This window comes from Homo sapiens, chromosome 8, assembly GCF_000001405.40.
Source record: "Homo sapiens chromosome 8, GRCh38.p14 Primary Assembly".
Taxonomy (NCBI): domain Eukaryota; kingdom Metazoa; phylum Chordata; class Mammalia; order Primates; family Hominidae; genus Homo; species Homo sapiens.
In genome coordinates this window covers 126,538,505-127,115,220 of record NC_000008.11, presented here as the reverse complement: position 1 = coordinate 127,115,220, position 576,716 = coordinate 126,538,505, and the positions used below count along the sequence as shown (strand labels likewise).

General features: G+C 39.6%; 1 protein-coding gene, 5 long non-coding RNA genes and 3 pseudogenes across 19 annotated transcripts, besides 16 other annotated features; 5 read left to right on the top strand and 4 right to left on the bottom strand.

Moving 5' to 3' along the window:
* Positions 1-22,625: 22,625 nt before the first annotated feature.
* On the bottom strand, positions 22,626-35,347 carry PRNCR1 (prostate cancer associated non-coding RNA 1). The gene has a single exon (NR_109833.1). It is a non-coding gene; the product is annotated as a prostate cancer associated non-coding RNA 1 (long non-coding RNA).
* SRRM1P1 (serine/arginine repetitive matrix 1 pseudogene 1) lies at positions 27,711-28,959 on the top strand (annotated as a pseudogene).
* On the top strand, positions 33,000-42,527 carry PCAT2 (prostate cancer associated transcript 2). Its single transcript, NR_119373.1, has 4 exons — positions 33,000-33,100; positions 36,088-36,251; positions 38,311-38,395; positions 42,303-42,527. It is a non-coding gene; the product is annotated as a prostate cancer associated transcript 2 (long non-coding RNA).
* Positions 71,166-71,782: an enhancer, noted in NCBI's record as "OCT4-NANOG-H3K27ac hESC enhancer chr8:128055684-128056300 (GRCh37/hg19 assembly coordinates)". NCBI's record gives its function as "activates a minimal SCP1, AML or CMV promoter by ChIP-STARR-seq in naive and primed H9 embryonic stem cells {active_cell/tissue: H9 hESC(naive and primed)}" and the evidence as "EXISTENCE:reporter gene assay evidence [ECO:0000049][PMID:30033119]".
* Positions 94,190-557,345, bottom strand: LOC105375751 (uncharacterized). Of its 8 annotated transcripts, NR_188069.1 has the most exons (6): positions 557,290-557,345; positions 525,931-526,029; positions 401,547-401,935; positions 237,431-237,549; positions 108,603-108,666; positions 94,190-95,577 (listed from the first exon to the last, which is right to left on the bottom strand). It is a non-coding gene; the product is annotated as an uncharacterized LOC105375751 (long non-coding RNA). The 8 variants fall into 8 exon arrangements; NR_188071.1 differs by lacking the exons at positions 94,190-95,577; positions 108,603-108,666; positions 237,431-237,549 and adding exons at positions 317,317-321,440; positions 407,981-408,038 and having other exon boundaries at positions 401,415-401,935; NR_188072.1 differs by lacking the exons at positions 94,190-95,577; positions 108,603-108,666; positions 237,431-237,549 and adding exons at positions 317,317-321,440; positions 407,981-408,035.
* Positions 94,207-102,067, bottom strand: PCAT1 (prostate cancer associated transcript 1). The gene is made up of 2 exons (NR_045262.2): positions 101,447-102,067; positions 94,207-95,577 (listed from the first exon to the last, which is right to left on the bottom strand). It is a non-coding gene; the product is annotated as a prostate cancer associated transcript 1 (long non-coding RNA).
* Positions 218,366-218,926: an enhancer, noted in NCBI's record as "OCT4-NANOG hESC enhancer chr8:127908540-127909100 (GRCh37/hg19 assembly coordinates)". NCBI's record gives its function as "activates a minimal SCP1, AML or CMV promoter by ChIP-STARR-seq in naive H9 embryonic stem cells {active_cell/tissue: H9 hESC(naive)}" and the evidence as "EXISTENCE:reporter gene assay evidence [ECO:0000049][PMID:30033119]".
* Positions 243,231-243,360: an enhancer, noted in NCBI's record as "active region_27930". NCBI's record gives its function as "activates an Ori minimal core promoter by ATAC-STARR-seq in GM12878 lymphoblastoid cells {active_cell/tissue: GM12878}" and the evidence as "EXISTENCE:reporter gene assay evidence [ECO:0000049][PMID:35858748]".
* Positions 243,471-243,580: a silencer, noted in NCBI's record as "silent region_19523". NCBI's record gives its function as "represses an Ori minimal core promoter by ATAC-STARR-seq in GM12878 lymphoblastoid cells {active_cell/tissue: GM12878}" and the evidence as "EXISTENCE:reporter gene assay evidence [ECO:0000049][PMID:35858748]".
* LOC105375753 (uncharacterized) lies at positions 268,261-348,426 on the top strand. Of its 2 annotated transcripts, none has more exons than XR_928638.3 (5): positions 268,261-268,346; positions 269,838-269,950; positions 345,766-345,821; positions 346,331-346,387; positions 348,237-348,416. It is a non-coding gene; the product is annotated as an uncharacterized LOC105375753 (long non-coding RNA). The 2 variants fall into 2 exon arrangements; XR_928636.3 differs by having other exon boundaries at positions 268,265-268,346; positions 269,796-269,950; positions 348,237-348,426.
* Positions 443,567-443,699, bottom strand: RNU11-4P (RNA, U11 small nuclear 4, pseudogene; annotated as a pseudogene).
* Positions 479,521-480,043: an enhancer, noted in NCBI's record as "H3K27ac-H3K4me1 hESC enhancer chr8:127647423-127647945 (GRCh37/hg19 assembly coordinates)". NCBI's record gives its function as "activates a minimal SCP1, AML or CMV promoter by ChIP-STARR-seq in primed H9 embryonic stem cells {active_cell/tissue: H9 hESC(primed)}" and the evidence as "EXISTENCE:reporter gene assay evidence [ECO:0000049][PMID:30033119]".
* Positions 479,521-480,217: a biological region, named in NCBI's record as "Sharpr-MPRA regulatory region 547".
* Positions 479,923-480,217: a silencer, noted in NCBI's record as "tiled region #547; K562 Repressive non-DNase unmatched - State 24:Quies". NCBI's record gives its function as "represses a minimal TATA promoter and a strong SV40 promoter by Sharpr-MPRA in K562 cells {active_cell/tissue: K562}" and the evidence as "EXISTENCE:reporter gene assay evidence [ECO:0000049][PMID:27701403]".
* Positions 532,242-532,514, top strand: LOC124902019 (zinc finger protein 724-like; annotated as a pseudogene).
* Positions 533,389-534,195: an enhancer, noted in NCBI's record as "H3K27ac-H3K4me1 hESC enhancer chr8:127593271-127594077 (GRCh37/hg19 assembly coordinates)". NCBI's record gives its function as "activates a minimal SCP1, AML or CMV promoter by ChIP-STARR-seq in naive H9 embryonic stem cells {active_cell/tissue: H9 hESC(naive)}" and the evidence as "EXISTENCE:reporter gene assay evidence [ECO:0000049][PMID:30033119]".
* Positions 534,196-535,003: an enhancer, noted in NCBI's record as "NANOG-H3K27ac-H3K4me1 hESC enhancer chr8:127592463-127593270 (GRCh37/hg19 assembly coordinates)". NCBI's record gives its function as "activates a minimal SCP1, AML or CMV promoter by ChIP-STARR-seq in naive and primed H9 embryonic stem cells {active_cell/tissue: H9 hESC(naive and primed)}" and the evidence as "EXISTENCE:reporter gene assay evidence [ECO:0000049][PMID:30033119]".
* Positions 535,004-535,811: an enhancer, noted in NCBI's record as "NANOG-H3K27ac-H3K4me1 hESC enhancer chr8:127591655-127592462 (GRCh37/hg19 assembly coordinates)". NCBI's record gives its function as "activates a minimal SCP1, AML or CMV promoter by ChIP-STARR-seq in naive and primed H9 embryonic stem cells {active_cell/tissue: H9 hESC(naive and primed)}" and the evidence as "EXISTENCE:reporter gene assay evidence [ECO:0000049][PMID:30033119]".
* Positions 556,505-557,341: an enhancer, noted in NCBI's record as "NANOG-H3K27ac-H3K4me1 hESC enhancer chr8:127570125-127570961 (GRCh37/hg19 assembly coordinates)". NCBI's record gives its function as "activates a minimal SCP1, AML or CMV promoter by ChIP-STARR-seq in primed H9 embryonic stem cells {active_cell/tissue: H9 hESC(primed)}" and the evidence as "EXISTENCE:reporter gene assay evidence [ECO:0000049][PMID:30033119]".
* Positions 556,611-556,790: a silencer, noted in NCBI's record as "silent region_19522". NCBI's record gives its function as "represses an Ori minimal core promoter by ATAC-STARR-seq in GM12878 lymphoblastoid cells {active_cell/tissue: GM12878}" and the evidence as "EXISTENCE:reporter gene assay evidence [ECO:0000049][PMID:35858748]".
* Positions 556,743-562,778, top strand: LRATD2 (LRAT domain containing 2). Of its 6 annotated transcripts, none has more exons than NR_156466.2 (3): positions 556,743-557,187; positions 557,736-558,956; positions 561,718-562,778. NR_156466.2 is itself a non-coding variant. In XM_017013108.3 (3 exons), the coding sequence occupies exons 2-3, from the start codon at positions 557,832-557,834 to the stop codon at positions 558,762-558,764; spliced, it is 879 nt and encodes a 292-aa protein (XP_016868597.1). In that variant the 5' UTR covers positions 556,743-557,187; positions 557,736-557,831; the 3' UTR covers positions 558,765-562,680. The 6 variants fall into 6 exon arrangements, 3 of the variants coding, with proteins under 3 accessions (XP_016868597.1, NP_777571.1, XP_016868596.1); XR_007060705.1 differs by having other exon boundaries at positions 556,743-557,201; XM_017013108.3 differs by having other exon boundaries at positions 557,736-557,974; positions 558,029-562,680.
* Positions 558,319-558,468: an enhancer, noted in NCBI's record as "active region_27929". NCBI's record gives its function as "activates an Ori minimal core promoter by ATAC-STARR-seq in GM12878 lymphoblastoid cells {active_cell/tissue: GM12878}" and the evidence as "EXISTENCE:reporter gene assay evidence [ECO:0000049][PMID:35858748]".
* Positions 558,679-558,798: a silencer, noted in NCBI's record as "silent region_19521". NCBI's record gives its function as "represses an Ori minimal core promoter by ATAC-STARR-seq in GM12878 lymphoblastoid cells {active_cell/tissue: GM12878}" and the evidence as "EXISTENCE:reporter gene assay evidence [ECO:0000049][PMID:35858748]".
* Positions 562,858-563,367: an enhancer, noted in NCBI's record as "H3K4me1 hESC enhancer chr8:127564099-127564608 (GRCh37/hg19 assembly coordinates)". NCBI's record gives its function as "activates a minimal SCP1, AML or CMV promoter by ChIP-STARR-seq in primed H9 embryonic stem cells {active_cell/tissue: H9 hESC(primed)}" and the evidence as "EXISTENCE:reporter gene assay evidence [ECO:0000049][PMID:30033119]".
* Positions 567,580-568,335: an enhancer, noted in NCBI's record as "OCT4-NANOG-H3K27ac hESC enhancer chr8:127559131-127559886 (GRCh37/hg19 assembly coordinates)". NCBI's record gives its function as "activates a minimal SCP1, AML or CMV promoter by ChIP-STARR-seq in naive and primed H9 embryonic stem cells {active_cell/tissue: H9 hESC(naive and primed)}" and the evidence as "EXISTENCE:reporter gene assay evidence [ECO:0000049][PMID:30033119]".

Below are 576,716 nucleotides of genomic sequence, written 5' to 3'. Positions count from 1 at the left end.
GGATGAATTTTTTAGATAATTTTTCCCAAATCTGCATCAAATCACTTTGATAGCATTAAAATTATTGAGATTCCTGAGACCAATTGTTGACTTATTGTATTATTCATGCATCTATTCAACACCCATGTACTGAACACCCTTACTTGTGAGGATGCTGGGGTGGGCATTGGGTACAGAGTACTGAGTAAAGCTAACATAGGCCCTGAATTAATACAACTTATAGTCTTAAAGCAGGGAGGAGGGGTCAGACAGTCATTTATCAGTTAATCACACAAATAAATATATAATCATACGCTGTGATTAAGAAATATTTCAGGGTGCTAATGAGTATGTCAATGGCAGGATCTAACCTTGTCTGAGCTGAGCTCCAAAAGATAAGTAGAAGTCAAACTGATGAATGTAGGTGGAAGGGTGGAAAACATCAGGCAGAGAAAACAGTTTGTGCCAAGGCCCTGCAGCCAGAAGGGAATTTGAAGCTGGGTGATATGTGAAGCATTGAAGGCAAGCCCATGTGGTTGGAGCACAGAGGGAGGAAGCTGGAGAGGTGAGACCAACAAGGAACTTTTAGACTATAGTATAGAGTTTTTATTTCAGTCTTTGTTCTAAGAGCTACAAAAGGTCTTCTAGGAGATTTCATCAAGAGAGTAAATGTTGAGTCATAGCTTTGATTAAAAAGATTGCTCCGGCTGCAGTAGGAAGAAGAACTAGTATAGAGTCAGGTCGGCAAGTCAAGGGTTCCTGGCAGTGGTCTATGTGCTTGTAAAAGGATAGTAATAGTGAGGATAGAAAAGTTGGTGGTTGAAAGAGATATTTAGGAAGATATATTGACAGGAATTGGTAATGGATTGAATAAGCATGAAGTGGAAGATGAAGATAGACTATGGAGAATAACTACCTTTTCTGGAGCAAATGAATAGGTGTGAGAAATCATTACCAAAATAAAGATTTGGTGAGAATAAGAGTGTCTTAGTCCCTTTAGTGTTGCTCTAACAGAATACCTGATCTGGGTAATTTATAAAGAAAAAAAATGTTATTTGGCTCACAACTCTAGTGGCTAGAAAATCCAAGAGCATGGCACTGGCATCTGCTCAGCTTGCAGAGGGTTATGTGCTGCCTTACAACATAGCAAAGAAGAAAAATGTCAAGAGACAGCGTGCAAACACAGCAAAACATGAGGAGAAGCTTCACAACAACTCATTCTTGTGGTAATTCATCCAGTCCTGCAAGACAGAAGTCATCCACTCCCACAAGACAATATTTATCTGTTCATGAGGGATCTGCCCACTGGACCCAAACACTTCCCTCTAGGTCCCACCTCCCAACACAGCTGCATTGAGGACCAAGCCTCAACATGAGTTCTGGTGGCGACAAACCATATTCAAACCATAGTACAGTCTCTCCAGATTTGAGAAAACTTCTAGGGTCTGTATTTTCAGCAAGGATTCCATGCGATTCTTGTTAGCCAACATGGTACAGGTACAGAGACTGGCATTCAAGAGTCTCTGGTCACATATCCTACAACAACCCCACAAGTTGTCAGTTCTCAGTGAATGTTCAGTGTTCCTATGTTTTACCTGCAAATATGTGTCTGAATCTCAGTTCTTCTTGGCACCTACTTATTTCCAGCCTTGTTTGAGTCTCCAGCTTAGGGTTGTTGTGAGGATTACATAAGGCTAGTTATTCAACTCCGAAATATTTATTAAGTTCCTACTATGTGCTAAGCTTTGTTCTAGGTATGGGTGCTTCAGAATAGAACATACATGATACATGCCCTCAAGAAGCTCAGAGTCCATAGAGAAAGGTAGATGTAGTATTAAATAGTTTTTCAACAGAATTAAATGCTCTCCCATATGAAAGCCCAGAGAAGTGAGTGATGACTTCCCAAAACGTGGAGACACTTGAAATAAGTCTGCTGGGATGAGCAGGATTAAGCCAGACAAAGTTATGAGCGAATGTTTGAGTCAACCTTTTGGATACAGAGGCTACCAGAGTAGGCAGTTGACATCTCTTCTCTCCCTTTTTGTCTCTTCTATTTACCTCCTTTCTTCCATAATCAAGTACCAGTCCTGTCCTGTCTCCATTAGCTGCTATCTTTACCTTCTATCTCCCAGAAATGTACAAATTATGTAATTCAAGTTTCTATAACTGCCTTCCCCTCCATACTAAAACATGTTACTACACCTTGGTTTCTGTCTTCTTATTTTTCTGAATCTGCACTAGTCCTTTCATTGCTATAGCTGTCCTTCCTCTGTTCTAAGGCTCATGGCACCGTTGTAAGCCCAGGGCCCTATGCTGACACTCATATAACAACATTTTGCTCCATCAGTTACTAAAAGTGCCCTCTTATATCAGCAGTCTCCCTGTCTTTGGAGAGTATACAACATGTATTCTCATCCCATTTTTCCATTATGTTCAGAGCGGTTGAATGACTTGTACAAGTTAATGCAAGTAGTTGAGGCAGAAATGATACTTCAATCGAGATCTTCAAACTTCCAAGTTCAGTTCACTTTCTTCCATAACATGTTATCTCAAAAATACCATTTGCCAGAGATAAGTAATGCTAAATCATTAACACTGCTCCACAACAAAGACCCCACACTTTCTAGAGCCAGCAATTAGCTTCAGATGTATTTGTTGCAAATGGCTTCAAATGTATTTGTTAAACTTTGAACTTTGTATCATTTTAAATTTATTTTATTATTTCATTTTATTATTTTCAGAAGTGGAAACAGCTGGCTTTACTAAACCCTAGGGTCATTTCACTTTCCTATGGCTGTCTCTACCAAGTGTAGCTGGTCTCTTTTGAATACGTGTTGCAAGCTTGAGTTATGTGCCTCTGAAATATGTGGCCCAGGAGGGAAAATCTGGCTTCATAGCTCACTTGGTTCACTTAACCCATGACTGCATGAAATTGCTCCTCAAAATGCATTTCTGTCTCCATAGACTCCTAGTGGGGAGGGGCCTATTGCATGCAATGTCTTAATGTGGGCAGCTTTCCTGACCTCTGCATGTAGGCTGGGTATCCCTTGCAGTTGGGTGGGATGTGACTGCACATCCATTTCAAATGCCCTGAAACTCAGGATGTGCTCCTGAGGTGCTCCCCATGCCAGGATGTGCCTGTGGTTTCCTCAAGAGCTACTTGGATACACCGCATACCCTTGGATCCAGCACTGCTAGAGACTCTGCAGAAACTCTGCAACTTTAACTGGAAACCTCTCTACTGTTGTTGTTCCCTTGGAAAATGACTATTTGCCACTTCAGCTGCCAAATATCTCCTCCCAATATGTTCTGTGAGCATTCAGTCTGCTCAAAGTCTTGTGTAATGGTGGATATATGATGACATTTGTTTCAAGCTAGGCTCACATATCCATCTATCTCAGGGGCTACATGATTTACTTGCCATTTTTTAAACTTTTACTTGTAATTAACAAATAATAATTGTATATATTTATGGGATACAATGTGATGTTTTCATATATGTATACATTGTGGAATGATTATATCAAGCTAATTAAATTAGGCATCATCTCATATACTTTTCTATACTGAAAACATTTAAGGCCTATTCTTTCAGCAATTTTGAGATATAAAAGACATTATTGTTAATTATGGTCACCACACTGTGCAATAGCATTGAAAACTTATTTGTCATGTCTAACTAAAACTTTGTACTCTTTGACCAACATTCTCCCATTCCCTGTACCCCACCCCTCTCCACCCCACCCTCTGGTAAACATCACTCTACTCTCTACCTTTATAAGTTCAACTTTTTGAAGATTCTGCATATGAGATTATACAGTATTTGTCTTTCTGTGACAGGCTTATTTTACTCAGCACAATGTCCTACAGGTTCATCATGTTGTTGCAAATGACAGGATTGCCTTCTTTTTTAAGGCTGAATAGTATTCCACTGTGTATATGTTTTCTATAGCCATTCATCTGTTGATGGACACTCAAGCCAATTTCATACTTGGCAATTGTGAATAAGGCTGCAGCGAACATGGGAATGCAGATATCTCTTCAACATATTGATTTCCAATCCTTTGGATATATACCCAGTATTAGGATCACATGGTAGGCTTATTTTCAGTTTTTTGAAGCTCCTCCATGCAGTTTTCCATAGTGACTATACTAATTTACATTCCCTCCAACAATGTACAAGGATTCCCTTTTCTCTACATCATTGCCAACCTTGTTATCCCTTGTCTTTTTTTGCTAGTAACCATTCTAACAAGTGTAAGGTGATAGTTCATTGTCATTTTGATTTGCATTTCCTTGATGACTAGTAACATTTAAAAAATATCCTATTGGCCATTTGTATGTCTTCTTTTGAGAAATATCTATTTCAGTTTTTTGTCCATTTTCAAACTGGGTTACTTGTTTTCTTGCTATTCAGTTACGTATGGGAAAAAATCATATGAACTAAAGAGAGTTATTCTTGACTGCCTTGTTATATCTTGTTTACATATCATAAGCATTAATTTTTAATTTATTAAATAAATCAATAAATATTTATGAGTGTTATGTATTCCTATGTCAAGTTATTTACATTATAATATCACTTCCACTCAGTTGATTTCTTTGTTGACAGCACCCTCTTTATGACTAATGCTAAAACCTACTTGGATTGATTTAGACAAAAGGACACTGTTTCAGGAAAAATTCTGGGGAAATAATTAAAAATATGACCTTGATGACTTTCAAGGGCCACAATCATCTAGAGGAAAATTAACTATCTTTAACAGTGGGTTTACTGCATTTGGGAAGTAGAATCATTCACTTTAGAAAAATAACTATAATCATGGCGGATGAAATAAAAAGAGATTTTTGAATTGTTTGTGTAAGCCCAAATGTTGAAGTTAACTGTTTTTGTGAGGTTTTCCACTTGTTTGCTTTTGTTTTTGCATATAGAGAAGTAGAAATGTTGCCTGGCTTTCTTCTGAGTCTGGGTAAAGCTCGAGGGAGGGGTATAATGGAGGGAACTAATGCGAATTGAGCTAGACTTGGTGCAGTCATATGCAAGATCTCAGTTCATATCACAAACGCCCTTAGAAGGAGATTCAGCTATTCTTGTTTTCCAGATAAGGAAAGTGAGGATCGAAAGGCCTCAGACATGATCACATCCAGTCGAAGCCTGAGACCTGTGGCCCCTGACTCTTTAGAATCCCTTTCATCAGACTATAAAATTTCTTGTCAGACAATGAGGTTTTCTAGATATACAATCATGTCGTCTGCAAACAGGGACAATTTGACTTCCTCTTTTCCTAACTGAATACCCTTTATTTCCTTCTCCTGCCTAATTGCCCTGGCCAGAACTTCCAACACGATGTTGAATAGGAGTGGTAAGAGAGGGCATCCCTGTCTTGTGCCAGTTTTCAAAGGGAATGCTTCCAGTTTTTGCCCATTCAGTATGATATTGGCTGTGGGTTTGTCATAGATAGCTCTTATTATTTTGAGATATGTCCCATCAATACCTAATTTATTGAGAGTTTTTGGCATGAAGGGTTGTTGAATTTTGTCAAGGCCTTTTCTGCATCTATTGAGATAATCATGTGGTTTTTGCCAGTATCTCCTTAAGCTGATAAGCAACTTCAGCAAAGTCTCAGGATACAAAATCAATGTACAAAAATCACAAGCATTCTTATACACCAATAACAGACAGAGAGCCAAATCATGAGTGAACTCCCATTCACAATTGCTTCAAAGAGAATAAAATACTTAGGAATCCAACTTACAAGGGACGTGAAGGACCTCTTCAAGGAGAACTACAAACCACTGCTCAATAAAATAAAAGAGGATACAAACAAATGGAAGAACATTCCATGCTCATGGGTAGGAAGAATCAATATCGTGAAAATGGCCATACTGCCCAAGGTAATTTATAGATTCAATGCCATCCCCATCAAGCTACCAATGACTTTCTTCACAGAATTGGAAAAAACTACTTTAAAGTTCATATGGCACCAAAAAAGAGCCCGCATCGCCAAGTCAATCCTAAGCCAAAAGAACAAAACTGGAGGCATCACATTACCTGACTTCAAACTATACTACAAGGCTACAGTAACCCAAACAGCATGGTACTGGTACCAAAACAGAGATATAGATCAATGGAACAGAACAGAGCCCTCAGAAATAACGCCCCATATCTACAACTATCTGATCTTTGACAAACCTGAGAAAAACAAGCAATGGGGAAAGGATTCCCTATTTAATAAATGGTGCTGGGAAAACTGGCTAGCCATATGGAGAAAGCTGAAACTGGATCCCTTCCTTACACCTTATACAAAAATTAATTCAAGATGGATTAAAGACTTAAATGTTAGACCTAAAACCATAAGAACCCTAGAAGAAAACCTAGGCATTACCATTCAGGACATAGGCATGGGCAAGGACTTCATGTCTAAAACACCAAAAGCAATGGCAACAAAAGACAAAATTGACAAATGGGATCTAATTAAACTAAAGAGCTTCTGCACAGCAAAAGAAACTACCATCAGAGTGAACAGGCAACCTACAAAATGGGAGAAAATTTTCGCAACCTACTCATCTGACAAAGGGCTAATATCCAGAATCTACAATGAACTCAAACAAATTTACAAGAAAAAAACAAACAACCCCATCAAAAAGTGGGCGGAGGATATGAACAGACACTTCTCAAAAGAAGACATTTTTGCAGCCAAAAGACACATGAAAAAATGCTCACCATCACTGGCCATCAGAGAAATGCAAATCAAAACCACAATGAGATACCATCTCACACCAGTTAGAATGGCAATCATTAAAAAGTCAGGAAACAACAGGTGCTGGAGAGGCTGTGGAGAAATAGGGACACTTTTACACTGTTGGTGGGACTGTAAACTAGTTCAACCATTGTGGAAGTCAGTGTGGTGATTCCTCAGGGATCTAGAACTAGAAATATCATTTGACCCAGACATCCCATTACTGGGTATATACCCAAAGGACTATAAATCATGCTGCTATAAAGACACATGCACACGTATATTTATTGTGGCACTATTCACAATAGCAAAGACTTGGAACCAACCCAAATGTCCAACAATGATAGACTGGATTAAGAAAATGTGGCACATATACACCATGGAATACTATGCAGCCATAAAAAATGATGAGTTCATGTCCTTTGTAGGGACATGGATGAAATTGGAAATCATCATTCTCAGTAAACTATCCCAAGGACAAAAAACCAAACACTGCATGTTCTTACTCATAGATGGGAATTGAACAATGAGAACACATGGACACAGGAAGGGGAACATCACACTCTGGGGACTGCTGTGGGGTGGGGGGAGGGGGGAGGGATAGCATTGGGAGATATAACTAATGCTAAATGACGAGTTAATGGGTGTAGCACACCAGCACGGCACATGTATACATATGTAACAAACCTGCACATTGTGCACATGTACCCTAAAACTTAAAGTATAATAATAAAAATAAAAAATAAAAGAAAAAAAATTTCTTGTCAGGTACTGCTTCCCTTGTTCCAAAGAGTAGTAGTTATTAGAGAGGGGCTGGAATAACTTTGTTTCCAATTTCTAATTTTTCTTCTCTTTATCTTTTCTCCCTTGTTTCACCTTTCAATATAATTCCTCCAATCACATTTCCTTTCCAAATTTCTTCTTGCCCATGCACCATTTCCTCTTTTATGATTGTAACAAATAGCCCTCATCCTAATTGGTGAATTGGAAGAAATGACTCTGAGAATAATTAACTCTTTGTTAATTGTAAATTTGGAAAGGCATGGAAAGAGACCTTTTTCAGCCTATGCAGGAATTTAATCTAGCACTTATAAGTACAAAATGGCTTTCGTTTAGTGTGTATTTTAAAAGCGATGTCCAAACTGGTGAGTAGATGCCAATTTCTTAATATTCAAAAAATATAATATTAAAAGCCTTTCTCCATTATCAATATAGTGGAAATTCTTTGCAATATAATCCCCAAGATTTCTGACTTTCTACATACTTTATTATATTTATTTATTTATTTTTGAGACAGAGGTTCACTCTGTCGCCCAGGCTGGAGTGCAGTGGTGTGATCTCTGCTCACTGCAAGCTCTGCCTCCTGGGTTCAAGCGATTCTCCTGCCTCAGCCTCCCGAGTAGCTGGGATTACAGGTGCCTGCTACCATGCCCAGCTAATTTTTTGTATTTTTAGTAGAGACAGCGTTTCACCATGTTTGCCAGGATGGTCTCAATCTCCTGACCTCGTGATCCACCCACCTCGGCCTCCCAAAGTGCTGGGATTACAGGTGCGAGCCACCGTGCCCAGCCGATTTTATTATATTTAGTAGTCATTAGCTGGCATAATTTAGCTTTGTGTTTGATAATGTATTTTTCAAATTCCTAATACATAGCTACATCTTCAAGGAAAATGAAAAATTTACTACATTCCCTTTCCTTTATGTGCTGCTATCTACACTGTCTGATAGATTCATTCATGGATTTAGTCATTTACATGATTAATACATATTTGTTTGGTATCTATTATAGACCATGCTTGTGCTAAATGCCAGCAATGGGGCAGTGACAAAGGAGATGTGTCCCCATGCTCATGTGGCTTACAGAATTTAATACTAAAAGAGAGGCCATAAATAGGTAAAGTAATATTCATCATGATCATCATCAAACTATTACGAAATCATTACAAATAAGAGCTATGCAGGCAATAAACATAGAGAGTAATGGGGCTGGGAAGTGCCACTTTAGCTGGGAACGTCTGGAAGGAGGAGGTGGCATTAAGATTGAGACTTAAAGCATGAAAAGGAGTCAGCCATGCAGAAGAGTAAGTAAAAAAACATGTATTCCTCTTTGAAAATGAAGATGAGACCTCTTTAAACAGGTGATACCACGTTGCACAGAGATCACCACTGGATTTGTATAAACCATACAGCAAGCCAGCTGCACAGGGGAGATTAGAGAGCTTAGAAACCCTGCTTCCTCACCCTGAGCGTTTTTACTCTTCTCACTAGCCTGTTTCCTGTTTTTCCCGTTTTGCCCTTCTTTGCCCCTCTCTCTCTCCCTGCTGTCATCTCCAGGGTTCAGCTAGGTTTCCCTTTGCTCTACCCTGGACAATATAGTTTGAATAATCAGACTAAACAGGACAGCCTTAGACATGTTTATAGGGTGTGCTGGAGAATGTCAAAAGCAAGGCACGGCGGAAGCCCAGAGACCCTCACCCACCCAGGCTTTACATTGTTTCTGGAAAAGAAGGCGGGTCTCCTGCCTCAGCTGACTTGTGCCTGGTTCTCTAATAATGGAGTGTTATTTAATTGGTGCTTCCTTTACATCAATGGAAATAGTAGCACAAGACACAGGGACAAAGCAACATGCCAGCAGTTAAATATAAGTGAGTGTTCAGACCCATCCTTCCAAGGGCTTTGCAGTATTATTTAGAACACATCCTAATGACTAAGGCATATATATATCCTTGGGCGGGACGGCTTCATATAAGAGACATCTGGCATGTATTTTCTGGTCTAAAATTATAGCATTCCCACCTAAAGCAATTTATATTTCTAAGAAGATGGGAGAGAAGGATGATGAAGTACCATCTGACAATTTATTTATTTGTTGCTTAAATATAGAAGTTAGAAGTCCCGAACTGTTATTAACATTAGCATTTTAAAAATGCATACAAGTGAAGAAAGCTTGCCAAAATATTAACTGCAGATTTCTTTTCCTTTGTTTTGTTTTGTTTTGTTTTTGAGATGGAGTCTTGCTCTGTCGCCCAGGCTGGACTGCAGTGGCATGATCTTGGCTCACTGCAACCTCCGCCTCCGGGGTTCAAGCAATTCTCTGCCTTAGCCTCCTGAGTAGCTGGGAGTATAGGCGCCTGCCACCATGCCTGGCTAATTTTTGTATTTTTAGTAGAGATGGGGTTTCACCATCTTGGCCAGGCTGGTCTTGAACTCCTGACCTCGTGATCCACCCGCCTCGGCTTCCCGGGATTACAGGTGTGAGCCACCGAGGCCGGCCTTATTTCATTTTCTTTCCATTCCTCTGAATCTTGTACATTGAGAAGGCATCACTGAAGCCATGTTTTTTTTTCAACTAAAGTAATCCTACAGACAGGGATATTATTTGCTACATGAAAAGCTTGAAACCATTCTTCCCCACTTTTAATCACCTGAAAGTAATCATTTTTTACAGCAAACATCACAGAGCCAAAGGCAAAGAAAACCAAACAAAGGCAGGGCTTCCCCAGAGAACTTCCTAAGGCTCTCTCACAGAAGCTTCTAGTCAATCTTTGTTTGTCAAAAGCAACTGTCTGATGGAAATTTCACTTCATAAATGTTGGAACTGGAAGAAAGGCAGGATCTTCCTATGATACCCTATTTGGGAAGGAAAGAGAGTGGAGAAAATGAGAGCAAAGATTCTTTTGACTGCACAACAGTGGATGTCGCTTCCCGTGGTTGTTCGGGCTCTTCAGGAGACCCACACTGACCTGCTGGTTGATGAAGGTGATTACTTCTGAGACGACACTGCTCTTTCTGAAGACACGGGTATAGTTAGGCTGCTTCTGAAACATCTCCCTAGAAATCCTGTCTTTCTCTTCACTAGCTCCCAAAAGTCTTCATTTGAATTGGCTAACAAGGGGAAAAGGGTTCTACGCTTCCCTTCGTAAAGCAATGGCTTTCAAATGCTGTTTCCTATCACAATCCTATTTTACATCTTCCCTGATGTCGCCATACATGACTCGGAGCACAGCAGGGCTGCCTTGTTTAGGTAGAGTGGAGGTTCAGAGTTCTACCTCATTGCTTCCCCTTTTCTCCCTGAGATGACCTCTGAGATGCCTTTGGACTTCTTAGAATCTAGTTTGAAACCTTAAAGAACTTCTGGCTTTCTGATTTGACCTTTTATGCCAATTCAAATCAAGGAATATTTATTGTGCGTCATCTACCTACAACACTAAGAGGTCTTGAGAGCATTCAGACATGAAAAATAGCCTATGCCTGCTCTTCACAACCTCCTCTGCTCTGTGGATAAATTGCACTTAATTTTACTGTGATATGAATCCCCCTCTTCTTTAGACCAGCTCCACCATGTGCACCCATCATATGCTTCTCCTGTCCATGGGCATGGCCATGAGCATGGTGTAAGTGCTCTAACCCCCTGAATCCTGCTTCTGGGTATCCCTTCTCCCTCCATTCCCTAGATTAGCTAGCCCCATCTTCCCTGCTCTCTGATCTTGATCCTGCTCTTCCGATCCCCTTGTCCTATCCAACTGCCTTCTGGGACTTTATAGTATTTGCTTCCTTGACCTCTCTCTCAGGCCTTGTATACCAATTTTCCTTTGTGCTTTGCACAAAGATTAGCACTGACTATTCCCATACTCAGTTCTGGCCACCAGGACTCCATCTTGTGCCATACAAATTATACTATTACATTGCCATAATGTTTACACTTAAAACAGTTACCTTAAAAATTCTTGTAAGGTGGCTCAGATTTGAAGATTCGGTTCCCTCTTTTTTGAGGTTTGTATCTCTTAATTCTATACTCCTGAGCCGAGCATGAATTCTGACCAATACCTGGGCTTTCTTTAGAGAGTCAGCACTTCAGAGTTATATGCATGGATGTATGTATACCCACATGTACATAAAATTGATTTATATATGTGTATATAAATAAACAAATATGTTTGTATATATACAACTGTAAAAAAAAGTCTCAGTTTTTTTAGTATAAATATATACAGGAAGAACAGACCTCTATTTTGTATATGGATATATGCACTCATTTATTTTTTCTATGATAATAGAATAAAGACTATTCAACAAATAGTCTAATGAGCCAATACCATATGTCTTCGGAAATGCAGGGTGAGAAGATAGAATCTACAACATCATGGACCACAAATTCTCATATGTTTAAGGTAGAATAATTTGTATTATATCAAATTATAAAACAGATAGATACTCTTACTATTTGGTATATACTCTTCCTTCTATACATACTGGTATACAGATTGAATATTCAAATTCAAATCTAGCTATATTCTATTTTTTCACTTAACATTTAATCATGACTTTTTGGTACTTAACAGTAACTTTACTGTCCTTACAATTTAGTAGTGTATAATGTGCCATCTTATGGAATTATTATATTTATCAAACTATTTCTCTTGTTTGACAGTTAAGGATTTGTCACTTTTTTATATATGTAGCAGTGCAAGAAACAGCTTTGTCTACAGCAAAAAAAGAGCAGTTAAAGAGAAAGGCAGAGCCTGGTATCTCTGTTTTGCTGAGATTTGAATAGGATTGATAGTTTTCTAAATGACTTGTTGTAAATGTAAAGTATGTAGTCCTGAGAAAGCTCTTTGAGCTCAAGGATGTGTCTGCATGCGTGTGTGTGTGTGTGTGTGTGTGTGTGTCTGGGTGTCTGTGTGTAGTAGTAGTATATTACATCTGATCATCCAAAAGATCACCCTAACAATTACCTATGCAAATATGTTGAAAGTGACTAATTTTTAATATAATTAAAACAAACAGGTTAGTTAAAAAGATAATCAAACTTCTGAACTCAATCAAATACAAGTCTTACTAAAAGTAGACCAAAACAGAGAGAGAGAGAGAGAGAGAGAGAGAGAGATGTCTTCTACCTCAGTGATAGCACACATAAGCAGTTACATGTACACACACTCATCCACACAACGAGCAAAGCTTTCATGAAAAGGTACATTATCCCTCATATTTCAATTTATGAATGTTAATAATTGAAATATAATTATGCATAATTCGGAGATGGCGTCTGGAGTCAGACTGTCTGAATTCAAATCCCAGTTCCACCTTTGCTAATTCTGTACATTCTGGCTGATTCTTTGACTTCTTTACACCCCAGTTTTTGCATCTATAAAATGAGATTTAATGTTACATATGTCATAGTTGATTCTCTGGCATAGACAGAATGAGATAATATATGTAAAGCTCTTAGCCTGGCTCGTGACAACCCCTCCATTGATCATATGTATAATTGTTGTTTTGATAGAGTTGATTCTTCCATTATTTGTAGAAGATCCAGTTTTCACTTTGGTATGTGATTTGACTTCTGTAAGGCAAAATTCTCCAAGAATTATACCAAGAAAAGCTTTAAGAGAAGTACATTCTGATAGGGAAGGGAAGCTATCTGCCTTTGTCCTCCTGAGGATTACTTTACTCTTGGAGTCACTAATTTATTCATCAAACCACTATGGGATCCCTATCATGTTCCAGGTACCGAGCTGGGTACGAGTAATTCAGAGAACAATAAAGACACAGTCTCTTTTGTCTTGGAGGTTTCAGCACTTAAAAATTCCCCAGTACATATCAGCATGTCTGTTTTTGGAGTCCTGCCATTCTCCTTTTAAAAGACTGGCTTAAGCTTGTGAAACATTTCTCTCTGTTCCCAGGATAAATACGAGCTGCAATGAAATTAAGAAAAAATATTTACTAGGAAAGAACATAAAAGAATTGAAAGCAGCAAGTAAAAGCAATGCCCAATTAGATACCCTTTCAAGGAGCAGATTATTGCATAGAAGGAAATCATCCTGAATCCCAGTCCTGGAATCAGCATTTTGCCTGGTTCTTGGCCTCCATGCTGCTCTCATTGGTTGTTGATCCCTGGGTCTTTTAGACCCCCTGGTCTTCATGAAGCTGACAATCAACTCTTTTTGCTCTGTCTCAAGCTAGATGCAACAGACTTTTCATTCCACAAAATGCAAAACCTTTTCCTAACTTATTTCCTCCAGGATGGGGTTTTTACAGACAGGGGCAGGGTTGCCAGTTATTCTGTGAGTCCTCCTGAGCCTCCCCACCTAAGTTATTATCATATCCCCACCCACCTTCAAGACCAGCTGCTATGATAGATTTCTCCATCCCACCAAGGATGTGTCCATCCTACCCATTGAAAGTCATAAGGCAGTTCCATAATAGAAATACAGCATGAGCCACATATGAATCTTAAAGTTGCTAGTCACTACCTTAAAAAGGTAAAGATAGGCCAGGCACGGTGGCTCACACCTGTAATCCCAGCCCTTTGGGAGGCCGAGGTGGACGGATCACCTGAGGTTGGGAGTTTGAGACCAGCCTGACCAACATGGAGAAACCCTGTCTCTACTAAAAATAAAAAATTAGCCAGGCGTGGTGGTGCGTGCCTGCAATCCCAGCTACCAGGGAGGCTGAGGCAGGAGAATCGCTTGAACCCAGGAGACGGAGGTTGTGGTGAGCCAAGATCGCACCATTGCACTCAAGCCTGGACAACAAGAGTGAAACGGCACCTCAAAAAAAAAAAAAAAAAAAAAAAAAGGTAAAGATAGAATTTTAAATTTTAGTTTAAGTAAAATTTAATTTTAATGACATTTTATTTAACTCAATATATAATACCAAAGTTGTTTTCAATATGAAACCAAATACACATCATTAATGAGATATTTCAAATTCTTTTTTTCATACTAAATCTTTGGAGTCCAGTTTGTATTTTACACTTACAGCATATCCCAGTTCAGACTACCCACATTGTCAGTGCTCAGTGCCCACATGTGACTGGTGGCTAAGCATGCTGTCCAGCACGGACCCCAGGAAATCCCAAGAACTTCACCACATAGCAATGCTAACGTACATACTGCAATAATTCTCCCACTCACCATCACGGGAGGGTCATTCTCTCATAACCTCTCACTTCCTCTCTCCCATACACCCTTCCAGTACTAATAAATCAACTCTTCATCCAAGAACCATACCCAAAAGATGTTTCCCCAAAATGCTTTCAGGAAACTTCCATCTATACTACTCTGCCTCAATCCAGCTCTCCCTACTGTATGTCACTGTTTCGTATTTCTACAGAAAATGCCTTGATACATCATTTTCAGAAAACACTAGCAGTAATCTTATGGTACATAGTCCTGGGCTGAATAGGGATTAAAATTAGTGAACCTGGCATATTCTGCATCTACTTTGGACCTGACCATTCGCATAAACGCAACCTATGTTTGTTTACGGCTTTGCCATTGTCTTAGCTGATAGCTTCGTTCTGTTAAATAACTTTTTAAAATTAGAACACAGATTTGAAAGATAAACAAATACACAGCACTGATTTTTTTATCTGGTTGAGTTAATTTTTAACTCCAAATAATGAAGCCAGTACTGTGAGCAGATAAAAATTAATACTACCAAAAGGATCTCTTGGAATATGAGATATGTTACACATTTTTATAGAGAGAGTTCTCAATTTTCTTTTCTTTCTTATTTTTCTATGGGGAAAAAAACACACTGCACAAAACATCATTCACCAATGAGTGAAAAATAGCTTACTAACAGTCTCATTCAAGCTTTACCTCCTTTAAGAAGAGTTCCTTTAACTGCCCAGAGCATTCTACTAACCCCTAATCTATGTGCCTATAGTTTTCTGTGTATATCTTCTAAATTTCTTTCCATTGTAGTGTAATGGCTAAAAGTGTGGACTTCAAAACTGGACCTCTGGGTCTAAGTCCCAACTCTCCCACTGATTAGCTGTGTAGCCTCGGACCAGCTATTTAACCTCACTGTGCCTCATTTTCTCTGTTAATACTACCTGCTTTTTAGAGTTGCTATGAGTGAATATAGTAAAATACTTAGAATAGTTGTCTGGTAAGTATTAAATGTTGGCTCTTATTCCAAAATTGCTTTGGGGATTTTGTTTTCTCAATGACCACTGTCATCTTCAATATAATTAGCCTAAACATTAAGAAGTTTCAAGCCAAACAAGTTCCTCTACTTTTTTTCCTATTTCTATCAAAGTTTTCATCATTCTTCTTTTTAAACTCACTCAGAACTTTGAAGGTGTCCTTAGTCCTTCTCAATGGTCTCCCTTACCCAGTTTGTTATGTTTATTGATGTTTTGCCTTCATTATTGCTCCAAGAGAAATCAAAAAGAAGATCACAGAATTTAGAACCCAAAGAGCTATCTTAGCTCTGAAGTACACAAGCTGATTAATTTAGAGTAATTCTTCAGCCTCCAATCCTCAGTCTCCTCTAAAATACACAATATTTTAATGCCTATTTCATACTATAATTTTTGTTTGTTTTTGAGATGGAGTCTTGCTCTGTCACCAGGCTGGAGTGCAGTGGCGTGATTTCAACTCAATGCAACCTCTGCCTCCCAGGTTCAAGTGATTCTCCCACCTCAGCCTCCCGAGCAGCTGGGACTACAGGTGTGTGCCACCATGCCCAGCTAATTTTTTGTATTTTTAGTAGAGACGAGGTTTTACCATGTTGGCCAGGATGGTCTCAATCTCTTGATCTCGTGATCCACCCACCTCAGCCTCCCAAAGTGCTGGGATTACAGGCATGAGCCACCGTGCCCGGCCTCAAATTATAATTTTATTACCTCCCCACATGTATGTGAAAGAGATTTGCCTAGCACATGTTCTATACCCACATTGGTAATGACTCTTTTTACCTCTCAAACTGCTTAAATTTGGGGCTTGGAACAAATCACTTTGCTTATTGCTTTGCAGAACACTTTCTTCCCCTCAGAATCCTAAAATAGCAGTACTTAAAGTGGCTCTAGAAGTTATCAATTACAATTTACTGTTGCAATGTTTTTCTTCCTAAAAATCGTCTGCAAATTGATTTGTCCAGTCCCTGACTAGAAACTCTTTCTACTTCAGCATCATCATTGTAAAAAATTATGTTACTTGCTGGTGGAAACCCCTTCACTGTTATTCATCAATAAATTGGTCCACACTTCCACAGATGTCTTTGAATAGGATATCCTAAAATGACCACTTTACAGGCCACCTGATGTCACCTCAATGTATCTTAAAACCAGCCCTGTGTGTGAAGGAAATGTCATCGGCACTGAGTAGCCAGTCAGGAGGCGTGTGGATGTTAACCAGTAAGAGCCAGTTGAACGAATGCTGAGCTGAGTGAAGGAGGATGAAGCGGCTAATCTATTAGACTTCAACCTTTTTAGTGCCTAATAATGGTATTTGCTCCTCAAAATTTATGAAAATATTTTAAAAAATGCAGCCACGCTGAATGAGTCTTAGAAACATTGATGAATTATTTCTAGTGCCTGGAAAACAATGAAATATAGAATTTTCTTTCACCCAAATCTCATTAAACTGTCAGACATTTTTCTGCTTTCTCTAGTAACTTATCAAGGTATTTATGTGTATGCACGTGTGTGTCTATATATCTTGATAACCAGCTATGATGGGAGAGGAAATGCTGGAAAATGTTTGACAATCTAATGAGAGTTTGTGACATCTGTTTTCCAAGGCTCCACTACGTGCTGAGGTAGCTCGTTAAATTAGGGTGGTGCTGCAAATTCAAAGCTTCTACGTGTCCTTGGTAGAGCCCTGAGGTGCCCTTAGTATTCTGAGTATTTCAGTCCTTTGACTTGACTCTCAAATTCCCAATTCCTCCTGGCATTACCCTGTCCTTCAACCAACTCCTCTACTTTTTGGTGTAAATGTCATTGTTTAATAGGAATCTCAATTTTCAAGCGAAAATATGGACCTGAAATGGTAGACTTTAAAGCATGGGTTTGTTTTACTTTCTCGTTTCTATCATAACCCCATTAAATCATCTCCATTGGCTATCTGTAAAACTTCTTCTTGTCCCATTCAAATCCCTTATTTGAGGGAAAGTTTCCAGAGATCCTAACAGTACTTGCTTTGGGTTGAAGTTTCAACATTATAACTGTAGGTGAAGCGTCCCTCCACTGTTCAGTATTGGGCATGGGGTGGGGGAGTGACGGTAAATGTTGATGGAAGGTATGATCTTGGAGAACCACCAAGAACAGAAGTCAACAGGAAGACAGCTGACCTTATTGGGGTCCCTGACAGATGTGTAACAACAGGTGCTTAATTACGTGTTTTATCTTTCAATCCCTTTGTATTCCTGGCATGTGAGCACTGTCACCCCATTTTATAAATGAAAGGACTGAGCTCAGAGAAGTTCAATGGCTTGCTGAGGTGGTAGAGTTGCCCTTAGAAAGCAGGTCTGAGGAACTCCATGGCCTGGCTTTTCCTTCTATCCTATTGGACCCTGGGCTGTCACTCACCTCCTTTTCCTTTGCAAAGTCTCATGGGATACCTGGTGGGCTGTCCCAGGACCTTCATATTCAGCCTCCCCCTCTAACCCACACATACTTGCAATTCAGAAACAAAGAAGTACTGCACTTTCCTTTCTTACCAAACCCTCATTGGCAAGGGGACAACTCACCATCTCATGTATGTGCCTTTGATCACAGTAGGATGGGGCAGCAGGAGTAATGCAGCAGCCCCAGGATTAAATGTGTGTTTTTTAAAACACAATATCAGATTCCTTACCCAGAAAAAGGCTTATTTTGGTACCAATTATCAAGCAGATTTGCTTGAGATTCAAACAGATAAACAATAGCAGCATGGCATACAAGGTACAGACTGTTTTCTCATTTGCAAAATAAAGATATTAATGCCTACATCAGGGACATAGTGAGGCCTAAATGAAATACTGTGTGTAGCATATAGCAAGAGCATATATGGTATGCAAGAGCAATATGGTATGCAAGAGCAATAATGGTATGTATTATTATTAACAGAAATATAATAAAAATGGGGTAGTTACTATGTTTCAGGCATCATTCTCAGTACCATATGGATATTAAAAACCTTTCAACTATCTTATGAAGAAGGTACTATTATTATCATCATTTGATAGTTAAGGAAACAACATAGACACTGATGATTTGGATTGAAGAGTTATAAATAACAACAATTTGCGGGCCAGGCATGATGGCCCATGCCTGTAATCCCAGCACTTTGGGAAATGAGTCGGATGGATCACCTGATGTCAGGAGTTCAAGACTAGCCTAGCCAACATGGTGAAATCCCATTTCTATTAAAAATACAAAAATTAGCTGGGCATGGTGGCAGGCGCCTGTAATCCCAGCTACTAGGGAGGCTGAGGCAGGATGATGGCTTGAACCTGGAAGGCACAGGTTGCAGTGAGCCGAGATCACGCCACTGCACTCCAGCCTGGGTGACACAGCAAGACCCTGTCTAAACACACACACACACACACACACACACCCCCACAATAATTTGCTATTTGTTAATTATGCAATTAATTATTAACATTATCAACATAGATGATAAAGTACTGAGGGAACAAACACCACCCCGTAATAAATTATCTTATTAATTTTCTAAAATTTATGAGGCAGAAAGCAGGTCAATTCTACCTAACCCTCATGTAGGGACTACCCTGCAATTTCTCAATAGTTGGTCATTTATTCCTCAGGGATCTAGAACTAGAAATACCATTTGACCCAGCCATCCCATTACTGGGTATATACCCAAAGGATTTTAAGTCATGCTGCTATAAAGACACATGCACATGTATGTTTATTGAGGCACTATTCACAATAGCAAAGACTTGGAACCAACCCAAATGTCCAACAATGATAGACTGGATTAAGAAAATGTGGCACATATACACCATGGAATACTATGCAGCCATAAAAAATGATGAGTTCATGTCCTTTGTAGGAACATGGATGAAGCTGGAAACCATCATTCTCAGCAAACTATTGCAAGGACAAAAAACCAAACACCGCATGTTCTCACTCATAGGTGGGAATTGAACAGTGAGAACACTTGGACACAGGAAGGGGAACATCACACACCGGGGCCTGTTGTGGGGTGGGGGGAGCGGGGAGGGATAGCATTAGGAGATATACCTAATGTTAAATGATGAGTTAATGGGTACAGCACACCAACATGGCACATGTATACGTATGTAACAAACCTGCACGTTGTGCACATGTACCCTAGAACTTAAAGTATAATTAAAAAAAAATTTAAAAAAATCTCACAAAATAGTCTTTCCCATTGTAGTACCAAATACTAGAAAGTTCTTCCTACTATCTGACTGAAACCAGCCTCCCTTTCACTTCCACTCAACACTCTTGGATTTGCTCTCTAGAGCTACATTACCTTGTTTAATCTCTTTTCCCCTTGATGTCTTTTAAATATTTGAAGATTGTGATCCCATCTCCCTGAGTCTCCTCTTTAGGCCTCATGTTCTCAGTCTCTCCAGCTGTTCCTCATGCAGCAGCATGGTTAAGGAGCTTCCCCACACTTTGGCCTCACTGTTCTGGATACATTCCAGTTAGTTATACCCTCTGTATTTGAGATAAACAAGACTGAGAGTGATAGTCTGCATGGGTAGTGTGTACTGAGAGAAGAGAGGGGACCACGCCACGTACCAGCAGTGCAGCACTGAGAAAAGACTTGGGCCTCTCTAAGCCAAAGCGTTCTAGGCTTTGCATTGGAACTATCAGTAGGTTTGTTTTGACTATGAAGTGAGATAATGAACTATGTAAAGCCCTTGAGATATAATATTCGTGCATGTATCCATGTATTTATTCTATGATTTAGTCTATAATAAAGACTATCCAACAATTAATCGAATGAGTCAATACCATATGCCTTTGAAAATGCAGAGTGGGAAGATAGAATCTACAACATCATGGACCACAAATTTCCATATGTTTAAGGTAGAATAATTTGTATTATACCAAATATCCTTGATATGCAATTAGCATTCTATTGATATAATCATTTTGTGCTATATGTTCTATTAGTTTGCAATTCTCCTTTTGAAACTGGATGCCAAATTTTGTTTTTACCCGCTTCACAGAACCTGAGCTCTGTGAACAAATCACATGGATTGCATCTCAGACAACTAGCTGTATGATTTGTGACAAGTTTCTTCACCTACATCTATACATTGGGGTTAATAACAGTATATTGTAATATGATGGTAGCGAATATTAAATAAGAAAATATGTACAAAGTACTTTGATCAGTGCCTAGTACATAGTGAGTACACAACCGTTTAAGTGTTAGCCCTTATTTTATTATTGTGGTTGTTATTATTATTTTTATATTAGCCAGTTTGCTTTTGAGCCCATTGGTCCATTATTTGTTTTTTAAACCAATGGCCAAACATTTATAGAGCATCTTTTGGCAATATTCTTTTTATTCTGGTGGGACAATTGCTGTGTTCTGACATCAAGAAACTCCCAATCTAATGAGGGAGATGCACGTATAAATAACACACTCTGATATTGTGCTATAAACACAATGGCAGCATATATGCAGGACGTTAAAGAGAAGAAACCAAAGAAAGGGGTAACTAACTCTCAGGGTGATCAGAAGAGTCTAACTGTAGGATCTGTTGCTTGATCTGTGTTTTAAGGAATAAAATAATGTTAGGCAAGTTGGGCATTTTTGACCAAATAAATAAATAGATCACATCATTTAAATATTTCCAAATAAATGTTTTTGAAATGCTGTCTTTACAGTATGATTTTCTCTTGAGAGCAGTTCTCTCATGCACTTTGAAAATGCCACTCTTACCTTGCAGGGACAGATCAAGTGGGTTATTTTTATAAACACATCTGCTGGCTACTGACAGTCACTTCTTATTTACAGAGAAGGTCAGCAAATTTGGAACATCGGCTTTTTCATAAAAGCAAAATGTGTTATCTCTCTTTATTGTTCTGCAGCCTCTTTAAAAACTTTGCCATGAGATCATTTCCACAATAAAATCTGCATTGTAACAAAGATTTCTATTGTCATTTCCCATCTCATGAAAACTATTGTAAAACATTTACTAATTCTCTCTTGTTTTAGGGACATCAACCTCATTAATTGCATTATATATAGTATTCTTTATGCTTTGAACTTCAACTTTGGTGCAATAAATTGGCTATGACTTAAGCAGTAAATAAGCATGGTGAGATCTATAACTTTAACTTATTTTTTTTCTTTTTAAGCAGAGCATCTGCTCCAACAATGGCTATACTTACACATTTCTTCCATAAAGCCATGTGTTTATTTAGTCAACTATTGTTTGTGAGGACAGCTTTGCTGTATAGGATCACACCTGAAAAGGTGTTTTTGATGTGCTTGAATATTAAATGAAAATTCAGAAAATCCTATGAAGAGAAACATGTTAGAAACATTTGTAGTTGCATGCCACCATGCACCATATAGCAAATTTTCTATTGTGTAATTGATTGTGTATTTCTTTAAATTTTTAACAAGTCTGTCTATATATAGCACGATACTATTTGTGGATGAAGTAATACATTTTGGCTTGTTACCATATTGTTCTCCATCTATTATGTCAGCCTTATTATTGTAGCAGGATACAGCCCCAGTAATGTATGTTTTTTTTAAATTTTATGTTTTGCTGTTGATTACAAAACTACAACACAAGCTTCTATATTATCATTAGGTTTTACTGAAATTTCGTGAAGTATTAGATTGAGTAATGCATGATTTTAAGCCTTCCAGAAAAAAAAACCTGTTAAGATCTGTCCTCATAGCCATCACACTTGCTTATTGAATGTCTTGCTCATTATGATAGCTTAGTACTATGACCAGGAAACATCTCAAGGCACAGGTAACACTTGAGGTAAGGTTCGCAGCTAAGGTTGGTGGGTATAAATCCATACTTCAAAGAGAACCCTCAACAATTTCCTTGTTTTGGGCTAACTTCTTATCAGATCTCATTAGATCATCATTGCTTTTCCCCCATAATGCTGCCAAAGAAAAAAAACAAAACACAAAAATACACCTTGTCACAGGATTTGGGGGGTGGGGGTGCTGGCTCGCTCTTTTCTTACTTCTCAATGCCAGCATTATTATTTTGCGGTTTCTTTACAGGAAGATTTTAAGCCACTCATTCAGTTTGAGAGGGTTAGTTTAATTAAAACTTGATACCCTTGTCCGTAAATCCCCAGAGCAGAGTCCTGGTAGCTGCAGCCAGGGGGAAACACACAGACTGGGAGGCTGGCCTGGGGACATTGAAGGAAACTGCCATTTATTGGGCATTGCATATCTCCCCAAATGAGAGTTTCCCTTATGCAAAATTTAATTATATGCAAATTTACATCTGTATATTTTGAGGCAACCATGGAAATTTTGGTTCCAACAAATGCAAATTTTGTGACGCCTATTATAGATAATTAGAAAAAGAAGGAGCGAGTGTAGAAAATAGAGATAAAGCAGGCGCAGAGAAGCAAAGTAAATTTTTTGGAGGCTTTGCAAAAGAGAATGCGGGCGAGGAAAATAGAACCTAATTTTAGAATGGCATTCTGCAGGAGGCCATGAGGAGGAAGTGGAGTAGGTATAAGAGGTACTGCGAGGGCAGGTCCCAGGGAGGCTTAAAAGATGGGGCTATTAGGGGTGTTAAGTACTCCTGGAGACATAAGATCCCACTGGCAGGGACTGGAGGAACAGCTTCAGGGAAGAATAAGCTGTTAAACAAACAAGTATTCTAGTATTTGCATTACCTCAACTAAGCCAAGAACATATTTGCAACGAAGTAGAAGTTATTTCCTTAAGAGCTTCTGGTGACAAGGGATTCCAAATAATCCCTGAATAGTGAAGGATTTACTATTGCACATTTAAAATGTGTAAAATGTTTTAACATTGTCTTACAATGATGTCTTTATTATTATATGTTAGTAAATTAAATATTTACTTATAAGTTGTATAGATTTATTAGCAACCTCAGTTCTTCATCCCACTTTTTTAGGTTCCTGAAATTAAATTACATAGTCTTGTTAGAAATGCTTGTTCCCCGGTGCCATAAAGAAATAGCACTTGAACATAAATTTAATTTCCTCAGCAAGGCAGTTTTTACCTATTGCAGAAAGGGTACACTTGCCAGCAGTTTTGCCACAAGAGTACACCGAACAAAGGAGACAGGGTCATTTATAACCTGACCCATCCACCTTCCTGCTGTGTCCACTTTCCATTGGCTGAAACGGGACCTCACATTCTGTATTTGTCCTGATTGGCTAGCAACTTAGGACTCTTTAAAAGAGTCAAAGGCAGAGGAGAACAAAGGAAGGAGGAAGTAACTTGTGGCATGCTGACAAAGGTAAAAACACCTTAAAATAAAGAAGAGGAACAGGCTATGACCTAATGCTTGCTTGGACCAGTATAAGCATGCCAGGGCAAATATTTAGGTTAAATTGTGGGAGCTAAGAACATAAAGTACATCGATTTATTTATTACGGCTAGCAGATATTTCAGAATGTTAGCACAGGTCTTTGAATAAATTTTGTTTCTAAGATAAGTTACTATTTATTCCTAATTAGATGGAGAGGAAAGTCTTTGAAGAGGAACCTCTACTTTGCTTTTTACAGTCTTTTGCCAGTTCACCTGCTTTGTGGGTTTTTAGGACCTGCCTCTGGCATTTTGAAGGAGATATTTTTTTATCAGAAGCATCACTAGGAACTTTATTTATGCTATTTAATTTCATCCTCAAATCTATTCAGAGCCTAAACAAATGCTGATCTCTCTAGTAAATAGGCACTCTGCACTCGTGTGCAAAACTTTCAGGTATTATTTTTAATGTTTTTCAGGAAAGAAATCTGAGGTCCAGAGAACTGGGAACAATACTAATTGAATTAGAATGTGATCTGTATTAGTTTCCAATTGCTGCTGTAACAAATTGCCTCAAGCTTAATGGCTTAAAACAACATAATCATCTTATAGCTCTTGGTGTCCAAAGTCCAAAACGGGTCTTACTGGGTTAAAATCAAGAAGTTGGCAGGGCTGCTTTCCTTCTGTGGGCTTTAGGGGAGAATCTGTTTCCTTGCCTCTTCCATCTTTTAGAGGCTGCTTACATGAATTGTCTTGTGACATAGTTTGGATGTTTGTCCCCTAAAAACCTCATGTTGAAATTTGATCCCAATGTTGGAGGTAGGGCCTAATGGGAGGTGTTTGGGTGATGGGGATGAATTGCTTTTGCTCTCTCTGGGGCCAGGGAAGTGAGTTCTCACTTTTATTCTTAAGAGAACTGGTTGTTCCATTGTGGAAGACAATGTTGCAATTCCTCAAGGATCTAGAACCAGAAATACCATTTGACTCAGCAATTCCATTACTGTGTATATACCCAAAGGATTATAAATCACTGTACTACAAAGACACATGCACACGTATGTTTACTGCAGCACTGTTCATAATAGCAAAGACTTGGAACCAACCCAAATGCCCATCAATGATAGAGTGGATAAAGAAAATGTGGCACATATACACCATGGAATACTATGCAACCATAAAAAGGATAAGTTCATGTCCTTTGCAGGGACATGGATGAAGCTGGAAATCATCATTCTCAGCAAACTATCACAAGGACAGAAAACCCAACACTGCATGTTATCATTCATAAGTGGGAGATGAACAATGACAACACATGGACACAGGGAGGGGAACATCACACACCAGGGCCTGTCAGGGTTTGGGGGTTAAGGAAGGGATAGCATTAGGAGAAATACCTAATGTAGAAGACAGGTTAATGGGTGCAGCAAACCACTATGGCATGTGTATTCCTATGTAGCAAACCTGCACATTCTGCACATGTATACCAGAACTTAAAGTATAATTTTTTTTTAAAAAAAGAGCTGGTTGTTTAAAAAAAGCCTGGCCCCTCCTCCCTCTCTCTTGCTTCCTCTCTCCCCACGTGATCTCTAAACACACCAGCTCCCCTTTACGTTCTGACATGAGTGGAAACAGCCTGAGGCCCTTGCCAGATGCAGCTACCCAATATTAAACTTTTCCAGACATGAGAATAGTGAGCAAAATAAACCTTTTTAAAATAAATTACCCAGCTTCAGCTATTCCTTTATAACAATTCCTTTAAGACAGCTTGTCTTATTCCTTTAAGACAGCTTGTGACTCCTTCCATCTCTAAAGCCAACATCACTCTAACCTCTTCTCTGTCTTCATGTTTGTTTTTTTTTTTTTTTTTGCGACCCTCATTTTCCTGCTTCTCTGTTTTACTTATAAGGACCCTTGTAAATACATTGGTTCCACATGAAGAATACAGGATATTATCTGCATGTCAAAATCCTTTCATTTAATCACATCTGTAAAGTCTCTTTTGTCATGCAAATTAATGTTTACAGATCTTAGGAATTAGGATGTAGACATTTGTGGGCCATTGAATACCACATAAACACAGATATGCCTGAAGATACCGCCTAAGTAACTTATATTTTAAATTCATTTACTCATTCAATAATTTTTTATTCATACCTGCTATTTGCAAGCCTATGTACTAATCCCTAGGGATATAACGTTGAACAAGATAGCCAAATCTCTGCAGCTCTAATATCTCCTAGGCTAGCTGATAGTTCCTTAACCGCCCCCAACCTCTCTCCCCACCTCTAGCAAGATATTAAGCAATAAAAATTCATCAAGTTTGTTCAATGGACACCTCATGCTGAGTAGAAATGGAAAGGAAAAATATAAATAAACATCTGTGCTCTCAAAGATTATTCAATCTAGATGAGAAGATGAAATACAAAAGAGAATAAAGGCAAACAGGTAGAGGGAAAAAACGTAATGAATTTGTCTTGGCAGAGGACTTTCTTTGAAAGCACTTGGAGTAGAAGAGGTATAATCTGAAGTTGTTGCGGTCAGTAAACAGAAAGACCCAGGGAGGCAGAAACTTACTCTGCATGAGTGAGAAGAAAGGATTCATTAATTCAATCCTGAAAAGAAGGGTGAGAGAAGGAAGAGAAATTAAGGGTTGATCAGGAGATGGGCAGTCCAGGAAGAGAAGAAGAGTCTGGGACTATTGAAGAGCCACTATTGCATATTGCTTAGGGTAGGGGAGGGAAGACAATAGACTTTTTTTTTTTTAAATTTTTAAATTTAGAAATTTATTCTGTTTAATCCACAAGCTTTATATAGCTTTAGTTTAAAAAAAATAAAAAAAAAAAATCAAAACAAAAACAGTGAAACCGAGACACTATTCCAAAGTCTGGGCCCTTCCAGCCTTCCAAATACAAGAGGCTCTGAAAGTTGTATACACCAATTGGAAGAACAAGACAAAAATATGAACAGAGCCATGACATTTCATTAAACAAATTGTATGTAACTGAAGGAATCCTTTCTGGGACTAGTTCATGGCCTTTACAAAAGAAAAAAACAAAACAAAAAAACAAAACCAGAAGAACAGAATGAGAGTCCAGTGTTCCAAATCAAGTTGTTACACATCAATATAAACCCACAGTGTCCTGGCAAACAACATGCTTTCATTTTCTGTCTTATCCTAGAGCTCGAATCCTGATTCATTTCAGCAGAGACTCCACAGGCAACAGGAAAGACTGTGGCATTAAAATATTCATTTATACTTTTGTGGTAGTTCAAAACAGTGGTCTTATTTCTGGGCAAGCTTACAGACCATACAAGGTCAGAAGCATAACTTAAATGGGAGCTAAGACTCAAATGGAAAAAAATGTAAGAAGAAGAAAGAAAAACAAAAAGCAAATCAAAACCAAAAAAACAAACAAAAAAACCCCTCTGGGAATAGCCAGAGCATTTAAAGGAACCATAAAAGTGTCAACAGTATTTAAACCCCCTTTTTTAAAAAGGGAATTTTTTTTGGCTTAAAATATTTCACTCAATGAATTATGTCAGCTGTCAATGAAAGAATGTCACTAATACACTGTGGACACCTTTTGCAATGTAAATCCATGCCCCCTTTTTTTACATGTTGAACTTCAACCTAGCAATTATTACAACAAATGTTATAGTCTAAAGCTCAAACACATTTTAGCAATTTTGAAATTGAACTGCGTACAAACCAAATAAAATTTACATCATAACAAACATTTCCCCCTAAGACTGTGGGGACACTTGGGCCTTCCTCATTGATCTCAGCAGAGACGCCAATACAGACGACAAAACCAGCAGTCTTCATCTGACTCTGGTTCCTCCTTCTCCTCAGAAGATGAACGACCCAAGAGATCCCATGTGAAGAATGGTGAGGTTGGCAAGCGGCGGAGACATTCCCCTTCCCGGAGTGCTTCTCCATCACCACGAAAGCACCAAAAAGAGACTTCCCCTCATGGTAGACGGAGGAGAAGTCCATCCCCACCACCCACCAGAAGGCGACGGTCTCCTTCTCCCGCCCCTCATCCTCGACGGCTCAGGACTCCCACACCACCACCACCACGACGAAGGACTCCTTCTCCTCCCCTACGTCGGCGCTCACCTTCTCCTAGAAGATACTCTCCTCCAATACAGAGGAGATACTCTCCTTCTCCACCTCCAAAGAGAAGAACGGCTTCACCTCCTCCCCCTCCTAAACGAAGAGCATCACCATTTCCACCACCAAAGCGGCGGGTCTCCCATTCTCCACCTTCCAAAGAAGCTCCCCAGTCACCAAGAGACGTTCACCTTCACTATCATCCAAGCATAGGAAAGGGTCTTCCCCAAGCCGCTCTACCCGGGAGGCCCGATCACCGCATCCAAACAAATGGCATTCGCCCTCATCACGGCCTCGAGCTCCTCAGACCTCAAGTCCTCCACCCGTTCGAAGAGGAGCGTCGTCATCACCCCAAAGAAGGCAGTCCCCGTCTCCAAGTACTAGGCCCATTAGGAGAGTCTCCAGGACTCCGGAACCTAAAAAGATAAAAAAAGGCTGCTTCCCCAAGCCCACAGTCTGTAAGGAGGGTCTCATCCTCCCGATCTGTCTCTGGGTCTCCTGAGCCAGCAGCTAAAAAGCCCCCAGCATCTCCATCCCCCATCCAGTCTCAGTCACCGTCTACAAACTGGTCACCAGCTGTACCGGTCAAAAAGGCCAAAAGCCCAACACCGAGCCCATCACTGCCAAGAAATTCAGATCAAGAAGGAGATGGAAAGAAAAAGAAGAAAAAGAAGGACAGGAAACACAAAAAGGATAAGAAGCACAAGAAGCACAAAAAACACAAGAAGGAAAAGGCTGTGGCTGCAGCTGCTGCAGCTGCTGTGACCCCTGCAGCCATTGCAGCTGCCACAACCACATTAGCACAGGAAGAGCCAGTGGCAGCGCCAGAGCCGAAGAAGGAGACTGAAAGTGAAGCTGAAGATAACCTTGATGATTTAGAAAAGCACCTGCGTGAAACGGCCCCGAGATCAATGAGGACTTTTTTTTTTAAGAATTAGGATCTCTATTTAAAGGTTAATGTTGTATGTCCTCCTGCAATTAAATTTACCTTCAATTTTACTTAAAATTCTCAATTTGGGTTGCTCTATTCAAGAATTATTGGTGTGAGGGGAGTCTGGGATGGAAGAGGACATTAGTAGCTGATGAGTTTTATGCCTGGGTTAATGAGTTATAGCACAGGGACGACAAGAAATGATCTAGGAAACCTGGATGAAAAGGGGCTTTGAGATATAAGGCCGGGAATTGACAGATATCTGAGGGAAAAGATCTTTACTCCTAAATATTCTAGAATTAACAGAAGGGTGGAGAATTTTTTCAACTGGGTCATGAGGGAAAGGGATGTCTTTGGCTGGCATCTGGGTTCCCTGAATCTAATGAGGAGTGTAGACTTCAGTGGTTGTGATGATGGAACAGGGAATACATAGACTGGAGCTCAGAAGAAGAAGAGGTGACATCCAAATAGCCCCAAGAGTGGGCAGAGAGAGAAATGCAAGCAAAAACATGAAGACAAAACCCATATGTATAATGTAGTCCCTAAAAGCCAACCTTAGATCAATCATAGAAAAGTGTTCTATCTATGCTAACCCTTTTAACTCTCATAATACCACCCTGAAGTAGGAATCACCATCCTCTTTCATTCAGTTATGAATATATCTATTAACTCACCAAATATTCACTGTACATTGTAATGATCAGTTTTATGTGTCCACTTGGTAAAGTTACTGTATTAGTCCATTCTCATGCTGCTATAAAGAACTGCCCAAGACTGGGTAATTTATACAGAAAAGAGATTTAATTGACTCACAGTTCAGCGTGGCTGGGGAGGCCGCAGGAAACTTACAATCATGGCAGAAGGGGAAGCAAACATGTCCTTCTTCACATGGCAGCAGGAAGAAGGAGAATGAAAGTGGAGCAAAGAGGGAAGCCCTTTATAAAACCATGAGATCTCCTGAGAACTAACTCACTATCATGAGAACAGAATGGGAGAAACTGCCCCTATGATTCAATTATCTCCACCTGGTTCCTCCCACAACACATGGGGATTATAAGAACTATAATTCAAGATGAGATTTGGGTGGGGACATAGCCAAACCATATCAGTTACAACTCTCAGTTATTCAAACACTAATTTAGGTGTTACTATAATGATATTTTATAGATGTGATTAAAGTCCATAATCACTTGGTTTTGAGTAAGGGAGATTATTTTAGATAATGTGAGTGGGCCTGATTTAATCACCTGAAAGTCCTTGAGAGCAGAGCCAAGTCTTCCCTGAAGAAGAGCAGCATCCACATGAGTATTGCAGCTTCATCCTGTGCCTACAAGTCCCAGCCTGTTTTCTTCCTGCCTGCTCTGTGGACTTAGGATTTACCTAGCCAGTGCCCACAATCACATAGGTCAATTCTTTGCAAGAAATCTCTTAATACAGATATCTTACTGGTTTGGTTTCCTCTGGTTAAACCCTGATGAGATAGACATGGTGATGCCTCTATTTTGAATCCACAACCATAGAATTTTCTGTTTTCCCTCATTCTGTATCTGTGTGTCCTACAGAAAGCACCTGGCTCTCAGGAATATCATTCTTTTATTTCTTCCTTAGCGCTTTCTAGTAACTTACAGAAGTCTTTCTTCACTCAAGCTTTTGGGGTAATACATTTATTTTCTGGCTGTATTGATTTGGTAATCAATCAAACTATTGAGTTTTTAATTTGAGGGTTATATTTATATAGCCCCCAAAGCCAGTTGTTTTTTCTTCAGCTTCTTGTTTCTGCTTCATGCAGGAATCTTCCGTAGCTCCTCAAGGACATTTACTATGATTATTATAACATTTAAACATTATAGTTCAATGTCATGAAATTCAAACTTGTGGTCTTTATATATTTATTATAGCCCAGAAGCCAGTACAGTGCTTGATATACCATTGATGCTTAAAAATCATTTATGGAATAAACAGAGCGTCTACTTTAGGTTTAAAGATGCATTTCTCAGGTAGACCATGAACCTCTTAAACACAAAGACTGTATATTGATGTCTGTGCCCATTTCATAACCTTGCATGGCTGCAGAGAACTTGTTGATGGATTAAAGGGTGCTCAGTTTTGATTTGGTGGCCAGGTGATGATGCTGAACATTATGTTCAAATACTGGAGCTAAAGCTGGTTAAATCCATGGTGGCTCTTATACAAAATGGCTCTGGGATTGGTGTAAGATGTGTGTCTACATTTGGGGACCAGGAGACCCTAGCTATGAGAAGACAAAAATGAAAAGGTATAACATCATAAAGGTGAAATGAAGATAAGTTCGCAATCAATTTATTAAAAGGGCAAAATATGTCCACTGGAAAACATCTGAAGGAGTAGAAAATCCAGTCTTCAGCATAATTAGTGTTCAAAATAATTTTAATTATTAACACTTACAAAGCATGGTCTCTCAACAATGCACGTCACAATCATACTTCTAGGTTCCCCTCATAACTAAGTGTGATATGTCAACTTTGAAAGCGCTTATATGGTTAAAGGAGAAATTTGATAAAATCCACATGAGGAGACAGTGGAATACTCAGGATAAAACCTTCCAGCTTCGTAGACTCAATCCACAGTAAATCCCAAGAACTAAGCCACTTCTAATTAAATACAGGCATGTTGCCATGTGGGGCTCAAAGCCAGCTTCTGATTGCAGGCAGAACTGCTTATTTCTCTCTCTCTGAGGATTTGGGAACTCCCAGAAGTTAATGACAGCCTTGACAACCAACATCCAACTGGAGAGTAAAAACAGCTTTATCAAACCTGCTGTTTGAAATACATAACACCAAGCATCTAGATGTTTGGAGGCATCTGGTATTTGGGGTGAAACTTTTCCCTCTCTACCCAGCTATCTGAGAAAGATCAAACTAGCAGTGTAATATCAGCCCTTGGAATCTGGCCTGTACATAGGCGATGCGCAGTAGAAGTCTGCTCAGCTTCCACCTTTGTCAGACAGTCTCTTGCTCACTGACACCTTTCCATAGTAGGTGGCTCAGGATCACTTCTGGACTTAGATCCACAATGCTTCCACAGAGAAAGGCTTCCAATCTGATCTTTCACCTATGCAAATTCTCCATAGACGTTAGCATTTCCTGAATTCCCAAAAGCTATATACTCCCCAATCTCTGGTCTTACCTTACCATATTTTTTTTCTTTTTTGAACTTTCCTAGCACACACTTTTGCACTTGATGTTATACATATCATTTATTGATGTCTTCCATACACTTCCAAAACACCTCTTGCTTTATGAGGCTTCCATTAACTCACACTTGCCATTTAGATTTTTCTTGGATTATAAGTTTCTGATATTGTATCTGAGAAGACAGCAAGTGCTGTAACTTAAGCAAGCTGGTGAGCACCACATTATTTTAGGGGTAAAAGTTGTCAAATGATAGCAGTAATTTTAGCTTCAAAGGAATTTCTAACAGTTCCAAAATGTAACGTATAGTGTGTTCTATTTTTTACCTTGGGTGTATTTGATCCTATTTAAAAAGCAGTAAAAGTACTAAGATCAAAGAGATCTCTTAAATGCCATATCCCCAGTGGAGATGGCCAATCAATGTTTAGTAAATCAATCAATCAACAGAAAGCATATTGGCTTATTTATTTTCTTTTAAAAGCAAACATATATTATGATTAATTTTATTTGTTAATGTATATTTTCATACTAGTTGTCTTAGTCTGTTTTTGCTGCTATCACAAAATACCTGAAATTGGGAAATTTATTAAAAAACAGGAATTTATTTTATCCCAGTTCTGGAGAAAATGAGATGTCCAGGATCAAGCTGTTGGCTGGTTCTGTTGTCTGGTGATGGCTCCTCTGCTTCCAAGATGACACTTTGTTGCTGCATCCTCCAGAGGGGAGGAACACTGTGTCCTCACTTATGGAAGGTGGGAGGGCTAGAGGTCACAATGCTGTGAGAAGCCTCTTTTATGAGGTCCTTCATCCCATTCTTGGGGGAGGCACTCATGGCCTAACAACCTCCTAAAGAACCTACTATTTTGTGTAATACCATCATATCGGCTGCTGTTAACTATCAGTACCTGAATTTTGGAGGGAACACATTCAAACTATAGCATTTATTTAGGCTAAAAAGGTATGTTTTACCTGGGGGATGTGAGTGACAAACTCCTCACTCATTTATTTATCACTATTTCTAAAAGAAATTTTGCTTTGGGTTATTTGGATTTGGTTTATACATGCATCTCCTGATGTATATGTAACATATTAGTCTAAAGTCTCATCAAGTTTCATCTAGACATTAATCTATCTTTCCAAGTAGTTTAAGGTGCTGGAAAGTCCTTCCTTCTACTTTTTATCATACGTCATAGTGAGTCTCTAACTCTCCTGGACATTAACTTGCTAAGATGGAGATTTCTGACCCTCCTCTTAGAGTGTCTGATTCAGTGGGTCTAAGGAGAGGCCCAGGAATCTGCATTTATAACAGTCTAAATGATCCTAGTAAAGAAGTCTCAGGAGAAACATCATCCTATGGCACTGCAACTAGTTCACTTTGGATTGTAGTAGGAGCTCAGGACTTCTTGTTCAGTGTTTATTCTTTTTGTCACCTATTAAAAGATAATTTTCAAAAAAAGATTTTTTTTTATACTCTCATACTGACAAAAATATGAAGAGGTGTTAAAGATTTAATTTAATTAATTAATGAGGAAAAAGAAGAGATGTTAGAATGAGTCCAAGGGAAAACCCAGAAATGCATTTACAGATCAGGAATATAGAAATAAATGGGCAAATGGAGGCAAAACTACTAGCCTTTTCCACAATGGGGAAGAAAAGTCAATTAAATCACCCCTGGACACAATTTACATGTCTATAGACAAGAATTATATGCATTAATATTAGTTTACAGCATTATAAAATGGCTCAAAGATAATGAAAGACTACAATTGTATAATCTGAAAGAGTGTGATTCAAACAACATGCATTTTCCAATGAAGCACAATATTTTTCTACTTGTGCTGGAGAGTAAGCCAGGAAAAGAGAAAATCCTGAATCTAAAGAATGGGGGTCAGAGTGACCAGAGTGTAGATGAAAAGACAAGTAATCTCACAGGGTTGAATCTTAGGGGTAGGAGGTCAAAGGTGCAGTTAAGAGGTGGCAGAGAGGCGAAGAGGACAGCAGAACTGTGAAGCTGTGAGTAATCATGGGAGGGAAATGTAACACATGGTCTTGGACCCACTAAGAATTGGACATTGTTGTGGCATTGCCAGCTCATCTCTTGGGCATTGAGAAAACCTTACTCCAGCAATGTTATTCCGTAATTGCCCTGATGACTAGAGGGTTATGACTTTCCCTTTTTGAAAGTTTGTGTTTTGAGTAATCTGTTTAGAAACTCCACCCATAGGGCACTGGTGGTGGCAAGACATTGGCTTTTGGGGGACATAATTTAGATCACCAAGTCCCCATTTGACATTTCAATCATATTCTTGCCTTTAAGGTTCTGGGTGTATCTGTATCTTCACATGGTGAAGGAATTATAAAGCGATTTTGTGTCCCCTCTGTGGGCACAGGATGTTGCAGAAATAAAGCTGATAGAAATAGTCACATGAGTTGACCAGATGGCATCATCAGCCTCTTGAATCCACTACATCCCTAATGTCATTAGCTTGGAGGGGCAGCTGCCAAATTAGGTGGGGCTGGACATTCCTTTTAACAGGTGCCTTCTTTTCTAGGATCCAAGTGAGAGCCTAAGATAGTTTCCATAATGTCCAAAAGCACATCCTTAGAAAAACATGATTGAATTGTACAACAGGGACTTTCTGACTCAGTTCCCTAACCCATTCTTAGTTTGTATTCTCCATCGAAAATGTGACAATATTTGGCAAATATAAATTTGAGATTTCCAGAAAGGAGCAGTCAGAAAATTAAAAAAATAAATAAACATAAAATGAAAGGAACAGGTTATTTTTGTGTAATGAAAACTTGACCATTTCATCCCTCTTCTTCAAACACTTAGTGTATACTCATTTCAGTTAGGATACAATCCAAGCTCTTGGACAAGGAACTTGTTACTTTACTTTTAGTCATTGGAACACTTCATAATTCTCTGCCACTGCCCATTCTCTCCACTACACACCCTGGCCTTGGCAAATACCTTCCCTCTGCTTGAAATAGTCTTTCAGGCCCTTTCCTGACCTGATTGAGCCTACTTATTTAGATAATCATGTCATTCCCAGTGGAAGAATTCCCTTTCTCTACCAGTCTGGGTTAGGTGTCACCATGCATTCTATCACCTTGAATTTCTCTAAGCAAAGCAATTATCACTGCATATCTAAATGTGCCTCCCTAATCAAACTGTAAATATGGGAGTGGGAGGCTGAGATTTATAGTTATTTTGTTCAGTATTATGCTTCCAATTCTGAGAAAATGCATAAAAAGAAATCTGAATATTTACAGAATGAACAAACAATTGAGATTAAATGAATAAACAAATAAGTGAATGAAGAAATTATCGGGTGAGTGAATGGATATACAATTGAGGAAACTGGATATTTTTCCTGAGATGAAAAGAATACAGAGAATAAATAATGAAAGAAACTCTCCCTTCCCCATTCTTGGCATCTTTGTCAAAAATCAGTTGGTTTTTAATTTGTGGATTTATTCCTGGGCTCTCTATCCTATTCCATTGGTTTTTGTATCTGTTTGTTCACCAGTACTATGCCATTTTGATTACTATAGTTTTGCAATATATTTTGAAATCAGGTAGTGTGATGCCTCCAACTTTGTTCTTATGGCTCAAGATTGCTTTGTTTATTCAGGTCTTCTCTGGTTCCATATAAATTTTAGCATTTTTTTTTCAATTTCGATAAAAGATGACGTTGGATTTTTTATAGAAATCACATGGACTCTTTAGATCACATTTAGTATGGACATTTCAACAATATCGGTTTTCAACTTATGGATATGAGACATATTTCCATTTATTTGTGTAATCTTCAATTTCTTTGATCAATGTTTTATAGTTTTTAGAATATAGATATTTCCATATTCTTGCTTGGTTAAATTTACCACTAAGTATTTTGCTATGGTATTAAAATGGGATTATTTTCTTAATTTCTTTTCCAGATAGTTCATTGTCAGTGTATGAAAAACCTACTGATTTTTTACGTTGATTTTATATACTGCAACTTTATTGAATTCTCAACAAATGGTGTTGAAAAAACTGGATGTCCTCATGAAGAAGAATGAAATTGAACACATCACATCCCATATACAAGAATCAACTCAAAGTGGGTTGAAGACTTAAATATAAGATCTGAAACTATAAAACTATTAGAAATAAAAAACGTAAGAGGAAAGCTCCACACACTGATCTGGACAAAGATTTTTTTGACCATGACCCTAAAAGCACAGGCAACAAAAACAAAAAGAGACCATTAATCTATTAGTTATTGTATTGCATCAAACTAAAAAGCTTACGCACAGCAAAGGAAACAATTTACAAAATAAAGAGACAACCCATAGGTTAAGAGAAAAATATGTGCAAATAATACATCTGTTAAGGGGCTCTAATATCCAAAATACAGAGAGAAATTAAACAACTCAATAATAAGAAAACAAGTGATTACATTAAAAATAGTCAAATGACTTGAACAGATATTTCTCAAAAGAAGACACATAAATGGCCAGTGGGTTATTAATAACAAAGCCCAATATCCCTATCACTAATCATTGGGGAAATGCAAATTGAAACCACAATTAAATATCACCTCAGATCTGTCAGAATGGCTATTATCAAAAAGATGAAATTTAAATGTTGGTGAAGAAGTGGAGAAAAAGGAACCTTTTTACACTGTTGGTGAGAATGTAAATTAGTACAGCCATTATGGAAAACTGTATGGAGGCTCCTCAAAAACCAAAAAATAGAACTACCATGTGATTTAGTAATTTCACTTCTGGGTATTTACCCAAAGGCATGAAATTAGTATGTCAAAGAGATACCTGTTCTTCTATGTCCATTGCAACATTACTCGCAATACCCAAGACATGAAAGCAACCTGAATGTTCATCTACAGATGAATAGACAAAGAAAATGTGGTATATATTTGCAATGGAATATTATCTAGCCTTAATAATAAAAAAAGGAATCTTGTCATTTGCAACAACATTGATAAACCTGGTGAACATTATGCTAAGTGAAATAAGCCAGACATCGAAGGACAAATACTAAATGATCCCACTCATATGAGAAATCTAAAACAGTCAAACTCATAGAAGCAGACAGTAGAATGATGGTTACCAGGGGATGAAGGAGGGGGAAACAGGGAGGTATTGGGCAAAGAGAACAAAGTTTTTGCTACGCAAGTTAAATAAGTCCTAGAAATCTATGTGCAGCATAGTGTCTATAGTTAACTATATTATATTGCATACTCAAAGAGTTGCTAAATTTGCTAAGAGGGTAGCAAATCTTATGTTAAGTATTCTTATAAATAGATAAATAAATAAGGCAGAGGAAACCTTTGGGGGTGATGGATATGTTTATGACATTCATCATAGTGATGGTTTCATGATTGCATACTGATCACCAAACCCTTCAAGTTGTATGTGTTATGTACAGCTTCTGTATGCTAATCAAACCTCAATAAAGTGTTTTTTTAATCATAATATGTTCATGTCAGCACCAAAAGATCATCTTTTACTTTCTACTTCATAGATTATTGATTTTGATTAGGGGTTGGTAACTTCTTTCTATAAAGGACAGATAGAAAATGTTCTAGGCTTTGTGAGCCACACAGATTCTGTTGCCACTAGTCACCTGTGCCATTGTAACATGAAAATGGATATAAAAAATATGTAAATGGATGAGTATGACTGTGTTCCAGTAAAACTTTATTTACTAAAACAGGTGCAGACCAGATTTATTCCACAGGCCACAGTTTGTAAACCTTTGATTTGGAAGATTAATCATGGAGCCAAACTCAGATTGAAAACATGATATGAAGGGATCTGATTTATAGAGAGGACATGTGATTTTCAAGAATTTGCAGTTTATAAGATGACAAAAAACAAGGGTTGAATAAATGAGGATTTGAGGGACCTGTAAGTGTTGGAGGTTGAAGTAAACAACTATAATGCCAGTGATTAAGGATTCTAAGTTTAGAAAACTATGGATAACAAATAACAAGGGCAAAAGTTAGGCCATGGTGAAGGTGGCTAAAGTGGGGTTGAAAGTAAGATTTGTTTAAGTTCAGAAGGTCTGGTAATAGATGGCCTAATATTTGGAAGTTTGTGGAAGAGATGTCCAAAGTTCAAGAGAGACCATGTAATCTGTCTCTCTTGAATCAACAGATATTTCCAAATTCAAACATTATGAAGTTTGAGCTATTTAGGAAGTTAAGGAGATAATCAGATCATTTCGTCAGACACCCTTAAGGTAAATAAACTCTAATGGCTGACAACTCTGACAATTCTTTTTCCCATGTGATGGGGAAATAGCAGTAAACTTATAGCCATGACATTATCTTTTAAAGAACTATATGGTCCCTGCCTTGGAGAGCTTATAATCTAGAGGAACAAACAATGTACAGGTAAACTGTATATTAGTCAGTTCAGGCATCATGGCAAAATATCACAGTCTGGGTGGCTTAAACAACAGATAATGATTTCTAACAGTTTGGGAGGTTGGAAAGTCTAAGATCAAGATGTCAGCAGGCTCGGTTCCTGGTGACGTCCCTTTTCCTGGCTTGTAGACAGTTGTCTTCTCATTGTGTCCTCCCATGTCTTAGAGAGAGAGAGACACACACACACAAAGAGAGAGAGCTTCGTTCTCTCTGTCTCTTCTTATAAGAACACTAATTCCATTATGAGGGGCCCCACCCTCACAACCTCATCTAAACCTAATTACCCCCTAAAAGTCCCACCTCCACAAACCATCGCAGTGGGTTTTGATTGCTGGAGGAATGCAAATTTCAGTCCTTAGCAAACTGTTGCATTAAACACTACATATAGATTATAAAATGTGCTTGCAAAAGGAATAAAAACAGAGTCAGTAAAGAGGTGAGCTGGAGAGGGCACTTCCATCAGGGTGGTCAGCAAGTCCTTTCTAAGAAGGGAACATTTCAGCAGATATTTGAAGGATAAGAAGGAGCCACACAGTGCTTGTGAAGAACATTCCAGGAAGAAGGAGTGACATGAACTGTGGCCCTAAAGCAAGAAAAATTCTAGCATGTTCCAGAATCTCTCAGGAGGCTGCTCAGGTTGGCGCACAGAGAGCAAGAGGAGAAAGGCTTTAGAAAAGGTTGGTCCTCTCTTACCTGCTCAAAGACACCTTATTATATGTTACCACTGGATTTCAAGGGCAGTCATCCTGTGGACTTCTGAATTTGAAAACCTTTGTTAAAATTCCTGCAAGTAGATTCTTCACTGTGGAATCTTGAGCAAGCCCCTTGGCCTCTCTGAATTTCATTTTTCTTATCTGGAGGTGAACATATCATCTGCCTTTCCTACCAGACAGATTGGTTGTGAGCAACAAATGAAATAACTCAGGTGAAAGCATTTTGCTAAACAATCTACAAATAGGAGACATTGTCAAGTATCTTGAGACTGACTTCTTCACTTCCAATCCAGTTTGCTTACTGTGTCTAAGGTGCCACTTTAGATGGCACTTTTCATCATGAGATTATATCTCTTCTCCTATTGAAAAACAGAATAAAGTGAGATGAGGAAGTTAGACACTGAAGCAAGACTTCTGCATAACTGTTATTTACCTTGTGCCTCAGCTTTCAAATCTGTAAAATGGGGATGATACTGACCTCCTGGGTGATTGGTGTGTGCCCAGCAGAGATCCTGGTGTGGTGCTAGCTTCAGTTAGGCCAGATTTGAAAGAGTCACTGCTGTGATAATCAGTTAGATTATGATTCCTATTAGGCCCACCATGGGGACTGCTCTTCCCTTTTCCATAGCCTATTAAGTGGCTGGCATGAAGAGGCAACTCTCATCTGCAGGCATTCACCCTTCCTTTTGGGTTGCCATAGAGAGTGAATCACAACATGGGTCTCTCTTGGTCTTTGTCCAAAAAGATTGATTTCCACAAGTGGTATTAGAATATCCCATCTGCAGTCGCACAGAGCATGGGCTTGGAACAGGAGCTGTAATAAAGTTCTCAGCTTAAATGGACTTTGCAGCCCCTTACTTCTGGCTTTGACCTTTTTACAGTAAAACTAAACTATTTTTACAGCTTTCATCTGTCTGGAATTCTCTCCTTTGACTCATACCTATTTTTTTTTTCCACCACCCTCCCCACTGCCTCTATTAGCATTTTGTGGGCTGGCTCCTACTGTATTATATTTTAAGGATTAGTTCAGTTGATCCCTCCTGTGATAATCCCTAATGAATACCATCCACCTTTCTTTGCCCGCAGCAGGTGAGATGGGAATCCTCTTCCTCAGCCTCTACACTATCCTGAACATACTTTCCTCATAACACTTTCCACACACTCTTAGCTACGTGTGCCTCTCTTCCACTAGAGCATGTGCCTTGACATCAGGGCCCCAGTGACTAGATATTATTCAACTTTAAATCTCCAGTGTCAATCACAGCACCTGGCACACAGGTGTTCAGTAATGTTTACTGAATGAATGAATTAATGATGGCTGAATAAACTATCTCCTCTAGTTTCCTCTATACAGCAGACAACCTAAACTCCTTAGTTCCCTATCCTGAGTCCCTGATTATCCCCAAACAGCATCCCACACATACCTTACAGTGACTTTTTTCTGCAACATACCTCACCTTTGAGGCAGTCTGCTCTATTTTTAGAAAAATATTTTGAGCACAAACTTCACCCTAAGCATCTTCTAGCTTCAGGGATTAACTCTACCATCTGGAGCAAAACAAACCTACTGTCTCCTTTATAAGATAATCTTATTATTTAGAACAATTATTTGTAAAAAATTACTTAAATGGACAAACAGTAGTATATATATATATAGTATATATATAGAGTATATATTTATGTGGTATAATGTAAATGTTATACTTGTGTACATTGTGGAATGATTAAAACAGGCTAACACATGCATCATTTCACATACTTATCATTTATTTGTGGTGAGAACATCTAAAATCTACTCTATAAAAACAATTTTGGAATATACATTATTATGTATTGAAATATACATTATTTCATAGAGGCTGCACCAATTTACATTTCCACTAATAATATACTGGGGTTCCCTTTTCTGCACATCATTTCCAACACTCATCTTTTTTTTTTTTTTTTTTCCAGGGCGCCGCTCTAACCCCCAACCACACTCTGCAACCATCTGCATTCCTATTTCTAATTTCTGCCTCTTAGAACCCCAATACTGAAGGAAAAACTGTCCATAGTGACTGGGGCCTGCAGACTCCAGACATTCCCAGCCGGGACTGCTATCCAGACTCCTGGAGAACTATAGTGGCAGCCATAATGGATTCTGGCAGACACAAAGCAAGGGGCCGCTTTTGTTTTTTTTGCTAATAGTTATCCTAACAGCTGTGAGGTGGTATCTTGTGATATTAACTTGCATTTTCCTGATTAGTGATATCCACACTTTTTCAGATATCTGTTGACCATTTGTATGTCTTCTTTCGAGAGATGTCTATTCAGTTTCTTTGTCTATTTTTCAAATTGGTTAACTTATTTTCTTTTTTCTTTTGCTTCTGGTTTTCTATTGGTTTGTTTGCTATTGACTTGGAGGAATTTCTCATACATTTTGGATATTAACGCTTTATCATATACATGGTTTACAAATATTTTCTCCCACCCCATAGGTTATTTTTTTTCCACTTTGGTAATTGTTTCTTTTACTGTGCAGAAGTATTTTAATTTGATAAAATCACACCTATTTTTGTGTGTGTTGCCTCTGTAGAAATTCTGTTTCTAGTTATTGCTACCTAAACAAAAAAGAAACCAATTGTCCTAGTCCACTCAGGCTGCTGTCTTAGATTAGGTAATTTACAAACAACAGAAATGTGTTGTTCAGCGTTCTGGAGGCTGGGAAGTCCAAGATCAAGGTGCCAGCAGATTCAGTTTTTGGTGGAGGCTTGTTCCCCATGGATAGTGGCTTCTATCCGTATTTTCCCACTCCCATGGGGGAAGGGAAAAACAGACGCTCCATCTTTCATAAGACCACTAATCCTGTTCACAAGTGCTCCACTCTCATGACCCTGTCACTTCCCAAAAGCCTCGACTCTTAATACCAACACACTGGGGACCGGATTTCGACATATGAATTTTGGAGGAATATAAACATTCAGACCATAACACAAATTGAGTTTTATTTGTATTTCATTACCTATAGGCACTGATGCTCTCAGTTGATCTAGCAAATAGGCATCTGTCACAGAAAATAGAGAAGATATCCCAAGAGAAGAGGAGAAACTCCACAATGTGAAGAGATTTCCAGAGGCATCAGCACTCCGTCTGTCACTATTGGCATCCTGTGACATGGTTTAGTTTATGCGTGCTGGTTAGGCTGATTTACATAATACATTATCTAGTTATACCTTAAATAAACCTCAAAACTTGACGAATGTCTTGCAAATGTCCTGGAAAAAAAGAATAAATAAATATAATACTAGTGATACCAAATGAAAAAACCATGGAAGGGCACAAGCACTCCATCAGCCATATTTTGAGCTATATAAAAAAGTAATGACAGAATCATATATGACAAGAAGTCAGTGAAAAAAGTCCTAAATTATTAGGGAAACTACTTGATATGTGAAATTACATCTACTGTCATTGGTATTGAAATTTGCCCTATATGTTAATTGTACAAAGATAGCACGAAGTCCTTACCATGAGCAAGACATTTAAAGTATTCACAAGATGAGCACAAATTTTTATAATTCAAGGGTGATTTTTCAATCATTCTATATTTGGCCCAACATTTCATTTAAATTTTACTACACTTCTTACTATTCAGAGGTATGTTTTGAAGTTTCTCGGCAACAAAATCTGTAAGTTTTACACTGAGGGTGAAATTGTTTTTATTCTTGTTATTGTCACAATATGATAGATTTAAAATTAAACAATATGATGTAAGCTAAAATGCATTTCTCTTTTAGCAAATACTTTTAGAAAATATCTAATTTCAATAGAGTTCCTAAAAATAATTCTGTAAGGGTTTGTTGTCTATGCATTGTGTGAAAGTACAGATGTTTCTAAATGTCTCAGCTGATGGTATTTTTTTTTTCTAGATTCTGTTTCAGAAGTGAAATGAAGAAAAATACTTTTCAGAGAGCCACTAAAATAATGAATCAGACAAAATGATCTATTCTTTACAGAAAATTACTTTTGTATCAATAACAATAACAATGTTTCCTAGCACAAATTCTGCTAAGTGCAATCACTATTGGGAAAGGCAAAACAGATACAAGAGCAACTATAACCCAAAAAGATTGTGGGAAATACATCCAGAGATACTACAATAGCTAAAAATCCTTCTTTGCATCACTCATATTCAAACTACAGGCATTCCTCAGAGATACTGTGGATTCTGTGTCCAGATCACCACGGTAAAGCCAATATTACAATAAAGTGAGTCATATAAATTTTTTTTGTTTCCAATACATATAAAAGTTATGTTTACCCTATACTGTAGTGTATAAAATGTGCAATAGCATATGTCTTAAAAATGTACTATCTTAGTTAAAACTTTATTGCTAAAAAATGCTAAAGATGTCTGAGTCTTCAGCAACTCATATTCATTTTGCTGGTGGAAGATTTTGCCTCAGTGTTGATGGCTGCTGACTGAACAGGGTGGTAGTTGCTAATAGCTGGTGTGTCTGTGGCAATTTCTGAAAATATGACAACAATGAAGTTTGCCACATAAATTGACTCTTCCTTTCCTGAAAGGTTTCTCTGTAGAATGTGCTGCTATTTAACGTTTTATCTACAATAAAACTTCTTTCAAATTTGGAGTCAATCCTCTTGAACTCTGCTACCACTTTATCAATTAAGTTTATGTACAATATTCTAAATCCTTTGTCTTTATTTCAACAATGTTCAAAGCCTGTGCACCAGAAGTAGATTCCATCTCAGGCAACCACTTTCTTTGCTGATTCAGACAAAGCAACTCCTTATTCATTCAAGTTTTACCATGAGATTGTAGCAATTCAGTCACATCTTCAGGACCCACTTCTAGTTCTCTTGCTCTTTCTTTCTTACTTTCTTCTTTTTTTTTTTTTTTTTGGATGGAGTCTTGCTCTGTGGCCAGGCTGGAGAACAGTGGCGTGATCTCAGCTCACTGCAACCTCCACCTCCTGGTTTCAAGCGATTCCCCTGCCTCAGCCTCCCAAGTAGCTGGGATTATAGGCATGCGTCACCATACCCGGCTAATTTTTTGTATTTTAGTAAAGATGAGGTTTCACCATGTTGACCAAGATGGTCTCGATTTCCTGACCTTGTGATCCACCACGTTGGCCTCCCAAAGTGCTGGGATTACAGGCGTGAGCTACCACGCCAGGCCTCTCTTGCTATTTCTACCACATCTGCAGCTCCTTCCACCACTAAATCTTTGAACCCTTCAAAGTCATCGATAAGGGTTGGAATCAACTTCTCCCATACCCCTGTTAATATTGAAATTTTGACTTCCCCCCATGAATCATGAAAGCCCTAATATCTACAGTGATGAATCCTTTCCAGGAGTTTTCAACTTACAGTGGACCCTTGAGTAATGTGGGAGTTAGGGATTTGGGCCACCTGCACAGTTGAAAATTTGTATATAACTTTGACTTCCCAAAAACTAAACTAATGGCCTAATGTAGAACAGAAGCCTTATGGATAACATAAACCGTCAATTAACATATTTTTTATGTCATATGTATTATATAATGGATTTTTAGAATAAAGTAAGCTAGAGAAAAGAAAATGTATTAAGAAAATCATAAGGAAGAAAACATATATTTACTATTTATTAAGTGGGGTGGATCATCATAAAGGTCTTCATCCTCATCATCTTCACGTTGAGTAGACTGAGGAGGAGGAGGTGTGGGCCTTGCTGTCTCAGGGGTGGCAGAGGCAGATAAAAATCTATGTATAGGTGGACCAGCACAGTTCAAAGCCATGTTGTTCTGTACTTTGCTGAGATCCGTCAGAGGAATCACTATCTATAGAAACTATAGCCTTACAAAATGTATTTTTTAAATAATAAGATTTGAAATTCCAAATTGCTCATTGGTCCATAGGCTTTGGAATGAATGTTGTATTAGCAGGCATGAAAACAACATTAATCTCCTTGTACAACTCCATCAGAGCTCTTGGGCAACTAGGTGCATTGTCAATAAGCAGTAATATTTTGAAATAAATCTTATTTTTCTGAGCATTAATTTTCAACAGTGGGCTTAAAAGATTGAGTAAGCCATGCTATAAACAGACGTGCTGCTATCCAGTTTGTTCTGCTTACAGAGCACAGGCAGAGTAGATTTAGCATAATTCTGAAGGACTCTTTGATTTTCAGAATGGTAAATGAACATTGGCTTTGACTTAAAGCCACCAGATACAATAGCCCCTAACAAGAGAGTCAGCTTATCTTTTGAAGCTTTGAAGCCAGGCATTGACTTCTCCTCTATAGGTATGAAAGTCCTAGATGGTGTCTTCTTTCAACATAAGGTTGTTTGGTCTACATTAAAAATCTGTTACTTACTGTAGCCACCTTCATCAATGATCTTAGCTACATCTTCTGGATAACTTGCTGCACCTTCTACATCAGCACTTGCTGCTTCTCCTTGTACTTTTATATTATAGAGGTGGCTTATTTCCTTAAATCTCATGAACCAACTTCTGCTAGCTTCCAACTTCTCCTTTGCAGCTTCCTCACCTCTCTGAACCTTCATAGAATTATAGAGGGTAGCATCTTCTATTTTTTATTTCTTTCAAGAACGTTTCTTTTGCATTCACAACATGGTTAACTGTTCTGCATAAGAAGTCTAGCTTTTGGTCTGTCTCAGCTTTCTATATGCCCTCCTCAGTAACCTTAATTATGCCAAGGTTTTGATTTAAAGTGAGAGACGTGGGACTCTTCTTGTTATTTGAACACTTAGAGGCTATTGTTGGGTTATTAATTAGCATAATTTAAATATTTTTGTGTCTCAGGGAATAGGGAGGCCTGAGCAGAGAGAAAGAGATGGGGGAATGGCCATTTGGAGGAGCGGTTAGACTACACATAACATTTATCAATTAAGCTTGCTGCCTAATATGGTTGTGGTTCATGGTTCCCCAATCAAGTACAAGAGTAACATCAAAGATCACTGCTCACTGACTATCATAACAGCTATAATAATAATACATTTTGAAATATTGTCAGAATTACCCAAATGTGACGTGGAAACAGGAAATGAGCCCATGTTGTTGGAAGAATGGTGCTGATAGGTTTGCTTGAGGCAGGGTTGCCACAAACCTTCAATTTGTGAAAAACATAGTATCTGTGAGGCACAATAAAGTGAAGCTAGTGAAGCTAACTAAAATGAGGAATGCCTGTATTAAGCCTGCCCTTTTCCCCAGAAAGAGCCAGAAAGGTTTAAAAGATTACTAGTGTCCTTAATGATGAGGAATAATGATAACCAGGTGAATAACAATCGTGTGAATAATGATGGTGACCAAAGACCTTTAACATACAAGAAAATCTTTACAATTCTCCATAAGATGACATTGAAAATACGTTGCCTAACATGACGAATAAATCGTTATATCTTAGTAAATTAATTACGAGTTTCTATACTAATAGATTACACAAAATATTTTTCTTTTATAGAGCTCTCTCTGCATTTCTATTCATGCAAATTAGTACAGTAAATGACTACATATCCTAATTCGCGCCTCTTATCCCAGTGCCCTGTCTGATTTAGTATTTGTCCCATACTTTTCATTTTTGCAAAATGAAGTATTATCTATGTACATTGAAATAAGATGGGCTTGGTAGTCATCCACTTCATTCTTCCAGCATTTCTCACAATCTCACCCGAGAGCATATGGGATGTCTCTTCAGGGACCAGAATTCTCCCTCTCTTTGTCTGGCCTTTTCCAGACTTACCATCACCAACCCCTTCCTTCCAAGGCACAATCAAGGTATTTGCTGGTGAAATACATTGTACTTAGACTAAACTGTTTCAGAGAATAGCTTATTCCAAAGGACCACCCTTCCCGATATGAGTTAGATGAGGCTCAAGGATTGCCGGCATTGTTTACCTATGACAAAGCCAGATACAGACGCTCCAAACTCCTGTTCTTGGCTTCATAAATGATTAGCTAAATTTATTGTCCCCAGTGATCTATTAGAACAGAATGCCTATTAACCTGACCTGAAAAAATTTTGGTTACGGTTCTTTCTTTTCCCCAGACTCTTGAACTCTGATGCATTCTAAGTCGAGCCAGAATTTAGCTCCTTCTCAATGGCTCCTTCCAGGAAGCGGCTGGCCTGAGGGTAAAACGTTCTCTGATCTACTATCCAATCAGGCCACCTCACTTACTTACATCTGGTTCTTTCTAGCCTTGTTCTCTCCTTCGTATAAAAGAAAAGCCTTTTTCTGCCTGAGCTCTGAGAAGCTTGCTGTTTTATAGTTGGAGTCCCTTCCCCCTCTGTAATAATCTTTTCCAATAAAGCTTCTACTTACCTCAGTCTAGATTTGTTTTTTTTACTTTATTTTATTGTTTTGTTTTTTACTTTATTTATTGAACAGATTTTATGTTTAGAGCAATATTAAATTCAAACAAAAATTGAGTGGAGAATATAGAAAGTTCATTCACCTACTCATCCTGCCTCCACGCAAGTACAACCTCTCTTACTATCAAATCCTGCACCAGAGCGGTATATCTATTATAATCAATGAGACTCATTGACACACAATTATTATTGAAAGAGATCAGAATATACCACCACCATAAAAATATGTCACTTCCACGTAAGGACCATTTTGAGCTGAAGGCAATTGAAAACAACCAAATGTAGGAAGGGTTCTCTGCCCTCTTCTTATCAGATTAAAATCAGGGCATACATTTCCTCTTGTGAAGGTGTCTCCCTCTCCTGAACTGGGAAGAGGAGAGCCACTCTTACCACTGGAGATTGAGAGTCAGACAAGTTTACATAAACAGACCTTAGTAAAATAACCCTTATCTTTCCTTTGTTTCCCTGTATCTTTCCTAGTCACTTCCCCACAATTTAGCATCATTTGAAGCCCCAAACCTTTCCTTTGTTAAAATGGTATATAACCCCTGTGAGTCTAATTGCATCTTTGAATTTCATTTCTTTTCCATGAACTCCTATGCATGTAAATATCAATAAAAACTTGTGCTTTTTCTCTTGTTAACTTGTCTTTAGTTAGTTTAATTTACTGGTTCCCAAGCACTAAACCTAAGAGAGTCGAGGAGAAGTTTTTCTCCGTGACATCACTAAAAATCTGCAGTTTACATAAACATTTACTCTTGGTGTTGTATGTGCTGTGCTTCTGTGGTCTGAATGTTTATGTCTCCCCAAAACAATTCCCAGTGAATTTTGGTCTGTTATTTGGGTTCCCCACAAAATTCATCCCCACTAAACCTAAAGCCCAGTGTGATGGTTTTAAGAGGTGGGACCTTTTAGAGGTGACTAGGTCATGAGGGCAGAGCCCTCATGAATGAGATTAATACCTTTATGTAAGAAGCCCTAGACAGCTGCTTTGCCCCTTCCACCAGTGAAGTTAAAGCAAGAGGATCGCCTGCACCAGACACTGAATCTGCCAGTGCCTTCATCGTGGACTTCAGAACTGTAAGAAACCAATTGCTGTTGTTTATAAGCCACCCAGTCTAAGATATTTTCTTAGAGCAGCCTAAATGGACCAAGACATATGTGTTTTGACAAATGTACAATGACATGTATCAACCATTATAGTATCATACAGAACAGTTTTGCTGCCCTAAAAATCCTCTGTGCTTCCCCGATTCATCTCTCCCTTCCTTCTAACCCCTGGCAACCACTGACCTTTTCACTGTCTCCATAGTCTTGCCTTTCCCAAAATGTCATATAGTTGGAATCATATAATATGTAACCATTTCAGATTGACTTCTTTCCGTTAGTCATATGCTGGATTTATTTTTTTATTTGATAGTTGGTAACTGAACACTGATTCTAAATCATGTGTTCCAAGACACTGAATTTATATTCCTAAAAGGTACATTATGCATACTGCCACAAGGGAAGGGAGGAATGCAACCTTTGCAAAGGTCCTATGAAAACTCTTTAGCTAGAAATTGTGATGGCCTGCTGTTTAATGTTTCTATTAGAGATTAAAGAGGGAGCTTCCCCTTCCTGTGTCAAATGAAAGAAGATAGTTGTGATTGGAAGTTGCTTTGCTGCCACCATTTCTGCCCCAGGGGAGGCAATAAAGGGAATCATTTGATGCCATTACCAGGTCATGTCCACAGTCCTTGGCTCTGGGCAGAAGTGAGCTCCCTGTGAAGCTAATGAAACATAAGCTTTGGGGCCTCTCATTTTGTAGTCATAATTTTGTATTCTATTTCTTAATAGTGTCTCCCCACTGTAGAAGTCTCATGCCCCCAGAAAACCTGTCTCTGCCCCTGGCTATACCATATAGCAAATCTTTGCTTGTCACTTCATCCCAGCAAGCCCTGCCAGCTTGTAGCACAGGACCTCTTAGACAATCAAAATAAGCCCAACGTCAGTGTCAAAAATAGAGGGTAGGGAATGTTGCACAGTACTACCTTTAATAGAGAATAAAGAAACAGAATAAAACTCATCAGGTGTTTTAAATCTTCCATGTCAATGCATTTACGTGCAACACAGTGAGACCCTACTCACATCTCTTCCTTTTTTTTTTTTTTTGTAGTTCTAAAATTGATTTCAACTTTACTAGGCTCTTGAAATAATGACAACCATAGATAAGCTAGGAATAAACCAAATTAAGAACTGTTACTATGCATCATGTAGATGCAAAATCTAAAGAAGCGCAAGTGAATTTCAGAATCATAGTATATGGGATCCCGTTAGATTCTGAAAATATCAAGACTATTTTAATGCAGTTTGCAAAGCACCTGCCACACAGTAGCACATCCTCCATACTCCCCCAGACTATAATCCTCCTGGTCTCCCTGGAATTCCTCTGGTGCCTGTAATGCCAGGAGCCACATGGGCCAGCCTCAAAGTAATAGTTAACATTTACTGATACTGATAATGCTCCAGACACTGTGATTGATGCTTTTCATGTATTAACCCATTTAACCTGTTGAGGCTGGGGGAAGGGTAGGATAAATATACCCTTGTCTCCCCATTTGGAATCAAATGAGAAACAAAACCCAAGAAACACACAGAAGAAGCCTTATTACTCTTATTTGTTTTTGCTTTAATGTCAGTTTTATTACCTATAAAGCTGATTTGAGAACAAGGCTTTAGCCCTCCAGCCACGATAGGCTTCTTAAATACTTCACCCCTGTTCTTACCAGACTTGGTTGTTCAGTGACTGGCTCAGCTGGCTGATTGAGCTTTCCCTGCAGGGATTGAGCCTAGGCTGTCCAAATACCATGTGGCTGAAGAGAAGGGCTGGCCTTCTTGGAAATAAAGAGCTAGAGAAATGAAGGAAAAGGGGAGGGTGAGAGGGAGAGTGATTGGGATTCTCTTTGCTCATTTAAGGGTGAATGTGCTGCTTCTTCTACAGAATGGTCCCTTGCATGAAAATGCACACCCTCCTTCAAGTCATCAGTCTGGAACATTAACCCCTAATTTCTCTGATTCAGCCAAGGTGCTTCATCTCTTTCTGCCTCTTTTCTTTATTTCCCTAAATGTGCCTGTTTCTTGAATTAGATGGTGTCTAAGTTAGATTTAGGTGCATAAACACAGTCTTTTCTATTGTGAGGCTGAAGTCTTCTCTTCTTCCATCAGGGTCTCCTCCCCACTTTTACGATCAAAGACATCTTTACGGGTTCCGGTTCATTCTGAGGTGATAATAATCAGATGCTAATTTTATGCAAGTTCTGCAGAAAAACAGATGAGATGTCTCTACTGCACTAAATGTCTCTTGACACTCTGCTTAGCTCTGTGTTCCTATCATTGTTGAAAACATTCACTGAAAAACTGTCCCCATGGACCATTCTGTTACTGTCAAGCAGCACCCAAAGAAAATCAATTAATCAGAAGATCTGAAGTTACAGGTTTCTCTAGGTAGTTTCTGTTGATAATTCACTAGGAGAAAAAATAAAAAAAAAAAGCTGTCAGAGTAATTAAACTGTAAGATGCCATCTCTTTGGAGGAAGAAATTAACTTTTTGAACTCAATAATTTATAATTTAATCTCTTGGCAATGTACAGGATCAATTTAAGTAATTGGGGGTATAATAGCACCCACTATTAGGGATTCAAAGAAAATATATTATATTTCATGGTTATTTGTTTTACCAGAAAGTAACATGGGCCTTGGAATGAAATAGCCCTGGGTTTAATTCCTGACTCAAAAATTGTATGACCCTGAGCAACTCTCAATTTAATCATCCCTGAGATAGCTTTATTAACTGTTTATGCCCTCTGAACCACTGATGGAATAGCATATGCCTATGTATATAGCAGATAAAAACTCTGCACATAGTAGGTCCTGAAATAATTTTGGTTTCCCTTCTCTTTACAACAGCCAAACTTATTTGTGGGTTTAAGGTGCTGCCACACTAGTCTACTACATAGTATCCCACTTCTTTGATCAAGCTATGGAGTGGACCTCAGGGATAATAAGGGAAGATTTCTCTGAAATTCAAGTTCTTATTTCTTGAGGTCTGGAATCACCATTTTTGAGTCTATAGCTTACTTTGTGCCAAGAATTTATGAGCATTTTATAAATACTAGCATGTTCTATCCTCATAACAACTTTTTTAAATGAAGAAACTGATTCACAGAAAGCAACACGACCAAAGTTACAAAGTTCAGAAATGATTTGGATCCAAGCAGATTTTGCTTCTTATTGCTCTACATTATTGCTTTAATTGGGATTCCACTACAGGAAAATTTATGTTAATAGTTTACCTATTTCGATCTACTTCTCTATATACAGTATTACTTAAAAGTACTGCATGTTATCTTTAGCTACAGTATATCATACTTAAAATATGTTCACATTTTAACTATTGCTTTTCCATTTACCTAGCTGTCTATAGAAATAATTTCTATTTTTATTTCTTAATATCTATTTCTATTTTTGAAACAATCTTTATTCTGGAAATTTAAAGTTGGTTCTCTCACTAGTATCTGTATGTGGGGAGGGGACGTGATTAAGCTTACAGGCTCTGGCTTCTAATGGAGTGGCTTACAAGTGGCCATACCACTTACAAGCTGTGTCGTTAGCAAATTGCCCAAACTTGCTGTCCTTCAGTTTCCTCATCTGGAAAGTAGAGATAATGCTACCATCAATCTTCATAGGAGATCTCATAGATTCATAAGTGAATACATTTAGAACTGCCAGGCACATGGCTGTTCTCAGTAAGAGAGAGCTCTTATTATTATGTATATCTATGCTGTTATCGCTCACTGTTTTTACTGCCTTGTTCTTATGTAGAATCTTCAGTTTACTAAGTTCTTCTAAATACATTGGCTGCTTTTCAATTTTTAAATAACAGTGTAAGGTAAATATACTTGTTTTGCAGATGAGGGAGCCAAGGATCAGGATATGTTACCGGTTGAATTGTGTCACCCAAAACAAATACGTTGTAGTCCTAACCTTCACTGCCCCAGAGTGTGACCGTATTTGGAGATAGAGTCTGTACAGTGGTAGTCAAGTTAAAATGAAATTATTAGGGTGGACCTTAATCCAACATGATTAGTGTTCTTATACAAAGGGGAAATTTGGATAAGACATGTACAGAGGGAAGATGGTGTGAGGAGACACAGGAAAAAGGGCATCCACAAACCAGAAAGAAAGATCAGGAATAGACCCTTCCCTCACAGCCCTCAGGAGGAGCCAACACCAGCGACATCGTGACTTCTGGCCTCCAGAACTACAAGACAATACATTTCTGTTGTTTAAGCCACTAGGTTTGTGGAATGTTGTTATGACACCCTTAGCAAACTAATACAGAGTATTAGAATGAGCTGTTATGCTGAGTAGAATACCTTAAAGAACCAAAACAAGAAGTTTCCTGCTTCAGTCCAGTGACCTTTTTCTGGTAACTAGGATACTTCATGTGTAATGATTCCTTAACCCAACTCTGCCTCCACCTTCATATCCATCCATTTTTTTTTTTTTTTTTTTTTCCTGAGACGGAGTCTTGCTCTGTCGCCCAGGCTGGAGTGCAGTGGCATGATCTCGGCTCACTGCAAGCTCCGCCTCCCGAGTTCACACCATTCTCCTGTTCTCCTGCCTCAGCCTCCCAAGTAGCTGGGACTACAGGTGCCCGCCTGGCTAATGTTTTGTATTTTTAGTAGAGACGGGGTTTCACAGTGTTAGCCAGGATGGTCTCAATCTCCTGACCTCATGATCCGCCCTCTTCGGCCTCCCAAAGTGCTGGGATTACAGGCGTTAGCCACCACGCCCGGCCCATATCCATCCATTTTTAAACTTAGCAAGAGCTTCCTGGCTTGGAATGCTGTGCATAAGGCAAATACTTCAGGACAAGGTAAGAGGACACTTTATGTCTTCCAGGATACGTTATACCTGTGTGGAGGTATAATGTATTCTAAATGTATTATCTAATGTATTCTAAAGAGAGGTGTGACATTATTATGCATAAGCTGATTCACGAGGAGTAACAAAATCACAGCATCAGAGAGCCTGAGTGCTCACAAATTCATCACCCTCAAAGCCAGCATCTCTGTTTTTCCCATTCCTTTAGTTGTTCAGGTTTCATTTGAGCATGGACCTCATGGGACCTGACTCTCCATCATGGCTTTAGCTCACCCAACGACCTACAGATAGGTACAGAAGTCATCACCTCTCCTCTCCTGAATGTCTCATGATTCAGATCCCAAATGCCTTGTAAACCAAAATGTTATATGAATGGAGCATATTGTTTTCATGTATGCAAACTCAAGTCTTGAAAACTACAGAATACAGACATAGAAATGATTAATGGCAGACTAATGAGATTGTATAAGTATGCAGTCCATGAATAGAATCTTATAAAAAATGAACTGTGAGAAGATATTGAGTTTTGCCAAAATGCCATTCCTGTAAGGGCATCGCCTTCCGTTATCAGTTTTATAGCATCAATCATGTGGACACTGTTGTCAAAAGTGTCATTAGAATGACTCTAAATCCTGATAAGCTACCCCAGTCCATTTACAGGGTTTATTTCAAGCTGTCTTGGTTATCTGCCTCATTCTAGATCTTGAGAGCTTTTCTTAGAACACTTTTCTCACATGGTTCAGGACCTAAAATTATTCTATTGTCTCAAAAAAACTCTTTCATTCTCAGCATAGTTTCTCTTATTCTAGAACATTCACTTTGCCCATGCAGGACATGACTTTGAACTCTAGACTTTATTAGCTACAACTTCAAAGGGAAAAGGGTTACACTGGCTACTAGAGTCATGGCATTTGTCTAGGGGTCAGCAACCCGGATTCTCTAGTAGCTTTAGGCCGAAGACCTATGGCTTCAAGACAAGAGTATATGACCTGATATTAGAAAACTTGGATTCTTATCCAGAGTTTCTTATCTTGACCCTATATATTTAAGAAAGCATTTATGTACCCTGAATTTTTCCCCTAATAATTTAGTTCAATACATTTTGGCAAATATATATAATCATGTAACCACATATGGATCAAGATATAGAATACGTCCATCACTCCAGATAGTTCTCTCATGGCCCTATCCAGTAAGTTTTTCTGCAACCACAAAAAAGTAATCCCTTTTTTCCTTCTATCACCATAGACCACAGATTCACTTTGCTTGTTGTAGAACTTCATATAATAGGTCCTCATTGTGTCTGTCTTCTTTAACTCAGTGTAATGTCTGTAAAATTAATTCATTTTGTTGCATGATCAATCATTTTTCTTCTTATTGATGCCAAATAAAATTTCTTTTCATAAATGTATATATCTGAACCTTTTTCATTAATAAAATAAGTAGGATAATCTGGACTTGAAACCTGGGCTCATTGGCACTAGCTTTGTGATTTTGGACAAGACATTGGCCGTCCCAACTAGTTTCTGTATCTATGTAAGATGAAGAAGAATCTCACAACTCCTTTCCTCTTTAACAGTTTATAGCAAGGACCAGACACACTAAAGACCTCTCCCTCACCACTGTTACGGGCACTAGTCCACATCTCCTCCCTGGACTACTGGTAAACCTCACGCAAATTCATGCATAGAACATTATATGTCTATAATATATAGAAATCAAAACACAGGACAGCTTGTGCTTCTTTTGTGCCTCGCTACTTTTGCTCAACACAATGTCTGTGAAGTTAATCCATGTTAGTCTGCCAATTAATGTCCCGGCTTCTATTATTCTTCAATCAGAGCCAGGATGAATCTTTTAAATATAAATCAGATCATGTCACTCCTTTCCTTAAAACTCCACAAGGGCTCCCATTTCACTTATAATAACATGGAAATGTTTACCAGAGCTTACCTGGACCTGCCATCCCCAACTCCCCTGCAACACCATTCTCATTTCTTGCCACTCTCCTTTCACTCACTGTACTTTATGATTGTGTCTCCAGTATGCCCCAGTTATTCCTGTGATGGGGCCTGACAAGTTCCCCTCTTTACTGCAGGTCTGCTTGTTCTTCCATTTATGTCTCAGCTTAAATGTTCCCTTCTCATAGAGGCCCTCGTTGACCCCTTCAACTAGGTAGAGAATCATGCTTGGCACCCAGAAATTGTTCTAAAATTATTAGTTGGATTAATGAATATGGACAGGGAACATTTCATATACTACGATGCATTGTGGACATTTGTGACTGTTTTATAACAAAAATATATAAGAATTATATGCTCAAAAATAAAACGGTGTATTTGTGGTCACTATGAAAAAAGAGACCTGCACTTTGCATTCCAGAAGCTTATTTAAGATCTCAAATAAGGGAGAGAAGACTGGAAATTATCTATTAAATAACAATCCAGAAATGATAACTGAAAAGTATGTTAGCCAGCTGTACAGAGGGTGGGTGACTGGCAGATGGGAGGTCCCTGTAGGGAAGGAAGTGGTGCGAAGTTTTGGGGTTTGTTAGAAAAGTGGGTTTGGCTTTCATGAGGTAATGGGAGGGCAGTGACAAGTTAATGTTGCTGATATTGTTTCCTTTTTATTTTTATAAATTGGGATGTCAGCAGACAAATTACAAGTGAATACAAATTTAGTAGGATATCTTCTCAATATACTTAATTTTTGGGGGGGAAATTAATAATATCCTCCTCCCCACTATGAAAATGCTGGCTGATAGCCATGGCATATTCCCTCTGGGCCAAAAAGCAGCTATAGCATTTTGTCCTCCTTTACCCTCTACTACTCTTACCAAGAGAGAATAGTGTTTGTTCCCAAATGTGTTCATGTTGTATGTATTGTTTTATAAATCAATAAAAGAGGAGTAGAAAAAAATGGAAATTTCTAGGAAAATTAAGTTGAAAATTTTAGAAAGAGTTGATAAGTACGATTGGTATTATTTTTCTGTTGAAATAAGTGTGGACTATACAACTTTAGAATATTTGGATACGGTTGCAAAAATCTAGACATGTTCTGACCTCAGATGGCTTTACATGTCTTTAAGTTCTTCCATACTTTGAAGAAACTGAAACAGAAACTCAAATATTTGTTTTTAGGCAAGTTATTTCCATGCAAAGAAAAATCTTGGATGTACATCCAAAGACTGGCAAACAACAACCCTTTTGGTTAATGAACCAACTAAAAATTCTGACTCATGTGAGAAAAAAGGGCTTCCACTGAGTTGACTATAGTTCATTCCTGATACTTAGGAAGTGTAATCAGTCACCAAAATGCAGAAATTGAGGTTCCCTGGTTCAACATACCAATTAGCCACTACTAAATCCAATAGCCATTTCTCATTTCTCTGCAAATTTGAACTTAGCTTTTGAAACAGTTAATTTTTTCCTCTTCCGTACAATACTTTCCTCACTTTATTTTCCAAAAACACTCCCCTGGTTCACTTTCCACCTGGATGCCTTCTCCTTTTCAGTCTTTTTTTTTTTTTTTTTTTTTTTCTGGTTTCTATTCATCTTTTCTACACCAGGGCTCAATTTCTAAATGTTACTTCTTCTCTAGGCTAATACCTTTGGTGATCTCCTCTGGTCTCATGAATTTAGATAAATAATATCAACACACTGATGACTCCCACACTTATATTTCTCACCTAAACTTCTCATCCAAACTCTAGATTTGCATATCCAGCTACCTACTCAAAATCACTACTTGAATGTATCATTAGGCATCTCAAACACAGCATATCAAAAGCCTTACTTCTTACCTTCCTCCACACCAAACTATTTTCCCATAGTCTTCATCACAGTCAATATAACTTCATTATTTCAGTTATTCAATCCCAAAAGCTTGCAGTTGTCTTTTATTTGTTTCCTTCACAGCCCACTTCTGCTACAGCAACAATCCTACTTTTCCTGTCTTCAAAAAGAATCTGAAATCTACCCTCTTCCTAATACTTCCCCTTACTCAATTCACCATCATCGTGCAATAGCATTTGTGCAAAGCCTTCTAACTAACCTTCCTTCTTGTGTCCTGGGTTCTCTATGGCAGGTTGAGCTGTGACAGAAAGAGAAATAATAAAATATCTTTTTTCTAGAATTTTTGGAAAGACTAAATACAAAGAAATTGGGAGAGTGTCTGTGGAGAGCAAGTGATAAATGTTCTGTGATGTTGCTGTAGACATGACTACATCAAATTTCCCATTTCTACTGTGATCTCAAATCACTCCCCTGCATTTATAAACACGTTTGTCTCTCCAAAAACATTTTCTTGAACCTGCATCTCCTCAACCTCCCAGTCCAACTCTGGCCTCCTGTAACAAACAAGGTTATTTCATTACTAATATATTTTCCAGATAATACCTTATTTTCTTGCATTCACTCATTATCTGATTTTTTTCTTCATGTCTTGGATATGTTGTGTTTTCCTAAGTTGCTGATGAGGTTATAATGAACAAATCTACCCAATTTTTCTGACTTTGAAGGTGTAGACTACACTATTCTTTAAAGTCTCTTTCAGTGACTCCCTTGCTATTACACCCTCCTGATTCTTCTCTTATTTTCAAACATCTCCTTCAGTGTGCATACCTTCATACCTTAATAGTTCACATTTATGATGATTTTGATCCCGAGCTTGGCTCTCTTCCATCTACTTATGCTGAGTCACCTCAATCAAGCCAGTGGCCTTTAAATATGATCTATTTCTCAGAGATTCTCAGCTCCATGTATCTAACTCAGATGTTTTACTTAAGCTTTAGAACATGTGAATGTGCTCCCCAAAACCAAAATGATCAAAGCCAGGAGAAACATACAAGAATGTTTATAGCAGCATTTCTTGCCATAACAAAAAACTGGAGATAATCCAACTGCATCAACAGGAGTGGGGATGAGCTGTAGAATAGTCAGTCAATGTACTGTTATACAGCGGGGAAAATGAATAAACTACAGCTATACAAAGTAATTTGAATAAATCTTAAATAATAGCAATACAACAACAATAATTGAGTAAAAGAATCAAGTCATAGAATACCATATGCTGTAGAAAAAATTAAAATTTTATTATGTAAGAATATAGCCATAAGTGGTAAAACTATGAAAAGAAGGGAATCATTATAGATAGTGGAATGGGATTGGAAAGAAGCATTCAGCTAACATCTACGTTCTTGGTAACATTCTAGTTCTAAAGTTGTGTAATGCATTCACAAGTATTCATTTCATTGTTATGATTCATAACTTGCTTATATATTTTCTATATTCTTTTTATGTTTTATATTATAATTATATTACAAAATCCAAAACTAAATTTATGACATTCCCACTCTAGAAGTTTATTTTTTATGTGTGTTCCCTGTTTTGGCCAATGTCCACGTCAATCATCTGTTTGTTCCAGTTAGAATATTTGATCACATTTTTTGAACTTATTTTGGTCTCTCACATTCAGTATGTAATCAATTTGATTCTACCTAGGCCCAGCTCTTGAATTTTATTCTTTATATCTATTTCTAAGATAATAGCCACAGTCAAGTCATTATTGCTCCCACTGGAAATTTTGAAAACATACCAAATGTGCCCCTGTCTTTAGTAATTTACTCAAGGTCTTCTTCCCAAACACAACTGTAATCCTGTCCTTTTTATAATCTAAATCTTAGTCACCATTCCACTATTCAGTCACTAAATCCAAACATCACAATCTGACCTAACTTACCTGTACACACCCAACTTTTACCACTTGATCCCATTTCTTTCATTAGCTCCAAAACCCTATAGTCCATCATTCCTTAAACAAGTTATTAATTTTCAGACCTTTGTTTATGTTTTTGCTTCTTCTCCTGCATCTGCCCAGCATTTACTTGTCACTTAAGGCTCAGCTTAAATATAATCTCAGTGAAGTCATCACTGGCTACCTACGTACAGTTCATCCTACTCTCTCCTATGTTCCCACAGTATTCTGTGCATATCTATCTTACAGCACTTGCATCATTGTATAAAATTACTCAATTATGGTGCAGAAAAGCTAGTTCATAACTAGACTATTAGCTTCTTGAAGACAGAGATTTCCCAATTTCTCATATTCATCTTTGCAGGTGCCAATCTGTGTGTTTGGCATGATTACCTTCTATCCTCAATGAATGTCCTAATTGTTAAGATTCTATAACTCTGACTGATTCACTGAGCTTCTTGATGTCACAGAATAAATTTATCTTCTTAGGTGTCCTTTTACAAATATTAACTTATTTGTAGAAAGGAGTTATTATACTTAAGATATTACTAGAAACATACTTATAAATATTATGCAGATTCATTCCTTATGATCAAATGCATGCGCACATTGGGGAGAAAGGCTGTGGGGAACAAGAAAAGAAACCAACACCCACTGAGTGACTAATGTGTCAGGAAGTAGGTAAGGGTCTTCTACACAATTAATTTTATTTAATCTTCCCCACAACCATTAGTTGTGGGTATTGCATTTTTATTTAATAGTGGCGATAATGAGAGAGATCTTAACCTCCTTGCCTGCAGTCACATAGTGAGTTACCGTTTGTAAGTCAGGTTAGGCTAGGTTCTGCTTCACTAAAAAGCAACCTGTAAATCAAATCATGAACATTTATTTCTCACTCACTCTACATGTCCCATATGGGTTGGCAGGTAATCTCTATCCATCAGTCACTCTGGGATGTCAACTGACAGATCAGCCTCATACCAAATCTCATCAGACACCACCGTTCACATGTTATTGCTAAAGCCCCATCAGACACCACCGTTCACATGTTATTGCTAAAGCCCCACCTGGCCACACTTAACTTCAAGAGGCCAGAGATGCAAAATTCTAACATTTTCCCCAAAAGGAAGATAGAAAGAATTATCTGAGAAATAGATAATAATCACCCTCAGGGAAAAAGTTAAAATTGAGAACACAGCTGCCTAAGTTCAAAATTTTACCACTGGACATTTTTCCTTCTTTTTTCTTCATTTAGAATGAGATTAAATGACATTTTAGAAATATCATTTGTAATGTATGGTCCTTGAGGAAGGTGTGCAGAACCTCTAGGCTGGTAATTCTCAGGGTCGATGTCCATTAAGGTCACCTGCAAATTCCAGATTTCTGAATACAAAAATCAGAATCCTCTAGGGATGGCAGGGAACCTGCATTTGGAACAATCTCCCCAGGTAACCATGGGTTGCTACATGTTGAAAGAACAGTGGTTTAGGACTGAAGGTTCACCTCCTCCGAACCTCATTCTAAGTCGCCTTGCTGTTTATTACATGTTTCCTTTCTGGGGAGTTTTCAGTTCAAAATGTAATGCACACTTCCTATGAACACATGATCATCTCAATTCTCTTCTAAAGCAGAGTCACTGCATCTCCCAAATTTCTTTGGGCACTGGAGAGAACAGAACTTATTGAATAATGCATTTCATCCCTGGGCTACTTGAAAGGGGCTCTGCTTAATGCAGCAGAAATTTTCAGATGATTCATTCTGGAGCCACTGATCAAAAGTACAGCTACTGGGAACAGGTGAGCTCAGGTGATTGATATCTTTCAAGGGACAGTGAACAAAATCTCTATCACTAGGAAAGAGGCTGAGTAATGAAACCAAGTGTCAGACAGGCAGAGAAACCTTTCCCTCCATTTAAGCTTTAAAATAAATTTAGTCACAGTCCCCTGTAAGCCTCAGACTAGACGTTACCATGTCTAAATGGATTCTGCAATGTTGGCATCCTGTTTCTGGGTCTGAGCTGATAGTGTCTTGTGGTGTTGGTGAATAAGGCAAGCCGGGAATAAAATTGACAGGGCCAGGAAAACATCAAAAATCTCTCAGAAACAAAGTGAAGAGGAAGAAAGTCAGCCCTTATATGACAGAAAGGAGGTGGTTCTCATAGAGCTGCTTAGTGTATGTCCCTCGGAGGGAGTGTTTTGTTTCACTTGGCTCCCGTGCCAATCAAAATGCCCCCTTGGCAGTGGATAAAATAAAATATAGAAGGCAGAAATAAATGCCAAAAAACATTCATGCACAGAATGACCTTCCAAGTGCTTCAAGGCCCAGCTAAGCTGTCCTCTACCAAATGAACTGAAAGGGCAAAGAAAAAAAAACCTATAATTTAACTTCAACTAGAAAAGATCTTTAAAATCAGCTGAGATACTAAAATATTTGCCAGTCTCTTCTTTCTGATGGTGACCTAACATTCAATCATGTCTCATAATGTGCCAGGCATTTTATATGCATTTTTTTCATATTATTTCATAATACAGTTGTGAAATGGATGTCATTGTCTTCAGTTCATGTTTGAGAAAATAAGTCAAGGTTAAGTAAATTGCCCAAGGTCATGTTGGAAAGAAGTCAGCTTGGTATTTGTACTTCGTTTTACTCTAAAGTTCGTCCTGATTCTTTTTTTCCACACAAGCCAACTTCTCAAGTTTATATTACAATTATTTAAAACTCTATTCAATATTTTGAAAACTTCTGTCTTCTCTCTCCTTTGCATATCAGGAAATGTGCTCATCCAAACTGGTTGTCCAAATGCAAAATGGTGAAATCTAGTGTCTTACAAACATATACATACACTTTTTACATCTTTAGTTTAATTGAGGCACAATAAGCTTAGTTCACAAGACTAGACTCCAAGTAGATTGACCTAAAAGCTTCAGAAGTTATTCAGCAGAATTGACTCTTCATTTCACCCTGCTTGAGTGCTTACTACAAGGATAACGCAGTTGAGTTCCCAGGGCCACCTGCCAAGGCACACAAGGAGTTTTACATAACCCCAGTAGACATAGCCGTGAAGTGTCCAAGGGCAACTAGAGAAAGAAAAACCTCCTGTCAGCAGACCTATTGCATCATGTCAGCCTTAGAGAAAGAATGTAGTAGCTCTGTCATTATTCCAGCATGAGACCTTGGCAGAAATCCACCTTGAGAGGACAGATTGCCCACATAGCCTTCCTTGGCCCTGTGGGTCCAGATGAATTTAATCCCCACAGCACTGTCCACGATGATATTTGAACTGATACACACATCAGGCCTCTCCACAAGACTCCGTATGCCCCACATTTTGCTGTTTGGAAAGGAAAGGTACCCTCCTCATATTCCAGCCTACTAAACAGAGTAGTATTCCAGCCTACTAATAGAGAAAGGAGTTGGAAGAGTGATCTAACTTAGAAGACCTTAGCAATGGCAGGTCATTGGATCATAAAATGAGAAGCCCACAGGATCAAGGGTCAGGCAGGCCTGAGTTGTCATCCAAGCTCTGCCACTAACTAGCTGAGTGACCTTAGATAAGTTATTTAGCCTCACACGGTTGTTATGAAAACCAAACATAATGTTTTTAAAGGGAAGCCATATAGTGGAGTAGTCAAGAGTACTAACTTTGGAGTAAAAGTGAGCTGGAGACCAGCTTTACAACTTAATAACTATGTGATGCTGTGCCAGGCAATTTACTTTCTAGGCCTCAATTCCCTCATCTGTAAAGTCAGATTAACGGATAATCACAGTGCATTAGAGGTACACAGAGGAATATCAACGGATCTTAAAAACATAGTTCTTCATGAAAAAGTAAGAGTAAGAAACAGCTATAACACATTATCATTCACATATTACCCATTATATAAGAACACATTCAAATAAAATACACACACAATACCATGGAATGGTTATCCATGGGATAGAGGAGGGAATGGGAATGGGGTGTGGAGGGAAAAAAAGGGATAAATTCATTACATAACAGGGGCCTCGTACAGGAAAATAATAAAATAGGTCATATACTGAGGAGTGTGATTAACTCAACTCTCTGAACCAGAAGTTTTAACAAAGCAACAATAACAAATAGGGACAATAACTGGATCTCCTTGCGGGGGTTGTTGGGGGAGATGAGTGTGGTAAAGTGCAGGAGAGATTTGGCAGAGGATCTGCTACAAACCCAGTGATGGCAAGAGTTTTGTAAGATCTTTTGGGGAGCAGCAGTTCTTCCTCCTTTCTTCACACTTTGAAGCTTGGACTATTTTTGGAGGGGAATTCCCAGGTTGTTTTTGTTGTTGTTGCTTTGTTTTGAGAAGCAAGTTATTGCCAAGCATGTTTGAAAAACCCACTTTGTAATCTTTTTCATGAATCAGATTTCCAAAAGTTGGAGGTTGCCTCCAAAAGGTCACTGTCCCACATAGGACACAAGCAAATAACTCTAGCATAACATAGATGACTAGACTTCGGCCTGCAAAATTATGGAGATGATATCCGCTAAAAGTGAATTAGGTTAAGTTGATCATTTCTCATCTTTGACATTCAAAATGATTTAGCCAGGTTACATTTATTTATGCAGAATATTAACGGGGCACAGTAGTCTTGTTTCATCTAATCCTTTATTAAAGCAAATTAAAAATAATTTCTAAATTCCATTATTAATACCCTCCCTCTGTGAAAAGTATTTCCCTCAGCAGACCCTATTGACATTTAGTCTAGACACTGCTGAAGGAATTCACTTCATGAATATCAATAACTGTGTTGCATAGAAATGGGAAGATATTAAATGATTTCCAAGCATTTGACAGTTGACAAAATGTTAGTATAATAATTAAAAGTGGAGGCTGTTGAAATGCTAGGTAGGGGCTCCTCAGTGCAGCAGTGCACATTGGTCATCTGAACAGCATCTTTGCTAGAAGGTAGCTTACAGAAGAATCTTAACCTTGCCTTCATCTTGGTTTTACAGCTTCAGTGAATCCTATACAGAAAGACAGAAAATGTCTTCTTTCTAAAATGCTACTGATGGCTCATGTCATGCTCTTGATTTAGAAAAAATAAAGTTCAATAAAACCTATTCATATAATTTCTTGTCGTATTTTTTCTCCTCCCACAGTAGACAAGTTTAAATGTGAATGGATGTATTAGAAGAAAAAATAGGTTTAGCTGGTTGCTGTTCTTCTCTTCACTTCCCATCCACCCTAACTTTTATCCAATGCTCACCCACTCCTCCAGCACAGATATTCTTACTTATTTTTTTCTGGGGAGAAATCTGGGCTTCAGTATTTTTTAGGAGTTTCCCAGCTCTTTCTCATGTACAGTTAAGACTTACATGTAATGAACTAAAGCAATGATTCTCAAACTTAAGAGAATATAAGGCTCACCTGAAGTGCTTGCTAAAAATACAGATTTCTAGAATACATATCCTGGAACTCTGGGGAGTTTGCGGGTAGAGCTCAGGAGTCTGCATCTTTAGCAAATATCCAGGGATTCTGATTCAGGTAGTGCAAGGAACACATGTTGAGAACATTGGCCTGGTTCCATTTCTCATTTTTAGCTTTAGCCCTTCACCCAGTTGTTGAAGGAACGCAGATCAAAGAGCAAGACTGCACTCTGTTGCTCTCAATAAAGATATTTCTAGTGAAGACAGCCAAGTACATTTTGTTGATAACATTTGCAAGAACCAGCCCAAAAGAACATGAGGAAAGAGATGTAACATTTACCAAGCACTTACTATGCTTCAGGCCTTTTTCAAATGTTCTCTAATTTAAGTCTCAAAGCACACAGAGGTATAGATCAATTACATATCCTTTCCTAGACTCCACTGCTGGGGAGAGGGCAGCCAGAGATGATCTTGCCTTCTAAATCCAAAGACTGTGACTATAAAGGACAGCAGTCAGAGGTTGGGAAATCTAAATATCAGACCCCGGTTTGTCCTCCTTGAATGTTTTGATCCAAGCACCAAAATTCTCCCAATTTCTATTTCCCTATCTGTCTAGGTTTGGGATTTAGGGAATAGGGGTGGGATTTCTGCCTCTTTATGATTCAGAAAGATTTTCTGAAGGCAAAGGTGCATGAACTAGCACACGTGAAGACATTTGAGTTTTTAGGGAAAAAAATATGTAGATGGAATAAGATGTAATATGTAAAAAGAAAATAATGTTGACATCATTGGACACCTTCTGTAATTTGTTCATTTGCCCATGCATTCATACATCAAGTGTTATATGAATATTTATTGTTTACAGAACCCTGAAGATTGGAAAGGGTACAAGCCCTTTATAGACAAAAGATTTTCAGCTTGGTGGGGAGAGGAGGCAAAATGGATAGGAGACAGTGGGAGTAGAGGAGATAGAGAGTGGATAGAAAAGAGGAGGAAAGAAGAGGAGGTAGAAGGAGAAAGAGAAAGAGTAGTGTGGGAGACAACACATTTACATTTGTAAAAATGTTTTCCAGTTCACAAAGTAATTTTTTATTCATTGCATCATTCAATTCAGTTTTTCTCATACTTCAGCATGCAAAAAGATGAATAGGAGGATATTTTAAAAACAGATTTCTAGCCTCACCTTCAGAAATTCCAATTCAGTGAGCCTGGGTTGGGGCTGGTGGTTATAGGGGTAGATGGTGATCTGTGGAAAGACCATGGTTTGAATGGCACTAATTTAATTCTTACTACAACATTATCTGGCAGGTAAGATTGGCATTATACTCTTTAAAATTATAATTTTCTCCCCAGATTTATTAAGGTTTAATTGACAAATTAAAAATGTATACACTTATGTTACACAATATGACATTTTGATGTCCTGTGTTAACTGCAGCATTACTCACAATAGCCAAGATATGGAATCAACCTAAGTGTCCATCAAGAGATAATGGACAAAGAAAATGTGACATATATGTATAATAGTATTTGACATTACACAAAGAAGGAAATCCTGTCATTTTGCAATAGCATGGATGATGCTAAGCAAAATAAGCCAGGCACAGAAAGACAAATATTGCATGTTCTTACACTTGAAATCTAAAAAGTCAAATTTATAGAAGCAGAGAGTAAAATGATAATTACTGGGAGCTGGGGTGGGTAGTAGAATGGAGAGATGCTAGTCAAGTGAACCCCATTTATCATCCCTATTTTTAAAAGGAGAATGTTGAAGTTCAGAGAAGTTTAAAAACCGGTTTAAGGTCCCAGTGCTGTTTTGGGCTCTTTCTTTTCTACAGAAATGATTTAAGCTCAATATTCTTTGAGGTCCTACATGGGGAAATCTGAATGATGGCCATCCCCCTCCAAGAGATGAAAGTTTCCATGGATACAAATATTGTTTTGATAGATTGCAAAGAATTTCCTTTAATCATAAATTTTCTAAGAAATAGTTTCAGCAAGATATAATCTATTTCTGCCCGTTAAAGAACCAATGTTCACGAAGTAGGAGAATTAAATACCAGAGTTCTCTTTGTGAAAATTTGCAAGGTATACAATATTCTTGTAGTTAAGTTTTAACCATGTTTGAGGACGTTGTGAAGATTAAATGAGGATTAATTTGGCCTGAATTATGTTTGGTAGTTCTTGGCATGTAGTAGGTGTTCAATACATACTAGTTTCTATGTTTTCCTTTTCACTATTTTGTTTTCTTTTTATTATTAAGTTCTGGGATACATGTGCAGAACATGCAGGTTTGTTCCACATGTATACACATGCCATGGTGGTTTGCTGCACCCATCAACCCTTCATCTACATTAGGTATTTCTCCTAATGCTACCCCTCCCCTAGCCCCCCACACCCTGACAGGTCCCGGTGTGTGATATTCTCCTCCCTGTGTCCATGTGTTCTCATTGTTCAACACCCACTTATGAGTGAGAACATGTGGTGTTTGGTTTTTTGTTCCTGTGTTAGTTTGCTGGGAATGATGGTTTCCAGCTTCATCCATGTCCTTGAAAAAGACATGAACTCATCCTTTTTTACGGCTGCATAGTATTCCATGGTGTATATGTGCCACATTTTCTTTATCCAGTCTATCAGTGATGGGCATTTGGGTTGGTTCCAAGTCTTTGCTATTGTAAACAGTGCTGCAATAAACATATGTAGCATGTGTCTTTATAGTAGAATGATTTATAATCCTTTGGGTATATACCCAGTAATGGGATTGCTGGATCAAATGGTATTTCTGATTCTAGATCCTTGAGAAATCACCACACTGTCTTCCACAAAGGTTGAACTAATTTACACTCCCATCAACAGTGTGAAAGCATTCCTATTTCTCCACATCATCTCCAGCATCTGTTGTTTCCTGACATTTTAATGATCGCCATTCTAACTGGTGTGAGATGGTATCTCATTGTGGTTTTGATTTGCATTTCTCTAATGACCAGTGAGGATGAGCTTTTTTCCATATGTTTGTTGGCCATATAAATGTCTTCTTTTGAGAAGTGTCTGTTCATATCCTTCGCCTACTATTGGGGGAATCCGCCCCCAATATTTCAATGTAGGTTCTTTCTATTTTCCATAAGTGTTGGCCAGCTGAGAAATAAAGAGAGACAGTACAAAGAGGAATTTTACAGCTGGGCCACTGGGGGGTGACATCACATATTGTTAGGACCATGATGCCCACCTGAGCCTCAAACCAGCAAGTTTTTATTAAGGATTTCAAAAGGGGAGGGGTTGTAAGAACAGGGAGTAAGTACGAAGATCACATGCTTCAAAGGGCAAAAAGCAGAACAACTAGTAAGGATCTAACAAAGATCACATGCTTCTGAGGGAACAGGACAAAGGGCAAAAGCAGAACTACTGATAAGGGTCCAACAAAGATCACAAGGCAAAGGGCAAAAACAGAACCATTGATAAGGGTCTATGTTCAGCGGTACATGTATTCTCTTGATAAACATCTTAAACAACAGAAAACAGGGTTCAAGAGCAGAGAACTGGTCTGACCACAAATTTACCAGGGTGGAGTTTTTCCCCACCCTAGTAAGCCTGAGGGTACTGCAGGATACCAGGGCATATCTCAGTCCTTATCTCAACTGCACAAGACAGACATTCCCAGAGCGGCCTTTTATAGACCTCCCCTCAGGAATGCATTCCTTTCCCAGGGTATTAATATTAATGTTCCTTGCTAGGAAAAGAATTTAGTGATATCTCTCCTACTTGCACATCTGTTTATAGGCTCTCTGCAAGAAGGAAAATATGGCTTTTTTGGCCCAACCCTGCAGACAATCAGACCTTATGGTTGTCTTCCCTTATTCCCTAAAAATCACTGTTATTCTGTTCTTTTTCAAGGTGCACTGATTTCATGTCATTCAAACACACACTTTTTACAATCAATTTATACAGTTAACACAATTATCACAGTGGTCCTGAGGTGATGTACATCCTCAGCTTATGAAGGTAACAGGATTAAGAGATTAAAGTAAAGACAGGCATAAGAAATTACAAAAGTATTATTTGGGAATGGATAAATGTCCATATTAAAATGAAATCTTCACAATTTATGTTCCTCTGCCATGGCTCCAGCCAGTCCCTCTGTTCGGGGTCCGTAAATTCCCACAGTGGCCCACTTTTGGATGGAGTTTTTTTTTTTTTTCTTGTAAATTTTTTAAGTTCCTGGTAGATTCTGGATATTAGCCTTTTGTCAGATGGATAAATTGCAAAAATTTTCTCCCATTCTGTAGGTTGCCTGTTCACTCTGATGATAGTTTCTTCTGCTGTGCAGAAGCTCTTTAGTTTAATTAGATCCCATTTGTCAATTTTGACTTTTGTTGCCATTGCTTTTGGTGTTTCAGTCATGAAATCTTTGCCCATGCCTATGTCCTGAATGGTATTGCCTAGGTTTTATTTTAGGGATTGTATGGTTTTAGGTCTTACATTTAAGTCTTTAATCCATCTTGAGTTAATTTTTGTATTAGGTGTAAGGAAGGGGTCCAGTTTTAGTTTTCTGCATCTGGCTAGCCAGTTTTCCCAACACCATTTATTAAATAGGGAATCCTTTCCTCATTACTTATTTTTGTCAGGTTTATCAAAGATCAGATGGTTGTAGATGTGTGGTGTTATTTCTGAGGCCTCTGTTCTATTCCACTGGTTTATATATCTGTTGTGGTTCCAGTACCATGTTGTTTTGGTGACTGTAGCCTTGTAGTATAGTTTGAAGTCAGGTAGCGTGATGCCTCCAGGTTTGTTCTTTTTGCTTAGGATTGTCTTGGCTATATGGGTTCTTTTTTGGTTCCATATGAAATTTAAAGTAGTTTTTTCGAATTCCGTGAAGAACGTCAGTGGTAACTTGACGGGGATAGCATTGAATCTGTAAATTACTTTGGGGAGTACGGCCATTTTGACAATACTGATTCTTCCTATCCATGAGCATGGAATGTTTTTCCATTTGTTTGTGTCCTCTCTTATTTCCTTGAGCAGTGGTTTGTAGTTCTCCTTGAAGAGGTCTTTCACTTTCCTTGTAAGTTGTATTCCTAGGTATTTTATTCTCTTTGTAGTAATTGTGAATGGGAGTTCACTCAAGATTTGGCTCTTTGTTTGTCTATTATTGGTGTATAGGAATGCTTGTGATTTTTGCACATTGGTTTTGTACCCTGAGAATTTGCTGAAGTTGCATATTAGCTTAAGGAGATTTTGAGCTGAGATGATGGGGTTTTCTAAATATACAGTCATGTCATCTGCAAATAGAGACAATTTGACTTCCTCTCTTCTGATTTGAATACGCCTTATTTCTTTCCCTTGCCTGATTTCCCTGGTCAGAACTTCCAATACTATGTTGAATAGGAATGGTGAGAGAGGGCATCCTTGTCCTGTGCCGGTTTTCAAAGGGAATGCTTCCAGCTTTTGCTCATTCTGTATGATACTGGCTGCGGGTTTGTCATAAATAGCTCTTATTATTTTGAGATACATTCCATTGATACCTAGTTTTTTGAGAGTTTTTAGCATGAAAGGCTGTTGAACTTTGTCAAAGGCCTTTTCTGCATCTATTGAGATAATCATATGGTTTTTGTCATTGGTTCTGTTTATGTAATGGATTACATTTATTGATTGGCATATGTTGAACCAGCCTTGCATCCCAGGGATGAAGGCAACTTGACTGTGGTGGATAAGCTTTTTGATGTGCTGCTGGATTCGGTTTGCCAGTATTTTATTGAGGATTTTCGCGTCAATGTTCGTCAGGGATATTGAGCTAAAATTCTCTTTTTTTGTTGTGTCTCTGCCAGGCTTTGCTATCAGGATGATGCTGGTCTCATAAAATGAGTTAGGGAGGAGTCTCCCTTTTTCTATTGTTTGGAAAGTTTTCATAAGGAATGGTACCAGCTCCTCTTTGTACCTCTGGTAGAATTTGGCTGTGAATCCGTCTGGTGCTGGGCTTTTTTTGATTGGTAGCTAATTAATTACTGCCTCAATTTCAGAACTTGTTATTGGTCTATTCAGGGACTCAACTTCTTCCTGGTTTAGTCTTGGGAGAGTGTATGTGTCCAGGAATTTATTCATTTCTTCTAGATTTTCTTGTTTATTTGCATAGAGGTGTTTATAGTATTCTCAGACGGTAGTTTGTATTTCTGTGGGATCAGTGGTGATATCCCCTTTATCATTTTTTATTGTGTCTATTGATTCTTCTCTCTTTTCTTCTTTATGAGTCTGGCTAATGGTCTATCTATTTTTTTAATCTTTTCAAATAGCCAGCTCCTGGATTCGTTGATTTTCTGAGGGGGTTTTCGTATCTCTATCTCCTTCAGTTCTGCTCTGATCTTAGTTATTTCTTGTCTTCTGCTAGCTTTTGAGTTTGTTTGCTCTTGTTTCTCTAGTTCTTTTAATTGTGATGTTAGGGTGTTTATTTTAGATCTTTCCCACTTTCTTCTGTTGACATTTAGTTGAGTGCTAGTAAAAAGTGCAAAGGTAGCATGCCAAACGGTGGGCTAGGCACTTCATTTACATTAGTGTATTTAATTATCATCACAATCCCAGGGATCTGGTTCTGTTAACTCATCCCCAGTTGGTAAATGAGGAATCTGAGGCACAGAGAGATGAAAGTCTTTCCCCATTCTCATGCTAAATAGAGTTCAAGCTGGGAGTCCAACCCAAGCCGCTTTTCTCCAGAACCTGCTCTCTTAAGTGTGTTAGGAAGAGTTGCTTCCCCAGTTTGGCATTCAAGATATTTCAATTAGTTAAAAGTTGAAAGTGAAGGGATGAAAAGAGAACATGAATTACAAACCCAAACTTTTTACCATTACTAGTATATGGTTCATAAAACAGTGTGAATGGGTGCTATTAATGCCACAAAAATGATACCTTTTTTTTTTCCTTACTCCAATTTCCATTCTTTTGGTTCTAAGTCTTTCTGACAAGAAGTATAGTTTTGCTATTTAATCCCTGCACCTGCTAGATAACTGTACTTGTCAGCCTTTATGCTGATAAAAGGGACTCTCTCACTCATTTACTCATTATCCAAATAGTTCTTGGATGCAAATAATTCTTGAGCACTTCCTGTGTGTAAGCATTACAAATTTCTGGTGGTGCAAGTGGGAATGTGCACACATACACCCTGTACCTGTCCTTATGGTGCTTTATGTATGGTGGGGAGATGAAGAGATATGTTAAACAAATACTTACATTTCTGACTATAGAATTTCAAACTTATGAGGATCTTGAGTGAAAGAATAATGGTCTCAAGAAAGGGTATGATGAGGAATGTACTTAAGTTGTCCATGAGGGGTATAGGTTCCCCAGCAGATGTCAATGAAGGCACCTAAGGGTAAGTGGTCTTTGAGCTGAAATTTAAAGTGTAAATAGAAGGGTGAGAAGAGAGATAAGTATAACATCCTTGTGGTGGGAGGGAACATGGCAAATTCAACAAACTGAAAGAATGTCTAGATACATAAAAGAATACTGACAGAACCCAGAGAAAGCTGACTCCAAAGAAGAAAAAGCAACCTCAGAATATATCCTGTAGGAAGGATATAAAGTCACTCGTTAATTTAACAGATGTGTATTGAATTTTTACTGCATGCCAGTGTTTGTGCCAGAGGCAGAAGATACTACAAAGAAAAATAAGACGTATTTTATTTTGATTATTGATCAAATAAACATTGATGCATTAATTCATTCACATTAATCTATATGCTTATAGATAGATATCTATATTATATATGATTAGATATTGAATTAGATATAGATACATCTCAAAGACTCACTCCAAACCTAATGAAGTATAATCCTCAGGTAAGGAACGACGATTCTGGGATTTTTTAAATATCAGAAATGAACCCTGTGGGCAGCTACGGATGAGAACCTGGTTTACACCAAGTTAAAATGGTTCTCATTGTAAGAAGCAAAAATTAAAATTCACATTTTAAGGTCAGTGGTTGGCCAAATTGTTTCTTCCCTCTAAAACTTGAAAACTACTACTATGAAATTCTAAAGGTAATAGTGAGCTCACTATGTCAAATGGGGGCGGGGAAGCAAGTCTTCTTTAGGAGCAGATATGAGAGTAGTTTGAGCCATATGCCCCAAAGCTGCACAGCAGATTTGTTAAGGCCCCCCAGAGGGGTATAAGCCCTGGTTAGGAATTGTTCCTGTAGGAACATTCATTTGATTTCTCATTTACTGGAGTATCCTGGTGACTTTAATGAAAGCAAATCTTATGCAAATTAAACAAAAATGATGAGCTTTGACAATAGACAGAAGCTGAATCTTAGCAAATGAATCTGCTTCTATTCTGATGACCTTAGCTTCCACTTGGCCTTTAGCCATGGAAGGCGAATGTTTATATGTAGCTTAATTGGTTAACAATATTTAAGTGCTTCAAGAGCTCCTCAACTTGGCATTAAAGAACAATTACCCATCATCACTGGCTTCCCAGAGCACTTGATAAAGCTGAGTCATACACCTGTCTCTGAGTGGAGGCTCTTAGGCAAGGGCATAGTGTTTTGCTAAATCTCTGAAGCACTTAGAAACACACCACATGATCTGCCCAGCCACTGAAGCGCCCAAAGCCAATGATGAGGAACTCATTAGGGAAGGAGGGTGTGAGGTGAAAAACAAGCAGAAACTCTTTCTAAGCCCAGCCTTGCCTGAGCCACGTGAGCTCCCATAATAACCTGGACCCATTCCACTTATGATTGACTTCATTTGTTTTACAGGAAACTCTTCCTTTTTGAAAGGGAGATGCTAAGCTTTTCAGTGCCTCCAGCAGAACATGTTAATACCTTGATTCCAAGGGTGTGGATCACAGAAATCTAAAATATCTCTGGTTTCGGTGGGAATACTGAAACCTTTCTCTGCTGACGCATATAGGAATTAAAGAAGCGTGACAGCTTTGAACCACTGTCAAAAGCTGCATGGAGCCTCATTTCTGGAACGATGTTCCATTTTCTGTGCTTTTAGCTTGGAAGCATCTCCTTCTTAAACCTCTCCTTTCCCCACATCCCCAGCCCACTGACTTTATTTCCACCCTTCTTTTGGTTCTGCCAGGAAAGCTTAGAATACCAGAAAAGTGGGGACTGAAAATAATTTAGGTAATATGACTACCATTACAGTTTGTTGACAAAACATAAAATTTTTCAACTTCAAGAGCTTGTTTTAATAAGATTTATAAGTCTCTCTATATATATGTACACATACACACACACACACACACACACACACATATATATATATATACAAATACCTTGCATACACCTCTTTTTTGTTTTTTGTTTTGAGAACAGGAATTTGCAAACTTGAAAAAGAAAGCTTGTCACTACAAGTGACTGGAGGTTTTTCTTCTAATTGATATTCTGAGTCTCCTGTTGGGGAAAAGTATCTGGTTGAAGAAAAATACTGGCTTTCATAAGCCCAGATGAATGAGTTTCCAACCTGTCATGGTGGTATCACTGAAGAATGCTTCAATGTTTCATTATCATTAATTCATGCATGTATTCAGAAAATATATATTTAGGACCTACTGTGTAGTAAGACTAGTGTCTAAGGGATAAAGAAAGTAAAATATATTTTTAAATAACATCTGTTTTAAGATCTTACAAACTTAGGAAGAAAATAAGAACTTGGTCAAGGGAGAATGCTTACATGCTCCAAGAGTATAGACAAATGTTTTTAGAATTAACAGGAGGGAGGCACTGATTATGATAATCAATGGTGATGGGGCTCGTGGTTTTAGGCATTGCTTTGGTAAGGAGACAGAAAGTGAGCTGGGCCTTGAAGTATGTTAAAGGCATGAGAATATTGAAATGGGAAAGGAAAGGAGGTGACTACAGAAATATTGTTAAGTCAGGGAACAAAGTTGAGGAACCAATGATTGTTGGTAATCTTGAATTGATAATGCCCAATTGCTCAATTATGCCATTTATTCTTGGTATTTTCAGGATATAGGGGATAGGCACAGAAAAGTCAGTAGGGATTCACCCAACCACCATGGAGAAGGTGGATGCCATTGAAGGTCAAAGAAAAGAACAAGCCAAACAGTGGTTGAAAAGGCAGAGTATGGAATCTAAGATGGAGAACATCAAAAAAGGGGGCAAAGGATCAACCAGCATCCTGCATTTAGAGGATTTTAGGGCATGGTGTCTTCAAGGATCAACTAGATGTCAGTGTAGGCAAAGAGAGGGATCAAAGCTAGCATGTATTTTATAGATGGACCTTGTGGTCTACAAAGGTAAATTCCGTAAGACACAGTGAGAAAAAGGAGTAGATGATGAGAGAGCAAACTCACAAAATTGCTGTGAGGAGAGAAATTCTATCTGAACGACTGACATAGTGGTTGAGAAAAATTGCAACAGGGGGCACAGTTAGAATTAGTAGGAGAACGACATTGATAATGTTAATGATACCGGATTGTAGATGAGTAAATACTCTGTGCCATTAGATTCAGATGCACTCTGGTAAGGAGACATGGCAGTTCTGGTGTGAACTCTGGTTTCCTTTCCTCTGATCCTTGGATGAAATGTGTTCAGTGGAAGGTAGGAAGGAGAACTTAGAAGAGTGTTTCTCACTGCTTGGGAAACATTAAGTGTAATAGGCAGAATAATTGCACTCTAGTGATGTCCACATCCTAATTCCCCCAGAACCTGCAATATTTTAACTTTCATGGCAAAAGGTACTTTGCAGATGTGATTAAATTAAGGATCTTGAGATGGAGAGATTATCCTGGATTATCCATATGGGCCCAATGTAATCAGAAGAGTTTTTACAAAAGGGAAAGAAGATGTCAGAAGACAGAGATAATGATAGACTGCTGGCTTTGATGTTGGAAGAAAAGACAATGAGTCAAGGAATGCCCATAGCTTTCAGAAGCTGCTAAAGGCAGGGGTATGGATTCTTCTCTGGAGCCTCCAGAAAGAATATAGCCCTATTGCCATTTTGATTTTAGCCTTACAAGACCCATTTTTGACTTCCTACCTTCAGAACTGCAACATAATAAATCTGTATTCTTTTAAGCCATTAAGCTTGTGATTTTTTTACAGCAATAGGAAAATAATGTAGTATATTGAGTTTAAGTCTAGTATTGAAAAATATGTTCTCAGGTAGTAACAGCTGGGTTAGCTGGGTCCAGGCTAGGCATAGATGATGAGTATATGTTTGGAGGCCCAAAGTAAGGTAAATGCAGCGGCAGGTATAGCCGTAATGGAAAAGGTGGGTGGGCAAGAGGGTAAAGTATAAGTGCTTATTTCAAAGAATTGCTCTGAGCAAAGAATGGAAAATTAGCAAAGCCACCTGTAATATAATAAGTGCTTAATATGTGGTTTAAAATAATTTGTTAGAATGTCGACTCTCCTGTGGGCAAAGTGATCTTTCGGAGGGTACAAATTTCAGAGAACACATCGTTTGGTCCTCCCTGAAGATGGTTCTATACAAGTAAGATTGGCTTATGTTGAATATCAAGGAAAGCCTTGAAGTGGGGAAAGAATTTGTGCATGAATAGGAATGGGTAGAAGGAAGGAGAGCAAATGATAGGCAGCCTCCTCACCCTGGTTTTACCTGTTTGCCTAGCTGACTGTTCTTATAAAAGCTTCAGGGTTTCTTTAGCACCAGCTGAGCATGTTACTTCATCCCACCTCCAGCTGCCTTTCTGAGTCACTGCCCAGTCTTTTACCCTGCAGCAATCGCCTGTGATCTCTTTGTGAGAGATCCTAGTGCTTACTCATCTCTGTGTTGCCAGCACCTAGTATAATGCCCAGTGAATAGCAAATGCACAATAAATCTTCACATAGTGAATGAACAAAGAGAAAAGGGTTTTACTCTTAAAACATTTAAAGACTCATTGCAATGAGAAAGTATTATAAAGCAGTAAATAAATAATCTTGTGCTCAAATTTGTGGTCCAGATGACTTGTTTTCAAAAACTGATCTACACCAGCCCACCAACTGAAACCAGGCCAGTAAAGATGCTTGGTCCCCAGCCGCCTCGATTCTAATTTAGTAGGTCTGGGCTAGCTCCCGGGCATGCGTCCCTTTAACAAACTCCTTAAGGATTCTGCTTTTCAGGCAGATCTGTGGACTCCTGATCTTGACCTTGTTGAAGACAGAGATTATTGCGGACTAGGATGATCAGAGAAAGATTCATTGGGAAGGTGGGATCTGAGTGGAATCTTCACGCATGGGCAAATTTGGATGGATAAAGAGAAGGACAAGCAGCCAGGTCAAAGATAGAGAGGAGCAGGCATTGTAAGAAGCAATATTTTGTATCATATAACTTTTCTACTCAAAAGACCATTCACAGTCTGTATCACTTATTTCTCCATATCAAGTCACTCTAAAGTTTAGTATCTTAAAAATAATAACCATTGTCTATTATTTCTCAGTTTCTGAGGGTCAAGAATTTGGGAGCAGCTTGGCTGGGCTTTCCTGACTGAGGGTTCTCAAGAAGTTGCAGTTAGATGAAGACTGGGGCTATGGTCATCTCAAGGGACCCTTTAGTCAGGCGTCTGGACTGAGAAAACTCATAAGGCTGGGAGGGTTGCAACAGCTAAGGCTCCCTGGGCTTCTTTCTCTCTCTCTATGCTGTCTTTTCCTATGATCTCCAAAATATAGTGGACTCAAAGTCACTGGGCTTCTTACATGGTGAGTTGAGCCTCTAAAAGCACATGTTCTGAGAGAGTGCACTAGTAGGAAAAGAGAAGCAGAGAGAAGGAGAAGCTAAATAGTAGGGCGCATGTGGCATCTAACCATGTATGCAAGTGAATAGGCAAATAGTAGATGGGCAAGGGAAAGTCATGGCCTTTGGAAGTTCTTAATTTAACTTTAGTCAAACACTAAGAGATTATTCAATGCTTCCTATTGGTCAACAATATGGATTGTATAGCACTCAGAAGAATCATCACAGAATATATCAACTTCAAAAGGTATGATTTAATATGGCTTTACCATGAGAAAATGTAATAAGGTCTTATTCTTTCAGCAGCTTTCAATCATCCTTGAAGGTCAAGGATCACATTTTTCAAAGAGTTGACTTTGTATCATGGGCATATCTGTATAACGTGAGCCAAAAGAGTTGAATTCCATGCCTACCACTTACCAAACTTTGGGATCCTGAGAAAATCCTTAACTTCCTTCCAGATTTAGCTGTTTATTTTTCCAACTTTATCTCCTGTCTCTTCCTCAAATTTCATAGTCTAATTTTTTAGATTACTTGCTCTTTCCTAAAAGGTGAAAACTCTCTCCTGCCTCTTTGCTTTTGCACAGGGTGCCTCTGCTTGAGACACTGCCCTTCCATACATTTCTCTGTCCCCCGCTGCTGTCCCTCTCTGCCTTTTAACTCTAGTACTGTCACAACTTCTTAGAACTGTCAGATCTCACTCCTGGAGGAGCCACTCTCTGCGGTCCTCTAGTGCCCTGCATGTATCTGTAGCACTGACCAGGTTTTGCTCTTTTCACTGCTAGACTCAGAGTTTTTTAAGGTCTAGTTCTTCATTATCTCTGGAATGTCTGCAATGAGCATATGTCTGGCATGTAATAATCTATCAATGAATATTTATTGTGTTTAAGTGAATAAATGAATTCATTAATACAGGAAGGAAGGAATTATTTTAAAGTGTGGATCATCCATTCTCTGGCTTGATAGGACACTGACATGTTGGACTTCAGAGGACATTGGCTAAATTATCTTTTCATGGTCATTGTCAAGATTGAAAAATAAACAGTAAGAAAAAACTTCCTTCAAAGTCCTCTGCCTTTTGAGTCTATTTTCTTCTTTCTTGCTGAGAATCCTGCACAAAGATAAAGATGAGCATGAGAAGCTTCCATGTTTATCTATTTGTATCAAATACATAGCCCCTTATATTTTTTGGCTATGAGAATGTGCACATCTTTTTCTACTCCAGAAAGATGCAGTGGAAAGAAAATTCATTTCTGGTGTGCTGTGAATATCTATTGAGTAAGAGTGATGGCAATCTGACTCTCATCTCACACTACCTCACTGGGATAGAGCAAAACAGGACTGGAAGCCTGACCATGTCTCTCTCTCACTGACAGCAAGGTGCTGAGCTAGAATGGGATCTGTGGCCACACAGATCTCAGTTACAAGCTGGCCACCACCACTCATTAGCAATTTGACTTCATTTTCCTAGGCTTCAGTTTCTTCATTCATGGTCTAAGGATTGTTATTTCATCATGCTCAGTTCAAAAAATGACAACTGTTGTAAAGTTTGAGATAACCTTAGCAACATCACCAAGCCTGTTTTCTAACATACAGTAGATGTTAATTTTCTCTTCTCTTCTCTCACAGGACGCTCTGGAGCAGAGAACATTCTAGCTACCCATGACAAAGAGGTCCTTTCTGGCTTTCCTTTTCTGCTTAGTAAGAGTAGGGCAGGGCTCTAGGTATCTTGTGTATTTCTCCCTGGCTCGCACACCCAGGCACACCCATCCACAGGGCTTTGTTTCTTTAACCTCAAGTTATGTAATGAGTAGGTGTAGGGCTCTGAATTCATTTCCACAAGGATCTGTTTCAATTGCCCTAGGGCTCTGAGTGTATGTATGACACAGAGAGGCCCATACATGTTTCCCACTTGAAGCACCAGGCCTGAATTAGGTCATGCAATCATTGCATTTTTTGCCATTTCACAAGCTGCTGCCATGGAAGCAGGTTAGGGCCACAGAGAATAAAGCAACAGCAGGTAGTTGCCTAACCTTGCTTTGTATTTACACATACATGTAGGTAGGGAAATGGTGACTCATTCCCCTTGCTGAAATACAGCAGAAAGGCCAGCTCTTAATGACTTTATTTCAAAGGTTACTTTCCCCCACCTTCAGACAAATCTTCTACAACTGAATTTAATCTCTGGAAGTATGAGACATGTTAGGAAGAGTATTAGCCTATTCTGACCCCTAGGGTACCATTGGGTAACAGCTAGTATCTAGATGGTATCCAAGGAGCCCTCCCTAAGCCTGTGGGAAGTGAAATAACCAATAGTTGATGATTCAAAGATTGGTGATAGTGCCCAACGAAAGTCACTACCTACTATGTGCCAGCTCCTTTGTCTATGTTTTCTCTAATCCTCATGTCAAATCAGCTAATTTTGCAACTGATGTGCAGGCTGATTAAGTAATTTCTCCAAAGTCCAATGGTAATAAGCAGCAGAGTTGAGAGACTGAAATCCAGACATTTCTAATGCCAAACTCCACATACCTTCTACTCTGTCACACTGCCTCCTTAAAGTTGAAATGGAGTGTTTTGCCTGCCCTGCTGCCCATGTCCCTAAAACTGCCACTAAATATGGGCCTTCTGGGACTATCAGTCACAGTGCCAGCGCCTCCTCTCTCTGCCACTAGGTGACTGTGTTCTAGAATTCTGACTCCCAGTAAATCACACTTGCACAGAAGGCAGTTGAAAGAATGTCAGTTTTGAAACACCCCTTATGAAATTCTGTTTCTTTGATTGCTCTTCCTGAGGTCTAGTTGTTTCCCTCTTTATTTGATTCTGGAAATTACTCACAGATAAACTTCCTGTAGATTTGTTTTGTTTTGTTTTACTTAAGTCAGTCTGGAACAGTTTCTGTTGCATGCAACCACAGACCCTTAATGAATGATGGATACACTGTGAAGCACTCAGATAGTAACTTAGTTGAATGCAGCATCTGCATATCTCAAGACAGTAGTTCTTAAATATTTGCAAACATTAGAGTCACTGGGAGAGTTTTAAACACTAATAGCTGGGACTAATCTTGAGAGTTGCTCATTCAGTAAATCTGAAGCAGGTCCTCAGAATTTGCATTTGTAAGGAGTTCCTGGGTGATACTGGCACTGCTAGTGCAGGTCTACACTTTGAGAACTACTGCCTTTTTCCAAATACATTCTATAGGATAGTAAATGCAAGTAATTGACAGGTGTGGATATGCCTTCCATGACATCTGCTCCTCTAAAAGCCATCAATGAATACGTAAATTCAGAGTTTAACTGCCAGAATGCATTGTCATCCTTTTCTCAAACTTAAATATTCCTGATTCTTTGTATATTCCATCTTTTTGTAGAAAACAAGACCCACATTTTTTCCAAGCCACATTTTTTTTTAAAAAAAAACAACTTAATTTTTTAGAGCAGATTTAAGTTTACAGAATAATTAAGCAGAAGAGTTTCCCTGTATCCCTTGTAAAGAATAATTAACCAGAGAGTTTCCCCGTACCCCTTGTTCCCACACGTCTGACCTACTCCACTGTGAACATGACATACTACAGTGATACATTTGCTAAAATCAATGAACCTAAGTTAACAAATCATTATTACCCAAAGTTGAGAGTTTAGGGTTCATTCTCGCTGTTGTTCCTTCTATAGATTTTGACAATACATAATGGTATGTATCCACCATTGTAGTATCAGTAATATCAGTAATACAGTATTACTGTAGTACAGAATAGTTTCATGCCCTAAAGATCTTCTGTGCTCTACCTATTTATCCCTCCTCCCCACTAACTCCTAGAGGAGTCTTTTTACTGATCTTTTTACTGTCTTCATAATTTGGCCTTTTCCAGAATGTCATATAGTTGGACTAATACAATATGTAGCCTTTTCAGATCGGCTTCTTTCAGTTAGTAATGAATTTAAAGTTCGCTTATACATTTAAAGTTCTTCCATGTATTTTTATGGCTTGGTAGAGCTATCTATCTTTTTTTAAGTGCTTAAAAATATTCCATTGCTTGGATGTGTCACATTTTATTTATCTAGTCTATTGAAGGATAGCTTGCTTGTTTCTAAGTTTAGGAATTTTTAAATAAACCTCTCATATAAATTGGTGTGAAGGGTTTTGTGCAGACAAACATTTTAACTCATTTAGGTAAATACCAAAGATTATGTTTGCTGGATCACAGGGTAAGAGTATGTTTTGTTTTGTAAGAAACAAACTAACTTCTTTTTTTTTTCTTTTTATTATACTTTAAGTTCTAGGGTACATGTGCACAACGTGCAGGTTTGTTACATATGTATACATGTGCCATGTTGGTGTGCTGCACCCATTAACTCATCATTTACATTGGGTATATCTCCTAATGCTTTCCCTCCCCTTAACTTCTAAAGTGGCTGTAACATTTTGCATTCCCACCAGCAATAAACGAGAGTTCCTGTAACTCCACATCCTTGCCAGCATTGGTGCTGTCAGTGTTCTGAACTTTGACCAATCTAATAGGTATGTAGCCGTATCTCGTTGTTTTAATTTGCATTTCTCTGATATACATTAGGGATCATCTGTTCATATGGTTACCCACTGCCTTATATTTTCTTTTGTAAAATGTCTGTGAAGGTATTTGGCCCATTTTTTTAATCAAGGCATTTGTTTTCTTATTGTGGAGTTCTTTGTATATTTTGGATAACAGTCCTTTATCAGGTGTGTCTTTTGCAAATATTTTCTCCCATTCTGTGGCTTGCATTCTCATTCTTTTGGCATTACCTTTCACTGATCAGAAGTTTTTAATTTTAATAAAATTTAGCTTATCAATTATATAATATCCAGGTTATTTCTTTCATGCTTTTGACTGCATATATAAATTCATCTTCACACCCAAGATCATCTAAATTTCTTCTGTTACCTTCTCGAAGTTTTACAGGTTTGTGTTTTACATTTAGGTCTGTAATTTAGTTTGAGTTAATTTTTGTAAAGGGTGTAAGAGCTATGTCTAGACTCATTTTTCTGCACGCGAAGGTCCAATTGTTCTAGTACCATTTGTTGAAGAGACTATTTTTGTTCAGTTGTGTTGCCCTTGCTCATTTGTCAAAAATCAATTGACTACATTTATGTGGGTCTATTTATGAGCTTTCTGTTGATCCTTTTTTTTTTTTTTTGGCCAATACCACATTGTCTTGATCACTGTGGCTTCATAGTAAGTCTTGAACTCAAGTGATTTCAGTCCTCTTGCTCTATTCTTTCCCTTCGATATTGGGTTTGCTATTCTGAGTCGTTTGTTTTTTCATAGGAAGTTTCAAATTACTTTGTTGATATCCACAAAATAACTTCCTGGGATTTTGATTGGAATTGCATTAGAACAAGCTGGGACGCACTGACATCTTGACAATATTGAGTTCTCCTCTTCATGAACATGGATTATCTCTTCATTTATTTAGTTCTTCTTTGATACCTTTCATCAGAGTTTTTGCTCTTCATATAGACCTTATACATATTTTGATAGATTTATAGCTAAATATTTCATTTATTTTGATGCTAATGTAAACAGCAATATGTTTTTAATTTCAAATGTCTCTTGTTCATTACTGATATATAGGAAAGCCACTGGACCTTTGTATATTAACCTTGTATGCTACAACTTTGCTATAATTGCTTATTGGTTCCAGGAGTTATTTTGTCAATTCTTTTATATTTTCTATGTGTATGATCGTAAGAGGGTTTTTCAGAAATAGAGCAGCTTAACAATAATAACATTTTTTAATGGTAAAAGTAAAATGATGCATTACAGAAAACTTAGAACCTGGGGGAAAACTTAGTATTTACTGAGTACTTACTATGTGCCAGGAACTATATCAAGCACTTTATTGGTATCTTTTAATTAAATCCTGCTGACAACTTTTTGATTTAGGTGCTTTTGTTCTCATTTTATACATAGAAAAATGGATGTTCAGAGAGAACAACAAACATGCCTCAAGATACACAGCTAGTATGTGGTAGTGACAAGAATCTAGCACAAGCAGTCTGATTTCAGGTATGTACTTCTGACTACTGTACTATATCGACTCTTATCACCCATATTCTTATCACCCCGCCACACTCCAGAAATAACCAATAGTATTATGTTGTATTTCCTCCAAGCCTTTATCTCCTGTAAAAGAGATAAAGAAGAAAAAAGAACCTAACTTAAGGGTACATTAATAGCATTTTCAAAAGAAAACTAAAGAAAATGGTAACTATGTGATGTGTTGGATATGTTAGCCAGCTTGATTGTGATGATTATGTCATAATGGATATGTATATCGAAAAAATTAAGTTGCACATCTTCAAAATACATATGTATATAATTTTAATTTTGTCAATTATGCCTCAATAAAGTTGTAAAAAGTAGCATTTTCAGAGGCATAATACATTCATTCATTCATTTATGTAAAAATAGATTTTTGAGCATCAGCTTTATACCAGGCACTATTGTAGGAATAAAGCAAATAAAAAAAAATCCCTTCTCTAATGGATCTTGCCTTCTAATGGTTTCTCTTTAGTATATTACCTGCTGAAGTTCTTTTCACACCTCTCTGTATAAATTTGTTAGTGATTGGTCTAAAATTTACAAAATACTATCTTAATACATTAATGTATTAAGATTAATACATTAATACATTAATACATTAATGTATTATTCTAAATGTATCATAATACATTTAGAATTAATACTGTTTTAAGTCACATAAAATATAGAAAATGTGCAACCATATTGATCCATTTCTTTCTCTATCAGAATTGTCATATCTTTGTAAGGTCTCTATGTATTATAAACCCACAAGAAAATGTTAAAATTTTGATGTAAACAATCATACCCCTTTTAATAATAGATAAAATGTTATTTTATATTTACAGAGATATTTAGAATATCTGCTACTTTTCACTTGTTTCTGAAGATCTAAATTCCCTCCTAGTATCATTTTCTTTAGTGTGAAATACCTTCCTTATATCTGTGACAAAAATTTTTGACTGACAAAAATTTCTCAGTTTTTATCTAAAAATGTCTTCAAATAAGTTTTTTTGGAGGACACATTTACTGGATGTAGAATTCTACATTGACAGTTTTTTTGTTTTTGCTTTCAGTGCTTTATAAAGACATATTTCACTGTCTTTTAATTTCCATAGTTTCTGAGGAGAAGCCAGCTGTCATTATAAATTGTTGGCCCTCTATATGCAACATGTTCGTTTTCTCTGACTGCTTTCTAGATATTCTAGAAATATCTTTTCTCTTTGGTCAGCAATTCAGTTATAATATCCCTGTATTTTTTATTTGTATTTATCCTATTTGAGTTTACTGAACTTCATTAATTGATACATTTAATTCTTTCATGATATTGAGGAAGTTTTAGCCATTATAAAAATAAAATTTCTGTCCCGTTCTTCACCTTGACTCCAATTACGTATGTTAGACCATGTGGTATGTCCCACAAGTCCCTAAGAATCTGTTCTTTCATTAATTAAAAAATCTTTTTTCCTACTTTACTTAAGTTTGGATGTCTGCAGACCTATCTTTAAGTTCACTGATTTTTTTCTATTTCATCTTTGTAACTCCATCCAATAAAATTTTTAAATTATTATTTCTATAATTTTTAAATTTCTTTTTATGGTTTCTATTTCTTATTCTGACCAGATTATTCTTTATGTCACTGAGAACAGTAATAATAGCCACCTTAAAGTCCATTTATTGTTATTTCTAACATTGGAGTTATCTTGGATTTTACCTTCATTGATTGCCTTTTCTCTTGAAAATGTTACATTTTCCCAGTTATATATCAAATAATGTTGAGCCATGTTCTGAACTCTAAATTCTGTGGTATTCCTTCAAATATGTTAATGTTTTCGTTTGAACCGTAAATTAACTTAGTCGTACTAAAGCTACAAAGCCTGTTTCTTGAATGCAATGTTGTTTAGTGCTTTTATTTTAATCCGTGTTGTTTTGAGTCTGCCTCATACAAACATACTCAGCCACCAGCTAACATTTTTGACTCACTCTCTCTGCCTGTCTTGTTTCCAGAAATCCTTTACCTACTCACTTTCCAGTGGGTTTGGTTGCCCTGAACTGTGTCATATTGTCAGAAAGACTGTATATTTTCTGTTGAAGTGTTAGCTACACTATGTGGCACTGATTCACTCTTCTGCCATGCTAAAAACCATACATAGTGGCTAACTCACCCCATGTCATCCCTTTCTCCAGGTTTTTATAGCTCCTTTATAGGATCTGCCTGTTTTTGTGCACTCCCTGTTGATTTCAGGTTATTGTTTTGTAATTTTTTCAGTTCATACTTGTTTTCAGCAGGTATTCGTGTCCAGTAAGAACTGACTGGAAGCATAAGTTTTTGTTATGCTTTATGTATTTAATTTTGAAGAAATAAAAGTTTGTAGCCCAGATGGCTACCAAACTCATTTTGAAAAAATAAAGTGAACCATGAAATTTGAAGTGCTAGTTACTACTACTGATGTAGGCAAAGTTCTGATTCACACATTCGAAAAATTTTTCTACGGTTTGCTACGTGCTAAGGCACACATATGGTACAAATAAGTAAAATATGAACTCTGTAAACACAGAAAGCATACAATGAGTAAAAGGGATAATTTATATCACTAGTAATTTAAGTAGCACTAGGTCTGAGAACAGATATGAGGATGAGACTATCTGGGGAAACTGCTGCTGAGAAAAGACTACAGAAGATTTGTTTAGCCATTATAAATTTGTTTAAATTGTATAAATTTGTTGTCAACATCTATAAACACAGTAAACATAAAACAACTGATCCCTTTTCATTTATCTCATTCTTCATTTTACAAAGGGATCTCATTCTGGTCTCCATGGATGATCATCCAATACCAAGTTCTACTGATTAATTTCTCCAAACTAAGTCAGAGCCATCAAAGGGTGGTAAATAACTAGCATCTAAACCGATGTGTTTCTTAACAACAAGCTTATCTCAGGCAACCAACAAAACTGAAAAGATGACACTCCTTCAGCTTTTAGTTGTCTTTGTAGTTACCAAACATACTATTTTCTAGAGTAGAGTTAACAGCTGTCTCCAATACCAGCCATTTTTTTCTAGAACTTTCTTGAGGAATAATTTTGTCAAAAGTAAATGCAAATGCACACCGATTTTGAGGATGATCTGAGTTCTAAAGGAATGTCACCATCAATAACCATAACGAATCAAATCAACAAAAATAAATGTCACCCACTCCAGACTACTTCTTAAAAGCAAAGGTTGGAAAAGTAAGATGTCTCCAGCAAAGGTAGTATTTAATATATGGAAGAAATTATGTCCTCTGAGTTGAGTATATCATATTTAAAGGTTACTGCAGTCATTTGCATTAAGCAATATAACTAGCAAACCCAAGATCTTTTTCATGTGTTTGTATTTTAGTACCTGTCTTGTCCATCAAGAAACAGTAGTTAAGATGACTTGAAAAAGATGCATTAATGAACTAAACCAAATAGTCTGTTCCAATGAATTTGTGCGAAGGAAATCACAGCAAGGAAACAGTAAGGGCATAAAAGAGTCTATTGTAGCATTGTGTATAATAACAACTTGGATACAACCTGATGGTCCTATGTGGCCTGCAAATTATGGTATACTATGTAGTTTAATAGTAATAATCATGAAGAATGTGAAAATATGAGGAAATGTTTGCAACACAATGTTAAGAGAAAAATAGTATAACATATAATATTATGCGTACCAGGGTCACAAGTATGTAAAATGGGATTGAATGCAAAAGCTAAGATACAAATAAACAAGGATAATAGCGTTAAGATGATGAGAGGATGAGTGACTTCTTCCTGTGAATACCTAGTTATTTTATAAATCAGAGAAAGAGAAAGAGACAAAAAAATTCTGGAACCACTACTTCTGTATTGGGATGGAAAACACACTCATATGACTGTCTCAGAAATTAGAAAACTTAGTACAAACAACTAATTCTCTAACCACATGGTTGTGAATGTGCCATCTCAGTCCAAACCTCTAGTAACCTTGGAGGAAAGTGAACTCATTACAGCAATTGAGACTCTGTGCAATTCACTTGTTTCTGTCAAGTTGCATCCTCTCCGAAATACATTAGAGTTTGCTTACTGCCACATAGGGAGGGTTCTAAGATTAAACTCCTACATACTGGAGTAGTGAGAAATGGAACTGGAGTATCCCAAACAGACACTATTGTGTTTTTTTCTGTTTAACTTTTATTTTAGGTTTGGGGGTACATGTGAATGTTTGTTGCATAGGCAAACAAATGTGATGGGGAGGGGTTTGTTGTACATATTATTTCATCACTAAGATACTAAGCCCAGCACCCAGCAGTTATCTTTTCTGCTCCTTTCCCTGCTCCCACCCTCCATCCTCAAGTAGACCCCAATGTCTGTTTTTTTTATCCTTGTGTTCATGAGTTCTCATTATTTAGCTCCTACTATAAGTGAGACTATGCAGTATTTGGTTTTCTGTTCCTGGATTAGTTTGCTAAGGATAATAGCCTCCAATTCCATACATATTCCCTCAAAAGACACGATCTCACTATTTTTTGTGGCTGCATAGTATTCCAAGGTGTATATGTACCTCATTTTCTTTATCTAGTCTGTCATTTAGAACACTTAGGTTGATTCTATGTCATTGCTATTGTGAATAGTGCTGCAGTGAACATCTGTGTGCATGAAACAGACACCATTGTTATTTTCTTTTTTATGGTAAAACAAATGCTCATTTTTGATGTGACTTTCCTAGTGGATCCAGATATCTGGTGCCTGAGTGTCCTCAGTATAACAGGTTACTGATGTCACCCTGTCCTTTATTTCTTCAAACAACTTCACCTCAAGACTTGATATCCCATAAAGAAGGAAACTCAAAGTAATCTCCATCATAACCTTCTTCCAGCTCTTTCCAAGATCTTCAGAGGGAGATCTTGGAATTCATTTTCAGGAATTACACTTCTAATCACTTTTGTCCCATTTTCTCTGATTTATTTTCTCTCTCACCTAATTCAAATAGTGTCCCTTTTTGGTCCTGCAGAATTTACATGGTCCCTTCCTTCCAGCATATTTGACTGAAGTTTTGGGGCAGGAAACATTCTACAGGGCATCATAACAAACAACTCAATAATGGCTATTAGATACTTCAATTCCTGTATCCCTGGGTCATTCCAGCTCTTCGAAATTTGCTGCTGACTACCATTTCTCCTCAGTTCAAAGCTTCCAGCATATTACTAGACCTCTCTTTTTCTATCTTCTCTTACTTTTTACAATTCTCTTCTTTCTGGACCCCTTAAAACCACCTACTTAGACTGTCCCTGTAATTCAAAATTCTCAGATCAATTTTTATAGAACAATTTAATTTTTTAATGTATTACTCTTTTACCTATTAGACTATTTCCTGAGGTCTCTTAACTATGTAAATAGGCTGAGAATTTCTCAAATCATCAAGTTCTGGAGACCTTTTGATGAACATTTTCCCAAAATCTATCTCTTTCTTTTCATATTTTCTTATGGGTAACAAGTAAAAGCCAAGCTAATGCTTCAACATTTTGTTTGGAAGTTTCCTCAGATAAATATCAAGTTCATCATTTAAAACTTTTACTTCACAGATAATTTTGGGACGTAATTCCGGTATGCATTCTGCTAGTGCGTAACAAAGATCCCTTTTCTCCATTTTCCAATAACATTTCTGTCTGAACCCTCACCAACAGTGCCTTTAATATTCATATTTCTACCAACAGTCTACATATGACAATTTAGGTAGTCTATAAAATGACACATATATTTTTTACTGTGTCCTTCACTTTCTTCTGAGTCCTCATTAGCAGAATCGTTAACTCCATATTTCTACTAACAGTCTGTTCAAGAGAATCTAAGCTTTTTCTAACATGCTACTCAAAATTCTTCCAGCCCCTGCCCCTTGGCCAATTCCAAAGACACATTCACATTTTTAGTTATTTGTTACTGCAGCACCCCACTTCTAGCTATCAGAATCTGTACTAGGTTTCTAATGCTGTTATAACAAAAAGCAACTAAAAAGTCATTATCTTACATTTCTGGAGGTTAGAAATCTAAAACAGATCTCAGTGGGCTCACCATAAGGCAATTACAACATTGCAGTTTTTCTGGAGGCTCTAGGAGTCAATCCATTCCTTTGCCTTTTTCAGCTTCTGGAGGCTGCTCACCCTCCTTGGATTATGGTAGCCTTCTCTCTCCAAAGCCAGCAATGGCCAGTTGAGCCTTTCTCTTTTTTATTTTGTTTTATTTTATTTTATTATTATTATACTTTAAGTTTTAGGGTACATGTGCACAACGTGCAGGTTAGTTACATATGTATACATGTGCCATGCTGGTGTGCTGCACCCATTAACTCGTCATTTAGCATTAGGTATATCTCCTAAAGCTATCCCTCCCCCCTCCCCCCACCCCACCACAGTCCCCAGAGTGTGATGTTCCCCTTCCTGTGTCCTTGTGTTCTCATTGTTCAATTCCCACCTATGAGTGAGAATATGCGGTGTTTGGTTTTTTGTTCTTGTGATAGTTTACTGAGAATGATGATTTCCAATTTCATCCATGTCCCTACAAAGGACATGAATTCATCATTTTTTATGGCTGCATAGTATTCCATGGTGTATATGTGCCACATTTTCTCAATCCAGTCTATCATTGTTGGACATTTGGGTTGGTTCCAAGTCTTTGCTATTGTGAACACTGCTGTAATAAACATATGTGTGCATTTGTCTTTATAGCAGCATGATTTACAGTCCTTTGGGTATATACCCAGTAATGGGATGGCTGGGTCAAATGGTATTTCTAGTTCTAGATCCCTGAGGAATCGCCACACTGACTTCCACAAGGGCTGAACTAGTTTACAGTCCCACCATCAGTGCAAAAGTGTTCCTATTTCTCCACATCCTCTCCAGCACTGCTGTCTCACTCCAGCACTGACTCTTCTGTCCCCTCCCTTCACTTGTAAGGACTCTGTGATTACATTGAGCTCATTGAGATAATACAAGATAAGATCTCCCTTTCATGGGCAGCTGATGAGTTGGCAACTTTAGTTACATCTGCAACCATAATTCCCCCTTACCATGTAACATGACATATTCATGGTTTCTAAGAATTAGAATGTAGACCTCTGTGGGAAGCCATTATTCTGCCTACCACACTAACCTTTGCACAATTTCTAACAAATAGTAAATAATAATTGGTATCTGTTACTATTATTTGATAAATATAAATCGAGTACCTACATATACTAAGTAATGCATTAGAAATACAATAGAGAATTAGATATATATGTGTTTCTTGACTTCATGGAGTTTAGAGTCTAATTAAAAGATGTAGTCTCTTGAATATGCAATTTCAATATGATGAGGTAAGGTGTGTGGGAGCAAAACACTATGGAAACACAGAGGGAAGGTACCTGCTTTATGCAAGCCTACATAAGAAGAATTTCAAAAGGTAGAGATATTTATAACATACCTAAAGGATAAATTTGGAAAAAAAAAAAAAAAAAGAAAGAAAGGCTGGGCATGGTGGTTCACACTTGTAATCCCAGCACTCTGGGAGGCCAAGGAGGTGAATCACGAGGTCAAGAGATTGAGACCATCCTGGGCAACATGGTGAAACCCTGTCTCTACTAAAAATACAAAAATTAGCTGGGCGTGGTGGCGCACACCTGTAATACCAACTACTCAGTAGGCTGAGGCAGGAGAATTGCTTGAACGGGAGAGGCGGGGATTGCACCACTGCACTCCAGCCTGGTGACAGAGCGAGAGTCTGTGAAAAAAAAAAAAAAAAAAAAAGAGGGCAAGGTCTATGAAAGGTCAATAGGCCTGAAGGCAAGTCCACACTTGGCTAGATGGAGGACATAAAAAAAAAAAAAAATTAGGTTAAATAATAGCAAAAGGGTGCAGGAGTGATGAGGGAGAAGTAAGTTCAAGCCATATCAGCAAGAGCCTTTAAAGTGCATTTAATAGTTTAGACTTTATTCTGGAGGCAATGGGGAGCCCTTGAATGGGTTTGAATCTTTGAAGTGATGTGAACAATTTTCCACTTTGGAACTGTCACTTTAGCTATAAGATAGAAAACTCATTGCAAATTCTATCAACTGGGAAATAATAAAAATGTAACTATAAAATTCTATGTGTCAAAATTCAGAAATTTGTTCCTAAGTAACTCATACATAGAATTGAACAATAATAAAGATAAATATGCCAAAACTTGTTCAATGCAGCTAAAGTAGCATTTAGACAAAATTTTAGCCCCAAATGTTCATATTAGAAAAGAAAAGCAGTTGAAAATTAATAAGGTTAACATCTAATTTAAGACACTGGAAAAAATGGAAAAAGCTAAAGATGAACACAATAAAGGTTTATTGAACAAGGTGATGCTTCAAGGAAAGATATTTTCTCTGACTGCTAGGAGTATTTCTAGTTGACAGCATATAGCTGGCATCACCTTCCGAGATTGCCTAAGACACAGGCAGGTATCTCTTTCAAGGCCTTGCCCCTTCCTGAGGCAGCCCATACAGGGTGCACAGGCCCAGCCATTTTGGTCTGACACAGGAAAACTCTGATGGGTAACTTCAGCTCCAGAGCTCCCCATGGGTTGGTGGGGTCTCTCCTGAGGCCAGCACTGTTACTCAACATCTCCCTCTGCACAGTTCTGCTCCCTTCCTGCCCCTTCCACAGTTATGGTTCGCTAGGTACTCCCTAGGAAACACTTGGCACACTAAATTAGGAAATAAGTATACAATGGTGAGATTCAACAAAGCTAAAAGATGGTTCACACACACAAAACCTAATAAAATAAATAAATGCTTGACAAAATTGGTCAAAAATAAAAAGAGGAACGTAAGTGCAGTTATGGAATAGGTTAAAAATATAATGGGGATATTAAGAACAACTTTACATCAAGGAACATGAAAGTATAGAGAAAATAGAAAGATTCATATAAATATAAAGCTTACCAAGTCTGGCTTAATAAGTAATAGAAAACTTAATCTTTCCTATAAACATTAAAGAAATCAAACCGGTAGTTTAAAATCTCATTACAAAGAAAACTCTAGGTCAGATGGTTATCTGGATACGTTTTACCAAATATTAAAGGAACAAACAATTCCAATCTTAAATAAACTCTTCCAGAATATAGAAAAAAAGGGAACACTTCCAAATTCATTTTATGAGGCTTGAATAACCTTCATAAGAAAACCTGACAAAACGAAAAGAACTACGGAAAATTATAAGCCATATCACTCATGAACACAGATACACAAACCTAAGCAAAATATCAGCCTACCTACTCCAGTAGTAAATAAAGATGAGAATATGTCATCACCAAATAGGGTTTTTATTCCCCCAAGTTTATTAAGACTGGTTTACCATTAGAAAATTAACCTAAGTAATTTACTATATTAACACTTTTTTAAAATCTTATGATTATTCTCAATAAATGAATAATTATTTGATAAGTTTTAATATCCATTCATGACAAACTCTCAACAAACTGCAAAAGAGAACTTCTATAACTTGATAAAGTGTATTCACCAAAAACCTAATGCAAACTTCAGATTAGGAGCTATTTCAATAATATCCATAAGATGCCTTACACCATTAGGTGTCTCACATTAGGATGGAGGCCTGTATTTGGGATAGTAGCAGATGTAAAAAAAACAGATATAGAGCAATTTATTATCACACATACATTTTGAGAAGTGTCTAGCCTTGGGCTTTGCACATAATAGATGTCTAAAACATGCTTACTGACTCCTAGACAAGAGAATTTTATAAGAGTTTGTCAACATTTCAGAGTGGTGTGGCCTGAAGAATCTAACAGCCCCCAAAGATTCTTGCTTGTAGTTGTCCTCTGGTCACAATCTGCTCTGAGTGTGGGCTGTACCAGTCATCACATCTTTCACATTCAGCTGCCAAAAGACCTTATTTGTTCAAAAACACAAACTAGAGTTTTTCACTATAAATTTGCTCTGGACAGTTACTTTGAGTGGTACTCATAATAATAGATTGCTTTCAACCATGTAAGTTTTCTTCCAGTGATGGGAAAACATTGGGAAAATATTTACCCTTAAAGGGCATGACAAGATAGAATAGAAAAAACACTAAATCAGTCCTGAAGATGCAGGGCTTTTAGTTCTGCTGGGTTGTTAATCAGCAGTGTGATCTTTGGTGTGATTCAAAATTGTAGGCCCTTATTGTCTATTGTGAAATGTACTACATGATCTACTCATTTATTCAACAAATTAAGAACTTATTTCCTGTTGGGTATTATGGTCCTGTGCATGTCATATAGATGTTGGGAAAGTCAACAGTAATAGGAGATACAAAAGTGTATTGTCAAATTTAATTTTCTCTAAAAAAGCTGAGGGGTTTGGGAAGGTGAGAATTCAACAACTACTAATTTTCTAAATAAGGCCCCATCGTCTCTTACATGCTTGCACAATGCCAGGCCCTTGGGGAGTATCGACAAGAATGAAGGATTCAAACTCAACACCAGAATCTTATGCTTTCTTTGCATTAAAGAATATGGGATGAAGGCCCCATCGTCTCTTACATGCTTGCACAATGCCAGGCCCTTGGGGAATATCGACAAGAATGAAGGATTCAAACTCAACACCAGAATCTTATGCTTTCTTTGCAATAAAGAATATGGGATGAATCCTAGGTTGTTGCAAAGGTAATTGCGGTTTCAGACCTTGAATTTTAAATCATCATAACTAGGCTCAAACACACATTTATTCATCAAAATAGGAACCATTACAATCAACACATTTTTGCCAATGAGAAATAAGTTAGTTTATTCCTGTAGCATAAAAATCTGTGCGTCAGGATTCGACAAACTCTTGGAAAGCGTGTTCTGCATCCTGCTGGTTGTGGAAGTGTTTTCCCTGCAAAAAGTTGTTGAGATACTTGAAGAAGTGGTAGTTAGTTGGCAAGACGTCAGGTGAATATGGCGGATGAGGAAAAACTATGTAGCCCAATTTGTTCAACTTTTGAAGCGCTGCTTGCGCAAGGTGCAGTTGAGCGTTGTCGTGGAGAAGAATTGGACCCGTTATGTTGACCAATGCCAGCTGCAGATGCTGCAGTTTTTGGCGTAGCTCATTGATTTGTTGAGCATACTTCTCAGATGTAATGGTTTTGCCAGGATTCAGAGAGCAGCGGTGGATCAGACCAGCAGCAGACCACCAAACAGTGACCCTGACCTTTTTTTTGGTGCAAGTTTGGCTTTGGGAAGTGCTTTGGAGCTTCTTCTCAGTCCAGCCACTGAGCTGGTCATTGCTGGTTGCCATATATAAAATCCACTTGTCTTTTTTTTTTTTTTTTTTTTTTTTTGACGGAGTATCGCTCTGTCGCCCAGGCTGGAGTGCAGTGGCACGGTCTCGGCTCACTGCAAGCTCCGCCTCCCAGGTTCATGCCATTCTCCTGCCTCAGCCTGTAGCTGGGACTACAGGCGCCAGCCACCACACCCGGCTAATTTTTTGTATTTTCAGTAGAGACGGGGTTTCACCGTGTTAGCCAGGACGGTCTTGATCTCCTGACCTCGTGATCTGCCCGCCTTGGCCTTCCAAAGTGCTGAGATTACAGGCGTGAGCCACCGCGCCCGGCCCCAAATCCACTTTTCATTGCACATCACAATCCGATTGCAAAATGGTTATTGTTGTTGCGTAGAATAAGAGAAGACAACACTTAAAAATGATTATTTTTTTGGATTTTTGCTGAGCTCACAAGGCACCCACTTATCAAGTTTTTCACCTTTCCAATTTGCTTCAAATGCGAAAAGACCACACAATGGTCAACATTGCGTTCTTTGACAACTTCTCGTGTAGTTGTAAGATGATCAGCTTCAATGATTCCTCTCAATTGGTCTTTGTCGACTTCCAATGGCTGGTCACTATGCTCCTCATCTTCAAGGCTCTAGTCTCCTTTGCAAAACTTCCTGAACAGTGACTGCACTGTACCTTCATTAGCAGTTCCTGGGCCAAAGGCGTTGGTGATGTTGCGGTTTGTCTCCGCTGCTTTATAACCCATTTTGAACTCGAAAAAGAAAATTGCTCTAATCTGCTTTTTGTCTGATATTATTTCCATGGTCTAAAATAAACATAAAATAAACAATAAGCAATAAGTCCTTATCAAAAAAATATAAATTGAGAAGTGTCCATTAAAATGATGTATAACATAACCACATTTATATAAGAACGTATTCCAATATCAAATGGCAAAGTCCCACCATGCAAACACTGCAATTACTTTTGCACTCATGTAATATATGTATGACCTTGATCAAGTCATCCAACTACTTTGCTTTGGGTTCCTGAAGTAGATCCTGAAACAAAAACTTGAGCACAGGAATTTATTTCGAATTTGTTCTCAAATAAGGAAGGAACTGAGGAAAGTAAGACAGAAGGGAGAGAAAGCAATAAAGAGGGTCCGAATGAGCCATTGCCACTGTAGGGGTTCAATCCTTCTGGGGACCATTTGAGTCACCGTGTAAACCTCAGACTTTTCCTGCCAAGGGAGAGGCCAGCTAGGATATTTATCCCCTGTCTCTTTTCTCTCACTGTGTGAGAGCTACCCTTGGCAGTTTCCAGCTTCTGGTCTGATGGGTTGAGAAGCACTTGAAGTAAAAAGCTGTAAGCTTCAGGTGAACTCAGCAGCGAGCTTCGGGACATGGAGTGTGAAATTAACAGCATCTACTCTAGTAACCAATCACTGCCTGGATTTCCTGATCTATAAAAAAACTTATACCTTGCAGGACAGTTGTGGACATTAAAATTTTCTCATATTCATTTTTATTAAGAAGAAATGTTTACTCTAAATTCAGGGATGGGGCAGAGTGATGAAAGCATGCAGCAGCAGTATGATTCTCATAGCACATGAATCCTATGACCTGGGAAGCAGGAGTTATAAGCCTGCCTTGTCTTCAGAATCTCCTTTGAATAGGCTCCAAGAGAGGATTTTGATAAGGACATGATGAAAGAGGCCAAGTAATAAAGTTTGGGTTTATTGCAAATGTTTATTTAACTCAGACACTTCAAAAGCATTTTTTGGAGAAACAAGTTAGCTAAATCAACATCCCTGACCTATATCAGGATCCTCGCCTAGGGTACTGAATTTAGTTAGAGCATTTGCTAACCTAAGGCTCACATGGGAGGACACCTGTTTAAGAAAATTTGACAGTCTAATGCCAAGTTTCAAGGCTGCCTTTTCCTTGGTGTAGGAGGGGACACCTGAAGTAAAATTGGTGAAGGGCAGTTGTTCTCAAACTTGAGCATGCATTAGGGTGACCTGGAAGGCTTATTAAAATACAAATTTCTGGGTTCCACCCCCAGAGTTTCTGATTTAGTAGGTCTAGAATGCGGTCCAAGCATTGGCTTCTCTAACGAGTTCTCAGGTGATGCTGATGTCGCTTGTCCTGGGAACACATTTTGAGAACAAATGGTTTAGAAGAAGCTAGAGCCATACAAATGAATGGGAGAAGCCAAGGGTGGGAGTACTCTGCTGAGAAGTGCATTAGAAATATGGTCAGACCCAAATTCAGCGTCAGCCTCTTCTCTTAGGTCTTTGGAGAGCACTGCAAGTTCATCCTCCAAATGAACGTTTCTATTTACTTTTCGTCCAGAATTTTGACTTATTCCTACCCTAGCCCATAAATGCACTGCCTCCCTGGATTCCGACTAGACTTCTAGAAGAAGACTGAACTTGGAATCAAAAGGTGAACTTCACTAATAACTAGACTTTGCATGGAAGAAAGACAAAGACAAAGAAAAATAGAAAGAAAGAAGAGAAGGAGTGAAAAGGAAAAGACAGGGAGAAAATAACATTATGAATCCCCATTGTGTTCCAAGATCTATACTTTAAATTTTCACATACTTTAGAATGTTGAAGTCTCACAAATATTCAGCAACACATGTGTTATTATCTCCATCAGGAAACTGGAGCTTAAAGAGATTATGGAATTTGCCCAAGTAGGCAAGACTTATAAAATGCATAAGCAGGACTCGAACCTAAAAGTGTTTCATTGTAAGTCTATTGAAATTTCTACTGTTCTCTACCATCAGAAAAATTGTGTCACTCACTATAAAGGGATCATAAATGATTTGGAATTGGAAAGCAGAATCACATGGGCAAAACAGTGGTTGCCTCAAACATTCAACAATTTTCATATTTACAATCTCGTTGTCTCTATAACTCTTCTTTCTTACTCTCTGAACTTGGGGGTAAATCTAGGATCTCTTTCATAGCATTGTAGTAAAAATGAGGTGAGACTAGGTAATCTCTCTGCCTTTGTATTTGCTAATCTCATGATCTGGGAGTAAGACTCTATTCTAGGTAGAAGCAATTATATTGCACATACCCCAGGAATGGTAGTTCTGATTCAAGAAGAGATCCCTCAATACAGGGCTTCTCAGAATGCTGAGAATGGGTCCAGGGAGGTGAACGTGGGGCCACCAGCTTGACCAAAGTGGAAGCCTATGAGGCCATCACTTTTCTCTGAATGGGGCCATGACATAGCCTGACAGCTTGAGAATTGATGGTATTCAACCTGGAGAAATGTTTCAGTATCCTAGTAAAATTGGCCTGTCCAGTGAAAAAATGCTGGAGATTTCAAGGTGGTCAGTTCTCCTGTACAATTTTATAATTTCTACACAAATATTTCTAAATTTCTCCATTTAAGCCAGGGCATTGGCAATATTTGCTGTTATCAAATTTAGCTTGCAAAATGTAGAGTTCAAAAGAACAGTGCAAGAAGGAAATTCCAAGGACAGCTTTCACTGAGAGATGAGGATGATTCCTAGTGGTTGCGTTATCCAGATATGGGATGGTCTTGCCCAATTCCCCTTAAGTGGTATTAAATCTGACACTGGACATGCACTTTCAGGGCATATTATGAGGAAACAGGCAATGGGTCTGGGTAAGTGCATGTCTTTTCCACCTTCTAGTCTAGGCAGGCGTTTAAAACACTGGGATCTAGGATGAGTTATGAGTCAAGTAGAACATCCATCGTGACCATTTGGGATGCTTCAGCAACATCCTATTTGGTAAGCATGAGTCCAACATTATCCAGACTCTGAAAAGAGACTAGATTGAAACAAGAAAAGAGCTCTTTGAACTTGTAAGTAAACACAAACTGCAGAAGTATACCTTTCCAGTATCAAGCAGTTTTTCTAAGTACAAGCCACAACCAAATTTGAAAACTAAATCCTACATGATATTCAAATATGTGGTTCTTGACGTGGGCCAAAAGGGAAATTAAAAGGGCATAAAAGAGAATCCGAAGGTTGGGGATCAGCAGTGCTGTTTGTTTGAAGCTCATTTGCATAGAGAAAAAGATTTGACTACAAAGGCCCTCACACATGTAAACTAGAGCACCAATCTTATGAAAATCACATAATCTGATCTCACCCTGTTAATGTTTAAATCTGGACCCATCTTATTTATGTAAATTATCTAGAAGAAGATAATTTTCAATATTTTAATGCTTGAGTTCTTCTACTGAAGAAGTTCTACATAGAAAGAGCTTACTGCTTAAGGCTGTGTCTCCTCTCCCGTAGGAAGCATTCTGGAACAAAGTTTTGTCATCTGAGATTGTGTGTGTGTGTGTGTGTGCATGCATGTGTGGTGTGCATGTCTGTGCATGCACATGTATGGCAAAACTAGAGGAGGAAGTAAAATGCAGCCATATTAGAAGCTGAAGACCAAGAAGCCCAATGAGGCATCCCCAAACAGGTATAAAAAACAGATTGAGAAAGGGGTACAGGACCAAGAATCCAAAACCCAGGGAACAGGGAAGAAGGAAGAGGCTTCACAGTAGCCGTGCTTACTGTTGGGATTTGGAGGCAGGTGCACCAGCTCCCTGCCTATACCACTTACAAGTCATATTAACTGACATAAAGTACTCTCTCAGAACTTCTGCTTCCTTATTGGTAAAATAGTAAAAATAATACCTACATTATGGAGTTATTTTGAGATTGAACTGAGATAATATGTATACAATATTTGGGGCATTCCCTAGACCTAAGTGCCTAATTATTGTGGGCTAGTGTTATTGGGAGGAAACACAGAGACATTTGGGGCAAATGTCAACTAAATCCATTCTCTGAACTTTATGTGCCACTCAACATACATGGGATATCAGACTGCACAAAAAGGGTTGATATCAGCAGTATAATATCACTGTGAGGCTTAAATAAAATTAGATAAAATTATATGCACACACAAAATTATATATAATTGTCTGGTATGTATCATTCAGCAATTCATAGCTCTTATTTTTATTAAGAAAATCTCGTTCACCTATGTTTCTTCCTAAGATTAATTAATGCTAGAAAATGCTGTTGTCATGAATATGAAAGTCACCAAAGGGAAAATAATAAGTCAATAATAAACATGGGGAAAAGTCCAATATAAAAATATGAATTAAAACAATAACATTTTTTACATAATGTAACATGGGTATTTTTAGTTTAATGGTAAATCCTGATGATGCAGAGGATTCACTAAAGTAAGCTTGGTTATACATAACTGTTGGGAATGTAGATGAGAATGAGCCCCTTTAGAAAGTTATTTGGTAGTATATAATAAAAACCTTCAAGTGTTCAAAACCTCTACTCAATAATTCCTTTTCTTAAAGACCAACCTATGGAAATAATTTAAAACACAAGGGAAAATGTATGCCTGTGCTTCCCTGTAGTATTTTTTCCAAGACAAACATTGGGAAAACCTTAAATAGTTAATAGAGGAGGGATGTTTGCTTATGTAACTTCTACTTTGGAATATTTACTCAGTGAAATGTTATATAGCCATTAAAAATAATGCCAACACAGAGTTTAAAATAACGTATTAAAAGCTTACAATGTCATGCTAAGGATAAAAACAAGATATAAAATTGTTTAAACAGCAGACTCAGAGTATATAAAACAACTCATTAAAAACTGAGAGACAATATACTGATTTCATAATGATTATCTAAAGATGATTGTTAATTTTCTTTATGTTTCTCTGTATTGCAATTTTTAAAAATAATAATCATGCATTTTTAATAATAGTGATAAAAATCCAATGTCTTTAAACATTCCAGTTACCAAATTCTCTAGTATAGGACTCAGAAACTATAGCGCAGGAGTCAAATCCAACCTGGTACCTGCTTTTGTAAATAAAGTTTTACTAGAATTACAGCTGTTCTCATTCATTTATGTATTGTTTATGGCTGCTTTTTCACTAATATGGCATAGTCATGTCATTGTGATAGAGGATGTATGGACCACAAAACCCAAAATATTTGCTATCTGACTTTCTACGAATCTTAAAAGTGGATGCTATTTAAGCTCAGAAGACATTTCAACATCCTAGTAGAAAGTATCTGTCAAATGATAAAATAACTGGTGATTTTGAAATGGCTGGGCTTTTCTTCCCTATAATTTTATAACTTCTACACAGATAACTCCATATTTCTCCATTTAAGGCAGGGCACCAGCAATATTTGCTAATACTAATTTTAGCTGGGCTGTGGAATCAAAAGAAAAGTATAAGATGGGAGCTCCAAGGACAGCTTTCACTGCAGGATGACGATGATTCTTAGCTGTTAAATTACCCACACATGGACAGTCTTGTGCAGGCATCTTCTTACTCTTTGGGTGATATTAAATCTGATGCTGAACAATTAGAGGGCATATTATGCGGAAACAGGTAGTGGGACTGGGTAAGTGCTGAGTTCTTTCCACCTTGAAGTCTGGGCAGAGTGGCTGAAAAACTGGACATTGGGATGAGTTATGACTCAAGCGGAGAATATGTCATGACCATCTGGGATACCTAAGTTACTTAACTTGGGCCACATCCCCACTACTCCATGCTGCATCAACTATTTACAAACTACCAGGGACAGGGAACTCATCCTTTCTAAGGTACTTCATTCCACAACTGTTTATTTTTTTAAATTTATAAGTACCGAAGGGCTTACCTTATGTATCTGCGCACCCTTTGACCCTTGGCATTATCTTGGGAGGTTCCAATAGATTTCTCTTCTCACTTCTAGTGATTAAAGTCCAGTTAGGTTCCTTTGCGTCATCTCCTTTCTCCCTGTAGCTTGGCCTGTGGGGCCTGCACTGGCACTTAGAGGCACATGGGAAGAAAGATGTGAATGTTCCTTATCCATTGGTGTTTCTGCCTCTTCTCCACTGGTGTTCATGGCCTTATTAAGATGGGATCCAGATTCTGGCTCTCTGGGGTGCCTATGTCAGCTCTCCTTCAGGCCTTGCGGGGCTTCCACAAGTGCCAGTTAAGTGTGACTTAACTGTGGATCTCTTTAATTGCTCAGGTTCCTCAGTTGGCTATGCATCTTATATCCTTTGATGCTGTGGTCCTCCGGCTCCAGACCACCATAGGTAGCTCTTTGTACTCAAGAGAGGTTCCTTTCTTCATTATAATTTGACCTGTGGGAATTCATACATTCTTGTCTCACCAAATTGTAAGGGTACAGATGCTTTCTCTGCCTCCTTGCCACTTTCCTTTCCTTCCCATCTGCACAGGTAGGCACCGGCGTGGAGCAAGCTGCCTATGCAGATATCCAATATCCATGTGTGGTTCGGAGCCACTCCCTCCTCTTGGCTTCAGAAAAGTACAGAACAACTTCACTGGACATTCTATTGGTCCAACTCAAGACTATGACAAATTTGCTCTTCCTTCTACTTCCACTCAAAGTGTCTTTTTACATTGACTGATATGGGAAGTGACTAGGTGCCCGGGCTGATTGTCAGAAACAGCAGAACTGCTGAAGTGCTTTTGAATGAACACCCAAGGAAGATTTCTGTGATTATTTGTAGCTCTATATAGATGTTTAGGGCACTAATGATTTCTTATCTTCAGCTTTGGGGTCTACTCACAATTTTGGAGCAACAAGCAAAGCCCAACTCAAGAGTCTGTTACATTGTCATTGACCAGCCTGATCACAGTTAGCTAGAGTATGTTCTGTGAAGTCCAGTCCCAGGAAATGTTTCTGCAAGAATCTCCCTCATGGAAAACACTATGAATAAAAAAGTCTTTGACGAGTCCTACAGTTTATTTTCTTCATGTAAGAACTACCAGTGTGTCCTAGTTTACAGTGTATACAACTTTTTCCTTTATATATTGCTCTCATTCATTCGTTTATTCATTCAACCATCCAAAATATATTGAGTACTTGCTCTACTCGAGGTATGAATTCAGTACATCTATTGGAAAAGTTATTTGTAATCTTATTCATTCCTCACAACAACCCTTTGAAATGGATATAGCAGATAATTTACTATTCTCATATTACACATGAGGGATCTGAAGTTCAGAAATATCGAATAATCTTTCCAAGGTTATGCAACTATTGAGAAAGTAGAGAGGCCAGGCACAGTGGCTCATGCCTGTAATTCCAGCACTTTGGGAGGGTGAGGCAGGCAGATAATGAGGTCAAGAGATTGAGACCATCCTGGCCAACATGATGAAACCCCATTGCTACTAAAAATACAAAAATTAGCTGGGCATGGTGGTGCGCACCTGCAGTCCCAGCTACTCGGGAGGCTGAGGCAGGAGAATCGCTTGAACCTGGGAGGTGGAGGTTGCAGTGAGCTGAGATCATGCCACTGCACTCCAGCCTGGCAACCAAGCGAGACTCTGTCTCAAAAAAAAAAAAAAAAGAAAAGAAAAGAAAAGAAAGTAGAGACATCAGAAGAGGAGGGGAAGGAGCTGGAAATTAACTAGCATATTGTGAGATCCTAGACTTCATTACTACTCAAGAATGTTTAGGAACAAAGCAAATCTGAAAGGAAAGAAAGTATGGAGACAAATTCTGAATTCTTAAACAAATTTGACAGTATGATTGAATGCTGGGACAACATCAGATTTTTAATATAATTTTGAGGTACCATTCTGCATGTTGTGGTGAGACAATTGAGTAAACACTGGCTGAGTCTCGCATCAGAATTCTTTCTTTCTCTCTCTCTCTCTTTCTCTCTCTCCTCCACCCCCACCCCCCTTCTCTATGTGATTTTAAATGCCAGAAGACTCACCTTGGGACATTGGTTGAACTGATGGACAAACAAAGGAATGACAACAAATAGACTTGTTTAACTAGCCAAACAACAAAAATAGACTGACTATGAATAATAGGGAACCAGTTGGTGTCAGCTTATTCTGAACTTGGTGAGAAACTTTGTCAAGTTATCTACCAGTCGTACGAGAATTCCAGAAACTCTCTTTATTTGGAAGCATGAGTATTGGAACTGAGCAACAAGGGTTGAGTATGTTTGAAACTGGAAAATAAAGCTTCACACAGTACTTACTAAATATAACTTCCTGCCAGGCAGGTATGGGCTGCTTGCCACATTTTGATAGTTGTCAGGATCCAAAAACCATGAAGAAGGCCAATGTTTTGATAACTAAAAGTACTTTCAAGACAAGCAAATTTGCCTTATTTAGGGGGAGATGAGGTTAGAAGGAATTAGTTAATTATCTCTCACTCCTAAACTTTCCAAATTTTAAATATAAAAGCTCATCATTTACTTTTGCATAACTAGAAACAAAGCCAAGATAATAAAATTACCTCTTATATTCACAGCATACTTTCTCATAGAAAGACAACTTGGAAAATCCATTTACCAAGACAACTTAAAGGGAGGTAAATAGAAACAAAGGAAAGTCCCATTACATCAAATGACATTGACCAAACAATGCCTCTTAGAACTTCTATTCCTGTTTTCTGTTAAGTTTCTTTTGGACAGTAACATCCTTGAGGGCAAGCAAAAGGTCTGTCTTCTTCCTTGTTTTATTCCCAGTGCCTGGTGATGAATAAAGGAACTGCACATGAATAAAGGAACTCTCAAATTCCTGTTCCCTGGAGACCACAAAGAGGTAATTACTCACTCTGAAAGTAGCAAAATGGGTGGTGTGATTGAACTACTTACATGTACAGGGTTAACTATAAGTAAATCCTAGCTCTAAGTATGAATACAAAGGATTCTGCTTTTCTCCATCACTAATGTTTGGCTCTCTTCAGAGTGAAGGCAGGCAGGCTTTCTCAGAGGTTGGCAAATCTAAACAGTGGCAAAATTGTGAGGTTTGCTGTTTATTTTGGCTACATTTTTAACGTACTCCTTATGACCCAAGTACCTTTCTTTGGCGGCGGTGTTCTCCATCTCTCCAAGGTCTGAGAAATGCCCCACCTCACTAATTCTTGGAAAAATGGGTCCATTCAACTTCTCATTCCTTTAGAGCCTTATGGTTGGTTACAAGGGTGTCCCATAGGTATAGGAAATCATTAACATGACAGGAGACAATATCAGTAGAAAAAATGATCCAGACACATCAGGCTGAAATTTATCAAATGAAAAGGACCATAATGCCAAACATCTTGACTAAAAAATATTATAATTTGATCTCAATGCAGAAGATCAGGTTGGTTTGTAGATTATGTTTTTTAAGAAAATCTAGAAGGAGGAGAGGTAAAGTGAGTATGTGACCACAAGCTGAGCCTGGAGTATAGTGTAACTTATTAAATATATGCAAGGGGGAGTCCCCGAAAGAAACACTCAAAGACCTCCAAATAAATCAATGATCATAGCTAGGAACATCTCAAGGAGACATGCTATGCCACATCCTACGTCATTTAAATTCTCTAAGCCTCAGGATTTCCATCTGAAAAGCAGAAATTGAAAAACCAATGGTGCCTTGTCCTCAGTGATATCATGATGATTAAATAAGTCTAATTACAAGTTGTTCTGATTATTAGTATTATTTTAACATTAATAAATTCAAAGTTTCATTTATCTGGGAATACATTAAGGAGTATTAGAAGAATGAAGCTGGATATAGAAGTTCCAGTTTAATAAAATCATTTAGCAGAATATGTAAATTATAGATGTAAATGTATAATACAAGCTTAATGTACATCAAGCCAGTCTTTTTGGTTGATTAGGATTTCATCTGGCATTCAAGGTGCTTTGAATGGACCCCTATTTCTGCAACTTTGTTTTCAGCCATTTGCTGCCTATAGTTCATGTCCCAACAGCCACGATGCTTTTTGCCTTCAAGTCATTCCATCATCTGACCCCTCCATTCAAAATGTTTTTCTCTTATCCTTTTACCTGTTTATTTCTTCAAACCCACTACCCTCAAAGAGAAAACTACATATTTACTTACTTCATAGTTGATGACTCTGTATGTTTCAGGCATGGAGAGTCTGAAATAATTTTAACTACAGGTTTTAGGTTGCTTTGCTGAAGGAATGCTACAAAACAGAGTTTCGGGATCTTAGAACAATTAAGACATAACTTCTCACCAGTGTGTGGGGGCCTGTGGAAACTGACTCAACATTTCCTGCAGGGAAACAGCATATTATTTCAGGGAGAGCCGTGGATGTAAACCTTGAGAGTATATTTCAGCCAGAGATTTTGAAGCACTTTAGGAACATGAATACCCTTATTCTTCTTATTCATAAAACACACATCTATTGATGCTGATCATAATATCTCTTGTTAAGCATTCCTATATACCCACACTCGCTGATGCATTTTCTCAATGGAGTCTAGCCTCCCTTGTGGTCTCCATTCTTGGGCTGTAACTCAGTAACACTACCCTTTGGAGTGTGCTTTGGCCACCTTCAGGAACAGTGATTTCTCTGTTTAGATCAAGAGAGCATAATGAAACATTGTCTGCCACAATATCAAATGTGAAGTTTCCGCTAAACTAATTGCTGGGGAAAACATTTTGCCTTCATCAAGCAGGGCCTGAAGTCAGAAAAATCGAAATGGAAATGAGAGGTTGGCGAGGGTGGCCAGAGAATTTGAATGGACTAGGGGAAAGTTTTCCATAAACTGAAAAGCTTTGCCTGGGGGCTGAAATGAAGATAGTGTTTTGCTTGGTTCTACCATCTAGAAAGGAGAAGCTGACTAGGGCTAAAGAAAATTGAAGTCTAGACAAGACCACTCTTGCATTTACTAATCTTGATTCTGTTTACTCATTTGCCAAATTATGATAATTCTAACTGTTGTGTGTACCAACTCTTAAACACATTTTATATAAAGTTCAGGTGAGACACAGAAATAGATATGAAAATGTAATAAAGAATAAAGCAGTGATTTTCAAAGAAGTTGGTTTTGAAGTGCAATTGAATTCCCATCAGGAGCTTTGTGTTAAAACGTATGCACCATTTCCTCCTTCCTTGTCCCCCATCCTCGTATTGAAAATTAAAATGATTAATTTGAAGCTCTACATTCGAATATAGTGAGAAGACAGCACTACAACAACAACGCACCTACACAAGTTAACATTTACTGCATATTTTATATGTACTAAGTACTGTGCTAAATCATTTACATACATTTCATCACTTAATTCTCATCATATCCTTAGTGGTTGTATACCATTGTCCTCTTTTCACAAATGAATAAGCTGAGCAAATGAGGAAGTATGTTTAATTAACTATCTCTCTTATAAAGAACTACTCTCTATACTTCAACAAAGGAGGGAAAAAATCACATAATATACTTGAGATTTCATACTGGGCAATTACTCCAAGGGTAAAACTAAATATCTACCTCATGTTACTCTTCTCATCTGTCAATTAAAGAACACTGAGAATTTTGCTTTACCACAACTTCTTCTTAGGAGTGGATCTGACTTTAGCTAAATTCAGTGTTTAGAGAACTTAAGTTAATGCTTTAAAAGATACTGTAGTTATTTGGACTGGGAGCCTGTTGTCCCAGTCTTAATAGTCTACATCTATAGACCATGTGATCTTCAATGGATTATTTAACCTCCCCGAGCCTTTGGGATTTTTTTTTTTCTATAACATAATAAAAAGCTCAGATGAATGACCTCTAAGTTTTTATTTTTTTCTGTAATTAAAATTCTCTTTTAGGGAATTCATCTTCATGATCTAGATGTTAGGAACAATTCTGTCCCTCTTAAAGGATGATACTATAGTAGGATGGGGACCAGTAATAGCAAGGAGATTTCCAAGAATCTCCATCATGATCTTCCCAAGCAAGTGTTTTTCAGGTCTGCTTATATGTCAGTTGATCATAATAAAACAACCAAATAAGAATGATGGAATGTTTCAACAAGACAATAAAAGATGAAATAATATTAATTCCAGCACTAGAAAATCTCAAAGTCAAGGCAAGATAGTAATACTACAGTGATTAAGAGAATGGTCTTTGAAGACATTATTGCAGCTTGTAATTACATAACTACTTTTATGATAATTAAATTAATATATAATTAATATAGTCTCCCTAAGCTATAAATTTCACTTAGATAACAACTATAACTATTTTATGCATATATTTCCAGCAAGCATAAGTATAGTACCAAAGTGGACTTATGGATTTATCGGTATTTTAGTCCAATACTAAAGTACTGAACAAATGAATAATAGATTCAAATTTCAGTCTTCTTTCTTACCAGCTATATAAATCTCAACTTTAGTAATCTAATCTCTGCTATTTTTAAATTCATCTGTAAAATTAAAACAATAGTAGTGTCCACCTCTTTGGGATTTTTCAAAATAAAATAAGATAATACACCTAAGCTATGAAGAAAATGGTGGGTAGAATAAAAATAAGGTTGACATTGTATAATATTCATTACACCATTTTTTCCTTCAAGTTCTGAGCCAATTAAGAAATAGACAGCAGACCGGCCGGGCATGGTGGCTCAAGCCTGTAATCCCAGCACTTTGCGAGGCCAAGGCGGGCAGATCATAAGGTCAGGAGTTCAAGACCAGCCTGGCCAAGATTGTTAAACCCTATCTCTACTAAAAATACAAAAAAATTAGCCAGGAGTGGTGGCAGGAACCTGTAATCCCAGCTACTCAGGAAGTTGAGGAGAATTGCTTGAACCTGGGAGGCAGAGGTTGCAGTGAGCTGAGATGGTGCCACGGCACTCCAGCTTGGGCGACAGAGCAAGAATCCATCTCAAAAAAAAAAAAAAAAAAAAAGAAAGAAAGAAAAGAAATGGACCTTTGCTGGTAAATCTGGAACGGAGAACCCTGCTTAGGCCCCAAGACAAAATAGGCTGTCAGCTCCTTTCCTAGATTTGAGTGAACTAAAGACTGGTAAAGCCATTGATCAATAGCTGAGCTCTCTTACCATGTGACGCAGTTCACATCACGCAGTTGAAGAGAAACGTGTGCATCCCAAGAGGTGGCTGGATCTAAAAGAGATTGGAGAAGAGAGTTAGGCTGCATGTGCTCAGGGTTCCTTGGCTAATCTCTCTAATACCAGTGCCCCTTGGAGTAGAGTGAGTACATAGGGGAGAGAAAATTAAAGATTTTAGCATACTCTTAATATTTCCAAGAAGACAAAAGTTCTTATTTTATGGGCCTACTGAGAAACACTGAAAGGGAGAGAATGGAATCATCACTCTCAAATAATAACACCAACCTCATAGGAATGTCCTGAGGCTAATATGTGAAGTACAGATGCCTTTAAGCTTACAATGGGGTTACATCCCAATAAACGCATTGTAGGTTGAAAATAATGTTAAGTTGAAAATGCATTTAATACACCTAACCTACTGAACATCGTAGCTTAGCCTTGCTTGCCTTAAATGTACCCAGAGCACTCACAGTAGCCTACAGTTTGGCAAAATCATGTAACATGACACTTTTTTTATAATGAAGTGTTGAACTTCTTCTCATACTTTATTGAATACTATAATGAAAGTGAAAAGCAGAATGTTTGTATCAGTACTCAAAGTACAATTTCTATTGAGAATTCCTTTTGTATCACCCTAAAGTTTAATCCTCATAAGCCTGGGATTTCCTGCCTTGAAGTTCTTTTAACTGACCTCCAGCACTGCTCTCCAAGCCACTCTGAGTTCTACAATAATCTGATGCTGGTGTTTAGTGGGCCAGTTTCTAGTAATCCCTTACACTTCTATCCTTAGCAGTTAAATTTTACGTGTGCCAAGAATCAGTCATATTGACTCCCAAGCTCATTTATTCTACTGGAATTAACTGATTAATAAAAGGTTATGTAAACACATGAAATATGATTTTGATAAGTCAATATTTTGGAAGGGTTGATAAAAATAACGCTCCCAAAAGTGCTATTGCAACACTATTGTAATAGATTGGAGAGAACATAGACTCTTGAGGGGTTTTGTCTTTTGATTGCTGTTTATATTTTTTACATTTTCTTTCCTTTCAGAAAAAGAACTAAAAATTACAGATAAGTGTATTACTGTATTATGGGTGTGGCTTATAAAAGAAAGATGACACATAACTCTATTTTATGGGCTCATTATCAAAGGCAAGGACTCTGCTCTTTATTCAAAGATTGGTGAAAGAAATGTCAATCTTACGTTTCAAGTTAATTATTAAGATACATTTTCACTTTTATGAGTTAAAACTTCTACTGAATGATAAAAAATCAGCTGTAAGGTAAAATTATAAATATTACAAAAGATGCAGGAAAGCGACTTCCTTGAATACTATCCAAAGGCATTTACAAATGAAGATCTGGCTTAGATATGTTAACAACTGAATAAAATACATTAATCAAGATCATGACACCATAGACAGTTTAAAAGTGACTCATTTGACTCTCAAGAAATTTAGAGAAATCCCTGGAAAATTTGTGACTCCTGGTATGTTTTTGAAACATATGATTTTTTGATTAAGCTAGAAATTCTTCATTGTTCCACATATAATGGCCTATACTTTGTATGTAGCACAGGGCTTGATGTATATCAAGACTTTAACAATGATATGTATTCATATATGAACATATTACTATTAGTAGTAGTACTTGTTGCATTTAACTTTGCCCTCTATCCTAACGTAGATATTAAGGAGCCAGTTGGCAGTCATGACTTCTGTCTTCACATGTGTTGCTCCTATAAAACCACTTCTGGTTATGACTACCTGCCCAGAAAAAAAAAAAGTTTTCTTGTGACTCTATTTCTGCCCAACTATTTACCTAATTCTTCCCTGAATGCCCATGTAGGAGAATAAATGATATTAGGAGCTGATCTGATAGCTCATCCCTAAACTAAAGTGTTTCTTAAATTCGACTAAATTCCATAAATATTTTATTAGGATCATTCATTCTGTGACTTGGTTAGCTTATATAATTCATAAGGAAAAAGAAAGAAAGAGAGAGAAGAGGAAAAAAAGGAAGGAAGAAATCCTGCCTTCAAGGACTTTATAACTGAGCTAAGTACATTGGCATAGAAATGAACATCTCTAATTTAGGACTTTATGGAGGAGGAAGAATGAAGAATAGACAGAGAATGTTGTCAGTTATTCTATCTTGGTGTGTGGAGCTAGAGGTAGCTCATAGAGGGCTCAAGATTATTTCAAAACTAATTTTGGTTATTTGCGTTGGGTCGTGAAGTATAAGCAAAACTTTACAGATTAACGTCGATGAGGAAGAACATTACATATCAAGCAGAACCGATAAAGAATAAGGAATATATAGAGAATAGCTGTTGGTTTGGTGTGTCTAGAAGGAAAACCATGCTTGCCTCAGTGAGAGAAGAAATAGTAGAAGTACTAGAAGATTAATCTAGAAAGGTAAATTGATTTAGTATAAATACAAGAATATCCTAAACAGCTCAATAAATTTCTCACTGAAGAATTTGATTTATTATCATAAAATAGTGGTTCTCAAAAGATCCACAGGACCTAGGAACTTGTCAGAAATGAAATTATCAGGCCTGACCCCAGACCTACTGAGTCAGAAACTATGAGAGCTCGTTCTAGGAATCGATGTTTTAATTCCATATCCAGGTGATTCTGATACAAGTTTGAGAACTATAGCCATACGCAAAAGAGATTATTCATAAAATGTTAATCAGGAAACAGCATAGTCACATCTGAGCTTTTCAGTAATTGCCCTTGCCCCTTGTAGAGAATAGATTGCAAGCAGGGGCACTGGAGGTTCCCTAGGAGGATCTTGGGTAGTCAAAGGGAGAAGCAAGAAGAGTATGAACATCAGGAGTGGAGGAAAGAGGAAGAAGGAAAGAAAGAGCCAACAGAAAAGTCTGTGGTAATCAAATTCATTTTCAATCTTCAATCACTGAATGGAAGTAGATAATTGAGGTGGCAGAAAGTGGAAGAGTTCAGGTCACATTTTTTTCTTCCTAGTCAGAGAGGTTCAGTTGATGGTGGTATATGTTTGGGGACCGCAGGTGGAGGAGGGAAGCTCCTCCAATTAGGAAATTATGGAACTTTTAGTCAGGTTCTTTTTTTTTTTTTTTTTTTTTTTGAGATGGAGTCTCGCTCTGTCACCCAGGCTGGAGTGCAGTGGCGTGATCTCGGCTCACTGCAAGCTCTGCCTCCCAGGTTCATACCATTCTCCTGCCTCAGCCTCCCGAGTAGCTGGGACTACAGGTGCCCGCCACCACGCCCAGCTAGTTTTTTGTATTTTCAGTAGAGACCGGGTTTCACTGTGTTAGCCAGGATGGTCTCGATCTCCTGACCTCGTGATCTGCCCATCTCAGCCTCCCAAAGTGCTGGAATTACAGGTGTGAGCCACCGCGCCTGACCGTCAGGTTCTTTGAGAGCTGTATCATGAGTGAAAACTGACCTCACTATAGTCATTTGTTCATTCACTCATTATACAATAACATTAGTTATTATGCATCAGACACTTTGATGGTTACAAGAGATAGGTGAATCAGATGTTTCTGCTTTAGGACCTCTTGAGCTAGCTGACATGTAAGAAAGAGGCAGACACATCATGTGGAGGAGACAAATCAACTTGGGAACAACTCCCATTGTGATGGGATGTGATCACATTTTGTCCCTTGCTATTTATCCTATTGTTCCTCTCAGGTTCTTAGAGGAGAGGTCATATCTGTTGATGGCTGAAGGAGCATCAGGTACCCAGAGATTTTCAGCTTTCATAAGGCCAATAGTGGGATCTTTGATCTGTAAGCTGCTCGAGTCCAATCTCAGAAACTTGCTTTGTACTTTCACCACAATAAGTTCTACTTTACCCCTAAGGAAATGAAGAGATAGAAAAGAGAGATTAAACTTGCCTAGGCACATAGATCAAGTCTCTGGCAAAATGCAAATTCTTGTTTGCATGTCCGGTGTTTCTTTTTGAGCGAACAAATGGAAAGAGCCAGTACAGGACAAAGAAATCAGCTTGTGCTACTACTGATTGACAAATGTTGTTGAGTGGCTTAATAAAATATTCTAAACACATGAAAATATTATTTATTTATTTATTTTAAAAATACGTTGACATTTCACTAATGTAAAAATATGGCCAGGTGCAGTGGCTCATGCCTGTAATCCCAGCACTTTAGGTGGCCGAGGCGGGCAGATCACAAGGTCAGGAGTTCGAGACCAGCCTGGCCAATATGGTGAAACCTTGTCTCTACTAAAAATACAAAACTTAGCCAGGTGTGGTGGCGGGTGCCTGTAGTCCCAGCTACTCGGGAGGCTGAGGCAGAAGACTTGCTTGAACCCTGGAGGCGGAGGTTGCAGTGAGCTGAGATCACACCACTGCACTCCAGCCTGGGTGACAGAGAGACTCCATCTCAAAAAATAAAAATAAAAATAAAATAACATGATAAATTGTATCATGACACATGATACATAATACAATGTACATGATGAATTATCAAATGTGAAAAAATCAAATTACAAAGCAGAACGTGTAGTCTGCTCCCAAATATATATATATATGAGAGTATTAACAATGGTTACCTTTTGATGGTGGATTACTGATTTTACCTTTTCCTTTGTACCTTTTTATATTGACTGATTTTTTTGCCCTGAACATATAATATTCTTATAATCAAAGAAGCAAAAAAACTATTATTTTTAAAATGAAATATATTAATAATTCCCAAACATATGCTAAAAAAGAATAATGATATTAAAATACTAAAAGGGACCAGTATCAAAAGTAGAAAAAAAATGAGAATCATTTCTGCTTACATAGCATCTTTACATTATAATCTCATGTAACTCCTACATTAATGGTGTTAGGTATGTAATAATAATAACAACATAGAGAAATGTTCTATCTCAATGGAAAACAATGTAATATCTATATCACACTCTTCCCAGTTATCTAATTTTGTTTCTATGGGAGCTGTTTTACAACTGTGTACATTATAGACAACTGATGGCAATGCAAAATGATTCTTGTCCATAGACAGTTAAATTTTATCAATTTTATCCAGTGAAGATTCAAATGATTTCCCTCCCCAATGTGCAAGAGGTTAGTCTTTCCTCCCTTTGCTCATTAATTTCAACATTCCTGATTATAAATGTGTCTGTACTTTGGAATCTCCTTTGAACTGATTGTAACACCTCATTAGTCTCAACATTAATGAGTTAAATAAAATCTTTCACATGTATTCACTTTTATGTTTGTATGAGATTTATAATTTTACCATTTTTTGGAAAATAATCTTTTAAGAATTATTATAACATTAGCTAATATTTACTAAGAACTTTATATGCACCCAGCCCTGTTCTAAGTCATTTATATAAAACTATATTTTATCTTCACTATCTCTGAGGAGCTAATGTCAACTCTATTTTACAGATGAGGGTCTAGAAGTTACCTAAAAGTTAATTTACTCAAAGGGAAATGAGTGGTAAGGAGCAGTATTCAAATTCAGGCTGAGTCCAGATACTATGTGGTTCAGCAGACAATATCATCTAATTTTTCCAGATGAGAAAACTGGACCTCTACAAGGTTAAAATTTACTCTTACTTTTTCCTTTATTCAATTAATATTTTGAACATGTACTAGGAGCCAGACACTAAGCTAGGTGTGGGGAACCTAGAAGTGAAAAAGGTAAGTAGATAGAACTCTTGATTTTTATAGAGCCTAGAATTTTGTGATAATTGACTCCAAGTCCAACGCTGGTGGAGTCAGAGGGCCTATTTCCTTTAAAAGTTTGTTTTCTTCAAGATTCTTTTTTTACTCACTTCCAGTCAAATGGGAACATTCAAAGGACTAGAATTATAACTTCTAATAAGAACACACTGATGTCATCTTGTATCCTCTTTGCTGCCTGGTGAAGAATGTATTCAAATAAATACACCAAAGGAGATGACTAATGATTTAATTGCAAACCTCTAAGAAAAGCATCCTACATGGACTCCCTTTGAAAATGCCATGTCTTTCTGGAATATACTTTCCTGGCTTCCCTCCTTGGTGGGTCCCTCTTCAACCCTTCAAATTCTGTTCAGTCTTCAGAAGTCTTCAGAGTCTCTCTGAAGCTTTTTTGATTCTGTATCCCTTCCCTGACATGTATAAATTCGTTTCTCTTCTCACTCTAGTATTCCCTATCTCTGGGATAGTTGTTTTTTGTTGTTGATGTTGTTGTTGTTGTTTTTGAGACGGAGTCTCGCTCTATCTCCCAGGTTGGATGGAGTGCAGTGGCATGATCTCGGCTCACTGCAACCTCCGCCTCCCAGGTTCATGCCATTCTCCTGCTTCAGCCTCCCAAGTAGCTGGGACTACAGGTGCCTGCCACCACGCCCGGCTAATTTTTTGTACTTTTGGTAGAGACGGGGTTTCACCATGTTAGCCAGGATGGTCTCGATCTCCTGACCTCGTGATCCGCCCGCCTCGGCCTCCCAAAGTGCTGGGATTACAGGCATGAGCCACCGCGCCTGGCCTCTCTGGGATAGTTTTAACTGTGGCATGTTAGCATGTGCTGGGACAGTCATTTTTTCTGCATGTCTGTTTCTCCCAAAAAAGCATAAACTGCCAAAGGAGAGGCACTGTGGCTTACTCATTTCTGCAGAACCTGGTATCTAGTTGTGGACTGGTGCACTAATGTGCTGGTAAACAATTCTTCCCATACAATGTATATAGAGCAACTTTCACTTCCCCCAGTATACACAGTTCTCTACTATCTCCAGGTATTTGTATTTACTGATCCCTTTATTGAAACCTCATCTTCATTTCATCTTCTGGGTAATGCCTATGCTTCCTAAGGACCTCTGTTCATATATCTGTTCTTCCTGAAATATTTCCTGATCCTGAGTTAGATGCCCCTTCTGTGTGTTCTTCTATCACCTCAAACTTCCCCTATCACACCACTGGTTTCATTTCATCATGAAGTGTAATTTCCTATTTATATGTCTGAATATATGTATATGTATTTTTAAAATTCTTAAGGAGAGAAACTTTATTATTTCATCACTATGTTTTCAGATCCTATACATATAAATCCTATACGTATACATATAAATATGTGCTCATTTGTATATTGAAATATATGTCAAATGAGAAAAAAAGACCTATTTGTTCACGCTTGTTGCTACCTAGAAGGAATTTCTCTCTTAGGATACAGCATGATAGAACAGAAAGACCAACTTTAGAGTTAGAAACATGAATTTTGTTCCTGGTTCAGTCATTTATTAGCTATGTCACCTTGGGAAAATAAAATCAATGTATAAGACCTTAATTCCCGTATAAGTAAAATGAGAATAAAAATCTCCACATTGTGCTATTGTCATGAAGACTAAATGAGATAATGTGTGTTGAGGGTCTGTGCTAAGTAAGCTCTAAATGAATATCCATTTCCTTCCTTTTCTATTTGTGGCCAGTGGTAAATTATAAAGACAGAATCTGGGCACATAACAGGATATCCTACATAAGTAGGAATGGCTTCCCAGGGTAATAGATAGTGTTGCCAACAATAGTGGAGAGAATGAGAGGAAGCAGCCACATAAACCAACCTTCTCAAGGTTTCACCCTTCAGAGTTCAATGTAAGGTTCAAAGGATGACTTTGAACATTAAACAGCATCGTGAACTACCCAACAATGTTCCCAGCTGTGGCTCTCAATCAACACACATTTCTAAAGGCAAGGTGGCTCAGTGAGAGGCAGGAGACCTGGAATGTGCGAGGAATGAAAGGTCATCAGGGGTTCCTGGTATGCAAGGCATGTGCCAATGACATCGAGTCCACCTTCTTCCTACTCTACCCCTCCCCTGCCCCAAAACAAGAACTGCAAAGAGGTGGCATAAGCTTCCTGCATGGTATGGTGAGCAGTGTATTCCCTTCCTCAGGGATATTTTAAGGCCTTCAGACTTTTATCAAGTTATTTCTGTTATAGCACCTATGGACAACGTCTACATATTGTACTACAAGTGGCAAACAAAACTTCTCCTGGCAGGACCAAATGAAGGATGAAGCTAATGCAATGCTTTCTGGGCTGCTGAAAGCCCACCTTATATTTCTAGATGGTAGTTTGATCTTTCAGTTACCTTGTTTTAAGAAAAGACACACTTTTACACCCAATAAATGATTTGACCTATTGGTAGCAGATCAACCAGGTGAAACACTGAATTCATGCTAGACAAGCCCTACCTTCATTTTCTAGTGACAAGAGGCTAGAAACTGAAACATCTTTCTTGCAGGAAATAAGTTAGTTCTTACAGGTGTGTGTCCCCGTGTCCCCAAATTCCTACCCTGCTCTGGCTATTCCTGCACATCAGACTGTGCTGCTACCATCCTGCAATAAACATGACGAAGCGGGAAATTCAGCCAACAGGGAAGGGGTAAAAGAGAAGTCGCATGCTACTGCAGAAAGGCCAGATTGGGAATGTGGAGACATGGATGCTTTTTGTGCCTGACTTCTGCTAACCCCGTGGATGAGCTTGTTAAACAGGATAGTGCTTATTCAGGGTCAGCTTCACTCTGGGTCATGTCCTTAAATAATACTATTTTTAAAAACTTCTTTGCCAACGCTAATTATAATACCTATTCCAGACATGAGAAAACTGGATTAGATTGGTTGGTTAATGTGTCCAAGGTCAAAACATGGTGGATCATAATGTGAACCAAATTCCCTGTTCTTCCTTTTGATCCTGCAATCCCACTACTGTGTATCTACCTGGAGGAAAAGAAGTCATTACACAAAAAGCATACTTGCACATGCCTGTTTATAGCAGCACAACTTGCAATTGCAAAAATGTGGAACCAGCTTAAATGTCCATCAATCAACAAGCGACTGTGTGTGTGTGTGTGTGTATATATATATATACATACCACAGTGTGTGTGTATATATATATATATATATATATATACCGCAGTGTGTGTGTATATATATATAGCACAGTCTGTATATATATATATATTCTACTGTGTGTGTAGAATATATATATTCTACACACACACACATATACCATGAAATACTACTCAGCCATAAAAAGGAGTGAATTAATAGCATTCACAGAAGCCTCAAAGGAACTGGAGATTATTATTCTAAGTGAAGTAACTCAGGAATGAAAAACCAAACATCATATGTTCTCACTCATAACTGGAAGCTAAGCTATGAGGATGCAAAGCCATAAGAATGATACAATGGATTTTGGAAACTCGGGGGGAAACGGTGGGAAGTAGGTGAGGGATAAAAGACTACATGCTGGGTTCGGTGTATATACTGTTAGAGTGATGGGTGCACCAAAATCTCACAAATCACTAGTAAAGAACTTGCTCATGTAACCAAATACCACCTGTTCCCTAAAAATCTATGCAAATAAAAGAAAAAAATCCATGTTCTAATATATCATGCTGCCTCTCCAATAGCCTGCAAAATTTATCATTTTTATATCATCCTTTAAACATGAATAACTACCTATGACCAACTTCAGATAACACTGCTCCAGTCCAGTGGGCATGGACTAGATAATGATAAGGCAGACACAGCATACTCTCTGCCTGCTGGATGTCTTCACGTGCAATTTCTCGCTGGACTTTCGGCAAATCAACACACTGGGCTGGGCTTTGTTTTTCACTTATGTAAAGCATGAAATTTAAACTAGATGATTTCTTAGATTCCTTTTAACTCTCATATTCTAAAATGAAAAGTAGACATTCTAGTGATATATTTCATACATATGTAGATACATACATTTAGTGTCTACATGATTATGTTTTTAAGGGGTACTGGAACCCTTGTCCTGACTTATGCCTCTGGTGAAATCCATCCCATTTTCATTGCCCTGTCTTCATTCTTCCTCTCCTAACTAAAAGTAGGAGCTCTCATACCTGGCCTTTTGTATAAGTATGGGCATACTTATGTCTATACTTCACTTTTAGCACCCTCGGCTTCCTATGATGATTGATGGTGGGCATATCATATTTACCCTATAACCCTGTAGAATTTCCTCAACTTTCTTACCATGGTTGGTAGTCCCAAAGATACTCAGCCAAATATCAGCACCAGGGAGTAGAATATTGATATGCTCTACCTATTTTTATTAAAATTAAAATCTGAAGTATCACAAGATTTTATTTAATTGAGTGATCGACTGAGACAGTGTCTCACTCTGTCACCCAGGCTAGAGTGCGATGGCATAATCATGGCTTACTGTAGCCTTAAACTCGTGGGTTCAAGTGATCCTCCCACCTCAGCCTCACAAGTAGTTAGGACTATAGGCATACATCACCAGGCCTGGTTAATTTTTTTTTTCTTTTTTCTCTCTTTCCCTTTTAATTTTTATTTTTTTTTTTATTATTTTTGTTTGTTTGTTTGTGGAGACAGGGTCTTGTTATGTTGTCCAGGCTAATCTTGAACTCTTGGCTTGAAGCAATCCTCCTGCCTCAGGCTCCCAAAGTGCTGGGATTACAGCCACCGTGGGATATAAGCCACCATGCCTAGTTGATTTTATCTAATTTAAACTTGAATTCCACACAACATATTTTGAACAGAAAAAAAATGATCTGAGAAATTATATAGCAAAAAGTTTTAATAATAAATGACATGTCTATGTTGTTTTACAGCAGGGCTTTTCTTGTTATCTGAGTTAAATAATCAGGTTTTTTAAAATTAAATTCCAGCTGATTGTGGTTTAATGCTTTTATAAAGTATAATGAAATGCATTTTTAGAAAAATTAAATTTAAAGGTATTAAAATGCAAACTCAAAATTTGTGTCACTAGATTCAATAGAAACAAAAGCATTCTGTTATTACATTGCTATAAAGTTTCTAAATATAATTTCTGGGCTTATCTCATGGACTGACAACAAATGGCAGCTCACTATTCACAATAGAAAAGACATGGAATCAACCCAGGTCCTCATCAATGCTGGATTGGATAAAGAAAATGTGGTACATACACACCACGGAATACTATGCAGCCATAAGAAAGAATGCAATCATGTCTTTTGCAGCAACTTGTATGTAGCTGGAGGGCATTATCCTAAGTGCATTAACACAGAAATGGAAAACCAAATAAAGTATGTGTTCACTTACAAGTAGGAGCCGAACATTGGATACATAAAGACACAAAGATAGGAACAACAGACAGTGGGGATTTTGAAAAGGGGCAGAGAGGGAAGGAGGCACCGGTTGAAAAACTACCTATTAGATATCACGTTCACTACTTCGGCAACAGGATCATTAGAAGTGTGAAACTTAGCATCACACAATATATCCGTATAACAAACCTATGCGTGTACCACCTGAATGTAAAATAAAACAACAACAACAACAACCAAATGGCTGCTCACTACCACCATTCCTGGACCACATTGGGAGCAGCACTAATTTACCTCTTACACAGAACTTTTAGAATTCGAATAGGAGCTGGGTTGCACCAACTGAGTGAAAATATAAGGGATCATGCCGGGAAAAGACCAGATGTTTATCTTCAGCCTTTCTCTGTGGTCTTTGAAAAGAAAGACCACGGTACACAGCAGAAGGTCAAAGGATTCTGTCTTTAGTCTAGTCTTTGCTCTCCAGATGAAGAAAACAGGATTGGAAATCACTGCCAATAAAACCAAACCCGGGCAAGGAAAGTTTAACAGTTAATGACTGCAACGGGTCCATACTCTTAACAAAGAAAATAATATGGATTATTTATTTTTGAACTTATAAATTGATCTTGTATTGTCAGCTCATGTGTAAGCTTTTTGTCTGTTGATAATTCATTGGTATTTTTTTTTTAACTCTCCAGAAACATTTTATTTAACTTTCCCCAAATCCCATCGAACTAGGTACTAGTGTTGTCCTTACCATACAGGTGAGAAAACTGATTCAGAGATGTTAAATGACTTACCATAGCCATTCAGTTACTAGGAGGTTCAAGTGACTTTCATACCCAAGCCTGTCTGACTCTTAGTTCATGCCCCAGCCAATTATCCATTCACCAAATCTATTGTTTCTCTGGCTAATCTCACTTTACAATACTTGAAGAATCTAAGTGTACAGGAAGCTGTAGAAAATATATGATTTTCTTTAAGTCAGTGGGAAAAATATCTCCTCACAAAACCCTGGGATGAGACTCATGAGCATGCTTTTGTGAATGTTAGTCGTACAACCACTGTGTTTATCTTATAATTTTAACCTCCACAGAATGGAATCAGATATATAACTATTATACATAGGTTCTTAAGATTGCTGCACTTGAAATCTCTTATCTACAGAATCTTCAATGAATAGTTAGGAGTACTCAATGTGATTATTTAAAACTCTTGAAAATTGGACCCATTGATTATAAGGATTCACTTGGTGCATGATAAGGAAAAATCTAGCATTTTAACTTTTCTAAAATAGACCACATTGGTCCTAAGGCACTAGGGGAAAACACCCATGAAGAGATGAGGGATGGTTTCTTGAGCTACTTATGAGTTACAATTGATTTGTTTTCCTCCCCGCTGAATTCGTTTTCAAAGAATAGGGTAAAGGTCTTTGACATAAGCCTGGTGGTAAGAATCTCTGTGGAGCCCCTCATGAAATGGTGACAACATAAAGGGTGCTGCTTCCCATGATATTCCAAGAAATGGCCTCCAATATATGTGCTACTTCAAGCGTGTGGATTCACTGCTATGTCTTCAGACTCTTTCAACTAAAACTTCAGGTCTCAGTTTCACCCTTAGCAGATACTTTTCCAACAGAATAAATTCCAAATTCTAAGATACCCAAAGATTGACAGAAATATGAAATATTTGTGCTCAAATGTGCTATGCTTAGGAATGAGGAAAGTAAAACCTAGAGGGGAGAACAGGCTTGCCCAAAGTCACACAAATAGTACTAAATGTGAACTGAAATGCCATCTGAATCCCTCTTCTAGGAAAAGTCCATATTTAGCCTAAAACATATAAATCCACTGCACACAACTCTACTTCTTATTTTTACTGGCAAAGTCCACATCTGTGTATTCATTTCTCTATCCCTAGCACTAGGCCTAATGCCTGACACTTATTAGATGCTCACTAAGTGTCTGTTACATTGAATTAAATTAACAGAAGTACCAAGGTGGAACCTTTGGAAGTCATTGTGATTATACATATTAGTAAACCTTGCCTGAGTGCTGATAAGATGCGGTAGAAGCACATGTAATTCCTCTTGCTTTTTATAATCTTTGCTGTGAAGGAAATATAATAGCACTCAGGATTCCTATTACCACTGTCAGAGGGATGGATGATCCAAAAACCTATAAAGCTTAATGTACAATTAATATCATGCCTCACTTCTGTCATAGGCTCATTGTTCTACACTTTGACTGTCTTGACAAGTATCTCAACTTTGACCTTCTGAGCTGATGAGACTACAAAAGAAAGTAGTCAGAGAAGAAAAAAAATCAAAATTATGGCAAATATAAAATTCAAAATGCAACAGTCTATTACTGTTCTGTCACTCAGAGAACCCAGAAGCATCATTTCTTTCTTGCTTCAGAATTGAAAGGTAGGCAGGGCTGAGCTGCTGCACACATCACATGGAATTCCTGATACCAGTGATTTTAAATTATAGTAGTATTTGACCAAAACAGACATTAGAGCTTGCCAGACCTCATTGGCTCCCCATAAAATAGGATATATTCATGCGAAGGCACTAAACTTTTGACTGTCCAAGGGGCCATTTGTTAATCCTATACAGTTCTCCTGCTATCTTTTTATCTCCTGCTGGTCTAAGGAGATAAATCAGTAAGTGTACAGGCACACACATATACCCATGGGCTGTAAAGGTGTTGAGAAGAAATATTTATAGTGAGTTAAAACTTTCAACCAAAGCACACAGTGAGGGGGCATTTAATTTCCACCTGCTACTAGAGCAGATTACACATTTCTTCCTGCTTTTAGAAACATCAGGGGATCATAAGCTAGGCAAATCACATAGAAAATAATATTATAAAAAGTGTTGCAGGAATCATGAAAGAATTCATGTTATCTGAGACTTGTAATGTTTTGGGTAATTTCCTACACATTCAAAGGAAAATTTACATGTCCATTCATGTATACATACATGTATCCATTCATCCATTCACCACCCATTCAACCACTCACCCACCCACCCACCCATTCACTCACCCACCCACCCATCCATCCACCCACCCATTTGGTAACCCACCCATTCATCCACCTACCCATTCATCTATTTATCCACTCACTCACCTATTTATCTACCCAACCACCCAAGCATCCATCCATCCATCCATCCACCCACCCATCCATTCATCCATCCAATATTTTTGACATCGTACTAATATGCCAATGATGATGCCAAGAGACAAAGAATAGAACGACGAACAAAATAGATGTGTTCTTTTTCCTCCAGGAAAGGCAGACATACACAAAGACATAAAAACATCAGATTGTGGGGTTGATAAACAGGGGCTATTGTGAGAGCAAATAAGAGATGAGTTTCCCTGGAAATGATGTTTGATATGAGTACTATGGATGAGGTGTTAGGCAAAGCAAAACCAAAACATGAAAAGTGGGAATATATTTGGGATTTAAGGATGAGTATATATTATGTGTCAAAGCTAAGATTTTTTGAGAAGCTACAATATATTTGGGGAACTGCCAAGAGTTCAGTCTGATGAAAGGGAAGGAAGTGGTGAATGATAGTGAGAACACTAGTCTTGAGCTCTGCTGTTGAAGGAACTGTGAAAGCTGTTAAGAAATTTCCTTCCTTTCCTGGGCCTCAGCTTTTTCATCTGTCAACTATGGAAGCTTGTTTAGATGATGCCTCACATCCTTTCTAACTTTTGTGGTCTTAGGAATTCTCTTACAAATGCAGACTTCTTGAAATATAGCTAGAAACAAACGAGAAAGCCTGCAAGCTAGAAATTCAAGTGACCCTCTTATGACGATTGTTCACTAACCAGCCTCATTCCCATTTGACTCATTTACAGAGAGAGCTTTCCCGAGGGAAGAAGGAGCTCTCTTACAATTTTTCTTGTTTTTCCAGAATCGTCCTGAGCCACTGTTGTGATAGAGGGATGCCAGAGGGTGGGGGAGGGGTGGGGAGTAGAAATCCACTGGGAAGAAACTCCTAAATTTCTTCAGAGAAAGGAAAACTCGGAGTCAGTGGCTCAGTAGGGGTTGGTTTTGGGGAAACGAATCTGTTTTAAGTGTTTCTTTTTCCCTTGTAAGACTCCTCATCTCCACTCTGTGCTAGAGCTGCCTCTCAGTCTATAATATTCTCCTGAGGCCTTAGACAACACATCACGTTAGTCATTGATTTGGGAGCCTTAACTGTCTTATCCATGGAATGGGGAGAGTGAAGCCTGCCTCAGAACTGTGAGGATTGAAGTAGGTGGTTTAGGCAAGAAACTTTGCATAGTGACTTGGTGTTTTAAGTGCTTTCAATGATTAATTAACCATCTTCACAATAGCTCTGTGAGGTACTGCAATAATTATGCTCATTTTTTAGATGGAAACACTGATGCTCATAATTTAAAATATGTGCAAAAGTAATTGTGGTTTTTGCCATTAGCGGCTAATTATTTTGCACCAACCTAATAACTTGGTCAAGATCACATGGCTCTTATATAGTGGCACCAGGATTCGCTTCAGACAAACCACCTCCAGACCCATGCCCATAACCATTATGCTAAACGCCTCTTAATAAACGTTGGTCTTTTTTTTTCTTCGTATTACCTGAGGTCAACTCACCTTTTGTACTAAGGGTAGGGATGTTACCGTTACGTAACTGTTACCAGTTAATGCCCTAACTGTCATTTCTAGGATTCTGTATCCATCATTGCACAATGTAACTTCAACCATTATCTCCAAAAAGAAAGATTTGGGCCAGGACTGGAGACAAGGACCCCTCTTTGGAATCTGGTCATGACTCCTGGCTGCTACGGCACAACTACTCCTGATGCCTAAATATGGAATCAATGAAGCACCCACTGAACTCATTTCAGCACTTCATCTTTTTCCCTCCAGAATGGCTCCTGTGCTAATTGCATCTGCTTCCCTCTTTGCATCACAATGGTAGTTTCTATTTTGGATTTTTATCGTCTGTTGCAGCTTTGAGAAATTCTTATTCTGGTTCTGATCCAGCCTTGGCTATGTTTCAAAGACGCTAAAACCGCTAGTGAAGCTGGCCTCATTTACCTTCTGGCACAAGTATGCATCTTTCCCAGAGTGAAAAACAGACTCCGTACCCACCCCTTAAAAACAAGTAGACAAGAAGGAAAGAGAAGTCTTGCTAGACTATACCAGGGGTAAAGTTGGCGAGGAATAAAACAAATTTTAAATCAAATTCCTGTCGGGTGAAATTAGCTCAAATGATGACCTTCAGATTTTTTTCTATTTCCAAAATTAGAAATTTTGGAATCTGCTAATCACTGTTGTTGTTCTGTAGGAACATTTTAGAGTTTACAATTAAAACATGAATAATTTTTCTTCCATAGCACATGTCATCAGAGATTCTCAGTGGCCTCTCCACACTGTGTAAAGAAAAGCACAGCAGACGTACTCAGCCAGCTGCCTCTGAGGTATCCAGAGAAAGGCCTTCTACTTAAGTACCTGTCCTAATAAGGGTATTTTGTAGGACATAACAATTTTTTAGATATCTCATTTAATCTCTATTATAACTTTGTAGCACGATAGTCTCATTATTCCCGTTATGCTGATATGTCAAATCAAGTGTCAAAAAATCAAATAAGCAATGTAGAATACTTAGAATATGGTTATCATAAGGACCACAGAGAAAACCAAAGGAGGGAAAAGGGATCAGATTTCAGGTGAGCTACATGTGAACACTCCAACAGCTGTGTAAGACACTTCCTCATTTCTGAAAGGTCCAGGCCCTAAGGAGATGCTGAGAATTGTATCCCTCTAATAGAAAGTAAAATCACCATGTTCAAGGTAGAATAAATGGCATAGTAGTAAACATTGCTTAGGTGAAGTCCAAATCTCTAGACTAGAGTGAAATAGTAGATCACACTAGAAAGAATAGTTTGGTCCAGATCACATATGACCCAAAAAATTAGGTAGAAGATTTTAGATGTGATTTAATAAGTAGAAGAGTGTTTTAAAAATTGAAATCATTTTAGGATAACTCCTTTGGAATTATTTTTCAGAATGACAAGAAGGGGACAAAGACTTCAAGTGGGAAATTTAGAAGTTTGCAATGGTTCACCTCTAAGATAATAAAGTTTTAAAAAGGGTAGCATAATGGAGACAGAGATCCACCATGAAGAACATGTTAAAAGTCCTTTGGCAATTGGTTATTTGTGGGTAAACAGCATGAGGGTGAACACAGATAAACAAGGGTTTACCTCAAATAGCTAGATTTAAGATGAAACTAATGATGTCTAAGCTTCAGGGCTTCTCATTTGCATAAAACCCTTCTAAGCCCCTGGCAGGGCTCCTACTGGTATGAACAAGTGTTTCAATTCAAACTATGCATCCAACAAAGGACTAATATCTACAAGGAACTTAAATCAGCAAGAAAAAAAATAATAATCCCATTAAAAAGTGGGCTGAGGACATGAATGGACATTTCTCAAAAGAAAATATACAAATGGCCAACAAACATTTGAAAAAATGCTCTACGTCACTAATCATCAGGGAAAATGCAAATGAAAACCACAATGAAATACCACCTTACTCCTACAAAAATGGCCATAATTAAAAAGGCAAAAACCAATAGATTTTGGTGTGCATGTGGTGAAAAGGGAACACTTCTACACTGCTGGTGGGAATGTAAATTAGTGGAACCGCTATGGAAAACAGTATGGAGATTCCTTAAGGAGCTAAAGTAGAACTACCATTTGATCCAGAAATTTCACTACTGGGTATCTACCCAAAGGAAAATAGGTAATTACATGAAAAAAAACACATGCACACACATGCACAATTCAAAATTGCAAAGATACGGCACCATCCTAAGTGCCCATCAACCAACAAAGGGATAAAAAAAACCAATGTACACATATACATATATACACACCATGGAATACTACTCAGCCATGAAAATGAATGAAATGATGTCTTTTGAGGCAACTTGGATGGAACTGGAGGCCGTTAGTCTAAGAGAAGTAACTCAGTAATAGATAAATAAATAAATATAGTATATTCTAACTTCTAAGTGAGAACTAAGCTATGAGGATGCAAAGGCATAAGATGATATGATGGACTTTGGGTACTTGGGGCAGAGGAAGGTTGGGAGAGAGGTAGGGGATAAAATACTACATATTGGGTACAGTATATACTGCTTGGTTGATGGGTGCACTAAAATCTCAGACATCACCACTAAAGAACTTATCCATGTAACCAAAAACTATCCCTACCCCCAAAAACTATTGAAATAAAAATTAAAAAAAGATTTAACCCCATCTCCCCAAAAGAACACGTGTTGCAATTGAAAGGGCATTTAATATTAGTCACTTCGAAAGAAAATATGAAATTCAGTGAAAGAACTTTGACAGAAGTTTTTCAGGTTTGACAAAAATTTATAAAACTTTTATAACATATCCATGAATTAAGAAGCTGAAAAGACTCTAATAAGCTATTAATATCAACAACAAACTGCTATTAATAATGCTAGAAATAAGACTAGGAAAGATAGATAGATAGACAGACAGATAGATAGATAGATATTTTATACAGAGAACACAATGTAAGAAAAAATACTATAGAGCTGAGTTGTGTCAGACAGTTAACAAACATGTGATGTTTGTCAAGTTTTTTCATTTGTAATTTGTTTTAATTGCTTTCCTTATTCTAAATATTTACTTTTGAATTGAATTAGTATTCAAATGCCATATTATTATGTTTTTAATTGTTGAAGCCTTAGGACCCACAAAACCTGGATTTTAATTGTTGAAGCCTTAGGACCCAAGAAACCTGAATCGTAAGTTGATAACCCAAATGATACAAAAAAAATATGAAAATAACGTCATGTTTTGCCGGGCATAAATATCCCTTTATCATGGTGAATAATCCTTCTAATGTGCTCTTGAATTGGATTTGTTAGTGTTTGGTTGAGGATTTTGGCATTTATGTTCATCAGGAATATAATCTATAATTTTATTTTATTTCTTAGCATCCTTGATTGGCTTTGATATCAGGGTAAGGTGAGGCTTGCAAAATGTGTTTGGAAGTATTCCTTTCTCTTCCATTTTTTGGGAAAGTTTGACAAAAGCTGGCATTACTTCTATCTAGTTTGCTAGAATTCAGTCATGAAGTCATCAGGTCCTGGGTTTTGGATGGTTCAATGTATGCAAATCAATAAATGTGATACACCACATTAACAGAATGAAGGACAAAACTGCATGATCATCTCAATAGATGCAGAAGAGGCATTTGACAAAATTCAACATCTTTTCATAATCAGAGCTCTCAACAAATTAACTATAGAAGGAATGTTCTCTAACATCAAAGGCCATATATGATACACCCACAGCTAATATCACACTCAATGGCGAAAAGTAGAACACTTTTTCTCTAAGTTCAGGAATAAGACTAGGATGCCCACTCTTACCACTTCAAATCAACATAGCACTGGAAGTCTTAGAGCAATTAGGCAAAAACAAGAAATAAAAACAAATCCAGTTTGGAAAAAAAGAAGTAGAATTGTAGTTGTTTAAAGATGATGTTATATTTTGAAAACCCTAAAGATTCCATCAAAAAAGAGAACTACTAAACAAAGTCAGTAAAGCTGCAGGATACAAAATCACCAGACAAAAATTTGTACCATTTTTATGCACTTATAACTATCCGTAAAACAAATCAAGAAAACAAGCCCATTAACAATAACATTAAAAAATCCAAGGAATAAGTTTAACCAAGGAGGTGAAAGATCTCTATAAGGAACACCATAAAAAGTTTATGAAAAATACACAAATGAAAAAAAATTCTATGTTCATGAATTGAAATAATTAGTATTTTTAAAATGCCCATACTGCCAATAGCAATCTACAGATTCAATGCATTTCCTATAAAAATTTCCATGATATTTTTCACAGAAATAAAAATAATAATTCTAGAATCTGTATGAAACCACACAAAACCTTGAATAGCCAAAGCAATCCTGAGCAAAAAGAACAGAACTGGAGGTATTAAACTACCTGACCTCAAAATCTACTACAATGATATTGTAACTGCAACAGCATGGTACTGGCACCAAAGCAGACATATAGGTCAATGTAACCAAATAGCCCAGAAATAAATACACACATTTACGGACAACTGATTTTTGGCAAAGGTACCAAAACATACATATACAATCAGGACAGGACAGTCTCTTCAATAAATGGTGTTGGGAAAATGAAATATCCACATGCAGAAGCATGAAACCAGACCCTTCTCTCACCCCTTATATAAAAATCATCCCTAAATGGGTTAAAAATTGCAATGTAAGTCCTGAAACTAAAAAACATACATTTATAACTATCCAAAACTATGTTTTACAGCAATGTTCTACTAGCAAAAACATTAGGGAAAACCTTCCTGATGTTGACCTAGCGAATGGAATACTTACTATTCAGCCTTAAAAAATCTGGGGGAGGGGCGCCCGCCATTGCCCAGGCTTGCTTAGGTAAACAAAGCAGCCGGGAAGCTCGAACTGGGTGGAGCCCACCACAGCTCAAGGAGGCCTGCCTGCCTCTGTAGGCTCCACCTCTGGGGGCAGGGCACAGACAAACAAAAAGACAGCAGTAACCTCTGCAGACTTAAATGTCCCTGTCTGACAGCTTTGAAGAGAGCAGTGGTTCTCCCAGCACGCAGCTGGAGATCTGAGAACGGGCAGGCTGCCTCCTCAAGTGGGTCCCTGACCCCTGACCCCCAAGCAGCCTAACTGGGAGGTACCCCCCAGCAGAGGCACACTGACACCTCACACGGCAGGGTATTCCAACAGACCTGCAGCTGAGGGTCTTGTCTGTTAGAAGGAAAACTAACAAACAGAAAGGACATCCACACCAAAAACCCATCTGTACATCACCATCATCAAAGACCAAAAGTAGATAAAACCACAAAGATGGGGAAAAAACAGAGCAGAAAAACTGGAAACTCTAAAACGCAGAGCGCCTCTCCTCCTCCAAAGGAACGCAGTTCCTCACCAGCAATGGAACAAAGCTGGATGGAGAATGACTTTGACGAGCTGAGAGAAGAAGGCTTCAGACGATCAAATTACTCTGAGATACGGGAGGACATTCAAACCAAAGGCAAAGAAGTTGAAAACTTTGAAAAAAATTTAGAAGAATGTATAACTAGAATAACCAATACAGAGAAGTGCTTAAAGGAGCTGATGGAGCTGAAAACCAAGGCTTGAGAACTACGTGAAGAATGCAGAAGCCTCAGGAGCCGATGCGATCAACTGGAAGAAAGGGTATCAGCAATGGAAGATGAAATGAATGAAATGAAGCGAGAAGGGAAGTTTAGAGAAAAAAGAATAAAAAGAAATGAGCAAAGCCTCCAAGAAATATGGGACTATGTGAAAAGACCAAATCTACGTCTGATTGGTGTACCTGAAAGTGATGGGGAGAATGGAACCAAGTTGGAAAACACTCTGCAGGATATTATCCAAGAGAACTTCCCCAAACAAGCAAGGCAGGCCAACATTCAGATTCAGGAAATACAGATAATGCCACAAAGATACTCCTCGAGAAGAGCAACTCCAAGACACATAATTGTCAGATTCACCAAAGTTGAAATGAAGGAAAAAATGTTAAGGGCAGCCAGAGAGAAAGGTCGGGTTACCCTCAAAGGGAAGCCCATCAGACTAACAGCGGATCTCTCGGCAGAAACCCTATAAGCCAGAAGAGAGTGGGGGCCAATATTCAACATTCTTAAGGAAAAGAATTTTCAACCCAGAATTTCATATCCAGCCAAACTAAGCTTCATAAGTGAAGGAGAAATAAAATACTTTACAGACAAGCAAATGCTGAGAGATTTTGTCACCACCAGGCCTGCCCTAAAAGAGCTCCTGAAGGAAGAGCTAAACATGGAAAGGAACAACCAGTACCTGCTGCTGCAAAATCATGCCAAAATGTAAAGACCATCGAGACTAGGAAGAAACTGCATCAACTAACGAGCAAAATCACCAGCTAACATCATAATGACAGGATCAAATTCACACATAACAATATTAACTTTAAATGTAAATGGACTAAATGCTCCAATTAAAAGACACAGACTGGCAAATTGGATAAAGAGTCAAGACCCATCAGTGTGCTGTATTCAGGAAACCCATCTCACGTGCAGAGACACACATAGGCTCAAAATAAAAGGATGGAGGAAGATCTACCAAGCAAATGGAAAAGAAAAAAAGGCAGGGGTTGCAATCCTAGTCTCTGATAAAACAGACTTTAAACCAACAAAGATCAAAAGAGACAAAGAAGGCCATTACATAATGGTAAATCGATCAATTCAACAAGAAGAGCTAACTATCCTAAATATATATGTACCCAATACAGGAGCACCCAGATTCATAAAGCAAGTCCTGAGTGACCTACAAAGAGACTTAGACTCCCACACATTAATAATGGGAGACTTTAACACCCCACTGTCAACATTAGATCAACGAGACAGAAAGCCAACAAGGATACCCAGGAATTGAACTCAGCTCTGCACCAAGCGGACCTAACAGACATCTACAGAACTCTCCACCCCAAATCAACAGAATATACACTTTTTTCAGCACCACACCACACCTATTCCAAAATTGACCACATACTTGGAAGTAAAGCTCTCCTGAGCAAACGTAAAAGAACAGAGATTATAACAAACTATCTCTCAGACCACAGTGCAATCAAACTAGAACTCAGGATTAAGAATCTCACTCAAAACCGCTCAACTACATGGAAACTGAACAACCTGCTCCTGAATGACTACTGGATACATAACGAAATGAAGGCAGAAATAAAGATGTTCTTTGAAACCAACGAGAACAAAGACAGAACATACCAGAATCTCTGGGACACATTTAAAGCAGTGTGTAGAGGGAAATTTATAGCACTAAATGCCCACAAGAGAAAGCAGGAAAGATCCAAAATTGACACCCTAACATCACAATTAAAAGAACTAGAAAAGCAAGAGCAAACACAAAAAACCCTTCAAAAAATTAATGAATCCAGGAGCTGGTTTTTTGAAAGGATCAACAAAATTGATAGACCACTAGCAAGACTAATAAAGAAAAAAAGAGAGAAGAATCAAATAGATACAATAAAAAATGATAAAGGGGATATCACCACTGATCCCACAGAAATACAAACTACCATCAGAGAATACTACAAACACCTCTACGCAAATAAACTAGAAAATCTAGAAGAGATGGATAAATTCCTGGACACATACACTCTCCCAAGACTAAACCAGGAAGAAGTTGAATCTCTTAATAGACCAATAACAGGAGCTGAAATTGTGGCAATAATCAATAGTTTACCAACCAAAAAGAGGCCAGGACCAGATGGATTCATAGCTGAATTCTACCAGAGGTACAAGGAGGAACTGGTACCATTCCTTCTGAAACTATTCCAATCAATAGAAAAAGAGGGAATCCTCCCTAACTCATTTTATGAGGCCAGCATCATTCTGATACCAAAACCGGGCAGAGACACAACCAAAAAAGAGAATTTTAGACCAATATCCTTGATGAACATTGATGCAAAAATCCTCAATAAAATACTGGCAAAACGAATCCAGCAGCACATCAAAAAGCTTATCCACCATGATCAAGTGGGCTTCATCCCTGGAATGCAAGGCTGGTTCAATATATGCAAATCAATAAATGTAATCCAGCATATAAACAGAGCCAAAGACAAAAACCACTTGATTATCTCAATAGATGGAGAAAAAGCCTTTGACAAAATTCAACAACCCTTCGTGCCAAAAACTCTCAATAAATTAGGTATTGATAGGACGTATTTCAAAATAATAAGAGCTATCTATGACAAACCCACAGCCAATATCATACTGAATGGGCAAAAACTAGAAGCATTCCCTTTGAAAACTGGCACAAGACAGGGATGCCCTCTCTCACCACTCCTATTCAACATAGTGTTGGAAGTTCTGGCCAGGGCAATTAGGCAGGAGAAGGAAATAAAGGGTATTCAATTAGGAAAAGAGGAAGTCAAATTGTCCCTGTTTGCAGACGACATGATTGTATATCTAGAAAACCGCATTGTCTCAGCCCAAAATCTCCTTAAGCTGATAAGCAACTTCAGCAAAGTCTCAGGATGCAAAATCAATGTAGTAAAATCACAAGCATTCTTGTACACCAACAACACACAAACAGAGAGCCAAATCATGAGTGAACTCCCATTCACAATTGCTTCAAAGAGAATAAAATACCTAGGAATCCAACTTACAAGGGATGTGAAGGACCTCTTCAAGGAGAACTACAAACCACTGCTCAAGGAAATAAAAGAGGATACAAACAAATGGAAGAACATTCCATGCTCATGGATAGGAAGAATCAATATCGTGAAAATGGCCATACTGCCCAGGGTAATTTGCAGATTCAATGCCATCCCCATAAAGCTACCAATGACTTTCTTTACAGAATTGGAAAAAACTACTTTAAAGTTCATATGGAACCAAAAAAGAGCCCGCATCGCCAAGGCAATCCTAAGCCAAAAGAACAAAGCTAGAGGCATCATACTACCTGACTTCAAACTATACTATAAGGCTACAGTAACCAAAATAGCATGGTACTGGTACCAAAACAGAGATATAGATCAATGGAACAGAACAGAGCCCTCAGAAATAACGCCGCATATCTACAACAATCTGATCTTTGACAAACCTGAGAAAAACAAGCAATGGGGAAAGGATTCCCTATTTAATAAATGCTGGGAAAACTGGCTAGCCATATGTAGAAAGCTGAAACTGGATCCCTTCCTTACACCTTATACAAAAATCAATTCAAGATGGATTAAAGACTTAAATGTTAGACCTAAAACCATAAGAACCCTAGAAGAAAACCTAGGCATTACCATTCAGGACATAGGCATGGGCAAGGACTTCATGTCCAAAACACCAAAAGCAATGGCAACAAAAGCCAAAATTGACAAATGGGATCTAATTAAACTAAAGAGCTTCTGCACAGCAAAAGAAACTACCATCAGAGTGAACAGGCAACCTACAAAATGGGAGAAAATTTTCGCAACCTACTCATCTGACAAAGGGCTAATATCCAGAATCTACAATGAACTCAAACAAATTTACAAGAAAAAAACAAACAACCCCATCAAAAAGTGGGTGAAGGACATGAACAGACACTTCTCAAAAGAAGACATTTATGCAGCCAAAAGACACATGAAAAAATTCTCATCATCACTGGCCATCAGAGAAACACAAATCAAAACCACAATGAGATACCATCTCACACCAGTTAGAATGGCAATCATTAAAAAGTCAGGAAACAACAGGTGCTGGAGAGGATGTGGAGAAATAGGAACACTTTTACACTGTTAGTGGGACTGTAAACTAGTTCAACCATTGTGGAAGTCAGTGTGGAGATTCCTCAGGGATCTAGAACTAGAAATACCATTTGACCCAGCCATCCCATTACTGGGTATATACCCAAAGGACTATAAATCATGCTGCTATAAAGACACATGCACACGTATGTTTATTGCGGCATTATTCACAATAGCAAAGACTTGGAACCAACCCAAATGTCCAACAATGATAGACTGGATTAAGAAAATGTGGCACATATACACCATGGAATACTATGCAGCCATAAAAAATGATGAGTTCATGTCCTTTGTAGGGACATGGATGAAATTGGAAATCATCATTCTCAGTAAACTATCGCAAGAACAAAAAACCAAACACCGCATATTTTCACTCATAGGTGGGAATTGAACAATGAGATCACATGGACACAGGAAGGGGAATGTCACACTCTGGGGACTGTGGTGGGGTGGGGGGAGAGGGGAGGGATAGCATTGGGAGATACACCTAATGCTAGATGACGAGTTAGTGGGTGCAGCACACCAGCATGGCACATGTATACATATGTAACTAACCTGCACAATGTGCACATGTACCCTAAAACTTAAAAGTATAATAAAATAAATAAATAAAAATAAAAAATAAAAAAATAAAAATAAATAAAAAAGAAAATCAAAGGGAAAAAAAAAAATGAAAGCATGCCCTTTGTAACAACATGGATGAACCTGAAGGACATTGTTTAGTGAAAGAAACCAGGCACAGAAACACAAATATTGTATGATCTTACTTATATGTGGAATTTTAAAAAGCTGAACTCATAGATTCAGAGACTAGAATGGTGGCTACCAGGAGCTGGGGAGTGGGGATTGGGATTGAGGAGATGTTGGTCAAAGGATATAAATTCCTTACACAAGAGGAATAAGTTTAGAGGATCTATTGTATGACATGGTGACTATAGTTAATAATAATGTATCATATATTTGAAAATTGTGAATAGAGTAGATTTTAAGTGTTCTCACAATAAAAAGTATGTGAGGTAATAGATATGTTTACTCACTTGATTTAGCCATTCCAAAATGGTGACATATATCAAGTTGTACACCATATATATAATTTTCATCAATTAAATTAAAAAATATTTTAAAAATTAAAACAAAATAGACATGTCTTGTAAGAAAAAACTAAGTTGCAATGTTATATATGTTAATAAGAGCATGTGGGGGCCGGGCGCGGTGGCTCAAGCCTGTAATCCCAGCACTTTGGGAGGCGAGGCGGGTGGATCACGAGGTCAGGAGATAGAGACCATCCTGGCTAACATGGTGAAACCCCGTCTCTAGGAAAAATACAAAAAAATTAGCCGGACATGGTGGCAGGTGCCTGTAAGTCCCAGCTACTCGGGAGGCTGAGGCAGGAGAATGGCGTGAACCTGGGAGGCGGGGCTTGCAGTGAGCCGAGATCGCGCCACGGCACTCCAGCCTGGGCGACAGAGCGAGACTCCGTCTCAAAAAAAAAAAAAAAAAAAAAAAAAAAAAGAGCATGTGGGACATTGAGGAGGTGCTCAGCAGGTGGTTAGATATGAGCCCTCTAGCTGAGAAGAGAGGAAGAAGGAGGTGCTAAAAATATGAACATATAGGAGAGTAGACCACATGGCATTTACAGTTGAAACAACGGGCATAGCTAAAATCTCAAAGATGAGGCCTTAGAGAGAGAAAGCAACAGGGGCAGAGACAAGAACATTCTTAAGATTACATTGCATTATAAATTCCATCAGGCCAAATATCTCCAAGCAACTGCTGGGTCATGTCTGAGTTAAACATGAATGAGATCTGGAAAATTCAGTCAAATACTCAACTTTGTGTCAATATAAATCCAAATGAGACATTTTAGAAACATCTAGATGATATTTCAGTCCCTTGTTGACCTCAAGCACTGCTGTTATTGTAATCCGTGTCAAAAATCTTTCAGAGGATGAATTCTAGAGCTTTGTGGAGTGGAAAAAGGATAGAATTTGAAGCTACAGAGAAGAAATTCCCAATCTGCTTGGTAACTCTGGCAGCAAGTAGCAAAGACAATGCACTGGCACTATGTTCCCAAACCCATTTCCCATTCCTCCTGGGCACACAGAGACTGTCCTGCAGATTCATGATGCTTATGACAGACTTCCAGCTCATGGAATATAGGCAGATGTGATATAGACCAGTCACTTCCAGCCTGGCTCTACCCAGATTTTTTCAGAAGACCCTTTGGGCTCTCTTCTCTTCCCTGTCTGCATTAGCAGAGTATCCTCTGCAGACCTCTGAGGCCATGGAACAGACCAACAGACAGAAGGAACTGGGTCTCCAAATCTCTACTTGGAGTGCCATTATTTCCAATCAGATCATGATGTGAGTAAGAAATAGATACTGTACAATGCTGAAACATTGAGTTTCTATTGCGGTTTGTCACAGAAGTTAGGCCACCCTGCTTAGTTCAGCAAATTACTTAACTTCTTTGAGCCTTACTTTCCTATTTATATTATAGTTCTTAGGGCTCTCCTAATCAGAAAATATATAACATGTCTGTATACACACATATTTTGTGTTGATTCACATTCCCTTTCATCCCGTGTTTGCATTCCGATTTGGTATGGCTTTTCCATTGCACATTTCTGAGGGCACCATCCCACACATTCTATCTGATAAATAAATGTGTAGTGTACAATAGAAACCATGATCCCCTGGGGTTACATAGCTCAGCCCAGCCACATGAATTAGCTTCTAAGGGAAAGCACATTTTCTCCTAAGTATCCAGAACAAAAGAACTTGGTATTAACTTTAATAATAAAAAAAAGATTAAGGCAACAACGATTTTAATGGTAGAATTATTTACAGCTTTTCTATTATGGCTTTATAACCTTCTTGTACCATACAAAGGAGATTTAATCTCTTTCTGAAATTGTTTGCCTCTTTTCCCATCTTGTCTAATAAAAGAAACAGCCTTTAGGTATCACAGCTGATAGACAGTAGGCAAAAGAAAACCTCCTGATCAATATTCGGCTTTGGCATTTATGGATATTTTATGTTGATTGCCTACCAGCAGCTCTCGCTGCTAAATCACTTTTTCTCTTTGATGCTTAAGGTTGGAATTGAATGTGTACTAACTGGAACTGATTGCTTAAAACTTGAACAGTTCAGAGTTTAATTTCTCTAATTTGGGTAAATACTATCTACCACCAGGCTGTCTGTGTTTTCAAGTGTTCAAAGTCACATAAGAGCCAATATTTTAGGCAATACACAAGGGAGGCATTGCCACCATGCTGAGATATTCTAAGAGACAGTTTTACTTTGGTGAACCCTCAGAGAGCATGTGAATCCCCAAGAAGAAATTGGTTGAAGCAAGCTGAAAGAAATGTGTTGCAGGGAGACGGTTCCTACGGCCATTTGCCTTCTATTTGCTGAACATCTGAACAGAAAAAAGAGAAATGACAACATTACGAAATACTAACATCTGGAAATTGTGAGGCATACAGTTTTTACACTAATTTAACTCATATTCTCACATTACAGTCATGTTTAACAGTTACCCATGTGTCACTCAAAGAGAGGCATTGTATGAAAATAATTTTGGCAATACAGAACCTCCCGGCTGGAGCATGAGGTAATAGTAAATGAAATACTTGTGCACAGACTATCTACTTAGCATCCATTCATAGCTAGTCTCACAGAATGCTAGAATGGGAAGAGGATTTGGAACACAGCCAGTTCAAATCCTTTTATTTAACAGACGAAGTAACTGAGTCCCTGAGATGGAAAGTAGACAAGGGACAAAGAGAAGTGAGTAGCAGCAGCCAAGTTCCTGACCCGTGCAAATGCATCCTATAATATTACCTATTTCTTTTTACCATGCTAAACTCTCTTTGCATTGCCACATTTCGCTTTGTACCTGGACCAGGTGGAGAAGAAAAGCAAAAGGTCCTCTCAGGTCTTCAGACTTGTTCATATTTCCTATTTGCTCAGGTGAATATCCAGCAAAATATGGCTCTTATCCTCCAAAAACCAGGATCATGGTTTCACATTTTTAAAGCAAGTTTTTAGGATCCATAGGCTGGGAATCTCTTTTTTTTTTTTTTCTAAATAGCTGTTTCACTCATGGGTGAAAAAAAGTGCTGTGCTAAAAGTTAAGAGACCTGGTTTTGAGAATCAGCTGCTAACTAACCAGGTGTCTGTGGTCAAGTTCCAACCTCTTTACATTTTTCACTCATGAAAGACAAGAGGTATATGAGAGTATAGCTAAAGTCTTGCAAGATTTACAGCTTTGTCGTTTAAAAGATGTCATCTTATGCCAATTCTGCAACACACACTTTTCAAAAGTAGACGCAATATCAAAGTACCCCAGCAGTATGCTAGGAGCAGTAGGGAAAGAGGGAGGAAGCATGACCTTAGTTGTTGGAGTAAGTCATAGTCCAGGGAAACAATACAATATAGACTTACAAAGAGATCAGTCGGAGGATGCAAAGTGATACACAATGAAGATCCAAGGAGAATGCCTTTGGAGGAATCTTCCTTGTGTCTGGACTTTCCAAGAGTCAAACTATAGAAACTCCAATAATAATTAACAAATAGAAGTTAATTTCATTGAGTATTATCTTTTAGGCACTGTTGTAAGCCTAATGAATGAATAAACTCACTGAATCCTCACAATTGTATGAAACACATATTATTACCTTCATTATGCCTGTGAGGAAACAAACACAGGGAAGGTTAGATATCCAACCCAATTTGGTTTAGCCAGGATTCAAATCCAGATAATCTAGCTTTGGAGTCTATACTTTTAATTATTCTGCAAAGTTCTTATGACAAGGAAGGGACAAGAAAGTATAAGGAAGAGACCTGGACAATTCTTGGGATGAAGTGGTGTTCTAATAGTTTGAATGTTTCTGTCTCTTCTAAAATTCATGGCAAAACTGAATCTTCAATGCAACAGCGTTGAGGTGGGTCCTTTAAGACATGACTAGGCTATAATCATGTCCTAAAGGGTTGCAGAGAACTAGCTAGGCCCTTTTGCCCATCCATCTCTTCTTCCACATGAGGACACAGCATTCTTCCCCTCTGGGGGACACAGAAACAAGGCACCATCTTAGAAGCAGACTGGGAACTCACCAGACACTAAACTAACTAGTGTCTTAATCTTGGAGTTACCAGCCTCCATTAATGTGAGTAATAAATGTATAATGTTATAAATTACCCAGTCTTAAGTATTTTGTGCAGACTAAGATGTGCGCTATAAGTAATAGTAATACCATCGTACATTGACAGTTTATTTTGTGCCATGCACCACGTCAGGTATATGAATTGCCTTGTTCAATCTCTACCTGATCATTCATTGAACAAACATTTATTGAGGGCTTACAACTCAGTAGACACTTACACAATAAACTATAAGGAAAGTTCTACGATTTTTCATTCACATTTTATAAATGAGGGAACCGTGGCTCAGAGACATTACATTAACTCATCCAAGGCCACTTAATTTCCAAGTGGTAGAGTCTAGTTTTGAACCCATATCCATCTGGCCCCAGAGCTTATGCCATTGCTGTCAGTAAAAGACTTTTTGATGCCATTCAGGTTCTAGGAAATCCTTTATAATCTGGAATGCTTTTTGATCATTTTGATGCAAATGTCTCCTCTAATTCAGCATTAAAGACATTTTCTAGTTTTTGTTTGTATGATTGTGTTGAGAGATAAAGCCACACAGGAAGACAAAGCTGCTGGAGGCATTGATAGAAGAGAAATCATTTCAGAAGTCTATCACCTGGCAATCCAACTGCTGCTGTTTGCCGTCATTGCCTTGATGTCATTGTTCAGGTGGGAGGCAGGAAGGGTAAGGAGAAAGTAGTGAATGTCAGGATAAACAGGTGGAGATGCATAGGGGTCAAATGGAGGAAGCACATTCAAGGCCACAGGATGAATCACCAATGACGTGACTGGCAAGGTGTCAGGCATCCAGGATAAAAGAGACCCTTGGGTCATGGTGAGCTGCAAGCTCATCTGCTGTCAATCACTCTTATTGACTCAATGACAGTTTGGGGAAATCTGTGTGTCTGAGTCCCAGCCCAGGCCCAGCTTCCTTCTAGTATAAAAAGGCTCTTTTATTCTGCAGCAGGTCAATGAGGAAGGCTGAAAATTGGAATTGAATTTAATCAACAGGACCTTTGGAGGAAATGGCCATTCCTTGTATTAGATATTTATGGTTTCATAGTACTTTCACGTTTGTAATCTCAGATAATTCTGGGGCATATTTTTCTCCCAATTATACTAATGAGAGTGTGGAAGCTCAAAAAATTTAGTTGATGTTGTTGTTTAGTCAGAGTTCTCCAGAGAAACAGAATCATAAGAATACGTATAGATATATAAAAAGAAATTTATTATGGGGATTGGCGCATGTGATTATGGAGGCTGAGAAGTCCCACAATATGCCATCTGTAATTTGGAGAACCAGAGAATCCAGTGGTACAATTTAGTCTGAGTCCAAAGAACTGAGAACAAGTGGTGGGGGCGCTGGTATAAGCCTTAGAATATTAAGGTCAGAAATCCAGAAGCTGCGATGACCAAGGGCAAAAGAAGATGCATGTCCCAGCTCAAGAAGAGAGAGAATTCACCTTTCTTCCATCTTTTTGTTCTATTGGGGTCCTCAGGGATTGGATAATACTCCTCCATATTAGTAAGCACAGATGGTCTTTGTTCAGTCTACTGATTCAAATGCTGACCTCTTTCCAAATTCTTCTCATAGACACACCAGAAATAGCGTTTTACCAGCCACTGGGGCATCCCTTAGCCCAGTCAAGTTGACATACAAAATTAACCATCACAAGTGACTTACATAAGCTCACAACAGCAGGCTTTAGCCAATCATGGGAATTTATCTTAGCAACGTCACTTCTCTATTATCTAAGATGAAGTCTTCCATGGAAATAAGACAGTCTCCAGTTAGTGGTATTTGGATATAAAAACCCAAATAGGCTGGGTGTGGTGGCTCACGCCCGTAATCCCAAAACTTTGGGAGGCCGAGGTAGATGGATCACTTGAGGTCAGGAGTTTGAGACCAGCCTGGACAACATGGCGAAACCCTGTCTCTACTAAAAATACAATAAAATTAGCCGGGTGTGGTGGCACACTCCTGTAATCTCAGCTACCCAGTAGGCTGAGGCATGAGAATCGCTTGAACCTGTGAGGCAGAGGTTGCAATGAGCCAAGATTGCACCACTGTACTCCAGCCTGGGCAACAGAGTGACACTGTCTCAAAAAACAACAAAAGTTAAAATCTAAAAATGCATGCCCCCATGATCATGTGCTGAGCCCAGCTGAATAGGAATGAGTCTCTCTCATTGGCTGTTATTCAACTGCCCCTGAAGACTGTTGTCTGTTTCAGGTTCAATTGTGTCTCCAAGAAAGATATGTCCAAGTGTTAGCCCTCAGTGCCTGTGAATGTGACTTTATTTGGAAATAAGGTCCCTGAAAATTTAATTAAAGATCTCAAGATGAGATTATCCTGGCTTTTTAGGAAGAGCCTTAAATTCAGACTGAAGAAAAAAAGAGGGATATTTGAGACACATAGAGACATAGAGGGGAAGATCATGTGAAAATGAAGGCCGAGATTGTAGTGACATCTTTAAAAGTCAAAGAATGTCAAGGCTCACTGACAATCACCAGAAACTAGGAAAGAACCATGGGGTGCACTCTCTCCTCAGAGCCGCAGAAGGAACCAACCTTGCTGACACCTTGATTTCAAACTTCTTGACCTCCAGAACTACAAAAGAATACATTTCTGGGTCGGGCACGGTGGCTCATGCCTGTAATACTAGCCCTTTAGGAGGCCGAGGCCAGCGGATTACCTCAGGTCAGGAGTTCGAGACCAGCCTGGCCACATGGCAAAACCCCGTCTCTCCTAAAAACACAAAAATTAGCCGGGTGTGGCGGCACACGCCTGTAATCCCAGCTACTCACGAGGCTGAAGCAAGAGAATTTCTTGAACCCAGTAGGCAGAGGTTGCAGTGAGCTGAAATTGTGCTATTGCACTCCAGCCTGGGCAACACAGCGAGACTCTGTCTTGAGAAAAAAAGAAAAAGAATACATTTCTGTTGTTTTAAGCCACCAATTTTGTCATAATTTGTTACAGCAGCCCTTGGAACCTGGTACAATGATTAAGGGCTTTCTCAAATAACATCCACACAGCCCAGCATAGTTAAAGTTTTCTTGTTCTAAGCATTATAGTTATTTAGTAAACATTAGTTAAGTGCCCTGTTAAGAATCTAGCCTTGTATGAGTGCAGTGGTGGATACACATATGCACAATATATTATGGATATACAGAGGATTAGACACAACGTAGATAAGGGTCATAGAACAGTTCCTGCCATACAGAAAGGACTAGAATTTGGTAAATATTACAATATTAGGAATGGGGATATATCATTGCCACTCACCACATCCTTCTCTACATGTGTCTTGATAACTCCTCCTTAAACTGGGCTGTAAATGTAATTTGTCAGAGCCCAGAACATTCATTGAGCCATGTTTTACTAGTGAACAGTGTTGCTTTGTCTTAAAGTTTAAGTCCCCTGCATAATCTTAAACATCTCCCTTTTTGGGTTTATGTGGAAGGTAATTCTACAGTGTCTGGCCCCTGCCTTCTGGCTATTCCTTCTACTCTGTGGAGTTAGTTGCATGAGTGAATTCTGGGCCCACTTGCAGCCAATCAACCTCAACTCATGGGAATCTGGAAGCCAGAGATTTCATTTGTATCTGAAGACATAAGCAGATTTATTTTAACTCATGTTTTCTCAATCTACATTCAAGTAAGTTGTCATTAAGTATTTTACTTCCAGATACTTCTAAATTGTGAATTTGATTCTCATCTGGCCATTGTTCCTTTTGGATAAAATTCCTTGTTAGGAAATCTATAGCGGAAAAGAAGTAAGGGTTAAGATTACCAACACTTCAGCCAGAACTTATGACATAAAATGATAAATATATTTAAGTAAATTTTGGATAAATAACTGAATACAAAATAGGTAATTGCCACAGCCCTTTGGGTATTAGCCGATGACTGTGACACTGAAGCTGGCTTACAGAGAATTTTCTATGTATCATCTAATGAAATAGCTACATGCGGAAATTTTCTTAGAAAAAAAATATAGATGTAAGGGAAAGAGGATAAGAAAATTATGAAGACATAGAGGTTTCTGCCTCAAATGAGTGCACATTCTTTTTGGAGAATGGAATCAGCAGAAAAGGAGCTGCCAGAGATGATAAAAATAAAGCCCTCACCCAGACCCTCCCACTGGAATCAAATGGCTGGACCAAGGACAATATACCACCCGTTGCCATGTTTCATTTGGCTGTCATAATGCTTAAGACAACATTCAACTTTAAACCTTTTGTGCAGAGAAAGACTTTTTCATTAGACACAGTCCCTATCACTCCCTGTGTCTTGCACCTGGCCAGTTTCTCTCATTTATACTACCTGTCTGGCTCCTAAGGGCATCTAAGACTGAAACTGCCTTTGCAAAATTATAACTGAGGAAATTATGTCAGACCTAATCGACTTCATCTTCCTTCTAACTTCTAAACTTTGTTCATTCCTGACTGTAGGCTGAACTAGCCTTGGGAAGGTATTTAGTTTATAGTTTGAACTCTGAAACAAAATGGATAACAGCTCTTTCTCGAAAAACCCCTTCCTTGCCTGGGGACCAATCTGCCTTTGCAAGACAAACAAGTTAGCTACAAGATTGGATATCATGGTTTGCGGGGCCATGCAACCTCTGGCTGAAGAGTCTGAACCTCCCCAGATTGCTCCTGGGAGTAATGTCACTATTGTAAAACCTAAGATCAGTGCTTGAGATATTTTGCAGACCCTTCATTCCGATGCAGCAGATGATACCACCTGGAACTGCCTCAATCGGTTCTGCAATCCCACCCAGGAACAGAAGTCAGCAAAAAGAACTCACTTCCATCCCCTGTGATTTCATCTTCAACCCAACCAATCAGCACTCCCCACTTTCCGAGCCCACACCCACCACACTTTCCTTAAAATATCTGATCCCCAAATGCTCGAGGAGACTGATTTGAGTAATAATAAGAGTCTGGTCTCCAGCACAGCCGGCTCTGCATGAATTACTCTTTCTCCATTACAATTTCTGTCTTGATAAATAGGCTCTGTCTAGGCAGTGGGCAAGAAGAACCCACTGGGTAGTTACAAGAACCGTGCCCTGAATGTGTGCTGTAGAGAGCCCAGGAAGACATCTGTATAGGCAAGCTGTCGTTAGCCAAGTGAGGGCCTTCTAGAGTGTCCACTTAATGAAGATAAAGAGAGATTAGTATGTGGTTTGCTCTTACGATGTCTAGGGAATCAAGAGAATGTCTAAAGAATCTATCTGATTTCCACAGGAAGGAGACAGGGCCAAAAAAAAAGAAAGGAATAATCTTCATCATCATGGGGCTCTCTGAGCAAAATACTTTACAGTATATAAAGTACTCTTGCTCATTTTGTGGCCTTTCAGTTTGGTTCGTTTGCTGTTATCTTAACAAATAGGGAGGAACATTGCCCATTTGTGGTTGAAAATGTGTGCCCCTCCCTGCCCCCATGATGTCTACATCCTAATCCCTGGAGCCTGTGATTATGTCTCCTTGCATGGTAAAAGGAATTTGCGTATGTGTTGAAATTAAGGATATTGGGATTATCCTTGATTCTCTGTGTGGGTCCAACATAATTACAAGCATCCTTAAAAGATGGAGGCAGGAGGTCAATAAAAAAGAGTTTAGACTGCTGGCTTTGAAAATAGAGAAAGGGACAACAAGCCAAGGAATGTAGCTATTCTCTAGAAGCTGGGAAAGGCAAGGAAACAGATTCTCCCATGGAGCCTCCAGGAGGAATGCAGTCCTACCTGTAACTCAAATTTTATACTTCTGAAATCTAGAACTGCAACATAAAAAAATCTGTGTTGTTTTAAGCCACTTATACTTGTGGTAATTTGTTACAGCAACAATAAAAAAAAAAAACTCATACATGAATCTAAAGCCCTTTGAAGCAAAGGAAGCCCTTTGAGGGGAGAAAAATGATCCAAGTCAGGGGACCATGTGGGCCATCTGGGTCACATACAGAACATCAAGACTTGTGCACCTGTTTCCCAGAACACTGGCCTAAAAGATCCAAGTACATATTTTAATTGCCCAGGGATATTTCCCACTCAATAATTAGCAATATGGAACTTCCACAAAATCCTATCCCTTGCTTCTTTCCATCCTTCTTCTTATCTGCAAAAAATATATGTGTGTGTGTGTGTGTGTGTGTATATATATATATATATATATAGAGAGAGAGAGAGAGAGAGAGAGAGAGAGAGCCTTCTATGTACTGCATAAGGCTAAGTTCCTGCCATCAAGAAGCTTAACATAGGGTGAGGGTGGAGAATTGAAGAACCAATAAATACACATGTGACTAAGAAGTAATTAAAAAAGAAAGAGTATTATGGGGAAGCAAAAAAAGTTGTTTTGTTTTGTTTTGTTTTTGTTTTTTTAAAGGCACCTAGTCCAGCCCACAGCATAACAGGGGTTTAGGCAAATGTGTGTGTGTGTGTGTGTGTGTGTGTGTGTGTGTGTGTGTGTGTGTGTAGATAGATAAATAGATGAATATTATATATAAATAAAAGGAGAAAGAGAAGAGAGGGAAGGAGAGAGAAAGAAAGGGAGGGAGAGAGGGGAAGAAAGTAAGAAGGGAGGGAGGGAGAGAGGGAATGCAAAAGAAGAAAAAAGAGAAGCCCCAATTTTGTGTGTGTGCTGTTTCTCATGGTGTAAATACTCCCTTGGTGGCTCATTTCAACCTCCCTGACCATCACTATTAGACTGAGTGTTCACAATCAGCTCTTGAGGACCTGCACAAGCCAGCTCCAGCACATACCTGGATCCCTCTGGCCTCTCACTGGGCAGTTGATTGAAAGGAGGTAGACCAGTGTGAGACTGATGGAATGAGTTGCTCTTTGTCAGAATTGACCATTACGTGTGATATCTTGAGAAGAATCCCAGCTAATTAATTGTCGAGCTGTGGCCAACCCTTTTGGTGCACTTGACCTACAGGACAAGGTAATTCTGAGCAGGCCAGGTCCTAAATGGTGTCTTTGGTGGGTAAGATCTCGATAACATCAGCAAGTACCAATTCTTTCCTTCTTCTGTCTCCAATTCCTCAAAGTTAATGGAGCAAGCAGTTAAGGCCTAAGATGAGAACAAAAGCTGAAATCTGGGCACAGCCATCACCCTCCCATTTTTTTTACATGTTCTCTTTAATTCCCTCTCCCTGGCTCTGGTAGGGCAGGTTAACACTTGGAGGTGGGGGAAGTGCATTGTAAAAAGGAGGAGAGCAAAAAAACAAGCACTTCTTTGTCCCAAGTGCCAGCAATCCAAAGGATCGGAAGCTCTGCAACTTTCTGTGGGCGGGCAAGTGCACATGAATCAAAGAACAGGCAGGAAATAGAGTTCAGCAGGACAGTAAATTGATCTGCAAAGACATCTCAATATCTTCGACATTGCAAGTTCAATGGCTTCTTATTGCCTGCCATGCATAGTTAGGAGTGCTTCCATGCATGCACGTGTTTAAGCATTCCCTCAGGATAGTTAGGTTTATGAAGTATTACATACTGGCATATTCTTACTTTCTCAGCATTCTTAGAAATATCTAAAATAAAAGACAATTATTCTTAACTTTCTTTTAGGTTACATTACTTGTTTTATTTAACAGAAAAATGCTATGTAAGAGCAATAGTAAACCTTAAGTGGGTTGTATGCCCATAGATATTAAGAATTTGTAGGGAACCTCACTGTGCCAAATGTTTTTGCCTCACCCAAAGCCACGGATCTTCATTCATTTAATAAAGACAAGGTTGCAGCTTTGGGAACACCCGTTACTGTTTCAATGCTTAGCCCCTCTAACTTTTCCAGAACACCAGTACATGCTCTGAATCTTGAAAGCAACCAGGAATTTCTTCTTAGTGCAGAGGTTGGAACATAAAGAGATGCTTAATAATTGCTCACTGAAAGAATTTTCCTTTCCTAAGGCACCAAAAATTTGACATATTGACACTTAATAAGATGATTTACATTTAATTTAAAAGCTCATAGAGAGAGGGATAATGACATGTAGAAAGCTGCTAGTAGTGAGATTTCATGATGACATGGAAGGAACTTCTTGGTATTTGTCAAAATATACCATGAAAGGAGTGGTGACTTGCTCCAAATGTAGGACTGGGACTGTGTCTGGGCTTACCAGTGGAACAAATGCATTTATGCTGAGGACTCTATTTATCATTTTATGCATTTGTTGGAATGGATAAAGAGAATTCAAATTTCCACCATTTACTCATTTCTAGATACATGTAGAGGTGCCTAGTGTGTACCAAAACTTGTGCTATGTTTTTTCATTGGATTTTTATAACCTCTTGTGAGGTACATAATGTCACCCCAAAATTACAGACAAAACCAAAATCCAAAGAATTTCAGTAACTTTCCCAAAATAATATGGCTAGTAAGTTCACGATCATGTTCTCATTCCATGTTGCATACAGGAGACCCCAGCTACGTCCCTTAGAAAACAATTTTTATATATGTAGCCATCTATTCGATTCTTCTCCTCCTCCTGCTCCTCCTCCATCTTCATCCGCAATTATCATTTATTAACTAAGGGTTTACTATATGCCCTTAGTTAAGACACTAAGTATATTGAGATTGAGAGTGCACTAAGTATATTGCATGAATAATTTTATTTTTCCTGTATGTTACATAATCTTGTGATATGTATGAAAACATGCAACTCTATTTCTACCAATAAATAAAATAATAAATATAGCAGTCAATATAATTTCATTAACTTCTCCATTTTGCAGATGAGGAAACTATGACTACTATACTGTACTGTATTATTATAACCTTATTATGACATATAAAAATTGATAGAGGTTCCTGGTCTATTTCCACATTTTCATAATGCAGCCAATCATACAGGTAGATGAATAGATAAATCCTAACGTTGTCTAGCAATAATAAAGAAACCTTATTACTCATTTTGTATGTTTTTTGCATACTTAAACAATTTGTTATCTGACAGATCTTCCTTACTTTTAACCAAATTCTCTCCTGCTAAAAATAAAAGACCACTTATTCTTATTTGGCCCCCAGAAAAAACAGAATTTGTCATCCCCACTTCTTTCTTGAAATGGTAAACTTCACGTGTTACTGTGTGACACTCCAGCTGCACAAGGCTTGGCAATCATTCCAGCCTCCCAGCAAACTCAGACTGTGAATAAATGTAACATGAGAAGAAGAAAATACCTTTGTTTCTTAAGTGGATTGTGAAGTTTTAGGTAAGAAACCAGACATTTTTTCTAGGGTAGTCCTCTAGGAAATTCTTGTTATTACTGCACCAGTCAAGAATCTCTGGTCATTTCTTTGCACTCAGAGTGAAATGGCAGATAAGTCTGTGGTTCTGCCCCAGTACATAATAGATTAGAACAGAAAGGCGGCATCTTGAGCCCTCCATTGGGAGGAGGGTCACTCAGCAGGGTCCACTGGTGAAGTGAAGAGCATCCAGGTTCCTTCCAAGATTGCAGCTGTCCATAAGACCCTTGCAACTCTCTTACAGGTTCTGGATACAGAAGCTTAGCAGCATTAGAGATGGATAACACTAAGATTAAAAGGCATGAGATGTACCCTACAATTGCTCAAGATCTAATAATTTAATTTAGTTCTATTCAATTCAACAAACATTTAATGGGTACATACGCTGGTGCCATTCACTATACTTGCTTCTGAGGGTAGGAAGTTAAATAAAACACAGCAGCTGCTCTGAAGGACCGAACAGGTATGTGTATGCATTAACAACAATGCAAGGAGGGAAATGACAAAAGCCAGAGAAATGTTAGATAATTTATGAATATCATTCAGCAACAGAGTGATTAACTCTGAGTTTATGAGGGAGGAGGAATCTGCAAGAGGCCTTGAAGTATGGGGCTGATTTTAACACTCTGACACAAGAAAAGTGTTCTTCGAGGTGAAAAAAAAAATAGCAAAAATTAAGCCATAGAAAAGAGATAGCCTGAGGCTCAGTGGGTTGTATGATTTGGGTGAAGCATCCAGTATAGAAGAAGCAGAATGGAAGAACAACTAGAGAGATAGATGGATTGATTCTCATTTTTGAATTGAATGTAGGGTTAGGAATTTGGATTTTATTCTACTAGCAATGTAGAAGTCGTTGTAGCCAGGATATAGAAAGCTGTGTAAGTGTGTATAACATATAAAGATATACTACCTTTCATTGCAATTGTGTGTATATATGTATGTCTTCATACATAGGGAGTCATTGTGGTTTTTTAAGGAGGGGAATGGTTAGCATAATAATGTTATTAGTTTAATAAGGGAGCAGAGCATCCACATTATTTCATACATCCTGCTAGTTGTTTGAAGTTCATGATTCATGATATTAATCTTACAATGGTATTCTTAGGGAAAAAACTTTTTTTTTTTTTTTTTTTTTTTTTTTTTTTTTTTTTTTGAGATAGAGTCTCGCTCTGTCACCAGGCTGGACTGCAGTGGTGCGATCTTGGCTCACTGCAACCTCCACCTTCCAGGTTCAAGCGATTCTCCTGCCTCAGCCTCCCGAGTAGCTGGGACTACAGTCATGCGCCACTACACCCAGCTAATTTTCGTATTTTTAGTAGAGATGAGGTTTCACTGTGTTGGCCAGGATGGTCTCGATCTCTTGACCTCATGATCCGCCCACCACCTTGGCCTCCTAAAGTATTGGGATTACAGGCGTGAACATACTGCTTTATTTTTTTATTTTTTTTTAACAGATAGAAGCACTGAAACCTAGAAGTCAAGGGACTTGTACCCAGTAAAGCAAATTTCCTGATTCATGTATGTCCAACTCAAACTATTTTCTCTTTCTTCAATATTCTGCTGTAGTTTGGGAAGCTAAATGGCAGGCGTGTGGAACACAGATTGGAAGGGGATATAGGGAGAGACCAGAGACAGGGAGCTCAGTTAGAAAATTAACACATACTGTGGGCAATGAAGACAAGAAAAGAGGAGACAGAGGAAACTGGAAAAGACAAAACAAACAAAAATGAGTCCCCAGTCCCGAGGGGTTAGTACCTGATTGGTTATGATGGGGTGAAAGGAAAAGGAGAAATCAACATTATCTTAAAGCCTGGGATATAGAGAAGTAATGAGAGTTTATAAAGCTCCCTGTAGCCCTAGTGTTTCAAAGCTATAGGTCCCTGGAATCTTGTGACCACTCATCCTTTGGCTTTAAGCTGCTGGGACTGGACATCTTTCCTAGGCATTGCCATAGACCGCAGGCCAGAATCATTCACCTTTCCACAAGGTTACAAAGGTCTAACAGGGCTTTACGATAGAGAATTCACTTTCTCTGCCAGTTCCTTCAAAGCTTAGGGCCTAAGGCATCTTGCTGCCACCAAAGCCAGCTGTGCACATGCAAATGTCAAGGGAATTATCTTGGCTAGGGGAGGTCTACTTCTCTCTACTGTAGAAAAAGGAAGTAAATATGCCAGTGACTGAAGGGCTTGTCTGTTCATCTATGTTATAATTTATGACCCCTTATCTGTTTGGAAGCTTGTAGGGCTGTACAAGGGAACTCTCCTGGGGATGTAGACCTAGGAAACTATTTAATGATTACAAACAGTGCCTCAGAGATGAATCCTCTCTAGCTAGCTCATCAGGGCTTTGGAGGTGAGATCATTTTGGGATGTAGACCTAAGAAACTATTTAATGATTACAAACAGTGCCTCAGAGACGAATCCTCTCTAGCTAGCTCATCAGGGCTTTGGAGGTGAGATCATTTACAAGCTTGTGTGCAGCATTTTTGGAGACTCACAAAGCAAAGTCTGAAAGAATGACTGGCTTCCTTTATCCTCTCTAATGGGAGAAAATACAGCAGTAGAGATATGGCCTCTCAATCTCCAAATGTCCAGGTCAAACTCAATGAATCTTTGAGGTCTACCGAACTTTAGAGTCTATACAGCAGTGAGGCATCCTGTGGACCAGTGGAAGGTTTGAACTGTTCTTTTCCTTAATGGAGTCATGAGAAGGTATTCATATAGTAAAAGGAGAAATTTAATTCATTATGTAAATTAAACACCTGCTAGAGTTGGTGGTAGGGAGATTGAATGAACACAGTCTCTATCCTGAAAGAACTCTCATTTCAGTGAAAAAACAAACAAACGAACAAAAAAAACCAGACAAGTAGACAAATATTTACCACCAAGGCTGATGAAGGCTATGATGGAGTGAAAGAAATTCATGCATTCTTACAAGGTACAGATATGAGCCCAGGGGAGAGAAAGGCAAATTTTGCTTGAAGATGGTTCCACCTCAAGAGGTAGTGGACATTTAATCCTGATCTTGGTGAATGAATAATGCTTAGGAAAGATGTCCCAGGCAGAGGGAACGGCTTGTGCAAAAGCTTGCCTGACCTCTCTTCTCAGCAAGCAGCAGTGGCACAGATCCATCAGCGGATGAGGCATGAACATCTGTGCTGGCACGAGGCAGGTGCAATCAGACGCCCGCTCCACACTTACTAGCAGCCTGATTTGTGGCAGCTCACTGATCCTCTCCCAGCCTCAGTTTCTATATTCGAGATATCCCTTTCTCTTCAAAATGTTTAGCCCTTAGCATTTTTGCAATAATGTATCTGAAGTGCTTAACAAAAGGAAAAATTTCATTCTTTTGGGATACTACTTCTATTGGGATGTGTCTTTCCAGATATGTGTTCTAACGGAGGTATTTATTGGCTGCCTTGAGTACTCAAGACACTACAGAAATGAGACATAAGGTACAACACCTTCAAGTAACTTAAAGTCTAGATGTGGAGGAGATAAGCCACAAGCAAAAAAGGATTTAAAGAAGAGATCAGGCCAAAGTGAGATGGACTAATGTATATTATTAATTTCCAGATGAATTAAACTCACAATTATGACCACAGAGAGAGAAGAAAGCATTATGTGTAGGAAAGGAGCACTTAAATAAGATTCAATATTTAATAAATATATTTTTCCCTTAAGAAGATTGAGTCATACTTTGCTGGAGGAAAGGGGCTGTTGTTAATTTAAAAATTAGAAAACCCCATTTACTAGAAATGAAATGAGGGAGAGGCAAAGATTTCATTCTGCAATCAATACAAAGAAACAAAACTGTGTTTTATATCAATTTCCCTTGAAAATCTATTGGAAATTTTTGACCCAGAGCACCTAAAATTCTCAATTCTGAGATGTCTAAGCCAGTTTTTTTCTTCAGTTTTCAAAGACATTGCTGTTTCTTTGAGCAGCAATGAAGTACTGGGCTTAGATTTGTACAAAAAAAAAAAAAAGTTAACAAATTGTATGATACTACAATGAGGCCAAGAGATAGAAGATAGAAGATTAGCCAAGGAGAAAGCAGATAACTCACAGTTCATCCTCACGCAAGGACATGCTCGTGGAGTTAAGTCAGGGTGGTGGTACTTGCATTTGAAAATTGTCAATTTCCTTTTGTCTGTTTTTGATAGGTGCTGAATACGGTTTCATTTATGAAAATTAAATGTGCAGAAGAGACAATTGCACAGTATTGTGCAGTTGTGTAATCAATGTAGTGCTATGGAAAGAGTATGGACTTTGAGATAGAAAATAGGGATGAAGTCTCCTCATAATCAAGTAAATGATTTTGGACATTTGGCCTAACTGCTCTGAATTTCAGATCCATTATCCAAAAACCAATGGAATATGATGAGATGATATCTAAGTAGACTTTTATCCATAGTACTCAATGAGTCCCTAATATTACCAGAAAATTTACACTTGGACTGTTTTTAGTCATCAACTCTTTCATCTATGTGCTATGTTGTGCTGATAATTCTATTGGAAATCATATGGCCTATTTCCTTCCTGCAGTATTCCAAGAATTAATTTGGGATCTAACCTCCATGGTTGCAAATTCATTGGCATTGACAAAGAGCCATTCTTGAAGCTCCAAAGGACAGATGTTAGATAAGGGGCTTCTACAAGCATGACTAGAATGCATCTATTCTAAGAGCTGTGGTATACTCACAGCCAATAAAAAGTGAAAACCCTGCCATGTGTTTCATCAAAAGTATGCTCAAGAATTGAACCCGGGAGCTGAAGGTTGCAATGAGCTGAGATCGCACCGCTGCACTCCAGCCTGGGTGACAGAATGAGACATCATTCCCTGCCCCCCACCCCACCCCCCGCCCGGCCAAAAAAAAGTATGCCCAAGAGTAAGTTATAGGTTTGAGAATCAATTGTGGTGCAGAAGCTAGAACCTGGAATCCAGAATTCAGGATCCAGAATCTGGTGACCTGGTTTGGGTTCCAGTTCTACATATCTAACTATAACACATGACAATTTATTAATTCTCTCTCAGTCCTACTTTCCTGATTTAGAAAATAAAACTAACAATGGTGATAATCATGATGATAATGATGATTGGTGACTTATAAGGATGCGATGAGGATGTATAAAAAGAGGTGTATGAACAGCCATTATGGCAACAAGAATATTGGAAGGTTTAGAAGGCAACATCCCCCAGAAGTCCTAGCACTTAATAAATGCTCAGTAAACATTCATTAATTGGTGACAGGAGAAAAGCTACAATTCGCTTTTCTTTTTGGTTTTAGAGTCAGGGTTTTGCTCTGTTGCTTAGGCGGGAGTGTAGTGGCACAATCATAGTGCACTGGCATCTCAAACTCCTGGGCTCAAGCAATCCTCCTTGGATTTGCGTTGGCCTCCCAAAGTGTTGAGATTACAGGTGTGAGACACTGTACCTGGTCTTCCTGCTTTCTTAAACATAGCAAATGATTGTGGACATATATATTCATAAGCACAAGAAAGCAAAGTGAGGAATATGGAATTGACAGATTTCAAGCTTCCCTTTCACATGTTTAAATGATGTGCTCCTGACCACAGTGACAGTGACCTCTTCTCTACTCTATTTTCAGCAGCCATCACCTAGTCATCTGGAGCAGAGATAACTAAGGAAGGGGACAGGAAAAAGGATTTGAATGGCTTTAGATAAAGGGGCATTGTGTCTGTCAGGACCCCATCTCTGCAGCACAGACATCAAAACAGCAGGCATTTCTGGTAAGCCCAGACATGAAGTCATTTAACTGGGATGCTGAGCCAGTGACTTCTCTTCACAGAGTACATACAGAGTTAATCCTGTTTGTAGCACCATTGTTACTGAGAAAGGGCTTTCAGGACTAAGATTCCTTATGGTAGAGATAAAGCGTCCTCAAAATATGACAACATTGGTTGGCCAAAACTATATCCTCAGTCCAAATGCCAAAACAACTGTTCCAGAAAATCATGTCAAAGAGATGTTACAGCTCTTACATGCCTCTTTAATTTGAAGCCAAAGGAAAGCTGTCCCAAAGACAGCATGTGTGGCCTGCACAATCTCTTTGTCCCGCTCACACATTCTTCTCTTCTCTCCACAACATTCCTTTTCCTGCTCCATGTGTGCAAACACACTACAAAATGAATATCCTTCTTTTAAACGGGAAAGATAAAACCATCCTATGACACAGAACATGTCATAGTCTAGGTTGGGGGTTAGTGAACATTTCATATAAAGGGCCAGACTTAGCTTGAAGGATATAGAAACATAGGGGTAGTTGGATTTGTCATGCAGGCCATTCTTTGACAACACCTAACCTGGGTAGTAATAAATTAAATAACGATAGTGGCAATATGAAAGTATAGGCTTTTGATTACGATGTAAAAAGGAGTAAGAATCTGTCAATCTCACTAGAAGCAGAATAAACTGCAAAATTATAGCTGTTAAGATCAAAGAACCCATTAGAAATCTGAGGATGAGAATGTCTAAATGAACTAAATTCCAGAGAATAACAAGCCCTTCTAAATAAGAAGAGCGCCTCTGTTGCTTTTATCTGTATTGTCTGGCAAAAGGCAGAATTCACCATAGATGGAGAAGGAGAAATCATCTCAAGGTTTAATGAAGTTTTAATGGCAGAGTGAGCTGATGTGGAGATTTGCAATCTCAAGGAACTCTGGCCACACAATGAGTCTGGACATATCTACAGGCATTCAGGGTGAGAACTGAGAAACCTCTTTGAGTACTTCAGGCCAACACAAAGTATGAAGCAATGGATGACAAAGATTGGAGCAGAGTGCAGGGCAGAAGATGCCGAAAGCGGAGTTGGGGAAAGAGAGAATTCCTTTGGGGACTCTCCAGGCCGTCAAATCACGAACCGGCCTCTAAAGGCTGAACAAGACAGCAGGGAAGAGATTAATCTCCCAAGAAATCAGAAAGCCAGGGACATCCTTGAGAAAAGGGGGGAACTCCCCAGAAACTCAAAAATCTGGCAGAGTGTAATGCAGAGAGATATTTTACATATTTAGAAAACTGGCGGTTGGATTATAAACCACAAAGAGATCTCCAGAGCCTCCCTGGTGCTCAGATCCCCAGCCAGTTGAGAAGAAGTTGCTAATTCTGATCTGAAATCATTAGAAGCCAGTGGTGTTCATAATCTAAATAAAGCAAACATAAAGCCCAGACTCAGCCCCACTACAGGCAAGATTGACTCAGGCTTCTGCATGAGCAGCCTTGAAAAGAAAATGTGTGACCTTTCCATGGAAAAGCCTTATTTACTTCAGTCTCTACAGTTATTTACACATAAGACCTGACATACACTAACAATTATAAGACACTTGAAGTGTTAAGAAACATGAAGGTAAAGCTAAGAAAGAATCAAGATAAGAAGCAAATTCAATGATTGCATAGATTGAGGATCTATTAGATAGCAGCTTTCAATAAGTGTTTTAAAGTATCTAGTAGAAATCTAAAAACAGGCTTAAAAAAGGAAGGGAGTTGAAATGGGAACTACAAAAAGAAAAAGAAAAAGTCCGCTGTACGAAAAATGTATGTGGTAAGATCACCAGTAAATAGGATTAGCAAAGGAAAGAATTGTGAACTGGTTTCTGATTTCTGGGAACATGGATTAGATTTGACTGTTAGGAGATTTCATATAAAAATGAAATCTACATTATCTTTTCTCTTATATCTGCCTCCTTTCACTCAATTTAGTGCTTTGGTAATTCATTCATGTTAAATGTGTATAACCAATTTACTCTAATTTCTTTTTGAGTAATACTCTATTGTTTCACTATACCACAATTTATCTGTTTACCTGTATGTGAATACTTGATCTGTTTCTGGGTTTTGGTTATTAAAAATCAGGCTTCTAGAAACAATTTAGACAATATTTCTGTAGTCACATTTTTTTTCATTCCTCCTAGGTAAGTATCAGGGAGTAGAATGGCTGCCTGACAATAACCGTGACATTCCTGTTTCCATCAGCAATGTCTAAGCATTCCAGTTGCTCCACGTCCTAGCCATAATTTGATACCGTCAGCCTTTTTAATCTTAGCCACTATAGGGAGTATGAAATGCTGTCTAATTGTGATTTTTGTTTGCACATCATTGATAAATAATGATGTTAAACTTCACGTGCTTATTAACCATTTTTATGTTTTTATTTAAAAAGTGTCTGTGCACAACTTTTGCCCATTTTTATTGGGTTGTTTTTATTTTTGTTATTGGTGTGTAGGAGCTCTTTATCTAGCTTTTATACAAGTCTACTGTCAATAAAATATTTTGCAATTTTTTTTCAGTCTGTGACTTGCACATTCATTTACTTAATGGGATCTTTTGACGACTGGATTTTTTAAAAAAAATTTTGTTCAATAAATCACAAAATTGTTCTTTATGCTTAGAGCTTTTTGCCTCTTGTCTACCAAACATGCTTAACCCAAGGTCATAAAGGTTTTCCTCTATTCTTTCTAGTAAAATATTTATAGTTCTTACTTTTAAATTTATGTCTGTAATATCTCTATGAAGTTTATTTTTGTGTAAGGAGTGATATATAAATATTCATTTATTTCAGAATTTCTTGTTAAATGTCTAACCCCATTTACTTGTACACTTTTTCAATCAGATTTTTTTTTTCAAAATCAGACAGAACTTAAAAAGAGAAATCATGATTGTGGATTTGTTTATTTCTCATTTTAGTTCTATCAGATTTTTTTTCATTTTTTTCCAATGCTCTGGTTTTAGGAGCACATATACTTAGAATTGTTGTATTTTATTAATGAATTGACCCATTTATTATTTCTAAATACCTCTCTTCACATGTGGCAATATTTCTTGTTTTGAAGTCTGCATTGTCTGATATTCATATAGCCACTCAATCTTTCTTTTGGTTAGTGTGATTTTTTTTTTTTTTTTTTTAGATGGAGTCTCGCTGTGTTGCCTAGGCTGGAGTGCAATGGTGTGATCTTAGCTTACTGCAACCTCCGCCTCCCAGGTTCAAGCAATTCTTCTGCCTTAGCCTCCTGAGTAGCTGAGACTACAGGCATGTGCCACCACGCCCGTTTAATTTTTTTTTTTTTTTGTATTTTTAGTAGAGACGGGGTTTCACCATATTGGCCAGGCTAGTCTCGAACTCCTGACCTCGTGATCCACCCACCACGGCCTCCCAGAGTACTGGGATTACAGGCATGAACCACCGTGCTTGGCTGATTAGTGTTAATTTTAATGTTAGAATCCTAATTTTAGTCAGTTTTTCACTTACTGTGTGCAATAGGTAAAAGATCATTTCTTACACATCATTAAGCATTTAGAAAATAGATCCATTTTCAATGACAACAAAAATATACACTATGAACTTACGAAAGAAAATCCCAAGTGAAGATAAGGCAGTCATTTCACCCCTTTGGACCTTTCTGTAGAAGATCTGACTTGTAATGTGCCCCATTCAAGAAGTAAGTGATGTCTCTGAAGGGCTGGGTGGAGAAAGGTAGGAACTAATATCCACTTTCAGACTATGGCAAGGTATTTAGCTTTATAGAAAACTCTCCAGTTAGAAAGTAATCTGGTACAAAATACCACATCTATATAAAAGTAACTTTACATCCTTCAGATCACATGGTCTTGCTAGCCAGAAAGATAAACAATCTTGTATTACCTAAGGTATACTTTTCTATTTGAGGTGATTTAACTATGTCTATAGCTGACATTTATTAGTGCTTTCTCTATGCCAGGCATTATGTTAGGCACTTTTCATAGATCATTAGCAATTATCCTCTCTGAATTACCCCATGAGATAGGTCCTAGTATTATACTACTGTTATTTACTTTTTTATATTTTAGATAATTGAGTCTTAGAGATAGTAAATAACTTTTATAAGTTTACCCAGGTGGTAAAATGTTTTATTTCAGAACTCAATCTCTTAGCTATTTAGCTCTACTATTATTAATATAGTTAACGTTCACATAGATTTGCAGTTTGAGGATATGTGTGTATGTCTATGTATTGTGATTGCTCTTGATGAAATGTATACTTGCAGTTCAGATTAACTTTGCCATCAGTTGAAACTTGTGCATATTTTCATATCATCTTTGTTTTAGGCATAACACTGTAATTATACACAGTCATATATGTCTACTTATTTTAGAATTTAAATGCAAAAAAAAGCGATATCATTTAATTACTTGCCTTATTGAATCTTTTTTTTATCCCACTTTCCTTTCCTTATCACCAAGTTGGTATTACTTTTTTAAAATTAGTGCCATGAGCCATTGTGTGTTAATCTCACTTTGAGTATATAAGAAGAAAAATTGGTTAAAAGCAGTAATAGAAATCTTTGTTCACATCAATATAACACACATACATGTACACACACGTATATGTGTTTTAAAAAAAACAGAAAAGGACAAAACTCTTGGCATGGCCCCAATCATCACATCTATGATAAAATAAAACCTTTATAAAGTGGCTCCTAAGTTCTGTATTGAGCACAAATATGACAGAGCTATGTTTATACACAGTGTTCACATTCTCCATTCATCCTAATGGTCAGAATGAGAGCTATTACAGCTGGAATAAATCTTGGGTATCATCTAATTAAAGGCTGTCCAATCTTTTGGCTTCCTCAGGTCACATTGGAAGAAAAAGAATTGTCTTAGGCCACACATAAAACACACTTATGCTAATGATATCTGATGAGCTAAAATATATATATATATATATATATATATATATATATATATGTGGAGATATATATATATATATATATATATATATATAATGTTTTAACAAAGTTTACAAATTTGTGTTGGGCTGCATTCAAAGCCATCCTGGGCCACATGCAGCCCAAGGGCCATGGGTTGGACAAGCTCAATCTAATCCTATGCCATTTATGCTCATCAGAATAGGATACAATCTCAATGGCTTAATATGAAAACTTGCATATACTATTATCATAATAGATTGCTCACACTGAAAGTAGAGTAGTGCCCTAGGGCACCTCTCTTCCATGTGGTAACTCAGGTATTTCAATTTGGTCCTATTTTGTGCCTACTTGATTTCAACCCATACCCTCCATACTCACCATAGCAGGGAAAGAAAGAACCTGAAGACCACACATCTATTCTTTTTTTTTTTTCAGTGCATGTGCACAACGTGCAAGTTTGTTACATAGGTATACATGTGACATGCTGGTTTGCTGCACCTATCAACTCATCATTTACATTAGGTATTTCTCCTAATGCTATCCCTCCCCCAACCCCCATCCCCCGAGAGGCCCGTGTGTGTGATGTTCCCTTCCCTGTGTCCATGTGTTCTCATTGTTCAGCTCCCACCTATGAGTGAGAACATGCTGTGTTTGCTTTTCTGTCCTTGCCACACATCTATTCTTAAGAACATACACATCACTTCCAAACACAGCTCATACACATCACTTCCAAACACAGCTCATTGGTCAGTGCTATTTGTGACTGAACTGTGAGGAAAGCTGAAGGATATAGAGAAGCACATTAAATATTTGGAGAGCAATAACTATCTATTCTATAGTATTATTTAAAATATGATTCTATGAATCCTTGGAAAGTTGAAGTGTTTGCCCAAAATCATTGTGAGAAGAGGCTTGCCTAGATGCCAGTTATCCTGAGTCCCAGTCCAGCATCTCATCTGTTTGACTGATAAACATATTTAAAAAATCTGTCCTCTGCTGACTTGAAGCCCAGTTTGTCATTGCTACTATTGCCAATATCTTTAAATGCTTCTAAAGAGATTTCTGTTTTATTTAATACATTGCTGTATTCCCCATCCTTGAATTCTAATAATAACAATCTGTATTAAACAATAAAATGTCAACTTGTTAAAGACTGACTTCTCAACAGATACTATGTTAAGTGTCTATATATATAATTATATCTATAAATTCGTTTATAAAAATATATATAACTTCATTTAATCCTAATAGCATATATTAATTAGATACTATTATCTCTACTTGATAGATGAGGAAACTGCAGATTAGAGAAGGTTAATTAATTTTTAATTCATCCCTTTTCACTCATCTTGGATCATGACTGCCTAGAACTACCTGTTTTGATCCTCAAGTTAACTTATCCTCTTTTGTATCTGTGACTTTCTCATTCTGTCTGGATTTTACCAAATCTTTGAATTTTACCAAAGCCAGGAAACAAGCCCTAGACCACCCAAGGCTTTGATTCAAGCAGGAAGGGCTCAAGTAAGATGCAGGTGGTTGGCCAAAAGACATTGCAAAGAGACCGCTTCCTTTATATATACTTTTATTTGAGTTTTCACAAGGATCTGTCTGTGCCTGGGTGGTGAAGATGGGATGTTGTAAATCAGACACTTTCATTCCAGGATAGGAGCAAGGTTCTGGAGATCAAACACACATACAAACACCCCTTGGGAGCAAAAAGAAAATGGAGCAATGTTCTCTTCAATGCCAAAGAAAAGAGATGCTGTATAGAAAAGGTACCTTACAAATCCAAAGAGAAAAGGCAATAAACCAAAGCATAAGACCATGAAGACTAGACAGCCCTGGTAGAAACCAGGATTGAAATGGAGAAGAAAATGCAAGAGACTTTAAATGTGCTAAGGAGAGGTTCATAAAATAGAACAGAGTATGCCGCTTTCCAGTAACTCAAAAAGTTTACTTGGTCACTTATTCATTCAACAGTCATTTACTGAATAATATACTATGTGCAAAATGTGATGGCACATATCACTAGATTGTCTGGTATTGTTCCAATTAGAAATAGACCACCAAGTAAAGTTGCATTTTCATACCCGAATAGAGGTTGCAACTCATAGGATAATTTTGATTGTCAGTAATGAAAACTAAGGCCTACTGAGGCTACTTAGAACCACTGTTCAGAAGCTGAATGCTAATTTTATAGCCTCATCAATTTGGCTTCCAGTTACCTGCATTGTCCCTAGGCACACAAACACCTTGTGTTGGACAGTATGATGCACTGCCCAGGTCCTCCTCCCATAGTCAAAAAGACTTACTATTCCAGCTGCTAAAAGTGCTGCTGGCAGACACATTTCATCTGTCTGTTGAAAGAAGTCATCTTGCCAGAGGACATGCACCTTCTTGGGGCGGCCTGCTTCCAATAGCTGTCACATTTCATCTGTCTGTGGAATGATGTCATCTTGCCAGAGGACATGCACCTTCCTGGGGTAGCCTACCTCTAATAGCTGCTTGATGCTTGGGGAGAAAGCCTTCCTTCTTGACACAACTCAGGACAGCTCTGAAGGGTTATCTCATCTTTGGAATTTCCTGCAAGATCAGCTGAGGATTCCATTGAGACTGCATAACAGCACAACATCTTCCACTTCCCAGTCCCGCTTCCTTTCCTTCCTTTTCACAAGTATTAATTCCAGAAACAGCCCTTAAGAAATAACCTGCATGCTAATGTCCATATCAGCTGTTTCCAGGGAAACCCAACCCATCACACATTTTCTACTTTGATTTGTCACCTCTGGAACCCAGCCTGCTCTTCTTCCTCCTTGTCCCTCTCCCCCATGTTGGCTCAGTCATTGAAGCGTCTTTGCCTGTCTGTCCCTAATGACCTAGGCTCATGTACCTCACTCCTTCTTGGAAATACATCTTTTCCTCTACCTTATCTATCAAAGCAGCTAGAAAATCTACATTTCACATATCAGGACCTAGAAAAATATGCATTGTTTTTCAGTTTCAGAAATTGAAGTAAGCTCTGTGAAGACGCCTTGAGCAGGGGCTACTGTTTTGAGAGATGAGACAAAGCCTCTAGAACATTCTGTGTGAATGTCCTCCAACAGTTTTAGAGAGGCAGATAACAATGTCCTCCAACAGTTTTAGAGAGGCAGATAACTGTTGGAGATAACGCCTATGACATGAGGCATCAAGTAATAAAATTTGTAAAAAGAAGTACAGGCGGCACGTTTGGAATTCGAAAAAGTGAATTTTTTAGCTGAAAAGTGTTTAAAAAAATTTCATGGAGTATGCAACATTTCTGCTGAAAAAGACAAGTGTAATTTATGCATAAAGTCATGAGAAGATGACATTCTTTCAGCGGGTGGGGAGAGACTGTATTAACAAAGGCATGGAGGTAAAAAATCATGGAGTATGAAAGGAATGCTAGTATGATTATGGGAGTCCCAGTGTTTATAGAGGAACAGTGAGAAATGAAACTGAAAAGATTAACTAGGATAAAAGTATCCCCCCAACCACCACAAAAGAAGAGCAGACAGTGGAGAAATTATTTCCACTTGAAAATATGATACTAAAACTTGCTACAATGTTAAAGTTGAACAAACAAAACTGGGAGAGATGTATGTTAACCTCCATTGACAAATGAATGGAATAGCATGTTTGTAGTATTATTTTCACCAGCCCCAAAGATTTCGACTTCCAAATTTCGTTTTGAAGGGAATAATTTGAAAGTGCTTAAGAAGAGAGGTATAAACGCAGGAGTTTGACAGCTCACTGGAAGGGTACTCAATCGTGTTCCCAAAGATCACATCTCTTGTCCAGACTCAGTAATACTTGATGGTGCCACCAGAAACCCACTCACTCCTCCTAAACCCATGAAACTAGCCTGATCCCTTCTTCTTCTGAATCTAGCACAGAAATCTCTTGGCTACAAAACTCAATCTCCTTGAAGGCAGAAATTCCATCTGAATCATCCATGTAGTCCTAATATGTAGCAATGCTAAAACAGAACGATCTCGCTAAATGCTGGCTGAACAAATAAATGACTTACATGGCCTGTTTAAGAGTTGAAAACTCCATGGTACAGTACCCTCCCTTCGGGAGCTCCACTGAGCCTGGAATCTATTTACATATGCAAAAGTTTGTTTGCTTGCAAGCCAAAAACAAACAAACGAACAAAAAACAAAAAACTTTTGCTCTTCAGGTGACAAAGGATTTATTGGAAATGGAGTAGTCACAGACTTAAGTAAGAAACTGAACACTTGAATTTCAGGAAAAACAAGCTGAGGAAATCACAAGGACTTCAGTACCAGGAGTCTGTGGCCTTTTTGATAAAAGTTGATGCTACAAATGTGACTCAGCTCCTACTAACATCAATTCCTGTGTCTCTCATTTTGATGGCAAATTCTTAAGTGAGAGAGTTTGATTGTTCTGGCTTCAGTCAACAAGTCCCTTTCTGCGGTTCAACACAGCCAGGGGTCAAGAAGTAAGAAGGACATAGCCACTGGGTGGAATCAGTGAAGACAGACAGTCACTCTAGAGTGTGCCTTCTCTATCATACCTCTTGTCTGCCCAGTACATACTCACACCTATTCCTTTAAATATAGTGGTGACTAACATGCGGGGGTTACTTCTATGTGTCCAGTTCTCATTTTTACACATATTGACTCATTTAATCCTCATAAAAGCCTACAATGAGTGATAACTATCTTTACTACTTTAAAGACAATGAAACTGAGATACAGACAAAATAACTGATCCAGGTTTATTCAATGACAACCTGGCAAAGCCTGGATTCAATCTCAGACATTTTTTACTTCAGAGCCCACACTATTAGCTAATAAGCTGGAATAATTGAGTCAGGGCCATATGATCTTCTGCCTGGTTACGTAAGGTTTTGACACAACAGGCAGATTATAAAGTCTTCAAGAGCCATCCTACATCATTCTTCTCTTCAAGTCCCAACAGTACAGAGTGTAGGGTTGGGTCCTGGGAGGCTCTTAATAAAACTTGCTTACTGAGTTCATAAAATCTGTACTTCACCTACATTTTTAATGCTCCTGTCACAGCCTTTTCACAGCTGCAATGCATATTCTTTTTTCACTAATACTGCTGGAATTAGTCTTTAAACCTTTTCCATTCTCATACCCCCGACAACCTCTATATCCCGGAGACTTCCAGTATTACCCTAGTATTCAGAAAATGCAGGTGTACCTTTTAGTCACATTTAGACTTAAATGTATCTATTAAATGCCAAGTAACTAAAAACTGCCAGAAAAACAGGGTAAATAAGTCTAAGCCACTGTCCCAAAGGAGTTTGTAGCCCAATGGGAAAGAAAAACACATAAGCCAAATGATGAAATGACATATAATGAGTGTTGTTGAGAATTTCCACTACCGCCAGCCACTACATCCACCCACTCATCAGCATCTAGACTCAGTGATGGATATCTGTCTCCCTCATCACAACTACAGATGAACTGTCCATGCCCCAGGATAAGACCACCCCTTCAGCTTGTGCAGTGGAATTGTGCGTCTTCTCCATCACTTATCCAAGGGGGTCACTCCAATAATTCAACACATTCTTCTGTCATCAAACTTTCCTCTCTGATGAATTATTCCCACCTGCCTACAATCATAACATTCTTTCTTCTACATTAGAAACAAACAACAACAAAACTCCTCTCTTAAACCCACCCTTCTTTTCCAGTTATTCTATATTTCTCTGTTCCCCTTTAAAGCAGAATCCTAAATGTTACCCAATTTCTCTTCTCTCAGATTTTCTTATACTCGCCCTCACTAGACGTTTGCCCCATTAGAACCACCTTGACAAAGTCATCAGTGATCTCCATTTTGTCAAATCCAAGGATCAATTCTCAGTCTTCATCTAACTTGATCTGTAAGTTAACTTGCTTCTTGTGAGATCCTAAGGCAGATGATTCTGTGATTGCTGTACTGTAGCTGTCAAACATTTCCTTTAAGGAACTGAAATGTGCCCACTTGGAGTCTGCATCAACTGGTCCCTTCTCTGACTTTTGGAACACCAGTGAACCAACCTAATCGCTCTTTCATAGACAGGCTTTCCCTTGTTTGATAAACATCACAGGTTCCTGATGTGTTTCTGAAAGTTAGTAAAGCCAACTATCATCTGAATGTAGGAAGAAGGTTGTTTGAGAACTTTATTAATTCATTTGTTCAACTAATGTTTCTGAAATGTCTATCATATAGCAGACACAATTCTATGCACAGAGGATATAGCAGTGAACAAGACAGACCTATCACTTGCCCTCAGGGAGCTCACATAATCAATTTTATTGAAAAGTGATAGCAATACCCTAGATTTTTCTGGTGTTTTATAAACATTTAGGTTTAATTTAGTGGGATAATATTCTGAATTATGACTAGTATATTTTTTCACTTCTAAAATATCTTCTCCTCTGCCTTCCCTCATTTCCAGGCAACAGGCTGAGGAGAGATGATGGAAACTAATCCAGAAAGAATATCAGTCAAGTTGATGGCTTTGAGTTCCAAGGTAGATTATTTTCCTCTTTTTTTTTTTTTTTTTTGCCCATAGCAAATCAATAGTCATTAACACTATTGAGATAGACACAAGCATTTGTGAAAGTTTCCCCAAAATCTAGGGTTTTTATTTTTTTATTTTTTTATTTTTTTTGACATGGAGTCTCGCTCTGTCACCCAGGCTGGAGTGCAGTGGTGCAATCTCTGCTCACTGCAACCTCCGTCTCCCGGGTTCAAGCGATTCTTCTGCCTCAGCCTCCTGAGTAGCTGGGATTACAGGTGTGTGCCACCATGCCCAGCTCATTTTTGTATTTTTAGTAGACACAGGGTTTCACCATGTTGGTCAGGCTGGTCTCGAACTCCTGACCTCATGATCTGCCCACGTCAGCCTCCCAAAGTGCTGGGATTACAGGCATGAGCCACCGCGCCTGGCCAAATCTAGGTTCTAAATAACAAAGGTCTTCAGCCTATGGACACAGAATATACAGTTTATATAAGAAATCTAAAAGGGAATGCAGCAGTAAAAGAGGCAGAGTTAGTTTCTCAGCCCCATTCACTGGCCTGTCATCCAAGCCTGCAAAAATGTTTCACATCATCACTGTAGGACTCAGACAGGAACTGTAGCTTTGTCTGTCTTTTCGTTTTTCCTGGTGGGAACACTGGAATCTTTGACTACAGTGAGCCGTAGGTCTTTACTGCTGCCACTGAGCTGCACTGAGGAAACACACGTTGCACCACACCCTATCCTCTCCTCTTATTGGTCTGTGCCCTCCATTCTTACTCTAAGTTTGATTATTTTTACTTCAAGACCCGTTGCAATGAAGAGCTACATTTGAGGAAACAGTCTAACCTGTATTTTTTAGGGGGACTGGGGAAACAGAGTCTCACTCTGTCGCCCAGGGTGGGGTACAGTGGTGTGATCTCAGCTCACTGTAACCTCTGCCTCCTGGGCTCAAGCCATCCTCCCACCTCAACCTCCCAAGTAGCTGAGACTATAGGCACACACCACCATATCTGGCTAATTTTTGTGTTTTTTGTGGAGATGGGGTTTCCATATGTTGCCCATGCTGGTCTTCAAGTCCTGAGCTCAAGCAATCCACCTGCCTTGGCCTCCCAAAGTGCTCGGATTATAGGCATGAGCCACTGCAACCAGCCACCAACCCACAATTGAATTCTAACTTGATCACACACTAGCTCCGAGATCTTTAGCAGGCAACTTATTGGCTTTGTGCCTCAATTTTTCCATCTGTGATACGTATACCTACTTTGCAATACTGCTGAGAATACCGAATAATATAATGAATGTAAAGGGCTTTGCTCACTGCCTAAACTACAGTAGTCAACCAATTTTATTTGGTTAGTAGCATTAGCTTTATCTTATTTACAGCATATTTTTAGCTTACTCCAATGCGAAATCTGATTGTAATTCACAACACTAAGAGAAGTAGTGTGCACAACCTTAAGCTACCAAGTACTGAGGGAAAATAGCTCACTTTCCCCTGGAAAGATGATCACCTCTGGTTTTCCAATTAACTGCTTGCTTTCGCTCCAAAGAACATCTGAGCATTTTCCATCCTGTGCTAAAGCCACCAAACTGAATTCCCTGCCTCCTCTCTTGCCTCCTCTCACAACCTCTATGCACCCACAATAGTGAGCTATCTACAAGTGGGACCGAGTCATGCGACCACATAAAACCCTTCAATAGCTTCCCTCCACATCCTTCAGGAAAAGCTGCCAGCTTACAAAGTAAAAGCAACCTTTCATGATCTGATTCCAGCTACCTTTCTAGTTTCCCTTCACTCCAATCCCAACTTTCCAATCTATGCTCCAGAAAGAAGCACCTATCTTTCCCTGCACAGAAAAAGTTGTTTCTGACCTTTGTACTTGTGTTCATGTTGTTCCCTCCATCAGGAAATTTCCTTCTTCCATCCTATGCCTGGCTGACTCATGCTTTTTTTTTTTTTTTTTTTCCCCTATCTCAGCCTCCTGAGTAGCTGGGATTACAGGCACGCGCCACCGCGCCCAGCTAGTTTTTTGGTATTTCTTAGTAGAGATGGAGTTTCACCATGTTGGCCAGGCTGGTCTTGAACTCCTGACCTCAGGTGATCTGCCCATCTTGGCCTCCCAGAGTGCTGGGATTATAGGCATGAGTCACTGTGCCTGGCCGACTCATCCATTCTTTAAGACCATAGTCAGATGCCTTCTTTTACTTGAGCCATTCAAGAACTCCCCAGGTGGGACTGTGCTCTTCTCTGTTCTGTGTTCCCTTCATTCACATTCTCATTTTAATTATTGCTCTTACACAATTTACTCAAATTATTTGATTACAGATGTACCACATGGAAGCTTCCGGAGAATTAGGACATGTCTTATGGTCCCATAAGATGATGTCACAGCAAAATATGTATATATAAGTAGTTGTTTAATAATAATTTTTAAATTTCTGGGCCATCCAATCAGATGACCCAGGTTCTGGTTCCACTTCTTCCATTAATTAGTTAAATTATTTTTCATAAATTACTGAAATTCTTTGAGGGTGTTTCCTCATATATAAAAATGGAAACTTGTTACCTCCTATCTGGCCTCCTTAAGAGTTACTGTAGAAAAAAAAGTTAAATAAGTAATTCATGTTATTTTTAAAAATTACAAGATGCTATATACAAAGTATTGCCAGAGCACTAGAGCAAATATCAAATTTGGTTGGAACCTGTTGAGATTACTGTAAAAATATGTCTTTCATATTTCTTTCAACTGGAATTAGTAACAACATTCACAACAAGATCAATCATAGAACTTGAAGCTTCTCAGGAAACATTGCAAAATACAAGTAAGTGTACTGTAAACCTGGAAGATCCTTAGGAATTCTCCACCCCTGTTTTTACATGGAAGAACCCTGAAACTCAGACATAAGACCAGCTAAGGGTCATTATATTGGAACATGTATAAGATCCAGGCCTCTAAATTCTCTGTCTGGTGTTTTGTGTAAGAAACCAAGCTAAATCTCGATTAGATGTCCTCTAATTCATGAGTCAACAAAATACATTTTTTTTGTTTTGGGCCTTGAAAATTCTATAGCCTTTTATAATGCCACACTCTAAATCCAATCATTCAGAAATGGTTCACAAATATAAACATGGGGATCTGATACATTGACACAAAGCCTCAAGAATCTCTTCAGGCCGGGTGCAGTGGTTTATGCCTGCAACCCCAGATGTTTGAGAGGCTGAGGCAGACAGATTGCTTGAGCCCAGGAGTTCAAGAGCAGCCTGGGCAACATAAGGAGACCTTGTCTCTACAAAAAAATTTAAAAATTAGCCGGGCATGTTGGCGTGCACCTGTGGTCGCAGCTACTTGGGTGGCTGATATGGGAGGATTGCTTGAGCCTGGGAAGTTGAGGCTGCAGTGAGCCGTGATTGCACCACAGCACTCCAGCCTGGAAAACAGAGTGAGACTCTATACAAAAAAAAAAAAAAAAAAAAAAAAAAAAAAAAAAAAAAAGACTCTTCAGAAGGAATAGATTTCAGGACAAATTCTCCTTCCTAAGCAAATAGTAGTTACATCTTATATTAGGAATGATCTGAAAACAGAGTATGTTTTCCAAGTGACAACTGCCTTTCACCATGGTCTTCAATCCCCACCCAATGGCCAGCCTGTCTACTACCATCTTGAAGGTCAGTCAGATTTCCTCATTATAAAGTCATGTGATGAGCCCAATCTCTGGTATCTTCTGAAGCAGAACATTCCCAACAAGTGAGCCAATTCAGCTTATGTGAGGAGCTGTAAAGCTGAAGCAAATAGCTGCACCTGGTTAAGTCTTTTCTACCTTCCAGGAGTTACATGTGCTGTAAACCCCTGAGAGAGCCAATGATAACTCACCATAGAATAAGCAGATTGTGCTTATTGTGCTTCTCAGGATTCAAAATTATTTCTTTCATCCAAGAGCTACATGTTATTCTAGGTGCCAAGAATAAAGCAGAGAACAAAACAATCAAGGTTATGGCCCATGTACAGCTTGTTTGTGATGGCTAGTCTGTCTGTCTACCAGCAGTGGGCTAGACTGAGAGATCTCAATTGTGTTTCCAGTTTTGTTTGCTATTAGCCATTGACAGACTATGCGACTCTCAGCTTTAATCTCCACATTTTAGAAATAATGACCATAAACCAGGAGTGGTGGTTTATGTCTATAATCCCAGTGCTTTGGGACGCTGAGGCAGACACATCCCTTGAGCTCAGGAGTTTGAGACCAGCCTGGGCAACATAGTGAAACACCGTTTCTACAAAAATATAAAAATTAGCCAGGTGAGGTGGCAAACACCTGTAGTCCCAGCTACTTGGGGGGCTGAGGTGGGAGGATCTCTTGAACCTGGGACTTTAAGGCTGCAGTGTGCCATGTTTGTGCCACTGAATTCCAGCCTGGGCAACAAAGTGAGGCCCTGTCTCAAAATAGTAATAACAACAATAATAATAGTAATAACAACCATAAATCTCATTTGCAGAGTGCCAGTAGAGATCAAATAAGATACTTAGTATTTCTATTCTTTGAAACACATTGAGAGCTCCAAAATTTTATGTAAAAGCACTGCTATCTATGCTCTCCACAGCCTAGCTCCAGCTATTCTTCCCAGAAATGTCTACTATTGCCTTCCTACAAAAATTCCTCCTCAGCCAAATCCATCTTTACTCTTACTCAAGAAGCCATACACTTTCTTACCCCTTATTCTTTGTTTCTGCTGTTTTCCCTTTCTAAAATATCTTTCTCCTTATTTCTGTTGTTCTTCTATTTCAGAGGTTGCAAACTAAGTCCCCACAGAAGCTAGGCAGTAACAATCAGTGAAAATTGCCTGATGTAAAAGAATGGGGAGTTGTAGAAATGGAAGTGAAAGAAAGTACACATTTTCTATAACTGTTATTTACCCTGTTAATTACTGCTAGGTGAAAATGCAAAGCTAGTAGGGCTTTGTATATCGTTACAGTTGATGGTGTCTCACAAGTCTGAGACTCTATTTTTTATTATTTCATTCTTTTTTTTCTTTCTGTCACTTGGCTGGACAATATGAATTGACCTAGCACTAATTCTTCACAACTCGTCCAGAAAAATAGAGGAGAAGGAACACTAGTTGACTCGTTCTCTGAGGCTAGGATTACACTGATATTAAAACAAGAAAAAAAACAGCATAAGGTAAAAAACTATAGACCAATATTCCTTTTGAACACAGATGCGAAAATCCCTAGAAAATTACTAGTGAGCAACAATATATGAAAAATTATGCACCATGGATCCCAGGAATGAAAAGTTGATTTAATATATGAAAATCAGTCAATGTAGTATACCATATTAATATTAATAGGACAAAGGAAAAAAACCCATGATCATAAGAGGCACAAAAATAATTTGACAGAAACAATATTCTTTCATGAGAAAACTCTCAGCAAACTAGAAATAGAAAAGAATTTTCTCAATCTAATAAAGACCATTATAAAAAACCCACAGTTGGCATCATACTTAATAGTGAAAGACTGAATGGCCTGTTCCTAATACAATAAATAAGACAAAATTTCCTCTTTTGATACTTCTGTGGAACATTTTACTGGAGGTTCAATCCAGGACCATTAGGGTAGATAATAAAGGAAAGGATATCAGGATCCAAAAGGAAGAATTAAAACAATCTCTATTTGCAGATGAAATGATGTTTTATATAGAAAATCCTGAAGAATCTATAAAAACTATTAGTACTAATAAAAGAGTTCAGTTAGTGCACAGGACACAAGATTAACATTCAAAAATCAATTATATTTTTATACAGTGACAATGAATAATATAAAATTGAAATTAATAAAACAATTCTATAGAAAATAGCATCAAAAAGAATCAAAAAAATTTAGGAATTAATTTCACAAAAGAAGTACAAGATTTGCTCACTAAAAACTACAAAAAAAATTCACTGAAAGAAGTTAAGGAAGATATAAAGTGAAAGAGCATCCCAGTTTTATCAGTTGGAAGATATAATATTACTATGATAGTGGTACAACCCAAGGTGATCTATGGATTCAATATAATACCTATCAAAATCCCAGATGCATTTTTGAAAATAAATGTGTGTGTAAATCTTAAAATTCACATGGAATTTTAAGGAGCCCTGAATAGCCAAAACAATGTTAAAGGAGAATAAACAAAGTTGGAGAACTCACACTTCTTGATTTCAAAACTTATTATAAAGCTACAGTAATCAAAACAATGTGACAATGGCATAATGATAGGCATACAAACTGATGTTATAGAACTAACAGTCCAGAAACAACCCCTTATATTTATAGTCAAATGACATTTAACAAGAGTGTAGAAAACTTGATGAGTAAAAAATAGTCTTTTCAACAAATGGTTGGGGAAAATTGAATAAGCACATACGAAAAAGTGAACTTGGACCCCTACCTCACACCATACACAAAAATTAACAAAATGGATCATAGACTTTAATGTAACTGCTAAAACTATAAAACTCTTAGAAAAAAATGCAGGAATAAATCTTGGTTATTGTGAATTAGGCAAGAACTCTTAGATATAACACCAAAAACATAAGCATTGAAAACAAAAATAATAGAGCAACTGGACTTCTTCAGAACTCAAAAATTTTGATCTTCAAAATCACCATCAGGAAAGTGAAAAGACTACCCACAGAATGGGAGAAAATATTTGCACATCACATATCTGATAACGGATTAGTATCTAGAATATGTAAAGAACAGTCGCAATTCAACAAAAAAAGACAAATAACTCAATTTAAAAATAGGCAAAGGAGTGCCGGGTGCGGTGGCTCATGCCTGTAATCCCAGCACTTTGGGAAGCCAAGGCGGGTGGATCACGAGGTCAGGAGATCGAGACCATCCTGGCTAACACGGTGAAACCCCATCTCTATTAAAAATACAAAAAAAAAAAATTAGCCGGGCGTGGTGGTGGGCACCTGTAGTCCCAGTGACTCGGGAGGCTGAGGCAGGAGAATGGTGTGAACCTGGGAGGCAGAGCTTGCAGTGAGCCAAGTTTGTGCCACTGCACTCCTGCACTCCCTGGGTGACAGCAAGACTCTGTCTCAAAAAAAAAAAAAAAAAAAAATAGGCAAAGGATCTGAACAGACACTTCTCCATAGGAGATGTGAACATGGACAATAATCATATACATATAAATAAATAAAGGTGTTCAACATCATTTGCTATTAAGGGAATGCAAATGAAAACAATGAGATACAACTTCACGCCCTTTAAGATACCTGTTATCAGATAAACAATAACAAGTGTTGGCAAGCATGTAAAAAATATGGAATCCTCATACATTGCTGGTGAGAACATCAAATGCTCAGTCTTTTTGTAAAACAGTTTGGCAATTCCTCAAAAGGTTACACAGAGTTACTATATGACCCAGCATTTGCACTCCTAGGTTTATACCCAAAATAATTTAAGCATATGGCCACATAAAAACTTATACAAAACATTTATGTAGCCTTATTCATAGTAGCTGAAATGTGAAAAAAACCTAAATGACTACCTGTTAATAAATGGAGAAATAAAAGGTGTTATATATCTATACAAAGAAATAAAAAGTGTTATATCATCTATACAAAAATGGTATACTATATGGCTATAAAAATAAAGTACTGATACATGCTACAACATGGATGAACCTTAAAAACATTACATTAAATGAAAGACACAAGACATAAAGCCCACATATCTATAATTCCATTTACATAAAATGTTCAGAATAGGAAAATCCTTAGAGACAGAAAATAAATTATTGTTTGCCAACAACTGCTGAGAAGGCATAATAGGAAGAGTGACAAGAAAAGGTACAGGATTCTTTTCAAGGTGATGAGAGTTTTATGAAATTAGATAGTGGTAATGGTTGCACAACTCTGTTAACGTACTCGGAACTGTTTTATTTTATATTTTCAAAGGGTAAGATTTATGGTATGTGAGTTGTATCTTGGTAAAGCTGATATTTAAAAAATATTATTCATAATCACAAGGTCCAACACAGTCTTTGTTACATTGATAATTTTTGTTGATAAAAACCTTAGAACATGATTTGAAGTAAGTCCCTGAGAAGATGCCTAAGAAGGGTCAGGTTTGGTGGTTAAAAATACAAAAATGTACTTCTAGTCTTTCCTCCAGAGTGAGCAATGGAGAATGGTTCCAATGGAAGTAACTCCGAGAAAACTTTAATACTTCAAATAACTCTCTTCTGGTCTTTAATTCTCACCAAGTCATATTATAGCTCAGTCACCCAAGGGCAAAAAATAAAACAATAGGGGGTCTGATATAGCCTTCTTTCCTTTATTTTAAAAAGAACGAGACCTTGGGGAGTGATGGTACGTGGTTGCCTTTCTTATGAGTTGCTTTGCAAAAAATATAGGAATGAATGCTATATGACGTTCGGAACCTCATACACTATAAAGTTATGCTACAAATTTACTCTTACTTTTCCCAGTGGTCACCAGTTAGGCTGAATTTGACTTTCTAAAAATGATAAAGGAATACTTGAAAGTAGAGAGATATTTAGAGAAAGATGAAAAGTCAGGAATGGAGAAGAAGGTTTGAGCTCATGAGAGCCACCACTTGATTCTTGCATTTTTCATGCAAAAATTGTATCTAACACATATAAAGCAGCTTCTCACTGAATATCCCTTGAATGAACAAAAAAATATTGAATGAATTAAGTGCTTATATAAAGAATCCATGAAAATTCCAGCAAACCATGAGTATCCTGTTTGGAGAAGTAATCTTTTACATTATAGACTCTCCGTTTTGGAAGGGATTTTAGAAGTCTTCAGACTTGATTTCTCATTTGTGTCTGAAGACCACTTTCTCGATCTCTGTTAGGTGGTAACTGAACCTGTACTTGAATGTGTCTCTTGACATTGAATTTATTCATTCTCAGGATGGTTCATATTTGAAGATCTTACTATTAGTTATACATTTAACCAACTAATGTTTATTGAGGGCCTCCTTCAGGGTGGCCTCAGGGGTACAGTAGAAAAAGAACCAGACAAAGACCCTTTACTTATGCAGTTTACAGTCTAGTAAGGTGAGCGGAGGAGACAGAAATAAATAATTGAACAAAATACATTCTGGCTGATGATAAAAGCAATAGAAAAAATAGAGCAAAGAGAAGGGAGTGCTGGGGGATGGTTGCTGTTCCATATTGAGTGATCAGAGCAGGCCTCTCTGCTAAGGTGACAACATATGAGCAAATAATAAATGAAGCGAAGAGGATGGCAATAAAGTATGCCTAAGGAAAGAGTTTCCAGGCACAAAGAATAGCAAATAAAACATTCCTGAAATCTGGCACTCTGCAGGAGGAAACAGAGCATGGGTTTGAAAAGGCCTGAAATTCTTTTTCAGTTCCATATTTTTGGAAAATAAAACATATACCTACCTACCTAGAATTTAATCAAAAAGAGCTTGCTCTGGTGTGGTGGAAAGATCCATAGTCCAAGTATAGACATGTAAACTAGATCCAGTTCTGTCACTCATTTGCTGTGTGGCCTTTATCAAATCATTTCTCCTTTTTAAGATTCAGTTTCCTTGTACAGAAAAAGATTAAATTCTAGATTCTTTTCTAACTCTAAAATACTATCATTCAAGGGAAATGACTATTACTCAAGGACACGTGAAATATGAGTCAATAGTAGAGCTATATAAGATGTAGGAAAACTGCTGACCAGTGTCCTGGTCTGTAATAAAATCTTCCTCATTCAATGACTGTGTAACTAACTCAAGGTCAGAGTTGATTCCTCCCCTTCTGTTTCTTCCTCACCTAAAAATGCTTCTCCCCACAATGTGTACTCAACAGATTCTTCTGTCCTGGTGAAAGTCTGTTCTTTTCAGAAAGAATTCAAGTGGCTTGGTTTCAAATTCAAGAATCAGGTGACAAACACAGAGTGTAATTAAGTACCATTGGACATGAACAAAATTTGGGAGGCTCAGAGATGTACCTAGTGCTTCTTAAATTGGTTATATATTAGAATTGCCTGGGTGGTTTCTAAAATCCCAATGCCCAAGCTGTGCCCTGAAAGAATTAAATCAGACTCTCTCAATATGTATTTAGTGTTCCTCAGGTGATTGCAATGTATAGCCACAGTTGAGGACTCTGGTTTAGGGGAAAGAGCTTGCTATTGACAGTGCACATGTCTGAACTTGACATCTAATTTTAACACTTGCTGAATGTGTGCTTTTGAGCCAGTGTCTTCAGTTATTCTCATTTTCCTTATTTGTAGCATTGGGAAAATAGTTACCCGCACAAAATACCTAAACTATTAAGTAATCTACAATTAATATATTTTCACTGAGTCTTATTTTAAGTTCTTTTCTATTAAAGTCCTAGCTTTGCATAATTATGTACTAGCTTTGTGAAGCTAAATTTATAAACCATGCTAATAAGCACTAAGAATCTTTACACAAAGCCCTGGAATGGAAACAGAGAGAGAGAAGGACAATTAAATCCATGCCACTGGCCATTCATCAATAAGAAAGCATGTCCTGATAGAATGAACACGGTGGGCAGAATTTTCAAAAGTAGATATCTAGGTTACCTATTATTGCATAACAAATTACCCCAAACCATAGTGGCTCTAAGCAACAGCATTTATTATTTCAGTGCTTTAAGCCAAGAATTTGGACACAGATTAGCAAGATTCTATGTCTCTGGGTCTCTCACAAAACTGCAATCACCTCAAGGCTTAACTGGAAAGGATTGGCTTCTTCATTCTCCATGATCACATTCATCCTTCATGATCACATCAACCACCATGTGATCATCAACCATCACGCGGTGGTTGGCAGGATTCAGCTTCTCACAGGCTGTTGGACTGAGGCCTCTGTCCCTGCAAGGTTTTAGTCAGAGGCCTTGCTATGTGGTTGGTTCACTGCTAGGTAAATCTCTCCACAGATTGCCTTACAACTTAGCAACAAGTAAGCAAGTGAATAGAGTATCAACCAAAGAGAGAGTGCTAGCAAGATGGACATCACGACCTGTGATGTAGTTATGGAAGTGACATCCCATCACTTCTGCCATCTTTTATTTATTAGAAGTGAGTTGTAAGATTCACTTCACACTCAGAGAGGATTACCCAAGCACATGAACACCAGGAGGAAGAGCTCACTGAGAGTCATGTCAGAAGCTACTCACCACAGTAGGTGCCAGAAAGTTTTGTTTCTTTAAATCCAAATGCAGTTCCTGGTCTCTGAGAGGAGAGATTGGAAAGGGTCAGAAGTGTCAGTATTACCTCATGGTCATTTACATTTCCAAGAACCAAACCTCGCCCTACCCCGCGGTTATGCTCAGGGATTTCATTTAATGAGCCCCTGCTATGTACAGAGCACAGTTCTAAGAGCTAATGGCTGATTTTGAATGAATAAAACAGCAACTGCCTTTTAAACACTCACCAGCAAATGAAGAAAACAGAAACAAAATCTTTCGGAAACAAGATTGTAAATTTTGTTATAGAGAAACCATGTGCTATGGTACTATAGGTTAAAAAAGTCATGATTTTGGGGGAATGGAATAAAATTTGAGCAACACCTTAAGAATATTTAGGGCTTTGACAAATATATATATTTGAGAAGGGCACCAAGAAAAGAAACCAGCTTAAGCAAAGGCACAGTGAAGGAAAATTGAGGGAACATTTCAAGACTTGTAAGGATGAAGTATAGGATTCAAGATACTGAAGAGAGAAATGAAGCTGAATCTAGTTACCAAGGAACAAAGTAGAATTCAGTGGAGAAACTACTGAATCTTTGGAAACCAGAGACAATGTAAAACTACTCACATTTTGAACCATCCACTGGCAGCAGGATAAAACAGAGATAGGAGTAGGGGCTACTAGGAGGGTGTGTGTGGAACCAGGGAGACCAGTTAGAGAACTTTGAGATGGTACAAACAGTAGGATTTAGGGAGAGCTTTGAGAAAAGGTTAAGCAAGATAAGTCAAAGGTACGCTGAATTCCCATACCTTGTAGCTAGAAGATTTATAGCATAATTCAGGGAGAGTATTTGGAAATATAAGAAGACGTAAAGGTTTATTACTTGCTTCATTAATCCCTCTAACATCATTCTCCTATGAGCAACAAGCTTCTCATTTGCCTGGGTAAATAAGAATTGTATTCTTATGGATTGTGCATGCTGTTATTTGTTTGGAGAGCTAATGAAACGGCATGGATTCAAAACCACCCAGGAGGGTGGTGAAAATGTTAGAAATCAAATTTAGATCTTCTTGATCTTCTCCAGTACTTCTGGAACTTTAAGTCATTGAGGTCCTTGACTGTCAGACTAAGCAGATTATATCGTACCCCATGGACAATGGGTAGCTAGGGCAACTTTATTTTTTTCTCAGCTTTGTGCTTCATCTTATGGGGGCTTTGAGTTGGACACAATTTAGGAGCTTCATAGGCATAACTGCTTCATTAATGGATTTAACATAGCATGTCTAATAAAAAAAGAATACACAAAGATTGTAGGAGAAAGGAATGTCTATTTTCATCCAAGGGCATTCGAAGAAGCCAGGATGGAATTTAGGTTTGGCTCTCAGGGAGGAGCATATGTCTTTACTGTACTGCAAAGTCACCAAGCAGAGAGGAAAAGAATACTTGGCTAATGATTCAAAAACCAGCACCAAGAAATGTCTCCACAGAGAAGGCAGAAAGGGGGGTTGAAAGTGAATAGCTCAGTTGTTTTATTTTAGAAGTGGTGGAGCTGGTGATGAGCACAGGGTTTTTCCCAATGTCCAGTAAAGTCAACTGACTGACTTGGTCAGACCTGCACAAACCATAGGATATATTCGGGGAGAAATGTCTTCTTCTAAATCACCCCATGCTAACAGGAGACTAAGTTCTCCTATTAGTTTAGTCTATCCAGAAAGTTTTTCCAGCCAATCCTTCCTCTCTATATTTACTTTTGGTGACCTTGCTCAGACTTGATCTTCTTTACCGTTCTGTCTCAGGTTGTCTCTTGGAAATTGTATCTTAGACACAGATTTGGAGGCAAGTAGTTTATTTCAGAAATGATTTTAGGTATGGGAGTACAGATGGAAGAAAGAGGAGAGAAGTAAACCGAGGAAAGTGGGTTCATAAGCAGGGAGATGCAGTGGGCCATTTGAGCTCAATTGCCCTGGGAATCTCTGAGAAGCAATATAGAATAAGCCACAGATTGTTTCAATAGAGGGACAAGAAACCTAAAATGACTGTCCTCCAACATCTGCTTATCATTGGTTCAGGGCTTCTCTTGGGGAAAGTCACATCTGGCCAGCCCCTTGCAGAGGCTGAGTGCCCTGAGGTCAGCCTTCAGGACAGAAGTCCCAGATGCCTGCAGTAGAAAGCTGTCAGCATGCACAGGAATGACTGGTGATGAGAGGATGTGGCAGAGCACCCACATCTTCAGTTATAGATGGCCTGAAGTTCCTCTCAGCTAACAAGGTCTAACCTGTTCACCTTTAATTATGTCTTTATTAAGCAGGTACTATATTACAGTCACTGGGAATACAACAGTAACCCAGGCAACTTTGCCCTTATGGTGGCTACATTGAAATGGGGAAGACAAATAATTAAGTCAGGAACTGTAATCAAGGTTTACATTATATAGGTTTTCAAACATACAAGAAAGTTGAGATAATTTTATAATAAACATTCAGTTATCCATCATTCAGTGGAATGGCAGTTACTAGCATTTTGTCATATTTGCTTTGTCTTGTTTTGTGGATTTTGCTAAATTACTGTGATGGTTAATACTGAGTGTCAACTCTAGAGAACCCCGACTAATACAATTACTTTAAAATAAAGTATAGATTTTTATAACATTGACTCTTATATACTTCAGTGTGTATCTATAAAAAAAGAAAAAAGAAAGGCCATTTCCCTGTTCAGTAACACAGTAGCATCACACCTAACAAAATCCACAGCAGTTCCCAGAATTGAATACCTAGACTTTAACATTAGTTGAAAGGTAATTCAATAAACTCAGAGAATATATGGACTGCTTCTCTGTACAGTCCAATGCCTTAATTTGATGCATCATTATAGTGATGGGAAATTAATTTGTCTGAAGTGTGGGTCAGAATACCTGGTTTTAAGATCTGCTGCTAACTTGATTAATTAATTTTGTCAGAGATCAAACTGTGTTCAGCAAAATATAGAACGTACTGGCTCATACAACTGCCAACTCCAGTCATAATAAGGGTAACTGTGTGTGTGTGTCTGTGTCTATGTGTGTGTGCGCTGTGCATACACACGCATATGGTGCACTTGGGTATGGAATTGTGTATTCATTACAGCAACCTTATGAGGCAAGTTTCCAGTCTTCATCTTTATTCACCTCAATGAGGTGACTGAGACATACAGAAGTCTAGTGGCTTGCTCAAGGAGGCCACATAGCTTGTTGGTAGCAGAGTTGTGATTCCAACCAGGGCAGACTGGCTCCAACATTTAGCTTAAGTTGGGCCCAGGGATTCAAATTATATCTACAGGACTCAATCTTCCTCTCACAACACACTCTGTCACTTGTTATCTGCCTCCATTTTCAAGTAGAACCTCCTCTCTTGATTGAAGCACAGCTTTAATTGATTCCACTTTTACTCTCACACTCCAGTAGAAACCACACACCTCATTGTTCAATTCTTAAAGCAAAGTTTTCTAATTGTGTTTCATTGGCTCCCATTTGTCTAGTTTGAGTCATGACTCATCCCTCAACCAGTCACAAGGTCTGAGAAACTGTGAGGACACAAAACATGTTGATTGAGCAGGCTTAAGCCACATGTTAATTCCAATAATAGTAACTGCAGTTAGCCCCTTTTACTGGTTGGAGAATGAGGGAATGGGGCTCTCTAGAGGAGACTGGAATGCTGTCACCATAGGAATGGAAACTGAATGCTGAGTGGCAAAAACTTGCTTATGAGCATTCTTGGATCCCAGCAAAAGCTTGTCACACAAAGCCTCAGTTTTCTCACTTCTAAAATGAAGGCAGTTGGGCACCCTCATTTCTAGAGAAGTCTTTCAACCCCAGTCATCTAATTCTATCCAATTTAGAAAATAGAAGACTGAGAGATGAGAAGACATTTGTCCAAAGTGACAAAGACAGTGGCAGAGTATGGGTCAAAACCTGAGATCCATCGGTCCCAGCCTAGTCTATTTCTCTCTTCCATAGCCACTGAAACATGGAAAGCCCTCATACAAATTCTGCAAATACACACACACACACATACACATATAAATACACACACATATGTGTGTGTGTGTATATACACACATATAATTGCTGGCATTGGTCCTTAGCTTGGAGTATCTGTGGCTTTGAAGAAAAAATTAGAATATAGTTATTGGCCTCATCTGAAAGATAGATGTTTGACCCACAATTCTTAATCAAACTCCCAAAACATACAAAATAAATTTTTAGATGATCCTTTAAGTTTCCTGAGATTTTCCAGGAATGCAGAGTTGAGGTTGCCAGGTAGTATATGTCTGATGTCATCAAAGCAGCTAATGGCTATAGACAGCTTTACCTGGCACATCATCAAAGCTGTTGATAAAGAAAGGGAGAGAAAGTCCACCCAAGCTTGGCACATCTGGATCTGTATGAACTTATGTTGATCTTCATCTCTCAGTCACTTTGAAGTAAACCTACCTTGGTAATCAACTCAGAGACCACCTCTCATCTTGCTCCTGGGAGAACAGAAGTCAAATCAACACTTTAAAGAAAACTGAGAAATGAAGTATTTTGGTTACTTCCCAACTAAGTCTTGGAGGAAGACTTTCGTAAAGGAGAAGATGGGAATATTGAGACAAAGGAATTAATCAAATCCATTTGTTACTTAAGCTGTTACTATTTACAAAGCAAAAAGTCATGAAAATCATAAGAAAAAGGCCCAATGGGCCGGGCATGGTGGCTCGCACCTGTAATCCCAGCCCTTTGCGAGGCCGAGGAAGGCAGATCACGAGGTCAGGAGTTCAAGACCAGCCTGGCCAATATAGTGAAACTCCGTTTCTACTAAAAATACAAAAATTAACCGGGTGTGGTGGCACACACCTGTAGTCCCAGCTACTCAGGAGGCTGAGGCAGGAGAATCGCTTGAACCCGGGAGGCAGAGTTTGCAGTAAGCTGAGATCACGCCACTGCACTCCAGCCTGGGTGACAGAGTGAGACGCTGTCTCAAAAAAAAAAAAAAAGAAAAAGAAAAAGGCCCAATGACAGCATGTCTTCTCTTTGCCTATCTGATCTATTGCCCTCAGTTGACTAATTCCTCTTTTATGTCAGCTGAATCACAAGGAAAGTGACTTTGATTGGTATTTGGTAATTGTCTATCATCCTTTCTATCAAACCATCTTGTAATTAAATAGAGGCTGCTACTGGATCCCTGCCCACCCCATTTAATATTAGCTGGCCCTGAACCAAGTACAGTCTAGAGTTCTTTCGAAAGAAGGATGCCATGGGTAGTAAAGTTCAGATGGGAGGGGATGTGAGAAAGCATACAATTTATGACAGATTTGTCTGGTACAACTGCTCTTCTGCAACTACGAGACAAAATCTGATTTCTAGTACTTTCTTCTTCTTTTTTTTTTTTTTTTTTGAGATGGAGTCTCGCTCTGTCGCCCAGACTGGAGTGCAGTGGCACGATTTCGGCCGACTGCAAGCTCCGTCTCCCAGGTTCACGCCATTCTCCTTCTTCGGCCTCCTGAGTAGCTGGGATTACAGGCACGTGCCACCACGCCCGTCTAATTTTTTGTATTTTTAGTAGAGATGGGGTTTCACCATGTTAGCCAGGATGGTCTTGATCTCCTGACCTCGTGATCCTCCCGCCTCAGCCTCCCAAAGTGCTGGGATTACAGGCGTCAGCCACCGCTCCTGGCCTCTAGTACTTTCTTCTTATTGTCACTTTAAAAGAGTGGAACCAGGTATAGACAGGGTTTGTGATCTTGTGCAGGCAATATGTTTGTAAACATCTGGTCACACTGTGAGGCAGAAATGTTCCTTTTGGCTGGGCGTGGTGGCTCACTCCTGTAATCCCAGCACTTTGGGAGGCTGAGGCAGGTGGATCACGAGGTCAGGAGATCGAGACCATCTGGTTAACATGGTGAAACTCCATCTCTACTAAAAATACAAAAAATTAGCTGGGCATGGTGGCACGCACCTGTAGTCCTAGCTACTCGGGAGGCTGAGGCAGGAGAATCGCTGGAACCCAGGAAGCGGAGGTTGCAGTGAGCCAAGATCGTGCCATTGCACTCCAGCCTTGGTGACAGAGTGAGACTCCATCTCAAAAAAAAAAAAAAATATTCCTTTTACCCTTCCAGAACAATATCTTAGAATGAAAAGGAGAGTTCTCCCCTTCCCTACACCTTTACACATAACGTTTAAAACCATGATAGTTACCAGTCCCATACCCCATTTGCAACCAACCCCATGGCTGTCTGTTATCTCCTCCCTTCTCTAGTTTTAAATGTTATTATAGATTTGAAAGATGAAGATCATGTCGTCTGTTCTTAAGTACCAAGGTACTTAGCACATGGTGGAAGGAGTTACATAAAATTATGAACTCAACTCATAACACTTCAGTACTTCAAGATACCAGAAAATTAAGAGAATCAAGTATCTCACGCCTATGATCCCAGCATTTTGGGAGGCTGAGGAGGGTGGGTTGCTTGAGCTCAGGAGATGGAGACCAGCCTGGGTGACGTGGTGAAACCCCATCTCTACCAAAAATACAAAAAATTAGCTGGACTTGGTTGCACGTATCTGTGGTCCCAGCTACTCAGGAGGCTGAGGTGGGAGAACTGCTTGAACCCAGGAGGCAGAGGTTGCAGTGAGCTGAGATCGTGCCACTGCACTCCAGCCTGGGTTTCAGAGTGAGACTTCATCTCAAAAACAAAAAACAAAAAACAAACAAACAAAAAAACTTTAAATCTAGAAAAACACCTGATAAGGTGAGAGTCAAGAGCTGAATGTGCAGGGAACAGGCATGGTAACAATTTTGGCATGCCCTGATCATCAAAGCCTTAAGGAGCTTGCGAATATAATTGCTTATGTCTGTCTTTCTTATCAGCACGTGAGTAACCCACAGTAAAATGCCTTCTTTCAAATTCCTCCGAGATCAGAAGAACTTCTGGGATTTAGTTTGGTATTGGTAGAAGTTTTCTTTAACTTGTGGCCACAAGACAAGTAAATCTCTTGGGTACATTTTTTTCCCCTCCAGGTATGTTTCTCTTCCTGCTAAGCTTTCAAAATCCTACTAAAGATTGCCAAAGGATGTGCACACCCTCCTACGTATTAGCCCAGATCTGAGGTATAATGTTGGAAGTGATTGTTGTAAAGTATGTAAGTAAAGCAAATGGATCCCTCAGGTTCTTCTCTTTATCAGTTATCAGACTCTGAATTCTCCTTCATTTTTTCTTTATTTATCTATTATTTATCTATCTACTTATTTATCTTCTGTTGATTATTTTTAGAGATGCCCAGGCTGGGGTACACTGGCATGATCACAGCTCACTGTAACCTTGAACTCAAGGGTTCAAGTGATCCTGCTTTAGCCTCTCAAGTAGCTAGGACTACAGGCATATGCCACCACACCCGACTCTTTCACTTAAAAGAGTTGAGTCACACTAATCTCCCAGAAGTAGAGCCAAATATTGTAAGATGGAGAATAAGAGAAAAAACAAAATTAGAAAAATCAGTGCAGGAAGTTGAACATCTGAATAATAGAAATTCCAGAAATACTGGCCCGAGAAAGTGGAGGGGAAGAAAAAAAACTCACGAAATAATAGGAGAAATTTTCCCAGAATAAAATCACACAGGCCTCCAGATTAAAAACCTTAACTAAGTGCTCAGCACAAATATGTTTAAAGTCCCACTTTAAGACACGTGATAATGAACATTTTAAAACACCTAGAATAGCTTAAGAAACATTTTGCTTAATCCAACAATGAATTCGCAACGATCATTTTCCTTGACATTTCAGTTGTCTTTTACGCAACTGATTACCTTCTCTTCTTAAAACATGTTTGTCACTACAAGACATCCATACGTCCAAATTTTTTTGTCCTGTCTATCTAGGTCTCTTCCTCTCTCTCCCTTGCTGGATCCTCCTGATGTTCCTAAATCTTTCAACATTAGTAAGTCCCTGTGCTCACTTCTTAGAGATCTCATCCAAGATCATGATTTTAAAAGGACCAATACACTGCTGACTCTCAAATCACATTTCTAGACCTGACCTCTTCCAGAAAGTCTAGACTCACATATCCAGCTGCATTTCCACTCAGATAACAATGGGCTGCTAAGTTTACCATGTTCAAAATGGAACCCTTGAATTCACATGCTCAATCCTGCTTTTTTTTCTGTGTTCTCTATTTCAGTCAATAGCATCACCATTCCTGCTATTGCTTGATTCCAAAAGAGCCAGCTAGATGCCTGTTACATCCTACATCTAATCCATCAGCATACTCTTTTTGTTCAGCCTTCAAAGTATATTTTTAATTGGACCAAATCTCATCACCTTCCCTGCTACCACTGTAGTTTCACTCCTCATCTGAGATAATATTTCTTAACTGATCTTTCTGCTTCTCCTCTTGGTCTGCCTTCCTCCTTGAGGATTACGTGCCTTCCAGCAACTACAGTGATCTTTTAAGAGTATAATAATTCCAGTTAACTACTTGTTTGAAACCCTCCAATAGTTTTTCATCACACTTGGAATGAGATGAACTCTGGTGTCAAGAGCTACCATTGGATTTGCATGAAATATTGGATGACTCTTTCCTAAACCTTGAGCCACAAACCCAGTTAATAGGCAGTAGAAGGATAAATCTCTTAGAACCTTTCCTTTGAGACATGCTTCTCTCCTCTTTTGAAGGTTGTCAATTAGCAAGCATTACTCTTCTAGAAAGCTGTAACTTGGTCACTCCAATTTGATTAGATAATCGCTATTCTCTTTATGCATAAAACTGGTCTTTCTTTAAATGTTGCAAAGTCAGACAGAGAATTGACCAAAATAGTCCCTTATATGTTCTAGGAAGTCAGAGAAGGTAATTAGGCCATGTGTGGAAAACACTAGACCAAGGTACTCAACATAATCAAACCCACATGCTCTTTTCAGATCAAGTATTTTGTAATGCATCTTTACTCTCAGAAAGAAATTTTATGTATACTATAATATATTCTCACACATACGTTTTAAAACCACCTTAATATTATGTTCTAAAAGTATTATAAAGGGAAAAAACAAAATAATTTAAAATAATATTACATTTATCTTTCCATAAATATGCCCTAGAAAATATCATGAAGTAATGAGATACTCACTCATAAATGTTAAGTCACCAAGAATATAAACACTATATAGTCGGGCAGACAGAGATTACATTAGAAACCCTTATTTTCTTAGTTAACAATAACTCTCAATAAATTCTGAACAAAAATAACAGTAACAATATGTCTATCACAATTACCGTGTATCAAAAATTCTCAATAACTCAATAAATTCTGAACAATAACTCTCAATAAATTCTGAACAAAATAACAGTAATAATATATCTATCGCGATTACTGTGTATCAGAAATTCTCAATAACAATAACTCTCAATAAATTCTGAACAAAATAAGAGTAATAATATATCTATTGCAATTACTGTGTATCAGGAACTATTCTAAACACTACATATATTAGTTCATTTAGCCTCAAAACACCCAAAGGACATATTTACTACTATTATTCCATTTTATTTAGGAGAAATTTGAGTCTCAGAGTATGATACAGGAGCTAGAAATAAATTATTTGGGGGGATAGTAAGGGCAACAGAGTCTTCAGCAAAATTTTCCTTTTAACAAAAGGAAAATGGCGGCCGGGCACAGTGGCTCACGCCTGTAATCCCAGCACTTTAGGAGGCCGAGGCGGGAGGATCACGAGGTCAGGAGATCGAGACCATCCTGGCTAACACGGTGAAACCCCGTCTATACTAACAATAGAAAAAATTAGCCGGGCGTGGTGGCGGGTGCCTGTAGTCCCACCTACTCGGGAGGCTGAGGCAGGAGAATGGCGTGAACCCGGAAGGCGGAGCTTGCAGTGAGCCAAGATTGAGTCACTGCACTCCAGCCTGGGCGACAGAGCCAGACTCTGTCTCAAAAAAAAAAAAAAACAAAACGAAACAAAATAAACAAACAAAAACCCAAAAGGAAAGCATTTTTTTTCCCCAAAACATTTTTTTTTTCCTAAAAAAGAGCAGCCTGAAAAATTGACCTGCAAACATAGATAAGCAAGCTGGAAGCTTGCACAGGTGAATGCTGGCAACTGTGCTAATAGAAAAGGGTTACCTGGGGGCCAGTATGTTCAACATGGAGGCTCCATCTTCGCTTTTTTTTTTTTTTTTTTTTTGCCACCACGTGTACAGTAAAGAAACAGGCAACACGGTGCTGACCACATAGAGAACTCATCTGCATAATAAAAGATTAAGGTGGGGGTAGCCAGCCTTTTCATACCCTATAAATGGCACACCTGGTCCAACCAAATCTTTCCTGCCCTATGTAAATCAGGCACTGCCTCCTCAAGCTCACCTATAAAACTCTCTGCATTCCACTGGGGAACCAGCAACCCATGTCTCTGGGACCTCTTTTTGCTGCTGAGAGCTCTTCTCTTTCTTTCACCTATTAAACTGCCACTCTGAACCTCACTGTTTTGTTTTCTGTGGCCATGAGACAACGAATCTCAGGTATTTACCCCAGACAATGACACCACTTCAAGAGGTTGTCATTTGCTGAAGGTCATACAGATATAATCATAAGATATAATTTTCTTAAATATAGCAACAACAATGCAAAGGCAATATAATGACCTAAGGGGCTGTTGGCCTTGAGCCTCAATGTTGGTGACACAAACACAGAGGACTTGAGCCTTAATATTGGAAACACAGAGAAATATAAGAGAAAGATTCACCTCTCCTACGGGGGCAGTGGCTACTCCATCTAATTATTGTCAGGTAGAATTGCCAGCCCAAGTTTGCCATATCTTCCACTCTAAAAATAATCTAAAAAGCCAGATTTTAAAATGTGACATCTATTAATTGTTAAATGTTGGATCACATCTTTTGACAACATTTGTTTTTGAAAGTCAAACAAACCGTAAGTATAAGATTTTACTCACGGGTCTCCAGTTTACTCCTAACACCTTTCCTTTCATTTCTGAAAGTCATTCTAACTCAAACCCTATGATGTTACACCTTTTTGGGGAATGTTAAAGAGGAAATTCCTGGAAGCATTTTTAAAAACACAGTTGTTAGAGGGATAAGCGGTTAGTCCAGAAGGCTGAGATTAGGAGCTTTTCACTACAAATGTGAAAGTCAGAAAGTCAGCTCTGAGATTATCGGGGCTAAACTGGTTATCTAACTATGTAAATAAACTCGCACCAAGGGAAGGGTACAAAATGTGCAGGAATTCTTGAGAGTTTATTTATTTATTTATTTTTTAAGAGAAGGACAGGATGCAAGACCTAAATTTCCTTTAAATATAGCACCACCCCTGACATTGTTTATACTTTCCCCTTTGCAATGCTTCCAGGCACACTTTAAAAGGAAGCGATAAGAAGAAAGGAAAAGGGAAGTCACTTACACTGGAGCATAAGGAACAGTAAGTGTCTGCTCTAAAGGGTGTGGACCAAGCACTTCAGCTGCCCTCATTTTTTTTTTCTTTTCTTTTTTTGCTTGTTTGCTTAATTTTTTTTTTTTTGTTAGGTAAAAAAAATATTTTTAAGGAGAGTCAGTAAACTCTACTTCACATCTGGGCTTCCCTCATTTTTTTGGTTTAATTTTTTTTTTTTTTTTTTTTAGGTAAAAAAAGATTTTTAAGGAGAGTCAGTAAACTTTGTTTCACATCTGGATTGTGCCTCTTTGGAAGTATGGGAATCCCATAAATCTTTTCTGTCAAGGATCATTGTATCCACTGGGCAAAGAGGCAAGTGAAGTGCGTATCAGGGCTGCTGCTTACAGTCAGCCCAGCTATCAGCAAGGGAAGGAAGCTGGAGTGACAGGATATGGGCAGGTTAGAACACAGTTTATGGAATGCTAAGGAACAATACCCACCTCCCGCTGGAAGGCCAGACGTCTTTAGAAGGGAAGTCTCTCTCTTCCTCAAGTTCAGACTAGGGGTCTGTTCAAGGAGTGCCTGGAGGAGAGAAACTGATCTCATTTTAGAGTAGATCTAACATGCCCAGGATAGTGAGCAAACACCTTGGAGTCAGACAGATGTGGGTTCAAACCTGGGATTCTCATGTTGCCAATTTTGCAACTAGGGGAAAGTTTTTCCACTTCTTAGTCCCATTTCTTTTAAATGCAAAATGATATGAATAATATTTGCCATATGTGTTTTGTAGGGATTAAAAACCATAATGAATACAAAGTGAAGGGAATACTGCCTGGCAGTAAATGCTCAGTAGGTTTAGATTTCTTTTTCTTTTTTGAATGCAAAAAATATGGGTCCACCTTAGATACAGCTACCTAGGAAGTTAAGTTTTATGAGAGATGCTAGGCAATGTACTTACTAACAATTTCTTTAATTCCAGGTTTTCATCATTAAAGACTCAATACTTTGTCAAATTTTATATCAGAAAAGTTTAGAATTGGAAAGGTCACTAAATAGCATCCAATCCAAAGATTTTTATCTTGCCCCAGTCCCTGAGTGACCCAATCTCCTCTCAACCAATATGTGATGAAATAAGTATTAATATTAACCCTATTTTGCAGATTAGAAAACTGAGACTTCGAGGGCTTTAATAACTTGCCTTAAGTTACTCAGGTAGGCTTAGAAATCACATCAGTTTAAGTCTACACTTTGAAAACACAACTGTCATCCAGACCCCTGACAAGTAAGATCTCCATTTACTCTAGCCGAAAGGGTCAGGAAATAGTTTGCTATTCCTTCACCTGGAGGCATATTGGACAAACCATTTGGCCATCTGTGAGAGCATCATGCGGCAGCTTCCTCAGTCATCCCTGGGCTTTCTCAGCCTAAGATCTCCCTCCCACACAAACCTCTCTTTTCAACTCTGGAGAATAATGTTTAGGCTTTTCTTGAGATCCAGCCTAAACGTGAGCTCCCCCACAAAGCCTCTCTGGCATATGTTTTCCTTTCCTGGTACAATTAGTTATCACAGAGGACAGAAGATGAATCCTGATGCTGACTTTGCTGGCCACGTGACACTGTATAATATGTTTGGGCTCTATGTGTCACCATTTTCTCATCTGCAAAATACTGTAAATCAATCTCGCAGGGCTGATGCGAGGACGAAACAAAATCATACCTTTCAATATTCTAACACAATCACTGGCACATATACAATGAGTATTTTCTGTGTTTTCTGATTTTGCCACTTTCTAGCTATGAGACCTTAGCCAAGCAACTTACCCATTCTGTTTCAGCTATCCTACCTGAACACGAGGAAAATTATATTTATCTCACAAAATGATTACTGGGAAGATTAAAGACATAACACATGAATAATTCCTAGCATAAAATCTGGTACCCAAAGGCAGGTATTTTTTCTTCTGTATTTCATAGACTCTGGTGTACCTAAATTATTGATTCCACATTTGAAAAGCATGGACACTTTTTTTTCCACATTCAAGAGCTATCACTTCACTCGTATATTTACATCACACATTTGTAATGCAAAATTGTGTCTCTATCCCTAGTTTTCACTGCTTTTTGGAGTGTTATCTTGTAGTAGAATGCCTAGAATGGAAATATCCTTGGTATTTTTAAGCCCTTAACCAATTAAATCAATAAACCAAATGAATCAATAAAAGTGCATCAGTTCTTGAAAGTTATTTTGAATCATTGAAGAGCCTTTCCTCTGGCAAATGTCTTTTCCTAAAAGGATAAACAAGTTTGCTCTGATTTTCTATCTTGGTAATTTGAGTCTCATTTTGCATTGAAACTCATTCCTGAGTGTATTAAATCTGAAGCAAATTCTCACTCTGATTTAGAATAAATAATTTGGAGAGGGGAGTTGGTGAGGAGTGGGATTAGATACTGATCTTGCAGCTATTACAGTCAATTCATAGCATTGAAGCTTCTTGTGGATCAGCAAAATGAACTATTTGTGTTTTTAATAGACATATGAGAAAGTAATTAGGACGTGAACTACTGATAATGAATTTAATAAACATTACCTAATGTATGCTATATGAAAAGCTTTAAACTAGATATTTTGGTATGTGACAACAATTTTAAAGCATTGAACTTCTTTCACAGTAAAATATATTATGCATTCCATTTTGAAACACCTATTAAGGAAAGAAAGACAAAAAAGCTTTACCACAAAGATCAGGAACTAAGCAAGAATGTTCCCTCTCACTACTCATTTTCAACATTATACTGGAAGTCTTGACTAATGCAATAAGTCAAGAAAAATAAATTAAAAAATGTATAGAGAAGGAAGAAATAAAACTTTCTTTGTTGACAGATGACATAATTGTCTACATAGAAAATTCAGGCTGGGCGCGGTGGCTCACATCTGTAATCCCAACACTTTGGGAGGCCGAGACGGGTGGATCACAAGGTCAGGAGATTGGAACCATCCTGGCTAACACAGTGAAACCCCATCTCTACTAAAAATACAAAAAAAAAAAAAGAAAAGATAAGAAAATTAGCTGGGCGTGGTGGTGGGTGCCTGTAGTCCCAGCTACTTGGGAGGCTGAGGCAGGAGAATGGCATGAATCCCAGAGGCGGAGACTGCAGTGAGCTGAGATCCTGCCACTGCACTCCAGCCTGGGTGACAGAGCAAGTCTCCATCTCAAAAAAAAAAAAAAAAAAAAAAATTCAAAAGAACTATCAAAATCTCCTGGAATGAATAAGCAGTTATAGCAAGGTTGCAGAGTACATTCTTAATATAAAAGAGTCAGTCGTCTGTATACTCACAATGAATAAGAACAATTTGAAATTTAAAATAATACATTTACATTAACACTCAAAAAAATAAAAGTCTAACAAAATATGCACTAGCTGTACATGAAGAAAACTATAAAATTTTTATACAATAAACCAAAGATCCAGAAAAATGGAGAAATATTTCAAGTAATAAACAGGAAGAATCAATATTGTCAAGACATCAGTTCTTCCCAACTTGATCAATAGATTGATCAATAGATTCAATGCAATGCCAATTAAAATCTTAGCAACTTATTTTGTGGATGTCAACAAATTGATTCTAAGGTTTATATGGAGAGGCAAGAGGCACAGAATAGCGAATTCAATATTCAAGAGAAGAACAAAATGAGAGGACTGACACTACTCAACTTTAAACTTAATATAGAACTATAGTCATCAAGACAGTGTGGTATGGGCAAAAGGATAAACGATAGATCAATGCAACAAAATAAAGGGCAAATAAATAAACCAACATACGTATAGTCAATTGATTTTTGAAAAGAAGCAAAGGCAATAAAATGCAGAAAATATGTTTTCTTTTTTCAATAAATAGTGCTTAAACAACTGGACGTCCACATGCAACAACCAAAATGAAAAGAATCTAGGCACAGACCTTACATGCTGCACAAAAATTAACTCAAAATGGATCAGAGACCTAAATGTAAAATGCAAAACTATAAAACTCCAAGGAGACAACAGAGAAAATCTACATGACCTTCAATATGGTAATGACTTTTAAAATACAATACCAAAGATAAAATCCATTGAAAAGTTGATAAAACAGACTTCATTAAAATTTTTAAAATACTTATGCTTCACAGAAGACAATGTCAAGAGAATAAAAAGTCAAGCCATGGACTTGGAGTAAATATTTGCAAAAGACATATCTGAAAAAAGGCCATCATCTAAAATAAACCCCCCAAAACCTCAAAATTCAACAATATGAAAATAACCTATTAAAAATGTGCAGAAGTCCTAAAAGGAGACTTGAAAAGACACATCACCATAGAAGATTAACAGATGGCAAATAAACATATAGAAATATTCAACATCTTATGTCATTAAGGGATTGCAAATAAAAACAACAAAGAAATATCACTACATACCTATCTCAATGGCCAAAGGCCGAAAACCAAAACATTTGCATCAAATGCTGACAAGGGTGTGGAGCAATAGAAACTCTCACTCATTACTGTGGGAATGAGAAATGGTAAATTACTTCAAAAGGCAGTTTGGCATATTCTTACAAAACTAAATATACTCTTACCATACAATCCAGCAGTCAAACTCCTTGGTACTTAGCCAAATGAGTTGAAAACTTACATTTGCACAAAACCCAGCACGCAATGTTTACAGCAGCTTGATTCAAAATTGCCCAAACTTGGAAGCAGCCAAAATGTCTTTCAGTAGATAGCTGGATAAATAATCTGTAGCACACTCAGATAATGAATTTTTTTAGAGATAAAAATAAATGAGCTATCAAGTCATAAAAAGACATAGAGGAACCTTACATGCATATCACTAAGTGAAAAAAAAAGTCAATCTGAAAAGGCTACATACTGTAAAATATCAACTATACAAAATTCTGGAAAAGACAAAACTATGGAAACAGTAAGAACATCAGTGATTTCCAGGGGTTAGGAGGAAGGGAGGTGCGAATAAGAAAAGCACAATGGATTGTCAAGGCAGTGAAACGCTTCTGTATGATACTGTACTGGTGGACACATGTCATTATACATTTGTCAATACCCATTGTCATATGGGAACTCTGGACCTTTCACTCAGTTTTGCTGTAAACCTAAACCTGCTCTCAAAAGTAAAGTATATTTTAAAAAGTTAACGTAGATGTTTAATCAAAATATTTCTAGAGGGCTGGGTGCAGTGGCTCACGCCTGTAATCCCAACACTTTGGGAGGCCGAGGTGGGCGGATCACGAGGTCAGGAGATCGAGACAATCCTGGCTAACCTGGTGAAACCCCGTCTCTACTAAAAATACAAAAAATTAGCTGGGCATAGTGGCAGGCACCTGTAGTCCCAGCTACTCGGGAGGCTAAGGCAGGAGAATGGCATGAACTTGGGAGGTGGAGCTTGCAGTGAGCCGAGATCGCGCCACTGCACTTTCTTGCTCTGGGCGACAGAGCAAGAAAGACTCTGTCTCAAAAAAAAATTCTAGAAAAATTTTATATATGTAACAACTAAATAACAAACTTCTAAATAAATATGGGCCAGTGAAAAAAAATCAAAAGAAAAATAAAAAAGACTTTTGAGCTTAAAGAAAACATTGTTAGCACCCTATCAAATCTGTGAGATGAAGCTAAAGCAGCACTTAGACGGGTATTCATAGCACAAGAGGCCTATATTAGAAAAGAAAAGCAAGTTTCAAATCATAACTTCAGCTTCCACAAAAGAAACTAGAAAAGAAAGAGCAAAAACACATGCAAACAACAACAAAAATAATGAAACAGAAGAAGTGAAACAATCATACCTTAAGTCAATAAAATATGAAAGAAAATAAAGAAAATTAATAAAATGAAAACCTGCTTCTTTGAGAAGGTCTATAAAATTAATTTACCACTAGGTAGGCTAATCAGAAAAGAAAGAATGAGGGCAAATTACATGTATCAGAAATGGGAGAAGTGACATCAGTATAGATTCTCTATATATTAAAGGAAAAATAAAATATTATATACAACTTCATACACTGATAAATTTGATAAACTAGAGAACATACACAAATTCCTCAAAACATTCAAAATACCAAAGCTCACTTGAAAAGAAAGAAACTGAATAGCCCTATATCTAGTTTTTAAAATAATTTTTTGTTAAAAACTTTCCCACAAAGTAAATGCTACTCTCAGATGATTTTACTGGAGAATCCTATCAACATTAAAAAAATACACAAACTCTTTAAAACAATTGAAGAGGAATGAACAGTTCTCAACTTATGCTGAGGCCATCATCACTCTGATATCCAAAGAACACAAAAGTATTACGAGAATAAAAAACTGTAGGTCATCAGTGCTGTCTGCCTGGTTGGTTAAAAATAACAGCAACAACAATACAAACTACAGGTCAGTATCACTTAGGAGGATGATTCAGAAAAAAAAAATATTATTTCTAATAAAAACTCTCTATAACTAGAAAGAGAAGGAAAGTTTCTCAATTTGATGAGCATCTACCACAACTCATAGATAACATCATATTTAAATGATGACAGAATGCTTTTCCCTTCAAATCAGAAACAAAGCAGTGATGCCCTCCTTTCACTGCTCCTATTCAACATTGTACTAAAGATTCCAGCAGGTAATGTAAGACAGGAAAAGGAGCCAGAAAAACAAGCTGAAAAGGAAAAAGTGAATGTTTTTAATCCCAGAAGATGAAATTATTTATATGGAAAATTATGTAGAATTTACTCCCTCCCTCCACCAAGAGGTTAATTTAGCAAGGTCGCAGCATACAAGATCAATATACAAAATAAATTGTATTTACATATACTAGCAAACCTGAAATTGACACTACAATAAATACCATTTGAAATAGCATCAAAACTGTGAAATAGTTACATATCTGACAAAAGATGTCTAAGACCTCCTGCACATTAAAAACTAGACAACATTGCTGAATAAATTAAAGAACTAAACAAATGACAACATATACCATATTATGGATTGGAAGATGCTCCATTGTGCAGATATTAATTTTCTGAAAATTAATCTATATAGTCAATCTAATTTTAGAAAAATTCCAGAAAGTTCCAGAATTGTAGAAATTGGCAAGCTGGTTATTACATTTATATAAAATTCAAATGACTTAGAATAGCAAAAACAACTCTTAAAACGAACAAAATTGGAAGATTTATATTACCCAACTTCAAGAGTTAACTATTAAAGCTGCAGTAAACGTTACTGTGTGGTACTGATTTCAAAATAAGTAGTCAGGTGCAACAGAATAGAGTTCAGAAATAGATATACACAAATACCAACAACCATTGATAAAAAAGCAAAAGCAGTTTAGAGGAAAAAGAATAGTCTTTCACCACATGGTGATGGAATAATTGGATAGGCATATGCATAAAAGCGAACTTCAATCCATACTTCATACCATATACAAAAAAATAAATCAAAATGGACCATAAGCCTAAATGTAAAACTTAAAATTATTTTAAAAATTAAAAGAAATAGGAAAAAAATCACATTGGATTAGATGATGATTTCTTAGATATAACATGAAAAGCAAAATTTTAAAAAATGTTAATTTTGTTTTCAAAATTAAAAATTTCTGCTCTTGAAAAGACCCTGATAAGAATGTGAAAAGACAAGCCACAACTGGTAGAAAATACGTTCATATGTTATATCTAAGACGTATATCCAGCATATATAAAAACTTCTAAAAACTCAATGGGGAAACAAAAATCCTAAGGAAAAATGGTGTAAAAATTTGAATAGGCACTTTACCAAAAAAGATATACATATGGCAAATAAGCACATGCTTATATGTTCAACACAATTAGTAGTTAGGAAAAGGCAAATTAAAAGCATGGTAAGATGCCACTACAACTTTACTAGAATACCTAAAGTTAAAAAGACTCACTGTACCAAGAGGTGGTGATGATGAGGAGCAACTAGAATTCTAATACACCCCTGGTGGAAATATAAAATAGTACATCCACATTGGAAAACAATTTGGCACTTTTACAACCAGGCCAAAAAATAAAGTATATGATTCAATTTATATAAAATTTAAGAAAATGCAAACTCATCTTTATTGACAGAAAGCATATTACTGGTTACAGGTTTTGGGGATAGAAAGAGAAGTAGGAAGGAGGAAATTCAAAGGTATAGGAGAAAACTTTTGACAGTGATGGATATGTTCATTATCTCCATTTTTGTGATGATTTTACAGGTGCATAAATAAGTTAACACTTGTCAAATTGTAAAATTTAATCAAGTATAGTTAAATGTATATATGACATAACACTATTAAGAGGGAAAGTCAAGATCTTAACCAGGTCATGCCTTTTGGCCCTACTTTTTTGCCTCATTTAGATTAGACCTTGAAGTCAAGTCTGAGTGGAGATTTAGCATGCCAGAGAGAGAATGAAGTATTGGAAAAATAGCTAGAGTGGGAATCAACAGAACCAGGGTAGGCTGACTCAAAGACATGAAGCAGAGTGTGGAAGGAAGACTGAGAGCTGTGAAGAGATTCACTTGTCATTGAATTTCACAAGGCTTCCCTCCTGAGAGAGGCCCTCCCTAAATACCCAACCCAAAATGATACCACCACTCATAATCTATGTGCTCTATGAAAGACCCTATTTTATGCTTTCACAGGACTTATCCAAATATGAAATTGTCCTGCTTATTTCTAGGTTTATGAATTTATCTTCTCTCTCAAGCTGCTGACATGTCTAGCTTACTTGTCTTGTGCACTGTTTCCCAGCATGTAGGGTGGTGCCAGCCACCTGGATGCACCTGCTGAATAAATGTGTGTTGACTGGATGGGTAAATGAGTTCATCCTTTTCTATTTTAGGTTTTAAGTTTGGTTTGGGGCTTGACAATCTCCCCAAATTTGCCAAAAACATTTTCCCTTAATTTCGAGTCTCATGTCTGTTAAGAAGGAAATTAAATCCAGATGTTTCTGAATCATCCATCCTGAACTCACTAGAGTTCGGTGTTCTAAGAGCTGAGTTATAGAGCTTTTCTCTTAGTAAAACAGTGTCCAGAGAGGGAAATAAGCAACCTCAGAGAAACAAAAGGATTAAAAAAGCGTGAACATTTCCAAATTGTATCTCCAGTTGATATTTTGACAACAGTTGGTGAGGGATGTGGCGGTACCCAGTATCTCCTACCAAGACAGAGCAACCTCTTGTGGAGCACCCTGCTAAAACATCTCACTTTCTCTGATGGGCAGTGAGATCTTGTGCCTCAGTCTTTTATCCTCAGACAATGCCAGAGCAGGTTGCCCCCTCTCATCCTCATTATTAACTTTAGTTAATATATTTCTTGTGAAGCAGAAGTCTGATGGGAATGTGAAGACATGTTGTCATCCAGTAACAGATCTTTCAAAGGCAACATCTGGAAGCAGAGCTAGTCTGTTTGGGAATCACCAACCTAGCTTTTTGCTTTGTTTATTTTTGTTTTTATCATGTGTGTGTTTCAGTACAGATTTGTGAATGAATATGAGCTTCCAAACAAGACAGATTTGTTTTTCAATTCCACTTCTACTATTTAGCAGTAGTGCTTTCTTGGGGCATTAACTACATGCTCTGAGGCTCTGTTATTTGTAAAAATTGAATTAAAATGTTATAGCGAGTTGTTATAATGATGAAATGAGGTTTTATGTAAAGGGCCTACCAAAATACCCAGTATATATTAGAAATATTAGAAAAGATGGAAAAGAAAAGAAAAATAATGGGGGGAAAGAGGAAGGGAATGAGGAATAGAGGGAGTAAGGGAAGGAAAGAGAAAGGGAAGGTAAGAGGGAGGGAAAGAGGAAGGGAAGATGGAAGGGAGAGAAAAGGGAAGCTAGGGAGGAAGGAAGAAAGGAAGGAAGGAAGGAAAAGAGGAAAAAAGGAGGAAGGAAGGAAGCAAGAGAGGAAGGAGTCAACCAGTCACAAATTTTCTAAGAATTTATCAACTTTTGCAAGCTGGTATGGGGCAGTACCTTTATACCACTGAAGAAAGGCTACAAAAGGCCACAGTTGTTGAGAAAATAAACATTGATTAGTCAACCTATGACTATAGCAGATTCAAAATATAGCTTAAACTCATAGTAAGTCCACAAATACTAATTTCACTTTTTTTAAAAAAGGGTGCTGTATATAAAGCTGGACTATGTGACAGGCTCAGAAAATTTTATTGTTCTCTTTGAATCTGGTATTTGGGGGTCCCAGTATTTATAAGAAAAAGCTGAAGAGAAATGAATAGTAGTTTCTGAGGAAAAGAATTAGGGCTGGACTCAGGAGCACTTTGAGTGCTGGACTCCAATGAGTATCTGCCAGACCTTTTTTTTTTTTTTTTTTTTTTTAAACAACAAACTATTGGACTGATAAGGTGAATTTCACTCTTAGGGATATGCTGAGTTATCAAACAGGATAAAATGCAATACAGTCTCAAGAAGTGTTAAAAGGTAAATTGAGGCACAATAAAATTTTAAAATTGAGTTTATTTGAGCAAACAAAATTAATGAATTGGGCAGCTCCAAATCAGAAGTTACTTGTGGGGTCCATCATGGGAATCCAAGGGAAAGGCTTTTATAGGATGAATATGGAAGTAAAGTAAAGAAAATATTTGATAGATTACTATTATACAGTTACCTTATTTGGTCTTTACTGCTATCAGGTTCCCAGTTATGTAAGTGAGTTGGTGGCTTCTGACTGGTTAGCCTTCAGTTTCAGTTTCATTTTCCTTTAATATAATTGATAAGAGAATGCCCAACTGGGCCTGGGCACGGTGGCTTACGCCTGTAATCCCAGAACTTTGGGAGGCTGAGGCAGGTGGATCACCTGAGGTCAGGAGTTTGAGACCAGCCTGGCCAACATGGTGCAACCCCATCTCTACTAAAAATATAAAATTTGTCGGGCATGGTGGTGCATGCCTGTAGTCACAGCTACTCGGGAGGCTGAGGCAGGAGAATCACCTGAACCCAGGAGGAGGAGGTTGCAGTGAGCCGAGATTGCACCACTGCACTCCAGCCTGGGTGACAAGAGTGAAATTCTGTCTCAAAAAAACAAACAAAACAAAACAAAACAAAAAGCAATGCCCTATTTAAGTTTCACTTATGTTTACAAACCAAAGGTAAGATCACTTGTGAGGTCTAATTGGCTTTGCCTGCTCTGAAGGATTCTTCAGGTCTGGTCTCCATTTTATCTTACTTTAATAGAAAGGATTATACTTTGATCATCATTTATTAATATCTCAGTGTTTGATTTTCTTATTCACAATCAATTTTTTGGCAATAATCTCAGGGAATGAAGCATAGGGCAGGTAAGTTTTAAGATGGGGTTGAGAGTCAAAATTGTCATAGATCCTGGGTTATTAGAAGGAAGTCTTAGTCTGAGTAAAGTGTGGCTCTGGTGGGTCCTAAGCCACCAAGAAGCAGTCAGAGGACCTGGGTCCAGGGCATAAAGGCAGGTGGCGGGAGTGGTGGTTTGAGAACAGGTTTTATATGATAATACTTGAATTTTTAAGTTTTGCTTTTTTTGTTTTTACTTTACCTTTTTTAGTTAAAAAGGAAGAAACTCATATCTTTAATGTTTGTGTGATGTTGGGCAAATCACGCATCTATTCTGATTCAGTTAACTCACCTATAAAAAGGGAGCATGATATTAGCGAATTTTTGTGAGTTTTCAATGTGGTAACATAAGCACCTGGGACAAGGTGAGATATTAGCTCAATCACCATCTATCTGATTGTTTTCTTAGCTTCCTTTCTCCTTCATATCTTTTCTCTGCAGGGAGCAAATGAAAAGACATGAAGGTGTTTCATAATGGAGATATGGGATGGGTAAGTGCCAGGTGTGTGTGTGTATGCGTGCATGCACATGCACGTGTTTTAGTGAGTCGAAATCTGAACATCTGATTTCAACTCTGCGGGCAGAGGAATGCTTTTATTACAAGCATATGGTTTTATTTACTTTCCTAGGAGGTACTTGCTAGAAAACTCTTGACCCCTCTTTTAGAGCCCATTTCAGATGCTGCATCTTTAATGAGGCTGTGTCTAAGTCTCCCAGCAGAAACTGGCCTTCCACTCCACTGTATTTCTCAGATTCTTTACCTTGTGCTCTAAGCAGACGTCTTACATTGCCTTATGACGTAATAATCTTATTGGGCTTGGGTTTGTGAGTCTGACCTTTTGCTTGTAAGAAGCACAGGCCACTCTTGGATTACCTAAGATCATACAACGTTGTTGTAAGAAAAGGTATGGCCTTAAGAAAAGCAGGGAGCTCAACCATGTCTCATGGGAACCCAGAGCATCTCCACAGTCAGGCCTCCAGGAAGGATAGAGATGTTCACACCTCTAGGCTTCAGAGGGATGGAAACACTTTCGGGAACCAGAAGGTTACTTGTGATCCCAGCAAGCTTATTGTACAGATCCCAAGGCCATTGTTCGCATAGACAGTGTGCACACCTGGTCAGTCAAACAGCCTTGCCCGTGCCTGTGCCTCTCCTGTGGGGCCTCTGAGCCTGGACTCTTCACCCTAGCTCAACCACTCCTCTGTCTTTTTCTTCACTGCTGTTTGCTTATTTCAAAGGGAGAAAATCTGCTGGTCACAGTGGTCACCACCGTATCCACTGGCCAGTCTTTCTATGCCACCTGCAGTCTGCTGGCTGATTGTCCTTGAGTTACATATCCACTCCAAGCAAACATACACTCCAATCACCCATGGCCGAGATGTTGGGTTCACACTTGGCACTAGTGAGATTTCTTATGGGAGTGGATTGTGTCTGTTTGGGAATCCCAACGAAGGCAGCTGGAGCATGGCAAGCATCTGAAGCAAGGACTCCCCAGTGGACTCTCTTAACTCCATTACTGCTCTCTAAATTTATTTAACAAGATAAGCAAACTGTTCCTTGTTCATCTCTGAATTGCCTGCAGCAACTAATAGGTACTGAACACTTTTAAAATCAGATTGAGGTTGGGCTTGGTGGCTCATGCTTGTAATCCCAGCACTTTGGGAGGCCAAGGCAGGTGCATCACGAGGTCAGGAGATCAAGACCACCCTGGCCAACATGGTGAAACCCTGTCTCTACTAAAAATACAAAAATTAGCTGGGCATGGCAGCACGTGCCTGTAGTCCCAGCTACTTGGGAGGCTGAGGCAGGAGAATTGCTTGAACCTGGGTGGCAGAGGCTGCAGTGAGCCAAGATCACGCCACTGCACTCCAGCCTGGGCGACAAAGCGAGACTCCATCTCAAAAAAAAAAAAAAAAAAAAAAAAAATCCAATTGAACTGCATTTTTTCTGTGCTTATTTCTTGTAACTCTGACTCTGGTTTGAAAAGGATATATTCGTGGATGTGATGTGGGATTGGGGAGTACAGAGAGAATGAAGCACACTAGAAAGGTAGTATAATATTTTGCAGAAAATAAAATGGCAAGCAAGCAGTCTGGGTCCAGTTTAAAAACTAATTTTAATAAGATGCCTTTGGGACTTCTATCTAGAGAAAACTTAAAGTAGAAATATCACATATTCCTTTGTTTGTTTCTTACACACCTGTGGAATATACTGAAGGTCATGACCCAATTTGTATACCTAGAATGGTTTTCAGTTTTACATTTATTTTACAAATAGAGTATAGAGGTATTTGATATTCACCCTCTCACCCTACTTCCTGAAGAGTTATCTTGAATGTGGTCTGAAGAAGATGATGAAATGGGAAAGATTCCTGATAAAGAAAGATTGGTATATTCTAAAGCACTGTTGGCTTGAGCTCTCAGCCATTGTTCGTCATACCCCTTGTGTTAGTCATGCTGCTAATAAAGACATACCCAAGACTGGGTAATTTATAAAGGAAAGAGGTTTAATAGACTCACAGTTCCACGTGGCTGGGGAGGCCTCACAATCATAGCAAAAGGCAAAGGAGAAGCAAAGGTACGTCTTACATGGTGGCACATAAGAGAGCGTGAGTAGGGGAATTCTTTTTTATAAAACCATCAGATCTTGTGAGACTTATTCACTATCATGAGAACAGCAGGAGAAAGACCCACCCCCATGATTCAATTACCTCCCACCAGGTCCCTCACAGGACATGTGGAAATTATGGGGAGCTACAATTCAAGATGAGATTTGGATGGGGACACAGCCAAATCATATCATCCCTCTAGTGTGATGAATGGAAAAAAGCACAAGCGCCAATAACCATATTTGTATCTACATTTGTTGTATCAAGGCTTATCATACTGCATCATAACATTGGTTCACACATCTTCAATCACACTTACCTGTTTTGTTCATCTTAATACCCCCATCAAAATACTGGCTATGTAACAAGATTCAATAAATCTTTACTAAATCAATCAATCTTCAAATACACAAATGCACTCATGAATGAATGAAAGTGCTAGGTCACCACTGATACTATTGTACTTCCCATCAGCTTTTTAGTTTCATGGACTTTGATCTTATTTGCTTCTCTACCCGTAACTATTCATATTGAGGTGGCCACATCTAACCAATACAAATATAGGACACCGAATGACATTGGAATTTTAGATACTCAATGAAAAAAATTTAGTGTAAATTTGTCCCACATTAAAGTGTTATTTATCCTCAATTGAAATCTGAGTCTTTTATTGTAACTGGCAACCCTAATAGACACCAATAGTACCAATCATTTAAGTCTGTTTTCATGCCATAGCTCTCCCTATACCCACCTCTCTCTTACTTTCCCCATTCCACTGCACCCCCAGCAGTCACCATGCTGATCACAGTGGGCTGGGCTCAGCTAGAATGTCAGCCAAAATGAATCTTGCTCTAATGAAAGGAGATTCAGGTCTTCCACACAGCCTAATAGTGGACAGGGTCTCTAAACGGCTTCCTAAAGAAAACAAGAGCTGCCAGGGAGCATGGGGGCATCCTGATCAAGAACACTTGCCTCTTTTGTCTAAAATAAAGAAAAGAGCTATTCAGAAACCAAATTGATTAAAATTGAGGGAAATTGCTGGACCATTGATAATTGCAGCGAAAGGGCAGTGGTCACTCTGACTGATTGCCACTTCAGAGGGAGCTGCACATCATCAACCAATCATGGGCATTAGTGAGCAGCAACCTCTTAGTGACCCACAGCTCCCCCCTTGGGAAGCGTTTCACACAAGCCTTTAAAGCCAGACCAAGGCATTTTCCGCACCATATTTACCTTTAATTCCCAAACCTAGAGGGACTGAAAATCATTCAGTCTCTAAATGTCTTTCATATGCTTAAGAGATGAATGGAAATGACCTCTACCTCAACAGCTTTCTCCGTTCACCAGCCTTTGAAATACAATAGGCGGGTGAGACCCTGTGGCCCCCGTACGTCCCTGGGCTTCTGGCTACGTACCTTCCTGCACCCCAATCAGGCCGATCAGAAATGCTGCTTCTGTCCAACACTGTGAAAACCTAAGCACTTGTCTAGTTTGTATTTTTTTCTTACATCCTCTCACAATGGCATTTTGACAAAGATAAATCATCTTCTCTGTTTTAAAAGAAATCTGTGTTTGTCAATTGAAAGGAAGAACTTTGCCCTGGGACCTGAGAAACTGGGAGTAGTCCCAGCTCTGCCACAAGACCATTGTTGTGTGTTTTCAGGCAAGGTGTAGAGCATTTCCAGAGCTCAACTTTCTCACTGAGAAAACAGCAATATTAGACTCAGTCCACAGGTCACTAACTGTGCTAATCATTGAAAAACTTGGGAACTCAGAAAAAAATATATGTATTGCATGCTAGTATGTGTGTAATTTTTTCCTTTCTTAAATTTTTTTTTAAATATACAGATGAGACTTGCTATGTTGCCCAGGCTGATCGTGGACTCCTGGCCTCAAGTGATCCTTCCACTTCTACCTTCCAAAGTGCTGGTTTTACAGGCATGAGCCACCATGCCTGGCTGAGTTTCTAAATAATAAACTTAAAATAATGTATTTTAAAATATTGCTTCTTTTTGGTGTCTCCCCTGGAAAGTCATACTTGAAATCAGTAATCTGTATTGTAAATAAGCTCTCAGAATGATTCTAAAGATTAGACAGGTCTGGAAATAACTACAGGAAAAGGTCACCAGTCTTCTGCCTCTTTTCCTACTTAGCATTTCAGAATAGAAACACTGAGTATTTTTGTTGTTGTTGTTCTACCTATTCCTAGAAGCCTGGAGGCTGTATATATAAGAGAGTAAGTGAAACAAGGCCTCCAAGGATGTTTAAAAGGTCAAAGGGATCTATGCAAGGAAGGGAAGAGGAGGTGCCTTCTGTCCCCCAACCAGGAAACCCCACACACTTGATAAAAGTGCACTTCCTCAGACCAGAAGGCTGGAGTGAGTTTAGCCCTGGCTTTGGCAAAGGAGGCTTTGTTTGCTAAAAGAAGGGTAGACTTGTGATTAAAATCAGGCCTGGAAGAACAGTTCTAAATGTGGATTCCTTGTGATTACAGATCCCCAGCCATTTAGGAATCGAAATCTCTGTTCCCTATAAATACCTCCCCTGTGAAAACAGGGCTAGTTTGCTCTCAGGAAACTGGATTCTGGCTCCAGAGGAACTACCAAACTATTTATGTGACATTGAGTGCTTCGCTGCCTTGTTCAATACTTCTGATTCCTCATCTGTAAATTAGGAGGTTGGTTGACATGTGTAAGGTCCTTTCAAGGTGTAAAAAATGCAAAATGATTATTTTAAAACTTCTGTAGCCATTATTTAGATAATATAATTAAAAATATGTAAATATCATTTAATAGTTTCTAGTGAGAAAAAAAGACACAAGCCTAATACACAAATAAGAAAAAGACTGCACAAATTGTGGCATATCCATGCAAGGAATATTATTCAGCTATCTAAAAAGGTGAGTTTTATTTCTATCTGTTACCCTCAAGGGATGTCCATAATGTGTTCTAAAAGTGAGATATTTAATAAAGAAATTAAGTAAATCATAGACAATTATGTATGAATTTGATGTTTCTAATAAAAAACACCAAAAACATATGTCCATATGTTTTGCAAGAACATTGAAAACAGATGCAGAGATACCCATCAAGCTGTTAATATTGGTTTCCTGGGGGAAAAGGATAGTGTGGGGGAACATTATTAGCTATTCTTTTCATAGCTTCAAACTGCTTCACTGGTTATAGTGAGGGCTGGTTTCTTTTGTATTTTTTAAAAAATAAATCAGGCTGGGCACAGTGGCTCACGCCTGTAATCCCAACACTTTGGGAGTCCAAGGCGGACGGATCACGATGTCAGGCATTCGAGACCAGCCTGACCAACATGGTGGAACCCCATCTATACTAAAAATACAAAAATTAGCCAAGCATTGGGGAGCACACCTGTAATCCCACCTACTCAGGAGGCTGAGGCAAGAGAATTGCTTGAACTCAGGAGGTGGAGGTTGTAGTGAGCTGAGATCACGCCACTGCATTCCAGCCTGGGTGACAGAGCAAAAATTTGTCTAGAAAAAAAAGGAAGGAAGGAAGGAAGGAAGGAAGGAAGGAAGGAAGGAAGGAAGGAAGGAAGGAAATATTCTTAGCTCTTCTTCTGAGGAAGACATATGGAGTGTGAGATGGAAGCTACAAATCCTATCTACAAAAGCTATTCGAAAACATTCCCACAAAGCTAGGTTTCTCTTTGGGGGCGTATTCTCTGTCTCCCCTGCCACTGCCCCAGGTCTTCCCATCTCTTGACAGGATTACTGCATCAGCCCTTGTTTGCTTTCAGCCTATTCATGCATTCTCCACATTGCTGCCAATGAAATATTTCTCCTGCTCCCATCTGGTCATCCCACTTCTTTTTTGAACATTTTCAATGGCCTCCCAGTGCTCATAGGATATTCTCTACACTCTTCAGCAAGACAGACTAGGCTCCTCACAATTAAATACCAAATTTCTTGTTCAATTTTGTCTACATACATTTCCTATTTATTTTCTATGTTTCAGACACATTGAATTGTTTACTATTTGCTATTTTTAAAAAAATCCCTTGATTTTTCACAGTTTCATGTTATTCAAATGCTTTTTTTCTCAACCTGAATTCAGTTTTCCCTAAGCATTTCTGGTGAATGCCTACAGATTTTTCCAACTTAAGACCCAATTTAAATATCATCAGCTGCATAAAGGTTACCTTTAATACCAGCCTCAAGAGGAAGGAAGTCATCCATTCTCCCACAACATCCATAGTAAATATTCTAAAACATGACAAATCTATTATAATGATTCATACATTTATCTTCATCCTTCTAAAATGAGAGCTCCATTGAGAATAATATATGCTCAATGACTTTTGCATAAATTTCATTTACTTGTAAACTTTATGAAATAATTTTTTAAACGCAATAGCAAAAACATCAGATCGTGAACTGCAAGGGATACATCTGGTAGTTTAAATTTTGTTTTCAAGTGACCCTAAGTACTTGATTAAAAATTGACAACATCAAAGGAATACCAATCTGTGCTTATTATTGCTATGCAAATAATTGCCTGTGCTGGTTATTGCTGCCAAACACTCTTGGAGACCCTCTCCTCAACCTACTCCACCAAAACACAGTGTAGGCTAGATGAAACATTGTTTTTGGCACCAAAAGATTAAGGCTTAAGTCCTAATTCTGTGTCTTGTTGTTTGAAGTCTGGCAAGCTCTCAAGTTCTCTTAAAATTCATTTGCTTATCTATTAAATAGGGACAATGAAAAGATGACTTCTTCACAGTGCCCTTGTGAAGCTGAAATAGTAAGATTACTAAAGTTATACATGAGGCTGGGTGCAGTGGCTCATGCCTGTAATTCCAATACTTTTGGAGGCTGAGGCAGGCAGATCACTTGAGGTCAGGAGTTCGAGACTAGACTGGCCAACATGGCAAAATCCCGTCTCTACTAAAAATACAAAAATGAGCCCGGTGTGGTGGCAGGCACCTGTAATCCCAGCTATTTGGGAGGTTGAGGCAGGAGAATCACTTGAACCTGGGAGGCAGAGGTTGCAGTGAGCTGAGATCATGCCACTGCACTTTAGCCTGGGCAACAGAGCGAGACTCCGTCTCAAAAAACTAATAAAAATAAATAAACAAATAAATAAGTTCTACATGAATGTAAGTTGTTATACTTTTAACAGCCAGTCTTTCTTTCACAATATTTGTATGCTCATTCGTCTGATCACACCCCTGCTAGGCAAAATCAGAGACACCATCACGGTTGTCATGAGTAAAAGCAGAATGTGCATCTAGCTCATTTAAATTCACCTGTTAGATCAAAATGAAGATTTCCCAAATTAATTATAATGGAATAGTTATTCTTTATATAAATTTTTTTTTGCAAAAAGTCTCATGACCTGTTTCATTTTAATAGTATTATCTTCTGAATGTATACAATATCCTAGTTCACAAAAATAATCACATACCGATACAAGTACACACACACACTTTTTTAGCCAGTTGGAGCAAGGCTGCTCCTTTCCATTGCTCCTGTAAACATCATTCCCTTCCACTCTGGGCTGGCAAAGTGGAAGTGAAAGTTGCTGAGCTCTGGAGATGGGTTCATCTTGATTTCAATCTGGACAATCAGTCAAATGGATATAATGATATCTGGTTTGCAAGATTATTATAAAAATAGTAATAAAATGTGTAAAGTAAAATATCTATAATATATACAATAAACTATAAAAGTGCCTGGTACATGTGTTCAACAAACACTAGCTTCTATTATTGTTTCACCATCATACTCTTCAAATAACTCACTCCTCTAAATCAAAAAGCTAGTTAGTTTTTATGCAAACAAGAAATCAGAGACCTCTGATATACACTAATTAGTTAATACATAAAAGATGAGGACTCAGTACTTTCAGGTATAGAAAAGCTTTCCAAAATGTATCCTTTTTAATGATGTTTCTCAAATGTACTTTGAAATTCTAATGTCCTATCATGACTAAAACTTAATTGGACTATAACTCTGGTCCTAAGACAAAGCAAAAGAATTGTTATATTTCTAATATTAATGGGTGGAATAAGAGTTAACAATATAATGTATATAAAGTGTATACCTTTATAAAGGTATATAAAGTCCTTTACAGGTATATAAAGTCCACCAGGAAAAGAGTTTCAAAGACTCATATTATCAATAGGTCTTTTCTTAATAAGCTTTTTTCTTAAATTTTATTTTGTTGTCAATGAGTCTTAATGTTTAAAAGTCATCAACTTTTAAAAGTAATCAGAGAGACAGTGAAGTGAGTGGAGTACAGTCTCCAATATCTGCCTGGGTTCAAGTCCCAGGCTTACCATTCTCCACCTATGTGAGTAGAAATCAATCCAATAAAAAAGGAACTCAAGAGAGGGTACAACACTGTCAGCTGGAAAGCCCACATCAATAGGAGCTATAATCATTAAGAATTTACCATCTGCCAGACACCATGGTTACACTACACGTCTTATTTATGCTAAATAGCCCAATGAGGCAGACACTATAATCAGTCCTGTTTTTAAGACAAGAAAACTGAGATCCAGGGTTATAAAGATCCTTAATGTCACACAACCCCAAATGACAAACCCATGCACAAAGCCCATGCAGACTGCTGCAATCATTTTCTCACTGGTAATTAAAAATAACTTTAGGATATGATTTGTTGGAAGATTTGCCTTTCAAATGTTGGTTGTTCAAACACATAAAAACAAAAAATTGGGAGTTGATGCATTATCAATGTTAACAGAATATCAGTAATGTGACACCTGTAGGCAATACAACTGGCTCTCTTTCTGAAGCATATATTAGAAATATATTCCAGCTTAATTGTGTGACAGGGCCAAAGAGCCTTCCCGTGTCATGAGTTTGTCAAAAGAAGAACAGACTTAGAGTTTAGCAGGAGTAACTTCCTCACTTCACATCCAAGAAAACCAAGGTTCAATATAATTAAGACCCTACCAGTATGGATACACACCTACTTCCATGGCAGAGCTGAAACTTGAATTCAGAACCCCTGATTTGCAGGCCGGAAAGTATTCCACTGCACGAAATTGTAGCAAGAAATTACAATGATCTCTTCAGTTTACCAGTTATATATTTTGCCAAGCAAAATTCCGCACAACTCATATTTATTTGAAGTCTATATTTAATTTTTATTTATTTTGAGATGGAGTTTTGCTTTTGTTGCCCAGGCTGGAATGCAATGGCACGATCTCAGCTCACTGTAGCCTCCACCTCCCAGGTCCAAGCCATTCTCCTGCCTCTGCCTCCCGAGTAGCTGAGATTACATGACAGGCACCTGTCACCACACCCGTCTACTTTTTTGTAGTTCAGTAGAGACAGAGTTTCACCATGTTGGCCATGCTGGTCTCAAACTCTTGGCCTCAGGTGATCCACCCGCCTTGGCCTCCTAAAGTGCTAGGATTGCAGGCATGAGCCACTGCACCTGGCCTGAAGTCTATTCTTTTAAATAAAGACAAGCTAATTATCTTCTCATTCATATGCCTCACCTCTCCGACTTAAGTAGGAGGGACCAAAAACAGAGAATAATTCTCTGGCCTGTTTGGGTTGTGTTTTCCTACAGTATTTCAGGCCAGTTACATACAGGTCTATCTGAGCAGGGAACACAATATTTCCGAATACTCACAACACCACAATTTCCTATCCAAATATCAACCTTCTTTGTTAGACTTTAGACTCATGATAAAGCTAGATCATGACTACTGCATTCAGCATCCCCAAGTACTCAGGCACAGTATTTTGGCTAATAGAAGATGGTCAATAGATTTTTGATGAATGAGTGAAGTAAAGTGAAGCTCATGTAAGAATGATATTGGCTGAATGAGATGGTTCATCCTTGTAACCCCAGCACTTTGGTAGGCCAAGGCAGGTGGATCACTTGAGCCTGGAAGCTAGAGACCAACCTGGGGAACATAGTGATACCTCATCCATTCAAAAATTTTTTTAATAAAAAATAATTAACTGGGCTTGGGGATGTATACCTGTGATCCTAGCTACTTGAGAGGTTGAGGTAGGACGATCACTTGAACCCAGGAGGTCAAGGCTGCAGAGAGTTGTGATTGTTCCACTGCTCTCCAGCCTGAGTAACAGAGCAAGATGCTGCCTTGGAACAAAAAAAAAGAATGATATTGTGCTGGCCAAGCTAAAAATATGAATAAGTTGTCTCCCCTTCAACTGTTTCTTTACTACTTTATTCACACTAACCTCATGGTACTTGCCTCAGTCCATGTGTACCCAAATTTTGCATCTAGTAGCATAGAAATTCTTTTATGCCAGACACTTTGCCTTTTTTTTTCCTTTTCATTTCCCCTCCCTAAACATACCCATCACCTAATCCCAGCCTAATCCCTGTCACATTCCAGAAGTTCGCTGTATGTTTATTGAATGAAACTGAGCCTATAATCAAGAGGTTAAACAGAATAATCTCTTCAGGACACTTTCAATCCTAATATTCTATGATTCTGGAATGCTACAAAGATGTCTGCCAAAATGTCCTCATTTGCTTCTGTATCTTGTTTAGTAAGCCATCTCTGAATTCATATAGCCTTTGGTGTGGATATGCCCAAGGATTTGTATATTCATCTATACCATTCTTTGGGATAATAAACTTGGAAATAAATGCTTCCTACACTAATGTGCTCTAAGATGAAATGTATTATATCCAGAGGCCAGCAAAGGCATTTTAAACAATGACACAATATGGTTTATTTTATAGTTATGTTGTTTATTTTACTTTTTTCTTAAGACTGTATTATAAGACTGGTAAACACTGTAATTCTTAAAGCTAACTAAATATGTCTCAAGTTTTGCTATGTAGAGGCCAAACTATATTCTTAAATCAGAGGACTAAATAAAGGATCGGTACATTCTTCAGGGAATGTCTAATGTGAACCATACTTGCTATAGATCATGCCAGGGTGATACTGGGAGGACAGAGCTCATGATCTAAGTTTTTTTTTCTTCTGTATGGGAAAGTCAGAAAGCACTGGGCCGCTATAGAGAATTGCTAGAAGCCAGGATGCCCAGAAAACTAAATTACTGCCAAAGTAAAACATTCTGTGTTATTTATAAGTGGGTGTTGTCAGGTCAGCTAAATCAATTATTCACCATTTGTTCAATTTCGCTTTGTATAAATCTTCATTTTCTCATATAGCACACTCTTGATTTATTGTGAAGCCATACATAGTCAGTAATGAGGATTGAATGCCAAACATTAAACTGAGGATGGTTGCAAAATGCACAAGTTCTGCCCCTCAGCTGGCTTTATTTTTCTACATCCCTCCCTTTTCTAATAGCCATCACTTGGTCTGTTTTTCATATGTAAATCATAAAGAGAAACACTGTTGCACTAGCAACAAGCAAGAGTTGTGTAATATCTTTGCTTTATGATTTTCCAACCTAGAATTCTAGTTGATGCCTATCACTTAGGATACTGGTGATGGTTAAACAAAAGCACAAATAATTCCAATAATGCTAGTTAACAACGACCATTTCTATATTGTTTATTATGTGACAGCAGCTGTGCAAAGCACTTTACATACATCATTTAATCCTGACAACAGCCTTTGAAGATGTTAATGATACCACTTTACAGTTGAAGAAGCTAAGATTTGGGGATGGTAAGAAGCTCGCCCAAGGTCATAAGGTTTGTATTGTAGAAACAGGACTCTTGCATCCATATTATAGACGCTTGATAAATGGTAATTTTGATTCTATCTCTCCTTTCCTTTAATTTACTTTCTTGAGCAGGGGACATTGGGCCATTTTATCTCTCTTGCTACAATTGCTGAGAGCTCTGATTTCAGCAACATCTGTATCCTCGAACTTTTTGGGTGACCCTTTATTAACAAGATGATTCATTTATAAGAATATTTCTGAACTCTGACCTTGGAATCAATATCTTCTTATCAATCAACTGTGGCAAAATCTCTGCAGGGAGCTCTGAGGAAGGAAATAAGAAAGAAGAAGAAGCACCTGTGTAATTAAAAAGGACAAGCCCCTTATGAGGCAAAAAGAAGGAATAAAAGAGATGTGGAAATTGATGGAGAATTCAATCCCAAAGATCCAATCTTAGACCAAATAAATTGTTTTGTAGCTCTGAACCTTTAACTGAATCACTTTAATCTCTGAAACTTGCTGAAGAGCTCTGCACAGGGCTGGCCCAGGAGACTTGGTTCTTTGCAGGGAACAAGTTTGGTGATTTTGGCCAGGGATGGGCACCTCTCACGGTGGTATTGGGACAACGGTGGTGGACAGTCCAGTGGATGTACCTCCTGCCTCTCATATCTGCTGTATACAAAAGCTTCTCTACTTATCAACTTCTGGCTTCTAAAAGGTGACTATCATGTGGAATTTTTAAAAATATAGGCTGCAAGGACAAATTTTCCTAGAATCAAATGCTGGCTTCTCCACATACAGGCTGGCGTTGGCCAAATCACACAGCTTCTCTAAGCCTCAGTTTTCTCATCTCTAAAACATTGACAAACTTAAATAGTTGTAAACAAAGCAGTGAATCAGAGTAAAACCCCATCAGCTTTGACCACAACCAACAGATGGCAGGAATCATCATTGATGTATTATTGCATCTTTAGACTTTTGATGAACAACTGTTTTATAAACTGAATTTAGAAAGCCAGTTCATAAAGAAACTTCCATATTGGGGTCTCTAAGAACTTCAAGAAATGCATGTTACAGCTGGATATCAATAGCTAGATATCTATCTTACTGGCTTCCTAACTAAGTTCTACTAAGCACTAGAGTACCAAAAGGAGCTACAGAAGTCTTTAAAAGTTGGGCCAAGAAGAGAAGAAATGAGTGACAATGAGTCCATGAGGTTCTGACCCTCAATCTCTTCCCCTCTTTTTTTTTAAATTGAGACAGAGTCTCTCTCTTTCACACAGGTTGTAATTCAGTGGCACAATCATGGCTCATTGCAGCCTCGACCTCCCAGGCTTAAGTGATCCTCCCATCTCAGCCTCCAAGTGGCTGGGACTACAGGCATGCACCATCATGCCCAGCTATTGTTTTTGTTTTTTTATGTGTACTTTAAGTTCTGGGATACATGTGCAGAACATGCAGGCTTGCTACATAGGTATACACATGCCATGGTCGTTTGCTGCGCCCATCAACCCGTCACCTACATTAGGTATTTCTCCTAATGTTATCCCTCCCCTAGCCCCCCAACCCCCCACAGGCCCTGGCGTGTGATGTTCCCCTACCCATGTCCATGTGTTCTCATTGTTCACCTCCCACTTATGACTGAGGGCATGCAGTGTTTGGTTTCCTGTTCTTGTGTTAGTTTGCTAAGAATGATTGTTTCCAGCTTCATCCATGTCCCTGCAAAGGACATGAACTCATCCTTTTTTATGGCTGCGTAGTATTCCATGGTGTATATGTGCCACATTTTCTTTATCCAGTCTATCATTGATGGGCATTTGGGTTGGTTGCAAGTCATTGCTATTGTGAACAGTGCTGTAATAAACATACATGTGCCTGTGTCTTTACAGTAGAATAGTCTTTATAACCCTTTGAGTACATTCCCAGTAATGGGATTACACTCAGCTATTTTTTTAAATTTTTAGTAGAGATAGGGTCTCACCATGTGGCCCAGGCTAGTCTCAAACTACTGGGCTGAAGTAATCCACCTGCTTCAGCCTCCCAAAGTGCTGGGATCAGAGGCATAAGCCACTGCACCCAGCCTCCATCTTTTTTTAAAGGAAATAATTTTTACTATTGTATATAACATATTTTGCAATTCTGAGTAATATTTTATTTTCTTCTAGGAAACTACTGTATTAGTTTGTTTTCACACTGCTATAAAGATACTACCTGAGACTGGGTAATTTATAAAAATAAAATGTTTAATTGACTCACAGTTCTGTATGGCTGGGAAGGCCTCAGGAAACTTACAGTTACAGTGGAAAGTAAAGGTGAAGCAAGGACCTTCTTCACGTGGTGGCAGGAGAAAGAGAGAGATCAAAGGAAGGAGTGCCACACTTTAAAATCATCAGCACTCATGAGAACTTACTCACTATCATGAGAACAGCATGGGGGAAACCATCCCATGATCGAATCACCTCCCACCAGGACCCTCCCTTGACACGTAGGGATTACAATTTAAGATGAGATTTGTGCAGGGACACAAAGCCTAATCATATCATTCTGCCCCTAGCCCCTCCCAAATCTGTTGTCCCTTTTCATTTAAAAGCCAATCATGCCTTACCAACATCTTAACTGATTCCAGCATTAATTCAAAAGCTCAAGTCCTAAGTCTTATCTGAGACAAGGCATGTCCCTTCCACCTATGAGCCTATAAAATCAAAAACAGGTTTGTTACTGCCAAGATACAATGGGGGTACAGGCACTGGGTAAATGTTCCTGTTCCAAATGGGAGAAATTGGACATACAAAGGGACCAAGGTCCCATGCAAGTCCAAAACTTGGCAGGGACCTCATTAAATTTTAAAGCTCCAATATAATCTCCTTTGACTTCATGTTCCACTTCCATGGTATGCTGATGCAAGGGGTGGGCTCCCAAGGCCTTGGGCAGATCTGCCTCTATGGCTCTGCAGCATACAGCACCTACAGCTGCTTTTGTCAGCTGGCATTGAGTGCTTGTGGGTTTTCCAAGTACACAGCACAGGCTGTCTGTGGTTCTACCATGCTGGGGTCAGAAGGATGGTGACCCTCTTCTTATAGCTCCACTAGGCAGTGCCCCAGTGGGGACTTTGTGTGAGGGCTTAAATCCTACATTTCCCCTCTGCATTGCCCTAGTAGAGGTCCTCCATGAGGGCTCCACCCCTGCAACAAACTTCTGCCTAGAGATCCAGGTGTTTCCATGTATCCTCTGAAATCTAGGTGGAGGCTCCCAAAGTTCAACTTTTGTGTTCTGCAAACCGACAGGCCCATACCACATGAAAGCCACCAAGGTTTGGGGCTTGTACCCTCTGAAGCCATGGTCTGAGCTGTACTTTGGCCCCTTTTAGCTATGGCTGGATCTGAAGCTGTTGGGACTCAGTGTGCCATGTCCCAAGGCTGCATCAAGCAAAGGGCCCTGGGCCCAGCCCACAAAACCATTTTTCCCTCTTAGGCCTTCAGGCTTGTGATGGGAGGAGCTTCTTTGAAGATCTCTGAAATGCCCAGGAGATATTTTCCCTATTGTCTTGACTGTTAACATTCAGCTTCTCATTACTTATGCAAATTTCTGCAGCAGGCTTGAATTTCTCCCCAGAAAATGGGTTTTTCTCTTCTACTGCATAGTAATGCTGCAAATTTTCCAAACTTTTTATGTTCTGCTTCCCTTTTAAACATAAGTTCCAATTTCAGATAATCTGTTTGTGAACTCATAACTATATGCTTCAGAAAAAGCCAGGTCACGTTTTGAATGTTTTGCTGCTTAGAAATTTCTTCTGCCAGATATCCTAAATCATCTCTCTCAAGTTTAAAGTTCCACAGGTCTCTAAGGCAAAGGGAAAATGCTGCCAGTCTATCTGCTAAGGCATAGCAAGAGTGACCTTTCCTTTAGTTCCCGATAAGTACCTTATCTCCATCTGAGACCACATCAGCCTGTACTTCATTGTCCATATCACTATCAGCATTTTGATCAAAACCATTCAACCAGTCTCTAGGAAGTTCCAAATTTTCCCACATTTTCCTTTCTTCTTCTGAGCCCTCCAAACTGCTCCAATCTCTGCCCATTACCCAATTCCAAAGTTGCTTCCACATTTTTATGTATTTTTATAAAAGTGCCCTGCTCTGCTGGTACCAATTTTCTGTATTAGTCTGTTTTCACAGTGCTATAAAGATACTACCTGAGACTAGATAATTTATACAGAAAAAATGTTTAATTGACTCACAGTTCTGCATGACTGGGGAAGCCTCAGAAAACTTAACAATCATGGCAGAATGTGAAAGGGAAGCAAAGACCTGCTTCACATGGTGGCAGGAGAGAGAGAGAGAGATCAAGGGGGGGAGTGCCACACTTTAAAATCATCAGCTCTTGTGAGAACTCACTCACTATCATGAGAACAGCATGGGGGAAACTGCCCCGTGATCCAAGTACCTCCCACCAGGTCCCTCCCTTGACACATGGGAATTATAATTTGAGATGAGATTTCAGTGGGGATACAGAGACAAACCATATCACTACTATTTATTTAAACGTAGCATTAAGAGAAGAATTTATCCACTCTTAGAGAAGGTTAAATATCTTGGCCAAGATCGTATTAAATAAACTAGGAGTAGAACATATAATAGAGCCTGATGCTGGGCCTAATCCCCATTTCCAGGGCTCTCCTCATGACTCCAAAAAGTGCAGACATTCACATGGCGCAATACTCCAATCCAGGTCATAATTTAACATTGTATGATTCCAGCCCTTTAGCCTTGGTCTGTCAGGGTCTGTTAATGCCCCTTCAGAGGTTTACAGGGTCACAGATGGGTTACAAGTAAATAGCCTTGATACATAGCTCTCGGGCTTGGGTCAGATAATATTGAGCTGGTGATTTTAGGAGAAAAGGGAAGGAAGAATTACAAAAAGCTTGGCGTTGTTCCCTCAGCCTTCTTGGCTTCCTCAGTTGACTCACTTGGGGAACAAAACACAAGAAAAAAAGACAGAATGCTTGCACCCTAGTGTAACAATAAAGTGGTCCTTAGGGCAACCTGGGAAGTCAGTGACTAAGTCATGAGACATGAAACTGGGTGAAAGACTAGCACTTTTGTTATTTTTGTAACATTTCTCAAAGCCAGTCTTTTAATCTAGATTTTAAAATTTTACCTATGGCAAATTTAATAAAAGATTGATTAGAAAACAATATAGCAGTTCCTCAAAAAATTAAACACTGAATTACCATATGTCCCAGCAATTCCACTTCTGGGTTATATACCCAAAGGAATTAAAGACAGGGTCTTAAAGAGATATATACACAACCATGTTAATTGCAGCATTATTCACAATATGTCCAAAGGTGGAAGCAATGCAAGTGTTTATCAATAGATGAATGGATAAACAAAATGTGGTATATGTGTACAATAGAATATTATACAGCCTTAAAAAGGAAGGAAATTCTGACACATGCTACAACATGGATAAACCTTGAATTCATACTGCTAAGTGAAATAAGCCTGTCACAAGAGGTTAAATGCTATATGTTTCCACTTATATGAAGTACCTAGAGTAATCAAATTCATGGAGACAGAACGTAAAATGGTTGTTTCTAGAGACTGGGGAAAGGAGGGATGGTGAGTTATGGTTTAACAGGTACAGAGTTAAGGTTTTGCAAGATGAAGAATTTCTGGAAGTGGACAGTAGTGGCAGTTTCAGAACAATGTGAATGTACATAATACCACTGAACTATACACTTCAAAATAGTTAAAATGTTAAATGCTATGTTAGGTATATTTTGCCACAATAAAAAAAGAAGGTTGGCTCTAGGCAGTGTTTTGAGATGCATATCTGTATTTGGTATTCAACAAAGAAGAAAAATTCAAAAGTGCTACACCCATATGTGCTTTGACCTTTAATTTCACTCTGACATCTTCCAGTTAGGACTCTATTATTGAGAGCATAGTAAACAGGATGCCCATTGTGGCGGGAACTGGATTTCTGGGGAAGGATCCTGGATTTAATCTTTTTAGGAAAAATCACATAACTATGATTTATTATTAGCATCTTAATGATGTGAGCTATTTTAAAGAGATAGTGCTTTTCTCAGCAGCCACCTGGAGGGAAGAAGTGGCTCAGACCTCAGAAATTGTCACTTGTGAGTATTCCGGAGACATGGCCTCTTCCTGCCCCTCAGTACACAACAGCTTTCACAGCCCATTGTTTCAGGGATATCTTTTTTTTTTTTTTTTTAATGGAAAGGACAGAAGAGAAACAAGGGCCCCTTCCTACCAAGGTTTGTGAGAGGTTAAACATGAAGTCAATGTATGTGAAAGTGTTCAGTAAGTGCCTAGCACATGACAGGCACCCAAGGAATATTCTAGAACTTATGCTGACATTTTCTACTATGGTCCAAGTATTTTCTCATGCATTCATTTATTCATAAAAGTAATTGAGCATTTACATACCTGGCTTTCTTCAAGTCACAGATGATGAAGGAATGAATAAAATGAAGTCTCTGCTTTCATGGTGTTTACATTGTAGTCAAGGGACAGAGAATATACAAGTTACACACTGTCAGTGGAAGTAAGGGGTACAAAGAAAAATAAGCAAGATGAGAATGAAAGAGACCAATAGGGGAGGGTGTTGTTTGTTTGTTTCTTTGTTTAAACCAGGGAAACCTGAAGAGAGTGTTTGAATCACATGACATTTGAGCAAAAACCTTGAAAGGAAGCTCGGGAGCTTTGCATATGAATGGATGAATGCATTTGATCATGGGTGAAGGGTCCTCCGGACAGTGGGAAAGGCAAGTAAACTTCCCTGAGGTAAGGACATTCTGAGAAAGTTTCTGACATTGCATGGATGCCAATGTAGCTAAAACAGAGTAGGAAAGGGTGTGAGTGTTGGAAGACGAGGTCAGAGAAGTATGTGTATGTGTGTGCATATCTTGGGGAGTATGTGAAGATTACATAGAGCATGAATCAGAAAATTCTTTCTGCAAAGAGCCAAATAATAAATATTTTATATTCATGGGCCATATGGTCTCTGTTGCAACCACTCAACTGTATTGTTATAGCATGAAAGTAGTCACAGACTAAATGTAAACAAATGAGCAATAAAAAAATAAATAAAACAGGTACAGTCTTATAGACCATGGTGAAAACTTTCTCTTTCACTCTAAGAGGAAAAGCTGCAAAACAGTTTTATAACTGTAGAAGCCAGGTGAATTATGAGGAGGTTTTAACAAGAATGAGGGGAGAGATGCTGGTGATTTGCATTCGGAAAGGGGAGGGGGCTATGTTTTGAAAGTAGAGCCAATGTGAGTTGCTGACAGATTGCTTTTGGGGCACTAAAGAGAGGAGTGGAGGATGACAGTCAACTATATAACCCGGGCAATGGAATAATGAAGCCGCCACTGAAAACTGGAAATCAGTTGTTCATATTTTCACATGTTAAGTTTGAGATGCCAATAAGCATACAAATGGAGATACCAAGTCAACTGCTGAGTTGGAATTCCCAGGAAAGACTGGAACTGGAAACATCAATGTGGGAGTCATTGGCATGAGAGTGGGACTGAAAGCAATAGGACTGGATGGAATTATACCAGATGGTAGATTAGAGGTATTTATCACATAGAATATACGGTACACCCTATACAGGACCATGCACGGTTAAGGTTAAGGCTGTGGAAACAGGTTAGCCTCATAGTAAACTCTGCATTAGCCACATACCACCTGTGAGATTTTAAGAAATGTAATCTTCATAGGATGCCATCTACTCTACTATACCCAGCATATCATAATACCCAATACCTACCAAGATCTCAGAAAATTATATCATGTCATTACCTGATTAAAATCTGCAATGATCTCTTTGCTCTTAAAATAAAATCCACAGTCCCTGGCACAGCCTCTAAAGTGCTGCCTGTTCTGGTCCTTTGCTGGTCTCTGCAGCTTCCCCTGCCCTGGTCCCCCTCTCATTCTCAAGGTTCCTCCCACCTGATCTATGTCTGTTCCACACCCATGTCAAAGTATTTGCTCCAAACTTTCTTGCCCTGGCTCTTACTTATCCTTTAAAGTTCATCTTAAATGTTACTTCCTTGGATAGGCTTCCCAGACACCCTAATCAATCTATGTCAGCATCCCTAGTATGTTATTTCACAGTGCCCTACTGTTTGCCTTCTTGACACTGTCAGTATAATAGGAGATTGTAAAGAGCCAAGCAGCCTGGGTTCAAATCTGGACTTGGTCAACTAGTAGTTGGAAAATCTTGGATAAGTTACTTCACTTCTTGGTGCTTCAGCTCCTTTATCTACAAAATGGGGTGATGATAGTGTCTACCTCGGAGGTCTACCACAGGACTGAATGAAATAACGTATGTAAAACACTTTGACTACCTAGCATAGCAAAGGTGCCGATGAGTCTTACCTGTTATTAGAATGATTATCTACATAGCATTGTATGAGTATTGTTTAACACCTGTCTATCACTGTAAATAATAAACTCCCCAATGATAGGAACCGTGTCTCTCTTGTGCTCTCCATCCTTGTCACTTATCTGACATGCAATGCTCTTGAAATAAATAAATAAATACACGTTATTATCTTTATCATCATCAGCATTATGATCTCATTTTGTCCACTCACTATGTGAGGTAGGAATCATCTTTTTGACAGATGAGCAAATTATGTCTGAGAGAGGCTAAGGAGCCCAAGGTGACACATGCACACTTCTGACAGAGTTGGAATTCCCACACAGATCAGACTCCGGATGCTTGCCGTTGTGTTAGAATTCGGTTTGGAAAGATTACCTGCACGTCATCTACAAATGACTGCACGCTAGCCAAAGTGTACAATAGAAAACCCCATCATCTCAGCCAAAATTCTCCTTAAGCTGATAAGCAACTTCAGCAGTCCCAGGATACAAAATCAATGTGCAAAAATCATAAGCATTCCTGTACACCAATAATAGACAAACAGCCAAATCATGAGTGAACTCCCATTCACAATTGCTACAAAGAGAATAAAATACCTAGGAACACAACTTACAAGGGATGTGAAGGACCTCTTCAAGGAGAACTACAAACCACTGCTCAAGGAAATAAGAAAGGACACAAACAAATGGAAAAACATTCCAATGCTCATGGATAGGAAGAATCAATATCGTGAAAATGTCCATACTCCCCAAAGTAATTTATAGATTCAATGCTATCCCCATCAAACTACCATTGACTTTCTTCAGAGAATTAGGAAAAAACTACTTTAAATTTCATATGGAACCAAAGAAGAGACCGTATAGCCAAGACAATCATAAGCAAAAAGATCAAAGTTGAAGGCATCATGCTACCTGACTTCAAACTATGCTACAAGGCTACAGTAACCAAAACAGCATGATACTGGTACCAAAATAGATATATAGATCAATGGAGCAGAACAGAGGCCTCAGAAGTAATGTCACACATCTACAACCATCTGATCTTTGACAAACCTGACAAAAACAAGCATCAGGGAAAGGATTTCCTATTTAATAAATGGTGTTGGGAAAATTCGCTAGCCATATGCAGAAAACTGAAACTGGACCCCATTCTTATGCATTATACGAAAATTAACTGAAGAGGGAATAAAGACTTAAATATAAGACCTAAAACCATAAAAACCCTAGAAGAAAACCTAGACAATACCATTCAGAACATAGACTTCATGACTAAAACACCAAAAGCAATGGCAACAAAACCAAAACTGACAAATGGGATCTAACTAACTAAATAGCTTCCGCACAGCAAAAGAAACTATCATCAGAGTGATCAGGCAACCTACAGGATGGGAGAAAATTTTTGTGATCTATTTATCTGATAAAGGGCTAATATCCAGATTCTACAAAGAACTTAAACAAATTTACAAGAAAAAAACAAACAACCCCATCAAAAAGTGGGCGAAGGATATGAACAGACACTTCTTAAAAGAAGACATTTATGTGGCCAACAAACACATGAAAAAAAAGCTCCTCATATAAAAAAGGATGAGTTAATGTCCTTTGCAGGGACATGGATGAAGCTGGAAACCATCATTCTCAGCAAACTAACACAGGAACAGAAAACCAAATACTGCATATTCTCACTCATAAGCAGGAGTTAAACAATGAGAACACATGGACACAGTGAGGGGAGCATCGCACACCGGGGCCCGTCCTAGGGTAGGGGGCTAGAGGAGGGATAGCATTAGGAGAAATACCTAATGTAGGTGACGGGTTGATGGGTGCAGCAAACTACCATGGCACAGTATACCTATGTAGCAAACCTGCATGTTCTGCACATGTATCCCAGAATTTAAAGTACATATATATATGTATATGTGTATATATATATATATATATATATAGAGAGAGAGAGAGAGAGAGAGAGAGAGAGAGAGAGACAGAGAGAGAGAGACAGAGAGAGACAGAGAGCCAAAACCACACAGACAAAAAACCCGCTCCACAAAATAGTCCAGCCCACAGCTGCCTGAGTGCTTATCTACATGTTCCTATCAATGATGCTTTTCTTACATTTGCCACATTGAGCCCTTAAATACCTCCTTTTGAGAGTTACATACAATAGAGAAGATAAGTTCATGAAGTGTCATAATTTGAGGGGAATTTAGAGCCCATTGAATAAGCTCCACATCTAATTCTCAAATACCCTCTCTGACACCTCTATCCAGGAGTGCTCCAACCTCTGCTCAGAACATCAGTGGCAATGGAAATAGAGAAATGTTGATTAATTAAGATTTTAGAGGTAAAAGCATTAGGACTTACTGATTTGTAGAATGTGACATGTGAAACAGACCGAGGTGGTAAGAAGGAATCCCAAATTTCTCACCTAAGACACTAGGTTCACAATGGTGCCATTTTATGACATGTCAGTGTATGATTTGGGCAGAAACAGGTTTGGTAGAGAAGGCCACGATGCCATGGATGTGTTAAGTGTATGATGTTTTGAGTTATCAACTGAAGATGAGTCAGCAGCCATTTCATCTCTGGAAAACTCATAGAAACTATAAATCTGTTGCTATTATTAAGGGACAGAATTCAATACATTAAAAAGCAATATTATTTACTCCTAAATGTATGGAAAAGAGGCTAGACATTTAATGTATACACAACTGGAATGAAGATAGTATATTAGAATATAAAAGTATATTTAGAATATGGGTTTTAGAATGAGACAGACCTAGAAGTGCCCTGCCATCTACTCTAATGACCATGGACAATTTACTCTACCTCTATAAGCTCAGTTTCTTTTCTGTAAAGTGGGAATGCTATTATATGCTTATAAAATTGATGAATAGATTACATAATATAAATGATCACATATCATTATTGCGTTAATATTGACCATTATTATTTTTAGCAGTAGGAGGAACATTATTATTACACCTGAGCAAAAGTTGTGGCCTAAAGGGATTCCTAAAAAAAGGGAGAAACTAGATAAGAAAATAAGAAGGACTAGGGTATGATTTTAGAGAAGAATTTTAAATCTTTAGAAAAATAGGTCCTAAAAATAAAATAAACTCTGCCAATAGAGTTGGATTTGAATAGATCTTGTCTAGGCCAGAAGTCTGGGATCTCAACTGACTCATATCCTACTTTGGGTGTACTTTGGCCAATTCATATTAATTATCTTAGCTTGAAACTTCTCAGCTTCAAACCATACAGAATGTTCTCATTGTATCATGTATTGTAGCTTCACTGAGGACAGGGGGCATTAACCCACTGGCCTTTGGTTTTCTGGATAGGCTTACAGCATCACAACTTTTAGCAATTCCCTACATGCATGCCTTCTGCCTCTCAAGATGAAAAGAGGATTCATTTGCATTGCCCTTGGCAGATGTTATGGTAAAGTCTGTATTACTCACGATCGGATGGAGAAGGAGAAGGAAATAAACATTTTTAGAGTGTCTATTTGATTTTAGTTACTATATTATTATTATATATTTTCCATACATTTTTTCAGTTAAACTTTCAAAAGCCCATTGAGGTATCCTTTGAGATAATAAAGCAGCAAGAGTCAAAGATGTTCTTTGTGTCCAAGGCTACAAAGCCAGCAGGTGATGAAGCTGTACTTTGAACCCAAGTCTGTGCCCTCCAAAATCTTTCCCAATTCCTCTCCTCTACACAGCACTGAAAGGTAGATTCTACTTACGCAAAACCTCATAGCCTGAATTCTGGGCCTGAGAACAAGAGTTATTATTATATGCCTGTAATTATACATTGCTATAACATTGCCTATAGAAAGTAATTATGTAAAGACAGTGGGGAAAAGCTCCATTCCCTCTCACTTCCCTCTTCTCGGCACGTTTATTGAGCAAGACCCTTTAGGGTAAATTCTCTTTTCATGATTCTGTAAGTGGCTCCACACTGAAGCAGGTGATAACAGATGACCGCCTGTGGCAATCATCAGAGGAAGGCACCAACCTTCGGCCTTTAGGGAGAAATAAGGTACCACACTTTTGTTACAGGTGTTAAAAGAAAATTGTTGCCTCAAAACAGAAAGAAAGAGAACAGAGACCTGTGCTGTTTTCACTGTCTTTACACCAAAAAGTGAAAAGACAATAAGAACTGGAATCAGCACACCCACAATTTGAGGCCTTATTTTGTCACTTTCTGGTTGTGTGACCACAGGAAAGCTGGTAAATTTTTTTGTGTATGGTTGTTGCACCTTCATTCTTTTAGTTTTAATTTTTATTTTATTTCAGTAGTTTTCAGGGTACAGGTGGTTTTGTTTACATAGATAAATTCTTTAGTGGTGATTTCTGAGATTTTGGGGCACCTGCCACCCAGGCAGCATACACTGTACCCAATGTTTAGTCTTTTAACCTTCACCCACCTTCCACTCTTCCCCTGAGTCCCCAAAGTCCATTATATCATTCCATTATATGCCTTTGCATCCTTATAGCTTACCTCCCACTTATAAGTGAGAATATATGATAATTGGATTTCCATTTCTGAGTTACTTCACTTACAATAATGGCCATCCAAGTTTCTGCAAAGACCATAATTTTATTTGTTTTATGGCTGAGTAGCATTCCATGGTGTATATATCCCATGTTTTCTTTATTCAGTCATTGGTTGATAAGCATTTATGTTGAGTACATATTTTTGAAATTGCAAATTGTGCTGCCATAAAAATGCATGTGCATGTGTCTTTTTCATGTAATGACTTATTTTCCTTTGGGTAGATACCCAGTAATGGAATTACTGGATCGAATGGTAGTTCCACTTTTGGTTTTTTAAGGAATCTCCGTACTGTCTGCCATACTGTTGTACGAGTTTACATTCCCAAAAAGCAGGGATCTTTCTTCTCTGAGTCTCACTTTAACCAAAATACCAACTTAATGAAGATGCTATGGGGCCAAGGTAAGAATAGGGATATGAAAGGACTCCTAGGTTTAACTATTCACCTTGTTAAAATCACCACACATGGTATAAAGTGTTGCTGAACATAAATTTAAGAAAATGGAAATGTGGGCCTGGAGGGGACTTCTGAATCTGACCATCATGGTACCAGGAGGCAGGTACTCAGGTACGCGTCCTCATCTCCAACTCAGAAAGGTTGTTTTGACCTTGGACAAGATGTAATCCCTATAACCCTCAGCTGCCTCACTTATAAAATGGTGCTATTTTGCTTCTTCTGTTTCCCCACCCCACATGCCATGAGTCCACTAAAGACAACCACTCAAGGTTTTCTCCTATATCTGAAACTTATACGAAAAAAACCCAACACTTGCTTTAATCTAAGTCCTTTTGGAGTCACTTATAATTTTTCTCATTACCCAAATAGGTAAAAAAATTTTAACTAAAAATTTAACAGGTGCTATTTAACTATTATATCTATTTGTGTTTATTATCTGTCTTGGTTCAAATGTGCAATGAATAGTAGCGTCCAAGAGGCTTGTTGGTTTTTTCCTAGTACTATTCCTCTAATTCAGATAAATACCACTAGGTGAAGAAGTCTCAGATTGTAAATCTATCCAAAAGCCTTTATTTATTTATGCTGGAATCCACTTTAATATGAATAATAACTATTTTTAAAATATAACAATATGTACAGGTGCTGGAGAGGATGTGGAGAAATAGGAACACTTTCACACTGTTGGTGGGACTGTAAACTAGTTCAACCACTGTGGAAGTCAGTGTGGTGATTCCTCAGGGATCTAGAACTAGAAATACCATTTGACCCAGACATCCCATTACTGGGTATATACCCAAATGACTATAAATCATGCTGCTATAAAGACACATGCACACGTATGTTTTTTGCGGCATTATTCACAATAGCAAAGACTTGGAACCAACCCAAATGTCCAACAATGATAGACTGGATTAAGAAAATGTGGCACATATACACCATGGAATACTATGCAGCCATAAAAAATGATGAGTTCATGTCCTTTGTAGGGACATGGATGAAATTGGAAATCATCATTCTCAGTAAACTATCGCAAGAACAAAAAACCAAACACCGCATATTCTCACTCATAGGTGGGAATTGAACAATGAGATCACATGGACACAGGAAGGGGAACATCACACTCTGGGGACTGTGGTGGGGTGGGGGGAGAGGGGAGGGATAGCATTGGGAGATATACCTAATGCTAGATGACGAGTTAGTGGGTGCAGCACACCAGCATGGCACAGGTATACATATGTAACTAACCTGCACAATGTGCACATGTACCCTAAAACTTAAAGTATAATAATAAAAAAATAAATAAATAAATAATTAAAAAAAAAAACAATATGTATCTATTGGAATAGATTAGTACTCTTCTCCACCAACAGGTCCTATTTCCCAAGCTTGTAAGCGGGTAAATTTGCTTCATTCTCTGTATTCTGACTCATCAAACTTGATTGGTATTTAGAAAATAGGACAATTAGAGAACAGGTATCCCTACATGCCCCCCCATTATGAAAATCAATTGATTAATTACCCTAAATATTTGAATTATGAATTATGTCTCAAAAATCCATCCATGATAACCAGAAGTACCTGAAGAAAGAGTGGACTTGATTATCTTATTAATATTACTAACAAACATTCAGGGATCATAAAGCACTTGCTAAATGGTACATGCTCAATAAACAAACATATACTATGAGCCAGGTATTTGCACCTGACCAATGCCTTCAATCTATAAATATTTATCAGGCTCCTACTATATGATAGACATTGTTTATAATGGGGTGAGATTAAAAACCACCACCACCACCACAATGGAGTTATGCTTACAGTGTACCGAAGAGATACATATATTAAATAATTAAATAATAAATAATAATTAATGAAGTCATTGCTATGAAAGAAAATAACACAAAGCCATGGCAAAGAATGATGAAGAAAGAACTACTTTAGGACGGGTGTCAGAAATGGTGTTTCTGAAAAGGTGGCAACTAAACTGAAACCTCAGCAATAAGAGGAGGCAAATATGCATGTTCTCTGTGAGGAAAGGAGTCTAGGCATAAATAGGAACTTGCATGAAATCCACAAGGCAGCAAAGAGCTTGGAGTGTTTTAAAGAATTTAATTATATCTGCATGACTGAAGCACAAAAAACAAAGCCATAGAAAAGCACAAAATATGCTTGAGGAGTAGGCAGGGGCCAGATCATGAAGGGACTTAATTCCATTAATAAGGAGGTTATTGTAATGCAAAAGGAAGCTTCTTAAATATTTTCAGCAGTGAAGTGAAATGATATAAGTCTTGAAATGACCACTCAGTTCTGCTGCAGTGACTTTATTAGGCTGGTTTTGGTAAGTGTAGGAGGCTAATTAGGACAGTGATTTTTGTTTTTTTGTTGTTTTTTGGTGACTCAAATACAAAATACAGAATACTTAAAACAGAAACTGTCATGCTCCCAGCAGGAAATAGAGAGCATTTTCAAAGAAGGATAGCTCGGGGGTGTTAAATACAGGGATCATGCAAGGCAGGATGTGAGAAAGACACAGAGAGCTGTGCAGTTCCTTGCAGACAAGGACCAGTGGAGAGCCATTACTACACAGGGCACAGAGGCACAAGTAGAGGGAGGGCTAACTAGAACATGGAGACAGAAGGCTGCCTCCTGACGGGAATGACACCTTCTATGAAGGATCCCTGTAAGTCTACGGCCATCCTGAAAGAGAGGAGCCCATGGAACACACACTCCAACCGCAGTTTTCTCCTCTCCAATTTCCCGCTAGTACTCTCCACTAGCTAAATCCAATTAGCCGCTCCAAAGGCTGGGGAGTTTATTGATAGTAGTATATACAGCTCAGTCTGCCAAGGAATCATGCAGGTTGGAGAAGGCTGAAAAATGGATCTGGAGGGGAAAATGAAAAATATGCCTCCTAGGAGGTACTAGTGGAGATGAAGAGAAATTGATGAATTTAAGATATCCTTGGTATATTGTCCGTTCTCGCATTGCTACAAAGACCTACCTGAGGCTGGGTAATATATAAAGAAAAGAGGTTTAATTGGCTCCCAGTTCTGCAGGCTCTACAGGGAGCATGGCTGGGAGGCCTCAGGAAACTTACAATCATGGCAGAAGGTGAAAGGGAAGCAGGCACATCTTACATGGTCACAGAAGGAGAAAGAGAGAGGAGGAGGTGCTACACACTTTTAAACAACCAGAACCCATGAGAACTCACTATCAGGAGAACAGCAAGAGGGAACTCCGCCCCCATGATCTAATCACCTCCCACCTGACCCCTCCCCTCCAACACTGGAGATTACAGTTTGACATGAGATTTGGGTGGGGACACAAACCCAAATCATATCACTTGGATATAGGATCCTCATGAGGTACAGATGTATTTTATATGGAGGGCAGAAGACAGGGATTTACTATGAACCTTAGGCTTTTAATTGGGGTCATAAGGTTGGTAATGGTGTCATTTACTGAGATGTGGTAGACTTGGAGTAGAATGGTTTTTTAAGGAGAAGCTCAAGATTCATAGGTATATTAGTGTGTGATGTTTAAAGGGCATCCAAGTGGAGATGGCAAGTGGGCAGGTGGACAAACTAGACCATATCTCCAAAGATACATCTAGGCTATGGAGATAAATCTGAGAGTTGTCAGCACATGCATGGTGTTTAATGAAATGATGACTATTATCTAGAGAGAGTGTTTAAGAAGAGGGAAGAAGGCTTATTTTCATATTCTGAGATCAGATAGAGGAGTAAAAGCTAGCACAGAAGACTGAACAAGTGTAACCAGGGTGGTAGAAAGAAAACTAGGAATGCATGAGGTAACAGAAATATGTTTCAGGCAAGAATGTGCATCAATTGTAATGAACATGCACTTCAAGATTAGTTTTATCCAGTGGAGAGAGTAGAAGCCATATTAGAGTGAGTTGTTCAAAAAAGGCCCTCAGATACAGATTTCATTGTGTCTTTTCATTTTAACAAGTGAAAAGAAAATAATGCTGAGATGAATTAAATAGTTCCTTCATTTAGTTACTAAGAATTTGAACACAGGTCTGTGATTCCAAGGCCCATGCACTTTCCTTTCTGCTGAGTAATTCTCCAACTCTATGATTCATGCTGCACAGGGAGAAGTTTGAAAGGAACTGTCAGGTTCGCATCTCACCCCGGGTTTGACCTTCTCTCAGCTCTGACTCCTGAAGGCGAAAAATGAGGAAAGACTTCTCTCCAAAGGGGAAAAATAACATAAAATAAATGGCAAGATATTAATCTTGAGACCATTTACGGGAAGGTGTTAAGTGGCCCCACTGGCATTAACAGCAATGAGCTTCGAATATCACTTGTACAGCAAGCTGCTTAGCTCTGCAGATAACAAGTCACAGCAGGCCTTCTTGGGTTGCAAATGTAGTCACTCTGTTTGCCAATTAACTCTTTCCCCCATTGCCTTTTATATAACCAGCCAAGAAGCTTTGCTGAGACAGCATCATCTGCTGGAAAACAGCACTGGCCTGGGAGTTAGAAGAAATGATGTGCAGAAGCAGTAGTGGAAGTAGTAACAGATAGTAGCAATAACAGTAGTAGGAACATTATTGGGAAGCCAGAGCCCTTGGAGGCTCTCTATTTTCTGAAATAAATGTCTACGTTTTCTAAGCTTAGTATCAGCCAATGTCGTTGACAAGGCATTGTTCTTTTATCTCAAGAAATTTAAATTTGTCTCAGTTGTTCTGTGCATGCTAAAACGAAATACTCCATGGCCTTTCCATGTACACCACACACCGTCCTTAATTCATCTGTGATGCTATAGCCTAGATTTCTGCAGGCCCAGGTTGTTCTGTGTCCTATAGAGAGTCATGGTCCCATCCCCTGGAACCATGACTTCCAGCAGATGAAATGTACGGATCCCATGGATGTCCTTTGCATGCCTGAACTTCCAGCAACATTTGACATGCTTATCTTGTCTTCATGAAACATGTTTCCTTTGTCTGTGTGACACCATGTTTTTCTGGTTTTCCTCCTACCTCAATGACTATTTTTTCCCTCAATCTCTTGTGCGCCTCCTCTTTTCCTCAGCCTCTATGTGTTGTGATGTCCTGGGGTCTTCCCTAGACTCCTTTTACTTCGCCATGTATATTTTCTACACAGAGAACAAGGATGTAATCAATCAGCCAAAACAGGACCATCTTGAGAGTGTGAAAATGCTAAGCCAGGCAATAAGTCCTACAGGACCGTCAATGTCATTTTAGGTGACCACATCCTCTCCATGGTGAAGACTCTTAGATCTTTCTCTACAGATTCCAGACTCACATACTCAGAAGTCAATTTGATGTTACTGCTTGGATTCAAGTAGTCACCTCAATTGTAACATAACCAAAACAGAATTCTTCAGTTTATTTTTGCAAATGTGTTTCTTCTTAGTCTTTCCTATCCTAGTAAATGGCTCTACCCTTCATCTGCCACTCATAAAGCCAGGTGTTATCTTTGCTTTCTTTTTTCCTTCATATTTAATTCGTCAGTAATTCCTGTTGATTCCACTACCACATTGGATAAAGCTACCGCACCTCCTAATTACATGTCCTAGTAGCATCTTAACTGGTCTTCCTTCTTTGATTATTGGCTGTGTCTAAACTATTGCCCACACTTTGAATAAAATATATGCTCCTAACTTTGGTAATAAGGTTCTCCATAATTTACCTTCTCCTACTTCTCTGGCACCATTTTCTTTTCCCACTCCTCTCATCCACCTGCCTAGCCTCACCTGGCTTCTTTCTGTTCCTTGAGCACCCAAGCCAGACTCTGCCCTCAAGGCTTTGCAGTGACCCTTCCCACTACCCCATACCTGCCATCCTCTGACCCTCAAGGGCCGGCTTTTTTTTTTTTTTTTTTGAGACAGATTCTCACTCTGTCCCCCAGGCTGGAGTGCAGTGGCACAATCTTGGCTCACTGCAATGTCTGCCTCCTGGGTTCAAGTGATTATCCTGCCTCAGCCTCCTGAGTAGCTGGGATTACAGGCACATGCCTGGCTAATTTTTGTATTTTTAGTAGAGATGGGATTTCACCATGTTGGTCAGGCTGGTCTCAAACTCCTGACCTCATGATCTGCCCACCTTGGCCTCCCAAAGAGTTAGAATTAAAGGCGTGAGCCACCACACCCAGCCTGGCTTCTTGACATTCAGAGCTCTGCTTAAACAATACCTCCCTTTGATAACTTTTCACAACTGGTGTTGCTCATCTGAATCACAGAACACAACACATACTTTTAGTAACTGGATTTTTGTTGTTCAGTTGTTTCAAGGGTTTGTACATAACCAGTACCATTCTAGATGCATAGAAATTAACTTATTATATCCTATGTATGCAACAGAGTAGCTGGACTTAATCTTCTCAGGGAACCTCAGTGGAAAAGGACAAAATATGCTATGTCTCATAACCTATTATTCTTCTTTTCAAAGTAGTTATTACTAGCTGGTATTTCCCTCATTTGTTTATTCCCTAGCTCTTCTGCAATTGTAAACTCCCTAAGAATACAGATTCTGTCCATTTTCTTTTCTGGTACATAGTGTGAGTCCAGTAAACATTTGTTGAATGAAAATACAATGAAGTGAGATGAAGAACCCAGGAGCATGAGGACTTCTCTCAACCCCTATCCAAGGTTGTACCACTTACCCTTCGCTATACTGCTGATCCCCCCATTTTAATTGTTTTAACACTATCCTGTATATTTCTTTGATAATCCTCATCAAAATATTATTTCATGTTATATGTGCTTATTGTCTCTCTCCTCTCTTCAGAGTGTGAGCTGCATATAGAGACCTTATCTCACTCACTGTCCCATGTACGCCCAATGTCTTACCCAATGACATCTATTAGTTTTGTTGTCTCAATAAATGAAAAAGAGGGCAAGTCTTTGAGTAAAAAGACTTTGATCCCAGCTAAGCTTAGCATCCACCTTGCCCTAGACCTCTGAGCTTGCAACTGCGTGTATGTGTCATATTTTCCCACCTGTAAAATTAATACCCATTAAAACTCATATAGCACAAGGAATAACAAATTCTACATAAAACTATTGAGTGCTATTTTAGTTTGGGTTTTTCAGAAGCTGTCTCTGAAACAAAAGATTTCAGTGCAACTAAACTAATTTATTTGGTAATTAAGGGTACACTGGTAGGAAAGTGGGGAAAAAGAAGGTAGCCAGTAAAAGACGAACCCTTGAGCCAGCAACCAGTGTGGGCAATGGAGCTTAATCCGACTGAGTGAACTGAGAGACAGTGTGGCACATGTGCCTGGGATTGGCCTCACTAAAGGGAGCGGGAGCTGGGGTATGCATACATTATCAATCATTGACTGAGGGCTCTTCTCAGGGGGGCATTCATTCCTTATCACTTCAGGTCATCACAATGGCAGCAAATCTTGCTCTAAAAGAAAGCCCTTAGACAGAGAAATGCAGGAGCTGCTGGTGGACACTGGGGCTGGTGTGCACTGTGGTAAGGGCAAGGGGATAAGGAACAGGGTAGTGGGGGTCGGCTCCAGAAGCATCTGCTCCAAGGGTCTACCAGGTGCTAGCAGTAGCTCCATGTCTAGCATGCTAACCTACATTTCGCACATACTCAATTTTGTCCATGAACCCGCTGCAACAGTATACAAACTATAGATAATTACACGTCGTTTCTGTTTGTTTTGTTTTTTTTTTGAGAGGGAACCTCACTCTGTCATCCAGACTGGAGTGCAGCGGCACGATCTCAGCTCACTGTAACCTCCACCTCCCAGGTTCAAGCAATTCTTCTTCCTCAGCCTCCCAAGTAGCTGGGATTACAGGCGCCTGCCACCACGCCTGGCTAATTTTTGTATTTTTAGTAGAGACAGGGTTTCTCCATGTTGGCCAGGCTGGTCTCGAACTCCTGACCTCAGGTGATCTGCACGGCTAGGCCTCCCAAAGTGCTGAGATTACAGGCGTGAGCCACTGTGCCCGGACTACATGTGTTTTCTCATCTGCTAAACCTTAACCAGATTTTCAAAAGGATCTATGACCCCAGAGACTTAAGAGCCATTGGTATCTGACTGTCTGATTCCTTTTTAATTCATCCATTCCAAAATCTAAACAATGAGTGTACCACAGAGGAAGTGCGGAGGGTGTACCCACCAACAACCTCACAACAATCTCAGGGGAGGGCTTAAGTGTCCCCACACACGAGAGTGGAGATTTGAGCCAAGCGTACCCAGCTCTCTGAGGAGAAGGGACGCTACCTTAGCACACATCTTCTATACATGTAGGATGAAGATCATAATCTCTACCTTGTAAGGCTGCTGGAAGAATTAAATAGCATAATGGACAGAATATATTTAAGCACCTAGCACAGGCCCTGGCACGGCAGCTTCTAGAGGGTGAGGCAGAGGGCACATTTGTATTCTTCATTTGGATGCCTAGAATGATTGGACACATAAATACATGTTGGGCTGAAATTTAAGTAGAGGGGAAATGAGTGACAGGGTGAGTGGGCATCTGGGCCACAGTGATTGTTGGCTTCCTGGCTATTTCCGCAGTGGCCATTTAAAGCCAATGACACAGGGGGAGTGTATCTATTGCATTTGGCAGGCTGCTGTTGGTGGGATTGCACTCTGGGAGTGCTTGCATGACCCTGCAATAATGGAGACAGCTGGAAGAGCAGAAATAAGGAGATGCTTCAGATGAATTGCCAAATATTTTTTTGAAGGAGGTGGGTCCCCAAAAGAGATCAGTCTCCCGATATTTGCCTACAGGATGCCAAGTCAATGCACTCAGATGGATAGACTCAATCCTAGGTACATTATTTGTTTAAAAGTGGCTTGCCTGGTATATTTTAGCACTGTCACATATTGGGCAAAGAGCCAGCTAGAGAAGGTAAATGAAATCGTAGCCTCGTAGATCTCTAGGCTAGAAGTATTTTCAAACAATTGCTTAGAAACATGGTTATAGCCTGGAAAAGAATCTGGGCTTTAGTTACCAAAAGGCTTGGGTGCAAATTCTGGCCTTCTGCTTGTTAGATGTGAAGCATTAGACCAAACTGTTCAAAGTCTCAGTGTCTCTTTATTTTATTAATTTTTAAAGACAGGGTTTTGTTCCATCACCCAGGTTAGAGTACAGTGGCACAATCATGGCTCACTGCAGCCTAGACTTTCCAGGCTCAAGCATTCCTCCCACCTTAGCCTCCCAAGTAGCTGGGATTACAGGTGCATGCCACAACACCTGGCTGATTTTTTGTATTTTTTTGCTAGAGGGGGAGGTCTTGCTATGTTGCCTAAGCTGGTCTTGAACTCCTGGTCTCAAGAGATTCACCCACCTAGGCCTCCTAAAGCGCTGGAGTTACAGGCATGAGCCACTGTACCTGGCCAAGTCTCAGTGCCTTAACTGGAAACCAAATCCATTTTGGGAGGCTAGCAACACAAGTGCACGTGTGTACTCCCAGAGCAAACCGGAAGCTGTTATGGTTATCTAGTCTAGCCTTTACATTGAGATTTTATAGATAAATCAAGTGAGAAGATCAAGAGTTAAGCTAATTATCTAACTCACACTTTTAAGTAAGCAAACTAAGCACAGGGTTCAGCAAACTACTGCCCACAGCCCAAATCCCACCTGCCTGTTTCTGTAGTGTCCATGGCTACACGCCCATTCATTTCTGTAGTGTCTATGGCTACTTTTGTGCTATAGCAAGAGTTGAATAGCTGTGATGGAGAACGCATGGGCCACAAGCCCAAAATATTTACTATCTAACCCTTTATTAAAAATATTTGTCTTGGGAGGCCAAGGCGGGCGGATCACCTGAGGTCAGGAGTTCCAGATGAGCCTGGCCAACATGGCGAAACCCCATCTCTACTAAAAATAGAAAAATTAGCCAGGCATGGTGGTGGGTGCCTGTAATCCCAGCTACTCGGGAGGCTGAGGCAGGAGAATCGCTTGAACCCGGGAGACGGAGGTTGCAGTGAGCCAAGATTGTGCCATTGCACTCCAGCCTGGGTGAAAGAGTGGGATTCCATCTCAAAAAAAAAAAAAAATTGTCAACCTCTGAAATATGGGATAAGTGAAATTTACATCATGAGCTGTGCTCTTACACCAATCTTGAATGCTTGCATCCTCCAAAGCTAATAACTTTTTAAAAGATATATGGTGAGAAATATTAGCAGAATCAGTCCTGAGGGCATCCAGATACCCATCACTCTTTCTCCCCAAGTTCTGCTTTCTCCTTCTTCCACGTCTATCCCCTCATCATGTCCTCCAGTCCTCTCCTGTCCATCGGTGTATAGACCAGGCTCAGTGGCTCACACCAGTGTATACAATCCCCTGCAAGCACAGTGTGGTATGAACGACCCCAGCCTGTCTTCTTGGAATATCAACTTTGTCAAAAATAATGTAAAATCTTACCATTTTTACCAAAACAAATAAAGAGTTTTTAAGATGAAGCTTGAGACTTTCAAGAAATTTCCAGACTGCTTCTGGTCACTCTAATATCCTCTCTCGGAAGAACACACTCTGCCTTGGCATTTTTAGAAGAAAATTTGGCAAATATTACTTTGATTGGAGCCTGACATGTCAGACCTGCATTTGAAACCTTGCTCCACAGCTAACTGGCTGTGTGACTTAACTTCTCCAAGACATTCTCTGCTTCCCATCCTGAACAATTAGGGGTAAAGATATTTCCCTAGGAAGGTCGGGGTGAGGATAAAGAAGACAACTGGGTATCAGCAGTTTTCAAACTTGACAGCAAATGAAAATTAGCTGAGGAACTTTATGGATGTCCAAGCCACACCCTCAGACCAATTAAAACAGAATGGATGGGGTTGGAGGGGAGTGGGGACTACAACTGGCACTTTTAAAGGTGCTCCAGGTGATTCTGTTGTAAAGCCTGGGTTGAGAAAGGACTGATGGGCATAGAAGTATTAGCGTGGTGCTGACTCATAATTGATCATGGATAAATGGTAGCTTAAAGTGGGGGTGGGCACATGGCACTCACCCAGGACTGCCTACCCTGCTGCAAGTTCCAACTTACCCCAGTGTGACAAATAGCCTAAGGTTAGAGTGCCACCCCACCCATATAATATATTTGCATGGCAGAGTCTAATGGTGCCCTTAAATCACATCATGGAGACATCTGCTGGCACCGCCTGATGCCAGCCCCAGATCAAAGCTGGTTGCTGCTGCTGGGGCAATTGGGCTTCAGCACTAATGCCATCAATGCACAGGAACCTGTGTCCTTAAAGGACCTGATGAAGACACTGTCTGTCCCTTGGAGGTCCCCAGCAATGTATGGGATGATCTAGAAAGACCTTAGAGCTGGCCAAACTCCCCCTTCCTCCACCTGCCTGCCATGGACACAAAACAAAGTGTGTGTGTCTGTGTGCGTGCGCATGTGTGTGTAAATCAAAAGACTCCTAACCTTCGAGTCAGAAGGTCTGGCTTCTCTTCATTCCTGTCCTAGCCTGGGTTTCCAAATAAAGAGCCTGGGTCAGGGCATGTCAAGGTAGTTCATTTATGAGGTGATTCTAAGGAACAAGAGTGAAGCACCGCTGAGTAACAGGAAAAAGAAACATGAATGTAGAAATATGCTGTGTGTTGGGCCATTCCTGGGAGTAACTGTGGCTCAGTGTCCCCCTCTTTTGAGACATGTCTCGGAACCATCACCCTTGGGGAAATGAAGAGCGGATGCATTTATCCAACAGATCCAGTCCCCCTTTGGTTAGGGTGCCTCCGCCAGCATTAACCTCTCAGTCCATCCTTTAAAGCTGAGCAACATTCTGAAGTCAGCCAGAGAAGCCCCATGGCAGAAAGAATTACTTGCACAAATACCGTGGAGATTGGCATGGAAATGTCTGCACAGACTGCAGGGCTAGGAGGATGGGCAATTGTGTAAAGAGGTTCTCAATGTGCAACATGCCCACTCACTCCCAGCCACAGGAGAGGTTCCGGGCCCCACGCTAAGTATTTTACATCTATGATCTCTTTCAGTCTTTCTCAAAACCCAAGCAATTGACATCTTTCTCTTCATTTTACAGATGAGAAACTTGGAGCTCAGAGACATCCGTTAACTTAAAGTGGCTGAAGGGGGACTCCAATCAGGGCAACCCACCTTAGAGTCCTCTGCTGTCCACCACTGAGCTGGGAAATGAAGACTCTGCACATAGCATTTCATCTGGCTGATCCTTGGAGTCCCAGTCTGTAAGTTTGTGTCAACATCCTCTGCCTCTTCTGTAGGATGACCAAATGAAAAATCGATGAAAATTCATTCATACGCAGGGGTTTAATTTTTTTTATTTTCATGAGGCAAAAACAAACAACAACAACAACAATAAACCAACCCGACAATATAATAGCCTGGTCCCAGGCATCAGAGGATGGGACTAATAGGTTTCAAAGCCACATTCATGACTTGGGAGATTCTGCTTGAACAGACAAGCTGCCCCAGGCATCCTGGAGATGAAGTAAGTACGATTCTTCTTGAATTTGGGGGACAGCTCTTCTCTGGAGTTCAAAAAAAAAAAAATCCAAGTTTCACTGGGGGCAGAAGGACAGTTGCTGGGTGTGCCTCTAGTTGTTCTAGAGAAATGAACGCTTAGAACTACAGTTCCTCTCACAAGAGGTGAGACGGCTTTGCAATTGAAAGAGAGCAACCAACCTGGAGCAATTATGTTTTCATTATTATTCCCAAGCTTCTCTGTCACAAATCACATTTTCCAACCCGGGGCACGTTGGTGCAGAGCTGCCGATTGCAGTTCCCATCATTCCACCAGCTGACTGCTCCAGCCTGGCCCTGGAAGCGGCAAGCCGGTGGCTCATTAACTGCAATACCTGTGCACAGATTGCAAACCCGGCAGAGCAGATGCTGCATACTTCAGGAAATTCTCCCCTATTTGAAAATGACTACGAAGTACTTTTTACTATCAAACCCTTGTTGGGATTTTTCTAGAAAGAAGACCGTGAAGCCCTTGTAGATTTTCCTGTCGACTTGCATTACAGAGCAGCTGAGAGTGCTAAGTCTGGGCATGGCCTTGACTTGCAGGCACAAACACAAACACACCCCGGCGCCCCTGGCTTTAAAACTGGGGATTTAAAGCGCTAGACTTGAGAGCGCAGAAGTACGGCAATGCTCATGCCGCCATCATGTGGCTAGAGGAGGAACCGCACCAGGAACAGAATGGACCAATTCGGCCAGGCTGCCTGCACCCCCTCCTTCCTACTTTCCTCCCTCCCTTCCTTTGAAACAGCTGCTGAAGAAGACTAGTCAATTAAAAAAAAAAGAAAGAAAGAAAGAAAAGAAAGGTGGAAGAGAAATAATTGAGTTAGGTACCACTGTTTGCACACCCCGTTCCTGGGGCTTTATAAAAGCCCTGCGTGGTAAGGCAAATAGCCGTCAAATGAATTTGAGTGGGAATTCAAAGCACTCTTGATTTCTCTTGGTTAATATACGTTAGCTGAATTCAGTGTCGAAATTGAGCAGCTCATATTTAAAAGGAGATGATTCCCGCAGAACTTTATGGACTTTACATATAGAGGACACAGAACAAATTAAACTTTTGCTTATTGCTTTGAACAAAAATTAGTGTTTTATAAAAAGAGAGGGAGGGAGACTTAAAACTATGCCCTCATTCATTATTCTGTTCGGTTGTCTATCTTTTAGTTCTTAATTTGTAGAAACTCCTTGCATCCTGGGGATAATATCCTCTTGTGCATCATATGAGTTGCAAATACTTTCTAATAATTACCTGGCTTATTTCTTTATGGGATCTCTTTCCAATTTTAAAAATTATTAATTTTTTAATGTAACTGAAGCTGCTAATAGTTTGTCTTTTATAGCTTCTGTGTTTTCTATCTTGCTTAGAAAGCTGCCTCCACCTCAAAGTATAGTCTTTAATACTATTTTTAATAATGATTTTATGTTTATGTTTAGTTCATATGGATTTATTTTTATACTCCATTTAAGCTAGCTTTTCACCCAAATGTGGAATCAATTGTCTCTGTACCATTAAGAAAATAACAATCTGTCATTTCCCCACTGAAGTGGCACATTTATTATCGAGTAAGTGCCTATATGTAGCGGGATCCTATCTGTTCTGCCAACATACCGTATTTATACTCACTACCACACTGTTTTAATCTGGTAGGATAAGCCCCTACCCGCTTCCTATTTTTCTTTTATAAAATATTCTTAGCCATTCTCGAACATTGGTTCCTCCATCATATGGGTATGCGTGGTCTGATTTGTTATAACAACCTTGCATTATTTTTGTTAATAAAAGGTCTTCAGTTGTTTTTTTGTTTTTGTTTTTGTTTTGAGACGGAGTCTCGCTCTGTCGCCCAGGCTGGAGTGCAGTGGCACGATCTCGGCTCACTGCAAGCTCCGCCTCCCGAGTTCATGCCACTCTCCTGCTTCAGTCTCCCGAGTAGCTGGGACTACAGGCACCTGCCACTGCCCCCAGCTGTTTTTGTATTTTTAGCAGAGACGGGTTTCACCGTAGTCTCGATCTCCTGACCTCGTGATCCACCCGCCTGGGTCTCCCAAAGTGCTGGGATTACAGGCGTGAGCCACCGCCCCCGGCCCAGTTCTATATCTTCTGCAGAGCTTACATTGTTTCTCTGGAGACTTGGTGAAGGACAGACACCTCACATCCCCGTTCCTGCTGTGGGAAAGGCTAAGCGTTCTCTCTCAACCTGCTAGAGGGACTCTGATTGGTTCATACAGAGTCTTAGAGAGTTGAAACACGGCTGCCAGACGTCCACCCCTATTAATGAGCAGTTAATTGGAGGTGGTTGTGAGATAAGCAGAGATCCCAAAAGGTGTTTACTATGTTCCTTAATTTGAAATTTATTCAAAAATCACGAGCTGATGGCTCTTTATATACTAAGGCCTCGGACCAGGGAATCAAAAGTAAATCAGATACAGGCCTTGCATTCAGAGAGCTCATGAACTAGAAGTGCTATGCATGTGTGAAAACAAAATTAGCACCCTTCCAGGCAAAGAAAGTAGACTGGAAATGTACACAGTACTGTAGCAGCCTCCAGAGAGGGGCAGTGAAGCCGGGTGAGGCAAGGATGTCATTAAGGAGTGAGGACTGTGTGAGGGCCATGTAGCAAACCATCCCTTCCTCCACAGGGGAATCAGCCTCATTTCAGTGGTAGAAAGGAGTGCGATTGTTCTGTTGTGTGCATATGTGTTTGTATGTGTGTATGTGCACATGTGTGCGAGTTGACCTGGTTCTCCTGAGCAGGAATCTAGCCAAAGGGTGCAGAGGCTGCAGACTTAGGTAGCAGGGAGGGATGAAAGGCTCAGGGAGGAAGCGGCTCAGATATATCTTGTTCTTCTTCCCTGACCTCAAGCTATAAAACAGGCAAACACTTCAGGCAAGCTTTCCGAAAAGACAAAGTTCTCACTGTCCCAGGAAACGAGAGCTTAGACCCTGAATAAAGACTCCACTTCATACCGTACCACCTTCTCCCACCTCTCTCAACACACAAATGCTGTTTGTTTAAAAGTTTATCTCAACTGGAGGCTTTAAGGAAGGGCCCCTGGACATGGCCTTAGATCCTGTGTTATGCTTCAGCTGTTTTTTTAATGTTTGTCTGTTCACACAGATGAAGTCACGAAGATCACAATCTAAGGCAAAATGATATTTTCTGCAGTCATTATTGTTCTTGGAAACAGAAGAGCCGAGTGTGAGAGAATGTGAGGGCTGGAAGGGACCAAGGCAGCCTCCAGTGCCCCACTGGGCTTAATCCCCAAGGGAAATGAGGCCAGGAGCGGTGACATGACTTGTCCCAGTTCACGCAGCTAGTTCCTTCTGCACAGATGTATCTAAAGGACACTTCTCTAGGGGTGCTTCACCGTCACATCATTGTGCAATTAAATGGGGGGACCTCCTTTTAATAGAATACATTATTTCTCTTCTTCCAAACATAAGGGTCAGGGTTTTGTACAATTTGTATGTGAAAGTGTGCAATATAAAATTCCATTTAGGAGAGTGGAATGCTTCCAAAGGACAAACGATAAATGAGATGGGCTCTTCCACCCCCAGGTCCCACCAAAAAAGGCTTCAAACAAGGGAAGGTTAATTAGGTAGGGAACTTCTCCACAAAGACAGATTTTCCCTAAATACCGCTGTCCACCTGCTTACTCCTCTCCATAGAGGGCCTTCGAGGTCATCTCACTGTAAAGTTTAGGATGAAGATAAGCATTCTACAGTGCTCCTCTTTATAGGCCATAATGGCTTGCAGAGAGCACCTGTGTTCTCTACCAGTAGGTAAAGGTCCTACCTCAAGGAGAAAGATATTTATCGTGGTTTTGTCTTGTTTTGATTTTTTCAGCCCTTTCAGTGACTGGGCAGAAAAGCCAGACTAATTCTGGGGACTCTTGGAAAGCCCACTGTAGTTTTGCTTTGTAGTGTTTGTCAGTAATAGAGCTGGCATTCTATCCTCCAACTATCAGCCCCGTTGCATCTCTTGGTCGATTCAGAGCTCTGGCATGGAAAGAGGTGAAGGGGTGTGTCGTGTTCACTCTTAAACCCTTTTCACCGTAGAATGCCAGTATGCATTAGCAGTAGCTAATTTAAAGACTGAGTTGCTTCCGCACTGCTTCTGCATATGTTGCCAAGTTGATCTAACAATTTTATGTGAAATGTAAAGTTTTTTCTTTATCATAATTACGTTTCACAACTCAATGCTTTTTTCCTATACTTTGTGTTTTGGACAGAAGCAGGGCAGAATATATGACTGAAGTGAACTCCACTCGACCTTCAAATCCAACCCCTCCGAAGAGAATATTCCAAGAATCAAGCAAAACCTGGGAGGTCAAGGATGTTTCATCTGCGTTTCCCCATTCTCTTAGATTGTCTCTTCTTTCCTCAAGTCTCATAGAATCTGAGAGTTAGAAGGTTCTCAAAGGTCATCTCAAGCACAATGCTTTGTGAAATTTGAAGTCCAGCTACAATATGCCCAATAAGCATTTATCCAGACTCAAGAGTCCCCATTGCTGGAGAATTGGAATTTAATAATACCAAACATAGCCCAATCCATTTTGGAACAAATCTACTTGTGAGGAAGTTATTTTATTGTTGTTTGTTTTACAGCATGCTGTAGGTGGTCTCTTTGAATTCCATCTAAATACAACTTTTTGTAGTACAGTACTGCAAATCATCTATTCTAAAGATGCATATGTGTTTACACTGTATCTGTGAACATTCATAACAATTGAAGACACTTCTGATTGTGCTTGGCTGGGCAGCAGACACGACGTTGTTGCTTATGCATGTGTGAGACAGGCTGTTTCAGGTAGTGTGATAAAAATTCTCTCAATATTTCAGTCAAACTATTTAAGAGTCTTTGGAATAAGGAATATAAGCCTTCTATGTCTTAAAAAAAATTTATGGAGATTTTTTGAAAATCATGAAAGCACCAGATTCAAAACATTCAGAAGGCATCTTGGAAGAAAAAAAAAATCTCAGGAGACAATAGTGGAGGACTCTAAACAAAGTTGTATTACAGTATTCTTAAGAGTAAAATCAATGGGACGATAGAGCAAAACTGCTCAACTAATATACCTAATTCATAGAATGTAATAGCTATTTAGGAAATGAAACATTTATTGTTGATTTATGATGTGCTACTAACTCTGCTAAGCCCTTTCCATATTTTATTCTACTTGATCCACCCCAAGACCTAATGAGGTAGTTAGCACAGGGCCACTATCCCTTATCCAAAACTTTTAGGCCAAATTTTGAAATTCATAACTATTTTTATTATTTAAGAATATATAGTATATGTATTGTATCTTGTTTAACCCCACCAGCAGGGTCTGGGATAGCATGCTGTAATCAAACACATTAATATTTTGCAACAAAATATGTGCATATTCACAGACTGTGGGATAAAGAAATATCATAGTAAGTCTCCAGTCTCCCGTCTCATGCCAGTTTAGGTCAAAGATGAGTTTGTGATGGGCTTATGAAAATGTTTTCTGTTCTCAGGTATTTGGGGATTTTAGATATGCAAATTAGTGGTTTGGAATTTGTATTAGTGTCTCCATTTTGCTAATAAACAAAGTGAGGCTTTGTAAGTAGTTCCCCCTGACGCACACAGCTCAGAGTGTGGAGTTGGGTCTGAGACAATCAAGGTCTTAACAACGATGCTTGGCTGCCTCAGTGAAGCATCCATCTGCCAGGAGGTTGGGGGTCACTGCCATGGGCCCTGAGTCTTCTCTTCTTTAGACTGATCACTTGCCCATAACTATCTCTAGACTTCTTGCCACAATGGCTCTCCTTTGAACACCCCATGGTTTCTCACTTCTTAAACCACTGTAAGTATGAAGTCTCCATGAGGGGAGACTTAACTAACTGCTAATAGAAGAACAGAAAGAACAGAAAGGTGTGTGGAGTTCCACGCTCCAACAGCATCTACCACTTGCTCAATGAAGTTTTTCAAAAATAAAAATATTTTCTAAGCAGATGATGTGGCTCTTTTATCGTGCTCATCATTTTAGAGAGAAAAAGATCAAAGATAGAGCCACCATAGGTTCCAAACCCAAGGTTTGGGAAACTCCATTCCAGTTCTATTAAAATTGCAGCTTTTTCATATAAATTTCCCTGGAGAAGAAATATCATAGGAGTTTTAATAATAATAAAGTACAGGTTCTGTAGCCAACTCATCTGGTTTGAATCTCGTTCTGACACTTCCTAGCTGTGTAATCTTAAGCAAATTACTTAACCTCTCTGTGCCTCTGTTTTTCTAACAAATGGGGGCAATGATATGACCTACCTTTGAGAGTTGATATAAGAATTAAATGATTTCACACATGTAAGCTACCGTACCAGTTCCTGACCACAGGAAGAACACAGGGAATATGAACTTTTCATCATTACTGTCACAGATATTTGTAACCTATGAACCATGCCCTCTCAAGAAAGAAAAGTAGCAGAAGAAAAAATTAGGAGTCAGATCTGTGAATCTCTGAAACTCAGGAACTTAAGCATTAAACTGTTGTGCTGCTCAGCCCAGGAGTCACGATGCCTGGAAATCAATCAACTTCTGAAATTCTAGAGCCTCTCCCAAAACCACTTCAAGCAGCAAAACCACATCTTATCCTCACACGGAATTAGTGACTTGGTGCAATATAAAACAAATATTCATGGCCTTCTCCATGGAGTCTTTTCGGTAAATAATAATGGATTACACCTGTTCCAACACTATCATTATTAGGCATTACTATAGGCAAGAATTTATGTAGCACTCTCTAGAGAAGCAAAGGTGGCTTAGATGATCTTTTTCTTCAAAGATATCACATCCTAGCAGAAGTAACAATATGTATACACACACATTAGAATGTCAGATAAGGTATATGTGGAGATATACACATACTGTATATGTAGATAGGTAGTATAATATACATATTGCATGTTTATATATAAACATCTCTATAAGTAAATATATGTAGTATATATACACATACGCATATATACATGTATATATACACATACGCATATATACACGTGTATACGTATATATACGTATATACATATATGTATATATGTATACACATATATATACACACTACATACAATATGGAAGAATATGGAAGAGAGAAATTGCCCTGGAACTGTGGTCTATAGGAAAACTCTTGCTGCCTTGCTATGGCTTGTGAGCTGAAAATAATTTTTACATTATTGACTGGTTTCATTTTAAATGTATATATATGTATCTACATAACATCTTTCATTTGTCTCTTCACTGGCAAAGCCTAAAGTATCTGCTGTTTGGCTCCTTAAGCAAAACTTTGCTGATCCCTGCTCCAGAAGGCTATGAGGGGGTATCACATGGTTTAGTACAAAGTATGTTTTGGAGTCAGGCAGGACTGCATTTGAATCCTAACTAATCTGCTTGCTTGCTGTGGGGCTTTGGGCAACCCCAACCTTAGATCTTCTTTCATGGAACGTGAATAATATTATCTACAGTGTAAGATTAATATCAGCACCACATGTTTAATCCACCTGATGCTTTGTCTGTGCTTAATACATGTTTGCTATAACTGTGCCTGAGTTTGTTCATAGAAGATGATTTCTATTTATTTTCTTCTTTTGACTCTTAGATCTTCAAAAGGGCCATGTCTTGCTGATTTCCATATTCATAGTGCCTACTAAGTGAATGATTAATAAGGAATGAATGACTTGCGTGATCTGCAGAGTCTCTAATGGGATACAAGTAATTTCTACCTTATTAATTTATGTTCCTTAAAACAGCCCCTAAAGCATGCTGAGAGCATATCCCACACTGAGCACGTCCCACCTGTCCTTCCCCTACACCCAAGCACACCCTCTTCTGGCCATGCTTGGAAATGTTTCTTGAAGGGCAAAAAAAAAAAAAAAAAAGCCAATCTACAGGCCTAAAGAAAACAAAGGTGATTTCTTTTTTAATTCCCTCACCAAGGTGGAAGTGGGAAGTTGAAATAAAAGCAGCATGTTTCATTAATACACACTGCCCTAATGCACAGGCAGGCCCTGGGGGTGACATGGTTTTGGTAGCTCTAGGGTAAATAAGTTCTGGTTCTTTCTTTAGTCTTAGATTTTAAGAGGATTCCAGCAGAGCAACCTTTTAAACGGGTGTTCACATATCACCACCTTCAGGAAGGCTTTCTTAGCCACTCAGGTCTCACTGATTGTTCTCTCCGCTGAACTCCTAAAGTGGCAGTGGAGCCTAGTGGTTGGGTTCGGGTGATGGAATCAAACCCAGGTTCAAATTCCTCCTCACCATATACAGCTTTGTGACCTTTTGCAACATACCAAGCCTCTTTAAGTCTATATTTTCTTGTTTAAAAATGTAAATATCAGGCCAGTAGTGGTGGCTCATGCCTGTAATGAGCCAACACTTCGGGAGGCCGAGGCAGGCAGCTCATGAAGTCAGGAGATCGAGGCCATCCTGGCTAACACGGTGAAACCCTGTATCTACTAAAAATACAAAAAATTAGCTGGGCGTGGTGGCACATGCTTGTAGTCCCAGCTACTTGGGAGGCTGAGGCAGGAGAATCACTTGAACCTGGAAGGCGGAGGTTGCAGTGAGCCGAGATCGTGCCACTGCATTCCAGCCTGGGTGACAGAGCAAGACTTCATCTAAAAAAAAAAATTAAAAAGTAAATATCAATAGCACCTACCTCATAGTTGTTTTAAAAATTAAAAGATAATCTGTATGTAAAATACTCAGCTCATTGTTTGACATAAAGCTCATTCCTACAGAACATTGAGAACTATTCATTATTGTTATTTATTGCACTGATAACCTATGTTGCATTTAATAATAGATGTTTCTTATGCTGTAGTTTAAATATTTAATGCATGTTTGTTTTGTCCTTTTGATGGCAATTGCTACATATTGAATTTTCTGTTGTAGTCTCAGAGTAATGTTTTTCAACAAGATATACTTCTTGCCAAAGTTGTGAAGTAGGTTAGAGCAAATGTATAGTATAAAGACAAGAATGCTTCTGAGCCCTCTTTTACATTCCCTGGCCAGTTGCCTCTCAAGCTACCTCCTGCCCAACTCTGAGTGGAATCTTCTCCCAGAGCTAATTAAGGTTGCAGATGGAATCAACTTTGCAAATCAGCTGCATCTGTGGTAGGGAGATTATACTAGAATAGGCAGTGGGCCCAGTGTAACCACTAGGATCCTTAAATGAAGAAGGAGGCATAAAGTTTACAACCAGGGAGATGACACCATGAGAAAGACTCACTGGGCCCTTTCTGGCTTTGAAAATTGAGAAGGGGGACTATCAGCCAAGGAATGCAGGCAGCCTTCAGAAACTGCAAAGGGCCAGGAAACAATCTGCCCTAGAACCTCCGAAAAGAACCCAGTTCTGGCCGGGCGTGGTGGCTCACACCTGTAATCCTAGCACTTTGGGAGGCCGAGGCGGGTGGATCACGAGGTCAGGAGTTCGAGACCAGCCTGGCCAAGATGGTGAAACCCCGTTTCTACTAAAAATACAAAAATTAGCTGGGCACGGTGGCAGGCACCTGTAATCCCAGCTATTCAGGAGGCTGAAGCAGAAGAATCGCTTGAACCCAGGAGGCAGAGGTTGCAGTGAGCTGAGATCGTGCCACTGCACACCAGCCTGGGCAACAGAGTAAGACTCCATCTCAGGGAAAAAAAAAAAAAAAAAAAGTTCTGCTGACATCGTGATTTTAGCCCACTGAGAACCATTTTGGACTTTTGATCTCCAAACCGTAAGATAATAAGGTTGTTCCTTAAGCCACTGCCTTTGTGATAATTTATTACAGCAGCAATAGGAAAGTAATACACTGATCCATGAGGTTATAGGATGCAGGAGCCCCCAGGGCAGTGTTGACTTATGGAGATTTTTCAGGTGGTCTAGAATAGTATAGCCCAAAAGAGAGCGAGATCTGACTGAAGTCAAGGAGGAGAAAAACAAACAGAGTCTAAACATTCATCCTGAGCGCCAAGACAGAATATCAGGACTAAGTGATGAGAACCAGGCCAGGGCCTATGAAGATCAAGGGCAAGGTTGGATACCATGTAGGGAGCAAGGGGCATGAGGTTAGGCCTGGCATTCAATGGTGGGAGGGAGAAATGCTTGACTATCTCATGAGAGGGCAAGGATATGCTACCTATTTTATATGTCTGCTGGCTCTTTCTCAAGAGGGGACCCGACCATGCTGAGAGCTGTGGTTCCACGTACAATGCACCTCTGTACCTCCTATGACACCTTCCATGGCACCTGATGCCAAATCAGCCCTGAATGTATTAATACATTGACAGATTGTCCAAAAAAGTGACTATGGTCAGTATGACAATCTCACCTGTGAGAGGTAGGCTCTATCTACTTGTGAAGGTACATCTTTTTTTCATAATATTCCTAAAATCCCACCTGATGGAAATATTAGGTTGGTGCAAAAATAATTGCAGTTTTTGCCATTACTTTTAAAGGCAAAAACAGCAATATCTTTTGCACCAACCTAATAAGTCCAATGCCAATAACACTGTGTGATAGAACATGTTTCCATAAAGTTTTGTGTTAATAAGCACAGAGGAACAGTAAGTTTTCCTTCCTTCTTTCCTCCCTTCCTTTCCTCTTGCTTTCCTTTGTCTCTTCAATGTTCATAGTAACACGAAAAACTTCGAAAAGCCCTAAATATGCCAGAGAATACAAATTCAAAAGAAAATATGGAATCCAGGGAGATGGGGAGCATGAGAGATGGAGTATTTTATACAAAATGCTCTTGGCCACCTGGTGGAATGGGACTAGACAACAAAGGAGGAAAAAAAAAAAAAGCAAAGGAGTTTTATCACAAACATGGTTTCCAAAGCAACTGCCTAGAAGTCTCTTTCATAAGATTCCAAGTTCCTCTCCACTCCCTCCTAAACACACACACACATGCACATACAAACACACATCTCAACTTCAATGCAGTCATTAGAACAAGTCAGGCAGTCATGCAATCTTAGAATCGAAAGGGCCCTTAGAGATAAGTTGCATCCAATCGTTGCTTCTTCCCAACACCCAAAACACCCGTCTATACCTGAGAACACTCAGATTCCAAGAGAAGAATCTGTCCCAAGGGCCCATTCCCATCAAGCAGCAGAGCTGGACTTGGATGCAGGCGGCTCCACAGCAGACTTCTGCTCTTCCTGTGGTTGCAAAGGCCACGCCTTACTGGAGTCACTGCGTTTGGCCAGAGTGCAGTCCAAGAAAGCCCCATAAACCCTTGCTTCTCAGAGCGTGGTCCTTGATCCAGCAGCATCAGCATCAGCTGGGAACTCGTTTAAAATGCTAAATCTGACTGAGCACAAGGGCTCACACCTGTAATCCCAGCACTTTGGGAGGATGAGGTGGGCAGATCACCTGAAGTCAGGAGTTCCAGGTCAGACTGGCCAACACGGTGAAACCCCGTCTCCACTAAAAATACAAAAATAAAAAAAAGTAGCCAGATGTGGTGGTGCATGCCTGTAATCTCAGCTACTCGGCAGGCTGAGGCAGGAGAATCACTTGAACCTGGGAGGCAGAGGTTACAGTGAGCTGAGATCATGCCACTGCATTTCAGCTTGGGCGACAGAGTGAGACTCCATCACAAAAAAATAAATAAATAAATAAATAGAAATAAAATAAAATGTCAAATCTCACGTCCCTCCCCAAACTTTCTCAATTAGAATCAGCCTTTGTGATACGGCTCCCAGGTGATTCGTGTGCACATTAAACTTTGAGCAGCATTGAAATACGCTGTTCTTAATTTGGTACAATAGCAACAGTTCTTCAGAGGTCTTCTAGCTTAATGGTCCAAAGCTGCGAATTCTCACAGTTCAGAGTGCTCAAGAGGTCCACCATAATTACCAACAAATAAGCATTACAAAGTGGTGTTTCGTCCTCTACCCAGAAATCTGTGAACTCCATGGAAGAGGCCTTCATGATTTTTGTTCTCTGCTCAGAAATCAACATTGCTTTTGGTATCTAGGAAAGAAGGAAGAGGTATCTTTTTTTAAAAGAAAAAAATAAATAAAATATCAGATGACTGTAGCTCTTTTGTTAACTTCTGCTTACTTTGCTTTGGCTTTGGTTTCATGAAATCAGAACCTCCTATTTACATAGGGTTTACATAAGGCCCATTGTCCTTTTGTGGCACAAAGAGGCAGCTTAGACGAAGGAAAAGAGCACTGGGCCCAGAATCATCCAGATATGGGGTTCAATACTACCCCAGCTTTTGAATTGCTGTGTGACCCAAAGCAAATCAGTGTGCTTCTCTGAACCTTTATTTCCTCAACAGTAAAATGGCTATGCCAATAATAAGTAATTTATGACAGTTGTGAGAAATCATACATATGAAAGCTCCTAGCATGTGGCAGATATTCTGGCCTAGCACGCGGCAGATATTCATCTGGCCTAGCATGTGGCAGATATTCAGTAGGGCATGATACAGAAAGGTTGTAATTAGAGCATAAAATGGATACTTTTTGAGTATCTGCAATGCCTGCAGACACCAGGTATACAACAGTAAATGAGACAGATATATTTATAGTATCCACCCAAGTAGAACTATTGTTTACTGGAAAGCAAGACAAAATAATGATAGCTAACAATGATTGAGTGCTTGCTACACGCCAGGCACTGTTCTAAGGACTTCACATGAATTAACTGATATAATCCTCACCAATATCCTATGGATATTAGGTACCATCATTAACTCTCTTTCACAGATGAGGAAACTGAGGCACATGAGGGTTAAGTAACCTGGTCCACAGCTGTATAGAAGCAGCTTAGCATGAGACAGGTTGGTATGGAGATTCAGTAAGTTTCTGAGTTCAGATCCCAGGCTCTCCAGTAAGTAAGGGAGCCTGGGATCTGAACTCAGAAACTTACTGAATCTCCATACCAACCTGTCTCATACTAAACAGCAACTACATGTATATAAACACATGCTTCAAAAGGAGAAGGCCCAAGAACTAGGAGGGTGCACACCAGGGAGCCCTGGCCTAGCCTGAGGAGTCAGAGGCAGCTCTCGAAGGGGGCAATGAGAAAGCGGTACCCAGATAAAGAAGGGGAAAAGCTCTCCCTGTAGAACAAGTATGGGCGTGAAGACCTGGAATTAACGGAGAACTGAGAGCTTAGGTCATTAATATTAAGCAACAGAATTGTACTTGGCTGCTAAAGACTGCAGCTCAAAAATCAAGCATCCAACAAATACACCTGGAAAGAAAATACCTCAGACACCACTTCTGTTGTATCCACATTCTCTTAGTCTTGACCAGCATCAACGTCTATCATTTTTAGAGGAAAATTAGACCACAGGAGAGCGGATAATGAGAAGGGGAAGCAGGGAGGGCTTTGGCTCCACATCTGGGCCAGGATCCACTGATGCTCGTTTCTGTGTGACCTTGAGTGGGTAATTAAAACTGTCTTCTAAACCTCAGTTTCTTTATCTGGAAAATGGGATTAAGAATATTTACTTTTTATAGTCATGGTTTAAATAAAGCCATGCATGTATGGCCTGGCTCTTGGCAAGGACTCAAGGAATGTACTCTCCCTTCACCTGTCAGCGTTCAAAGTTAGAAACTGGCACATCGTGCAGGAAGCTGAGACACCCAGGTCCTCTGAACACCCAGGTCCTCTCTCTAATCTTGTATCTTTGAGGGTGTTTGGTTTTGTTCCGGTATCTTAACCAGTATTGAGTTATCAGGTCCGGCCATGGAACACTCACAAGACTTTCTTCTTAAAATCACGTGTTTAAGATCATTCAAAGGGATCAAAACTTCAATTTGGATGAATGCATCCAAGTGTCCTATTAATAATCTTTCTCATCAATAAAAACAAAAAAAAATAAAACTGGGAAAAAAATTATGAGGAGATAGGTAGTAAAATGAATGAGGATTGCTGTTTTCCTTTTTTTTTTTTTCCAGCAGTGCACACTGAAGGAATATCTATGACCTCAATTTCCAATTTCCATCAGATTCCAGGAGATACATTTGAAGAAAAAAGGCCAGATCTTTTCAGGGATACCTAGAGCTTTAGAACCAGAAATCAACTCGAAGATCATTAGGTCAACCCCTTCATTTTCCAGAGGATGTGAGTGATTTTTAAAGCTGGAATGAAGCTCATACGGGGTTATCGGCAGAATTAGGGCTTGAATTTGGGAGTCCTAAGGCAATCAGGGCAGTGCATGTATGGCAATAGCACTGATCAGCTAAGGAGATTTTCTGCTGAGGACAAGTAACCTAAGTTTCAAAGTTTAAGCAGAGGGTCGTTGATAACCTGCCAAATTCACTTGTCTGGAGAAGGAAAGTGAAGTTAAAAGTGCTATAAACCAACAAAGCCTCAATTCCACAAATTTAAGAACATATTCTCTTTCCTAACAGATGCAATAAACTAATAGATGCTCTTCACTTTTCATTGACCCCTTTAAGGGGAGTCGGTGGAGTTTTCTCAGATTTGCATGTGATTTGCATATTGGTCACACAATCCCCAGCTCAGGTCAATGAGTAATCACAGGCTTGTTCCTGTTCTGGTTCTTGGTCATTAAGCAAGAGTGCCAGGTGCCTTAGCTTCTGCCATGGGAAACCATCACCCAGGAAAGTACAGCCATTCTCCAACTGCCTCTTTCCGGCTGAGGACCAAGGCATCCCTCATAATCCTGATGCCCTCCAGAGGCCTTACAGAAAACCACGAAAGACTCCCCAATGCAGTGTGTGGTCTGAATATATCAACTATGAAGGAAACTTCTGGGCCTATTAAGGACATTTGAATTTGGATTGGGCCTTCCATGCCACTAGGAAATTACTGTTAATTTTTATGGGTATAATAATTGTATTATTGTTATGTAACATAATAGCCTTACTTTTTAGATATGCATTCTGAAATATTTGAGGTTAAAATGTGATATCTGTAATTTGCTTTAAAATATAAACTACTCTAAAATGCTAAGCAGGCCGGGTGCAGTGGCTCATGTCTGTAATCCCAGCACTTTGGGAGGCCGAGGCAGGCAGATCACTTGGAGTCAGCAGTTCGAGACCAGTCTGGCCAACGTGGTGAAACCCCATCTCTACTAAAAATACAAAAATTAGCTGGGTGTGGTGGTGCATGCTTGTAATCCCAGCTACTGGGGTGGCTGAGGCAGGAGAACCACTTCAACTATTGAGACGGAGGTTGCAGTGAGCGGAGATCACACCACTGAACCCAGCCTGGGCAACAGAGTGAGATTGCCTCAAAAAAAATAAAATACTGAGCAAAACAGACAAACAAAAAATAAAGCAAATGCAGCAATATGTTAGTAAATGTTAAACCAAGGCATGTGTCCATTATAATAGTCTCTCTACATTTCTGTATGTGAAAAATTGCATACTAAAAATTTTAAAGCAAATAAAGTTATTCTGTTATCATGAGAAAAGGAGCTGTGGAACTTGACCTCTTGTTATCCTGTTCACCACCCAAAGGTCAGCCTCCATAGACAGATGATATAAAGACAGCAAGAACTTTTTATATGTAAAAAGCACACACAGGTGACTACTACATGAATATTTTCTCATTGCAAACACTTCAAACCACCAAGAAGTATAAGGAGTAACCATTGAAAGTTTCCCTCTGTGGGTTTCCCTCTTCCAGTCAATCCCCCAATTCTTCAACTCCTGCCCCCACTTCTCTCCCCGCCATTAATTAACAATTTAGTGGATGGGAGAAGAAAAATTAACTTATGTCCTTGGGTCAAACTCAATGCCAAAATCACCCAGGAAAAAAAGGATACAAGCAGAGCTGTGGTGTGGGGTAGGGATAGGGGCAGAATGAGGTGAAACAGACTTTCTGAATCGCTGGAAAGCTACACACAGTATTCTATTTTGGAAAGACACATGGGTATCCACTCTGCTTCCTCTGGCAGGAGAATGTGGCCTTCCTAATACTGAGTTCAGTTTGTCATCCAGGAGAGCCTGAAGTTTGCAAACTCTCTCCCTTGAAACCCAAACATTCAGGTTGTTAAAGGTAAGTTCTCCCCACCCCATAGTTGTGGAATCATAAAGCTCTCCCACAAGGCACCTTCTCAGTGCTGTCATCTCAACATGGCAGAGCCCAACCTGGGTGGAGAGTATCACATTCAGCTTTTGGCTCTGATGAGGATTCAAGGCCCCAGAACAAAAGACGTGACAAGATGAGCAACATGAGGTCATGCTTGCCTCCCTTACATTTTGTATCCTTGGTTAAATAAAATGGGAACTTACGATAAATGCATAGGTATCACCTGTTTTTGTTAATTCAGAATCTATTGGAAAATCTGCAGTCTTTCTATAGCCCTTTTTCTATGCACTTACATATATATTTAATAATGATAACAGTAACAATAAAGGAACACCTGTACACTGTTTGTGGGGATGTAAATTAGTACAACTGTCATGGAAAACTGTATGGAGGTTTCTCTTAAAACTAAAAATAGAATTGTTATATGATCCAGCAACCCCACTTCTGAGTATTTACCCAAAAGCTTTTTGTTTGTTTGTGTTTGAGATGGAGTCTCGCTCTGCTACCCAGGCTGGAGTGCAATGGCATGATCTCGGCTCACTACAACCTCCACCTCCTGGGTTCAAGCGATTCTCCTGCCTCAGCCTCCCAAGTAGCTGGGACTACAGGCACCTGCCACCACGCCCGGCTAATTTTTGAATTTTTTGGTAGAGACGGGGTTTTGCCATGTTGGCCAGTCTGGTCTTGAACTCCTGACCTCAAGTGATCTGCCTACCTCAGCCTCCCAAAGTTGTGGGATTACAGGTGTGAGCCACCATGCCTGGCCCCAAAAGCTTTTAAATCAGTATGTTAAAGAGACATCTGCACTCCCATGTTCACTGAAGCACTATTCACAGGAGCCAAGTTATAAAATCAACCTAAGTGTCCATCACCAAAGAGTGGACAATGGAAATATGGTACATATACACAATGGAATACTATGCAGCTTTAAAAAAGAAAGATATTTTGTCATTTGCAACTACAGGGATAGAAATGAAAAACATTATGCTAAATAATAAGTCAGCACAGAGAAACAAATACTGCATATTCACACTCACACATGGAATTTAACATAATTGAACTCAAAGAAGCAGAGAATAGAAGAATGGTGCTTACCTGAAGCTGGTGCATGGGAGACATGTGGAGACCATGGTCAAAGGGTACAAAGCCTCAATCAGACAAAAAGAATAGTTTTTGTTCTCTGAGATAGACATTGTTCCTGATTTAGGTTTTTCAACTTGACAACAGTCCAAAAACCACATACATTCAGTAGAAATCATATCTCAAATTTTGAATTTTGATCTTTTCCTGGGCTAGAGACCTGCAGTTCAATACTCCCTCAGTGCTGAGTGACAACAAGAGCTGTAAATTCCCATCAGCCATGCACGGGGGTAAACCACCAATCTTTACCGTGTCTGTCTTGCCTGATGTTTCTGCCCAACTATAGAAGTGTTCTGAGCACATTTAAGGCAGTCCAAGCTAAGCTGTGATTTTCAGTAGATTAAGTGTATTAAACGCGCTTTTTTTTTTTTTTTTTTTTTGAGATATGGCCTCTATCTCTTGCCCAGGCTGGAGTGCAATGGTGCGATCTTGACTCACTGCAACCTCCAGCTCCCAGGTTCAATGCCTCAGCCTCTTGAGTATCTGGGACTACAGGCATGCGCCACCATGCCCGGCAAATGTTTGTATTTTTAGTGGAGATGGGGTTTCACTGTGTTGGCCAGCCCGGTCTCAAACTCCTGACTTCAAGTGATCTGCCCTCCACTGCCTTCCAAAGTGCTGAGATTATAGGCAGGAGCCACCATTTCCGAACATTAAATGCATTTTTGACCTTTAATTTACAATGGGCTTACCAGGGCATAACCCCATCATAAGTCAAGGAGACTCTGTATTGTATAATGTGGCGAATATAGTATTCATGTATATTAATGTATCATACATTTTTTAATTGCTAAGAGAGTATATTTCAAATGTTCTCACCACAAAAAATGGTGTTTGAGGTGATGCATATGTTAATGAGCCTAATTTAATTATTCCACATTGTATTCATAAATCATAACCTCACTTTGTACCTTATAAGTATATTCAATAATTTCTTAATTTACAATTTAAAAATAAAAATTACAAACAACAACAAAAATAATAAACACATGTGAGCCCTTAGAGCAGAGTAGTGTTCTAAGCACTTTTTACCTATTAAATCATTTAACCTTCACAACATCCCTGTGAGGTATGTACTATTTTTATCCATATTTATAGATAAAGAAACTGATGCCAGATTGGTTAAACGGTTGCCCAAACTTAACCAATTAGGACTGGGGGAACTGAGATTTGAATCCAGGTAGTCTAACATCGGAGTATACTCTGTTGACCATCACACTATTCACACATATTGTTTTGCTTTTCAATTTATTTTTCATACATAGGATCACACTACATGTGACATTTCATTTTTACTTTGAAATATTCCTTGGACTTACTGGATAAGATCCACCTCATGGTTTTTAACTCCTGCACAGTCTTTCATAAACAAGACATAGAGATGTACAGAACCATTTCCAAATTGATGGTTATTTAAATGATTTCTAATATTTTGCTGTTATAAATATTGAAATGAACACTCTTGCCCTTGTCTTTTTTTAGGCTTATATGTATTTGTATAAGTTTCGATTCTTACAAGGAGACTTGCTGGGTCAAATGATAATGCACATCTAAAATTTTGATAAACACTGAAGTAAGATTTTTACTTTTCAATTTACAATAGAGGTCAGAAGCCAAAACTCCATGTCTTAGGAGGTAGGGAAAGGAAATGAGACTAATATCTTGCCTGAGGCATCAGTCCAGTTGGCTTTTCAGCCTCCCATATCGTGACATAAAAATTGAGTTCCCCCCAAAAGGAGTTCTTGAGTTCAAAAAATGAGTTCATGAGATTTGAAGTCATGAATGAGTCAGACTTTATAACTAGAAGACTTTAGCGTACCTTGACAAAGGTTAAAAGGTTATACTATTGAATATGGCTGCATTTCACAATCAATAAAACTGATACCAGTAATCATAACAGTCACCATTTATTGAGCATGCACTATGTGCTGGGAACCCTACTAAAGGCATTCACAGTCTCATTTAATCTTCCTAACCATCCACAATCCTATGAGTGCCCAGAGCCAACTATGGCTGCCTAGTTAACCCCTTGTTTCCCTTGCAGTTATAGATCAACCCTCACTTCCTTAGGAAAGCCCTTCCTTGCTTCCCTGACCAGGGAAAATACCCCTACGATACCCTCTCATAGCACCAAATGCCTCTTCATTATAATGCTTTCAAGGGTGGTAATGCTATATTGAATAGTGTGAATCTTTGATTAACCTCTATGTCTCTTTCTAGACTCCACAAGGGCTGGGATGGTGAGAATTGAACAAGTGACTGAGTGAATGAATTAACCAACACATGAGTTATGGAGCTAAACACTGACTGGTCAAGACCATGTTGGAAGATAAAGATGGGAGAGGAAGCACAGTCCATGCAAGAACATAGTGATCAAAGGAATCCAGATTAAAAAAAAAGTATAGGTCATGTTTGTAGCACAAAGAAGAATATAGAGTGTAGTATGACTAAAACTTCCTGCCTCTACTCATCTGGGTTTACCAGACAGGGGAATAGAATGAAGTTAACCATTTACACCTTAGTTCCTTAGTGTAAACTCATCAATATACCTCCTACAATAGCAACATATGTGTTTAGAGAAGAACTAAAAGCAAAGGAATGCTGACATTTCAAGCACTATGACATCAGGATGGGAGAAAAATTGGAGCACTTCTGTCTTTGTAGGCCATGTAGAATATATTGTGGGATATCCACATCCTCCATCTATCAGCACACATGGTTCTGGCTAATCCTAGATCAGGAGGAGAAAAAAAAAAACAAAAAAACCTCTGATGTTTGAGCAGCAATGGGCAGTGTGTTACACCAGACATGGTGGTTTCATGGTGGTTTCATGAGAATATGCAATTTCAGTATGATTCATACCCTTATATTCCCTGAAACTTGACAGAAGCAGATTTTGTACTAACAGCCATACACAGTGGTGCTCACGTACAATAGCTTACACCTGAAATGACAAAGGAGTCATCTACCTTTAGAAAATGTGACCCCAATCCCCTCAGAGTGCACAAGCTCACTTGGGTTTCCATCAGAGGAATTTAACTCTTAGGGTTTGGAGAAGGGCACGGAGCAAACTGTTGGGAATGCTTCAGATTGTATTAAAACAATAGACTGGCTCTCTTCCTTTGGGTGACATGGTTGTGATTTCCAGAAATAGGATGAATCATTTGTCTCAAGTAGGTAGTGTTCATTCTAACTTGGCTAGATTTTCGGTGGCCTTTTCTAAAATCCATAGAAGAAATGTGTATTACAGATAGACACATTTGAGAGGTGCTTCCTAGGGAAAAAAAAAATACTCTAGGTGAACAAGTTCTCCTCTGTATCTTACCCAACTCTCCATCAAAAGAGGGTTTTTCCTACTAGGCCTTTCTTTTCTTAGACCTATGAGGTTAACTATAGGAATAGGATGAACTACGCTGATCTTTAGAGAGGAGAAGGGAAGCGATATTATCAATGCTTTAGCCATATGTGTATAAAATTTGGGAATGCTTTGGGTTGCAAATAAAAGAATATTGGTCTAACAGTAGCTTATATAAATACAGTTATACATCACTTAAGGATGGGAATACATTCTGCAAAATGTGTCATCAGGTGATTTTGTCATTGTGCAAACATCATAGAGTGTGCTCACACAAATCCAGATGGTAGAGCCTCTACATGCCTAGGCTCTATGGCATATGCTATTTCTCCTAGACCCGTGCAGCATGTCACTCACTATACCAAATACTGTAGGCAATGGTAACTCAAGGGTTATTGTTAGTGCATCCAAACATAGAAAAGATACAGTAAAAGTACAGTATTATAATTTTACAAGACCTCTGTCATCTATGCTGTCTGTAGTCAGCCAAATCATCCTAATGCAATACATGACCATATTGTATTTTTCTCCCTTATATAATAAGAATTGTGTAAAAAGATTGTCCTAAGTATGTGGCAGCTCAAGGATACTTATCAGAACACCTCCTCCTTCCATCTTTCAACCTCACTATTTTTAGTAAATTGGTCTTTTATCCTCTTTGCTATCCCCTTATGGTTATAGAATGGTTCCTAGAGTGGTTCCCATAGCTCCAAGAGCCACAATTTTAAATAAAGGCAGGAAGAAAAAGGGAATGAGATATCTGTCCTTTTTATCTAGAAAGAAAACTTCTCAGTCCACCAGCCAACTTCCCCTTAACTCTCATTAGTCTGAACTGGGTTCCATCAACTCCCTTACCTATAAGAAAGGCAAAAATAAAAATAAAAAATGAAAATAAGTAAATAAAAATAAAATAAAATAAAGGTGGAAAAGGTATCCATGACTTAATTCAACTAACCAATCATGATTTGTCACCTGGGATCAAGCACATTGCAAAAGTTGTTGTATCTAAAGAAGGTGGAAGTGGGTGTGAAGCAGGTAACTAACACCTCTATCCCATCAGATCACCATTCTCTATCTTCAGTGCCTTGGTTACAGCCTCTGCTTCTCTCTCCTCTGTTTTTATGGCAAACAGAATATTAAAACTTCTCATTCCTTAAGGCTTAAGTTTTTTTGAGTGAGCTCATCCAGGAAACCATATTGGAAGACTTCAGCCCACAAAAATTATAGCTACCATTGATTAAATGCTTACTATAAACCAGACATTTTGCTATATTTGAATTAGTATTGATAATTCTCACAACAATCCTGCCAAACAGTTAACATCCTCCATAGTATATAACTTTTTCAGAGTCTCAGAATTGGTTTGCAGTGGAAAATTGGTTTGAACTGAAGACCATCTGGAGTACAAAACCTACTCTCTTTCTTAACACATCTGTTCTTTTTCTCTACTGAATTATTATAGAACTTAGAGTATTACCAATACCTCTATCCTCTCCTGTATTATTCTGTGAAGTATTTATGTGTGTAAATTATACAAAAAGAGTTTCCCTTTCTAGGGGCAGGAAGGTCTTCCAGTTGCCCCAGTCATGTATCTGCAACCATGTCAAACTAACCAAATGAGCTCTATTTATAGGGTTTTACACCCAGTACCTAAAGGGAAAGCTCCTCAGTGAAGACTTGAACTTGACGTCCTTGCCTTATCAAAAAATAAAGTCTGCTTTTTAAAATTATGGTGCAGTGGTTCTCAATCCCGGCAGCTTTAGCTAGCCTGGGGTGGCACCTGGGTGGAGACCAGATATCAATATATTTTTTAAACCCCTCCAAGTTTTCATGTGCAGTGAAGATTGGATTTCCAAGGCAGGACTCAGCCTCTGCCTGTTGACCTAGCAGTTCAGGTGAGTCTAATGATCCGGCTAGTCTGTGCAAGGCTGGCCACATAGAAAACCTTTTTGCAGTAATAGCAGAAACTCTTTCTTGGCTCTGATCATGATGAAAAATGTACTCTAGTCTTAGGCTTGAGTGTGCCAACAGGGTAGTAGGAGTTTTTGTAAAACATAACAGAGCTAACATCTATAGAACCTTTATTACAATGTAAGTAATGATACTAAGAACTTTAAATGGCAAATTATGTTCTTCCTCACACCACTCTGAGGGTAGCTACCTATCTGTATTACCTCCTTTATAGACAAAATAATTTCCTACGGTCACAAAGTAAGGAAACGTGGAACAAGGGGTCCAGTCCAGGAAGTCTGAGTCTTTGGTCCCTACTCTTAGCTCTATACAGTGCTCCCTGCTCTAGATTGCATTTGGATTCCTGAACGGCATCATGAAGTAAAGCATTATCCTCTCTACTGAGCCAGAAAAGAGGATGGGAAGTTAGAGGCCAGGATCAGACTGGACCTATGTCTTACAGCAAGGGATCTGATGGAGAAGGAGAAACAAAGACAGAGTTTGGAGGTCAGGGAACTTGCAATGCTATGAAGTCAAATTGAAGAACCTTCCTACCATGTGTAAGCCCTTGCTCTAAGTGCAAAGACTCGATCCTTTCATAAAGCACCAACAGTAATTCTTTCTAGATGGCATGATACAGTGAAATAACCTTGGACCTCAGGATCTAACAGAGCTTGAATGTCAGCTACAACACCTATACGTGCCATAAGCTAATTATTTTACTTCTGAGACTCAATATCCTAAATTGTAAAAAGGACAAAAATCAACTCTTCTGTTTCAAATTACTTTGAGAATAAAAGGAGGTAATAAACATGGCAGCCCTTAAATAACTGCCTGGCCCTGCTCCCTAAGCAACTCTCATTCAGTTCAGCCATCAAAGGGTTAAGAAAGACAGCCTGAGTACAATGATGAAGTTGGGATATTTTATTTCTGAACAAAGGTTCTATAATTTCAGCTCAGCTATGCCTATACCCAGCTCCTCACCGAGTTCTTGCAGCCGCCTGTGGGATGTGTAAGCAGATCCAGGGCTCTGCAGTAATGCTCTTTGAAAAAGCATTGTGCTCTAATAAGTCACTTTCCTCTCCTCAGGCGAAGTTCACATGAATTAGACTGCAAGGCACTTTATGCAAAACGTGTGACCTTCACTGGCTCTGATTTGCATTGTCATCGTTCCTTTATTCTTCTAAAGTGCCTTCATTTTGCATAATGCTATAATGTTATTCAGGCTTTGCAGGTATCACTATTTCATTGCTCCAATTATAACCATTTTAGGCAAAACTATAGATAACCTTCAGAAACCCATGCCTGTGTGATCTTTCATTCACAAGAAGGAAGCAATGAAACTGGACTTAAAAAAAAACAAAACAAAACGAAAAAGCTCATTTTGAGTGGAAATTTAAAACTCCAAGATTAGATTTTTTTTCCCTTCTTGGGGATTAAGAGAGAGTGTTGTCTGTGTCTGCCATGAAAACCTCTGTATTACTAGTTAGTTATTACAGGCAAAGCTTACTATTGGAGCAAGCACATTCACCTAAGCAGAATCACTCAGTGCCATTGAGGCATAATTTGAGTGTTTCTCAACTTACGGAACATCTCCCTTCCAACTGCTCCCATAGATCCCACTCCACGGCAGAAACACCACCCCAAGGCCAAGGATTGGAACCAGTTAATGAACAAACGTCTGTTGGAGACATGACATATTACATTGTTTTTTATGTTAGTGTAAATGAGACTCTGATCCTTTCTTCCAATTTAAAGTTGATTGCAGAAAGACAGAGACACAAATTCTGAGGGATAGAATTGGAGAGGGAGTAAGAAGATGACCCCAAACCAAATGTCAATATTTCCACATTTTGCTAGGGCCCTTGGTTAAAAGTGGATATGCTAAACAGTGGAAGGAAACATTCATTTCTCATATTATTTATCAAATACCTACTATTCACCAGACATCAAATTAAGCACTAAACAATACAAAATGCACCCATCTTCCACAGGGCTTACCATCCTAATCATGAGATTGCAATGGGCTAGGGAAATAGTAAAGGAATTTTGGTAAATCAGAGCTCAAACTTACATAGAATTATGTTACATTTCAATGTGGAAAGCATGTGTGGCTCTTTTATTTCCCTACTGTTTTACTCTCCCTCACTCCAACTTGCTAAATATTTAAAGAAAAATACTGAAGTTACTCCCTGTTAACTGAAAAATGAATATTATCAATAGTTAAATCATTTATCTATACTTAAGGCCATCTCTTTGAAATCATTGCTATTTTTCTTGGTCTCTTTCTCACCAGCACTTCCCTGGCTGTGCAGGAATACAGCTGGCATGACCCCATGGTCCCATGCGGAGGGCAGCTTCTCATGCCTAATCTTTGGGTGTGTGTTGGGTGGCACCTCATCAAATCTGCTTGGTTTTGCTTCAACCCTGGCTGTTCAGTGCTGTTGATGCTGACATCCCTGAATAATAAACTCTTCTCAGCCCACTTGAGACCAATGGCTCCACCACCCGTTTTAGCCCTCCACCAAAATCCTCCTCAGTTCTCACTTTGTCCAAGTCCAAAACTTACTCTAGTCCTAGGCTTGAGTATGCCAACAGGGTAGTAGAAGCTTCTGTGAAACATAACAGAGCTAACATCTGTAGAATCTCTACTATAATTATAGCAAGTCACTCTAATGCTAAGAACTTTATGGCTAGTTATCTTCTTCCTTATACAACTCTTTGAGTGGAGCTATCTACTCATATTACCCCATTTTATAGACAAGGAAAAGTCCCTAAAGTCCCTAAAGTCACAAAGTAAGGAAACATGAAACAAGGCGTCCAGTCCAGGAAGTCTGACTCCTGGGTCTCTGCTGTTAGCTCTGCGCAGTGCTTCCTGCTCTAGATTGCATGTGAGTCCCTCAATGGCATGTGAGGATAGCTCTTACTTCTCTACTAAGGCCAGAAAAGAGGATGTGAAGTTAGAAGCCAGGATCAGGCTGAACCTATGTCTTACAGCAAGGGATCTGATGAAGAAGGGGAAACAAAGACAGCCATTGTATATCGGGAAATTTACGATGCTATGAAGTCAAATTGAAGAACCTTCCTACCATGTGTAAGCTCTTGCTCTAAGTGCAAGGACTTGATCTTTTCATAAATCAGAGGGAGTAATTATTTCTAGGTGGTATGACACCATGAAATACAGACCTCTCTGAGTCATGCCACATCCCCACAGCAACACTGACCCCAGAGGTCATCTCTCAGTGTCTCTTGAAGGATCTCCTCAATCCCACTTTAGTGGGCCCATTGCAGTCCCAAGGGCTGGAAACCTAGTTTCCTTTCTGCTGTATGTCACCTAAGGAATCTCAGGCCTGCTAATGAAACCCTCTCTCTATGCCAGTCCATCCTCTTAAACCATGCTGGGATTCCATATGTTGGCTTCTCTGCCTTCTGGTGTACTTTGTGAGTCCTTAGTGGAGAGGTGGGTTAGAGCTCTTTGCCCCATATAGTCCCCCAATGTAGTCAGCATATCACCCCCTCGAGAGCAGGAGATGTAGTTACAGCCCTGGCTGCCTTTCTCCTCCATCTCTGACATCCTTCTCAGTCCTCTGGGCTCAGAGAGAGGGAGTCTTTCCCTATGTGAGATCCTCCTTCCCCCAGAGAGCACCCATCCCTCCACTGCCCCTTCCCTGTGTTAAACTAGCAGACAGATGCAGGAGGTAGAAATGGTAAAATAAAATCAATTGATAGCTAATTTGATACCTAAAAATATTATTCTTTTTATCCTTAAATATTCAGGTTCTCAGTCACCAAATACTGGAACAGAAATTTTGCTTCCCATTTTGCAGATAAGAAGAAAAGCCAAATTGGAGAAAAATAAAATTGAGGGTGTATCCATGCCAATATACCAACACTGCAGGTAAATGTCTATCTAACGTCCATCACTTCAGTGACACTACACTCTGGAAATCTCTCAAACTAACTGTATCTTCTATTTTTCCTTTGAGGGATGCTCTGCTTGCCCCTGCCCTTTAAGAAGGGGTGTTTCTCCAAGCTCCTTTCCTTGGCCACCTTCTTTTTATTTTTTTTCTACTACTGTGTGCGTGTGTGTGTGTGTGAGAGAGAGAGCGATTTCATCCACTCTCAGAACTTAGCCATAATCTTTAAGTATAGATTCAACACATCTTTATGCCTTGCCCACTTTTCTGTCTTCTGAATAGTTCTATTTTAAAGGAATGCTGGTTCCTTAAACTGGGCATTCAGAGAACTGAAGACTAGTCTCCATGGCACTGATGTTCTAGTTTCTGTTTAAATCACCCTTTCCTCAAACATCTTACTGTCTCACTGTTGGTCTTCATTCAGTAATCCTCATCATGATCATTCCCATAGATTCTGCCTTCCTGGCCTTCCTGCTTTATGCACTTGTATTCCTCTGTCCATCTCCCCAGTTCCCTTGCTTCATACCAGGACCTCACCACCTGTCACTGGAATCCTGCAGTGGGGTCAGGTAGGTGTGATAGAGTATAAAGAAAATAGGTTCAGGCTGGGAGCGGTGGCTCATGCCTGTAATCCCAGCACTTTGGGAGGCCAAGGTGGGTGGATCACATGAGGTCAGGAATTTGAGACCAGCCTGATCAATATGGTGAAACCCCGTCTCTACTAAAAATACAAAAATTAGCCAGGCATGGTGGCACATGCCTGTAATCCCAGCTACTCGGGAGGCTGAGGCAGGATAATTGCTTGAACCAGGGAGGCGGAGGTTGCACTGAGCCAAGATCACGTCACTGCACTCCAGCCTGAGTGACAGAGCAAGACTCCATCTCAAAAAAAAAAAAAAAAAAAAAAAAAAAGAATAAGAAGAAAAGAAAACAGGTTCACTATCCTGGCATCCTAGATGCTCTAGTACCTGGCCCCAAACAGAGTTGTTATCTTATCCCCCACACTCTTATACATTCTCCAAAGACTTGCTGAATTTGGCACTCATTTTCCTAGGACATGGGCTTTCCTATTATATGACAGGTAACTGTTTTCCGCACTGAATGAGCTTGCCAAGCCATTTCAGTTTTTGCAATATATCTACCAATCAAGACTGTTTTTAGATAATGCCTCTTTTGTGAACCCATTCTTGATCACTGTCTTGTCTGAAGCCCAATAACTCACTGTTTTCTCACCTCTACAACTCCTCCTGAGCCAGAAGAATGTGTTTTCACCTTGGTGAAACTTTCTTTGATCCCCAAATCCAGGTTAGATTAGGGCCTCCAGCTGTGTTATCTCAGACATTAGGGGAGAACCCTCATCTCTCTTTGACTTCCTTTTTCTATAGACACCACTGAGAGAAACATATTTGGTTTCTTTCTGTATCCCTGACTTCATTCCCATGGAAGAAAGACTGAAGCATTTTATTTGTGGGCTGGGGATAAGGGGCTTAGTTTATCTTGACCGCTGCTTTTCTTAGCTCCTCCCTGATTCTCTACTTTCAGAAGCTTGACTGACTGCAGGAAGTATCCATTGCGATCTGCTTTCCACCGGGTAACAAGAGCTTCTTCCTTTCCAGGAAGCTTCAGCTGTCCCACTCTGCCAGAGGCTGGGTAAGCACAGTACACTGAATGTGCTGGGCTGAATTCTAGGCCGAAATATTGTTGCCAAAACCTCTAGGTGACAGATGTGATATCGCATTTCCCAATCCAGTTTCCATCACTAATAGAGCTGCCATGTTGCTGCCGATGTTTCTCCCCTCGGCCTTTCCATGGACTCAGGACTTCACAGAGAGGAAAAAGCAGTATCTCAAACCTCCTTCATGATGGCGTTCAGTATGATCAACGCCAGTTTCTTTCCCTGTCTCTTCTGTCTAGCTGGTAAATTCCTGTACGACAGAGACCATGTTCCTTTTCATTTTTGTATCTCTCATGTCTAGCACATTATCTAACTCAATAAATATCTTAACTAAATTGACAGATAGATGAAAACTTTATGCCACCCTTATGGCTCATACTATATCTTATAATAGCACTGCATGAATAAATGGATGAATGACATATGCTTGTATACTGCCTACAACATATTCTGATTCCTTTCACAAGATGTCTACCAACTCCAACAATCTGCACCTCACAATTTTGCTGCAGGTCTACTGTGAGAGCACACTTGAAGCTCTTTCTCTACTGCTTTTATTTTCAAATGCTCAGAACACTGGAATTTTGCCAAGGAGGTACAGAACTGTTCAACCCTATCATCCAGAGCTGAATCATCCACAAAGCATCATAGCATCAAAGCTGATGACAACATCCCACTCACCTATATCATCTTCGCTTTCTACTTTTCACTTCTGCCTTCGTAAATTTACTATTCTCTCGCTGTACTTTAAACCATAATAGTGTCTTACTCATCCTTTCTTGTCACCAAAAAGCTGACACAAGCATTCAGGAAATTAGTGTTGTCTATAAAAGAAGAAAACCACTTTTTTTTTTTTTGGTTGAATATTTTCCTTCAAACACATGTCCTGTTTTCCAGATATTTAGTTGTACTATTTTTAGCCTGAATTAGGTGTGCTCCTTTCCAGGAGACTTCATTTCTGTAATCAGTGGGAAATACTCAGAATAGATCCTCAGTTTTAATTGACTAACCATTGCTTTATTTATTAGTTAACCATCTCTATGGACTGAGTTGGTATTTATAACAAAGGAAGCAATTGCTAAGTTGAACATGGTTTTCATTTCTAGGCTTCTGGACCATGACCATTTGTACAGGGAAGAAAAGCATCTAATAATCCCACAAGAGTTTAAATTCTCTTCTTGCATTAATCATTTACTAGTACTAAATAGATACTGTATACGCTTTCTTATTAGTTACACATTGCTGTTCATCAAATCACTTCATAATGTTCTGGCTTTAATAACAACCATGTGTTACATCTCATGAACTTATAGATCATCTGGGAATTTCTGCTAATCTGGACTAGGTTTGGTTGATCTTGACTGGACTCACTCGTGCATTTGTGGTCAGCTGAGTGTTAGGTAGGCAGTTATGCTCACTGTGGCTGACCTTCTAGCTCGTATGTTTGAGGGTGGCCTGGTGCTGGATGACCTTGGCTGTGCCAATTCAGCAATGCCTTGTCTCATCCTCCAGCACACTAGTCCAGGCTTGGTTCCATGTAGTTGGCAAGTTTCCAAATCCAAGCAAGCTCACTCAAGAGGAGATGGAGAGACACTCAAGATCTTTGTAAGCATCCACTTGAGGCACATTTGGTAACATCCTAGTGATCAAGGAAAAGCACAACTCTGTCCAAAGGCAGAGGGCAGAGACTACAAATTACAGGATAAGGTCAAGAATAACAAGAAGCCAGTAAGTGGGGCTATAGATGCAATTAATTGATCACTTTCCAAACTCTCCTTCTGACTTCGTGTACCTATAAAAACACACGTGTAATGCCCTAATTTAATCCTTCTGGACATAATACTATCATCACCATGAACAATGACAGCCTTCTTAGAGTACTGACTTAAGCTACAAAATAAAGGTTCTTATTTCATTGACACAACAACCTATAAAATAGACAGTAGTATTATTTCAAGGCCAGGTGCTTTAACTCCAAACTTCGTGGGCTTAAGCATCAGATCAGTCTTCCTATCAAAGCAGTTTTGAAATTATTCCCCCCGCAGAAACACATATTATGATGACAGCCTTTTGTCATACTTTGTTCTTGTCTCCCAGTAAAAACTCTTTGGCAAAGAATATATACACCAAGTCTCTTCTTATTGTGCAAATTATTTGAATTTCCCAGGAGTATGTGAGTATACAAGCATATGTGAAATTGAAAGGTGCAATGAAAAATATAATTCAGGGATCATTCGCAATAATGGCTCACAAACCATTTTGTGCCAAGTCCTCAGGCCTTTGGAATCTCTCTGGGGCCTCTCAAATTGTTGCTGGGCAACAACAACAGAAATGGAAGGGAGAAGAATCTGCTTCTGGAAGCGGCCCTCAGCCCTTGGCCCAGCTGTTCTAGGCCTGCTTTCAGGGATCCAGGAAGAAAGTGACCAACCCATGCAAACTTAGGGCAAAACTAACCATATTTAACAGTAGGTAAGAATGCAGAAGGGCAAGGGGAGAAGAGATACCCAGTGCTTAATAAAGAAGCTGTCATGTCTCATGGAGCTTGACTTAGGATACACTTTCATATAATAAACCCTTCAACAAAATCCTTGAAGTAAAATTCACTTCATCTAATGAAAATATTATTAGCCTCCGAAATGACCAAGACGGTTCAGAAAGGTAGTCATTAGGTTGCTGAGATTTCATCAATAAAGGCGAGGCTATGGGTAGAAAGGGACCTTGTAGAACATATCACAGGGCTTCGTGGAAGTTCTTTGTTGCGTATGTATGCTCCATGGCCCCTGGGAGGGCCCCAAGTAACAATCTAGACCAAGGATTGAAAAGTTTTTATGTAAAAGACCAGATGGTAAATATTTTCGGCTTTTCAGGCCATATGATCTATTGCAACTTTGTACAAAGGCAGCCATAGGCAATATATAAATTAATGTCTATGTCTGTTTTCCCATAAAACTTTACTTACAAAAACAGGTAGTGGCCAGATTTGGCCTACAGGCTGGAGTTTTCTAACAGCTGGTCTAAGCAGTCAGGAAGTCTGTGAAGATTTGGGGCGTGTAGCTTTAAGCAATAGGTCTGGCTTCTGAGCAGGGTGAAACACTTTTTAAATAATTTGCAATTGTAATCTGTCCAGCCTGGTTAAGAATTAAGTATGTGACAACCGGTGGCCTTATGTGACAACTGGTGACAGTCAAGAGGAGACCTCTTGTTCCTAGAGGAACAAGACTGACCACAGAAAAGCCTTGTCTGCTCTCAGACAAATTCAGTGCTTTTTTCAGCCACCAACCAACTCTATAATGCTTGGAGAACTAAAGGCAAGAAGATGAAATTAAGTCAATTACTTAAGAAGCACTGAACTCAAAGCAAGGAGACCTGAGGTCCAGTCCCAGCCTTGCTACTTACTATCTGTATGAGTCAGTTATTTTATGACTGTGATCAAGTTTTCCCCAGCTAAGAAATAAGGGATTCTGGTGTTTCTCCAAGTGTCATCTGAATCAGAATCATTTAGGTTACTTATCCAAAAGGCAGATTTCTGGGCACCACCCTAGACCTCTATTGAATTATAATCTCCGAGGTTTGGGGCCTGGTAATATGTATGAACAGCATGAGCTCTGGGGATTTTAAAATCCAGTAAAGTTTCAGACCCACTGGACAAGAAAGACACTCTTCTAGCACACCTTCCAGCCCAACGTTCTGGCCTCTCTGAAATGTAGTTAAAGTATACCATCTTCTGTTGTTCTCAGGAAGAAATGCCTGTTAACTATACAATACACATGGAATTAATTGGAGCCTTGCGGAATTTTGGAAAGAATAACCAGCCTCATCTATATCTCTACTTGGAGAAATGGCTTCTTGGCCTGGGCTAATGGTGTTACTTGACAATCAGAAGGGGAAAAAGTCATAACTTCACTCCCTTTTCCTCAGGCCAAAATGCGAATTTGAAACTCATTCCGAATGCCTTTCCAGGGAGGTGGCCACAGCTGATGAAAGACCTCACGCTTGTTCCAACAGGCCCTGGGAGCTGAATTGTATCCCTGAAACTGGCCTAGCTTCCTTCAGCTCAACAGAGCAGCTGAAAGGTAAATGGTGCATACGCGTGTGTGCATGTGTGTATAGTATGTATGTGGGGTGAGAGTTATGTATGCAGTACGTGTGTATGTGCATGGTGTTTGGTTTGTGGTGTGTGTGTGTGGTATGTTCATGTGGTGTGTATATATGTGTATGTCTGGTGTTTGGTGTATCCAATATGGTGTTTGTGTATGCATATACAGGTATATGTATGTATTTGTGTTGTGTGTGGTATATGTGGTGCTTTTGTGTTTGTGGCATGCGTATATTGTGGATGTATGTGTGCATGGCGTTATGTGTGTATGTTGTGTGTTTGTTATGTATATGAGTGTGCCTGGTGATTGTGTGGTGTACAGACAAGCACACAGTGCTTCGTGTATGGTACACGTGATGTTTGTGTCTGTCTTGGGTGTATGTTGTATACATATGTGGGAATGTGTGGTGTGTATGGTGTTTATACAAGTACGTATATGTTTAGGGAGGGTCGTGGAGGATTGTCAGCCAAGAGAGTCGAGGTTCATAAATTCAATAGGTCCTACTATGTGCCAGCCCCAGGCTAGGTAATGAAAGTACAGAGATAAGTTAGAACAAGTCACTACCCTGGAAAACCTCAGAGCCCAGCATGCAAATTTTCCCGAGTGTTATAAACCAGGCACTTGCCTCACATCATATTTACAGCAACGCCTTTGAGATAGAGATTGTGATTATTCCCATTTAATATCCAGGGAAGACTGAGACTAAAGAAGGTTAACTACGGAGCACTGTAACAAACCTAAAGAACTTGAACCCAGGCAGGTCAGATTCCAGAGCCCATGTCATTAGCCTCCGTCATCACAGTAGCTAACTTGTATTGAGTGCTTTGCCTGCTTCATGATCTCGTGAAGGTTCTCAGGACAACCCCGTGAGTTAGACACTGTTACCATTCCCGCTGTGCCAAGGAGTGAATGGCCCAAGACCACAGAGTCAGTTAATGGCAGAGCTAGGATTTGGACCTAGGCAGCCTTGCTCCAGGGTGTCTGCCCCAAGGGTTTTGTTTCTTTGTTTCTCAAAGACAGACAAGCATGGAAATGAATGACAACTCAGAAGATGCTTGTACAAAGCTTAGAGGAAGAAAAAAATAACTTTCAAAGGACTCCGGGGAGGGCTTCCTCCGGGAAGTGTCATCTATTTTCTTGCACTTACAAACCTGACTCTGGGCGAAATAGCAGAGTCCAAGTTTTAGCCATGACTTTAAAGACCAAGAGAGAGAGAGAGTTTGATGGTCGTAATTTCCTACCTGTTTGATTTGTCCTTGGTTGGACAGGGAGCAGGGAGCCATGTTTTATCTCTTTTTCCCTTTTATTTTTTTGGACGTAAACTCCCTTAATGTAATGTAAAATGCCTCCACCAGTCGCATCAGTAGCCTTTTATAGTGTCCCCTCTTCCCCAGAAGCTAGAGAGTAGTTAAGGGCAGTCCAGTTTGCACAGATGGAAGCAGGGACCAGGGAATATACAAGGTTTGTATAAGCAGAATAGTGCAGACCAGGGAGCAAGGGGCTGGGGCATTGGAGAGAAAGCCTCATTGTGTATTTTGTTCCCAGCTCTGCCAGCGTTTCTAGTCTTCTTTCCAAAGCAATTGGAGATTATTTCACAATCCACTCATGAACACACTTATGATTTCACAAAACACTACATGTTTCAGAAACAGGTCCGACTAAGCTATAGTCCCAAAAGATAGTTTTACCTTCACAGGCTTGGGTTTAGCAGCACAGAACATTAATGACTGGAACCAGAAGTCTTAAATTTGTTGGAATTATATTGTGCTTGCTATGTAAAAAAAAAAAAAAAAAGATATTGAAAACAAAATATATAAAAGAATGATCAAACTTAAATATTTGCAGAAACTGCACCAAAGGCATTTTAGTAGGCCAAATGAATCCACTCCTCAAATCACCTGGAGAGTGCGAGCGTGTGTATGTGTGCGTGTGTGTGTGCACACATCACTTCTGGCCACCTTGCATCTGCATACTTCCAGGGTTGGGAGGTCACTGCTTGCCCAGCAAGCTAACCCACTGTTTTGAAGCTCTGATGGTTAGGATGGATTCCTTTGTTGTTGTTGTTGTTGTGTAGTTGTTGTTTTGAGACAGAGTCTGGCTCTGTAGCCCAGGCTGTAGTGCAGTGACGCAATCTCAGCTCACTGCAGCCTCCGCCTCCTGGGTTCAAGCGAGTCTCCTGCCTCAGCTTCCCGAGTAGCTGGGACTACAGATGTGCACCACCACGCCTGGCTAATTATTGTATTTTTAGTAGGGATGGGGTTTCACCATGTTAGCCAGGCTAGTCTAGAAATCCTGGCCTGCTTCAGCCTCCCAAAATGTTGTGATTACAGGCATGAGCCACAGTGTCTGGCAGGATGGATTTCTAATAATATTCACCATTTGTCCTAGTTCTGACTTCTGAATCCATACAGAGTCAATTTTGAATACTTTTTAGTGACTTCAAAACATTTTTGGAAGAAAGACATGAAAAGCAAACATGTATATAAGTAAAATGAAGAAACAAACAGATTCTTTGCCACATAAGAGCCCACTGATGATCTAATAACTTATTGCCTAATAAATCACTCTAGGCAATTTCTTTTTCATCTGGCTTAAATATAACTCTTGCCTGTCTTCAATGCCCATATCCCAAGTCACATGACTCTCTCCCCAGACACACATGTGTCTTCACACATGCACACACACTGCCAACTGGCAGGCTCAGCAATCCTTTAAAACTCTGATGGATATTGTCCTTAGGTAAAGTGTGATTTCCTCAGGAGACACCCTTTGGAGTTAACCTTGCGGACTGCTTCAGCCCTGATCCATCACTGTTACAATTGCTTCATTTCATACTCCTGGACCCTACTCTCTAACTTGTAGCTTGGTACAATACCGACTCTCGTTACCACTTCTAGAGTGTGTCCCTGTCTTAAACCACTCTTCTTAATGATTGAGTCCACTCCTATCACACTTGTTTCTCCTTGGACTGAAGCCTTGATCCCAGGCTCCTAGTTGCTGATCCTCCTGACCCCATGACACTAGGCATTTTAGCAAACCCAGGTTTCATCTCAATCAAGCAATTAAATGCTTATCAAAGAGGCCAATGTTAGATATGAGTTCTAAATTTCTTTTCAAAAAATTAATATGTCAGTATGTTCAATTCTTTGCCTTCTACTTTTAAATTTAACTTCCTTGTAAAGCAACCTTTTTCAATTACCTACTCCACCCTAACTCATTCCAGTTACCTACTCCACCCTAACTCACCTGCTCCACCCTACTACATTCCAATCACCTGCTCCACCCTAACTCATTCCAATTACCTGCTACCTGCTCTGCCCTGACTCCCGCCAAAGCACTCACCCAGTCATTCTATTTAAATTAGCCAATCAAAATTAGTTTAACCTGTGCAGTCTAACCCTAGCCAATAGGAAAATGACACAGCAGCAGGGGCCACGTGCGTCAGGGATAAAATCCCCTTCCCCTCCCTTGTCCAAGTGTGCACTCACCATTGCTCCACCTGTAAGGGCGCACCCTTCTATATAAAAATAACTTGCCTTGCTAAAAATTTAAAAAAAGTATTAATTTTTAAACTTTTATTAAATTTATTTAATAAAATTTATTAAATATTTAATTTTTAATTTAAAAAATTTATTAAAATTCTTTTTAATTTATATTCAAATGCTATTTCTTTTGCAACACCAAAATTTTATATATAACACCAAGAACAGACAGATATGGTGGGTAGCTAAAGACTGCCCCATTCCAATGTATATGTATTGAAGTTTACTATCTTCTAGGCTTCATTTCTCAAGTGTTTCCTCCAAAATCTTCTGAAGGAAACTTCCACATCCTTGACTGAAATTGACTCACATGGCATCAGTTGCACCTGATGCTTTGCTAGCCTGACACTCCATCAGAAAAGAAGGTGAATTTGACATCAGTTCTTCTTATATTTATGTAACCCATACTACTTCTTGTTGATCACTGCTTCCTTCTTTAAGTGATGAAATAAAATAGATATATCTTGATATATAGATACATAATTATTAATTGTAGTTTTCTTGGGGACAAATATCAGACTTAGATGTCCACCGTAGCATTCATCTTTTCTTCCTTAACATTGAATTTGTCCATCTTCAGTCCCCTGAAGTTCATCTCTGCAGTTCCTCTGAGATTACTCACAGTTACAGTTGTTTTTTTAATTCTTAGCAGGAAAAGCATGAGATTTAGATGTGACTTTCAATCTTGTCTCTTATTGAATAATGTATTCAAGGGGGTGACCATGGGCAAATAATTTACTTTCTTTGTACCACAGTCTCCTCAGCTGTAAAATGGATGTAATAATATTTGTCTTCCAGAGTTGTTGTGAGAAAGGAATTCAGTAGCATCCCTAAAATACCTGATGCAGTGCTTGTGTGTCTTTTCATAAATATCTATCCTTGCCCCGTGGGAATCAGCTCTTTTTATTTCTGCATCTTGACCTCACATGGAGCTTCCGCATCTTGAACTCTGTGCTTTCACCACATTTCCTCACGTATCCTTGTCTCCACGTTCTTCCTTTTCCAGATGGAAGATCATTCTCCTTGACAGAGATGACACATTTTACCAGATGAATACAGCTCTGTTTTCTCACTGTCATCTGTCAGCATTATGTCTTCTGCCCTGAGCAATGAGTCTCTTCCTCCCTTACTCTCTTTATTGTGAAAGTTGCTTTTAATGACTCTCACTCTCACTGCCAGTACCTTTTATTCTGAGTGTTTTTCACAAGTCTCAGTTTATTCACAAGAACTTATTAAAGGCTTATTATGTCCAGTATGCACTCAATGTTGAGGACACTGATGAACAGAGAGACAGGGTCCCTACTGTCACGCATCTTCTAGACAGCACTGGTTTCCTGTAGCTGAAGCTGGGTTTAACTTGTGCCTCAAATCCTGGGGTGAGTGTAGCACATGATGGAACCAGGATTCCAATCTAGGTGACCTTTCTGCCATATGATGTTGGCACAAAGAACACTTTTTGAGAAGCCTGACCAGCATCAAGGAAATATTATGAAGTGGGCTGTCAGGAGGCCCCATGATCCTCCTCCTGACATCACCTGCCTCCATTCAACAGATTATCAACTAATCCTTATTAAATGATCACTGGCTAGGGTAGTTAAGGTGCAACTGATAACAACTAGGGTGTGAACCACTTCTGGTGAAAATGGAGTGGCTTATTCATATCTATTTCCAGAGAGAGTGAGAAATGATTTAAGTGTCTGTCCTTCCTCCCATCACTTAACAGTAAGCCTTAATTGAACATTTCCACAGCTCTTACGCATTAACCTCTAAATACAGTGAACAAAAGATCCTTGTATTCCATGATTACACATGCTTATGTGATCCACATCCTCATATGATTACCTTATGAATCCACTCCCTTCTTTATTCATTCTCCATGTAGTGAGGTATAAACAGTGCTTTGGAGCAGTGGGTAGGAGATCTGGGCTATCGTCTTGCTCTTGTCACATGGTCACTGTGTGTGACCATGGGGGACGTTGCTGTACCATTTCTTCAACTGTAACAGAAAGGAGCTGGACTCAAAAAACCTTAAAAGGAGGTTCTGCTCTAAAGTTCCAAGTGGTTAATTGCCCCAGTTTGAGAGACACTTGGCTGTGCACAGATGTTAGCAATCTGCATCCTGCCCAAACACAATTAGCTCTGTAGAAACAAGGACAGAGCTCAAGGGGGCTCCCACGAGGCCTGAGCATTCATCTTCTTGCCTGAGAGTTCATTGACTCATTCAGACAGTATTCCTGGGGAAAAATGAAACTGGACCTATGGCAGGAGGCTTGCATCCTGGCTTTGTCACTTATGTGCTGTGTGGCTTTAAGGAAGCCATTCACCTCTCTGATCTCTGTTACTTCCTCTGTAAATCAGGCATAGTGGTACACCTGTTCACAGCAGTGGCAGGACTAGAATATTCGTAAGACTAAAGTATTGATCTGATTTGAAGACAGTCTGGCGGATCTTCCTTGAGTCTGTAATTGTGAAGGTAGCAAGAACAAGCACAGTGAAATTACTTACGTTGCTTGATATTTGAGGTAGTTTGAATGAGGTCACTGAGGTAGGCTGTGTGAGGTCGTGGGACCCAAGGCTCCTCAACTTACCCCAATGGAACCGTGATTATTCAAAGAGCAATTGAGAAATTCAATGTGATTCCATAAACCAAAGTGCCTGGCACGTGCTCAAAGAAATAGAACAACATAGTAGTTTTGCATGTGAGCCTGTTTGTGCCAGATCCCAGGTTAAGCACACATAACTGAAAAGTCCTTTGCCCTGCAATATGGCCCACCCTAAGGAAGCAAGATAGCATTTTATAGGGGCAGCATCTTAAAAAAACAATGTAATCCTCTCTTAGGAAATCCAGACTTAGCTTTTAAAGTTTAAGATTGCTGAGATGATAGAACATTTCAAATGGTTGCTGCACAGCTCAGTCAGCACCTGGTTACAGCATGGTGCCTGCAGAGTGGAAGAGTCAAGATGTGCTCATCCAGCTTTAACACTTAGAAACTGAATGCGCGCCTGGCACCTAGCAGACCCTCAATACATGTTCAGTCAAGGAATGGATGAATTAGTGAGTTAATGTATAAATGGAGAAAACTAAAATATTTTATGAGACCAGTGCTGTGAATTTTCAGTTTCACACTTACCCAATCCACAAGGGAGTCAATCCAGAGGCAAAATTCACGGATTCACATATCTCTCCTGAGAAAACACATGTTGAAATGTCATGGGAAGAAAATATGTGAAATTTTTGTCATGTCATGGGAGTACTTCCAAGTATTTCGATTTTCTTTTCTTTTTTTTTTTTTTTTTTTTTTTTTTTTACTCTTATTACAGCCCTGGCAAATCCTACTCAGAGATTAAAAAGAAGAACTTCCAGCTGGGCATGGTGGCTCACGCCTGTAATCCCAGCACTCTGGGAGGCCGAGGCAGGCAGATTACTTGAGGTCTGGAGTTGGTGACCAGCGTGGCCAATATGACAAAACCCCATCTCTACTAAAAACACAAAAATTAGCTGTGTGCGGTGGGCGCCACCTATAATCCCCGCTACTTGGAAGGCTGAGGCAGGAGAATCACTTGAACCCAAGAAGTGGATGTTGCAGTGAACCGAGATCATGCCACTGCACTCCAGCCTGGGTGACAGAGCAAGACTCCATCTCAAAAAAAAAAAAAAAAAAAAAAAAAAGAACATCCTCAGTAACAGAAGTCTATTTTCTCAGTTGGGCACATGTCTGCCTAAAATAAACATGAACATTTTCCCACCTCTGTTGAAACTAGACATGGCCACATGACACATTCTGCCCAGTGGGGTGTGAGCAACGTGCTGATGGTGGCTTCCTGGAATGTTCTTAATGGGAGGGAGCTGTTCTTGCCTTCCCCTTTCTCCTTGGTTGCTGGCTGGAAGTGCCAGCCTAGTTAATAAGATAAACTTGGGAATGGAAGCCACGCGTGAAAGAGTAAAAGCTAGGAAGACTTTGGTCCTGAATACAACGCCTTCCGACCTTACCTAAGAGAGGAGTAAACCTCCATCTTAAACTAAACTGTATTTTGGGATTTTGCCTGGCATATAGTTGAAGCTAACCCTGACTTATAGAGTAACACTCAGAAACTCTGGAAATGCCATTCACACAACATGCTCCAACAAAATGAACACTGAGCTAGGAGGCAGCAAACTGAGTTCTGAGCTTTTAGCACTATTTAGCTTGTTCATATTCAACAAATCATTTCCTTTCTTATGATTCAGTTTTCCATTCAGTAGAATGCAGGCATTAAATTAGGACTTCCTCTCCAAAGTTACCATCCTTAATAATTCTTAGAAGAATATAGCACGAGCTACTGTATGAAAGATCATATCAAGGTTAAGGATTAGGAAAAAAAAATAGTCTAGTGTTAAATTAAGTCAACAAATATTTGTTGTGCACCTAACTCATCTCAGGTACTGCAATAGGTACTAGAAATGTGGAGGCGAACTAAACAGATACCGCTCCTGCCCCTGTGAAGAATACTATCTAGTTAAGAGGAAAGGCATTAAAAATATTGCTAAATGCAATGGCAACAAAAGCCCAAGTTGACAAATGGGATCTAATTAAACTAAAGAGCTTCTGCACAGCAAAAGAAATTATCATCAGAGTGAACATGTAACCTACAAAATGGGAGAAAATTTTTGCAATCTATCCATCTGACAAAGGGCTAATATCCAGAATCTACAAAGAACTTGAACAAATTTACAAGAAAAAAACAAACAACCCCATCAAAAAGTGGACGAAGGATATGAACAGACACATCTCAAAAGAAGACATTTATGTGGCCAACAAACATATGAAAAAAAGCTCATCATCACTGGTCATTAGAGAAATGCAAATCAAAACCGCAATGAAATACCATTTCATACCAGTTAAAATGGCAATCATCAAAAAGTCAGGAAACAACAGATGCTAGAGAGGATGTGAAGAAATAGGAATGCTTTTACACTATTGGTGGGAGTATAAATTAGTTCAACTATTGTGGAAGACAGTGTGGTGATTCTTCAAGGATCTAGAACCAGAAATACCATTTGACCCAGCAATCCCATTGCTGGGTATATACCCAAAGGATTATAAATCATTCTACTATAAAGACACATGCACACGCATGTTTCTTGCAGCACTATTTACAATTGCAAAGACTTGGAACCAACCCAAATGCCCATCAATGATAGACGGGATAAAGAAAATGTGATGCATATACACAATGGAATACTATGCAGCCATAAAAAAGGATGAGTTCATGTCCTTTGCAGGCACATGGATGAAGCTGGAAATCATCATTCTCAGCAAACTGACACAGGATCAGAAAACCAAACACCGCATGTTCTCACTCATAGGTGGGACTTGAACAATGAGAACACTTCGACACAGGGCGGGGAACATCACACACTGGGGCCCGTCAGGGAGTGTGGGGCTAGGGAGGGATAGCATTAGAAGAAATACCTAATGTAGATGATGTGTTGATGGGTGCAACAAACCACCATGGCACATGTATACCCATGTAACAAACCTGCACGTTCTGCACATGTATCCTTGAACTTAAAGTATAATAATATAAAAAATTGCTAAATGATTATAAAAAGATTTGTGTAAAAAAGAAGTCTGTATGTTATGAGACCATGGGTTAGCGGGGCATTACTTGGTTGTGGGAGGAGGGAATCATAAAGGAATGCATGCAGGAATGCATATTTCAACTGAAATATGAAGACTGAATGGGGCTTAACTAGGTGAAGAGCAGAAAGAAAAAAATACTGAAAAATCAGCTTACAAGAATCTTAAAAGTTTCATAAGGACAAGTTGATCAGGCTTATGAAGCCAGAAGAAAAGACTTATGGGTTTACTCTTTCCCAGACCTGACCCTATTAGAAATTGATACCTCCAAGCAAAATTTCCACCCAATCCTTAACACTTCTGCTTTTCAACTCTGGAAGATATTTTTTCTTGAAGTTGCAATACTGAGCATTTTTAGATAATCACCTTTTCATGTGTACTGCAGTTTTCAATTAGCTGTTTGCAAAGCAGGGTCACAGGTATAATCTTGGGTAATATAGGCAGTAGATAGTACTATCCTCAGTTACAGGGGCAGGAATGAAAAATTGGTGAGATTAAGTTACATACATGTGGTCAAACAGTTAATAAGTGATGGGACCTGAACTTTCTTCATCCTCTGGCCAGTGTTCTAACCATCCCTCTCTTTCTAGGGCAGAGGTCATTTGCACATATAAAAGTGACCATCAAGAAAGTAACTAATTTATTCCTTTGAAAGGAATGTTGGCCAATTAACCCAATAATGCTAGTTGGAGAGATTACGGTCAAATGATTTCTTCATCCAGGATCATTTTAGAGCATTTTGGAGTTCAGATTTTGGAATGTGGGATAGTCAACCAGTACTAACTCTATCTAGAGGGGTGGCCATGGTTAAACAAGACAGTGCATGGAAAGCAAGTAAAACACTGCCTGACACACGCGGGGCCTCGATACCTGTCAGGTGCTATTACTATTGTATTGCCCATCCTTCAAGACTGAGAGCTATGGGAGTACTTCCTTCAAACTGCTCGGATCTCTCAAGATTATATTAACTGTCTTTCTTATGTGTGCCCCTGGTTTATCTCTATCACAGGATTGACAACAATCTATTTTTACTGAACAGTTCCATTTCTCTTTACCACGGAGTGGCTGAGGAGGCAGATGCCATGTCTTCTCTATGTTTGTATTTGCAACACATAGCATGAGAACTGTTTGTTTTTGTTTTTGTTTGTTTTGTTTTGTTTTGTTTTGTTTGAGATGGAGTTTCACTCTTGTTGCCCAGGCTGGAGTGCAATGGCGTGATCTTGGCTCACCACGATCTCTGCCTCCTGGGTTCAAGCGATTCTCCTGTCTCAGCTTCCCGAGTAGCTGGGATTACAGGCATGCGCCACCACGCCCGGCTAATTTTGTATTTTTAGTAGAGATGGGGTTTCTCCATGTTGGTCAGGCTGGTCTCGAACTCGCAACCTCAAGTGATCCACCCGCCTTGGCCAACCAAAGTGTTGGGATTACAGGTGTGAGCCACCGTACCCGGCCCGGAACTGGTTTTGTAAAAGCTTAAAAATGTTTAATGCACCAAATATAACTTTAGAATCAGCTGCTCTTCAAAGAGGTGTTTCTGGCTCTTTTTCACTCCAAACTAGATAAGTCATTCTGTTTTATTCCCCATAACAGCAACACTTTTGCATTTCACAGCTCTATTTACCTTTGCAAATCCTCATTCCCGCACTAGACTGGAAGCCCCCTGAAAGAAGCCACTCCATCTGCAGGGCATCTCCCAGTGTCTATTTGCTGAAAGTATGCATGAACAGTGCTGAGACTGCTCTGAGAAATGAAGTTACTAGAAATGCAGCAATTGCACTGATAAAAACAGCGACACGGGCCTTGAGTGGGTGGCCCAGCCTTGCTCACGCTTCCTGCTTCCTCCAGAGCTCTATGTTTGCACAGCCCAAATACTCTACTCTCTGTGTGGCAAAGCTTTGGAATTTGGCTCTAAAATCAGGGGAAAGGAAGCAGAGGGGCCAGGGAGTCATTTGCAATGACTGTCCTGAGATCCTGTTTCATCATGTGTATGCACCTAGTGACACATCAGGGAACTTTTTTCCAGGAGCAAGCTTTTTTCTTCCCCTCCACTTGTGCATATGTTGAAAGATCACACATACGTTTTCAATGAAGTCACTGACGATCATGGGAAGCCAGCAGTAACAGCTGGTGTGTCCGAATTACCCGGAGGCGATTTAATCTTTTGGCCTCACATTGGGAAAGCAGTTTAAGGAAGGTAGGCTCCTTTAAAACAACAACAAAACTGCAGATAGGAAGAGGACAAGAACAACACGGAGAAATTGTACGGCTTTAGGCAGCTGCTGCTGTTACTAAAAGCTAGGAAAGGACGCAGGAGGGGCCTGAAGCCCGTGGATGAAAGTGAGGGTTGTTATCAACAGCAGGGTGGCCGGGACTAGTGCTCCTGGGAGAATATCATTTCCTTTGTGGAATGAGATACCAGAAGGTTTCCAACTCCCAGCAAATCAGCCTAGGGCGGTCTGGGATTGAGGATCTTTCTGATCTGTAATGCCTGGACTCATAAACAATGTCAGTATCACTCGTGAGAGATGAGTAACAGGAGAGGCACAATTAGCAGGCCAGAGAGTCCTGCAAACAGTCATTAAAGTCTTGAAGGATCTGGGCAGCAGTGTGGTACAGCTGTTGAGCATGTCAATTAGGGATTCAGAGGTAGGGTGGGGGAGAGAATGCCGTTCCAAGGAAGCCAGCAGTTCTCACCCTGACTGGTGGCACGGCAAGCTACTGTATCATACAACAGGGCCTCTTCCCCCCGCCCCCACCAAAAAAAAGCAAAAGAGAGAAGAGGATCGAGAGGTCCCAGATATGAATTTCCTGCTGCACTTAAAGAGCTACATGTTTAGCCAAGATTTCATGATCAGAGTTTTGTACATCGGTTATTAAAAGAAACCATTCTTCAAAAGGAAAGTTTAGTTTTCCCTGAAACTGGAGCATTTGCTTAATCAAAAGGAACAGTGCACCAGGGGAAATGACCACCTCTGCTATTACAAGTAATGGGATTGAAAATTTCCTATCATAATTTACTCATTAGTCCAAAAAGCTTTATTATATCGCGGTCACAAAGATAAATAATGTCTAGTTACTGACCTTGAAAAATGCACCTGTAATATGGTAGAGAAAGCCGCACAAACAGGTAATTACAGTACAACAGAGCATGTGCTGCAATGGAGGTGGGTGCCCACTGAAGATGGGACGGATCAGGCTGTGCTGGGACTGGGAGGCTGAGAACTGGAGGCCAGAGAGCAGCAGTAAGAAAAGGGAGGGTAAAGATAATGAGGTGCAGAGCGGTCTCCTTACTGTGTTTTTGCATATAAACTTGTGCGGTCCTTCACGGCTCCTTAAACATAGGCTAATTGGTACTTTTCTCCTTTCCTGAAATTTCTTCAACCTTCTTTCATTTTTCCTCTCAACAACCTTCCATTCCGATTTTACTCATTCTTGCCATATGCTTCCTGCCTGTGAATGTCAGTGTCTGTGTTACTCCTGATGTGTGGAACAACCTCCCAGGATTTTAAGTGTCTCAGACAACCAATCATTCCAGTCTTTTCCTTTGCCTCTTGATATGGTTTGGCTGTGTCCCCACTGAAATCTCATCTTGAATTGCAGCTCCTGTAATCCCCACGTGTCGTGGAAGGGACCCGGTAGGAGGTAACTGAATCATGGGAGCAAGATATTCCTGTGCTGTTCTCATGATAGTGAATAAGTCTCATGAGATCTGATGGTTTTTATAAAGGGGAGTTCCCCTACACACACTCTTCTTGGCTGCCACCATGTAAGATGTGCCTTTGCTTGCTCTTCACTTTCCGCCATGATTGTGAGGCCTCCCCAGCCATGAGGAACGGTGAGCCCATTAAACCTCTTTCCTTTCAAATTACCCAGTCTTGGGTATTTATTCATAGCAATATGAGAATGGACTAATACAAATTCCTATCCTACCTCCCTCCTGAACTCATGTGGCAAAGGTTTTTGCTTTTATTTATTTTTGCTTGACAATGAACAAGAGAAAATAATAGGTAGCTGAGGAAGTTAATATAGAAGACGGTTCCTATTTCTTTGCAAATATTTCCAGGAAAGTGACATAACCAGGGCTTTGAAACAAACTGGCTTTTCATTACTATTGCCTCATTGAATACTCAAATCATTTTTACTTGAGGCATACAATAAAGAGCTGCATATTGGGTGGTATAATTTTTGACTTCAGGATGTTTTAGAAGATTTGGGGTACTTCTATCTCTCATAATATTTCCCTTTTAGAAATTCATCCCCACCCCACCAACCACCACCATGTTCTTTTTGAGTTGGTCACTTATATGGTCCAGCCTGTGATGACACAGGGTTGGGACCATGACTCAAACTGGTCACAGTGTCCCATTTCCCTGGCCATAGGGATTGGTTTAGACATGAGGACATGACACAGGCCAGAAAAATCCTGAAGCCATTGACAAAAACAACCATCTGGTTTATCTGAAACTGCTAACAGCATGTGTTATAATCTTGGACAGTGTATGGAGAAGATTTAAGTGAGAATAAGCTAACACAGAAAAGCAGGAGGAAAGAGGGAGAGAGAAAGAAAGAGACTAAATGAATTTTTTGTCTTTGAATCCAGCTATGTTCAAAACTAGAGCTACCTTCTTAAACTTCCCAGATATGTAAATCTTTTAACTCTGCCTTTTGTTAAGTTGATTTCCATTAAGTTTGTGGCTCTTGTAAGCCAAAGCATTTTTTCAAATCAAATTGAATAGACATATATCACACTGATGTTAATAACATCTTAAATGAAAACAGGTTTATCAGAGTAAAGTGGAAAAAAAATGGGTTATATAGTAAAAAAAGAAAATGAAGAAAGATACAACTGAGACAATACATGATGAAAAAAGGCTCAATTTGCCAGGGAAAAAGTAGCAATCCTAAATATAAAATATATATATGTATACATACATACACATATGCGCCAAACGACAGAGCTTCAAAATAAATGAAGCAAAAACTGATAGAGTTGAAAGGAGAAACAAACAATTCCAAAATGATACTTAGGGACTCTGACATCCAACTCATGGCAAATGACAGAATGACTGGATAGAAAAGCAGCAAGGACATACAGGAAAATGACCTCACCTTGAGAAAGAACATCTGCAACACGCCTACGCAACCTCATGCTTAAAGGTGAAAAGACTCAACGCTTTCCCCCTAATATCAAGAACAAGGCCAAGACATCCACCCTCTCTGTTCTTATTCAACACAGTGATGAAAGTTCAAGCAAGCACAATAAAGAAAGAAACATAAATAAATAAAAGGCATACAGATTGGAAAGGAAGAAATAAAATATTCCAAGGAATCTACCAAAAATAAAAATTATCCTAGAACCACACAGAGCACAAGATCAAGATAGAAAATCATTTGCATTTCTTTATACTGACAGCAAACATTTGGAAACAAGTTAAAAGCACAATACCATTGGCAATTACACCAAAGAAAGTGAAATACTATGGTGCAAATCTGACAGAAGATGTAAAGGATCTCCCTTCTGAAAATTACAGGGGCCTTTTCTTAACTAGTGAAAGTTCCTTTGGGCTGTTCTCATGTCCATCTGGAATTTTTCCCATTTCCTGCCTGAATTCCTGGATTCTCGGATGATTCTTGTCTTCCTGTCAAAATCAAGAGATGTCAGATGAGGACCATGATAAAGCCAGTTGTAAGTTTTCTGATGTCTACACCAAGAAACTCACACTTAGTGGGATGTCTGCTCTCAGGTAGAACCTAACCAACCAGTTAGGAGATACCAAGAGCATAGTCTTTAATGCCTGGGAGGACGGGAGCAAGCAGAGATCTTGGTTAATAAAAGCGTTCAAAAATCTATTTGTGAAATCAATGTTTATTCACTTAATTAGAAATAAATATGTAAATAAATGGAATTCTGTCGAATAAGTAAAACCCAATTGTGGCACATGTTCTATTTTCCCTTTAGTTTTTATTTTAGTTTTGGTTGTACATATGCAGGCTGGTTCTATAGATAAACTGTGTGTTACAGGAGTTTGGTGTACATATTATGTTGTCACTCAGGTAATAAGCATAGTACCTGATAGGTGGGTTTTGGATCCTCACCCTCCTCTGATCCTCCATCCTCAAGTAGGCCCTGATGTCTACTGTTCCCTTCTTATCTGTTTTATTTTAAGCACTTTTGTATCTTAGCAAGTTGAATCCTCACACCAATTATGTCAGTCGAACATCATTATCCTCATAATATACATGAGGGAGCCAAAACCCAGAGATATTAAATAACTGTTTGAAAACAACAAAGCTAATAGAGCCTGGATTTGCACCCATATCCCTGACTCCAAAATGTATACTCTTAAGCAATATGGTACCCTGCCTCCCAAAATTCTCAGAACATCCTATTCTAGTATAGTCATGACTGCCAAAGCAGAAAATAGCATGTAAAGTCAACAAATATAAATCAAATATCTTCAGTGAAGGAGAGACTGAATGATCCACATCTTAAAAATATGGAAATACATGCAAGCCTCATTTGCTAGAATAAACTTTGAGTAATGCTGAGTAAGCCAAACACTTTGGAAGTACTGGCAGCAAAATAAGCAACTACATCCTAAAAGGACAGAGGTCATTAAATGCTAAAAGAGGAAAAAAAAAGTATAAGCTTATTCTTGCTTCCTCTGGACAAAACTGGGGTCAATCTGTAGAAGCTACATGGAGAGAGTTCTCAGCTCACGGTCTGAGAAATTCCCAAGGAAGAATTTACAAAATTATTTCTTACAAAATGCTTTTCAATAATTATCTAACAAAATTACAATTTCTCTAATAAAACAAAACATTCTTTTGGAGAAAAATTAGGAAACACCAAAATGCAGAAAAGATGGAACCCAAATCTTTCATCACTCCACCACACAAAGGCAACAACTGTTAGCATTTAGGTTTTTCAGAAAGAGGAACATTCTCACTGTCAAAATGGTCCAGTGAAGGGTAATTGCTTTCAAAGGTAGTGAGTTCTCCGTCACTACAGGTATGTAAGCAAAGACCAGGTGGCTAGTGGATAGGGGCTGGTATAGATGGATGCAACCATAACGTGGGCAGAAAGTGGGTCTGGACTGAAGGACATTTAAGAATCCTTCCAACTTTGAAACTACAGAAATTATATGATCCAGGGAGAAAGCAGAATCCTGTCTGGTTTATTTATCAAGGATTATTTGGAATCTAGAACAGATTCTAGCACATGGTAGGTGCTCAGTAAACATATATTAAATGAAAATGAAAGAATAAAGGAAGGAAGAGGGAGAGAGAAGTAGGAAAGATGGGAAGGAAGGAGAAGGGAGGAATCCCTGATTGGGGGCAGTTTCCAGATTCAAGCCCCATTCATTTGCTCCTCAGCCATTCATTTAGCTTCTGCCGTGTGCCAAGCACTATCCTGGTTACAAGGATTCCAGATGCAGTCCCCTAGCTCAGTGTCCACTTTGGAGTCCATATTCAGTCTGACAGTCTAAAACAGGCCTTGTCTATGGGTGTGGTGGGAGTTGGGGAAGTTTGTCTCCATGAGGCTGGGGGCCCAGCGATCATTACAGGAAAGAGACACGTTTGGAAAATGACAGGTGGTTGGAACACCTGCGCTGTGTGATGTGCAGAGGTGTCTGTGTGTGTTGGGGGGGTGGCAGGGGAGTGGGCACGTGTCAGCCGACTCAAGAAGACCCTTGGAATCATTTCTCCTTCTACTGGGTAAGTAAATGGGAGACACAAACCATTTCTTCCAGGCTACAAGCTCCCCTACACCCCAAAATCCTCCCTTCCAAATTCTCCCTCCAGTCCCAACAGCAGAACTGCATTCTGTGTGGCAGAGCGGGTCCAGTGTCACTTTGCACTTACGAGTAATTTCCATTTTATCAGACCAGCTGGGGCTTGTTTTTGAGTCTGTGAAAAGATAGGAAGTGCTCAAACAGGAAGCTGGGATAAGGTTACACTGACAGATCTGTGATTCTGCCCATGACTTTAGGACAGAGGAATGTTCTGCGGCAAAACTGCATTGCTACAACCAAGTTGAAAACACATACAGATATATATACACACACATGCACCAATTTGGCTGTTTGGAGCTGCTTCTGACTCAAAGTTTGTGTTATCTTTGTTCTTTCCTGAGAAAAGCTCCTTTAGCCATATGGGCTTTCCCCTACCCTAGGTTGGCCTTCAGGATCCTCTTTTAAGGCCCCAAGCTCAAACCTCAGTTAATGGGATCTTAACGCCCACAGTTTTCCAGAAATCTTGAATCTTCCCTTTCCCGCGTCTCATATACTCAACACTCAACAAGCGCAGCATTGTCTCTGAAATGGTTCTTAGATGCATAATCTGCTCCCCCTAAGGATATTCAGGGCCCCGGGTCAGATCCTCGCATCTCTTGTCTGCATTGATGCTTCTGGTGTCTTGAATTGTCTCCTTGACTCAGTCTCTGCCCAAAAACCTTTCTCCATCTTGCTGCCAGTGTAACCTTCCTAGGGCAAAATTTGATGAAGTTATTTCCCTGCTTAGATATTCCTAGTGGTTCCTTATCCTCAGTCATGCTGCTCCAAGCATGGTCTGCGGATGGGCACCAGCCTGTGAACTTTGTCCCTGTCCCTGAAAGATAAGTACGAAAGCAGAGAGAGCATTTGGAAGTATCTATGGACATTTGACATCGCCATGTTATCCACATGTGTGGTAAGTAGACTGGTGTCATTAAACAGAGTCTACCCAGGGTGTTGTGGAACTCACACGGTAAGTCACCTGTGGGGCCAACTCCATACGCTTAATCGGTGCACGGTTGGGGTAAGAACAACCACCACAACTGGTCCTGTACCACAGACAGTGTGAGAAGCACAGCTCTACAGGATACATCCAAAGACTTCCCTCCAATTCCTTCCTGACCCAGTCTGTGTTCGTGGTTCTTCCAGTATCTCCTGAAACTCCTCCTATGCTTTCCCCCATCTGTGAAGCTGCTTGCCAGTCCTCCAAACAATATGTACATATGAATTCTTCCCGGAATGTCCTTCCCTACATTCCTTCTCTCATGTTCTTACACATCTTTCACATCTCATTGCAGCTCTGCTAGAACAGCCTCTGTGAAGCCATTTCTGTTGCCATCTCTAAGTCTCCAACACAAATATCGCCTCCTTGTGTCCTTCCACAGTACCTAGTTCATTACTGTGGCAACTTCGAATTTGGGATGAATAAGACGAAATCCCTTCTATCGAATGGTGTCTAGCCTATTTCTCTCATGAATACTTTTCTCATGAATGTTCTGTGCTGTGCCCCCTTAAAGAGACTGTGTATTAAACAGCTTTGTGTCTACAAGACCTTCATGCTGTGAGTGTAGGGAGAACTCAAGGAATGATACATTTGGGATTCATTGTGACAACGATGGTTGAGACATAAAAAGAGGTTCTGGAAAATCTTTTGTCCTCTCAGTCTCTCTGGGCTTTCATTTGTTCTTTTACCACAGGTAGGATTTGAGTTGTGGACACCCATAATTCCATGAAAGCTCAAATACTCAACTCTACAGCCAGGGAATTTACATTACCAGAACCCCTTCCCTCCAGAAACCCCTAGAAGATGGCCCTTACCCTCCCTACCTCCATCCCACGCCAGTTCCTCAGACTCCAAACACAAAAGTAGCAACCACAGAGATGCACATGCCTCCATTTCCTGGGACTTTTCTTTGGATCTTTCTTATATCACATCCCTTTAGTGATGGTGCCCTTTCATCTGCATTCACAATGCCCTGGAGTCAGGTAATTTAGATAGAAAGAAATGGAAGAATTTCAAATTTGGACTTTTTCTTTTCTAGTGAGCTGTTCAAGTGTTTAAGGCTACAAGAAAACATGGCCTAAGTCCCCAGGCTTGGCAAAGGGCATCCTACTGTCATTCACACCTAAAACAAGAGATCTCAAGTTAAACACGTTAAGTAGAAAATAGGCTGCCATTACGGGTAAGCGGGAAAATTGCCCCCGTTAAACCTACTGAATTGAGGATCGTGTTCTTCCTTTTCTCTCCTTCCTACTCTCTATATCAGATTGCACAGAAATGTGGGTTGAATATTTATTGTCCTTTGGGTTTTGAAATAGTTCTGAGTCTCCTGTCCCCCACTAGATTTCACCTCAGCAGAAAATTCTTTTTAGACCTGATCCAACGTCCAGTTCTTCATTTGGAATACACTATTTCTACCTGACCAAATTCTTTCATACCTCACATTGGAAACGTTACTAAATTGATTTAATTCATAGCCAAGTGCTCATTCTCCGTGGCATCACCTTCCCAGAAAAGTGGGCCAAATACTGAGAGCACAATCTCCCTTGTAAGCCCTGCTGGTGTTGCTTCCTCTAGTCCAGAACATGTGTCCCAAACCCCTCTATGCCTGGCTAAGTCAGCCTCATCCTTCATGTCTCACATTAGATCCCACTGCCCTGGGCCCCCTACGTGTTCCCGAAACTGGGGCAGATGACTTTTTTTTTTCCTGCTCCCATACTACCCTTGAAAACCAACCTTTGGAAGAGAAGTGATAGTAATGCGAAGGGCAACTTATCTCTACGTTGGTCCTGAGCAGAGCAAATGCCTTAATTTTGCTGTCTTCCTCTCTCAATTCAGTTTCATATAAGAAAGGTTTTCAAATGAGCAAAGATTGAAGAGGCTGACATTTTTATTTCCGCAAACAACAATTCTTCCCAGAAATACTCATTTGAGTCAGAAATATCTAACATCATGGTGAAAAATACTACAAGAATAATTGCAAAGGAGTAATTTACCTCTCTGGAATGTCCCAGTTAGGCCTAAGTATTAATGAATGCAGCTGGTGATGTTTTCTAAGACCCTATGACATGCACTTCACACTATGTCAGCACTGCTTTGTAATAGCTCCCTCCAAAAAAAAAAAAAAAAAAAACTCTCTCCATGAATTTGGCTGGTGGCTCTTGATTAGCGATTCTTTCGACCGAGACCACAGGAGAGACTGAATCTGCTATTAGCGTGTGGGGCGAGTCTCCCTGGCAGAGGTTTCTGTCCCTGCAGCAGAACGCCACTGTGTCTGTTCTCCTGTTTCAGATTCCTTTCGCTTAATTGACAGGCCAGCTTCCCTCCTCCGTCTTCTCTGGTGCCATATTCACGGGCCTGCAACACATATTAGTGTTTCCAAAGCAGTGTTCCCAGCAGGAGTTCCCACAGGGGGATACACACCCAGGAGGAAGGAGATAACGGTCTAAAAACTCGGCTTTAATTGCATTTGGATTTGGGAAACCTGTTTTGATTAACAAGTAACGCTGTGACGGCATATCTCTTACAATTTAATGAAAAGAGGTTTTTCTCCCTCCTTAAGAAAGTGAAAGAGGGAGTCAGATAACTCCGTGACACTTCCCTCCACCCACCCCCAAGCAATAATTTGATTCATGCAGGCTGAGAAATTTGATGCCAAGACTGACTGGCAAAAAAAAAAAAAAAAAACAAAAACAAAAAAACCACTTTCAAAGGGCTCTGGCGCCCTCTGCTGGTAATGGGTGCTGAGACCAGCCCTATAGGATAGAATTCGTCCTCACTGAACGTTAAAGTTGACCCATTCCACTTCACTCACTTTAAAGACCAGGACGCTGAGATTGAGAGAGCCTCACTCAGTAACAACATGCTGCTTGTTAATAGAAACTGTACTGTGATCCAAAGGACACCCTCCCATGTGAGGAACTCCCTCTTTTAAATATTGTTTCCTTACTAGCTGTGTTCTTGAACAAGTTATCGACCTTTCTTCAAAAAAAGTACCCTTCTTCAAAAGATATTTACTTGACACATCTATCTTGGGTATTATCATCATCCTGTGGATCACCAGGGTTGCTTGGATAATCGAGTTATCTAGGCTGGTGAGCTCCCCTTCTTTTCCACTGTTCCATGGGTTTGGTTAATGAGAAGATGAGTTGCAGATGGCAGTTTGTTGGTTAAAGTTACATAAATAGCTGCTCCTGCATACATCCGGTCTAAGCTCATATTTACAGCAAATTATAATCCATATAACTTTAGGACTAACTATAATATAGATGTGGTGTGTATTAGTCCACTTTCACGCTGCTGATAAAGATATATCCAAGACTGGGGTAATTTATAACAAAAAAGATGTTTAATGGACTCACATTTCCACGTGGGTGGGGAAGCCTCACAATCATGGCGGCAGCAGGCGAGAATGAAAACCACGTGAAAAGGGTTTCCCCTTACAAAATATCAGATCTCGTGAGACTTATTCACTACCACGAGAACAGCATGGGGAAAACTGCCCCCGTGATTCAATTGTCTCCCACCGGGTCCCTCCCACAACATTGTAAGAATTATGGGAGCTACAATTCAAGAGGAGATTTGGGTGGGGACACAGCCAAACCATATCATGGTGTTAATTACCAACCCTTCTTACAAATTTACTAGGACACTACCTTCTTCCTTTTGACTGAATGGTCCCTCCTCTTTCTCTTTCTCTGCCTAATTCAGCACCATCACATTTCAGGTTTACACCTGATCTGCCACTTTTCTATCTCAGAGCTAATAAGCTAATTACCAGAAGTTTGTGGAATTTCTTCATGTAAGTGTGCATATTTACCTTTAATTTGTATTATTTGGCACTATAAAAGTCTGGATGAATTCAGACATTCTGAAAGGTCTTTTAGTGTAAACTTGCTCTGATAAATTCCTTCTGCCTGTGGAAGCCATTATAAAAATGTTTGGCCCTGATAAGAAGCATTTTATAGACTTATCTGACTTTAGGCAGGAAAAGTACAATGGCTAGGTTGGATATTGCTTGGAAAACTCTTTCCCATTGTAGGGAATCCTTTTCCTCAATTATACAGTTATCATTAAATGTCAGTTATATGTGGGCTAGAAGACACAGGGAGTAAGAGAGACTGGTTACTGACTCCATAAAGCTTATATCCAGCAGAAAAAAAAAAGGTTATTGATAAAGTATTGCTTACTTCCTCTTTCCCACCACAAACCATTTTACTAATTGCAATCTATACTTAGAAGTTGACTCTAAGATGTTAAAATGACTTTTAAAATATGCACATATTTTTGACATTATTTTGCATACACACGCAAAAGCAAATTGCAAATTGTACAGAGCTATTCATGTCCTAGATGTTTTGATGTCCAGCTCATAATTTTTTAACCACATCGAAAGGCTTTAAGCTTTAGTGTTTAAAACATTGGCCAGAAGAGATAGTCAAAACATGAGCCTTCCCGTGCCTCAGTCCCCGCAGTTTTTGATTCAGTAGGTTTGAAGTCAAATCCAAGATTCTGATGTGTGTAGCCCACAGACAACACTTTAAAAAATACCATGCTTCAGCCTGCAGGTTTTTTGTCTATCAATTCAGTCATACCTTGTAAACTATTATTGTGAGAGATACACAGAGGCTTGTTGGAGACTTTCTGTGTGCCAGTCACTCTGCATGGTGCTTTCCCACAGTGGTTTAGCATAGTGGCCAAGAGCAAAAAGGGTAGACTCTCCGGGTTCAATGCCAGCTCACTTTAGTCTCTTTGTTGCCACTGTGTCATCACTGAAAGGAAGATAATAATAGTAGCTTCATCATAAAGTAATTGTGATGATAAGATGGGTTGGCAGGGCCAGGCGTGGTGGCTCACGCCTGTAATCCCAACACTTTGGGAGGCTGAAGCAGGTGGATCATGAGGTCAGGAGATTGAGACCATCCTGACCAACATGGTGAAACCCCATCTCTACTAAAAAAAAGGAAAAAAATAAAATTAGCCAGGTGTGGTGGTGCATGCCTGTAGTCCCAGCTACTCGGGAGGCTGAAGCAGGGGAATCACTTGCACCCGGGAGGTGGAGGTTGCAGTGACCCGAGATCACACCACTGCACTCCAGCCTGGTGACAGAGCGAGACTCCGTCTCAAAAAGAAAAAAGAAAAAAGAAAAAAAAATAGATGGATTGACATATGTAAAGCATTTAGCATAGCATCTAAAAAATGAAGGTGGATAATTTCACATATGTAATGGGAACATCCATGAGTTTCCATGCTACTTTTAGGTGCTAATGGCAGCATTGGTATCTAAAGGTAGCATGGAAACTCATCTATTGCTTGATATTTGGTGAACTTGAATAGAGCACTGGCTCTTTGATCAAGTACACAGAACCAGTAAGCAATACTGCTGGGACCAAATTATGACTGAAAGCGTAAACCCGAAGTCTGTTTTGAAACATACAGAATCCACACTCTTTACCCCCAGTGAGCTTTCTAGCAAATGAAGGCATTACTCATGAAAGAGTAACGATGAAAGCATTTTGTAGTGCATGCCAAAGTAGATAAGAGAGAACAGCAAGTCCTACGTAAGTTAGGAAAGTCAGCTCCATAGAGACCTTGGAAGGTGTGTCCGTTGCCTAGTGAATAGAACGATGTCTAAAGACCTTACGTTAGCTACAAACCTAAGTTTCCATACATCCTGGATTCAGTGAGAACAAAATGGGAATGTTTAGCTTCTACAGTAATAAGCTGGAGAACAAATTGTTCTCCGGACCCTACCAGGTGTTATGCGGTGAGAAATGAAGCCAGCATATTCTGCAATGTGTTTCCACACTTGAGTGCGATCTACCTCATCTGGTTCAGACAGAGGCTTTTGTCCTAGAAGCGAAAGGAAAACCCCCCTTATTGCAAATTAAGCTCATTGTGTCCCCTTTATCACTATTGGAAATGGGGTTCTCAAGTAAATCACATTACTGGTTAAAAAATATGTATGCATTCCTTGACCGTGGTAAAGAAAACAATTCATAGTGATATGGAAGCGGGGAAGGGAAGTGCTGGGAAGGGAAGAGAGTGGTACCTTTAAATGATACGGAAGGGGGAAGGGAAGTGATGAGTAGAGGAGGACGGGGATCCCTGGCTAGGGCTCCACTCCTTGGCCTGTGCCCTCTGACCTATGCAAGGACAGGAGTTTTTGTTTTGCTGCCCAAATGTTGCATTTCCCAAGACCTCCCCTGGCCTGCCATGCCCCCATCCTGTGCCTATAGAAACACCCAGACCCTAGCAGGCAGATACACAGGCAGCTGGACGTCGAGAGGAGCGTACCAGCAGGCACCAGCAAGCCAGCAGGCCACCTACCGGCAGAACAACGCAGAGTTTGTCCGGGGCAGTCAGAGGAGAGCCCGGGCCGCCGAGCAGCCTGACTCCAAGGGAAAACCATCTCCCTTCTTCCTCTCCAATCTGCTGAGAGCTACTTCCACTCAATAAAACCTTGCACTCATTCTCCAAGCCCACATGCGATCCGATTCTTCTGGTACACCAAGGCAAGAACCTCGGGTTACAGAAATCCTTCTGTCCTTGCAATAAGGCAGGGGTCTAATGGAGCTGACTAACACAAGCCGCCTATGGATGGCTAAGCTAAAAGAGCACCTTGTAACACACGCCCACAGGGCTTCAGCTATACACATTCACCCCTAGACACTGCTGTGGGGTCAGAGCCCCACAGCCTGCCCGTCTGCATGCTCCCCTAGAGGTATGAGTAGTGGGGCACCAAAGAAGCGAGCCACACCCACATCTTGCGCCCTGAGAGGGGGACAAGGGAACTCTTCCTGTTTCAATAGTACAGCCATTTGATCCAGTGAGCTATAAAACACAGGGTAACTGGTTTTATTTCTGAACTTTCTTTATGCTCCGTATTTTGACAAGTGCTATATTGGACAGATGATGGCTTGAATGTAGCAACATTTTTGTACATTTTCCTATCACTCAGCACCAAGAAAATTTTGCTTTTCGTAGTAATGGTCTCTTATTTAGAAAATAAATATGCAAATTGTTTAAATTGGATGTTCCCACGATAGGACAGTGAGATTGTGTCATGAACAGTAGTAAGACTTGGCATTCACATCTGTCTGATGAGGGCACGTTAAAGATTCTTTCCATAGCTGAACTTTTTCCCCTAAGGAGTAAAGTTCTACACCAGAATAGATTTTAAGCCGCCCAGCATCAGTTTCTCTCTAACGAAACAGCAAATATACGTTTTTCATTTTCATTCATATCCAAATCAATTATCACTTCCTGTAAAACATTCTACTGCTTTTTTTTTTGTCTGCCAGCTCTCTTTTACATTACTTTCTTTCATAATCTTTATTGCATCCAGATGTCACAATCATGATTTGTTTAGCAGTTAGCAATTATGACGGCCATGACTGAATTGAAACAGTAATCGTGCAAGAAGCTGATGTTCCAGTGTAAGCCAAAAGTTATCCAACTTTATAGACAAAAAGGCAAGAAACAGAATACTTTGAACAACAAGTGTGAGGAATCAAAGGACTTTCTCTGGTTTTTCACAAGGTGATAGAGAATTTTAGCTCCTAAGTTAAGGAGGGAGGACAAAAAAAGGGGCTCTTACCCTAGTTGGTTAGAAGGAATTCTCTTAAACTTAATTGACAAGAATGAAATGTTATCCTCCGGGCAACCTGATACAGAGAAGAAATTTCTGAAATCGGGAAAATGTTCATAGTTTTGCCCACCCAATTAAATATCAGTACACTACCATGGAGTTAAGGAGGAGACCCAAGAGCAGAGAGATCCATCCCCACATGCTCGTATTTGAGAGATGGATATAGGAGTGTGTGTGTGTGTGTGTGTGTGTGTGTGTGTGTGTGTGTTGATGTGTAGGTGTTGATATGTGTGTACATATAGGGGTGTGTGTGTGTGTGTGCATGTGTGTGTTAGACTAGATAATGGCTAAACTGAGACAGCATAGCAGGTAATGGCTATGTGTTCTGACAATTTAGATACAGTGCAATTATCTGAAAATGGGGGGAAATGGGGAAAGCATATGAAAAGTAGAATAAACTTGCTAGTGACCATATGCAGTATTTGGCATAAAAGAGTGTTACTTCAATTTAGATGCTGAGAAAAAGAAGAGGGTACTAGCTAACTTAAATGGTGTCATAGAGGAAAATAATATACAATAATGAAGAAAAGGAAGACACTAAGGTATGATGTAAAAATATGAGGGAAAGATAATTATGACCACAAACAAATAAACCTTTCTAAATAATAAAAGATTTATCAAAAGAGAGCAAATAACTAAGATACTGAGAGACTTTAATATATAAAGATAATTATATATTACACATTCAAATAATATGTATAATTTATAATAAATATATTTTAGATGTAACAATACAAACATATAACATTTATTACATATTTAAATATTGCTATATGCACATATATATAATATGATGCAATATCTGAACTGAAACCAAACATATCATCATATTATTAGGTCAATAAATTTAATGTGTTTACCTATTAAAAAGAAAATATTTTAAGAATAGTTAAGAAAGCAAAATACAATATTATGTTATATATAAGAAGCATACTTAAAGCACAGAGATTCAAAAAGGTTAAAAATTAAAGAATGGTACATCCAGACAATGGAATATTATTCGGTACTAAAAAGAAATGAAAAGACATGGAAGAAACTTAAATGCATACTATTAAATGAAAGAAGCCAATCTGAAAAGACTATATACTATATGAGTCCGACTAGATGACGTTCCGGAAAAGGCAAGACTACGGAGACAGTAAAATGATCAGTGGTTGTCAAGGGTTGTGGGTAGGGAAGGCTAAAATAGCAGAACACAAAGAGTATTTCAGGCAATAAAACGACTCTGTGGCCAGGAGCAGTGGCTCACGCCTGTAATCCCAGCACTTTGAGAGGCCGAGGCAGGTGGATCACTGGAGGTTGGGAGTTCAAGACCAGCCTGACCAACAAGGAGAAACCCTGTCTCTACTAAAAATACAAAATCAGCTGGGCGTGGTGATGCATGCCTGTAATCCCAGCTACTCGGGAGGCTGAGACAGGTGAATTACTTGAACCCGGGAGGCAGAGGTTGTGGTGAGCCGAGATCACGCCATTGCATGCAAGCCTGGGCAACAAGAGCCAAACTCCATATCAAAAAACAAACAAACAAAACAATTCTATATGACACCGTAATTGTAGAGACATATCATTATACATTTGTCAGATGTATAGCTTGTACAACACTACGAGTGATCCCTGGGTGGTCTCTGGGTGATAATGATGTGTTAATGTAGTAGTAGGGGATGTTGATAATGGGGGAGGCTGTCTGGGTGGGGTGGGGTGGGGAGTGTCAGGGGGTATATGAGAAATCTCTGTACGTTTTGCTCAATTTTGCTGTGAACCTAAAACTGCTCTAAAAATGAAGCCTATTCAAAAATAAAATATAAATAAATAAATACAAAAATAGTAAAAAGCAAAACTAGGCTAATGCAAAATATAAAAATAAAGAAGGAAAGAAAGGGTCACGATCTTAATAATTAACAAGATAGAATTTACACCCAAAAGTATTAAAAGTCACTTTATAGTGCTAAAGGCAACTATTTACTATAAAGCAATTAGGGCCATTAGAATTTGCTTACCTGATAATATAGTAACATATTTCATAAATCACTGTCTAAATGAGATAAAAGAGAAAACACACAGACATAGACTAATAGCCGAAGACTTTAACACACATATCTTAAGCAAACACAGATGAAGCAGACGAAAAATTAGCAAGTATATCTAAGACTTAATCAGCTGTTTCTCATGCTACTTGTGTCCCAACTCAAAGCTCTCCATCTCCCCTCTAATTTCAGTCACATGGGTGGTACACAGTTCCAGATGGGCTTTGACTCAACTCCTGCTGACACTATCTTGCCTCAAGCATGTATCTGAAATGTATTTCACTTTCTGCCCCAGGGATTCTACATCCAGACGCTAGTAAGAGCCCAGTGCAAGCACATCTGCACAGTCAAAAAGCACTGCCTCCTTAACTCCATGGTAGCACTGCCTCTAAGGGTAACCCTCAACATTGCAGCTAATTAGCACTCACCCAGCAGTATGCAACTGTAAGAGGCATTGTAAATACTCAAAGAAGGCTGGTGAGCATTGAACCCCATTTCCCTCAAGTAGCACCTTCAATAACACATTCTTACATTGATTATTTCTCCTTCATCCACTCCTTCTAGTCCTTCACTCCTGTTTCCAGGGATGATCTTGTATATAGGTTACATACACACAAAACCTTATCTTGGAGTTGGCTCTAGGAGGATCTAAATAAAGATAAATGCATAACCAATAAAGTAATCTCTGTGTGTGTGTGCGCGCGCGTGTGTGTGCATGTGTGTGTATGTGTACAATATATATAGTCTACCAAAAAGGCAGATGCTTTTTTAAAAAGTACACATGGAGCATTTACAAAAACTAAAGACATCTTAATTCCCAAGTAAAACCGCTATAAATCTTAAAAAATTGAAATAATAATAACAGCATTCTCTTATAACAGTGCAATAAAACTAAACTAGTAAAATAGCTAAAATCCTCTTCTATCTAGAATTTATTAAAAATATGCTATAAACAATTTTTAGTTCAAAGAGGAAGATAAAGTTTCAAAATTTCTGAAAAATGATTATAATGATTGCATGACGTTCTCTCTATGAGACAAAGCAGTTATCAGAGATTGTATAGTATAACATATTTATATCAATAAAAAGCAAAAAATTAAAAAATAACATAAATACTCAACTCAGAAAGTTCAAAAGAAAACCACTAAAAAAGCAAAAGGAAATAATTAATAAAGATTAAATCAGATTATAATGAGTTAGAAAAAAATATAGTGAAACTCATAAAGAGATAAATCTAAAAGCTGGTTCTTTTGTAAAGCAATAAAAATAACAAAAAATAGATAAACAACCAACTAACTAATCCAAATGAGAAAAAGAGTAAATATAAATATACAAAGTTAGAAATAAAAGCCATCAAAGTAGAAAAATTTTTTAAATCATTGTAATTAATTTGCAAAATCCAAATGGAATACATAATTTTCAGAAAATACGATTAACTGAAATTGACCTCAGTAAAGGCATAATCTAAAAACCTTAATATTTATGAGCAGTAGATAATATAGTTAGGGTTTCTCATGAAAAGCACCAGCTCCAGATAGTTTCGCAGGAGAATTTTTCTAAATCTTTAAAGCTCACATTTAAACCCAATGCTATTAAAAAGAAAAACAAAAATTTTAAAATTAGTTTTGAAGGAAAATATGATCCACAAATTTGATAAACATTATACAATAAAAGGAATCTAGAGAAAAGTCTAAATTCTAAATGTTGATGCAAAATGTTAAATAAAATATTTGCAAACATAACTTATTAGCACATTAACAAACAATGCATGATGACCAAGGGTGATTTATTCCAGTAATTAAAGATGGCTTAACCTTAAGAAACTCATTAATATAATCCATCATATTAATAGAGCTATGGAGAAAAACTTTATTAGATATAGAATAGTATTTTGAAAAAATTGAACACATTTATATTTAAAATATTCAATGAGACAAGAATTCAGGAATATTTAATGATAAAATTAAGATACAGTCATCTTACCTAATGGAGGAAACATTAAATTCAGTCTCATTAAAGTCGTGAACTAAAAAGATGGCTATAATCTCTATTACTTTTAACACTATCGTTGAAGTACTAGCCAATGAAATTAGAAAAAAAGAATGCAATTAGAGGCATAAAAGTTGGAATTGAAAAGGTAAAACTATCTCTTTTTATAGAAGCTATGATTGTGTATTTGGGAAAATCTAAAAGAAGTAGTATAAAAACTACCAAAACCTATAGCCAACTTTTAGAAGAGAAGCGTAAAATAGAATTAACCAACGAAATCAGTAGATGTCATGTATATACATAAAAAGAACAATTAGAAATTATAATGGAAAGAAATACCCATTGTAGATAGTAAATAAAATTAAAAATAAATAAAATAAAATATTTATAGATAAATTAAGAAGAAATGCTCAAAATTATATACAATAAATTATAAAATGCTTTTGAAAGTTTAAAAAGTATGACTTGAAGAAAATATACTCTGTATTTTGACAGAAAAATGTAATACTCTTTAAAAAATTGATCTTTTCAAGTTAATTTATAAATTTAAAACAAGTCTGATAAAAATGCTACCTTTTTCTGGAGGTAAGTACTCTGCTGTCCAAGCCTCCTTATGTTCATGCCTTTGTATGATCTTCCCCCTTGAGTGTGGGTGAGAATTGTGATTTGCTTCTGAACAAAATGATGAAGCAAGGATGATGGGATGTCACTGAATGACTATGTTTCATTATGTAAGACTGTCTAGCAGACATATTCTAAACAGTATCCTTGATAAGTTGATAGAGTAAATTGTTATGTTGGGAAAGACCACATGGAAATGTTCCTAGATGCTTCTAGAAACTGTGGGTGGCCCCTACTTGCTGAAAGCAGTCTCCAGGAAATAGTCTGTAAAAAGTCAGGGTCCTCCAGTCCTACAAACAAAGAAATGAATGCTGTCAAAACTGGAGTGAGAGTGGAAGCAGATTCCTCCCCAGTCAAGACTCCAGATGAGAATGCAGCCCAGGCAGTACCTAAACTGTAGCCTTGTAAGACCATATGCAGAGGACTGAGCTAAGCCATGCCCAGATTTCCGACCACAGAAACTGCAGAAAATAATATATGTTGTTTTAAGCCAGCAAGTTTGTGGTAATTTTATTTTTTTATTTTATATTATATAGTATATTATTACTATATATAGTATATATAGTATTATATATATTATTTATATATAGTTTTAGAGATGGAGTCTCACTCTGTTGCCCAGACTGGAGTGCAATGCCACAATCTAGGCTCACTGCAAGCTCCGCCTCCTGGGTTCCCGCCATTCTCCTGCCTCAGCCTCCTGAGTAGCTGGGACTACAGGTGCCCACCACCACACCGGGCTAATTTTTGTATTTTTAGTAGAGACAAGATTTCACTGTGTTAGCCAGGATGGTCTCAATCTCCTGACCTCATGATCCGCCCACTTCGGCCTCCCAAAGTTGTTTGTGGTAATTGTTATATAACCATAATGGATAACGAATGCAAATAAACAGTGAATTCTGAACAGAAATAAATAAGCATTATAAGTATTGGATGAACTAGCTCATCAGACATTTAAACGTAAAGCCTCTATAATGAAAAGCTTGTTCTGGCACTTGAAAAGGCAGACATACCAATGGAACATAGTAGAAAATTTAGAAATAGATCTGATTGCATATGACTTTTAGTAATATTTTTAAAAAGCAGCATCTCAAGTATGATAACTGGATAGACATTTTTTAAAAGTTAATATTGTATTATTTAAAACAGAATAAATTATAAATTTATAAAAAATTTAAGGGTGAAAATTAAACTCTAAAAAAAAGAATTAAACTTATATAAGTATGAGAAGACAATATGGGTGAAGTTTTTCTCCATTCACTAATGGGGAAAAATTTCCCAACTATACCTCAGTATCCAGCAGAAATAAGGAAAATAATAAATTGGATTAAATAAAAATTTAAAACCTGTGTATGACAAAATGCAGTAAACCAAGTAAAAAACCTGGAAAGGATATTTGCCATGTATATTATGAAGAAACTGGTCCTTTTCTTTATTATATAAAAAACTTTTAAGATAAATAAGTAAAAGGCCAAAAACTTATGAATTTTTTAAGTAGGGCCAGAGACACAAAGTGTTCACGCAAAAAAGGAATGTAAATGACTTTAAATACATAAAAGGATTATTAATTTTACTCTTATGAAGAGAAATAAAAGTTAAAACTATACTGGCTGACAAGACAGGCTGTGAAAAAACAATCGCATCTATTGCCTGTAGAAATTAAAAATATTTCAATAGAAGAATTTAGTAATATCTAAGAAAATTACATGTGCACTTAATTTTTGTCCCAGCTGTCCCACTTCCAGAAATATATTTCAAACACACTTTGACAAAATGTTACCCAAGGCTAGGTAACTCACCCTAACACTTCAGCCTTCCCCGTGTCCACATGACTCCATCATGAGTGGAGCAGTTCTCCACCTTTGACAATGGGCCTGACCATGGGCTTGACTAGGAGGCTTGTTTGAATATTAGCATGCGATTGGAAGTGACAGTGTATAAGTTCCAAAGCTGGGCCTTAAGGACTATAAACAATTGGTGACCTTTTAAATATTCATCGAGTTGTAGTTAAATTAGTTGTAGTTATATATTCACTTTGCACTTTTGTAGCAAAAGCTGATACAAAGGAAGCATTATTTATTACTGCAAGTAACTGGAAACAACAAATGTCCATAAGGACATTTAGGACAAACTGTACTATGGACAAACTACACAAAGGATTATTAGGCTTTATGCTTAATTTGTTTTTAATAGTAAGGACAATTGGTGCAACTAGATTAAGTTAAAATGATTGATTGTGAGCAATCATTTCTTTTGAGAATCTTCCATTAAATGCTCTTCTTATATAGAACATTTAATTTTTTCATAATATTTTTGTCATTAATCAAGGAACTAATTCCAAATTACTGCTTTGACCAGACCATTACTTTCAGTGCTAGTAAATCAGAAAGTGTGAATATCAAATTTGGATTTTTCTTCAGAGGAGAATCATGAGTTGCCATGAGCCCAGAGTCTCGACTTTTTCTCATCCAAAGTGATCTCATTTTCTTAATGGCCAACATGTATGAATGAGTAAGGAAGGACTGTTGTGGGTGTACATTGCTGATTATATGTAGCTGCTGACTCCGCTTCCCTCTCTGATTGCTGTGGTGGCATCATGTCATGGCAGGTAAGATCAAGGGCTCAGGTCAGACAGACATGAGCTCTAAGTCCTGCTTCACCATTTCCCAAAAATTTGAATTATGACCAACTTAACTTTTGTAAAACTCAAGTTTCTTATCCATCAAACAGTTAATAATACCTACCATAAAGAGTTGCTGTGAGGATGAAAAGAAGGAACAAATATAAGAGTTCTACACAGTGCTTGGAAGAACATGGGTGCCCAAATACATTGTTTGTTTTCTGCCTCTATCTCTTATTATTGAAATTGTGGAAACATGCATATAAATGTGCACTCTGAACTCTCCTAATAATAGTATGATTCAAGATTTCTACTAAAATTATGAATAAGCTTACATAAAATTATTAAAATTATTACCGAAATATAAACAAATTAAAACAAAAATTATTGGTAACTCATGGACATCATTACAAGAAACCGCAATGATATACTGAAGGTTCAAAGTTAGCGTTGCATTAAATGACTCTCCTGTTTAATCTAGGTGTATATGTTGAATTAGATTTTCAATTATGTAACATTTTCATTATCCACTCATTGGTTGATGGTCACTTAGGTTGGTTCATATCTTTGCAACTGTGAATTGTACTGCAATAAACATATGCACAGGAGTCTTTTTGATACAATGACTTATTTTCCTTTGAGTAGATGCCCAGTAATGGGCTTGAATGGTGGATCTACTTTTAGTTCTTTAAGAAATCTCTGTACTGTTTTCCATAGAGATTGTACTAATTTACATTCTCATCAGCAGTGAATAAGTATTCCCTTTTTACCACATCCATGCCAACATCTACAGTTTTTTGACTTTTTAATAATGGCCATTCTTGGCAGAAGTAAAGCGGTATCTCACTGTGGTTTCAATTTGCATTTCCCTGATGATTAGTGATGTTTCCTGTGTGTTGGCCATTTTTATATCTTCTCATGAGAAACATCTATGAGTGTCATTTGCCAACTTTTGATGGGATTAGTTGTTTCTTTGGCTAATGGCAGGCCAGTGGATTTGACATATACCACAGTCGAGCAGACTTTGTAAGAGTCATCAAGAATGAGAATGAAAACCCTCATAATACATAGGGAATTTATTAGAATACTAAGAAGGGTCTTGTCTTAGTACTGGGGAAAATGAATTCTAGCAGACTTCCTCTATAAAGGGATAGGTAGTGGATATTTTAGGCTTTGAGGGTTACATAGAGTCCCTGTTGCATATTCTTTTTTCTTTTATAATAATTTAAAAATGTAAAAGCTATTCTTGGCTTGTAGATAGTACAAAAAAATAGTACCTGCCCTAAACTAAGCACTGCTTTTTTCCTACCTAACTAAACTTAAAAGCAAAACCCAAAAGGATCAAGTTATGTCAAAGCTATTAACTGGGTCTTAGAACAAAGTTCAATACTATTTATAGAAATACAAATATATCAGTACTTGTCTTAATTTGTTTGGTTGCTATTTGAAAAAATACCATAAACTGGATGGCCTATAAACAATAGACATTTATTTCTCATAGTTCTGCAGACTAAGAAGTCCAAGATCAAGGTGCTGGCAGATTTGGTGTCTAGTGAAGGTACACTTCCTGATTCATAGAAATGGCAACTTCTCGCCATGTTGTCTCATGGGGAAGGGCAAGGCAGTTCTCCAGTGTCTCTTTTATAAGGATGCTAATCCCATTCATGAAGCTCTGCCTTCATAAGCTAGTCACTTCCCAAAGTCCTCACCTTCTAAAACCTTCATATTGGGTAATTAGGTCTCAATACATGAATGGGATGGTGGGGTGGGGGTGGTAGTTAAAAATATTAAGACCATAGCAGTACTCTATCAGGTAAAATTCACAACATCTGATATCCAATAAAAATTGCCAGGCATTCAAAAAGCAGCAAAATACAAACCATAATGAAGATAAAAATTAATCAAAACCAAGAAATGGAACAAATGAAACAACTTATTCTCATAACCTGAGCCATCCTGACCCGAGCTGTGGCTCACAGCTCTGGCATTGAGATCTATTTCCGTTGTTAATTCTTAGATATTTTCTCTCTATTGAATTTAAGATCAGCACCATTTCCAATAATTTTCTTGTAAAATCTACCTAAGATTTTCTATGCACTTGTAGCAGTAAAGCAGATCTTTCAAGACACCTGCATCCACCGTAGTGCCTGAAAGGCTTGATTCATTTTTTTATTTTGTCAACACACCACAGTCTTTGAGAATCTTGAAGGACAAAGATTTATCCTGATCCTTCAGCAAGCTAGAATCTGCATTGTCTCAGAGAACGTCAGTAACAACCAACAGAGAAAGCAAAAAATAGCTGTGGGTCCAATAGAACCACTAGATGGTGCAATGCCTTCATATTTCCTCAACACTAAAACCCAGAGGTGAATTTAGTCCATTACAAGGAACACTTTACCAGATAGCTATCCTAATTTGTCATTCCACTTGCCTGCCTTACTTGCCAATGATCTTGTGAGAAGGAACGGAGTCGAATACAGTTTTGCTTTGCTTAGCTTGAAAGGGAGTTTTTTAATTTAATTTTTTATTTTTATGTGTTGATGCTGTGCTGAGAGTTTGCATATTTGAAAATCGAACCATCAGAGGAATTCTAATTCCCCACTCCCCACCCTAAGCATGAGCTGCTCACCTGCCTCATCACCTTTGCCCCACATTTCAGCCTTCTTCAAGGCCCCAAACAGTTTTCTCTTCTATAATAAGCATTCATTGACCTTTCTGGTCCACTATCATCCCTTTTTCCTAAATTCCTCTTTTTTCCCCAATTCCTAATATCTTTGCTTTGCTCTTTATTAAATAGTACAGTGTAACATTGGAAAAGTTACTTTACCTACTTGTGGGTCAGTTTTCCCTCTGTCTAATGGAAACAGCCATAATACATCATTCATGAAATTGTTATGTTTAAATAAAATAATACATGTAAAGCAATTAACACAGTGCCCAACACACAGTAAATTCTCATAAATATATTTATTTACCAGTCTTTGATAATATAGAAAGTATCATTTTTCACCATCCTGTGCTTCCATTATGCCCTCAGTAAATATTCCTTGAACACGAATGACTTGCCAAGCATCTGCTTGCTGCCAGAAATGGAGCAGTGAATAAGATTTACATGATCCACACCCGCACATGCCTTACAGTAGAGTGAAGGAGAGGGAGATAAATCATTCTAGTAAGCTCTACAATAGAGGAAGTCCAGGGAGCTATGGGAGTATGCAGCAGAATTAACTTGTCTTGTCAGGTAGAATTAAGAAAGGCCTCTTCAAGGAAGTATCATCTAAACTGATGCTGATGAAAAGAGCGGTCAGGTAAAGGAGAGAAGTGGGATGGGATTTTCGTACAGGCTATGGCAGACCAAAGGCAAAGACTAGGGTTTGGCAGTCATGGCTTTCAAATACCTTTGATGACAATTTACAATAAAAATTATATTTCACATCAAAATATGTACACAGACCCCCCCCACACACAAAACTAAAACAATACTTACTCAAACATTGCTTAACTGGACTGCAAAAAATACATTCTAAGGTTTTCTATTCTCTTTTATTAAAAAGTATTGGCTTCAGGACATTTGTCTTGGGCAAAAATTTCTTGAGTAAGACTTCAAAAGTACAGTCAACAAAAGCAAAAATGGATAAATGGGATCACATCAAACTAAAAAGCTTCTGCATAGAAAAGGAAACAGCAAAGAAAAGATAGTAAAGGAAATATAGTGAAGGAAACAAAGTGAAGAAACAACCTACAAAATGGGAGAAAATACTTGCAGACTATTCAACTGACAAGGGATTAATAACCAGAGTATATAAGGAACTCAAATAGCTCAGTAGCAAAAAGCAAACAAACAAAAACCCCAAAACAACAATAAACAATCTATTTACAAAATGGGCAAAAGATCTGAATAGACATTTCTCTAAAGAAGACATACAAATGAAAAATGAAAAAAATGCTCAACATCACTAATCATCCAAGACGTGCAAACAAAACCACAAGGAGATATTATTTCAGCCCATTAAATGGCTATTATCAAAAACACAACCAATAACAGATGCTGCCAAGGATGTGGAGAGAGGGAAATGTTTGTACACCATTGGTGGCAATGTGAATTAGTGCAGCCACTAGGGAAAACTCTATGGAGCTTCCTCAAAAAGCTTAAAAATAGACCTACCATATGATCTAGCAATCTCACTCCTGGGTATATATGCAAAAGAAAGAAAATCAGTATATTGAAGAGATAGCTGCATTCCTATATTTATTGCAACACTATCCACAATAGCCAAGATATGGAATCAACCTGTCTCTCTCAATGGACAAATGGATAACAAAAATGTGGTATATATACCTGATGGTATATTATTCAGCCACAAAGGTAAATGAAATCCTGTCCTGGATTTCATTGAGAATGAGTTCCTGTCCTAGGTGTAAAAATATTGTTAAAAGGAATAAAAGTTAGTGTTTGGAAGCACAATAGGGCAACTATAATATAACATCAGTTAACTATAAGTTAATTATAAATTTAAACTATAAGTTTAACTATAAGTTAACAGTAATTTATTGCATATTTCAAAAATAACTGGAGGAGTAGATGTGGAATGTTCTCAACATAAAGAAATGATCAATTGTTTTTTGTTTTTTGTTTTTTTTTTGAGACAGAGTCTCCCTCTGTCGCCCAGGCTGTAGTGCCATGGCACAATCTCAGCTCACTGCAACCTCCGCCTCCTGGGTTCAAACGATTCTCCTCCCTCAGCCTCCTGAGTAGCTGGGATTACAGGCACGCACCACCACACCCAGCTAATTTTTGTATTTTTAGTAGAGATGGGGTTTCGCCATATTGGTCAGGCTTGTCTCAAATTCCTGACCTCATGATCTGCCCTCCTGGGCCTCCCAAAGTGCTAGGATTACAGCCGTGAGCCACCATGCCAAGCCAGAAATGATAAATTTTTGAGGTGACGAATATCTCAATTACTCTGATTTGTTCATTACACATTGTATGCTTGCATTAAAATATTACATGTACCATAAATATGCATAAATATTGTGTATCCATAAAAAAATTTTAAATAATTTTTTAAAAGTATTGGTTATACCTCATCATAGGGCACCAAAATACATGAAACTGAAACAGGTAGAAATGAAGAAAGAAATAAAGAATTTAATAATAACACTTGGAAACTATAACAATCCATTTTCAATAATGGATAGAACAACCAGGCAGCAGACCAACAAATAAATGGAAGATGAAGAATACAAATAAACCAACTGGTCCTAACAAACATCTATAGAACATGCAATCATCAACATCAAATTATATATCCTTCTCATGTGCACATAAATATTCTCCAGGAATAACCATATTCTAGCCCCCCTCCCCAAATAAACCCCAATAAATCTTAAAGGAATTAAATTTAAATTTGATTCTGAGAACTACAGGATGAAATTGGAAACCAATAATGAAAAGGAACATGAAAAACTAGAAATTATGTGGAAATTTAACAACGCATTCCTATATAACCAATTAATCAAAGAAAAATTACATGGGGAATTAGGAAATAGTTCGAAATTAATGGAGATGAAGATATAACATAACCAGAACATATGGAATGCAGCTAAAGGAGTGCTTAGACAGAAATTTAGAGCTATAATTGCCTGTATTAAAATAATAATGAGAAAGATCTCAAATCAATAACCCAACTTTCCACCTTAAGATACTGGAAAAATAAGAGCAAATTAAACCTAAACCAAGTGGCAGGAAGAAACTAATAAAGATTACAGCATTACTTAATGGGTACAATGTGTATTATTTGAGTGAAGCATACTGTAAAACCCTGACTTCACTACCATGTAATCTATGCACGTAACAAAATTTCACTTATACCCCATAAATTTATACAAGTAAAAAATAAGAGCATACATTTATGAAATAAAAAATATGAAACAATAGGAAAAAAATCAACAGAATCAAAAGTTGGTTCTTTGAAAAGATAAGCAAAATTGACAAACCTTCAGCAAGATTGACCAAAAAGAAAAGAGAAGGTTCAAATTACTAAAATCAGAAATGAAGGGACATTACTACCAACCTTACAGAAATAAAAAGGTTTATAGAATAATACCATGAACAAGTGTATGCCAATAGGTTAGACAAATTAGATGAAAGCGACAAATTTCTGAAATTGACTCAATTTGAAAAAGATAATCTAAATAGACCCATAATAAATAAAGAGAATGAATTACTAATTAAAAAACGAAACAAACACAACAGCAATGACAACAAAACTACCCACAAAAATAGCTTAGGCTCAGATGCCTTCAATGTTAAATTCTGTCAAACATTTATAGAAAAATTAATATCAATACTTCATAAACTCTTCCAAAAAATAACAGAAGAGGGAACACTTCCCAACTCATTCTATGAGGCCAAAATTTCCTTAATATCAGAAGTAGACAAAAATTTTACAAGAAAAGAAAACTGTAAATCAATATATCTATGAAAAGGTATGCAGAATTCCTCAGCAAAATTATAGCAAATGGAAGCCAGCAACATATTTTAAACAATGTGTATGACAACCAAGTGAGACTTATAACAGAAATGCAGCATTGGCTTAATATGTAAATTAATCAATTAATGTAACATATCATATCAATAGAATAAAAAACAAAAACCACATGATCATTTCAATAGATGTGGAAACAGTATTTGACAAAATCCAATATCTGGTCATGATAAAAACACACAAAAAATAGGAATAGAAGGGAATTTCTGGAGGGAGGAGCCAAGATGGCTGAATAGGAACAGCTCTGGTCTACAGCTCCCAGCGTGAGCAATGCAGAAGACGGGTGATTTCTGCATTTCCATCTGAGGTACTGGGTTCATCTCACTAGGGAGTGCCAGACAGTGGGCGCAGGTCAGTGGGTGCGCACACCGTGCACGAGCCGAAGCAGGGCGAGGCATTGCCTCACTCGGGAAGTGCAAGGGGTCAGGGAGTTCCCTTTCCGAGTCAAAGAAAGGGGTGACGGACGAACCTGGAAAATCGGGTCACTCCCACCCGAATATTGCGCTTCTCGGACCGGCTTAAAAAACGGCGCACCACGAGACTATATCCCGCACCTGGCTCGGAGGGTCCTACGCCCACAGAGTCTCGCTGATTGCTAGCACGGCAGTCTGAGATCTAACTGCAAGGCGGCAGCGAGGCTGGGGGAGGGGCGCCCGCCATTGCCCAGGCTTGCTTTGGTAAACAAAGCAGTCGGGAAGCTTGAAATGGGTGGAGCCCACCACAGCTCAAGGAGGCCTGCCTGCCTCTGTAGGCTCCACCTCTGGGGGCAGGGCACAGACAAACAAAAAGACAGCAGTAACCTCTGCAGACTTAAATGTCCCTGTCTGACAGCTTTGAAGAGAGCAGTGGTTCTCCCAGCACGCAGCTGGAGATCTGAGAAAGGGCAGACTGCCTCCTCAAGTGGGTCCCTGACCCCTGACCCCCGAGCAGCCTAACTGGGGGGCACCCCCCAGCAGGGGCACACTGACACCTCACACGGCAGGGTATTCCAACAGACCTGCAGCTGAGGGTCCTGTCTGTTAGAAGGAAAACTAACAAACAGAAAGGACATCCACACCAAAAACCCATCGGTACATCACCATCATCAAAGACCAAAAGTAGATCAAACCACAAAGATGGGGAAAAAACAGAACAGAAAAACTGGAAGCTCTAAAATGCAGAGCGCCTCTCCTCCTCCAAAGGAACGCAGTTCCTCACCAGCAACGGAACAAAGCTGGATGGGGAATGACTTTGACGAGCTGAGAGAAGAAGGCTTCAGACGATCAAATTACTCTGAGCTATGGGAGGACATTCAAACCAAAGGCAAAGAAGTTGAAAACTTTGAAAAAAATTTAGAAGAATGTATAACTAGAATAACCAATACAGAGAAGTGCTTAAAGGAGCTGATGGAGCTGAAAACCAAGGCTTGAGAACTACGTGAAGAATGCAGAAGCCTCAGGAGCCAATGCGATCAACTGGAAGAAAGGGTATCAGCGATGGAAGATGAAATGAATGAAATGAAACGAGAAGGGAAGTTTAGAGAAAAAAGAATAAAAAGAAATGAGCAAAGCCTCCAAGAAATATGGGTCTATGTGAAAAGACCAAATCTACGTCTGATTGGTGTACCTGAAAGTGATGGGGAGAATGGAACCAAGTTGGAAAACACTCTGCAGGATATTATCCAGGAGAACTTCCCCAATCTAGCAAGGCAGGCCAACATTCAGATTCAGGAAATACAGATAATACCACAAAGATATCCTCGAGAAGAGCAACTCCAAGACACATAATTGTCAGATTCACCAAAGTTGAAATGAAGGAAAAAATGTTAAGGGCAGCCAGAGAGAAAGGTCGGGTTACCCTCAAAGGGAAGCCCATCAGACTAACAGCAGATCTCTCGACAGAAACCCTACAAGCCAGAAGAGAGTGGGGGCCAATATTCAACATTCTTAAAGAAAAGAATTTTCAACCCAGAATTTCATATCCAGCCAAACTAAGCTTCATAAATGAAGGAGAAATAAAATCCTTTACAGACAAGCAAATGCTGAGAGATTTTGTCACCACCAGGCCTGCCCTAAAAGAGCTCCTGAAGGAAGCGCTAAACATGGAAAGGAACAACCGGTACCAGCCGCTGCAAAATCATGCCAAAATGTAAAGACCATCGAGACTAGGAAGAAACTGCATCAACTAACGAGCAAAATCACCAGCTAACATCATAATGACAGGATCAAATTCACACATAACAATATTAACTTTAAATGTAAATGGACTAAATGCTCCAATTAAAAGACACAGACTGGCAAATTGGATAAAGAGTCAAGACCCATCAGTGTGCTGTATTCAGGAAACCCATCTCACGTGTAGAGACACACATAGGCTCAAAATAAAAGGATGGAGGAAGATCTACCAAGCGAATGGAAAACAAAAAAAGGCAGGGGTTGCAATCCTAGTCTCTGATAAAACAGACTTTAAACCAACAAAGTTCAAAAGAGACAAAGAAGGCCATTACATAATGGTAAAGGGATCAATTCAACAAGAAGAGCTAACTATCCTAAATATATATGCACCCAATACAGGAGCACCCAGATTCATAAAGCAAGTCCTGAGTGACCTACAAAGAGACTTAGACTCCCACACATTAATAATGGGAGACTTTAACACCCCACTGTCAACATTAGACAGATCAACGAGACAGAAAGTCAACAAGGATACCCAGGAATTGAACTCAGCTCTGCACCAAGCGGACCTAATAGACATCTACAGAACTCTCCACCCCAAATCAACAGAATATACATTTTTTTCAGCACCACACCACACCTATTCCAAAATTGACCACATACTTGGAAGTAAAGCTCTCCTGAGCAAATGTAAAAGAACAGAGATTATAACAAACTATCTCTCAGACCACAGTGCAATCAAACTAGAACTCAGGATTAAGAATCTCACTCAAAACCACTCAACTACATGGAAACTGAACAACCTGCTCCTGAATGACTACTGGATACATAACGAAATGAAGGCAGAAATAAAGATGTTCTTTGAAACCAGTGAGAACCAAGACACAACATACCAGAATCTCTGGGACGCATTCAAAGCAGTGTGTAGAGGGAAATTTATAGCACTAAATGCCCACAAGAGAAAGCAGGAAAGATCCAAAATTGACACCCTAACATCACAATTAAAAGAACTAGAAAAGCAAGAGCAAACACATTCAAAAGCTAGCAGAAGGCAAGAAATAACTAAAATCAGAGCAGAACTGAAGGAAATAGAGACACAAAAAATCCTTCAAAAAATTAACGAATCCAGGAGCTGGTTTTTTGAAAGGATCAACAAAATTGATAGACCACTAGCAAGACTAATAAAGAAAAAAAGAGAGAAGAATCAAATAGATGCAATAAAAAATGATAAAGGGGATATCACCACTGATCCCACAGAAATACAAACTACCATCAGAGAATACTACAAACACCTCTACGCAAATAAACTAGAAAATCTAGAAGAAATGGATAAATTCCTTGACACACACACTCTCCCAAGACTAAACCAGGAATAAGTTGAATCTCTGAATAGACCAATAACAGGAGCTGAAATTGCGGCAATAATCAATAGTTTACCAACAAAAAAGAGTCCAGGACCAGATGGATTCACAGCCGAATTCTACCAAAGGTACAAGGAGGAACTGGTACCATTCCTTCTGAAACTATTCCAATCAATAGAAAAAGAGGGAATCCTCCCTAACTCATTTTATGAGGCCAGCATCATTCTGATACCAAAGCCTGGCAGAGACACAACCAAAAAAGAGAATTTTAGACCAATATCCTTGATGAACATTGATGCAAAAATCCTCAATAAAATACTGGCAAAACGAATCCAGCAGCACATCAAAAAGCTTATCCACCATGATCACGTGGGCTTCATCCCTGGGATGCAAGGCTGGTTCAATATACGCAAATCAATAAATGTAATCCAGCATATAAACAGAGCCAAAGACAAAAACCACATGATTATCTCAATAGATGCAGAAAAAGCCTTTGACAAAATTCAACAACCCTTCATGCTAAAAACTCTCAAGAAATTAGGTATTGATGGGACGTATTTCAAAATAATAAGAGCTATCTATGACAAACCCACAGCCAATATCATACTGAATGGGCAAAAACTGGAAGCATTCCCTTTGAAAACTGGCACAAGACAGGGATGCCCTCTCTCACCACTCCTATTCAACATAGTGTTGGAAGTTCTGGCCAGGGCAATTAGGCAGGAGAAGGAAATAAAGGGTATTCAATTAGGAAAAGAGGAAGTCAAATTGTCCCTGTTTGCAGACGACATGATTGTATATCTAGAAAACCCCATTGTCTCAGCCCAAAATCTCCTTAATCTGATAAGCAACTTCAGCAAAGTCTCAGGATACAAAATCAATGTACAAAAATCACAAGCATTCTTATACACCAATAACAGACAAACAGAGAGCCAAATCATGAGTCAACTCCCATTCACAATTGCTTCAAAGAGAATAAAATACCTAGGAATCCAACTTACAAGGGATGTGAAGGACCTCTTCAAGGAGAACTACAAACCACTGCTCAAGGAAATAAAAGAGGATACAAACAAATGGAAGAACATTCCATGCTCATGGGTAGGAAGAATCAATATCGTGAAAATGGCCATACTGCCCAAGGTAATTTACAGATTCAATGCCATCCCCATCAAGCTGCCAATGACTTTCTTCACAGAATTGGAAAAAACTACTTTAAAGTTCATATGGAACCAAAAAAAGAGCCCGCATCGCCAAGTCAATCCTAAGCCAAAAGAACAAAGCTGGAGGCATCACACTACCTGACTTCAAACTATACTACAAGGCTACAGTAACCCAAACAGCATGGTACTGGTACCAAAACAGAGATATAGATCAATGGAACAGAACAGAGCCCTCAGAAATAACGCGGCATATCTACAACTATCTGATCTTTGACAAACCTGAGAAAAACAAGCAATGGGGAAAGGATTCCCTATTTAATAAATGGTGCTGGGAAAACTGGCTAGCCACATGGAGAAAGCTGAAACTGGATCCCTTCCTTACACCTTATACAAAAATCAATTCAAGATGGATTAAAGACTTAAACGTTAGACCTAAAACCATAAAAACCCTAGAAGAAAACCTAGGCATTACCATTCAGGACATAGGCATGGGCAAGGACTTCATGTCTAAAACACCAAAAGCAATGGCAACAAAAGACAAAATTGACAAATGGGATCTAATTAAACTAAAGAGCTTCTGCACAGCAAAGGAACTACCATCAGAGTGAACAGGCAACCTACAAAATGGGAGAAAATTTTCGCAACCTACTCATCTGACAAAGGGCTAATATCCAGAATCTACAATGAACTCAAACATATTTACAAGAAAAAAACAAACAACCCCATCAAAAAGTGGGCGAAGGACATGAACAGACACTTCTCAAAAGAAGACATTTATGCAGCCAAAAGACACATGAAAAAATGCTCATCATCACTGGCCATCAGAGAAATGCAAATCAAAACCACAATGAGATACCATCTCACACCAGTTAGAATGGCAATCATTAAAAAGTCAGGAAATAACAGGTGCTGGAGAGGATGTGGAGAAATAGGAACACTTTTACACTGTTAGTGGTACTGTAAACTAGTTCGACCATTGTGGAAGTCAGTGTGGCGATTCCTCAGGGATCTAGAACTAGAAATACCATTTGACCCAGCCATCCCATTACTGGGTATATACCCAAAGGACTATAAATCATGCTGCTATAAAGACACATGCACACGTATGTTTATTGCGGCATTATTCACAATAGCAAAGACTTGGAACCAACCCAAATGTCCAACAATGATAGACTGGATTAAGAAAATGTGGCACATATACACCATGGAATACTATGCAGCCATAAGAAATGATGAGTTCATGTCCTTTGTAGGGACATGGATGAAATTGGAAATCATCATTCTCAGTAAATTATCGCAAGAACAAAAAACCAAACACCGCATATTCTCACTCATAGGTGGGAATTGAACAATGAGAACATATGGACACAGGAAGGGCAACATCACACTCTGGGGACTGTGGTGGGGTGGCGGCAGCGGGGAGGGATAGCATTGGGAGATATACCTAATGCTAGATGGTGAGTTAGTGGGTGCAGCACACCAGCATGGCACATGTATACATATGTAACTAACCTGCACAATGTGCACATGTACCCTAAAACTTAAAGTATAATAAAAAAAAAAAGAAGGGAATTTCTGCCATCTAATATAGGACATCTATAAAATCCCACAGTTAATATCACAGTTAATATTTGCTGTGAAAATCTGGTTGATTGTTATGTGGCATTTTACTCTTGTTTTTTTTTTTTTTTTTTTTTTTTTTTTTGGGGGGATGCAGTCTTGCTCTGTTGCCCAGGCTGGAGTGCAGTGGCATGATCTCAGCTCACTGCAAGCTCTGCTTCCCGGGTTCACGCCATTCTCTTGCCTCAGCCTCCCTAGTAGCTGGGACTACAGGCGCCCGCCACCACGCCTGGCTAATTTTTTGTGCTTTTAGTACATAGAGACGGGGTTTCACCGTGTTAACCAGGATGGTCTCGATCTCATGACCTCATGATATGCCTGCTTCAGCCTCCCAAAGTATTGGGATTACAGGTGTAAACCACCGCGCCCGGCCGCATTTTACTGTTTAAAGGATCAATTAGGATAAGGAAAAGCAGTCATAAAAACAGACAGCATCTTTAGAAAACACTGAGTGCCTCTTGACTGAGCATAGTGTGAGTCACGAAGAACACAAGATTCAAACCTTGAATGACAAGGTGACAAGTGGATATTTAATTAGATAAGCCAGGGAGAGCCATTGAAGCTTTCAGAGTGGGAGAGTATGCAGAGATTTGTGTCTTAGGAAAATTTATCTATCAGTATCTGGCATGAAGTAGATACTCAACAAATGTTCATTAGATAAATGGCAGCAAAGTAAAATATGCTTTGAAAAAATAGAAACATTAAGTAGAGAATCCAATTAGGAGGCTGTAATGCAGTGTCAGTTACATATCCAAATCCCATCTCCCTACCCCATTCCTCTCAAATCAATCCTCAGTTTCATTCTGGCTTCCTCACTCTTCTACACAGCCAGGTACTGCAGAGGAGGTTAGCCCAAGCCTCAGGAACTGGATCCTGCTTAGCCAAAATAATTCCAGAGGTCCTTCCAAGAATTGGTTTAAGCATGGATTAAGCATGGACACGTGTTAGAGTTTTGGCCTGTGGAGACATATGGGATTTTTGCTAATAATAATAATAAAATAAAAAAAGAAACACATAGAAGAGAGGACCAGTCAGTGGGCGAGACTGACCCATGAGTTATAAAGAACCAAGAGATTGCAGAGAAGCTGAGCTGCAATCTTACCGTTGTGCCTAGAACCACTATGGATGTGTTATTTTAGAGAAAATAAATTTTCTTATCATTTTAGCCAGGAGCATCAAGGTTTCATAGCACTTAAAGCCAAAAGCTTGCTGATGAATAAAGAGACCATCAGAACTATCCAGGCAAATGGTAATTAAGGCTTGAGCTAAGATGTTGTCCTCAGGAAAAGAAAAAGTTGAACGAATTTGAGAGGCAATTTAGGCATAGAATAGGACTGTCAGACTTAGCAAATAAAAACACGGGGCACACAGTTAAATTTCAATATCAGATAAACAACAAAAACTTTTTTTAGTTTACCTCTCCCCTGCAACGTTTGAAACATACTTACACAAAAATATTATTTATTGCTTCTCTGGAATTCAAATTTAACTATTTTATCTAGCTGCCTGAGTGTAGAGCTTTCAAGACTTTTAACCACTGATCTGATGCGAGAAAACAAAGGCAAAAAGAAGTCACAGAAGTCTTTAGGGTTTTAAGCTTGAGTCATTGGGAATCCAGGGAGTCCATACTACTAAATAAGAAAAGGAAGTCAGGATATTTTGTGGAGTGGATAAAAGTTTAATTGGAAATGTATGGTGGGTGAGATGATTAACAAGTTATCTTACAATAGCAGTTCTCAATCAGGGGTGATTTTGCCTCCCAGTGGACATTGGGCAGTGTCTGGAGACGTTTTTGGTTGTCACAGCACAGGGGAGGGATTGCCACTGGTGTCTAGTGGATAAAGGCTGAGATGTTGCTAAACAGCTCACGGCCTTATGACAAAGAATTATCCCATCCAAAATGTCAACAGTGGTGAGGCTGAGAAACCCAGTATTACAGTATGGGGTGAAAAAAGATATTTTTAGGATGTTTATATTAAGTCCGCATTGGACTTTAATAATCTAAGTTTACTCTCTGTTTAGCAAGTATTTAATCAGCATCCAATATGTAGCAGGCTGTTTACCAGGAACACGAAGAGGAATAAGATATAGTATGAGCTTTCTAAAAACTCAGCCTATCAGGGGAAATGAATGCGTAAAAGTTTCTGAATAAAAGCTTGCGGCCAGGCGCGGTGGCTCACGCCTGTAATCCCAGCACTTTGGGAGGCCGAGGCGGGTAGATCACGAGGTCAGGAGATCGAGACCATCCTGGCTAACACGATGAAACCCCGTTTCTACTAAAAATACAAAAAATTAGCCGGGTGTGGTGGCAGGCACCTATAGTCCCAGCTACTCAGGAGGCTGAGGCAGGAGAATGGCGTGAACCCGGCAGACAGAGCTTTCAGTGAGCCGTGATTGGACCACTGCATTCCAGCCTGGGCGACAGAGTAAGACTCCATCTCAAAAAAAAAAAAAGCTTGCAATAAGTACACTGAAGCAAAAGTAACTTTATGTAAATTTGAGAAAATATGTCATACGTTTGCTGCACAACGTATGCACCCCAGAGCATTAGTCTGAAAAATGCCCAAAGGGTCTAGTCTAGGGAATAGCAGATCTTTCTTAACACAAGCAAAACATCATGTGGATAAAAGTAAAGGCTACAGGAACGTACCTTAACCATAGTGTAGAAAGCACTATTGACTGTTTTCTATGTTCAAGAGCAAAGAAAGAAACACCTTGTAATGGTTAATATCAGATGTCAACTTGACTGGATCAAGGGATGCCTAGATGGCTGGTGAAGTGTTATTCTGGGTGTGTCTGTGAGGGTGTTTCCAGAGGTGATTGACATGGGAGTCAGTGAACTAAGACCTGCCCTCAACGTGAACAGGCAGTATCCAGTTGGCTGGGGGCCCCTCTAAGAAAAAGCAGGCAGAAGAAGAGGGATACTCATCTCTCTCTTGCTCTCTCTCTCTCTCTCTCTCTCTCTCTCTCTGCCAGAGTGGGATGCCTTTTTCTTCTCCTGCCCTTGATATCAGACTCCAGGGTCTTTGGCTTCTTGATTCTGGGATTCGAACCCATGGTCTCCTGAGGTTCTCAGGCCTTTAGCCTCACACTAGGACTCCACTGTCAACTTCCCCAGTTCTGAGGTTTTGGACTTGCCCTGAGCCATGGTACAGGCTTTCCTGGGAGCCACACTACTGGCCTCTCTGGTTCTCCATCTTGCAGACAGCCTATCATCTCTATGACTTTACCTCTGATTGTGTGAGCCAATACCCCCAATAGATCTCCTTTCCATATATATCTATTGGTTCTGTTTCTTTGGAGAATTCTGACTCATACACACCTGTTGGTGCCTAACATCCTCCTAGATGACTTCATATTTCAGCTTATTTACTCACCATAGAAACAGTATGAAGTGACTGTTACTATTACCACAGGCATTTCACAGGTGAGAAATTTGAGGCTCTCAGAATTTATGTAATGTGTAAAATGTGTGTCTTGGGCTCCCAGCACTATCCCTTTTCAGATTGCTTCCCTTTTTCTTTATTTCATATCTTTTTAGATTTTATTGTGTGTGTCTTCTTTTTAAACTCCCCTTAGTTGAGCTGGTGCTCTTAATTGCAAAGATAATTGCTGGAGCAAACAGAATTAAAATTGTACAGAACTACACATCTACACAATGGAGTACTATTCAGCACTATAAAGAAATGAGCTATGAAGTCATCAAAAGACATGGAAGAAACTTGCAAATTACCAAGTGAAAGAAGCCAATCTGAAAAGGCTACATATTGTAGATTCCAACTTTACAATATTCTGGAAAAAGACAAAACTATGACATAGTAAAAGATCAGTGGATTTCCAGCATCAAGGAGGAGGAAGAAATGAATAGGTGGAGTAAAGAGGATTTTTAGGGCAGTGAAACTACTCTGTTTCATATTATAATGGTCCATACATGTGATTATACATTTGCCCAAATCCATATGTATTAGGCCATTATCACACTGCTATAAAGATACTACCTGATACTGGGTAATTTATAGACAAAGGAGGTTTATTTGACCCACAGTTTAACATGGCTGGGGAGGCCTCAGGAAACTTATAACTATGGTGGAAGGAGAAGGGGAAGCAAGGACCTTCTTCACATGGCGGCAGGAGAGAGAAGTGCATGCAGGGGAAATGCCAGATGCTTATCAACCATCAGATCTCATGAGAACTCACTCACTGTCATGAGATCAGCATGGAGGAAATCACCCCCATGATCCAATCACCTCCCTTCCTTGACATGTGCAGATTACAATTCAAGATGAGATTTGGGTGGGGACATAAAGCCAAACTGTATCACCATAGAATATGCAACCCTAGTTTAAGAGATATAAGGGGTTCACATTAGGGTTCACTCAGTTCACATTAGGGTTCACTCACCTAACAGTAAACCCTTGTGTGAACTATAGACTTTGGGTGATAATGATGTGTCAATGTAGGTTCATCAGTTGTAACAAATGTACCACTGTGGTCCAGAATGTTGATGGTGGAGGAAGCCATCATGTATGGTTCTTTGTACTTTCTGCCTAAATTTGCTATGAACCTAAAACTGCTCTAAAAAGTAAAGTCTATTAAAAATAAAATAAAATTAAAAGGCTACTGAGGAGTTCTGTTAAAAAAAAAAAAAAGTGAAACCGTGAGTATCCTGTGGTGGTTTTTACCTCAGGCTGTTGGTGCTCTGCATTTGCCTGTGTTTGTTGGTGATGGCTCAACCCTCTTTGTGTTCTGAAAGGAAGGGACCCCTTGAGATTCCTATCTGTTTATTCTCTCCAGAAACATAATGCTAAGGGTCAGTGTGGTGGAACATGGGCAAGCTGTGGACCTTACATTCTCCTGGTTAATTGGTGAATGGCTCCTGCCAGGTACTTTAACCAACTGAGCCTCAGCCTCCTCATCTATAAAATGGGGTTGACAGTGAAAATTGTATTTAATTATTCATTTACTGTCCAGCTCTTCTGCCAGAAAGCAAGATCCACAGAGACAGGGACAGTGTCTCTTTTATTCAGTCTCATCACTGCTTCCACAGTGCTGGAACTTAATGGACATTAAATAATATTCTATTAGACAAATGGATGAAATAATACATACAGGAAACATAATGCGTGGCCTCCAGTGTGGTTGTGAAGCCTGAAGGAGTCAGTGTATGGGACGTGTCTGGCACATTTGAGGTTGCCCCTTTCCCTGGCCCTGTGAATTTATCTTTTCACCTAAAGCAATCCTCAGCAGCCACTGGGAGAATCATCCCTGGCAACCGAGAACAACAATAGACATCTAAACAGAGAGAGACTTCAGGAGTACAACTGACCCAGAGAAATGAAAGAAAGGAGACACCTGCTCCATTTTCCCTTAACAACATTTACAGAAGTAGGTCTTTGTCTTTTCTAATTGCACTTTGGGGAAAAGCAGTATCAATTTAAATGTAACACGTTTCAACCAAGGGATTGGCTATTTCTGTTTCAGGTCTAACATAATGATTCCCAAGAAGCCTCAAACCTACTGATTCAATTATTTGAGGAAAATTTCTGAAGTTGAAATAGGCATTATGTTAGGTTTCATTATCATTTTCCTCCATCCAAAGGAAGACAGGAGTGAGAAATGGAACCAGCCCCACTTTTCTGGAAGAAAAGAGAACTGTGTGTTGTTCTGGTTCTGTCAACAACAAGCTGTGTATACTTGGGCAGGTCCTGTGTCCTCTTTGGGCTTCGAATTCCAGATTCCCAATATCTGGAAATTAGCCATTTCAGGGATTCTTCAGGCTACCTGTTCAGAAAAAAATTGGATTAATATTCAGATACAATTTTATATTTGGGAAAAAGTCACCACTTTTAAATCACAAACTGTTATCTTAATTGGTGGAAGCAGATGGCAAATACAGTGATTATAAATGAGGCTTATTCTCAGGTACTACTGCCTCGCAATACCAAAGAAAATATATCATAATTTTGAGATGAACGTGTGTGTGTGTGTGTGTGTGTGTGTGTGTGTGTGTGGTGCATGAGAGTGAGTGATTTTTATTGTTTATCACATTATGTAATAGACTGATAGTGAAGAAACACTGATTACAGGATTCTTTTATCATTTCTGGATTTCAGATGAAAGTATCCTATTTAAGTGAGTAAGATGATGATAATAATTTCAAATATTGGTGTGTCTGGTATATGCAAGGTATTGTGCAAAACACTTTATTTAAAACCAAACACCGCATATTCTCACTCATAGGTGGGAATTGAACAATGAGTTCACATGGACACAGGAAGGGGAATATCACACTCTGGGGACTGTGGTGGGGTGGGGGGAGGGGGGAGGGATAGCATTGGGAGATATACCTAATGCTAGATGAGTTAGTGGGTGCAGCGCACCAGCATGGCACATGTATACATATGTAACTAACCTGCACAATGTGCACAGGTACCCTAAATCTTAAAGTATAATAAAAAAATAAAAATAAAAAAAAAAACTTCATGCCTGCCTCTCAATGGCCACCAAATAAATTGACAGAGAACATCTCAATTACATTCTGCATCGTTTCTCTCCCGGGATTTTCGAGGCTGTGAATGTTATTACTTACTAAACTTACAAGTCAATTTCCACGTAATAAGATATTGCTTTTCACCATAAAGACTCAACTTAATGGATCAATAATGGAATAACTTCAGTTTAAAGTTATCATCAGGGAACTGAAAATTATAATTCAATGTCCTCTGTACATAGTTTCTTATATAAAGGGAGGAAATTAGCGTTTATTGACTTCCTGGAATGTGCCATTTTCTTCTGATTCAATATTTTGAATAGCTCATGTTACTGACACATAGTAGGCACTCAAGCAATACTTACTGAATTAATGAAGAATTAATCAGTTAATTTTAGTCACCACTTTATAGATGAGGAAACTCTGGTCAAAGATTAAATAAGTGCCCCAAGGTAATGGAGGCAGGATGCAGTGGAGCTGGGATTCAGGTGTGCCTAATGCCGACCCCCAGCTCCTCCCTTTCCCCATTCTACCTCTTGTTTTCTAGAATCTGTCCTTGACTTCTCAACAGCATAGTGCATAGTACATGGTCCCCATGTGGCTTCTCTTTTCTTTTTTTTTTTTTTTTTTTTTTTTTAGCTAAAATCACCTTCAAAATTTGAGTTGCCTGTAAACCAAAACAATGCTATAATTTGCAAAAAGAGATATGCAGAGATGACAGGACAGTGAGAGAAGTGAGAAGAAAAACAAGTGAAATGTAGATTACTATTGATCACTTCAGCTGGAGCTCTATATCTTACTTCCTTTTTGTTTCCCCACCCACCCCATTTTTTAATCTTGGTGATATTCTTGTGTAAAATTAATCCTTTATGGGCAGTGTGTAACTTCAAGTATTGAGGATGGTGTTGGTCAGAAACCAATAAAAACAAAATTAATCTATTGAATGCCAGGGACAAGAGGTTGAATCCATTAAGTAATGTGATACCTTTCATGAAAAGGCCGACATTTCATTGGCAATCTGGCAGTAACATTCCCAGAAGACCTCATGAAAATCAAACATCATCCATCTCTGGATATAGAACATTTTAAAGGCTTTAATTATTATTCAAAACTCAGTAATAAAATTATATTACTGGCTTTGAAGAAGGAAAATGGAAGCTTATAGGGGTGATGCAGTTATTTAGGAGATAGAGAATAAATCCCATCCTTTCTCATTTTTCAACATTTGTCATTCTGTTTTTGTCATAAAAGAAAGTATGAAATAAGTCACAGAACTACTTTTAATTATTTTATTTTGAAATTTAGTAATTTTCTGATGGTGAATGCAAGTATAAAATAATGTTTAGAAAACACAGATTGTTATAAATAAGAGAATAAAACCAACCATAGTGCAATCATTCAGAGATAACCATTGTTAGAATGTTTTATACTCAATAGAAATTTGAGCAGTAAATATTGACTAAGCAATTAAGAAGAGAAAATTCCAGTAAGTGTTAAAAAATAATAAACTATCCTTAACTCCACTGGTTATTGGGGAAATGCAAACTAAAAGAAAACAAAACAAAAACCAATTTAAAAAATGAGAGACATGGTTAAAGAAAGTGTTAGAAAACTGGAACATAAAGTCAAGGAAATTACAGAAAATGCAACACAGAGTGAAGAAAATATAAAATAAGTGAAACATCTGCTGTCCAGAAAATATAAAAAAGAGCCTCTCTTTCTCTCCCTTATGCTTTCCTTTTTCTCTCTCTCCTGCTTTCCTTTTCTTTAACTTACCTTTTCTGAATAATGTAGCTGAAAAGCCATCAGTTGGGACAAACCAAGGTAGACAGTAGATTGAGGGAGTGAGAAATAGTTGCACAGAATGTTAGAACTAAGCAGGGTGAGAAGGCATTCATGCAGGGGGAAAGGGAACTCGATATTGGTAAGGAAAACCCAAGCAGAGTGAGGAAGATATGCCCATTAAGGGGCAGTCCAGCATGTGGTGTCAGAGACTGAGCAGGATTCAGCCATCTTTGCATGAAGGTGACTCAATGTTGGAACTTGAGCGTAGAGGAAATCTACGCTTACAGGTAGGTGGAGGTGGGGATGGGAGATTGTTTACATACCCAGAGATTGATGAAATAAGTTTATTAAAAACAATAAGAAACAGAATTCTTACTGTTGGAAAGAGTAGTTATAAATACAAAACAGGAGAAAATTGGAATAGACTATGGGCTATGGAATTGGAATTAAAACATCAATGTTGTGTTATTTTTCTATTGCTGCCTTAACAAATTATCACACACTTTATGATTTACAATACAAATTTATTATTTTACAGTTCTGAAAGTTAGAAATCTAACATAGGTCTTACTGGGCTAAAATCAAGGTGTTGGCAGGGGTGCATTTCTTTATGAAACGCAAGATGTCATTTTTTTCCCATGCCTTTTTCAGCTTCTAGAGGCTGCCTGGGTGCCTTAGATTGTGCCCTCTTCCTCCATCTTCAAAGCCAGCAATGACAGGTGAGGCATGCTCACATTGCATCACTACCTTCCTTTTTCACTTTTAAGGTCCCTTGTGATTCCATTGGATGTACCTGTATAATTCTGGAAAAAAACTTCTTTTTTTTTTGTTTTTTGTTTTTTTTTGAGATAGAGTCTTGCTCTGTCGCCCAGGCTGGAGTGCAGTGGTGCAATCTCGGCTCACTGCAAGCTCCACCTCCTGGGTTCACACCATTCTCCTGCCTCAGCCTCCTCAGTAGCTGGGATTACAGATGCCTGCCACCACGCCCAGCTAATTTTTTTGTATTTTTTAGTAGAGATGGGGTTTCACCGTGTTAGCCAGGATGGTCTCGATCTCCTGACCTCATGATCCACCTGCCTCGGCCTCCCAAAGTGCTGGGATTACAGGCATGAGCCACCGCGCCCAGCAAAACTTCCTATTATTAAGAGCAGCTGATTAGCAAGCTTAATTCCAGCTACTACCTGAAGTCTCTTTTGCCACATAAGGTAACTAACATGTTTACAGGTTTTAGGAATTAGAATATGGGCATCTTTGGAGAGCCATTATTCTGCCTACAGAATATTTACAATTTTTAGTATGTATAGATAGAAAAGTAAATATAGATTTAAATGTGTATATGTATTTATACATATATGTGAGCCTGTGGATACACACATATTATTCCCTTGTTCTGTCTACTGGGAAATCCTGGGTCTAATGACACTCCAGTAGTAATGAGCACACGTGAAAGGGCCCAGAGCAGGACTTCTAAATAACATTCTCCACTGTAGAGAATGAGAACACATGGACACAGGGAGGGGAACAGCACACACTGGGACCTGGCAGGGCAGGGGCAGGGGAGGGAGAGCATTAGGAAAAATAGCTAACGCATGCTGGGCTTAATACCTAGGTGATGGGTTGATAGTCGCAGCAAATCACCATGGTACACGTATCCCTACATAACATACCTGCACATCCTGCACATGTACCCCAGAACTTAAAAATAAAAATTAAAAAAAAAAATGAGGGTTCATTGGAGAAATAGCTGATTTAGAGCTGCAGCATGAAAAAATACGATGGGCCTGAAACATCTTTTGATGCCAGAAAGCAAGGAAAGACAGAAAGAAGGATGGGATGTACCAAAAAGACACAGAAGCCAACTTGAAGGGATGCCCACTGGCTAAATTAAAGACAACTGGAGCATTAAAATAAATACTGGTAGTAGCGCATTGTCATACATTGAATAAAATAGGAAGCTATGAATCCACATAGATATTAATAAGCAAGTGAAAATATGGAAAGTTTGGTGAGGAATGCGATAATTATGTAGTTCTAAATTACTCCCCACAAAATACATATTAATTATAAAGGAAACTTTATTCTGGAGAGGAAGATAATACCATGTTAATGAAATAAGCAAAATGCAAATCAAGAGTAAAATAACAAATAGAAATTGGGCATTACTTAACAGAAGTCAAGAAAAGAAGGAACAGGGCATTACTCCTGTGATATTCCTGCCAAAGATGCAGAATAAGAATCCAATCGTAAATTTTTTATACTTAGCTACAGAGATAAAAACTCAGATTTGAAAAGCTTACAAATGATAAAGGAAGAGAAATAGAAATTTGACTATGAGCGTATTTTCAATAAAAACAATAGAAATCAGAAGAGAAGACCATATCTTAAAATTGTTTACCCATGTAAACTCTATTTGAAGGATGAGGATAAAATAAAGACATTGAGAAAAACATAAACTGAGTTGCCACCAAAAAATCTTTACTAAGAATAAATGACAAAGAAATCAAAATATGAAGAAACCTGAATGAAGTGAGTCTGAAATTGAAAATCTTCTACATAAAAAACTCTAGGACTAAATGGCTTCACTGATCAATTCTGTCAAACATTCAGAGGATAACACCAATCTCAGACAAACTCTTTCAGACAATGAAGAAGGAAACATTTCCCAGCTCATTTTGTGAGACCCATATTATTCTGATTTCAAAATCAAAGGCCATTAAAAGAGAACTGTAGACCGATATTCTTCAAGAACATAATATAAAAATCCTTTTAAAAAGGTAATAAATCAAATCCAACCACATAGAAAAAGAGATACTATGATCAAGAGTTTTTTGACAAGAAATTCAAAATTCATTAAAAATCTGAAAACAAATCAATGTACTTCATCATAATAATAGAATAAAGGGAAACAACCACATCATTATATCAATGGTGTGGAAAAAGCATTTAAAAATATTCAACACCATTTTATGACAGAAACACTCAGCAAACTAAAAATAGAAGGCAACTTACTCAATTTAAGAACATCTGTTTAAAACCTAGAACTATCATAATATTTAACATCATACTTTAAGCCCAATGTTTGATCACAAACAAGGCAAGACAATCCACTCTCACCACTTCTATTTAAAATTATATTGGAAGTCCAATGCCACCACCAACACAAAGAAATAAAACCCACATGGATTGGAAGAATAGAAGCAAAACAGTCCTCATTTTCCAGCTATATAACCATGTATGCAAAAAAGCCTTAAAAATCTACATATACTAGAATAATAAATGATTTTAGCAAGATTGCAGAATTCAATACCAATATACAAAAACAATTACATCTCTATATTCAACTAATGTGTGATTAGAAAATAAATATTTTAAACTTCATTTATAATAGTATTAAAAATCCTTAGTGGAAAATTTAATAATAATGCCTAATACTTATACAACAAAAGCTTCAAAACATTGCAAATAAAAAGTAATAAGCACCTAAACAAATGCAGAGATAACTACTGGAATAGTCAACACTGCCTAGATGGCAGTCCTTTACATATTGATTTAGAGATTCAAGGTAATTCCAATCAAAATTCTAACAAGATTTTTTTTTTCATTGGTAAGCTTATTTAAAAATTTACGTGAAAAGGAAGAGATCTAAACTAGCTGTCTTAGTCTGTTTGGGCTGCCACAACAAAATGCTGTCAACCTGGCAGCTTGTAAACAACAAATTTATTTCTCACATTTCTGGAGATAATCAGCAAATTCAGTGTCTGGTGAGGGCTGCCTTCTGGTTCATAGAAATGGCGCCTTCTCTCTGTGTCCTCCCATGGTGGATGGGATGATCAGCTCTGTGGGGTCTCTTTTATAAGGATGTCAATTCCATTCATGAGGGTTCCCCTGCAAAATGAGATCACCTCCCCAAGGCTCCACCTCTCAATACTATCATATTAGTGATTAGGCTTTCAACATAGGAATTTTAGGAGGATACAAACATTCAGACCACAGCACTTACCAAAATAATTTTGGAAAAAAAATTAAAACTCATACAACCTGATTTCAAGGCAATATAAAGCTACATTAGTCAGGACAGAGAGATACTGAAGTAAAGATAGATCCATAAATCAATGGAAAGTTCAGAAATAGACCTGCACTTAAATGGAAAATTGATTTTCCACGTTAAGTGCCAAGTTATTTAAAGAGTGGAAAGTGTGCATTTCCAAAAACAGTGATGAAACTGCTGTGTATATGTACAAAAATAAAAAGAAAAATCATACAATTCCTTCACACCATACACATAAATTTGAAATGAATCAGGGACCTAAACGTATAAGCTAAAGCTATTAACACTTAGAGAGGAAAACATGGAAGAAATCATTTTAACACTAGCTTAAGAAAATATTTCTTGGACGAACCAAAAAGAGTGTATAGACATTGCTGGTATGAAAAAAGGTGGCACAGCCATTTTGTAAACAGTACAGCAGTATGTTAAAAGGTCAGCCCTGCACTTACCATACATCCTAGGTATTTACCTAAGAGAAATGGAAATGTATGCACACACAAACTCTTTTATGTGAATATTCATAGCAGCATTATTCATAATAGATGCAGACTGAATATAGCAAATTCAAATGGTGCCAACTAATCAAATGGTAAAGATAAACAAATTTGACATATCATATTATGAAATACCACTTAGCAATAAAAAGAAATGAAATCCATGATCAATCTCAAAACAGTGCTAAGTGAAAAAAGTCAAATCTAAGACTACATACTCTATCTTCCATTAGAATTAAATCTTTAAAAAGGCAAAACTAAAGGGATGAAAATCAGATCAGCGTTTGCCACAGGGCTGGGAGTGAAGTCTCACAATGAAACTTCTTTAAGGTGAGAGAATTGTTCTGTATCATGGTTATGGTGGAGGTTACAGTGCTGTATATAATTCCCCAAATTGACAAAACTGTTCACTTAAGATGGATGGACTTTATGTAGACAATACCTTAATAAAATAAACTTTTAAAATGTGTTAAATTGCATTCTTGTATCACAATATACACAAAATTCTATTTTAGATGTTTGTAGACTTAAATATGAAAGATAAACTTTGACAGTAAGTTACAAGAATATGTTCTTTTCTGATCCAGGAAATGAAGCATTATTTTTGGAACACAAAAAGCACTAGCCGTAAATGCAAAGATTAGTACATTCAATTTTGTCAAAATTAAAAATGTGTAGTCATTGAAAACGAAGTGAACGCCTTGCCCTGGTTTGCCTGGGGCTTTTCACGTTTTAGCAGTTTATAGTCCTGTGTCCCAAGAAACCCCTCAGTCTCAAACAAACTGGAACAGTGAGTAACTCTATCAAAATTTATTAAACAAAGTGAAGACAACCCCCAACTGTTAACCAGTATCTTCCACAGGTGTAAAAGACAAATAATTCTCTAGAATATTAGTAGGTAAAAGATGGCAAATATCTTATTGATAAATTCACAGAAGCCTTAAATAGACAATTGCAAGAAGAGGGCACATGAAAGGCTAAGAAACATAAAAGGATGTTCTTTCCAGTCTCACCCTGTTAAAAATCTGGGAAATGAAAATTTAAAATGAGATACTGTAGTGATAGACCATTAGAAACCAACACATTTTTCAGAAATGTTTAAAACCTGATGGCACCAAGTATAGGAAAGAATTTGGGGAAATAAAAACTTGTATAAAACTCTAATATAGGCCAGGCACGGTGGCTCATACCTGTAATCCCAGCACTTTGGGAGGCCGAGGTGGGCGGATCACGAGGTCAGGAGTTTGAGACCAGCCTGGCCAATATGGTGAAACCCTGTCTCTACTAAAAATACAAAAAAATTAGCTGGGTGTGGTGGCGTGAGCCTGTAGTCCCAGCTACTCGGGAGGCTGAGGCAGAAGAATCGCTTGAACCCAGGAGGTAGAGGTTGCAGTGAGCCGAGATCGTGCCACTGCACTCCAGCCTGGGAGACAGAGCAAGACTCCATCTCAAAAAAACAAAAGAAGACAAAATAAAAGCCTCTAATATATAAATGGATCAAAAAATTCAATAGAAAAGAATTTGCTAAATAAAATTATGAAGTTGAAATTGTGTATATCCTATGAACTAGTAACCTTACTCCTAATTATGGAGCTGTATAGACATGGAGCATGTATATCAATTGATATTCTGAGGAATCTTTATGGTAGTCTTGATGCTAGTAGAAATAAAGAGAAGGAAGAATAGAAGCAGCATAAATGTCCATTGAAAGGAGATGGATAAATTAATTAAATATATCCACACAGTGAAATACTGTTCAGCTGTGAAAATGAGAATCATAGCTATGATTTTCAACATGGATTTTAAAAACAATGTGGAAAAAAATCAAGTTGTGAAAGAACACCTATAACGGGATACAGTTTTTTCAAGTTCAAAACCAAGAAAAACAAAGAATTATTAATTTATGGATATATGTATGTGGCAATATTATTAAGAAAATACAAGCTTTTAATTTTTCTACATTACACTACTAAAATAAAAATGATAATAGCATCACGTGCTAGCAAAGATGTAGAGAAATGGGCATATTTACCAAGAGAGAATGTGACTGTCACAATATTGAAAAGTAATGATTTTCATGACGATATCTACTAAAATAAAAAGTAATGATTTTAGTGACATTATCTACTGAAGTCAAAATAAATATACGTCCTTGAACTCAGGAATTTTATGTATTGGAATTGATCCCATAAAAATAAAATTGCTTCTAAGTAAATGTGGTTGTGCAAAGATGCATTATTAATTGTGTTAAAAACAAAATAGAAGCAAATGAAATATCCATCAGTAGAAAAATAAGTAAATCAATGGTGGCATATTACTCTGCAAAATTATCCAGCTAATCAAAAGGCTGAGTTAGACTTTGAGGCATAGTTATTTAATTTTGTTAGATGAGAATAAAAACTTGCAAAACGTGTAAATATAATCTTGCTTTTGTAAATAATTTATTTGTAAAATAAATAACTCAAGTCCTAAGCATTTGTGCATCAGTACATTTATACTTGTTTTGTGGGGAAAGAAATGAATTAATGCACATCAACTTGCTAATATTTCTTACCTTAGGAATGGAAATAAAATGGAAAGGGAAGAGAAGATTAATTTTTAAATACAACTTTGCATTGTTCTACTGCTTCAAAAGAGGATATGTTACTTTGTTAATATAAAAAACTTTAAACAAAAATATTTTTTCAAATAGTTTATGTCCACTAGGGAAATTTTGGAATGTTTAGTTTCCAAAATGTGTTCCAGAGAATTGTATTTGAGGATACATTTAAACAATTATCTTAGCTGAATGATGCTACATTACTTAATAATTTTACTTGTGATATGAATTTTTAAGAGGAGGATTTCCAATTTCATCCATGTCCCTACAAAGGACATGAACTCATCATTTTTTATGGCTGCATAGTATTCCATGGTGTATATGTGCCACATTTTCTTAATCCAGTCTATCATTGTTGGACATTTGGGTTGGTTCCAAGTCTTTGCTATTGTGAATAATGCCGCAATAAACATACGTGTGCATGTGTCTTTATAGCAGCATGATTTATAGTCATTTGGGTATATACCCAGTAATGGGATGGCTGGGTCAAATGGTATCGCAAGAACAAAAAACCAAACACCGCATATTCTCACTCATAGGTGGGAATTGAACAATGAGATCACATGGACACATGAAGGGGAATATCACACTCTGGGGACTGTGGTGGGGTGGGGGGAGGGGGGAGGGATAGCATTGGGAGATATACCTAAGGCTAGATGACGAGTTAGTGGGTGCAGCGCACCAGCATGGCACATGTATACATATGTAACTAACCTGCACAATGTGCACATGTACCCTAAAACTTAAAGTATAATAAAAAAAAAAAAGAGGAGGATTTCACTTGTAGAATTTCTTAAAACATTTGATCACTTGGAATAGCTCAAGAACTATAGCACCATAAAACCAATTCTCTGAAACAGTGTCCTAATCCTACGTCCCAGACATAACTGCTGTCAACCTGAAGTACAGTTCTTTCTAATCTTTTGCTAGCATTTTTACTTTGTGTAGATCACATGGTACAAATAATTTTACTTCCTTTTTCTTCTCAATGTTATGTCATGAACATTGTTCTGATCAGTGTACATATTTTTGTGGACATCAGTGATAGTTTAGTTGCAATTCCGGTATAAATGTTAATGAAAAATGTAACCAACACAATACTAAATTCTAATGCAAGATAGTAAAGAATATGATTAAGCTGCAAATAGTGTGCTTGTGTAGTTTACGCTAAAGGTTTTAAAGAGGCTGACCAAAAATGATGGGTGTCTGGAGATAAGAGGAAAGACCATGCAGAGAAGGGATGTGAGCAAAGGCTGGAAAGACTGGAACACAAGATCAAGGCAGCCTAGCCGGGATGAGAGCAAGTACATATAACCTGAATAATAAATAAGCATGCTCCAGGTAGGAGGTATAGATTCCAGTAAAGAGTAACCTGACTTGTTAATACAGGAGTTCACAAAGGCTTAAGGGTAAGATCCAATTATTATTATTATTATTATTTTTTTTTTTTTTTTTTTTTTTTTGAGACAGAGTCTCGCTCTGTCGCCCAGGCTGGAGTGAAGTGGCCCGATCTTGGCTCACTGCAAGCTCCGCCTCCCGGGTTCACGCCATTCTCCTGCCTCAGCCTCCTGAGTAGCTGGGACTACAGGCGCCTGCCACCGCTCCCGGCTAATTTTTTGTATTTTTAGTACAGACGGGGTTTCACCATGGTCTCGATCTCCTGACCCCGTGATCCACCCGCCTCGGCCTCCCAAAGTGCTGGGATTACAGGCGTGAGCCTCTGCGCCCGGCCAGATCCAATTCTTAAGCATTCTATAGAAATAAGTGATGCTAGTCATTGTGTTGCAGAGATATGTGGTAATTGAGACCCACAATAAAAAGATTTATGTTTTCTGCATACACTGAGCTATCTTCACTGCTCCACAATTCTCCTGTTCGTGGATATGCCCATCCCTTGAAAAGTGGAAGCCACTGTGAGGATTTAATTGAAAAATGCATAAGCCATTAGGGAATAATAATAAGTACTGACATTTTTAGAGTAATTTACAAATCCCTCATACATGCGTTATCTAGTTTTCTCTGTTCAATCAACTTGTGAGAGTTAAGTATTGCTTTCTTAACTTAATAAATAAGAAAATTAAGACTCAAAGAGCTTGAGTGGTTTGTCCAAAGTCACAACATTAATTAGTGAATGAGCTGGGATTCGCACCCAGATGTTCTATCTTTTGCTCTTTCTGCTCGACTGTTTTCATTCTTTGGCATTGTTACCCTGATGATAAAGACAAAGGATATTGGTATGTTTATGTTGTTATGTGTCTAGTCATGATATTTTTAAATTTGAATTTATTTTATAGTCATCTCTTCATGTAATTTTTTTTTCCAGTAAGGATCCATGGGTAGCCTGTCTCTAAGCTGTTGGAGAGCTGTGAATATATTTCTGTTGTCACATGCATGAGAAATAGCTGGGACATGTGTAAAGATTTTGGGTCACAACCTTCTTCTCTTCAAACTCATGAGCTGTCACTCCTCTTCATTCTGGCTTTTGATAGTGAAGAAGTCTGAGTCAGACTGATTTGTGCTTTTTGTTAGCAACCTGTTTTGTTTGTTTCTCTCCTTTTTTCTTAGCTGAGAGTGCTTGTCAAAATTTCCTTTATCCTGGTACATCAATACTGCTGGCACCTGTCTTTTTTTCACTGATTTCATCAAAGAAGCAAGAGCACTTTTGTCATTACCTTCTAATCTAATTTCCTATGAGGGTCTTTTAAAATTATGTCTCTTTTGTCCATGTTGCAGTTGCTTTGTTTTTTTTTTTCCTTCGTGAACTTTTGCACCTTTAGAGCAGACCTCCCCTCCTTGTCCTTCATATTCATTTCTGTTGTGGTTTTCTCACTTGTTTTTTCTTTAGCATTCCAGAATAACTTCTCAGTTAATTCCCTATTTATTTAATAAATATTGAGTGTTACCCTATGCCATTGATTGTTCTAAGTGTTGGGGATACAACAGAGAACAAGAGAGACAAACAAACAAAAATATCTGTCTTTGTGGAGCCTACAAAAGAAAATAGAGCTATGGAGAATATTTTAGAAAGTGCCAAATACTTTGGAGATAAATAAAGTGAAAGTGAGGGTCAGAAGAGGGAAACTGAACTTTTAAATGGGGTGAGAAAAGAAGATCTTACTAAGAAGGAAATATTTGAGTAAAAACATCAGGTAGCTGAGAGAGTGAGCCAACCGGATACCTCAAAGAGTCTCCCAGACAGAATAAACAGCAAGTGCAGTTGTCCTGAGACAGGAGAATACTTGTGTGTTCCAGGAAGACCCTGGCCAGAGAGAGAGTAGTAGGAAATGAGGCCAGCAAGGAATCAAAAGCCAGATAAAGAAAGGCCACATTAGTAAGAGTGAAACTTTTGGCTTTTGTACTGAATAAGAGTGAAAGGCAGTGAAGAGTTTTGAGTAGAGGAATACCATAAGCAAATTTGATTTTTAATAGAATTACTCTGCCTGCTGTGCACAGGGCCAAGGGCAGAAAGAGACACATCAGTGAGAAGGTTGTTACATCATCATCCTCATGAGAGATGATGATGACTTCAATCAGAATGGTAGAGCCATGGGGCTGGATATTTAATGTTGTTCACAATGAGATTTCTGATGAATTGGATGTGGAAACATAGATGTTTGTAGGGGGAAACTGGAAGAACAGGGTTACATTTTAACATGGTAAAAACTCTGGGAGAAGTAGGGAAAGGAGACCAGAAATACGGTTTAAAGCATAATATTTATGTAATTTTTTTGGTCTGGCTTCTTTTGCTCAAGTGTTTATTTGTAACATTCATACTTGTTAACAAATGTAGCCATAGTTTGTTTATTTTGGAAAACTTTTCCCGTAAAGAAGACAGTAAACATTTTTGGATTTGCAGACCTGAGGGCCATTAGCCATAGGCAATATGTAAAATAAGCATGGCTGTATTTCAATAAAATGTGTATACAAAAATAGTAGGCCAGATCTGACCCACAGGCTGTAATTTCCTGATCCCTGATCTACACTGTTCTCTTGTGCAACTAGGTCATGGTTTGTTATCATATCTTTTTTTGTTTGTTTGTTTGCTTGTTTGCTTGTTTTTAGAGACAGGGTCTCAGGTCTTGCTCTGTCACCTAGGTTGGAATGCAGTGGTGCAATCATAGCTCACTGTAACCTCCAACTCCTGGGCTCAAGTCATCCTCCGGCCTCAGCCTTCTTAGTAACTAGGACTACAGGTGAGCACCACCACACCTGGCTTTTTCTCTTCTCCTCTCCTCTCTTCTCCTCTCTTCTCCTCTCCTCTCCTCTCCTCTCCTCTCCTCTCCTCTCCTCTCTTTTCCTCCCCTCTCCTCTGCTCTTCTTTCCTTTCCTTAGAGATAGGGTCTCTCTATGCTGCCAAAGCTGGTCTCAAACTTCTGGCCTCAAGCAATCCTCCTACCTCAGCCTCCCAAAGCTCTGGGATTACAGGCATGAGCCATGGTGACCACATCATGTCATTGTTGATGGGCATTTGGGTTGTTTCAGTTTAGGGTATTACAAATATTGCTTCTAAGAACCTTCTTGAATGTGTCTCCTGTTGTGCACGTGCTCACATTTCTATTAGGTATTTGTAAAGAAATGGAATTGCTGGGTCGTAAAGCATGACACTCTTCAGTTTTGATAATGTTATACTTGTAAGAATTAAAGAAAGAGGAAAGAAACATGAAAGGTGGCTCACTAGTCAAGACAGGTTTATTTTAGAGAAAACAAACTTGAGAGGAGCTTCTGGCCGAGTTAGATAAGAGGCCCACTCTCTTATAGACTAAGAGTTTTTAAGGATACAGGGTGGGAGAGTTTATCAGAGGCTTGGACTGCTTCTGTGTCTTTCTGTTGTGCTTATCTGGGAGGGAGAGTTGTGTGTTTGTTCCCATACATTTTTCTGCAGTTACAGGCATACCCCTAAATCTGCTTTTAGCTTCCCTATCTTAGCGCACCTAAAGAAAAAGGAATGTGCTTATTAAGGCCCACTGTTTTACTGGGGCGTATTGTATGAGGGTGAAGTTTGGCAGTTACCCAGGAGACTTACCCCAACCTCCCTCTGTGCCCGAGCTGTCTTATCTGTGTTTTACTGTCTGCTCTTTCTGGCTGCTTGTAGTTAGAGGAGAAAGGATTTTCTTAAAATGCATGAAACTACAAAGGGAGCTGGAACTTAAAGTGGCAGTGTTTGTCCAAGATGACGGTGCTTCTGCTCTGTCAATACTGTTTTCCAAAATGATTCTACACTTTAACTTCCAAATCTGTGTATGAGAGATCCTGTTGTTCCACAATCTCACCAACAATTAGCTACTGTCTCCCTTTTAATTTTAATATTCTAATGAGTGTTTAGTGACATGTCATTTTGGTTTCAATTTCCATTACTTGATTACTGATGAGGATTAACACTTTTACATGTTTATTGGCTGCAGAAGTTTTCTTTCACATGTGGCTGACTAAAAAATTTTGTCCACATTCCTAAAGCTGTGTGTTCTCATTATTTGATAACTCTATCAAATAATTTTTATAGATTATGTTACATTTACCTGTACATTTATTCTTTTTGATGTTATTATTCATTCTTGCATTTCAGAGCTTCCATATAACATATCTTCTTTCTGCACTGAAGAACTGTTCTTAGCGTTTGTATTGGTGCAAATTCTGCTGGTGATACATTTCCTTCATTTTTGCTTCTTTGAAAAGATCTTAAATTTACATTAATTCTTGGAGGGACGTTTTTCCTAAGTATGTTTTTGTGTTTGTTATTTTGTTTTTGTTTCTTCTTTTTTTTGAGATAGAGTCTCACTCTGTTACCCAGGCTGGAGTGCAGCGGTGCCATCTCAGCTCACTGCAACCTCTGCCTCCTGGGTTCAAGCAATTCTCCTGCCTCAGCCTCCTGAATAGCTGGGATTACAGGCATACACCACCATGCCCATATAATTTTTGTATTTTTAGTAGAGATGGGGTTTTACTATTTGTCCAGGCTGGTCTTGAACCCCTGACCTCAGGTGATCTGCCCTCCTTGGCCTCCCAAAGTGCTAGGATTACAGGCGTGAGCCACCACACCCAGTGCTAAGTATGGTATTTTAGATTGGCTATCCTTTTCTTTCAGTACTTTGAAGATATTATTCCTTCATATTCTGCTTTCTTTGTTTCTCTGATAAATAGGCTGTATTATTGCTGGTTATCTGAAGCTAATATGTCTTCCCTCACTTCACTTTTTTTTTTTTTTTTTACCAAGACTTCCAGCACTGCACTGTTTTGATTACTACAGCTCTATAATAAACCTTGTATCTGATAAAACAGATTCTTTCACTTCTGTAACCATATTCATTCTTCTTTTTTTTTTATTATACTTTAAGTTTTAGGGTACATGTGCACATTGTGCAGGTTAGTTACATATGTATACATGTGCCATGCTGGTGCGCTGCACCCACTAACTCGTCATCTAGCATTAGGTATATCTCCCAATGCTATCCCTCCCCCCTCCCCCACCCCACCACAGTCCCCAGAGTGTGATATTCCCCTTCCTGTGTCCATGTGATCTCATTGTTCAATTCCCACCTATGAGTGAGAATATGCGGTGTTTGGTTTTTTGTTCTTGCGATAGTTTACTGAGAATGATGATTTCCAATTTCATCCATGTCCCTACAAAGGACATGAACTCATCATTTTTTATGGCTGCTCATCATCACTGGCCATCAGAGAAATGCAAATCAAAACCACAATGAGATACCATCTCACACCAGTTAGAATGGCAATCATTAAAACGTCAGGAAACAACAGGTGCTGGAGAGGATGTGGAGAAATAGGAACACTTTTACACTGTTGGTGGGACGGTAAACTAGTTCAACCATTGTGGAAGTCAGTGTGGCGATTCCTCAGGGATCTAGAACTAGAAGTACCATTTGACCCAGCCATCCCATTACTGGGTATATACCCAAAGGACTATAATTCATGCTGCTATAAAGACACATGCACACGTATGTTTACTGCGGCATTATTCACAATAGCAAAGACTTGGAACCAACCCAAATGTCCAACAATGATAGACTGGATTAAGAAAATGTTTTTAAGATTTTAATTTTTGCCCTTAGTTTTTAGCAGTCATGTTATCATGGTCCTAGGTGTGGTTTGCTTTATATTAATCTTGCATGAGATTTAGACATTTCCTCAATCTGTAATTTATTTTGTCATTTTAAGAAAATTCTTATTGTTTTTTGGCCCTTCCCCTCCCTCTTCTTTCCTTCTGGGTCTCCAATTATATGTGCATTTAAGACTTTTTTGCTAGCTTCTCTATGTATGCTACACATTTTTCTGGATTTTTCATTCTTTTGTCTTTACATGCTTTATTTTGGATATAATAAAATATAATATAACTTTGGGGGTTATCCTCTAGTTAACTAATTCTACTTCTGGCTTCGTCTAATCTGCTCTTTAACTCTTTAACACATAACACATTAAGTTATTTATAGTTACTATATATTTTCATGTCTACAATTTTGATTTGGTTTCTTTTTATAGTTTTCAAGTCCCTGTCAAAATTATCAATCCTATATTTACATTCTTAAACATATTTAACAGAGTTGTTTATTTGTTTTATCTATGTCTGACAGCTTTATTATATTTGTCACCTCTGCATCCATTTTTGTTGTTCATTTTTTCTCTTGATTTTATATCATGTGATTTTACTCCATAAAATCCTGTTAATTTTCTATTGAGCACTGAATTGTCTAAATAAAAATATATTCAAAAATTCAGCCTTAGGAGATTTACTTTCTTCTAGAGAAGGCATAAACCTAGAGGATCAACTCAGAAATAATTTAATCTAGTATCAGTTATTAAATAACTCAAAACTCGGCTTCAATCCCTTTGCAGGTTGATCTGTTGACCTTTATTCATAGGATGTAGCCTGTATGGTCATATTCTAAGACCTGAATGGAGTACTACACATCATTAACAAGTACTGAAATCACATTTTTTGTTTGTTTGTTTGTTTACTCTACAAACCCATGAGGCTGTTGAAATCTCATTTCAGCTTCCCTACCCCTAATCTGCCTTTTGACAAACTGGGAGGATTTTAGAAAGAAAAATGGCTCTAAAGGCCAAAACTATCTCTCAAGATTTTGTTATATTATTTAATGTTGGCTGTTTAATTCTTTATCTCCTTATTGGCCCTAAAATTCATTCAAATAAATGTGCAAATACTTTTGGTTTTAAACATTTTGCCCATTTTTTAAAATATTTTTTTCAACAGAAGGTTAGTCTGAATTTCATAGTCTGCCATTCAGGAAGCAGAATTTCTGACTTTTCCTCCTATTTTTTCTATTTTGGGCAATTATTTTAATTGTGCTATTGCAGTGTTTTCCGTTTCTTAGCCATCTTTTACTTCACTAATTTGCATATTTTCATCTCATCCTACTATCTTTTCTGCTAACCAGTTCTTCCTTATGGGACTCTGCCTTTGTTTCAGAGAGGCAAGATTTTCTCACATCTTGCTGAAAATACCAGGCTGTTTTCTCAAATATCCATAAGGTTTTTATTCTTCTGAGTTTTCAGGATAATGTTCCCTTTCTTTTATCTAAAAATTTGTCCCCCGATTTATTCAAATTGGTCTTTCTGGGTTTTTTTTGTTAGAAGTTCTTTCAGACTTATTGACAGAGTTTATAGATCACTATTAATAGGTTCTGTCAGCTACAGTGGTCAGCTATAGACAGGTCTATAGCTGAGTGGCAGGTTTATTTGTACAACTCTTAGACCAATTATCAAGCAGCTGTCATTGAATAGGTTTGAACTGGGCTAAAATGTTATTTTCTTTGAAGATATAAAACAGCAAACATCATAAGCCCCAGTATATGTACTCTATCACAGTTCTTCCTGTTTCTGCCTTTCCCCTCCTACTCATAGTACCACCTGGGAGGATTTTCCCTCTAGTATGCAGCACTACAGAGTGTTTGTGTGTGTGTTTAAGATACTCCAACCTTGACAATTTTTTTTGTTTTTGTTTTTTTGAGACAGTCTTTCTCTGTCGTCCAGGCTGGAGTGCAGTGGCACCATCTTGGTTCACTGCAACCTCCGCCTCCCAGGTTTAAGCGATCCTCCTTCCTCAGCCTCCCGAGTGGCTAGGACTATAGGCACATGCCACCAAGCCCAGCTAATTGTTTAAATATTTTTCAAAAAGACAGGGTTTCACCATGTTGACCAGGCTGGTCTCAAACTCCTGACCTCAGCTTATCTGCCTGCCTTGGGCTCCCAAAGTGCTAGATTACAGGCATGAGCCACTGCGCCTTGCCGACAATTTTATTAACTTCTAAGCCCCATATTCCTCATCAGTACAATGGGGGTAATAATATAACTGCTTTTGTAGGACCATTAATTGAGATAATCAATGTAAATTTATTAGCATAGTGTTGACTTAAATAAATGTTAGCTATTATCAGCAGCAGTAAGAAGTAGTACCAACATTACTGCCATTAATTTGCTGTAACCTGCCTATCAGCCTTATTCTAATCTGCTGCATTCAGATAGAGATGATTTGATGAGAACATTGGTGTTTGGGGAGTGGAGCAGTTTGTTGGCTCTTTGCAAAGCAGTATTCATTGCAGTAAAGAGATCGACATTAAATTTTCTGATAGGTGTAGTTTTATATGCGTGTTAAGCACTGGACGATGGAGGAAGTATTAGGCAGTCTCATACATCTGTGGGTATCAAATACATAGTAAAAATGAGTGCAGTAGGCCAAGTGTAATTAAAAGGGCTGATAGAAACTGTGGCAAATCTTAGCGTGCCTGGTATTTTGTAGGTAGCCATACTTTAGTTCCAGTTAATTGATATTGTGTTGAAATGTGGGTTGAGTGATTTCTCCAGATGATGGTCATTGAGATTTTTAAGTGAAGTAGGCTTTCATATTTATGTGAATGCATTTTTAAAAGATCTTGGAGATCAATCAAAATCTGTATGAGCTGCATGTGGCCCATGTTCTGTGCCTTTATGACCTCTAACCTATAAGATAATGCCCACATCTTATCAATAGCATCTCATGACCTGTGCTATGGTTTAAATGCATTTGTCCTTCAAAATTCATATGTTAAAACTTAAACTCCAATGTGATAGTATTAAGAGGTGAGGCCTTCAGGTGGTGATAAAGTCATGAGGGCAAAGCTTTTATGGGTGGGATGAGTGCCCTTATAAAAGGGCTAGAGGAAACTACCTCGGCCTTTGTGCCCTTCTGCCATGTGAGGATACAGTAACATGGCACTATCTTGGAAGCAGGGAGCAACCCTCACCAGATGTCGGTTCTGCTGGTACTTTGACTGTCCAACCTCTAGAACTGTAAGGAATATACTTCTGTCCTAATAAATCACCCGGTCTCAGGCATTTTGTTACAGCAGCAGGAACTGACTAAGGCAACCTAACTTCAGAAATCCACTTCAGAGTTATCTTTCACCTCTTGTTGACTTTTTGTTTATACTTTGTTAATGTCAAAGTGCTTTAAAGATTCCTCTCACTGTCTTCTAAGCCCCTGGTATGTCATAATGACCCTAAATAGTTTTCATATTATTCTGGGCATACAGACATAATTGTACATGAAGCACAGTTCTAAGACATCTGTTTTTCATTGTCCCCCTTCAACCATTAATTTCTTGAAGCTGAAACCCATGTCCTCTCCATCTCTTCCCTCAGTGACTGACACGCGGTTGGCTCTCAGATAACATGTGTTGAAATACACTGAATTTATTGAAAGGAATGTGGTAACTGTTATGATCAGTTTTTGTACAAGGACAGATGGGGCATAGAGGGCATGAAAGCAAACACTCATCATGTATCCTTCTCTTTACTCATCATTTTTATGTCTGAAGAACCAAAGATTTGTAAGACCCCCAAAGGCAAAATGTGCTTGAGGCATTTCCAGTAGGATTATTTCGCTGTATTATACCATTCAAATAGCAATGACAAGATTGGCATAATAGTAACCGTAACTATAATTTATTTAAGTGGTTGTGAAACAATGTTCTTTACTAAGCAGTTTATAGAAAATAAGTTTTTAATCTTCATGCCAGCTATATAAGGCACATATTGTTATTGTGCCCATTTACCAGATAAATACTTTGAGGCTTACAGAGATTTCTTATGATACTACAACTAGAAACAGGTGGTTCCAGTACCCAAACCCAGGTCTAACTCCTCACCCCTTTATTCCACCTCACCAGTGACCAGCAACATCAGTGACCTCTGGATGATTTTCTCTCCTAACAAACTTGAACCCAGAAAGAATCCACACTTTTTTGCGTTTTTTTCCATAACAGTTTTAAAAAGGTAAAGGACCAGAACAAGATCAGAGGCACTCTGGATAAAAAATACTGCATTTCATGGCTCAGATTGTGCCTCTAAGCATGCTTTCAGTATACAGATCCTTTTAGAAAAAGAGGCACTCTAATGAATGGACTGGTTTTTGAGAAATCACTTCTCTCTGCCTGAGAATAGAGGACAAAGCAAGGACCCTGGAGTCATGTATTCTTGAGTTCAAATCCCCACACTGTCACTTTGTGACCTTCTATGAATTGACTATATTCTTTCAGGTTTATTTGCCTTATATATGAAATAGAAATGATAATGCTCTGCTGGACTCACAGGTTTATTATGAAAATCAAATGACAAACTGTGTGGGAAAGAGCTTTTGAAACTGTAGAGCACCATACACACAGAAAGAATGGTTATTATTCTGCTGAAATGGCATTCCCCAAACCATTTTTTATGAAAGTAGAAATTTGGGGCAGGGGCTAGGGATGCACTGTGTGTAGTGGCCCTGCTTTGATAACCGTATAGTAGTTTAAGTAGTCAGCAAATCAGTGGAAACCAGGCTATCAAAGCTAGACATATACATTATATTATATAGACTTCCGCTTTGCCAGGGACTTAAAATCTCACCTTGTAATAAAGCAATACAGATTTTGTTGAAATGCACATCAATGAGCAATAAAAAGCAAGAAGGAAACAACAAAAAAAGATATTGGTCACAAAAGCAGACCTCTATGGAGATGGAGGGAAGAAATCCATTGTGCTTTTTATTAATACATAGCTCCTACCCAAATTCATCTTTATAAGAACCTCAAGCCAAGTAGACATGATTTTCATCATACTTATGTCCATACAATAGAGAGGAAATTTCCACTCAACTGTCAAGTGATGCTAAGGAAAGCAGGCTGAGATTTCTCTTTCCCTCGGGCATTATGTGTATCAAACCCACAATCTCTGATTTAAAGCTATCCTTTGCATGACAATCTGTTTTATAAAACAAAACCAATATCCCTTACTCTCCCATGTTCCTTTTACTGGGAAATAAACAACTCATTTGTTATCAATTTATTTATCATAGATTTACTCTGGGAGAATGCCCTGGGAATTTGGGTCTCGGTGCTACTGAATTAGCAGATGTGATTTCGATAGTATTTCACAGCAGGAGAGAGCCTGTCTCACGAAGAACCCCCTTGCTGTCTATTAATTAACAACTAGTGGATGGTTCTATGCAATAAAGAAGCCAGTAGATAATTGAGAAACACACCAGTAGGTGACAGAATATGCTCATTAAGAAAGAGAAAGGCAATTTGAAATATTTAAAAGAGAATAATAATGGTAATAATGATTATACTAATAATGATAATAAAAATAAGTACTTATTGAATACTTATCGGGCACCGTTCTAAGCATTCACATACATCATTTAATTCTCACAACAACCTGTGAGGTATGCCATATTATTATCTTGATTGTACAAATGAAGAAACTGAGGCAGAAAGAGGTTAAGGAAATCCCCAAAGCTTGACAACTGCAAAGAGGCAGAGAACCTACAAAGTTTAATTTAAAAGGAATCATATGGCTGGGCGTGGTGGCTCATATCTGTAATCCCAAAATTTTGGGAAGCCAAGGCAGGAGGGTCATTTGAGACTCTCAAAACCAGCCTGGGTAACGGGTAACATAGTGAGACCCCATCTCTACAAAAAAATAAAATAAATTAGCTGGGTATGGTGACAAGCACCTGTAGTTCCAGCTACTCAGGAGGCTGAGGCACAAGGATCCCTTGAGCCCAGGAGTTCGAGGTTGCAGTGAGCAATGATCACATCACTCATCACTATACTCCAGCCTAAACAGTAGAGTGAGACTCTGCCTTAAGAAAAGAAATTATTCTTTTTCCTTCAAATAATCTCCTGATGTTACCAGCCTTTGTTTGGCATAAAGACACAGAAATAAAGAAAACATTATTCTTGACTTCCAACAGCTACTCTCTAACTAAGACACTGTCTTGCTTTTGTTGACCTGATTCTATTTTCTAGGTCACAAGCTCGTGTTTCACTCACTGACCACCTTCCACTTCCTGGGTCATAGTTCTAATTTTATTTTACTGACCTACTTCAACTTCCTAGATCAATAACTTATCTGCATTCACTGACCTTGTTCTACTTCCTGGGTCATTAACTCACATCTCGCTGACCTTGATTTTGCTCCTTGGTTCTCCTTAATAGAATATGGACATATTTGGACCTCAAAAATAAAGATGCAAAAACATGAAATATTACCTTCATGGTTGTTGCTTTGTAAGCAATACCAAGAACGGAGGAAGCTTTTGTCTGTTTGAAATCTTTTTATCCTTAAAGTAAAAAAGCATTAGGGAACCCAGAATTTAGACTGAGGCCACAAAGAGTCTTTTGAGACTTATTTTCTCTGAAGATAAGAAAAACGTGTTACAACTGTGAATTCAGATCCTGCAACTGTCACAGTGCAAGCAGTTCGGCCTAAAAAGAGTAAATCCAGAATACCCCTCTAGGTCTTTCTTTTTTTAAATTGAGATTTCCATATATGAGCCTTTTTCCTTTAATAATAAATAAATAAGACACTTCTGTGTCTTATTAGCTTCTGCCTATTAATTCTCTGAATTTAAGACAGACATGCAATACAAGAGTGGTAAAAGCAGCAAAAGTAATGTTTTGTTTAAAAAAATTATGGAATTCAGGTCAGCATTAAAAAAGCATAAGCTGTTAATGACACTCTTACCAGACACTGCTGGGTAGCTGAGACTCAAGATCAGAAACACGTAGGTCACATACCAGCTCAGCTCTTTGAGCCTTAGTTTCCCCTCCATAAATGAGGAAAAAAGTACAAAACTCTCAGTAACTCAAGTACAAAAATATATATGAATACTTATATATATATTCATATATATGAATCTTATATATAATTATATATAATTTTTATTGCATATTTTATTATTTATATATTTTATTATATATTACTTTATTATATATTATATATTTTTTACTTTATTATATACTATATATTCATATAGATATATGAATAGCTAATTTTTACTGACAGCTTACTAGGTGCCAGCACTGTGCTAAGGTTTTAAGGTATGTACATCAACTGAGGTCTCAAACTGGAAGCGCATGACATGTTTGTTTTGTATGTTGGCATGTTTTTTAACCACTAGCTGTTCCATTATTTTAAAATTAGTTGTCATCATTTTAAAATGGGGGAATTTTACCATGTATTTTTGCCATTTTTGCCTTTCTGATTGCTTTTTCTTTTTTTAATGGCAAAGCTGAGTAATAAATACCTATGTTAGGTTAGACACATGCTCTGCAGTTTCCTCCAGGTCCCACTCTGCCCTGTTACATGGCACATAGCTCATGTCACCAATGATACTATCTTCTTGTCCCCTATAGACTTTTGAGTTTGCCACATCTGCGTCACAACTTAATTCTTGAAAAGGCCGTATAAAGTAAGTATTACCTTTTGTTGGAACATATAAATAAAATCTATTTTTAAAATAAGTTTTTCAACTCATGCTAGTTAACTTTCTCCTTCACTTTTTATCTGAAAAATTTGGTTGGGTTTCAACGTGGATGGGAAGGCTTAGTCTTAAAAGTTTAATTAAATACAGCTGAAAAGAGAGGCTCTTTGGGGGAAGCTTTCATTCGAAGAAACATAAACTGGTATTCAAAGGAAATTCAAATGCAAACATAAATCCACCAAATGTCCACTCCCGCTGTTAAAGGTAGATGAGACGCATCATTATCTGATTTCAACCAAAGGGCTTATTAAGGTGAAAATGTTTTAAGAATTACAATAAGTTTTGAGCTGGAATTTGGTTACTGCCAAAAGAATTGCAGGTTCTAAGAAAAAAGCATGGGGACTAATTTTGGAGATGGATTGTAAATTATTTATGGAACCTTTGAAAAAGGTCGGCTTCACCAGGGCCCTCTGAGAAATGCAATACTGCTATTCCAGATGCTGCTTCCTCAGGATGCCTGCTCTTTATCAGCATCCCTGTCTCCATGGTGATAGGTAAGTGCTCATCCCTCCATCTCCCTCCCCAGCCTCTACCACCCGCAGCAAACCTTAACAGGATGAAGAGCCCTCTGGGGGCCATGCACTGCAGCTTCAAGACATAAACAACTCCATGGGTGGTTGCCGTGGCCGTTCTTCATCCCCATTCTGTTTACCCCAAGGTACAATGGCAACGCACTTAAGTGCATCGAAACAAGAACTGATACATTTCAATAAATCACTCCAGCCAGGTGGTCACCAAGCTAGTGTTCTGAGAAGCTGGGGTTACAAGGCAACCTTGCCCATCATTCATCATTAGAAACAATGCCAATCTTGGAGTCCATCTTGGACATGGAGTGCTTCTCCAGTTTTATACAGGGAATGAAAAGAATGAAAAGAATGCCAGGAAAATTCAGATTTGGATTCAGGCAAACCTAGGGCTGATGTCTGCTTCCTTTACTTAGTAGTTGTGGGGACCTGGTCAAATCAGTTTGCCTATCTGAACAAAGGTTTGCTCATGTGTAAAACACAAGTAATACTACATACTTCAAAATTGTTTTCAATATGAAAGGAAGTTTATATATGGATAGTGACCAACATGTAATGGCAATAATAATTGGTAATATTTTTATGATGGGAGGGGATCTATAATGGGAGATCTTTGTAGAATGGTGGATAGTCATTAAATAATAAAAGATAAGATCTTCCAAGTAAATCCCATTTCATTTCTCTCCTCCACCCAAGTATGTAACATACACATGTGACTAGTAGCAACTTGTACTCAAGATCTGCCTGCAGCTAGTGTAGGCATACACTACCCGTGTGGTTCACAGTTTAGTTCCTCCATCAGGTACTCTACTGAAGTCTAGTATGCATTCTCTTCCATAGAGTGGACATCTTGCCCCCATACCCTCAATAATATCAGTGTATCTCTTCAAGTTTAGAAATTGTGTTGAATACAGATGTGAGAATCGGCTTGGATTCACTCTCCTCCAAAGAAAATACATGTCATTTTCAGAATCAAGCTAGTCTTAGTCTTCCTGTCAATGCTTCATCACCAACTGTATTAGTCCATTCTTGCACTACTATAAAGAACCACCTGAGACTGGGTAATTTATAAAGAAAAGAGGTTTAATTGGCTCACGTTCCACAGACTGTACAGGAAGCATGGGGAGGCCTCAGGAAATGTTCAATCATGGCAGAAGGGAAAGGAGGAGCAGTACCTCTCACAGCCTGAGCAGGAGGAAGTTGGGGGCAGGGGCTGCACAACTAGATCTCGAGAAAACTCACTCACTATTGCCACAACAATGCCAAGGGGGATGGTATTAAACCACGAGAAACCAGCCCCGTGATCCACACCGCCCACTAGGCCACACTTCCAACAATGGGGATTACAATTCAACACAAGATTTGGGTGGGGACAGAGATCCAAACCATATCACCACAGTTCTTTATTTTCCTGATCCTAGAATTTGAATATTTTCTCCATCAACAAAACTCAAAGTGGAATAAGCATTATCATTCCCATCTTAACATGTGAAAACTGATGTTCATAAAAGTCACGTGACTCATCCAAGGCCACACAGTTCGTGAGTGGCAGAGCTGAACAGCACACAGGTTGTCTGAGCCCTACTCTTACTCCAGTACTCATCACACTGCATGAGGGTGCCTTTCATAATAATCTGCTAATTTTTTTTTACATTGCAAAAGTGCTATTGATACCATTAGAATTAGTCTCACTTTCAAAAGGCACAGTTATTTCAGGTAATGTTATAAAGAAATATGGTAATTGAAATGGTTGAATTCTTTTAGCAATGAGTCATCAGCGATCAAGCCTGACAAATCAGTTGTTCTTTTTTAATCACAGCCTTCTTGCCGTAATCAGAGGGATGACCTACTTAACCATGGAAATATTGGCTTCATTCGAGTTAACTTTGCTGGTAATATGCACGTATGTGTTTAATTCCATTTTTGATCCAAACTGCCACAATTGTATCTGTCTATAGTAGGTTCTCTAAGAAGAATGTAAAATCCGTTTTTGTCTTGCTTGCCCGAAAGTGTTATCATTTTAATTTCATCAAAGTATCCCTGGTCTTCAGGGATTCAGAATTGGAGCAATTCTTGGTTATACCTCATCATTTTACAGATGTCTCTTTTATAACAGTCTTCTCATCTTTGGCAGAGGTTTCACAACTTTCTCCAACCTTCGGGATGGAAATTTAGACAAATTTCCTACAAACTCTTAGGAGCTACATGGCTTAAGAGAAAGGCTGAATGTGAAAATGTTTCTGATGCCTCGCTTAGAGTTTCCAATTCCCTCTTGGAATCTTTGTGCAAATGACCCAGGAAAGGCATGCTTTTCTTTAACATGAAAAATGATCTTTCTGGTTTTGAGAAACTTTATTTATTTTGACTTTTATTTTAAAATTTAGATATTAGGATAACATATAAAAATTCTTTCATTGCAGGTACACGAGTTCAATGTCTCAAAAAAAGAATCCCTGTTTGTAATCCTATTCTTTTCTTACAGCCAGTGTTCCATCTTCATGACCCTGTTTCTAGCCTCTATCCAAACATCAGCTGTTCTGTTTGTGTGTGTATGTGTGTGTGGGTTTCATTTGCACTATACTTCAATATAAAAATTATGTGATCATAATGTTATCATGAAATAATATATTAATTTAAATACCACTAACTTGGAATTTATGCTCTTTGATACGTGAGTTGCAATTCTTATTTGAAATTATAAAGGTAAAAGAGAGTGAGGTATTAAAATTATAATAAGTTTCAAAATATTTTTAAAAACTTTATCATCAATCCTTTGACTACAAAAACATGTAAGTAACAGATGATTCTTATCAATTTATGAAAACTATTTTTAAAATCTTCTGAGCATTAGTCTGTAAGTTGACACATTGAATTATTGTTATATTATGCCAAAACATAAAACTGGGTGCCTATGTAATACAAATCACACTGTAAGAAGTAGCTTTCCCTCAAGTTCTGAATTAATGAAGTTTACACATGAGCTTTTCTAGTAGTTTTTGAAAATTTGATTCAAAAAATATTTAGCAGATACAGGTTTTATGCTATTGTTCATACGTTTATATGCAATCTAAGTAAGCTGCAACATAGATTCATACTACATATTTATAAACTGATAAAATCTATTTGAGCTTTACAATCTATTGATATAACCTAGTCTAACCCAGGGCTTCTCAACCTCGGTGGTATGGACATGGTGGTCTGGATAATCTTTTCTGTTGATGGGGCTGTCCCGTGCATTGCAGGATGTTTAGCAACATCTCTGACCTGTACACACAAATTGCTAGTACCAACTCCACCCGCTCTGTGACAACCGAAAATTTCTCCAGACAGGACCAAATGTCTCCTGGTGGAAAAATATCCCCTAGTTAAGAGACATAGGGCTATTCAATAAATGGGGCTCACAAAGCATTTCTTTATTTTAAAAAAAATTAACTGTTTAGTCTAACTCATTAGCTCAGCTGTTTAGAGTGCAGTACTAATGAGTTCAAGGTCAGAAGATTGATCCTTATGAGGCTTAACACATTCATTCAACCGGCACTGAATTGAGTGGTCTGCAATTGCTTTGCACCATGCAAGGTCCAGAGAGAGATGCCAGAAAAACATAAAAAAGCAGCCAGCGCTCTCCAGGAGTTTGTGATCCTACATGGTGAATGAAAAACAAAACCAAACAAAGGCCAAATTAATGGTAGAGTCAGTCAGAGGATGATTGGTGTGACAGCAGGGATAGAGAAAAGCTGTGTAAACACTGAAGCATGAAAAGGATGTGGTCCGGCAGAGAAGAAACAGGGTTGGCTCCTTCCAGAAAGGACAATTATTTATAGTAAAAATTTAGTGTTCGCTAAGCAGCAGGCTAAATACTTTGTTATATCCTAGAAATGTTCTATATATGACAGAAGTTAAGTTCTGTCACTAGAATCTTGTCACTAGAATCTGTCACAGACCTTGGCTACTTGAAAGATTTAAACCCTCCCTTTGCCTATTTCACTGGATGGCCAAGATACTTATCCTCTTTGCATATTCATTCTCTATGTATCAAATAGCAATAAATATAAGATACAGCAGTTTTTTGGCCAAAAACAGACAATAAATGAAAACCAATTAGTATAGTCCCTATACAAATAATAAATAATAGTGAGTATGTTTTAGTCTCCTTATTTATATTATTGTTTTTCATTTATGTGGGCATTTAAACCCAGGCCTGTCTGCCTTTGAGCTGTTCCCTCTATGATTTGCTATCTTCCTAGAGTGTGGGGGTCCCTGGTGGAATGCAGTGGGAGCTCTGTGACCTCCCTGGTGAAAGACAGTGGGCTATATAATAAGGAGCTTGCACTATTCACCAGCAACAGGAGCTACTTTGGGATTTGGAGCATTGCTCACCTAAGACCGAAGAAAAAGCCAGTGTAGCTGGATACAACAAAAGAAAGAAAGGAAATGTGGAATTCCTCATCTGAAGGGGAAAACGTAGCAGGAACCAAATCTGGCACACTTTCCTAGGTGACAATAAAGAACTTGAATTTTATCTTGAGGTCAATGGGATGCTATGGAAGGATTTCCAACAGAGCAGTGTCAAAATCAAATTTGCCCTCTGAAAAGATCACCCTAGCTATTTGAAGGACAGAGAATAAATTGGATTATGACAAGCCTAGAAACAGCAAAGTCAATGGAAAGGCTAAGTGACAAATAATAGTGGCCTGGGCTTGGCTGGTAATAGAAAGTAGAAACAAGTAGATGACATTTGAAGTAGATGGAAGCAAAAGAAGATGCTTCTGTTGCTAGAATTGATAGGAAGTTGTATTCGCCTGTTTTCAAACTGCTATAAAGAACTACCTGAGACCGGGCAATTTATGAAGATAGGAGGTTTAATTAACTCATAATTCTGCAGGCTGTACAGGAAGCATGGTTGGGGAGGCCTCAGGAAAATTACAATCATTGCAGAAGGGCAAAAGGGAAGCAAGTACCTTCTTCACATGGCAGAGTAGGAGAGAGAGAGAAGGGTGAAGTGCAACACACTTTTAAACAACCAGATCTCATGAGAACAGCAAGAGGGATATCCACCCCCATGATCCAGTCACCTCCCACCAGGTCTCTCCCCCAACATTAGGAAGTACAATTTCATATGAGATGTGGGTGGAGACACAGAGCCAAATCATATCTGAAGTCCTTCAGCTAAGTAAGTGGCGAAATACAGGTGTTACTTTTTACCCTACTTTACAGCTACCTTCTCTTCTAACCTAGATAGCTATAAGCCACCAAACACTGAGAGAGTAAGAATATCTACAAGTTAGTGTTACATCCCAAATATCAGTAAGAGAACTCAAATTTTGTGGTCTTTGGATTTTTGCTGAGAATAGTAAATGTCTATGGAAAGAATGAATGGATGATATTGGGTTAATTATGTCCATCTCTGTTTATAAAGAAAAACATGGCTTGCCTGGAGTGTGACATTTACTTTCATGTACTCCATTAGCATTTAGCATTTACCAGGTTATCTGTTTCTTTCAGGAAAACTTCGAATAAGTGTATGTTTTAAAAATATACTGAGGCTGGGTGTAGTAGCTCACGTCTGTAATCCCAGCACTTTGGGAGGCTGAGGCAGGCGGATCACAAGGTCAGGAGTTCGAGACCAGCCTGAGCAACATGGAGAAACCCTGTCTCTACTAAAAATACAAAAATTAGCCGGACATGGTGGCACACGCCTGTAATCCCAGCTACTCAGGAGGTTGAGGCAGGAGAATCTCTTGAACTCAGGAAGCGGAGGCTGCAGTGAGCTGAGATCGTGCCACCGCACTCCAGCATGGGTGACAGAGCGAGACTCCATCTCAAAAAAAAAAAAAATACTGAGATACTCTTGGTTTGACATCTAGTACACTGCTATCATAAAATAAAATGGCAGCTGCTGAATACTTTCCTATAAGCACATCTTTCATTAACTTTTAATGGATTTGCTCATATATCCAACAAATGTTTTGTGCTAGTACTCTATGCCATGTGTTGCACTCAATGCTGGTCATAAAATGAAAACAAGATAGACTACTATGCTCAATCAGTTTATGGTCTAGAGAGGATTCAAACGAGTAAACAATCAATTTCAAAGAAGTCAACAATTGGTTTGAAGGAGTAAGTATAAGGTACTGGAGGAGGAGCTAATACAGAAGTACAAACCTGAGGATAATTAGGACTAGTCTGGAAATGGTGAATCAGGAAGAAAAATATTCCATGTGGAGGTCAGAATATATGCAAATGTCCAGAGATGAATGTTAAAATGTCATGTTGCAAATATCTTAGAATGGCTGGAATGGAGAACGTTGCAAGTGGTGAACCCCCAGGTACAAAATTACAAAGGAATCTACAGTCCATGCTAAATTGTTGGCTTGACTCATCTAAATGGCAAGAAGGAGTTATGAAAGAATTTTAGGCTGGGGATTAACATGATCAAGTATGACATTTAGAAAGACCCCTTTGACTATAGGGGTCTTCCTGAGTAGGAGTAGAGAGATCAAGTAAAAAAGACCAGGAAAATTAATTGAAAGTTGTACATGTTATTGTGGACTGGAAATTATGCATTCAAAGAAAACTGAGTATGAATGGATAGGAGTAGACAGATTTTTAAGTTTATTTAGTTGACAGAATGGACAGGTCTTGATGATTGATTGGATGTGATGGGTAAGTTGCAAAAGATGTCAAAGACAATGCCCAGGTTTCTGACTGAAGACGCAAAATGCATGATGGTGCCATGAAGTTTGCGAATATGAGAGAAATGGTTAGAAATGATAAAAGGCATGATAATAAGTTGTACTTTGGACATGTTAAGTTTCAACTCTCTACAGGTTATTTAAGTAGAGATTGCCACCAGGTAGCTGGATTCACTATATTCACAGGAGAGCTCTGTGCCAGACTCGGAGATTTTGTTGGCACCAGCATACTCTGCAGTAAGAATTTTGATTGGATATGGCCCATGAACAGAGGAGTCAGGGAAATGTGACAGCATTGTGTGAATTAGCCCTTCACAGCAATCCTGGGGCTGTTATAATTTCTCTCTATAATCAATGATACGCTAAGCAAACAGTGTCCGAAGGGTCACTTCAGTGACTTTGTGGCATTAATCTATAATCAGGCTTCCACTAATTCCTATTTACCATGATTCAAATCTGCAGGCAATATGCCAATCAATGTCTATATATCGAATGCCCCATATATGTTCAGAACAACTATCTGAACCCTCTTCAGACTTCTGGATATGGTGACCAGAAGTAGGAGGAATTTGCAGAATAAAATACAGTCCTAGACATAAAGGAGCAGCAAGTATAAATTTTTTAAATTCAAGATGGTTTGGTACCAAATAGCAAGGGTGGTACAGAAACCAAGAAACAATGTGAGGGTCAAGAGCCTGGCGAAACAAGATAGAACAAGTGCAAAGTCAGGAGGACAGGAGCAGCCCAAGGTGATTAAAGTGCTTAAACATCTATAGCTTGACTTCATCGTTTATCATGTACATAGTACTTGGATGGGCCAAATTAGCTTAAAAAGTACAAGGTGTGACAGACAGTATTTTGCATATTTATTTTAGTTTGATTTCTTCACAATTCTAGAGCCTTATTCTAGCCACTTCGAGTTAAGGTAGCATTTTTCACTTGTGGACATTCCCCCATTTTCTAAATCTTTTATAAAAGAATTCCTGAAATACGCCTGTAATCCCAGCACTTTGGGAGGCCGAGGCGGGCGGATCACGAGATCGGGAGATCGAGACCATCCTGGCTAGCATGGTGAAACCCCGTCTCTACTAGAAATACAAAAAAATTAGCCCGGAGTTGTGGCGGGCGCCTGTGGTCCCAGCTACTCGGGAAGCTGAGGCAGGAGAATGGCGTGAACTCGGGAGGCGGAGCTTGTAGTGAGCCGAGATCGCACCGCTGCACTGCAGCCTGGGCGACAGAGCAAGACTCCTTCACACAAAAAAAAAAATCCTTAAATAATTATAAGTAGATACTACTTATGAAGACTTACTATGTGTCACTGAATGGGCATTTTGTATGCTTTGTTTCATTTAATACTCACAACAATCTTACAGAGTAAGTTTTGATTTTATTATTGAGCTTGTTTTACAGTTGAAGAGAGTAAGTCTTTGAGAAATGTATTCATTTTCTCATTTGAAAATATTTATTAAATGTTCCTGGGTGGTTATCCTCACTAGAACAGATAAATAAATTATATGTATTCGTGGCAGAATACATACTATATATATATATATTTATATATTTATATATATTTCATATATACTATGAAATAATGAAAATGAATAAATTACTGCTACATGCAATAATACAGAAAAATCTTGCAAATGTTGTTATGAGTAAAAAAAGTTTTATCAAAAATAATACATACTGTATGAGTCTACTCTTTTAAAGTTCCAAACAAGGTAAAATGAATCAGTGATAGCAGGAAACAGCATAATGATTACCACTGGGAAGGAAGGAAGGCTGTGACTGGAAGGGGGCATGAGGAGGGTCCCAGGGTGCTGCTTATATACTATTCTTTGATCTGGGTGATGGTTGCATGTACCTGTTCACTTTGTAAAGATTCATCAAGCTGTCCAGCTATGATTTGTGCACATCTCTACATGTATTATATTTCAATTATAAATATTTTCTTGGAGACATAGAGAAAAGTTTTGGGGGGCAAATAGTCCACAGACTGCTAATTTTAGATATTAAGATGGTAGTATTAACCTGCTATTTACTATTTATTGCAGCTGTAGAGAAGAAAAATGTTTTATGAGAATGCATCAGGCTTTGTAAATATGCATAAAATAAGAACCTCTTGGTGAAGAGTGGGTCTAATAGTGAAAGACTTTTATAGTTCAGAACATGGTCTGAGAGAATTGTTTATTACATGCCTACTGTGTATCGGTGATATGGTTTGGATGTGTGTCCCCTCCAAATCTTGTGTTGAAATATGCTGGAGGTAGGGACAGTGGGAGGCATGTGGTGGATCCCTCATGAATGGCTTGGTACCCTCCCCAAGGTAACGAGTGGTGATAAGTTCATGCAAGATCTGGTTGTTAAAAAGAGTGGGATCTCCCCCATCTCTCTCTTGCTCTCTCTCTCTCTCTGGACATGTGATGTGCCTGCTCCCCCTTCACCTTCTGCCATGACTGTAAGCTTCCTGAGACCTCACCAGAAGTAGATGCCAGCAGTATGCTTCCTGTACAGCCTGCAGAACCATAAGCCAAAATAAACCTCTTCTTTATAAATCGCCCATTCTCAGGTGTTCCTTTATAGTAATGCAAGATGGATTAATGTAACTTAAGCCTTGTGTGATTTACATGCATAATCAGCTCTTTAAGTCCATTTCCCCCATTTTTAAGTGAGGAGCTGGAGATTCCTGTTATAACTGGAAAGAACAACAAAATTCAAATGCTGCCTGCAAGACTTTTTTTATTCTACCTTTGCTTTCCTCTGAAAACTTGCTGTAGTTTACACTCTGCCTCCAGGAACCCAGCCTTCTTTCAGCTGACCAGTCACCATTATGCTGACCCCAGGGTTTTTTTATATGCTGTTTCATTAGTCTGAACTGCTAGTCTCTCTTTCCATTTGTTATCTCCTGTTTCCCCTTTAGATCTCAGCTCAAGGACACTCCTTAGGGAAGCTTTCCCTGCTTTCCCAATACCAGTCAGTTCCCTTGTTCATGGTTTAAAGGACCATGTCCCTTTCCTGACAAGTCTTGAGCTCAGGATATAATTACACCTTGATTAGCAGGATTAATCATTTAAAATTTTTCATCCTTAGTAAATCATAAACACTGTAGGAGGACCTACCATGTATCTCTTTGTAGACATCAGCATGCACTATAGTATACACATACTACCATACCATGGGGGCCAAGCACAGACCTGGCACATGGTAAACATCCCATAAATATTTATCAAATAAATGAAAAAGGCCATTTCCTCAGGATTACACAGCTAGTTCATATATGTGTACACTATATCATCAAAACCCTACAACAACTGAGTTACTTTTAATTATTGTAAGTTATATAAATGAGGGCAGGAAAAATTAAGTTATTAATTTTTATCTAAGATCCAACAGCTCATTGATTAGTACCAAAACTACAGCTCAACATTCCTAGTTCTATGTCTACTTTCTTTTAAAAATCTTAATGTTGTGTGACTCTCTCTGTGTCTTCCCCTAATGACCTCCATTCTGATAATTTATATAAATGCCCAGATAGTAAGTCCATATGCTAACATTAATATAGGCTCAATGAACTAACCAGAAAAATAATTCACCATAAAAATATAATTTAATATACTAAAACCATAACTAAAAATATTACTTCGATCTGGCAACTGCACTTATCATCTCTGCAGAGTGCAGGTTTCTTTATATCCTGCATATTTCCCTTCAAAGCAAATTGAGAACTGCTATTGAATTGTGCCAGAAAGAATTGTAGCTGTGTTGAACATTCTACAAACATTCCTTTAAAAGCATGTATCATCTTGACATTTTATTTAGATATATCTTTTAAAGAAGCAATTGCCTCTATGCTGTAAGCTGATGGAAAGCAACTGTAGTTTCTCTTTAAAATCTTCTGGGCCCCCAGAGGGGACTGACAATTCAAATCACAGCTATACAGCAACCGCTTATGTGTATGGCTTCCCTGTGGCAAAGTTCTTAGTTAAGCCGATGGATCATATTATTCCAAGTCAGTTGATACCTTTTTGAATGCTATTGCCTGTGTTTCTACAACTAAATTTAAAGATGAGCCTTTTCAGTCGTATTATACAGATTCTCATTTTTTTCTTGATTATTTCTGCTCTTTCTTTTTGCCTTTGTCTTTATGTTCCTACATTTTCAGGTACAGAATATGAGCAGAAAGTCCCAAAGCTAATAAATGAAAAATGCGTTCCATGGGCTCAAAATGCAATAATGCTCTTGTGTTTTCTGGAGGTTTTTTTCCCTCATTAATCCAGCTTTGATCTTCAAGCAATAATCCACTGAAGAATGTAGCTGAATATGGACCACATCGATTTATCTTTCTTTACTCCCTAAAGTTAACTGATCACCTCTAAAGTCAGAATACCATTCACCCAAAACTCTACTGAGAGAAGGGCAATATATTTATTATCACTTAGCCAAAAGACTTTAAAAAGAAGCTGCCCTTTGGAAAAAAAAAAAAAAAAAAAGGAACATAAGAGAAGATTTGAAATAATGATAACGAGAAGTTTTTTGCTTTGGACTTGGAATATAAACTGATGAGCAAGAGCAAAAAAAATAAGTAAAAATGGTCATGAACATTTCTGTGAATTTCAGGGAACAGGGCAGGCAGTTTAATGAGAAGTTAGGAGCACAGGCTACCTTCATTGGTTTGTTCATTTATTAGTCAGTGATAGAGAGTCACACTAGTTAAAAGGACAGACACCACAGCCACACATACTGGAACCAAATCCCAACTCCACCACTGGCAAGCTGTGAAGTCTTCAGCAAGTGACTTAACATCTCTGGCTTCAGTTTACTCATCTGTAAAATGGACGTGCTAATGGTATCTATTTCATAAGGTTGCTAGGAAAGTTTAATGAGTTAACATAGATAAGATAATTAAAACCCTGCTTGGCACATCATGAGTCCAATATAAGTTTTGCTTTTCTTATTTTGTTTTGTTTTGTACATCTGCTGTATTCCAATTCCCACACTAGCTACTAAGTTTTGCAAAGGGAACAAAACAAACAATATTTCTCATTTTGTAATCCACCATAAATACTATAGTGGAATATAGAGTTGTGAGAGAAAATAATCGGGCTCTGATTTACTGAATTTGATTTACTGAATGGTGAGAAAATAACCTCTCTGGAAGAGGTGTTGCTGGATCTGAAAACTGAAGTTTGAGGGGACAAAGAAGAGAGACAAAATGCCCAATCAGAGGAAACAGCACGTGCAGGGCCCTGGTTAAACAGCATTTGCCCCTTTTGAAGAACTGATGGAAGGTTTATGTGTCAGGGACACAGTGAGGTTGGTGAAGTGTGGGAGATGAGGCTGGAGGCACATAGAGGGGCCAGGCCATTAGGGCCACATAGAACATGTTTTGTTTAAGAACAATGAGAAGATGTTAAACGATTTTATGCAGAAGAAGGATATAACCAGATTTTTAAAAATTAATAGACTCCATTTTTGAGCAATTTTGGTTTACAGGAAAATTGCACAGAAAGTACAGAGAATTTCCGTATACCTCTTCTCCTTTGACCTATACACAGCTTCCCCTATTATTAACATCTTGCTTTAGTGTGGTGTATTTGTTATAGTTGATAAACCATTACTGTTACAATATTATCAACTGAGGTCTTTATGTTAGGGTTCATTTTTATGTTGTACGGTTCCATGGGTTTTGGCAAATACATAATTTCATCTATCTGCCATTATAGTATCATACAGAATCATTTCACCACTGAATACAATTTTTACTAAAAAAGGAAAAAAAAAGTCTACCTTTGCAAGTATATGGAAAATGTAGTTGGGGTAAGGGTGGTGATAAGAAACACCTTAAGGCCGGGCGCGGTGGCTCACACCTGTAATCCCAGCACTTTGGGAAGCCGAGGTGGGTGATTTGTCTGAGCTCAGGAGTTCGAGAACAGCCTGGGCAACATGGTGAAATCCTGTCTCTACTAAAATACAAATAATTAGCCAGTCGTGGTGTTGCCCATCTGTAATCCCAGCTGCTGTGGAGGCGGAAGCATGAGAATTGCTTGAACCTGGGAGACAGATGTTGCAGTGAGCCAAGATGGCACCATTGCACTCCAGCCTGGGTGACAGACTCTGTCACCAATAAAAAGAAAAGAAGAAACACCTTGAGTGGCTACTGCTGCAATCTTGACAAGGGATGGTGGGTGGTAACTTAGACTAGGATAGAGGCATGGAAATCAGAAGACTGGATATATTCAGGATAGATTTTTAGTAATAGATTTCAGGGTGGATATATTAATCATGATAGACTAACGTCTCTACATATGAACCTTAAAATCTCAGTAGCTTCTCATAAGAGAAATGTATTTCCGGCTTAATAATAGAAAAATAAAATAGAAATGTATTTCCAACGTACATTAGCAATGTGGGTTTGCCTTAGGATGTCATCTAGGGAACCATGCCACCTTGCAGCACAGTCCAACCTCGGGACCTTACGCTCACTCCTCAAGCCCTCTCCACTGATATAGAGAGAGATCGGAAGTGTGTAGGACCGTGGGAGATACACATCACCTCCACCCACATTCTGTTGGCCAAGATTCAGTCTTATGGTCTTTAATTGACAGGAATTTGGGAAAATGTAGCCCAGTTGTGGGTCTAGGAGAAATGGTATGTGGAGTTTGAGAAACACTTAGCAGTCTCTACATAGGGTAAAGGAGAGGTTGGTGTCAACAATGAGTTCTGAGTTTCTGATTTGAGCTACTTGATTTACATAGGTGCTGAGATTAAGATTAGAGAAGAATCAGAACTGGAGGAGAGGAGGTATAGAGATGAGAGTTTGGTTTTGTATCCCGGATCTTATCTTTGACTGTTTCCTTAGTCAATATATTTAATATTTTATGTTTTGGTTTCCTCACCTATAACATAGAGGTAAAAATGGCCCTCACCTTGTAGTGTTATAAAGACTTCATGAAATAATCCATGCAAAGCACTTAGCACGGTACTTGATGCATTCAAAAACTCTTAATTGCTGTCATTATCATCATCATTTTCATCATTCTTGAGCATTATATTGGATATAGGGAGATATATGATACAAAATCTACCCTTTTCTTCCTGAAATATGGAACTTCCTGGTATCTTTTTGTCTCACAGATCGCCCCTTGATATGATAGACCATACAAAGACACTTAAGCCTAAAGAGCTCACTTGTAAATTTTACTAAATTCATTGTCATTTTGAGTGGCGCAGCTTCAGAGTTTTATGCTACCTCTCATGACATAAATGGGAGAACATTAGTGGAAGGAACTAAGGGCATGAGAAATGTGCCTTTGGAGGAGGGTTATGACTATGACTTCACCCAACAAGAATTCTGCAACAGGATCTGTGTGCCAATAATTTATTTATTCACTTTCACACTACTTTGCTCTCAACATTTCTGATCTCACCTATACTCCAAGGCCCAGATAAAAAATCAAACCCTTTGATGGATAGTTATTGATTTTTTGTAGCCATTCTGCAAATAATACTGTTTTTTTTGTTTTTTGTTTTTTTGTTTTTGTCTAGAAATAGAATCCACTTTCCTATTTGAAAAATGCCCCTCACTCTCAGTTCATGAGCTGTAGAGCACAGCATGAAACCAAGCCTAAGGGAAGAAAGGTAGTCTATCGTTCCATCATAGTAATTCCCAAGGGGTGGACATTTGACCAAATTGGCCAAATTCCTGGTGAATCTTAGGATTTGTCTGAAACCCAGCTGGAAACATGTTTCTCCTTTTTGCCGAACTTGCCCCTGGGAGGATATTGGAGTGAGCAGAGAGATTGTCTGAGAATAGAGCCATCACAGAGGAAGCAAAGCTGAAAAGGAAGAGAGAAACACCGAGAGGCTGATCTCGGTGTATGACAACCGGATCAAAATATTCCTGAAGCTACAACTCTTCATGGAATATTAATAGTGAAAGTCCATATCTTCTATTTTTTTCTTAAGCCCTTTTTCATTCAGTTCTCTGTCGCTAGTAACTAAAGAGCCTTAACTGACACATGCATGCTCCATGAAGCCTTTCCAGATCCTCTTAAATGGAGTGGATTTCTCTCTCCTCTTACAGGATTTCTTTCTGTATATTCTTATAGCATTTGGTCCTGTGTCTGTCATGTGGAATTTAGCACTTTCTATCATGCATCACAATTACTTCTGTATCTATCTAATCCCCCCCACTAGAATTTAATATTTTTAAGAAACTTAATCATTTCTAATTTGTCTCTAAATTCCCCAACATCCATAATTCTTATTAAAAGACCAGGAAATGGTGTAGGGATAGAAGAATGTGGACTATATCATTGTTGATTTTTATGGCAACGGATCCCAAATTGAAATCTTAGAACCCCTGAGCAGGTGTGATTCATTGAGAGCTCCTCAAATGTATGTGCACACTTGCCGGGTGCAGTGGCTCCCACTTACATTCCCAGAACTTTGGGAGGCTGAGGTGGGTTGATCACTTGGGGTCAGGAGTTTGAGAGCAGCCTGGCCAACATAGCGGAACCTTGTTTCTACTAAAAATACAAAAATTAGCCAGGAGTGGTGGCACACACCTGTAATCCCAGCTACTCGAGTGGCTGAGGCACGATAATTACTTGAACCCGGGAGGCAGAGGTTGCAGTCAGCCAAGATTCTATCACTTCATTCCAACCTGGGTGACAGAGTGAGACTCTGTCTCAAAAAAAAAAAAAAAAAGAAAGAAAGAAAAAGAAACTAAAAATTATGTGCACACTAAGCATTACATAACAAATTAAATCATTAATGTGCCTCACACAAAAATGCTGTAAAAACAATTATATACTCTATTGTTTGCTAATCTCTTATAATTAACATACGCGATTTCATTTTAATTCTATTACTAAATTCATGACACATATTTTTCAACATATATTCTCTCAATGAGCTCATACCCAGCTAGACACATACCTCAACTGAGGCCTTACAATAAGCCAGACACTGTGCTAAGTAAGCACTTTAGACACATCACATCACATTAACCTCTTTGCACGTGCCACTCTTTCACAAAGTCTTCTGTGGGTTCCCTCTGCCTATAGCAGTTCTTCCCAAACTTTACATCAAAGCACTAGTAGAAAAGTCAGAATTTCATATGGCTCACTGTGGTCAAGGGACAAAGATGCTTGCAAACTAGAGGCGACCTGCAATGAGGTGTGACTCTTCCAGGTCCTAACCAGTCACCCTGAAGACTAAGGGGATGGTTAACTTGGCACAACTGAAATATGTTCACAACACTGCAGTATGTCATAGGCTAGCGAATAATTTCCAGGTCCAAAGCAATGAATACAACATCTTCAAGATCACATGCCTGCCAATCCTTCAGCCCCAACACACACAGACACACATGAAAGTACACAGAAGTGTGCACATTTCCCTCCCTACTGTGGTATAAGATTATCAGGATAATTATTATATCCTAATATATCATATTATGTCCTTATTATTATTAGGATAATTTTTATGCTAATAATATTATAACCTAATAATTATATCCTAATTATTATATATCCTATATATAATAGGATATATATAATATAGGATACATTAGGATATACTATCCTTTGGGATATATTACGATATAATAATTATCCTAATAATCTGATACCACAATAGGGTATCACACCTTAAAAATAAGAACGTAGAGAAATGTAAAACAAGGTTATTTTCTTTTTAAGTGAGAGCTTAATGTGCCCAAGGTCAAGATTTGAACCCAGGCAAATCTAAATCTAAAGTTAGCAAACTTACTCATTGCTCTATGCAGATTGTTACTACAATTTGAATTGAGTTTCATTCTCTTCATTGACTTTGTTCTAGTTAAAAAAATATGACGGAATAAGATAGTTTTTAGATTAGCACACTTTTTCCTAGGGCCTTTTAATTTAGATCAGTGCAAGTAATGGCTTAAAAGATCTCGAACCTGCTGTTACCTGACTCCAGGTTAATATCCCTCTGATGTGCACTTCTGCTACTTTCAAGTATTATCCTGTCTGGAGTGCCTTTGCAGCTTTGCTCTTCACAGCAGTTTCTTCTAGAAATCATTGTCTTACATGATTTCAATCAAAATTATATTCAAGAGGGACAGTGTGTATATGTGGGTGGAAGAAGAGCCTAAAATGGGAGAGTGGGCAGCAGAACATGAATTTCTTTTATTCATCACCATTCCATTGATGTACCACATTGCCCCAGAGTTAAGGTATCAGGAGGTGGCAGAAATAATTAAGTTATACAGCATTAATCTGATACAAATAGCTGTTTGTCAGAATCTTGGAAATGCTGGTTGATTAGGCTTTGGTCTTCGGGTTAGTTCATTTTCATGCTGCTGGTAAAGACATAACCAAGACTGGGCAATTTACAAAAGAAAGAGGTTTAATTGGACTTACAGTCACATGGCTGGGGAAGCCTTGCAATCATGGTGGAAGGCTAGGAGGAGCGAGTCACGTCTTACATGGATGGCAGCAAGCAAGGAGAGAATAGGAGCCAAGCAAAATGGGTTTCCCCTTATCAAACCATCAGATCTCGTGAGACTTATTCATTACTGAAAGAGCAGTATGGGAGAAACCACCCCATGATTCAATTATCACCCACCTGGTCCCTCCTACAACATGTGGGAATTATGGGAGTACAATTCAAGATGAGATTTGGGTGGGGACACAGGGCCAAACCATATCAGTTTTCATCTGATAAAAAGCTTTGTTCTTTTAAGAAAGAGCGATGATGTCTGTCAGACCCTATTTTTTTTCTCCCTCCACCTCCCCTAAAATTACCCATTATCACTGGAAGCCTAAAGTTGTTTGATATAACAATTCCTTTAATTGACTTTAATATCCAAACTCAACATGGCAAAAATTTATTTTTATTTGACAAATAAAAATTATATATATTTATGGGGGATATTGTGATATTTTGATATATGCACACATTGTGGGATGAGTACATCAAGCTAATTAACATATCTGTCACCTCAAATACTTATCATTTGTCTTGTGGTGAGAACATTTAAAATTTACTATCTAACGATTTTCAAAATATTATTATTAACCATGATCATCATGGTTTGCATTAAGTCTCCAGAATTTATTCCTCCTACCTAAATGAAATCTGTATCCTTTGACCAACATCCTCCCATTTCCACTCCTACCTCCAGTACCTGTTAACCATCATCCTAGTCTCTATGTTTATAGATTTGACTTTTTAGATTCCACATATAAGTGAGATCATGTAGTATTTGTCTTCCTGTTGTCTGGCTTATTTCATTTAGCATAAAGTCCTCCAGAATAACCAATGTTTTTGCAAATGACAGAATTTTTTTGTGATGGAGCAGATACAAAGCATGGCACAGTGGAATCATCACTAGGGAGAACATGAGTATAAGGCTCTCTTTCTCTCTCTCTCTCTCTCTCTCTTTCTCTCTCTCTCTCTCTCTCTCTCTCTCTCTCTCTCTCTCTCTCTCTATATATATATATATATATATATATATATATATATATATATATATATATATTTCTTACCAATGAGGCTTACTAAGCAATGGAACTAGCGTTACAGGTAGCTGGTTGATGGATGCCTCTCTTCTTTTATTCTAGTAAGATGTTTCATCCCTGAGTCACGAGAAGGGAGCTGACGACCAAGGAGGCTGCTGTTTGTTATGATTAAGATAATACACCACAGAAGCTGATTTTCTGGGTTCAGTCTTGGATCTCACATGTATTAGTGTGATCTTGGACAATTACTTAACTCCTATGTCCCTGCTTTTTCAGCTGGAAAATGCTATTAAGAATGCACATGTCATAGGGTTGTTAGAGGGTCAAATGCATTAATTGAAGAAAAGAACTAAGAACTGAACTTGATTTTAAAAAGTCAAAAAACAAGTATTGATGACGATGTGGAGAAAAAGGAACTCTTATATACTGTTGGTGGGAATGTAAATTGTTACAGCCATTATGGAAAACAGTACAGAGGTTCCCCATAAAAAATAAGAACAGGCCAAGCACAGTGGCTCACGCCTGTAATCCCGGCACTTTGGGAGGCCAAGGCGGGCAGATCACAAGGTCAGGATTTCGAGACCAGCCTGACCAACATGGTGAAACCCCGTCTCTACTAAAAATACAAAAATCAGCTGGGCATGGTGGCACATGCCTGTAGTCCCAGCTACTCGGGAGGCTGAGGCAGGAGAATTGCTTGAACCCAAGAGGCAGAGGTTGCAGTGAGCCAAGGTCATGCCACTGCACTCCAGCCTGGGCGACAGAGTGAGACTCTGTCTCAATAAATTAATAAATAAATAAATAAATAAATAATAAAATAAAAATAGAATTATCACATGACCCAGCAATCTCACTTCTGGGTATTTATATGAAGGAAATAAAATTATTATCTCTAAGAGATATCTGCAATCCCATGTTCATTGCAGCATTATTCAGGCTGGCCAAGTATAAAAACAACCTAAGTTTCTTTTTGTGAATAAATGAAGAAAGAAATTATGTACTAGATAGATACATAGGTATAGATATGTACATATATGTATGTATGTATTATGTGTGTATACACTTCCATACACACAATGGAATACTATTCAGCTTTAAAAAGAAGGAAATTCTGTCTTTTGTGACAATATGGATGAACCTGGAGGATCTTATGCTAAGCGAAATAAGCCAGACACAAAAGATAAATACTACATAATCTAATTTATATGTAGAATATTAAAAAGTTATAGAAACAGAGAGTTGAAGAGTGGTTACCAGGGGTTAGGAGTGTGGGAAACGGGTAGATGTTGGTCAAAGGATACAAATCTGCAGTTATAAGATAAATATGTTCTGGTGACCATAGTTAATAGTAATTAACTATGTGAAGTGATAGATATGTTAATTATCTTGATTATGGGAATCATTTCACAATGTATGTGTATATCAAAACATCATGTACATCTTGAATATATACAATTTTTATTTGTCAACTATACTTCACTAAAGTTAGAAAAATAAAGAACTGAACTTGGCACAGATGAAGAGCTATATATGTGTTAACTATATATATAATCATTAATACTAAGTTCAAATTCCTTCCTACTTGTTCTTCCAAAGAAGTAATGTGGTCTGAGGTTGAAAACACCTAGACTACATTTTCACAGACCCAATGTATTACCATCCTGTTACTTGTGAAGCATTTGGATTGGAATGTCATTTACAAGGTGTATGGTTTTCACCCAGTCGTCCCCTCCCTCACCTGCTAAAACTGCTGGCTCTAGGAGATGCCAAGCATGTGCCGCAAAAGCAGAACATTCTTCTCTCCCAGTTTTATTTTTTATTTTTTTAATTCTTAATAGTACATTTTGTGTAACCAAACATATCTAAAATATTACTGTTTTCAAAATCGAGTCAGTATTAAATATAAGTAAGACATTTTATATTCTTCAAAGTTTTTTCTTGTCAGTACCTAGAGCACGTTTTGTACTGACAACATCTCAATTCTGACTAGCACATTTCCCGTACTCAGTAGCCACACGTAGCTGGTGGCTACCATATGAACAGCACACATCTAAACTATTGGTACTGTCGCTCTCCCTCCAAGCCCCTCCTCCACTTGCTACCAGGGTGATATTTCTAACACTCAAATTTAATCTCGCTACTTCTCTGTTTCACATTTTTATCCATGGCTTACAGGATAAAGTCCAACTTCCTTTTCATGTCTCTTAGAATCTTCTATGTTCTCGAAGCTTCCTATCCCTTCTTCCTCACCTCTTTTAAGCCCTGACTCATGTTACCATTGAATTCACTAATCTTTATCATGTCTCTGTGCAGTTCTTCCAGTATTCTACTTAAACTATTATTTAAAAAATTTATGTTCTGCGAGGCCTTCCATGAATTCCACCTGTACCCCCATGCCACACATGATTGTTTGCTCTGTTTCTCCACGGCAATGTAATCACTGTTCGAAAACACAACTTATAATACTATATAAAAATACTTTTTGCATTTTTTCTCTTGATTAAGCTTGAAATCCTTGAGGACTGCGATGGTGCCTTATTTATCTTTGCACTCCCAGGGTACACAATGGAAGGTCAATAAATTCTTGCAGAATAAAGAAAAAAAATAAGCACTTTCCACTGAGGAATACCTCCCTAATTTTGGAACCACAGGATTCACAGGTAGCCTCTTAAATACCAGTCTCTCAATTGGTGTATTGCATAGGGCTTCCACATTTAAACAGTGCAATCCGCATCACAGACTTAATGTAAATCAAATGAGAAAGGACGTCTGGAGACTCATGGTCTCCTACAAGGAGCAGCAGAGAGAATTTACTTCTCTTTTTCTTTTTTGAAATCCAATCCAACATTTTTTTAAAAAAAGATAAAAAGACAAAATTGTACATATTATCATCTACAACATGATGTTTTGAGGTACACATATATTGTGGAATAATTAAATTTATTAGGTTGGTGCAAAAGTAATTGAGGTTTTTGCCATTACTTTTAATGGCAATTACTTTGCAGTAATTACTGCAGTTACCTTTGCACCAACCTAAGTAACTAATTAACAAATGCACTACTTCACATAGTTATCTTTTTTGCAGCGAGGACAGTTAACATCCACTATCTCTGCAATTGTCAAGAATACAATATATTGATAACTATAGTCACCATGTTGTACAATAGATCTCTTTAATTTATTCCTTCTAACTGTAATTATATATCCTTTCACCAACATCTACCCATTTCTCCTGCCCCCTAACCACCCCAGCTTCTGATAACTACCATTCTACTCTCTACTTTGATGAAATCAACTTTTTTGGATTCTATATATTAGTGAGATCATGTAGTATTTGTCTTTCTGTCCCTGGCTTATTTCACCCCTAACATAATGTCCCCCAGATTATTCATGTCATCTCAGATGACAGGATTTCATTCTTTTTGTGGCTGCATAGTATTCCTTTTGGGTAAATGCACCACATTTTCTTTATTCCTTTCATCTATTGATGAACATTTAGGTTTTTTTTTTTTTTTCATATCTTGGCTATCGTGAATAGTGCTGCAATAAACATGGGAGTAGAGATACTTTTTTAACATACTGATTTCATTTCTTTTGGATATGTAACCAGTAATGAGATTGCTGGATGATATCGTAGTTCTATTTTTAATATTTTGAGGAACTTCCATACTGTTTTTCATATTGGCTTTACTAATATACATTCCCACTAACAGTGTGTAAGCGTTTCCTTTTCTGCACATCCTCACAAACCCTTGTTATCTTTCATGTTTTTGAGAATAGCCATTCTAACAGGAGTGGGGTGATATCTCATTGTGGTTTTGATTTGCATTTCTCTGAAGATACGTGACATTGAGCATTTTTCATATACCTGTTGGTCATTCATACGTCTTCTTTTGAGAAAAGTCTATTAAGGTCATTTTCCCATTTTTAATTAGTTTATCTATTTCCTTGCTATTGAATTGTATGAGTACCTTATATATTTTGGGTATCAACCCTTTATCAGCTGTATACTTTGCAAATATTTACTCCTTTTCTGTAAGTTGTCCCTTCACTCTGTTCATTGTTTTCTTTGTTGTGCAGAATTTTTTTTGTTTGATATAATCTCATTTATCTAGTTTTGTTTTTGTTGCCTGTGCTTTGGGAGTCATATACAAGAAATCATTTCCCAGAAAAATGTCAAGGAGTTTTACTCCTGTATTTCTTCTACTAGTTTCATAGTTTTCATTTTAAAATTTAAGTCTTTAATCCATTTTGAGGGTATTTTTGTATATGGTGATAAATAAGAGTATAATTTCATTCTTCTGCATATGGATATCCAGTTTTCCCAACACAATTTATTGAACAGACTGTCCTTGGCTCATTGTGTGTTCTTGGCACCTTTGTTGAAAATCAGTTGCCTATAGATATGTGGATTTGTTTCTGGGATCTCTATTCTATTCCATGGGTCTATGTGTATTTTTTTATGCCAGTACTATGCTGTTTTGGTTACTATAGCTTTGTAGTATATTTTGAAGTAAGGGAATGTGATGCTTTTAGCGTTCTTCTTTTTGCTCAAAATTTCTTTGTCTATTCAGGGTTTTTTGTGGTCCCATATAAATTTTAGAATTGTTCTTTCTATTTTGTGAAGAACATCATTGTTATTTTGATAGGGATTGGATAGAATCTGTATATCATTTTGAATACTATGGACATTTTAACAGTATTTATTCTTCTAATCCATGACACTGGCATATATGTTCATGTATTTGTGTCCTTTTCACCCTTCCACTTTTAAATCACTGACTATATACACATAAGGTAAAGGAAGAGAACTACTATGTAATAAGTAGTTATAATTGTGACCTAACCAATTTGCCAATGACTTCTCACACCCTGGGTTGAAGAACTGAAGATTTAGCTCAAGGAAACGGTGTCAAACAGATAAATTAATTCTCTTCTTTAGTCTTATGATTTATGTAAATTTTGCATTCTAATCTACAGAATTCTACATTGTGTTATACTCTATAACATCCCTCATCCCAAATATTTAAATAAAACTGGTGATTGAAGAATTTGAGCTGTGTCTATGACTTGAAATTTTCCCTGCTCTTCAAGAACATTGGTAAATACAGAGAATATTTCTCTGGAGTTCTTGTACCCTTATTTGAGAAGCAGAGACATGTGCCTTCTTTTCTCACTCTATATTATTTCTCTAGGAAATTTCATCTTTTAATATCTTGATTCAAAAAACCAACTATATATCAGTGACTCCCCAATTTTTATCTTTAGCCTAGAACATATCTTTGAGTCCTAGACTTGTATCTACTTGACTAATCAATATATCCACTTAGTGTCTAAAATGTGTCAAAAGCAAGCTTTCTACTTTCCCATATTAATAACTTCAAATCTGGACTCAGCAACTACTTCTACCTTAAATCCCCCAATCACTTCTCCTCTGGAGTATCCTTTCCCTGTGAATGACACCACCATCTCATTATGCCAGCTAGAAACCTGCAATTGCAATTTTTGAAGCCGTCTACATTTCCCATAATTGATCTGTGACAAAGTGCACTTAAATTAACTTCTTGATTTTTCTTGAATTTACCTACTTTTCTTCATCTTCACTGTCACTATAGGGAAGCCATTCATTACTGTTTTTCACAAGGGACCCTGCAGAGGTCAGCCAAATTATTCAGGCAGTGGTCACATGTTCAAAGAAGCCCCCACCTGGGTTTCACGATATAACCTCCAGTAGGAACAAACTCCCTTGGCCAGGGCTGGGGTCAGGAAGAGTGAAAAGCAGGCTGCAGCCATGAGTGTAGGAGCTGGGCACCCAGGTTTTCAGCAGATGGGGAGAGTCATGACCCGAAAGCCCCAGTTGCTATTTCCGTGGGGAAAGTTTATGCCCCAGGGCACTTGCGAATTCTGAGTGCAGGTACCTGGAACTTAGCCCATTGCTGCTAGTGGAGCACTGCGGGAATGGATCTGCCTTGCCAAGTGCATGGGATCTGTGTGGGGCTTACTGCCGCCTGCTACTCCTCACTTCCTACACGAACTCTTCTGTGTAGCAGAAGCAGCAACACTCCCCTATGGAACATCAACCCAGTGGCCTGAGAACTGCCTCCATCCCCTGACACCCACAGGGGATGCTGCTTGACCTGCATGTGGAAACTCAGAGTGCAAACCTGCCTGACCCAGCCCTTCCCTGGCTTTGCCCCACCACCCTCCCTGGTAGCTTAACACAAAGGACAGAAACTTTTGGGAGCTTTGTGACCCCACTCATTGCCTAAGAAACCAGAGTACTGCCCCTGGGCAACATAAGACAAGCAAAAATCTCATTGCTACTACCACAGCTGCTGTTCCTTTGTAAGCGCCACCTCCTTGCTGGAGGCCAACCAACACAGTCCATTGAAGCATTTCCTGGTAGAATAACACTGCACCCAGGAAGGAGAAAACAGCTGCACAATCTCAGCTATCACTACTGCCTGCACCACCTGCACCACTCTGGCTAAACAGGTGGTCTTGAGTCTGTCCAAATGACCAGTTCATTACTATTACTGGTATTCGAGAAAGCCAACACACTAAGTCTATCAATAACGAAGAAATCTCCCATAGTCTACCTCACTCCACTGCCATCCCCATTAGAGCCAGTGCTGCTCCCCACTACTGGGAGACTTGAGGAAAAGTCACATCACCAAATACCTTGAAGATATTCCCGAGCACCAGCCTGGAGTGTGGCAACTTCACTGAGTGGCTAGACCCAGAGGAGCAACAACACTCATAGTAGTCTGGCTCCCAGGGACTTCCACTCCTAGAAGGAGTGCACCACATCAAGGGAACACCCAACGGGTCAAAATAATCTAGATGGCAGGCCTTCAGCACCAGATCTTTCTGCTGGTGGGAAGTTTCCTTCAGCAGAGGCACAGTTGCAGTGCTGGCTCAGCAAGGAAAGTCTGCAATTCTAACCCAACAGTCAGATAGCCCTGGTGCATACAAAGGGTCTTGGAGAAGGGGATGTCTTTCCCCTCTTGTCCACCACTGCAAGCACAGTTGGAGGTTCCCTCACAGAAGGCTGGCATGGATTCAACCATAGGCAGCCTTTCTGGAACACATCAGGGTAACTGCATCCTCGCAGGAGGAGCACCCTCCAGGTTCAGGCTTGCATGAGAGACAGTTACAATTCTTCTATACTTGGAACATCAGCATTCCTACATATGAAAAGAGATGACAGTCTGAGCTGCATAGCCAGAACACTGAGAAAGGAGTGTGTCTGAGGGGTGTATAACTATCCTCCTGACCTGATACGGGGAGCTGAGGTGGCTCCAACCCTTCCCCCTGATAAGACCTCAGTGCGACTCACCAAGAGCTCCTCCAGCCACCTCTGTTGATCTTAGGACCTCCGTCCATCATTGGATAATGCATTTACCAACCTGCTTTAGCCACAACTGGTTCCTACCCAGGAACACTTCCCTTACTGGCCTGAAGCCTAAACCATCAAATCAGTAAATAAAATATCGTGGAAAAATAAATAAATAAATAAACAAACAAACAAATATATAAATGCATTCCAACCCCATAGGAGACAGTAAACTTGCTCACACACAGAGCACATTGCTACTACAACCAGCATATGTGAAAGCCATCATACAAAGATTCTTTATAGGCTGGGCATGGTGGCTAGCACCTGTAATCCCAGCACTTTGGGAGACCAAGGTAGGTGAATCACTTGAGGCTGGGAGTTCGAGACCAGCCTGGCCAACACAATGAAATTCTGTCTCTACTAAAAATACAAAAAAGAACTAGGTGTGTGTGGTGGTGTGCACCTGTAGTCTCAGCTATTTGGGAGGCTGAGGTTTCAGGGAGCTGAGATCACCCCACTGCACACCACCTGGGCAACAGAGCAAGACTCTGTCTCAAAACAAAATAATAACAACAACAACAAAAAAGCAAAAAACAAAAAAAAAAAACAAAAAACAAAACAACAAAAAAAGAAAAGCTCCAAAAATCAGAGACTCTCTATAACTAAGGAATTCTTACAGAGTCTTCACCCCTGAAAGCACCAAGAACCAAGTTAGGCTATAATTAACTATAAGCACTAAAGTCACATTCTTAAGAGGAAAAGAGAAATTTAAAAACAGACAAAAGAAACACAACCAAATCAAACATAAATTCAAGAATACTTAGAAGAAATAGTCTGGCCTAATGAGAATGAACCAGAAACGTAACTCTGGTAATATGACAATTCAGTGTTCCATAACACTCCCAAAAGATCACACTATCTCTCCAGCAATAGATCCTAACCATAATGAAACCTTAGGAATATCAGATAAGAAATTCAAAACATCAATTATTAAGCTACTCAAGAAGATATTAGAGAAAGGAGAAAAACATCACAGAGAAATTTAAAAAGCAGTTCAGGATATGAATTAAGAATTTTCTAGAGATGGATATAATAAAGAAAAACTAATCAGAACTTATGGAAATGAAAGACACACTTAGGGAATTACAAAATGCAGTGGAAAGTTTTAACAGACTGAGTAGAAGTATGAATATCAGAGCTTGAAGATAAGACTTTTAAATTAAGCCAATCAGACAAAAAAATTTTAAAAAGAATACAAAATGAACAAAATCTCCAGGAAATATGATATTATGTAAACTGGCCAAACCAAAGAATAATTGATGTTCCTGAGGGAGAAAAGAAAACATTAAGTCTGGAAAACTTATTTGAGGAAATATTTAAGATAAATTTCCCTGGCCTGGATAGAGATCTAGATATTCAAATCCAAGAAGCTCAAATAACACCTGGAAATTCATGGCAAAAAGATGTTCACCACAAAGGCATATAGTCATCAGATTATCTAAATTCAGCATGAAGGAAAGAATTCTAAGAGTAGTATGACAAAAGCATCAGGTAACTTACAAAGGAAAATTCATCAGACTAACAGCAGACTTCTCAGCAGAAACCTTACAAACCAGAAGGATTGAGGTCCTATCTTCAGCCTCCATCAACAGAATAACTGTCAGCCAAGAAGTTTGTATACAGCAAAACTAAGTTTCATAAATGAAAAAGAAATAAAGTCATTTTCAGACAGACAAATGCTGAGGGAATTTGTCACTACCATATCAGCAGTACAAAAAAATACTAAAAGGAGTTCTAAACTTAGAAACAAAAGCCCATTATGCACCAATATAGAACCTCTTGAAAGCTTAAAGCTCACAGAGTCTATGAAACAATAACACAACCAAAAAAACCTATCTAGGTAACAATTAATATGGTAAGAAATAGTACCTCACATCTCAATATTAACATTAAATATAAGTGGCCTAAATGCTCCATTTAAAATATACAGAATGGCAGAATAGATAAAAAATTGAAAACCAAATATCTGCTATCTTCAAGAGACTCACCTAGCATAAAAGGATTCATACAAAATGAAGGTAACCAAATGAAAAAAAGATATTCCACGTCAATGGAAACCAAAAGTGAGCAGGAGTAGCTCTTCTTATATCAGACAAAACAGACTTCAAAGCAACACTAAAAAAAAAAAGTCACTATATCACTATATATAATGATAAAAGGACCAATCCAACAAGAAACTATTACAATCCTAAATTTACATGCACCTAACACTGGAGCTCCCATATTTATAAAATAATTACTGCTAGACCTAAGAAATGAGATAGACAGCAATACTAAATAGTGGGAGACTGCAACACACCACTGAAAGCACTAGACAGATCTTCAAGACAGAAAGTCAATAAAGAAACAATGGATTTAAATGATATGCTAGAACAAATGAACTTAACAGACATTTACAGAATATTCTACCCAAGAATTGCAGAATATACATTCTTCTCATCAGCACATAGAACATTCTCCAAGATAGACCACGTGATAGGCCACAAAACAAATCTCAATAAATTTAAGTAAACTGAAATCATATAAAGTATCTTTTCAGGACAACAGTAGAATAAAACTAGAAGTCAACTCCAAAAGGAACTCTCAAATACAAACAACTACACAAATACATGGAAATCAACAAGGAAACTTAAAAGTTCTTTGAATTGAATAATACTGACCAAAATTATCAAAACCTCTGGGAGACAGCAAAAGCCATGCTAAGAGCAAAGTTTACAGTGCTAAATGCTTATATCAAAAAGTCAGAAAGAGCACAAATTGACAACCTGATGTCACATCTCAAGATACTAGAGAAACAAGAAAAAATGAAACCCAAAGCTAGAAGAAGAAAATAAATAACAAAGATCAGAGCAGAACTAAATAAAATTCAAACAAAAAACCACAAAAGATCAATGAAACAAAAAGCTGATACTTTGAAAATATAAGCAAAATAGATAGATCATTAGATAGGTTAACAAGAAAAGAAGAGGAAAGATCCAAATGAGAAATTAGATTCAATTAGAAACGAAACTGGAGACATTACAACCAACACCATAGGAATATAAAAGTTTATTTGTGACTACTATGATTATCTTTATGCACCCAAGGTAGAAAACTTAGAGGAAACAGATAAATTCCTGGAGACATATAACCCTCCTAGATGAAATCAGGAAGACATAGAAACCCCAAACAGACCAATAATAAGCAGCAAGATTGAGTCAGTAATTTTAAGATTGCCAACAATAAAAAGCCCAGGACCAGATGGATTCACAGCTGAATTCTAGCAGACATTCAAAGAATTGGTACCAACTTTAATGAAACTATTTCAAGAGATTGAGAAAGAGGGAATCCCCCCCTAAATCATTCTGTGAGGCCATTATCACCCTGATACCAAAACCAGGAAAGGACACAACAACAAAAAAGAAAATTACAGACCAATTTCCCTGTTGAACATAGATGCAAAAATTCTCAACAATCTATTAGTTAATCAAATCCAACAGCACATTTAAAAGACCATGATCAATTGGGTTGCATCCCAGGGATTCAAGGATAGTTTAACATACACAAGTCAATAAATGTGATACATCACATAAACAAAATTAAAAACAAAATTAAAAAACATATAATCATCTCAATAGATGCAGGAAAAGCATTTGTCAAAATCCACCATCCCTTTGTGATAAAAACTCTCAACAAACTGAGCACAGAAAGGACTTACCTCAAAATAATAAAAGTCATATATGATAAAGCCATAGTCAACATCATAATAAATGGGGAAATGTTGAAAATATTTTTCCTGTGAACAGGAACAAGACAACAATGCCAACTTTCACCCCTCCTATTCAACATAGTTCTGGAAGTCCTAGCCAGAGCAATTAGGCAAGAGAAGGAAATTACAGGCATCCAAATTGGAAAAGAGGAATTCAGTGTCATTGTTTACAGATGATATGATCCTATACCAAGAAAATCCTAAAGACTCCTCCAAAAGACTCCCATATTTAATAAACGAATTCAGTAAAGTCTCAGGTTACAAAATCGATGTACACAAATCAGTAGCACTGCTATACACCAACAATGACCAAGGTGAGAATCACATCAAGAACTAATCCCTTTTACAACAGCTGAAAAAAAAAAAAAAAAAAAAAAAAAAAAAAAAAAAAAAAAAAACCTTAGGACTATACTTAACCAAAGAGCTGAAAGATCTCTACAAGGAGAACTATGAAACACTGCTGAAAGAAATCACAGGTGACACAAACAAATGGAAATACACTCCATGCTCACGAATTGGAAGAATCAATATTGTGAAAACAACCATACTGCCTCAAACAATCTACAGATTCAATTCAATTTCCATAAAAATACCAACATCATTTTTTCACAGAACTAGAAAAAACAATGTTAAAATTCATATGGGACCAAAAAGAGCCCAAAGCAATCCTAAGCAAAAAGAACAAACCTGGAGGCATCACATTACTAAACTTCAAATTATACTACAAGGCTATAGTTACCAAAACATCATGGTACCGGTATGAAAGTAGTCACAAAGACCAATGGAGCAGAATAGAGAACCCAGAAATAAACCAAATACACACAGCTAACTGATCTTCAACAAAGCATACAAAAACATAAGTTGGGGAATGGACATCCTATTTAATAAATGGTGCTGCGAAAACTAGCAAGCCATGTGTAGAAGAATGAAGTTGGATCCCTATCTCTTATCTTATACAAAAATCCACTCAAGATGGATCAAAGACTTAAATCTAAGAGTGGAAACCATAAAACTTCTAGAAGAGAACCTTGGAAAAACTCTTCTAGACATCGACATAGGCAAAGAATTTATGACTAAGACCCCAAAAGCAAATGCAACAAAAACAAAAACAAATAAATGGGACCTGATTAAACTAAAAAGCATCTTCACAGCAAAAGAAATAATAATTAGAGTAAACAGACAACCTGCTAAATGGGACAAAATATTTGCAAACAACACATCCAACAAAGGACTATTATCCAGAATATATGAGGAACTCAAACACATCAGCAAGAAAATAACAAATAATCTCATCAAAAGGTGGGCAAAGGACATGAATAGATATTTCTCAAAAGAAGATATGCAAATGGACAACAAACATATGGAAAAAATACTCAACATCATAAATCATCAGGAAAATGCAAATTAAAATAGCAATGTGATACCACCTTACGCCTGCAAGAATGGCCATTATTAAAAAGTCAATAAACAATAGATGTTGGTGTGGATGTGGGGAATAGGGAATGCTTATACACTGCTGATGAGAGTGTAAGTTAGTACAACCTCTATGGAAAATAGTATGGAGATTCCTTAAAGAGCTAAAAGTAGATCTACCATCCAATTTAGCAATCCCACTCTGGATATTTACCTGAAGGAAAAGAAGTCATTATATGAAAAAGACACTTATACACATATGTTTATAGCCACACAATTCATAATTGTAAAGATGTGGAACAAACATAAATGCACATTGGCTAATGATTGAATAAAGAAAATGTGCTATACATACACCATGGAATATTACTCAGGCATAAAAATGGACAAAATAATGTCTTTTGAAGCAAATTGGATGGACTGAAGGCCATTATTCCAAGTGCAGTAACATGGGAGTGGAAAATCACTCACTTATACCTGGGAGCTAAGCTATGAGGATGCAAAGGCATACAGAGTGATATAATAGATTTTAGAGACTCAGAAGGAGAAGGGTAGAAGGGTAGAAGGGAGGCTAGGAATTAAAAAACTACACATTAGGAACAGTGTACACTGCTTGGTGACAGGTGCACTAAAATCTCAGAATTCACCACTATATAATTCATCTATGTAACAAAAAAAACCACTTTTACCCCAAAAGCTATTGAAATAAATTTTTTTTAAAAATCACACACGCACAAATTGGATGGCAGTAATGTATCATCATTAACTCTAATTTTGATGGGTATGTTTTAGTTACATAAGAGAATGCCCTGTGCGTAGAAAATATGGGAAACATGCAATAAAAAATTCAAGAGTGATAAGGCACAGGATGGAAAACTCTCATATGGTTTAGGAAAAATGTCTTTGTTCTGTATCTGCATCTTTGCTGTAATTTTGAGAAACTTCCAAAATAAAAGTACTGATAACACATACATAGACTGTTTGGGAAGACATGCCAAGATAGCCGTATCCTATGGGAAGAGGACAGGTGTCCATCATGGAAGAAAAATTCATTTTCTCCTGCATATCTTTCATACTATTGACATATTGAATATTGTAAATTTAAAATTATATGTATAAAAATGATTACATGGGAACATTTTATGAATATTAAAAATAAAATGCATGCATGCTCATTATCTGAATTTGGGAAATTTTGAAAATCATCCCATAGTGCTATGCCATGTGCAATTTTGAATTTTTTAAAATTAATGTGATTTTCATGCTACTTAAAACTTTTAAGAATAAAACAAATAAATGAAATTAATCCCCTTCTTCAATCTGCACCTTTATGCTATTTTATTTGAAGTGTTAGCACTCATTACTACTAGATGATAAAATATACGATTTTTCTTTGTTTTCTGTAGCTCCTGCACTCAAATCTTGGCCCCTCCCATAAGATTCCCATAAGACTGGAGACTTCGTTTTATTCCCTGCCGAGACTTTGGTGTCCAGTGCTATGACTGGCACATACTAAGCACTCAGTAAATATATGCATAAGAAGATAAATTTGAAGGGAATGAATCTTGTTTACTTTTATGCCTCAGAACCTGTTAGGTAGAGTTATTTCCTGGGCTGATAATAGACTTAAGTACTTACTACATGCCCAGGTGCTGTGCTAAGAACTTTACAAATATTCTCTAATTTAATGATCATCATCAATCCTAGGAAAGTGTCTATGACCATGCACATGTGGCATCTTGAGGCTTAGAAATGAGGAAATTGACTGAGACTACACATCTGGCATTAAGGAACCTGAGACTTAAACACGTGCCTCACCAGCCCTAATCCCTGTGGCAGCTACATCAGCAGCAGAAGTTACTGGTCCTTTTGTCTTGTCCCTGGCTTGGGTTTTTACTTCCTCTCCTCTGGACTCCTGCAGTGAATGAATGCTTAGCTCTCCTGTTGGCCTCCTACCCATTCTATAAGTTTTTTTTCAGATTATACTTCAAAAAAATTCCCATAATGCCTCTACCCTGACCAATCATTTTCTGAGGCTGCCTATTGGGTAGAGAAGAATTACCCAAACTTTGTAGAACATTTAGTCCCCAAGAGGAGAAAGCAGGAATTTCTTTTTCCCAAATAAGTAAGAAGGGGAAGTAGGAATTGCAACAAAAGAGGAGTGTTGAAGATAAAGGTTTTTAAATGGTCATTCATTTGGCAAATAGATTGCATGACTAAGGTACTAGGTATGTCACTGGGGTGTAGCTATGGATAATGAGAGGTGGGTGTAGGGTGCTGAGATAAAATGTGAAAGTTGAGATGTGCAGCTGGACATAGTAAATCTCTGCAAAATGCATACAAGGAAGAGTGAAGTGGGGTTGGCAAATAGAAGGCAGGCTTGAGATATTACTATGGAGAAGGCTAATTGAGGGAAATCATATTCAAGACAGTAAGTTAATCTGAGGAATTAAATAAAGACAGCTAACATTTATAAGGTATCCAGCAAAGGGCCTGGCACATAGTAAAAACTCAGTGAACTGTGTATCTTAATAATAATACCTCAATTTTAAAGTATTGAAATGTGTAAACATCATTGAAAAACATCCCAGAAGTAGAAATACATCTTGATTTATGTGCATTTATACACAACATTTTCAATTACCTTCCCAAACAGTGCCAACCTCAGAAAACATTTCAAAATATTAGTATTTCTTGAGAGAGGTTAATAAATAAGCACCTTCTCTCATTCTTTCAGAATCTATAGCTCTTTTGATTTTTATCTGGTTTCACTTTCCATAAGGGGTTTCCAGCCTAAAACTGAAAGTGTATCGTCAGGGGTTTTGCAAAACAAATTGAGTTTTCCAAACTAGAGATAGCCTAAGGTTGCTCCCAATGTCCTTCGTCCTCTTATTTTTCTCTTACTTGCTAGTTAATGCCTTTCTGCCAATGTAAGAAATTATCCCTCTCTTACCCATGGTGCTGCCAATTACACTCCAGAACCTAGACTGACTAAACACCTAAAGTGAAATAGCAAAGAAAATTTGAGACCAAATTATATATCTATGTGTACCCACTCCCCACCAAAAAGGCCTTACCTACCATCACCTACCCTTTCAGGCAAGCCTGTGTAAATTAAAAACAATGTTCATTGAACAAATACAAATTGAGGGCTTGCTGTACAGCGTGCACTGTGCTGGGAGCTTCCCATAACAATCAGAGGTAATATTATAATTCCATAGACTCACCCCAGAGATACGTGTTGAGATCATACTCAAATGCTGAGAAATACATCAGACTGTAAAGCTCTTCAAAGTGAGGAATCCCAGCATTCTCCAGATATCCTAAAACAGAACTTGGCCAAATCTATTAGACACAAGTTTGAAATATCAAGTTCAAAAACTGATTTGAAGATCGGGCACAGTGGCTCATGCCTGTAATCCCCACATTTTGGGAGGCCGAAGCAGGCAGATCACTGAAGTTCAGGAGTTCAAGACCAGCCTGGCCAACATGGTGAAACTCTGTCTTTACTAAAAATACAAAAATCAGCCGGGCATGGTGGCGGGTGCCTGTAGTCCCAGCTGCTTGGGAGGCTGAGGCAGGGCTTGAACCTGGGAGGCAGAGGTTGCAGTGAGCTGAGATCACACCACTGCACTCCAGCCTGGGTGAAAGTGCAAGACTCTGTCTCAAAAAATAATAAGATGAATAATAACATAATAAGTTGATTTGAGAGAATATGGCCTAGTGATTTTCTTTCTTTACTATACACAGACTCTTTCTTACACACACTCTGCATTGTTAGAAACCTTTGACCCTGCTCATGGCCTTCTCTGTACTTACTCTGCTTGAATGCATCGCAGCTAACTTGTTGACTGGACCTCCTAGTTTTCAAGCTTGTTCCACCCTGAGTGAAAATAATCCAGATAGATTAGTGGTTGGAATTAGATACACCTGAGTTCAAGGTCTGGTTTTGCCACTTCATGGTTGTGTAACAAGACACTACTCGATCATACATAGGCAAACACTATTAAAAAGGACACTGAGGCAGAAATAAATTTTAAAAAGGGAAAAAAATAGAAAAAATGAGTCTAAGAGTTTTTTCTTTTGAAAACATAAACAAAATTGACAAACTCTTAGGTGAAACTACTTAAGAAAAATAATACATAAAAATACATAAAACCAGAAAAATGAAAAAGGAGACATTACAACTGATACCACAGAAACATAAAAAGATTATGAGACTACTATAAACAATTATGTTCCAACAAACTGTATAGGCTGGGGGAAATGGATAAATTCCTAGAAACATACAATCTACTATGACTAAATCATGAAGAAATAGAAAGTCTGAATTGACCTATAACCAGCAGGGAGATTAAATCAGTAATAAAAAAATCTCCCACCTCCCTTAAAAAAAAAAAGCCAAGACTCAGATGACTTCCCTGGTGAATTCCACCAAACATTTAAAGAAAAGTTAATTCTAATCATTCTCAACTCTTTAAACATTTGAAGAAGAGGTAACACTTCCAAACCCATTTAATGAGGCTGGCATTACCCTGATACCAAAGCCAGACAAAAACACCACAAGAAAAGAAAACTATAGGTCAATATCCGTGATGAATATTGATGCAAAAATTCTCAACAAAATTCTAGCAAACCTAATCCAGTAGCAAATTGAAAGGATCATGCACCACAACCAAGTGGGATTTATCTCTGGAAAGCAAGGATGGTTCAACATAAGAAAATCAATTAATGTGATACACCAATTTAACAGAATAAAGGGAAAAATATCATATGATCATTTTGGTAAATGCAGAATAACACTGACAAAAATCAGCACCCTTTCATGATAGAACTTCTCAACAAACTATAAACAGTAAGTAACTTAACATAATAAAGGCTACATGTGAAAAGTCCGGAGCTACCATCATACTTAGTGGTAAGTAACTAGAAGCTTTTCCTCTAAGGTGAGGAACAAGGCAAGGATGACCACTCTCTTACCACTTCTATTCAAAGTAGTACTGGAAGTCCTAGCCAGAGGAATTGGGCAAAAATAAAATAATAAAAGGCATCCAATTCAGAAAGGAAGAATCATATCGTCACTGTTTGGAAACAACATGATCTTAAATGTAGAAAACCCTAAAGACTCCAGAAAAAAAAAAAAACAAACTGTTTAAACTAGTAAACAAATTCAGTGAAGGTGCAGGATACAAAACAATAAAGAAAAATTATTTACATTTCTTTTTTTTTTTTTTTGAAATGGAGTCTCATTCTATCACCCAGGCTGGAATGGAGTGGCACAATCTCGGCTCACTGTAACCTCCGCCACCCGAATTCAAGAAATTCTCCCGCCTCAGCCTCCTGAGTAGCTAGGATTACAGGCTCCCACCACCACACCTGGCTAATTTCTTTTGTATTTTAGTAGAGATGTGGTTTCATCATGTTGCCCAGGCTGGTCTCGTACTCCTGAGCTCAGGCAATCCGCCCACCTCAACCTCCCAAAGTGCTAAGATTACAGGCGTGAGCCACCACACCTGGCCAAAAATTAGTTACATTTCTATACACTAACAGTGAACTATCTGAATATAAAATCAAGAAAATAACCCCATTTAAAACAGCACCAAGAATAACAAAACACTTATGAATAAATTTGACCAAGGAGGTTAAAGATTTGCATAATAAAAACTGTAAAACATTGATGAAAGAAGACACAATAAAATGAAAAGGCATTCAGTGTTCATGGATTGGAAGACTTAATATTGTCAATAACTCCATCCTACCCAAATTAATCTACAGATTCAATGCAATTCCTATCAATATCACATAGAACTTTCCACAGAAATAGAAAAAAAAATACTGAAATTCATATGGAATGACCATCAGTGGGAAATCTCATTGTCATTAAGGTGATAAATGGTGAAGACTTTGGACATAATAATCACAATAGGAATGGAAAGGAGGGAGCTAAGATAAAACATACTTAAGAAAGTTGACTAGGAACCAACCCAAATGTCCATCAATGATAGAATGGATTAAGAAAATGTGGCACATATACACCATGGAATACTATGCAGCCATAAACAAGATGAGTTCATGTCCTTTGTAGGGATGTGGATGAAGCTGTAAACCATCATTCTGAGCAAACTATCACAAGGACAGAAAACCAAACACCACATGTTCTCACTCATAGGTGGGAATTGAACAATAAGAACACTTGGACACAGGGTGGGGAACATCGCACACTGGGGCCTGTCTTGAGGTGGGGGAGGGGGGAGGGATAGCACTAGGAGATATACCTAATGTAAATGACGAGTTAACGGGTGCAGCACACCAACATGGCACATGTATACATATGTAACAAACCTGCACGTTGTGCACATGTACCCTAGAACTTAAAGTATAATAATAATAATAATAATAATATTAATAAAGAAATTTATCCCACAAGATTTGGTGACTTGATTAGATGTAGTTGGTGAAATAGAGAAGGTGAGTCTTGAATTCTTTGGGATTCTGGTGTAGGGACTTAGGTAGATGGCGAATCATTTCACCTGCATACAAAACACAGAAGAGTAAATGGGGAAGGATAATTTGTTCATTTGTAGACGTGCTAAGGTTAAGATACTTTGAGTAACATCCAAGTAGACAGCTGATAGAAGAATCTGGATCTAACAATAGACTTTCAAGTTAGAGATAAGCATTTTGGGAATCACTGAAATGCAAGTGATAATGAATACATGGGAGGAGATATGCTTATCCAGGAAGACATGTAGAACAGAAAGCCAAGGATGGAATTTTTGGGAATACAAACATTTTTGTCATAAACATCTGTGATTTTATGACTTATGGTTTCTACTCCTGTTACATCAAAATGTTACCATTTTCCGTAAAGCGTGAGATTTAAAATATTTCCATTTTTAGGCTCCAGAATATCTTTTTTATAAGAAGATCCAAATAAAATGTAGAACTGAATACATGGAAATTCTCATTAACAGCAATCTCTTTCATAGAGAAAGACATACAATGTCATGATTTACTCCTCCTATCTGCTTCTGTCTCCTATCCACTGATCTCAGTAACAAGCACCATCTCTTAACCAGTTACTCAGGCCAGAAAACTGGGAGCTGGAATTGGCACCTCCTTCTCCCTGTGCTTTATCTCTAATGAATCATCAAGTTGAATCTCTGTTTATTGAATCTCTCAACTTTTGCCCATGCCACGTAACCCAAGTCATTTTGTTCATGTCTAATCGCCTCCTCACTTGGCTTCCATAGCCTCTCTAGTTTCCTTCCAGGCTATTCTTCACATTGCAGCTATAGTTAAAATCTAAAAATCTAAATCTGATATATTTTTAAAGTAACCCCTCACTTACAACACCTTCATAGATTTCCAACACTTACAATAAAGGTAAAAACTCTTATGACTTCCAAAGGCTCCTTGTGGTATGATATAAGCTCATTTCTTTCCTCTTTCCATCCTAAATAGATGTGTTTTGTTTTTTCTTTTTTTTTTTTTTTTTTTGAGACGGAGTCTCGCTCTGTCGCCCAGGCTGGAGTGCAGTGGCGCGATCTCGGCTCATTGCAAGCTCCGCCTCCCGGGTTCACGCCATTCTCCTGCCTCAGCCTCCCGAGTAGCTGGGACTACAGGCGCCCGCCACTACGCCCGGCTAATTTTTGTATTTTTAGTAGAGACGGGGTTTCACCGTTTTTTTAGCCGGGATGGTCTCGATCTCCTGACCTCGTGATCCGCCCGCCTCGGCCTCCCAAAGTGCTGGGATTACAGGCGTGAGCCACCGCGCCCGGCCTTGTTTTTTCATCTCTAGATTCCAGCTATTCTAGGCACTTTCTCAAAAATACCACTCTCTTTCTCACTCCAATATATGGGTGAATTCACCTAGTAATGTCTTACCAACCTTCAGATCTCAGCTTAAATGCTACTTCCTTGAGGAAGACTTCCCCAGATCTACCATCTCCTTGTTGTACATTGTCAAGCATACAAATTTTTTCTACTATATCAATTCAGACAATAGTGGTTTATTAATTCATCAAATATGTAACAATTTGTTCAGTCTCTTTCTTCCCAGATGGCAATGATTTGAATGTGTCCCCTCTAAGATTCAGGGGTTGCCAATGCGATAGTATTAAGAGGTAGAGCTCTTAAGAGGAGATCAAACCATAAGTGCTTCTCCCTCAGATGAGATTATAGGCCCTTAAAAAAGAGCTTTACACAGGAAGTTGATTTTCTTTTGCCCTTCTGCCTTTCACCACATGAGAATGCAGCAAGAAAATCCTCATCAGAGGCTTCGACTTCCCAGCCTCCAAAACTGTTATTAAATAAATTTCTGTCATTTGTAAATTACCCAGTCTTGGGCATTTTGCTGTGGCAGCACAAAATGGACCAAGACACCAGAACTATTTCATGAGGGAAGAAATAAAAGGGGGGGGAATTAAAAATAGTGTTCCTATATAGAGAGAAAGACACAGCTGCTTGCACGCTTTTTGGCCTTGAAGTCACTTCAGACACTGGGTCCCAAGGAGTAATTTTTCAAAAAGGATAAATTTGGACTCATTTCTGTTGGTTTACTTGAGCTATTATTTAGGACAGTAAAAACTTTTTTAAAAAAAATATGAGGTTATTTGATCAGTTAGGATTGTCATCAAGGCCTCACACAGAACTGTCCCTGACCCACCACATTCATTGTCTTTCTGGTCCCACAGCCCTTTTGCTAAGAATTTCAGAGGTAATTATTTTGCAAGACATGGTGGAAGATCCCTGCACTAAGAGTAGACACTTGGCAGTGTCCACAGTGACATTGACAGTGAACCCCTTAACCTCTTCCACCAGCATCATAAACTATATGGGCTCCAGAGCCAGCCTGCCCTAGTTGGATCCCAGCTCTGCCTCTTAATAAATACCTGATCTTGGCCAAATTACTTTATCTCTAGATGCTTCAACATCTCAATTTTAAAAAGGAATTTAATTATAGTTTCTACTTCATTATTTTGTGATTAAGATTATAAAATAAAACATTTTAAAATCATTTAGAACCATGCCTGGTATATGACAAGGCTATGTAAGTGTGATAATGATGATGATGGATTATGATAACATTCTATACAAATAGGGTGGACTACTCTTTCCTCATTCATATGTTGCTCTCTGGGAACTACTTTTGCTCTTTAAATCTGCCCTGGGAATTCTATTTAACCCAATTTTATTTGGAGTCACATAATGAGAGGAAGAGGCTATAAAATAATTGCCCAGTTATGTTAATAATAGTAGAAAGAATAAAACTAATGTTTAATAAAATCTAATCATGGCCTATATGCCATAATAAGTATAACTCAAATCATTCTCACAGCAGTGCTAAGATAGGAAGACTGAGCCTTACAGGTTTTGGTAAATTTGGCCAAGTTCACCCATCTGGAAAAGGCAGAGTTAACACCAAAATCTGTTTCTGTCTGACTCTAGAGGCGTAATTCTTGACTACCTTAAGTTGTTAGTTTCATTCCACATCCAGGGATAGCTTTGGGATAAAGAACATGAGGAATAAAGGCAAAAGATGTAAACAAGATCCATGCTTCTTTTCCAGTTTAGAGCAGGAAGAGGTCAGATGGAAATGGCATGCCAGAGGTGTGTATGCCTGTAGCTACCTGCTCCACTATTGTTCTACCCTAGATCCCAACTCAGCGTCTGAGCCTTCTTACTTTCCTGAGGTATCTAATAGGCATATACAAGTACCAACTGTTGCTTAAATAAATTGCTATGGAAATTCAGACATTGTTACTCTGAGCCCATTTCTTCCTGTCTACCAGCACTGGCTCATATATCATGAACTAGCACTGGTGGAATGCAATTAGCATATATTGAAGGACATTATGTAAAATACATTTTGCTGCTGCACCCAGATTCCCTTAGCAGGGCCAACTCACCTAGCCTTTAGCTGTTGGGAATATTAGCATGAAGAATTCACAGCTCTCTTCTTCATTGGGAATTGACGTTGGCCACAAGAAACTGTCTCACTTAAGGTTACACTCCCTCCCAAGGAACTGTCTATAGTCAATGAGTGGCTGGTACGGAAATACATACACCTGGCCGACTTGCCTCAATTTATGTCAACTCTGAAGGGTCTGCCTAAGCTCCAGAGCTTCCTAGAGAATTTTTTCTGTGCTCTCAGTTACAAACACTGAGGAATTAATCTTTCTTCCTGAGATGCAATATTGGTTTTGACTTACTAATTTGTCCAGGGAGAGGGGAGGTCATAAGCTTCCACTCACCCTTTTCCAGCATGATAGCTCTTATACCACAGGTCAAGAAAGAAGTATGACATTTTGGAATACTACACAGCCATGAAAAATAAATAATAAAATCTGCCAGGTGCAGTGGCTCACATCTGTAATCCCAGCACTTTGGGAGGCTGAGGTGGGAGGATCATCTGAGGTCAGGAGTTCGAGGCCAGCCTGGCCAACATGGTGAAACCTCATCTTTACTAAAAATACCAAAATTAGCCTAGTGTGGTGGTGTGCACCTGTAGTCCCAGCTACTCGAGAGGCTGAGGCAGGAGAATCGCTTGAACCCAGCAGATGGTGGTTGCAGTGAGCCAAGATTGTGCCATTACACTCCAGCCTGGGCAATAGAGTGAGACTCTGTCTCAAAATAATAATAATAATAATAATAATAATAATAATAATAATAATAATAATGAAATCATGTTCTTTGCAGAAACATGGATGCAGCTGGAGGCCATTATCCTAAGCAAATAAATGAAGGAACAGAAAACCAAATACTGCATGTTCTCATTTATAAGTGGAAGCTAAACATTGGTATTCAAGGATATAAAGATGCCAACAATAGACACTGGGGACTACTAGAGGTGGGGAGGAAGGAAGTAGAGCAAGGGTTGAAAAATTGTGTATTGGGTACTATGCTCACTACCTGGGTGATGGGATCAATTGTACTCCAAACCTCAGCATCATACAATATACCCAAGTAACAAACCTGAATATGTACCCCCTGAATCTAAAACAAAAGTTGAAATTATGTTTTTAAAAAAGAATTATGAAATTTCTGTCAACTACCAAGTATGATCATTGCAATTATACATTCTGAAATGGATGGGGCCACGAAGATAAACCCAGGCTAAGACTTCATATAGAGCCTCGTCCTCATATGTTTTCACTGTAACAATAAACCATGATCGTACCATATGCTGCGATATGTCTAATAGCCCTCAGAAGTTCTGGATATTCCAATTTCTTCAATGTATGGTTACTCAAGTAAAGGCCATAGGTCCCTATACTGTGGAACTAAGGGAATCATTACTGTATACACTTACTCTGATGTTGGAATGTCTGTCCTTGGAGGACCTGGCCTCTCCTTCAGTTAATGTAGTCTAAGACTGAGAACTGGCTCAGGACCAGAAATGGGGTAAAGAACCATTACTTTTAATTGGTGGAGTTGTCTTCAGTCTTCTGATTATCAATTCATGATTTATTGTAATGGTATAAATTAAGAAACTCACTTGTCTGCCGATCACTCTTGCCACTAGGAGCACTGTGTTCTATTAACCATCACATAACTCTCTATTGGTCAGGTTCCCTTGGCTACCTCTAATAGTAATTACATTTACCTTGCCTCTTATGCTTAAGTGCTATTAACTGGCTTCCACTATTTGGGGATACTTCAATATTTATTGATATTAAGGATTCCAGTTCTGTAACAGCACCCCTTAATGAGAACTGTAACTTTTAGAAGACAGACACCTTTGAGCTTGTCAAGTGATGCTGGTGCCCGTATCACTAGCATGTTTCTTATTACTTTGGTAAGTAGGATGAGCTCTAAGCCTTCCTGAAAATCATAATAAACTAGTTGGTTTGCTGGTATAGGGAGATATATTCTCATATGCTCATTTATTTGACCCTTTTTGACCTCTTATTCCAAGTCTACCACTTTGTGTGGACTACTTGCAGCAGAGAAATATATACCACTCAAAGAGCACCTCTTGGTGTGCTAATGGGCTCTAATAGAGACCATGCAACTAATCATGGGATATCGACTGACCATATGGCTAGAGATGCCTATCATGAGCTGGGTTCCACCAGATTGATTCACAAAGACCTAAGTGCATGAAGGCCAACAGTGATCCATCATAAGATGGGATGGTATATCCAGGATCGGGACAAATATATTCATAAGGTATAAGTAAGCTCCAAGAGGATGTGGCCCATTTTCCCATGTTACCCACCACTGTTACACTGGTGCCTTTTCATCAGTTCAAACTTTATGACCAGCTGACAAAGGAGGAAAAGGACCAAGCTTGGTTCAGTGATGGGTTGGCTTCGTATGTGGAATAATGAAAATGGATTGGTGCTGAACTCAAAACCCATTGAGGGGTGCCACTGAGAATAGTAATGAGGTTAATTAGCCCAATGAACAGAGCTTTGGTCAATGAACCTGGACATCCACTTTGTATTAGAAGAGAAGTGGCCTGAAGTAAGGAAATATATGGACATGTAGGAAAGCAAATGGAATAGCTGGTGTGCCGGGGGTCTGGAAGGAGAAAGATTGGAATATTAGATCCTAAGTTGTCTGGAGAAGAGGCATGAGAATGGGGACTATGTCAGGGGGGCAGGATATGAGATTATCTTTTAATTGCAGGTTATTGCCTATGACAGCATTCACCATGGATGTGGCATTTAATAACCAAATAGACAAAAACGACTTGGCCAGTTGACATCAGCATGCTTCTGTCACTGATATTAAAAGAAAAGAAATTGAGAATACTCTTAGCCTCTAAATCCTGCTAGATAAGCAAGTTGTTTCTCTGTTTAAGTTGAACTCCTTATAGTGCCTTATATCTCCATTGCATTGTACAATTTCCTACACTGCTCCTGTTCATTTCTCACTCCAGAGAGTAGAGGCCTGCAAACTCCAGTCCTCATATTTGGAACATGTTGAGATCTTGTAAAACTCATATTGTAGCTTTGAAGCCTGGCAGTCCTATCCTTTGTCTCTTTATTTACAAGCAGAATCACCTTGAACCCATTGGTTTACGTCTCCAAAACTTAAAGAGAGATGATAATACCCACCCATAGGTAGTTATAAGGACTGAATGAAATACTGTTTTTTAAAGGCTTAGTGCAGGGCCTGTCACAAAGCCGATTTTGAAAAAGGGTTAGATGCTGTCCCCTGCAGTCAGAACTCCACAGTCAGACCTCTCCAGCTCTTGCTATCCATCTAGAACTCTTGCTTTCACTTTGATCAGACACCCAGATACCTTTTTGTCTTAGTCTGTTCAGGCTGCTATAACAAAATATAAACTGGGTAGATTAAGAGCAAGACAAATGTATTTTTCACAGTACAGTTCTGGAAGCTGAGAAGTTTAAGATCAAGGTGCTGGTAGATTCAGTGTCTGGTGAGGGCCCCCTCTCTGATTCATAAAAGCCATCTTCTCATTGTGTGCTCACATGGCTGAAGGGACAAGACAGCTCTCTTGGGCCTCTTTTATAAAGGCACTAATCCCTTTCATGATGACTCCACCCATGACCTGCTCACTTCTCAAAGGCCCCACCTCCTAATACCCTAATACCTTGGGGGCTATGATACCAAAATACAAATCTTGAGGGGATGCAAACATTCAGACCATAGCACTTTTAAAAATGATTTTACACTCAGACTAGCAAAGATACTTCATCTTCAATCTACTTCCAATACCCTGGTGATGACTATCAGAGGGCTCTGCTGAAATATGTTCTTAGGAGGCATTCACCAGCCGGTGCCTCACGACTTTGATTTCTACCTTATTTTTCTCTATGACTCCCTAGAGCACCTCTAAACATCCCTAGAGTGAAAGCACTTTGAAATCTACTGGCCTAGGGCAATTGTTACAAGCACATCACAAAGAGAACTTACTTAATGAAAGGTCTAAAAAATATATATCATTTAACAAAGCAATTAAAGACATCATCCAAGACTGTGCCACCTGGGCTCCTGTGGCCTACACCAGTAAACGTAATAACATTATTACAATTACACACCCGCCATCAGGCCCCAGATGTGGGTTAATAAAGAAATGCTAATGCAAAAAAAATAAAGACAACAGCTCAAAAATGTAGAGGGTGAGACTAAAAACGATAGACTAACATATCCCTCTCAACAAACCACATTCTGCAAATTAGTAAAACCAACAATAACTTATTGTGAGAGCTATCCTCACAGAATTGTTTTATTGGTTTATTTTCCCCATAAGGTGGGAAAACAGACCAACAAAACTAAAGACCAAAAATAGGGGGTAGGGTTAACTCTGCTGCTAACTAGCAATGCTAAGTAAAAATATTCTCACTGACAAACAAAAAAAAATGTGAAAATTATCTTCTCATATGACTAGCCTTTTCACTAGAGCTAGAAAAATAATATAACCTCTGTTTCCTAGTTTTCCATCTTATTTTAAAGATGGAAGAAGCAGTAAAAGAGAAAGAGGCTTGGGAAGTAAGGGGAGTGTTCATTTCTCAAAGCGGATGCTGACACCATGATTCTCTAATCTGGTAAACGTACTAAAGCAAATGTAGAAACACAGAGAAAATCAAAACAAAGCCAGTGAAGAGTTGGCAAATAGAGTAGATTTCACATAAACTGTGAATCAACAAATATGATGAAGTATCTAATATTCGGTCTGAGAACTATATTGTCTACTAAGGGGAATATAAAATAGAGTGTTTGCTAAATCAATTATTTACTCTCCATCAATCCTCAAAAAAATCCTATGAAGTAGATACTTAAAGATGAGTGAGCTTAGTCTTAAGGCATTTTAACCATCCACTAGAATGCTTTGGTTGTAAGTAACTGAAGCCCCTATTCAAACTCCATCCATAAGGAAATATTCGTTATCACCTGCAACTGAGAGTACAGTGGCTGAACTCTCCCTAGGTGTCATACAAGGACCTAAGTGCCAGCTTCATCTTATACCTGTATCCCTTGATGTTCATACACATGGGTCATGGTGACAATCTGAGCTAAATCTTTCCTTTCTCCTGTCCAGCATAGGGAAGAATGCTCCTTCCTCCTGGGTATGAACTATCTGTTCTTCTCTTCAAGATGTCTAGGACAACGCAGGTTATAAGATGACTCCTAAATCAATAACTGCTGCTCAAGGACATATGTGCTAGAATGCTAACAATAAGGGCCATTCCCAGAGCTAGAAATGATACCACTTTCCTCTGAGTCATGACAGATGCATATGTGAACAAACACTGGGTGCTTGTAGGAGGGAAGAAGGGGGATGGCGGCTAAATAGCCAATCAGTGAGTACACTACATTTGCCCAAAGTCAAATGGTTGGCAAATGGCAGAGTCAGCATTGAACAAATTAAATATAAAACCACAGGCTAATTTCTGCAACTTAGAAAACCACTTGCCATATCACCAGATAATTTTTCTTTTTTTTTTTGAGACAGAGTTTTGCTCTGTCGCCCAGGCTGGATTGCAGTGGCGCGATGTGGGCTCACTGCAACCTCTGCCCCCCTGGGGTTCAAGCAATTCTCCTGTCAGCCTCCCAAGTAGCTGGGACTACAGGTGCATGCCACCACACACGGCTAATTTTTTGTATTTTTAGTAGAGACAGGGTTTCACCATGTTGGCCAGGCTGGTCTTGAACTCCTGACCTCAGGTGATCCACCACCTCGGCCTCCCAAAGTGCTGGGAGTACAGGCGTAAGCCACCACGCCCAGCCAATAATTCTTTCCCAAAGTGCTGGGATTACAGGCATGAGCCACCATGCCCAGTCGATAATTCTTTTCCTTACAATCCAGCAATCAGTTTGTACAACTACACCTCCAGAGCTGCATGATAACCACATTTACCCAACAAAAAAATTAAGTTACTTGTTCTAGAGTAATGCACTTATCAAAATAACTAAATGCAGCATTTGAAGTCCAGAAAGTAAGAGGATATCCAATGCACATGCATGTTATGCCCACAGAAACCTTTGAAGGAAAGTCAATCGTGTTATAAATATATAATAAAAATATCTGTGCAATAATAAATATTGATGTGACACTTAGTTCATCTTATTATTATCATTTGTTCATGGGAAAGCAACTCTGTTGTACTTAAAAATTCCAAAAGGTATGGAATGCAAATATAATTTTTTAAATGACTAGTGGTAAACAAAACACCTCGGTCTGATAAGCTTTCTCTAATTTCTTCTGTCTGCTACTGATAATGGTCTGTATTTAATGCTGCCCCTGTGTCTGGTGTCTCTAAAATATTTAACACTGGAACAAAGATGAGCTGGGCTAGTTACTGGGCTCTTTTTAGTTGAGCGCCTGATCCCAAAATACTCACTCCTCATCTAGGGTTATACCAGTTCCATAGAGATAAATATCCTCCTTTCACAAAGCATTTTTGTTCCATGGGGAAAAAAGATGGATGGTGGCAGCCCAGGATACCACGTCTGCCTAGAGGATTAGTACCAGTTTATATGCAGAAGGAAATATGCCAGACAATTCAACTCTTGGAGCATCTCCCAATCCTCCCTCTGCTTTGGGCCATTATCATAAACCTGCTGCTCCCAGCTAGGCCACTAAGCCCATTAGGGTCCTTTCTTCCCCTGGGTAAACAGAATTCTTTCCCACTTTCTTTCTCTGAGTAGGTGTTTTGTGGATGAAAGATTTTAATATATAATATAGGCTTTTAAATTGAATTGAAAATGCTGACATGAGACACACAGAAATAGAGAATGACCAGGCTTGCGGCTGCCTTAAGTGTTTCTATAATACAACAGTCCCCTTCTTTTTTATTCTTCCTACCCTCATTCTTGGCCAGTTATATCACCTGCATCTGAAGTGTCACAGACTCTTGACCTTCTCTTCTCAAATTCAACTGCAAATTTAATTTGGTAAACATCTCCTTGCTCATTACCTCCCTGTTCAAAAACCTTAATTGTAGTGTAGACCCATTGCCTACAAGAGACCTTCTCAATCAAGGATTGGCAAACTTGCTCCATAAATGATCAGATAGCCAATATCCTTAGCTTTGGGGGCCGGATGATGCCTGTTGCAACTACTCAACTCTGTCTTCTGCCATTGTAGTGCTGAAGCAGCCAGAGACAATATATTAAAAAATGAGTTGACTACATTCAAACAAAACATTATTTATGAACACTGAAATTTGAATTTCATGAAATGTTCATATTCTTTTTATTTTTTTCCAAACTTTTAAAAAATATAACAACCCGTCTTATGCATGAGCCATACTAAAACAGGTGGCAGGTTGGGTTTGACCTATAGGCTATCATTTGGAAACTTCCAGGTCTAAAGTCCTTTAGTCCAACATTCAAATTAATACACCTTAACAATCCAGCCATCTCTTTAGCTTTAGTTCTCACTGTTCCTACTGCATCATTATGCCACTCCTAAGAAATTAAGCCGCTTTGTTCCCTTAATGTACTGTGTGCTCTCCTATCTCTGCTCTTTTGATAATGTCATTTCTTCCATCCAGCTTCAAGACCCAGTTTAAGTGTCACTTCTTTCATGAAACTTTTCCATAAAAGAATCTTTTCATGCTTTATAACAGCAATTTCTGCCTAGCTCTGCATTAAGCAATTTGCATACATTTTGCCCTTTAAACCTTAGACTGTGAAATAGGTGCCACTGGAACCATTTTACACACAGGAAATTGAGATTCAGCATGATTGTGTACCCAATGTCATAATAAATGTCCAAGCCAGGATTCTAACTCAGATATTTTGGACCCCAAAACCCATGCACTGCCTTTTAAACTCCAAGTACACCAAATAGGCTAGATTTTATGTGTACTTCTTTTATGAGGCTGATTTTATTTCTTCCCACTATTAGAGTTATTTGTGTGTGAATGTCTTCATCTCTTTTTCTGCAGTCTGGAATTCTCTAAGGCACAGTCCATCTTTTTCTTTTTGTATCCTCAGAGGGATTTGTATAGAATAGGTGCTTAATACACCTTTGTTGACAGAATGAGCATCATTCAATACATACTTGTAGCAATGAATTCCTATTATTAACTTTTGGATTTGATTTCCTATAATCACTACCTTTGATGATAGAAAAGAAACCTGTCTTTTTTTTTTCCCAGAAGGCAAACTCAGAGATAAACAGAAAATCAAAACTGGCTCCCGTCAGTACATATGGAAAGATTTTACTTGTGCTCAAGTAAACACAAGACAGTTACAAATATGAAATGCATTTGGCCAATGTTTTGGATGTTAGCACCTTCTCTTGGAAAAAAAAATATACTAGAATTGTTGGTGCATTAATGATTTCCTTTAGCATGTGATTTCTCAGATTGGCATGATCTTTATGGGCTTTATAGAAACTTTGATATCAGCAACAATGGCACTGCTGGTTAGCGGGTGTAGAGCCTGCTCCCAGCCTGGTTTATGACAGGACCAGCTTCTATCTCTATTGGATGATTGGATCATTTAGAATGGAACTTTTGTCTGGCCATGGTATTTGGCAACAATGACAGACACAGCATTCAACAACTGCCATCCTCCTGCAATTCAACTTGATAAATCTAAAAAGTGACTGATTCTCCTGTCTTCTGATGTTAAGTGTGACACATCTTTTCCTCCTTTAGATATGATACCTGTTAGAACTTAGTAGATTGAGAAGTGGTATGGCATAATGGCACAGAGTCTGAGTTTTGAATGCAAGAACCACCATTTACTCACTCTATGACTGTCCATGCTTTATATTATGTATCTGGCTTTTGTTTTCATTGCTTGTAAAATGGAGAAAAAATAATATCGTCTTCACAGAATTTAAATAAGACAGACAGCATAAAGAACATCCTCATTACAGTGTCTGGCACGTAGTAGGTACTCAATTACTGAAGTTACTTCCTTCTTTCCGTGTTATATTATGTTTTAAAGCAAGGACTAGCACTAGTTCATACGTTAGTTGTGTAAGAATAGGGTTTTATTACTTCATTTTGTTTTGCATTGTTTAGTTACTCTCTCAGGAACATGATTGAAATTTGATTCATGAATTATAATTCAAGTCTATATTAAATGAATAATGAACCTAAAAGTTAAGACTCCAGATTTCATTTTATTTTATGTTTATTTTATTTTTATTTTATTTTCCTTATTTTTTTTGAGATGGAGTCTTGCTCTGTCACCCAGGCTGGAGTGCAGTGGTGTGATCTCAGCTCACTGCAACCTCCGCCTCCAGGGTTTAAGTGATTCTCCTGCCTCAGCCTCCTGAGTATCTGGGATTGCAGGCGCCTGCCACCACGCCCGGCTAATTTTTTGTATTTTTATTAGAGACAAGGTTTCACCAAGTTGGCCAGGCTAGTCTCAAACTCCTGACCTCAAATGATCCACCCACCTGGGCCTCCCAAAGTGCTGGGATTGCAGGCATGAGCCACTGTGCCTGGACAAGACCCCAGATTTTAAAGTTGAGGTTTTGAGAGCAGACAATAAGTTGTGCTACAGATGTATTGAAAATCTGTGACTTATAAACATAAAGCAATAGAAATGAAGATTCAAAGGGTGAGAACCATTGCATGTTGCTGCCCCATGGCTCAGGGATCTCAGGTGTAGCTGCTAAGGACCAACCAGTTGTCTTCAGCGAACCGTGCCCTCGTGATGAGGTTAGAAATCTATTCCCTAGAAGGTTTTTTTCTATCACAATCGCCTCCCTTCTCTCTCTTTCAGGATAAATCACCCAAACCATACTATTTCATTTTTATTTTTTTCTCTCAACATTTTACCTCTAGTTATAGCTAAGTTAATATCATCCCAGGTAAATGTTTTCTTCCATAATTATATGCATTCCCCTTAGCTAATTTAGTCCTCCCCATCTTCTTCATGTTTTATCCAATTATTTTAAGAACTTCTATCTCCCTGCTTAGTTTGTTACTTTTCTGAACATCCAAGCAACCTAACTCAAACTTTCTATAAAGAAAATTTTAAGTGTCCTCAACATTTAAACTCACAAATTTGCCCAGAATTTTTAGAAATCCTATCCTCCATATTTTTAAGCTCATATTCAAATAAATGAATTCAATTACTCAAATAAATAAAATTATTCTTCTTCATCAAGACTTACATATTTTGGTATTATTTAGTAGTTAGATTCTTAAATGAGCTGATTTGTCTTTGTAGCTGTAGTATTTCTGTTTACATCATGTTAGGCAGGTTCATGGCCTAAATAAGATACTTAACCACCATTCACAATAATATTTATATGAATACAAGGTGTTGAATTTCAATGACCCATATACAATTACATTTTGGGAACCTAATTCATTTGAAGGATAGTTGTTGCTTGCATATAAGCTATTAGTTGATTTTAGAAAATTCATAGCTCACTTAATATAGCGTAAATCATATAGTTCATTTTTTTACTTCTTGGCAAATGTTTCTGATAGTTATCATGTACTTCAACTGCTAGGATTTTTGCAAGTTTCGAAGTTCACAGGGAATCTGAAGGGCATATCTTAATCAACATTAGCCCACGTGGTTGCTCACAGTTAAAAGATTTTGGGTTAACTACAAGTAGCTTTTAATGGTTGGAGTTTGGTGAGTGTGCAAGGTCTCCCCTTTGGGTCTTTCTACCGGCTGTCATATTCCCAGAAAGCTAGTCTCTGAGCAAATTTGGTCAGATATTCAAATGTTTATTAGTAAAGCTGTAAAGAAAAAAAAAGTAAGTTAACTGTACTAGCTCAATAACATTTCTGTTCTCTTTTCTTTTATATACTCTGACAAATTTATTCTGAAACAGAGTAATTTCATCAATGGATTGTTATAATGCGTTCATGCAATGGCAGAGGCCTTACAATCCATCTGGCCAATTCAAGTTCTTGGACCCGTTCATTTCACCAGTTTAAAAATTATGTCTAACAACTCTCATACTAATTAATAAACTCTCTAGTGTTGATCATTCACGAAGAAAGTTGAATCGTTTTTTCAAACCACTTTACCGAGGTATGATTGACATACAAAGAAAAGCTATATATTTAATTTATACAATTTGACGAGTTTGATGATAAGTACACACCTGTGAAACCACGACTGCAATGACATAAGCACATCCTTCTAATAGCACCGCTAGTCTGTAGGCTTCTGATTAGGTTTTCAAAGGCTAACTGACTTAGAATGTGTATTGCCAAGAAGGATGCTTCAATGTTAACTAACTGGAATGAGATTAAAACACACACACACACACACACACACACACACACACATGCACGCACACATTCACGCACCATAAATTACAGATATGTAAGATACTTGAAAATTCTAAAATCCAAAATTTTAAAATTCTATACCTTCCTATCTTTTCACACAGGGGTCTTATGGAGATTCAAGTATAAGAAATGAGAATGGAGCAGATACGGTAACACAGTATGACAGCCAGGCCCCAGAAAACTAAGAAAAGACTTTGTGTCCTTTTGTGGTGAGAAAATGCTGAAGGTTTTAAATTGGGAGGAACTCAAAAATGTGTAAAATTCAATGTTTCTGAAGGGGCATAGGAGAAGGAGCCAAGGATTACTGCCCATAGAAAGCGTGGATAAAAAAAAAATACTTAATTTCAGTGGTCTAAAATTAAGGAAAAGATATGATGAAATGACTATTTTCCTACTGTGTGATATTCTTTTAAAAATGAGCATTGTTTAGTCTGGCACAGTGGCATGTGCCTGTAATCCCAGTTACTCAGGAGGCTGAGGAGGGAGGATTACTTGAGCCCAGGAGTTGAAGTCCAGCCTGGGAAACATAGTGAGACCTCGTCTCAAAACGAACAAAAAAAGTGTTATCTGTCCATTAAGAAAATCATATATGTAAAATAATAACCATACAGAACACACATCCTGATTGCTGTATTTGTTTTTATTTTGACAGTGAAATTTATATTTCTAGTTTTTAAGATGCCAATTTAAGATTGGGTCATACAATTAATGTAAAATGCCACCAGTGTAATTAGTGTCTATGTTTAAAATCATATGACCCTGAAAATGAGGTTTAGGATGTTGTGATTTATCAAAAATAAAGCCAGCATGGTTTAATTTTTAATTATTAAAAAATATTTGATTAGCAAAATGATTTAGTCATTAAGCATAATTTAATAATTAACATGCATTTAAATAAATTATAAATATTTAATCAAATCAATAATTATTTTTAAATCCAACTCATAAGGCAATTAGGTACTTTCTGTTAGCTGCAGAGTCTGAGATCCAGACAGGAAGGGCATTGCTTCTGTAAAATATGGTGCTATTTACCCTTCATCTATTTATAAACTGGGCTCTGTCAGTGATTCAAGAGAACAAAACACATTTAATTACCACCCAATTCTCGAATGCTCTCTACAAAATCGCTACCAAGGTTGTTCCAACCTAGGCTTGAACCCCTCCAATGATAGGGATCTCATTTCATCCCAAGCTCTCCAATTCAATCTTTCAAGAGCACTGGCTATTATAAAATCCATTCTTGTTTGCTTTTGCTCAACATATATGTACGAGGGACTCCTACTGTCAGATAATGTCATTGGCTCTGGGACTCAGCATGAGACAACACAAATCTTGTTACTCTCACGGGACTTAAGTTATAGTAGGGAAGTCAGACAATAAAGATAAGTACATGAATTATCTTTCTAGGTTGGAACAGATATGATCTACTGAAAACAAAACAAAACAGTGAAGGGCCATAGGAAGAACTCTGGCATTGAGTAAGTTTCTGGAGAAAGGGAGTAAGTAAGTGAATAACTGGTGAGAGGCAGAACTGGCACAAGAGGCAACAAATGCAAAGACCCCAGGAGGAAATGTGCCTGGAGGCTTTAAGAAACACCAGGATGTCCTTGTGGCCAGAGCAGTGCAAGTGTGAAGGGAATGAGAGGTGACAGAGTGCTGGCCGTCCTCGCAGCCCTCACTCGCTCTCGGCGCCTCCTTGGCCTTGGCGCCCACACTGGCCGCGCTTGAGGAACCCTTCAGCCCACCGCTGCACGGTGGGAGCCCCTCTCTGGGCTGGCCAAGGCCGGAGCCCGCTCCTTCAGCTTGCAGGGAGGTGTGGAGGGAGAGGCGCGAGTGGAACCGGGGCTGCGCGCGGCGCTTGCGGGCCAGCTGGAGTTCCGGGTGGGCGTGGGCTTGGCGGGCCCCGCACTCGGAGCAGCCGGCCGGCCCTGCCGGCTCCGGGCAATGAGGGGCTTAGCACCCGGGCCAGCGGCTGCGGAGGGTGTGCTGGGTCCCCCAGCAGTGCCGGCCCACCGGCGCTGTACTCGATTTCTCGCCGAGCCTTAGCTGCCTCCCCGCGGCGCATGGCTCGGGACCTGCAGCCCGCCATGCGTGAGCCTCCCCCTCCTCCGTGGGCTCCTGTGCGGCCCAAGCCTAACCGACGAGCGCCACCCCCTGCTCCACGGCGCCCAGTCCCATCGACCACCCAAGGGCTGAGGAGTGCGGGCGCACTGCGGGGGACTGGCAGGCAGCTCCACCTGTGGCCCCAGTGCGGGGTCCACTGGGTGAAGCCAGCTGGGCTCCTGAGTCTGGTGGGGACTTGGAGAACCTTTATGTCTAGCTAAGGGATTGTAAATACACCAATTGGGACTCTGTATCTAGCTCAAGGTTTGTAAACACACCAATCGGCAAACTGTCTAGCTCAGGGTTTGTAAATGCACCAATCCACACTCTGTATCTAGCTACTCTGGTGGAGACTTGGAGAACCTTTATATCTAGCTAAAGGATTGTAAATACACCAATCGGCACTCTGTATCTAGCTCAAGGTTTGTAAACACCAATCAGCACCCTGTCTCTAGCTCAGGGCTTGTGAATGCACCAACTGACACTGTATCTGGCTACTCTGGTGGGGACTTGGAGAATCTTTGTGTGGACACTCTGTATCTAGCTAATCTAGTGGAGACGTGGAGAACCTTTGTGTCTAGCTCAGGGATTGTAAACGCACCAGTCAGCGCCCTGTCAAAACAGACCACTCCACTCTCTGTAAAATGGACCAATCAGCAGGATGTGGGTGGGGCCAGATAAGAGAATAAAAGCAGGCTGCCCAGCCAGTAGTAGCAACCCACTCAGATCCATTTCCGGACAGTGGAAGGTTTGTTCTTTCGCTTTTTGCAATAAATCTTGCTACTGCTCACTCTTTGGGTCCACACTGCCTTTATGAGCTATAACACCACGAACGTCTGCAGCTTCACTCCTGAAGCCAGCGAGACCACGAATCCACCGGGAGGAACGAACAACTCCAGACGCGCCGCCTTAAGAGCTGTAACACTCACCGCGAAGGTCTGCAGCTTCACTCCTGAGCCAAGGAGACCATGAACCCACCAGAAGGAAGAAACTCCGAACACATCCAAACATCAGAAGGAACAAACTCCGGACACGCTGCCTTTAAGAACTGTAACACTCACCGCCAGGGTCCGAGGCTTCATTGTTGAAGTTAGCGAGACCAAGAACCCACCAATTCCGGACACAGGAACACTAGGAGATGAGGCCAGAGAGGCATCTGGATGCGATTGGGATGAACACGGAGGGACAGGCCATGGTAAGGTCGTCTCCCAGTAACTGCTGAATGTGAAGAATGGAAGTGGGGCCCAAACAAAGAAGCCTCCAAAGGAGAGAGCTCTGAGGAATGAAAATCGGCCCTCACGTGTCCAGAATCTTTTCTTCCTTAGGTTAAACAAATCTATGTAATTCATTCTCTTGGTTTTCATGTCACCTGGTTTTGCAGCCCTCACTATTGTGGAGACTCTCTTTTGAATGTGATTCAGGTTGTCTGTTTCTTCTCTCTGTATGGGACCTGTAACCAGGTAGAACAATTAGTTAAAAAAGAGCAGTCTTTACATTTAGGGAGCAATGTGCTCCCACGTAGCCCTTAATTGCCCTTGTGGGAACCCTTATTGTGGATTATAATGGCTGTCTGTTTATTTATGCATCTCCCACATTAGAGGGGAACTTCTTAATAGCAATGACTTGCTCTCTTGTCACAGTTGCAACCCAGAGCCACTAATATCATTGGCTCGTGTATTGTTGAATAGCTTCACCTACAGGTGATGTTAGTTGAATATTTATAGATGAAAAACCAGAGGCACAGAAAGGTTAAGAAACTTGCCCAAACTCACAAAGCTAGAAAATGGAAGAGCTAGAGTATGACCCCGAGCCAGCAGTCTGTCTGAATAGCCTGTTCTCTGACCCTGCTATAGTACATCCCACTGGAATCATTATTTTATTCTTTTGTCTATCTTTTCTACCACTCTCTGAACACCCTGGCCCAACAGCTATGTTATATTCATTACTGCATCCATCATATCTAGCACAGTGCCTGGAAAAATCGGAGCTCATTGTTGAACAGATGGTGTTTGAGAAAGTTTTGTTCAGTTTTTAATCTTGTGAAATTAATCTAGCTGAGCCATAACTGATGGTATTTGCAGAAAGACTGGATTTCATATCTATTGATCAAAGTAGAACAGATGGAACACATTCAGCATGTCACTCAGGTAGGAGAAAATTATCCCCCACTCCCAAAAAACACAAAAACACACAGACCACCGCCCAGGGCTTGTCTGTGCCTGTGAGAGCACAGATGCAGATTCAATTCTCTTATGGATCAGTTTGCTCCAAGATCATTAGGTGAAGTAGGAAAGATGACCCGGTCCAAACTAAGCTCCCCAACAAGTTAGATATCTCAAAGGACACATGAGTGATAATTTGAAAAGAGATTGGTGGAGTAATTAAGTCTTTTTTTTAATTTTTAGAGGATAGGACAATGAATTTTGGGTTGATCTCATCACTCTACAATAAGTAACCAGTCAATGTGACAAAGTGGAAAAAGCTCAGGCAGGTCTTGAAATCGGAGAACCGAACTTCAATTTTTGCCATGTGAACTTGGGAAAGTCTTTTTAACTCTCATGTACCATGTACTCTCATATCTCTTGTAAAGCAGGATGAAACCTTTGTCCTTCCTGCCTTCCATGGCTACCATGTGAATTCAATGGAATAATGTACAAGGCACTGAGGTGCCAAACAAGCTTGCCTCCTGGGATGTAACCAGAATGCAATTTTGTTTTTGTTTTTTACTACCTCATTAGACTTATTTCATGGGGTTAGTTGTTCTATCACTGGACGAAAACTTGATCAGCCCCATGGCACTTCTGCCCACTTTAAGCCTGAAATATAGTGTCAGTTCAGTCACCGAAAGTGTCTAGTCACTGTAATAATCACAGAGTCAATCTTTATTAAAAAGTAAAACTTCTCTCCACCCTCACAGCTAGGGCCTGTGTCAGGAGATTCCCCCAAACCACCCCTAGTTTCAATGATTTGCTAGGAAGACCTATAAGATTCATCATGTAATGGTACTCATAACTATGATTTACTATAGCAAAGAGGTACAAAACAAAATCAGCAAAGAAAAAAGTGCATGAGGCAAAATCTTGGAAAAATTAAACTCAATTCCCATGACCCTCTCCTAATAGAGTCACATAGGATGAGCTTAGTTCCCCAGTAATGAATTGTAACAACACAGGTGAAAGTTTGCTAACCAGGGAGGCTCAGCTCCAGCGTTTTTACTGGAGGCTTATCACATAGGCACCCCCTAATTAACACATACCAAAATTCCAGTCTCCCAGAAATAAAGCATGAGTTCAGCATAAAACATATTGTTTGCATAAACTTTTTAGGCACAGTGAGCTACTCTGATCAGTTAGAGAGACAGAAACCCTCTTGAAAGCTGAGTTTTCAGATACTAGCCAAGGGCCAGCCTTGTAAGCAGGCCTTTCTAAGGAAACACAGTCAAGCCTGCTACATGAACTCTGAGGCTGGTGATTTCAGTGCAGAAAGATGTGCATCCTTCTCTTTGCTCTTCCCTACCTTCTTCCCAACGATCTAGCTGCAACTGAGTATGGAAGAACTGGGGGAGAAAGGAGAGATAAAAAAAGCAGGAAACTTTTTCCTTTTTTTTTTTTTTGTTTAGTTTTGTTTTTATTATACTTTAAGTTCTGGGATACACGTGCAGAACGTGCAGGTTTGTTACATAGGTATACACATGCCATGGTGGTTTGCTGCACCCATCAACCCATCACCTACATTAGGTATTTCTCCTAATGCTCTCCCTCCCCTAGCCCCACACCCCCCGACAGGCCCCAGTGTGTGATGTTCCCCTCCCTGTGTCCATGTGTTCTCATTGTTCAACTCCCACTTTTGGGTAAGAACATGCGGTGTTTGGTTTTCTGTTCCTGCGTTAGTTTGCTGAGAATGATGGTTTCCAGCTTTAACCATGTCCCTACAAAGGACATGAACTCATCCTTTTTTATGGCTGCATGGTATTTCGTGGTGTATATGTGCCACATTTTCTTAATCCAGTCTATCATTGATGAGCATTTAGGTTGGTTCCAAGTCTTTGCTATTGTGAACGGTGCTGCAATAAACATACATGTGCATGTGTCTTTATACCAGCATGATTTATAATCCTTTGGGTATATACCCAGTAATGCGATGACTGGGTCAAATGGTATTTCTAGTTCTAGATGCTTGAGGAATCGTCACACTGTCTTCCACATGGTTGAACTAATTTACACTCCTGCTAACTGTGTAAAAGCGTTCCTATTTCTCTACATCCTCTCTAGCATCTGTTGTTTCCTGAGTTTTAATGATCACCATTCTAACTGGCGTGAGATGGTGTCTCATTGTGGTTTTGATTTGCATTTCTCTAATGACCAGTGTTGATGAGATTTTTTACATATGTTTGTTGGCTGCATAAATGTCGTCTTTTGAGAAGTGCCTATTCATATCCTTTGCCCACTTTTTGATGTTTTTTTTTTTTCTTGTAAATTTGTTTAAGTGCTATTCTGGATATTAGCCCTTTGTCAGATGGATAGATTGCAAAAATTTTCTCCCACTCTGTAGGTTGCCTGTTCACTTTGATGATAGTTTTTTTGTTGTGCAGGAGCTCTTTAGTTTAATTAGATCCCATTTGTCAATTTTGGCTTTTGTTACCATTGCTTTTGGTGTTTTAGTCATGAAGTCTTTGCCCATGCCTATGTCCTGAATGGTATTGCCTATGTTTTCTTCTAGGGTTTTTGTGGTTTTAGGGCTTATATTTAAGTCTTTAATACATCTTGAGTTAATTTTTGTATAAGGCATAAGGAAACGGTCTAGTTTCAATTTTCTACATATGGCTAGCCAGTTTTTCCAACACTGTTTATTAAATAGAGAATTGTTTCCTTATTGCTGTTTTTGTCAGAATTGTCAAAGATCAGATGGCTGTAGATGTGTGGCAGTATTTCTGAGGCCTCTGTTCTGTTCCATTGGTCTATATATCTCTTTTGGTACCAGTACCATGCTGTTTTGGTTACTGTAGCCTTGTAGTATAGTTTGAAGCATGATGCCTCCAGCTTTGTTCTTTTTGCTTAGGATTGTCTTGGCTATATGGGCTCTTTTTTGGGTCCATATGAAATTTAAAGTAGTTTTTGCTAATTCTGTGAAGAAAGTCAATGGTAGTTTGATGAGAATAGCACTGAATCTATAAATTACTTTGGGCAGTATGGCCATTTTCATGATATTGATTCTTTCTATCCATGAGCATGGAATGTTTTTCCATTTGTTTGTGTCCTGTCTTATTTCCTTGAGCAGTGGTTTGTAGTTCTCCTTGAAGATGTCCTTCACATCCCTTGTAAGTTGGATTCCTAGGTATTTTATTCTCTTTGTAGCAATCGTGAATGGGAGTTCACTCATGATTTGGCTTTCTGTTTGTCTGTTATTGGTGTATAGGAAAGCTTGTGATTTTTGCACATGGATTTGGATCCTGAGACTTTGCTGAAGTTGCTTGTCAGCTTAAGGAGATTTGGGGCTGAGATGATGGGGTTTTCTAAATATACAATCATGTCATCTGCAAACAGAGACAATTTGAATTCCTCAAGAAGCGCAGGAAATTCCTTACTTACCCAGTACTGCTATAACTTTACTGCACACATCTGGGTCTGGCTGGTGTTTAAAGATTGGCATTGTGTCTCACTGGCATCCTTGTAGGTTCTTCAAAGTTCTTCCCTGGATTTAATAGAACTTCTGTGATGTGGTGACACATTTTTCTGGCTGGAGGTGGCCCCTCAGCCCCAGGATTTTCAGAGCACTTTGCATGGTCTCCCTTGGAGCTCCATCACACTTCTGAGTAGCCCTATCGGACAGGAGGTAAAAGAGCTGCATGTGAGCTCTCTCTTGTGCTCAGCCCACATCTGGCTTATGCATTTCTACACCTCTAAACACTCTGAGTGTAGACAGTCCATTGCAGGCCCCTCACCTTGGCTGCAGTTGCCTGAAGAGCCAGCCAGCCTGACTTTCTCTTAGTTTTCCAGCTTAGAGTCAATCAGGTATTGCCCCATTGTTCTCCCACTATCAGGAGCTAAGTAAGCATCAGGCTTTCTGAGTGGTCTTTTTAATGCATTTCTTTTCATTTAATGTAAAAAGTGGAATTCTATTTTTTCTCACCTTGGGGATTGAGAGGGAAGATGGGGAAGGGAGAGGAAGGAGGAAACGTGAAGGAGCTCATAGTGAACCAGCAGCTTTATCCAGAAAGTTATTTCATAAAGACTCCAAGTATTTATCTCACAACTCATTTTGATATCTAAAATCCAGATGCAAATCTAAGTTTTAAGTGTCCTGAAGTTTTTATAATTTAGAATGAGATTTTTCTTCTTTACAAAAAATAAAAGTATAGTATAAAACAATGTACTAAAAGAATATTTTTTGAATGATATCATAAATCACAACAAAACAAATTTTTTGAAAGCTGATGAATACTACAAACATTATAAAACTCAAAAATGTGATATCATTATTAACTATCTAACATTCTTCTATTATGCCTTTTCCTTTAATTTTAGCTATAGACTCTTTGATTCCTTCTATAAAGACAACAACTTTGTAACATTTTCAACAGTGTGAAAAGAAAGACAATCCAGTCTTTCTTCTAGCATGGTTGTTTTGGAATTCATTTGTATTATGATAAGTTCGATATTTTTTTCAGCATCATAACACATTATTAGCAATGTCATATAAATGTCTAGGATTGTTGCCAAAACTGAGAAAGTCTCCATCAAGTTTCTTTCACACAAGAGTTGTAAGATTTGGAAGACATTTCCACAGACCCAGGCCTGTGGTTCCATTTCCAACTTTTATTTTTGCCTCATCCCATGTGCTTCTGTGCTGGGATCTGCCATCCTGGTTCTGCACCCATGTGAGTTGGTGCTATGAGAAGGTCAAGTATTTGTGAAAACCATGCCCACACTCAAACTGTTAGTGAGAATGTAAACTGTAACACAAATGTGACCTGGAACCACGTAATTATATTCCAACCCAAACTAGCTGTGTCCACAAATCAACTTCTCATTAGTTCAGTGGTTATCAATGGAGTGAGGGTTCAATTTTATCTCTCCAGGGGACTTTGTCACAACTGTGTGGGTGAGAGAATAGGGGGTTGCTACCAGGATCTAGTAAGCAGAGGTAAGAAATGCTGCTAAATATCCTTCAATGTATAGGACAGTGACCATAGCAAAGAATTACCTGGCTCAAAATGTCAATTTTGCTGAGATTGAGGAGTCTTACTAGATGGATCCTTCTACCTAGATCTCCAAAAAATGCCCCTAGTCACTATAACAACACCCTATCCTTTGGGAGGTGTGAAAGAAAGAAAACTCCAAGTGGAAATAGACTGTGATCCTAATGCATTGCTGTTAGAAAGTATTACTTTTGTAAGTTTTGCAAAAATAAATGATCATGTAATCACATTAAAAGGCTCTCCCAAGGCCTTGGAAAAGGAATTGGGGGTTCTAATCCACACTGATGCTTTCTTTACCTTCATCAGTTTCAGAGTAAATCCACCTCTGCTAATATGTCTTGTCTTCACATCCCTGCTGAAACAGAGGCAGAAAGAAGAGTCCTTGGTTAACATCCTATTACACATCGAACAGAAACAAACATTTTGTAATGTGTTCTTGTAACAGGCTAGTATATCATCTCAATCTTCTAATTTCTAAAATAGAGAGAGGACACAAACTCGCTGTTGGTAGTCTGGGAGCTTGCCTGCAGACATAATTTGTTGATTCTCACAGGATTTAAATGTTTTAAATAAATTTTCAGCCCTTTAAAATTAAGATATATACCACGGAATCTCAGATGTCAGGCATTTATTGAAAAATTCAGTAGCATGAGGCTTTCACCCCCACCTGGCAACAGGTGAAGCTGGTTTTAGTGTGCATATATTTTTTCAGTTTGCCTAAGACCTACCTAGCCCATTGCCTATACTCTCTGCCTGGCCCTCTAGGTACTTGAATCTGCAAGACCACTCTGTGGTATCAGTTAACTATGAAGGGCTGTGCAAATATTCAACAGTGATACTGATATTTACACTTTAACTTTTCCATGCAGCCTTTTCTGGATGCTGGACAAACACTCCCTTATTTATCTTGGGTCATTTTTCTTTTCTCAGAGGGTCACAAGGTGTGTACTTTAATAAAAGCCACATAATCTCTGCAATTTGTCACATGTTGGACCTTCTAGGAAAAATCAAAGGGCAAAGGGGAAAAATGTGTTCTCTGTGTCCAGTGCAGCAGGGCTAACTAAAAGGTGGCAAGCCTCAAAGAAATGATCTGCAATAAATTGCTCCAGGAAAAGCATGTTTTGAAAAGGCCATGAGATAAAATATCATATTGATTTGAAAGCCCAAAAGGCCAATTAATCTTGTGAAAATTAATGAACAAATTAAAAGTCAAGAAATAATGGCAACACAGAAATTGCAGTATGTCTAAAATTAAAATTGTAATTTATCTCTCATTTGAGACAGGGAGATACTACTCAATCATGTTTAGCAAAAAATTTAAGTGGGCTCTTTTCAAAGCTAGGTCTTCAGGTCCCCTTCAAAAACCATCTATGATTCCCTGGAAGGCATAAGTTAGTGTATTAGATGTCAGGCATCAAAAGAGGTAAAACTGTTTGAACATTCTTTATCTCAGAATAAATCTCAGGACTCTGTCCTATCAGTCTTGTTCTTAAATGCAGGATTTCTTATTTAGTTGAAAGATATCAAATCTAGTTTTCTTGTTTTTTATTGAAGGAACAGAAACTCAGGGTTACTTGGAAACTTGTTATGATGCCTAATTTTATGTGTCAACTTGGCAAGGCCAGGGTGACAAGCTATGTGGTGAAACATTATTCTGGATGTTCCTGTGACAGTGTTTTGGGATGAGATTAACACTTAAATCTGTTCATTGCACTTTGAGTAAAGCAGATTGTCCTCTATAAAATGGGTGGGCTGCATCCAATCAGTTGAAGGCCAGAATAGAACAAAAGACTGACCTTCTCTGAGCAAGGATTAATTCTGCAGCAAATGATCTTCAAACTTGAACCTTAGCATCGACTCACCCCTAGTTTCCAGCCCCCAGCCCACCCTGCAAGTTTTGAACTTGTCAGCCCCATAATCTCATGAGCCAATTCCTTAAAATAAATCTCGTTCTATATACAGGCATACCTTTTTATTGTAGTTTCACTTTATTACACTTCACAAATATTGCATTTTTTTACAAATTGAAGGTCTCTGAAAACTCTGCATTGAGTAAGTCTGTCTGAGCCATTTTTTTCAATAGCGTGTGCTCACTTCATGTCTCTGTCACATTTTGATAATTGTTACGATCCTTTGAAACCTTTCCTTTACTATTATATCTATTATGGTGATCTGTGATCAGTGATCTTTGATGTCACTATTGTAATTATTTGGGGGCACCATCAGTCACACCCATATAAGATGGCAGACTTAATAAATGTTGTGTTTTCTCAATGCTCCACAAACCACCCATTCTCCCATCTTTCTTCCTCTTCTTAATTCTCTCTGTTCTCTGAGACAGAGCAATATTGAAACTAGACACCTCTCACTTTAAATTAAAAGCTAGAAATGATTAAGTTTAGTGAGGAAGGCCATGTCAAAAGCTAAAATAGGACAAAAGTTAGGCGTCTTTATCCAGTTAGTCAAGTTGTTAATGCAAAAGAAAAGTTCTTTTTTAGAGGGGAATTTTTAAAATGGCTTTATTGAGATATTATGCACATGTCATACAAGGCACTACTTTCAAGTGTAGAATTCCACAGCTTTTAGTATAGTCACAGAGTTTTCTATCCATTACCATAATCAATTGTAGAAGTTTTGTCACCCAAAACAAAATCCCGTATCCATTAGCAGTCACTCCGTGTTTCTCTCTAAACCCACTCCCCTCAGCCCTAGGCAGCCACCAATCTACTTTCTGCTTCAATAGACTTCCCAGTAGACATTTTATGTAAGTAGAATCATATAATGTGGTCTAGTGTAACTAGCTTATTTCATTAGTATAACGTTTTCAAGGTTCATTTATATTGCAACATCTGTCAGTACTTCATTCCTTTTATGGCTGAATAATATTCCACTGTATGGATTTAGCACATTTTATTTATCTATTAATGAGTTGATGGACATTTGGGGTGTTGACTTTTTTGCTATTATGACTAATGCTGTTATGAACGTTCATATACAAGTTTTTATATGGGCATATGTTTTCATTTTTCTTGGGTATATACTTAGGAGTGCAATTTTGGGTTATATCCTAACTCTATATTTAACTTTTTGAGGAATGACAACGTGCACCGTTTTACATTCCCATCACTAGTGTATGAGAGAATGAGATTTCTAACACCTTTGCTAACATATTATTATTTGTCATTTTTAATGTAACCATCCAGGTGGTGTGAAATAGTATCTCATTGTTTTTTAAATAAATTTAACTTCTATTTCAGATTCATGAGGTACATGTGCAGGCTTGTTATATGAGTACATTGTGTGATGCTGAGGTTTGCATTACAAACAATCCCATCACCCAGGTAGTGAGCATATTACCCAATATGTAGCTTTTTAGCCTTTGTCCCATTCCCTCTGTAGTAGTCCCCCACTTAGTCCTCAGTTTCTAGCGTTCTTTTTTTTTATATCCATGTGTACTCAGTGTTTAGCTCCCACTTATAAGTGAAAACATGCAGTATTTGGTTTTCCATTCCTGCATTAATTTTCTTAGGATAATGGCTTCCAGCTGCATCTATGTTGCTGCAAAGAATATGATTTTGTTCTTTTTCATGGCTATGTAATATTCCACAGTGTATAAGTATCAATAACATATTTTCTTTATTCTATCCACTGTTGATGGGCCCATAGGTTGATGGCTTTGCCACTGTAAATAGAGATGTGCTGAACATGAATGCATGTATCCTTTCAGTACAATTTATTTTCCCTTGAGTGTATACAGAGTAATGAGATTACTAGGTTGAATAGTAGTTCTGTTTTAAGTTCTTTGAGAAAACTCCAAACAGCTTTCCACAGTAGTTGAACTAATTTACATCCCCAACAAGAGTGTATACACATTCGCTTTTCTCCATAGACTCACCAGCACCTTATTTTCTGACTTTTTAATAATAGCAGTTGTGACCATGTTATCTCACTGTAGTTTTGATTTGCATTTTTCTGATGATTAGTGAAGTATTTTTTTCATATGTTTGTTGGATGTTTGTATGTCTTCTTTTGAAGTGTGTCTGTTCGTGTCTTTTGTTCACCTTTTAACAGGGTTATTTGGTTTTTGCTCATTTAATTGTTTAAGTTCATTATAGATTCTGGATATTAGACCTTTGTTGATTTGCAAAGTTTGCAAATATTTGTGTAGTTTGCAAATATGTTCTCCTATTCTGTAGGTTGTCTGTTTACTCTGTTGATAGTTTCTTTTCCTGTGTGGAAGCTCTTTAGTTTAATTAGGTCCCACTTGTCAATTTTTGTTTTTGTTACAATTGCTTTTGAAGACTTAGTCATGAATGCTTTGCCAAGGCACATGTCCAGAACGGTATTTCCTAGGTTTCCTTCTAGGATTTTTGTAAGTTTGAGGTCTTACATTTAAGTCTTTAATCTATCTTGAGTTAATTTTTGAATATGGTGAAAGATAGGAAGTCCAGTTTGATTCTTCTTCATACGACTACCTAGGGATCCTAGCATCATTTATTGCATAGGGAGTCCTATCTCCATTGCTTATTTTTGTTGACTTTGTTGAAGATCACATGGTTGTAGGTGTGCAACTTTATTTCTGCATTTTCTATTCTGTTTTATTCATTGGTCTATGCGTCTGTTTTTGTACCAGTACTGTGCTGTTTTGGTTATTTTAGTCTTATAGTATAGTTTGAAGTTGGGTAATGTGATGCCTCCAGCTTTGTTCATTTTGTTTAGAATTGCTTTCACTATTTGGGATCTTATTTGATTCCATAAGAATTTTAAAATAGTTTTCTCTAATTCTGTGAAAAAATAACAGTAGTTTGATAAGAATAGCATTGAATCCGTAGATTGCTTTGAGAAGTATGACCATTTAAACAATATTGATTCTTCCAATCCGTGAGCATGGAATTTTTTTCATTGTTTTGTGTGTCATCTATGATTTCTTTCAGCAGTGTTTTGTAGTTCTCCTTGTATAGATCTTTTGCCTGTTTGGTTAGATATATTCTTAGGTATTTTATTTTTTTGTGGCTATTGTAAATGGGATTGCATTCATTGCATTCTTCATTTGGCTCTGGATTGAATGTTATTGATATATAGAAATACTACTGATTTTTGTATATTGATTTTGTGTCCTGAAACTTTACCAAAGTCATTTGTTAGTTGTAGGAGCCTTTTGGCAGGGTCCTCAGAGTTTTCAAGGTATAGAATCATATTGTCAGTAAAGAAAGAGATAATTTGACATTTTCTTTTCCTATTTGGATTCCTTTTATTTCTTTCTCTTGCCTGATTGCTCTGGCTTGGAATTTCAGTACTACATTGAATAAGGAGTAATAAGAGTGGGTATCCTTGTCTTTTTCCTGTTTTTAATGGAAAGGCTTTAAGCTTTTGCCCATCCAGTATGATGTTAGCTATGGGTTTGTCACAGACGGCTCTAATTATTTTGAGGTATGTTCCTTAGATGCCAAGTTATTGAGGGTTTTTTAATAAAGAAGGGATGTTGGATTTTAATAAAAGATTTTTCTACATTTATTATCATATAATTTTTTAAAAACTTTGTTTATGTAGTGACTCACACTTATTTATTTGTGTATGTTGAACCAGGTATAAAGCCTACTTGATCATGGCAAATTAAAATTTTTATATACTGCAGGATTTGGTTTGCTGGTATTTTGTTGTGGATTTCTGCATCTATGTTTATGAAGAATATTGGCCTGTAGTTTTCTTTGTTCATTTTGTCTTTGCCACGTTTTGGCACTAGGGTGATACTGGCTTCATAGAATCAGTTAGTGAGAAGTACCTTCTTCTTCATTTTTTGGAATATTTTCAGTAGAATTGGTCCAGCTCTTCTTTGTAAGTCTGGTAGAATTTGGCTATGAATCAGTCTGGTCCAGGGCTTTCTCTGGTTGGTAGGATTTTTATTACTGAGTCAATTTTGGAAGTTATTCTTGGTCTGTTCGGAGTTTTAATTTCTTCCTGATTCAATCTTGGAAGTTTGTGTGTTTTTAGGAATGTACTTATTTCCTCTAGAATTTCTAGTTCATGTGCATAGAGGTGTTCATAATAGTCTCTGAGGATCTTTTGTATTTCTGTGGGGTCAGTTGTAATGTCACCTTTTGTCATTTCTGATTCTGCTTAGTTGGGTAATCTCACTTTTTGTTTGTTAATCTAGCTAGTGGTCTATCAATCTTGTTTATTTATTTAAAAATAACAATTTTTGATTGATTGATTCTTTGTATGGATTTTGGAGTCAAAATTTCTTTCAGTTCTACCCTGATTTTTGTGACTTTTGTCTTCTTCTGGATTTGAGGTTAATTTGTTCTTGTTTTTTTAGTTCCACTAGGTATGATGTTACATTGCTAATTTGAGATCTTTCTGTCTTCTTGATGTAGGCATTCAGCACTATAAACTTTCCTCTTAATACTATTTTTGCTGCACCTCAGAGATTTTGGTATGTTATATATCTGTTTTTATTTATTTCAAAGAAGTTTTTGATTTCTTCCTTGATTTCATTGTTTGCCTAAAAGTCATTCAGGAGCAAGTAGTTTAATTTCCATGTAATTGTGTGGTTTTCCGAGATCTTCTTAGTATTGATTTCTATTATTTCTATTATTCCCCTGTGTTTCAAGAGTATGGTTGGTATGATTTTTATTTGTTTTAATTTATTGAGACTTGTTTTATAGTCAAGCATGTGGTTGATCTTAGAGCATATTCCATGTACAGATGAGAAGAATGTATATTCTGTGATTGATGGGTGGAGTACTCTATAGATGCCACTATTATTGTGTGGCCGTCTAAGTCTTTCTGTAGGTCTAGAAGTACTTGTTTATGACTCTGGCTGTTCCAATGTCAGATGTGTATATATTTCAGATAGTTAAATCTTCTTGCTTAATTGAACCTTGTTTTAGTTCATTTTCATGCTGCTGATAAAGACGTACTCGAAACTGGAAACAAAAAGAGGTTTACTTGGACTTACAGTTCCACATGGCTGGGGAGGGCTCATAATCATGGCAGAGGGCAAAAGGCACTTCTTATGGTGGCGCCTTGGTGGTGGCAAGAGAAAAAAGAGGAAAAAGCAAAAGCGGAAACCCCTGATAAACTCATCTGATCTGGTGAGACGTATTCACTGTCATGAAGATAGCATGGGAAAGACTGGCCCCCTAATTCAATTACCTCCCCCTGGGTCTCTTCCACAACATTTGGGAATTCTGGGAGATACAACTCAAATTGAGATTTAGGTAGGGACACCTCCAAATTATATCATTCTGCCCTTGGCCCCTCCAAATCTCATGTGCTAACATTTCAAAGCCAATCATGCATTCCCAACAGTCCCCCAAAGTCTTAACTCATTTCAGCATTAGTCATTTCAGCAAAGTCCACAGTCCAAAGTCTCATCTGAGACAAGGAAAGTCCCTTCCACCTATGAGCCTGTAAAATCAAAAATCAGCTAGTTACTTCCTAGATACAATGGCGGTACAGGTATTGGGTAAATATAGCCATTCCAAATGGAAGAAATTGACCAAAACAAAGGGGTTACAGGGCCCATGGAAGTCCAAAATCCAGTAGGGCAGTCAAATTTTAAAGCTCCAAAATGAACTTCCTTGACTCCAGGTCTTACATCCAGGTCATTCTCATGCAACATGTGGGTTCCCATGGTCTTAGGCAGCTCCACTGCTGTGGCTTTGCAGGGTATAGCCTCCCTCCTGACTGCTTTCACAGGCTGGTGGTGAGTGTCTGCAGCTTTTCCAGGCGCACAGTTTAAGCTGTCGGTGGACCTACGATTCTGGGGTCTGGAGGACAGTGGCCCTCTTCTCACAGCTCTACGAGGCAGTGCCCCAGCAGGGACTCTATGTGGGGGGTCTGACCCCACATTTCCCTTCTGCACTGCCCTAGCAGAGGTTCTCCATGAGGGCCCCACCCCTGCAGCAAACTTTTGCCTGGGCATCCAGGCATTTCACTACATTTTCTGAAATCTAGGCGGACGTTCCCAAACCTCAATTCTTGACTTCTGTGCAGGCTCAACACCACATGGAAGCTGCCAAGGCTTGGATCTTCCACCTTCTGAAGCCATAGACCAAGCTCTACATTGGCCCCTTTTAGCCATGGCTGGGGCAGCTGGGACAACAGGGCACCAAGTCCCTAGGCTGCACACAGCATGGAGACCCTGGGCCCAGTCCAAAAAAATCACTTTTTCCTCCTGGGCCTCTAGGCCTATGATGGGAGGAGCTGCCGTGAAGGTCTCTGACATGGCCTCAAGACAAACTATTTCTAACCTTTATCATTACAGGGGTGTGACTGTACAGAATATTGGGTAGAGTCTTTTGACTTTGCTCTGTAGCTATGTGCGCTTCTGTCAGCAGGTTTTATATTGGGCTGTGTGGTGTAACCTACAGGCCAGTAGATGGTGCTTTTGGGTAAGAGGAGCTACAGCCAACAGGGATGGGTATGTACTTGATCCTTGTTTACTGAGAGAAGCTCAGATTAATGTTATTTTCATGCCTGCTAACACATCATTCATTGGTTGGCTCCATTGCCTATGGATCAAGAAATATTTTTGACTTTCAAGTCTTATTATGTAAGCAATATATTTTGTAAGGCTATAGCTTCCATAGATAGTAATTCCTCTGATGGATCTGGGCAAAGTACATTGGGAAACTGGAAAGGATTAACCATTTTAAGTACCCTTAAGAACATTCATGTTTCATGTGAGGAGGTCAAAGTATTAACGTTTAAAAAAGTTTGGAAGAAGTTAATTCCAACCCTCATGGATGACTTTGAGGAATTCAAGACTTCATTGGAGGAAGTAACTGCAGATGTGGTGGAAGTAGCAAGAGAACTAGAATTAGAAGTGGAGCCTACAAATGTGACTAAATTGCTGCAATCTCATGATAAAATTTGAACAGATGAAGAGTTGCTTTTTATGAATGAGCAAAGAAAGTGGTTTCTTGAGACATAATCTACTCCTGGTGAAGATGCTGTGAATATTGTTAAAATTACAACAAAGTGTTTAGAATATTACATCAACTTCATTGATAAAGCAGATATAGGTTTTGAGAAGATTGACTCACATTTTGGATAAAGTTCTACTGTGGGTAAGATATTAAATACTATGATATTTTACAGAGAAATCTTTCATAAAAGGAAGAGTAAATCCATGTGGCAAACTTCATTGTAGTCATATTTTGGTCAATTGCCACAGCCACTTCAGCTGTCAGCCACCACCACGCTGGTCAGTCAGATCATCAAAATGGAGGCAAGACCCTCCACCAACCAAAATATTATGACTCACTGAAGGCTCAGATGATCATTAACATTTTTAATCTATAAAGCCTTTTTAATAAAGGTATGTATATGTATTGTTTTTTAGAAAAATGCTATTGCACACTTAATACACTGCATCATAGTGTAAACATAACTTTTATGTGCACTGTGAAACAAAAAAAATTATGGGACTCACTTTATTGCAATATTTGCTTTATTGCAGTCGTCTGAAAATGAACTCACAATATCTCTAAGGTATGTCTATACATACATATCCTGTTGGTTCTGTTGGTCTGGAAAATGCTAATACACCACCTGAGGAGACTTTAGGCTAGGACTCATGCCCTGTGCCTTACTACCCAGTGTTCTTTCAACTTTTAATTGACTGCCTGCAAAAGCCACTAAAGGAAGTTATTAAGTGGACAAATGGTTTCCCTATTTGGAGATATATCACCTTGATGTATCTCTATTAGCATTAAATACTTTCCAGATCTCCTACCTCAAGAAGAAAAAGATAGGGCTCAGATTTAGATAAGGGCCAAAAAGCAGGAGCAGATGTCAGTTCTAGGAAACCAGAGAGCTAAGGCAGGAAGTGCTCTCTCAAGATGATGGGAGATGCCAAGACCACACCAACAGACAGAGAAAGCAACAGGCTGCAGCACCAGGATATTAACTGATGAGAAACCAAGAGGAGAGCCAAATCCTAGGGAGACAGGACAAGGTGTCAAAAGAGCCAAAAATCCAAACTAGACCAATAAAAGCAGGCACAAATACAGATGACAGGAATAAGTTTCAATGGTTCACTCAACAATTACTTATTATGCATCTGACATGTTTCAGGCACTGTTGTAAGCACAGAGGATGAAATGATGAGCAAAGGAGACATAATCCCTGTCCTCAAGGGGTTTGGAGACTACCTTTTGCATTATCTGGAATAATGATTTTGAGCTGAGAAGCAGAGAGGGCATAACTTGCCATGAGCTTGCTTGTACATCTCCAGGGGAACAGGGAAGAGATGTGTAATTTTTAAAATGCGTATTCCAAATGATCCTATACATTTCTACTGGAGAGCAATTTTTAAAATCTATTGTTTTCATAACATAGACTACGGAAAGTAAATCTTGGCAAGTTCTTCTTCCAGAAAGGGCAGTTTGAGAAATATTTGCCAAGAATATCAGCAAGCATTTTCAGCTTGCTTTTATTACCTGGCAAAGCTGGGATGCAGAAGATTGTTGACTTGCAATACAAGACCAAAATGAAGCAGATATATGTTCATTCACAGGCACACATCAATTACATGTCCTCCAGCTCCTGTTTCCCCTGCTCCCGCCTCATATACCTACACACACTTGTACATAGACATGCTATCTGAACAGGGTCTTTTATCCATCACTTCATTCAGCAAGACATGCTGACCATATGCCAGACCCTGTGCTAGGTACTAAGAATGTAGTCCCTGTCCACATGTTGCTTCCTGTCTGCTGGAAGAGCAAAACAATAAGCAAATGCTTGCATTAAGCAAAACAATAAGCAAATGTACATGACAAACTGAGTATGCAGCTAAAATGGAGAGATGTGTAATTCTGTGAGAGCAGAGCTGAGGAAACCCAGCCCAACCCAGGGTGTCAGGAGGAAAGTGAAGTGAAGTGATTTGACTAATTTAGGTCAGATACATGGTCCTCTTTTCAGAGCCATGGAACATCTTCTTATTCTTTTCCAATCCATATCTTATCTGTGTATCACACAAGAAGGTAGCAAGAAGAGGGCAGAGGCCATCAAATCCGGTGTCAGAATGACTGATAGAAGTGCTATAACCCTTCTGAAAATATTACCTGAATATCACGCAGACTGTAAGTGTGGCTCTTCCTCAGTCCTTTAAGATTTTCATAAATCCTGCTTGTAAGAAAGCACTGCTAACACTCACAACACAGCACTTATTTGCAGCCTTTTGATTTTCACCAGGTGAGGCACAGTCATTACTAATTCAGCCAAATAGTTCAGCTTCAACAAGTCATTGGCCCCAGCAGTTTGGAGAAAGCAAAACAAAACAAAACAAACATATATTCTGGGCCTGGTTTATGACCCCCAAGGCCAAATGCTTGGCATTTTCTGATGCTTCTTTATGAGATATTCTTAGGGAATGGATATGTTTGTTAATTTTTAATCTGCTCCTCTTTGCATAAATAAGAAGACAATTGGGTTCATTCTATAGCTCAGATGCATATATTTACCTCTGCTGATGCAATCAATAAGCATTTCTGACTACCTACTATGAACCAGGCTCTCCCAGTTGCTGACAGACAAGCAGGGAGACAGAGATGCAAATAAATAAATGCAATAAACCAGGGGAAGTGTGAAACCAGAGTCAGAGACTAAATGTCTGAGAGAGGAGAGGGTGAGGGATTGCTCTGTAGGGAAAGTACTATTCTAGCGGCGATGCAAGGTGAATAGCTTCCCAGGCAGGGCATGGAGAGGAGGGTGGTGAGGAGGAGCAGTGGCTCAAGCAGAGGAAACAGCCTTTTCAAAGGTGCAGAGGTGAAGAAGAGCCTAGTCATTTGTAAGCAGAAAACGGTTCAGTATGCCCTGCAAGCCTGAGGTATGAGGAGGTGGGGAGTGGTGAGCAGCAGGAATGGTGAGGGGGACTTGCAGCTTTGAATGCCATGTTAAGAGGTTTGGGCTTATCCTAGAGACAAAAAGCAATCTCTGAAGAATTTTCAGCAGAAATGATGTTGCCATCGGATTTGTTGTTTCAGAAACATCGCCCTGGTAACCGTGCAAAGGATAAACTGGAATGAAGAGAACAAATGCAGGGAGATACACCAGGAGGCCACAGCAGCATGGGTGTGAGCCCAGAAAGCCTGTCCCATCTGGTTTTACGATTCCCAGAGCCTGTTTCCTCCACATCAGTTCGGCTCCAGGACTATTCTTTTAACCAGAAATTGTGTTTATTTCAAAATTTCTCCTGGGATCCAGCACTGGGTACATCAAATTGGGCGAGGATTGGGAGGGAATCTTGCAAAGCTTTAAAAGTCAAATATTCCAGATTCCTTTTTTGTACATCCTCCACAACCTCAGCCCTGGAGGATAACATTCCTGACCATTGATAATCCATGGTTTAGATTCAGAACCTTTGTTCACTTTTGAAGACTCTCTCACATAACCATGGAAACTTGTTCTTGGAGACAGAGGACATCTAATCACCACACTTCACTTTACAGAGGAAATACAGTCCGTGCAAGATAAATGAAGTGATTTAGCCCAGGTTATCGCATATTGTAAATTACAAGATCTAAACCATTATTGGCACAGCATAATGGCTTATCATGATCAATCATGGATGTTTAAAAAGTAATATGTCAGTAGGCGAATGGATTAATAAACTAGTCCATCCGGCCAGTGGAATATTATTCAGTACCAAAAAAAAACAATGAGCTATCAAGCCATAAGAAGAGATGGAGGAAATGTAAATGCATTTTTCTAAGTGAAAGAAGCCAATCTGAAAAGGCTACATACTATATGATTTTAACTCTATGACATTCTGGAAAAGGCGAAACTATGAAGATAGTAAAGTGAACAAGGGTTGCCAGGGGTTAGGGGAGAAGGAGACACGAATAGGTAGGGAACAGGGAATTTCTAGGGCGGTGAAACTACTCTGTATGGTATTAAAATGATGGACACATGTCATTACACATTCTTCCAAATTCATACAATGTACAATGTTAAGAGTGAAACTGATGTAAACTGTGGACTCTGGGTGATGATGATGTGTCAATGCAGGTTTGTCATTGCAATAAACATACTACTTTGGTGGGGGATGTTGAGAATGAGCAAGGCTATGCATCTGTGGAGGACGGGGTATACATGGGAAATCTCTATACCTCCCACTCAATTTTAATATGTATCTAAAATTGCTGATATGCCTTCGCTCTGTGTCCCCACCCAAATCTCATCCTGTAACTCCCATAATTCCCACGTGTTGTGGGAGGGACCCAGTGGAAGATGACTGAATTGTGGGGGTGGGTCTTTCCCATGCTGTTCTTGTGATAGTGAATGTGTCTCACAAGATCTGATTGGTTTTAAAATGGTTTGAAAAGTTTCCCTGTGCAGGCTGGGCGCAGTGGCTCACACCTGTAATTCCAGCACTTTGGGAGGCTGAGGCGGGCAGATCATGAGGTCAGGAGTTTGAGACCAGCCTGGCCAATATGGGGAAACCCTGTCTCTACTAAAAATACAAAAATTAGCCGGGCATGGTGGCGTTCGCCTGTAGTCCCAGCTACTCGTGAGGCTGAGGCAGAAGAATCACTTGAACCAGGGAGGTGGAGGTTGCAGTGAGCTGAGATCATGCCACTGCACTCCAGCCAAGGCGACAGAGAGAAACTCTGTCAAAAAAAAAAAAAAAAAAAAGTTTCCCTGCGCAAGCCCTTTGCCTGCTGACATCCATGTAAGATGTGACTTGCTCCTCCTTGCTTTCCACCGTGATTGTGAGGCCTCCCAGCCATGTGGAACCGTAGGTCCAGTAAACCTCTTCCCTTTGCAAATTTTCATGCTCTATCAGCAGCGTGAAAACAGACTAATACAACTGCTATACAAATAAGTGGTTATCTTGTGTTCTCAAATGTGTTCTTGAGTTGGTGAGAAATAGATAGAGATTGCTGTGAAATGAGATCAAGCGTAACCAGTACTCTGTCCTTGATACACGGCAGTATTATTGGCATCTGTGCAACTATACTGTATAAAGACAATTGGTAGCAAGTGACAAAAACTCAACTTGAGTTGGGTTTAGCTTTAAAACAAAAGTAAATGATTGGAAACTTCATTTAACTGCATAAAGGGCTGAGCTGCAGGTAGTCTCAGAAACAATTGGAAGCACTCAAACATTCCAGGAAACCTCCACATCTCATCTCTGCTTCTTTCTCTTGGGGTTGGGTCATCTTTTGTCTCTCAGGTACACTTGATCCTTTTTAGCAAAGGGCAAACATGGACAAAATATGGTGGCTAGAGACTCACAGAACTCATCTCTTTTAACTTTACCCAAAAAGACTGTGTCCCAACCCCTCACACAGACTCTCCCCACAAAAGTCAAAATACAAAATTTGATTGGGTTTAACTTATGATACATTTTCCACCCCCATCAACCAGCTGAAGTCCTCAGACCAGAAGTTGCCACTATAACCACATAGTTGTAGTTGGGGACAAAACAATTTATCAAGTTGAATAAAGAAGAGATCCCAGAAAAATTGTTAGAGTCATAGATTTCTTCTACTACAATTGGTTTCACTGATAATGAGTACAAATAATTGTAGAACTTTATTTTATTGCATTTGTTTTTTAGTTTTTAGTTTCGTAAGGATGGCAATATTTTATTTGTATGAGTATCATCTATCATAACTTTTCTTTATTACTTGTGTTAATTTCTAACTAATGTATACAAAGACTTTTCCACAAACAAAACTTTAAATTTAAAGAAAATCATAATTTCGAGGTTTTTTTTTTATTTCCCCACAGGGACCATCATTCATTCATTGTATGTTGCAAGCACTTGAGGTACACTCATTCTAGTGTTAGGCACAGTTATATTAAGATGCACAAGAATAGAAGAGCTTCCTGAGGACAGGGGACAGCACATCAACTCAGGGTGAAATCTGAGCACTGAGGGTCAATCCACAGTCATCAACCAGAGTCCCTCTCTGAAGAATATGTGAGAAAAGGACCAGAAAGATCTGCCAATTAGCACTGGAACATGAAGAGAAGTGAAGGGGCCCGGGTCTGGGAGTTATAGAAACCACAATGCAGGATGCTCCTGTGATAGAAACAAGAAGAAAGAATGACTTACTCTGCCTGCCGATGCTGAGGAAAGTTTTGTAATACTAATGTGAGCAGATTTCTGAAGGGTGAATATGGGCTTCCCAGGTAATAGAGGAAGAAAGGCAGAAGTGTTGAAGGAACTGACATATGAAAAGAAATGGTGCATGGAAGTGTGTGACATGTGGACTTGAAAAGGCCACTATAACTGTAAAGAAAATAAACCTACTCAGCCTAACCAAGAGAGAGGGAAGGAGGGAGGAAGAAAGGGAAGGAGGAAGAAAATAAAGGGAAAGAAGGAAAGAAAAGGAGAGGAGTGGAGAGGAGATGAGGGGAGGGGAGGGGAGAGGAGAGGACAGGAGAGGAGAGAGAAGAAGGGAAGGGAAGGGAAGAAGGAAGGGAGTTTGAAAGTATAGAATTTGACTCCTGGGACTCCAAGACAAATACCCATTGTCCATCTGGGGCATTGAGGGGGCTATTCAGGCACGGGCAATATGGCCACTCTCTCGGTTTCTCAAATGAAAGCTCTCACTTCAATTCTCTTTCATGTCATTTCTGCCTTTCTACATGCATCTACTCTGTTCTAGTTTTGCTCAAAATTGTTATTCTACTTACTTATCAGCTTGTACAAGGCTTAAGATGACCAACCCCCACCCCTGCAGCCCCAGACCTCTTACTCCACATAACCTTTCTCTTCATGTCTCACAGCTCTCCATAAAACAGTCTGTCTCTCTGAAAATTCTGAAGAAAGGTAGGGAGCAAGGAAGGAAGGAAAGAAAGAAGGAAGGAAGGAAAAGAAAGAGTGACTTAGTTCAATTGTTTGATGGTCCTCCTAGGGCTTGTTTCTTTTAGATTGAGATGCATCCTTTGCCTGTATAGTGGAGCCCCTGAAGGCCTTCCCTGGGATCCTTCTTAGTAGAAGGGATAGTAACCTGGTGGATGAGCTGAAGGGCACATGCTTGGAAAATGATGAGACTGACGGAGCAGCTGGAACACAAAGCAGTTCTTTACTTGCCCTGCTACGGAACTTTAGGAGAATCAAATCCACAACCAAGCAACACCAGAACCAGCATCTGTAAGAACGGTGAGACCAGTTCTCAATCCAAGAAACAGTCTGATTATATATGGTCAAGGACAGCATGAAATAATACAAAGAGATGCCAGGAGCCAAGTAGGGATAATGCCAAGGCTTTAGTGATACATACCACTGAATTCAGCCAGGTAAGCCTGTCTATATGACTACATGTTACATTTATCCTGGATGATGTCTTTCTCATCTGGGGCCACACTGAATGGACCAGTGTAGCACATGAATGAGTTGCTGCTCCACAATGTTTTTCAGATTTCAGGTGGAAATTCATTACCATAGCTTAAGTGCCATCCTTAGTCATTCTAACATTTTGTGATGCTTTTCCAAATGACTGTGGCTACACTCAAATCTAATGTCATAATACAAAATATTGTTCTTTCTTTCCATGTTATTTGAGCTGATGTTTTATGGGGAAACAGCCAAGAGTGTAAATTCTTATAAAATTTTTGAGAAGCAGAAACAGAAATTTTGTGTTAGAAAAATAAAGTGGTCTTAAGAATATGTTCTCCTAGGAACCAGCAATGTCCTAGAAATCAGCTCCCTTGGAAGCTCTGTGTCCCATTTTTCCTAGTCTTGATCAAAGCTGGTACAGAAAGGAGGAGAGGAAAACTGTAAAATAATCATCATTCACACTAGAACCTATAGAATGTTCCTCTCACGTTTCCTGAGAGCTGGATTTACATGAAGGCTTTTCTTAGCATCTTATTTACTTATTAATTTGGGTGCTAAGAGTTTGTTTATTTTTTAAAGCAGAGGTGAGAGGAGAACTAGAAAAGAGAAGAAAATAAAAGTCTCTCTTGAGTAGTTTTTTTCTAGGCAGGAGCTAGACATCAGCTCAGTTGGATTGGAGGCTGTAAGCAGCACATTAACTTTTAACAAGCTTAAATGCAGGTAATTGCTATCCATGTAACACCTAGAACTGCCTCTTTCTAGCCACTTGTTTCAATTTGCAGTTCATTTTTGAGTTAAGTATCTCAGATTACAGAAGATGGACATGTGCCCATTTATCTATGGGTAGGAGGAAGTAACAAAGGAAAAAGCCCATTCATCATTAAAACCATCCTCATTATCATTATTGTCACTATCATCCTCTTCATCATCATCATTATCACCACTACTGAGCTTCTGCTGTGTGCCAGGCTCTCATCTAAGCTTCTTGTGTACATCACCTTATAAGGGATGTACACACTCTATAACGTAGATACTATTACTGTGCACTCTTCTGCAGATGAGGAAAGTGAGACTTCCAGAGATAGTATAAATTGCCTAAAGTCACTGAGTTGTTAAGGGAGCTTGCACTGAAATCCAGATCTTTCTGGTTCCACACTTTATGTTCTCAACTAGGGTGCTGCACACATCCTAAGGGATCTCAATCCTGAGATTATTCAACTTCTGAATAAGGAAATCAATTCATAAATAGGGAGCTCATCCGAATCAGAGTCCTAAGTTCTGTGTTTCAGTCCAGACAATCAGTAAATCATTTTTTTGAACTTGGTGAGGTTAATTACAGCTGGACCTTGGTTTCCCCATTTCTACCGTGGGGATTGGGCCAGTTGATCTCAGAAATGTCTTCCAATCCTGATATTCTGTGATGTGGTGATTTGGGGACTACCTATCCATACTAGATTTCTTCAAAGCAAAAGGGCAAGATCTCCCAGTTCCCTCATCTGTAAATGGGATTGGCATCCTTGATTTCTATCGAGAGGTCAAAAATCTGTCTCATAAATGTTTTGCAAAAATATGCCAATGAGGTTAATGTTCAAACATTTTGTTTCATCTTCTCCCACATCCAGCAAGAACTGTTACTTCCATCCCCCTCGGCCATAGGCAGATGCCGTCAACATCCCGAGGCTCTACAAGCTCCAATAGTCTTAGAGGCTAAAAGGGTAAGCAATGCTTACTTTTAAAATTACATTTTTTGCTTCATGAAAAGATCCACTAAATAAACGCTTTAAATAGCAATCTCTTTTAGAACATTTAAAAGTAATTCAATTTACTTCTTCAGATACACATTTACCATATCAAGCAAGGGCTGCCTTTATCTCCAACCAGAGTTTTGAATATTTATCAGTCTAATAAAAGCAGAGACCTTTTATTCTTATAAAGGAAAATATATAAATTCACTGAAAGTGCATTCATTGCTGGCCTATTTATTAAGCACTGAAAACTGGGCTAGGTACTGGGAATAAAAGTGTGAGCAAGATTGGTGCGGCGACTTTCTGCACAGAATTCTTAAGTCCAGTATGTCAGTAGATAATTTTGAAAGTGATAGCTTAAAATGAAATAAACGCTATGATGGGAGAAGTATAGGTTTTATAGACACTCCAAGTGTGAGCATGTCATGGGAGACTTTCTGGAGCAAGTGATATTTTTACTAAGACCTGAGATCAGAAGGAAGTAGGTGAGGGAAGGTGGGTGGGTATGAGGAGATTGTTCCAGAAAAAGGAAAAACAAGTATGAAGATTCAGGAAAGAGAAAGCATGACATACTGAAGTCACTCATAGAAACATAAGATAAGAGTATCTGAAACATGAAGTTGTTCAAGTAGATAGGGGTCATCTCAAGAAGGACCATAAAAGCCTTCTTGAGACCTCAGTCTGAGTAACTTCAGGGAAGTCACTTAACTTCTCTGATTTGCAGACTTTCAATCTGAAACATGAGTGGTTTAGAATAAATAATGTCCAAGGCCTCTTTCAACTATGAATTTAACATCACAGCGTAAGGCAGGGGATAAGACTGGGGAAATAACTTTACCAGAACTTCATTAGAGGTGTAAGGTGATCAAGTTAAGGGTGCACTCATTTCTTTATTAAATAGTTCCTTAAACCTATTTATGTTCCAGCAACAAAATTAGACAGAAGTGATCATTAAACAAGTACTTACAAAAATAATCTGCAAATATTATGTTTTAATTATTATATAGTCAAAAATAATTACATAGTCAAATTTTATAAAGTGTTATGAAGGAAAATAAAGTTCTAATAAAGAATATCTACCATAAACCTACAGAAACATCATACTTTATAATAAAACATTAGGAATATGTCAGGAATATCTTCTGTGATTTCCATTAAACCCTGTAATGAATATTCTAGCCAGAACAATAAGACAAAAAAATAGAAAAGAATAAAGATCAGAAAGGAAAAAACAAAATCATTGCTTTTTTTTTTTTTTTTTGAGATGAGGTCTCACTCTGTCGCCCAGGCTGGATTGCAGTGGCGCCATCTCCGCTCACTGCAAGCTCCGCCTCCCGGGTTCACGCCATTCTCCTGCCTCAGCCTCCCGAGTAGCTGGGACTACAGGCACCCGCCACCACGCCCGGATAAAGTTTTTGTGTTTTTAGTAGAGACAGGGTTTCACCGTGTTAGCCAGGATAGTCTGGATCTCCTGACCTCATGATCCGCCTGCCTTGGCCTCCCAAAGTGCTGGGATTACAGGTGTGAGCCACTGTGCCCGGCCAAAACCATTGCTTTTAACAGACAACAAGATAATTTAAGTGGAAAATCTCAGAATATTTCAAACCATTGGAATTAATAAAAAGCACATCAAAGTTGAAGAAAAAAGGGTTGATTAAAAAATCAATTGCTATCTTATACGATTGTTATATAAGAAATTGAAGGCTTAAAATGCCATTTCTAGTATACGATTTGCAAGTTCTTTAAGAAAAAATTTACAAAACTTTATAAGTACATTTAAAAAGATCTAAATGAATTGGTGATAACCATATTTATGAATGGAGAACCCCAACATTATTGCAATGTCAATTCTCCTGAAATTGATCTAAGATTAAATGCAATTCTAACCAAAATCACAAAGAGCTATTTACAAAACAAGCTGTTTCTAACATTTATTTGTACAAGAAAAGTGTCAAGAATATCTATGACAAATATGATTTATAGGATAAGATATCAAACTTTATAAGAAATTTATAACAATTAAAACAGTGTGGCAGTTGCCTATTAACAGATAAAAATAACCAATGGTATAAAACAGAGACTTCAGAAACAGATCTGTGGCCATTTTGATATTTGAATACAGTCAATCAGTGGGGAAAGAATGAACTATGCAATACATAAGGCTGAGGAAATGATATTTATTTTAAAAAATAGTAAGATCTTTGCATAATACCTACTCCAAACAAATTCACATGAATTAATAACCTAAATGTGAGAAAGTAAAATCTGTGTATCCAAAAATATGTAACTACCTTTTCATACCAAGGAGTATATGATTTCTTAAATTGGACACAAAATGCCTAAACTGTAAAGACTATATTTGCCTGCACTGAAATTTTAAATTTCTGCTTAGGAAAGACACCACAGTTTCTTTTTTAAATAAGTCCCAGACAAGCTATCCATTTATTTAAGAAAATATTAATATACATCATTTATAAATAGTTCTTACCAATCAATCCAAAAGAGGCAAATGACTAAAAAGAAAAATGAGCAAAATATGTAAATAAACAAGTCATAGAGGTGAAAACATAAATGACCAAGGAACACAAGTTGATGTTCAATTTCCCTATAAATAATACAATAAAAATTATATCTTACATCAATTCAAGGGAAGGAAGGAAGGGAAGAAGAAACAAAGAGAAAAGAAAAGAAAGAAAACCTGTTAATACAAACTGTTGGTGAGGATGTGGAAGAATGGTACTTTGTATGTACATTAGATGAGAGCTTGAGTTAGTACAACAATTCTGAGAATTATTTTGATAATATCTAGAAAGTTAAAAATAAATATGTACCCTAGAGAAACTCTTATGTATAGAGTTAAATATTCATCCACAAGAATGACAATGCAGTGATGTTACTAAAAGCGAAAAATTGGAGAACGCCTAAATGCCCCCAAAGGAGCACTAATAATAAATCATGCTGTAGTCATAGAATGAATACCAGACAACAGTTAATATGAATGCTCCAGTGTTATATGTGTCAACGTAGATTAAACGTCAGAATGCTGCACTCACAAAAAAGTAGGTTGTACAAGAGTGTCATTCATAACAATGTTAATAAACTGCCAAATATAGATTATCTATCAATCCATATATAGATAGATATTGATATATTGATAGATATCTATAGATAGATATATCAATATAGATAGATGATAGATGATAGATAATAATCATGCATGGGGATAATAAATATAAATTTCAAAAAATAATTACCTCTGGGGGTGGTAAGAAGGAAAATGGGATTGGTGAAACACTTGAATTTATACAAAAACATTTTATAATAATTTTCAAAAGAGAAAAGAGACATTTTCTGCTTCTGTGTTGAGTGAGGCTGAATACAAGTAAAATAAATACTAAAAAATATCCATAGGATTCAGCAACATGGATGACACTGGTGGCCTAAGAAGTATTTTCTTTCTTTCATAGAGCAAGTATACATGTGTGTTGGTTCTTGGTAATCTATTGCTATATAACAAACTATCCAGAATTTAGCAGCTTAAAGTAGCAAGCACTTATTATCTTAATGGTTTCTGAGGGTCAGGAGCTTAGAAATGACATAACTGGGTGGCTCTGGCTAAGGCCCTTTCATGGGGTTGCAGTCACGATGTCAGCTTGGGCTGCCTGAAACCTTCAAGACCTGAAGACTTGAATGGGGCTGGAAGAACTGCTTCCAATGTGACTTCCTCACAGGACTGGAGAGTTAGTTGTGATGGTTGCCAGGAGGCCTATTTCTCACCACGTGGACCTCTTGAGTGTCCTAGTGATGTAGCAGCTGCTTCCTCTCTGAGAAACTGATTCAAAAAAGAAGTCATAACCCACACTATCTTTTATGACCTAGTTTCTAATATTGCATACTATCACTTCTGCTTTATTTTGCTCAATAGAAGTAAGTTGCAAAGGTGCAGTCCACACTCAAGATAGGGAGAATTAGTCTTCACCTCTTGAAGGGAGGAGTGTCAAAAAATGTATGATGAACTTTCAAACCATCACAATGCATTGTAAGATCTTTGTGCTCTGAGACATGTAAATATAATATTAGATGTAATTTCTGCTGTCCAGAATACAGTTTTGTAAAGGAGTTAAGTCACATACAGGGCAGTTCACATCCAAGACCTGAAAGAGTAGGGGCAGTCAGATAGGCTGCTGATAATAGTTCAGTGAAAGGAGATGGAAATCTTCTTACCCCAGAGACCAGAAGGCTTTGTGAAGGGTATGGGATCATTGAAGATCCTAGAATATAAACAGCATGATGGGAACAGCATTGGTGAGTGCTTGAGATCACAGAAACTATGCATCCAAAGAATATTTTATTTACTATTATTATAGAAGACATCATATTTTATTAGAATAGTTGCTTATGGAGATTTTCCCCAGGTAGATAGAAATTCACATGCTATCCTCAGAGCCTTTGTGTTTCCTCAGAGCCAGGACTGAATATTCTCCACTTGTGTGTCCTCAGGAGCTATTCCTATGCCTGGCACCTGGTAAGTCACTCATAATAGTTTGTTGAAGGAAATATGTGTTGCAAAATAGAATGAACAAATGAGTAAGTGAATGACTGGGTCAACAAATGAATTCTCTGCTGCCAAGATGCTGGCCCAGACTATTTGTGTGGGAGAACAGAAACAGGATGGACACATAAGAAGTGAAAAAAAGTACAGAGTGTTGAGATTCCTTGGTCTACATGAAGGCCAAAGCATAACCAGAATGAGTACCAGCCTCCACTGTCTCAGAGGCAAGGGAACAGTCCCTCTGGTCTTGCAGAATTCCCACCATAAGATGTCCAAAAGCCAATCAAATTCTAGCCATCCTTGTCTAGATAAGCAGACATAGCTGCCTCTCCCTGCCTGCCTTCACTCAGAAATTATCATCTTTTCCTGTCTTTCAGTTGCCCACCCCGAACCCTATACTATTTATAGGCTTCTGAGCTAAACCTTCACTTTGTCCTAGACCACTAGCATTTATAGGAGTATAATATGCAAGATCATCAGATAAAAAAAAAATGGCACTTGGAGGGAGTGAGGATAGGTCTGTGCCTTAATACATTGGAAAAGCATTGGACTCTTTACAATCCTCCCTCAGTCCCCATGATGTACAATGTATAAATTCTGGCAGTCAAGAATTCTATTTAACATTTTTAAAAAGTTTGCTTCTCAAACGTATTTGACCTCAGGATGCTTTTCATTGTAAAATTAATGATGATGAGAATGACAATAATATAATGCAACTGACTTCTTTTTTTTTTTTTTTTTTTTTTTTTTTTTGAGACGGAGTCTCGCTCTGTCACCCAGGCTGGAGTGCAGTGGTGCGATCTCGGCTCACTGCAAGCTCCGCCTCCCGGGTTCACGCCATTCTCCTGCCTCAGCCTCCCGAGTAGCTGGGACTACAGGCACCCGCCACCACGCCCAGCTAATTTTTTGTATTTTTAGTAGAGACGGGGTTTCACCATGTTAGCCAGGATGGCCTCAATCTCCTGACCTCGTGATCCGCCCGCCTCGGCCTCCCAAAGTGCTGGGATTACAGGCGTGAGCCACCGTGCCCGGCCTGTAACTGACTTTTTTTTATATGTTCACCATTGTGCTGAGAACTTTATGTAACCTATCCATTGGCCTTAGAAGAACTTTATGATGTGGATATTCTTACCATTCCTATGTATAGATGAAGAAATCACAATACAGAGAGTTTAAATAACAACCCCAGGCAAAGAACTAGGAAGTTGCCAAGATGAGATCTGAATCCAAGTCTACTTGGTTCCAGGGCCTATGGTTTAACACCAAATAAACCATTCTGTCCTGGAGAACATTTTCTGAAAAGCATTGTCCTAACCTCTTTTCAAATGCATCCTCCCTCTTCACCACCTTGTGCCCTGATAATGTGCGCTCTCCTCCTCATCTTTAGTGTTCATCTTCTAGTCTTCCTGCCAGGTTTTCCTAGTTCATTGTAGGCTCTCAACAAATATCCCATGAATGGATGCATCCTATCCAATGCTAATTAAGTAGTTGAAAGTATTCCCATGAGAAAACTCATACAAACATGTGTGTGTATATATTGTCAATTCAATACTTGTAGAATATGTTATATTTTTCTCATTTTTTTTTTTTTTGAGATGGAGTCTCGCTCTATCGCCAGGCTGGAGTGCAGTGGCGAGATCTTGCCTCACTGCAACCTCCGCCTCCCTGGTTCAAGAGATTCTCCCGCCTCAGTCTCCAAAGTAGCTAGGACCACAGGCACGCGCCAACATGCCTAATTTTTGTATTTTTAGTAGAGATGGGATTTCACCATGTTGGCCAGGATGGTCTCCGTCTCTTGAGCTTGTGATCCGCCTTGCCTCGGCCTGTCAAAGTGCTGGGATTACATGTGTGAGCCACCGTCTCATGAATTTTTTAAAAAGAATCTCATGCAGATCTTCCTGACCGCTTGCATTATCTTCATCAATATTCTGCATCCCACAGGGCTCCAGTAAAATCCGTTTGGCTGATTAATCCTCACTTTCACCATAATTAAAAGTAAGACTCAGTCGCTGCTTGAGCAGCTCTCAGTTGGATAAGAATTCACACAGTGGTCTGTCTACTTTAATCCATGGCAGGGGAGTTCCTGAAAGGGAGGAAAGCCCCAAACTGTTCAAAGGTGGGGCCAGCTGGGATTCCAAAGAAAGAAGCACCAAACAACAGGGTGATCAGGCTAAAGCATTTATTCATTCATTCATTCATTCATTCATTCATTCATTCATGTATTCATTTATTTATTATTCCAAAGCATTTATTAGGGGAATTTACACACAGAGAGGGCTTCAGCGTGTCCTCACAATAGACATAGAACGAAAGAGATGTTCTACTTCATTGAGTCCATATCACGGGGGTTGAGGTATGGAGTTTGTGTGAGGGTTTAAGAGATCTGGCTAAAGCCACAGGCTAGTTTCTTTCAATGTTTTGAGCAACAACCTAAACACCTTCATCAGGGCCTTAGAATGTTCAAGCCCCCAGCTCGGGTTCAAGCCGACAGGGGAAATCATGCAGCTGGACAGGTCAAAATACTTTTCATTTCTCAGTCAGGACAGAGAAAAAAGTGGGGAAAACTGAAGAAGCCTACACCCCCCCTCACACAGACACACACACACACCCACACACACACAGATTACTGTGTTACAATGTTAGAGCGGCCATCAGAAAAGTCTCAATACCTCTCTCTTTTCAGTTCACAAGAAGCAGCTGAATGTGGGCTGACACACAGTTCTGAAATGGCAGGTAGAAATTTGCATGCTAATCATTTTCTAGGCATCCCTCCTAGTCTTCTTATCCGGCTATCTAGAGGAAATCTTCAACCTCACCTTGGGAGTGCTCAGTGTCTCTCCTCCTGAAAAAGACCATCAAGCTGGTAACGTGAAAAATCTCTCCAAATGACCTGCAGGTGTCTGGGCTACCAAAGAAATTCAATGTGAAATATGAATATCCTTTATTGAATGTGAACTTTTGACTGTGTCAAAGTCCTCACCAGCCCTCTCCACATGCTCCCTGCTTTCTGTTTTATTGTTATTGTTATTGATAGTATTCAGCCAGACTTGAGACTGCCTTCTGAAAGCACTGTACCTCCCTCCCTAGGAAGTCATTAACGTGCATCTTACGGCCTTGGAGATGATTAAAGGATGATTTCTATTCCTTTCTAGTCATTTGTCATTTTGCCTTGGATCATAACAGTCTAGGGTAAGTTTCCAGGGACATTTAATCAAGTGACTGGAGTAGAACTGTACAAGATGTCTCTCCCAAGATAGGGGAATGGGAAAGGATGAGAAGATTAGGCAGACCCAGTCCCCACCATTTCCTGGGTATGGGATTCTAATCAAGTCCCTTCCCCTCTATGAGCCTCGGTCACCTCATCTGGAGAATATGAGATTAACAAGCTGATGCTCATAAACACACCAGGCACAGATGTGGCTGCACACAGCAGGTGCTCCACAAGTGAGAGGTTTCCTCCAGCCTTGCTTTTAAAGAAGACTCCGAGTGCTGTCATTCTGGGACAACTATTTACCAAGTGGGTAAAGTCTGGCATCTACAGAGACATAGCCTGGGATGCCTCCAGAAGACCATGGAGAACAACTTGAGGGCTGAAGGCAGCAGAGCTTTCAAACTTCTCCATTTATAAGGGGTATATAAATTAGTTAAATTAATAGAGACAGAAAGTAGAATGCTGGTTGCTAGGGACTTGTTTGGTAATAGGTAGAGAGTTTATTTGCAAGATTAAAAAGTTCTGGAGATCTATTTTCACAATAATGTGAATACACTTAATGCCGCAGAATGGCACACTTTAAAATGGTTAAGGTGGTAAATTTTATGTTATGTGTTTTTCAATGTGAGATTGGTTAACCCAAATGAAACCCTAATCAACCCCACTCTGGCCTACTGTTCAGTAACCAAAGAGAGGCTAGGAGGCCATCCCTAGGAGAGAAGAGACCTCCTTGTTGGTTTTAGCTGTGTACTCTGGGAGGGAACTGACATTTTGAGGAGCAGCTCTGTGCCAGGGTCTGTGGCATGGCAAGGTGAATAAGGCACAGTCCCTGTATGCACACAGGTTTTTTGGCACAATAAGAAAGGAACTGTCCCAGGACTATGTCTATTGTGCTGTGAGAGAGGAATTCCTTTTACCAGGGATGCAGGGTAGGGAAGGCCTCCAAACCATGGGATTAGGGGCTAGGCATTCGGAATGTTCAAGAGTTTCTTCAACAGAGAGGCTGCCTAGACTGAGGGAAGAGGAGGAGCGAGAACCTAAAGAAACAGAATGAAGTGGGAGTGGGGAATGGCTCCAAAAAGGTAATGTGGGCCAGATGGTAATGAGCCTCACATGCAGTGTTAAGATGCTCTGGCAAACGGTTATCACTGAAAGGTTCTTAAGCAGTGAATGACATCATCAAATCTACTTGTCCTGAAGACCCCTTTTTGTCAGATTTCAGAATTTGATTAACAAGATTATGCTCTCTTGAAAACTTCCAGTAAATAGTAATTGTTTGTTAGCATTGGAAAGTATTTTTACATTCACTATTATATTTATTATTTAAATAAGTAATAATGTAACACATCTAATACAGTGATGTATCAGTGCCCTTTGACTGGAAACAAAAGAAACATATTCTGCTAAGAATTAAAGCGATAACTGAAGAACTGATTACCAAAGGTCAGGAAATGAACAGTCCCAGGCTCCACGGCGCATGAAGGAATGCCCTGCGCTAGAGGATGCAACATGAGGATGAGTCAGGACCAACCATTTCCTTTTTATGTTTTTCTTCACATTTTACCGTTTTTAAAACATAAAGACAAACATAGAAAACAAACATTATTTATATATATTTATAAACTGTTCCCAACATTCCAGGACTACCAAATAATTACATGTTGTCATATTTGTTTTAATCAACTATAAAGATACAATGGAAGGTACTCTGAGTTTCCTCTCCTATCTCATTCCATATTCCTCTCTCATTCCATATTCATCTCTCAATGGTCATGACACTCATCCTTTACATACGTGTTTCTATTATTTTTTTATATATTTGGATACATAAAAAATATATGGCATTGTTTCTCGACTTGCCTTTTTTGCTCAACATTTTTATTTTGAGTTTTAACCAAATTTACTCATCCAGGCTTAGCTTGCTCATTTTCATTGAAGTGTAATAGCCCACTAACTAGATCAGGGTGTCCAATCTTTTGGCTTCCCTGGGCCACACTGGAAGAAGAAGATTTGTCTTGGGCTGCACATCAAATACACTAACGCTAAGGATAGCTGATGAGCTAAAAAAAATTGCAAAAAAAAAAAAAAATCTCATAATGTTTTAAGAAAGTTTACAAATGTGTGTTGGACTGCATTCAAAGCCATCCTGGGCCACATGTGGCCTGAGTACAGTGGGTTGGACAAGCTTGATCTAGATAATTCTCCATCTTCTTCCTCCTCCCCTCCTCCTCTTCCTCCTCTTCCTTCTCCTCCTGCTCCTGTTTTCTCTCCGTCTCTGTCTCTCTTTTTATTTTGTTTCTTAGACCCTGAAATGGACCATGGTAAGGATTGTTAGGAAGTATTCTTGGAAGATACACATAAAGTGAGGAGGGGAAGACTGAGAAGAGGGAGAGTTGAACTGAGATTTGGCTGTGGCGGGGGTCTCAGCCTATCCCACGGAGCTTTGGAAATGCAATGGCCTTCAGGGTTGTCCCAAATGGAGGTGAAGTGTCCTTAGTATCACCAAATTAACAAATCATTAGCAATTGTGCCCTGGAAAGAAGCATAGCCTTGGGTGAGCCAGTTCTCAGTGTGCAAGGACAGTTCCCAGATTTGAGCCTTTGGCCCCTGGAAATCCAAGCACTGAGGAAGCTAGGTGCCAGCCTGAAAAGAGGATCTGGGTAGAGGACCTGAGTATCCACCACAGACTGATATGGGTTTTGGCACTCAACATTTATTCTATCCTTCTTCCAGTGTGACTTGTAATGGAAAGCCCAGAAAGCTCCCAACTATATTTCTCAGCCTCCCTTAGAAGTAGTACTGTACATGTGGCTTAGTTTGCACCTGTGTGAGATTCAAAAGGAAGGCGTGAGATGGACACTGTGTTTCTGCTCTGCATTTCTGCTGGCAAGCAGAGGCTGGACGGAAAGGACAGAGCAGGTGGCTTTTCTGCACCAGTGATGGCAGAGATTCCAGTGTCCAAGCACTAGCTTTGTGGCTGTTGAGAAACAGCCAAGAGGGGCATCCTTTCTGCAGGATCAGGTCACACAGCAGAGGCAGCACATTCTAGAATCAGCAGCTCCAGCTTCTTATCTTGGAAACTTCCTGCTTGTGGTCATGACAGGTTGGTTCTGGAGCCAGAGGTATGCTGATCTCAGAGGAGGCAGCCGCTGTTTGTTGGGGCCCAGTTCTGGGGTGTGACTCTGGAGGCCATACCAGACATCTCTAGGCTATTTCTTCAGTGCTTCCCCCAAGGATTCTCTAAGCCACTTACTACCCTTAAATGTTCCCCTCCCCACTTAAATCACCCAAGTGATTTCAAGGTCCTGTACCTGAAACCTGACTAATTTACATTGGTTATTTACAATTTTATTTAGTAATTTGTATTAGATATTTGGATTTTTTTCTAACTACTTGTATTAGTCCATTTTTACACTGGTGATAAAGACATACCTGAGACTGGGAAGAAAAGGAGGTTTAATTTGATTTACTGTTCCACAAGGCTAGGGAGGTCTCATAATCATGGCACAGGGCTAAAGGCACTTCTTTCATGGTGGCAACAAGAGAGAATGAGGAAAAAGCAAAAGTGGAAACCCCTGATAAACCCATCAGATCATATGAGACTTATTCACTATCACAAGAATACCACAAGAAAGACTGGCCCCCATGATTCAATTACCTCCCCCTGGGTCCCTCCCACAACACATGGGAATTCTGGAAGATACAATTCAAGTTGAGATTTGAATGGTGACACAGCCAAACCATATCATTCTGCCCCTGGCCCCTCCAAATCTCATGTCCTCACATTTCAAAACCAATCAAGCGTTCCCAACAGTCCCGCAAAGTCTTAACTCATTTCTGCATTAACCCAAAAGTCCACAGTCCAAAGTCTCATCTAAGACAAGTCAAATCTCTTCCTCCTAAGAGCCTGTAAAATCAAAAGCAAGCTAGTTGCAATGGGGGTACAGGTATTGGGTAAATACAGCCATTCCAAATGGGAGAAATTGGCCAGAACAAAGGGGTTACAGGGCCCATGCAAGTCTGAAATCCAACAAGGCAGTCAAATTTTAAAGCTCCAAAATGATCTTGTTTGACTCCAGGTCTCACATCCAGGTCATGCTGATGCAAGAGGTGGGTTCCCATGGTCTTGGCCAGTTACGCCCCTGTGGCTTTGCAGGGTACAGCCTCCCTCCTGGCCGCTTTCACAGGCTGGCATTGAGTGTCTGCAGCTTTTCCAGGCAATCGGTGCAAACTGTCGGTGAATCTACAATTCTGGGGTCTGGAGGACAGTGGCCCTCTTCTCACAGCTCCATTAGGCAGTGCCACAGTAGGGACTCTATGTGGGGACTGCGACCCCACATTTCCCTTCTGTACTGCCCTAGCAGAGGTTCTCCATGAGGGCCCCACCCCTGCAGCAAACTTTTGCCTGGGCATCCAGGCATTTCCATATATCTTCTGAAATCTAGGCAGAGGTTCCCAAACCTCAATTCTTGACTTCTTTGTACCCCCAGGCTCAACATCACATGGAAGCTGCCAAGGCTTGGGGCTTCCACCCTCTGAAGCCACAGCCCAAGCTGTACGTTGGTCCCTTTCAGCCATGGCTGGAGCAACTGGAACACAGGGCACCAAGTCCCTAGGTTGAACACAGCATGTGGATTCTGGGCCCAGCACACAAAACCACTTTTTCCTTCTGGGCCTCTGGGCCTGTGATGGGAGGGGCTGCTGTGAAGATATCTGACATGGCCTCGAGACATTTCCCCATGGTCTTGAGGATTAACATTAGGCTCCTTGCTACTTATGCAAATTTCTGCAGCCGACTTGAATTCCTCCCCAGAAAATGGGGTTTTCTTTTCTACTTCATCATCAGGCTGCATTTTTTCTGAACTTTTATGCTCCGTTTCACTTTTAAAATGAAATGCTTTTAACAGCAACCAATTAACTTCTTGAATGCTTTGCTGCTTAGACATTTCTTCCACCACATACCCTAAATCTTCTCTCTCAGTTTCAAAGTTCCACAAATCTCTAAGCCAGGGGCAAAATGCTGCCAGTCTCTTTGCTAAAACATAACAAGAGTCACCTTTGTGACAGTTCCTAACAAGTTTTTCATCTCCAAATGAGACCACCTCGGCCTGGATTTTATTGTCCATATATATCACTATCAGGCTTTTGGTCAAAGCCATTCCATAAGTCTCTAGGAAGTTCCAAACTTACCCACATTTTCCTGTCTTCTTCTGAGCCCTCCAAACTGTTCCAACCTCTGCTTGTTACTCATTTCCAAAGAAGCTTCCACATTTTTGGGTATCTTTTCAGCAATACCCCACTCCTGGTACCAATTTACTGTATTAGTCTGTTTTTATATGGACTAATGTCTGCTGATAAAGACATACCTAAGTCTGGGAAGAAAATGAGGTTTAATTTGACTTATGGTTCCACAAGGCTGAGGAGGTCTCATAATCATGGTGGAGGGTGAAAGGCACTTCTTATATGGTGGCAGCAAGAGAGAATGAGGAAGAAGCAAAAGCAGAAACCCCTGATAAACCCATCAGATCTCATGAGACTTATTCACTATCATGAGAATAGCACAGAAAAGACCAGCCCCCATCATTCAGTTACCTCTCCCTGGGTTCCTCCCACAACATGTGGGAATTCTGGGAGATACAATTGAAGTTGAGAGTTGAATGATGACACAGCCAAAACATATCACTGCTACTAAAAGCAATGCTGAAATAAATATACTTACACATATCATCTCTTAAATATAGGCAAGAATTTCTCTGGGGCACAAGGGCATGTCTTCAACATTAATAGTGCCACAAAGCTATTTTATCACCTAATGCTCCCCCTAGTATAGCACTACAATGTTTCACTCAAAGTCAGTATCTAAGAACATTAAGTGAGAACTAGCTTCTTGAAAATTGCAACTTTAAACAAAACGATGTATAATAAATCCAATATTTTATCAAATCAACATTATCACAAAAAGACCTTGAATGAAATGACCTTGAATGAAACGACTTTGATTAAAAAGATGTTACTCAAGGACCTGGTGTATAAGACTTTGATTTCTCATCCCTCACCCCTGAACTCTCCTGACTTTCCAAGTCTCCAATACATCTATAAAAACAAAAAAATTAATTTTAAAAAGAGTTTGATTTCTCTAACATCATTGCTAACCCCTGCAACTGTTCATACATTTTTATATTTGCCAGTCAGTATGAAGTGATATCTCTGTGGTTTTATTTCCTCTAATAATTAGTGAGAGTAAGCATTTTTTTCATAAGTTTATTCATCACTCATATTTCCTCTACTGTGAACTCCCTGTTCACATCCTTTGTGGATTCTTCATCTTAGTTGTTCTTTTTTTTCTTATTGATTTGCAAAATTTATTTATGTATTCTGGGCTCTAATTCTTTGTTCATTATGTGTGTTGTAAATATAGTCTCCAATCTGTGGCTTGTCTTTTAACTTTTTATGGTGCCTTTCAATTATGCAGAGGTTTTAAATATTTTAAGGTGGTTTAGAATTATTGCCCCATGGTGATATTGGACAAATATCAGAGAGTTGTGGGGTCAAATTCCAAACTCTCACTCACTGATGTCCATGGCTTCAGGTATTTTTATGCAAAGAAATGTATATCTTTTTGAGTTAAGTAGTGCAATTACGGTTATGTTTTTTTCTTGATATTCAATCTAATTTGCCATTGGTTTGTACCAAGAGAATACATCAGTCATTCCACTTAAGATTTAAATTCTAGGGAAAAACAGATAATCTAGCTAGTGTAGTTTGAATCATATGCTTGCTCTTGGCCAGGAGGTTGTGGGTCATCTTGACTGATGCAGTTCTACCAACTGTGTCAATGGAAGAGGAGGAGATCCCCAAATCAGAGCCCTGACTCAGTCTTCAGATGTAGGCAAAATGGAACCTGGGCAGGCAAAACAACTGATGTGGGCTTCAAGTGCTTGGCAATATGATATTGAATAAAGAATTGTTATTTCTTAGCTGTAGTAGTTAGAGAGTTTTGTTTTGCAAAATGATAAAATAACATGATCAACTCTGCGTAACATATTTATACATGGCACAATGGAAGCATTAAAAAAACAAATCAGTCAGGAGCGTTAGAGAAGGATTCAGGGGAAGTAACTAGTGCTTCAGTCAAAAATCGGGGGAGATTCTCTAGGCTGAGGAAATAGCACATACAAAGAAACGGAAATGTAATAGGCAAGTCATAATCAGAGGGCTCCAAGTAGTTTAGTATGGCAGGCATGTGAACTGCAAGGACGGATGGTTACAGGTAAAGACAGAGAGGAGAACAACGTGTCTTATAACCATTCACTAATAGAGGTCTTTGGAGAGACATAAAGGAGTGTGGGGAGGTATTCCTAATGATAGAAGCTAAAATAAGAATATTGAAATTTAGGTGTTAAAAATATCTGAGGCTTCATGGAGACTAGCACACTGTCTCACAGCTGTTTCAAGGTCCCACTGTCAGAGAAAATTACTAACCAGGAAGGACGTGAGCGAAGTGTAGCTCATCTTCTGTTCTTGGATTAAATGTATAGATCTCCATCTGCAGTGATATACCACCAAGCTCTAAAGTTAGAAAAGCATATGAGAGTCCTAGGCAGGAAGAACTTAGAACCTAGATTTTTTTTGTACAATCAAATATAATGTTCTTGTTCAAAATACTTCCTGTTTTTTGTTTTAGGACACAGTAACTCCTTACTTATAGACATGCCTGTGGCATAGAAAAGTAGAGAGGGTATGAAATGTGGTGTCAGCTGCCCTGGGTTTCCACCCAGCCTCTGCCACTTGCCAGTTATGAGGCTTTGGTCTTCTCCAAACTTGAGTTTTCACACTCGTGAAATGATGATTAAAACACCTACAGAGCCCACCAACACCCAAAGCAGATAAATAAACAAAATTTAGCTCTCTATATATACCTATATATAGCAGTTGTTCCTAGGAATTAATTACATAACGCTGTTTTTAAAATGCACTTACAAATATAGAGTTGATCTTTGTTTGTCGTGAAGTTGTATAGTGTTTACCAATCTGTAGGTTAAAAATCAGTTAAAGTGATTTTGACTACCATTAAAAACAATAATAAAAACAAAATGAAGTCTAAGAGATTCAAACAGTATCGAGTGGAGTAGACTCAAATAGAAAATACTAAAGTAATACCAAAATATGGAGTACTTTTGTTTCAAAAGTCTGTTTTTGTTTTTCTTTTTCTTTTTTTTCTTTTTTTTTTTTTTTGAGACAGAGTTTTGCTCCTTTTGCCCAGGCTAGAGTGCAATGGCATGGTCTCGGCTCACTGCAACCTCTGCCTCCCAGGTTCAAGCGATTCTTCTGCCTCAGCCTCCCAAGTAGCTGGGATTACAGGTGCCCTCCCCCGCACCTGGCTAATTTTTATATTTTTAGTAGAGGCAGGGTTTCACCACATTGGCCAGGCTGGTCTTGAGGCTGGTCTTGAACTCCTGACCTCAGGTGATCCAGCCTTGGTCTCCCACAGTGCTGGGATTACAGGTGTGAGCTAGTACACCTGGCTTTTTTTTCTTTTTTTTTTTTTTTTTTGAGACAGAGTCTCACTGTGTTGCCCAGGCTAGAGGGCAGTGGTGCAATCTCGGCTCACTCCAACTTCCACCTCCTGTGTTCAAGCGGTTCTCCTGACTCAGCCTCCAGAGTAGTTGGGATAACAGGCATGTGTCACCATGCCCAGCTAATTTTTGTATTTTTAGTAGAGAAGGGATTTTGCCATGTTGGCCAGGCTGGTCTTGAACTCCTGACCTCAGGTGATCTGCCCACCTTGGCCTCCCAAAGTGTTGGGATTACAGGCGTGAGCCACTGCACTCGGCCTAGTTTTTGTGTTTCTTGGAGTGTGTGTGTGTGCACGCGTGCACGTGTGTATCAGGTGATTAGGATAAATAATTGGCATGAATTATAAATAAATTTTGAATGAAATGACCCAAAACTTAAACTAGAACTTTGGGCTCCAAGTCTAACTCTTTTGCTGACAATAGATACTTAAACAATATAGGGGAGGATTAGATGCCCCATGAGTTCTTAATGAATATTAATTACTAGTCATGAAATGAGTGATGGAAATTGCCAATTGAGGAACCGAAGTATTCCTCGGAATTAATGTCCTGATGGGAAGAAATGATGTCCCAGTGAATAGCTAAGGGCTATTAGCACCAGCTCAGCTGCATCTCTGGGGAACGTCTAAATCAAAGGTCATAATTATGCTCTCCAGAACAGCAAATGAAGATTCATAGGCCCATAAATTTCCTCTTCTATGGGTCCTAGACTTGTGTGGCTCAGTTAAAAGGCAGGGATCAAGAATAAATGTTCTGTTTAGTAAACCCAGAGGTTAGGGGCAGGAACACTCATCATTCTGTAATTCTCTTAGAACCATCTAGTTTAGAGTCTGTCAAGAGAAACATCCCTGAGGTTATCATCTTTGAAGGAACCTCAGTTTTCACATTCAGAATTGGACTATGTAATCTCTAAGTTTTCATTCAATTTAACATTCTATGAGCTGAGGTGAAATTTTTACTGACAGAACCATCAGTGAAACTTGACATGAGAACACAGTGGTCTTGAAGTCATAAGCACAGTATAAATACCTCAGTCATCTGGTTCTTCTTTGAGTTTTGTATTTTGAGGTTCCTGTACATTTGCCCATAAATAATTTGTATGCCTTTTCTCCTGTTAATCTGTCTATTGTCAGTTTGTTTTATAGACTCAAATTACCAAGCTTTCAGAAGGAAGAGGAAGGAAAATCCTCTTTGCCCCGATACCATAATTTGTTCAAGGTCGATCCATGCTGAAGCATGTGTTAGAATCCCCTTCCTTTTTAGGGATGAATAATATTCCATTGTGTGTTTATACCATGTTTTGCTTATTCATTCATCCGCCAACAAATATGTGAGTTGCTTCCACCTTTTGGCAATTGTGAATAATACTGCCCTGAACATGAGTGTACACATATCTGTTTGAGTCATCTGTTTTCAAATCTTTGCGGTGTATACCCTGAATAGAAATTACTAGATCATACGGCAATGCTGTTTAATTTTTTTCTTTTAATAATAAGGATGCCAAGACCAATGATTACCAGCTGCCCAACTTCCAAAAAATACACTTCTGAAAGCTCTTGATGTCAATTCCACATGAAGAGCAATCTGGTTGCCCTACATAGGCCACTCATGACAGAAGCCCTTTTTCTCTATTTAATTTTTTAAAGAACTATCATATCAATTTCCAGAGCAGGAATACCATTTTACATTCTTAACAGCAATGCCCAAGGGTTCTAATTCCTCTGCATCCTCACCAACACTTGTTATCTTCCAGTTTTTTGATGTTAGCCATCCTAGTGAGTGTAAAGTGGTATCTCATTGTGAATTTGATTTTCATTTCTCTAATGATTAATGATTTTGAGCATCATTTTATATGCTCCCCGATCATCTGCATATTTTCTTTGGAGTAAGGTCTATTGAAATAGTTTGCCCATTTTTTAGTTGGGACTTTTCATTTTGTTGTTGTTGTGGTTCAGTTGAAGTTCTTTATATATTGTGAATATTAATCTTTATCAAACACATTATTTGAAAATATTTTCTCCCATTCCATGGGTTGACTTTTCACTCTGTTGATTGTGCCCTTTAATACACAAGCGTTTTTAACCTTGATGAAGTCTAATTTATCTATTTTTTTCTTTTGTTGCCTATGCTTTTGGTATCATAGCGAAGAAATCATTACCAAATCCAGCATCATGAAGATTTTCCCCTGACTGTACCCCTTTTAAGGGAAGAACCACTAGGTTAGATGGCAACAGGTAAGGATACAAGAGGCTGGGAAGTACTGGTGCTAAAACGCAAATTATGATACCTCCTTTTCCCTCTTTCAGTTGCTCACTGTCCTAATACACTCTCCTTGCTCTGCCACATAATTTTTCTCTTAGAAAGAGAATCCTGTCAAGTCTGAGGTGATAGTGACTAAGGCTTGTCTAAAAGAACTACAGCTCCTAAGGATACTTATATTTCAACATGGGGCAAGAAATATTAAACCAAGGGAAAGAAGACATGTGTTTGACATTTTGTTCATCTCTAAGCTTGTGATAGAAACCTTCTCACACCCTGAAGCCACAAATCAGAAAACTGGCCCAGTTTCCCACTTGCCGTCACTTCTGTTATTCCAGCCTTCAGCATCAAACTGCTTTATTAATAAATGTTACCAGACTTCCATTACAGACAGGCTACAGTGCAGGTGTAACCTATTAGCTAAGCAGATTCCATTTGTGAAATCGACAAATGAAATCCTTATAAGCCTCCTTCTTAATGTTGATCCCTTCTCCGAGGAAGTGTGACACCACACCCTTCCTTTGTGCAATGGCAAATAACTACTTTTCCTTCTTTCCTGGCTGTTTCTAAGTCACCTTTGCACTTTGTAATTCTTTTATATAAAATAAAATGTTTTCTTGGAGTCTGTCCAGGTTTTGGCAAGCCTTTTTTACTTTCTGTAATTTATATAAGAAAACAAAGAGTTTTCCTCTATTTTCTAAATGTAAAATCATAATGCTGAGTATACTCTTTCAAGCTATCCTTCCTTATCAGGGATTCTGATTTTATTTCTCCACCATCATCCCAAGGTATCCACCACACACACACACACACACACACACACATCATAAATCATTGATTCAGAAGGCAGAGGGACTAACTAGAAGCGGTTGTTGTTATTTGTTTCATTTTTGTCGTGGAGATTATAAAGACTGATGCGAATCAAGTTTTATGTGTGTGTGATGCATAGAGGCAAGGGACTGGAGTGGAAAGCAATAAACCGAGTAGACTGCATAAGGTCACTAGGGATCTGGAAGTGATGGAGGTGACAGGTAAGGGTGAGTTTATTGCTGACACAAGCTAAGAGAGAAGTTAGAGGGAGGGGACACAGCTGGAAAGATAAGTTCCATCCACCTCTCAATGATGCCTTGAGTGAGCACTGGTTAAACCTACTTCAGTCTACCTATTAAAATCCACTATGGACACACAGTTGAAGGCAAAAACACCGAGTAACATCTCCTGTGGCCTTTATGATAAAAATTCCAGAGGGGTTTAGGGATAATGTTAAGGGGGGGGGGGGGAAGCAAGCAAGCAAGCAAGAAAAAAAAAGGAAGGAAGGAAGGAAGGAGAAAGAAAGAGAAAAAAATGCATGACTGAGGTTGAAGGAAAAGCTTTCCATATCTAATTTGTTGCAGAAATTATTCAAAAATAAGTCAACTGTGAAAATATGGCCACTGAGACCCTGCCAAGGTTAGTGTGAACCATTAGGATCTGCTGAGTAAATTCTAGCTATGTAATCGAAAACTGCTTGGTTGAAGCTTTAACTTTACCAATTTTTCTCACCTCCAGATTTTATGAGGGAACGGTGTAGGGGGCAGGCTGAGGTGACCACATTGCAGGTAATTGTGCTGAGCCAGATGAAGTAGTTCCTGGTTACTCTGTCAGAGAAGCATCTTTTAAATTTCTTCTCTCTCTTCTCTCCCTCAATACTTGGATATTTGCCTCAAATTCTACACAGAAAATGAGAGAGAAGCACTGGTTTTGCTGGGATTTTACCAGAGAGCTAGGAGCAGTCCCTTTTTCATTCAAATTGGCCCTTTCTTGGCTATATACTGGGGCATAAATAAGAGTTAAACAAAGCCTAAAAAGCAGAAATAAGGGTGTGAGGGGAAGGGGGAACCTAATGATCTCACATAGGCTATGAATTAATCCATGTCACTAGAAAAAAAAGCATTTGATAAATCACTAAATATCCTTGCAAGGGTATATTTCACGTCATTTCCAAATTTGTAATTGTGCTCACTACCCTCCAATAGAAATCCCTCACCAGATTTTACTGTCTAATGGGCATATAATAAAAGGTAATATATATTCTTGTACTAAGCAATAAATAGGGAACACTCAGCAGCACTGTCTTCCTGAGGAAATCTCAGGTCTTCTGGGATGCATATTCATCCACACAATAAGGAGACACAAATCAACATGGTGGCCGAGCAGGCACTGGGTGAGTGATGGCCTTGTGTCTTAATGAAACCAAACCATGAAAGGCATTAGAAAGATTGATTGGAGTTAAGTTAGCTGTCAGTGTTAGCTGGGGTGCCCCAGGCTGTAATGAAACTGCCAGGGGTTATTTATGGAGATATAGGGTTTGGGGTGTAAGTTATGTCCAGCAAGCTATTTTTATAGACAGACACACACTTTAACTTCTACAATGAATGGAGCAGCAGACACAGTCCCACTGGGCTCCTCTCCCACTGGTTGGAATAGCATGCTTTCTCAGGCATTTGCACCAGGCTGAATAAACGCAGGCTCTCAATCAGAAGGAGACTGGGCAACAGTTAATTTCATTGTTTGAAAATGTCAGTATTTTTTGAAAATGTTGGTGTTAGGACAAGAGAAAGTGTCAAAGTCAACACAAAATAATTGTTTTCACATGAAATAAAACAAACACACATAACAAAACAATGCTGTGATGTAAGTTGGGGGATAAGATATATGCTTATTTCAGTGCTTACTAATCCTCTTTTGGCTGTGGCTTCTTTCATGAGAGCCAGAATGGAAGAAAAAGAAGTAAAACCAATATTAATTGCATGCCCTCACAATGACCCTGACAAAGAAGTATCAGAATGCCCATTTTACAGATGCAAACACTAAGTAATTTTTCTCAGACAACATTACAAGAAAGTGGCGTGGTTTTTATACTGTACTGGTCTGTACAATTTTATATTGTATTTGCATTCTGGAAGGAAATAAATGGAACTCGGAAAGTTTTAACCAAGAAGAATTTTATGAACATCCCTTGTACCAAAGATGGGAACACCATTAAGAAATGGTGAAGCACCCAGGGAATAGCAACTGGGAAAGGCTGTGACCACCCCTACATGTGGAGGTCCATTGGGTGAAACCAACCAGATGCCAGAAGGCAAAGCATTCTGGGAAATGCAGTACACATGCTCAGCCTCCAGGGCATAGAGGAGGGTGGATCTGAAGAGGAAAGAGAATAACTAGTGCATTGTCACGTTCTTCAACCCAGCTATATTTGCTATATATTTTTTGGCTTTAAGGTGAATGTGGAAAAAAGGACTGAAGCAAGCTGAAAAACAGAGCTTTTTATCAGCCACTAGGAATATGATCATATGAACTCTAGCATAGCCAAGAGGCTGGAAATGTTACCCAATGAGAAAGTCTCTGTAATTTCCTGCCTGACTGGCTCCAACAGAGGGAAAGGGGGAAATGGTGCATGGGTTGTGTTACAGGTGTGACTCCTTAGAAGCTGCCTCTTTCTTAATTTGTGAAAAATATCTGTAAAATGCTGTGAAGGGGGCCAGGGGAATATGAGGAGCCAGGCCAGGAGGCACAGCAACAGCAGTTGAGGCCACAGCAGCTCATTCTATGGAGAAGAGAAAGAGGGGCCACAGACAGAATGAGGGATGGACCTGGCAGAGTCCAATGCTGTTTGGGTCTCTCAGGGATCCCTCAAATGCAGACCTTGAGACAGGCACTTGGGATGTGTAGTCTACTTGGGAGGTGATATGGTTTGGACATGTGTCCCCTCCAAATCTCATGTTGAAATATAATCTTCAGGCCGGGTGCGGTGGCTCATGCCTGTAATCCCAGCACTTTGGGAGGCCAAGGTGGGTGGATCACCTGAGGTCAGGAGTTCGAGACCAGCCTGGCCAACATGGTGAAAACCCATCTCTATTAAAAATACAAAAAATTAGCTGGGCATGGTGGTGGGCACCTGCAATTCCAGCTACTCGGAAGGCTGAGGCAGGAGAATCACTTGAACCTGGAAGGCAGAGGTTGTACTGAGCTGAGATCATGCCACTGCACTCCAGCCTGGGCAAAAAAAAAAAAAAAATGTAATCTTCAGTGTTGGAGGTGAGGCCTGGTGGGAGGTGTTTGGGTCACGGGATTGAACCCTTCATGAATAGCTTGGTGCTGTCCTTATGATAATAAGTGTGTTCTCACCCTGAGTTCATGCGAGATCTGGTTGTTTAAAAGTGAGTGGCACCTCCTTCCTCTCTTTCTTGCTGTCACACTCACAGTGTGACACACCTGCTTCCCCTTCACCTTCCACCATGATTGTAAGTTTCCTGAGGCCCTCAACAGTGGCACATGCTGGCACCATGCTTCCTGTATACTCTGAAAAACAATGAGCCAATTAAACCTCTTTTCTTTATAAATTACCCAGTCTCTGGTATTTCTTTATAGCAAAGCAAAAATGGCCTAACATAGGAGGTGATAACAAGAAATATAAGTGAAGGAATGAGGAAAACAGAATGTTTTTCAGAAAAAAAATAAATCTCAGAATTAAGCCACTAGGGAAAAAAGTTGAGGCATTGACCTGCTAACTGTTAATCTTCATTAGTCAAGAGTTACTCCCATAGGCATTTCCAGGTTGCTGCTACCTGTGCCAGAACAAGTTTGAAATGCCAGAGAAGGCAGCAGAGAAGAAGAGAACACAGGTGCTGCCCACCAGAGCTTCAGGTGAATTCAGGTGGGGTGCAGATCAAACAAATTACAATGCCAGTCATGCTGGCTCAGTCATCTGAAAAGACTGGATTTGCTAGGGGGCAAGAATGGTCTTCAAGAGATAGAGATTGTATATGAGAGTGGTGAGAACTAGAGTCAGCCATGCAGATTCAGGATTTCAAATCCAAGCTCTCTATTAATATCATTTGACTTTTCCACTAACGGTTTCCCAGGTCGATGAAATTTGTTTTTTATGAATGTAGTAAGTCAAGAAATGCCTTCCTGTATTAGCTTCCTAGGGCTGCCGTAATTACCACAAACTGGGTGGTTTAGTAAAACATAAATCTATTTTCCCACAGCTCTGAAGTCCAGAAGTCCAAAATCAAGGTGTGGGCAGGCCCTGGTCTCTCTGACGGCTCTAGTGGAAGACTCTTTCTTTCCTCTTCCTGGCTTCTGGTGGCTTCCAGCATGCCTTAGCAGCTGTTGGCTTGCAGGTGTATCACTCCAATCTGTTGTCACCATGAAAGGATGTTTTCCCTGTGTGTTTCTGTGTCTCTGTTTTCTTTCCTTTTTTTTTTTTTTTTTTTTTTTTGACAGGGTTTCACTGGGTTGCCCAGGCTGGAGTGCAATGGCACAATCACGGCTCACTGTATCCTCAACCTCCCAGGCGCAAGTGATCCTCCCACCTCAGCCTCCCTGTAGTTGGGACCACAGGCGCACACCACCATGCCTGGCTAAATTTTTTTGTATTTTTAGTAGAGTCAGGGTTTTGCCATGTTGCCGGGGCTGGTCTTGAACTCCTGGGCTCAAGCAATCCTCCCACCTCAGCCTCCCAAAGTGCTGGGATGTTTTCTCTTCTTATAAGGACACCAGTCACTGAATTCCAGCCCTCCCTAATCCAGTATGACCTCATTTTAACTAATTCCATCTGCAAAGATCCTATTTCCAAATAAGACCACATTCTGAGTTTCCGGATAGACATAGATATTCAACTGGAAACATCTCCCAAAAGATGTCCGTGTCAAATCTTTGGAACCTGTAAATATTCCTTTGTATGGCAAAAGAGTGGATAATAACTTACAGGGCAAAAGATAGGATAAAATTAAGCATTTTGAGAGGAGAGGTTAATCCTAGATTAGCTGTGTGGACCTAATTGCAATCCCAAGTATCCTTATAAAACAGAGAGAAAGGTTGTTTAGAGGAGACACACACACAAAAGAGAAGGTGAGGTGATGACAGAGTGGAGAAAGATGCGGCCACAAGCCAAGGGATGCCGACAGCCACAAGAAGATAAGAGGCAGGAGCAGATTCTCCCTTAGAAAGTGGGAGGAGTGCAGCCCTGCCAACACCCAGATTTCAGCCCCTCTGGCCTTCAGAACTATGAGAAAATAAACTCCTGTTGATTTAAGCCACCAGGTTTGTGGGAGTTTATTACAGCAACCTGAGGAAACTAATATAAGGAATTCTCTGAAAACCTATTAATTTGACACTTGAGTTGCTCAATTTATTCTTACAATAGATCACCTTCTTGGGGCTATAAATAACATCAAGCAACTGACCCTTCAAGATTTACTTTGAAACCTCCACCCAGCTCTGACCACCAACCCTGAAGAATTATGTCACCTACATTCCCAAATCAATAAAGCCCCTGCATATAATTACGTGCATTTATCCAGACTCCAGAAACCTCATTAACATCCTTCCTTTGCTTTCTCTTCTCCAGTAAATTTAGTCAAACCCTTTTAATGTAGCCAGCCTTTTTTCCAGTTTTTTTTGGGAACCAGTTTCACAGCTGGTGACTACGGTGTGGTTCTTGGGCAGGCTAACTATTTTTTCTTCTTTCAAAATATAAAACATTCTAGTTTAATCATCATTCTTGAATTAAAGATACATGGGATTAATTTTTTAAAATTTTTTCAAGGACTTTTTTTTTAAATCTTTTTTTTTTTTTGAGACAGGGCCTCACTCTGTCGCCCAGACTGGAGTGCAGCGGCACCATCTCGGCTCACTGCAACCTCCACCTCCCAGGCTCAAGCGATTCTCCTGCCTTAGCCTCCCAAGTAGCTGGGACTACAGGCCTACACCACTACTGTCTGTCTAATTTTTGTATTTTTAGTAGAGACGGGGTTTCACCATGTTGGCCAGGCTGGTCTCTAACTCCTGACCTCAAATGATCCACCCGCCTCAGCCTCCCAAAGTGCTGGGATTGCAGGCATGAGCCACCATGCCCGGCTGAGGACTTCATTTTTTAAGATTGGATTTAAGCTTAAATCTAACCTAAAGGAAGATTGAGGGAAAGGTAGAGATTTCCCATATGGTCCCTCCACACACACATACCTATTCTTCCCCAGAATCAACAATCCCCACCACAGTGGTACATTTGCTACAATTAATTAACTTACATTGACACATCATTATCATACAAAATACAAAATGTACATTAGGGTTTACATTCTATGCATTTGGACAAATCTATGTTGTATCCACACTTACAGTATCATATGGAGTATTTTCACTGCCCTAAAAATTGTCTGTGCTCTACTTATTCATCCCTCCCTCCCCACCAACACCGGGAAACCACTGATCTCACTGCCCCCACAGTTTTGCTTTCTTCAGAATGTCATATAATGCAATCATATAGTATGTAACCTTCTCAGATGGGCTTCTTTCATGGAGTAATAGACATTTGTTTCCTCCATGTCATTTCATGGTTTGATAGTTCATTTCCCCTTAGTGTTGAATAATATTTCATTGTCTGGATATACCACAGTTTATTTATTAATTGACCCACTAAAGGACATCTCAATTGCTTCCAAGTTTTGAGAATTTGAAATAAAGCTGCTATTAACAGCCATATGCAGGTTTTTGTGTAGACATACTTTTTGAACTATTTTGGGCAAATACCAAGGAGTGTGATTGCCAGATCACATGGTCATAGTATGTTTAGTTTTATAAGAAACTGCCAAGCCATCTTCCAAAATGGCTACACCATTTTGTATTTCCATCAGCAATGAACGAGAATTCCTGGTGCTCCACATCCTCACCAGCATTCGGTGTTGTTAGTGTTCTGGATTTGGGCCATTCTAAGTGTATAGTGATATCGTATTTTTGTTTTAATGTGCATTGCCCTGATAACATACAATGTGAAGCATCTCTTCATTTGCTGATTTCCATCTGTATATCTTCTTTAGTGAGGTGTCTGTTCAGGTCTTTGGCCTGTTTTTTAATTGGGGTTTTTTTTATTATGTTTAAGAGTTCTTTGTATATTTTAAGTAACATCGTCTATCACATATGTATTTTGAAAATATTGTTTCCCAGTCTGTGGCTTGCCTTTTCATTCTCTTGACAGTGTCTTTTGCAGAGCAGAACATTTTAATTCTAATAAAGTTCAGCCATCGATTATCTCTTTCATGGATCATGCCTTTGGTGTCATAGCTAAAAAAATCATTGTCAAACCCATGGTCATCTAGATTGTCTCCTATGTTATCTTGTAGGAGTTTCATAGTTTTGCATTTTACATTTAAGTCTGTGATCCATTCGAGTTAATTTTTGTCAAGATTTAAGCACACATCTAGATTTCTTTTTGTACATGCTTACCATTTTAGAATAAGAGCCCAGCCGATAGCATGGGATAGAGTCTTCATAGTTGACAAGGGAAGCAGAGGTTTCAAACTCCTGCCAAGAGATTGAGTCTCTGTAGATATTGAGAACTCGGATCTGCATCCTCTGGAGTGGTGATCTCCAAATGTTATGACAGTACATCTTTATTAGTAAATTGTTTTTTAAATTACTAGTGTCCAATATATACATGTGTATATATATATGTATGTATATATACACCCACACATATATGCTCTTTTGTATGAAGTACCTACAATGCTGGGCACAGTAGCTCATGCCTGTAATCCCAGCACTTTGGGAACCCAAGGCAGCAGGATTGTTTGAGCCCAGGAGTTTAAGACCAGCCTGGTCAACATAGTGAAACCTCATTCCTGCAAAAAAATTTAAAAATTAGCTGAGCACTGTGGTGCGTGCCTGTAGTTCTAGCTACTTGGGAGGCTGAGATGGCAGGAACGCTTGAGCCCAGGAGCTCAAGGATGCTCTGAACTGTGATCACACCACTGCACTCCAGCCTGGGTGACAATGTGAGTCTATCTCAAACAATACTAAATTTGCAAGTTCCACTGTTTTGTGTATATTAAAAAGCATAGACAGAAATGTAAATGTAAAAGTTAGAAAATAGCAATGAAATGAAAAACACTTTAAAATAACTTTAAATTTACTTAATAATACACCAAAATCTTTGGTTATATCACTAAAATTAGTACTATTAACTAATATATTTGTGAGAGTACAACATCAAAATTGTAAAAGACTCAAATGTGCAAATGATTAGTAGGTTTCCTTACAGCAGAAAGCTGAGCATTAGCTAGCAAACCCTTCAGGGCAATTTGATTCTATAGAGCTTCATGCCTTTGATTATCTTTGACTAGGCTATTCTACAACTCTGTAAACTGTAAGAAACTGATGATAATGCAAATTATTTTTGTCCACAGAAATGCAAACGGATTTTCTGCAGTAGAGATACAATTGATTTCTGCCCTGTAGAAACACACAGTTTGTTGCCCTACATGACATCAACCAGTTTTGCAGCTATTAGCAAATTAATTTTAGGATTCCTGATTGCCTATAAATATGTCTACTCTTCAGATTTTCCTTTGAACTAGATTAGTCATCTTACAGTTCTCTCATTAATTAATAAACTAGATTTAATGACAAATATTCATTTTACATATGTCTGATAGTCACAATTTCATCTTTTTGAAAATTATCCACTAACAAATGAAAACAAATATGTGTCTTTTTAAAAATCTTGATTTAATTTTCTGTTATACAGTAATTTACGTGTCTGATTCTAAGTTTAGTTCATTTTGATGCTTGGTTTTAATGGATGCTATAGCTGCAAAAATACTCTTCATAGGGGTAAGCTGGTCCAAATATGAAATTCTAATGGTTATCTTTCAATTCCACCACCATGATGTAGAATGTCTTTGATTTAAAAACTGTCTTCTCTGATGTTAGTTTTATTGTGAACTGATATGAATATGTTGTGTTTTTATGTATAAACTCTGTGCGTGCCTGCGTGTGTAATCAAATGGGTTTATATCCCACTATAATATTTTTATTTAAAAGCTTTTTAAATGGGTTAAAAATTCTGTTTCCCAGTGTATAGCAGGTGCACCTGACAGCAATAACTTCAGCATATCCTGAGAATGATCCTATGGGTCTAAGAAGAATGTGTGTTTGGAATCCTGAGCTAAGGAATCTGGGAGTGGCCAACCTGGAGATTCACTCCTTATCTACGAAGGATGTCTGAATCCCTGGCCTATACCCATCCAGGGGCCCTTTTGTTTGGGTTTAAATGGAGGGTACTAGGTAGAGGTTTCTAGGAGTAAGATGCTCGGTAAAAATGCTATATAAATGACATACTACTTATAAACAGTAGTGGCTTTCCTGTCCAGCCCACTGCCACTGGACTATCCCTGTGTGTATGTCCCCCAGTGAAGCCTACGTCTCATTCATTGTCTCCAAGCCTCTTCTTCAGCCTCCTGGACATAATGCCATCCCTACTGGACTCAGTAGGGGTCTAGCATGACACCCAGTGTTATAAATGCAGATGTGAGAGTTACCATAGTTCTCACTCTTTTTGTTGTTATTTGTTTGTTTGTTGCTAACTTTTATTTTAAGTTCAGGGGTATAAGTGCAGGTTTGTTACATAGGCAAACTTGTGTCATGGGGGAGATCTCACTCTTAATTCATTTTTGAAAGGCTGAATCATTTAACACTGAAAATATTTTTAGACACCCATTTTTAAATGTTCTTTCCAGAGCACAGGTTTTATTTGACAAACAGTTATTTTTTTTACTCATTCTTAAACCATCACATTTACCCCGGAGAAACAGATCTTTGGTGTACAGTTTAAGTGTAGTATTCAATTTTTTTTCAAAATATATGGCAGGTAGAATAATTTTTTTTTTTTTTTTGAGAAGGAGTCTCACTCACTCTGTCGCCCAGGCTGGAGTGCAACGGCACCATCTTGGCTCATTGCAACCTCTGCATCCCGGGTTCAAGTGATACTCCTGCCGCAGCCTCCCAGGCAGCTGGGACTACAGGTGCATGCCACCACAACTGGCTAATTTTTATATTTTTTGTAGAGACGGGGTTTCACCATGTTGGCCAGGTGGTCTCCAACTCCTGCTCTCAAGTGATCCACCCTCCAGGGCCTCCCCAAGTGCTGGGATTACAGTCAGAAGTCACTGTGCCAGCCTATTTTGACCACCACATTTCATCATAAAAAGGCCAATGATTTTCCAAAAAAAAAGTGTTATGGCTGGAATGCATCTCCCTAAAATTCATATCTTAAAGTCCCAACCCCCAGGCCCTCAGATTATAATCTTAAATTTCGAGATAAGATCTTTAAACAGGTGATCACGTTAAAATGAGGCTGTTAGGGCGAGTCCTTAATCCAATATGACTAGAGTACTTCCATGAATTTAAACAGATAGTAGGGAGGCATATACAGGGAAAGGCCATGTGAGGACACAGGGAGGAGGTGGCCACCTGTAAACCTAGGGAGAGGCATCAGGAAAAAAAAAAACTAACCTTTCAACACCTTGATCTCAGGCTTCTAGCTGCCAGAATTGTGAGAAAATAAATTGCTGTTGTTGAAGCCATTCAGTCTGAGGAACTGTGTTATGGCAGCCTGAACAGACTAATGCAACGTGTAACCCATCTTCAGGTTTCGCAATACTTTTCAATTCTTTGCTATAGAAAATGTATAACATCTGTGCTATAAAAATTGCTTATCTCTCAATGTAATATTGTAGAGATCACACCATTTATTATTTTATTTATTTATTTATTTATTTATGTATTTTTTTAGACAGAGTCTCGCTCTGCCACCCAGGCTGGAGTGCAGTGGTACAATCTTGGCTCACTGCAACTTCTGCCTCCTGAGTTCAAGTGATTCTCCTGCCTCAGCCTCCCAAGTAGCTGGAATTACAGGTGTGCGCCATCACGCCCGACTAATTTTTGTATTTTTAGTAGAGACAGGGTTTCACCATGTTGGCCAGGCCAGACTCGAACTCCTTACTTCAGGTGATCTGCCTGCCTCAGCCTCCCAAAGTGCTGGAATTACAGGCACAAGCCACCTTACCCGGCCTCACACCATTTAAAATAACTCATAAAATCTCAAAATAACTCAAATAATCTCATAAGTCTTTTTAACAAGGGGCTATGAACTACATAACTTCACATATAAACTATAATGAGCTGCAGAATGCTGAAAACCAGGGAATGAGTAGGTCACTGTCAAGACGTCCATGTTGTGGAATTCCCATTTCTCATTCCTGAGCACATGGGGATTGACCCACCTTCTAGGTGAGGACTTCCCCAAAGTCAAGCCATAGAATAAATAAAGCTTAATTTATTTTTTTCCTAAAAGATAAAAACAATATATAAATAAAAGCTATGATATTTTCTTCTCATACTGCCCAAGAATCATCTTTTGCTTGCCTGGGATGTCCACCCTCTATCTTAGAGACCATCACTCTAGGCGATGAATACCTTTGAAAAGTTTAAGTAAGGGAGACATGATTTAAAGTGGTTAGAGTGTTGGTTCTGTGAAAAATGAGTTATGGCAGGTGAGAGTAAATGCAGTGAAGCCAGTTAAGATGCTGATGCAGTTTTCCAAAGGAAATGATGAGAATGTAAAATGAGTTGTTACAAGGATCCCAAGGGGACAGACTCCCAACATATTAGAAGGCCAGGTTGATTGGAATTGGGCAGCAGATCAGTTGTGGGGTAGGAGGGAAAAATTTTACCTGAAAATGTTAAAGTTAGGATTTAGGATTTAGGGGTGTGGGAAATGAGGTCTATTTTAAAAATAAGACATGTGGTATAATAAACAAATTTTGGAAAAAAGGAAAGTCATAATTTCCATTTCATTTATGTTAAGTTTGAGTTACTTCAGAATATCTGGATGAAATTATTCATCAGGGAGTAAGCTATTTGGATCTGGAGTTCATAAAAAAGAGGTATGGTTAATTTTTTTATTGGTTGGGGTAATAATGGGGTACAGAGGGAAGAATATACTGCATGTAATTTTAAATCACAATTAAAACGAAATTAGAGTAAATCCTTAATATTCTAGTGTCCATTTAATCTTGTCCTTGACCGTAGCCAATTCAGAGAGGCAGAAGTCTGCTACTATACAGGACTTTGTTGGTCTGCAAAAAAACTTCCATGTCCTGACAAACTAGGACTGCAGGAAAAGAAGACAGTCCTTGCCTCTACGAAGAGGATTCAGTGTATAAGCGGGTTCTGTGCCCCAGCACCAACTCAGCCAGGGTACCTCAGGGGCAGCTTGTTGAACAGCTGCTTCTTTCCAAAAAACTACTCCCATCTGAGATCTTTGGTGTACCTTAACATAGGTTGAACTGTCCTTAGATTTTAAAAAAGTGTTGATTTTGTGTATTTCACGGTATTCATGACCCCAGAGAGCAAAAGCCATTGGAAGGGATGAGCTTATGGAGCAAGAGTATGGTAGGATTTTGAAATAGGACTCATTCTGTCTCATTTCAGCTGAGACCCTGAGAAATGAGGTGCCAACTAACCTCATATCCCAAAGCAAGGTGATAGATCACCTAAGCAGGAATTGCAAAGAAAATTTCAGAAGATGGCTTGCAATCTCTAACCTAATATCCCTTTTCTGGCGTAAGAAAATTGAAGTTGAAAATCTCCGAGAGAGAATTTCCTTAGGAGAAAGTTGTTGGAGTATTCTCGCATTTGTGTGTGTGTGCCTCCCAGTAAAAGGAAACAAAGAAGGGGAAACCCCCTCCTAGTTTAAGAGTAAAAGTAACTTCAAATAAGTTATTCAGAGAGTTTAATAGGTGCACTTTGGACACCTTCGACTCCTGTCTGACACAGACTGCAGGAATGTAAAGGTCAGGGTCTATGTTATCAGCTTGAGGCACCAGGACAGAGACAGACGATTATGGATAGGGAGTTAGCTACACTTCATCAAGAGTAAGAATGAGGATGCTGGAGTGCTTCTTGGGGATCAAAAGAGGGCTACATGGGAGAGGGAGAGCACACCCTACAATCATCTTAAATCTTCCTTAAGAAGACCATCCAAAGGGATGATGTGATGTCAATCGGAGAGAGGGACCAGCAGAACAGCTCAGATAGAAACTATGTGTGGCCTTCCAGAGGTACCACCATGCTGCTGGAAGTACAGTAGCACAATCCCGGCGATAGAATTTCCAAGGAACCCTGGGCATACCTTACGAGAAAATCAACATCGAGCATAGATTAAATGAAGAGAATGTCAATGCCCAGGCATGCATCAGTACCATACAGGTAAGAGTTTTCCTCTCTCTTTGATCTTTTCTCTCACAGCTCTGATGAAGAAAGAGAGAGACAGAGAGAGAAAAAGAGAGAAAAAACTTGATCACAAGGCTTGGAGTGAATGGGTGTTGAAGAGAGAAGGGCTTAATAGTAAGGTAGGAAAGAGGATTAGTCTTTCTTAATGTTGACTTCCACCCTGAAGGAGGAACTTGTTGAGGGGAAGGGAGAAGTTGTATGGCAGGTGCACCTGACAGCAATAGCTTAACCTGAATCATACCCTAAGAATTGACCGCATATGGCAGATGCATTTAAAAGCAATAGCATAACTTAAGCATACTCTGAGAATGACCCTATGGTCTAAGAGTAATGTGTATTCAAGAATTTCAAGCTAAGGAATCCAGGAGTGGCCAACTCGGAGATTCATTCCTCATACATGAGGAACTCCTGAACTGCTGGCCCAGTCCATGGAACGCAGGCCATCCAGGGGATGGAGGCTCTTTGTTTTGGGTTAAACGAAGATTGCAAGGTGGAGATTAGTAGGGGGAGGGTGCTAAGTGAAAATGTGATGTAAGTTGCATGGTTTTTATAAGCGGTTGCAGTTCTCCTGTCCAGCCTGCCACTACTGGTCTGCTTTGTATGCAGCTTCCCTCATTCAATCCCATATCTCAGTTGCTGGCTCTGGGTCTCTTCTCTGGCCTCTTAAACATGGTGCTATCCCTATTAAAGTTCATAGGGGTACAGCACTACTAAAGTTTTAACTTCAAATTATCTATGGAATTCTGATTATTACTATTGGCCATGTTAATTATTCTCATGAGACTTTTGTGACTAAAAGTTACCAGAGGACAATTGACTATTGGAGAGTGATCAGAATTGAGAGAATGGCTTTGGACTTCATTCAAGGATCAGGGGAAAATGAGCCTCACAGAGCAGATATGAAAGGGCAATTGGAAGAAAAGGAAAGTTCTCTTCTCTTGTACTCCATGGAGATCTACTCTTGCAAAATAAGAATTACCATAGTTTAGAGTAAGAACAGAAAAGGTCTAAGGATGAAGTCTTCCCAGGGCTGCAACATCTTAAGTGTGGGCAGGAAGAGAAGCATGAGAGACTGAGAAAGAATGGTGAGGAAAGTAGGAGGGAAACCAAGAGCCAGTGGTGTCAGGAAAGCGATTCCCTTTTTCTTTTAAATGCTACCGTATTTTTTCTGTCTTCCCACACACCTCCTCATCCATACACATACTCAGTGCAATCCTGGGACATTTGGCAGGCTATAACCAAAAACTTGTGAACCGAATGGACAGAACTGTTCTGCAAATAGCTTCCATCCAACTATCTAAGCCATAAAGATTGTAGAACTCTGTAGACCAAAGAGGCTCTTGTTTTACAGATCTGTGAATGGTGAAATCATGGATTCAGGTTTATAATGCCAGTGAACAGAGAGGACTGATGAAATATTAGCTGCATCTGGTAAATTCTTCCTCTTTTTTTTTTCTTGGAGACAGGGTCTCATTCTGTTGTTCATTGCTCACTCACTGATCACAGCTCACTGCACCCTCAATCTCTCAAGCACAAGTGATCTGCATACCTCAGCTTCCCAAGTAGCTGGGACTACATGCACAAGACAGCACACCTGGCTAATTTTTTATATTTTTTGTATAGATGGGAGTCTCCCTATGTTGCCCAGACTGGTCTCGAACTCCTGGGCTCAAACAATCCTTCTGCCCCCATCTCCCAAAGTGTTTGGATTACAGGTGTGAGCCACTGCACCCAGCACTTTCTGCTTTTCATAACACTTTCGTTTCATGTCACGTAACCAGTTGAACACAGCACATCATACCTTGACAGGAAGGAGAGCCAGGTGTGTTCTCTTTATGGGGCAGATTAAGGTGATGGGGTTGAAAACAAATGAATACACTGTGTCTAGAGCTAGGACAAGACACCAGCAACTCCTGAATCTTGGGGACTTTTAATAGAACATGTTGTTCTCTCCCTGAAACACTACATTATTTGGTGATGCCTTTTATTTGCTTGGCTCTTTAAGGTTACAGAGTATGGCCACGTACTTCACTTAAAGATTCTTCATTCTCCTCAACATATCAACTCCCCATTACCATACAAAATTCAGCTCTTTGTCAGCACATCCAAAGTCTTCACTGAACCCCTTAAGCCATAAACAAAAAACTTAGACTATTTGGGATGCCTCTAACTCACCTAAAGCAGGAATAATGCGATTTCCTATCACATGGGAATGGTGAGAGGATTAAGAAGACACAGTGAGCGTCCAACACATAGAAGGCCTTCAGTGAAGATCAATTGGTGAACACTATCATGAAGAGTTCCTTCCCGCTTTCGTTCATTGGACAGTGAGTACAGAAAAAACATTGTGAGGACTTCAGCTCTTATTTTGGTGTATTCTTGTTACCATCACAGAGACTTGCCTTCCTCTTATCATCCAAATGGCAAGTCTTGCCCTGCCCAAGATCAGCAGGAAGACAAAACACTTGTGCTCAGTTTCTGCAACATAAAAACGACAAAGCTCAGGCGGCTCCTTAGCCAGAGCCATTCTAAATGTTTCTGCCCCCAACTTAATTGCAGTGATAAATATCATGTACAGAGCTGAGGCTAAATGACAAATGCATAAACCAGCTGAATAGCAGAAAAGAAATAAGTCATTAGGCCCCTGTCTCTGATGCCCAGGGGAGGTTACCTGTTCCTCTTTTTCAACAGGCACCGCTGTTGGAGTACACTTTGATGTATTGCATAAGTCAGCATAGCAACAGCAGGGATATATGTATTTGTCCCGCATTCAAGCATCTCTCTGAATGCTTTTAAATACCAGATTATACTACCCAGACCACCAGGAATTGGTATTTAATAACACAGCTAGCAAGAAGTGTGGTATCCCAGCAAATCCCACCTGTTCTCTGTGCAGACCAGGAGCAAGGCACTGTGTGGGACATTCTTGTGAACAACCATCTCATGACCCCTTGAGCACTCATGGGAAGCTGGGATTACATTAGACAAGGGAGAAACTGAAAGCAAGAGGGTAAGAAGCCAATAAGGGCAATGTGTCTGGTCAGTAGCAAGGTAGAACCTCAAACTCAAATCTTCTGGTTTCAACTTCCACGACCTTGATGCTACTGTGTGGCTGCCTTGGTCTTCTACCTAAATTCTCATTTACCTCCCTGATTAAATCACAAGAATCCTGGGAACTGTAGGAGGATATACTGAGAATCGATGGGAATGAGGTCATCAACCAGTGGAGTGGCTAATTTCTTTAGATCAAAATCTGAAAGATACATTTCACCAGGAAGACTATTCTGTAGAATAGATTCAAATCTGACTCAGCTGCTTCCATTGTAAATGTTGGGAGAAGTAGAGTCTGACCCCCTCAACAGCCCTGAGTTCTCCCTGCTGTACTCTGAAGTGGCCACCTGCTTGGAGAACAGTTTCATTCAGACCAACAGCCAAATTTGATCACTGAGGAAGCTGAGTTCCAGAGAGAGGAACGGATCCACTGAGAGACAACTTTTTAAGTCTTCAGACTTCTGCCTTTATTTTCTCACAGAACCCTGTTTGCCACATGTCAATATATCAGTGTATTATGAGGAGTGGTGATTTGCCCAGCTGCACCTGGAGGATGGGACTTGGAGCTAGGATTCCACCACAGGCTTTCTGACCCCAGGCTCTGTGCCTTTCCTCCATTCCACAGCTGCATCTAGGGTCTCTCATGAGCGACGGAAATTTGTGCTTCATTAAAAAAATTTTGCAAAGCTCCATAACTGTTCTGTATGGCCTGAAATCCCCAGACTCCAGTGCCTACCAGTTCTTAATATTTATTAAACAGGCATCACTTCACTGGTTCTTATCTGGATCACGTTCTCAGAGTCTTAACTCAGCACTGCAAACCTTCCTTCTGTTCCTCCCTCTTCCTATCACATCCAGGATGAAATAACTACATTTCATATAGTTAATTTATACCTGCTGCTCAGCAAGCATATCCTTTTCATGCAGCCAAGGGCAAGGGTGTCTGTGGGGGCAAGAGAAAGAAGGAAAATGTGAGTTTCCACTTAGCCAGTGAGTTAGCGGCTCAGCAAGAGAACAAAGCTAGTGCAAACAAAGAAGACGAGAGTAAGGAAGGATAAATCCTAAGTGTTTCCCTAGCCTGGAAATTTCCGGATGTGATCCCTGTCAGAGTCACCAGGTGATGCATCTGAGCACGAGTTTTCTGTTGTCATGACTTCCGGAGAGCAAGCAGCCTGTTGTACAAGCCCTGCCCTCCTTTGGCTGTTTTTCCCACAGGCACCTACAGGCTTAAATTATAAAAGCTGTGACTTTTTAAAGAAATATGAATTGAGGCTTGGCACAGTGGCTCATGCCTGTAATCCCAGCACTTTAGGAGGCCAAGATGGGAGGATTTCTTGAGCCCTGAAATTAGAGACCAGCCTAGACAACATAGTGAGACCCCGACTCTACAAAAACTTTTGAAATCAGTCAGGCATGGTGGTGTGTTCCTGTAGTCCCAGCTACTTGGGAGGCTGAGGTGGGAGGATCGCTTGAGCCCAGGAGGTTGAGGCTGCAGTGAGCCATAATTGCATCACTGCACTCCAGCCTGAATGACAGAGCAAGACCTGTCTCTAAAAAAAGAAAAAGAAACATGAATGGAATATCTCGGGTAGCCATTCACCATTTATCCATTTCTTCAGCCACTCAAATTACTCAGTCTACCATCCATTCCTTGCTTTCTGTATATATGTACTGAATGCCTATAAAGATGGGCACTGTGTCACCTGCTACAAACTCAATAGTGATTTCAGCTGAATATGATAGCTAATGCTTACAGAGTGCATACATCATAGGTGATGCTAACCATTGTGTATGGACTATTACATTTATTCCCCTTCAATTCCCATAATGTTATAATTCCTATTTTACAGATTAGGAAACTGAGATACAGCATTCAAAGCCATACACCTAATAAGTGGCAGGGCCTGCATTCAGTCCCAGAGCTCAAAAAGTTAACCATCATGGGCCAGGCGCAGTGGCTCATGCGTGTAATCCCAGCACTTTGGGAGGTCAAAGTGTGCGGATCATGAGGTCAGGAGATTGAGACCATCCCGGCCAATATAGTGAAACCCCGTCTCTACTAAAAATAGAAAAATTAGCTGGGCATGGTGGTGTGTGCCTGTAATCCCAGTTACTCAGGGGGCTGAGGCAGGAGAATTGCTTGAACCCAAGAAGCGGAGGTTGCAATGAGCCGAGATCGCACCACTGTACTCCAGCCTGGAGACAGAGCTAGACTCCATCTTAAAAAAAAAAAAAGTTAACCATCATGATAGATAGACACAGCACCTGCCCCCATAGATGTTATAGTTTAATTCAGGAATAGTTAATAGCTTACCCCATGCTAGTGTTTCTTCCCCTGTGTTAGATTTCAATTGCTGCATCACAAATTAGCACAAAATAAGCAACTTATAACAATACACTTTTTAATTTCACAATTTCCATGGGTGAAGAGTCTAGGAACAGCTTAACTGGGTCCTCTGCTCAGAGTCTTACGAGGCTGAAATCAAGGTGTTGGTTGAGGCTCAAAAGTCACTGAGATCTCTGTGGATCTATAAAAATCTCCACAATATCTGCACTGTTATCGTGATGATTATTCTTCAGTACTATGTTAATACTTCAGTAGAACTTACTGCTCTGACCATGCTGTCTTTTCTACTAATGAGCAAACGTCCTGTGCAAGCTCTAGAAAGTCTGCACTTTTTCTCTGGTGCCAATTTTTTATTATATTATGCCTCTTGCCTCATGTTTCAAGTTGTAACCATCTTGATACCTTATTCCATAACCTACATAAGCTTAACACTTAACGGTAGATCTTGCAGTAACAATATGTGATATATACATATGTGTGTGCCTGCGTGCATGTGTGTGTATGTGTATTCAGTGATAGCAAAAATAAAATTCTATGTTCATCAAGATTTGGTGGCACATCTGTGAAGTAATAAGTGATAAAATATTATTCCTCAGTACTTGTATTAGTTAGCCTTTGCTGAGTAACAAATCATTCCAAAACAATAACAAGCTATATAGCTCACAGTTCTGTGGATTGAAAACAATTAAGCTGGGCATGGTGTACTGATCCCACTGAGACTCACTCATGGATTTGTAATCAGTGGGTGGATTGGCAAGTGACTGGCTGATCTAAGATGATCTAAACTGGACTGACTTGTCTTTCTCTCTTCTGTTCCTCTTCAGTTCACTGTCCCTGTCATTGAGGTCATGGCTATTTCCCCATTTTAAAACTCCACATGATTCCTGGTGGGGGTGGGAAGCTTCCAGTCACATTGTCTCCTCCCCACTCCTATCACAGAAATAAACACGTAGCTTCAGTCCAGCTAGTCAAGCACTTCATCACCCTAGCCACAGTATTCGGCCAAAGCATGGATATATGATCTAAGCAGGACCAGTCATAAATATTCCCTGGGGTCTATAGGTATTAAATAAGAGTGAAGGTTGTTCTCCTCTAGGTTGGGAACTGCAACTGCAAATAATATAAACCTGGGACAGTCATTAGTCATGTGCCTTCTCTTCCACAACATGGAAAAAGCTCCTGGGACCTAGAACAGAATAAGACCAGTGCAAAAGGAGAAGAACTGAAGGGTGGGGACATAGTGAGTCCCGAAGCCAGCACACTCTTGTGTGAGGCCAGCTCCACAGTGGCCTGTTAGTGCTTTGAAAGTGTGACATGGTAGTATGAAGTGTCAAGTGAGAGATGTTCCCATTTTCCATGAATTGTGATAGAACCAACTGTAAGGAGCAATTGTGAAGAGACAAATGTGAGAAGACAGAACGAAAAAATGCTAAGTTCCCCTACAGCCCCCTGGAAGCCCTGGGGTGTACTATATCCCCCTTTAATGTACCTTTCCACTTTCTTCAAGATGCCAGGGAGCGACTAGGTACAGAAAAGGAAATTTGTCTCTTGGAAGAGAGAGATTATGAAAAAACAACGATTTCATATTTCTACCCCCAACATTAAAGATAATTTTCAACTAATTTCAGCCCCCTTTCTTCCTATAAGATAGAGTTGTACAAAACATGCTGTTCCCACCACCATCACTACTCCACCACTTAGGAACTGGTGATGATCTGTTGTATGAGTTTCTGGTCTTCTGAACCAACAGAGAGAACATTGCTGCTGATCTGTAACAAAAGGAAAAGACCCAAAAGGCCAAGAAAGAAAAGCCAAGGTGAACCCTCACTACCTCCATTTGGCAGGAAGAGATGACATTTCCACAGGCAGAGCTGCTACAACAGAAGTTGTCTTAAACCATCTCAAACCATCTTACCAGTGTCTTCCAAGAGAGCTGCATGACAGTCTAGAGAGCCCCAGCAGCCAGAGGCTGTGGGCTTGACCACCCATGAAGGTGGGAAGTGGGAAGAGGTTGAGCCTCAACCAGGCCTCTTGCAAGGAAGCTGACTATACAAGATGGGTCCCCTTGAGATCTTCCCAAAAATATAATCCATATATGTCCCCACAAGACAGCCAGTGTTTATGCTCCTGTGACACAGAAGGGACTACAAGCCAGAATAATAAAATCAAGTCCAAAAGGTCATGAAAAAACAACTAGGAAAAACCATAAAAGGAAATACCTTTTTTTCCTGTCTCTTTCCTTCCCATTCCTAAATTCAGAGAAGCAAGGACAGAGCAGGGGAATGAGCATATGGAAAGTTGCCACAGACTCCCCTGAATGGGGACCTGGGGTAAAATAAGAGATATGAGTTTATGAATGGAGACAACTAACTCTTTGTCCTTGAAAGTGACAAAGAAGTTAGAAAATATGACTAGCATGTCATTAAGTAGGTGATCATATAATTTATTGCAAATTCCAGGGCACTAATGAGAGTCAAAGGGGGCACTATTCATAATTGCTTGAGGACAAAAGATGTAAACCAGAACACTCCCAGGCAAACAGGGACATGTGTCATTATGCCCATGAGGAAAGGGGCTGCAGTAAAGCAAGACTGTTAACAGATTTTGGAAAAGTTAAAAGTGCTTTAGGTTTATATTTGCAATTTAATCATAAAGCCAGTAAATGCAAACTTAAGAAAAAACTTTTTTGGTATTGAAACAACTTTGAGATAGATTTCTGTCACAACTGAAAGGCCGCTCACTAAAAAATGTGCAAATGTAAAGATAATCAATTGGGCTGTAAGTACCAAGACAGAGGTAAGCACTGGGTAATAGGAGAAAATGGATGAGAAGCCCCTAACCCAGGCTTGAGGGTCAAGGAGGAATTTCCAGAGGAAGAAACCCTGGGCTGCACCTTTAAGTACAAGCAGAAAACACAAATGTGTGGGAAGGATGGTAGAGACAGGGAGGGAAAGGCAAAGGACGAAGCATGTGAAATTAAATGCAAGGTGAACACTTTATTAAATAGACGAAGATAGGCAGGATCTAAACCAGGGGCAGGCCAAATCTGGGCTTCTGTTTCTGTCAGTAAAGTTCTGCTGGAAAATAACCCCACTCGTCATTTTACATATTGCCTATGATTGCCTCCTTTTCACTACAGCGGTAGAATTAAGTAGTTGCAACGGAGATTGTCTGGCCTGCGAAGCTTCAAGTATTTACTATCTTGCCCTTATAAATACATTTGCTGACCCCTTATTTAAAGCACTAAGTAATCAGCCAGTTTCTCCTTTCAAATCACTGCTGCTTCTAAGAGAGGTATGCACAAGAGACTTTCTTTATAACTGCATTTAGATTTTTGATTTCACATTTCTATTTTGTTTCCTACCTAGTGAGCTTAGCTGGATCCTGCAATAACAGAGAAGACTTTTGTGTATGTCAGAGGCAGATCTAAAGAGACTGCCATTAACATCCTACCCCTTTTTCTAGGTGGGATGCCCACAGAAGCAAGGCCTGAGAAGAGGACCAATGGTGTGAGTTTAGTTTGGAAGTGCAGAGACCTGGCAGGGGAATGGAAAAGGGACAGATGAAGAATGAAGCCAATAAGGAGTGCATTGTTCAGTCAGTGACCACAGTAGACAGCTGTAGCTTCATGCCCAGAGGATACATGGGAAATTGTGTGCAACACGTGCATCAGAAATATTCCATCTGGGGGATGAGGAGGCTGAGCTGCTTATACTCACACCCAGCAGTCAATGATTTTTGCCCCCATCCCAGATGTCAGGCCCCCATCATGGGGTGAGCACAGTGGGCTCCAGCAGCCTGACAGTCTCCTCATGAAGATGCAGGTACTGGTCATCAGAAATTTGGCCATTGTGCATGGAAATGTTGGTTCTGACAGAATGCAGGCAGAGCATCAGCATCCCATGCCACTCCCATCTTGGTTCTGGCTTGACTTTGAAAGTGATCCTGAAATGGTTCCATTGGATCTGGAATTCCTTTTTGGATAACTGGGGAAAACAATGGCGTAGAAGCATCTGGAAATACCCGAGGTGACACTTCTCAGTCCACTGTGGCCCATGTATACCTTCTAAACAGAAGGACATTCCCGTCCTTACTTACCTTGTCAGCTGGGCAGGAAAGAAGAAAGAAAAAGAGGAATAAAAGAGAGTCAGATATGAGAAGAGAAGAGAAAAGAGGAGAGGAGGGGAGAGGAAGAAAGCAGGGCAGAGAAAAGGAGAAGCTTCACTTCACCCTTCAAATGTAGACTAAGTAAATAAAGTTGCCCTCACCAGTGTGGATGGGTATCAATCAGCCAATTCACTGAGGAGCCCAAATAGAATGAAAAAAAAAAAAAAAAAAAAGGAAGGAGAGTGAATTTTTTCCTCCTTGAGCTGGGGTGTGCATCTCTCCTGCCCTAGGACATCAGTGCTCCTCCTTCTTAGGCCTTCAGACTCTGACCAGGATTCACACTATCTCCTCCCACTGTTCCACCCCCAGTCCTCAGGGTTTCAGACTTGGACTGGGACATGCACCATTGACTCCCTGGATCTCAGACCTTCGTGTTTAGACTGGAAATTGCATCACCAGCTTTCCATGGTCTCCAACTTGCAGATAGCAGATTGCAGGACTTCTCAGCCTCCAAAATTGTGTGAGCCAATTCCTGTAATAAATCCCCTTCTATGTATCTATATATATTCTATCAGTTCTGTTTCTCCAGAGAACCCTGGCTAATACAGGCATGTATAAGATTTGCACAGCACATGTTGCTTCAGGACCCCTATGTGGTTCTATCCCACATGATCTTATTCACCCGTCCATCTTCTACTTAACATGCCTGACTGAGGCCCCGTACACAGGAACAAGACCTCACGTACCAAAATCAAATCTTAAAAGACCTCAGGCTGCATCCCCCTCTTTCTGCCTATGAAGCCTGTACACAGTGCTGTCCCCTCCCTGTCCCATGCAATCACACACACACACACACACACACACACACATCCTTCCGGTCTTTGCACAGGTGGGGTGCTGCTCTTTACCTGCGATGTCCTGCCTGCACTCTGCTCCTCCTAGCACATTCCCTGGCTTGCTTTTCCACCTACATCAGCCCATCAGGATCATTTTCTTCTCTGAATACCCACAAGCTTGTTAGTGCCTCATCACAACTATTGACTGACTGGCACTCTTCACTGTTTTTAATTCTATTTCATTGTGTCTTCTGATACAGATATCTTAATAATATCAGATATTGAGATATCTAGATAATGTCTTAATTTGTATTTGAATACTACCATCTCAATTACATATAGAAAACATTTAATCTTCAAAACACCCCTGCGACATATATTCATGTACATATGTAGATATATAGATGTAAGGCCTTGTATATGAATCTTATTCCCATTTTATACATGGAAGGAAAATGGAGGGCAGAGTGGCAACAGAATAAGAAAAAGAGCACAGGCTTCCGCATAGACAGACTGAGATTTAAAGCTGAACTTAGACTGAAACTCACCGAGTGGCCTTGGAGAAGTTACTTGAACTCCCTGGGCCCATAAGTTGAGAATTACAATGCCCCTTCCATGGATTTCTTTAGGAGGACTAAACAAGATAACTAGTGATAACAATTGCTACCACTCAAAGAAAAAACATCATGTACCAGGCACTGTGCTAAACACCTTATATGCTTTATTTCACCTAATTTTGTCAGTCTTATTTGATATTTCCTAAAATTGCACCCCTGCAGGGACTGAGAAAACTGAGCAAATGTGCATAGACTATATGCAGAACACTCCCTAGCACACAGTAGGAACACAGCAAAGAGTGGCTTCTCTTGGCATTGAAGAGGATGAGCTAGAAGCACTGTCCAGGAAGAGCAGGAGAGGGAGGGAAATGAAGAGGTAGAGGGATGACTACAATGCAGTTTCCACACTCCTGCTGGAGAAACTGCCCTGGATAAGTCAGAGACACGTCCATTGTTTGGCAGATTGCACCTTTTAAGCAATGTTTCTGTTTGTTTCTACTGCTGCAACAAATTAGACTCTGAAACAGTAAAAAAATTATTCCCTGCAAGAATAATAAATTATATTTATTTACTTACAGGGCAAGAGTAACACCACCGCAGTCTAAATATGTATCTATAATGGCAAACATGGAAAATTAACTGACAATGGTAACAAAAGAGTTCTGATTTCCTACATGAGGACATGACCATAAGCACCAGTGTATGATTTTTCTGGGCCCCTGAAATACATGGGCTACACCTCAAGAATGCACTTTAATGGAAAAGCTTGCAGAAGTGGAAAAGCCATACTGCCTCCCTTCCTGTTCCTTGAACCCAGGGAACACAATCTTGGCATTTTCTATACCTGTACCTGGAACAGTGTTCTCCAAGAGAGCTACATGGTCAACCCCCTCACTTCTTTCAGATCTGTGATCATATGTCAAGCCATCAGAGACTCCTCCAATCTTCTTATCTGAAATAGCATCCTCCCTACCAGTACCTGCTGTCTCTCCAGTCCTGCTGACTTATACTTCATAGCATTTATTACCATCTGACATTTTAAATGTCACTTCACTACTTTATTGCTATAATTGTATATATCTATGGATTTGTTTATCTATTAATGTATTTATCATGTTATGTATTTGTGTATTGTTTATCTATCCATAGTAGAATGTAAATTGCACAAGAACAGGAATTTCTGTGTTCATTGTAGCAGTTCAAATATTTATAACAAAGCCTGGCATATAGTAGGTGTCTTAGTCTTCTCAGGCTACTACAGAAAAATACCAAAGACGGGGTAGCTTAAACAACATTTATTTCTCACAGTTCTGAATGCCAGGAAGCCCAAAACCAAGGTGACAGCATGGTTGGGTTCTGGCGAGGGAGGGCCTCATCTTCCTGGCTTGCAGACGGCCCCCTTCTCATTGTGTCCTCACAGGGTGGAGAGAGAGCTCCAGTCTCCTCCTCTTCTTATAAGGACACTAATTCTAGTATGGGGGCCCCATCCTTAGGATCTCATCTAAATCTACCTCCTCCAAATACCATCACGTGAAGTATTAAGGCTGCAACATATAAATTCTGGGGGAACACAAACATTCAGTCTATAACAGTAGAGGTGAATAAATATTTTTCTGAGCAAAGTTCATCTTTATTCTTATCTTTATTTAGAGGTATGTTTTATTTAATTTGTTTTTAAATGAGAATTATAAATAAGCTGCAAAACTGATTCCAGTTGTGCTTTCTGTCCTTTCTCTTGGGTCCCTGGTCTTGAGTTACCTAAATGCTACATTGAATGAAGAAAAGAAGACAGAACACATATTAACTGTGTCCATTTTTTAATCTGAGGTTTTGACCAATAATTTCAGACTGATTATTCTGGCGCTACCCAAAGAGAACTGAGTTGTATCATTGTTCCTATCTGAAAGACAGAGAAGCTGTGATTCAGGGTAGTTACAGAGCTTGCCCAAAGTCACACAGCAATTTAGCCACTGGGGAAAAGGGGTACAGGTAACTAAAGTTAGAACACAGAAATGTAGATTCCAACTGAGGGTTTTTATTTGGCAAAACCAGGAAATTGATTACATGCACCTCATCACCACCCTCCACAGCACCCCTATGGCCATGGCAGACACTGATCACCCACTACCTCCATGACACACTTACCCTGGACCAAGGGGTGATGCTTAACACAGCATTCCCACTAGCCTTGGGCAAGCAATGGATGTTAAAGGAGATAAACACTCCTGCTTGCCTTCTTTTGCTTTTTATAGTTTCAAGAATTTTATTTGATTATAATTCAGTGAAATTTGGAAAACCAGAATGCTTTTTCATGATTACCTGTTCTCTTATGTACAGATAAAATTAAATTCTGCCTCTGCGTTTTTTGTTTGTTTGTTTGTTTGTTTTACTTTAAGTTCTGGGATACATGTGCTGAACGTGCAGGTTTGGTACATAGGTATACATGTGCCATTACCTTCTACCCTATTGACACTTTTGCACTCTCCATTTCCCATCCACAAAATGGAGACGGCACATGACTTTGACTCTAGAAAGGGTCTTCTAGGAATTACTTACTAGAAAGCTTTCCCAATTCCTCAGTACCATTTCAACCTGTACACAATATGTACAAGTATATTACTGTTATTTTGCTATATTGCACTCAAATGAACTGTGTATTTTATATGCACACACAGAGAGTCATAAAATAGCATTATAAATTATATGTAAAGACAAAAGTAGATGTTTTAAAATATTTATTTCATTGCCATTACAGATACATGTCATATTTATGCTTTAGAGAACTAAGAATGAATCTAATCTTTTGACACAAAATGATTACAAGTTTCAAATGGTCCTAAATCTTGTATGCCTGCAATATCAGATTCAACACATTGGTCTTGATAAAGAATTATGTTTATTTATTTGTGTTGTATGGGCCAAGATCAAGAACAGTCCTCCTTTTAGGGAACATTTTCCAGAAATCTGGTGTATATCCTCAAACAATAATTGTGATGCACAATTATTTTGCAAATAGGTAGTAAAGATAAAATGTCTTTATACCTGATTTCTTAGTTACCACCTGGGGTTCTAATTAAAATGCACTTTTGGTATATGAAATGGCATCAGATAATGTTATCCTTATCTCATTGTGTAATAATTACATCTGTGGCTTTTGGTTTCATTTTTAATTAGCTTTCACAGTTCTCTACAAGTGAGACAATTCATTTTTTAATGATAGATAAAACCTTAAAGGACAAGGAAAACATCCGAAGGTAATTAGGACACGAGGAATAACATGTCAATGATTTGTGGTCAACTAGATTTTATTTCGCGTACACTTTTCTCTCCACTTATCTTTTCCCTCACCCTTATCAGTTCCTATGGCAAGGACACTGTGGCGGGGACCTCATCAATATTCTGTGAAGGCAGAAGCCTCTGATGAGAGGTGGCTCTCTCCACTAGTGAAACTGCATTATGGCATCTTGTCCAGCTTCATTCATTCTCTATCAGAGCATTACACCATACTTAACCATGGAACTCTGGATGGCCAGGGGTATAGGGCCTGTCAATATGTCATGTCAGAGGAAGAACCACAAGTGTCAACAGTGGTGCCTAACCCAGGCTGCAGAGTAGCTGAAGTGGAAAGTGAGGTGGGTGCTATAATTGTGACATGACTAAATTAAGACAGAATTCTGGAAGTTGTCATTCTCAACAATAGCAGGGATAAGAGCATGACTAGAATCAAGAAAGAAAACCGAGCAGGCAACAAAATGCACATCAAATTAATGAACAGGAGTCAGAAGACTATAAGCAAGCCATGTGCGTGCATGTAGAGGAGGAACTCTTGAAATCCCTGCTAACTTTTAATGCTAGAACTGGGGCATGCATGTATATATGTGCAACAGAGGAGAGATAGAGGAGGGAGAGTTCTCTCCCTCTGTCCGGTGCCTTAGAAGCAATCCTTAGTAGCTAGTAATTAATTCAGTGTAACATGGCTATGGGTTAAAGATTGGTAACATGGAGAAACTTTATTACCAATGCAGTGTGGCCCAGTCTCCATTTTCATTTCACTCTAATCTTCCCGGTCTCCTGGTCAAATGGCAAGACACATCTGGAAAACCAGGTTAAAAGGATACCCAAAGTGGTTTCCAGGATACCACAATTACACACAGTATTGAAACCAGAAGCAGGGGAGTCCTCATAGATGCCTCTATACTGTCTGCGGCTGAAAACAGCACTTTAAAAGCCAAATAACTTGATTTTACCACTAACTATTAGCTGTGCAAAAATGAGCCTCAATGTCCCCAGCTGTAAAACTAAGATAAGACCGCAGTTCACAGAGTTGCTATGAAAAGCAGATGATAGTAATATCCATAAAAACACTTTCAAAACAGCAAAGTGCTACATCAGTATAAAGAGTTACTCTTCCCTAACAGAAGGCCAGTGACATTTTCAACAAAAATAGGTGCCTATGACCAGTGCCAAAATTTTAGGTGATGGGAGTTAAAAGGAGAACAAGGAACAATAAAAAAAAACCAGAAACATAGAGAAGCATGCATGGTGAACACTGTCTCAAGCTCTTTCATGTCCTATCGTTGATTCATCTTCACAGAAACCCTATTTTATCCCCATCTCTACAGGTAAGCACACAATCGTAACGAACTTCCCCAAGCTCACAATGCTGTTCTGTGATCTGGCTGTGGCTGATTCCCAAGTCCATGCATTTCTCATATACTACACTGACTCTTAGGACTTCTTTCAGCAGCTTTAATTCATTCTCCCACTTTGGTCTCTCCCTGTCCCTTAGTTCTCAATGAAACTAAACTCACAGAAGCCCAGCTGAATTTCCATCTTTGCCATTAAACCTTCCCCCCAATTCTCTGAGTTGCACTGTCAGTCTCTTTTCTGACTACCTCTCCACCAACCTCCCATTAGCATCTGCCTTGATGCTCTATGAAATCATGCAGCTGACTAAGCTGGAATCCAGTGGTACTTTTCCATGAAGGCCTCCCATCATCAACACAATGAATATCCATTTTCATCTAGCACCTACAGAAAAGAGGACTTTGGTGATGGGCAGGGGCAGGTAGAGGAAGGAGGTTGGATGGATACTATGATATTTAACCTCATTTCATCCCTCGGACTGAGTTTATGCATCAGAAATAGTCACTTAACTTCAGATTTAAATAAAATGCAAAGTCATTTTATATTAAAAACTAGAGAGGCCAAATGACATCTAAGTAACAGCAATTTTATATTTGAAATAAAAATTCAGCAGGCATATGTTAAGTACATGAGGCTCTGTGCCAGGGGATTTTTCTTGAGTTGAACATAGTAATTGTTGTAGCTAGTAACTATCCCTGTTTTCTAGCTAATTTGCTAATTCAATTTTACCTCCCGTGCTTGAGACATGTCACTACCCTGTTTAAGTTCAATGGTTCCCCAGTACTTGCAGGATAAATTCTTCATGCCTTTGCTGGCAACAAAGGCTTCTGTTCAAGACCCCAAACTGTATGTTCTGCCTTGGCATCTAGTAGTTCCCTAAAAGAACATCCTATCTCAGTGTTTCTTGTTCTCAAATCATGCTTTACACATTTCTACTCCTGAGCCATTTTCTCTCCCTCTCTCTTCCCTTTGCCCTCCACTTCCCTGCCCAAACAAGCATAAAGCCTAAGAATAGTGTTCCTGCTCTCATTGTCCCTACATAAGCTTCACATACCCTATCTTCCCTCATCAAACCCCATGTGTCACCGTATGGAGAGACCCTGTCATCAGTAAAGAAAGACCTATTCAGGAGCAATGGAGAATCAACTGAGTGCTACAGGAGTCATAAACCACCACTCCACTCTAGATCCACATAAACTCTCCTGCCCTAAAGAATATAAGTAGCACACGTGCTGCAATCTCATCCACCAAGATTATCTGGTGAGATTATTGTCCAGTAAAATCTATTACTGTATAATATGGCAAATAGTATCTATGTATATAAACTGCATAAAATGGCAAATAGACTTTCCTCTCTCTAGGCAAAAGAATGTTGATAATCAGCTCCTTCTGAGAGATTAACACTCTGCAAACACGTCTGAGCACGGGCTGAGTGAGACATCTCGCTGGGCACTTTACACGGATTATCTCACAAGGACCCTCACAGTACCCTGTGAGGCAGAGACTAAGTTTGCCTTCAGAGAGATGGGGTAGCTGAGGCTGCACAAGATTAAGTAAGTTGTCCAAGGTCACATAGCTAGAGTGCCATTAAAAGGAACCTGGCAGAGCAGGCAAACCACTCCACATCCCTAGAGGCTACTGCAAGGTGACTCCTCCCCTAGTCATTGTAGACCATTCCAACGAGCACTCTGAGAGTCTTCCAGGAGATTCCATGGTTCTATCTTTTCTGCTCCCTGGCAAAACTCACAGATTCAGAATAAGAAGAAAGGTTTATTGTTTATTCTCAGGGCAGTGGCAGAATATTGACCACCAGTTAATTCTGTTAAGTCCATTAACCCATTTATGCTGGAGGTTGCAATTTTTTGAATTGCAGACGTGTGTGAAAAATCAGACCTTGGTCATGACCTTGAGCAGTAGGATATAAATAACTCCCACATGCTTAGCGTTCCAATAATGGAACACTAGGCATAAATGTGGAATGTTCCATTATTGGAATGCTAAGCATAAATAAATGGGCAGCTGTTTTCCCTACATCACACCTGCCCAGGATAGTAAGGACCATAGGGATGACTTCAAGCAAGATGCCCTTGGGCTTTGATGGTACCTGCCAACCTCTGACACATCAATCAAACTCAATGGCCTATAATCTTCCCCATTTGCAGAACTTTCTATCACTTATAAGCACGATAGTAACATTATCTCATCTGATATTACAAGCACATTTGTGTTATGATTTTCAACATCCTCAATTTACAGGTAAGGAAACAGAAGTTCTAATGACAAAGCATCCATGAACTCATCATAGGTGAAAAGAGAGGGTATGTTGTATTTCTTTATCAGATTAGTGGTTATACAATGTTTATTTTGTCATAACTTATTGATATGTATATTGTTTCGTGTACTTTTCCATGTGTTACACTCCCAGTAAAAGAGGTTAAAGATGGGTATAGAAGGACATGAAGGTATTCATTGGGTCTAATCTCATTAAAGAGATACTTTCTTTTAACATTTCATCCAAATTACTCTTTCACACTCAGTGAATATTTGGGTATTTACATTATGTGCAAAGTACTGTCCTACATGCTAGAAATAATTATTTTAAATCAAAAGACAAATGCTTAATAGTATTTATCTAACTTTAACTTAATTTCACAAGAAACTTCGTTATAAAAATAGAACACTCCTAATTAGCTGGGCGCGGTGGTGGGCACCTGTAGTCCCAGCTACTTCGGAGGCTGAGGCAGGAGAATGGCGTGAACCCAGGAGGCGGAGCTTGCAGTGAGCTGAGATAGTGCCACTGCAGTCTGGCCTGGGTGAAAGAGCGAGACTCCGTCTCAAAAAAAAAAAAAAAAACACTCCTAATTCCCCACACTTAATGTGTACACATACACCCTACACACTCACACAAACACACACACATTATTCTTTGTCATAGCTGCGTAGTATTCCATTTTAAAAGTGAACAATCATTTATTTAACAGTCTCTTTCTGATTGAGTTTGTTTCTAGTCTTTGTTATTATATTACATACTGCAAAAAATCTGTGTGTATGCATCTTTGTTCATATGTTCAGACATATCAATGAGATAAAATATTTAAAATGTCAGTCCTTGACCAAGCATTTTTAAAACTTCACCAGTTATTGCCAAATTGCCCTCCAAAGTTTGCACAAATCCTTGATGAGAATATACATTTCTTCACACCTCGCCAATATGATGAGACTCTGATATTTGCCAATCTAACCTGGGAAACTTTTCTCATTGGTATTATCATTTTTATTTAGTTAATGATAAGTGATGCTGAGCATTTTTTCATATGCTTATAAGCCAATTTTGTTTTTCATAGATCAGTCTGTTCATGTTTTTACCTGTTCATATTTATTCTTTCTGTCATCAAATGGTCTCTCACTGATCTGCAATAGCTCTTTATCTGTTGAGAAAGTCAATCCTTCATTTGTCATTCTTCATGCTTTTTTCTTGGGCAGAAATGTTCGATTCTTATATAGCCAAATTAGTCAGTATTTTCTCTTAGTGTTTAGAAGGGTCTTCCCCATTCCAAGACTACCTGAAGAAGTGTTTTCTCTAATGTAGCATTCTTAAGGGGACTTGCTCGATGAGGTTTTACTCTTTCTAGAAAAAAGAATGTTGATAACATTGGGAGGGTGAGGCAGGCAGATCATGAGGTCAGGAGATCGAGACCATCCTGGCTAACATGGTGAAACCCCATCTGTACTGAAAATGCAAAAAATTAGCTGGGCGTGGTGGTGGGTGCCTGTAGTCCCAGCTACTTGGGAGGCTGAGGCAGGAGCATGGCGAGAACCCGGGAGGTGGAGCTTGCAGTGAGCCGAGATAGCACCACTGCACTCCAGCCTGGGCAACAGAGCCAGACTCCATCTCAAAAAAAAAAAAATGTTGATAACAAAATACTGAGGTACAGTCCATTCATGTTGAGTTTAATACCTAAAGATTAATTTAATATGAGATCCTACAAAGATGATCAAAAGATAATCCAAGGAAATCAAAGAAATAATTGAACAATACTAAAAGTATTGTAAAACATGGCAAATAGACTTTACTGAACAATTAACTGAAGTTTTATGATGTACAATAGCCTATAGATATTATTTGGTGGGCTTCTGCTATACACCCCAATTCCTCGTCACTAAGGAAATGATAGAAACACTTAGCCAGACATCATCTCAGCTCAGTGAGATGGGGTATCTGAAGCTGCACAATTCCTCTTCTTTTTACCTTCTCCAAAAAGTTCTTTTAATGTAATGCTGTACCTCCCATGTGCTCTAGGCTGGAATATTTCTTCACATGTCAGAGATCTTTTTTATTTGGGTTGGCAGTGTATTCTCAGTTTCTATCTGTACAAAGGGCTCATAGTTCACTCAATGTATGGAGGCTTTGCCTGCAGTATTCCCGAGGAAGCCCCTTTTTTTCAACAGGGTCTGCAATACCTGTGCTGCTAGTAACATATTAGTCTGAGATTTTTCCATTTGCCATAGATTCCTTCACCCTTTTGCTCTGTGCTGTCTCTGGTATGGGTGAAAGAAAGAGAATGAGCTCTAATATTTATAGTACCCACCACGGTTGTTAGGCCCTGTACACTCTTACTTCTTTTCAATTCCTCGCAAACTACTTCCTCACCTTATTATACCACTTAAACTACTTATAGATGAGGAAACGGGGGCTCTGGGTGCTGGAGTAATAGGCCAAATGTATCATGGCCAGGTAGAGGTGCAGATAGGATTTTAATCCAGTTCAGACTGCAAAGGCTGGGCTCTCATGCAACGGAGAATATATACATGTGAGAAATTGAGAGGTACAACGGGATCTCAATAGAGGGACTAAAGCACTTTGCTTGAAGAGATCCACAGAGGAGACACTTGGAAGAGGTCTCAATAATGCCAGTGCCCTTTGGGTTTAGCACAATAGACCATTACAGAAAATATCCTACACCCACTAATTGGAACAAACAGGGCACTCCAGGCTTCCCTTTCCCTTTCTGGCTTATTCTCCGATGGCTGCAGATGGCAGTGTGGCTGGCTGACTTTTTGTCTGGACAAAACCTACTCCCTACAGCTCATGTAATTTCTCAGATGCTGCCAGGCCACCTCCAGCTCCTCATTTCTCTCCTCCTCACTATTTTGTATTCTCCACGCTGCTCTCCGTCCTGTGGAAACGAACACATCAAAGCCATATGGAGTCATTCTTCCTGGGCGCCCGTGTCCTTTCTCTCTTCTTCTTTTCCTGGAACATTAATATTAATAGCTTGTTTCTTTGCCGTTGCTTTCTTCTCCAACCTCAAGGGACTGGAACCTTTTCTTGGTCTTTGTGCCAGATGGAGCACTTGTTTGAAGGCGTGGTAAGGCGTGCTAGGAAGATGATGTCTCTGATGTAATCCTGGGCCACACAGTGCAAGCATGTGATGCTACTCCGCTACCAATTCAGTCAAGCCAAATATTCTTCCTAACATTTGTCCTTTTGGAGGAGGAGGGACAGTCACATGCAAACAATCTAGCAAAACCCAGAGAAATCAGTCCTAATTAATAGCCATTGGTCTCTGTGCTCAGCATTTTGCATGCTTCATGTCATATAATTATCACAATTCTTCCAGGTTGATGTCAGTATCCCCATTTTATAGCTATGAAAACTAAGGCTCCGTGACCGTCGGCATCTGCCTAATGTCACATAGCTTGTAAGTTTGAGAACAGAAATGTAAATCCCCTTCTCACTAACTCCGAAGCCCATGTTTTAAGCCTTCACCATCAACTATTTCCTGTCCTGTAGCCTCTATTCAGGCTCCATTCCCAGAAAATGGAGACAGAAAGAAAGGCTTCTTTTGTGCTCAGTCAGTGGGGCCCCGCGTCAGAGCATGAGACCTGGCACAGCAGGAGCCGGCCTTTGTGTGTCTGTGTTCTCCTCCCGCGCACCCACTCCAGTCTGCCTTGGCACCATCTCTGAGCTGCACAGAAGCTCTGGCACGAGAGGGCTGTGAAGCCAGAGTCCCACGGCCAGAACTGTGCTGGCCAGCCCTCAGAGATGGCCCCAGTTTGCACACGCTGCTCTCCTGCCCTGAGCCACAGTGCAGCTGCGCGGCAGGAATCACCAGAGGGATGTGCCAGGAAGACTGGGGTGAATCCCAAAATGACAGTGGCCATGTTGGAGGAGGGCGGAGGGACAGAGCTTCAAGTTCATGGGAGATAAATGATGTGGAAGTGACAGACACCACCCTGGATTTAAAAAAGAAAATTAATGTATTTCTTCAATAATAAAAAGCTAAAATAGCCAAAATATCTAGGAACTTTATCACGGTTTACAAGAGTTTGTGTGGTCAGCTTGCTACCAAAGCATTGGCCTGTCTGGATGTGGGCTGAGCTTAGGCTGGGAGCATTCCAAGGCACCAAGGGGACAGAGTAATTTTGCTGCTAGAAAACATGAGGAACCAGGGCAAAAGAAGAAGCTGTTTAATGAATTCAGGATCCCCAAGACTTTTCCGCAAATGTCTATTACGTCAGCTAGAATGCTTCCAGAGCATCCCACATATCCTAATAATTCTCATCTTTTATTTCTTGCTGCACCCATTGAGCCTATATGGCGATATGTTCCCATGTAATGTTCCTGGGGAATCCCAGCAATAACTGGGTGAGATATTTGCAGGATACTTGCAGATCATCCTAAAGTGGGGGAGGGAGAGAAAGAGCAAAAATTAAATAAATACATTTATTTATTTATTTGAGTTATTTATTCATTTTTTATTGAGTTATTTATTTATTTATTTGAGGTTAGTTGAGAATTTATAATTTCTTACCACCCCTTGGGTTATGGATAGGTGGCATTGCCAGTAATCGAATGTATTCATTTAACTTTTCTCTTTCTCTCCCTCCCCCACTTCAGGATGATCTGCAAGTATCCCTCAAATATCTCACCCAGTTATTGCTGGGATTCCCCAGGAACATTATATGGGAACATATGGCCATATAGGCTCAACGGGTGCAGCAAGAAATAAAAGATAAGAGTCATTAGGCTATGTGGGATGCTCTGGAAGCATTCTATATGCTTCCCAGCTATGGCATGGGAAGACATTGTGCACCCAACCCAGAAGTTAGGACTGGGTCACTACTCTAAACAAAGGTGAAAGGTAGGTAGCTGGAAGGTCTATACCCCTCTCACCCAGTAAATCTGTCACTCTGAAGAGTCTGCTGAAACCGTATAAAAAAGCACATCATGAAGCTGTGCCTGCCTACATCAACATCCATCTTGCCCTCACACATAGCCCTCAAAGAGCTTGTTTGCTATTCCTTTAGTAAAATGGAGTATTTTTCTAATTAGTTTCTTCCTGCTTCCATTGAATGAAAATGTAAAATGTTGCCGGGCGTGGTGGTTCACGCCTGTAATCCCATCACTTTGAGAGGCCGAGGCGGGCGGATCACCAGGTCAGGAAATCGAGACCTTCCTGGCTAACATGGTGAAATCCCGTCTCTACTAAAAATACAAAAAATTAGCCGGGCATGGTGGGGGGCGCCTGTAGTCCCAGCTACTCGGGAGGCTGAGGCAGGGGAATGGCATGAACCTGGCAGGCGGAGCTTGCAGTGAGCCGAGATCGCGCCACTGCACTCCAGCCTGGGCGACAGAGTGAGACTCTGTCTCAAAAAAAATAAATAAATAAAATAAAATGTAAAATGTTTTAATCTGTTTGAAAACATACCAAATTACTGGCCTGTATGGGGGCACCCATACATATGAGTGTCTGATATACCTTCCCATTGCATCTTATACTTCTTTTGCGTAACACTTTTCACAATTGAACTAATGGTGGACCTAATTATTTCTTGAGTGTCTCTCGCTCTGCCTCCTGATTGTATACCACATGAGGGCAGGGGCCGTGACTGGCACATCACACCAAGTTCCTTCAATAGTCATTGGTTGAATAAACAAAGGGATGCAACTGACTGCATGGCCTGCCCCATCACACAGACAGGGAATGCCTACATTTGGATTGATTAGGACTGACTTCAACACCAAGCATATCAGAAGCAGATGCTCTTTCTAGAACTCCCTCTCCCTGCATGTGTGATGAAAACATCCCCATTGACTCTTATGATAGAAAAACAGATGCTGACGAGGATGCGAAGAAATAGGCAAGCTTTTACACTGTTGGTGGGAGTGTAAATTAGTTCAACCATTGTGGAAGACAGTGTGGCGATTCCTCAAGGATCTAGAACCAGAAATACCATTTGACCCAGCAATCCCATTACTGGGTATATACCCAAAGGATTATTAATCATTCTACTATAAAGATACATGCACATGTATGTTTATTGCAGCAGTATTTACAATAGCAAAGACTTGGAACCAACCCAAATGCCACCAATAATAGACTGAATAAATAAAATGTGGTACATATACACCATGGAATACTACGCAGCCATAAAACAAGAATGAGTTCATGTCCTTTGCAGGGACATGGATGAAGCTGGAAACCTTCATCCTCAGCAAACTGACACAGGAACAGAAAACCAAACACTGCATGATCTCACTCATAAGTGGGAGTTGAACAATGAGAACACATGGACACAAGGAGGGAAACATTACATACCAGGGCCTGTCAGAGGGTTGGGGGGAAAGGGAAGGGAGAGCATTAGGACAAATATCTAATGCATGAGGGGGTTAAAATCTAGATGATGGGTTGATAGGTGCAGCAAGCCACCATGGCACATGTATATCTGTGTAACAAACCTGCAGGTTCAGCACACGTATCCCAGAACTTAAAGTAAAATTTAAAAAGATAAATAAAATAAAATAAATAAATATAAATATAAAAAAGAAAAAGAATAACAGGATGAGAGGAAAAAATAGGCTGGCTGAGAGATGAGGCATTTGCCTACTAGAAAGTCAGATTATTAATATTCTGCAGAAAATAAGAAAATGTATTTAATAGTCTATAGCAAATCAGAAATCCAACACTCTAAGAAATAACTTTCTGCTGGACGTTTCAAGTAATCCAGACTCTAATTCTACTGCTCGTGAAAAACTGTGTGAGTCCTATAGACAGAGAGCCAAGGCTGAGTTACAGTTTGCAAGGCCAACATATTTCTGAGATCGCTCCAGGAGACCTAATGGGAAAATTCAAATGAGGCCACCTGCTTTATTAAATGTCGAAAGGAACTTCCCCCCCACCCTCCTCCCCGAGTGCAATTTATTCTTCTAAACTTACAACATGGGAAATGGGATTTCTCAATGGAATTTTCCTTCGAAGGTCATCGTCTTTACCAAGCTACCAAGCTTTTCGTTGAAAATGGATTTAAATAATTTGGGGTCTGGTGTGTCAGACCTTGTCTTTTTCTTTTCAATTTTCTTTTTCCATTCAGGAAGAGACTCATTCTGGTGTAGTCATGCCCCATTGAACAGAGCCAAACCTGGATATAATTATTTCCTCTGAAGTGAAAGAGGCCTAATATGGAAGAAGCTATTGAAATTGAAATCTCAGAAAATCACCAACCCAAGGCAAGTGTATTTTTATCAATGATGGATTCTCTGGATTATCCCAAGAGGCAGTTATTACAGTTTCATTATATATATATATATATACACACATACATATATATATACACACACATATATCTGTGTGTGTATATGCATGTGTGTATACACACACAAATATTCACACATATATCCATGTGTGTATATAAATACATATATAATTACATATATATATATAGAAAGAGAGTCTTCAGAAGGAAGATATGCAGTAATTAGCAGAAAAAACAGAATTGCTAACATCTCATTAGAATAGAAAGTGAAGTCATTTTTTTTAAACTGTCATATATTTAACTAAGAAGAATCAGCATTTGAGTGCAAGGCTACCAGTCAATAATGAGGTAAGGAGGCACAGTTTCAGGAAAACTGGGGTGACTTCTCTGTGCACCCTTTGTTCCACACTCAAATAATCGCAAACAGACCCTCCACCTGAAAAGCCACGTGGTGAGTTGAAACTCCTGTTCTGCCAGGTTTCTCTTCTTGTTAAAGAACCACTGAATAGATATCCGTGCATACTCTTTGGCTTTAAGAGGTTTCCAGTTTCTAGGATCATGCACAGTGATGTCACACGGGCATGGCTTTGTTCCCTGCTTCCTTCTCTCTGTTATTGTTTCTAGAGACAAAGACAGCCCTTTAGATGTCAGAGTCTGAACAGGAAGCCTGTTACTCCATTGGAGCCTCACTAGGCAGGATTCTGAAGGAATCATAGATTGTTCCTCCTATCAGCTCTGCTTGGTTATTGGTTATTTCTGTCTCTTTTCTTTCTTGAGCTCTAACTTGGCTTTTACAGAAAATCCACTGGAACCACGGACTTTAAAGTTTACATCTTATGTTCTGTAGTCCCAAATACACACCTCTTCTCAGTCTTGGCCCAGAAAATGGCAGGCTTCATAGTCTTCACAAGGAGAATACTTGCTGTCATTCTTCAAGGCAAGGCTTCATCTCTCTATATTATTACTCCCACTCTTTTCATTGCCTGAAATATCATTTCCTGTCTTTCCAACCTGGCTTTCTCCTTTGCATCTTTTCCGAGTCAGTTTCAGCCTCCTCCACCCTCTACACCCCTCTGGGTGGGAGTGCCTGGCGCTCCTATGTGCTCCCACAAAGCTTTGTACTTTTACTGTTCACTGAACTTCGGTTGACCTGATCACGAGTCTGTCTCCTCCATGATCTCTAAGCTCTTGGCCGGTAGCTCTTTCCAGCTTTTAAATCTATAGTGCCTAACAAAGTGGGAAATTTTAAAATAATTATTAATTAAATTAATTTGACATTATGTTTCCTCTTTTTTTTTAAATCGTTTATAGAGACAGATTTCGTTAGGTTGTCCACGCTGGTCTTCAACGCTTGGCCTCATGTAATTCTCTTACCTCGGCCTCCCAAAGCACTGAGATTACAGATGTGAGCCACCGTGCCTGGCCCTGTTACCTATTTTGTGTCTGAAACAGGGGGCTAGGTTATGCTGCAGTAACAAACAATACCTACATCTCAAAAAAGCCTTTAAAAAATGGTATTTCTGTGTGTCAACACTGTGTCAATCATGTGCCATTTGGGGCCTCTGTTTCATGCTGGGCCCCAGGATGATGGCGCAGACACTATTTGAAATATTGCTAGGTTGTTCATGGAGGAGGTAAAGGTCTAGAGGGACTTACACTGTCAAGTAGAAACTCTGACCCAGAAGTGAGACACAACCCTTTCATTCACAACTCATTGCCATCCACAACTCATTGGCAGAACATAGTTATATGGCCCCCACCTAATTACAAATGGACCAGCAATTTCACTCCTGATCCTTGAAAGCAGAAAGTAGAATATTTGAAAATTAGCACTAATGATTTCAGAATAGCTATTGAACAGCTTTACTCTAAAGTCCTGGAGTGGGGGGGTGGGGATGGGGTGGTTTGTTAGGATAAAACAGAAATCCTGTCTCATTTCTCTGTAGAATGTAAACTTAGCACTGTATCTACACCAACTGACCATATGTGGCCTGCTGTTCTCACAGGGTTTCCTCCAACCCCAGCGTGCTCTCACTTCTCTGAGCTCTTACAACCCATGCTGTTTGTTACCCCTGGAACTCTCATTACCCCCTTCTCTGTTCCTACTTGCCTTCACCTGATTATGACCTATGTATTTTCCAGATATTTTAGTATATATAACTTCCTCCAGGAAGCCTTCATTAGAAACCCCTCACATACACATCACCATATTGCGGTTAACTATTCCTTGTCCCTATTTCTCAAGGGCCTTTTTGTTTTCTCCGTCCTAGAATTTACTAGGTTTTTTCAATAGTCTGTCACTTCCCACTAGTCTAAATGTTTTCACGACAGTACAAATCCTGTCTTGTTAAACACTGTGTTCCCAATGCTAAACACATATTAGTTGCTCAAGATGTATCTTTGAAGAAATGAATCCATTAATGATTTTATATATATATATATATACACGAATAATAGAAATCTCAACTTTTTGTATACTGTTTCAAGGTAGTTTCTCCAGTGCTCTGACTCTTTTACTGCCTTCCAAGAGAAGAGATCCATTTCTGATTTCCTCCTTGGATTTAATCCAGCAGCATTCTTCAGTTCACATTCCAACACACTTCTCTCTGGCCAAAACTTTTAACTCATCATTTTTGTTTTATTTCTCAGTTGTGAAAAGACCTCCTTGGTTAGTAGAAGACTCTTTCCAGAGCTCTCCACTCTGAAGTTTGTAAACTCATTTCACACACACACACATACACACACACACACACACACACACACACACACGAGTGCGCACATTCAGAAACTTGACCTCCTACGTTTAAAATGGAAGATATGACCACAACTACCTCTGGAGCTCTGTTGGTTCAGACACTGATTTTATGATCTCATATCTTCACTACATTCCAATCTCTTTACCAGTGCTTTTTTTCTTAAAATAAATCCCTCAACCGCTGACCAGTGTAGCTGTCGCTAAGCAATTTTAGAAGCATTAGTCTTATCTGGAAGAAGGTTATATGTTAGGTCATTACTCCTTAGGATAGGCAGAAAACTTTTCCTTGCTATCAGCAAGATTGCCTGAAATTCCACCAATCGTGGATTTATTTATTTTTGACATTTATGTGTCAAATTCTATGCTAGCTGTTTTCTCACAGAGAAGTCATGGGTGTCAGGGTAAATCTCTTTTCTTCTTCTGGTACCCCGCTTCCCCAGTGATGTAATAATCACCTGAGTGAGACATGTCGTAATCTTCTCCCTGCCTCTGCCTGTGTCTCACACCTCCTCATTCTCCCTTAGGGAGGCTTTTCATGACTTTTACACTGGGGCATCCATCCCTGTCCCTGAAATCTGTTCCCACAACACACTGCACGCCCCCAAATTCGACCCTTCTCACATCTTGTTATAACTGCTTGTTCCATGTATGTCTTCTTCTATAGAGGGTAATCTTCCTTGAGAGCGTGGTTTGAGACCGTCTCACTCAACATCTATTTTCTGATGCCTAGTACGTCATTCAAGTACTTCATTAACAGGCTAAGTGCATGAAAGAGAATGTTTTGGTCTGGTTGAGACTGAACTGGGAGTTAAGTTATACAAGCAATGTTAAACTCTCCAATTCTCAGGCTAAGCATGTGCTTAGGGCAGTAGGGAAAGAAAAAAAAAACATTTAAAAGCATTATAAAAATCCTTTAATAAACTTATCCAGAACTTTGGAATCAAACCATCCTATAAACAGCTATTTAATGTTACTATACATAAATGCTTAGTGTTATTTCAAAAGACCCCAATTTTATTTCTAGCTAATTCCCAGAGTAAGAAAGCCTTGATCTAGCTCATAATCCAAACATCTTAATATATCCTCACCCAGCTACTCTAGCTACAACTTCCCGACTAAACAACTTTCCAATGAAAAGCTAAATGTTTGAAGTGAAAAAGATACTCCAACCGTTGTGTGCCTGAGGAACATATGGAGAAAGGAAGGGACTCTTGCTGGACTTGTTTTGGCTGAGCACAGAAGCTTCTGGAGCATTGCGTAAGGCGTTACTGAGAAAACATTCCAGTAAATCTCATCTGCTATTTCATGTGTGCAAACCTTAGTGCATTTAGCAGTTCCCAACTTTCAAATGGGTTTAATTCCAAAAGCACACTTCTTTGTCAGATTGTCTTAAGAAGTCGAAGCCATTTTCCCATAGAAACAATACTGTAAGTGATTGTAAGTTTTCCAGGCTGGCTTACCAAAACCTACTGATTCCGTAATTTAGCTGAAACACACTTGCCATTATGAAAGTAGAAAATGATGCTATGAAGGTGCCATTTTCTTTTAAATGCCATAAAACATATCTAAACATGGAGAATATGGCAAAAATATATTTAAAACTCACAATAACTTTTTGGGGTCAAGGTCTGTTAATACATAAAACAAGAAAAATTAAGAATAACTGTTTTACATTGCCTATTGGTACTTATAATAGCAGTATGAAACACATTGCTAGCTGTCTCTTAAAATCCATTCTTCCCCTCTTCCTTTAGAAAGAGAAACTAACACTTAACTTACAGCTGGATGAAAGGTCAGCCAGAATAAAGAGTCTGTTGCACAGCCCCTGTACAACCAGGTATGGCCATATGATTCAATATGCCAATGGGGTGCATACAGAAATGATGTGTGTAACTTCCAGGTTTTTTCCTTAAGGCTGTAGCCCCTGCCCTTGAGTTGGCTAGAATGGAGAAATACTGGGAAGTTATACTAGACAGCACAATTGAAGATGGAATCCTGGAGAATAATGAAGCCCAAGATAAGTTTCTTAGACAATATTGTAGAGCAAGGCCTCCCTATCAGTTCTCAGCCATCTCTGAGGCAATCTTTATGTCAGAGAATAATAAAGTTTTAGCTTGTATGAGTTGCTTTTAAGTCTTTCTGTGATTGTAGCCAGATATAGATCTGAACTAATACAAGGTGATCTAGGTGGAGAATCCTGTGGAGATTGTGAAGAAAACATCTGAGAATTTCCAGGATGGTGCTAATTCAGAGAAAGATTTCTGTTCAAAACTCAAGATTTTTCTTTTCCTTAAAAAAATGCTATTCTTCCCTGATGAAGATTTGCCAAAGTAGCCCATGGAGATATTTTCTCTGGACCATATTCTATAATCTAAATATTTGTTTATGAAATTCCCTCCCTCCCTTCCTTCTCTCCTCCCTCCCTCCCTCCCTTCCTTCCTTCCTCCCTCCCTCCCTCCTTCCCTTCCTCCTTTCCTCCCTTCTATCCTTATTTGAAGCCCGAGATGTACCAGTCATTGGGCTGAGAGTATAAAATTCCATAACGCACAATATTTTCTCCTCAAGGAAGTCACAGATTCATATGAGAGACAGAAAATGGAACAAATAATAGCCCTGCAATGTGATACGTGTTATAATGCAGTTATTTCCAAAGCTCTAGGGAAGCACAGAAATAGAAATGTTTTTTGAAAATTATCACAAACTTTGCCTCAAAAACTGAAGAATGGGGGTTTGGGAGTCACAGCTAAAGGGTACAGGATTTCTTTGTGAGTTGATGAAAAGATTCTAGAATTTATTATGGTGATGGTTGCACAACTCTGTACAAGCCATTGGACTGTACATTTTAACAGCTTGTATTGCTCATCAGGGTCTTCCAGGGCTGAGAAGTGAGGACTTACCTTTCACAGCAATCGCTGAATTACGATTACTTAATTTGATTTTTACAATTCTCTGTTTTATTAGACTGTATCTGTATTCTCACTATTGTATCTCTAGTGTTTGCTACATGGTCAAACACATGCTCAGCAAATCCTTGTGTGTTTGAAGACAAATCAAAATCTTTATAGAGAGGCTATATCTTACAGATTCAAAATCAGATATTCTCTAATATATATATAATATATATATTCTCTCTATATATATAATATATATATTCTCTCTATATATATAATATATATATTCTCTCTCTATATATAATATATATATTCTCTCTCTATATATATATAAAGACAGTGAAACAGAAATTTTTTGTGAACCTGGAAATTAGACAAACATGGATTTCAATCCTAACTCCATTATTTTCTGATTACGTACTTAGCAAGTTAATAATTGGCAAATTAATGATTCAGCTATCTATGCTTCTATTTCTCCCTTTGTAAAATGGAGACAATAAAGACCTTCTATGAATGTTGTAAAATTAAAATTATGTATGTAAAACGCTTAGCATATTCTTTTTGCACAGAATAGTAATAAATGGTAATGAATTGAATGACGCTTAAAGACCTTCTGGATTATTTTGGGTGTTTTATAAAAAGACATAGAAAACACACACCAATTTTAAAGGAAGAAAGAGTGTATCAGTGCAGAGATATTACTCCATTAGGCTTTAGAAACTTATCTTCGATGAATTAGTCACTCTGATCATATAACTATGGAAACAGCACACACGGCTGAATCAGAAGCTCCCAGCCCCACCCTGCAGAAGCAATAGAAACTAGATTAGTAGTCAAGGTGCCCATGGGAAATAGGGACAGGGAAGAGATTTTAAGTCTTTTGGTGCTGGTCCACCCTACTCCAGGAGAATCCTTCACATTTAATGAACACCTTGTGAGTGTCAGGCACTTTGCGGGGGTTAGAGAATTGAATACAAATCCCTTATCACATGACATTGGAGCCACAGTCTCTTAACCTAGATGTTTGCCTAACTAAACCCAAAGACTCTGTGGTCACTTATGAGGCCCTTGTTATCTCTGAATCAACTTAGTACAGTTCTGGCATGTAACTACTTGTAGATGAAATGAACTAATGTCTTTTAAAATAGCCCCACAAAAGTCATGGTGGCAAATAGTGTCCTTTTTAGGTAAATAATAATAGCCTTAAACACTTAACAAAGCATCTCATCTATATGGTGCTCTGTGTCACATGTGTGTGATCAAAATAGAAATGAGAGATTGGGCCTTCATACTGGGTCATATCAAATGACATCCGAGACTACTATGTCTCAACCGTTAACACTCTGGAAACACCTACTGAAAACACCATGTGAGCATGCTTATACACATACACACATACACAGACAGCCCATCTCTGTTGATTGTTGACTGATGGCTCACTGATACCCACACACTCCTCACAGGAATGAGCACCTTAACTAAATATTCATTCTAAGATTAAGAACAGACATTTGATTTCCCAAAGAGGCACAATCTTAAAAGTATTCTGACCTGGTTCCAGGGAGCATAAATTTACATAAATTAAAATATTGAAATCATGATTTTCTAAGGAGGATTCCAGAAATGACTACTATATTTAAAATAATGAACAGAATGATGGCATCCACTACAAAAGGCTTGACTGGCTCAGGCTTGCCCATGGACTCCTTTGCATGGGGTTTAGCCTAGATGTTTAAAAATATACAGATTCACCATCCCCATCTCTGTCCCTTGAGACTGTCCTCATTCTGTCTTTATAAATCTATGCCCTGAGCCAGGCGCAGTGGCTCATACCTGTAATCCCAGCACTTTGGGAGGCCGAGGCGGGCGGATCACTTGAAGTCAGGAGTTCGCAACCCCCTGACCAACATGGCAAAACCCCGTCTCTACTAAAAATACAAAAATTAGCCAGGTGTGGTGGTGAGCACCTGTAGTCCCAGCTACTCGGGAGGCTGATGAAGGAGAATAGTTCCAGCCCAGGAGGCGGAGGTTGCAGTGAGCCGAGATCACGTCACTGCACCCCAGCCTGGGCAATAAAGCAAGACTCTGTCTCAAAAAACTAATAATAAAAAATAAAAATAAATAAATCTATGCCCTGGGTTTCTCTATTGTTGCTGGCTTCCAGGTGATTCTGGTTCCCAGTATGAGAATCACTAACTTGAGTCAGCTCTAGGACCTTTCCATTACTGATGTTCAATGGGTCAGCCGAAAGAGAGACTGCAACATCTGCCACCGTCCAGATCGGTTGCCTGGTTGGGCTACCTGGAAAGGTGCACCTTCCTTCCTTAGCCTTTCTCAGATGTCCATCTTGAAAGCTGCAAGCCAGGTATGGGAAGCTATCCATTCAAGCTAGATGTTAGCTCTTCAGTCAACAGCCTTCTTTTTACTATTCTCCCTACACAAACTTCCAAAGATTTTCCCTGGGGCCATGTGTGAATCTGATGAGTCTAGAGATGTCAATCACTGTCCATCCTCTGAGCTTCTCTAATCCCCAGAAGCTAAACCAATCACTCAGAAGCATCGGCTTAAAGGAAGAAGATTCTTTCCCACTGGTCTCCAGGTTGTTTGTTTGTTAGAATCCCAAGCCCCGTTTTATCTAGACTCTGTGATCTAAATCCCCTTTGCAAAGATTCCAGAAACAGGAAACAAGGTTGCAACTTTGTATTGTGGGTGTGAGTGAGGCCTTTGGGTAAGTACAACTAAAGGAGTCAGACTAATCATCCTGTAATCTTCCTTAACATCCCACATCAATTTCATTAAATATTTATCTGTGCAACTTTTCTCTGATAGCACCTAATACCATTGCAATTTGATAAGCATTTGTATAATTACTTAATAAGTCCCCAAGAGACTATAAGGGTTATGGTGACAGAAACCTTGACTGACTTTCTCACTCTCATCCCCAGCACCTGGTGCAGAGCCTGGTGCCCCAATAACACAGGGAAATGGGTCTTGATGTTGTTGTGCAAGGGTGTTGGTCTCCTGTCCTCTGGGTAAATGCTTTTTCAGGAACAGTCAATTAGTGAATATTTATTGCTTAGTTTGACCATGGGAGTTCTGAGTTCCCTAAACTGGGTTCTAAGAGGATTAAGCAATCATAAGATGCCTATGGGCAAGGCAAAGGCAGATCAGGAAGCTGAAGATAACTCTGGCTTTCCCTTTAGAAGCCATCAGCCAACAATCAACAGAGATGGGCTGTCTGTACTAGTCAAGGTAAAGGGTGATAAGGGAAAGGATGATGGGCAGGGAGATGTCCAACTTTAAAAGATCATTATTTTGCACTTCTGATGACTCCCTCACCATACACATTGCAGGGTTGATGTGCAGTGAGAACTGAATGTTTCGCTTCTGGCAGAGAAACATAAACAAAGTCTATATTCTAAAGGACATTTACTGGGATTTGAGGAATTAGGGAAGGGAGAAAATAAGGAGAAAGGCATAACAAGAGAACAAATCTGAAAAGAGAAAGAAAAGTAAGTCCAATACTTTTTAACTAGTCAATCTAGGTACATTTTTATTCCTGACTTAAAAAGTATTTCTTCTCCCAATAAGCTAGAGCATCTCTCCTAAATCCTAATATAGTGAGGATAAGATCAATGTTTTATATTTTACAGAGCCAAAGAAGCTAAAGAGAATTTGTAAGAATCCAGCGCAATTCAGAATCAGAGGTTTTAGAGCTGGGATGGATTTTCCAGAAATCTTCTGTTTCAAACACCTGCCCTAGGATAGGTAATGTTTAATTTTCCCCATTTTATAAATAACATGAGCCAGTACTAAGCCTGTGCTTAAGTCTGAAGAGTAAGAAGGGGCTAAGAAGAGTGTAACTTGGTCCTCGAAACACAGTGTTTTGCAAAAAAATCTGCTCATGAACTAACAGCCAGTTCCTTATCGAGGTCACCCAGTGTTTCCCAGACTTGTCAGAATTTATTTCAAAAATCTTAATTAGCCGGATGCGGTGGCGGGCACCTGTAATCCCAGCTACTCAGGAGGCTGAGGCAGGGAGAATTGCTTGAACCCAGGAGGCAGAGGTTGCAGTGAGCCAAGACTGTGCCACTGCACTCCAGCCTGGGTGACAGAGTGAAACTCCATCTCAAAAAAACCTTATAAGTGATTTCCATGTGCCAGGTTCAGCACAAACTCCTTTAATCCTCACAACAATCTTGGGAGGTGAATACTTTATCTCCATTTTACTACGGAACAAACCAAACTGCAGAGAGCACAAGTAACCTACCCGAGATTGCGCAGCTAGTAAGTGAGTGAGCCAGGACTCTGAACACAAATACTCTACCCCTAAGCCTGGATCTTAACCTCTGTGTGTTTGATGCCTATCAATTTTATATTCTACCAATGCATTCCTTTTAGCAAAAGAACCATCTTCTAAATATGACTTTTTCTTCTCCCTTTTGTAATCACCCAGTGGGTTTGTCTTGTCTGCTGCCCAAAAAAGTCAATGCACTGAGAACAGCAGTTTTTTTGTAATTTAAAAAAAGTTTAATTAATCCAGGGCTAGTCAAACAGAAAACAGAGTTTATTGTTCAAATCATCCTCCCTGAGAACTCAGAGGCTAGGGTTCTTATGGATAATTTGACGGGCAGTAGGCTAGGGAAGGGGTGCTGCTGATTGATTGGGAATGAAATCATAGTGATATGGAAGATGGTATTTGTGTGCTGAATCAGTCTCTCAGCAGGGGGTGTAGGACCAGTTGAGTCATAAGTCACAGGTCCAGATGGGTTAGTCAGTCCCCAGAATGCAATAGTCTGAAAAAAATCTCAAAAGCAATCGAAGGTTCTGCAATGGCAATGTTATCCACAGGAGCAACTGGGGAAGTTACAAAGCTTGTGACCTTCAGCACAGTAACCCATAATAGCAAAGCAAGCTATGCCTACATTTTAGGAGAATTCCGGTCCCTCCTATAATCCTAACCTCGTGGCTTTTCATTAGTCTTACAAAGGCGGTTTCAGTTCCCGAACAAGGAGAGGGTCAGTTTCAGAGAGGGACTATTATCATTTTTGCTTCAAAGTTAAACCATAAACTAAACTCTTCGTATGGTTAGCTTGGTCTATGCCCAGGAATGAGCATGGACAGCCAACCTGTGAGGCTAGAAGCAAGATGCAGCCAGCCCTTCTAGACCTCTCTTGCTGTCATAATCTTTGCAAAGGCGGTTTCACTCTCAAAGAAAACTGTGTTTAGAATGTCCCGATAGTCCCATTACAATATAAATATCCCAGAGGAATGCGAAAATTAAGGGTTAAGAAAGGTTACACCAGGCATCGGGTCTTACCTCTTGTGAGAAGGCATCCAAGAGGGGAAAACACACCCAAATTATTACCCCAGAGAAAATGGGAATTAAGTGCTAAGAATCATTGTGCTCCAGTGCCCATTTTATATTTACTCATCATTTTCCCATCTATTTGTGAGGCTGTGTTGCAATAGCTCTCCTTCCCCAAATGAGTGTTCATTTCCCCCATTCATCTTAAGAGCCAATAGCCAAATAAAAGACATCATTTTTTAAGAAGAGACTGATTTATCAGGGGCTTATGTATCCCCAGAATAACGGCCCAGAAGATGCCTGGCTCCAACACTTGCCTGATTACAACACCTGTCTTAGTGTCTCAAAACAGGCTGATGACATCCTTTCTCCACTAGATTGGAAGCTTCATGAAGAAGAGCATTGACTCTTTTCACCTCTGTGTCCCTGACACACAGCCCAGAGCCTTCCCAATGTGATGTTCTCAAAAAATATTTACTGGATATAAAATCAGCTTCCAGCCCCTTCTCAACCAGGGGTAACCATGCCCTCCAGGGAACATCTGGCAATCTGGAAACATTTTTGATTGTCACAACTGTGGATAGGGTTGCTAGAGGTATCCGGTGGGTAGAGGACAGGGATACTGCTAAACATCCTACCGGGCACAGAACAACCCCCCACAGCAAAGAATTATCCAGCCCAAAATATCAACACTGCCGAGGATGAGAACCTCTGTTCTAATTCAATGTAATCCTTTTGTAAGTGGAAAACAACTGAGAACTGAAGAGATGAAATTTCTCACTCATCAGAATGGTGGTAGAGTCAGGCTTAGGGACCTAACTACCAGCCCAATGTCCTTTCTTTCACTGATAAATAATACTCCAGAAATTGGGACAGCTCTCTGCAGATCACTCATTTGATTTCCTAGACCAAACAGGCTCATGCTAAAAAGAGAATCTTAGATTATGGCATGATTTCCTACTATTTTTACCTTTAAAAAAATTGCATAGCTTGGTGTATATAAATAAAGCAAATGTTGTATACATACATATCTTTAGCTGATTTTTTTCTTTAGTTTTCTACAGACTGATGAGACACTGCTTCTTACCTCTTATTTTTTTGTAAAAATATACTAATAATTGATTAAACAGTGATAAATTAAAGACATCAAATGGCTCTTTAGCGCTCATTCTCTCATCATCTGAGACAAATATCAGAAAAAGTCAAATCTGCTAACTTTTAGTACTAGTTGCATTATTATTTTGTGTATTTGCAAAATGCTATGCAAGACATGCAGGAGTAGGCGTTGGCTCAAGTACCTCCCAAAGCCACTGATGATGCCCTCAACACATCATCACAGTTTGCAGGGGTCAGAAGGTCGAGCGGAATATGAGGAAAAGCAAAATCTTTGGGTCTAGACAGTTCTGCCATTTACTTGGGCAAATTAATTAACCTCTCTGAGACTGAATTTTCTTTTCAAAATGGAAATTCTCTAAAAGGAAATAATTACAGGGATGTTAAAAAATAAAAGACAAATTAAATTCCTTCTGAGAAGACTGAGCACAAACTTGGTGAAGATAATAGATTTCTGCTTTTTCACTGTCAACAAAGCTCTCACATTTTTCTTCTTTTTATACTTCATAAGAAGTCTAAAAACATTGGAGCAAGAATTAACAGGTAAAATATGTTCCTCTTCTTTCTCTCTAATAAACCATGGTAACCCCAGACACTACAACATATTACAAAGGTTTGCTCTGAGAGTCAACCTGATGACTCAGTTCTGCTATCAGCTCAACACATCCCATTCAGCTTTGATTACATGATGCATGTTGGACCCCCACGCTGGAACACTGAGGGCTTGTAGGGGGAGAGGCAGGAATGACTCTGAACCGGGCCCTGCCCTTAGGAAGCCCACAATTTAGTGAGGAGACAGGACAAGGGCACACACAATCTTAAAACCACTCAGACTGGGGTCCATGCTCTACAGGAGATGCAAGATATTCATGCCTTAGTTTCAAATGGCAGAGACCAATTCTGGCTGAGCACCGGGGAAAAGCTTCCCAGAAGTGGTGACACTAGAGGTGACCCTTAGAAGAGGGAAAGTATTAAAGTAGGGCTGTCAGGGAGGAGCACATTTTAGCCAGAGAGAACAGCCTGGTTACAGAAGACAGAGCATGGAAATGTAAGAAGACGGGTTTCCCAGAAGGAAAGACTCTACAAAGGGGGCTAACATGGGCTCAAAATAATATGACAAGTTTTGAAAAGGAAAATGTGTCTTTATTGTTTGTTTGTTTCTTCATTCATTCCATATTATTTTGTTTATTCCATAGGCAAATGGGAGCTACTAAAATTTTTGGAGTTGGAGTGGAATATGAGATGTCTTTCAAGAAGGTTATCATGCAGTCCTGAAAGAACAGACATGCTGATTGGCACAGAGCGGCAGGAAGAATATAAAGACACCATGAAGCTCTTAAACTGCGATCTGTTCATTTACTCCTGTTTGAATTGGAAGAATAGGAGCTGACGTTTGGATGGGGTCTTAAAAGTCATCTTGTGCAACCTTGCACCCAATGCCAGAATTACTGGGGCTACACACTCTGATTGAATATCTTCCCTGAAGAGAGGGGCACTGGTGCACAGAATGGCCCAGGCATGAGTGAACATCTCTGCTCCACAGGTCCAGGAGGCAGAAAGGCATAGGGAAAAGGCCACGGCCTCTGTCTTCTAAGACCTGGGCTCAAATCCAGCTCTGCCCCTGTGAACAGGGCAGGATACTCCCTGAGTCTTGCTTTCCTTATATGTAAAAAAAAAAAAAAAGAATGATAATCTTTAACATATAGGGATGTAGTGGTATAAAAATGAACTATCTTACCCACTAAGGCTAAGCATGGTAGACACTTATTCTTCCCCTTGGTCTGAGCCCAAATCTTCTTGCTTCTTTCACCCATTCATGGGCCCTAATTTCACCTTCTAGAGGCAAAGAACACATTTGCTCCCAATTTCATAACACAATATTAGAAACAGCAGCCATGTTCCCACAAGTCTTCTCTTTCCTATGTCAAACATTACCTTCCTCCAATGACATTTCCAAAGCATTTATCGTTGCAATCCTGATGTATGCACCAGGATGATGTCTGAATTCTTGGTCTTTAATATGAAATTATATTTCTACATATGGTAAGGAGCAGAAGTAGGCTTTCTCAGAAACAGTCCTGATGATGTCATTCTTCTAATAAGTGAGTTTACTTGGCTTACTTTTAAGGAGAGATGGGCCATGTTGATGATCTCTACAGAGACTTCTCACCTCCTTTTTATTCCCTCCAGGCCCTGTTCTGACAAATTCTCAAACGTCGTCTAAGGCAAGACACTGGGGAAAAAAAAAAATGAGAACCACTGGTGTAAGACACATGGATCAGTGTTGGTATGACTACTCAAAATAAACTAAGACTAGCAAGACTAAAATAACTCCAACACTTCATGTTAAAGAGGCACTGATGAGCTCCTGTTAAGGCAGCACATAACACAGCACTGTAGTTCTCAGTACAATTAGCTGGCCTTGGGATTTGAGTACAGCCTCAAAGATAAGGGAAGAAATAAAATCTAAAATCGAGAGAAGAGGCCCGGTGCCTTGCAGGGTACAAGCTGCTTCTGCCTTTAGGAAATTGGAACTTCCTTTTGGACTGACCCATGGCCAACAGAAAATATGCTTAGCACTGTGCATTGATCATTTTCTATGGATCAGGCTCTATGTGAGTTCTCAGTGATTGACATAGCATTGCTAAGGTCTGGCTAAGGAGACTGCCATAGAACAGGATTATGGCACTACCATGTGCTGGATGAAACAAGGATAACCAAAACATAGATTTTGCACTTCAAACCTAAGGTCATGGAGGAGGCATAGAAAAGAAAAGACAGGGTCAAGCATGGTGGCTTATGCCTGTAATCTCAGCACTTTGGAGGCTGAGGTGGGAGGATTGCTTGAGTCTAGGAGTTATAGACCAGCCTGGGCAATGTAATGAGACCTTGTCTCTAAAAACAAAATTATTTTTAATTAGCCAGGTACGGTGGTTCTTGTCTGTGGTTCTAGATACTCGAAAGCCTGCGATGAGAGGATTGCTTCAGCCCAGGAGTTCAAGGCTGAAGTTAGCCAGTATGGCACAACTGCACTCTTGGAGAAAAAGTGAGACCCTGTCTCAAATACAAAGAAAAGAAAAGAAGGAAGGAAGGAAGGAAGGAAGGAAGGAAGGAAGGAAGGAAGGAAGGAAGGAGGGAAGGAAAGAAGGAAGAAAGAGGAAGAAAGAAAGAAAGAAAGAAAGAAAGAAAGAAAGAAAGAAAGAAAGAAAGAAAGAAAGAAAGAAAGAGAAAGAAAGAGGGAGGGAAGGAGGGAAGGAAGGAAGGAAGGAAGGAAGGAAGGAAGGAAGGAAGGAAGGAAAGAAGAAAAGAAAGAAAGAGAAAAGAAAGAGCAAGCATGAAGAAGAGCCACTTTTATTTAAATATTTGTGCTCAGCAAAGATGTCTGAGGAAAATAAAATCCTTTACTTTACTAAAGATTTATTAAACTTAACACAGTCTACACTCATTTATTGCCAGGCTCATTAGATACACAATCTCATTTACTATTGAAAATAATTTTTAAAGGTAAGTTATATTATTTTATGTTCATGTTTGAGTGAGTTTAAGTGCCTTGCCCAAGGTCACAATTAATAAACTGTTGGCTTACACACAGAGAAGAACAAAGCAAGAAAATATTTTAACAGATACTAAATCAAAGAAGATAAAATGTCTATATTTCAGGAGCCCATGTGGCCCAGTCTGTACACATTAAATAAATTCCTAAAGGAAACAGTTTATTTCAGTGTCAAGGCCGGGCGCCGTGGCTCACGCCTGCAATCCCAGCACTTTGGGAGGCTGAGGCGGGTGGGTCACCTGAAGTCAGGAGTTTCAGACTAGCCTGCCCAACACAGTGAAACCTCATCTCTACTAAAAATAGAAAAAATTACCTGATTGTGGTGGCACACGCCTGTTATCCCAGCTACTCAGGAGGCTGAGACATGAGAATTGCTTGAACCCAGGAGGCAGAGGCTGCAGTGAGCCAAGGTCATGCCACTGCACTCTAGCCTACATGACAGAGTGAGACTCTGTCTCAAAAAATAAAAATAAAAAAAAATGTGTCAAGATCATGAAACAGAGAGAGAAAAAGGCAGTCTGAGCAACTGTCACAGACTGAAGTGATTCGAGGGATATGAAAACAAAGTAAATGTGGAATTCTGGATTGAATCCTGGCCCAGAGAAAGGGCAATAGAGAGACAACTGATAAATTGCAAAGAAGGTCTGTAGATTCATTAATAATATTACATCAATGTTAATTTCCTGATTTCAATAATTGTAACATATAAAATGTCAATATTAGGGGAAACTGGGCAAAGAGTATTTGGGAATTTTGTACTATTCTTCAAGTTTTTGTAAGTCTTAAATTATTTCCAAATAAGTTAAATACATTATCTTGGTCCATTTTGTGCTACTATAACAGAATGTCACAGACTGGGTAATTTATAATCAACAGAAATTTATTTCTCACAATTCTGGAGGCTGGGAAGTCCAAGAAAAAGATGCTGGCATCTGGCAAAGGCCTTCTTAATGTGTTATCCCATGGAAGATGGCAAAGGGGCAAGAGAGGGTGAGAAAGAGACACAAAAGGGGGCCAAACATGTTCTTATATAAGGAACCCACTCCCACGATAAGGAACTCACTCTCACAATGACAACATTAATCTGTTCATGAGGGTGGTGCACACATGAGCCAAACACCTCCCTTTAGACCTCACCTCCCAACACCACCACATTGGGAAGCAAGTTTCCAAAACATAAGCTTTAGGGGACACATTGAAACCACAGCATGCATGCATACATACATACATACATACACTCTCTAAATGGTCTACAAGGTATTAAGTTAATCAGCCATTTTTTTTTTACTTGCTACTCAAATGTTAGCTCTTTATTATTTATGTTGACAGCATTTCTGACACTTTTTTCTTTTCTTCTTAATTTTCTTGTCAAAGGACAGCCTAGAAACTGACTCAGTACACAAGAATCCCTTCCCTTTGTGCTCATTGCTTCATTCCTGTCTCTCAAATCATTCTTACGATTCTGTATCCCAGAAAATCCATGAGCTGAGAAGTGAAAACAGACTCTCATTAGAGAGTGGGAGAAAGAGAGAAGCTGATTTACCAAGGATAATTATTTTCATGAATGGAAGAAGAGGAAGACATGAATAAATTATGGCTCTAGAACAAAAACATAATCAAAAGACCACAATCTAAGGATAGATAATAAATTGTAAGGGTGATCAGGAAGGAGTAAAGCAATCTGCAGTGAGAAAATGAGCTGGCTGAAGGTCATCCATATTCTGAGACTAAAGTTTTGGTTGGCCTTGTTAGAAAATAACCTTAGGTGCATTAAAATTTTTCAGCAATGATTGTTGCAGAGAAAAATCATTGATGCATGATGAAATTAATGGGCAAATGTATGACGAGAAACAGGATGTTTGCATAGTCTTAAAGTAGAATTTATTAAGCAGACAGGAATACATGCATCAGGCAGCACCAAGAACAGTTCAGGGTGTGAGAGGACTCTTTCATATGGTGTGCATGGAAGTGAGGCAAAGAAAATATTAATCGGTTAATGTGAAAGTTCCTAGTTAGAATTTAGTTGGCAGTTTCTAATTGGTTAAGCTTAAGTTTTGTTTTCCTAGTCTATATCCATTCACTATGAGTTGTGCCTAGTATTAGTCCATTTTCATTCTGCTGATAAAGACAGAACCCAGCCTGGGCAATTTACAAAAGAAAGAGGCTTATTGGACATACAGTTCCGCATGGCTGGGGAGGCCTCACAACCATGGCAGAAGGCAAAGAGGAGCAAGTCACATCTTACGTGGATAACAGCAGGCAAAGAAAGAGAAAGCTTGTGCAGGGAAATGCCCCTTTTTAAAACCATCAGATTTCGTAAGACTTATTCGCTATCACAAGAACAGCATGAAAAAGACCTGCCCCCATGATTCAATTACCTCGTATCCGGTCCCTCCCATGAAATGTGGGAATTGGGGGAGTTACAATTCAAGATGAGATTTGGGTGGGGACATAGCCAAGCCATATCAGAAGCCATCTCAGCCTAATAGCCTCTCAATTATTATTATTTATTAACAGCCTTTAGGTGAGCCATTTTCTCTGTCTTAAGTGAGGGGTTTTGGGATCAGTTTATGGCAAAATCACTTTCACCCATCAATTTCTTCGATACACCCCCATCTATATGCACCTAGTTTAATGTGTCTATTTTTCATATTTCCTCAAAACCAACCATGGCATAATAAAGAATATATATTTGGTTGTTTTGTCCCCATTCCTGATACAGAACTCCTAAAACCCATGTAATTTCCTGAGTGATGAGAGGGATAGAAGCATCTTTTCTTATCCATTTTAACCTCCTTTCAACCATATCTGAGCTTATGCTAATGGGATGACTTTTGGTGGTCTCCTAGATAGCCTCAGGGTGGGGTCTGGTTACCAGAGGAACCAACCATGTGATCAGAGGGTTTGAACTTTTCTCTTTGGGCCTCTAGGGAAAGGAGAGTCCTAGAGGTTGAGTTAAACACCAATGGTCTATGTATTAATCAATCATGCTTATGTAATTAAACCTTCATAAAAATCCCCAGGCAATGGGGTTTGGGGAGATCCCTGATTGGTGCTGGAAGGGTGGCACCCAGAGAGGGCATGGAAGCTCTGTGCCTCTTCTCCAATACCTTGCCCTACGCATCTCTTTCATTTGTCTGTTCCTGAATTGCATCCTTTATAATAAACTAAAAATAATAAGTAAACTGTTTTTCTGAGTTTTGTGAGTCATTCTAGCAAATAATCAAAACTGAAGGTGGTGTGGGGGGATCTCCTGACTTTGTAACCAAGACAGACAGCATGTGGGTACCCTGGGGAGCCAATATTTTCAACTTGCATCTGAAGTGAGGGTAGTCTTATGGGAGTAAGTCATCTAACACAGTGGTCCCCAACGATTTTGGGACTAAGGACTGGTTTTGTGGAAGGAGTTGGGGGAGTAGAGTGGGGAGCAGAAGTGGGAGAGTGGTGGGGTGACAGGGTGCAGATAGTTTCGGGATAAAACTGTTCCACAGGCCAGACGTGGTGGCTCATGCCTGTAATCCCAGCACTTTGGGAGGCCGAGGTGGGCAAATCACGAGGTCAAGAGATCAAGACCATCCTGACCAACATGGTGAAACCCTGTCTCTACTAAAAATACAAAAATTAGCTGTGCATGGTGGTACGTGCCCGTAGTCCCAGCTACTTGGGAGGCTGAGACAGGAGACTCACTTGAACCCAGGAGGCAGAAGTTGCAGTGAGCCAAGATCGCACCACTGTGCTCCAGCCTGGTGACAGAGCGAGACTCAGTCTCAAAAAAATCCATTCCACCTCAGATCTTTTCAGGCACAGTTCACAATAGGGCTCACGGTCCTATGAGAATCTAATGCTGAGGCTGATCTGACAGGAGGCGGAGCTCAGGCTGTAATGCTCGCTGTCCCACCTCCCTTCTTGCTGTGCTTCCCAGCTCCTAACAGGCCACAGACTCTTCCAGGTCTTTGGCCAGGGACTGGGGACCTCCGGTCTAACACAAACCTCAGGTAGTTACCATCAGAATTAAATTGAAATGTAGGACACTCAGCTGTGTTCAGAGGGTTGGAGAACTGGTTGTTGATATTAAAAAAATACCTCACATATTTGATGTCAGAAGTGTTGTGAGTAGGAACAATTTAGACGACTGAATTAATGTGCATAGCCTCAAAGTATGGCCCCACAAGATGCTTATTAATTACAAAGGAAAAATTTAAATTAAAATTTAAATCATGACAGTGGAGAAAGCTGGCCGATACCCCCTTAACCGAGTGATCAAAGTTTACCTCAACAGTAATAAGATGTATTGACATTATGTACCTTCCTCCGACACAATGCACTGAGAAGGTCATAACATCATTTCTGTGGTGAGGTCCTCCCCACAATCTCCTTCACACTGATGCAGTGAGTTTGGGACTATCTTTTCTGCCTTTTCTTGGAAAAGAATTCATTTAGCCACTATTACTCCTTTGTCATAGGGATACCTGTGGATGATGTGGAAGCTGAAATAACTTGAATTTAGCTGACTGTGTCAACAATCATCAAGTAATAGAATCATGTTGATGCAAAATAAGCCCTCATTCTATTTGGGGAAAAAATTCAATTAACAACAGAATCATGTAGAGCCACCCCGTGGTTATGGAGATTTAGTGATTCATTGCAACCGAAAATTGCCTGTGGTGGTGGCAATGCTATTTCCCTCTTATTGTTGCTTTGTCAGTACCCAGCAACCATGCCTAGTTTCCACCCATTACAAAACAAAATGAAACAAAAATCACCAGGGGTTAAAAGACGTAAATTGGATTATACTCACACCATTTTGGAAACAAGATTTTACTGGTACCTGCAGTCAACTGAATAAATATCCTTACATTAGCTTATGGCTCATTAGAATTCCAATGGCGACGGTTTTTATTTATATGTGTCTGCCTCTGAATAAATGGAGAAAGGGCAGAATGATACAAGGTTTTAAGACAGGCCAGTAATCCCAGCACTTTGGGAGGCCAGTGCAGGCAGATTGCCTCACTTGAGCCCAGGAGTTCGAGACCAGCCTGGGCAACATGGCGAAACACCCTCTCTACAAAAAATACAAAACTTAGCCGGGCATGGTGGCCCACATCTGTGGTCTCAGCTATGGGGGAGCCTGAGGTTGGGGGATTGCTTGAGCCTGGGCATTCTGGGCTGCAGTGAGCTGTGACTGTGCCACAGCACTCCAGCCTTAGCCACAGAGCAAGACCCTATCTCAAGAAGAAAAAGAAAAGAAAAACAAAAATAAAAAAGAAAGACAGGCTAGGCACAGTAGTTTCTGCTTGCAATCCTAGCATTTTGAAAGGCCAAGGCAGGTGGACCGCTTGAGACCAGGAGTTTGAGAACAGCTGGGGCAATATAGCAAGACCCTGTCTCTACAAAAATAAATAAATAAATAATTAAAATAAAAAAGATGAAATGGACATTCTGTTCAGTAAATCAGAGTTCTGGCATGGAGCTAGATTGTGGGTCACACGGAAATTACACAGATACTTATTTAACATTATTTATTTGCAAAATTATCTACCAAGGCTATAAACTTCTGGTTTTCAAACTGTGTTTTGCATCAGAACCAGGGGCAAAAAATACAAATGCTACCGCTCTTCCTGAGACATTCTGAATCAGAATCTCTAGGAGTGAGACTCAGGAATCTATTTTTAACACCATTCTCCAGTAATGCAGTAAACAATCGGCTTGAGGAATACTGCTTTAAATGTTCACCAGTCTTATTCCAAGCTACCTATGATGATACAAGTATAGACAAATCTAAAAAGACAAAGTTCACCCCTGGAGATTAAACAAGGGTCAGCCAAATATGGTCCATGGACCAAATCTGGTCATCACTTATTTTTGTATAAAAAGTATTTTAATAGGAATACAGGTATGCCCATGCATTTAGGAATTGTCTATAGTTACTTTTTTACTAAAAGAGCAGAGCTGAGTAGTTGTGACAGACACCATATGGCCTGCAAAGCCTAAAATATTTACTATCTGGTCCTTTGCAGAAAAAGCTTGCCAACCTCTGGCATAAATAGATGCCACAATCTGAGAGATCAGGAAAATGGGTAAACTAAGATAGGCTGGTAGAGTAGTTGGTCATTTACAAATTCTCAGCTCCTTTCCTTGGATTTTAATCTCAGATCTGCCACATACTAGAATGATTTAACCTTCTCAAACTGCAGTTTTATCTGTAAAAATGAGAAGGATTAGATTAAATAAAACTACACTTAAAGGCATTGCAACCTTTGTACTAGGTAAAAGGAAGAAAGGTGAATGAATCATTGTTTTTGCCCTCTAGCTGCTCAAAGTTGATCTGTAGGTTCTATTTTACCTTTACTTTAAGAGGTTGTTTAGTGATTAGGATTGTGTGTACTGGAGTGAGGCCTAGGACTCTGTTGAAAATCTGGTTCTGCTACTTACTAGCAATGTAATCTTGAGAGAATCCTTAATGCTCTTTAGGGTATTCATGAAAGCGGAGGTAATATCTATCAAAATGTCATGGTTAGGTTAAATTAGATAATGCAGATAAAGTATTTAATACAACGCAGGTCTATCAGTTTGGCTGCTTCTAGTGTTATTCACAGTCGAGCATTTGTTTATTAGTGGAGGCAGCACTGGTTGGGGCTGGACAATTCTTTGTGCAAACCTGCCCAGAGCTTCTAGCATCTTTGCCCACTAAATACCAATGGATAAACAAAATGTGGTCTATTCATACAACAGACTGTTATTCAGTTCTGAAAAGGAAGGAAATCCGGTACATGCTACGAAATGGATGAACCTAGAAGATAGTATACTAAATGAAATAAGCCAGTCACAAAAAGACAAATACTATATAATTGATTACACTTAAAGTGGGTATCTAGAGTAGTCAAATTCATAGAAAAAAGAAAGTACAATGGTGGTTTCCAGGGACTGGAGTAAAGGGAAAATTGTAAATGTTGTTTAGCAGGTACAGAGTTTAACTTTTACAGGATGAAAATGTTCCGGAGATTGGTTGCACAACAATGTTAATATGTTTAATGCTACTGAATTGTACATTTAAAAATAGTAAAGATGGTAAATTTTAGGTTAGGTGTATTTTACCACAATTTTTTTTTTTTTGAGACAGGTTTTCACTCTCACCCAGGCTGGAGTACAGTGATGCAATCATGGCTCATTGCAGCCTCCTGGGTTCAAGCAATCCTCCCACCTCAGCCTCCTGATTAACTAGGACTATAGAACTCTCCCACCACCAAATTTTTAAAAAATTTCTTGTAGAGATGAGGTCTCACTATGTTGCCCATGTTGGTCTTGAACTCCCGGACTCAAGGGATCCCCTGGCCTCAGCCTCTCAACACGCTGGTATTACAGGCGTCAGCTATCATGGCTGGTCCACAATTTTTTTTTTTTTTTTTGAGACAGAGTCTCGCTCTGTCACTCAGGCTGGAGTGCAGTGGCGCGATCTTGGCTCACTGCAAGCTCCGCCTCCCGGGTTCACGCCATTCTCCTGCCTCAGCCTCCCGAGTAGCTGGGACTACAGGTGCCCGCCACCACGCCCGGATAATTTTTTTGTATTTTTAGTACAGATGGGGTTTCACCGTGTTAGCCAGGATGGCCTTGATCTCCTGACCTCGTGATCCACCCTCCTCGGCCTCCCAAAGTGCTGGGATTACAGGCGTGAGCCACTGCACTTGGCGGGTCCACAATTTTTTTAAAAAAGCTTTTTTTTAAATCATAAAATCATAAAAAGATATTATGCTTTTTTCCAGATTGCTTGCTAAAAGTCTTTACATTTTTCACTCCACTTTGAAGAGGCTGAAACTGGCTTCTTTGCTATCTGTGAGGTTTGTGTGTCAAAGTCCAGACAAAACTCCAATCAATATAAAAATACGCTCCTATATGTTGTTGTTTGAAAGTAAAACGAGTGAAGATTTTCATAACAGACTACTATGCAAATTTGTTGGTTATATCGTGCCAACTACAAAAAATTAATTATTTGTTCACTATAAGAATTAGTGGCTTGTTAGGGGAACATCACACACTGGAGCCTGTCCTGGGGTGGGGGGAGGGGGAGGGATAGCATTGGGAGATATACCTAATGTAAATGACAAGCTAATGGGTGCAGTACACCAACATGGCACATGTATACATACGTAACAAACCTGCACATTGTGCACATGTACCCTAAAACTTAAAGTATAATAATAATAAAAAAAAGAATTAGTGGCTTGTTGAAATTACAATATAAATACAAATTGTTTTAAATATAAAATACAGACAATCATAATTACTAGTCTCCTTTTAAGTCCCAATTTCACCAGTTTTTCACTACTGATTGTTAAATATTGGTCTTGTTCTGAATGGATTTGTATAAATGGCCTTTTCCACTCTAAATCTTCCTTGGGTAACAAAGAACTCCTTCAATTATTTCTTCTCTCCAGATGACCTCCAGTTCCCTAGCTTGAGACCTGAGCAATCTAAGTTTTCCAGGACACGTCCCAGAGCATGTTTACTTCAAATGTTTCTCTGTTGATTCAAATTCAATGTTAAAAAGTCTAACTTATCATTGACCCTCTAAAAGTTACTTTCCTATTTCTCAATGTCATCGTCTATACCACACCAACCACAATGAGATTACTGGTGTCTTATCATTCTGTCTACTTCATTTGCTTATCCTTCCTTTAGTTTCCAAATTCTTCTGACTTTTCTCCTAAAATGTTATCTTTCACCTGTCCTCTCTTCTCCATTCCCTCAGTAAATTCCCTTAGTTCTAGGTCCTTACCACTCTTGTCCAGATGGGCACAATAACGTTCTTCCTCTCCTCACTTCTTGTGGGTATTTTTTTTTTCTTTTTTTTTGAGACAGAGTCTTACTCTGTTGCCAGGCTGAAGTGAAGTGGCGCGATCTCGGCTCACTGCCACCTCCGCCTCCCGGGTTCAAGCAATTCTTCTGCCTCAGCCTCCTGGATAGCTTGGACTATAGGTGTGGGCCACGATGCCCAGCTAATTTTTTTATTTTTAGTAGAGACGGGGTTTCACAATGTTGGCCAGGATGGTCTAGATCTCTTGACCTCATGATCCGCCTGCCTCGGCCTGCCAGAGTGCTGGGATTCCAGGCGTGAGCCAGCACACCCGGCCCTTTTTTTTTTCTATTCTAATTCTACGAGGTTAATTTTTCTAAAATGTAGGTCTGCTCCAGGCCAAAAATTTTATTATATATATAATTATATATCTTGTTTTTTATATGTGTGTATATGTATCTTGTTTTATATCTATAAAATACATCTTGTTTTATATATTATACATCTTGTTTTATATAATACATCTTATTTTATATATATAAAAACATGTATATACATATACATATATAGAGATAATTTTTTTTTTTTTAGAGACAGAGTCTTTCTCTGTCACCCAGGTCAGAGTGCAGTGGCATGATCATAACTCACTTCTTCTTCAAACTCCTGGGCTCAAGTGCGCTTCCCACCTCAGCCTCCTGAGTAAGTGGAACTACAGACATGCCACCATGCCCAACTAACTTTTTCTGATTTTTTTTAGAGATGGCGTCTTGCTATGTTGCCCAGACTGGCCTCGAACTCTTGAACTCAAGTGGTACCCCAGTCTCAAAGTGCTGGGATTATAGGTGAGAGCCTTTGCACCCAGCCCCAGGCCAAACATTTTACTCACTCTCCCTCAGACATACTTTTCAGCTCCTGTCTTTTGGCTTTGCACAATTCCTTCCCGCTGGAATTACCTCCTCCATGATTTCTACCTCTCCAAATCCTGCTCAGATCTCAGTACTAATTTGAAGCGTTTCTTGATGAGCTCAAGCCTAAGTGCTCTCTCCCTGGGAACACATTTTGCCTACATCCCTCAGAAGGGAATTATCCATGCGTGAAAACACTAGCTGCTTATAGCATGGGATCCAGAGGTAAGAGACCTGGATGCTTCTTAATAGCGTAATCTTGAGTAAAGCTCTCAATAGGTATAATGACTACAAATTGTTGCTATTTAGGGTGCCTACCATAGGCTAAGCATTTTATATTTATGAATAATAGCCATCATTTATTATTTCTTAGGTTCCAGGTCCTTAATAAATTATATCAATCAATCCATACAAAAACTCTGTAAGGTGGGTGGTATCATTAGCCCTATATTTCAGATGAGAAAACTAAGGCAGAGAGAATATTTATAACTAAACAAAGAAAGTTGTAACTAATACGTTGTACAGGTAGCATTCAAACTCAGACAGTCCAGCTCCTGAATCTACATTCTTAACTATTACCCTCTATTATATTATGCTATTTAATCCTACAGTAACTCTATAAGATGTGTGTGTATGTGTGTGCATGTGTGTTTGTGTGTGTGTGTTTTCCTTTTGAAGATAAGAAAAAATGAAATTCAAAGAGGTTAAGAAATACCCTAAATCATGGATGTGGTGAGTGGTAGTGTTAAACTTTATACTCAGGTCTGTCAGGCTCCATTAGACATTATCTTTATTATGCTGTGTTTCTGAGATTAACATGACTACTTCAAAGGTTATTGTGGAAATTAAATAAAATCGTGCACATGGTTTATAAATGCTAATATGCTATACTAAATGTTGGGTTGAGCTTTGCATGAATGTATTTTTATCTTGCCACCACGCCTATTAGCTTTAGACAAATGGTCTCCAAACTTTGATCTCATAATTTCATTGGCCTTTTTATTGGTTTGGAAATGAGTAATTTATATGTAAATTAAATGTATGCATTACTGTAGTAATAATTCTTGATTCTGTCACTTATTAGCTAGTTGGTCTTACGTTTGTTTCTTAAACTCTATATGCTTCATTTTGCTGATCTGTTAAATAGGGAGACCAATATAATCATCATTATGTGTTATGAGAATTAAAATAATTACTATATGTAAAGCATTTAAAACAGTGCCTATGCATGGTCATGTGGTGTCTTAGTAATAAATAAAAAAAAGGAAATAAATGAAACAGTGTCTGGTATACAGTAAAATGTATAAAGTGTCACATATAATTATTGATTGTGTCATTATAAAACATACCAAAAATAAAATGTTTTAAACTTAATTTTTTCATTTTAGTTTATTATTAATAATAAAAAACTTCTTTGCTTTAACTAAAAATATTAATTTTAGCAAGAGAGACATGATTCAGTATGCTTTACTGTCTTTAAATGTCTGGAAACAACATTTTGTGATAAAATGATTTGAGAGCCTAGTTCTAAATGTATTTTTATTTTTGTAATTTTAATGACTGCCATAGTTAAAAACATACTTTACAAAGAAGCACAGGTATATGGAAAAAGCATATCCACATACAAGTTATCATATTAGCTTTAATTATTAAATATCATCCCTACTTTTTGGCCCTATCTACCAGTAATTCCAAGTTTTATGTTGATATTTGACCAATAAATTTCCATATTATGTAATGTAAATCATTTTGCAAATTAATGGAAGGTATTTATTAATTGTTTTATAAATTGTTTCGAAACCTACTTATTCATTTGACAGGTTTTTAAACTGAAAATTTAGTTTCAAAGACTTAGTGTTGAAATATTAGAATTCTATAAGTAATATATAGCAGTTGTAGTCTCAGGGAGAAAATCTCATAATGATAAATATATTTAAACATTTCAAAATTTTTAAAAGCATGAGTTTTCTTCAAAATACTATTTTTTATTTATTATCAAAAATATTACTTTTAACTAAAAGGGATCAAGTAAATGGATATATATTATTTTTAAAAATTCTGCTAAGTAATATATCACCAATAGCCATTGATTGTTTTCTCACAATGTGGCTGAAAAAGTGTTCAAACCAGGAAGAGAGACATCTTGTTCTTCCATTTCTTTGTTATTATCTGCAGCTTCAATTATTAGTATTATCTTAACCTGAAGTTTCTTTGCAGGAAATATTTTTTAATGACTTGTGTATTTTAAGAGGATTAGTTTAGTTAAAATCAGCAATATAGCGTGCAAATCCATTTTACTAAACAAATCCACTAAACTGTCTCATGTCAACAGTGCCACCACGTGGTCAGCAAAGAATAGCATGATGTGTGTTTTTGTCATACACAGTGGCTTTCCTCTTCTGTTTACCATGGTCTTTTACTGTTTACTTCAGTTAAACATAAACATATTAACATACACACACACATCCTTTTAAACTCCATTTATTTTGTTTCAGTCTTATATTACTGATAAATGTTCCTTTTCCCTACTCCTTTTTCTCATGAACTTAAAAATTAATCATTTTTATAAGCACAAGGATAGTATTAGTCATTTGTCTGAAAACCTCCATGTTTTCTTTGTTTCTTTATTCTTTGTTTTTTTGTTGTTGTTGTTTTGAGACAGGGTCTTTCTCTGCAGCCTCCAGCTCCTGGGCTGAAGCAATCTCCCCACCCTAGCATCCAGAGTATCTGGGACTACAGGCCTGTGATACCACTTCTAATTTTTTTTTTTTTTTTTTTTTTTTTTTACTAGAGTCAAAGTGTTGCTATGCTGCCCATGCTGGTCTTTAACTCCTTGAGCTCAAGCCTCAGCCTCCCAAAGTGCTGGGATTACAGGTGTGAGCCACTGTGCCCAGCTGGAAGTATACAGTTTTATCTAAAATCAGACACAATGAGTGCCCGTATTCTCAAAAGCTTTTGTAAATGTTTAGACATCGTCAGAATTACTATTTTTTACTTAAACTTCTATCTATATATTCATCCTCTCTTAATTATATTTATTGGATTCAAGCATTTGGCTGGGCTCAGTGGCTCATGCCTGTAATCGTAGCACTTTGGGAGGCTGACAGGAGCAGAACACTTGAGGCCAGGAGTTTGAGACCAGCCTGGTTAACATGGTGAAACCTCATCTCCACTAAAAATACAAAAGTTAGCCGGGTGTGGTGGGGGTGCCTATAATCCCAGCTACTTGGGAGATTGAGGCATGAGAATCACTTGAACACCGGAGATAGAGGTTGCAGTGAGCTGAGATCATGCCACTGTACTCCAGCCTGGGTGACAGAGCAAGACTTTGTTTAAAAAAAAAAAAAATTAGCATTCAAAAGCAAGTTTTGACTTTATTTTTTATTCAATTTTAATGTTGCTTTATTTCAGGAGGTTCCAGTTCTTGGTAAGATGGGATAAGCACAGTCTACCCTGTCTCTTGCACTGACAGCTTTCACTGCAGCTATGAAACCTGGACAGAACATGCTAGCTGCATGGAACAGCTACCTGAGGACTCTGAAAAATAAATAGCAAGAAGATTGGGAAGGCACCCTAAATTTTAAAGTACCACCAAACCTGTGATGAATTTTTATTTTTTTCTTTTCTGGTATTCTCTAGCCTGAAACCCATAAAGGAGCACCAGAACACCCAGAGAGCTCCAGGGGAAACCCTTTTTTTGCCTCAAGGTGTGAAAGGCAAACTCCTAACATTCATGTAAGAGAGTGAGTAATTCCCTCCCTTTCTTTCATTCTTTCTGTTTTCTCACACCATGATCCCCAAGCAATTCCACAGCAGTGATGGCAGAGGCCTCCAATAGGGGCCCTGCTGGAGGGGGAGGGTCCTGGGGGATCTTCCTTTCTGATCAGTGGAGCTATAATTCCAAAGAGGTGAAGTGACTCTCCCTTAATTTTTATTTTTTCTTTATCCTCCCAGCAGTTAGCTCTGGATATGTGTAGCAGAGTGGGAAAACTAAAGCCTCCACTCTAGCAGAAGAAACCAAAAAGAGACTCCCATGGAACAAGTACCAGCAGATTGCAAACAGAGGGGATATCAAGAAAGAAACCCCATAAACTTGCTTATGAACTCCGTGGCTTACCTCAAATTTACGTATGCATGGGTCTGGCCCTAATCAACATACCAACAAGTTTAAGAACCAGACATGTAGATAGACATTGCCCAAGTCACAAGCCCACTCCTAAGTGAGGCACATATGAGACAGATATGATTCTAACTGTGAAGCCTTTAGAAATGAAACTGACATCAGAACTATAGCCCACTGGCTGGGTACTGTGGCTCACACTTGTAACCCCAACACTTTGGGAGGCCAAAGCAGGCAGATCACCTGAGGTCAGGAGTTCAAGGCCAGCTTGGCCAACATGGCAAAACTCCATCTCTACAAAAAAAGAAAAAAAAAAATTGCCAGGTGTGACAGTGCGATCCCTGTAATCTCAGCTACTTGGAAGGCTGAGGCAGGAGAATCGCTTGAACCCGGGAGGTAGAGGTTGCAGTGAGCTGAAAGAGCTTCACTACACTCCAGCCTGGGCAACAGAGTGAGACAGTCTTCAAAAAAAAGAACTACAGCCCACAGAAGCCAGGTTAAAATTTGTAGCCTGAACCTAACCAGGTCAGCTACCTGCTAAGACAAAAATATCTGTGTTTTCAGTAGGAGTTGAATAAGACCAAGAGTCTTATAACAGTCAAAATGTGCAGGACACAATGTAAAATTACTCAGCACATGAAGAAACAGGAACATCTCAATTTACATAAGAAAAAACACTCAACAGATAGCAACATCAAGATGACACAGTGTTATGGGCTGAATTGTGCCCCCCCAAAATTTGTATGTTGAAGTGCTAGTCACACAAAATTCAACTGTATTTAGAGATATGACCTTTGAAAAAGTAATTGAGTTAAAATGAGTCATTAGGGTGATCTCTAATCCAATATGGATAGTGTCCTTATAAAAACAGGAGATTAGAGGACCCACAAAAAGGGACACCAAGGATGCACCCACAAAGAAAAGACCATGTGAAGACACAGAGAGATGACAGCCACCTGCAAACCAACGAGACAGGTCCCAGGAGAAACAAAACCTGCTAACATTTTAAATTTCTGTTGTTTAAGCCACCATGTCAGTGGCCTTATAATATCAGTGTGTATTACTGTGCTTGGATTTTCCAACAAATCTCAAAGTAGCTTTTATATGAATGCCATAACAAGTAATAGTAAATATTCTTGAAACAACTGGGAAAATAGAAAATCTCAACAAAGAACTAAACGACATATAGAAAAATACGATTAAAATTTTAGAAATAAAAAATACAAATAAACACAAAATAAATAAATAAACTTACTAATTGAGCACAATAGCAGATTGGAAAAGAGAGAAAATTATTACTGAACCAAAAGGCAGATCAATAGAAAACATCCCATCCAAAGAACAAAGAGGAAAAAAAATTGAACAAAAATTAACAGAACCTCATGGAACTGTGGGGCAATAAAAAGGATCGAAAATTAAGATCACTGGAATCCCATAAAAAGAGAAAGAAGAGTATGGTGTTGAAAACATATTTAAAGAAACAATGACTAAAATCTTCCCAAGTTTAGCAAAAGATTAAAACTATAGGTCCAAGAAGTTAAGTAAAACTCAAACAGAATAAACGCCAAAAAAATCCACACCAAGGTAATCAAACTGCTGAAAACTAATGACAAAAAAATAAAGAAATAAAGCAGAGAGGCTGGGTGCAGTGGCTCACACCTGCAATTCCAGTGCTTTGGGAGGCCAAGGCAGGCAGATCACCTGAGGTCAGGAGTTAGAGACCAGCCTGGCCAACATGGTGAAACCCTGTCTCTACTAAAAATACAAAAATTAGTTGGTCATGGTGGCAGGTGCCTGTAATTCCAGCTACTCAGGAGGCTGAGGCAGGAGAATTGCTTGAACCCAGGAAGCAGAGGTTGCAGTGAACCAAGATCATGCCACTGTACTCCAGCCTGGGCAACAGCAGGAGACTCCATCTCAAAACAGAAAAACAGAAAAAAAAAAAAAAGAAAGAAAGAAAAGAATGAAAGCAGAGAGAAATAATGCATTATCTATGGGGGAACAACTTGAATGACAGATTTCTTATCAGAAACCTTAGAAGATAGAAAGCCTGGAGTTCTTACAAATAACACAGAAGCACAAACCATTTTTAAAACTGATTGACTGGGCTTTGTGGCTCACACCTGTAATCCCAGCACTTTGGGAGGCTAAGGTGGGAGGGTTGCTTGAGCCTAGGAGTTCAAGACCAACCTGGACAACATGGCAAGACCTAACCTCTACAGAAAACTTTTTAAAAATTAGCCTGTGATATGGTCTCGCTGTGTCCCTACCAAATCTCATCTTGAATTCCCACGTGTTGTGGGAGGAACCCAGTGGGAGGTAATTGAATCATGGGGGCAGGTCTTTCCTGTGCTGTTCTCATGATAGTAAGTATCACAGATCTGATGGTTAGTGTAAGGGGGAGTTTCCCTGCACAAGCTCTCTCTTCTCTTGTCTGCCACCATGTGAGACTTGCCTTTCACCTTCTGCCATGATTGTGAGGCCTCCCCAGCCACGTGGAACTGTAAGTCCCTTAAAACTCTTTGTTTTGTAAATTGTCCAGTCTCCGGTATGTCTTTATCAGCAACGAGAAAACAGAATAATATAGCCAGGCATGGTGGTGTGCACCTGTAAACTCAGCTACTCAGGAGGTTGAGGCAGGATGATGTCTTGAGCCCAGGAGTTGGAGGCAGCAGTGAACTGTGATCATAACACTGCACTCCAACTTGGGTGACAGAACAAGACCCAATCTCAGAAAATAAATAAATAAAACAAAATAATCTGGACTTCATTAAAATTAAAGTCTTTTGCTCTGTGAAAGACGTTATTAAGTGAAAAGACAAGCTATAGACTAGGAGAAAATATCTTCTAATTACATATCTGACAAAGAACTCATTATGTATATATAATGACCTCTCTAAACTCAATAGCAAGAAAACAAAAACCCAATTTGAAAATGGGCAAACAGACACTTGCTTACAGAAGATACGGGGATGGAAAACATGCATGTGGAAAGATGTTCTACATAATTAACCATTAGAAAAATGCAATTTAAAAGCATAAGATTCCACTACATATGTATTAGAATCGCTAAAATAAAAAATACTAGTAGAACTAAGTGCTAGTGAGGGTTTGGAGCAATTGAAACTCTTGCATATTGCTGATCGGAATGGAAAATGATATAGCCAGTTTCTAAATCAGCTTGGCAGTTTCTTATAAAGTTAAACATACAAGTATCATATGATACCATTTCTACTGCTGGGCATTTCCCCTTTGAGAAAGGAAAACTTGTACTCACTCAAAAATCTGTACATGAACGTTTATTGCAGCTCTATTTCCAATTGCCAAAAACTGGAAATAACTCCAACGTCCTTCTGAAACCAGCTTAAATGTCCCATAGAACTGACATTTGCAGCTTTTTGAATAAACATAGAAATTGACACTTCCAGTCTTAAAACTTGAAAATTAAATTTGTCTTATCATCTAAGTTTCTTCCTCAGAAAACCAGACCTCAAACAAGAAACTGAGGCACTGAAACTCACCATATCACTGCATCCAGACAATGAGATGCCAGACCCCTTATGTATCATGTTGTCATTGTTGTTGTTTTATTTTGTAGAGGTGGGGTCTCGTTGTGTCACCAGAGCTGGTCTTGAATTCCTGGCCTCAAGTGATCCTCTCACCTTGGCCTCTCAAAGTGTTAGCATTACAGGTGTGAGCCACTGCACTTGTTTCACATGATTCTCTTAGCCTTCCCTATTTCCTGTTTATCAACTTTCTTCCTTATTCCCCCTAATTCCTGTTTACCATCTCCTCTTCCTTATCCTTCCCTAATTCCTGTTTTCTCATATTTAACAACATTCCTTCTCCTACATAGAAACCCCTGATTTTAGCTGATTGGGGAGATGGACTTGAGACTCAACTCCCATATCCTTGGCTGCAGCACCCGAATAAAGCCTTCTTCCCTGGTAACACTCTTTGTCCCAGTGATTAGCTTTCTGTGCACTGAGAAATGAGACCTAGACAAACCCCTGGTATTTTAGTAATACTTCATTGGTAAGTGGAAAAACAAACTGTGGTATGTCCATACAATGGAATACAACACAACATTAAAAAAGAACGAACTGTTGATACATGAAACAATTTGGATATATCTGAAAGGAATTAGGCTAAGTGGGGGGAAAAAGCCAATCTCAAAAGTTTCCATTTTATATAACATTCTTGAAACGTCAAAATGATAGTGATGGAAAACAGATTGCCGGGGTTTAGAATGGGTGCAGGGCATGTGGCTGTAAAGAAGTATCAGGGTAGTTTTGGGAGTGCTGTAGTTGTTCTGTATCCTAGTTGTGAAAAGCATACATGTGTTAAGATTCATAGAATCATATACCAAAAAGTTAATTTTTCTGTACAGTAATTTAAGAAAATTAATAAATAAAAATATATTGTTCTGTTTTATACAATTATTTATTTGATAACATTATTACTTTTCCAAAAATTTGAATTGCCAGATATCAGGTACCCTGTTGGAGAAATGACCCTTTGGCAGCTTGCCTAGAAATCTAAATTTCAGGGGAAAAAAAAATGTATCTTCAGTTCCCATCATTACTTGACAGTGAAGGATGACTTAGATTGAGAAGTCAAAGAAGAAAGATGGGGGCCTAGCCCGGGCTAACATGAAGTAGGGTGGAGAAAGCTGTGTGCAAAGCCAAGCTGTAGAAACAGGCCCAGCCAAAGTGAGTGAGTGTTCTCCTTCCAAGAAGAAAGGAATAACTTCCTAAGAGGGAAAACACCAGGCCCAAAGGGAGTTTGAGCTTTTAATCAACAGCTTATTTACCTTAGAGGATCTTTAAAAACTATTTTTTGTTTTTGTTTTTTGAGATGGAGTCTTGCTGTATTGCCCAGGCTGGAGTGCAATGGCACAGTCTCGGCTCACTACAAGCTCTGCCTCCTGGATTCAAGCAATTCTCATCCCTCAGCCTCCCGAGTAGCTGGGATTACAGGTGCCCACCACCATGCTCAGCTAATTTTTGTATTTTTAGTAGAGACAGGGTTTCACCATGTTGGCCAGGCTGGCCTCGGACTCCTGACCTCAAGTGATCTGCCGGCTCAGCCTCCCAAAGTGCTTGAATTACAGGCATGAGCCACTGCACCCAGCCAAAAAACTGTTTTTTAAAAAAGGAAGAGATTGATCTTTTTAGTTACCAAATTTTTGTTCTACCACTCCATGATACTCCTCAGCATCAGTGGTTAAGAGGGTACCAGAGCAAGATGAAATAAATTCTAAAAACAGCACTTTTTTTTTTTACTACCAATGCAGATATAGATAGATAGATTGTACATACGGATTATATATACACAAATATTTGTACACGTATACATATATATATTTATATCCCCAAAATATATACTACTATATTTATAATAAAAGTTGACATTTATTAAGTGTTTGTCATGGCTTTAAAATATGCCTGTAAATTCTTTGACACTCTTCCACTCAAATAGTGGAACTAAATCCCTTCATTTTGAATGTGGGCTGATCTTAGTGACTTAGTGACTCACTTTCAACAAAAAGAATGTGGCAGAGTTGATGTTATGAGAAATCAGAGATTAGGTCATAAAAAGGACTCAGCAGCTGGGTGCGGTGGCTCATGCCTGTAATCCCAGCACTTTGGGAAGCCGAGGCAGGCGGATCATGAGGTCAGGAGATCGAGACCATCCTGGCTAACACAGTGAAACCCCGTCTCTACTAAAAAATACAAAAAAAATTAGCCGGGCGCCGTGGTGGGCGCCTGTAGTCCCAGCTACTCGGCAGGCTGAGGCAGGAGAATGGCGGGAACCCGGGAGGTGGAGCTTGCAGTGAACCGAGATCGCACCACTGCACTCCAGCCTGGGCGACAGAGCCAGATTCAGCATCTCTCTCTCTCTCTCTCTCTCTCTATCATTGCTCTGTCTGGGGTACAACAGCTGTCAAACCATGAGGACATCCATTCAGCCCCATGGAGAGGCCCACATGAAGAGAAATGAAGTCTACCACCAAAAACCAGCACCATGTGAGTGGGCCATGTGAGAGGGCCACCTTCAACGTGGATGCTCCAGCTGCCATCAAGCCTTCAAATACTTGTAGGTCCAGCCAATATCTCACTGCAAACTCATGAGAAACTCCAAGCCTAAACAGCCCATCAAAGCTACTCTTGAATTCCTGAGTCATGGAAACTGTGAAGGATAATAGATTATTACTGCTCTAAGCTACTAAGTTATGCAGCATCAGATAAATAAGTAACACAAAGGCTATATGCGTCAGGCTTCAAATACATTGTGAAATTTAGCTCTCATAAAGTAGCGCATCTCATTTTACAGATAAGCAGCCTGCTTCCTGGAAATATTGAAAAATTTACCACATGGTCATGGAGTTAATTCACGGCCATGCAGAAATTCAACCTCCAGACATGCCATATAGATCATGTGACTGGATGTCAGGCACTGGGAACACAGTCATGGGAACTTTGGGAGTCATGGGAGTGTTTATCAGAGGGAGAGGTTGCTGAGCAGGAGATGGGAAAACAACATCAAGTTCAGCTAGAAGAAATGAAAACGATAAATTAGCAAATTCAGTAGAAACTCTACATACAAATAAGGTTTAACTGGAAGGTAAGGAGTGAGATTCTAGGCGAAGAGAAAAGCAAAACAAGGTGAGAAAAAGACAAAAGTATGGAATGGTTTGTGTTCTTTTAATCACAAGCAAGCGGGTAACCAAGAACCCAATAGGAATGAGCCAAAGTGGAGTAAGTCATTTGTCAAAGCCATACTGCTCCTTTTCTATTACTGGTTACCCTGGTAATAGAACCCTCACTTTATGGTAATGAAATTTAAATGAGAATATCACATGCAAATGAAGTAACATGATTTTTTTTTGGGGGGGGTACTGATGTTCACATTTATCTAGTTAGCTCCACTTTTTCAGGAATTCTAGGTACAATTTGGGAGGAGTTTTGTTGCAGAAAAAGAATGATACCATGAAAGAGAAGATGAAGAATACGGCTTATTCTATTAGCTTGGCCACCCAGAAAGATCTTCTAGGTACCATTGATGTGTTTATTTTCCCCATAACCCTGGTAGGAGTCAGTGTTAAATAATGAATCTTGCAATTTTTCTTGTCTTGGCCCATTCTGACTTCATTGCTTAAAGGAACCCTATAAGTCAGGGCTGCAGCCGGGCCCTCGGTAAGGGGTCAGAGCCCTATATATGCTCACTGCTTGGACAGCTCTGCCTACTGTGGCCATTTCTGCATAGACATAGGCTGTCCAGAGAGACTGTATCAGTTTCCTAGGGCTGCTATAACAAACCATCACAAACTGGTTACCTTAAACCAACAGAAATTTATTATCGCGCAGTTCTGAAGGCTGGAAGTCCAAAACCAAGGTGTTGGCAAGGCCATGCTCTCTCTCTGAAGGCTCATGTGGGGAGATCCCTCCTTGGTTCTTCCTAGCTTCTGGTTGCTTGCTGGAAATCCTTGACAATCCTTGGCTTGCAACTGTTACGCTTCAATCTCTGTGTCCTGTGTCATACACCCATCTTCTCTTTGTGTGTCTACGTGCCTTCTTATAAGGATACCAGCCATATTAGATTACAGCCCACCCTAATGAGCTTATCTTAACTTCATTACATCTGCAAGGATCCTTTTAAAGAATAAGATCACATTCTGAAGTACTGGGGGCGAGAATTTCAAAATAAGAATATTTTGGAGGGTGTAATGGTTAATTTTATGTGTCAACTTGACTGGGTTAAGGGATGGCTAGATAGCTGGTAAAACATTATTTCTGAGTGTGTCTGTGAGGATGTTTCCAGAAGAGACTAGCATTTGAATCAGTAGGCTGAGTAAAAATATCCACTCTCACTAATGTGGGCAGGCATTATCCAATCCATTGAGTGCCTGAATAGAACAAAAAGGTGAAAGAAGGGTGAATTAGCTCTCTCTCTCTGAGGTGGGACATGTACATTCTTCTGCTCTTGAACAGTGGAGCTCCTAGCTCTCTGGCATTTGAGCTTGGATTTAATACCATCAGCTTTCCTGGTTTTCCAGCTTGCAGACAGCATATAGTGGGACTTCTTGGCTTCCATAATTGCATGAGCCAAATCATATATATATAGTAGAAGAGCCCAGAGTTAACAGAGATAGCAGAAATGGGCAAAAGAAGACATGACCCCAAAGCAAACCACTTGCAGTCCTCACAATGCCACAGTTAATCTAAGAGATAAGATGCTGGGCTAAAAGTGTGAAGACTTGGCTTTCCATTACTCTGCTGCAGACTGTGTGTGAGCTTTCTGTGTTGTCCCCCTGAGCACCTAGCAGTGACCTTCAAATGAGTGTCCTTTCAACACACAGTAGCTCATGGGTCACTTGTGCTTTGGCGAGCCATTCTCTCTGCTCAGCACTTTCATCAACACAAGAGACAACTACACCCTAGATAAGCTCTGGCTCCAAGATATATCTTCTAGGACCCCATAATCACATCTGCAACTCAACCTTCAGGGTAAAGAATGGGCAAAAGAAACATGTGAATACATTCACAAATACGTGGGGACAAGATAAATGTGTGAACATGTCCACAAATACTTGGGGGCAATCTGGAAATGGCATGAAACACTCCATGGCCCATCATTCAGTTTCATAATCATACCCAGCAGCCAACTACTTGGAGACAATCTGGAAATAGCACACATCACTCCTGGTCACATTCCACAGTCCAGAATTCAGATGCATGGACACGCCCCAGCAGGCAAGGAGGGTGAGAAATGAGGTTTCTAGCTGTGTAGCCATGTGTCCAGCTAAAAATCTGGATTTCTATTCTTTAAAAAAATCTATTATTTTAAGAAATTAAATTCTATTATTAAAAGGGGAGAATGGATTTTGGTGGAAAACTTGTCTTTCCCATACTCTGTACATATTTTGTTAAAATGTTAACTTTTCTCTTTGTGGTCATCCTGAAAACACTACTTTATAACATTTGCATAGTTTTCAGCCATGTAGTTGTATAAAAGTTTATATCATCATTTTCCTATTGTTGGACATTTATAATATTCATTTTTCACACTATAAGTATGCCTTAAAGAAGAAACACACTCATCTTTGTGCACGTCTCTGTTAATCTCCTTATGGGAATCTCTTAAAAGGTGTTTTTGAGAGTCCATGACCAGGTCTGTGATACAGGGACCACATTAGCCTGAAGAACTGCTGTTCCAGGTCTCTCTTTGAGAGAAGTGAAACTTTCATGGTCTTGGTGCATTCTGACCATCTTTCCAAGCCATTCTGCTTTGGCCAGTTCCTCTAGGCCCTTGGCTTGATATCAGAGGCAGGGTACTTGGGAGATAATATTTTTTTATAGCCAGATGTGATATTAGTGAAAGCATGCTGTTACTGGATGTTTCCAGAGGTTTGACCAGAGGGTTTGCCTTGAAATTTTGTCCCAAGCATCTCCAGGTTATGTGTATGTACAGTTTTTACTCATTAACTCTATTTGCACACCTATTTACAACTTGCAAGATACTTAACCACACATGATGTCATTGGCTGTATCCAACAGTGACTTTTCTAAAACACAAATCTGATACTACCAGTTTCATGACTTAAACCCTTTGAAATAGCCACACACCTGCAGATGAAAGTCCAAATGCATTAACATAATTCGTAAGTCTCCATGACTGCCATACCAATTAGCTTACTACTGCAAACAAACAAACACCCCACCACCCCCACCCCACACACAAAAGCTTCATGGATTAAAATAATAGCCTTTTATTTAGCTCATAATACCATAAATCAGCAATTTGGGCTGGGTTCAGTTGGGCAGTTCTTACGTTAAGCTCAGCTGGGCTCACTCGTGCATCCATGGTCAATTGCAGGTCAGCTAGGCAACTCTGTTTCTGAAAACAGCTGATTGTAGGCTAGGATGACCAAGAAACTGAGGCAAGTGTCTCTCACCATCCAGCAGGCTACCTTGGACTTACAAAAATGTCAGTGTCAGGTTGAAACAGTAGCAAGAAGCTCCCATGGGAAAGCATTTTTCTTTTCTTTTTCTTTTTTTTTTTTTTTTTTTGAGACAGTCTCGCTCTGTCACCCAGGCTGGAGTGCAGTAGCACGATCTCAGCTCACTGCAACCTCCACCTCCTGGGTTCAAGTGATTCTCCTGCCTCAGTCTCCCGAGTAGCTGGGACTACAGGCATGCACCACATGCCCAGCTAATTTTTGCATTTTTAGTAGAGACGGGGTTTCACCATGTTGGCCAGGATGGTCTCGATCTCTTGACCTCATGATCCACCTGTCTCGGCCTCCCAAAGTGCTAGGATTACAGGCATGAGCCACCGTGCCCGGCCTTCATTTTTTTTGGTCTTTTTTTTTGAGACAGAGTCTCACTCTGTTGCGCAGGCTGGAGTGCAATGGTGCCATCTTGGCTCACTGCAACCTCCACCTCCCGGGTTCAAGTGATTCTCCTGCCTCAGCCTCCTGAGTAGCTGGGACTGCAGGAGTGCACCACCACGCCTGGCTAATTTTTGTATTTTCAGTAGAAATGGGGTTTCGCCATGTTGGCCAGGCTGGTCTTGAACCCCTGACCTCAGGTGATCTGCCTGCCTCAGCCTCCCAAACTGCTGGGATTACAGGCGTGAGTCACCGCACCCGGCCTGCAAGCATTTTCCAAGTGTCCTCTTGCATTATGTTTGCTAATTTCTCAATGGCCAGAGCAAGTCCTGTAGCCAACTCAGATTGAAGGGATGAAACAAGAAAGCAGACTTTCCCTGATGAGGAAAGGGAAAAAAAAATTGTGGCTATTTTTGCCATCTACAATGACTTCTTTCTCCAGTAGCATCTCCTTGTGTCTCCACCTTCACCTCCAACACTCTGCTCCAACTAAACAGAACTGCTTACAGCTCCCCTACCCTATCTTGTTCTTTCAGGCCTCCAGGCTTTTGCCCATTCTAAAGCCTTGCCTGCCAGGTTTCTATCACTATTCAGCTCCAAGTAAGGACCATTCTAGACATCCCTTCCTCCAGGAAGCCTTGCTTCTCTCACCTCTAGCAGGGCTGGTATTCCTCCTCTGTGTTCTTTTCCTTCCCCTTATAGCCCATACCATGCTCTATTACAAATATCTGTTTTCTTGTCAATTTTTCCAAAAAGACAGTAAGGTTCTTGAGAGCAATACTTGTTTCCTATTGCGTACTTGGTACCTAGTGCCATACAATAAGAGCAAATAGCTATTTGTTGGTCAACTGAAGAACTGCGCATGAGGGAGTGAAAGAAACAGAGGTAAGAAAACCTTTTGCAAATCAACAGGCACCACATACATCACAGTAATGGAAACTTAGAGTGAGAAGGAACTTTTTATCTTATCCATGCATAATTCCTTGGAAGAACATGGTTAAAAATTTCCTCTCAGTTCATTAGTCACAGCTGTAGATACGGAAAACAACTCATGCCCTCATAGAGCTCATTCTATTTCCAAACTCTTTTTAGGCTTAATACTCTCTTCACTGAACCCAAATCTTCCCAGTAACTTACACCTATCCCAAGACCTGCTGTCTGGAGCCTCGACGTTAAAGTGCAATCCTTTTTCTTCACACATCAGACCTTCTCACACCAAATCTAACACCTATCCCTCTTAGCGAGTGTCTTCACAGCCCTCACCACCCCGGTGGCCTTCTTATGGCCACACCCAATGTGTCTTGGTTTCTCTTGGAAATAAGATCGGGAGCTGGACAGGATACTTCCTCAGGGTTGAGAGATGAGCTTCTCAGTAAACTAGTAGTCAAGACTCTAATGGCACCAGCGAAGCTTACTGCTGAGAATTGCAGCTCCCACTGAAATGGAACCCAGCCATGAATCACACCATTAATATAACTTTTCTAAAAAGGTTAAACTCTACACAGGCATTAATATGAGGAAAATTCTACCTGAGTCTTTTTACCTGTTCTTATCATTTGTATCCAAGTCAAGGCCCCCCAAAAGCTCAACACTGCTAGATTTCAAATACGTCTAGCAAAAAATAGCAAGAGATACTGAGGTGTATTTCATCATGAATAGACCATACACTTTGGAATAAACCAAAACTGCATTGGAGAGCTAGTTCTGAAACGTACTAAGCATGTGCATTAGGAAAGGAGCTAACCTCTTTAGGGCAGGCAGTTCCTCATCAGCCTCCAGAGCTACTGTTAAGACTACATGGGTCTAACTCGAGCTGACACTTAAATTTCAAGCTTGTCATGTGTCAAGCTAAGTACTTATACAATGCTATCCATTTTAACATGCACCTACCTTTATGAAGAAAATTCCATTAATATGCATACGTTATATTATATAAGAGGACACGGAGGCTCTGAATTTTGAAGTTATTTGCTCAACATCACAGAGCTAGCAGGTAGCAACGCTCCGAATTTTGAAGTTATTTGCCCAACATCATAGAACTAGCAAGTAGCAACGCTGGGCCATGAACCCAAGTCTCTAGCTCCAGACCATGGGCACCCGGTGAACCCTCTAGAAAAGTTGGTGCTTACATTCCTACCTTGAAAATTAGAGACACGAGTTATTCCTAAATCACCCATGTTACTAAATGGTGACTAATGTGAGCTGCCACGGTTCCGTGGCCACAGGGCTTACACAGTCACTGTGATCTGTAGTAAAGGCCTCGCAAGAATACTGGGCCCAGTACAACACTGCCAAGCTCTCGGGGATTAGCAGTGCTGCCCAATTTTGCTGCTATATTAGCTCACTTTCCCAGAGATACATTAGAAAGCAGGAAATTAAAAAAAAAAAAAGAAAAGAAACAAAGAAAGAAAAGAAGAAGAAAACCTACCCCAATGTGTTATTTTGCTAACAGCCTTAACTTTGCAATAAATAAAGACTGCAAATGGGAAGAAAATGCATAAAATGAAAATAAGCTGAGTGAATCATGGCACGTGGTTTGTAGAGTATATAAATATTCATGTTAAATTACCTTTTCCTCCAACTCCATGGTTCTCCTGTGTGCACTTAGGGCTGACTGGTTTCGGTAGGCCTTAGTTACCTACACAAACGCGGTGACTTTTGTGAGAGCCTGAGGAGTAAATAATGACTATTAGCACAGGCCTGAATAATGTCTAATCCCACTGAAAGCCCCCGGACGCTCAAGCACCCCTCTCCATTTGGCAAGGGAACAGTAATCCATCTCTTGGTCTTTCCTAGTCAACGGAAACTGAGCTGAGGGAGAAAAGAGAGGAGAAAATCCTTAATCTTAGCAACCGTGAGCTCTGGTATTTTAGCTGTGGAGCTTAAAGGGGAAAAAAAAAAAGCCTTGTTGAAAAGTTCAACTCTAGGTAACCAGGTTCTGAAAGCCTCTTTTGTATGACTGGGGAGGTGGGTTGTGTGGACAAGGAGGAACGAGGGTCACTCCAGGGTTGCTTGCCTGCCTGGCAGCAAGATCGTTCCCTTCCTGTTGAGGAGGAACAGGGCAGGGTTGCTAAGGACGGTCACAGCTCACAGCTCCACTGCATGGGAAGGCCGAAAGATAGGAGCTTGCCCGAGGCTTAGCTGGCTCGAGGGGCCAACATTCCTTCCCTGATTCTGCTCTGGCCTCCCAGTGACCTTGGGTTAAACTGCAGTCAAGTCCGTTGCTGGTAACATTTATCTCACTCCTCTGTGCAACCCTCAGCCGCTTCCCACCCAACGCAACATTCTAAATGTGAGTTATTGGAATTTCCTTACATCAGCGCAGAGAGATGTGCTGGCATCTTACTCCCCAACAGATCCCAGTTTATCTCTACCTAGGAAAAGGAACATCAGCATGTGTGTAGTGTGGTGTGCATGTGATTGTATGTTCTATCTGTGGTGAAGTAATTTTCCACATGTAAAAAGGATCCTATATAAACTGTCTTATATATAACAGCAAGATGACTAAGTGTTAAGCCTGGCTTTCTCTTATACCTCTTCAAATTTGTTAAAATGCCATTTTCTTCAAATAAGAATATATAGTTCATAAAGCTAAAAGTTTCTAAGTATAGCTTTGCATGTTTATTTCAGCTAATCCAATAAGCACTTCTTGAAGACACACTATGAGGCAGGTATTGCACCAACATAACTAGTGTGGAGGGAAAAGAAACACAGACTCTTGAGGCAGACCAGGTTCAAAGCCTGGCTATGCTACCTGCACCTTTGAGACCTTAGGTAAAAAGCTAAAACTTTTTTCTTCTTCTTTTTGAAAAAAGGTCTCACTCTGTTGCCCAGCCTGGAGTGCAGTGGTGCAATCTCGGCTCACTGCAACCTCCGCCTCCCAGGCTCAAGTGATTCTCCAACCTCAGCCTCACAAGTAGCTGGGACTACAGGCGTGCACCACCATGCCCAGACAGTTTTTCTATTTTTATAAAGATGGGGTTTCACCATGTTGCCCAGGCTAAAAGCTAAAACTTTGGATGCCTCAGTTTCTGTATCCTTAAAGTGGAGGTAACAGTACAGATGTGAGGATTCAATGAGATGGCAGGTATAGAAAGCATAGTGACACAGTGTCTGGCACCCAGAAGCTCTATACATGTGTCTGCTCAGATGCTACCTGCAGAGAGGGCTCAGCCTAACTGGGAGCCTGTGGGCAGATATGAACACAGCTCTACAGAATGATAGACAAAGGAGAAATGAGAGGGAGGATTTGATGGCAACAGACAGACAGGTGGGAAGGCAGCTTTTCAGAGAGAGGATCAGCAGGAGCCATGCACGGAGCAGGGAACCTAAAGGACATTTTCAGAGATGTGCTTTGCCATGGCACTTGAGTGTAGAAGAATTGGGAACGATTTCTATTTTCTGTTGGTGTTGATTTAATAAATCAGAGAATCCTGTGAACTATCTCTGGCTCCCTATTATGGGTGCATTAATGGATGCTTTTAAAATAAAGTAAAATAAAATAAAAGGGATTTCAAGAGGAAGAGCCATTTATTGAGCATCCACTAGCCTTTTGCATAAGTAATTTTCTTTTTCTTATCTCATCATAACAAACAGGGAAACTGAAGATCAAAGAGATGACGCAGCTTATCCAAGTTCATACCAATAAGAGGCGGGACTGGGTGGTAACCCCATCTGGACTAATGGGACCAAAGGCTGTGCTTCTCTGCTTTGCCGTAGCTGCCTGCCACTGAAAGATTTCAACTCAATATGTTCCCTGCCCTCTCTTCTCCAGCCATTTTCTTCTGTGTCGCTCGCCTTGAGGCCCATGGGTTTATCTATCTGAAGCATCTCTCTTCCTCCCATTCTTTCTGCTCTCCTGACCCTCTTTTTTTTCCCCATGGCAGTCCAGACAGCCTCCCAGCCCAGAAAATAGATACAGGCAGTAGGAAGGCAAGCTACCTTCTTCATGCAAAAAGACCCACATGTCTTGTGTCATTTTTAATCAGTGGAATATTTTGTGAAGTAAGGCTGACAATTTACAGAAATCCAGGTAATAGGACTTGTTCATGGTCACACAGAAAGTAAAGGGCAGAAAGATAACCATGTGGAAAGTCTGTTAATACCAAGGTCAGGAGTGGACCTGTTTCTAAAATATCAGCCCCCATGGTGCTAACAACTCATGTCTACATCCCACACACACCTGCATCTTGGCACTTTGAGGCCCCATTTCCTGTCCCTCCTATAATCCAAAGAACGCTTACTCTTTTGAGAATGCTTACATTGGTGAATAGTAGCTTAAAGGACATTTTCTTCATAACAGCATGTTCACATGCTAACAGGAAAGACAAGAAAAGATGGTACAGGTGAAAGACGTGGAAAAGAGTGGAAGAAATAAATATTTGAGCATTTCTCAAGGGAGGAGAAATAAACTTAATTTTCTTTCTTTATTTTTTGAGACAGGGTCTCACTCTGTTGCCCAGGCTGGAGTGCAGTGGCCCAATCACAGCTCACTGCAGCCTCGACCTCCCAAGGCTCGGGTGTTCCTCCCACCTCAGCCCCCGAGTAGCTGGGACTTCACGTGCGCGCCACCACACCCAGCTAATTTTTCTAATTTTTGTGGTGTTTTTTTTTTTTGTTCGTAGAGACAGGGTTTTGCCTTGTTGCCCAGGTGGTCTCAAACTCCTGAGTTCAAACGATCCACCCACCTCAGCCTCCCAAAGTGGCAGAGATTACAGGCATGAGCCACCACACCCGGCCGCAAACCTAATTTTATTTTGATACCAAAAGAAGCACAGACTTGTCATTACCTGGGCTTGTGTGGGGGCCACATGTACGGCCCTCTGTTGTTCCAGTTAAGTCCTGCTTCATGTCCTTAACCCTAAAGCATTGACAACTCACTTAGATCCAGCAAACAGCAATGCTAAGTCATAGCTAACTTTCATTAAATACTTGGTGACAGGAAATGTGCTAAGCCCTTAATGTCATTACATTATTTAATCAGCTCAGCAAGGCTGTGAGTTGGTTTGTGCTGGATGTCTTCCACTTGCCCTCCACAGCCATTTCCACCCTTTTCTATTTGTCTCACTCTACCCTGGGAGGCTGCTCTGTACAGACTGTATCACCTGCTCCCATGCCCTCTGGCTTTGTGTTGGGTTTGACCAGCAGGGAGCTTCAGGAGAGCAGGATTTTGGAGAAAGAAAGTAAAATAAGGTCAGATTTCCCCTCTGTAAGGTCATTTCTGATAAAAGCCATGGCTTTTCTCAAAGAGGGCTTTTCTAAGTACCTCTTGTCCTCTCTGGGTTCCTGTAATTTCCATCTCCCCTCTTAGATATTGGCTTAGAGAAAGCCAACAGATCTGCTGCTCTAACCCTGGGTATCTCACTGTCTTTCGTGGTTTTCTCAACCACTTCTACACATTTATAATTTGTTCCTATTTCCTATTGGGATCCTGATATATAGGTACTATTATTATACCCATTTTATAGGCAATTCAGGGAAATAAAGCAACTTGTGTAAGGCCCCACAGCTAGTTAGCAGCAAAGCTGGATTTCAAAGCCAGATTTGTCAAAATCCAGAGCTCAAGTTCTTAGCTGCTACACTGAGCAGCAAAAAACAGTTCTGGACAAGGCAGACAAGCTGGGAGGCCTGGGAGCTGCATCCTTGAGGGACTCCTCGTGGAAAAGTGCAGTGGGCAGAACTAAACGGTGTGGGTGGTTTGCTGCCACTGTCAATGCCCACCTGTCAACCTCTTTATAAGGCAGATGGAAGGAGAGGAGGGAAGACGGGCATTTTCATTGAACCTGCTGCCCTGTCATCCTGGAGTCAGCCTGTATTGTTGGGACAGAACATCTGCTGGTACCAAGAGGCTGTGAGGAGCTGTCAGATCTCACCCACATTCAAATCCTGTTTGGAAATGCATTCCAAGGCCCCAGAGGCATTTCTCTAATTGCCCTGGCTGAGTCTAGAGGTGATGCCATTGAGACAGAGCCTTACTTAAAACAACCAAACATAGCAAGGGCAGACAGTGGTTGACTTTAGTTCAAAAGAAAAATCCGGGATACTTAAGTTCCCCAAATATCTATTTTTTTTCACAAGACACCAAGAGAATCCACAGCAAGAAATAAATAACAATGTGGCTTGCATCTGAGCTAGACTGACCTCTGCATATTGGCTTTTGACTTCCACTTTGGGAAGCTGAATGATCTTTATTTAATGCTGGGACACTGAAGCTTCTTCCACAGTGAGAAATTTATCATCTCAGGCTTCAGATTAATTGAAAGAGAATATTTTAGCTAAAATAGTTACATACATTTCCATAAATGATTTTCCTGTAAAATAGGAAGAGGTCTACTTCCTCTGCTTAAAGCAAAACAGATTTTAGGCAAGGCCTTTCCACAGTGCCTTCTTCCAAACAGTTCTATTACCTCTTGTCTCTTTCTTAGAGCTCACTGCACTGAATTACGTTTACAGGTTGTCCCCTGCACTAGAAAGTAAGGTACTTGTAGGTGGATCATGTGTCTCTTTCATCCCCACGTCCCTGGCCCAGCACACAGCAGTCAATATATATTGCGGGATGAACAGACACATGGATGTCCCCAGAGGACCCTGGGAGAGCTGCCATCAAGAGAGTGCATTATGCAATTATATGTTGACTCAAAGACAGACTACATATTTCATTTAATTTAAAAAAACCCCATATTTGAAACATCATAACTGCTCAAAATATGTGTTGGAGGAAATTGGAAACAGAGGATGTAGCAAAATAAATAAATAAATAAATAAATAGAGCTTCATTAACTATTGCCCTTTTGTCTTCCTGTATTGCTTGGAGATACTTTGGCAGCAATTTGGGTTGGTATTAGAGGATAATAACCACCGTATGCTTCAGTTATTCTAAGAAGAGCTGCATTCCACAATAGAGTTGCCCCATGCAGAAGACAATGGAGAAGGGGCTGTTAAGCAAGATGCTGGTTGAACCAATCACAGGTCCAGCAACTTCTTCCATCCCCGAAGTCAACTTTTGATCAACCTTAAGATTTCAGCTCAAGTGCTCTTTCCTCTAGGAACTTTCCTTGACCCTCCAAGAGAGGCCAAGTTTTCCTTCCTTCCGAGCACTTTACTCCAATTGTAATTACATATTCATTAGTGTGACTCTTTGGCGAATGCCTGACTCTCTCGAAAGTTCCATTTATCAGTTCCATTTATCTGCTGTGTTCATTATTCCATTCCTAGGGCCAAGTATGACGTCATAGAGTCAGGTGTTCTGTAAATCAGTGTTGAATGAATAAATTAGTGATGAATGAATGAACAAATTTTCAGTCTCTGCTAAATCACACTGAGTCACATCCTCATTCTTGGTCCATTGTTCTTCCCCTAATACCAGCCATTTTAAGTGGATGGGGTTTGTGTGTGTGTGTGTGTGTGTGTGTGTGTGTATTGTTGTTCTGTTTTTTTTCCCATGAAGCAATCATTCTCATTCCACCCCCACATTGTTTCCATGGGCACTAGACATAAAGGTTGACCTATCCCACATCCTGGCCACCTCATAAAAGAAAACCATAAACACTAAACTGACAATTTTTAAATGTACTTTTTGTAGAAAACCTCTTTTAATAATCTACATCCAAAAAATGATGGTATATCCATACACTAGGATATTAATGATTTTTTTAAATGAGCTAGCAAGCCAGAAAGACATGAAGGAGCCTTAAATTGCTAAGTGAAAGAAGCCAGTGTGAAAAGTCTACATGCTAAGTAATTGCAATTATATAATACTGCAGAAAAGGCAAAACTGATTGCTCCTAGAGGCCCAGCCTCTGTGGCTCCATTGTGGCTCCATTACCAGCAGGTATTGGGAGATCCACAGCTAAGATGCCAGGACCCCCTGGAAGCCTAGAAATGGAACCATCGACATTTATGGACATAGAATTTTCTCTGGAGGAGTGGCAATACCTGGACACTGCACAGCGGAATTTATACGGAAATGCGACGTTAATGGACTACAGAAACCTGGTCTTCCTGGGTATTGCTGTCTCTAAGCCAGACCTGATCACTTGACTGGAGCCAAAAAAAAAAGAGCCCTGGAATATGAAGGGACATGAGATGGTAGCCAAAGCCCCACCGGGTGGGAGCAAAAGTGAATACAACAGACAACACAGATGAGAAGTCCAAAGGTCAAGGAGAAAGCCAGTCCTTAAAATGTGATTTGGGAAGCTGTGTTCCAAAGAAAATAATGTCCGGGAAGCCTGAGTTTTTTTATTTTGCTTTCTCATAGGGCATCTTCTGTCTTATGCTTTTAAATTCTCTAAGAATTCTACTTTCCCTTTGGTGATCTTCTTTCAAGTTTACGGTGAGAGCCAAAAATCCTCCTCATGGTAGATAAGAGACTGCACAATCTGACTGCTTTTCCGTTGTTTTGGGAAACACACAAATATCTGCATACTTTTGAGAAACTCTAGGTTGAACTATTTTTTACATTCTCTTTTTGCATCATGTCTGAAATGTGTCAGTAGTGGTTTCTGTTCCATTGGTTTTTTTGTATATTTTTTGCACATTCCATCCTGTTTGCATTACCATAGTCTTTAAATATAGTTTGAAATTATAAAGTTAAAAAAATAAATAAATAAAAGGCAAAACTATGGAGACGGAAAGAAATCAGTGGTTGCCAGGAGCTGATAGAGAAGGAGGAAGGGGTAAATAGGCCAAGCATAGGACATTTTTAAGGCAGTAAAACTATTCTGTATGATACTGTGATGATGGATACATAGCTTTATGTGTTTGTCAAAACTCAGAGAATGTACATCAAGAGCAAATACTAATGTAAACTATAAACTCTTGTGTTTTTCTGGGTTTTTTTGTTTTGTTTGTTTGTTTTGTTTTGTTTTTGAGATGGAGTCTCACCCTGTCACCCAGACTGGAGGGTAGTGGCCAAAAATCTCAGCTCACTGCAACCTCTGCCTCCCAGGTTCAAGGATGCCGGGCTGGGCATGGTGGCTTACGCCTGTAATCCCAGCACTTTGGGAGGCCGAGGCGGGTGGATCACCTGAGGCCAGAAGTTCAACACTAGCAAGGCCAGCATGGCAAAACCTGTCTTTACTAAAAATACAAAAATTAGCTGGATGTGGTAGCGCATGCCTGTAGTCCCAGTTACTTGGGAGGCTGAGGCACAAGAATCACTTGAACCCATCCTTGCTCCCAGAGCTCCCAAGATGGTGGCGGCTGCTCCCAAGATGGCAGCAAGTCTCTTGTTCTCTGACCTGGGGTTCTTGGCCTCATGGATTCCAAGGAATGGAACCTTGGGCCATGTGGTGAGTGTTATAGCTTTATTAGAAGCCATGGGTCACGGAAGAGAACCGTGGAATCCAGTGACTAGTGTTCAGCTCAATTAGGACAAACCCGGGCACTTAGCCATGCAGGAACAATGGCTAGCCTTTAGCCCAAACGGGAGTGGCAATGGGCACCTCGCTGGATCAGAAACACAGTGGACACCCTGCCAGATCCGGAGGGGTGGAAGTCAGCAGCGGGTCTGTGACGGTGGCAAACAGCAGTGGTGGACAGAGAGCAAAAGCTCAGCTCAAGCCATAACAAACCGGGACCAGAAGAGTGTGCAGTTGCAAGATTTAATTGAGTGAAGACAGAGCTCCCATACAAAGGGAGGGGACCCAAAGAGGGTAGCCGCTGCTGGCTCGAATGCCTGGGTTTATATCCTGATCATTGTTCCGCCTGCTATGCTCTCAGGCAATAGATGATTGGCTATTTCTTTACCTCCCATTTTTGCCTAATTAGCATTTTAGTGAGGTCTCTTTACTACCTGATTGGTCAGGTGTGAGCTAAGTTGCAAGCCCCGTGTATAAAGATGGATGCAGTCACCTGCCCAGCTAGGCTTAGGGCCTAGGAAATCCAGCTAGTCCTGTCTCTCAGAGGGATGCCAGGCTGGGCGTGGTGGCTCATGCCTGTAATCCCAGCATATTGGGAAGCCGAGGCGGGGGGATCACCTGAGGCTGGAAGTTCAAGACTAGCAAAGGCCAACATGGCAAAACCCCATCTTTACTGAAAATACAAAAATTAGCTGGATGTGGTAGTGCATGCCTATAGTCCCAGCTACTTGGGGGGCTGAGGCACAAGAATCACTTGAACCTGGAGGCAGAGGTTGCAGTGAGCCAAGGTAGTGCCACTGCACTCCAGCCTGGGTGACAAAGCAAGACTCCGTCTCAGAAAAAAAAAAAAAAACACAGGGATGCCAGTTGAAGTAGGAGTGCTGTCCTAATCCACCCACTTTTGCACCCACAGACACATCTCAGATCCCACTTTCCTCTTCCCAGGTCCCCAAGATACCACTGAGGACCAGTGGGGATGCAAGCCCCAGTTGTGCAGGGAGGAGGAAGCCAGAATTCTGAATTGGGAATAGGTGAAGTCAGATTGCCTTAATCTTCCAAAGTCACAGAAGACCCCTCAGGCATCCTGCTGATAAACACACCCTAATTGTCACCAAAGAACCCAAGAAGAACTCACTAACCCCTTGAAGGCAAACCACAGCCTGTTCACTAACAGTGGCGGCCCCACAATTACTGGCAAGTGTTTGCTGGGCAGAAGGGTGCCAGTGAAATGCTGCAGGGCACCAAGTCAGAGAAGAGCCAGCTCCACCAATTAAGGGTATGCTTCTGAGCAGTCGCTGTGTCTAGGAGAGTTTCTGAAATAAGCCCAGGCATGCCAGCACAGGCCCCTGGGAAGAGACAGCAAGCAGCCTCTCTCTGGCAGCAGGGAGCCAAGAGGTACCTCATCGCCATGGCTACCTCTCAGAGCTTGCCTCAAAGCCTTTCAGGAATCTCTGCTATTTATGGAATTGGATCGCATACCCCAAGGCCAGCATTCCTTCACTCTCAGGCACTCTCTCTTTACTTTCCTTCATCCCAGTTAAATTAAGGCAAGGGTGGGCCCTGACACTGCCCGTGATTGATGGGGAACCTCAATGAGATGCAGCAGAAAGGCCTCTATCAGAGGCCCTGTGGCCGAGGCCATCCCAGACATTTCTGCTTGCCACAAATCCCACATATCCACAGAGCACAAGGTGGAACATCCTTCGCATGCTCTTAAACTTCTAACAGCTTTGGAGGAAGAAATAAACCCTCCCTGATGTGACTGATGTGCCAGTTCAGGCCTTGATGGATGTGCCAATTAATGCCAATTAATGCCTTTTTCCTTTCTGTCTTCCCAGCACAGTTTCAGGAAAGGGAGAATGAGACAAGAACACAATCACTATTGTATATTTGGCCACAAAGAACACCCAGCTAGGTTTCCCGTTGGGGCCAGCATCAGATGCTAGTCTGCATCTTTTTCCAAAATAAATAAATAAATAACTCAAATGTGTAGCTTTGTTTAATAAGGTAACGTTTTGGAAAATGATAGAAACTGAATTTAAACTAGCTTCAATTCTTTTTAAAACCAGATCCTTTCAACCAACTAACAAAACAAAAACCTCCAGAAATACAGTCTGTAACGTTTCCTGTTCAAATGGTCCCTAACTCCATCTGTCGGTCTTGTCTGGCCAGTATGTCTTTGTTATTCCAGGGCACCACCTCATTTTTAGGATGGTGGCTCCAAAACTGCTCCTTCTACAACCCCATCCAAACGTGTAGTTACAGTGGAAATTGGTGATAATAGTATCCCGATTACTTAGCCTCAGGACAGGCGTCAGAACGTGTCAGGCTAGTCAGTGTGCTTCCCAGCACCTGAGTCGGAAGCTGAGAAAGTGATTTCTAGAGCAAAGGGCAGCTGTGGTTCCTACCCTGGGGAAAGGGGTGTATCTAAAGGAATGAAGAGGACTTGCAGAGAAAAGCAATGACAAGGAGATCCCTGTAGACATTCAAGTCATTGGTTTGAGGCTTATGTGGTGGTTTGGTAGAATAATGGTCCCCAAGAAAGTAGGTCTCCTTGTAAATGCCCCCTTGCATAGTCCCCTCCCACGTCGATTCTGGGCTTGGCCATGTGGCTTGCTTGGGCCAGTGGGACATCAGCAAATATGATGCAAGTAGAGGCTTGAAAAGCACTTAGGCATTGAAACTTACCTTTTCTCTTGCTGCTGTTCGAACCTCTTCACCACATGAAGAAGCCCGGGCTAGCCTGCTGGAACAGGTGACCCAGCCAATACCCAGCACCAAGTGCCAGACGTCAATGGACCATGGCCAGTAAGAGCATCATAGACCATTCAGCCTCAGTTAAGCCACATGGAAGACACCAGGAGAGCCCAGAAGAAGAACCATCAAACTGAGCTTCACCGAAATGACCCACAGAGTTATGAGCAAATAAAATGGTGGCAGCTTATCCATCAAGTTTTGGAGTCATTCGTCACTCAATAATAGGAGACCTTTCTGCCATCATGTGAAGAAGGTGACTATAGGAGAAGAAACCATGTAGAAAGAAAGGCCCAGATATTCTAACCACTCCACCTATCCCCACCATCTGGCTGAAGTCACAGATATAACACAAAGCCCAGTTGACCCTGAAGGGAGCAGAAATAAGTCTCCCAGATGAGTCCAGTCCAAGCTGCCAATCCACACTTTCATAAACAAATTGATGTTTGTTTAAACTTGGAAGTGTAAAAAGTCACCACATTTGGAATGGCTTGTTATGCAGGAAAAGCTAACTCAAATCACTTTCTTAAAGCCATCCATTCTTGTCTTTTTTGTGAAGGCATTTGCCCATGCTGCTGAAGCAAGATCATAAGGGCATTCCTCATATCCAATCATTTCTCTCTTGACAACAAAAATCCTAATTTGGTATAGGGAGGCAATTTACACAAGCAAATACTTACCCTGTCCGTTTTCCTTGCTGCTAGATATGGTTATATGACACAGTTAAAGCTACAAAGAGGTTATGAACAATTGATAAAATGGAGCACACTCTTTTCACTTTCTGCCTTCTTTACTAGAACACAGATGTGATGACTGGAGCCACAGCAGCTGTTTTCAGAATGGGAGTAAAAGAGAAAGTTTTTAAAGAATTACAGAGATGCCAGACCTGATATTGTTGAGCTGCAAAAGCAATACAGCTCAACAAAATAATACAGTGACCATCTTACTCCAGAAATGTACAAGAACTACAGAAACTTGGTTCCAAGACACCTCTTTAATGTGGGTTTCTGGCTGGGCACATTGGCTTACGCCTGTAATACCAGCACTTTGGGAGACCAAGGCTGGAGAATTGCTTGAGCCCAGGAGTTCGAGACCAGCCTGGACAACATGGTGAAACCCTGTCTCTCCAAAAAAAATACAAAAAATTAGCTGGGCATGGTGACACATGCCTGTAGTCCCAGCTACTCTGGAAGCTGAGGGGAGGATCGCTTGAGCCCAGGAGGCAGAGGTTGCAGTGAGCTGAGATCGCACCACTGCACTCCAGACCCTGTCTTATAAAAAAAAGTGTGTGTGTGTGTATATGTGTGTTGGGCGGGGTCAGAGGGAGCCTGTTGCATACAGCCAAATACAATCTGAAAAGAAATGACTTGAGATAGATTTCTGTCCCTGTGACTAGAAGACTTGTGATTAATGATTTGGTCTTCCCATTGGAGAATTCTGTGATCACCGCTGCATGCCATACTGTAAAGTACACCAATCCCCCATTCTTTCCAGCCCATGCACAGACATAAACTTATTTCCCTCTTTCACTTTAAAATCAGTGAGATACATGGATACTTTTTAAAAGTTATTAAAACTCAAGCAAGGCCAGGCAAGGTGGCTCATACCTGTAATACCAGCACTTTGGGAGGCTGAGGCAGGCAAATCACAAGGTCAGGAGTTCAAGACCAGCCTGGCCTACGTGGTGAAACCCCGTGTCTACTAAAAATACAAAAACTAGCCAAGCGTGGTAGTGCTTGTCTGTAGTCCCAGGTATTTGGGAGGCTGAGGCAGGAGGACTGCTTGAACCTAGGAGGCAGAGGTTGCAGTGAGCCATAATTGCACCACTGCACTCCAGTCTGGGTGACTGAGCAAGTCTCCATCTCCAAAAAAATAAAAATGAAAATAAAATAAAACTCAAGCAAGAGCATGAGAGAAATAATGACAAACACCATAAACAGCATTAAACTGCTGTGTTCCTATCACATTTGGCCCTGAAATTACCAAACATGCTTTGTGAGCCCCCACTCTAATCTCTTTAGGATAGTGTGATACGGTTTGGCTCTGTGTCCCTACCCAAATCTCACCTCGAATTGTAATCCCTATGTGTCAAGGGAGGGACCTGGTGGTTGGTGACTGGATCATGGGGATGGTTTCCCCCAGGCTGTTCCCAGGATAGCGAGGAAGTTCTCACAAGATCTGATGATTTTGTAAGTGGCAGTTTTCTCTGCTCTCTGTATCTCTCATTCTGTCTTGTGAAGAAGGTGCCTGCTTCCCCTTTGCCTTCCACCATGATTATAAGCTTCCTGAGGCCTCCCTAGCCATGGGGAACTGTAAGTCAATTAAACCACTTTCCTTTATAAATCATCCAGTCTTGGGCAGTTCTTTAGAGCAGGGTGAAAATTGACTAACACATAGTGGTTCTCAAAGTGTAGTCCCCTGACTAGAAGCAAGGGCATCACCTGAGAACTTGTTAGAAATGCAAATTCTCAGGCCCCACTCCAAATCTGTTAAATCAGAAACTCTACAAGCGGCGTTAGCAATGTGTGTTTTATAAGCCCTGCAGGTGATTCTGATGCAGCCACTGTTTGAGAGCCACTATCTTAAGAAAATTATTTGCCAATTTTTGATGGACAGTTAAGCCCTAGTTCTTACTCTTCTAAGGCAGTGCTGGATCATGGGTAGGGCTGAGCATTTGGAGCCAAAGAGAACCTGATGTTATACGGTGACTCTGCCTTATTAGCTGTGCAATCTTGGGCCAGTTGATCAACCTCTAACACCTTGAGGTTTTAATTTCTTCATGGGTAAAAAGGGATATTGCTTGATAAGATTTTTTAAGGATTAAATGAGATGAGACTGGCAACATGCCATCCATGCCTGTCCCAGTGCGGGTAGTAAAGAAAGTCAGCTGGTTCTCTACATAAAGTCAGCTTAGTAGCTCTGTGGCCACAGGTCATCCCAGCAACAAACATCCTAAAGTATACAGCCATTTCATTTCCAAAAATAAAAAATCAGGCCGGGTGCAGTAGCTCAGGCCTGTAATATCAGCAATTTGGGAGGCCGAGGCCGGTGGATCACCTGAAGTCAGGAGTTTGAGACCAGCCTGGCCAACATGGTAAACCCCATGTCTACTAAAAATACCAACAATTAGCTGGGGGTGGTGGCGTGCACCTGTAATCCCAGCTACTTGGGAGGCTGAGGCAGGAGAATCGCTTGAACCCAGGAGGCAGATGTTGCAGTGAGTCCAGATCGTGCCATTGCACTCCAGCCTGGGTGACAAGAGCAACACTGTCTCAAAAATAAATAAATAATAATAATAAATAAAAAATCGGTTTCCTAAGTCCAATTCAAATCTCTCAATACTCTTAGATACTGCAACTTCAGCCAAGTGTCAACATGAAGAGCACAGCTCTTCATAGCTTCACAGCTGATTTGCTGAAATTATTGGCAGTCATCACTCCCCAGTAGTTGGTATGGCCCTTTTTTGGCTTGTATTAGAGGAACTGCCCACCTCTTGAGCACCTCTATCCTCTTTACCTCCAAAGGTCTTCTGTCAGTCCACTTCTTTCCATTAAGTGAGAAAACAGCCTTTAACCATATCATAAATACATTCAGAGTTAATCACATTCAGAAACAATTGTTCGTGGAAAGGACGCAATTCAGAAACATCCAACTATAAGACAGACACTTGACATGGTTTGCTATTTTTTTAGTTTATCATTTTGAATAAGGAATCCATACCTATGATTAAAAGATTCAAATACTATACAAGAGGATGTTATGCAAAGTTATTCTCTTTCCTACCTCTGAAACTTAAATCCCTACCCAGAGGCAACCATGCTTATCAGCTTTTTGGATAAACTTCTAGAAATAGACCATAGAGTATGCAGAAAAATCAAGAGGAAAAAAGCATAAATATATATACAAATATATATAGTATACAGGATATATTTCTCTCACTGTTTTCCACAAAATGTAATTAATATATTATTACCTATGCTATCTGCACCAAGAATATGGAAAGCAACGGGACAGAGGGAGGCTGACTAAAAAGAGACCTTAATAATCTGCAAAGTCCTACAGTGGGGAAACCTGAGCGTTCTAATGACATTATCTGCAAAATAAAAGGATCTTGTCCTGTGCCTCTGGCTATACACAAATGCTCCCTTGATTATGGTCTCTGCATCTCTGTGCATGCGTGCAAGTCATACACGCACATGTCTGCCTTACTGTGAACACAAATTGGCCACACCCATCTTTGGGGATCAATGTGTTCTCTATCCCGCTGGCCTGGCCATTCAAGAATCCTAGATGGGGTGGGGCATGGTGGCTCACGCCTGTAATCCCAGCACTTTGGGAGGCCGAGGTGGGGGATCACCTGAGGTCGGGAGTTCAAGACCAGACTGACTAACATGGAGAAACCCCTTCTCTACTAAAAATACAAAATTAGCCGGGCATAGTGGCACATGCCTGTAATCCCAGCTACTCAGGAGGCTGAGGCAGGAGAATTGCTTGAACTGCTTGAACCTGGGAGGTGGAGGTTGCGGTAAGCTGAGATGGCGCCATTGCATTCTAGCCTGGGCAACAAGAGTGAAACTCCGTCTCAAAAAAAAAAAAAAAAGAATCCTAGTCCCTAGGCCTCTGGAAGTCCCTTGCACTGCTGACCGGCTCCCCATTTGCTTCCCTTGTGCCTGTTAAATCTAGAAAACAGTTACAACAAACAACTGAGGCTTTGTCTTAGTCCATTCCAGTTGCTCTAACAAAACATAAACTGGATGGCTCATAAAAAACAAAAATTTGGTGGCTCATGCCTGTAATCCCAGCACTTTGGGAGGCCGAGGTGGGCAGATCACTCGAGGTTAAGAGGCACGAGAATTGCTTGAACCTGGGAGGCCAAGTTGCAGCAAGCTGAAATCCCGCCACTGCACTGTAGCCTGGGTACAAGACTTCCTCTCAAAAAAATAAAAAAAGAAAAACCCAGAAATTTATTTCTTACAGTTCTAGGGGCTGGGAAGTCCAAGATCAAGATGCCAGCAGATTCACTGTCTGGTGAGCACCCACTTCCTGATTCATAGATGGTGGCCTCTCACCCTGTCTTTATATGGTGGATGGTGCAAGGGAGCAATCTCACTGAAGTCTCTTTTGTAAGGGCACTAATCCCCCTCATAAAGACTCCACCCTCATGATCTGACTACCCCACCCACCCTAGGCCCTGCTTCCTAACACTGTCACATTGGAGATCAGGTTTCAACATACAAATTTTGGTGCAGCATACAAAATTTGGTGGCTCATGCCTGTAATCCCAGTACTTTGGGAAGCTGAAGTGGGCGGATCACAGTCAGCTCATAGCAAGCGTGAATGTCATTTTATTATTATTTTTTACTTCATTCCTTTAGTAATTTATGTCTATGGTATTTTACAAATATATCGGTTTACAAAATATTGGACATTATTAATAAATCAAACAAATAAAATGAACAGCCCCTACTCTTTCCCACAGATAATTTGGAAATCACTTCTCTAAAACCACTACACCATACTTGCTCCCTAACTGAAGGGAAGTCTAGGGCTATCAAGATGCACACACACACATGCATGTGTGTGTCCCACTCAATTCCCATTTCCTATAGGTTGCATTTCCTCATGATTTTAGCAGTGCCCCTGTATATCCAGCCCCATCGGATGAAGATTGCCATTGCCCAAACCCCTCAAGCTATGTGAATTTTGATTTGTCACTTTCTAGCTTCAGAATCTCTTGGCCAAGTCATTCAGCCTTTTGCAGGTTCCATTTTCTCCTCCGCAGAATGAAGGTAAAGCCCACCGACCCCGTGCCACTCACTGTGTGGCAACTCAAATGTAATGACTTAAGCCTGCAAAGCACTTAGCACAACACCCAGAACAAGCACTAGCAATCAATAAAGGGCAGACACAATTATCATGAGGAAGAAACACTGCAATAAAGAAATTCAGGCCAGGCACGGTGGCTCATGCCTGTAATCCCAGCACTTTGGGAGGCTGAGGTGGGCGGATCACCTGAGGTCAGGAGTTCAAGACCAGCCTGCCCAACACGGTGAAACTCCATCTCTACCAAAAATACAAGAATTAGCCAGGCATAGTGGCGCATGCCTGTAACCCCAGCTACGCAGGAGGCTGAGGCAAGAGAATCTCTTGAACCCAGGGGGCGGAGGTTGCAGTGAGCCAAGATCGTGCCACTGCATTCCAGCCTGGGTGACAGAGTGAGACTCTGTCTCAAAAAAAATATATAATATTAGTCATTCATCAACTCCATCAGCATTTTCGAAAAGGAGCTCCCGACTCTCTGCTAGGCACTAGGAAGGCAAAGGGTTGTGTTTCTCTCAACAAAATTAGACAAATTTCCTCTTCAACTCAGAATGGTTACAGCCTAACTTCTCACCAAAGTCTAAAACTCGAGTTAAATTTTAATCCTGATAGGCAGAGCAATGCCCCATGGCAATGCAAGATGCCCGATCACCAAGCAAAAATGTAATTATTTTCATTCTGCTCCAGAAACTTAGAAAGGTGAGTGAACTAACACAGTTTAGAAAGATTTTCAATATCCAGGGATACAAAAAGGCAGGTTTTATTTAACCTTCGGTTTAACAGAAATTCAGTTAACTAGAGACCTTACAGGTGGAGTATTCCTAGTGAATGGCTGTTAGGGTTTGCTGGTGAGTCATTTACATAATGACTCAGGGGGCTGGCAGCCCTGGGGCTTGGGGATAATGGAAGGAAAAGGGCAGAGGATGGCTTTGGGAAATGTTGATTTAGTCCCTGAGGATTTGGGCAGAAATTTCTTAATCACTAGGGGAAAGAAATTTGCCTGGTAGGAATGGGAATATTTTTTACCTTGCCAAACTCACAGACCTCTTCACGCCCAGGTTGGCGTTGTGTTTACGTGCCTGCAGGGGTGTAGGGATACGGAAGAGAACACTGAAATTTGATTTATTTATCTTTGTTGGTATGCCCCCAATGCTTTAATGGCTCAGATCCTCCCACGGAAATAAATCCATTTGTCAAATTAGTCAGGGTTCCCAGATTATTCTCTCTCCACCCTCGCACTGGACTATCCCTATAAAGAAAATTCTAGTTCCTTTCCCCAGTGGAGCCATCTTCTATCAATCTGTTCCTGAAATCTGTCTGGATATGCTGAAATCTAAACAATCCATCTGAAACCCTGGGGCTAGCTGCTCAGGGTGAAGCATACTCCAGTGAGATGAGGAGGAAGAGGAAAAATAAACACTTGATCAGTGGGTGCATTTGCCTCACCAAGAAGCTCCTTCCTGTTGTGGTTTGTGATATCCCTGGGACAACCGTGGCCAGACAGTGAAGGCGCCATATGCAGTGGGCTTGAGGTCAGACCTGCCTGGGTCCATGCCCTGTTGGTTGGCTGATATGTGGGCTCTGGATGGGGACAAGTCCCTCCTGGTGTTTCACTTTCCCCAGCTATAAAATGGGTACAAGCAGAATAACAAAACCTGCCCTGTGAGGTTTATGGAGGATGAACCAGGTAACACAGTATGTGCCCCAGAATGAATCTTACTACTGTCTCAGAAACAAGGCTTCATCTTTTTGCTGGCTTATGGCTATGCAGAGTGGTGACAGCTACTCTGATTTGCAAAAGCTGAGTAAATATAGCTTTTATACTTATACTTTTGGCTCAGGCCCTAAATATCCCTTGTCTGGCATTTCCAACTACTTTTTGTGCCCTTAAGACAGAAGCTTCATTCTATGCCCTCATTAATCCATTACTTCAAAAATGCTTGCTGAACACCTATTAAGTTCTAGTCAGAGTGACAGGCTGTGAGTCTCTACAGGGGAGCAACTGAGCAGAGGTACTCAGGGCAGGTGTTCACTAAGGATTCCTAGAGCTGGGTTGCCAGGGTCAGCTGAGCAGCAGTGTACAGTGAAACACACAGGGCTGCAACCACAGAGCCTAGGGCAGGGCTCTCACCTTAGAGCAAAGGTAAGTCCTCACCATATGAAGCAAGAACTTCCCCTTTCACTCATACAATCCAGCCAGATCTTTCATTCAGCAAACAGGCAGTTAATGCCCTGTGCAACCAGCCTTAGTAACATCCTTTCTTGAAGTTTGCTCTTTTTAACAGGTGCTTACAAATGTTTAACTTTGTAAAGTTTTTTGTTTGTTTTATGTGTGCGTGTTTCTCCTCCTTAACCCACACTTTACCCTGTCAGCGTCCTCCTGGCTCCGGTTAACTCATTCGCTTTGCAAACCTGAGCACATACTTGAAATTCAAAATCACTTCTTGGCCAGGCGCCTGTAATCCCAGCACTTTGAGAGCCCAAGGCAGGCGGATCACTTGAGGTCAGGAGTTCGAGACCAGCCTGGCCAACATGGTGAAACCCCATCTCTACCAAACAATACAAAAATTAGCCGCGCATGATGGTGGGCACCTGTAATCCCAGCTACTTGGGAGGCTGAGGTGGGAGAATCACTTGAGCCTGGGAGGTGGAGGTTGCAGTGAGCCCAGATCACGCCACTGCACTCCAGCCTGGGTGATGGAGTGAGAACTTGTCTCAAAAAAAAAAAAAAAAAAATCACTCTTTGAAGGAGTGGTGCTCTTAACTCCCCTCCTCCAGAATATGAATTTCAGACTCCTCCAAAGAGAGATCCAGTTACTCCAGAGGTAATTGTTAGGCATGTACCATAAGGAGGCCACTGCACTGGAGAACGGGGGAGTTATATTGGCACAATAAAGCCTAGGCTCGTAGCGAGACAGGCAATGACGACCAAATGAGCAAACGAAATCACCCTTGTGATCAGTGTTATGCAGCAGACAAAAACGGCTGAGTGGGGCAACCAGCTAGTTAGCAAAGGCCCCTTCATGAACTTAATTTGAAGCATAAAGAACACAAAATATTTAGCTTTGAGAAGAGAGAGATGAAGAGCATGCCAGGTCCAGGGGATGGTCATGTCACAGGCTGAGGTTATCATGAGCTTGGTATAGGCAGGAAGCCAAGGACTGGTGTGGCTCAGTGGGCAACTGGGAGGCTGGCAAGGGATGAGGCTGGAAGGATGGTGAAGAGTCAGGCTCATGAATGGATGTGGAGCTGCAAGGTGACGGCTTCATCATCCACTGATGGGTCAAAGAGGCATGTGGAATATGAAGACAAAGAAACTCAGCCATCGTGGTCAACGTCTAGGCCAGATAGGTGGCCGGGGTTACGCCCACTCCATGGCACTGCCTGAGTCTAACTCTTGGCTCTGCAAATCACTAGCTGCGTGGCCATGGGCAAGATGCTTAAGCTTCTTATGCCTCTGTTTTCTCATCTGTGAAATGAGGATAATGATCATAATGCCTACCTCGCAGGTGAGGGTTACATGAATGAATGCATATAAAGCTCTTAGAAAGGTACTGGATACACTAAGCATTCAACAAATGTTAGCTGCTTCTATTTATTAGAATTTGTGAATTCTCTATCATCTGAGGTGTAATCCTCAAGCTCCCAGGCTCAAAAACCCAGCTGTCAACTCATGGAAAGTAGACAGTCACATGTACCCAGCCCACAGAATCAGATACATAAAACCAGACTGCCAGTTTACTGATTAACACAAGTAAAGTGCTACTGATTACTAGCACTTTGGGAGGCCGAGGCAGGTGCATCACCTGAGCTCAGACCACCCTGGGCAACATGGTGAAACCCTGTCTCTACTAAAATACAAAAAATTAGCTAGGTATGGTGGCGTGTGCCTGTAGTCCCAGCTACTCAGGAGGCTGAGGCACAAGAATCTCTTGAGTCCCAGAGGCAGAGGTTGCAGTGAGCCAAGATAGCGCCACTGCACCCTAGCTTGGGCCACAGAGTGAGACTCCATCTCAAAAAAAAAAGAAAAAGGAAAGCACGGAAGACACATTACCCCTGGAGGCCACTTCCACCCTCTTTTTGCTTCTCTTGGAGACTGCTTTTTGGAAAGAGACATTCATTCTTTAGATATTGTTATGGACAGAACGTTTGTGTCCCCTTGAAATTCACATGTTGAAATTCTAACCTCCAATGTGTTGCTGTGGACAGCTGATCTGATACCTCAGTTCTTGTCTTCTTCTTCTTCTTCTTTTTTCTTTCTTTTCTTTTCTTTTTTTTTTTTTTTTTTTTTTTTTTTTTTTTTTTTTTTTTTGAGATGGAGTTTTGCTCTTTTGCCCAGGTTAGAGTGAAGGGGTGCGATCTTGGCTGAGCTCACTGAAATCTCCACAGCTGTCCCACACCCGCCCCACCCTGCCACTAGGGTTCAAACAATTCTCCTGCCTCAGCCTCCTGAGTATCTGGGATTACAGGCGCATGCCACCATGGCTGGCTAATTTTTGTATCTTTAGTAGAAACGGGGTTTCACCATGTTGGCTAGGCTGGTTGCAGACCTCAGGTGATCCACTCCCCCGGCCAGCCTCCCAAAGTGCTGGGATTACAGGCCTGAGCCACTGTACCTGGCTGGTTCTTTTCTTCTTAGTGTAAAATAATTTAAATAAGAGACACACAGCAAAGGAGGTGCAGCACAGAGTAATGTATTGCAAAAGAATATTTTGAAAGTTAAGTGCAGAGGCCGGGCACGGTGGCTCATGCCTGCAATCCCAGTACTTTGGGAGGCCGAGGAGGGCAGATCACCTGAGGTCAGGAGTTCATGACCAGCCTGGCCAACATGGTGAAACCCTGGCTCTACTGAAAATACAAAAATTAGCTGGGCATGGGGGCGGGCACCTGTAATCCCAGCTACTTGGGAGGCTGAGGCAGGAAAATTGCTTGAACCTGGGAAGCGGAGGTTGCAGTGAGCCGAGACCATGCCGTTGCACCACTGCACTTCAGCCTGGGCAATGAGAGTGAAACTCTGTCTCAAAAAAAAAAGAAAGGAAAGAAGGAAAGAAAGAAAGAAAGAAGGAAGGAAGGAAGGAAGGAAGGAAGGAAGGAAGGAAGGAAGGAAAGAGAGAGAGAGAGAAAGAGAAAGAAAGAAAGAAAGAAAGGGAACAAGAAAGAGAGAGAGGGAGGGAGGGAGGGAAGGAAAGAAGGAAGGAAGGAAGGAAGGAAGGAAGGAAGGAAGGAAGGAAGGAAGGAAGGAAGGAAGGAAGGAAGTTAAGTGCAGAATAGATAGTGCACCCTGAAAGATAGAGGATTCAGAGTGGGCTGATTGTAAGTATGAGACAGCAAAGACTGGCACTAGGGAGACTCCCTTTATGGGAGTCTTACACGATTATAAAGAGATGGAAAGAGGTGTTACTAGTAAGCATGTTGTGGATGGTCTTCTGGGTGCTCATGTGCAATAGTTGTTCATGCTTGCTTCTATACCGCATGTCTCGTTAACATCTTAAATCTCCACCCAAGGGGGTGTTTTTACTATTATAATGAGCAAAGGGTCAGTTTGAGGACAGGTAAAATCAAAATGCACAGGCTATCTAGAAGGGAAAGTTCCTACGGGAAGATAGCATTGCTAGAATGTGCCCAATTACAATGTGAATGCTGAGGCTTATTGTGTTGACTGTAGGGTCACCACAGTTGCTGCGTCTGGAGAACATTGACTACCTATCCTGCCTCATTGGTATTAGGAGGTGAGGCCTCTGGGAGGTTAGTAGGTCATGATGGTGGAGCTCCCAGGAGTGGGATAAGTGCCTTTATGAAAGGGACCCCAGAGAGCTCTCTTGCCCTCTCTCTGCCATGACAGGATGCAACCAGAAGATGGCAGTCTGCAACTCATTAGAATCTAACCATGCTGGCACCTTGATCTCAGATTTGCAGTTTCCAGAATTGTGAGAACTAAATTTCTCTTATTTATAAGCCACCCAGTCTATTGCACTATGTTATCACAGCACAAACTAAGATAGGCATGTTAATGCCTTTGAGAGTTACTGATGTATTCTATGTATCTTTGATCTTATTCTTACAGAAAAGACAAGGTCACGGCATCCTTGCCCTCAAGAGCCAAACAGATAATATTTTTGAAGATAGATATGCATGGTGGAATGGAAATTGCTAGAAGTGGGCTGCCCATTAAAAATATAACGCAAGCCCAAATGCAAACCACATACATAATCTAAATTTTTATAGTGGCCACATTTTTAAAAAGTGGAAAAAAAAAAAAACCAAGTGATTTAATTTTAATAACATATTCCACTTAACCAAATAAATTCAAAATTTGTCATTTCAACATGTAATCAATATTTTAAAATTAGTAAGGTATTTTACTTTTTTGTATTGTCTTGGAAGTTGGTATACATTTTGCATTTATGACATACTTCAGTTCAGACTAGTTACATTGCAGATGCTCAATAGCCACATGTGACCAGCGGCTGCCATGTTGAGCTACAGAGCTGTTATTTCTTGGTGAACTTGGCTGTGTTTCCTGGGCCCAATTTCTTAACCTCTCTGAAATTCAACTGCCTAGTCTACAGTGCCTGACACATCATAGGCATTTAGTAATTTAGAATTAATTTTCTCATCTGTAAATTAAGAATAATTCTATACCATTAAGACTGTTGTGAGCACAAATAGAGGTGGCTCATAAAAAGCCCTTTTATTTATTCATTTAACCATAGCTTATTGAGCCTAGCACGTGTCAACCACTGTGCTAGGAGCTAAGGATGCCTCCAGTGAACGAACAAAATCTCTGACTTCATACAGCTTATAGTCTAACTAGGAGAGACAATAAACAAAAATAATTTAGCAAATTATACAGAATACTAAAAGGTGATAAGGGAGTAGAATAAGTGATAGATAACAGAGCAGGAAAGGGGATAAGGAGCATATATGTGAGAACACTTAGAATTTTAAATAGGGGTTTCAGGGAAGACTCACCAAGGTGCTAATATCTGAGTCAAGGCTTAAAGGAATGGCTGGGTGCGGTGGCTCACACCTGTAATCCCAGCACTGTGGGAGGCCGAGGTGGGTGGATCACTTGAGATCAGGAGTTTGAGACCAGCCTGGCCAATGTGGCGAAACCCTGTCTCTACTAAAAATACACAAATTAGTGAGGTGGGCACCTATAATCGTAGCTACTCAGGAGGCTGAGGCAGGAGAATCACTTGAACCTGGGAGGTGGAGGTTGCAGTGAGCTGAGATTGTGCCACTGCACTCCAGCCTGGGTGACAGAGCAAGACCCTGTCTCAAAAAAAAAAAAAAAAAAAAAAGACTTAAAGGAGCACTCTGTGAAGATATTGGGGAGGAACTTGGTGAGGAGGGGAAGTACTCCAAGCAAAAGGAAAGAAGGAACAGCCATGGGGGAGAAACAATAAGGGGCTAGTATGTCTGGAGGTGTAAATGATGAGGTGTCAGAGAGGTTATGGGGGAGTGGGGTCTTAGGAGCTATTGTAGGAAGTTGGCCCTTCTGCAAGGAAGATGGGGAGCCATGGTAGGGTTTTGAGCAAAGTGACCTAGCTTGGCTGTCAGTCTGTCAGGATCCCTGGGGCTACTGTGTTGTGAATAGACTTTAGTGGAGTGAGTAATCCACGGAGATCCCTTCGCCCCAGGCCAGATAGGAATGACCAACTGCATTTGTTGAGCCCTGTGTCCTAAATGCTGGGTGGGTGGTCCCCCCAACCCATTTGTCCTGCAGAAAGCCACGCTGAAGAAATACTGTCTTCCTCTCTCATGTCTGAAGGTTTCTTCCCTGGAAGCATGAAGAATGCCCAAGGAAAGAAAAGGAGGTCAGGTTTGCTCTGCTGAAGCCGCTCTCATTATTGACAGCTTTGTGTCCTCTCCGAATATCTCATCCTCTTCTTGTTGCAGAAGAAGTGCAAAATAAGACTCTTAGAATTTAGATTATATTTTGAAATCCCCACATTTGGATTTGCAGATATGCCAATATTTGGATTTGTCGAGCTGTAATTTAAGCTGGTCTCTCCCCTGGAACTGCCTGGTGAAATGCATCTTTCATGAGGTTTCTGCAGGAGCCCAGCTACAAGCTCAGACTCCCAAGCACAAATCAAACTCTGGTTCAACATAAACAATATGATGTCAGGGCCTCCTAAAACAGCAGGCCTCCAGCAGGGACTGGCTTCAATGTCTCCCCACCCATGTACCTTCTTCCAGGAAAAGATTAAAAGCTTCCTCACAGACAATTTAGCTGCAGGATTAATACATGGAGAGCTGGTTTGGGGTGGGCTGCAGCCTCAGACCCCTTCTCAGAGTACCTGCTTTTCACCCCTACCCACAGGGTAAACTAGCTCTTGCCCAGACAGCTTCAGAATCTGCTCTGTTGATCTAAGCAAATAAAATGCAGAAGCCAAGGAAAAGGATGTCATTCCACAGCCTCCGGGCTTCCTTCCTTCATCTGAAGGTCAAGTAATAATTCAGCCAAAATGTGAAACTCTTTATGCAGGACTTACAGTCAAAGGCAGGCAGGCTGGGAGGGCTAAGGAAAGCAGTTACAGGCCAGCAGCTCTCAAAGGTGAGACAGGCCCAGGCCTCACCTATTGTGAAGAGTCTGATTTTAAAATAAAAATGAATGCCAAAAGCAGGCTATAATATGTACTGTCCCTTTTATTGGATGGCCCTGTCTATGCAGCTGCTGCTGTATGTATAACCTCGCCTGGCAATGGGGGCTCGTTGTAAGAGTGGGGACTGGACTAAAACATCAATTTCTCTTTGCTCTTCTCCCCCTTTCCTGCTCTATCCTAGCAATATCCCCAGCTTCACCCTCATGACAGCCCTTGGCTTAGGGAGAGCAATGACCAAGACAGGGAGGCACCCGAGCAGGGTGGCCAGCTGTCCTAGTTTGCCTAGAATGTGGTGGGCCTTTCAGTGCTAAAACCAGGAAAGTCTTCGGCCAACTAAGTATGTTGGTCACTCAGACCTGTCAGTTTCTGGCTGAGCAAACAAACATATATGCTGGTGTTCCCTGAGGCTGCTGGACAGTGTGAAAAACAGACCTGGAAGCAGCCAGGTTTGGATTCGAATCCAGCCTCTCCCCTTGCAGTGGGCAAGATTCATATTGACCTCCCTGGGCCTTTGTATTCTTATTTGGGAAATGTCAACCATAGGACTGATAGGGAGATTTTGTAAGAGGATGCCCACAATAAATGGTTGGTTACCTTTTTATTCCCCATTACAAAATCTTATCTAGGCTGGGTATGGTGGCTCAGGCCTGTAATCCCAGCACTTTGGGAGGCCCCGGCAGGCAGATCATGAGGTCAAGAGTTTGAGACCAGCCTGGCCAACATGGTGAAACCCCATCTCTACTAAAAATACAAAAATTAGCCAGGTGTGGTGGCGCACGCCTGTAGTCACAGCTACTCAGGAGGCTGAGGCAGGAGAATCACTTGACTTGGGAGGTGGAGGTTGCAGTGAACTGAGATAGCGCCACTGCACTCCAGCCTGGGTGACAACATGAGACTCTGTCGCAAAAAAAAAAAAAAAAAAAAAAAAAAACAAAAATCATTGTCTTCATTTTAAAATCATTATCCTGGAGTGTCAATAATGCCTGGCATCTACATAGCCTTTAGGATTTACAAGGTGCTTCCATATAGAGGGTTTCATCTGAGGATTCACAAGTGAGGCAAACAGTATCATCAGCCTCCCTTTAGAGTTTGGAAAAAGAAGCCCGGAGTGGAGAAGAGACATCTCGGAGATGATGCAGTTGGCAAATAGGATTAGCCCAGGTCATCTGGCTCCATTTGCTATTGCTTACCTCCAAAAGTCACAACAAAACCCCAGCAGTGAATAAGAGGTGCAGGTAAGTCTAAGGATTTCCCACTGTAAGGAAGGTGTGGAGGGAGCTGTTTCCCAGCAAACTCGCTCAGCCCTTTGCTGCTGCCATGAGCTTGGGGCCCAGCCTAGGGAACAGGCAGAGTTCCAGATTGCCTAATCAAGATAATTCTGCCCTTGTGCTCCTGTTTTGTATTTCTTGGAGCAAGCCATTTAAACTGAGATCTCTACCACACCTGCAGAGTCAGGGCCGACGCCTTGTCAGGCAGAAATGTCAGTTCTCAATTATTCCCCACTGGTCTAGACAGGAGTACTGTGAGAGTGACTAACTGGCATTCAACACAACTTGTTTTTATTGAGTGCCTCCTCCGAAGAGGTGTGTGGGATGTGACACTCGGGTCACTGTTGGGGGGATGAAGCTGCCGTATGGCTGAGAATTCAAACCCAACTAATATTTCTTTATCGAACTGCTGCTCTTGGGGAAGGCATTTTCCCAGCCTGCTCTTTGCTTTCCTCCAGCCTCCATCTGCCTGGGATGCCTTTCCTCCCACAGCCCAGGCCTCTGTGGGACCTGCTTCCTTTCTTGCTCCTGCAGTCCATTTCCTGTAGGGCAGCTGCCTGGATGCCCTTAAACTCAAAGGCTCGCCCACCTCTCTACCTGCACCTCCTGTCATAGCTACATTCACTCACTGTACTCTGGTCACAACTGTAGTCTTTCCTTTTTCCTAATCACTTCCAGTCTTTTCCCCCTCTAACCTTTGCTCTTGGTCTTCCCTCTGGAGGTAATATCAAGGCTGGCTCCTCATCCTTCAAGTCTCTGCTCATTTCTATTTCCTCAGGAGCCCTTCCCTGACCATCTTAACCCAAGTAGGCCACCCCCATTACCCTCTCCTTACTGACAGCTATTCAATCCCATTTCCCTATTTTACCTTCTTCATAGCCCTGCTCTCTCTCTCTCAGATATTTCCATTGATTCATTTACTTATTTATTATTTGCCTCCTCTCATCAACATGTAAAAGCCATAAGAGCGGGGACGTTGCTTGCTACATCCACAACTGTATCCTTGGAGTCTGGTAAACCCAGACACCCAAATATTTGTTAAATATTGTAGAATCTGTTGGATTCTATTTAAAACAAAGAAGTTAAAAGCATGGGCCTGGCCGGGCACAGTGGCTCATGCCTCTAATCCCAGCACTTTGGGAAGCTGAAGTGGGCAGATCACCTGAAGTCAGGAGTTCAAAACCATCCTGGCCAACATGGCAAAACCCCATCTCTACTAAACTTATAAAAAAATTAGCCCAGTGTGGTGGCAGGCACCTGTAGTCCCAGCTACTCGGGAGGCTGAGGCACGAGAATCGCTTGAACTCGGGAGGTGGAGGTCGCAGTGAGCCAAGATCACGCCGTTGCACTCCAGCCTGGGTGACAGAGTGAGACTCCATCTCAAACAAACACACAAACAAACAAAACAAAAAGCATGGGCCTGGAAGTAAAGTGGGCTTGTGTGATCTTTCCACCTACCAGCTGGGAGAAGCCATGGCCTCTCTAACCTTTCTTCTCCTTTATAAAAGAATCAAGAGCTCACTCCATGGGAGTTATTAATTTTAGAGTTGTGTTTCCCCGATGAGCCCAAGACCCTGTTGGCAGGCACTTGGTCATTAATCTCTGTATCCACCATGCCTTGAAACATCACCTTACCGCCCCAGCATCCTCTATGTCTTATTACAGGACATGTCACAGTGTCCCAAAGAGTCTATTTATTTCTCTGTCTCCTCCAATATGGTGACTACCTGGGGACACGAACATCTAAGAAACCTAGCACAGTGCCCATTGTAGAATTGGATGCACAGTGATTAAGACTAGCAGGCACCCAGTATGTCTTCATGAAATGTATTTTGAACCAAGTCCTCTTTAGAAAAGACATGAATAAATATATTAATTAGAATATGAACTTTAATACATGAATTAGAGAATAATACCAGATAGTATATGATCAAGTGCTGAGTTACACATATTCAGGTAATAAAATGTGTAGTACAGGTATTGGATGGCAAAGGTGGCCAACAGAGAGCTTCCTGGACCAGGCAAGGGACCTAGGTACGTGAGGTGTGGGGGACAGGGACTGGATCCAACTGGAGAATATAGTTCACCCGCAAGGCAACTACCACTTCTCTCCAGCAATTTGTTGCCATCCTGGAATATGGGTCTGATTGTCTCATATCTTTATTTTATTTACAGACAGAGTCTCACTCTGTCACCCAGACTGGAGTGCAATGGCGTGATCTCGGCTCACTGCAACCTCTGCCTCCCGGGTTCAAGCAATTCTCCTGCTTCAGCCTCCTGAATAGCTGGAATTATAGGCGCACCCCACCACTCCCGGCTACTAATTTTGTATTTTTAATAGAGATGGGGTTTCACCATGTTGGCCAGGCTGGTCTCGAACTCCTGATCTCAAGTGATCCTGCCTTGGCCTCCCAAAGTGCTGAAATTACAGGCATGAGCCACCACGCCCAGCCAAGTCTCATATCTTTAGATTTTTCAAATGAAACTGGGAATATGAATTTTTTAATATCTCCCAAGTTTTCAAATTGTTGACAACAAGCTTAAATTTATTAAACAACTATTTGAAATGAGCAAAGCATGTCTGAGAGCCATGTTGTAATCTCTGACCAAATGTTCCAGGTGACAAGACGGATGTTGAACCCTCAACAGGCATTCATGGAAGAATCTACACTAGACGCCAGCTATCAAAAGGCAACATTTCTTCACTCACTCACTCACAGCCCCATAAAACCAGGAAGCAATTCTTGACCTGTGGCCAAATTTTCCCCTAAGGCATCCATCAAGCATTTATTGAGTACCCACTCAGTGCCAGGCATTCAGATATAAAATGGATCAGGGCTTGTTCCCTCTGAGGCTTTATAGTTGGTCAGTTCAAGATATGTTGTTGAGCCACTATTGTGCACCTGAGAACAGCTCATCAAGACAAAAGGAGACACACCTAGTCAGCTAGGCATTGCTTCCTCACCCACCAGATCTCTGACCTAGAGTGCTGGTAGCAAATTGTCCTACAACTGTGTCCTCTCAGTTCAATTCTCCCATTCCCAGCCATCCCAGTAGCACCTAGGAGCAAAGTGGCCTCCCAAATCAGGCAGTAGCAGAGGTCTCCCAATCTGATGAACATAGGATGACCAGCCATAATCTCTATAAGCCTAACTCTTGTCTATAATATGGTGATCATATGATGGCAACAAATATCACTCAGGTAACAGCAGCCCCCCACACCATTTGCTATCAAAAGGACTGGGGTGTGTTGGATTCATTCAGTCACATGCGCCTGAGGCCAGCCAGTCTGAAATTATTGAAACAGAATCGCACAGCACACAGTAGTCTCATGTTGATCTAACTTATACTTCAGACTTGCTGAAGGACTAATTTCTATCACAGCCCTGCCAATATTGATTGTTTGGACTCAAAATTACATAAGTAGAATGATTTTTATTTTTTTCTCCTAAACTAGAAAGGATCACAGTAGTGCTAGTATATTCCTGTTTCCACTGGCTGGTTATACATGCTGGAAAAAATTAGTCAAAAGAAAGCAACTGAAGACAGAATATAGGTCTTGAATCGCATTCTTAAGTCCCCTACGAATAAGTCTGGGTGCTTGCAGTAGTGCCTAAACTTGTTTATTGTAAACAGAGCTGTTAATCCTCCACCCTCACCGGACCCATTATTTTAAAAAAATAAACAACAACAACAACAAAAAAAACACTTTGGTAGCCTACATTTAGGTAAAAGAAACGAAACCAGTGGAGAGGTGGAAGTGTCCTTTTGTGGTGGAGGTTAGTAGGCATTACTGGTCTCCTGTCACTTCCCTAAGTCAACAGGAAGGAAATATATCCACTAGGGCCTCTGCTAATTTGTTTCTAATTTAAGGACAATTAGAATTAGGATGTAGGAATTAGGCAATTCCTACATCCCCTAACCCCCCACCCCCCCAAAAAAAAGCAGTCAGAGCTGCACGCTTCTCTCACTATCCAACGAACTGGTACCTCTCTGGAAATAACGGAGGTTATGAACTTTGTACTAACTTCCAGGGGTATCTAATAAACAGAGCGGTGGTCTTGGGACCCAGTCAGTGAATAAGTCTTCGTTCTGTTTTATACTGTTTCTTTTCTGCGATTTTCTTTTCTACCCCAAAGTTTCCCACTACTAACTCTGAAAACACCTCTAGGATGACGCACTCTTCGAGCTGTCCTGGTGAAGAATCCTTTCTTGTGACCTTTAGGGCAAGAAATATGTTCCAGGAAAGAAAAGAAACGACTGTTCCTCCTTCTCCAGGTACTCTGGGAAAAAACAGGTCAAAGGGAAAAGGCGCAAACACCAAACTCTCCTTCCCTTTCTCATTTCCACACTGGCAAGTTGTGTTTGCCTTCTAACTTGTCTCGGAAGGCAAGCAGAGCTCACAGCACCAGCCCCAGGCGGCGGGTGGATTATTTACAGGGGGATTTAAACCCGCTCCGGCGCGGGGGCGTGGCCGGGCGGAGTCCCGAGGCCCGAGTGGGCGGGGCGGGGGCGGGGCTCCCGGCCGCTCGGCGCAATGTGAAAAAGACCCGAGCTCGGGGAGTGAGCGCCTGTCTCTTTAAATGCCACGGGCTGCGCTCCCGCCCGGGAGCCCGGAGCCGGATCTACAATCCCGTCCCTCCAGCTCCGGTGCTTGTTGCTCGCCCGGCCCAAGCGGGAGCTGTTGCCGCCAGGCTGCGAGGCTGCCGTCCTCTCCTCCTCGCGCCCCACCTCCCCCGAGAGCTGGCTGAGGAGGGGCAGCAGCCCCAGCTGGCGGGAGGAAGCGCGGTGTGAACAGGGATTGCCCCCCGCCTTCAAGTATCGGGGCGCTACGCAGCCGCGGGGGAAAGACATGCCCCTAGTCTGCCCGCTGCGCTGCCCTCTGCCCAGCCTCGCTGCCGCCCGCGCCGGGAGAGGAGGGACTGCCGAGCCTACACCTTCAAACTCGCCCTAGAAGTCTCGGGGCGCGGCAGGGAGCCCTTCCCCAGGCCCCACGGCCTTCACCTCTCCGCGGGTGAGTTTGTGCAGGTAACCCGAGCCTGAGGGCGGGCGCGGGGGAAGGGCGGGCGAGCCGGGAGGAGGTAGCGCTGCAGGTGAGCCAGGTAGGGTGACTCACCTGTCCAGGTCGCGCTCTGAGATCCTCGCTTGTTCCTCTGGGGATGGATGCGTTGGTGGGGAGGAGGCGTCCCCGGGGCTAGTTAGGGCCCGAGGGTGGGAGGGGAAGTTAGCAGAGGAGGGGGGGGATTGGCGTAAAGTTTCTCTTTCCTTCCCTCTTCCTGCCCAAGCTTGGCAGGTAGGGCGCAGGCGGAAGCAGTAGAAGCTGCTGATGCAATGGGCTTTTGCCAGGGCCAGGCGAAGGGCTGGGGACAGGGAGAACAGGAGTTGCCCAGTCTCCTGTGACCGTGACCTTACAGGTGGAGAAACGAGGGAAAGCTCGCTACACCCGAGACTTCCCCCTAAAATGGCTCCAGGTGCTGAGCCCCCACCGATTCTTTTTCGGAACAAAACGCCCTTTTCACGGAGGGGCTCCTGCATGGCTTTCTTGCCTTCCTCTCCCAACAGGTAGCCTCAGCCCCTGTCCGGGGACCTGTGCAAATGACCCTGGAGTTGGTTTCGCTTTCTCCCCTTGCGGCGGTGTGAACGTGTGTCCGCAGCGTGATGGGCAACCAGGTGGAGAAATTGACCCACCTAAGTTACAAGGAAGTTCCCACGGCCGACCCGACTGGCGTGGACCGGGACGACGGGCCCCGCATTGGGGTCTCCTACATTTTCTCCAATGACGATGAGGACGTGGAGCCGCAGCCGCCGCCTCAGGGGCCAGATGGCGGCGGCTTGCCCGACGGTGGGGACGGGCCGCCGCCGCCCCAGCCGCAGCCCTACGATCCGCGGCTGCACGAGGTGGAATGCTCCGTGTTCTACCGGGACGAATGCATCTACCAGAAGAGCTTCGCGCCGGGCTCGGCGGCGCTGAGTACCTACACGCCCGAGAACCTGCTCAACAAGTGCAAGCCGGGCGATCTGGTGGAGTTCGTGTCGCAGGCTCAGTACCCGCACTGGGCCGTATATGTGGGTAACTTCCAGGTGGTGCACCTGCACCGGCTGGAGGTGATTAACAGCTTCCTGACTGACGCCAGCCAGGGCCGTCGCGGCCGCGTGGTCAACGATCTGTACCGCTACAAGCCGCTAAGCTCCAGCGCCGTGGTGCGCAACGCGCTGGCGCACGTGGGTGCCAAGGAGCGCGAGCTGAGCTGGCGCAACTCGGAGAGTTTCGCCGCCTGGTGCCGCTACGGCAAGCGCGAGTTCAAGATCGGCGGCGAGCTGCGCATCGGCAAGCAGCCCTACCGGCTGCAGATTCAGCTGTCGGCGCAGCGCAGCCACACGCTCGAGTTCCAGAGTCTAGAGGACCTGATCATGGAGAAGCGACGCAACGACCAGATCGGGCGCGCGGCCGTGCTGCAGGAGCTCGCCACGCACCTGCACCCGGCGGAGCCGGAGGAGGGCGACAGCAACGTGGCGCGGACTACGCCGCCTCCCGGGCGCCCCCCTGCGCCCAGCTCCGAGGAGGAGGACGGAGAGGCAGTGGCACACTGATGGGCGAGCTGAGCGCAGAGCTGCGAAGGGGAACTGTTTGCAGTAGCAGCCGCTGCTCCCTTTCTCCCTCTCTTCCTCCCTCTTTTGCCACTGTCTGGGCCCCATCTGGGATTCCTGGGCCCTTTGGAAAAGAGTTGGTGAAATGCGCAGCCGGCTGTGGACGGGGGAGGAGGAAGGGGACAGAGGGAGCAGGTAGGAAACACTTTAGTTGGGGGTGGGGGGCGTCTCCCTCTGGCCCCCTGTCTGTCTTCCTCTCCGCGGTGGAGCAAACTGTGGACTTGCCTGGCACTTAAACCTTGGTAGATCTGGGTTTATAATCGGCCATTCTTAAGCACGTGGGGTTGGGGGAAAGTTCGGAGTACCCATTCCTGCCGTTGCTTCCTATCCTGGGCTTGGAAGAATCCTGGTAGAAAGGCCAGAGTGGGTTTGTGGAGTCGCCACTGCGGGACCAGCACGAAAGCTGCTTGTCTGCTTTGGCGGAGCTGAGCTGTGTATGGGATCCAGGAGGCTGGGGTGATTTATTTTATGGGATTCCTGGAGCGCAGGGCTGGTGAATCCATGACAAGGTCCGGGAGCAGCAGACCAAAACCACAGCAGCCTCCTATTAAGTGTAACAAATAGTTAAGCAAACTCGGGCTACAAACAAAGACTTTGCTACCTCCCTCCTCCACAACCCCCAAGTAATTAGCCTTCTGGAGCTGGCTCTTAGCTGAGGCTCCTGCTACCTCCTGCTCCACCCGCCCCTTCCTAGGTTACAAGTAAATCATTGTCAAGGGCCAGCCAGGGGAAGGTTTCAATTAAGGTTCTGTTCTGCTGCCTTTGTTTCTCCCCTGCTGTTGTAGGCACTTACAGCTGCGTTGTTATGAAAGGAGGGAATAGCCCTTTGTGTCTTTGATCTAATTAAACCTGCTTGGCTGTGTTTATCCGCAGGGCAGGTCACAGATAGGGTTGGCTGTGCCACTCCATAAAGTATCTATTGTGGAAGCAGCCAAAAAGGGCTGCTGTGGCAGGAATTGGTTAATTTCTCCTTCCACTTCCCTTCCTGAATAGTGAAGGGAGCCCTTTTAAAACAAGGCTTTGGTGGTAATCCTGTGATTTTTTTTTCTCCCCCATCCCCTCACTGGCCCATCCCTCTCACCCTCACTTTTGTTCTGCTGGTGGGTAAAATCTTAGGCTGAACACATATTTCAATGGTAAGATACTTATTTTGCTATCCACACTTGATGCAATTGAATTCAAGGTGCAAAGTCTTGTACTGAAGCAGTCTCCTTGTTGCTTGGAGAACACCTCCTTCAGAGCCCTTTGTTAAATAAGAGGGGCGACGTTGATCATAGATGCCACCTGGTTAGCACCGAATCTGACTTTGGTGACAGTCCTAAAGCACAGTTGGTGATTGTGAGATCTGTTAGCGGCAGGCTGAGCAGATACTACTTGGTTTTGCTTGGTATGAGATACTACTGTTTGCTTAGTATGAGATTTTTTCCAGCCTGTCTCTTAAACTCCTGTGACATCTTCAATGATATGTGCCCTCAGTTGCAGCATAGCTTCTCTGCTGCCTATTGCCATTGCTGTCTCAAAAGTTGAGTGAATTTTGAGGCGTCTTTTTTTTTTTTTCCTCTCTTGGGAGTCGTTGTAAACTACTGTGTACAAGTCATTTTGTGATATGATTCTGAACAGTTGGAATAGAATCATAGTTAAGTGGTACAGCCATGGCTATCGTCAGGCCTGTTGCCTGGAGATCTCTAAGTTAAGGCAACAAGACTTAAAGAATTTTCTAATACACTTGTTTCACACATGGACGTTGAGGCCATAGTCTTTAAAAGCTTGGACCTTTGTAGCACCTCAACATGAAAGGGCATTAGCTATGTTTCCTGTTTTTACAGTGATCACCAAACAGATCTTGCCACTTTGATTGTTAAAAATGAACCACATTCTAGCCCTGGTCTGGGACTTTGGAGGGAGATGAATTTCTTGTTGGAAATGTAAATCTAGTGTCCATATTTAATACTCTCACAGCTTTGTGTTTATTCTCTTTGCTCATGGAATAGCAGAACAAGATAAACATGGGTTAAGACATTTAGGAGAACCTGCTGTATCTAACCCAGTTGGATTTTCTTTCATGCTTAACACAGTAGTGAAAATAGAAGGTAGGCCGGGCACAGTGGCTCATGCCTGTAATCCCAGCACTTTGGGAGGCTGAGGCAGGTAGATCACCTGAAGTTAGGAGTTCGAGACCAGCCTGGCCAACATGGCGAAACCCTGTCTCTACCACAAATACAGAAAATTAGCTGGGCGTGGTGGCAGGCGCCTGTAATGCCTGCTACTTGGGAGCCTGAGGCAGAAGAATTGCTTGAAGCTGGGAAGCAGAGGTTGCAGTGAGCCGAGATCGCACCACTGCACTCCAGCCTGGGCAGCAGAGCAAGTAGTAATAACCACCGTGTAGACAAGTGGGAGGGAAGAATAGAATGGCACTGTCCAGCTCTGGGCTAGCCAGATCAACTCCCCCACCCGTCTTCTTCCTCTGTCCCAGAATGGAAAATGATGTATGGTCAGTCACGCTGAAGTATAGCAGCGACTGTGTTAAGAGAGAGCAGTGACTCTCTCTTCTAGAGAAGAGGTTTTCAATAACAGGGCTTGGAAATGAACTAGAATAGGAAATAGATCTTTTCAGATGCTGCTTTCCCATGTAATACAAGCGTTTCTACAGGGTACCAGAGGTGTGAAATATGTGACACTTAAGAACAGTGATTTTTATTGGGAATTTTCTTAGGGTTATTACACTTAAAGCAACAACCAACTAGTAACAGCTCCAGGAAAGGGGAATGAATCAACTCTTGGTTCTTTCCTGAAGACGGCAGTGTTGTGGATAAGTGAGTTTTTAATGCCCTGGCAGTGGCTACATTTGACACTTTAGAAAAAATAAACATATTTAATAATTTTTGTTTCTCCTTAGGAATAAGACTGTAGAACTGTTTTGTACTGTGAATTACGGATGCTCTTTGAAGGAAAGAAATATCGATTCTAATGTTCTTCAGAAGTTCTGGCAGGGATAAGCAGGACATCGACTGGAACGTATGCTAAATGAAAGCAGACAAATTTCTATTTTCTTACCTGAGCAAATATTTTATTGAAACTGCTTATGTATGTCAAAGGAGCCCACAACTTCAGCTACACAACTTTTTGTATTGAAAGAACTCATACTTTTTGTAGCTTTTATTTCACATTTAATTTAAAGTGACTTTTAGCACTAAAATGCCTAGAAGATTTTACTCCAGACCTATAAGGAAATGTTTAGTTTTTATGAAAAATGACAAGTCGATGGTTAAACTTCTCATGTCTTTGGTGCTTTGGCCCTAATAGCACTGGACAACACCACGACCACATGGAAACATATTTTTGGAAGCAAAACTTTAATTTTATATAACGTATGCTATGGAGAGCTAAGACAATTTAAGGACTACTTGTTTTCTATTTTTTTTCTTAATAAAATGGAATCCACTGTGTTGAAGACTCTTGATATCATGTGCTTGTCTAACCATTTTTTGTTTTATAAATTAGAATAAAATATAGTTGTGATAATGGTCATCGAATGGATTTGTTTGGAAAGCTACATCTTATTTGTGAAATGTTTTTTAAATCAGAGTAACTATCAACTGATTCAGCTTTTTGTTGTTTTGTTCTTGGCTATAATACTTGTGACTCATGAAGAATTATGTTGACAAACAGGATAAATTCCACATGCATTTTATTTCCCAGTGAGTTGTATAAACTTTATTTTTGTTGAAGGTTGTATGTTAAATCAATGTTACATTCTTATATCACTTCTTGAGAAGGAAGTTCCGATTTGAAATTGTATCATTTCCTTCAAAATGAAGGGCAGTGCTTAGTTAAATAAAAGATTGATGATATCTTTTAAGCCATTTCCTCTTCACTATGTCTTATTAAAATAAAACCTGTCAAGTTCTTTTCAAAAGATGCTATGAGCGTTTCCAATAAACCATCTATTAGAGTTCACTGGATTTTTTTCCACTTGAATACCTTTTTTCTGACATTTTTGGTCCAAATTCAAGCTACTCAGTTTCCTATAATTTCTCTGAGAATATTAGCGTGCATCACCTTTGTATTGCACAGTAAACATTTTGTTGAATTCATTTAGTGACTGAAAACCCTGCATCTACTTTGTGAAAATCAGTTATTGCTGAACTATCAGTGTTCATGAAAAATGACTTATGAACATAAATTTTCAATACATAGTGATTTTTCAGAATCCATGCAAAAATTGTTGGAAACCACACTCATTATGGAGTCTACACTGGGCAGTCTGTTTAGTAGCCCACCGGGAATCTGTGTTGCATCTTAAGTGGCTTCAGAGTTCCAGATGAAGGGAACGTATTTGCCACATAATTACAGAAAATGGGTGAACATAGTGGCACGGCACTGTTGGCATAAGGGATGCAGGTGCCAGTGGTTGGTAAGAGAACAGATGTGGCATCAGACTGGTGTGTGGGATGCCACTGGGTGCACTTCCTAGGCCAGCGCCTGAAGCCACCACCACAATCCTGTGGGGTTCAAATGCCTGGGCTTTTAAACAGGCTCCATGGCCGGGCGCGGTGGCTCACGCCTGTAATCCCAGCACTTTGGGAGGCTGAGACGGGCAGATCACGAGGTCAGGAGATCGAGACCATCCTGGCTAACATGGTGAAAACCCGTCTCTACTAAAAATACAAAAAATTAGCCGGGCCTGGTGGCGGGTACCTGTAGTCCCAGCTCCTCAGGAGGCTGAGTCAGGAGAATGGCGTGAACCCAGGAGGCGGAGCTTGCAGTGAGCCGAGATCGCGCCACTGCACTCCAGCCTGGGCGACAGAGCGAGACTCCGTCTCAAAAAAAACAACAAAAAAAACAGTCTCCTGTGATAATTTTTAATAGGAAGAAAGTTGAATGAAGGTTATAGGGAGCCCAAGCAGCAATGAGGCCATTTATCCCTAAAGCAGAAGTCTAATGTATCATGGCTCTCAGCTCTCATTGATGAGAAAGCAGGGGAAGGGGTACTTAGTACACAATGTGCATTTATTCTTGGGTGATTTTGACGGAGGCTGTGGTTCCTATTTCTCCTATGTGGACTGAGCTCGCTTAATGTAGGAAAATGACATGTTTGCGACTTCCGAAATGAACAGGCCCAGGATATGTGCAGAAAAGCGTTATTTCCTTTTACTGAGTTTTCTGGGGAAACTACTCATTAAACAAATAGCAATTTTATCTGCAGAGTAGATGCAAGAATGGCTAGTGTCTGCATTTGCAATTGCAGTAAGGTACTGTCTATGAAGGGCTAGAAGATGCTGAGCCCTAGCCTGGGAACTAGAAATAAAGAGGTCGAAAAACAAGAACCTTGAGAAATAGTCCTGCCCTTGAGCCTATTTCTAAGGGGAAATCAATTTCACTCGTACATACAGGACAGATTATAATAAAAGGTGGACCTGTAAAGTATGGATGGTTGGTAGATACTCAAAACAGATATGAGAAAGTTTAGAGTTTGAAAACGTATTGGGCATGTGGAGAAATCGGGTAGACCAAATGCATGAAGATACAAATGATGGAGAAAAGGAAGTAACGAATATAACTAATATTCACTAAACAATTAACCTGGAGGCTCTTCAATTCCTTGTGCCTAACATCCAAAGATAAAGCCAATCCTCGCCAGATGTAGTGACTCACACTTGTAATCCCAGTACTTTGGGAGGCCTTGGCAAAGAGATTGCTTGAGCCCAGGAGTTTCAGACCAGCCTGGGCAACATGGTGAGACCCCTGTCTCTACAAAAAATAAACAAAATTAGCCAGGTGTGGTGGCACATGCCTGTGATCCCAGCACTCAGGAGGCTGAGGTGGGAGCATCGCTTGAGCCCAGGAGGTTGAGGCTGCAATGAGCCAAGATCATGCCAATGGCACTCCAGCCTGGGCAGGTGATAGAGTGAGATCCTGACTCAAAAAATAAAAATAGAAAAATAAAGATAAACCAAGTCCATAGTTACTATCATCATGTAACTTTCATTCTAATTAAGTGAGACAGATAACTACTTATCAAAATTGTGATAGGTGAAATGAAGGAAATGTACAGGGTGTATAGGAGAATCTCTCCCCATCAATGAGTCAAAAAAATCTTCCCTGAAGAAGTATTTTTGCTGCACCCCAGAAGTGGAGGAGGGAGCCAGGGGCTTCAGAATGGGTACTGATTACATTAAGGGAGGAAGGCTGGAGAGTGAATGAATGGACCTCAAGTGCCCTCAAAATGCCTTTGCTTCATGCTCCTGGTACACACCCATTTCTCCTTGGGGCTCTCTTCTACAACAAGTTGTCCAACTCGTTCATGTATCTCCAACACTTACACAGTACCAGGCAAAGAAACCCCCACTGAAAATAGTTTGAGTAAATGAATTTTGAGTTTGGACTTTGCCAGACTAAAAAGCCCCTAGATTATCTCAAGATGATGTTGCGACTGGTTTGAAAAGAATGAACGTGATAGTGTTTTTTAGGGTGCATTGAACAGGGAGAGCAAGTAAGTGACTCCATCTTCCCTTCCTCTTAGAAGACAACCTCTAGAACAGAAGGCAACTAGAGGTTGTTCTGGGTGGAAGGGTGCTAAGGATGACTTATATTGCCAGCCAGGTTATGGAATGGATTGTGAAGTCGGGCCTTTGCCTGGGTGCAAATCAACGGACAAGTGGCATTGGCCAGGCTGGATGGAAGAGCAGTAGTAAAATGGAGCAGGAGGGTTTATAACCTGGCTGCCACAGCCTTGGAATTGTGATTGGGGAACAGGTTATTTTGTTCAGTTGGCAAGCCATTGGCATAATATAGTACCTAGTGTCTTGTCCAGTGTGACCATAAATGACTCAAAAGATGCACACTCTGATACTTTCTTTGGAAAACTTATATAATGTAGTTAACTCCAAGAATCTAGTTGTCTTGATAGTCAGTGCATTCTTTTTAAACTCATTACTTTGGAGAATTCTCAGTGACAAAGCTAACCTGCAGGTAGAGGGTCTGACCTGGGCACACCATATTGAATAGTGGTTAAGGCTTTACAGTCAAACGACCTGGTTTTCTCTCCTCCAGCCTTCGCTTATTATTAGGCCAGTAACCTTGGCAGAAGTTACTTTCTTGGAACCCACTTCCTCTTATAACGAGTTAATGGCATCCACCAATTCACTCTCTGAACTTCGGTTGCATTAGTAAAGTAATACAACTAGTATATAATATGTAATAATATAACTGAACTAAATCTACCTTAAAATGGTGCTTGTGAGGACAAAATGGAATACTGCATGTAAATCTCAGATCAATAACTAGTATGGGCCGGGCGTGGTGGCTCACACCTGTAATCCCAGCACTTTGGGAGGCCAAGGCAGGCAGATCACCTGAGGTCAGGAATTTGAGACCAGCCTGGCCAACATGGTGAAACCTCATCTCCACTAAAAATACAAAAATTAGCCAGGCATAGTGGTGTGTGCCTGTAATCCCAGCTACTTTGAGGCTGAGACAGGAGAATCACTTGAACCTGGGAGGCAGAGGTTGCAGTGAGCCGAGATCACGCCACTGTACTCCAGCTTGGGCGACAGAGTGAGACTCCCTCTTAAAAAAAGAAAAGAAAAAAAAACTAGTATGATTGACTAGGGAAATCTGGGGTATTGTTTGTGTTCAAAAGCCTTAGTCAAAATGAAGTTATCGTGTGGGAGAGCGAGGTCTTCCCTTTGGTCTTGGAGAATTTCTTAGCTATGCATGAGAACTTGGTAAGATAAGAAAGAGATAACTAGTAAATACTTCAATTATTTAGCAGATGCCGTAATGTTTGAAATATTTCTTGGCCAGGTGAGGTGGCTCGTGCCTGTAATCCCAGCACTTTAGGAGGCCAAATTGGGAGGCTCTCTTGAGTCTAGTAGTTTGAAACCAGCCTGGGCAATACAGTGAGACTCCATCTCATTAAAACAATAATAATAAGGCCAGGCACAGTGGCTCACGCCTGTAATCTCAACACTTTGGGAGGCTAAGGCAGGCAGGTAATCTGAGGTCAGGAGTTTGAGACCAGTCTGGCCAACATGATGAAATATAAAAATTAGCCAGGTGTGGTGGCACACGCCTGTAGTCCCAGCTACTCAGGAGGCTGAGGCTGAAGAATCGCTTGAACTTGGGAGGTGGAGTTTGCGGTGAATTGAGATGGCGCAACTGCACTCCAGCCTGGGCGACAGAGTGAGACTCCATCTCAAAAACAAACAAACAAAACACCAAAACAATAAAAAAATTTTTTTAAGAAATCATTTTTTGACCATCGCTCTTTAGTAGATTAACCATTTACTCTGTTTACACATATTATTAAATATGTATACTAATTAATTCAACACATATTTACTGAGCACTTTGTTTGTTTAGGACTAGTTATCTTGCCCAGCTGGATTTGAACTTCTGGTCTCAAGCAGTCCTTCCGCCTCAGCCTCCCAAGTAGCTGGGACTACCCAGCATGCACCCGTTACTGAGCATTTTTAAGACACTGGGCTCTGGGTAGTCAGGGAGGGACAAAAAGGGATTTTACAGTAATAACATAAACAATGACGATGTCACCTTGTCCACTCTGTCCTACTTTAATCACCACAGAGTTTCTGAACAGATACTAATATTATGTTCATTTTACAGTTGAGGAAAGAAGCTTAGGGAAATTAAGTGATTTGTCCCAAATTACATAACTAATAAATGACAACTTCTGGCCGGGAACAGGAAAGCTGGTCTCCAAAGCCCCAGGCTACTCTTCCTACACTGAAAGATCACCTGATCACCCCTTCCCTGCCCTTCCTGTCACCCCATGGAGAGTACTCGGAACCCTCTTCTGCTCCAACAAGTGGCATGACGCATTATCTGAATAGCATTTATGCTTCCACTTTTATTGAAGCAACCCTGGAGGCAAGAAGAAGCAGGAACAAGAGAGGCAACTCATCCAGAAGGACTTTGCATTCTTATGGGTAACAGTAACAGGCCCCAGGGTAATCACCCCACCCTCCCTGTTGCCAAGCACTGTGACAGTCTCTCCTTCTATTGTTCCTCCTCTGTCTTTGCGTGACTTCTTTAGCGCCCCCCAGTACATATAGACATCAGGCCACATAGCCTGCTTCTCATCATGGCTCCAACCCCTGACCTCCAATGTAACCTTGGGCAAGTTAGTAACTTCTTTCAGCCACCTTGACTAATCTAAAAACCAAGGCTATTAGGAGTGCCTACTCCCTTAAGCTATTCATTGACTTACATGAACAGCTTAGTGCATCACAGGGCACTTAGGTGTGGCATGGTGACCCTATGCGTTGGCTCCACTGCAAATGGCTTGATTTGAGATGTGTGGCCTTGAGCAAGTCCCTTTACCATGCTAGGAACTTGGTTCCGGGTCTGTGTGTGTGGAGCACACAGCACAATCTGTGGCAAGGTTTCAGGTGTAATGTTATCCTTTGAGATGGCTGTAAGATGTTGCTCTTTGTTTTAATGAATACTTGTTCCTTGTCCTTCACCCTAAACCTCATTCATGTGCAAAAACAGGACCCGACATGGTGAGTCACGCCTATAATTCCAGCACTTAACCACCTAAGGTCAGGAGTTTGAGACCAGCCTGGCCAACGTGGTGAAACTGCATCTCTACTAAATAGTGGCAGGAGCCTGTAATCCCAGCTATTCAGGAGGCTGAGGCAGGATAATCTCTTGAACCTGGGAGGCGGAGGTTGCAGTGACCCACTGCACTCCAGCCTGGGTGACAGAACAAGACTCTGTCTCAAAACAAAAACAAAAACAAAAAAAAATGGTTAATAATGATAATAATTGACTGAATTTCAGGAAGTGCTTTTGTTGTGAAAAGTTGGCACTATCCCCAAAATTTTTTTTTGAACTGGCAAATTTTGACATTATGTTTAATATTATAAACCAAACCTAAGCAGTGGCTAGGGAAAAAGCAAATTAATCCATGTCTCGTTTATTTTAGAAAGCATGTTCAGGGGTTTTCATTTGTTTGAAATTTTGCTTCATTCATGATTTGTTGTGTTTTGTTTTCCATCTCAGAGTATATTTCTCTTTACCATCTGACTCTACTCTTAGGCAACACATCACACCCCGTGGAGAGAATGCTTGTGTATCTCAGTGGATATGCACACTTTATTCTGATGTATTCTGAGAGGATCTGTTTCTTCTCATAGTTCAGAAATAGCAGAGTTGTCCATAAAGCCATAAAACATCAAAATGGTGATAGCTTTTTGTGCTGACATTTATTTTGGTACTTTTTAAAAAATTAAAACTTTTTTTTTTTTTTTTTTTTTTTTGAGAGTCTCTGTCACCTAGGCTGGAGTGCGGTGGCACGATCTCAGCTCACTGCAACCTCCGCCTTTCGGGTTCAAGCGATACTCCTGCCTCAGCCTCCTGAGTAGCTGGAACTACAGGTATCCACCACCATGCCCTGCTAATTTTTGTATCTTTAGTAGACACGGGGTTTCACCATGATGGACAGGCTGGTCTAAAACTCCTGCCCTCAAGTGATCCCCCTGCCTCAGCCTCTCAAAGTGCTGGGATTACGGGCGTCAGCCACCATGCTCAGCCAAGACACTATTTTTTAGAGCAGTTTTAGGTTCCCAGAGAGGTCCCACATGACCCTCCTCCCCCTCTCCCCACAACTACTACCCCATTAACATTAGGCATCCGTGTGGTACAATTATTACAATCAATACGCTGACATTGTCCGGTCTTTATCCACCAAAGTTCATAGTTTACATTAGGGTTCACTGTTTGTGTTGTACATTCTGTGGTTTTTGACAAATCCACTATTACAGTATCCAGGAAAATAACTTTTCGTGCAACTATTTCTCCTTCCTCCTCCGCCAGGGCTGAGAGTTGGACTATTTTCAGCTGCTCTTATCTGGCCTTAGAGACACTTGTCGGCAGGCCCCTCTGCTGCTTTCGCCAAGCCAAATGACGTTCCTGGCTACAGCCATGTCTGTTCATTCCTTAAGTGTTTATGAAAGCCCACCAAGCATTGTTCTACCACTGGGTCTGAAAACAGGAATACCACGTGGTTCAGGTGTCTGCCCACATTCCCTGGCAGGAAGACAGACAGGCTGATAGTAGATGCAATGCCTGTGATAGAGTGTGATGATAAGGTTCGGGAAAGCCCCAGGCCTAGGGCGCCACTGAGTGGGGTCAGCTAACCTTTCCCCCACCCCAACCACCCACCTCTTGGAAGAGGGAGGGGTAAGCAATAGACTTCTTGGGGAAGGTTAAGCAGGCAGGGCATGTCTTATCAGAGAAAGATTCCAACATAATCCTGCTCCCATCTTATCAGCCCTTTATTTTAATGGTGAAACACACATATCTGTCCTTGCACGTGTGTGACAACTGGAGTGGGATAGGGAGTGGAACGTGGGAGACAATACTAGAAATTGATTAGTAACTCCCTTTTTTCATATTGCTGATATAGATTCAGCCAATTAGATTACATTATTACTATTATTTTTTGAGATAGAGTCTCACCCTGTTGCCCAGGCTGGAGCACAGCAGTGCGATCTTGGCTCACTGCAACCTACGCCTCCTGGGTTCAACCAAGTCTGGCTAATTTTTGTATTTTCAGTAGAGACAGGGTTTTACCATGTTGGCCAGGCAGGCCTTGAACTCCTGGCCTCAAGTGATCCGCCCACCTCAGCATCCCAAAATGTTGGGATTACAGGCATGAGCCACCACACCTGGGTAGTTTTTAATTTTTTTTTTTTTTTTTTGTAGAGTTAGAGTCTCACTATGTTGCCTAGTTTGGTGTCAAATTCCTGGCCTCAAGAGATCCCTCTGCCTTAGCCTCCCAAAGCGTTGGGATTACAGGCATGAGCCACTGCACCCAGGTTTTTTTTCTTTTTTCTCAAATTACATCTTGCTACCCATATTTCTCTGCCATGTTTTTTAAAAAACCTCGTCAATAAATCAGGACTTTTATTTTAGTACATAAAGTGTCTGGAACATTTTTAACAGCTGGCTATTATAGGAAAGCAGCTTCTGTTTCTTATTTAACCATTGTCTCATTAATGCCCATGTAAGCCATCTCCAACTTTTCCTAATTACAAATGATACTACAAACATCTTGCTATACCTGTTCTTGGCATATATGTATTTCTGAAGGATATAATCACTGAAGTGAAATTTCTAAATAAAGGTCATGCACAATTAAATTTTGTTTTGTTTTGTTTTGTTTGTTTGTTTGTTTTTGAGATGGAGTCTCACTCTGTCACCCAGGCTGGAGTGCAATGGCGCAATCTCAGCTCACTGCAACCCCCGCCTCCTGGGTTTAAACAATTCTCCTGCCTCAACCTCCCGAGTAGCTGAGATTATAGGTGCCCACCACCAAGCCTAATTTTTGTATTTTTAATAGAGACGGGGTTTTGCCATGTTGACCAGGCTTGTTTCAAACTCCTGACCCCAGGTGACCCGTTTCCTCAGCCTCCCAAAGTGCTGGGATTACAGGCGTGAGCCACACTGCACCCAGCGTCAAATTTTGATAGGAACAACCGTATGGCCCTCTATAAAAGATGGTGCCAATTTTCAATAATGCTAATAACATACTCAATTGTTTGAAAATATTTGCCTACTCATAAGCAAAAAATAATATATTAAGTTTCTATTAGTATTTTATTTTTTACAACCTGAACGAGACTCATTTATTCTGCCAAAAATTCAAAAATTCAAATCAGTGAGTCACCAGTTTTCTTCTATGGCAGACATTTGAATTCAGTCCCAAGCACTTAGTTGCTGGATTCACTCTGAATTTTTTTTCTTTTTTGTTTGAGACAGAGTGTCACTCTGTCGCCCAGGCTGGAGTGCAGTGGTGTGATCTTGGCTCACTGTAGGCTCTGCCTCCTGGGTTCAAGAAATTCTCCTGCCTCAGCCTCCCAAGTAGCTGGGATTACAGGTGCCTGCCACCATGCCCGGCTAAGTTTTGTATTTTTAGTAGAGACACGGTTTCACCACATTGACCAGGCTGGTCTTGAGCTCCTGACCTCAAGTGATCAGCCCACCTTGGCCTTCCAAAGTGCTGGGATTACAGGCATGAGCCACCGCACCCAGCCCCATAGTTTTTTATCCCCCTATTGTATGCCTCTTCCCACTAGAATAAGGGCAAGGACCTCAGTTGCTTTGATCACCACGGTATACCCAGTGCTTAACACAGTACTTGGACAATAGTAAGTGCTCAATAAATACTTCTGAATGAATAAAGAGATGCTTGTTTTTTACGCTCTGAGATGTTGTTACATAGCTCAGCACATTCATATACCCTGCTAATTTTGATCATAGAACATTTTCTCACATTGGTTTTTCATCAGGAGCTTCCTAGTTTTGCCTTTTAAAATAAGATATCAAAAAGTGACAGTGCATGTTCTATTTCCAGACACAGTTACGTATGATGCTAAGAGTAGGGACTGCAGGGAAGACTGCTTGGCTAGCCTTACCCACCTCTTCATCCCCAAATGACCTGGAATGAAATGAAAAATAAAGGAAACGTGTAGGTTGATTGTTTTGAGAAAATATCATAACCAACATCTGAATAGAACTTAGCATTTCACCCAGCAATTTCACTTAAGTCTAAACCTTATAGTACTCCTGTTGGAAAAACTAGAGGTCTTAAGATCATAATAATAATGCTGACTGTTCACACTGAGGGCTCTCTTGGGCCCAGCTCCTGCGACTCGTTATCATCATTCTCACTATGGCCCAGCAAGGCCGCATTTATGGCCATTTTAAGGGTGCTGCTGAGGAGGTTAGGTAAGCAGGGTGGCACAGCTGCTAAATGATAAGACTGAGATTCCAAGGCCAGCTTTTCCAATCCTGTGGTGAGATGATTTGGTAGGCAGAATACTGTCCCCTCTGCCAAAAGATATCCACATTTGAATCCCCAGAACCTGTGAATATGTCACCTTTCATGGCAAAAGCGACTTTGCTTGTATGATTGAGTTAAGGATCTTGAGATGGAAAGATTAGCCTAAATTATGCGGGAGCACCAAATGTAATCTCAAGCCTCTTTACCAGAGGGAGGCAGGAGGATGAGAGAACTGACTGCTTTTACCTAACATAATGTTTTCAAGGTTTATCTAAAACATAGCATGTGTAAGTATTTCCTTCCCTTTTTTTTTTTTTTTTTTTTTTGAGACAGATTCTCACTCTGTCACCCAGGCTGGAGTGCAGTAGTGGTGCCATCTTGGCTCACTGCAGCCTCTGCCTCCCAGGTTCAAGCAATTCTCCTGCCTCAGCCTCCCGAGTAGCTGGGATTACAGACACCCACCACTACGCCCAGTTAATTTTTTTGTATTTTATTAGAGGCAGGGTTTCACCATGTTGCCCAGGCTGGTCTTGAACTCCTGACCTCAAGTGATCTGCCAGCCTCGGCCTCCTAAAGTGTTGGGATTACAGGCGTAAGCCACCATGCCCTGCCAGTATTTCATTCCTTTCTATGGGTGAATAATATTCAATTGTTTGTATATACCATATTTTGCTTAAACATTCATTTGTTCATGGACATTTGGGTTGTTTACACCTTCTGGCTATTGGGAATAATGCTATGAACATTGGCATGCAAGTATTTAAGTTCCTGTTTTCAACTATTTTGGGAATATATTTGAAAGTGAAATTGCTGGATCACATGTTAATTCTATGGTAGCTTTTTGGAGAACTGCCAAACTGTTCTTCACAGCAGCTACACCATTATCTTTTACCATTTTTCATTAAGTATTTTTTAATATGTAATGCTGCCTGTTTTCTTAAACTTCTTTGCATCATTTTAGCATGTTTTTGACAACTCTGGATGGTCATTATTAAGATCAATGAAAAGCAGAGTTTTTTCAGCTTTTTAATTTGAAGGCAGGAGGGAATAATAATGATATTGATGATAACAAGTTTACACTTATATAGCACAGGAAAGTGCTAGGCCCTATTGTAAGCAGTTTCTATATGTAAACTCATTTAATCCTGCAGCGAACCCTAAGAAGTAGGTTGAGGTATTTATTATTAATCTCTCCATCTTACAGTTAAGGTCATGGAAGCACAGAGAGGTCATGAAATTTGCTAAGCACATATGAAATTGATTCCTTGACTGTTTCCTAAGACAATTGTTCTCAAAGTGTGGCTCCCGTGCCAGCAATAGCAACATCATCTGAGAATTTGTTAGGAAAGCAAATCTCAGGCCCCCTTCAGCCCTACTGAATCACAAATTCTAGGGGCAGGGCCCAGCCACCTGATTTAAGAAGCCCTCCAGGTGATCCCAATGCAGCTGGAGTGTGAGAAGCACTGCCCCAAGAGATTTCCTTATGAGTTAAATTAGAGTTGCCAGATAAAATACAGGACATCCAGTAAAATTTGAATTTCACATAAGCAATGAATACATTTTTTTAGTACAAGTATGTCCCAAATATTGCATCTTGTATTTTCAATAGCTAAATCTGCTAACTCTAATGTTGAGAGTTTCATCGTAAGGATTTGGCAACTGTTTTGGATGTTCCATCATTTCCAATTTACTTGCAAATGACTGAAATAGTCAACTAAGAGACAATGATTGCATCAGGGTTCTCAGAGTACTTAAGAAATTACAAAATCTGGGCCAGGCATGGTAGCCCATGCCTGTAGTCCCAGACACTTTGGGAAGACAAGGTGGGTGAATTGCTTAAACTCAGTTCAAAGACCAGCCTGGGCAACGTGATGAAACACCGTCTCTACAAAAAAAAAGTATAAAAATTAGCTGGGTATAGTGGCGTACACCTGTAGTCCCAGCTACTCAGGAGGCTGAGGTGGGAGAATCACCTTAGTCTGGGAGGTTGAGGCTGCAGTGAGCTGTGATCGTGCCACTTCACTCCAGCCTGTGCAACAGAGTGAGACCCTGTCTCAACATAAATAAATAAGTAAATAAAAATTTAAAAACTCATGGCAGGTGTATTAGTCTTTTCTAACACTGCTATGAAAAAATACCTGAGACTGGGTATTTTGTAATGAAAATGGGTTTAATTGACTCACAGTTCCACATGACTGGGGAGGTCTCAGGAAACTTACAATCATGGCAGAAGGCACCTCTTCACAGGGCTGCAGGAGAAAGAATGAGAGCCAGCAGGGGAAATGCCCGACACTTATAAAACCATCAGATCTCGTGAGAACTCGCTCACTATCACGACAATAGCACGGGGGAAACTGCCTCCATGATTCAATTACCTCCCACCTGGTCCCTCCCCTTAACACCTGGGGGTTATAATTCAAGATGAGGTTTGGGTAGGGACACAAAGCTAAAGCATATCAGCATGGGTAGGGGATGGCATACAGAGGTAGGAGAAAAGGCTAAGGATATTATGGGCCTTAAAAGTAAACGTTTTTCCAAAGCGATGCTGTCAGTTGGTGAAAATCTGTTGTCAACTGTTCTTTTCTGAAGGAGTCTAAACCCACCAGAGGGCTCTGGAGCTATCCAGGGTGAGGAGCAGCCCCGAGAAGCTCAAGCTGGGAGAAGAGATGAAGTTCTCTGTGGCTGGGGACAGAGAGAACCCAAGAATATAGAGGTCGTATGACCTACACTAGGGCTTCTTGGCAGGCCACTGGGGACGTAGCAATGACATAGATGAGTGGCTTCATGGGGACCCAGGAGATCAGAGCCTAGGTATATGGCACCCTACCTTGCCAAAGATCCCTAAGTCCCCTAAGCAGTAGATGAGAAATTGCAGGGCTGCAAGACCTGAAAGTGACTGATATACAGACCTCCCCAAAACCGTAGTTCAGAGTATAGGATAGAAAGTCAAGAAATATTAAGACTGAACTTTCTTCCATCTTGGAAGCCTGGGGGTTTGGACTGTGACTGTAGTTACTTCAGGAAAATAATATCAGTGATAATTCTTCCCCTTATGAGTTTATGAACTGAGGTTCATACCTGCTCTGCCTCTATTCAACCTGCTACTGTCCTATGTCCTGGGACTACAAAGACAAATAAGATACTATTGACCTCAGGTATTGCTCAGTCTGATTTTGCAAATTTCAATGAACTCATGAAAATCTACATTTTTTTTTTTCCCCAGACAGGGTCTTGCTCTGTCACCCAGGCTGCAATGCAGTGGAGCAATCACATCTCGCTGCAACCTCTACCTCCTGGGCTCAAGCAATCTTCCCACCTCAGCCTCCCCAGTAGCTGGGATCACAGGCACATGCCACCACACAAGGCTAATTTTTTGATTTTTTTGTAGAGATGGGGTTTCTCTGTATTGCCCAGGCTGGTATCAAACTCTTGGGCTCAAGCAATCCTCCTGCCTCTGTCTCCCAAGTGCTGGGATTACAGGTGTGAGCCATTGTGCCCGGCCTGCATCTATTTTTAAATTAATAGGCCAGGCACAGTGGCTCATGCCAGTAATTCCAGCACTTTGGGAGGCCGAGGCGGGTGGATCACCTGTCAGAAGTTCGAGACTAGCCTGGACAACATGGTGAAACCCTGTCTCTACTAAAAATACAAAAATTAGCCAGGTATGGTGGTGGGTGCCTGTAATCCCAGCTACTTAGGAGGCTGTGGCAGGAGAATCGCTTGACCCTGGGAGGCAGAGGTTGCAGTGAACTGAGATCACGCCACTGTACTCCAGCCTGGGTGACAGAGTGAGACTGTCTCAAAAATAAATAAATAATAAATATTAATAAATAAATTAGTGGTAAAGAAAAATATTGTGGGGAAAATAGACATATGTAAAGATCCTATTGTATGCCTGGATTTGTGCTGGTGCTTTTACGTAAATTAGCTCCTGAGCGAAGCACTGTCCTCATGTTGCAAGTGAAAAACAGAGAGAGATGCTTCATGATTCACCCAAGCCTAGTGCATTAGTGTGCTAGGGCTGTCATAATAAAGTACCACAGACTACAGGGCTTAAATAACAGAAATTTATTTTCTCACAGTTC

Excerpts from the sequence above, each read along its gene's own strand:
- LRATD2 (NM_174911.5), top strand. The coding sequence starts at position 557,832 with ATGGGCAACCAGGTGGAGAAATTGACCCACCTAAGTTACAAGGAAGTT.